Here is a 451734-nt window from a genome sequence, read left to right as displayed (position 1 = left end):
CATAGCAGTTGTTCCACTTTACAGCCAAGAAAAGCCATCTCGAAAGGCAAAATTATTTGCTCTAGGCCACTCCTTAACATAGCAAAAGTTGCTCCCTAAACTAGTTAGTAGGAAAAAATTAGAATGTAGTTTTTCTAGCTGTTGTCTTTCAAATAACCAGCAGAACACTAGGAACATTTAATATTCATGAGAACAAGCTAACATAAGACCTTTCCTAAATAGGACCTTGGCCTTAATCACTAAAACATTAGAGGGAGAAGGGAGCTTAAAGAAAAATAATAATAATAAATAAATTAAAAAAAGGAAGGTGGTGGAATCTTGGGGGACTTTTCTCAGCCTTATTGGCCAAGATCAAATTAACATTTATGAGTAACAGTGTCTGCTATAGTCTACATTGCATCCGCCTTCCCCAGTTCATACATTGAAGCCCAAACCTAGTGTGATTGTATTTGGAGAGAGAGCTTTCAGGAGTTAATCACATTTAATGACGTCTTAAGGATGAGGTCCCAGACGGGATCAGTGGCCTTGGAAGAAGAGGGAGAGATCTCTCCACTTGCAGTCGTCAAGGAAAGGCCACATAAGAGCATAGCAAGGTGACGATATGCAAGCCAAGAAGAGAGTCCTCATCAAAGATTGAAACTTTGGACCTTGACCTTCCATTTCTAGCCTCCACAGCTGTGAAAAATAAATTTCTCTTGTTTAAACCACCCAATCTATGATATGTTCTTATGGCAACTCAGCCAGACTAATACACTGTTTTAGCCTGGTTCCCCAGAAAGCAGAACCTGGGATGAGATCGCTGCCGGGAAATGAGATTGAAGACCAGAGTGAAATAGGGTAGAAGGGAAAGCCATTGCCTTGGCCATTGCAGTAGCAACATGTGTTCAGTCCTGTAGGGCCTCAGAAGACCTGGAGGTCTTTCCTGAGGAAAAGAAGAAAGCGTTTATCTACAGGCTCCTCATTCCTGCTGGCTAAGGTGATCCTAGGATTATTAACTCCTCTGCACATTTCCTTGGCAGTGGTGAGCTTTAAGCATGGTCCCAGGCCTTGGCATCTAAGAGGCCCAGGGGCCAGTAGCAACAGGTGCATGGCACGGCTAGAGGTGAGGTGCTGTCAGATTGCCCCAGAAGGAAGCTGGGGGAAGCCTGTGCAGGGCTGGCTACTGCAGAGGCAGCTGGAGTAAGAGGTGAGGCTGAGAGAAGTGGGGGTTTCCAGTGTGTGCACTGAGTCCGCAGTGTATCATTAGATGTAGAAGTTAGCATCTCTGCCTGAAAACAGGCAGAAAAGGGATGCCTTTAGCATACTGACTATGGAGATTTTAATCATGAAGCATTTCTCCTGTGGCCGCGGAATTACATTGTGTACTACGGGAATATCTCCAAAGTAGGTGATTCAGGCACGAGTGGGCAGGTATCTACTACCACAGTCAAGTGCAATCCACATGCATAATCTGGAAGCAAAGTGCAACACTGATGTCAAGCTTTGATGAAGCGCAGGGCAGGGAGAGTAAAAGGTTGAGAGATTAAGAGGAGCTAGAGTGATTGTGCAGGGGTAGATGTATTCAGAAAGGCACGGGAAGAGGCTGTGCTGGGATGGGAAGAAGTTGTGGGGGAAAATGCAAAGGTTTGAGTGTGAACCGCCTGTATAGCAACAGCGAGTAGATGGACCTGGCTGGGGCAAAGGGCAACTATTGGGGCAGAGGGCAGCTGTTGGGGCAAAGGGTAGCTATTGGGGCAAATAGGGTCAGTTACTGGGACATTGAGCCATCCCACTGGCTGTGGGATCCAGGTGAGACAGTCACCTGCCCTGGACTTCAGTTGTACCCTCCGTGTAATGAGAAAAGGAGAAAGCCTTCCTTGCCCCCAAACAGAGAACATTCCAAAGTAGCAAAGCTATGAATGTGAGGAGGATAAAAAGGGGAAACAAACCATATTTCATCTAAGAGCAATTAGTGTAATGAAGAGTGGTGATGACAGCTTCCTGGCCTACCGACACCATATTTCTTATTCAACAATTAGAAGACTCAGAAAAGAGCTAGTTTTTCATCTCTTCCTGAAGTATTGTGGTTTTGAGGTGAAAATCTGTGGTAAAGAGCTTTTTAGCCTTGGAGAAAATTATTCTTTCCCATACCTCGATCTTGTGTGTGTTTTAGATTTATGACACAGGACAGTATCATGGTTAAAGGGAGTGCTCTGCTACTTACCAGCAGGCTACTTAGCCTCCCTTAGCCTCAGTTTCCTTTTGTGTAAAACATAGGTGGTGGCAATATTTGCTTTATAGGGTTGCTATACTAAATGGGGTAAGTACATACAATGCCTAGCACAGAGTCTGGAGTACCAAGAGTGGTCATTTGTGGGAAGGCCAGTCCTGTTGTATTGATGTCTTCTGACTTCAGTCAGGAATGAGGTGGCTAGAGCTCTGTGCCTTCAGGCCTTTGTACATATCCCATTGCTCAATGTATCCTTTTGAATGAGAATTAGTTATTTGATCATATCTCTTACTTGAATGTGAGTTCCTTGCGGAACTGCAGGGTGGCACAGTTCCTGGTACTTAGTAAATTGTCAAGAAGTTTCTGCTGAATGAGTGAGTGAGTGAGGGGAAGTATGAATGAGGTTAAAAGGAATATAGTGTTTGGAGTCATTTGAAACTCAAGAAAAATATTAGAACCTGAATTATGTTGAATGAAAACAGTAGAGAAAATTCGGGGATTTAAAACTCACTTAACTCACTTAAGGTATGGGTTATGGTGAGGGTCAAAATTAACAATTTTTTTTTTTTTTGTGCAGGGAATCAGGGTCTTAGCAAGAAAAAGAGGTGAGGCCCTGAATCATAGTGAAGATTTAATGAAAGAGCTATAAAGGTATGGACAGTGTGAATTGGAACCAAAACAGAGTGGTGAAGACCTAGTTTCCAGCAAGTGCTGGAATCTGTTATTGCTACACCAGGGACTAAAAAATCAAGGGCAGGGAGTACTCACAGGATCCTTGTGAGAGCTATACCTGTAGACAGGGAACATCCAGCAGCACAGGACAGCAACTACTACCGAACTGAAGCTGTCAGAGAGGGAGCTGAGAGTAAATAGTCTGCTCTATCTTCTTCCCCCTCTGATCTTTTCTCACCAGACAAACCCAGCCAGAAGTCTGTGGACAAGGGGCCCACTGAAGTCAGCTTCCCAGAGTACAGAGCAAGGTGGAGAACTCTAGACGGTGATTCTGGAGAGCCAAGCAGAAACTACCCAAAGCAGGCCTCTGTCAATCTTTGTCCTGGTGAAGAGGATATAACAAATAATAGGGCATAATGAGTCCTTGCCCATGAACACAAACTTTAGATTCTAGGAAAAGAAACAAACTGGTAACCAAACAATTCTAACAGGATACAATGCTTATTGTGATACAAGGATGTATTTGAAATTCGACAAGTACTTAGAAAGTCCACTCATCAAGGCTTGAAGCTCTGAAAAGGCTTCTAAGAAAAAGTGGCATCTAACCTGGCACTTTAAATACCTAGCTGACCTTGAAAGATACAGTGAAGAACATAAAAATGAAAACCACTACTGGGTTTGCAAATATTTGCAAATTGTATATCTGATAGAGAACTTGTATCTACAACATATAAGAGAACACACAATCCAAATAACAAATAGGCGAAAGATTTGAACATACACTTCACCCAAGAAGATATTCAGATAGAAAAAAAAATATATGAAATGATTTTCAAGGTCATTAGGCATTAGGGAAATGCAAATTTAAACCACAATGATATACTGCTATACGCCTATTAGAGTGGTTAAAATTAGAAAGGCTGACCATACTAAGTGTCAGTAAGGATGAGGAGAAACTGGAACTCTTACACGCTGCTCATAGCAATGTAAAATGGTGTGATCACTTTGGGAAACAGTTCATCAGTCTTGAAAAGTTAAAAAAAAACATATAACTACTTCATTTCCTAGAGCTACCATAACAAGGACCACAACTGAGTGGCTTAGATCAACACGAATTATTCCCTCAGAGTTTTTTATTTTTGTGTTTTTAAGATTGATTTATTTGAGAGTGAGAGAGAGAGGTGTGGAGAGGGGGAGGGAGAGGGAGAGAGAGAACCTCCAGCAGACCCCTCACTTGAGTGAGGAGCCTGATGTGGGCCTGGATCCCATGATCCTGAGATCACTACCTGAGCCAAAATCAAGAGTCAGGCACTCAACCGACTGAGCTGCCCAGGCACCCCTCTTTCAGTTTTTTTAGACTGGAAGTCCAAAATCAACGTGTTGACAAGGTTGTTTCTTGAGGCTCTGAGGGAGAATCTCTCCCATGCTTCTTTCTGGTAGTTGTTGGTGGTCCTCATCATACTTGGCTTGTAGCTGCATCACTGCAAAATCTACCTCCATCATCCTATTGCCTTCTTCCCTGTCTATCTCTCTGTGTCTTCATATAGACTTCTTATAAGGACATCAGTCACTGGATTTATAAAATTTTGGAAAATGTAAACCAATCTGTGTGAAAAAAAGTAGAATAGCAGTTGTCTGGAAATGGTAATGGAAATGGGGGGTTAGTGTGAGAGACTTTGCTGAGCTAAAAGAGACTGGGCAAATGTTTTAGTCAGAAAGAATAGAGGCAAGAGTGGACATAAAGTACTTAAGAAAATTTTGTAGCAGAAATATTGGATATTGAAGTGGGAGGTTCTGGAAACACTGAGGCTAAATGGGAAAACTGGGACTAGGTCCAAAATCATGCTAATAACCTTTATGCTGAAGCCAATAGGAAGCCATTAAGGGGTTTTGCTGTGACGAGCTTTATGTGTTATATTTTATTGTTTTTAAAAGATTTTATTTATTTATGTGACAGAGAAAGAGAGGGAGAAAGAGAGAGAGAGCAAGCACAAGCAGGAGGAGCAGAAGAGGGAGAGGGAGAGGGAGAGGGAAAGGGAGAAGCAGGCTCCCCCGCTAAGCAGGGAGCCTAATGTGGGCCTCCATCCCAGCACCCTGAGATCATGACCTGAGCCAAAGAGAGATGCTTAACCAAGCCACCCAGGTGCCCCTATGTGTTACATTTTAGAGAGAACATTTCTGATGTAGAATGGAGAATGGCTTGGACATGAGTGCTTAATAAGGATGAGGAGGCTGTTGCAAGAGTTTGGACAAGAGATAGCTCACAATCGGATTTGAAAGGAGACAGTGGCAAATTGGGATAAGTGAACACATGTTGCAAGATGTTGAAGTAGAGCAATCATCAATACCAGGTGTATTAGAAAGAAAGAGGAATTGTCAAGAATGATATCCCTTTGTTGGTATGGCCAATCTGGGGGCTCCATGCACTGAGAAACAAATTGGGGAAGGAGTAGGATTTCAGTTTACAATATGTTGAGAGGCTTATGGGACATCTAGGTGGAGATGTCCAAGGTGCAGTTGCATATATGTGTTGAGCATAAAATTGGTGGTTATCGGGATCCCTGGGTGGCACAGTGGTTTGGCGCCTGCCTTTGGCCCAGGGCGCGATCCTGGAGACCCGGGATCGAATCCCACGTCGGGCTCCCGGTGCATGGAGCCTGCTTCTCCCTCTGCCTGTGTCTCTGCCTCTCTCTCTCTCTCTGTGTGTGTGACTATCATAAATAAATAAAAATTTAAAAAAATTGGTGGTTATCTGTGGTTGATATAAAGCCATGGGAGGGGATGTGACTGTTGTAGATGGAGAGAGGAGAAGACCCCTGAAAAGAATCAGAGGGAACAAAAACATTTAAGGGACAGCTACGGAAGCAGACTGAGAAGGACATAGGTGTCTAGAAGCTGAGGAGGAGTCTTTCAAGGAGAGAACTATCAACAGTTTCATATGCTCTAGAGACATCATAGGATTCAAGGACAGAAATTTGCACTGGATTTAGGGACAAGGACGTAAGTTATGACCTTAGGGAGAGTGCTCCTGGTAATTGAAGCCACAAGATGCATTAATGGTTGGGGATGCCTAGGATCAGAGCCATCAAGTGTAGACAGTTCTTTCAAGCAGTTCATGGTTGTTGGGAGAAGGAAAAATAGCTGCATAGACTGTGAGAACACACTTGGGGATGAGAGCAGATGCGGTTGTTATTGTTGTCACTAAGTTAGTTTTTAGGTGAGAGACTTGAGCATGTCTGGATGCTGATGGGAAGGATCCAACAGAGATGTGGAAGTTAAAGATACTTGTTACAGAAAAAGTCAGGGTGAGGTCCCTGAGAAGACAGAAGTTTCTAGAGCAAAAAGTAAAAGGATTCACTTTGGAAAGGAAGGCAGTGCCTCCCTTTACAGAAGGAATGAAGGAAATAATGGTTGCAGACACAGGTGAAGTCTGCACCCGGAGAGTGGAAAGTTCTGTCATTTGCTAGGTTCTAGTTTCTCTGTGAAGTAGCAGGGAAATTCATGTGTTAGGAATGAGAACAGAGCTGGAGTCAGAGAAAGGAGATGAGCCTAGTTCCTATGTCCACGAGAGAGCTGCTGTGGAAATGTAGCTGGAAATCTGCGCATTGCCAGGGTCCCAGATATGGTCAAGAACCATGAATTTATAGTGGATCACGTATTTTCTTAAGAATGCCCAGCAGCCTAGGCACATACAAGGAGAAGGCGGCCACTGGGTGATGTCACCCAATCAAGATGTTACATACAAAGGAGTTGAGGATATTGAAGATATTGACAGGAGAAAGGTTGATGATGGTGGTGCATCACACACAGGACTTGATGTCATGATCACTGATGGGCAAGTGGAGACATGCAGGAGGGAATCTGGGGTCAGATTCTTAGTTTCAGATTCTGGCTTTGTCACTCACTAGTAGTGTGATGGGTCACTTGCATGACCTCTATGTGCCTTAGTTTGCCTCATCTGCACAATTAGCATAAAAACAGTACCATCTCACTGGCTTCTTAAAATTACATGAGTTAATACCCACGAAGTGCTTAGAACAATGACTGACACATAGTAAATGCTCAGCAAAGTGGGTTTTATTATTATTATCACTTAAAGCAAATAAAAGATATTTTGGGGCAAAGATTGAGTATGAATTTGGTTTCTTGCTGGGTAGAGAGAAAAGCCATATTCTTTTTTAAAAAAATTTTTTTTATTTATTTATGATAGTCACAGAGAGAGAGAGAGAGAGAGAGAGAGAGAGAGAGGCAGAGACACAGGCAGAGGGAGAAGCAGGCCCCATGCACCGGGAGCCCGACGTGGGATTCGATCCCGGATCTCCAGGATCGCGCCCTGGGCCAAAGGCAGGCGCCAAACCGCTGTGCCACCCAGGGATCCCAAAAAGCCATATTCTTGTCCTTCTTTCTTTTTAGTAGCTGTCCTTTATGGGGTGTTTGCTGTGTGCCAGACTTTGCTCCAGGTGTAGTAGTTAAAATGTCACACTGCCTGGGTGAGAATCTTCTCTGTGACTATGCCAAGTCATTGCACCTTACCCGGTCTCCGTTTCCTTTCCGTAAAATGGAGTAATAAGAGTGTCCACTCCATAACATAATACATGGGAAGAACTCATAACCTGGCAAATAGTGAATCCTCATGAAATGTAACTACAATTATTAGATAATACCCACAACAGTTACATAATGAGGTAGATATTATTGCAGTCACTATGTAAGGATGAGGACACTGAAAGAGTTTAAGTGACTTATTGTTACAGCCCTACCCTGAGCTACACATTAACTTCAGGTGATAAGCTATCTCATAAGAGGTAACTGTACTGTAGATAAAAGGGTATGTTGGTTTATATAAGACAGAAGTTTTCTAACCTATTTAATATCTATTTTTTAGGAGACTCCCCCAGCCATTTATTAAAGTCTTCTGAATGTGTTCAAAATATCACTTTATGTTGAGATTCAGCAACACCATGGTATTTTAACTAATAATACACACAGTGGTTGGAGTACTAAGGGGAGAAAACAAGTGAAAATTCACTGGGCTAAGGGCCAGTTTCAGGGTGAGTCAATGAATTAGTTTTTTGCCTTAATCCAGGCAGCAATTTATATCAATTTAATTCAATTAACGGCTTTCCAGTGTGTGGTATTTAGCCAGAAAGAAAGTTCCAGTCACGTGGAAGTTTCAGCTGAATCTCGGTCTCAGTTGGTCTGCACAGGGTGTCTGAAACCTGCCCTGTCAGTACAGAGCCTAGTTTGTGCCATGCTCATGCTTTCCTCTACCCTCCGAGTGTAATCTTGGAGAGGATGTGCAGAGGAAGCAGGCAAAAGGGCACACATCCGTTGACAAAGGAGGAGAACCCTCCGGAGAGAATGTTCACTGAAGAGCTTTCTCAAGGCCTGTATCTCTGGTGGCCACCCTGTGAGCTCGCTCTTAGAACTTAAATGGAAAGGCTGAGGAGTGATCAATATTTGTTTGACATCTATTCATCATTTTATGGTAATTTAGATATTCTATTCCATTTAATTTTCTGCAATTATATGTTTATAATTTCTGTATATGAGATACCTTTTGTAATCACAAAATCACTGTGCCTTTTAATTTCATCTAAAGACTCCCCAGAAAAATTCAGCCAGAATCCGTGAGTGTGTTCTCATCTTGAAGGAGTAGATAGGGGAGAAGGAGGCAGAGAGAGAGAGAGCAAGGTAGGACCGATGGGTTGAAAGTCTTTCTTCCTTTATTTCTTAGCTGTGCTACTTTGGTCAAGTTGCATAAATTTGCTAAGTTTTGTGTCTGTGTGTGGGACAATAAACACCTACCTTACAGGATTATTGTAAGATGAGAAATAATGTAAGCCAAATGCCAGGCACAACTGGGCCTCCAGAAATACAACCACAGGCATTGTGAGGTAGGGAAAATGATCCTAATGGATCAGGGGCAAAGAAGTTTCTGGTATGTTCATACTTATCATGTACACTCATAGGGTTGGAGATTGTCAGGTTTTATTTTTTATTTTATTATTTTTTTAAGAGAGAGAGAGAGAGACTATGATGGGGAGACAGAGGGAGAGAGAGACTCTTAAGTAGGCTTCGCACTCAGCACGGAGTCTGATGTTGGACTCGATCTCATGACTCTGAGATCATGACCTGAGTCAAAATCAAGAGTTGGATGCTTAACCAACTGAGCCACCCAGGTGCCCAACCATCAGGTTTTATTTCTAAGCCAATTTAAAATGCTAAACCTCAGGGTAGAAAAGATAATATAGTTGAGATTAGACAGGAGATATCATGGAGCTATGAAAAGAAACCTGTAGACAGAGATCTTCACCTACCCTTCTTAGGTTTAACTGGTTAAATATTAGACTTCAGGGCAGCTTTCTAAAAAGAAAGTCTGCAAAGCTCAATGAATAGAGAGTGCTAGGATACTGGTAAACCTGTTTGATATTGCTAGTTCTCCTGGGAGTCTTTCAAGGCATGCTACTTGGCTTTTACTGTTTATCTAGGTTGAAACAGGAATCATAGTGTTCTTAAATATATGAATTTCTATAAAGGTGGAAGGTATGGATGGCTAAATGACCAGGAATCCATGAACATAAGTTAATTTTTCTGCATTATGTTTATAAATCAATCTATAGTTTTGTTCCAACATAATGACTTTATTGGCATTTTGTTACTGGAAAAAAGCAATTTATTAGTCCAAGGCCAGAAACCTAACTAGGACTGAGTGGTTAAATAATATTTTATTTATTTATTTTAAAGACTTTATTTATGTATTCATGATAATACACAGAGAGGAGAGAGAGGGAGAGTCAGAGATGCAGGCAGAGGGAGAAGCAGGTTCCATGAAGGGAGCCTGACATGGGACTCGATCCTGGGACTCCAGGATCACTCCCTGGGCCGAAGGCGGCGCTAAACCGCTGAGCCACCCGGGCTGCCCTAAATAATATTTTAGATACATTTCCTTGTGAATGCAGTTACAAAATTATAAAAGGCTTTTGGTGTACTTTTATTGAGATAAAATAGAAAAACGAAAAACTGCACAAATTTAAAATGTACGATTTGAGAATTTTTGACATATGTATATACCAATGAAACCATTATTATAATCATGGTAGTGAACATATCATCCCTACAAATTTCCCCGTGATCCTTGGTAAGCCCTTTTTGCCATTCCTCTTAATCTCAGGCCCCAGTCTGCTATTGATCTGCTTTCTGCTTTCTAGATTAGTTTGCAATTTCCAGAATTTTATATAAATTAAATCATACAGCATTTACTGCTTTTTTGTCTGGCTTCTTTCACTTAGAATAATTATTTCAAAATACAGCTGTATTGTTGCATGCATTAATAGTTCATTTAAAAATTGCTGAGTAATATTCCATTGCATGGCTATACGCAATCTGTTTATCCATTTACCTGTTGATGGATATTTGGGTTGTTTCCAATTTCATGCTATTATAAATAAAGTTGCTATGAACATTTGTGTAGAGATCCTCCTGTGGGCATATCTTTTAATTTTTCTTGGTTAAATACCCATAACTAAAACAACTGGATGATATTGTCATTATATTTTTAACTTTTGAAGAAACTAGGAAATTGTTTTCAAGTGGTTGTAACATTTTACATTCCCACCAGTAGTAGGTGAGAGTTTCAGTTTTCCCATATCTTGTTACGGGTTGAATTGTATTCTTCCCCAAAGATCTTGAAGTTCTAAGAAGTTCTAACCCTCAGAACTTGTGAACGTGACCTTATTTGGAAATAAGGTCTTTGCAGACCATCAAGTTAAGATGAAGCTATTATGACTGGTGTCCTTATGAAAAGTGGACATTGGGACACAGAGACAGACACACACACAGGGAAAACAGCATATGAAGAAGAAGGTAGAGACTGAGGTGATGCATCTACAAGCCGAAGAGTGCCAAAAATTGCCCGCAAACCACCACAACCAGGAGAGAGGCATGGGATAGATGGTCCCTTATAGCCTCAGAAGGAGCTAACCAACTCTTCCAACATTGATTTTAGCCTTCACAGCTAAATTACTAGTTAGCTATTACTATACTATTAATAATACTATTACTATTAAATTACTATTGTTTAAGCCTCCTAATTTGTGGTACTTTGTTCTGGAAACCCTAGGAAGCTAATATCCTGGCCAACACTTGGTATGGTCAGTCTTTTCAACTTTAGCCATTCTAACAGAGTACAGTAGTATTTCATTGTTGTTTAAATTTGCATTTCTTTCTTATACAGCATAGTGGCTGTAGTTGATAAATATATGTATCATATGCTTGAAATTTGCTAAGAGTAGATCTTAAACGTTCTTGTCAAAGGAAAAAGTGAAAAGAAAAAATGTAACTGTGAGGTGATGATTATGTTAATTAATTTGGTTATGCTAGTCCTTTCACAATATACACATATATCAAAACATCATGGGTGGCCCAGCGGTTTAGCGCCACCTTCAGCCCAAGGCCTGATCCTGGAGACCCGGGATCGAGTCCCGCGTCAGGCTCCCTGCATGGAGCCTGCTTCTCCCTCTGCCTGTGTCTCTGCCTCTGTGTCTGTCATAAATAAATAGAATCTTTAAAAACAACAACAAAAAACACCATGTTGTGCTCTTTAAATAGATATAATTTTCTCAATTATACTTCAACAAAAAAATAAGTAAATTTACTTTCCTGTAATAACTGATGATGTTGAAAATTTTCTCATGTGTGTATCCAGTATCCATATATCTTCTTTGGTGAAGTATCTGTTTAAATCTTTTATCCATTTAAAAAAATTGATGTGTTATTATAACTGAGTTTTGAGAGTTCTTTATATATTCTGGACACAAATTTCTTATCAGATATATTATTTGCAAATTTACTCTCCCAGCGTGTAGCTCATTTTCCCCCCTTCTCTTAATATTGTCTTTTGAAGAGCAGATGCTTTGGATTTTGATGAAGTCTACTTTATCAATTTGTTCTTTTTATGGATCATGCTTTTTTTTAAAAAAAAAAGATTTTATTTATTTACTCATGAGACACACACACACACACACACACAGAGGCAGAGACACAGGCAGAGGGAGAAGCAGAGTAGCAGGCTCCATGTAGGGAGCCCGACCCGGGACTCGTCCCAGGACTCCAGGATCACGCCTTTGGCTGAAAGCAGACACTAAACTGCTGAGCCACCCAGGGATCCCCTGGATCATGCTTTTGAAATCTAGAAATCTTTGTCTAACTCAGGGTCACAATGATATTCTATGTTTTCTTCTAAGGTAGATTTTAAGATTTTACTTTCAGGTCTGTGGTTCATTTTGTGTAAATATTTGTTTATACTGTAAGGTTTATTTTTCTATGCATGAATATTCAATCTTTCCAGCACATTTATTGAACAGACTATCCTTTCTCCACTAAATTGCCTTTTCACCTTGATCAAAAATGAGTTGTCTATATATGTCAATTTCTAGACTTTTTTGTTCCATTTACTAATTGTTTTTATTTGTACTAGTACCTCCACATTGCAATTATGGTAGTGTTATAGATATTGGTATCAGGTAGTATTAACCCTCCAATTTTGTTCTTTTTCTTTATTTTTTTAAGATTTTTTATTTATTCATGAGAGACACATAAAGAGAGGCAGAGACATAGGCAGAGGGAGAAGCAGGCTCCCTGCAGGGAGCCTAGTGTGGGACTCGATCCCAGCACCTCTGGGTCATGACCTGAGTCAAAGGCAGTCGCTCAACCACTGAGCATTCTACCCAACAACACCTTGTTCTTTTTCAAGTGCTGCTTGTTCTTTTTCAAAGTTATTTTGGCATTCTAGATCTTTTGCATTCTCATTTGTATTTTGAAAATAGTTTGTTAGCTTCTACAAAAATCCTGCTGGGATTTGAATTGAAATTGGATTCAATCTGTAAATCAATTTGGGAGAAAAGTCATCATAACATTGTTGAGTCGGGATGCCTGAGTGGCTCAGTGGTTGAGCGTCTGCCTTTGGCTCAGGGCGAGATCCTGGGGTCCTGGGATGGAGTCCCACATTGGGACTCTCCACAGGGAGCCTGTGTCTCCCTCTGCCTGTACCTCTGCCTCACTTTCTGTGTCTCTTGTGAATAAATAAATGAAATCTTAAAAACATAACAATATTGAGTCTTCTGATCCGTGAATAAGCAATATGTATTCATTTATTTAAAACTTTAATTTTTCTCAATATTTTGTAGTTTTTAATGTATAGTTCTTTTACATCTTTCATCAGATTTATCTCTAAGTGTTTCATATTTTTGATGCTATTGTAAATAGCATTTAAAATTATTTTTCAATCTGTAATTTTTTGCCAGTTTGTGGAAATGCAATTAATTTTTGTATATATTGATCTTGTATCCTGCAACCTTGCTAAATTCATTTATTCTACTAGCTTTTCATAGGTTCCATAGATTTTTCTGCATAGTGAATAAAGATAGTTTTACTTCTTCCTTTCTAATCTGAATGCCTTTTATTTTATATCTTAGCTGATTGTACGAGTTTGAATCTCCAGTACCAGAGGTATAGGTTGAATAGAAATAGTATGAGTGGAAAGCATCCAGTCTTAGGCCATTAAGTATGATCTTAACTATAGGGTTTTCATAGATTTCTTTTATCAGCTTCAGGAGGATCTCTTCTATTTTTAATTTGGTGAGAGGTTTTATTAGAAATGGATGTTGCATTTGGTCAAATACTTTTTCTGTATATATGAGATGATCATGATTTTCTTTTAGCTTGTTTATATGGTGGATTATTTCATTGATTTTTGTATATTAAATGAACTCTGCATTACTGGACTAAACCCCGTTTAGCTATAATATATTTTCCTTTTATGTATTGGATTTAACTTGCTAGTGTTTTGTTTAAAATTTTTTCTGTGTTCATGAGGAATATCGGCTTCAGTTTTCTTGTAATGTCTTTTCTTTTGATATTAGCTTAATGCTGGCTGCAAAGAATGTATCGGGAAGTATTCCCTTTTCTTCAGTTTTCTGGAAGCATTTGTGTAGAATTGGTAGGCAATTTCTTCATTAAGCATTTGATGGAATTTATCTTTGAAGCCATCTGGTCCTGGGCTTTTCTTTGTGGGAAGGTTTTTTTGTTTCGTTTTGTGTTTAGAGAGAGCGAGCGAGTGAGGGGATTGCCGACAGAAAGGGGGAGAGAGAATCTCAAACAGGCTCCAGGTTCAGTGTGGACACCAAAGTGGGGCTTGATCTCATGACTCTCAGATCATGAGCTGATCTGAAATCAAGAGTCGGTTGTTCAACAAACTGAGCCACCCAAGCACCCCTCATTGTGGGAAGGTTTTTAATCACGCTTTCAATTTCTTTCACATATAAGGAAACTCAGATTATCTATTTTTTCAAACAATTTTTTTGTCTTTCAAGGAATTTGTTCATTTCATATAGGTTTTCAAATTTATAGGCATAAAGTTGTTCATAACATTCCCTTATTTATCCATTTAGTGTCTGTAGACCCTATAGTAATATTACCTATCTCATTCCTGCTACTGATAATTTGTGTTTTCTATTTTTCTTTTCCCAATATCTCTAAAGGTTTACCAATTTTATTTATCTTAAAGAAGCTTTGGGTGTCATTGATTTTCTCTTTTGTTTTTCTGTATTCTATATCATTGATTTCCACTTTGATATTCATTATTTCTTTTCTTCTGCTTTTTCCCCCTCTTCTTTTTCTGGTTAAAATAGAAGCTGAGGTCATTGATTTGTGATTTTTTTTTTCTAACATAGTCATTTATTGCTACAAATTTACCTCATGTACTATTTTAGTGACATCCTACATATTCTGATATATTGCGCTTTTGTTCAGGTTAAAATACTTCCTGATTTTCATTTTGAGTTCTTCTTTGACCCATGGGTTACTTAGAAGTGTGTCATTTGGTTTCCAAATATTTGCGGATTGACCAGATATCTTTTTGCTATTGATTTCTAATAAAATTCTATTATGGTCAAAGAACATACTTTGTGTGACTTGAGGTTTTCTAAATGTATTGAGATTTGTTTTATGGCCTAGAGTATGGTCTATTTTGCTAAATACTTCATGTGTACTTAAAAAAATAATAGCTTCTGCTGTTGTTGGGTAGAATGCTCTACAACTGTCAATTAGATAAGTTGGGGCTATGTAGGACTTACTTTGTCTCTTGTGTCTCAGGGATCACTGTCCTTTAATGCCTGATGTCTAGTGTCTTGAAAACCATTGTTTTATGTATTTTGTTTATTTTTGTTGTTGTTACATGTGGGGGAGTAAATCTGGTTTCTGTTGCTTCATCTTTTTCGGAAGCAGAAATCTCATCCATTTTTTAGGGGTTTTTTAAAAGCAAATCTAAATCTAAACTCCAAACTCGCTTTTGATGAGTAAAAGGAGGAAGCAGGAAATAAAGATTAGCATGAGGAACTCTAGAAATCTGTGCTATAAAATTCTTTTCAATGGTTTATGATTCTGTTTGGTTTCCCCCAAGGAGTGTTTGTGGTATGTATGTGTGTGTGTAAGTGTGTGCAGTGTTGGTACATGAATGCATTTCATATTTATCTAGAGCACACTTCAGAACCAATGAATAAACTTCAAAAACAAATCAAATCTGGGCAGCCAAATCAGACATAAAATCTTAAAAGCATGTTACTGAAGTCTCTGAGCTAAAATGTTTTAGTTGAGGAGAACACTTTAGACCCACACTCTTATACGTGATTCTAACACTGGGAATATCAGGTTTTGATCCAATTTCATAGAAAAGATATTTGAAGGAAAAGAAGCTACACTAGGCATTCTTACTGAGAAGCTTGGTTAATGGTCTCTGCACTCCACCAGCTGTCCCTCTCCAGGCAAGGGCACTCCTGTGTCCAAAGCTTCCTATTAATTTCTGGGAATATGAGGAAAACAATGACCAGGTCTTCCCTTCACAACTTGCTTTTCCTAGGCTCCATGAAGATCAGTGTTTTCCATTAACACTGTCTTTCCTCACACCATACAGTAGAAAATACCATCAATAGTCTTGTGACTTTTTTTTATGGAAATCACGTTCTAGCCCTATTCTAGTTGTCTTCTATCTGTAGATATCCAAATCTTCCTGAATCACTCATTTCAAGATAGTCTCTTGGATTATCTTTACAAGGGGTTAATTATCTCCATTTGTGCTGATTTTTACTGGTTTCATTTCCAGAATAATTTAATTTTCAGCTCTGGGGATGGCACACTTCCTCTCTGTGGGCTGGATAAAGTTATGCCGTGCATAAACCCTATCACCAAGACTTTGTGCACCATCCTGCTCCCTCCAGTGTGATTAAATACTCTGCCTCCTGGATTTTCCCTGGTCCTTTGCCTTTAATTGTATTCCCTGAGGTAATTGTGTGACTCACCTATGTGAGCTGCAGAAAACCTGTGTGTTTCTTTTTACTAAATCTTTCTGTGTTTTGACTTGCACTTTCTATTCAGGCAAATTCCTGTTTGTTAGTAAAAGCAATTATTTTCAAGAAAGGCTAGGCCCAAAACTGAACTGGTCTTGGCTTGTTAGCTCAAGTTTCTTAAAAAACAAAATCTGAAATCTGTCGCTTGTGTTTGTTATTTGTCATAAATAGTTGTGGCCTTATTATTTCCATTAGTCGTCTTAATTTTGCCTGTAGGTCCTAGTGACCTACATCATTCTTCTACTCCTTTCCTTGTTTTCCCATCGCCTTCCTATTTCTAAGAAAAGCCTGTAATTTGTTTTGTGGCCTGTCCCTCTGGGAGGAGGGACTAGGGAAAGGACCAAGATACATTACTGTGAAATTATTCTTAGAGCTGAGCAATGACCTCTAAGGGCCACAAATATTAATTTGAGAAGTGTTGCTTTAAGTGATTTTTCATTCATTTATATCCATATCAAATATGTCTATTCTTTGCGTCCCAAACCTGAGTGAATAAATCTTTTTAACATTTTTTAGTATTATTAGTATTTTAGATGGGAGAAGGACAGACGAAGAGGGAGAGAGAGAATCTTAAGCAGGCTCCATGCCCAGTGCAGAGTCTGTCACGGGGCTTGATTTCACAACTGTGAGATCATGACCTGAAATCAAGAGTCAGATGCTTAATAACCAACTGAGCCACTCAGGCACCCCCACATCTTTTTAACATTTAGACTTAAATTTTGTTGGCTGTGTTCCTCACCATGATACCCTGAAGGCTTCAGGGACCCCTTCTGAAGTTTAAACTCACCTCTGGTGTCCGGAAATCCCTGGGGGTGCCTTACATGCCCGATGGCAACTTCTTGGTACTTCTTCTCTATGGCACCACACCCAGGCCCAGAACACTGCTCCACATTCCACCACCTAAGCTGACTGAGCACTTTCCTCCAGGCCCAATCTCCCATCACCATGTTCCTGGCTGCTGCCTGTCTCTAGGTCTCGGTTCAACCTGCAGCCCTGGCAGGTATCTACTCCATTGCTGCCACTCACCTCCACTCGACAGCCTGATGCTCTGCTTTCTGGGCCAATAGAGCCCATCTTCCTTTAGTCATTTGCAAGCAATTCCTCTCTTGTGTGTTCCACTCTTTCCAAAGGGGCCCCACAATAGAGCTGCCTCGGCCCCAGGAGTTCACAGGTCAGACTTCAGATTATATGGACTTCTTTTAAGGACTCATTTAAGGGATCCCTGGGTGGCGCAGCGGTTTGGCGCCTGCCTTTGGCCCAGGGCGCGATCCTGGAGACCCGGGATCGAATCCCACGTCGGGCTCCCGGTGCGTGGAGCCTGCTTCTCCCTCTGCCTCTCTCTCTCTCTCTCTGTGACTGTCCTGAGTAAATAAAAATTATTAAAAAAAAAAAAAAAAAACTGCTTTAAAAAAAAAAAAAAAAGGACTCATTTAAGAAGCTGTTACCACATTTACCCAGAAACAGTATTCTTGTCTTACACTTCAACCCTTATTCTGAGCTAATTCATTGTATCAGAGACACTTCTATGTTATTCTTTTCATGCACTTCATGGTTCTCCCTTAAGATTTGTCTTCAGTGTTCTGATCATACGTAGACCCCAGCCTTGGATACTCTGCTTTTTCCAAGAGGGTGATTATTGAAGGAACTCAGTTAATGAAAAAGAACTAAAATTTACTGAACATTTATTAAGCAAATATGTCAAATTCTTTAATGTGTTATTTCATTTAATTCTCACAAGAACCTCAGGAAAATATGAGGAATATATGCAATAATGATTCAACACAGAAACAGTTGAGGACAGGAGTGTCTATCAGATTGTTAGCTCTTCCCTGTGAACTTCTCAGCAGGTGAAGTTAAGACACATATATTCACATCCTGTTAAATCTGAGCCTAAATCTGAGCCTAGGATGTTAAATGGAAGCTTTGTGTGTGAAGAAACTATAAAAATGATAATGTGTGCTTTCCTGTGTCCATCTGGAACTGAAGCCATTTTCAGATTTTGGAATGAAACAGAATTATATTGAAGCATGAATTCATTATCTTTTATTTTTTTAAAGATTTTATTTATTTATTCATGAGAGACACACACAGAGAGAGAGGTAGAGACTCAGGCAGAGGGAGAAGCAAGCTCCATGCAGGGAGCCCAATGCATGACTCGATCCCAGGACCCCATGATCACTCCCTGGGCTGAAGGCAGGCGCCAAACCGCTGAGCCACCCAGGAATCCTTGAATTAGTTATCTTTTAAAATGAATAGTAGTTTTGATTAAATCAAACAATGAGTGAACATGATCAAAAAAGCTTCGGAGAAAAACATTGTACATTTTCTTTTTTGCCTCTATGACAAATTCATGTTTTATTTTGCTCAGTGTTTTTAGACTTTTATATAGTTTTCTTCTCCAATTCCATCTTCTCAGTAAAAAAAGTTTCTAAAAACTGACACATTTCCTGAAATCAATGACATAGACATTTAATACACTGAAACTATGCAAAATACATGTAACAGCTACTCTACTTATCTTAATTTTCGTGATCCCAGGGCAGGGTTTATGCTATTTATGATCTCTGTGACCCAGTTTTCTCATCTGTAAAATAGGAGGTACTAATAATACCATACCATCTGGATAAGTTAGCATATATAAAGCACTTGGAACAGTAGATGTTACCAATTTCTATTAGCAATGCAAGGTATTAAATGATAGTAAGACACATCTATTAAAATAAGAATCAATAGATACATCTATTGTATATAGTATAGTATATCTATATAGTAATAGATATAAATAAATAATAAAAGGTACAAATAAATCTAGTAGCATCTACCTATTAAAATAAGAAAGAAATATGTATGTGTATTTATAAATGTACTATATATATAGCTACATATAGTAAAATATGCAAACAAAAAATTGTTCAACAGGAAGATTTTTTAATAACATACACATACACACACACTTATATTAGGTGTAGCAAAGCAACCTGGATGAAAAAAATTAACCTAGTGACTTTCTCCTCAATTATTGACAAACAATGGAGTTTCATGATGCATCATCTTTTGATGTTGACCTGAAATAGGATTGGGTGCTGTGGAACAACCATGAATGTAAATACATTTCAGGCTGAAAAAACAAAACAATTTGAGCAGTAAGTTTCCTTATAAAACATACACCTAGAAATTGCAAAGGCCAGATTGAAATTTCCAACTGAACTTGAGCCTCCATGAGATTTGTAAAGTCTTGAAGTTGTTAATGACACCGAAGAGCAGGTTTGGGTCGAACCTGTGCCTTTCAGTGCCCAGTGCCTCTCCCAGGGCCTATTCCCAGTGCCCAGTGCCTCTCCCAGGGCCTACCCCCAGGACAGGTTTACAGAATGAAAACCCCTGAGATACTTGTGTTGCTCTCTCTTTGCTGGTTGTGCAGCCAAATGGGAGAGAAAAGAGGATGAAGTTTTGATTCATATTTGGATATCTCCAAGGCATGGGGAAGCAGCATTTAATCCTGCTGTGATCCATGAACCAAAGAAATTAATGCCTCGGCCCAAGCTTTAGGACTATGTGGTTGCTGCCCAAGCACTGGCTGCAGAAGTCTCATTCAGAACTTTACTCGTTTAGTACTAGAGTATCCAAGCCCCACTGACTTTTTTTTTTTAAGATTTTATTTATTTATTCATGAAAGACACACAGAGAGAGGCAGAATCATAGGCAGAAGGGGAAGCAGGTTTCCCATGAGGAGCCCAGTGTGGGACTCAGTCCCAAGACCCGTGATCAAGACCTGATCCAAAGGCAGATGCTCAACCACTGAGCCACCCAAGTGCCCCCCACAAGAGACCTTTAAAAGAGCCACTGTGAAGTCTCAAACTTAACTTGCCTTGCTTTTTAGTTGTGTTGACTTGAGTCTGCTGCAGAGTAATAAAATTTAACAGAAGGGAGAATGTTTATCACATTTCGTTCAGTACCTATTTCTCATTCCCTCTGCATAAGGATTTTTTTCCCACTTAGATTTCCATAAAACGAAGATGACACAAAATTGTTATGACTCATTAAGATTTAAATAAATTTACTCTTTTGAGAGGTCAGCGTTCTCTTATAGTTAAAGACTGTTATTAAAAAAAAAAAAAGACTGTTATTGGTAGGATAGCTTCTCCAGTACTGGAAGTACCTGAAGGACTGTGGAGAGGTGAAGGAGAGAGCAAATCAGAAGACCCTGGGTTGCTTTGAGCGCTGCCCTTTGCCATTTGGAGGGTTTCACAGGGTGTTTCAGGGCATGATCGTTTCTGATGTTGAAGAGTCTTTAAAGGGAAACCTGAACCAGATTAAAACACGTGACTTCTCAGCCGAAACCCCCACGGGGCTAGGTCTTCCCACTAGGAAACCCCACAGCCGGCCTGAGTCAAGGGAATAGCAGGCTCAGAAGAATGAGTAGATTTAAAATGAACAGCCAATCACCCCCACTCCCATATATCTCATTCTCAGCATCGACCATGCATAGTTGCTGCCCCAAAGACTTTTTCTTCCCACTTCTCAAACTTTCCAAACTTTCCTGGCTCTCCCCCAAGCCCAGCCAGGTAAACTTTTGTTTCTTTACTCTCCCTCCCCTGGTTTAGTTAGTGCCTAACTGTTCAGAGCAACTTAGCCTTGCATTCTTTTTTTAAAACTTCTGTTTTATTACCCAGATCCAGTAGGCACTCTGACTTGGGCATAGGAGTTGCTGTGGTCCCCCAGTCCCCAGGGAGTTGGGTGGAAGATGGGGCTTTACAATTAAGGGAACTGTGTGAGTTGGTGCTGGGTCGACTACTGGCTTAGACCTAGGGCACAGATGGGGACAAGTGGACCTGGGATGTGCATACCCCAATATCATATATTCATTTGTTTACCATCTTCTCCCCCACTAGAGAGCATAAGAACGGCTTATTTGGTTCATTTCTGTATCCCTAATCATAAGAACAATGTCTGGCCTTTACTAGGCACTCAGTAATATTGACTGAAGGAATTTATTGGGCATCTACTATGTAATAGGTGCTGGAAGAGACAGGCACTGCCACCATGTTGCAGATGGAAAAACTAAGGCGAAAAGGGATTCTCGCAATGCTATTAAAAATGGGAACAGTTTCTGAATCTCCAGATATCCAGCTTTCTTCTACAACAAACAGTTTGTTTCAGGGTATAAATACTCTTGACTTACCCTGCCCTTTTGCAAAGAAAGAAAAGGACTTCTTCTCAGCTGGCTCCTTTTGTAAGAAGTGGTTTCTCTCTGCTTAATTTTGGAAAATGAGCATGGCACCATAGAATTTACGAAATGGATGTCCAGAAAAGTAGCACTGTCCAACTGTATTGGTTGGCTAGGGCTGTCATAACAAAATATCAGAGTGGAGGGCTCAAGCAATGGAAATGTATTTTCTCACAATTTTGGAGTCCAGAAGGCCCAGATTAAGGTGCTGGCAGGGCTGCTTGCTTCCAAGGCCTTTCTCTTTGGTTTGTAGATGGCTTTCCACTCTCTATGGCATCCCATGGTTGTCCCTTTGTGCACATCTGTGTTCTAATCCCCTCTTCGTATAAGGACACCAATCATATTGGACTAAGACCCAACCTAATGATCTCATTTTAATTTAATTACCTTTTAAAAGACCTTATCTCTTATTCAATCATATTCTGAGGTACTTTGGGGTTAGAACTCCAGTATGCAAGTAGAATAAGACCATAATTCAGCCCATAACACTAATCCTGATTTTACAATGTCCCAGCCTCTTTTAAAAAAACTTGTGATGTGGGTATTGTAACCATGCAGCAAACTGCAGCCTGTTCTTTTCTGTCTCCTGCCTTTGGTGGCTACCTCCTTCTGTTCTTCCCTTTGGCCCCAGAATGGGACCAGCGGGTGGTCAGAGCAGGTCACACAGGGACCCGGAAACCCAAGAAGAGGGTTTTGTACCTAGTAGATGAAAGGAATTATCATCCATCTAAGGTTTATTGTTTAAATTACCATGTTTATTTATGTCAACACAAAATACAGTAAGACAACTTACAAAAAAAAATCCATTTATCTTCATGTAATATAACTCTTCAGTGAACAGAAGTAGTACCGTTAATGTTTTGGCCTTTTCAAGGTCCAGCCTTGGGTCAAAACAGTATTCAGAGAAATAGCAGATTCTTCTCTACCTTCCCCCAATATACACACAAAGGAAACTCATATTTTCTAGAATCTCATTCTAGTAATAATAATAAAAAAAATCACATGTAGAGGTGAATACTACTGTTGTGTCACCACTATTGCAACTTCCTTGTTGCTATAGATGTTCCCCAGACTCTGGGCTTCAGTCAGGAGCACAGGGGGTACATCTGCCCTTCAGGTATCCAAGGTGATTGTTTAGTAATTCTTTTAGGATAGCTGTGTATTCCCCAAGTGTCTGATTTACCTGAGCTGTTTAGAAACCAGAAAAGAAATGTCTCCAAGCAATCAAATCTATACAGATCTGTTCAGTAGAATTGAAGAAACTTATCGTAGGTTCTGTGCCAACTCAATGGATACATTTGAAGCCTCCATTACATAATGAACTATTCACCTAGTGAAAGCTTTCCCATGACAATTTACTCAAAGGTGATGAACACTGCACAAAAGTACAAGACCTCACCTCTGCTCCAGTAGTTTAAATGCTATTTTAGTCTCACGACATTTTCAAACAAATGATAGTTATCACTTAACGAACCAAATCTTTCCATCATTTCATGTAGAAAAAAGAGTCAGTCTCATACTGTGGAGAGAAGAAATAGCTCTGGAGCTGGAATATCTGGATTCTGGACCAGTTCTTCTACTCAATCTCTGAGGCTTAGCTTCCTTATGAACATCAAATAAATGGTAGCACTCTGTGAAGCAGTACTAATAAGAAATAATATTCTATGGAGTCCATCTCTTCAATCAATCTATGGATCCTTAATTATCCACATGTAATTTGCGAGTAAAATCTTACTCTTTAAAGTAAAGGTACAATGCATAGTCACCATATGCAGCTGAAATGTGCAAGTGAAGTTATATAAACGGAAACGAATATGAATAGAAAGCCTATTTTTCATGAGATACTGTACTCTTGCTGTGTTTGCTTTCAAGCCATTTAAAATGTTATTCTGTTTAACCCATGTTCCTTTTGCATTATTGGAGCTCTTTTTGATTAAACTATATAGCCACTTAAAGTAATTTTTAATAAGAAATTAAAACTTTCAAAAAAAAAGAAATTAAAACTTTCATATGACATTTCCAGGGTTTAGATGGCTATGAAACTAAGTAAAATGGATTGAGAAATATGGGAGCAGTATGGTTTGGAAACTCAGGGTAAGGAGGGAACTTGAGTATAGAAATTTCTTCTTCAGGTAATTAAAAATAATCTAGACTAGGTATTTTTGTTTTTACTGGTAACTTTCTAATTTATTTTTTAACTTTATAATGTATAAATTACTTCTTCTTTTTATAAAATACTTGTTTGTGTTCCCAACTTTAGGTACATGCAAATCCACAGAAATTATTAACATTTACTATGTTTGGGACGTCTTTAGAAGAATTGTATCCTCACAGTTGAAGTAAAAGTCAGTATCTCATTTTTCATAGATTTTTTAAAAGAATCCTCCTTTAGGAAAGGGCAGATTTACTAAAAGTTTAGAATTAATTCAGGAGTGTGATTATTTAATATGAGCATATGGACTTTGTGACTTTGCTGAGACAAAGACTTTAGGTAGCTATATTCCTGCAACAAATGAGATTCTAATTTCAAACATTTTTCAAATGCAAATCAGGCCCCCATGTGTCATTTTGATGATTTTTTGAGGCATTAATGCAACAGAGTTAGTATTCCTCAATGATCCCCAAAGTCACCCCTTTGCTAAGGATATTTCTCTTCCTGATTATTTTGAACCTGCCAACACAGTCTCTAACCTTCATACAGACAATGACTGATCTCCAAATGACCTATTATTATCTTAAAGCAACCTCGTTTTGGAGCAACAAAAAAAGAAAAATTAAATAGTGCATTAACATTTCATATCAGTGAAGCAGACTTTTTCATGCATGAAGTAGTTCTATCCATCTGTGGAAAGGTCCATCTTTTGTTTTTCCCTGTGTTTATAGGTTACATTTTTAAAGGTACTGGTGGAGCCTCTGTATAGTGGATTCGTTCCCTAAAAGAAAGAAAGAAGAAAGAAAGATTCAAATGAAAGTAGGTATCTATTATTACATGGTTTTACTATATTTAAATCATTTCATTGTACATTACAAACTAAAGAAGAGAGTCAGGCTCAAGCTTGGAAGCCATTTGAATAATTTTGGTTAATGTCATATATCATACTCTTAGCATTTTAAAATTTACACATCTTCATTTAATTTTTTAATATGCAGAACCAGTGCCTTATGTGTATCATAAAAATCTTACCCTGTTTGGAAACACACTAATTTATGGATAGAAAACAAGACTTTGGCTGTTTTACATGCTGCTCTTTTACCAGAGTTGAAAGAAGTGCCTAGCCAACAGCAGGTACTCAGTATTTACTGACTGAATAAATGAACCAATAAGTGCCCCCAACATGAAATATAAAGTAAAAAAAAAGTAAAAAAAAAAAAGAGAGAGAGAGAGAAAAGTGAACATGTAGAAACGTACAAAGATGAATGACCTAGTATCTGCCTTTAAGAGATGTGTTACTGGTGAGAGGCACCACACAAGAGCACTGATAATCTTGCTGAAATGAGATCAAAATTCAGGAGAAACATTTAACTGCTTGGGGGAAGCAAGGAAAGGTCCCTAGGACAGTGAACATCTGCTCCAGATGGTAAAACAATTTGGAGCATTTGCTTACTAGGGAAGAGCAGTGTGTGAGATACAGAGTCACAAGGCAGTAGTGTGTGGGTCATGGGGCTCAGGAAGAAGGGCAGGTCCCAATGCAGGTCGGGCAAGAAGGCTTTGCCTTTGGGGCAGTGCAAAGGAGTTGTGCCAGTCTGGGGAATTCAGCTGTGCTCTTCAGGTTGTAGATGTGTTTCCAGGTGCCATCACCAGGACCAGCAGGACCGAGTCTCTGTAGGTGTTTAAAGAAACACCAAGCTTGATCCTCCAATTTCTCTACTTTGGTTGAATTGTTCCAGCCCGGCTCAAGATGCTTGGAGAGAGTGCAGGTTTCTTCTCTCCCACTTTCTGAGGTTGGCCACACAGGTATTAATGTCAGACAGCCTGGGGTCAAACCCAGCCTCCACCACATGACCTCATTTAAGCAATTCCGAGTCGTGGTGTCCTCACTCATAGGAGGCATTACCAAGGTGCCTACCTCATCCATGAAATACTTTAGCAAAGACCCCGGCCCATATTGAGTGCTCAATAAACGCTGCCTCTTCTTATTAGTTCTTGTTTATACCTCTTCTTCTCATTTGGAATTTCCTTTTTAAGTTTTTGGAGAGGATTAGAAAGAATTTTTTTCCCCTGGAGCTTTCATATTTAATATTTCCAAGCCTATTTCTGCTTGTAAATGAAGTCTAGGTACCACCAATGATCTTCCAAATCACTAAATCTTATATTTGGTCTCCTTATCCCATGAACTGCAGAGATGTCAGCAAGTTCTAGACATAGACTTCAAAAACACAATTACATTTGCTTTCCTGAAACGTTTCTCACTGTTCTCAGAAGAACTGAATAAAACTGAAAAACATTTCCAGGCATCTCCCACTTGTCACCCTTGGATTTGCCGCAGTATCTTTATTTTGAGGAATCACACCTGCACTTGCTATTTCTGTGTGGCCCAGAGCCAGTGGCCTGACCTCTGACTGAGTAACATGTTACCTTTGTTCATGTGCCTTCAGAGAGAGATGCTATCTCAGTAATGAGGCCAAATAGAAAAGAGGCTCCTTGGTGGTAGAGGATGAGTGAAGTGCTTCTTCTACTGAAGTCAACCTGGATAATTCTGAGGACCCTCCAGTCCTGATTTAGTCCTGCTGCCATAGGAACTTGGAACTGGGGGCACCTGGGTAGCTCAGTGGTTGAGCGTCTGCCTTCAGCTCAAGTCGTGATCCTAGGGTGCAGGGATCGAGTCCCTCATCGGGCTCCCTGCCGAGAGCCTCCTGCTGCCTCTGCCTGTGTCTCTGCCTCTCTCTGTGTGTCTCTCATGAATAAATAAAATCTTTAAAAAAAAAAAAAAAGAACTTGGGATTTGGAGAGTGAGGGGCAAACTGATGTGGTCTTACATGCGTGTAGAATCTCATTTGGAAACAAAAATCATGTATGAATGCTATTAAGTTTAAAAGATGATACGCTATTAAGTTTAAGTTGGTTTCAAAAAAATAAAGGACTCTCCTAAAGTGGAAAAATGGCAAAAATAAGTGCAGGCTGGAGATGACAAGTGGAGCATTGTTCCGGGGGAAGAGGGAGTCTTAGGGAAGAGAAAAAAATACTCTGAAAGAGTAAATGGGGTTATGAGCAGGGCCAGCTTAGATCTTTGTAGGACCAGGAACTCTTTTGTGGGCCCCATCCCTTATCATGTCAAACATTAAAATGTGGGGCTTCTGGGTGATTCGGTCAGTCTAGCGTCCAACTCCTGGTTTCAGCTCAGGTCAGGATTGTAATGTCGAGCCCCACATTGGGCTCTGCACTCAGCGCAGAGTCTGCTTGAGATTCTCTCCCTCCCTCCCCCTCTGACCCTCTCCTCATGCTGTCTCTCTCTCTCAAATAAATAAGCAAACATATTAAAATGAGCCCACATCCTGCACTAAGTATAATTTATATGCACTATAAAGGAAGTGACTTAAGTTGCAATTTACTGAATATATGATGTTATTTTGTAGACATTTAGTTGAATGTTCATTTTGATTGGGCAGTTTTCATTCTGTATTTTGAAGCAACTTTATTCAGGTCTACAATATTTGGGAGGTCTCTTGCAAAGCTAGTTGTAGGGCCTGGGCATGCTGATTCGGGGTGATGGGTGAAGCAAGACCCTACCGTAGTAGGAGGGTAAGGTGGGATTTTAAAGGTGGAGAAAGAGCGAGTATGTACTGCTGGGAGGCAGTCCTGTTTCTTGCCCTCAGCTGATAATCTGAACTCAGGAAAAGGTTTTGTTGTCAGGAAAAAGAGTGGCAATGTCTAGTACTGCCTCCTCTAGTGCCATGTGGGTAGCAACTTCTCTACAGAGGATTTCCAGCTGAGACACAGGCTTGGGTCTCCATTTCAGATAGGTCTGAATTCTTTCACTATTTAGACAAGGTTGGGTTTTACCCCAAAATCTGAGGTGACCAGACTGATTTCCCCAGGAGTCTGGGGGGTGCTAATTTAGGCTGCAGATTCTGTAAAGGCAAAGGCACATTTTTGGAGCTTGAAAAAGTGGTAATAAGAAAGCTCTCTGTCATGACCCACAGCTCTCTTAATGATTGCCTAACTGCCAAATGCAGGCCTGATTTGCTTAGCACAGTACAAAATCAATCCATGACTGCAAGAAATGTCAGACTGAACATTTTTTGCCTCTAGTTAATGACTTGTCATCCTAGAAAAAATGTCTAATCAAAGATGAATTTAAATATCTTCCCTTTGTGTTTTCATAAAGAATATGGATGGTGAGGTTATTTTTAAAAGTATGATAAAAGGTAACCTTTCTTTATGTCTATGATGAAATGTTTCAAGAGGCAAGAAACAAAGCGCTTTCTTGTCCTGAGCTCTGTCACCTTTGGAGTCCAATGGAGGCCTATGGGTCAGGAGAGTCAACTACCCCATCAACTCTGGAGGTCCCCTGGGGTTTAAAGACCAGTCAAATTCAGTTCTTCAAGAAGAAACAGGTTTTAGATTTAAAATGGAACCAAAATGAGAACCCCCAAAAGGATGTACTGAGTAACATTTTATTTCAATAGGATGTATTAGTGAAATTTGAATAGAATTATTTGAATTAAACCTCTTTTGCATCCAACTGAATAATTATTACTCAGTTATTATCTAGTAAAGAACATCAAATATTTGTTATTCAAAGAAACTCGATTTAGCAAGGGAATAATATTTTTCATTTATGATTTTATCTGTTTAGTGCATATTTTTGTTCCATTTTAGATGAAGAAACAGTTAAAATTCAGCATTTGAATTTCAGTCATGTTCTACATCCTGAGGGAAAACAATGCATGTTTTAGGGAAATTAACTGTTAATTAAAATGTTATTTTAAAGATATTAATCATTTGTCAGTATTCATGCCTTTGTATGAGAACATTAAAATATGCTAGTTAGTAGATACACATCACATAATTGTCCAAGTACTTGTTTGCAGGACACCTGCTTATTATTTCTAGAAAGGTCAAGACTGTTCTTGGAAGGGACTGCAATAAGGTTTTCAGCTCCACCATGGACCAATCCTTTGGGAAGTCTCTTAATTTCTCTGAGCCTCAGTTTCCTTACATTGAAAATGGGATTATTCCGACTACTTCACAGGGATGGCATTGTTCAACCAACTATTGCTATGTGTTGTGTTAACTTAACCATATTCTTTTGACTGATTGCCCTTTTTACCATTGCCAAGCATTTGGTTGACAGTTGGTAGAAGTTAAAAACATCTATGACCAGGGGATCAGGTGAAGTTAACTGACCCAACACTTTAGCCTCATAATACTATGTTCTAAGTCACCCAACTAACCTCTCAGGTTACGTTTTACCTTGTTAGGAATGGATAAATTATATCCTCATTGCAAATCCAAATTTACTTTCCTAGAGGGCTTTATTTAATTATGAAAAATTCTTTCATACACAAAAGAAGAGGAAAGCTGTATAACAAATCTCTATAGACCCATCACTCAGATTCAATGATTATCAAGATTTTGCTGCACTCACTTTACGATTCCCCTCTCTCTTTTGGCTGAATTATTTCAAAGCAAACCTAATCTTCAATTTTCCTTTCACTCCAAAATATGGATATTTTGTAGCAAAGTCATCCTGCCATTATCCTACCTAGTCAAATTAATCATAATTCCTTGCTATCATTCTAATATTTACTCTATATTATCCTTTTTCCAGTTGTCCAAGAAATATATTTTTACAGCTAGACTGTTCAAATCAGGATCAAAACAAGATCCATGCATTGAATTTGCTTGCTGTGTCTAAAGACATTTTTAGCAGGAAGATGAAGTAGATGAAAATTTCATTGTCCATTGCCCTGCACCATATGTTAGAGTTACTTCAAAATAACGGCATAAGATATTGACATCTCTCATCAGGATAAATTTATCCAAAACATAAATTCCATTTGCTTTAAGAAATGAATATTTTACTATATACTTAGAGAAAAAAGTGTTAACATCAATTTATTTGGGCAGATGAACCCAAAGGAGCATTGTGTTTGTCTGTATATTCTCCAGTGAAATCACTGTTTTTAGAATCAGCAATGTAAGATAATTGCTATTAGATAGCTGGGCACACCATTAGGGATAGAAAGATGAAATTAAAACCATGAAATTGTTTCTATGGCCCTCTAGAAATGTAATTATCTGCCCTGTAGAAAAGAAACACAGAAAATTGGAGTCCTGTGTTTGTCTACTGTGAGGAGGAGACACATAAATTATATCTATCGAGTACGCATATTTAAAAGTTGACACTTTTTTGGTATTTTTCAGGTAGCTGTTTAAAATTTGTTATTCAGAAGAACAAACTGGATGGTATTTAAAAAGTCTCAATTTGGCACTGTAACCTATTATAAGTAATGAGTAGTTCTATGGAAATTGGCATGAACTGTCATATTAGTCATGAACGTTATTCCATTGGCTATAACACAACCAATTTATGGAAGTGTTTAGATATAACACCTATGCTTTATCAAATGGGGTCTGAATGATCCTCCTGATAATGAAGATTAAATGTATTTCCTTGATGTCCCTATACAGCTACCCTTCAGAGTAGAGGAAATTCCTACTGCACTGAGAGACACTGCATATGCGATGAGCACTGTCTAGGCCCCAGAAAACGGACAGAGGTTCCTTTGTCCCCAAAGCAGATAATAAATCAAAGCTGTTAGGGACATAGTGAGAGGAGTAGGGAAAGAACATGACATTCTCACTCTCTTTTAGAGCAGAAGAAAGCTGACATCCGTCTCTTCCACAAGTCACTTTCTCCCCTGGACAAGGAACAGCCCTTGTGTTTACATACCGTTTGCCACTTGGCCTTTGACCGTTCTGCTTCAAATTTGGCAACTTCTTTACGATCATGAAATGACACCAACAGCTTCCAAATGCACAGCAGGACAACCCCAATGAGAAGAATGGCCAGTGAAACCCCCAACATAATCATGGGAATGTTTGGGGGCTTTGGACAGTCTGTGGAAATAAAGAAAATTATATTAGGAAGAGGTATAATTGGGGTATCTGGGCAGCTCAAACAGTTGAGTGTCTGGCTCTTGGTCTTAGCTCAGGTCTCAATCTCAGGGTCATGAGTTCAAGCCCTGTGTTGGGCTTCATGCTGGGCATGGAGCCAACTTAAGAAAAAGAAAAGGATGGTGTAATTAATACTGTGATGTAGAGAAAACAGTTCTCATTAATTTTTTCAACCATAGTTTTTCCAGTAGAAGGAAAATAGTAACACGTTTTATTTTGCTGAATTAAAAGAAAAATGAGTTCCTTGTTGAAGGAGATAGCCCTGTATAGTAGAACAAAAGTTGGAGTTTGGTTATTTAAAGCAAATGGATATATACTTGAATGGCTGACTCAAAAAGAGTTGCAATCCCAAGAATGAGGATTAATACACACATAATATATATATATAGGATCATGAAAAAGACTAGTTTAATTACTAAAAACGATCTCTTTTGGGTACATGATAGAATAGAAATGAAATTTGTGAATATGCTCATTTACACACACACACACAATATTAGTTTATCATGGATTTCCTTGAAACAGGAACTGCCCGGGAGATTATATTCAAACTGCTATGAAACCCATCCCTTGAGAAGTTTACTACATGCTTTGTTTTTTTTGTTTTGTTTTAAGTAGATGGAGGACAATGATGGCTTTTAGTTTTATTTAACATTAATGCAGTGCTCTGGTGTCCTGGAAAGTTCCTGGACTGGGGTCAGGAGAGGTGGGTTCAATTCCTATCCGGTGCACAGTAGCTGTCTGATATACATCAAGTCCCATGATTTCTCTGAGCCCCAGGACCCTTATCCGTCAGACAAAGGTGTGGCACTCCAGCATTCCCTTAACTTCCCCGAGGATAAGATTGAGCTCAGGTGCTCATGCTTATTAAACTCCCAGCTTCCTAGACCCTCCCCAGAGATTCTGATTCAGTGGGTCTTAGATGGAGCCACAGATTTTTTTTTATTATTAAAAATATCCCAAGTGATGCTTATCTTCAGGGAAGTTTGGGGAACTAGATGTATCGTCCCTTCAACTTGAACATTCTATTATTTTGACTCTATTGATGATATTAATATAACTTCACAATTATACAGTGCTTTCCTTCACTGACAGCAGAATGACTAATAATTCTTGCAATATGCCTGGGAGACGATACATTTCTTAATGAAACATTATAATTAAGCTCTCCCCTTGCTTTCATGAGAAAAAAAATCCCACATAAAAATTATCATTAAATATCTGCCTCCCTCTGCAAGAAGTGAGGCAAATCTTTGGTATCTGGGGAGGAAATGAATCATGCTTAGTTTATCCTAACTCTTATTGCTTTTAGATATTTAATAAGGAGAGTTATACACACAGGTCTAGTCATGCTGCTTTCAAGGTAAGAATCTGTAAGTGATCTGAATTTGAGCAGGACTAATGACTGCACAACAGCATGATGCCTGGCCTCACACACTTTTGTTCTTTGGATAAAAAAAAAAACATGTAAGGAGATTATGCAGAAATAAGTAAAGGAGCTAATGAAATAGTTACTATAGTATGAAGATCTAAAGACTGTTTCCAGCATAGCAAATGAACCATGGTTTCTTCTAAGGTGGCAGCAACAGTCCTGCAAAGAAAGTGGCAGCTCTGTGTCAGGGAGAATATATGCTGGCTACATCTTTGACTACAAAATGTCTGGGTGGGGCGTAGCATGTTCTTGCAGGAAGCAAGATGAAGCTTGCTAAGACCCTGCAGTCAGACTGTGAGTTAGGAGGACGCTCCAGTAGAGAATAAATAAAGGAGGAACAGGTATGGCCCAGCAGAGATCATTTTTTAAGAACTTAGAGTATTATACGTTGGGGATACGTATTACGTGAGAAATTATGCGTTTCTCAAGAAAAGATTTTGGCCCATATACCAGAGCATGTTATTACACAATAGAAATGTCCACTGTTTATACTCTCTTTGGTATTTCCTGAGATGCTCAGACTGATGGCAGTGGACAGAAGGTGGGACAAGAGGGCCATCGTCATCACTGTGTGCAGCGTTGCCTGTGGAGTCCCGGCCAGTGCCAGCTAGTTCTTTCTTTTTTGTTTTTAAGATTGTATTTATTTATTCATGAGGGAGGGAGGGAGGAGAGAGAGAGAGAGAGAGAGAGAGAGAGAGAGAAGAGGCAGAGACACAGGCAGAGGGAGAAGCAGGCTCCATGCAGGGAGCCCAATGTAGGACCCGATCCCGGGTCTCCAGGATCAGGCCCTGGGCTCAAGGTGGTGCTAAACCACTGGGCCACCCAGGGATCCCCAGTGCCAGCTAGTTCTAAGGTCCTGGGTTCCCAGTGCTGCCAACCTGCTAGCTCTGTCACACGCGGCTCTTGAGCACAGAAATGTGACTTTCCTGAATTAGATCGTGTGGTAAGTATAAAATACATATTGATTGTGAAGACTTAGTATAGAAAAGCATCTCAATGGTTTGTGTGTTGATTACATGTTAAATGAGAGTATTTGGGATAGAATGGATTGAAGAAAACATAACTAAAATCCATTTCACCAGATTTTACTTTTTAGTGCGGTTACTTGAAAATTTAAAGTTACATATGTGGTTTGCATAACATTTCTATTGGTGCTGATCTAACATATTTATTATGATCCTGCAGCCAGTGGGAGGCAGTATAGCACAGTAATTAAGAGCTTGAGCTCTAAGCCAGACCTCCTGAATTCCCCAACCAGCACTGGTATTTAATTACTGCAAGACCTAACTAATTTCTTTAAGTTCCTTTTGATCTCAATTTCCTTATCTGTAAAGTGGAAAGAATAGCAACACTTGCTTTACATGGTTGTTATATGGAGGAGGCTAAAAGAGTTAATGAGTGTAAAACATATAGAATGATACCTGGCATATGGCATTAGTAAAGGCTCAATAAATGTGAGCTGCCATTATTATCGCAAATTACAACAAATATACTCTTCCTCCTTTTCTATCCTCAAGACTTCAAGGGCTGGAACCTCTATGTTGGGGCCTGTGGGTGTAATATCAACATCCACATCTCTGTTAGGAAGGCTCCTAACTATCATTCCTCGACTGTGGCTCTTATGAATGTGGCTCTTATCTCTGAAAATTCTTCCAGATTTAAGAAAAAAAGATGAGCAAAGCTCTCCCTACATCCACACATACCCTGATGATGACTGTTCACTTGGTTTCTTTTTAAATTTGTTTGTAGGACTGTGGGACTCCTTGGCCTTCACCTTCTCCTTTCTACCCTTGCCTCTGACATGCTGTCCTGCAATCCTCTGATCTTAGTGCTGTGAGAGGGCCTACTGATTCTAGGACAGGCTCTGTCCTCGGGGCCCCTCAAAAGCTTGGGGCCTACCTAGGAACATGAATATTTGCCAGGGAGAAGCATCCTTGGAGCTGTCATGTGACTCCTGTTAAGTCTCAGGAAGGTCATTTCCCCCTGACTTTTCCCTACTACAAAAGCACAAGGAGAATAAAACGCCCTAATAAAAAGTCATCAGGGAGTCTGAGTACTTTCAGAAGGATGGCATGTTTATGTGCCACTTAGATTGTGTGGAAGCACCAAAACAAGCAAGCAAACAAATGAACAAAAAACAACCAATAGTTCAGTAACAAGGAGGCTCTTATGAAGCAAAGGCATGTTTCTCTCTCATACATACACATACAAAATAAAAATGAAAATAAAAATAACCAGATCCCAAAGCCCCTGAATTAAAAACAAATTTGGAAGTTCATTTTTGTTGTGTGGAACTCATTGTTCCAAAGGAATCAATATTAAAAGGACTGGCTTTGATTTCAGGAGAACTCCCTATGGCAGCCCTGGGGACTCAGCGATTTAGTGCCGCCTTGGGCCCCGACGTGATCCTGGAGACCGGGGATCAAGGCCCACATCAGGCTCCCTGCATAGAGCCTGCTTCTCCCTCTGCCTGTGTCTCTGCCTCTCTCTCTCTCTCTCTCTCTCTGCCTCTCATGAATAAATAAATAAAATCTTTAAAAAAAAAAGAGAGAGAACTCGCTAAAGCTACCACCACAGTCACAGAAACAGAGGGTTGCGGGGTATAGTGCCAAGATTCTGACTTTATAAAACACATAATGAAGAGGCAGGTTTTTCTGTACTAGGTAATTCTTCCTTGCACAGCAAGATTTGCTTTAAGTTCCCTTAACTAATGGCCTCTATAAACCATTTTATATTTGCATTTCAAAGAAGTCGATTTATATGAGATTTTCAAGAGCAAGTCCCAGGTACATTCTGGCAACCTGAGCTTCAAGACCAAGGTCGCAATCATACCCAGGTAACCTGTATTGTGCTGACTTCTACCTCTCCTCGACCCCCCATACTGCAATGTGGTAGTTTTCTAATCATGTTTTCTTGGTTGGTTTATAATGTCTTGAACTTACATTTTTGGTTTCTTTGGTTTTTACACTCTTTAGTGATGGCACTTTGATACTCTTGGCTTCAGATTCAGGATTTAATATTTTGTTGGCACATTGATAAGCAAGCACACACAAAAAACACATCTGCCTGTTAGCCTGCCCTTGCTGCTGTTGTCCGGGACAGAACTTAGGCCTCAAGGTTTTGGGGGGAGGAGGCGGAGGTTGCAGGCAGGGTCTGGAGAGATCTGATTTAATGCAGCTGTCATTTCTGCCAGAAAGATTTAGGAACATATCATTAATTGAAGACAGAAAAGGTGAGGCACCTGTGAATAGCTAAGACTGCAGCCAGGGAGGTCTTGAGCCATCTGTAGCAGAGTAGTATTAAGATGCAGAGTCTTGGGCCACACTTTGCACCTGCTGACTCAGGATGCAGGCATTTTAACAAGCTCCCCAGGTGAGTCTGATACTCACTAAAATTTAAAACTTCTCAACAGCAGTACCTTTTCCACTATTTTCTTTTCTTCCTACTATAAACTTCTCTCTCCCCTTTACTGAAGATGAGATTTTTATTTGAGAGCTTCCCAAGTCCCAAGCAAACTCCATGAGTTGGTATGGATGAAAACCCACCAAAGCAATGGACTCTTTGACTTCCTGTATGGATTACTTCCTTCTTCACCTGCTGCTTCATGTCTTTTCTGACTCAATGGTCCATTACTGTAGGTTATGAACTGGCACATGTTTTATATACATTATTCTATTTAATCCTTGAGTCGACCCTTAGAAGAAGGTAGTATTATTTTTCCCATTTTACAGAGGAGGAAATAGACTCAGAGGGAAGTATCTTTCAGAATGTCAAGCAGCTATTAATTAGTAGTAGAACAGCCTTTCCTACGGATATACCTTCTGCTTATATTATATTTAATCAGTCCACCTTTCTACAAAACATCCGCCAGCTTTTGGTACAAATATACTCATCTTGTTATGTGGACTAAGGAAGAGACATTGAAACACATCAAACCTTTCAACAGGTATGTTTCAATCGTTGGGAAAGTAGAAGCCCTCTATCAAAATTCTGGAAAAGTCTTTCCTGGAAACCTACCCAAAACGTCTTTCTGGTTGTTTCCTCCTCTCCTATGCAGTAGTACCACTTACCGTTGACAATGGAAGGCATGCCACCCACCTTTCTCATTGATGCTGTGAATGATGGTTTTCCCTTCATTATCTGTAGTTATTAGGAATGTAATGAGACATTCATTTTCTCCTTGCAGAGAACAGGCAACAGAACTATCCTTTGAAAAATCTGCAGATAAAGGAGTCATTCATTAGATTAAATGAGATTCCAAAAGAGATTAGTTTATTTTTAAAGCAAAGAGGTATTAAGTTTTAATATGCAAATAGGAACTTCAACATTGCAGAAGAGAAATAGAAAAGACATAGGATTTTTTCCCACCACCTGAAGTTTTAGTTTCTATTCAGGTTCCAGAAGAACAGTTCCAGGTGTGGTCAATCAGGACTGACCATCTAATGCACTTATCAAACTGATGGGGGCAGGATTTCAATAGTGAAAGTACTTGAAGGCTGGTATACCTTGTTGTTTTGGGAGTAGAATGGCTCTGATTGTGGTAATGAGGGGGCTGTATGTTCCTCTTGGCTGAGAGCATCTGGGAGAAAGCCTAGATTACATTTCAGAAAAAGACTACACAGCCCAAAATGATACTGATACTTCTAAGGGGGCCTTTCCCACAGTCAAGATTGCTGGCCATGTATTGTCACAAAAGTAAGTATCAATTAATATCAGGAAATGGACATTGAAGTGTTATGCACTCGGGGACTAATAGGATGAAAGTAAACCCCAGATTAAAAGGAACTCATTTGACAGTTTGCCTCCCATCCAGTATAGACTCTTTGTTAATAAACAAAATAAAACAACATAATCCAGTTTTCCTCAAATCTTTTTCAAATAGAAATGTTTTCTTATTGAGCTCATTCAAGAGGCAGAAAATGAATGTCACCGAAGAAACTGAAAATATAGTAAAATGGTCAATCCAAGACATTAATACTATTTATCAGAATTTTTAGTGGTCTGGTACCTCTGCCAAAATTATCTAGCATTTTTCAAATTAAAAAGAAGCAAACTTGCTTAAAATTCTCCTATTTTCTAAATTGGAGACTTTGTAATGATACTGTTACAAACGCTTTTTTTTTGAAACCATTTTTTTCAGAAACCTGTAAATAGAACAACTATTTGCTTTTAACCTAAAATTTTGACATATGATCGAATATTACTGTATTACAACACAGTGGGTCAGAATATTGAAACTGGGACTGTCCCAGATAATCTTGGACATACTCTTGCTAGACCTATACCTTTTCTCATGAGCTTAAAAATAAGTTTTAATAAAACAGAATCTATATGTATTCCTTTGAGTCTAACAAAGAAAAAGTAAATAATATGCTATTTTTTGTTCAACAATGCCATAGCCACAGAAAGAAAATCATTGCATTTGCATTTAATTTATAAGATAAAAACCTCATGTCAGTGTCTGCGAGAATGTCTGTATTATCTATGAAAAAAGGGACTTAAAACATTTAGCATTATGGATAGGATTTCAGATGATAGACTTAAGTGAAGAAATTGCTTTGGAATCCATTAGGGGCTTCTATTTACATAGGAATATTAGGAAATCTAATTCTAAATCATTCTTACCTGGTCATTCCCAAATATTTATGATCATCTAAACCATCTGGGATTTTTTTCAAATAAGGATTCCGGGGGCCATCCTGGGTATCTCATTTGAGAGGACAGTGGTATGCACAGGAGCTTGTATTTTAGTGAGCTGTTTAACAGTACTTTTAATAAGGTGTCCTGATTATGACATTTGGGACCTCTGGGCAATAGTTGATTAGTGATATTCGTGTTATTTCGTGGGTTATGTCCTGCAATAGCATTACATATATAACTCATACTTTGGTCATTTTTAGATGGCCTTTACCACACGTCCTCCTACCACACCACTCCAGTGGACTAGGATTCATGAAGTCTTGGAGAATACGCTTTTTCTTGTTAGAGAGTTTTTTCCCCTCCTTTGTCCTCTCTGCCATGACAGTGCACACCCACCCTGTTCCCCTTGAGCTTACTTACTGGAACATTTTATTCTCAGGTAGAAAATATGTAGATAGCTTATAATACTCCTTCCAGTAATACTGATCCTGCTTTTTTATTTTCTTTTAAATAGCTACACTGAAGTACAGAGAGGCTTAATTTACTTCACTGGGATTATTTAAATTTTAATGGAACTGTTAATATGACCTTTGAGTCATGACTTCCTTCTTGCTTTAATTACTTCACCACTCCTTTCCATGATGGTTATGACTCTAGATTTAGCCAGTTTTGTAGTGTTTGGGTATTAAAATGGCATTATTGAATGTGCAATGAAAGGGTCCAGCTTGGGCTGGAGATTTGCATAATTAGCTGCTAAGGTTTTCTTTTGTTGTTCATTAAGAAATGGACCTTTCTTTTTTCCCCTCTTTATGAGTGCCAGCCAGCAGTGCTGCCCTAGAATAATAGAGCGAGAATAAGATCTCAGACATTCCATGAAATTATACTTCAAAAAAGGAGAAATGTGAGAATGGAGGTGGGGAGGCGGGTATCTGGGAAGGTCCAGGAAGGATACAGAAATATAAACCACGTGCCCCACTGAATTATGACAACTATGTGTTTAAGACCTGTGCTCTGGGGATGAGTCAGGAATTCTCAGGCTTTCCCAAGGAAAAGAAACGGGCTCTGTGGTCAAGTAAGTTTGGGAATCCTTCCTCATTCTAATTCCTCCTTTTGCTTCTGAAAATTCACAATGCACACTTAATGTAATGGGCATTTTCCAAGAATCCAGTGAAATAAACAAAAAGTGTAGCTTCCCATGTTCAAAATTTATATGACCATGGGTGCTATTTTCCATTTAACACTTTCAGAACTAGTGTCCCGGAGAACACACTTTGAGTAACAATGCTCTGAATACATGAATGCTGGGGAAAATCAAAAAATGACCTTCAGGATGAGTAAAGTTTGACCACATGTCCTTAGAAATGCCCACACAAGTCCCCACCACACATCTGAGGAACATTGTCTTTGGATGACAGTTACGCTATTTTCCTTTACTCTACATGTCCTCGTTGGGGGAGAGATGAGCTGATAAAAGACCCAATTCAAGAGCAAATATGTGATGTGATCAATGACATAACTAAGTGGGTGAGTAACTTGAAATAGAACTTGTAGAAAGCGTCATTAGAGAAGTGACTTTTTAATTCCTAGGCTGACAAATATATTTTTTCTCTCAAATTCAACAAAGGTTACTACTTTAAATGGTATTAGAAATCCAGTTATTATTGTGTTTCTGAGTTAGAAATGGTTGTATTCCCCTATTTTGAAGATAATTTACCCAATTACACAAAAAGAAAAATGCAAATGTTTAAAAAATATTGCTCTCAAATCCAAGCATTTATGATAATCTACTTAGAAGACTGTGTATTTAAATATAGTAACTCTCTGTTCATGACTGACACGTTTCTAAGGTTTACTCCTTTTCCCCCCACAGCACATTAGATTTCCTATGCTGCCTCTGAATGGAGTTCTAGTAATTTGCAGGGCATTTTCTGCAATTTTTAGCCATTTCTTAGAAACGCTTGGTAAATATCTCAACTGTTTGCCGTGAAATGAAGCTTGAGGATATGCCTTGACTTTGAACTAGTTACTAATGTGGAATAGTCCACAGATGCTACTTTCCTTAGTGCTTTTACCGCATCCTACTTTCAGTATTAGTGTAAGGTACACACCATCTTGTCCAATTTATGTTATTTGGCATATTTATCTTTAGTCACCAGAAAAGTACAGACAAGGGGTTTTACGAGCACTAATCATGCTCCTCCATACGGGGTCATTCAACTGTGCACAGTCAGAAATCTCAATTTTGAAACAATGTAGGTAATTTTCAAAACAATATAAATGCCACTAACTTATTCCACTTCAGAAATGGATTAATTTCTCTATTCTATTTGTTTCTTCAAGATACATATCCTAGAGTGTCATAAATTGTCTTAGTTATTGCGCTTTGCCTGAGATACATCTTGGTCACGTCTCTAATGCATGTGGGGCAGCAATTGCACCTAAGCAGCATGAGAATGCAGAATTTAGGATGATGGAAAGACAAATCCCCTAGATCATCCCTTTAGAAGGAGCTAGTCATCTTCTTCACAAAGTACTTTTTAAGTGGTCTTCCCAGCTAAAATACAACCTATTTAAATATTTGAGATGACATTTGCCATTAAAAAGAATCTGATTTTAAGTAATTAAATTTTAAAATGACAGGTGAAAGAACACAAGAGCAGAATTTGCTTAGCAGTTAAAGGTAACAGGTCCTTCTTGTATTTGGGGAGTGAGCAACAGGGAATTAAGGGGGTCGTGTAACACCCGTGTTTGAAAAGTTGGGAGTAAAAGCATATGAAGAGGAGTGGAGGGAGGGCTCCTCTCAGGAAACCCATATTACACTTCACCTTGTCCTATCTTGAAATAAGCCAACCAGATAATAGAGGATGATTTTAGGTTTGGGGTTAACATTTAGCTATCTTAAAATTTTTCTTCTTTTCTAATTTTAAAAAATAGCATTCTGGAGTTCTCTGTAATTGTACTTTTAAGCAAAGGTGAACTTGCCAACAGAGCTGAAGTCAAATAGAATAGCTATGACTTTAAATTGCTTGTATCCCAAATCATCATGTTTTTAGTCTTACATCCCTTCATAAAAACTAACGTTGAACTAATGCCCTGGTTCAAATGAGGTCGAGCTACTGAAAAACCCTTCACAGCGTTTCTGCCTCTCAGGAACAATGTTAAGGAAAAGAAAGCTTAATAAGACAAAGTATAACCTTCTGCTTCACTGATGGTCGCACCAGCTAGTTTGCATTTGTCAACACATTCTTCTCGGGCCTGGCCATCTGCAGACAGGTGGCATTCAATGCAGCTCCTGTAAACATTATTCAGTAGAGTTTATCAGTTCGTGTTGGTGGAAAACAGATACACAGCTGGGATATTGCTCTAATGCTTACTGTGATTCATGCTATAGCAGTGTCTCATAGAGGACATTGCCTTTTGTTGCTTTCAGGAAGATATTTGGGTGATGTTCAAGAGGAAATTGCTTTATTCTGATTCCATTTAGTAATCAGTGTTTTGTGAGCCTGTCTTGATAATAGCTACTATCCTCATTTATTTATAATGATTGCTTCTGGTTGGTTAAGTGACAAAAAACCCCCAACATCAAGACACACTTATTTTGGTATTTGATTAAGGTTTTTGGTTTTTACATTTTCATAAGAAAGGTTTATGTTCTAAAATATGATTAGTGACTAAACAAAGTTTGAATTTCTTAACAGAAATGGTCTGTATTTTAACAAGAATTCCAAGACTTCATACATGTCATGAATGACTATTCAAGATTCACTAGTCTGTGATTATTTTGAATGAATCTAAGCCTTCTAGGGGTATTTTCAAAAGCTGAGGTTACAGCTTGGATCCTCATTAATGCAGGCTTTTTAATAAATGATCACTACTTATAGAAAAGTGTATTTCTAAGAACATAGCCCTGGAATTAAGCTTCTCTAATGATGTCTATACAGCAAAGTAAAACTCAGACTCTAAATTAATCTTGTGCTGAAAAATCACTTTACAATCAGATTCTGTTTGGAGTAACCCAAAACAGCAAAAGTTTTCTTACACATCATCCTGCCTCTCTCTTCCCCAGGCCACACAAATGTATACTCTTTAAAGTTCTGGAAACTTTCTTTCCACACTTGGGCCCCAGGCCTCCCCCAGTCTCAGCTGAAACTGCACTGCCCTAGGCAAGCCATCCCTACCCCTTATGGGTTAGTTCTCTTGCGATTGCAGAGAAAGTCTCTGCATTCCTTTGTAGGAAGGGCTGAGGAGGAGTAATCTATGTGGGAGTGGGGAATAGAAATCTTGTCTGGAAATTGCCTTCGCATTGCAAGTATATTGCGTTTATCTAGGTTATATATTTACTTAGAGTGGCTTTGCAGGGGGGCTGCTGGACACTGTGGAAACCCTCAAAACCTCTACCTCTTTGTGAATCTGACTGATGTCTGCCCATGCTAGTGTGGTAGCCCTGCCATATAATTCCACAGCACCCTCTGGATCTCTTACTGTAACTGTCAGCTCAGATACCATTATAATTACTTTAAATGATGTCTGTCTTTCCCACTAGATTCTTAGCACCTGTGATGGCAGGAACTGTAACTGTTTTGGTCATCACTATATGCCCTTGGCCTACCATGATTTCTAGTGAACAGTACGTACTTAACACCTATTTGATAAATGAATGTATGAATGAATAAATGGAAGAATGGACTCATCTCAGAGCTAACATAAACACCAAGGAGATGAACCGATTCCTCAAATTAAACTACCTTGGTTGTTAACTTCATAGTTTATAAACCAGATTTAAATTCCATCAAATTTACTAGAAGATTAAACAGATAAATAATGGAAGAAACATCCTGACAGGACATTTTACATTTAATTCCGTTCAAATAGGTCTAACCGTGTCCCCACACTTCTCTTGCTATATGTCCAGGCACAGTGACAGAAAAGTTTTCTGTCACCTCACCTGAAAGGTGAGGAACCACTGGGTGAATATTGATTTTCTTACTTTGTTTACACAGGAAATGCAAATGTCACGTTGGGTATGGAGTCAATGAAACTACAAACTGCTTGAGCATGCTTGCCCCATAATACTTGATATACTGCAATGTATATCACACAGCTCATTTGGAGACTTGCTTCATTTGACCTAGAAACGTTGCCCCCACTTCCATGAAGAAGTTAGCTACCAGCCAAAGAAATAGTTTTTTAGTGGAAAACAAAGGAAAGTTTTGTTGCTGTTATTGTTCATGTGGTATAAAAGAAAACACAACACACAATAGCTGTGTAAAATGACAACCAAAGAGAGGTGCCAAAGAGCATGAGTGGTAAAGAAGTGGGAAGAAATGGAAAGTCAAGATCTCCTTTCTGCCTTTTTGCCTCTGTGAGGCTATAGATAGGAGTGAATCAGCAAGGTCAGGCTATAAACTTCTCAATAAGAAAGAAGCTCATCTGTTTCCCCTGAAAAGGCACCAGATGTGGGTGTCATCAGTCTACCTCCAGGGCATTCCTTATGTGCGGCTGCTATTGTAAGTGAAAGACCATCTGATGTTATCAGTGTGGGACCTCAGCTCAGCTTCCCCAGGCTTGTCTCCAGCAGAAATGTGACATTGTGGTCCGGGATAATCAGGACAAAGAGGCAAGTGAGACACTGCTGACGATCACAGGTGGGTTTGTGTATATGGGGGGATGCTCAGAGAACAAACCCACCTAAAGTGATATGTGCCGCTGTGCCCCAGGGAAGTTGTGACATTACCGTTTAGAGTTACAGGGATCGCCACAGGTAGGACAACGTTCACAGGTCGGGCCGGAGGCTCCGGGGTTCGTGCAAACACACTTGCCACAGACGCAGTCCCCTCGCCCGCTGCAGAGCACCCCGTCCTCCGAGCCGCAGGAGTCGGTGCTGGTGGTGCAGTTGCAGTACTCGCCCGCCCAGCCGGGCCTGCACACGCATTCCCCGCAGTCACACACGCCGTTATCTGTAAAACAAACAGATAAATGAATGTATGATTGAATGTTTGACGCTTAGGCCCCTGATGCTTAGGGCCGCAGCCACTTCAGATGCAAGTGGGGGGCTGCTTTTCTCTTTGCTTTTAAATACCATCAGAAAGACTGAGGAAGAAAAATGAGAAAAAAAAGTGAACGTGTGAGGAGGAGCGGTGAGTGTAGATATATTTTATGGAAAAACTTTGCTAAGTGTGCATATTTATTGATCTGGTCTCTCTCTCTCTCTCTCTCTCTCTCTCTCTCTCTCTCTGATCTGGTCTCTTAACTGAAGACCAATCTGATTACCTGATGTTATATCAGAGACAACTCATAGCCAGATGAAATGAGATAATCCAGAAGCTTATAATAGCAACTTGTGTGTGTGTGTGTGTGATTCTGTGTATGTGTGTGTATTTAAATTGTTTTCGCATTTTTTTTGCTTTTAATTAAGGTGTCATAAGATAGAGATGCAACGCAGACCTGGGTAATGCCCCACCTCTACATCATTCAAGCTGAGTGATCATAAAAGCCTCATCTATCAAGTAGAGGGAATAAAATCTTACAGTCGCTGTGGTCGGATGAGATAACGTGTAAATCTTCTAGCTTTGCATTCACCAATTAGATGTCCTACAGGCATATAGTGAGTGCTCAACAAATTCATTTATTTAAGAAACTTTAATTGAGCATATATCATGTGCCGAGGATTGCAGTAGGCATGAAGATACAAAATTAAATAAGGTCACTGAGCTTATAGTCTAGAGTAGGAGACAAGCAAATAAACACTGCCAGTGATAAATACACCACAATGTGATAAGTGTTATGCACACAGAGGGAGAGTTTCTAAATTAGACCAGAGATTTGGGGATGTTTCCAGAGGAGATGAAGCTTGAGCTGAATTTGGACAATACAGAGAGAAGGCACAAGGGGGCTACATGCATTTTAAGCCAAGAAAAAAAGCATAGGTAAATGACAGACGTGCGTGATCGTGTAACCTCCTTAACACCCACAGTAGTTTCATATAGATAGAGCCAAAGGTGCAGATGGGCTGTGGCAGGAGTGCAGGATGGCGAGGGCGGGGTTGGAAAGGTCAACAGAAAGTCAGAAATCACATCATGGAAAGTGTTATGGGCTAAAGAAAGAACCGTTATCCTGAAAGTTATGGAATTTTAAGTAGAGACTTGAACAAATAGATACGTGTCTAGAAATATCCTGGCATCGGTAGAGGAGGTCAAACTAGAGACAGGAGAACTGGTTAGGAGGTTGCTGTAGCAAACGAGGCAAGGAGATCTGAGGTCCTGAACAGCGGCCAGTGGGAAGGAGAGGAAAGGGGTACAGTTCAGGGGATGAATATTCAGGGAGGGATATGATTGCTGGTGGGGGGGGGCTGCGCTGCTCGGTGGACGGTGCAGCTTGTCACTGACCAGGGATGGAAGCTCTCAGCTCATGCTCACTGACTTAGCCCCAGTGCCTGGCACAGAGTAGGGCTAAATTGTTGAACGAATAGATTGTTCTGAAACAGAGGAAGAAGAGCAGCTTTGGGTGGGGGAGATAACGAGTTCATTTTTGGCTCCGTTGAGTTTTCAGGGGCCTCTGGGACATCTTAGTAGGCAGATATATATATATATATATATATATATATATATATATATATATATATATAGTCCAGAAGGAGAGACAGTGAGGTTTGAGGTTTGGATCCATCAGAGAGAGATGGCAGGTAAAGCTGTTGTGGGTCGAGTCACGTAGAGGAAGCAGAGTGAGAAAAGCTCCAAAGAGCATCAGCACTTAAAATATGATCAGAGAAGGGGGCCTGGGTGGCTCAGTTGGCTAAGCATCTGCCTCCAGCTCAGATCATGATCCTAGGGTCCTGGGATCGAGCCCCATATCGGGTTCCCTACTTAGCAGACAGTCTGCTTCTCCCTCTCCTCCTGCTCATGCTCTCTCTCTTTCTCTGTCCCTCTCAAATAAATAACTCTTAAAGAAATGTGAAAAAAGAATCTTACCAGGGAGACTGAGAGGTAGGAGAGCAAAGCTGCAGAAGCCCAGGGCAGAGGCAGCTTGAAGGAGGCAGCGCCCGGAAACTTGATGCAGACATATCTCATCTAACTTATCCTCTAAAATACAATTGCTTTTTGTTTCTTCCTCAGCAGAAAGGGAAACTTATTCTCATGATAGGGATAGACTTCTATATTGAAGTTTATTCAGAAAAATTAATATGATTTATAAATATTGTCAAGTGAAATGTGCATTTCCTTTGAGAATGCCCAAGTGTATCACTGCATGCAAGAATTACTTGGCAGAAATTTAGAAAACTCTTTCAAGAGCTCCTGTCAGAATTTAGCAACCCTTCTTTCTGCGGGCTTTCCAGAACCATCCACCGTATCACCGCTAATTGATATTCACAAGTAACCAATTATAAAGTACCTGTTCATAAAACCACAACCACAAAAACAACAATAAAACCTTCACAACGGCTTCATGTAGAAGCAAGATGATAACCAAAGATCAAGAAAAAAATTGTCAGGCTCTTTTCAAAGGGACAGATCTTTCTGGAATGCCATTGACTGATAAGTATAAGTGTATAATGGCAGAAAGTATTTTCTGTAATGTCATTTGCCTGTGAGTTTCCCGTCTCTTAGAATCAAAATATAAAAGACTAATGGAATTTGGGCAAGGGAATAAATCAATGGAGCCCTATATCTGTGAGTACTTACAGATGGATGAAAGAAGGTACATGAAAAAGAACATCGTGGTAATAGCCCTTCAGAGAAGTGGCACATTGCAGAGCGAATTAGTTGTAAAATAAAGTGAGATCTGCATGAGAAGGGAAGCTGTAGAATATTCTGGTCTCTGTTGCAAACAACAGAGTGTCTGTTCACAAGGCCAGAGACAGTTTTTATCCTTGCACTAAGCAGGATGCCAGGCACATAGTGGGAACTCCAGAACTTTTAGTTAAATTTGAATAATACTTGTTATACTTTTAAAACTTTTTTTTTAAGTAGGCTCTACCCACAGTGTGGAGCCTAACTCGGGGTATGAACTCATGACCCTGAGATCAAGACCTGTGCTGAGATCAAGAGTCGGATGTTGAACTAACGGAATCACCCAGGTTCCTCTTTATACCCTTTCAAAGAGAAAGTTACTAATAGCACAGTGACATTCTTTGGGATGTTGCTACAAACAAAATAGCTTTTGAGAAACAGTAATGATTGAGAATTGTAAAGTACCCTCAAATATGAAGGAGGTTGGCATTAGTGAAGTTTTCTGAGTCCAACTGAAGAAATAACTGTGTTTTCTAAATAGAATCTTTCTAGGGATCACTGTATCTGATACAAAGAGAGGCCCTATTGTCAGACCTTCCAAACTACAATGCACAGATCAAGTCAACTCTTTTTGAGTTTGTTTCCATTTGTGTGCATGGTACCAAATAAAGCGAAAGACCATCCACAAACCAGAAGAACTGTGCTGCTGAGCACAGTTCAGCAATTTACACTGCTCCAGAATTCTTTGATCTAAGATTTAAAGGGTGAAATATCGGTGAGGGTAGGATCGCTATCATAGTATGTTAGATTACAGGTAGAATTTTTCTGAAAGGTAATTTCAAATGTTTTGAGCACATACTTTGCTAAAACATTTCTATTAGAGGTGCAATCTGGGGATCTGCCAAGCGTATTCTTTTCTAGACATGGTGACAGCCTCTGGCTTCAGGCTGTGTCCTGCCTACCTCTTACGAGAAGAGAACTGATGTAGGTTTGGAAACACACCCATTAAATAAGGAAATAGACCTCCAAGTGAAAGGGGGAGAGAAACATGTCTCAATCTGGACAGACCCTAAATTTTCCACTCTGTGGGGAGAAGAAAGAAGGCAGAGGCACCTGTTGGTAGCAAGAGCCGCTGCAAAGAAATGAAATGGAGGTGTGCTTCCAAGGGCCTCACATGGATTTCAAAGAGCTCGGAATTCTCTGAGGCTTCTCTTCTCAGGCCTTTTTTCCCTGAAAATCAGTTTCTTTTATATGTTCCTGACACTGTGGTTTGAAAACATAACTTTCTTAGTTTTCTTTAAAGATAATGGCTTTCTGTTTTGAAAAGCTGTCTGGTCACACACTGAGAAAAAGGGAGACATTGGGAGCTTAAACTCAGTGGTTAGTTAATATTCCAGTTGTAACACAAATTTATATAATTTTAAAGAACATGAACGCAATTGCAATTCTTCTGCAGATAGATCATACCTAAATATATGGATGTATGTCAGAATGATTCTATAGTAGTCACACTATATGCAATATATCCTTAAATTACAGTGATTCTCCATATGCAAAGGATTTTTTTTATTTTTTTGTTTTGCAAAGGATTTTAAAACATACATTTTTCTGCTTTCTAAACATTTTCTCCATCTTAAAAAATTCCAAGCAATGTTTCATTCTTACCTTTTCCATAGCCTTCATATGTCCTTATTCATCTTTATTATACCTGGTGTCTAATCTAGTATCTGCCACATAATAGGTGTTTAATAAATATTTGTGGGATGAAGGAAGGCCCTGAAAGTTCATTTCGTATTTCTGTGTCCCTTGTCCTTGGCAATATTCTCCTTAAGCAGCCCAGCTTTTCATTTTTCCAAAGGAATAGGCATTTAAGAGTTGGGTAAGACACCCAGAAGCCTGATGCTGAAAGGTCTGGAGGATAATGGAGTTCAGATTACGTGCAATTTTGTGGAGTCTGGGTAATAACCAAAGAGAAGATATTTCCATTTTTTGCCTACTGAACTCTGAGGGAACTAACAATGGAGATAGAAGTTGCACTGGCAGAGATCTCACCCCAAGAGAACATAAGAGAGAAAATGCAAGAGGAGATCAGTTACCTTAGGTCTAGAGATTAAGCCACTCTCTTGATCAGCAACTATTTATTAAGCACCTACTCTACCCAGACAACTGTGGAAGGCACAAAGGATGCAAAGCCCCCCTCTTGATACCCGCCTAGTCACAGCATGAGGTGGATTTAGACAACACCTACCTCCACAGAGCAGCCCTTTGTGCCTCACGCAGGAGAAGTCGTCACACTGGCAGTAAGGCCCATAAATGTTTCCATAGGGAGACAAGTGGCAGATGCACTGGCCACAGTAGCAGTCCCCTCTTCCACTGCACGAGGGGTGATCTGGGGCCTCCTTGCAGGAATCTGTACTCAGCGTGTCCTCCCCACACTCGCAGCGAGGACCCATGTGGCCAGGGTTGCAGGCACACACCCCACACTGGAAGGACCCGTTCCCGTTGTGGCATTTGGAGCTGTTCACCTCCACTTCTTTCTGACAGTCACAGTTGCATTCCGGACTGACAAGTATTTCCAGGGCGTCCCCCAGCCCCACAGGCTTTATGATAATGTGCCTGCTTCTTCTCTCACAGTTCGGTATACTCACAGTCACGTTAAATGAAGCCTGGAAAAAGAAAATACTAATTATCTTCTTCCACCCACCAAAATGCATGGGAGGAAACAAAGTGGCATGGGGATCAGCTTTGCCAAAAGCCATTTATTAGGAAATTTTTGAAAATCGCTTTTGAAATTCTTGAAAGGAAAATTCCAGCTTCAGTGCAATAAGATAACTTCTGACTTACCTGAATATATTTTCAGACAATTGATTGACCCTGTACTTACTGTGTCTCCCACCTTCATGTGAGAGCATTTCTTTTGGTGTGGGAAGAGGGCCCTGTTGTTACAGATAGCTGTGAAAGACAGGTTGAGTCCTTCCGTGTCTCCTAACACTTCCAGTTCCACCTCAGACCGCAGTTCCTTCAGTCGGGACATAAAGAGTTAAAATCACAACCAAAAAATACAACCAGAATAAGCTGTGAATCATGTTCATTAAACTACAAATGAATAAAATGAAATTGCATTAAAAAAAATCACCATACCATCAATCAAGCAAGAAAGCTAGCAAGACATGCACACACACATGTGCACACACACACACATGCACATACATTTACACATCACATTTTATTGAATCTAGGATGCCATCAATTCTAAAACACACCACTATTTTATGACAATGACATTATAACAAAATATCTCAAGATCATTCTGGGCAACATATGAATCAATCCTGTTAGTCTATCGTGGCTTTAAAAATTATTTTATCCATTCTGAGGGATTTGACAAATTCTCCATCCCTGAGTTGCATTGCTTGGCATATAAAAGGCATTTTTTTGCTTGTATCTCAGTAACAAAATTTATTTAATTACAGTCATTCCTCCGACAATGAATATTTGCTTCACTGATACCAAATTTATACTCTGCTGCTCTGTTTTGGTACATTTCTGCATATACAACAACTTTTCATTTCAACATCAAATCATAGTGCAATTTTTTTGAAAATATTTGAAAATGGCAATTAGGCTCAACACGTAGCACCAATAGTGTACTTAACAAATTGAGGTGACAACAACTTACACACTTAGGGCCGATTTCATACATCTGCAGGCAATGAATACTACATTGTGACTTCTACCCAACATTTGTAAGACACCATTAATCAGAAAACATATCCCAATTTAGAGATGTTAAAATGTGGGAGAAACTCTTCCTCAAAATCAATATTGGAATTTATCAACTACCTATTATACAGTTAGAGTCAGATCTGGGGAATGAGTGCAAAAATTTAGGGGGGGATATGAAGATTAAGAGACTGTGTGCAGGGCATGTAGTGTGCAATTTTTAAAAAAGTAGTTAGAGTAGGATTCAATAAGAAGGTGATGTTTTGAGGAAGTGAAGATTCAGAAAGCATGCAGATATCTGTCAAAAGAGTGTTCCAGAAAAGGGATACGGTCAATGCAAAGGCCCAGAGGCAGAAGCATGTCTGGCATGCTCTGGAAACAGAGCAGCAAGGAGGCCAGAGGCTGTACTGGAACAACTCTCTGTTGAAATAATAAGAGGTGAAGTCACAGAGGTAATAGGGTGGAGGAGAACAGATCCGGTAAAGTCCTAGTGGGTGGTTTTAAAGAATGTGATATTTACTTTATGTAAAATGAGAAAACAATTAGGGTTATTTATAGAAGAGTGATATGACTTTACTTAATATTTTTAAAGGAAAAGTCTAGTTTGTTTGTTTTTTTTTTTTTTTAAACAGAATGTAGGAAACCAAAGGTAGAAATGAGAAATAGCATTTAGGAGGCTTTTGCAGTCAGTCAGGTGAGTGAAGATGGTGGAGCCAACCAGGATGAAGGCAGTGGAGGAAGTATCTGGATCAAATTCTAAATAATTTTGAAGATAGAACCAGCAAGACTTTCTGATGGGTTAGATGTACAGGAAAACAGAAAGAGGGGAGTCAAGGATCATTACAGGCTTTTTGACCCTAGCAACATGAAGGATGGAATTACTATCAATTGAGAAGGAGAAATTGATGAAGAATGTTTTAGGAGAGTCCAACGTACGCTCCTGAAATGCCAACTAATTGTATCAACCAACTCCCAGACATCTGCACTTGGATGTCTCCTAGAGAAGTATATTTAGGGTGGTTGCTGGGCGGCATTGAGGCCCTGTCTGAGGTACATGATCATGAATTTAAAGTGAGTCCGGGGCAGCCCAGGTGGCTCAGCGGTTTAGCGCCACCTTCAGCCCTGGGCCTGATCCTGGAGTCCGGGGATCGAGTCCCGCATAGGGCTCCCTGCATGGAGCCTGCTTCTCCCTCCACCTGTGTCTCTGCCTCTCTGTCTCTTTGTTTCTCATGAGTAAATAAATAAAATCTTTAATAAATAAATAAATAAATAAAGTGAATCGGGTTAGCATGATTGTATGTTTTTCCTTTTCCAGTTCAGTTGTGCAGGACGAATGGACAGTTGGGTTTAACCAGGATCATGATTGGCCGAGCAACCTTAGTGGAGCCACAAGGGGCACGGGAGCTGAGGATGTGTCTACAGAGTGATCCTAATGGTTGGATTTAAGTTGGGGGCCCCGGCAAAGAGGACACCAAGGGGATGAGGAACTGCAAAGAGAGGATAGGATCACTTGTATAAAAGAAGAGAGGGAGAGAGAGGGAAGAACCAATTAGTTGGAGATCCTGATGGGTTGGAAGAAATGCTAGGGGAACCAGCAGAATGAGCTGAAAAGGCAGGAGGTGGTGAGCAGGGAATGGGTTTCAGAAAGCTGAGATTATAGAGGAGTCTATTAGCAATGACAAAGTTTAAGGTATGACAGAAAAAAGGGGAACAAGATCATTTTAGAAGCAGAGTTCAAGGAAGAGGCCAGGGTACAGGAAGGAATATGTGCAGACTTAGACTGAAACCATCAAGAGTTAAAGCAGGAGTAATATTAGAGGCAGTGGCATGGTGAGTCAGGAGCAAAAGGGGAAGTGAGGGATATGACCTGCAAGCCGGTAAATTTGAAATTAGGAATAGTGGGTGACATAATCTGACCAAAATAAGGGAAATCTCAGCATTGGTATAATTAGAACATCATATTGCAGATTTTTCCAGGAATATTTTAATGTGAATTTCCCAAAGAAAGGACATAAATGTATATTTGTATATTTCATCAAATCATTCACTCATTTACTGAGCGTCTACTATGAACCAGGCAAAATGAAACAAACCCAGTCACTTCCCTTCTGGAGCTTAAATGCTAATAGTGGGGAGCTTACCCTTGGGAGCAATGACATTTCAGCAGCTCTTATTACATGTTTAAGGAAGGAAGAAAATTAGTGAATGATGATCAAATGAATGCACATCTGGTATTTAATAAGGGTTTTTACACCAGGACACCTGGCTGGCTCAGTGGATGAGCATATGCCTTCAGCTCTGGGCGTGATCCCGGGGTTCTGGGATCGAGTCTGGCATCAGGCTCCCCATGGGGAGCCTGCTTCTCTCTCTGCCTCTATCTTTGTGTCTTTCATGAACAAATAAATTAAAATTTAAAAATCTCTAAAAAACATAAGGGTTTTTAATGTCAATATGGTCCTATAAAATACTGAGCTGAAGTTCATGGTCACTAATCATAAACACAAATTGTCTACCCCTACCCCACTAGAAGTTAGTCAGAAGTGTTTTATCTTTCCCTCAATCTCTTTCCTTTTTATCTTTTTACAGACTATAAAGAAATCCAGTCAATGGACCACCATCTTTTATTTTATTTTTTGTTTATTTTATTTTTATGGTGGGGAGGGGCAGAGGGAGAGAGAGAATCCCAAGCAGGCTCCACACCCAGTGCAAAGCCAGATGCGGGGCTTAACCTCATAACCCCAAGATCATGACTTGAGCTGAGATCAAGAGTTGGACTCTTAACTGACTGAACCACCCAGGTGCCCCTGGGTCCCCATATTTTTAAAGTCCTTTTAGAATATATTTAAAAATAACAGAACAGAAAAATAATGTGAACGAGTGCCAAGATCTATTACACACTTCATTCAGTGAATTGTGACATTATAATAATAACTCCAGAGCAAGATTATATAGTATAAGAATAATAAACACTTCTTTGTATTTTTGGACAGTAAACTAAGAACGTGAGATTCACTTCAAATGTTTGATGCCTTGATTCTACTACCCTGGAAATTATGTGAGTGATTGGAGATCACAAAGTGATGGAGCTTCTGGGTGGCTCGGTGTTTGGGCTTCAGCCTTTGGCTCAGGGCATGATCCCGGGGTCCTGGGATTGAGTCCTGCATTGGGCTCCCCATAGGGAGCCTACTTCTCCCTCTGCCTGTGTCTCTGCCTCTCTCTCTCTCTCTGTGTCTCTCATGAATAAATAAATTTAAAAATCTTTAAAAAAAAATGAACCAGAAACCCTGACAGAGCGAGCAGGAGCATAGAGGGGGCTGGTCAAAGAAGAGGGAGAAATGTTTTTGACATTTACAGTTTTCTAATTTGCTTAATTCCTTTGAAGATGTTAGTGGCCAATGCTTTTGAGGGTGCTGGGTTAAAGAAAATTCAGTGTGTCCTAATGCAGTGGAGGATTGCTGTGTGATTTTATCTGATTCTCCACATTAAAACTTTAATTACCGCATAAGAGGGAGGATGGTTTTTATAGTATTTTGTTGACAAGCTTTCCTGTCTGGAAGAATTTCAAGCATGAGCTAATGTGGTAGTTAATTTTTGATGTGAGCTAAGAAAACTGAAGTTTCTGAGGATATAAGTCAAAAAACAAAAACAAAACCCTCATCCTGTAGTTTTAATGGACACATCTGTTATTTTCTTCTCTGATGAAATATATTTGAGAAGAATTACCTTGCTTTCCTCCCTTAAGGTGAGTTTCAAAATTGATGGGGTGTTGGCAAAAATCACTGGGGAGATCTTTTCAAAATATGTAGCTCTTCCTTTCCTTAAAGTTCTCCTAAGACATCTGTGAGAGGAATCTGGATACGCCTATTTTTAAAAGCTTCCCAGATGATTCTGAAATGTTGCTCAGTTAAGGAACTCTGGCTCAGTATATGCTAAGTATTGGCAAATAGCGCATATAGGTCATTTATCGGTGATTTTTAAAACATCCAAAGTTAGAATTTTATTTATTTTTTATTATGTAACTGCTGTTTAGAACAAATGTTAGAGCTTTACTGCTTTATAAAAATTTACTTTTTTTCATTCCTGTCCTTAATTTAGAGCTTCATTTTCATCTTCGTATGTATGCATCCATGTGGGTATTTTTTTCTTTGTTAAGTTCAGGCAGAAAAGGGAAATGGTACTTAGGAAAAATAAAATAAAAAATGAGTCAGTAACTGGCCATCTACTGTTGATTAAGTTATGAAATGGGGACAAAGTAAAAGAATATAGCAACCCTATAGCTATGTATTTTATTTTGAGGAAGGAATGCTGTCCTCAGGTACTAATTTACAAAGTCAAGGCAAAAAAAATTATGTCTCTCTCTCTTTCCCTCTCTCTTCCCCCCTATATATATTTATATATGTAAATATACATAAAAATGAAAAACTCCTTGGTTCTCAAAAGTAAAGAGTCTACCAAGTGGTGCTTCTGATATGCTTTGGTGTCTTTTTTTTTTTTTTTTCACTTTAAGTTATGAGGTAGCCTCATTAAGCCTGCGGAGTTAGTTCTCCACATGGTTCTGTTACTCCCTGGCATTTTAAACTAAATTTTTTTTTCAGGCAGAGAAGAGGGGAGCTTAATTGTAGCGCTCATGGAGCCTTTGCAATAGAATTGAAATTTTACTGGTGACATTATTATAAAGATAACCTCAACTTTAGATCAGGTTATGATTTTTCTACCTTCTCTCTCACCTTTCAAGAAGAGTATCTGCAAATAAGGAGAACAAAATCTATACTTTGGCTGCATTAATGCAGGGAGATTTTCTTTGGATAAGTACTCTCTCTACTAACAAATCCAAGTGCATTTAACTGCCTAAAACACATCTTAGTTTTTGAATACCACATAAATGCAAAAAAAAAAAAAAAAAAACAACAAAAAAAAAGCCAACTGTAAAATATCATACTTCGTAAGCAGAGATGATCAGCTGGAGAATGTTCCCGGAGTCCTTCTGAAGTAGCCCTACTGTAGCTCCAGGAATGAGTTTTGCATAATTCTGTAAACAAAATAGAATAAGTCAATCTGCTCCCTGTAATCAAGAAACGGTAATGTGGGTTTCAGTCTGCTGGTTGAGCTCACCTCTATTTAACTGGCTGGGGGAAACAGGATCCTGATAATAAACCAGTGTTTCTCCTGAAACTGTAGCCCTGCCTGGTGCTTGTCCTGCACATAAGTGGGAAGTGGACTGGCCAGAGTTGCCACTGGGAACATCAAGTGTCTGTGGTTGCCTTAGTCTAGAGTTGTGATTTATATCACAACTGGAGTCAAGTCTCAAGTAATAACAGCACTTATATACCATCTTCCATTTGCAGAGCATCCTTTGTCCAAAAAATTCTGAGCATACTACCAGGAGCTATCTTCTTTTTTGTCATTTACAAAAACCCAGGTTCTGCATTGGCCCCTCTCTGCCATCAGATTGCTCTGCAAGTCATTCAGCCCAGAAGTCTTAATCGTCCATTGTTTGGTGGAGAAAATGAGTGAGTTATTTGGATGCTTGCTGTTAACCCCCTTTCCTAGTGGTAACGAGCACTCTTTGAGGGATGTCACCATGTACTGGGGTTGATTAGAATTGATTTCCACTCATCACGATGGAGTCGGTTGGAACCTATCTCTAAACCATCTGCATTCTCCACTTATATCCTTTTCTGAGATGTCATCCCCACTTGCGGAAAACTCACATTAGTTCAGCCACACTTCAGGTATCAAGCGTGACCAGAGAATGAGGCACTGCAAAGAAGAAAATTTTCCAGACCGCTGAAAATTACCCCTCCCTTAAGTTCTGTGTTTTAAAACTTATTTTCAAATGAAAGGTTTTTCTGAAGCGTATGGCACACATCTCTGTCTTCTTAAATAAAGATTCCCAAGCATACTTGGACCTTTTTTCCTGAAGCAGCAGTCATATGTATCAATATTAACTATAGCTTTATTATCATCAAAGACTTCTAAAATCCATGGGTAGAACACACTCATACCAAGTGGACCCCAACTGCTATGCTTTTGCTTCTTTTATTTGTTTTTTAAATAGTTTCTATCTCCTTGTTAAGCTATACGGTATCACTCACCTACCAATTTTCTCATTAATTCATTTACTGTTGCATTCAATATCTATTAAGCAGGTTTAACATGCTGTGTTATATTAAGAAGAGACAATCACTCTTTTTGGTCAGCTGTGGTCTTCTGAGTTGCTGTGTGTTGAGCAATCAGATGACTAAATTGATTAAAATCGCACATAGAAAGAGAAAGAAGTTTTGAGTGAAGAATTTAGGGCACCTCCTCTAGTTCAAACATCATGATATCCTGTCTTATTCCCAAGAAGATTTAAGTAGCTTAGAAGGTATACAAAACCAAGTTAGAATTAATAGGAATTATTGATTAAAATCATGATACTAAATAAATAGATCCAGTCAAGGGGAGCCAAGGAGAGGAACAAATGAAGCCAGGGTGACATTAGAACACCAACACATTCTAGGAGGTCTTAGGCACTTGCTAGAGGTGGGCACCTGGGTTAAGCCTAAGGTTTCTACAACTCTTGTATGGGAAAATGGGTGCTGCTTTTAATTGGTGATTTTTGTAACATTCCACTTATTTCAGTGTTTGTGATCATGTTTAAGTTTGAAATTGATGGAAATTTGAACTCTTAAAAATGTCAGTTGTCACTCTGCCTTGACACTGCACTTTATTATTGAAGGGACCATGGACAGTAATCCAGGTAACATTCCTCCCATTACCTGACGCCCCCCATCATTGTTGGTTGAAGGTGGGCCCCACTATGTTTCCCTGAGTCAGATAGAACTTGTCAAATATGAGGAAGGCACCGGTTCATTGACTTACCTTTTCAAACAAACACATGTCAAAAGAGCCGTGAAGCATGAGACCTGTGGTTAACAGTGAATACTTAAATAGGAACTTGAATTTCACTCAAGTGGAGCTGGAATGTGTGTAAATTTGACTGGTCCCAAAAGAGAAGGCAAAGGGAAACTTAAAAGCTTGACAAAGAAAGGCTTGGATCTTCTCGGAATTTCAAGGCTCTTAGCTTTGCATGAAACTGCTAGCCTTAAAAAATGTCCTGGTTTCTCCAAGGGCAGGTATAAAGGGTACTTTCCACCGGCACTAGTTCAAGTGGCCTCTAAATTTTGGGTTAATTCTTGGTTTACACAGCCAAATCCATCTACTTCCTAAAGCATAATTATGACCCTGCATGTGGTATGACATTTGGCATCTGGCTATTAGGACAAGTAGTTTAACATTAATCGCATTTGCTGATTGTTACTAGAGCGAGGGTATAAAGGAGTTGGCAGCTAGTAGCAGTACCCTGTGATAACACTGACAATTGTGTAGAGGAAAACTATTAATTAATTTCTGGATGCTGATTCCTCCCAAAAGCATTGCAAATAATTAACTAAAAACATGGAAATTTGGCTTCCTGATCTAACACTGTAAAAAATTATACTTTAAATCCTGTAGTATTATGATTACTGTAAATATCATGTGTCAAATGCCTTTCTTTCATTACAGCCCTAAAGTGCTATTATAAATTGTCCTGATTAAACATGTTTAATGTTAGAAAAAGGATGGTTTTGCATGCCTGGATGTGATAAATTATAGCACCGTGACTGTAAAAGATAATTCTTGGATAGTAGATATGGTGAACTCTAAAAACACGATGTTTCATGAGCTGATTAGAAATGCCAGCTCCTTGGGCTTGAATTTCTAAGGCTTGAATTCCCTGTTTTCTGCCCATGGATTATCTTAATTATGGATTTTTCTCCTTCTCCTGCCACCATGCCACCCAGGAGTTCCTGAGGTTGCTTTTCTCACTCGTGTTTGCAAAGTTGGCTTTTTCTGACTGCCTTAGTTTTCTTAACTTCCTTCATCAACCCTATTTGTTTGCTATGTCCCCATCTCAAAAAAGATTTCTTATTCATCCAACAGTCTGTATTTGTTCCTTAGAAATTTCCCGCTAGTCAATGAAGGAAGATAAGAAGTGGACAGGGGGTCATTTAGTGGGCAGGCAACATAGGATAGAGAGGAAAGTGCCTGAATTCACACCTGTACTCTGGGCTTCTCTCAGGGTATGTCTCCAAGGTCAGTGTCTCTTGGTGTCTTGCTGCTAGAACCAGCTGTCAGGTGTGTTCTCCTGCTTGGTTGAGGGCAGAAAAACATGCAGGTGCATACCTACCACCCCAGCTATCCATGGACAGACTACTGGTTAGCTTTTTTTTTTTTTTTTTCCAAAAGAGACACAGACTAAGGACCTTGGCAGATACTTGGCTGCTTTTGGTGCTAGAAGGGACATTCCTGATGTGACCTTCATTTTTGCTTTGACTATACTTCCTGTTGGGTTCACTCATCTCCAGGTTCAGTTTCTGGGACATGGTTTAGTATTAACTGTATCCTTACTGGACGTCTTGATTGAGTTTCTGCCTTAAATGGTTACTCTCCTGGATCTTTCTGACCAACTATTGTGACATTCCTGCTGTGGTTTCAAAGACTCTTCACCACTTCTTCACTCAGTAGCCACCATTTTATACAGACCATGCTACTCATGCCCCTCATCAGAGAGTGGAGAAGTCGACTTGCCATATATCTGCTAGCAGCATTTCAGTAAAGAATTTGTGTAAAACCAACCTGCTGCTTCTCTTTAGGTTCTATGCTTGCTTAACTCTTTCTGCAAAGCCTCATTAATATGAAGGGACTTTATGCTCAACACTGTTTATTTCCAATACTATATATTTTTTTCCAATATTATATTATTAATCAACATCAGTACTTCTTACTTCTGGTCTTAAAATGTATAACTAAGTGTCTTTTGTTTGCTAAAATACATTTAGTAAAAGTTTGGCTTGTATAGATTGAGAACCTAAGATGTTATATAATACATCCACAAACATTTTCTCTAATATCTCACATATTTCTCTAATATCTCATATATATGCAATCTATGCATATGTATGTGGGGTCATTACCTTGTATATCTTCAATTAGCAGCTCCTATTAGTCCATTTTTTTCTCTTTCAGAAATATTAATGGCAGTATAACACACATGCACAGCATACAGGTAATAAGCATACAGTTCAATGAATATTTAAAAAGTAAACAAGCAAGTGTAATCACACCAAGATGAAGAAATAGAGCATAATCAGCCCCCTGAAACCCTTCCTTGTACTGCTTCCCAGTCATTACCAGACTAAACACTGTTTTGACTTTTATTACTATAGAAGTCAGGAGATACAATGTCATTGCCTTAAGGGTAACAAAAATGTCTTAAGTAGGACACAAAAGCACTACCTATATAAAGGAAAGAGTTGATAAATAGGACTTAATGGTAGGGATTTCTGTTTTGAAATGATGCCTTTAAGAGAGTGAACAGGAGCCCTTGAGTGGGAGAAAATATCTGTAATACATACATCTGATTTGGCACCAGAGTACCTAAACAATTCCTACATATCGATAAGGAAAAGACATCTGGAAAAAAAATGGGTATGCAAGTGGCAAAAGAGTATGGCACAAGTGTTCAACATCATTAATTATTAGAGAAATAGAAATTAAAACCACGACGAGATGCCAGTGTGTACCCACTGGAATGGCTAAAATTTAAAAGAACTGACGATGCTCTCAAGTACTTGCAGGGGGGGTCTACACTGGAATAACTACTTTGGGGGAACTGTGGCAGTATCTGCTGATGTTGAACATGAGCCCACCCAAATTTCACTCCTAGATATAACTGCACAACAGAGACGATCCCACGATGTACGACTGCTCTGAGATAAACAAATGCATAGAGAGGCATTCACTCTTGTTGTCAAGAGGGTGCTTTTGGTAATCAAGATGTAACCTAAATTAAAGAAAGTACAGATAATTCTTAAAGGGTCTTAGATCTTTCAGGTGTTTGGCCATAAGGTATAATCAATTCTTACGTTGATTCCTTCTATCTCTATTTCATCCCGTTGGGATGGACCCAATGGAGGTATACATTGGCAAACTCCTCAGCACTCACAGCATAGCCTGCCTCATTCTGAATCTCTCTCCATCCTCAGGAGCTGGTTTCAAGACCAGGTCTTCATGAGTCATTCACCAATTCAAGGGGCCTCACAGTGGGATGGAGAGATCCTCCCAAGCCTCCAGGTCTCTCCATACATCTCCTGCCTTTTGACACTTTTCATCCTCAGAAACCCAAGGCTCCTGGAGTGTCTGTTATTGTGGACATTCTGGGACAGCCTTGGGGAGGTGATGGAAATGCATGGGGTGGAGAGGCCACCTTGCTCTTTAGGTCCTTAGTTCCATATAGTTCTTTGTTTTGGAATAAGCCCACAATGTAGATAGGCCTAAAGCTGCCCAGAACTCGCCTGTAGCCCACCATCATCTGGAAAAGACTAATTAGAGCTAACGTTTGTTGTACCTGGCAATCTCATCTCTTTCATTCTTCCCACAAGCTCTTTTGTTTGGGGACCATTATTATCTCTGCTTTATTGCCAAGATATTGAGGCCCAGAGAATGTAGTTAGCTTGCCCGAGGTCATCTAGCCTAGAAAGAGCTGGATTCATCTGGTCTGCTTTGCTCTAGAACCAGATCTGTGAGCCAGGCCATTGACCGTTAAGTGCCTGGCAATGGCTGTTCTGGTCTGGTGATGTCATTGGTGAGCCTGAGAGAAGTTAACAGGTAAGCCTAAGTTAACTGAGTGTTATTAGTTCCACAGGGCTGCTATAACTAAGTGGCTTAGCCCAACCAAAATTTGTTATCTAACAGTTCTGGAGGCCAGAAGTCTGACATCAAGGTGTCAACAGGGCATGCTCCTTCTGAAACCCATAGAGGAGAGTCTGTCCTTCCTTGTTCCTAGATTCTGGTGGTTGCCGGCAGTCCTTGGTGTTCCTGGGCTTAGAGATGCATCACTCTAGTCTTTACCTCCGTCGTCACATAATGTTCTCTTTTCTGTGTCTCCATGGGTCTCTTCTCTTCTCATAAGCACACCAGTCACATTGGATTAAGGATCCAATCTGCTCAAGTATGACCTTGTCTTAACTAATTACATCTGCAAGGCCCTATTTTTAAATAACGCCATATTCTGAGGCAGGGGTTAGGACTTCAACGTGTCTTTTGTGAGAACACAACTCAACCCACTACACCCTGCTAGAGTTCTTTTGATTTGCTTAACCCTCAAACTCATAGTTTTAGTTGGAGAAGCAAGCGAGAAGCGAGTACCTTGCATGGTCACAGAGCTAATACATGGTAGGAAAAGGTCTTGACTCCAAAGCTAGTGCTTACTCTGCTCCCTCAGGCCCTTGCTGGGCCAGAAACTAGCACAAATGCCAACTGCCATCAAGGGGGAGGCTCATTAGAAAGTTAGGATAGTAATGCCTTGTATTTATATATAGTGGCTTAGAGATTATAGAACATTTTCTTACCTGGAGCAAAAAGAAAGGGAGTGAAAGGGTTGTGGCTTTAATCACTTTCAAATGGAAAGGCTGCATCTTGAAAGAAACATAGCAAGTAGCAAAAGCATAGAAGCAAAAAATTTTTTTTTGTCCTGGAGGACTGTATTGTGCCATTTATCTGGTCAAAGGAAAACAGCTCTTTGCTGGTGATGCCTTGCTTTTGTTGAGTGGTGTGCTTCTCCCAGAGCTAAGCCGGGCTGGGTTTGCTGAAATAAGTCCTCCTTCTGAAGGCAGTCAGAAGGCTCTCTTCCCGTGAGGTCTCTCATTCTTGTGGGGTTTTTTATTCTGCTGGTTCTCTTGTTCATTATCGGTAAATGCAGGGCTCCCAGTATTATGCAAAAGTTTACCCCCAGGCTTGACTGTGTTACTAGGACACCCGAGATTCCAAGAAGAATATGTAATTGTTTCTGGCACAAGGTAGCATGAATGTCTGTCTCTGGGTTGCATGATATCTGCTTTGCCTTCAGGCCTTCAATTGTCAGCATTCCACAGGCAGGCAGGCAGCAAAGGGAGTGTGCTAATTAGATCAGGTGCTTGATCTCGAAGTCTGCACCAGCAATGACTAGCTAGTTGGCTTCGGAACTTTCGAGCACTACCTGTCTTTCTCTCAGTCTGCCCTGGAATGTAATTATCTTGTCAGCCAAGGAGCTGTAGCGCACAGCTGAACGAGTGCTCGGCCGCGGTGACAGAGTGATAAGGGAAGACGAATGGACCCACCGTGCATGACTGTTCTGGGACAAACAAATGCATGGAGAGGCATTGGGGGACGGAGACTTCGAGAACAAAGAGGCTACACTGAGTATTTGTTGCTGAGGAGACTTCAGATTGTCCCTTAATAAGATTACCTAGCTTTTCGAGAGGGATTGCAGACCTTTGTTGGCAAATGCAAGTCCCAGAGCTTTAGGAAGCGCTTTTGAAATGGGAAGTGATGTTGGGTTCAGGGGCAGCTTATGTGCTTTGCAGACCAAACGGCAGGTAACAAAACTTTGAAAGATGACTAGTAGGAACACGATGGAGGGGACCAAAAACATAGAGAGCAAGTATATATGGGAGGACTGCTAAGGAGGTCTGAGCCCCTGCTACCACAAAGGGGGTGGGGGGATCAGTAGCAGCAGCAGCATCTAGAAAATTGTGAGAGATGCAAAAACTCATTTTTGATTCTTTGAGGACCTTCCATATGGTTTTTCAAAGTGGCCAAATCGATTTACATTTCCACCAATAGTGTGGGAGGGTTCCCTTCTCTCCATATCCTCACCAGCACTTGTTACTTCTTGTCTTTCTGATGACAGCCATTCCAACAGGTGTGAGGTGATGTATCACTGTAGTTTTGATTTCTTTTTTTTAAGAATAAATTTATTTTTTATTGGTGTTCAATTTGCCAACATACAGAATAACACCCAGTGCTCAACCCATCAAGTGCCCACCTCAGTGCCTGTCAGTCACCCCCACCCCCTGCCCACCTCCCCTTCCACCACCCCTAGTTCGTTTCCCAGAGTTAGGAGTCTTCCATGCTCTGTCTCTCTTTCTGATATTTCCCACTCATTTTTCCTCCTTTCCCCTTTATTCCCTTTCACTATTATTTATATTCCCCAAATGAATGAGACCATATAATGTTTGTCCTTCTCCGATTGACTGATTTCACTCAGCATAATACCCTCCAGTTCCATCCACGTCAAAGCAAAGTGGGTATTTGTCGTTTCTAATGGCTGAGGAATATTCCATTGTATACATAAACCACATCTTCTTTATCCATTCATCTTTTGATGTGGTTTTGATTTCTATTTCCCTGATGATGAGTGAGGTTGAGCATCTTTTCATGTGCCTGTTGGCCGTCTGCATGTTTTCTTTGGAAAAATGTCTATTCCAGGTGCTCTGCCTTTTTTTTTTTTTAAATTGGATTGTTTAGGGGTTTTTTTGTTTTGTTTTGCTATTGATTTGTATGAATTCTTTCTATATTTTGGATATTAATCCCTTATTGCATATAGGGTAGTTTGCCTTTTCATTTTGTTGATGATTTCTTTTTTTGTGCAGAAGCTTTTTAGTTCGAAGTAGTTCCACCTGTTTAGTTTTGCTTTTGTTTGTTGCCTTTGCTTTTGGAGTCAGATCCAAAAATATCACTGCCAGGACCAATGTCAAGGAGCTTACCACCTATGTTTTCTTCCAGGAGTTTTATGGTTTCAGGTCTTACACTCAAGTCTTGAATCCATTTTGAGTTAATTTTTGTGTGTAGTGGAAAACAGTAGCCTCATTTCATTCTTTTGCATGTAGCAGTCCAGTATTTCCAAAATCCTTTATTGAAGAGACCTTCCCTATTGTATATTGTTGCTTCCTTTGTGGTAGATTAATTAACTATATATATATGGGTTTATTTCTACCATATAATGCAGCAATTCCACTTCTGGGTGTTTATTCAAGGAAAATGAAAACACTAACTCAAAAAGATATATGCACCTTGATGTTTACTATAGGATTATTTATAATAACCAAGATATGGAAACAACCTAAGTGCCCATCCATAGATGAATGATAAAGAAGATGGCGCGCGTGTACACACACACACACACACACACACACACACACACACAGAGTGGAATATTACTTGGCCATAAAAAGAAAGAAATATTGCATTTGCAACAATATGGATAGACCTTGAGAGCATTATCCTAAGTAAAATAAGCCTGTCAGAGAAAGACACCATATGATTCAATAAAATAATAATAAAACAAAATAAACAAAAATGTCCAGCTCATAGATACAAAGAACACATGGGTAGTTTCTAGAGGAGAGAGGGGATGGTGGGGGGTTGAGGATGGATGGATGAGGGGAGTCAAAGCCTCAGACCGCCTCCTAGACCTGAATCAGAGTTGGTGTTTTAATAAGCTCCCTGAGTGATCAGAGACACCAGAGGAGTTTTAAAAACAAAAACAAGAACACTAATGCTTGGGTCTTAGCCCTAGAGATACTGAATTAATCAATCAGATCAGGGTGTAGCCTGGGCATCAGGTTTTTTAGAATGCTCCCTAGGTGATTTTAATGAGTACCAAAGTTTAAGAATATTTGTCTATAGCCTTGTTGTCAAATGGATGCTTCCAGGAAGGACTGTGGCAATTTAGAAAATAAAGTTGCTATGTTTTTAAACCTGTACACCCAGGGGAACCTGGGTGGCTCACTCAGTTAAGCCTCTGACTCTTTGTTTTGGCTTACATCATGACCTCATGTGGAGAATGCTTGGTTGTAGTTAAATTCCCACATGGTGATACAAGCAAAGGTGAGCTTCCTTTAAGCATCACTGTAATTCAGGCCAGCCTTGAGGGCATGGACAGAGTGGCCAACTGTAACCGTAGGAAAGTCTTCAGGGGGTAAATGAGTAATTGAATTGAATAACAATCCCTGAATTCTGTGAGGCTCTGAGAAAGTATAGAGGTATAGAGTAGAGCAATTAGACAGCTTTGAGCACTCTGTGGTACCGAGAGATGCCTTTGAAGAAACTGAGTTTGTTCACAGATGTTAGAGTCCTCATCAAAAGGGCACTTTCAGAGACTAGAAAAAGGACTAGAAATAATTTGTTTGTAATTCCTATTAAGGTCATTACATGAATGTATATAAAAGTAACTATCATTGGAATATATTAAAAAGTAACCTGGTAGTAAATGTAAAAATATAGTAATTGCAGATGTGGGGCTGCTGGTGGGAGGTGAACAAGTTATTTATTTATTTATTTATTTATTTATTTATTTATTTATTTATTTATTTGAAAAAGAGACAGAGAGACTGTGTGTGTGCATGTATGAGCAGAGAGGTGCAGATGGGGAGGGAGAAGGTGAGGGAGAAAGAATATGAAGCAGACTCATGCTGAACAGAGGAACCCAATGCAGTGATCCATCCCATGATCATGAGATCATGACTTGAGCCAAACCTCAGAAGCTTAATGAACTGAGCCACCCGGGCACCTCGGAGCAAGTTTGTTTTTATTTTAAAGCAGATACCCTACAAGTAATGCAACCACAGATCTGGAATATTATAGAATGACCTTGATTTCATCTAATGTGATTCTTGTCAGTAAAAGTGATTGTTTGACATATAACTAAATGCAATTTAATTTTCATGCCTTTATAAGACTGTAAATGTATAAACCCATTAAAAAAATCTGAATATACTTAATATGTACAGTATGATGCCAATTATGTTAAAATATGTAAATGAATGCAAAAAAAGAGAAGACTTATTTTAAAATGTCAAGAATAGTTTAGCTGTGTCTGAGTGGTGAGTTTATGAGTGATCTTTATTTTCTTTTTTGTGCTTTTCTGTATCCATCTCCCCCTTCCTCTCTTTTGGGCAAATAACATATCAATTTTGTCATCAGAAAAAGAGTAATTTAAAGTGTGTGCTGTTTTTTGTTTTTTGTTCTTGGCCACACTGTTGGTAGGAGAATACCTGATACAACCACTTTGGAAAGTAGTTTGGACCCACCTGGGAGTTTTGAAGATGCCATTTCCTTGACTCAAGGACTTCAGTTCTAGACATGTATTGTCAGTGGAGAACATGTGTGCATGAACGTGCATGGCCGCAACATTTGGAATGCTGCACAACTGGAAGTGATCTGATGTTCTCAGCTGCAGAATGAACACACTACAGTGTAAACACTCAATGGACTATGCATGGCAGTGGAACAGAGTACTCCAGAGTTACCCATAACTCTGTGGATGAGCCTCAGAAACATAACATTGAGCATCACAATGTGAATGTAATTAAGGCCACAGAACTGATATTTAAACATGATTAAAATAGTAAATTTTACCTTATGTGTATTTTACCATCATAACCACCCCAAAACATGACTTTAAGTCCAAAAGCAAATTATAGAAATAATATGTACAGGGCAGCCTTGGTGGCTCAGCAGTTTAGGGCTACCAGGGCCTGATCCTGGAGACCCGGGATCAGGTCCCACGTCGGGCTCCCTGCATGGAGCCTGCTTCTCCTTCTGCCTGTGTCTCTGCCTCTGTGTGTGTGTGTGTGTGTCTCATTGATGAATAAATAAATAATCTAAAAAAAAAGAAATAATATGTATAGCACAAAATTAAACCTATAGGCCAAAACTATGAAATTATTTATGGATCTATATATTTTTTAATGGAACAAAAAGCATGGGCATGATAAACACTAGGTTTAGGACATTGGTTACTTCTATGGAAGAAAAGAGGGTGATAGGATAAGAGTTGTACAGGTACCCAGCAGCCAACCGTATCTGGAATGTCTTATTTCTTTAAAAAATCTGAAGCAAAAATGGTGGTGAAATGTTAAGGTTTGAGACAGCTGGGTAGTAGGCATGTGGGTGTCATTACATGACTATCTTTCTGTGTGTTTGAATTGTATCATCGGAAAAAGTCCTATAATCTTTGTTAAACCATGTGTCCCATTTTTCTCCTTTGGTTGGAACTGTAGATGGTGATTAGCATAGACAGTAGCTGTTAAGGATGTGTTGACCAATGGCATGATGCTCCCTAGCTGTGTGGCCTGTTCTTACCCCTCAGAACTTAAATAGACCATAAGACAGTGTCCAAATGTCTCTCTTTTTTCAAGTCTGCACATTTTAAGATTGTTTCTGCTCATCTAAATCAACAGTAGCAGTAAAGGACCTTAGATGACGTTTTGGTTTTGAAGGACTTGGCCATTTTTAATTCTATCTCTTCATCTCTTCATCTGTTAGGTTGCTCTGTTCCACCCTGTGGCTCTGTGCTTTTCCTTCTTGACTTTCAAAGCTGGTTACTTTGTTTAAAAGGCTGCTTCTTTGGTCGTCCAGTAGTTAGGAACTGGCATGCTCTTTCACTATAGCAGCCAACGTTCCAGTGGGACTTAACTCCATGATTAAGGCTACAGACTCAAAGTGCCTTGCTTCAAACCCTGGCTCTCACAGACAGTTTGCTTTATTTTGAGTTATTTTATTATTTATTTTATTTTATTTGGTTCCATTTTTATTTTATATTTTATTTGGGTTTATTTTGGTTCACAAAATGGAGTTTAAGGGACAAAATAAGTTAAAATACTTAACTCCAAGCTCCCAACTAATGAGCCCTCAGCAAACCTTCCTTATTATTCTCATGGTCATAGCTGTGTAATATATTTTGCTCTCAGTTTCCACTGCTATAAAATGAAGGGCTTAGTCCAGCACTATCATACTGTTAATATCAAAGCTAGTTTTATGATAGGCAATTAATTTGCTGCCCCTTCTAACAAAGACAATGAGTACAAAAAAGTAAAACATTAATAGATATGAAAATTCTGATCCCTCAGCAAAACTCTGCCTTAGGATGTCTGTCTAGAACACAGCCTCTAAAATGCCCTCATCCTGTTTTTTAGGCAAATTATTGGTCTACAAGTCTATTAGTGCTCTGTGAGGCTTCTTAAGGCAGTCACTCTTATTCTTCTCTGTAGTCATAAACTGTGACCTGGTCCAAGGGATGTTCTTATGAAATGTTTGATGAGTGAGTGAATAAATGAATGAATGGCTACAGTCAATAGCATATTGGTTTTAATGATATGCTGGACATTCTGGGTGTTGATTAAATCTTGAAACATTTAGACTTTGTATTAAAATTCCATCCTAGGGGGCATTTGGCCGGCTCAGTTGGAAGAGTATGCGACTCTTGGTCCTGAGTTTGAGCCCCACATTAGGTATAGAGATTACTTAAATAAATAAAACTTTAAAAAAAAAATCCCATCTCATATTTGTCCAAGGGTTGGTCTAATAGGGCATTTCATTAAAACCCTACTTTAAATCTGTACCTTTTTTTTTAACCTGTGTGTTTATTTTCTAATTTATGAGTCTATGAGTTCTTTAGAAGAAAAGTACTATGTGTAAACTATACTGGTGACTTTTCATTGTTGTGATTTATTAATTAGTCTGGAAAATGCTTCTAACAACTTTGCCCTGATAATCTGAGGACATGAGTTTTATTTCCAAATCCTCCCTCTCTCAGAGCTCTTTTTATTAATGAGGAAAGTGTAGGCTGGCTCTCCTCAGTCTTTATTCCCAGATGCCATCAATTAAAGGGAAATTAAAGTCCTTTTCCATTACACGTGAGTTGAGCAATTTGTTAACTGTGGGGATTTCTCATAATCCAGAAGTTCTCTTTTTATTCCTAGATGATTTTATATTTACTAAAAGCATAAATTTGGAATAGTTCATTACAGGATGGGGTTGATAGGATGAAAAAACAACTTTTTAGTCCATACCCTAAAATTAGCTATATTATGGTTAGCTGCACTTTGTGTGTAGATCATTGGAATTCGTGGTGATTTCCTTCTTCCAGGTATAGAGTCATTGACTACTAAAGCTGGAGGTCACCCGGTCTAGTCTTTTTATTTTGTTAAAATTGAAGCCAGAGAAAAAGAGATTTTCATCAGAGCAAAACTGTTTTGATCTTTTCCAATAGCGAACATTATAAAACAAAACAATAATAGAACAGGCTAACATATTGCAAAAGGGTCCAATTTTGTTTTCTCTCCCTCTCTAATTCTCTGCCTCCTTTCAACTCTCTTGCTGCAGTGAAAAGCTCAAAAGATGAGCAAAAAAGGAAAGAAGAGGTGAAATAAAAACTGGGTTATTGATTCCTGAAAAATTGAAACTTGTATATGATAGATAATATTCACACGCCATACAAAAACATCAGGCTCACAGCATGTTGTGGCTACTCTTTATATTTGTTCTTAAATAACAATGATCACCAAATGGAGGTATTTGCTCATTTTATAGCCTACTAAGAAGGCTCTTGAGCTAATCCAACAAGTTGATCCCAAGGGTGATGGCAGAGGGTTCCCTTCCTCTGGTGCTATCTAGGTCCAAGGTAGAAGGAGTGGAGGAAGGGACAGCCAGGGCTGCAGATGATTATAGCAATGGCTCAAGCACACCTCTTATGCATGGGCTCCCTCAACTTTGACAGGTATTTGTCACATGAAACTCTACATTACTATTTAGAAACTTTGACTTAATTTGACTAAAGATGAAAATCTATTGTGTATTGAGAAATGGCTTAAACAGAAAGATGAGCAAAACACACCATTCTCCTCAAAGAGGTAATTTTTGAGGACTTTTCACCTCCAGAGGCAAGGGCCCTTTGGTGGTATTAAAACCTGCATTGGTCCCCAGTCCTTATGCTTTAAATGCATCACTCTGTCCTGATAACCATGGGGACATCAATTAGCGGTTATAGATGTTGGCAACTAAACTGGAAGTGTCTATTACCAATATGTCTTGTTTACTTCCTAATGTTTCAACATTATGTTGTAAATATGAGATTATCTAATAATTATCATTATTAACTTTACAAAATTCATCTTTTCCAGCCAGATGTAGACATTTTGAAAGATTAGAATATTTTAAAGTCTTGCAACTAATCCCAGGTGATTAGTAATATGATTTGACAATGTAGTTAAGAACAGTAATTTAATTGCTTTTTATCTCAATATCTCACTAGGAAGGAAAGACTAGTCAAATTAGACAATTGGGCTTTAGTAGCCTGATACGATCTTAATGTAAATTAACAGTAAACATTTGAAAACAACAGAGGAGATAAATTTTTTTTTCTTAAGCTTGGGTAATTGAATCCTGATTCAAAATGGTGCTTAGCACTAGAATGTAATATACTACCTACTGCTCAGTTTATTATCTATCATTATCTTTTGAACCCTGTAATTGGACAAACAGACATCTATTCATAATAATAAGTTTGTTCAAAATCATCTGTTTGCTGGAGTCTGGGGTGCCCACTGCAGTCATATTGAACTAAAGGCAAAACTGCTCACCTTATCCTTTCCATTGTTTCCACAAAGTACAGCAACACTATGCATCTGGACAGTCCAGAGCATCTTCCCAAAATTATCAAAAACTCAAAACCTAAACCAATTTTTCCTGCATTCCGTGAAGGGGCAACATAAATTGTATTTGCTGCAAGAGGGGCTGCCATTGAATCAGAGCCATCCCCTGCCTGGAGAGTACGCGCATAACTATGTTTAATGTAGAACTAGGGCAAGCAAATTGCCTTCTGGAATTTCCATTAGATCCACCCAGTTAGTTGCTTTATTTATCCTATCGCTGGTTTTATTTTTCAGTGATACTTTAGTAATTACGTGCCTTCTATCACAACTATCCAAACATGAGGTTGCATAGGGGTCCTGCTCACACAGGACCCCTTCTAAGAGATTTAAATGGAAAGGCAATACAAGCCATTATTGGTTTATTTTCAGTTTTCGTTATCAACAAAACAAGAAATCAGCATTTTCATGCTGTGTGAAGCCTTCAGGGAAGTGCAATGTCGCCGTCATTATTTTTAGACCAGGCTGCTGCCTGCCCCCACTAATACAGATGGAATGATGAGTCCATCAAAATAGAGATAAAACGATGAAAGAAAGCATCAGAGTCTCAGAGTGGGCTGCTGCCCTGGTCTGCTGTGTGGCTCTCTGACAATGTCCCTTTGAATTTAGTGGAGCCTGGATGGTAGAGACCACAGATCATGACAGAACATAAATTTGCCTCATAATGAGATTAGTAGGCAGGCAAAATAAATGTCCTGCTGTTATGTTAGAGGCAGGCTCTAATCTGGTGTTTTCCTTGGAAATTATCATTTCCTTTGCAACAGGGGACCCATTGGCGTAACTAACTTAAATCCGACAGATTCCGTTTTGCCACGTGGTTATTTTTCATCTTCTACTGTCTTTTTAATAGCAGTTCTGAGGAGGCGTGTAAATGAGTTGTGAGTCTTAAAGACTATTACGGAAGTGAGTTATGGACGACTATGTTCATGATCATCAATCCTGTTTCCCAGACTCCCCTTTTAAGAAGACTTCTGTGCAACCCTCCTCCCCCTTCTAAACAGGAACCGGCTGTGGAGGAGGTGTTGTGACCCCCAGGGTCCTCTCACTCTAGCCTTAAGGATCAAAGGCAGAATAGGCTCACTATTGTATTTGGGGTATTTTTTTTTTTTTAATCTTTACCGCAACTCTACTACTTAAAACCACTGGAAACAAGTATCACATACTAAAGAGCCTTAAAAAAATGCCCAGATCAAGTGAACCCACATGGTCTCTGAGTAGAACAAAGGCCTTGAGTATGCAGCCTGATTGCAAAGGACTTTTTTGGTTTTCAGCAGAAGGCAATCTCACCTGGAGTACAATACCCTCCTCTCATTAAAAATGCAAGATAGGATCTCCTCCTGGATCCTTTCTGCAGAACCTGATGCAAGTTCATGGGCTGTACTGTCCTTAGCAGTGAGTGGCATTTAATCAAAGCCTTCTGTGAAATAATCTCAGAGTTTCCTGAGCCCTGTAAAGTCACCAAGAGAGTTAAGAGGTCCTTTCAAAGGAATGGGATATCAGACTCTGAACTCCGGAGCATTTGAAGCTTCTGCATAGAAGGTATCATAATTTAATATACCCCTATTTTCTCAGGCCAGCCTGGAGATTCCTTACTTCTCTGTGAAACCACCCATTAGGAATAAATCATTTGCTACTACCTTGATTCTTCATAGTTTCTGACGTATTGTTTTCTGAGGTTGGAATGAAACCACAGAAACCTGTTATGTTTGCATATGCATTTTACATTTAGTTTATGCAGTGATTGATGAACATTAGCTCATCTAATCAAACAGTTCCCTTTCTGCATCTGGTGCTTCCATTCAAAAACTTGAACCGCAAATCCAGCTACTAGGAGGGAGAAAAGATATTTTGGCCCCATTTAACAAGCTTTTTCTTTCAACTTCCTACTTTCCAATGGTCAAAATTGTATCTCTACTTATATATTTTTCTATACATCTGACTTGTAGATGTCTGCAAGTTTCAAGTCAATTCTGCTCCCATCCTGTTAGCCCTCTGCTCGTCAGATGAAACAGTTCAATGGAAGACAGAGTGATTTTTGATAGGTTCATTGGTATTCTCTTGCAACTTATCGTGTCATTCCTTATTTCTTTCTTCCTTGCCTAACCACCACTCTCTATCACACCCCTGGGGTTGTAATTTAAATTGCCAACGGTAACTGAATCCACTTTACCAAATGTCCAGTGTATTTGTCACGTGTTAACGATTTTCTAATGGCATCCCACGCGTTAAACCCTCAGAGTTTCTGTTAAAGTTTCATGTCAAGTAATCTCCCTGAAGGGATCCCCCAAATGGTGTTTGCTTACCTCATATAAATGAACTTGTTCTTGGGTGACGGCAAAGATTAATAACACGTTATTTTGCACCAGTTTATCAATGAGTTGTCCAATTGTTGGATATTCCTAAAATTGACATAAAGATTTAAGTAGCATTATAACACAAGTATGTAAAATAAGGAAAGGAACATTTCTTTCAAAGATGTCATACTGAGCTTGGCATTTCAGTTTGGCTCTAAGTAAACAAGTACACAATTAGCATTAGTAATTTCATTGGTTTAATAGTTGTTTTCTAAATCTTGTAAATCCAATTAATTCCTAAGAGTCAGTCCCTGGCAATGTGGTGTATTATGGTCTGTCACTTCTAAAGAGAACTCTTGGTATTTACTTAAAGACTTATAGTGTGTCATATTTTCAAGGGTAGAGACTCATTTCTTCGAAGTGCCACTTGCCAGCAGGCTCAAACTGTAGAGAATGTTGGAGTCAGAGGAGGAGCAGCTGGATGATGACAGATGTGACTGAGATGACGCAGGTAGCTCAGAAACTCCTATTAGAATTGGATGAGGCTGGCTGAGGGCTGAGGAGGGGACAGCCTGCTGAGGAATTACACACTACAGTGCCTGTGTCCATCTGATTTGAGACATTCCTGCACCAGTTTGGGATTTGGTCTTACTAACTTTTTGATGTCGGTAATCAATTTTATGGGATCCTGCCATATCTTTATAGAACAACTGAAAACATATCGTACTTTTTTTTCATTGACACATTCATTCCCAAGTAATACGAGTTCTTTAAAAAATAGAGAAGGCACAGATGATCAAATTCGAACATGGCCTCCACTTGCCAAAGTTAAAAAATGTGCAGAGCCTTTGGCTACTGTATGACTCCAAATGTGGGTAATGTACAAAGAGGAGACTCAAATGAAAGAGTAGCTTGCAAGCAATGAAACTAAGAATATGTTGATCATGAAGTCAGCTAAAGTGGAGGAATGCTGATAAGTAAGCCTTCCTGTACACTAGTGTGTTCACATATTCTCAGCACTCCGGGAGTATTTCTGCCTAATGTCTTCTTTAGGCCCAAGATTCAATTTGAGGGAAAAGGACAGTTTTGCCTAAAATATTCAGGTAAATGATCCAACTGCATATTTGGCTGTGTAATATGTGCTTGCCATCCAATTTGGATTTTTATTAGTAAACAGTAGAAGAATCCAGATAATATAAATCTTCCAGACTGTGACATTTTCAGTGGTCCCTGCTTTTTCAACTGCCCAAACACCAAGAATCCTTCACTTTTCAGCCTGAATCCCCCCAATTCTGGTCCCTCCTACGTGCTCTTGCACTTTCCACTGCTGTGGGTGTGTAGCAAGGATCACACTACGAAGTCCTTCATAGGTGGGTAAATGTGGTTTTCTATTTGATCTAGGTCAGTGGCTTAATTCACACACAAGGTCAGGGACCATGTCCTATTATTTTGTGTCCCCAGGAGCCAAGCCCAGTGTTGAGTACATAGGAACTGCTCAAAGGACTCAGGGAACTATGCTGTAGACAGGCATGGAAATAACCTTTCATGCATTTATAGCAACTTACTAAGCAAAAATGAATTGAACGTTTGATAAGAAGGTCCTACGAAGCAACAAGTAGTATTTGCTTCTACGATCCTACTTTGTCCAAGATGTCTATTAATGGGACATTGGAATAGTGGCAAGAAAAAGTAATAAGAAAGAGTTTGCATTTCACAATTTCTTGCTACTCAAGGGCTAAAAGACAAAATGTGGCTACTCTCATGGATATTGTAATATGGAAAGGCAACTTATGTGATAAAGTTTGAGAACTACTCTCAGTCAAAAGTTAGGGGAAAACACTCACCTTGAAGTTTAGAAATTTAACTCAAGGAATGGTATCAGGTGATTTATGAACCATTTTTTAAAACTAATTACCATCAGTGTATTAAATATATGTGTGTGTGTGTGTGTGTGTGTGTGTGTGTGTGTATATATATATATATATATATAATCTAACTGAATTATTTTTTTAGAGAATAGTTTTTCCAATCTGATATTAGTATTCTGGGTTCTCTTCTCTCTCTCTCTCTCATTTCTATAGCACTGTCATTTTAAGAAGTCACTTAAATTCTCCATGCCATATTTTCCCAACTGTTAAATGGGGATAGTATGACCTTCCTAGGTTGTTGCTTCAAAATTCAATTTTATTTCACACATAATCAACACCCACTGTCTTCCAGGCACTGTGCTGGCAGGAAATAGAAATAATACACCAGTCCTGGTCCTGAGGAATGCATATTAGAGGAAGACAGACAAACATGAGTAAATATATTTCCACATAGTGATGGATGAGAAGACATCTGTCTACTAGAGCGAGCGAGGGGAGGGATGATCACTTTGAGGCCTAGCAAAGGGCAAAGAGGGCTCTTTGGGAGCAGTCATGATTGAGTTGGGCTTTAATGAATAATTAAGAGTCTCTCAGCAGCCTAGGAGGCAAGGGCATCCCAGACAGAGAGAACACATGTGCGAACAGGTCCATACAAGGAAAAGAGATACATAGTGTTCTGGTGAGCATCAAATATGATTATGTATATCAAAGACCTCTAAAAATTTTACATCATTTTATATAATTCAAGAGCTTTTTTTCCCCCTCTTTGAATGTTGGCAGTGTTTTTAAAATGTTTTCAGTGACAAAAATAAGCCAAATGTGAATAAGTATCAGCCAGGCAGTACTTGACAATTGTTCCCTGTGGAGCACCATGATGCATAAAAGCATGACATTATTTAGGAGGCCTAACTCCGGGACCCATCATTCACAGAAACACCTAGGTGATGGTTGTTTGGGCCTCCGTTCCTCTTTCTGCAGCTATTTTGAGAATAGAATGAGCTGACTGTACTGCTTTTTACTGACCTTGGGCTCTTTGAAAAATCAGGGAGGTTCTGACATCATTCAAGCTGTAGTAGCCCCAAACTTCTCACATTAATCCCCACTGCCCACCTGTGCTCCTGTGGGAAGCTCTAAGGGCAATTTGTTAATCTCAAAGCAGAAAATGCACAGTTTTCATCAAAACGTGCGCTATTTTGCTAGAGTTGCAGTGATTATTGCTTCGTTGCTACTGAAAACAGTGTAGAGTGCAGGTTACACACCAAGACAGTTGACATGGAGTATTCATTCTTGTTGTCCAAGTGACAGAGCCCATCGTTAGGAATGACGATGCCTGCCAGTTTGCTGTCCATTCCAAAATGAGAATCGGCATCGCTCACAAAGACCAGGAGATGGAGGGAATCATTCCGCCAGCCAATTTTTTCCTACAGTGAGAAAGAAACATTTGGGTCTTTATGGGCTAGAGGCAGGCATTTATTGAGAGTGGATCAATTACGATTGGATATATTCAGATTATAAAAACTATATTGCTGATCTATCTAGTTTGCCTTTTTCATCTATTGCAAGTTGATAATTATTAATTTCTTAAAAAATGTGAAATTCCATGGCATTTGCTTCTTCTTGGATAACACTTTCAGATGATTTATGCTTCAGAAAAAATAGTTCCACTATAATCACTATTCAGTTGATCTTGACTCGTACATAGTTAGTTATTTTTATTGTCCAGCTTTCAATTTACCAGAAAAAATGAGAGGAGGGAATAAGAGAGGTCTTAGATGATCCCAAATCCAAGCTGAAGCAAAACTAGTAAGGATGCAAGACACAAGGAACTTAAAAGTATGCCTGTTTTATTAAAATGTCACCCAACATTTAGGCACATTTTTCTCTTTCTACTGATAGCACCTCAAAATTATAAATGTAATGCAAAGATAAGAATTTCTTATTAAAGTATGACCCCCAGCATATGGCTATTTAAGATGGTCTGTTTGTTTCTTTGCAGAGCTCTCTCCTTTAATTGGTATTAGTCCAGAAATTGGTAAGAGCAAAGCTCATCCTGGCAGCAGTATCCCATCTTATCCTTTTCCTTCCTTCCCTAATCCCTTGCCCCTTCCCCAACTTTCAGGACTTTCAGCCCTGTCTATTTCCTGGTATTTTCTAGGAAGAGCTGTCATCTGAAGATGGGAATCATTCCCTTCAGTACCTGTCTGATTGTCAAGGAGGAATGGTGTTCCCACATTGTTGTAGGGACAATGAAGCTTCTGATACTTATTTTGTTGGTTCAAAACAATAGATATCTCATCTTATATAGAGTTTATACTGATTCAGGACATTTTTACTATTTTCATTAATTTCTGCCTGTGATTTTTTTTTACTTTGAACATGGTTAACTCAAAACTAATCTAATCAAGGGGCATCTGGGTGCCTCAGTGGTTGAACGTCTGCCTTTGGCTCAGGTCATGATTCTGGGGTCCTGGGATTGAGTCCCACATCAGGCTCCCCAGAGGGCGCCTGCTTCTCCCTCTAGCTGTGTCTCTGCCTGTCTCTCTGTGTGTCTCTCATGAATAAATAAATAAAATCTTTTAAAACCCCCCACAAACTAATCTAATCTTGATCTTTGAAAATTAATCATACAAGACTATCATTTTAACCAATTTTTCCCAACACTAGTATAATTTTATTAGATTGTTGGTTTTTTTTAATTTTTTATTGGTGTTCAATTTGCCAACAAATAGCAATAACACCCAGTGTTCAACCCGCCAAGTGCCCCCCTCAGTGCCCATCACCCAGTCACCTCAACCCCCCCACCCTATTAGATTATTTGAATATCAGGCATAAGAAAGTGTCCATTTCAACATGACAAAGTTTGTCATGTCAAACTTTGAATTACAAAGTTTTGGAAATTCTGTTTTTTAAGAAATGCAGAAATATGATAAAGGAAAGATGAAATAAACTAAGCTTTTCAAAGTAGATTTGCTAATAAGAGATGCGATTTGTGTTAGCCCTCAGCATACCTTACACACAGCAGCTTGCATAATTGCATCAAATCCTCCTTCTGGTGTGTCAATATTAGCAGAAATTTTCTGATTCTTCACAATTTCATTGAATCTTTCAGCATCATTCGTCAATGGCAAAATGTGTTTGAATCCAAATGTAGGTAAGCAGAAGTATGGAATACTACTGCAAAAATAAGATGTGAAAATGTTCTTAATGAAATATGATACAACACACAAATAATGGACCTCGTAGCCTAGCAACTTCATCTTAAATGAAGATGGATTTGCCTCAAGTGCCTGACTCTGGAACTTGGTTATGAGTTTCCCTGTTAAGCTTGTTTCAGCATCTCCCACCCACCCCTTCCAAATTGACCGTATTAGCTACCACTTAGAGCTTACTGTGTGTTTTACTCTGGCTTAAGCTCAGATAACAGATAATCAGGTCAGACTCCCCACTCCTCTGTGTGTGTGTGTGTGTGTGTGTGTGTGTGTGTGTGTGTAATCACTACCTTCTAGTGCTTCTCAACCAAAATCCACCATTAAGTTTCCGTGATGACAACAATTCCTTTGTATTCTGATAGCTTAAGCTGTTATCAAGTATGAGTCACCTTGTAGCAAGATTGAGAGAGATAGCTGTCGTCTTTCTTCTCTGCTCTTTCCTATAGTCCCTGTCCTGCCTACCAAGGGCCGAAAATCAGAGCAGGGCTCTTGGTTCTGGAACTCACCTCTAATATGACTCTATGACTGAACAGACTCTTGTGGACCTGGCTAGGGATAAAACTACCATTAAAACAGTTGATATAATGGGATAAATGCCACGTTAGGATGAAATCTGCCCCAAAGATACTGCAGTTGAACAGAAAAGGCTGATCATTAATTCAGCCATGTCTTATTCTGGAAGCCAGTTAGTAGTTGTAGATGAGGCTTTGGACAACTTACTCGACCCATCTGAGCTTTGGGTGCTCATTTGTAAGAGAGAGATAACAAGATAGAGCAGATGTCTCAAATATAGTCCTTGGACCAGCAGCATGAGATCACAGGGAACTTGTTATAAATGCAAAATCTGGGGCATTATTCCAGACTTACTGAGAGAAATGTGAAGAGTGGACTCTGTGATGCATTCAAATCTTCCTGATGCATTCTAATGTTTGAGAAACACGTGTATGGAAGTATACAGACAAGAAGAGGAGCCCCCAGGGAGGTTGTGCTATGTCACCTGGGGAGAGCTAGAGTGGCTTTCCAGGTTCTAGAGACCGTGTTGCCAGCACCTGAAGAGCTGGAACATCTTTCAGAGAGAGGCACCTGTTCACCTAGTTCATCTGCCTGAGACGTACAGCCAATCTCCTACATTCACAGATTCCATATATGCGAATTTACCTACTCACTAAAATTTAATTTAACCTCCAATTCAATACTTTTTCAGTACTCTCTGAGTCCCTCATGTACACACACAGAATGGCAAAAAATTTGAGTCACCTGATTCACATGTGCCCAGCTTAAGTGAAACAAGGCTCTGTGTTCTTGCTGTAGCTCTCACATGGTAAACAAGTGTCCTTCTCCTGGTCTATTTGGCATGTCTCTTTTTCATTTTTTTGTGCTTTTTGTTGGTGATTTTGCTGTTTAGAATAGCCTTCAAGTGTGGTGCTGAAGTGTTGTCTTTCCAAAGTGCAAGAAGGCTGTGATGGGCCTCCCAGGGAAAATATGTGTGCTAGATAAGCTCTGTTCTGGCATGACCTATATAGTGTTGTTGACTGTGAGTGCAATGCTAACGAATCAACAGTATATATTAAGTTGTCTTTAAACAGAAAAACACAGGAAATAAAGTTAGGTATTGATCAATTGGGGGGAAAAATGGCCAGAGGCTCACATGAGCCTAATCCTGTTTCCCCTAAGAGCAATAGTTTAGCATTGGCTCAGTCAGTGTTTGAGGAGATTTTATAGAGAAAGATTCCCATTGTGATGACAATCAGCTATACAAATCAGAATGACTATGGTTCATTCACACTGAGAAATGGAGCTCTGCTGGGACCAAAATGCTGGTGTGGGCAACGGTAGCTATTTTATTCCTGTAAGCAGACTTTCATGGAAAGTAAATTGTAATCCAAAGTGTCCTCAGGCTTCAGAACAAGGGGACTTGGAAGACCCCAGCAGTCTGAGATGTCCTAAGATAGCCATCTCCAGAATGGATGCTCTTGGTCATATCTGGCTTCTCCCTCACCTGTGGTTGGCTTTCTCAGCTAACAAAAGTTTGGGAAGCCCTCGTAGCCAACAGGACTGGAAACTCTGGAAAGGCCTGGGCTAAGGCTCTTGGATGGATATGGCCCATACTCGCCTCTGGGATTACTCTTTCTTGGAATTCCCCTAACCTACCATGAGTAAATCTACAGGCCTGTTCATTTCTTTCAGCTCTGTCAAGACACCTGGTCTGGTAGGCTCAGGAGCCAGCCTGTAACTTCTAGGGAACTTTTTGTATTTCCTTTCTGACTCATTATTTTTAACTTTAATCCTCAGAAGGCAATCTTATTCTCTTATTTTTAATATCTTGCATTAGCTTTCACTAAAGCTCTGAAGTGCCGACCATAGATAGTATCTACTTAGTAGGATTGTTGGAAGGCCTGAAGGAGGTAAAATATGCAAAGCACACAGCACAATGAGCTTTTTAGTGCTTACTAAACATTAATGTCACTTTTTATATAAATCACTTTTACAGAGTCAAGCACAGATTTGAGGACAGATTGGATTTGGCCAATGACATCTCTAGAATCATATGTATTTTGTCCTGATTAAAGTAATAATACATGTTCACTGAAGAAAATTTGAGTTAATATAAAAATATAATTATTTAATTATGGAAAGATTTATGAAAAAAATTTTAATAATAGATTATCAAACTGTGATACATCTCATAATAAAATTTGTTTTTATTTTTTTCCTTATATTTTTTCTCTCATTAATAAATAAATAAAATCTTAAAAAATAAAATAAATTAAAAAACAAAAATATACTGGTTGATTAGTTTAAAATGGCATCTTAATTTAATTTTTAATTTCCACTTAATTGCTACTAAGACTGCATACTTGTTCATATTTATTGACAGTTTGTATTTCTTCTTTTGCCAATTGCCAGCTTACATCTGCTTATTTTCTTATTGGGATTTTTTTTTTTTAAGATTTTTAATTTGTTTATTCATGAGAGGCACAGAGAGAGAGAGGCAGAGACACAGGCCGAGGGAGAAGCAGGCTCCATGGGGGAGCCTAATGTGGCTCCCAAGACCCCGGGATCATGAGCCGACGGCAGACACTCAACTGCTGAGCCACCCAGGAGTCCCTTATTGGGATATTTTTTATTTCCTAACTTAATTTTAAGAACCTTTTCTCTTAAAAATATTAACCTTTGGGGGCACCTGGGTGGCTCAGTTAAGCGTCTGCCTTCGTCTCAGGTCATGACCTTTGGGTCCTGGGATTGAGCCCCAAATCGGGCTCTCTGCTCAGCAAGAGAGTTCAAGCTCATTGTGCTCAATCTCATTCTCTCTCTTTCAAATAAATAAAATCTACCTCTGTGCTCAAGCTCATTCTCTCTCATTCAAATAAATAAAATCCTTTTAAAAATATTGACCTTTTGTCTTTGTGGTTTGTCTTTTAATTTTGTTTATGCTGTTTTTGAATACAGACCTTAAAACTATTTATATAGTTAAGTGTTCTTCAACCTTCAAAAATGAGATGTATTTTAAAGAATTATATAAGGAAGAGGTTTAATTTTCTTTTCAAATTGTTACCTATTAAATGGCAATGATTTAGCAGTTGTTCTAATTGCTTTGATAGCATTTAAAGTAGTTGTGTGCCGGAAGAAATTGTATTCGATTTAGAATAAAAAGACTGAACAATTATCTATTCTTGCACAAGTTACTTATCACTGCTGGGCCTCAGTATCCTCATCTGTAAAATGAGACTGAAAATACCTACTTCACAAAGTTCTTTTGAAGGTTACATGAAATAAAAAGTATGTAACTATGTGAGGTGTACCATTGTCCCTATAATCCAGCTGTTCTCAGAAATTGTTAGTTTAATCTTTTATTTTGGCTGCTTGTTTACACTGTACCAAAATGGCATTTGAGCACCTTCTGAAACCAAAGAACTGACATTCATAACTTTTTGTAAGAAATTTAAACCTTTGTTGGTTAGAATTGCTAGATAGATCCTACCGGACTCTGTGCTTTTGGAAAGTGGAATGAAATGTTAGTTTAATTCAGTAAACAGACTCGTGCGGAGAGACTCATGTAGCTAAAGCAAAGCAGAATATAAGACTTGGGTCATGCCAGCAAAGTTTGAGTGGAGACTCCCCTCTGTTTTGGTCAGAATCCTTCCTCTAACAGAGGCTCATTTGGCTGTTACTTTCTTAGCATAGCAATTGAAGGAAGTAGGTACTTATCACCAAATAATTTGATTTTGAGTCCCTAGATAACAATAGATTTGTATTTAAAATGTAGAATAATTATGAAACACAATATACAAAAATATTTATATTTTTGTTAGAATCTTAAATAAATATACATAAACTAAGATTACGATGATACATACTAAATGACTAACATCATCTTTTTGAATGGGATTAGAAATAATTTCCATTTTCCTTTCTTTGTCTGCATTCTCACATGGGATTGTTATTACCTTTGCAATAAGAAACTATTTTTTACATTCAAATATATTTATGTGTGTGTACATGTAAGGAATCTAAGCATTTCATGGTTTTGCTTTCTCTTTTGCAAAACTACAATGAATCCCTTACCGTTGGTGTCATATTAAAAAGCAAACAAAACACAAAACAAAACATAAAATGGAATGATGTTAAAAAAGAAATCTCACACAATGTTTGATAGAGGAAGAAAATTTGACCTTTTTGCTATTAAATATTTTTAAATGTACATTATAACCTACTTACAAATATGAAAATGGAGAAAATATATTTTTGTTACTTTGTCTTAGATAATAGCCTAAGGAAAACTTCTTTAAAAAATGTAAGCCACTTAAGCATTCTTAAATGGTGAAATAAAATTTTTTAGTGACTCTACATCCAAGGAAGATAATGAAAGAAAGCTACTCCAAAAAGCATTAAAGATTATGTGGGTGCACAGACCCACAAAGGTTCCTGAGACATTTTCAGAGAGGTCTTTAGGTCAAACTATTTTCTAATAATAATAAAAGATTTTATTTGTCTTTTTCATTGTGTTGACATTTGCACTGATGTTGCAAAAGCAATGGTGAGTAAAACTGCTGGTCCCTTAGCATGAGTCAAAGCAGTGGCTTGAAACTAGCGAGTAGTCCTTTTGATTTTTTCCTGACAAATATTTATCATCATAATAAAATTGCTAGTTTCACTTGATTATCCTTGACAAAGCAGTAGGAGTTATTAATTTTATTAAGTTTACACCCTTGAATATATGTTTTTTTTTTTTTAATATTTCTGGGGCACCCAGCTGGCTCAGTTGGTAGAGCATGTGACTCTTGATCTCAGAGTTGTGAATTTGAGCCCCACCTTGGGCATGGAGCTTACATAATAAATAAATAATTTTAAAAGATTTCTGTGTAACTACATGGGAAGTATTCATCAGCATTTCTGTAGCACACCAAAGTATAATATTTATAGTGGAAAAAAAGTTTTGCAATTGTTTGATCTAAACTGGCCCTTTTTAATAGAACATTTTTTACCCAAAAGAATGTTTGACAACCAAACTATTATTCCAAGTTGTATATTTAGTAGACATGTTCTTAAATATGAGGAAAGCCTATAAGTTCAAGGAAAACAACTGTCAGTATTTGTTGCCAATGATAAAATTTGAGGTAACTAGAAAATTAAAATTTTGGAAAACTTTAATCTGCTACCCATGAGATTAATAGCTTTTCAGTACTTCAAGATTTATATGATAAGATTTATGGTGGATTAACAAGTGTGACTCTTTTGATATTGTGTCATGAACTTGGAAGATCTACACAATTCACTGAAACAATATTTTCCAAATTGCCAAAGTACTATATTACAAAATCACATACATACGTGAAAGAGCCATTCAAAGTGCAAGATAGGGGCACCTGGGTGACTCAGTCAGTTAGGCGTCCAACTCTTGGTTTTTGCTCACGTCCTGATCTCATGGGTCAGAACCTGACCCTGTATCAGGCTCTGTGCTCAGCACAGATTCTGCTTGGAACTCTCTGCTTCTCCCTCTCCTTCTGTCCCTACCCCCACTCATGTGCACACGTGCATGCTCTCTCTCAAATAAACATAAAGTCTTTAAAAAAAAAGGTGCAAAACAGACCAATGACTTTATGAAAAATCCATTGATACTGTTTATGTTCCAGTTGAAACAAACTTTTATCTCTTGTCTAGTTTGAATGTGGTATCAAAGAAAAATGTCCACAGACATTGCAAAAAGATATCAAACGTTTCTCTTTTCCAACTATATATCTGTGTGAGGTTTGACTTTCTTCATTGAGTTCAACCAAAACCAAATATTGCAACAGATTAAATGCAGACGTTATGAGAATGCAGGCATCTTCTATTAAACCAGAAATTTTAAGAGATTTGTAAAAATGTAAAACAGTGCCACTCTTCTCACTAATTTTTGTTTTGTTGTAACAAATATAATTATTTTTAACAAAGATGTGCTTTTATAGTAATGTGCAGTGTGTTTCTTATTATAATTACTAAATAAATGAATTATTATTTTAAAATTTTCAGTTTTATTTTCTAATATGCTGAATATTGATAGATATAACCCACATAAACTAAAGCTCTTTGGGGTCTTAATTTTTAAAATATAAGAAAGTCCTGAGATCTAAAAGTGTGAGGGCTCTAGCTTAAAATAACTAGTGATACCAAGAGTTGATGAGAGGAAGAAAATTAATACATGTTTGTTATATTCTGAGCTTGTTCAGTTCTCACAATTATCCTAGGACGTGAATATTATTATCACCATTTATAGATGAAGAGACCAAACTCAAAGAGAGTATGTCCAAGGTTATGATTTAAACCCAGGTCTAAAAACCTCCACGCTCTTTCCTTTTACCACTCATTGCCTTCCTACTTAAGTACATTTTATTCCATAATTATAAGGTTTGGATTGATCAAAGGATTGACTTTTATGTTTGGTATTTGCATTCTTGGTGTGTATATGTCTGGGAGGTGGCATCTGGACAGGGAAAGTGGGAGAATTAAGGTAAGGATGTGATGGGCAAGGGAAAAATAGAATGTTGCAGGAAAGAATTCATTATTTATAATTTTAACTAATGATGCATTTTGCCAATAAGAATAAAAGAAACACTTTTAGAAAATGGGAAAATATTGACCTTCCAGGATCAAATATGTTATCTTCTTTGGGGCCCCATTCACCACACCTTGTGCAGTGCTCTGGTCTCCCCAACTTCACTCTGTTGGTGTTGGTAGTAGCTACCATTTATGGAGCGCTTCATGGTCAAGCCTACTACCAAGTGCTTCATTATCTCACCCAATCCTTGCAACCACTTTGTGTGATTGTTATGGTTATTCCAAACTAAAGCTTTGAGAGTGATATAGTTCACTTAAGGTGATGTTATGTGAGTAGATGAATCAGGACTAAATCCAGGGCTGACTGCAAAGCCCATGCTCTTAAATCACTGTGCTATACTGCATTCCTGCTCTCCAAAGAATTTCAGCTTTTTGAGGGCTGGGTGCAAATCTTTTTCTTCCAGATATCCCCACTTCTAGCACAATGCTTGGTACATAGTTGGAGCACAGCAAATTTTTGTTGAATGAATGAATGAATGAATGAATGAAATGCAGTCAGAGCTATGAAAAGCCAAACTGCTTTCTTTCTTTTCTCTTTCTTTCTTTCTTTCTTTCTTTCTTTCTTTCTTTCTTTCTTTCTTTCTTTCTTTCTTTCTTCTTTTTTTTTTTTTTAACCTGATTAAAGACAGGGTCTTACTGTTAGATAATCAGCTGCCTGCTTAGCTGAGCCATCTATTAATTTTTTCTCTGGTAACATTCCTTACTCATTGTTTCCCATTGTCATTATTGTACTTCATATTACTACATCTTATCTGACCTGTGACAGAAAGAATGATTTTAAACAAGCTCCCTGAGGCAGAGGTAGCACTTTGAAATCCTAAATGAAACTACATTACTGGACTCTCTACCAAAGCTTATAATTCCAGGAGAAAGACACCTAGCATACCAAAGATCTAAATAGCATAGATTTTAAACAGGTACAACATTCTCTATTAAAAAAAAAGAAAGGCCAAAGCATTAGAAATGCTTTTATATTAAACAGTTAGGAGGCTGTTAGAACCAAGTTTATTTCCCTTTACAAGCGAATCAAACAGGGCAGCCCGGGTGGCTCAGCAGTTTAGCGCCACCTTCAGCCCAGGGTGTGATCCTGGAGACCTAGGATCGAGTCCCACTGCCGGCTCCCGGCATGGAGCCTGCTTCTCCCTCTGCCTGTGTCTCTGCCTCTCTCTCTCTCTCTCTCTCTCTGTCTAATAAATAAATAAAATCTTTAAAAAAAAGCGAATCAAACAATTGATAACAGTAATCACACCTTACTATTTATTATACAACATAAATCTGTTCTCTAGAAATCTGTTTGTTCAGTGTTGTTGGAACTGCTAGATGCCACTTAGTATCCATTCTTTTCTTCCTCCCTACTAACAGAATTCTGACTTTATTTGGGGTAGCAAATGCTTCTCTTTGCAGCTAGCAGTGGCCATGTAACAAAGTCCTGCCAATGAGATAGATGGAGAAAATTTCTGGCAAAACTCCTTAAATGGAGGAAATAAAGTTCAACAACCATTTAAGATTTAAAGAAATTTTTCCAAACAAGGAATAGAAGGGAATGTCCTTGATCTGATAAAAGTAATCCAAAAACCACTAGCTAACAACATAATCAATGGTGAAATGTTGAAGATTTCCTCCTAAAATCACAAGCAACACAAATGACATCTCTGTCCACCTCTATTTAAATACTTTTTTTTCAAAGATTTTATTTATTTATTCATGAGAGACACACACACAGAGAGAAGCAGAGACACAGACAGGGAGGAGCAGGCTCCATGCATGGAGCCCAACATGGGACTCAATCCCGGGTATCCAGGATCACACCCTGAGCCAAAAGCAGCGCTAAACCACTCAGCCACCCGGGCTGCCCTGTCTACCTCTATTTAAAATGACCCTAACCAGTGCAATAAAGCAAGAAAAAGAATGAAGAGGTATAAATATTGGAAGAGGAAGAAGTTGTTATTCACAAATGACATGATCAAGTACACAGATAATTCTAAGGAATTTATAAAAAAATCAAAGAAGAACTAATGAGAAAATTTATCAAGTTTGTAGACTACAATGCGAGTATGCAAAATCAATTGCTTTTCTATATGTTATCAACAAACAAGCAGAAAACACCATTAACAATGGCATTTAAAAAAAAAACAATGGCATTTTTAAAAAAAGTGTAGGAATAAATTAAACAAAGGATGTGTACGATATTTACCCTGAAAATGACAAACCATTGCTGAGAGAAAGAAGAAAAGAATGAATGGAAATACATGTCATACGCAATGACTGGAACATTCAGTATTTTTAATTCTCCCTAAATTGACCTATGATTTCAATGCAATTCTAATCAAAATCTCAGCATATTTTTTGAAGAAATTAACAATCTGATTCTAAAATTTCTGTGGAAACGTGAAGGATCTAGAATAGCAAAACAAAACAGGAAGAAAGTTGGAAGATTTACACTTCTGATTTCAAGACTTTTCATAAAATTGCAGTAATAAAGACGGTAAGGCATTGGTGGTTACGTGGGAATATTCAATGGATCAGTGGAACAGAATGAAGTGTCCTGAATTACAATCATACATATGCACTCAATTGCTTATTAACAAAAGTGTAAAGATAATTCAATGGGGAAAAGAAAATCTTGCTTAACAAATAGTGCTGGAGCAAACAGATATTTGCATGGAAACAAAAGATGAAAATAAGCCTTTTCTTCATTCCAAATATAAAAACTAATTAGATCATAGACCCAAAGGCAAGAGCTTGAACCATAAAGTTTCTAGAAGAAAATAAGAAGAGTATTTGGAATATTTGGTAGGCAAAGATTTTTTAGGACAAAAAATACACTAATGATAAAATTAAAAATTGGCAATCAGACTCCAACAAAATTAGAAACTTTTGCTTGACCAAAGGCATTACTAGAAAAATAAGAATGTAACCCACAACCTGGGAAGAAATATTTATAAAGCACATATTTGACAATTAACTTCTTTCCAGGATGTAAAAAGAACTCACATAATACACTATTAAGAAGAAAACTGAATTTTTAAGAATGGGCAAAAAAATTTGAAAATATACATCACAAAATAGGAAATGAGAATGGGAGAAAAACACATGAAAAGATGTTCAACAACATTTGTTATTAGGGAAATGCAAATTAAAAAATATAATAAGACACATGACTATTAGAATGGCTAAAATTAGAAAGGCTGACAATACTAAGTGTAATCAAGGATTTAGAATGATTGGAACCCTTGCACATTGCTGATGGGGTGTAAAATGGCACATCTACCTTGGATAATATTTTGCTAGTTCTCTTAAAAATTAAAATGACAGTTATTATACAATTCAGCAATTCCAATTCTAGGTATCTATCCAAGAGAAATAAAAACATACACACACGCAAAGATTTATAGGCAGGTAACCATAGGAGCATTCTTCATGATAGCCAAAAAATGGAAAACAATCCTAATGTCTATCAATGAAAGAATGAATAAATAAAATATGGTAAATACATACAGTGAACTATTACTTAAAGCAAAAGGGAACAAACTGCTGATAAACACAAACTTATGGATGAATCTCAGAAACATTATGTTGAACAAAAGAAGCCAGAAACAAAGGTATATACTATATTATTTCATTTATATAAATCCAAGAATAGGCAAAACCAATCTAAATTACAGAAATCAGAAGGTGGTTACGTCTGGGGGAGTAGAACTGACTATAACATGGCACGAAGGAACTTTCTGAGGTGATGGAAATGTTCTACATCACATTTTAGGTGGTAATTACGTTGGTATATTCAATTGTCAAAACTCATCAAACAACATTTCTGATGTGTGCATCTTGGTACACGTCAATTTTACCTCAAAATAAAAGGTGGGGAGAAAGTGCCCTTTATTGATCCTCCCCTCTTTTCCTCTTTCTTTCCTGCCTGGAAGGAAGAAGTGATGAGTAGCATCCCAGAAAACTCCTTGGGCCTTGAAGATAAAACCCAAGAGCCAATGATTGAAGAACAGAAAGCAGAAAAAGCCCAGATCCCTGATTTGTGGAGTTGCCATACCCAGCCCTGAATTAATTGCCTTTCTCTAGACCCCCTGCATGTGAGAAAGAAAAAAATGCTCCCTTTTTAAGCCACTATCTCTGATGCTTGCAGCCAAACATCATTCCTAACAGTTACAATCAGTGATGAGTTCCTTTCATGGTCAAATGATTTGGATCGTGTCAGATTCTAGTTGGGAATCACATTGAGATGTTTTTAAATATTATAAAGGTGCTTGTCCTTTAGAGATTGATGCCTTGGGTATATACAAGTATTAAAAGTCAATATACTTTTGGAAAGTCATTGCATATATATACTAGATTCATAGTAGTAAGGGGCTTGGTTTTGGATAAACTGAGATTTTGGTACAGATCACTGATTAGTTATTTGGCCTTGGGAAAATTAGTAACCTTGCAGAGCTTCTGTTACTTCCTCTGAGTATAGGTATGAAAAAACCTGTTGTTATGAAGATTGAATGAGGTCATGTATGTGAAATCTTTAGCACAGGGTCTGGCACAGAACAAATGGTAGCTCTTTTTAATAGAAGGATATTGAATAACTTATTCTGAACATGACATTCACTATACAGGTAAGTCATCACAAAGTAACTTGCCCTTGACCATCACCTGGATAGTATACGGTTTTAATAGCTAATAATAGTAGATTTTAATGGGGTCCATAATGCTTAATTTCCTACTGAATTGGATAGAGTGAAGGGTGCAAAGTTCATCTCTGAGTAATAAGAGAAATCCACATTTCCCAAAGTATGTCAGAGGGAGATGCACAAATTGTTGTTTTGGCACAAGTCATTATAGTAGAGACAGACACTCTGAGAAAGCGTGAGCTACTGTCCAGTAGCCTCAGGAAGTGGAGGTGATTGGGCATAGAAGGTGTCTGAGGGGCTGTGGATGGAGACAGGCCATTGGAACCTACAGTGAAAGACTCACTTCCCTAGTCTGCAGAACACAAAGCCAAATTTGCCACATTCTGAAAAAGATGCTACACAGGAAGACAGATGTGAGATGCTGCAAGGACCCAAGAGTAGAACCAAGTATTACGATGAGGTCCACCTTGGTTCCCAAGAGCCCAGGCAACTGAAAGAGCTGTGAAGATCCAACCTGGCAGGAGAAAAATGCTAGGAAGTTAGCTCCTGCCTAATGCGGAGCTCAGAGCAGGGCTATCTCTATAGAAAATCAGTGTTCAAAGATGCCAGAGAATCATTTACTTACCTGCAAGGGTTGGCAATTTCTTCTGGTGTTGTTTTCACAAAAGGGGAGACGGGTTTTTCCACAAAAGAGCCGAAGCCCAGTCTAAAGTTGCTGGTTAATTTAGACATCTCCTTGGAAAGCAGGGATCCCAGCTCTTTGATTGTATTGAGGTCATCATCCATGGATGCCGAGAGGTCCATGAGGTAATACAAGTCCACTGGGTAATCCTCCGTCTGGCGGACTTGCACTTGCAGAGTCTGTTCACTGCCTGTAAAGCCCCCGCGAGAAAAGCAAATCCATAAAAACACGTTGAGACTTATTTGTGAGTGGCCAATTACTGGGCCACCTGGCTATTCATTTCAGTAAGAGCTTACTGAAGATACTTGGGGTTTCATAAACTCTCTGGTAAAGTTTACAAATGAGTGAGCCCAGGAAAATCTTTCAGCAGTGAGTTTAGAGCTACTGAAGGAGGTAAAAGTTAGGATATTTTATATCTCCTTGGGAGAACTAGCATCCATTTAGATGGAAGATAAGCTGAATTTTTTGTATGTGGTTTTAGCAAAAGAGAAGAAAATAAAGAGGAGTTTAAAGCTACATTACAACACTTAAAGAAATGCAAGGTAAGCCTTAAAAACATCTGAGTAATTCAAATGCTTACTATTAGATAAGCTTATTTTAGTAATGCATTTGGAGTGCAAGTGACTGATGTGAATGAAGAAAAGTGTTAGGCCAGCGAGTCTCTATTTCCTCAAGAATGGGAAATCTGAGTCATAATAATCAATGATATGTAATATGGTACAAGATATATTAGCTTAATAATGGCATTAGCATACGTGGCATTAGATTTATCTACACGAGCCAGTGTTCGTGTAAGTCATAACATACCTGGTCTCAATTTAAGAGTCAACTTTTGAGGCGCAATCTGAACAATGTCAGAACTATTTTTCTGTCTGCCTACACTGAGAGGCTTATTTGTAAGTATTTCTACTTGGGAGACGGGGTTTTCGATGAAAGTTAGTTGACATCCTTTAGCTAAAAGAGTTGCTGGGGTATCACACCTTTCTCCAACTCCAGATGGATGGGTAAAATTCTATAAAAAAAAAAGAGAGAGAGAGAGAGAGAGAGTGAAAGAAAACAAATCTCCATTTATTTATAAGACAAAAAGTTTTTTTGCTTGTTTTACTAGTTAGACATCTTGGGATACTCAGTATATCATATTCCCATGTGCCTGATGTTAATTGTAGGTCTAAAATCAAATTTTAGCAGAATAACCAGAGAATTATGCCAGTAAAATTGAGATTCTCCTTTTAATTATATCCAGTTGAGGGGCACCTGGATGGCTCAGTTGCTTAAGCATGTGCCTTCAGCTCAGGTCATGATCTCAGGGTCCTGGGATTGAGCCCCACATCAGGCTCCCTGCTCAATGGGGAGCCTGCCTCTCCCTTTCCCTCCTCCCCCTCTCCCTCTCACATGCTCTCTCTCTCTCTCAAATAAATAAACAAAATCTTAAAAAACATTATATCCAATTGAATTTGTCTAACAGTCTTTCATTTGTTGGTGTTGCTATTTTGTTTTTAATATTCACTTTTTAAAATCTTCTTCTATGCCATTACCAGATCCTGGAAACAATTGGGTTCTAGAGTTAATATCATCCCATGAATTTATCTGTCTGGGTTGACCTGTAGGCTCCTGGACTATCTTAGCTCTCAGCGTGTCTATTATCAATTCTGGTGCCAAAGAGAGCCTTTCTTGTGGGGTCTGATAGGGCAAAAGAGTGTGACATCTCCCAATCTAGCTCTCCATTGTGGTTTAATTCATAGATGCATCCTTCTACTGTAGCCTTACTTCACTAAAGTCGAACTCTTGGGGACTTTAAATTAAGTGTCTAAAAGTGTTCTGATTCAAGGCCTTTTAGAATTTTTCTTCAAGATTTGGAAGTGAGGAAGGGAAGCAAAAGAGAACATGGTATGAGACTGCTATTCTGTGTATGACTCAGGAGTTTCCCAGGCCCTTTCTGATCCACTTGATAACAGCAGACAATGAGATGAATATTTCCAGGCAGAGGTGTGGCCATTATAACCCTGCAGTGTTGACCCGTCTTACCTTTACCTGTAGGCAAAGTCAAAACTGAGGTTCATTGACTATCATGCTTAGAAAGAAGGCAAACAATACCCATAATGTTTTTTCTAATCTCTTGGAATTCTAAGCCACTCTAGCTGTTTTCCCAACTAGAAAAGTTACATTTCTTCTGAAATTGATTTTTTTTTAAGATTCATTTATTTATTTTAGAGAGAGAGAGAGAGCAGGGGCAGGAGGAGGGGCAGAGGGAGAGAGGAAGAGAGAATCTCAAGCAGACTCCTGGCTGAGCAAAAGCCCAGTGCGGGGCTGGATCCCATCACCGTGAGATCATGACTGGAGCTGAAATCAAGCATCAGATACTCAACTGACTGAGCTACCCAGGCACCCCTGAAAGCCCTAGACTAAGTATAGCAAACACTATAACTTCCCTCCATACATCCAAGGCAAATAGTGGCTTGACAAGGCCTCAAGATGCTTCTCGGCACAATGTGGCTGCTACCACCTATAACCAGTGCCAATGCATCAAAGGTGGTGTTAACCATAGAACCTATTTTTTCAATCTGCTCTAAATAGAAGCTCAATGTATTTTTTTGCTTCAGTTGCCTCAACTACTTCTACTGTTAGAGCACATTTAGAATAATCTGGCCTTAATAATTGATGGTGATTTGTAGGGTGCCCAGGTGGCTCAGTCAGTTAATTGTCTGCTATCAGCTCAGGTCATGATCCTGGGGTCCTGGGATGGAGCCCCACATCAGGATCCCTGCTCAGTAGTGAGTCTGCTTCTCCCTCTCCCTCTGCCACTCCCCCCTACTTGTGTATACACGTGCTCTTTCTTTCTCAAATAAATAAAATATTTTTTTAATTGACAGTGATAAAAAAAAATTGACAGTGACTTGGCTAACAAGTATCCTCCACAAGTAAAGCTATCACTAGTAACCTAAGAAGCTCTCTGAAATGAATGCCAGAAAAAATACATTTAAATAAGAATTTTACAGGTAGGCATGTAGTTAGACTGATTTGTTAGGAATGAAACTAATATTGTCTTCTTCAGGGAATCAACATAAAAAATTAGATGAGTTTTTCCCTCTTCGTATATTCTCAAAACTGCTTTTGATATGTGACCTCCAAAAAAGCATAATTCTTTCACATTTGTGTGTATGGTCCATCAGTCAAGGCAGTAGGTGGGGAGTAAGCTAGGTTTGTGAAAAGTGTGAGGCCTTCCTCCGTGGTACACATTCAACCTGGAATCTGAGTCTGAATAGTTACAGCCTCTTCCTGAGCCAAGTACCCGGGTTTATTCCCCTTTGAGCCTGCTATTCCGTTTTTGCTGCACTTGGCATTGTATGCTTTCGTTTGTGTTCAGATACTCTTTATGAGATTCAGTAGAGAACAGTTTTAAATCCAGAAAGAGTTAAGGCAGCTCTTTCCTACCAGGAATCATTTACAGACTGCCTTACAGTGGCACAGGAGGCAGCGACTCAGGCTTCCTTGTTACAAGTGCCCCCCACCCCTTTATATTGCTTTTGCATACTTTTCAGTTTGATCAGATAAGGAATGTCTGCTTGGGGCTTTGTCATCAGTATGGACGGAGTCACCAAGCTCATGAAAGCTTAATTTTTAAAAGAACTGGATACTGTATGAACAGTAAAGTTTTTCCCCAAACCTAGAAGACTTCTCTTAGAACCTAACAGTGGTTCCGAATGGGTCCTGGTTTCCAGATGGACTACAACTGTGATATTGAAGTCCAATGTATATTTAGCTTCAAAAAATACCATCTCCATGATCTCTGATTACTCAGAACCTTGGCATTTGACATGTAACCAGTTAGAAGTGACTTTAATGTAAGAGGAGGAATCAAGTTAAATAAAGGATCCCGAGTTAGGTATTTTACACAATGATTTGACATTCGTTTACCTCCGCTAGTTGTTTTTGGAAGTAATCGCATGAATGACACTGTGACCCTCTAATGCTTCCATTTTTCCTTTCTTAATTTGTTTCCCTCCTATTCCCCACAGAGAGCAGGACACTGTTAGAACTACTGTTGGTGGAATCAACACATACACATAACTGAAGTTTCTACAAACACATTGAGGTTGTTTGTTTACCTCCTGAGAACACCAGGCACACTGAGGTCCAATGAGTAAGCAGTCTTCACAGGTTTCTGCACCTCCCATGGCACAGCCACCTGTGTTTAAACCCAGCAAGACACAAGGGGTTCAGCACACTCTCAGGCATTTCATTTATGAGAAAGAAATACAGTTCTTAAAGTTCTTGAATGAAGCAACATCAGAGATGATTTTAGCTTTCAAAGATCAGTCCTTAAAATGTTAGCCACTCACTAAAACGTTCATATTTGACATCTGTCACATTGGGAATATGTGTCTTTTTATCCAAAAGTGATCATTCTTTTTTTTTTCTTAAAACATAAAAATATCTCAGCATTCAGAAACTTAAGGTCATTCATTATATTTATTATCCTCATTCACTATCACCCATTTTAAGTTTTAAAAACAAGTAACCAGTAAAAAATGCTCCTCTCTGAAACATATGATTTTTTATTTTTAAAATAAGTTCTTCTTTCTCAAGCTTATTCCTCTTGAGTGGAAGACCTTGTCAATAGAACAGCTAGAAAAGTTACCAAGATGGTTGTCACTAAGGTATTAAGGAGCCCTATTGTGCAGTAAAGCTGTTTAATTCTCCTCATTAAGATGCCCAAGCAACCTTTGTATTTGTTTACCTGAAGCCTAGAGCATTTGCTGTGGGAACAGCCCTGACTCTGCCTGTAATTTGTTAAAGTGTTCGGTCAATGGCAAAAGAGCAATCGAACAGATCAAATAAAAAAATGACTTCAGATCTAGTTTCTGAACCAAATGACAGGCTTGTCAAGCATACCATGAAAGCGATATATCGGAGAGCTTAGGTCTTACCTTGTACGTGATCATTCCTTCCTAGAAATAGAAAGAACAGGCAAAGCAGTTCAAGCCCCATTCGTTTCAGTTCTCGCTGTGCAGACAGATTAAAAAATGAATTACCTTCAGCATTATAAGACCAAAGCTGAACATCGTTAAAGTCTTTCTTTCTTGAGGTGTAAAATGTTAAAGACTACTTACACTGCTTTGAAAAGAAACTTGAGATGTAAATTTAAAAGTTTTCATTAAGACTGAAATGAAAACAGGCTACCTGGACAGGTAAAGAAGGAAAGCTGTGTTTAAAAGCAACTTCAACATGATTTACTTCCTTGTTCTCCTTATAAGGAAGGCAGGTGTACAATCACCAAGAAGGTGGGGATATTCATTCAGTAGAAATTTTTGTGTAAGTTCTCTTAGTCTCTCTGCACCCTAGAGAAAGTTAATACCTTTAGTAAAATATTGATCAATAAAATGTCAAAAGAGAGATGGAAATATAATCTAAAGTTGTTCCTAAAAGAATTTTAATTTAATAGCAACAGTAAAGGTGATAAATAAAATACAAACATAGAAGTTATATGTAAGGAGGGTTTTAAAAATGAGCCAAAGGAAGATACCTGAGATTTCTGTATTCCATTGTTAGATCCTTTGCAGAAAATTGAAATGAACTCTGAAAAATAAAAATCATTTTATAATTAAAATAGAAGGCAGGCTAAGGAAAGCAAAACACTGTGCTCCCTTGCTTTTCAAACCGGGTGAGAGGTATTTTTCCGCGAGTATAGAATTCTTCATTAAAAAGTGATATTGGAAATAAATATAACGTATGAAAATGAAATTAGAGCCAGATTATATAATTTCACAACAACAACGATGGAAACAGACACGGTGGTGCCTAGGGTGCGGCATCCCTCTGGATAAGGACCAAGAGCTCTTCTCCCTGTCCCAGCCTCTAGCTCACTGCTTGGCACACAGCAGGTACTTACTTGTTAAAAGGAAGAGTGACCAATTTAAAATAGATACAATCTATGGCTAAATTCATGAGGTCGATTATATATTTTTCTCAATGTATTCAGGAGAGTGTTTGGGGATTTGTAAAACCTGAAAGCAGGTAAGAATCAAATATTCGCTTTGTTACTCTCTAAACTCTCTGACCTTGGACAGGCTTCTTTGTGGCTGGGCATATGTCCTGGGAGATTATCTTTTAAAGGTGTATTTCTAGACAAGCATGCGAATCCTGTGGAGAGAGGAAAAACTAATTATAGACTGCTCAGGTTCTTCTCAGAAAGCTATGTTCAATTTTGAACTCCATCATACACAAGAACATGAAAGAACATGGAAAGAATCCTGGAGAGAGAAACCAGAATTATTAAAGAGCTGAAAGATACGGCTTTTGGGAGAAAAATACAGTTGTATGAAATCAGTGGATTTTAGCTTAAAGACGAAAGATTAAGGCACTAATATATCTGTGCCCCTGATATCATCTCCATATTTGTATCTCATATTAGCTGTTATTCATTCATTCATTCATTCATTCATTCAACCGATTCTTATTGTGCATCTACGCTGTGCCAGGTATTGTTCTAGAAGCAGAGGATATGTCAGCGAACAAAGCCAAATTCTTAACTCATGAAGCATATATTCTAAGCTACTGCTTAAAATCAGGTGGTAATAAAAGTGAAGAAAAATGATAAAGCTAGGTAAAAGGAAAGAGGGATAGAGAGGGTGTGTTATTTTATTTAGGATTGCCAGGGATGAGTTCTCTGCTCAGTTGACATCTGAAAGAGCCCTGACTTGGGCAACAAAGTGCAAAAGCCCGGAGACAGCTTCATGCTCAGCATTTTCAAAGACAGTGAGCAAGGAGGGAGGGGAAGGGTAGCATATGAGGTCAGATTTAGCTGCAGAGGTCAGAGCGTATGTAGTCTTGACCTCGAATTTTATTCTAAATGTGTTTGGAATATCATTGGAAGGTTGACAGCAGAATAATATTATTTAATTTACATTTTAAAAGAAATACTCTGGCTGCCATGGAGGTTAGAATGTATGGGGCAAGATTAGAAGGTAGGAGGCCGATTAGAAAATTATGGCAGGGGATCCCTGGGTGGCGCAGCGGTTTAGTGCCTGCCTTTGGCCCAGGGCGCGATCCTGGAGACCCGGGATCGAATCCCACGTCGGGCTCCCGGTGCATGGAGCCTGCTTCTCCCTCTGCCTGTGTCTCTGCCTCTCTCTCTCTCTCTGTGACTATCATACATAAAAAAAAAAAAAAGAAAAGAAACTTCCTCTTGTGGGTTTCTTATAAAAAAAAAAGAAAGAAATTCATGGCAGTTGTCTAGGACAGAGATGAGGTGGTTGAGACTAGGATGTTGGTGATATAGATGGATAGCAGTGGTCAGATACAGGTTGTAATTTGAAAACAGAATAGGCTTCTGGAATATTGGTGTGGATATGGAAGAAAGACATTTTTGGCTTGAGCAACTGAATATATAATACTCTCTCCTAAGAGGGGTTACCCTGGGGCAAGCTCAGTTTTCATGTGGAGAATGGGACTCAAAAATATGTTATGCTCTAGACTTCTAGAAGATAAAATGGAATGGCTGGTGGCTCAATGGTTGAGCATCTACCTTCTGCTCAGGTCGTGATCCTGGGATCCCACGTTGGGCTCCCCACGAAGAGCCTGCTACTCCCTCTGCGTATGTCTCTGCCTCTCTCTCTCTGTTTCTCTCATGAATTAATAAATAAAATCTAAAAAAAAAAGAAGATTAAAGACTTCTAGAAGATAACCAAGTGAAGATGTCACATAGGCAATATGATATCGGAGTCTGGAAGTAGGGGCAGTGAGGAAGTGCAAATGTAAATTTGGGATCATTAACATGGATTTAAAGATAAGAGGCTGAATGAGATTCCAAGGAAGGGAGTGTAGATAAGGAGGAGCTCTGACAACCAAGCCCTGAAGTCTGCCAATATCTAGAAGTCAGGACGACGAGAGCCAGTAGAGGAAGCTGCCATCTGAAGAACACTCCTGGCTGAAAATAAGCCTCTTTATTGGAGACAGTTCTTCAAGTAGCTCTCACATTTCTGCACATCTTGTAAGCAGAGAAACGACCGCCTTTGTTCTAGATTCTCTTTTCAAGGAGGTTTGTAAAGTGAACAGTCTTTGAAGGTAGAGATATGGTCTGTCTGTAGGGCTAAGAACAAATTACTTACAGTTTTACAAGACAGAGATCATGTCACCTTCCAGAACAGGAGCAGCATCCTTATTGCCCATTATAAGGGATTCAGTTATCCTAAACCCGGGGCTCCTTTCTTCTAACACAGGACATCACATACGCAGGTGCCACCTCTTCCCCTTTGTGTCACCTTGTGGGAGTAGACCTTGGGGAACTGGTGGAAGAAAATGCTGTCCCTCTGGTGCCTGCTATTGCTGTAAATTACAGAATCCTTTATCTCTGACTTAGGCTCCTCCTGTATCTATCAGCATCCATGAATCTGTGATGAGCTAACTTGTTAGCCTGCAAGGAAAATCTCAAGCCCTTCACAGTTCTTGACAACTTTCTGCTTGAAATTCACTTTTTTCTATAGGCTGAACATGCAACTGTCAAGTGCCATTTTGGAAGATAAGATCTTACACCGCCACAAGACTGCCTAACGTCCCTGAAGTACCCTGGACTGACCAGTGTGGCTGTGGTCACCAAGTTGTCTGTCTGTCAACTGACCTCTCTGGCAAAACACTGTCAGGTGCTTCGGATGAGCTGGGATCAAGGATGGCTGGCTGCACAACTCTGGATGTGACCACTTCCTAGAAACTTCTAAGGTTCTAGCTGCCACTGAAAATCTCTTCTTCCTGGGAATACAATCAGACTACCTCTCCCAGCCTGTCTTGCAGATGAAAGAATTACAAAGACTAGCTCTTGCCAACAGAATATGAGTGGGAGCTGTATACGCCAGGTCAGGACCATCTTCTTGTCCCTCTGCCAACTGGGTGCAGGCATCAGCAGCTAGGTCCTAGAGGAATTCCAGATGCTCAATTTGCCCCGTGTTTAAATTGAGGGCCCTGGACCATAGCACGTATAGACCTCCCTCCCAGTTCTTAAAATCATAATTGCCTGCTTTATTTATTCTGTCTCCAATTGCAGCCCCTCGATGTCCATGACCTCCCCTACGTGCCATAAATGCTGCACGGAGGCCCCTGCCTTCACCTCATTCCTCTCACTGGCTACCTCAGCTCACCGCCAGTTCTCCGAGGAGACCCACAGGAGGACGTCGTGGTCTCTCCAGGCCTCTTCCTGCAGACTTTCTCCAGGACAACCCTTCTTATCCTGCTTTTAATTGCCTAATACTTGCTTCTTTTGCCCATGAGGCTGGGAGCTCCTTTAAGGCACTTGCTTATTCAACCAGTATTTATTGAATTCTTACTACCTATTAGGCAGGGACTGTGTCTTAATTGTCTTCATAATCCCAGCCAACAGCATAAGCCTGGTGCTTTGCAGGTAGTCAGTTAATATTCATGAAGTAAACGGATGAGTTTTATGTCCTTATTGTCTAGAAGTTCACCTCCTACAAGCAGGCACTCCATAGATATTGAATAAATCGATAAGTGAATCAATGAATGTTTCTGGAAACTACATAATGCAGTTAGAAGAAGGAGAAGGTGTCCCTTGCTTGGGTCATGAGGACAGCTGAGGAAAAGCTTAAAAGGCAGGGAGAAAAAAATACTTAAGAGGAAATATCAAGCAAAACAATGCTACAAGAAAGCGTCCATCCACTCTTTTCACCTTGGCACCACTCTGAAAATTTGTGACAGACTGCAAGGTATAGAGAAAACATTCTTGCTTGCTGAAGATGTGGTGCCTGGTACCTCCTCCTGCAAAGTACCCATCCTCTGTACCCCTGTGAAGGGAGGTACACCAGGTTGGAGGGAACATGATGCATCAGGAGCAGATCGATCGTCAGGGGGAACTGGCAGCTATGGAGAGGTACAAGAAGGAAGAGGCCCAAGGCAGAAGAAAGCTATAATGAGCAGATGAGGTGGTGAATCGAGAGTATCATAGTCAAAGTAGCAGAGAAGGGACCCTGAGCCACATGAACAGGGCACCAGAGTCAAGTTGGCAAACTCACTCTGTCAAGAAGAAAGGAGCATGGTCCAGGCTACAGATCCCAAATGCCCTTCCAGATTGAATCTCTCTGAGGCCTGGCTCTTCCTGGGTCTCCCAGAATCCTGTCTGTTTTAGGGCAATGTGTATCCTTATAACCAGTTCCTATTACTTGCAGGAAGTCAAGGGAGTCTATATTCTTTAAAATCACGAGGTCCTATCATACCACGTACATTTTTATAAAGGCTGGTCAGACTCACAGATAGAATTATACTGTCCTGATTGCTCACGCCCCCAGCCTGGGAACTCTGACTCCCTCCAGGAGTCTGACCTTCTTCAAAGGGTCTGAGTTGGGGCGTCGGTGGACTAACACAGCTCAGGGAAGCCCTCCTGCACTCTGTCCTTCAACGAGGCTTTGCTTCTGAGATTTAGCAACGGGCTGTCTTCAGCAGAGCCCTGGCTTCAGGAAGCCATGTGAACCCATCTGACTCACTGTAATTGGCTTGGATCTCTCCTGACATAGCCACTCATCAACATCAGAGAATGTTAGCTGGCGAGCCGCAGGGCACCTCAAAACACTCCTGAGTATCAGAACTGGCTGGTATCCAATTCAAACCCTGGGGAACTAGTGAAGACTGCTGGTTTGGGGGATGGTCTTGCTGTTACCAGCTTTATTTCAAGTACCAATAACAAGTCTACCTCTAGTTGTCTTTCTTTCTTTTCTTTTCTTTTCCCTTTCTTTTTTTTTTTTTTTACTAGTTGTCTCTCTAAGAAAATGTTTCATAGTGAGTAGCTAAAAGAAAAGAATGGAAATGAATGCTTTGTCTTAGGCTCTGGCCCTGATGTGGCTGTGTGTGTGCTATACTGCAGGGGAGGTCGTTTGCAGCATCCTGTGGCTGACTTACGGATGTGTAGGATTTGGGAAGTATGGATACCTTTGTAGCCACTTCAAATATGACACCTCCATACTTTAAGACTTTCCAAAAAATTCTTTTAAAGAAGATATGGGCCAGTCTCCTGTCATCCAAGTGAATAATGCTCACAATGTATTAAGTGCTAGAGAAAGTTTTTGTGGCCTAGGCCCTACATTCTAGTCTGGAGTTCACTTTATCTATTGTGGTAACATATACATAACATAAAATTTATCACTGTAACTGTTTTTAAGTGTAAACTGTTGGCATTAAGTATATCACTTCGTTGTGTGACTTTCACCACTGTCCTCCAGAATTTTTATCACCCTAAACTGAAACTTTGTACCCATTAAACAATAACTTCCTGTGTCCCTGGCCCCTGCCAACCACCACTCATTCTTTCTATCTCTATGAATTTGACTATTCGAGGTAACTTGCCATAAATAGAATTATACCATAAAGCCTTTTATGTATAGCTTACTTCATTTAGCATAATGTTTATGAGGCTCACCCACATGCTTTAGAATTTCATTTTTCTTTCAGAAATAATATTCCATTGTGTGGATAAAGCACATTTTGTTTGCTCAACTGCTCATGGCCATTTGAGTTGTTTGTACCTTTTGGCTATTGTGAATAATGATGCTGTGTGGACATGGATTTGAGTCTGGAGCTCCCTTTTTGAAGTCTTCATGATGCTCATGATGGGAGGAAGTTGGGTAAAGTGGGAAGAACTTGCATTTTGTATGTAGTGAGACCTGGGTTCAAATAGTAGCCCCACTGTATTGTTGAGGATAACATTGATCTCTGAGCACTTCCTAGTCTAAGAGATGGTGATAATATCCACTTTTCAAGATTATGGTGAAGATTAATTATATCATTCTGGGGTGAATCTAGTTGTGAAAGGCCTAAAGATTATATGATTTGGGGTGCCCCCTTTAAGAAAAGGAATGCAGGGGCACTCCTGGGTGGCTCAGTTGGTTAAGGGTCCAACTCTTGATTCTGGCTCAGGTCATGAGATTGAGCCCCACATCAGGCTCTGTGCTCAGTGGGGAGTCAGCTTGAGATTCTCTCTCTCCCTCGTCCTCCCCTTCCCCTCACTCACATGTATGTGCTCTTTCTCTCTCTCTCTCAAATAAATAAATAACTCTTAGAAAAAAAAAGAAAAGGAATGCAGATTTCGAAATAAATTAGACATGAAAGTGTCTATTTAGTTAAAATGAGAAGGAAAGAAAAAAAAAACAGGACAAACTATGGAAGACTTGGAAATTCTAGTCCCATTCTTCTTGATATCTCCTTAGGCAGTTCACAGGAAATGCTTCCTGATGGTTATCTGGCTTCCCGTCCTCATTTGGAGCTGCCTGCAGCCCTCAGCTACTCCCAGACACCTGCACAAGGTGGGAAGTGGGCTGAGCCTTCATCCCTTTCGTGGCCAACTCCACCCTGATTTCACTCAGGGTTCATGTTTACTGTAGTTACTGTTACATTGAGCTCTTCCCATTTGCCAGGCACTGTTAAACATTTGGCATTATTTCATTGTCTTATTTCATTCTCCTAATACTCCTATGAGTAGGAACTGTTTTATTTCCATTTACCAGGTGAGGAGACTGAGGAGACTGAGGGCACTGACACTGTACACTGCCCAGTGTCACAGAGCTAGCTGCTCAGGCAGCAGAGCCTTGGAGACGGAATGCTCCCTCCAACTTCAGCTTAGCATCCCCAGGCAAACTGCCTCCCGATAGATAAAAGATGTTCATAGAATCATCAAGCAGCTGTCAGCAAGTAGTGAAATTCTCCAAGGAGCTTTAGACATGTCTGCCTCTCAATCTCTAGACTCTGTGTTCCAGCTCTAGCTCTGTATCCAGCTGTCTTCCTTTCGGTTTATTTTGTTGTTCATCTTGTGGATGATTCACTGCCAAAAATGAGACAGAAATGTGGTCCTGGATCACACAATCCTTTTTTATTCTTTCTCTGATTGAAGTCTGGTACAAATCACTTAAAAAACAAATGAAACAAAGCGTGTTGCCTGCCCCTTTGGGGGAAGGTGACACCGCTTGCAGGAGCCAAGCCTGGCATTGAGTCCAGGAGAGGGCGGTCACAGGCATGTCCTGTAGCCAGGAAATGATTCAGGATTAACTCAGGACTATATTTGGTCCTCCAGATACAGTCGCTCTCCACCCAACTTTGCAGTTAAAGGAAGGTAGTTCTTATGGGCCAAGTCCGATGTACATCTTGTCTGTTAGACCTGCCTGAGAGACTCATTCACTTCAGATTTGGGAAATTATTTTGAAGTCTAAAAGAACTGAGATCCTTCTGCATTTTAGTTTGTAGAAAAATCCCAAAGACAAGATTTTTCATAAAATATCGGTGAATATGAGTTTATCCTAACTGGACTCAAGAGCTCTCTTTGTGGCCCTATTTTCCTACCTATGAAGGGAATGGTACGCCACGCCAAGAAGTCCATGTGAGCACACAGACTGCAAAGTGATTTGCTCATTCACAGCTTGCAAAACTGCTAAGCATTTGTTTTTCTTTTCTTTTTAAAAGATAATTCAAATGGTCTGACCAGAGGTTAGGATTCCGTGGTTTTAAGCAGCTATTTTTCTCTGATGAGCACCATGTCTTACTTCTGGGGCTGCAATGGGCAGTGGCATTACTGGTAAAAATTGACTCTGATTCATTCATTCATTCATTCATTCACTCACTTACTCATTCAGCAAATATCTATTTAGATCCTACTGTGTTCCAAGCACTGTTCTGGAAATACAGCATTGATTAAAACTGACAAAGTCTCTCCCTTATGGAGCTTACGTTCCTGGGAGAGATGGACAATAAACCCACAAAGATGTCAAACAGTGATGCACGCTAAGAAAAATGAAGAATGGTAAGAGGTCAGAAAATGACTGAGGTGGGGCGGCCAGAGAAGTCTCTGGTAAGATGGCATTAGGCATCACCCTGGGGAAGTAAAGGAAGGAGACACATGGCTCTCCGAGGAAGATCAAGTATAAGATCCTGGGCAGCAGTACTTGGGAACAGACACGGTGGCTGGTGAGATTGGGTTGGACAAAGTTTGTGAGCATGAGGAGATAATAGGGGACAGACCAGAGGGGCAAAGGGCAGTGGGGAGCTTGTCACGTGAGCCTTGTAGGCCATGGGCGGGACTCTGGATTTGTATTCTAAGAAAGGAGGGAAGTTTTTATGGGGTTTTGTGGGACATGACATAGCTTATGTTTTGAGAGGTTCACTGTAAGCAGACAAGGATGGAAGCAGGGAGGCTACTTCAGTAGTTGAGGCCAGAGATGATGAAAGTGCAGACAAGGAATGTAGGGAGAAGTGATTAGATTCTGGACATACTTTCACGATAGACAGGATTTACAAATGGGATTCATGTAGGGAAGGAGAGAAATCAAGGGCTGAAGGAAGACATCAAGAATAATGGAGGTCTCTACTTGCTAACCCCACCATCATCAATAGGTTTCTCCATATGTCATAGAGATATCAGATAATGTCTGTTCCCAGTAAGAGTCACAGTCAGTTCTAGTTGGCTCTTATAACCTGTGGAGTCATGTGGAATCATAACTGTGCAGAAGGTGTTCTTTGGTAGAACAGGAAGGATCAGAACTATGCAAGCAAGTGTTCCATGGTGAGACTGTCTACACACTTGTATTGTTAACGTTCCTTCAACTGGTGAAGGTCCAATTAGCTGGCATCTCTGTTCTTTAATTCCCCACGTCTTGGCATTTGAGGAGCAAAAGAAAGCCTGGAAAATCCCCATGGTCCCACAGTCCTCTCTAGCTGCACAGGTAAACAATTGGGGTGAGTTTCAATAGGAAAAGAATCGACCCTGAGTTTTTAAAAATACATTCCTCGTGAGGCCACTGTAAGAAGGGCATATCTTAATTTTTAAAAAGTCTTGCAAAGTAGGGATCCCTGGGTGGCGCAGCGGTTTGGCGCTTGCCTTTGGCCCAGGGCGCGATCCTGGAGACCCGGGATCGGATCCCACATTGGGCTCCCGGTGCATGGAACCTGCTTCTCCCTCTGCCTATGTCTCTGCCTCTCTCTATCTCTCTGTGACTATCATACATAAATAAAAATTAAAAAAAAATTCTTGCAAAGTGAAAACATTTCAGACTTCTTTTGACCTTGAAGATGTAATTTATGTAGCTGCAACAGTAGAGAAGATTTTTATTTTCTAAAAAGCTGGGAGAAATGGTCACCAAGGATTATATTTAAGGATCTCCTTGAGGAGATCCATGGAGGATTTACTTTCACCTCCCATTTTATGGATTTTTCTGATTGTTGCTGATACCTACTCACTGAATCCTACCAGTAAGTTTATGCAAAGTCAAATAGGAAGAGGGATTGAGCATCATCAAATGCTCTAACCATTGACAAGACTAACCAATAAATCACTCTAGCAAGGTATTCAAAATGTCATTAACCTGGTAATGTCTCAAGAATTGGAAAAGGAAGGGCCCCTGAGTGTCTCAGTTGGTTAAGCAGCTGCCTTTGGTACAATTCCAGGGTTTTGAGATAGAGCCCCACATTGGACTTCCTGCTCAACTGAGAGTCTGCTTCTCCCTCTTCCTCCCCCCAACTTCTGCTCTCTCTCAGATAAATAAAATAAAATAATCTTTTAAAATAGGAACTGGAAAAAGGAGAAAGAACAAAAGCCTTTAGTAGTAATAATGGGACTTCATCAAGATAAAAAGCTTTTGCACAGCAAAGGAAACAGTCAACAAAACCAAAAGGCAACCCACAAAATGGGAGAAGATATCAGATAAAGGGCTAGTGTCCAAAATCTATAAAGAACTCAAATTCAACACCCAGAGAGCAAATAATCCAATCAAGAAGCGGGAAGAAGACATGGATGGACATTTCTCCAAAGAAGAAATACAAATGGCCAACAGATACATGGAAAACTGCTCAATATCACTGGTCATCAGGGAAATACAAATCAAAACCACAATGAGATACCACCTCACCCTAGTCAGAATGGCTAAAATTAACAAGTTAGAAAATAACAGGTGTTGATGAGGATGCAGAGAAAGGGGAACCCTCTTACACTATTGGTGGGAATGCAAGCTGGTGCAGCCACTCTGGAAAACAGTCTGGAGGTTCCTCAAAAAGTTGAAAATAAAACTACCCTGTGACCCAGAAATTGCACTACTGGGTATTTACCACAAAGATACAAATGTAGTGACCTGAGGGAGCACCTGCACTCCAATGTCCACACTAGCCAAACTATGGAAAGAGCCCAGATGTCCATTGACAGAAGAATGGATAAAGAAGATGTGATAGATAGATAGATATAAATATATAATGTATATTGTATAAATATGCACATATATAATATATACATATATACATATTTACATGATATACATATATAATATACATATACATATATACATATAATATACATAAATATACATATATAATATATATGTATATATGTATATTTATACAATATACATTATATATTATATACATTGTATATATGTATATATACATGTATATTATATATACAAATATATAATGTATAATGTATAAATAAATATATAAATATACATATATAAATATATATATGACTATTACTCAGCCATCAAAAAAATGAAATCTTCCCTTTGCAACGACATGGATGGAACTAAAGGATATTATGCTAAGGGAAATAAGTCAATCAGAGAAAGACAACTATCATGATCTCACTCATATATGGAATTTAAGAAACAAAACAGAGGATCATAGGGGAAGAGAGGAAAATATGAAACAAGATGAAATCAGAGAGGGAGATGAACCATAAGAGACTCTTAATCCTAGGAAACAAACTGAGAGCTGCTGGAGTTGTGGGGGGGATGGGGTAACTGAGTGATGGACATTAAGGAGGGCACGTGTCATAATGAGCACTGGGTGTTATACAAGACTGATGAATCACTGACCTCTACCTCTGAAAACAATAATACATTATATGTTAATTAATTGAATTTAAATAAAAAAAATTTTTAAAGGCTTTTTTTTTTTTAATTCATGAGAGACACAGGCAGAGGGAGAAGCAGGCTCCATGCAGGGAGCCTGAAGCGGGACTCAATTCTGGGACTCCAGGATCACGCCCTGGGCCGAAGACAGGTTCTAACTCCTGAACCACCCAGGGATCCCCCTAAAAGCTTTAAAAGCAAATTTAGCTGGCATGTGAATTAAAGACGGTATGTTGGATTTTTACACAGCAGAAGCAATGAATCTATATATTGCTGGGCATGATGACTTTCAGACAAAATGTGTCTCCAGTGAGCTGTCAGGCGTGAGGGACTTTGAGGAAGAGTGAAAACCTACGCCTGTCCTGCAACCTGTTGTCTCAAAATTACTCTGCGTGAAGCTGTGCTGGCAGATAGTCCCTTCCCTGGTCAGACAGCCGAGGAGAGTATACCAGGGTCTTTACTGATGTCTAGGGTAGCAGAGGGCTCAACAGTAGTTTCAAACATTTTTTTAAGTAGTGAATAATTTTCTTCTCATCAAGGAGTTCAAAGTTTTAAAGTACCAACCGAAACACATATAATGAAAGTTTTTTGATAGAAGAAAATTTGTGTTAGTTGCAAATATTTTGAGAGAGTTTTTGGTTTTTGGCAAATATTTCTATACATTGATAAAATTATGACATCTTGAGCATTAATAGAGTAACGCCCCAAAGCATGGAAAAGGCCATTGTTGGCCCTGGTCTCAGTCCAGACCTTGGTGGATTACTGGATATTTGTTGCACAGAGTAAATTAATTTTGAAATGGCTTAGGGTCTAAACTTTAGGCAGTCAAGGATTAGGAAGACAGGATTTAAATGTTACCCAATAGAATGATGTATTTTTTTTGTGCGTCACTGCAGGAAGAGCACTGAATAAAGTATGGACTTCAGATCACAATAATGTATTAATATTATCTTCCAAAATCTGTTCTGAAGAGAGCTGTTAATGCTTGCCTTGATGGTGAAATGTTCCTATGGTTTAGTTAATACGAGGATCAAATCTCCCGTATCAGAAATCACAATGCTCATTAACCTATTAAACACTTTAAGGTGCCCCACAGTGAAGAAAATTGCTTACCTTTGTTTAACAATTTATAAAACCAATTAAACAAAAAAATGATTTGCTTAGGGAAAGTTTTTTTCTTCATGTACTTATTAGCATTCCTAGATCCATTTCCACTAATAGTTTCAGAAGTGCTAGAAGAAAGAATGGCGATATTCAAAGTTTTTTGAAATTTTACCTAGGCTGCTGTCAGGGAGACCCAGAATCAAACTTAAAAATTGTAGCCAGATTTCCAGAGAAAATCCGGGTGTGAATTTGCTTCCTGCTGCATTTTGAATGCATCATCTAATTTAAAGACCTTTCAAGATGGGTTTTCCTGGAGAAAATTCTCTTTCTCAGGGGAGTCCAAAGAGCAAGTCCATTTAGATGATAGTTCAGGTAAAGAACATGGGGTTAGTGACAACTCATAAATCTCTAAACTCAGACCCAGGCCTTGACCTTGGTAATTTAAAGTATTCTTTGTACCGAACGACCTAGTCTGGTTTCCCTTGTGAAACACTGCACGTTACTTCTCTATGACACAGAGGACCCCCACTATGGCTTGTATCCAACCTTTGCAGATTTCTTGTTCGTACAGCATTCCATCCTCAAGCTCTCGTCTACGTACCCATCAGCCTGTCTTGAGTGCAGAAGGTCTAGAAGAGTAGTTCCCTTTAAGACAACAGCATTTTCTTCTTTGGGTAGAAAGCATTGCTTTAGGTGAGAAAGTATGCAACATTTTGTTCCAAATTTGCTGTCCTTCCAACTATCTCAGACCCTTAAGATATGGGGCTTCAGGTGAGGTGGGAATGATCTGCTTGAATCTGGTTGTCCTTCCTTGACACCATTATTCTCCTAGGAAACCTCACTTCTTACAGTGGTCAGTTTTATGTCATTCTGTAGCAATAAAAATGTTCTGGGGCAGCCCCGGTGGCCCAGCAGTTTAGCGCCACCTTCAGCCTGGGGTGTGATCCTGGAGCCTGCTTCTCCCTCTGCCTGTGTCTCTGCCTCTCCCTCTCTCTCTCTGTGTGTCTGTCATGAATAAATAAAATAAAATAAAAAAATTTTAAAAATGTTCTTCCATTGGGATGAGAATCTACACAAACATATAAGAAGTGAATAATTTGTCTACCCTGTGGAGTGTCAACATAGCAAAGGAAGAGTCACTATAACTCGGTCTGCTTGATTTTCCAAGAAAAGGGTAAAATGTGATATAGTGCTTTTAAAACATGGAAACCAGTGACAGATTTTTTTAACACGTGAAGACACGTTTCAAAGCTATATTTGCAGGTATTTTTTTTCTTGTTCTCAGATAAACAAGCTGGATTGTTCCTTTGAACTGCATGCAGATAGTAGGATGGTTCTCAGAAATCAGTCTCACAATCTAAAAACCAAGAAATACTGAGGTATAAGAGAATGTTTAGTGACTTCATTGGCTTCACCCAGCTTTGTAGTGAGACAAAACTAGACAAGTTTCCTCTATGATATAGCACCATATTAGTTTTGAAAAAAATTATTTAGCCTGTTACATGGAACACGGAAAACATAATTACCACGGTCTTGATACTAATCCTAAAACAATAATAGCAAACGATGGCCCTTACAATGTGCCAGGCACTGTTCTAAATCTTGTTTCAAGGTACTCTGAGGTAAGGTACTGATGTTCTCCCATTTTAAAAAAACTAATTTAATTTAATTTGATATTTTAGAACAGTTTAGATTGATTAGTTCAGAGGGTTCCCATATGCCTCACACCCAGGCATTCTCTATCAGTAACATCTTAAATTATTATGGATGCATTTGTTACAATAATAAACCCATATTAATACATTATTATTATCTGAAGTCCATATTTTATTCAGATTTACTGAAGGTTTACTTAATGTCCTCTTTCTGTTCAAGAACCGCATACAGGAAACCACATCAAACCTGTTGTTATATCTCCTTAGGCTCTTGAGTTCTCCCCATTATATGAAAGAAAAAAAAATGTGGCACAGTGAGAGGTAAAATACCTGGCCTGTGGTCTCATAGTTACTAAGTGGAAAAGTTGGCCTCAAACCCGGGCAGTCTGATTCCAGTCATGGGATTAACCCTTGTACTGAATTATTGTTACCCTAATAGGATTATTTCAACTTGAATTACTTAGTTATGTGTCTGGTCAGGCAGCAGAGGGGTAAGCATACCTGACCCAGGTCCTAGCTAGTTAGTGACTGGCCACAGTTGCATGGACAGTTTTCAACAGGAGAGCAATAGTCCCCGATTCTCAGAGCCTTGAGTAGATCCTAGAGGAAACCAGGTAGCTGGAAACAATAGGAATTTATTTCCTCACAGATTTCACAGGGAACCAGAAATCTGATATCAAGGTGTTGGTAGGGTTGACTTCTGGAGGCTTTGTGGGAGAATCCATTCCACGATTCTCTCCTAGCTTGTGGTAGCTGACAGCACTCCTTGGCCTTCCTTGAGTTAGTGACTCACCGCTCCCACACCTCCTCTGCACGCAGCTTTCTCCTCTGTGTTCTCCTCTGTCTGTATCATCCCCTCTTCTTGTAAGGACACTTGTCATTGATTTAGGGCCCACCAGAATTCGTCCAGGATGATCTCATCCCAAGATCCTTAACTTCTCTGCAAAAGCTCTTTCCAAATAAGATCACATTCACAGATTCTAAGTAGACCCATCTTCTGGGGCAGCCACCATTTAACGCACTACAGGGGCTGGGAAGGCACGCAGGGTTGTGAGCATTACAAAATTACATATGATACCTGACACATGGTAGGCATACTTTAAAAGTAATAGCCATTTTTATTATTCTTTTGTATAACATGAGGCCCCCCGACATGCAAGTGTTAAATTGGGTAAAAGTCTCAGCTGAAATAAATGCATTCATCTGTGTCTGGTTTACAACCATTACTGACCTTAACAATTGCTTGACATCATGGTTGTCTTAGTTTCTAACACTTGGTCCTGCCAGGAACTTCACAAGACTGTGTGAGTTCAGCTTTCTTTCTTTCCTAGGGGGGAGGGTGGAGGGGGCACCCTCAATCAACACTTTTAGCTAATGACTCTTGTCAGAAACACAAAAAGACTTTAGGCTTACAAATAATTTCCTCATCAAGAGAATTATGAGCCAGAATCTTGATGAATAAATTTCCTGTCCATTGCCCATGCTGATAGACATACAGCAGAAAAAAACAGCTGGGCAGCCTCAGCTGTTTCTCTGCCCTTTGGTTACCCTCTGTGGTCACTGGATGTGGCCGCCCCATTCTGATCTGGATCTTTATCTCAGGGATGGAGTTAAGGCTCACTGCTGAGTTTTCAACACCCATCCCACTTCTCCCCCTCTGCTCTGCATTTCTGTTCCACCCACTCCCCACACTGTCTCCTGCGGTCACTTCCTGGCGGCCACAACCCTCTGAGCTGGCTTCAGGAAAATTCCTTCTGCATTTGTCAGAAAGCCGTAGAGTCTCAGAACATTAGGACAGAAAGGACCTTTAGTGAGTCAAGTCCAATCTCCCTCTATCGTCTCTCCAACCCTGTCTTCATACAATCGACCAATAGATACGCACCAAACATCTGCTCTGGGTGACATGACGTTAGGTGCTAGTTACAGTGGTGGGCAAGCTCCGTGGACACCTTCCCAGCATGACAGTGGCGTCACCTTCACACTGCATGAATAGGGGTCTGTATAATCTCTGATAGTTTATGTTTTACTTAGAAATAATCCTTCAATATACGTGTTCTTAACTGAGGTCTCCCTGCTAACAGAAGTTAAGGGGGGAGGATCTGCAACCTTAAAATGGGAAAAAAATTTGCACTATTCCCAGATTAAAATTAAACATTTCCTTCCATTACAAATGTAGACAACAAACTACTGTCATATTGGTAGTACCCGTTAACTCTCAGCAAGAGAAATCACACATATTTTTCATATCACTTTATAGTGGTAGCAGATATGCAAAATGATGTCAAAATGATTATTGTGTCAAAATCATAGTAGCCCTTAGACCTGCTTCTGGGCCTTGGCATGTAAGGTTTTAAAAAAGAGGTGCATGTGTTACTATACCATAAATTTATTTTTTGGTATTTTAATAACCATGTTTCAATATAATTGGCTTTCTTTCTAATTATATATATTTTAGCTTAGGAATTTAAAAATATTTTTTTCTGCAAAGGGATCCTTGGGCTTCATTAAACTGCCAAAGGGGTCCCTGCCATACAGAAAAAGTTCAGAACCCCTAAGTGAGGAAAGGCACTAGCTGTGCAGGTTGAAGACTGTTTTTCTAGGCCTTCCAAAATCCACTAAAATTTTCTTCAACCTTTTATCCCTGAAATGAGATTGAAACATCAGATATAGAGATGTAGACCACATAATTGTTCCTGGGTCATCCAACTAAATGTGCAAGTTGGCCCTGTGGAAGGTGAAATGAGCATGATCCGGGGTTTCTACACTAAGGTCTAGTGTTTGGAAGTTATGTTTTGACTACCATTGATGTTCTTTAGGCCAGTACTTCCAGAGCTCTCTGAATCCCAAAGTTAAGAAAGACTCTGATTTTGGAGGAAGGTTAGAAAGGAGTCCCAACTATGATTCTAGAGTTAAAAATAAAAAGTTCTTAAAGAAAGTTTTATGTAAATGATTAAAGTACTGAGTTATGCATAGGTCATAAATCCAACTTTTATTCAATCCATAGTTTTTTTTACACACTCATTGTAGGTTTGATATCAGTAAACTACCTGTAGTGATTCACAGTTGAATTTCCATATACCAGTTGATGAATTAACATTTTATTTTATTTTATTTTATTTTATTTTATTTTATTTTATTTATTTGAGAGAGAGAGAGAGAGAGCGTACGCACACAAGTACAGGGAGGGGCAAAGGGAGAGAGAGAGAATATCAAACAGACTCTCTACTGAGCTCAGAGCCCGGCATAGGGCTTGATCTTATGACCCTGAGATTGTGACCTAAGCCAAAACCAGAGTTGGTCACTTAATGGAGAAAGCCACTCTGGCATGCCATGATGAATTAACATTTTAAATTCAAGCTATTGAACATTGCTCCTTCCATGTGGCCCATATTTCTGTTTGGGAGTAGAGCCATCTTTGTTTATTGAAGTTAGGCAAATTGAGTATTTTATTAAATAAATTTGGTTCATTTTGCTTTTTTCAAATAATTGTATAGGAAGAAAAACTGTTGGTAATTATAAAAAGAAGAAATATAAGATTGGAAGCCATTAGGTTGGAAACAGCACACGTTTAGCCTCACCTGGGTGCTCACTGAACTCTGAATTTACTTATGAAAGAAAAGAGCAAAATGAAAACAACAACAACACACTAGAAGCATAGCACTGAAGACCATGTAAAGTGAAGATGGAATTGGGGGTATAAAGCTTCTTAACTCTCTGGGAACAGGCTCTCCTTCCCCCCATCTCAAGAAAGTATTGGATTAGCTTTTGTGCCCTCAACTTCCATGCATGTTTTCTTTCTTTCTTTCTTTCTTTCTTTCTTTCTTTCTTTCTTTCTTTCTTTCTTTCTTTCTTTCCCTTCCTTCCTTCCTTTCTTCTTTCTTTCTTTCTTTCTTTCAAGATTTTACTTGTTTATTTGAGAGAGATAGCACTAGAGAGAGAGTGCAAGCACAAGTTGGGGGCAGAGAGACAGAGGGAGAAGCAGGCTCCTCACTGAGCAGGGAGCTCAATCCATGCATGTTTTCATGGAAATAAGACTATCTGCTTTTGGACAAGCAACTTAAAAAATCTATACTTTACTTATCCAGTTCCCTCCCACACTCCCCTGACAAACAACAGCAATAATTTCATGTCAATGATATGATTTCCACCACCCCCTAAAACCTGCCCACCCCCATGCCAGGCTTCTCAGTTGAAAAGTAGATGATTAAAGAGCTCTTTCATCTACTCTAAGTGGTCTTTAACTGCTCTTTCCTCTCCCAGCCCTTTTTCCATCACTCACATATTGCACACTGGCTAAAACACTACTTTTAGAAGTCAACCATCTTTGGTGATACCCCATAACTATAGGATAAAATCCCCAAACCTTGACCCAGTGTTCAAAGCCTTCCATAACTTTGCCTCAATCTATTGTTATAATTTATACTATGTGACTCTCCTATGAAAACTACTGTTTCTGAAAAACAGGTTTTCCCCAATTTCTCAAAAATCCATTTTTACCAGTTTCTGCTGACATCCTTATCCTTGTTGGAAATACCCACACCCACCCACCGTGTCTGCTTTGATTATGCATATTCTGTGCATCCTTAACTGCCAAACTCAAGTCCAATCTCTTTCCTGATACCTTGGCCACCATGTCTGTCCTCCACAAATTTTCATAGTCCTGAATATATTACTCATTTAGGATGTATTAGGAACTATGTTGAAGTGGAGACATTTATCTTTTAAGTTAATTGTATTTTAATCTCCTTTAAATGAGAACTAGCACAATTTCAAACACACAGTAGGCATTCAATAAACCCTGGTTTTGTCATTTACTGGTTTTTTGGGCCCACAACTTGACTTACCTACCTCTTAGTCTTCTCATTTGTAAAATAAGAATAATCGCTACTATGCAAGGTTGCTGTTAATATATATCAAGAGTCTTGCAAAATGGATAATATAATGAGGCATCCCCACCCTAAAATAGATTATCATCTAATTGGAGAAATAGATATAAATTAAAAGAGACAAATCGATGTAAGCAAAGAATAGTAACAAGGGGTTGGGAGACTTAGTCCCCGTCCCCATTCGCCCTCTCAGCAAATTAGTGACTTTTCCATTCATTCTTTTCCTAAGTCTCAATTTCCTCGTGCCTAAATTCAGGGGAGGAGGTGTGCGTGGAGTAGAAAATCCCCAATATCTTTTCCCACAGCAATTTACAGTGATTCCAGACACAGAAAATAAAAACAGAGCATAGAGCTGTAATTCTGAATTTTGAGCAGTATAAGGAGTGGAGAGGATTTATTCAAGGACATTGTTTTCGAAGATGAAATTTGAGACAACTCTTAAGGAAATTGGAGGACGTAAACTTATTGGAAGAGAGTGGCGCATGGACAAGAAGCATGAGCCAGATTAATACCACAAGCAAAATTTTGGAGTAGTTGTATAGAAAAGCATAAGACTCCTGGCTGGATCTGTTCCTGGACTTGGATACAGTTGGACATTAATGGGAAGACCCTTTGTTGCATGCCTTGAACACTAGACTGCAGAATTCAGCTTTGAATTCCTTGGCAATAGGAATCTGCTGCAAATTCTGAGCAGAGAACGACAAGAGGATAATAGCATTTAGGAAATAACATAATGGCAGCATAATATTACCGTTGATGTAATATTGAGACACTGGAAGCAGGGAGATGCAAAAGGGAACACTTCTATTGGGGCCAGATTTATATTGAGATTCATCATCCCCTGAGATTTAGCAATCTAGGTGTGAGGTGATAGGATCCTTGGCTAAGAGGGGATAATAGAGTATTTTGTTGATCAAAATATTCATTTTGTACATTCATGACCGCTGATGTGAAGCTTGGCCCCATGACTTGCAGTGGCCCCAATTTAATGAATATCATATCTCTTCCTACTGAACTGTGAGGAAGCCGTGTGGCCTTTGGCCAATGAAATATGAGTGGAAGTGATACATGGTACTTCCAAGCAGAAGCTTTAAGAGTTACTGTGAGGTCACTATGTTTTCTTTTCCCTCTGCTGTGAAACTAGAAACTAGTAGTATTCCTCAAAGGAGCTGCTTCATAAGCCTAGAGCCTGGAGTGAAAAGGGAGTAGAGTAGAGCCGCTATTCACCCAGAGCCAACATTTAACATATGTAAGAAATAAACACTGTCAATGGAACCCACGGAGATTTTGGAGTTATTTGTTACTGCAGCTTATTTTAGCCTTAGCTGACTGATACAGCTGATAACTGTGAGAGAAGATTCTATTGAAGAGAACAAAGAGGGAAAAGGGAGTTGCTAACTTAATGAAGAAGAGGAGAGCAGTACTTCATGAGCTCAGGGCATTAGGACGTTACCTCAGCCGTGATGAGGAACTTATTAAAGGTTTAAAGGTAGGTGAGAAGCACAGGGATATTAATCCTGTTCTTGACATTCTGAATTAGAGCTGACATTAGGACATCCAAAGGGAGACTCCTTAAGTATCAGGCCTGGCCAGACTTTCTTCTCACTCCTCATTTTTCTAACTTGACCCTAGTATGGGGAGGGTGGCGCTAGATCCAATAGAAGGTTGCATTTCTGGGGCTCCCAAACCAGATCATTGAGTATGTTAATGTTAATGTCATAGGAACTTAGTTTTTACTCCACATGCAATGGGAATCTGTTGAGTTAAAGGCAGTTAGTAGAAATGACCAATGGGCTTAGAGTAGTGATTTAGGTGCTCTGGAGGTGGGAGAAAAGGGTTGGTGAACCTGGGCTAGAGGTGAAGAGGATCTGATGTAGTGCAGGGCAATAGGGATGAAAAGGGACGGACATTTTAGAGGTCAAATTCACATGACTAATTATATAGACTTCCTACGATTTGAGATCACGCTTGTGATCTATAATCAGCGATCTTCCAAAAAGGAATCCAGAAATTAATCTCTGGTCTCACGATCAACCCACCACAGATAGACCCTGCCTTATCTTCCTTCTAAATGCCAAACCCATTTATCGATCATAATGAGGATGATGATGATGATGATGGTAATGTTATTTAGCACATGTGTGTGCCTGGCACTGTGCTAAGCATTTTATATGATTTTTTTTTCATTTAATCCTAACTATGAATGAGCCGTTTGTTAATTTAATTTCTCAGAGCTCCAGACCCAGCCATCTCTACCCAGCTCTCTGGTGCTGAAGCTGGGAGTCCACAAACCCCATCTCTGCTTTGGCAGCTACTTGACATCAGGCTCTGCCAGCAGGCCAATAGTGGGAAGCCGTGAGGTTGGGGGCGGGATGAGGACCTGCAGCTTCTTGCTGCTTCCCCCACACCCTGGCAGTGGCACTCATTCCAGGAGCATAGTCGAATCCAGTTTGCTCTTTCTGCAGTGTGCAGAACCAGCCTCATCACGCCCCCACAGACCCCCAGTGCCAGCCCAGCAGGGCCCCTGCTCAGGCGGCTGAGTCTCAGCCCTGTGGGAGCCTTCCTTGTCTGAGTTTTAATAATTCCAGTTCTTCCTTTTTTTCTCCCAGTCGAAGGGTGGTAGCTACTTCCCACATTTTCTACCTCAGGGATACCTTCGATGTATCTTTCCACCCTTTCTGTTGCCTAGTTGACAGCCTTGTACCCAGCCAATAATTCTTCCTTTCGTTCCTTCTGTTGAGATAACTGGTATCATTTCTGTCCCCTGCTGGGGCCCTGACTGGTACGGAGAAGCAAACACTGTTCCTTCCCTTTTGTGAATAACGTAAGTGTTAAGAGGGATTAGGCAACTTGCCCAAAGTCGAGCTGACAGTGATTGGAGTCACGCTCAGAGCCGGAGCCCTTTCTGACTCCCTGGTCCTGGCAGCTCTCACGTCTGATTTGGTTTGGGTCTCCTTACCTTGCTCCCTTCCATGGCCTTCTCCCCTTCACGCCTCAGGGTAGGCCCTCACTTGGCAGACTGCACTTCCCACCCCACCCCCTCCCCTGGGCACAGAGTGGAAGGCCCAGGGAGTAGGTGATGTAGCCTGGCCTCGGGCCAGAGATGGCCCAACTGACTGCTGGAGCCTGTATCTGTCATCATGAGCTCAGGGCTTGGCAGCCTGAGAACCACTTTGCAAGCCTTAGCTGATGGCTTTCTCTACTCAGTTTCTCCTGGCAGCGTCAGGCAGGGAGACTGGCGCACCAGGGGGTGGGTAGCCCAGTGACCTGGAGAAAGAGGAAGCCTGGTGGGAGCCAGCAGGCAGCGGATCTGCTGGGAACTCCCCGGTGTTTGGTCTGTTTACTTGGAAGGAAGTAGACTTTAAATCCTGGTCATCCATGAATAATGTGGTTTTGTTTAGAGCCGTAGCTGGAATGCTCCTCTTCAAACAAAGTAAACAGAACCATGCAAACAGTCTGTCCTCTTGACCACCGCCTTCCAGCCCCGGAAGCCTCCTCAGGGAGAAGTGGTGCTCTGTGCGGAGGAGGAATGGGAGGAGGGTGAGCTCAGGCCCGCTGCTCCCTGCCCACTTCCAGGAAGCGTGACCTAAACACTCTTGCTGGCTCTTCAGCAAGGACTGGAACATAAGGAAACGCCGGGGCCTACCCGGCCTGCCCCTCTGCCCCATGTGCCTTCCTTCCATGCCGCCTGGCTTTGGGCCAGACGACCAGGCTGACCCGTGGGGCGCGGTGGGGGTGGTCTGGGGGCCAGGCAGGACCCTCAAGCCACTCACGGTGGCCTCCTTGCTCGGATCTTGTGGCTTAAGAGAGAGAGAGGGGGGGAGGATCGTCTGCAGGCAACCGAGACCTGTGGGGAGGGCCTGACTGCTCACTGTGCTCCTGAGGTTGAGGAGCCTCATGAGGTGAACAAGCCGAGGTTTACCGATCGCCCACAATGTGGCAGCCGCGGCAGGAAGGTGTCAACCCGGGTGGGCACAACCCACGTCACTGACATTGTGGATTGGCCTGTTCGTGGCGAGTTTTCTGGGAGGTGGCAGTAGTGTCTGGAGGGAGGCCTCCGCTGTCCTGGGCGAGGACACCACACGGCCCTCTTGGTCCCCTTGGACACCCCGCGGCCGCGGGTGTCTGTCTGCGCGTCTGGGGTCTGCGCTGTGCTGGAAACACACGCGCCGGAGCCTTCTCTTTCCTTCTGGGGAGGGAAGTGCTGGAGGCTGAACAGGGCCAGGAAGGTGGCGCCGCCGCGTCCTCTGCTCTGCGCCCAGGCCTGAGGCCTCCGAACCCCGTCACCGGGCAAAGGCCAGCGCAGGTGAAGCTGCTCCAGAAATTTCGGGGGCAGGCGGGGCCGGGGAACGCCGGGGCCCAGGGTCAAGGGGCCGGGACGAGTCCCTGGCTGTGCCCGGCGCCCGTGTCCTCCGGCTCCCAGGGCCGCGGCTGCACCCTGGGCAGGAGCCTCGGGGGCGCTCAGACCGCGAGCCCGGGGGGCGGCCTCCAGGGACGGCGGGGGCCGGGGGTGCTGCTGTCACCCCCGCGTCCCTACGGGGCTGAAGAAACTGTGGTGGGCTGCTCCGCCCCGCGTGGTCCCTGACGGGGTGACGCCGCCGCTCAGGTGACCTTAGAGCCGGGGCCTGGCGCGGGGTCCAGGGGACGTCCAGGAGGGGAGCCAGGGCAAAGGTTTGGCCAGGCTGCTCGGTGCGCCAGGGACCAGGAGCCCCCGGGGGCCCAGGACCCGGGGCGCCAGCACTGAGCCCTGGAGGCCTCGGGGGCCCTTGGGCTCTCCGGGAAGTGACATGGGAGCCTTTAGAGGGTCCTGAGCAGAAGGATTAGGTTGTCTGAGGTGTGCAGACAAGGCTCTTGAAGTCAGCAGCGGGGCAACCGGGGGGCTCAGCGGTTGAGCACCTGCCTTCGGCCCAGGGCCTGATCCTAGAGACCCGAGATCGAGCCCCACATCGGGCTCCCTGCATGGAGCCTGCTTCTCCCTCTGCCTGTGTCTCTGCCTCTCTCTCTCTCTCTGTGTGACTATCATAAAAAAAAATAAAAATAAAAAAATAAAAAAGAAAGTCAGCAGCCATCTGAGGTTTGCACGTCGCGCCTTTTGACGGAGGGTGAGGAACAGGAGCTGAAATGTAAGGCCCAGCAAGACGGGCCGAGCTTTTCTTTTTTTTTTTAGAAGATTTATTTATTTATTTATGATAGACAGAGAGAGAGAGAGAGAGAGAGAGAGAGAGAGAGAGGCGGAGACACAGGAGGAGGAAGAAGCATGCTCCATGCTGGGAGCCCGATGTGGGACTCGATCCCGGGACTCCAGGATCACGGCCTGAGCCAAAGGCAGGCGCTAAACCGTGGAGCCACCCAGGGATCCCCTGAGCAGAGCTTTTTATCGCTGCTACTGCCTCTCCGCTGCCGAAGAGCGCAGCCTGGGTGAGAAGCTTGGCCTTCCCGCCTGGCCGTGGGTGCCTCGGTCCCCTCCTCGGTCCTCCCCTCGCCTGCCCAGAGCCTCCTGACCTCCCGGGGAGGTACTTCACTCTGCAGTCATCCTTCCCACTCGCCCGAACGCCTACCTGTCGGGGCTCCCTAGGGGATGCTAATGCCTCTGGGTTAAGGATCTTATCTCAATTTATTGGGAGACCTCCAGGGATCCAGAGATCCAGTCCCATTACGCCTGCACATTTATTTAATTAAAAACCAGTCCAAATGCTGAGGCTTGGGAAATTGCCGGCCTGCTAATACAAATCTATAAATCCCACTTCCTGCTGCTTCCAGGCTGACTGTAAATACCCTGAAAATGCAGCTTCACTGGAAATGTTTTGACCATTCTGCTTCTGGCTCCACGGGTAGCGATAAATAAAAATGAAAAGTGGTGGGAGAAGAACTGGATTAAATTGATTTAAAGCTTAGCATGGCTCGGCTCAGGGAGAGTGGGTAAGAACTTCTGGCTTGCTCCTGTCATGTCTAACCTGATCCTTTCATTACTAAACCCGGGCCCTCTGGGTCTGGATAACCACGGCTTGCCTCTGTGATGACTCACCTTCAGCCTCTAGGTGATGGGTACAGGTGAGTCACCGTCATTTCAGGAGCAACAGTTGATGGAAAGAACCTCAGTGTTGGTATCTAACCAGGGCAGTTCTATATTCCCAGACCAAAGCAACCCTGAGCCCTGAAGAGGACTACCCAGGAGGTACCCACAGGGCAAGGGAACGGGATATCCGAGACGGAGGGTATTCTCGGGAAACTGGATGGATAGCTGTACTACGTCATGGGAAATTGAAGTCGGGGCCTTCGGGCTGCCTGAATTCTCTAGAAGGGTGGGTTGCCATTTAAGGATGGATACGTTTCCTAAAGGCCACATTCCTTTCCTGCTGGTAACATCCGTCGTGATCCAAAGTGAGGAGTACAGTGCAGCAAACCGCGCCAAGATGCTGCAATCCGAGGGCCTCCTGACCTGAGCTCCCTGGGAAATCCCTGGGAGATTCATTTGTGAAGTCAGCTCTGAGAGAGGCAGACTCTCAGAGCTGTTGGGGATGCTGCCTGGATTCACGTGGGGCAAGGTGACCAGCTGGTCTACTCTGCAGCCCCAGGGAGGCCCCCCAAGGAGGGGCAAATGAGGCATAGCTAGGAGCTCCTCACCCTGCGGCCTACCCCTGAACATTGCCATCTCCTTCAGGCACGATGACCAGCTCCCACCCAGCCCCACACAGACCTAAGCTTCCTTTTATGACTGTTCAGAGACTCCGGGCTGCTCGGTGATGACAAGGCCCCACTGCTCTTAGGTCAGCGGGTAAGGCCCCACCCTGTGCACTGCGGAGCTGCACTCTAGTTGGCGTGGACTCCCAGGGCTCACCACTGCGATGATTTCCCTCACTCCGCTGACACTGCACACACCCCACAGGCCGTACCCACACCTGCACCCACAGCTTTCCAACGAACAGAACGAAACCAACCGGGTGGCTCTTTTCTAGGGTGGCAAGTACAGCTTGACCACCGCAAAAGGTAGAAATATCTTGTTGACTTCTTGTTTTCCCTTGAATTCAGCTCTATTTAAGCAGAATTATTTTGTTGTTTTCCTGGGAGTGTTAATGGCAAAGGAAGTAACTCTCTCCAGGTCATTTAGAATGTGCCCCCCCCATGCCCCACTCCAGGGTTTTCCTTCTGAAGATGAGCTACCAAGTCTGAAAGAACCTTCATTTCTTGGTGCGACCCGACTGCCTCATGCAGCAGATGCTAAGCACCTACTGTGTGCAAGATCCCAGTGAGGCTTCTGAGGATGTAAGAATGCCTAAGTTACGGTCTCAGCCCTACAATAAACCTAAATTTCTCGCTGGTGAGAAATGGGAGACAATGACATGTGTTTATATTCAACTTCTAAATAGATAACTTTATTTTTTTTAAGATTTTAGTTATTCATAGAGACACAGAGAGAGAGGCAGAAACACAGGCAGAGGGAGAAGCAGGCTCCATGCAGGGAGCCTGACGTGGGACTCGATCCCGGGGCCCCAGGATCACACCCCAGGCTGCAAGAGGTGCTAAATCGCTACACCCCTGTGGCTGCCCAATAGATAACTTTATAAACCCAATCTGCATTGAACCCTTTGCCATGGATCTGGGGCACCTTTCTGCTGGATTTACAGTGTCATTGCAGGGAAGGAAACTACTTGCCATATTTTGTACACGTAGGCAGACTGCAACCCTTAAGGCAGGAGCCATTACAATTAGCTCCTGGTAATTAATTATGCCTATTTAAGCACAGGAGCAGAGCCAGTGGGCTTGGAGCACCACCCCAGCAGCCCACAGAGGGTTGGGTGCCACAATAGGCCCATTGTTCTGCCCATTGTTGCCTTTGGCTCCCCATTGGCATTGGTACTTAATTGCCTCCCGACTGAGTAGGTAGGTCTGAACCTGTTTACTGAGCCTGCCTGGCAAGGCTGTAACCAAATGTCCCCAGGCCTCCCCAGCCTGTGGGGGCCAATTAGATCATATTTTCACTCAAATTTTGCTAGCGGTTTGCTCCCCATGCTCACTCTCCATGTTTCCCCTTTCTCAAAGTCTCTCTACTTATTTGGGGTAAGTCCGTAGGATGCATCAAGTGTGCTCAGAAAAATTTCGCAGCTCTTGGGGGTAATGGTTTGTTGATCGTTTGAAACCACCACTCTGCTGGTGCCTGGGGTGCAAGCACGTCTGCACAGAGCCCCAGGCTCTGACTCAGCCCCACCCGGCGCAAGGCGCTGAGCTGCGGCCTCTGAGCCTCTGGGTACTGAGGCCGTGCAGAACTCTCCAGTGGCCTGGGATGCATCGTGCCCTGGGACTTGGGTGCTGCCGAGAGTGAAGCACTGCGGGGTCCTCACGAAAATGCTCCTATGACACGGCTCCCATCCGGGACCTGTCCAGTGCCCCAGAGCTGCGCCCCGGCCCTTGCCCCATGTGCAGAGCTCCCCAGAGCCCTGAGATCCTGAGCTCCTCATGCTGTGGGCACACCACATTCCTTGCAGAGAAAGGGCAACACCCTCACCCTCTCCCCCAACCCTGGACCATTTTGTATACACTGAGCTGCTCTGCTTGCACTCAAAGATCCAATATTCTTTCCTGCAAACAGCGCCCTAGCTTCTGGCTCTCACCTGGCCCCCCTAAGGGCTTAAGCCCTGCTGGGCCTCCCTCCATTATCTTGCACAGCGCCCTCTCATTATGCCCTCAGCACCCATCCCCATTCACTCAACTCTTCTTTTTTTTTGTTGTTGTTGTTGTTTTTCATTCAACTCTTCTTGCACCTTCAGCTGAAAAACAAGATGATGAGGATCAACCAGACAAAGAACCATTTGGAAACTATTGGTGGTGGGTCCTGGTCTCGAGTGGCTGATCTCTGCTTGGGCTTAGCTGGTTCTGCTACAAGGAAAGCACTGAGCCCCTAACATGCATATTCCTTTTTCTGACATTAAACAGAAAGCAACTTGCAGCTTCTTGGCAGCAAGATCCTTTGATTCCTTTTCCTTAATTTCCTCAGAGTTTCCCACGAGGATCATATTCGATAATGTGGTGAAAGTTATACTTAGATGGAAACTGGCCATGTCATTGTAATACAAGGTTAAGACCTTGCATACTGTAGATGCTCAATAGATACCATTACTGAGGGGCTATTGGCCATGACATTTATTATTTATCTGATCATCCACTCAAAATATACTTAGAAGCACCTAACTCTTTGGCAGGATCTGTCCTAGACACTGGAGACACAGGGTGCGTAAGAGAGAGATAGCGTAGCAGAGAAAGATACATGCTAAATAAATTAACTAAAAATAATAAGTAAGAAAAGATCAGACCGTGATGAGTGCTCTGCAGGGAACTGATTGGGGCGATATGGTAGGGTGACACCATGGCTCCTTTGGAGAGGGACACCAAGGAAAGCCTCCCTGATGAGGTGACTGCAAATTGAGATTAGAACAAAGAAGACACTACCCACGTGAAGATCAGCGGAGAGAGGGTTCCGGGCAGAGCAACAGTACGGGCAAGGAGGTGGAGCGTGCTCTGGGAGCCTTGGTGATGGGAAGTATACAGGATGTCCAGGAAAGGGGAGGACGCTGCTAGGAGAGGTGAGCCAGTCGCCATGAGAGAGACCTAGGTCGGGGAGGGCTCCCCAAGGCAGGAGAGACATTTGGTTTTTGCTCTCAGCAGATGGGAAGCAATTAGAGTTTGAAATAGGGGAGCCACATAACCCGATGTATGTTCTAAAAAGAGACTACAGGCTGCTGTGGGAGGAAGGAACTTTAGAGGAGCAAGAGGTAGCAGGGTGATCAGACAGGAGTGTGATATGGCAGGACAGATGGCAGAGGATGGTGACCAGGTGACTGTGTCAGACCCCAGGAGCACGGACAGATTCAGGATTTGGGGGAGCAAAGCTGACAGGACTTGCCAGTTGGCTGTGGAGAGGGAGGAAAAGATGGGACTCCAGAAGGTCTCCTCAACTGGCAAGGGAGGAGACCAAACCCCTCACCAGCTTGGGATGTGGGTGGCCTCAACTAGGGTGGTGGTCGAGTATCTGGAGGGTCGCTTATTCTAGGTTTGAGAGGGGAAAGGGGCCTGAGCATCTCCCTCTCTCTCTCTTCCTTCCTCTTGCTCCCTCGTCAACCCCCTCCGCATACGTACAGGTACAGGAGAAACATGGAGAAAGTCTGCTAGAGGAATCCATTGGTTCCAGATTTTTTTAAAAAGCAGTTTTTGGAAAGCAAACCATAACCAATTCCACAAGCTAGAGAGTCAAATAACTTAAAAATAGCCCAAGGCAGGTAGAGTGCACTGAAGGAGCCACTAGTTCTGTTTGCCCGATAAAATATCCATGGCAGCAGGAGGGAGAGTTCAGGAGCTGGGCTGGGCATGGGGACTTGTGATAACAGTCTTCACGCTGGAATTCAATTTGTTTTACTTAAAGGTAAACTCGAGTGCCTCCTCTCAGAAAGACCGCCAGCCCAGTCTATCCTCCAAGGACCTGAAAACCTAGACCCGGAAGGAACATTCTGCTCTGCCAACATTCACTGTGTCCCAGTGTGTGCCGACTGCACAAACCCATCTCCATGAAAATAGGAAAAACTTCACAAAAGGGCAAATATATGAAATAAAGATCCTGGGGGAGCTCAAGGAAATTCTAGATCTCTCAGTTTTATCCCTGTACTTACTTTTTAATTAAAGACAATAACTGCTTCTTATAGGTTCTTACTGGCAAATAAAAATGCTGATGTCACGCAAGCCTATGATATGATCATCTTTCCCAGAACAGGGAGTCTCCAGGACTAGATAATCATGGGAACTTTTTCCCCCAATGTCTGCGACTTTCTCCTAATTCTGTCTTAGTCACACATGGTTACTCATTACCTGGAAGGGCATTAAGAGTTTATTCATGGCCACCGAACATTTCATGCTGCTTTTTATACCAGGAAAAATGCAGATGACTGAGTCATTGCTTTCAATTAGTTTTTCAATTCACCTGGAGCAAAGTTTTTCTGTACCCATATCAGTTTTATTGCTTTCCATGTTACTCTATCACATACTTTGTGAGATAATTCAGTCTTTTGCTTGAGGACATTAATAATATGTGTTGTAAGTGGGAAGTAGCATTATCAAAGTACTCTTAAAAGGATCTAAAAACGGAAATACAGCAAGATATAGTAACTCACATTCAAGGTCTATAGAGATCTAGCGGAGAGGAAAAGAGAATGAGACAGTAAGGAACCTTGAAATCATGACAGAGTTTTGTTACCTCTGGAAGAGCTACTCTAAGATGATTTTCAAATCTAAAGCTTATTTAATTCAACAGAAATTACACACCTCTTATAGGCCCATCCCCATTGTACAGAAAAAGAACATTTAAGCAGCTAGTAAATAAAATGTGTTAAATACCGCTCGAGTGGAGAACACTAGATACAAGGACCCTGTCTTCCAGGAAACTTCACCTAATTGGGTAAAAATACACACAGGAACTACATGCATGTTCAAGTTCAATGATGAAACTTGGTGGAGCGTGAGGTGGGCTAAAAGGAGAGATGTGGATGGTGCTTGGAAGTCAAAGATATAGAAACCATGCAGCCTAGACTCGTCAGGATCCTGACCTCAGCTAAATGATCTTTAAAGGACAAACATGATTGGATGGGACATACTAGGACAAGGCACTCCAGGCAGTGGGAACAGTGTTTACAAAGGTACAACGCTGGGAAGGATTAGGGTTATGTGTGCAGGAGGGGGGATCCACGGCGGGAGGTGGTTTGGCAGAGACACATTGAAAATAACATATGCTGACAAATTGTGTCACTTGCTGTGATGGAAAGAGCATCCATCGGGCAGCAGCAATGCCTCAGTTCACACGAAGTCTATGTGCACTTGTGCGGGAACTTGGTGGCAAATAAGCTCTCTTATCTGTATTTGCATGAGTCACGCTGGAACTAGGAAAATTGATGATAAAGCATCTCATTAAAGAACTGGGGGGCACTTGGGTGGCTCAGTGGTTGAACATCTGCCTTCAGCGTATGGCGTGGTCCCAGGGTCCTGGGATCAAGTCCCACATCAGGCTCACTGCAGGGAGCCTGCTTCTCCCTCTGTCTAGGTCTCTGGCTCTCTCTGTGTCTCTCATGAACAAATAAATAAAATCTTTAAAAAATAATAAAATAAAAAAGTGGTAATGCAATGCCTAGGAAACAGGACGAATTGGGATGGACTGTACTGAAGTTATTTAGGGTAAGAAGGGGTGGAATCACCCACCGGTAACAAATTTACCTTCCAGTCCTATGCATTCATTTCCACCCATTGAAGAAGAAGTGATTAGTGCTTCATTTCTGGAATTTAAAAATAACCTCAGTATACAGGGGATTCCTTTGGTTTAGGGGGTTCAGTGGACTTAAAACCAGAATGATAACTTTAGAGACCATCCGATTCTAAATTTACCAGGACCATTCATTTGCCGCATTTGTGATCCTGGATATAATTATAAAGCCAGTTTCTTCATCTCTAAAATGCTTACCAAACTGTCTCTGTCTCAAAAAGCAAGAGGTAAGACTCATTCTCCCTTGCTCGCTCTGTAAGTGGAATAATACCGTAAATATAACCCAACTGTCTTCAAAACGAGAGTTGGCTCTGCCGCTTGCTCCCTGTGTGAATTTGCACAAGATATTTAATTTCTAGAAGCTTCGATTTTTTTCCTTTTAAAATTTGCATAATACTACTACCGGATAGAGATATTATGAAGATTAAGACACCATGTACAAAGTTTCTAACACAGAGGCTAGCATTCCAGAAACTGTAGCTATTGTTCTTTTCGTTAAACCTGCATATTTATTTTGTTTGTGAAATATTTTCATCAATTTTACAAAAACCTTTGAAGGTAAGTACAATTATTACCAGGTTTAGAGATGAGAAAACTGAGGCTAAAAAATACGAAGCCCAGGGCCATACAACAGCAGAAGACCAGCAGCAATACCATTTCAATGGTATTTGCCCTCTGCTCTAGTTACCTTTTTTTAGTGGGACACACAAACAAAAAGAAAACAAGTTGTACTTGTATTTCATATGATGCATGATGAGCCCTCAATCCATGTGGTTCCTTTTTGAATGCTACGCAGCCAGCAATAGCTCCAGGCAACACTGGGAAGTTGGTTCTCTAGCTCTGTGATGTCCCCTATGGGAGCCACGACCACATGGGGCTGTTGAGTCCTTGGAATGTGGCTAAAATGAATGGCGAGGAACCACACGCATATAATACACACTGGATTTCAGAGACTTAGTGTGGAAAATATGTAAAATATCTCATTAATAGTCTTCAAATTGATTACATGATGCAATGAAGATCTTTGGGGTATATTTGGTTACAGATTTCACCTATTTCTTTTTACTTCTTTCCAATGTGGCTGCTAGAAATTTTTTAGTCGCAAAAGTGGCTCTAATTTATCGCTTGCATGATGTTCCTGTTGCACAGAACCCCTTCTCTCCCTAACCTTCTTCCCTTCCACTGGTATTTCCTGGCCTCTCGGCCCTCATTCCTCATCACTAGGATCCTGAGATCCTTCTCTCTGGATAACAGTGATCTATCTGCTCCTCTACTTCATGCCAGGGCATTGAGGATCTCTCTCTGTCTCTCTCTGTCTCTCTGTCTCTCTGTCTCTCTCTCTCTCTCTGTCTGCAGAAAATCTACTTTCAGAAAAGGTCCTGAAAGTGGAAGTTAATGCATCTGGGGTTGGGAGAGATATTAGGTCAAGAATCATAACTTCAAGTGCTGAGGGATCAGAAGAATAGCACAGGGGAGACCAGGCGTAGGTAGCAATAGGGAGTGGTGGGGAATGTGGCCAAGTGAAGTTCATTGCCTGATCTAAGGAGGTCAGTCCCACTCAGCATAGGGTGATTATTGCCATGTTTGGGTTTGAGCCCAGTCCAGATCTTTTGATTTTTCAAGAACAATCAGAAATCTACATTCTTACATAATGTCTTCTGATTTTTAATAATATAAAAACTTTTAACAATTATTTTAAAGGGCCTATAAAATCCTGCCTTAGGGCTCTATTTGGCCCTCTTGGCCTCATTTTCTACCATTTTATTTACCTATAGATAAGGGCCACCTGGTGAGATGTGTGGCAAACTGGACAAGTAGTGCTTATAACATGGCCTTTGTGTCTTGGTATTTTCAGAGCTAGAAGAGTCCTTTCCCTTTATAGGTAAGACCCTGAGGTCCGGGGAGGACAAGTAGCCTACTCACAGTCACACTGTCACTCAGGATAAGAATGCCAGGTTCCCAATTCTCTGTCCACTGATCCTTCAAAACAACAGACACTGTCTTCTGTCTGCCCCCAGGTTTGCCTCTGATACAGAATCTTGATGAGCTAAAACCCCACTGTCAGGTGTGTAAGCGAGTCTTCGAGCAGAGTGTTGTGCCCATACTGGTCGCTGTTGGTAGGGGAAGAGCACCAACGGTTAATATGCCTTGTGAGTCTCTGCCACAGGTCTTAGCTTTTATGCTCCGAGGATACACACTAATCATTTACCCAGAGTGAATTGAAATCCCCGAATGACCCAGGCGGAGAAAAATAATGACAATGCTGAATACTCCCACTATTTATGAGCAAGCATACATTCTAGACACCTGAGTCAGGCCCTGCAGGGAGAAAAGTTCTTTATTCTGCAGTTGGCGTAGAAAGATTTCCATCAGGGTCACACTTGAAATGCATGAGCCCTCTTCCCAATTTTAAAGTGTGAATAACCTAAATTGGCCGGTAGAAAAAAAATGCGGGTATGAACTGCATTCACTCAACCCAGCATTTGTTCTTTCTGGCCTCTCCTTTTGCAAATATGTTTTATACCACTTAAGCCTTAAAGTGCCTGTTTATGTTATTAATAATGGTTCAAAACAAAGGTCAGATTCTGAATAATCTCAACTCTTGCTTAAAACCTGGGACTTTCTTGGGTGAGGTAAGAGGACCAAGCTTTTCCAAATTACCCGGATTATGATAACATTGCAGAGTTAACTTTTCGGTAATTTATAATACCATGGCTTCTAGGGCTTTCAAGTCTTAAGAGCAATTTCATCTCTACTCTGATATTTGTTCCTGTCAACGGTCTAATGAAATTGGAAGAACAGATTTATTGTCCATCTTTTAGAGATGAGGAAACAGAGTCCTAGGGGACTGACTCCATGACTCAGCTAGATAATGACAGGACCAAGTGTCTCTTGAGCCTCATATACATTACTTTCTGTTATAACTGAAGCAATGAGGATCTGAGAATCCTCTAGCTCCCATTTCCAAGAAGAGTGAAACCCCATCACAACATGGTGTGTATTACTTTGCCTTGGATATTCTTTGGGCAAAAAAGAGGTTTAAACCTTCATATCCCCTAACCTAAGTCAGAAAGATAATCTACAACATTAATTAAAAAACAAACAAATAAGCGAGAACAAGCAAACAGATAATTCCAAGAGTATTGAATTTGCCACAGTTGCTGATACCCTGTAATGACATGGAAACATTTCTCCTTTCTTTGTGGGTATCTAGACAACAGACCACATCTTTCCAAACAGGTGGTCTTGACAGGCTCTTTTTCCTGTGACTCCTTTTCTATTTTAAGGAAAATATATATAGAGAAGGCGGGGTTGATAAAGGGGTACATAGCCAGCAAAAGGGAAGGCAAAATGGCAAAGACCAAAGAAAAGTTGGGAGAGGGGAGGAGTGGGGTATATAGGTACAGGCCACGGGCAGGACACCAAAAGTGAGGTCACCAGATTGAAATCCGGACTTTCAGCTTCCCGGGGAATTCAAAGATCCTTTTCAACATCTTCAAATGCTTTTCTCAAGCATGGTCACCTAAAGTACGTAACAGCACCCTTACTCACTCAATTTATATTTTGTTGTTTGATACTAGTCATCCTACAGTATTCTTTCCTACAGTTTTTCATCTTGAAATTGTGGTGTCAATTGCATTATTCTTAAGTAGCCCAGCTGGGAAGCTCTCCGCTCTATCATTCAGGTTCTATAAGACAATGTGTTCCAAGTTCCATCAACTAAATTAAAAATGAGCTGCACGAATGCAGCCTGTCTGTCAGGTGGGAGTGGTCTAGAAGTACAATGACACCGCGGGAGTAAGTTGCGGATGGAGGTTATACATCTCAGAATTGCTTCAAGAAATTGGGAAAGACAACTAGTACACAGTGTTTTACCAATTCACTCATCACTGCACCTCAGGGCCTAGCTTGATCCTGGCCACTGGGAGTTTCTGGGTAAATATGTGTCCAAAGAAGTCTCCACATCCTCATGGGGACTAACATACACCTTGTTTAGAATATGCTTTTGTATTTTTAACAAATCAAGGAATAAAATAATTATTTTCAGATTACCACATGGCCCACGATGAAGTGCTTTGCTGCTTTAAAAAAATAGATGTGCCAAATCCTCTGTACTAAGTTATTGGACTGGTCCCAAACCCTGTGATAGCTCTCACACAAGCAAGGACTCTTTATTTGTTCCAAAAGTCTCTATGAAACCCCCCTGGTGCCAAGCTCTATCATAGGCCCTGCAGGGGCAAAGAGCTGATGTCATGAAGATAAGGAGAGAGACAGTGTACAGTATTTCAAAAGTCAAACAACATTTCATTAGATAGTTAAAAGTGTTAAGGAATGAAAACAAAGCAGAGAAGGCAACTAGGAATTGTCAAGAAGGTGGAGCGGCTACAGGAACCCTCAGTGGGAGGGGGCATTGGAGTGAAGACCCGAAGGCTCTGAAGGGGAGCATTTAAGGCAGAAAGAACGAGTGCTTAGGGCCTGAGGCCCAAGCATCTCTGACGTGGTCAAGGAGGATGGAGGAGGCCAATGAGGCTGGAGGAGGCCAATGAGGCCGGCAGACTGAGGGGGGAATGGTGGTTAATACAGCCCAGGAGGTGACATTTAATACGGGTCTTATGTGGAGAGAAAGAAGGAAGGCGTCTCTTCCAACTCTGATACTGTCCTCCCCACAGGTAGGGATCACCGTTCAGCTTTCCTCACCTCCATGCAGACCAGCCATCTGGAAAATATCATCCCCCCCCACCCCACCCCAATCCCAAGGATGGTCATCTCTTTGGCTCGGAATACATTTTTTCTTACTGGTTGTGCACAACATAGGCATGCATTTGCTTCATCCACTCTGCTCCACCTCCATCCCCCTCACCCCAGCCTGAGAGCCCCCGTCTCTCCTCCAGGCCACTGGAGAAGCCTTGAGTGTAACCGTCCTGCACACCTGGCCCAGCCACCTCCCTGATACCAAGAGTTCCGAGGGGCCCCTGGGGTCTCTGGGAACGGCAAGAGAAAGGAGGCGATGGTTGGGGCTCTGGATCCTCATTCCCACTTCGGCCAGCCCGTCCCGTTTATCAGAATTAAATACGTTGCCTCCATGGAAGGTTTCTTCGTGTTCCTCAAACTGGAAAACCACTGACCTAAAACAAGAGCCCCCACCATGTGGTTCTGTCGCTCTCTTGCTCCCAAACCTTCAACCCTATGCAGCCACTAAATAAAGCCCAAGCTCCCAGTATCCTTGGAAAAAGTGCAAAGTTCTTACAGGGGCCAGAGGCCCAGCCCAGCCTGGGATCTCCCTGCCTCCTCTCTGCTCATCACACCGTCACCCCAGCCAGTCCCAAGGCTTCCCTGGGACCTTCCACGCACACCACCCACCCCTCAGACTCCTGTGCCGACTGTTTCCTCTGCTGGGGACATAATTCTTCTACGAATTTCCCTGGCTGACCCCTCATCTCATTCAAGACTTCAGTCAGGTGCCTGGTCAAGTGTCATCTCGTTCTAGCCACCCTTGGCCACCTCCTCTAAAAATAGCACTGCATTCACTCTCTGTTTTCTCATGCTGCTTTATTCTGCTTTGTAGCATCTGTCACTACCTTCCCAGGCATCTGGCCAATACTCTCCAGCCCGAACCCAAGTGTCTCCCTGCCCCGTCCCCATGTCCCTAACCAAATGTGCTCTTCACCTGCCCCCAGCCAGTGTCATCGATTCATTTTTGTTGGAGGGTCCCTTGTATCTGAAATGCCCTTCCTGTCATCTTCACCTGACATAACATGCAGTTTTCAAGACCCAGTTCTTCAAAAACACACCCTTTGGAGGCCTTTCCCCAGCACCCTGCCCGGCACGTGTCTCCCTCCATGGCCCCTAGGGCTCTTGGTCCTGTTGCTCCCAGAGCACCGCTCTCCCTGCCTGGCTGCTCCCACCTGTGAGCATGCTGGCGCTCCTGGGCACCCGGGATGGTGTGTGTGTGTGGGGGGGGCATAGCAGGTGCTCAATAAAAAGGAGAGTTCAGAGCTGCGAGAAAGAAGGCCTTCTTGTCATCCTTACTTTTATTCTGACTCGGATGGAACTATGATCTGCTTTGTCTCTGGGTGCTGCTAACTCCCAGCAATGTGACTGTCACCTTTCCCAGGAGCTTCCACTGAGTTCTTCCCAGCCTGGCTTTTTCTGGGGCTTCTATTCTCCACCCCCAGCTCATCTCGTACGTCCCTGCCTTCAGGGCTCATAGCTAGAGAGACTCGTTGACTTGTATCCAAATTATTTTTTCCTGATCCTAGGCCTCCACTCTCCAAAGTGTGACACCAGTTCTGGGAGGAACTGTGCAGGGGAAGACTTCCGCCTGGAGCACGGTCAGTGTGTGAAATGATCTGGGAAGTCCCACAGTAATAACACCCGGTTAGCATCATTAAAGCCAAAGAATCACATATTTCTTTAACTCCGGACCTGTATTTTTCCACAAAGCACCCGTGAATACCCTGAAAAATTATGATCCTGCAGCACATAATTGTGCCATGTTGTCCTGGACGACACAGATGCATGAGAAGATTTGTGAGATAAATTGAGAAATAAGCTGTTGAGGATGTTGCAACTCCTGCACATACAGAGGTGGAGCAATAGTGAGTAGCCTAACAGCATCGAATAATAGCAGTCAACCTATGTCTATGCTTCTTGCGTACCTGGCACTACTCTAGAATAATCCTCACAAAAACTCCTAGGAGGTAAGTGCAATTGCTATCAGTCCCAGTTTACAGGTGGGGAAAGAAGACACAGAGAGGTTTAAAGAGACACTAAATCCACACGGCTGTTAAGTGGAGGATGAGGGCTCCAATCCCAGGGATCTGTCCCCAGGCCCTGCCCTGAGTCACCCCACTCTAGTGAGGCATGCCACATGGGCCTCCCTGTAAGGCGGATTTATATGAAACTTTTCTAAGAGCCGGCAAGCTGTACTCATTTCGCACCCACTATGCATCCAGTACTTTCTGTACCCTGTGTCTTATTTAAAGTTCTCCGTATCCTTATGGAGCAGGAATTAAGATCAAGATCCCCTGTCACTCCTTCAGTGAGTGATTCACCTCTCCACCACCTTTCCACTCACGATGGTGCTCAAAAAGGGCACCAGGACCTAATGCACCCCCCAACCACTTGTTAAGTCTTCCTTATGGGCTACTCCTTTACAGCCATTCCTTCCAGAAGCCTGGGGCTGGAGGAAAAGGCGTCTCCTGGGAATGGGTGGCAAGCTTGGATCCAAATATCCAAAACAGCCTGGGATATTTGGAGAAAAGGCAACAGCATCCGCCAAGGGCGCACATGCATCCAGGAAAGCTTTTCTTTCCTTCCACTAACAAGCCTGTCAGGCCGGAAATAAGAGAATAAAAGGGTCGTTCAGCCCTTACAGGTGAGAAGTGTGGCTAACCAAAGACTCGGCGAGAAAGAGGGGAAGGCTTGATGGCTGGCACTTGTGCACCCTGAGAAAGGGCCCAGGAACACCGAGGCAGGTGTTTCTCAAAGCTTCGGGAGGCGGCCTCCTCCACCGCAGGTCACAGGGAGCACATGCTAATGGGGTGCAGGACGAGCTGCAACGAGCACAGCCTTTCTCTCTCCAAAGGGTGGTGATGGCAGAGCCAGATTAATCAGGCCAAGTGGAAGGGGAAAGTTCCTGCGGGGCTGTGTCCTCAGCACCAAGGCTGCTGGGGGACAATGGACCCCAGGGGGCCACTGCAAAGGGCGACTTGCCAGGAGTGTGACTCACTGGGGCGTTTGCATCCCTCAGGGGAGTCCCTGCAGAGCCAGTAGAACAGGGGCCCCGGGCTGCCCATCGCAGCTCTGGCCGCCACTCTTGGCCGAGGAAGCTTCATCAAAGTCACTCGGGTATTTTTCAGCCAAGGAAGTGTTGACTTAGTAAGACGACTGTGAGCCTGGAAGACTCTACCCCATGTTGCCAGGTGGGCAGCTCTGATGTCCTTGGCTCTGGAGCCCCCACCAACTCCCGAGGAAGCCCCTCTGGGAAAATGGGGGCGGGGGGATTCAGTCCCATTTAAGGAGAGATCCACAGCTGTGGATGCCTCTTGGCTAAATTGGGTGAGTCCCAACCACAGCTTCTGGAAGTAAAGGAAACCAGCAGGGCTTGGTGCTGGAGCTCTAGAGAGGAAGCCCAGCTGCTTCCAGCCCCCACAGACGGTGGCCTTCCACACCGAGGGGCAACCTCGAAGTCCTCTGCGCTGTAGATTCCTATACTGACTAGGACCAGCTAGGGCCAGGTGGCGGTCAAAGGTTTGTTTGTTTGTTTGTTGTTTTTTAAGATTTTATTTATTTATTCATGAAAGACAGAGAGAGAGAGAGAGAGAGAGAGAGAGAGGACAGAGACACAGGCAGAGGGAGAAGCAGGCCCCGGGCAGGGAGCCCGATGTGGGACTCGATCCTGGGTCTCCAGGATCAGGCCCTGGGCCAGGGGCAGGTGCTCAACTGCTGAGCCACCTGGGCAGCCCATGGTCAAAGGTTTTAAGGAAAGTTTTTTCTTATTCATTAAAGACTCCTCTGTGGGCTCACCCAGGAGTGCCTGCAACCCGAACTGCTCACACGGGCGGAGATGCCTGGTCTGAGCCTTGCCTTCTGGTCCTGCTACTTCCTCCTCAAGTGACAGGACAGGTGTGGCCCTGTTCTCGCTCAGGGAGGGAGCCCTGGACTGGCAGGGCCTACCCCTGGGCAGGGGGGAGCCAGCCTACAGGAAGGGTAACAAACCTCGAGAGCCTTCTCTCTGAACATTCTGGTTTGTTCCCTTTTTCATGCTGCTTTCTCTTATATTTTTTTCAGCTGAGACTTACCAACATCAGGATAGCATATTCCTTTAAAAATTAATTTAAAAGGTGCCACTTGGGACCCCTGGGTGGCTCAGTGGTCGAGCGTCTCCTCTGGCTCAGGTCGTGATCCCGAGTCCCACATGGGGCTCACCTGCAGGGAGCCTGCTTCTCCCTCTGCCTGCGTCTCTGCCTCTTTCTGTGTGTCTCTTACGAATGAGTAAAAAAAAAAAAAAAAAAAAAAAAAAATCTTTAAAATCAAAAAATAAAAGGTGCCACTTTTCAGTTTGCAAAGAGCAAAGCTCTTCTTATTCACTCCCAGGAGCCAAGCTTCTGGGCCAACGTGTGGACGGGGCAGGGGCAGAACCCAGAGGCAGTCTCTCCCTGAAGCTTCTGGGCCGAGAAGAAATCCCCGGGCTCCTGGAAAGGAAGTGAGGTCATGGTGAGGTCATCCCATCCCATCACATCAGAGGTGGGAGGGAGTTCTTGAGAATCCGTCCCTTCCTACCTCGGTGGAAGGAAGCCTTTTTGACCTTCAGGGTGCCTGTACCCAGAAAAACCACCCTGAACATCTCTCTTTCGCCCCCAAGCTTTTGTCTTGTCTCGTCTTTTCTTTTCCTTCTTTCTGTCTCTTTTTTTCTTCTTGGCACTGTGAAATCCGGGGGCCCTGGACGCCTGGGCAAAAGTGCTTTATTCCTTCTTGGCTCTGTGCCGGACCTGGCTGTCCCTGCCCCAGGCCAAGGCAGCTGCAGGTGACTCACCGTCTGAGTCTAGTTCCCACAGATTCTAGGCCGGTTTGTTTCTTTAAGAAGCCTCCAGCACCGCCCTGGACTTGCCTTAAATCAAGGCTTGTCTTGAGATCTGGTATTGTCTCTTTTTACTATCATTTCTAGCACATAGCACAATGCCTGGCACTTGGTAGGCACTCAAAAGAATATTTGTTGAGTGCACTGAATAAATGAACGAATGAATGAGTGAATGGTGTGTTTTACATGGATTCATGCGTACCATGTGTATACACATCAGTCAGGGTTCTCCAGAAAAACAGAACCAATAAGAGATTTTATATATAGGCATACAGGTATTTGTTTTAAGGAATTGGCTTATACAATGGTGGGGGCTGGAAAATCCAAAATCCACAGGGCAAGCCAGCAGCCTGGAAACTCAGGAGACAGGAGTGATCCTGCAGGCTTGAGTCAGAATGTCTTCCTCTGTAAGACAGCTCAGATTTTACTCATAGGGCCTGCAATGACTGGATGAACCCCACTCACATTATGGACAGTAATCTCCTCTATTCAAAGTCAACTGATTTTAGATGATGGTCGCACCTCCAAAATACCTTCGCAGCCACACCTGCCTTAATGTTCGATTGAATAACTGGGTGCTGACCAAATCTAACCAAGGGACATAGATAGAAAACTAACCATCATATCTTGTGTCAAGTTACGTCCGTGGGAACGGCTACCTCCACCACCACCGAAAACCTGCCACCCAACAAATACTACGTCGTAAAAACCCAGTAAAGCAGAGGTAACCTGTACCCCCGTTCCAGCGAGGTGCCAGCAGCACCAAGATGCTTAAAACACATTCGATGCCCTCGAGGAGATAACTGGCCAGTAGGATAGTCCCGGCGACAGATGATCACAACCGAGTTTAATAAATGCTATAATTGAGATGTAGCCAAAACCTGCTGCTGCTCTTTAGCGCCGGTAACCCCTCAGTGGTCAGAAGGGCTTGGTCACCCAAGAGAGGGGCTGATGTCTGCCAAGCTAATATTACAAGGCTGCCCCGCAGAGAGAGTTTCAAGTATCTTAAACAAATGGGCTGTGAAATGGCCACAGGGTCTTAATGCCAGCAAATGTCAAAGCGTCCAGGGCGATCTGGGTACGTGGGGGAGGGCCTGCCAGGCGGCCACCCTCATTCTGCTGCCCGCAGCTCTTCCTGAATGCCGATCAGGCACCCCCAGCCCCACTCAGCTTTAGGGCTGCTGTCCTCTGAATAAATTCCCCAAGAAATTGATGCCTGGGAGGGCAGGTTAGAGATGTGGCTCTGTCTGCGGCTTTAGCTCTGGTAAAGGAGGCCCTGGGCTAACTCGAGCAGCCTATTTCTGGGAGAGCAGCCCTGCATTCTCTGTCCCTCCCCGTGGTGTGTAAGCCAATGAGAGGCAACTGTTTACATCACCAGTGCTGATGGCTTTTATAATGTGCATGTTCTTCCTGTTTTTTCAACAATATCTGCCATCAAAATGAAGACTGGGCTCAATATATTTAGTTGCAAATGCACTGCTACCCCCAGCATGGGGCTGTCCTATTTACCTCTTGTCCCTGGCATAGAAACACTAAGGTCACACCATTAAGCGCCAGTGCATTCTTGTGCCAGGGCTTGTGATCAAATCCAATGGCAAGACTCCCAAGTTGAGGCTGCCCTGTGTTAAATCCGCCGCGGGGTCCTGTGGAAGCGCAGAAGCAGGACGGCGGTGGATCTCGTGGATCCAGAAAAAGCATCAGGGATGCTGAAATGTCATGTTAAGATGTTAGTCCCTGGTGGGTCAGAAGAGAATCCAGAGACTGCAATCTGAGCACGGGAAGAGTCTGGAAGGAAAGCCTCAAACCTTATCATGGTTCTCGGGAGAATTGGAAGGGGGCACAGAGGAGCCCTCATTTTTTACCTTGTACACTTCCACATGGCTTCAATTTGATACAAAGGATATATATTATTTTTGTAATTAAAGCATTAAAAGCTAAAGCTATTTTTTAAAGATTTTATTTATTTATTTATTTATTTATTTATTTATTTATTTATTTATTTATGAGAGAGAGAGAGAGAGAGAGCACATGCAGGGGGAATGGAGGCAGAGGGAGAAGCAGGTTCCCTATCAAGCAGGGAGCCTGACCCAGGGCTCCAGGCTCGATCCCAGGACCCTCAGATCATGACCTGAGTCAAAAGCAGAAACAACCAAATGAGCCACCCAGGCGCCCCGTTGTTTTTTGTTTTGTCTTGTTTTTCTTAAAGAGAATTGATTCTTTAACCTTGGCACAAGAGCAGCAGCAGCAGCCACCACACACGAGTACCAACTGACCCTATTGGCAAATGGCCTCGACCCACCAAACACTTTGTAAGAGCAAATTCTAGCTGTATTTGATCTTAGGTTTCTTGATGTGGATTTTAACAGCACTACCTATCCAGGGCAGCCCATTCAGAACAGTGTTGGCCTCCGGGGTCCCCGTGTGAGCAAGTCCCATGGGCCCTGCCCAAACCCGAGGGGTGGCAGACGGCAGTGGTCATCCGAGTGTGTATTTGCCCACCCAGACTGAGCTTGGGACTGACACATGGTTTAATTATCATGCAGAGCTGCTGCTGGAGGCGGCTGGAGGGAGTTGGCATCTGCTTTTGCAGAGCACAATTTCTGCAAATAATTAACCACCAGAACTCTTGATTCTCTCTAATTAATGAAGAGGAAGGCTAGAATCTTCAAAGTCCACGGATGTCATGCTGCCATTGTGTCAGGATTGATCTCCTTTGTTCTAAACCGAAGAGCATGCCTCTCCTGCCTCTCCTAATTCTTTATAAATTGAATTTTTCTATTACTAGTTGTGACAGCTAAGTAACATGACTTCAGAAATTCACCCGCAGTTCATGCCAGTATTAGAAGCCTGAATAATAATAATTTTTTAAAAAGAACCATAATGGAACAAGCTTTCTGTCTCTGGCCGAGAATTAATCATAGTGAGGAGACACCTACTGAAAGGAGGGCCGTTAATTAGCTCTAATGGATCTTGCTAGGTGGAGTCTGAATTCCTGGGAAGCTGCAAACAGGGAAAGAAGAGATTCTTCCTTTTTCTCCATCCATGTCTACGTGAGGCTGGGATGGAGGTGATGGGACTTTGCTTCCAGAGGGGCAGGGATTCATGAGGGAGCCACTCAGTTCAGTGGGGGATGCTGATGTGTTAGCCTGGAAGCCTGCCACTCTGAACATCTTGGAGGAAAAGCAAAAACATCTTCAGGGCAAAGGGTCTGTCTCTGACCTGGCCTAGATATACAACGAAACCATACAGAATGGGATCCTTTTAAAACCTTAGTCACGGGGATCCCAGGGTGGCTCAGTGCCTTAACACCTGCCATTGGCCCAGGGCCTGATCCTGGAGACCCGGGATCGAGTCCCACATCGGGCTCCCTGCATGGAGCCTGCTTCTCCCTCTGCGTGTGTCTCTGCCTCTCTCTCTCTCTCTCTCTCTGTCTATCATAAATAAATAAATAAAATCTTAAAACAATAATAAAAAATAAAACCTTAGATCACTCAACCCCAAAGGTTCTAATGGCCCCACTTCTCTAAAGGAAAACAAAGTTTCTATACATCAGTCTACAGGGTCCTATCTATCTGGTCACTCTCTCTCCTGCGACCTCATTTCCTGTGTTCCTCCGTACCCACTCCATTCTAGGCAAATCTGGTTTTCGTGATGTTTTACCAACACTCCACTCAATGCTCCTACCTCAGGATCTTTGCACTGGCTATTCTGTCTATAGCACCACTTTCCAGGTACCTATTGGAAATAAGTACCTTCCTTTAAGACTTTGCTAGACTGTCACCAGTTGATGAGGCCAACATTGACCACCCCATGTAAAAATGGGCCCTCTCACCCCCAGCACTCCCCATTTCTCTTACCCTGCTGTGTTTTTCTCTCTTACCACCTAACAGACCATGTAATTTCCTTGTTTATTATGTTTGCTGTTGAATATTTGTCTCTTCCACCTCCTACTAGAATATAAGCTCCACAAGATCAGGGATTGTTGTCTGTTTTGCTCATCGATGTATTGCCAGCACCTAGAACTGTGCCAGTTCAATAAATATTTGCACAGTGAATGAATCAGTCATCACACTTCCCAGCGTTTGCTGGTATGTGTGAAGACTGCATGTGCCCGTCCAAGATGATTTCTCAAACATCTTATAAAGGCTGGGGTATGAGCTGTTCCTTTTTCTTCTTAAATGTCTAGATGAAGTGCTGTTATTTCTTCTGGCTGCCAAATGTTAATAATTAAAGCAAACAGTGTGATCAGAGTTAAATATTACTTGAGCTGTTTCTTTCTTTCCCAGTGGCTTCTGATAGAAAACACAAGTGTGGGACTAGCCAAGAATGATGCTGTTACAAAAGGGGGTTGGCTTTTGTCCCCAGAGTCTGTGTTCTTCCTCTTTAAGTTCATGGAGAGTCTTCAAAAGACTTCAGAGATACTGTGCAGTAGAAATCATGGCAGGGTGAAATGTGCCCATGGTGAAATTTAACAGTGACCCTATTGAGGGGGAAGCATTCATAGGCGCTCAAAGAAGAGGCATATCTGCTGAGGATATAGGGCCAGGGCCAGAGCAGAGAGCTTTAGGCAGGGAGTTACAGTGAATTTTACGCGTGTGGATTGTTGCCATATCTATGGATTGTTGCCAAATCCCCTTGCGCCCTTCCCACTCATGCTTCCCAACAATGGGGCCGTAATAAATTCCCGCTCTAGATTCTTTCCATTAAAGAATGACTACTGAGTCTTGCTTGTGTCTGGGACTTACTGGGGATTAGATAAATCTGGAGGAGTTGCAGGATAAACCCATCAGGGCAGTAAGTGGGTAGATCCAACCTTCTATAATCTCCTTAATTTGTGTCTCATATCAATCCAGTCCTTAGTTCAGAGGGGCTGATGCCAGAGGAAAATTTATGTGTGTTCAGTTGACAAGGCACCTGGTGCTAGGCTAGGTGCTGCTTCATGAAGCACAGGTTGTGGACCTGATTCTGAGGCTGCTGGTTCAGTGACTTTGGCCATTCGTCCTCCCATACCATGTTTCTAACTGGACCTTCTTAATACTTCACAATATTCTTTCTCATTTATTCCTCTGAATAACTCTGTCTCCTTATTTCAGAGATAAAGAAGGAAAAGCCCAGAAAGGTCAACGTACCTTGGTACTGTTATTAAGAGGTAGGACAAGAAAAATTAAAAATAGAACTACTATGTGATCTAGTACTCCCACTTCTGGGTGTTTATCCAAAGGAAATGAAAATAGGATATTGAAGAGATATCGGAACTCCCATGTTCATTGCAGCATTATTCACAAATGGAACTCTTCTTACAAGTAAAAGGGGATTTTTACCAATGCCAAATGGATTATTATTAAAGGGGCCTCCCAAAATTTAGAGGATGTTCAGAGGTCAGAGTTGAGAATGAGAATTCAAACTAAGTCTCATGCTGGTAAAAGTATGAACAATTGTGTTTTTTAGCTATTCTCAATTCAAATTCCAAGGCTGACATTTAGAGCATCCCTTCAAAGCCAAGTTTGGTTCAGCGCTCTGGTTCTAAATAGCAAAATTGACCTTCCCTCCCAGATTCATATTCTAAATTATTCTGAAGCTTCTTCCTCTTAGACTGCTCCCGACAACCATCCTGAAGCAGCCTCCAAGACACTCTTGCTGATTTACAGCTGCAATCTCACTAAAAGGAATGGGAAAAAGCCAGGGCAAGTTTCTGTTAGATAGAATGACTGGCATGAAATACTAACATCGCTACAACTTGGCATATGACTGGCTGTAGGGCAGCCCTCCCTTTCTTATTTCACCAAAATAGGTCATTTGGTAGGAAACCGAGGGAGCCTTGTTCCTTGGCCTCCACCCCCCAAGATGAAGAGAGAAGGCTGCTGCCATGCTCCTTAGCGTGTGCCTGCATGTGGCTCCCAAATGCCAACCCTGGGCCAGCAAGCCTCTCTTTGTGATGTTCCATGTCAGTGGTTTGTCTTTGATGCAGGTCTGTGACTGCTGTGCGCAGAGCCCTCTGTTTCCTGCCTTTAGAGAAGGGATAAAGACGAGGCAGGAGGCACACAGTAAGCTCCAGCTGTCCCTGCTTAAGATACAATGATTAGATGTGAATCGGCCATTTGGTTTGACAAAACATCATCTAGATGATGAAGGGAGTCTTTTTCCCTCATCTTAATTTTCTCCCAGAAATCTGACCCCATGCCATCAATTGGTCATCAAATATTTGTTGACAACTCCCCCTGTCTCATTTTACACAAGGCAAAGGGTGCAGCAAGAAGCAAAACCTTACAAGTTGTTAAAGACTTAGCTTGGAAAATACGGTGGATATTTGTTCACCAAGAGTGGAAAACTCAAATGACTACAGGGGTAGGTGGGCAAGTGCATGGAGCAGATACATTTTCCTTGTACATTTAATACATAGGAATATTCTTTCCTCCACAAAATCACAGCCCTGTTGGTCTATGTTTAGTTTTTACATCTTTGCAGAGACAAAAGTATCTTCTTCAACTCTCCTGTAAGACAACAGTAGGGTAAGTGCCAATTCAGATGGCAACCAGTAGCAGAGGTCAGTGCTGAGAGACCATCAGAAATGCTGCATGCAAGTGGCGGGGCTGTGTCTAGTCACAAGGCTTGGGGGTTATCACCAGGGAGCAGCTGCTTACTAAGTGCCATGTTGTCTTACTGCTGAGTGAAAATGGGGGCTCGGAATATATCTTCAAAATCTTCTGAGGCACCATTCTTCCCAAAGTAGGTCATGGAGATATATTCTGGGCCCCCATCTTGGTCTCTTAGATTTAAGTTTGTCTTGTCCTTTCGTTTCCCTCAAGTGGATGGGAGGCTCCTTCTGAAGGCTGAAGTTCCCCCCGTTTTGTCCACTCATAGGAATGGTCTGAGCTTTGTACATGGCTGCTGAACAATGGTTACTCCATATTGTCATTGGGCTCACTGTGACAGAGAGCATACCCTTCTTGTGGTCTGGATTATGCAGAGTGATGCACCAGTGGATGAGTTATGATTATCAAGGAAAGCAGAGGGATCTCCAAAATGACATCTAGGTTTCATTCAGGTAATTTTAAAAAGGTCTCTGTGGTCAATTGCAAAATGGCTGTAAATAAGTATCTTGTGTGCTGGCCTCTCTGCCACTCTTCCCATCAAGAAGTCTGTTTGACTCTGGGCTTGACTATATAACTTGTTTTGGCCACTGAAATATTAGCAAACATGATGATACAAGTAAAGACTTGAAAAGCATTGACACATTGAGGCTTACCAGCTCCTGCTGCACTGGATTCATGAGATCACCATAAAAATTAGCTTGAAGCCCCAGCAGACAACTTGTTAACCACAGTCACATGAGTGAGACTCATCCTACACCAACCATCTGGCCTGGATGAGATGTGCAGAAGAACCAACCAGCTGAGCCCAAATTTCCCACTCGCAGAAATGTGAACTAATAGTCATCCTTGTTTGAAAAACAGAAAACACGCCTTGCTCTTCAATCCATTCAAAGAATAGAGCCTGCCCACTGCTATCGAATCTTCCATGCTGAGGCAATGATAACTCTGCAGCGACATGAGGAAAGTGCCTGTGAGATCATAGAATCTCTATGCAAGGGCTACATGCCACGTCAGCCCTCTGACTGTTTCAACGCCTCTGATACAACGACTGGCCTTTGAAGGTAGGTGCATTCACCTTAGATCAGTTTTGACTCTTAGAAATACCTTCTTTACATTGATCCAAAGTGTCTCTCCTCTCACTTCAACCCAATGGTTCTGGCTGCAGCACAAGGCAAGCAGAACAAGTCTATCTCTGTGCATGAAAGTTCTTCACATTCTTGAAGATAATGACCGCAGCAACCTCATGATTCTCTGGCTTAAACTTCTCTTATTCCTTCAACATTTATAGAACATGATTCCAAATTTCTTGACAATCCTATCTGTTGACTTCCACATGGGCCCCAGTATGTGTCTCCATGTGGTGCCCCAAACTGAAATACAGCTCTCTGCTGTGGTCTGAGCTCAACACAGTAAAATAGACATGACTCACTTCCTCATCCCAGATGGCACCTGGTTTTACATGCAGCCTAGGATCATGTTGACTTTTGGAGCAGGCCCATAATGACCTCTGTTGACTAAAACTCATAAGAATTTTCATTCAGACTGCTATAAATTAAGTCTTTCACACCCTAGATTTAGATTTAGGCCACAGCTCCAATCTCCAAGATTCTTGAGCAGCTTCTGTGCTTTTAAAATATAGGCACAAAATTTTTGAACATTCCTCCCTTCAAGGGGTGAAGCCTAATTCCCCTCCTGGAGTACAGGTGGACCTACTGATTTGTTTCTAATAAATAGAATAAAGTGAAAGTGATGCTGTGTGACTTTAAAGACCAGGACCTAAAAGGGACTGTGACTTTCTTCTTCCCTTGGCTTGCTCTTTCCGGGGGAAGTTTGTGCCACGTCTTATGGATGCTCATGCAGCCTATGGACAGGCTTACGTGGTGAGGAACTGAAGTCCCCTGCCCACAGCCATGAGAGTGAGTCAGATTCGAAGCAGACCCTCCACCCCAGCCAAGGCTTCGGAGGCCTCCAGCCCTGACCCACATCCTGGCTGAAACTATGAGAAACCCTGAGCCAGAAACACCCAGCTAAGCTGCTGCTGCATTTGTGAACTAAAGAAACTATAAGATAACAAATACTTGTTGTTTAAGCCACTCAGTTTTGGTGTGATTTGCTATGTAGCAAAAGATAACAAATACATCTTGATTCTGTGGTTAGATATCTTACTGACGCATCCATACTATTCACAGAAGGAGTAAGCATGGCCTTTCTATGTATATCAGAACCTACACTTGGTACAAATTATAGCGACGACAGAGCCCTTGGGGCTATTACCAGAAGCCTCCTTAGGATCAATGCTGGTTTTACACAGCATCCTTAGATATGGTGCTTTAGCCAGTTCTTAATACCCCCTGCTCTAAGAAGAGACAACACCAGACATTGGTGGGAAGACTTGAATGGAACTTTGATGAATTATAAGAATTCAGACAGGCCAGAGGGGTGGCAGGTGTGAGCATACTCAGTGCACACAGGCAGATCCCTATATACAGGTCAGATTCAAGGGACAGCAGAGAGATAGCCAGACTGCAAGCTCTTGAGGAGAAGGACTGCGTGTGTCTTGTTTACTGCCCATACCTCAGCTCTGGTGCATAAAAAATTGAGCTTGAAGTCAAGGTTACCAGGCTAAGTCTAGATCTAAGCTGAGAACTTGCACGGATGAACAGAGGATGTAGGGATGTAAGTAAGAGGAGAGACAGCCTAGAGGCACGAAATATGTAGGAACCATGCATGCATGGTTTTTGTCTCAAGTTTAACAGCTCCTTTGGTTACAAAGTCTTCCAGAATTGGACTGTGCTCACTGGGCAGCACACCTCAGCCCCAACATATCCTTGCTCCTGACCCTTCCTCTAATTCCCTAGTCCCCAATATTTTTCTAGTTCATTTCTTGGCAAAAGCATCGGCTTTCCTAAAGTGCAGATAGGCCACAACCCAGCTGGGAACCTGGTAAATCAAATACCATTTAGCAAAGGGCAGAGCTAAAGACAGGACTTAAATTAAAATACACTTTCTCGGATGTGACCGGCTGCTTTGTTTGTGAGATTTATATTTTTATTAATACGACAAAATGTATATACTGCTTTAAGTATGGCTGTAGATGTTGGGAATGCACACACAATAAATCAATAATATAAGATTCTCCCATTAAGAACCTCACAGCCTAATCAGGAAGAGTCCAAAATCTGTGGTTCTGTGGGGTGTGTGTGTGTGTGTGTGTGTAGTGATACAAGAGCTAAGAATCAACAGTGGCCTAAGGAGCGTCATAGATGGAAGGACTAAGTGCACACACGTGTGTGTGAGCTGTGTGGGGGAGCTTTGGAAGAGTATCAGGGGAAGCTCCATCAGAAAGATAATTTGCAAACTGAATCTTGATGGAATAAGTAGAGAAGATCACTAGGGAGATAAGATCACTAGACAGATCTGAAGACATGGGAGAGGATGATGGGGTTGAGGGAGGGGGTATGTTTATGTGATGAAGAGAGTGATGGAAAGAAGGGGATGATAAGAGATGAGCCTGGAAAGGTAGGCAGACTGCCAGTCTAGAGAGCATGAGCTTTATCTCGTAGATGATGGGGAAAGGCACGGTGTTTGACGGATTCTGATTCTGATTTGTAATTTTGAAATATAAGCAATGGTGGAATGTTGGTGAATTGGAGGTGGGAGATTGGTTGGAAGGTTATTACAGCAACCAGGCAAAGTGGATGAAATGTAATGACAGGGAACACGAAAGAGGAAAGATCTCTAAGGATCTGAATGGACAAGGCCTGGCCAGGATTAGAGGCCTGGTGGCTGATGGTCGTAAAGAAGGAAGAAAAAGAAGCCTGAGGGTTTCCTGTTCAGGTACTTGGTTGAAATAATTTGATATAGTAGAGCTGCATGCCTCAGTGAGCTTTGTGTTGTTAAACAAACAGCAGTAAAGGTCAGTTTTAATATTATTATTTGCCATACCTATGAACCCCCTATGGGGGCCTGCAAACAGGGAGGGTGTTATAAAGGGGAGAAGAGGCCAGTGTATAAAGCAGATTGTGGTTGAGAATGGTCAAGTGTAAAAGTGACTGCCGACAGCGTGAAGGATGATCAAGGGCCTTCTTGTGGGGATTCCAGCTGAAACTAGCTCTCTGGGCTGGACTGGCTGGACTGGCAAGCCCATGCCCTCCCATGAGGTATCGGTGCCATCTCTGCACGCAGGCTGGGTAGATCCCCAGATGACCTTGGCCTATAGTTAGCTCTCACATCAGCTGTGGCTGGTTTCCAAAGTAGCAGCAACGGCAGCTGACAGCTTTGGAAGTGTATTTTCTTCTCAGTAAAGAAAAAGTGCCCACAAGCAATACATTTCCCAAGAAGCTACTCTTCCTGGTCTGACTAAGGGCTTCTGTGGAGAAAATATGCAATGTTTCCATAAGGCTATTAAAAAAAAAAAAAAAAGAAGAAGAAGAAGAAGGAATCCCTTTTCTCTTGAGGCAAAACACCTTGACTTAGAAGAATCAAACCATTACGTTCTATTCTTGGAAAATATGTCAAAGAAATGCCTGCGTGCTTGCCTTAGTTCATTAGAGACTCTTTCCCCCTTCTTCAGATCATAATAAAAATGATTGAGAATATAGGGGTTCAAAGGCAGAGAAGGACTCTAACCCTAACAGATCAGAAGTCTATGCCTACTTTGGGGATCTGACGTTGGAATACAAGAACCTAAGCTTGAGACTCTCCAATCAAAAATTCTCGCAATCACTTAGAGTTCATGTCAAAACGTCTGGTGGCAAGTGTGCTTCAGTGTATGATAACCGGGGAAAATACTGAGAAATTGCAGTAACGTTTCTGTGTGTGTAACTGGAGCTTTAGTTCCTGTACTTCAGCCAGAAAACACTAGAGGGAGTCAAATAGAGGAAAAGACTATCTCCGAATGCCCAGGACCGAAGAAGAGCCTGCAGAGGAAGGCCTTTCTGCATTTCCCCAAGGCACCCGGTTTTACCTAGGTAGACACTAATCTTTATACTGTGACCAAGTGACTCTCTGCTTGAAACCCAGTGCTAAAAAACTGTAACTATGATCTGCTGATTCTGTTCTGAATCCAAAACAGTCAAAGAAAACCATTACTCTCTGACCAGGATCTGGACTCTGTCCATTTTAGGCATGGGGAGAGCCAATATGCCAGAACTCGGTGAGTCTTTAATTTTAGAGGACACATTCTTTGGATGAATAACCTTTCACAGATATTGGATTTTTTTTTTTTTTTTTTTTTTTTTTTTTTTAGAGCGCTGGTAGTCATACTTTCAGTGCTCATAGTGAATAGTAATGATTACCCGGCATTTTCAGACACTTGCAGGAATAAAATGAGCTCTTCGTAAATACCCCAGACTGGAAGCCTCCCCCCCCCCCCCACTGTCTCCACAGTTCTCATGAATTAGGTCTACATTAACACAGCATTTTACTTTTCTTTTTTAAATTTTATTTCTTAATTTTTAATTTTTATTTTTTAACACAGCATTTTACAATCTAGGGACACCCAAGTTAACTGGCCCAGTGTCATGCCCGTGTCAATGAGAACTGATACTTCGTCTTGTTTAAATTCCCAGTTCCTTAGTTCCTTTGTGATGCCTTGAAAATGCCACAAGACACAGGGAAGGCCAGGGTCTAAGTTTGCCTTTTTTTTTTTTTAAAAAAGATGAACAATTAATCACTATAACCAGAAACAAGGATCTTAAAAAGCTGCTTAAGAAACTGTTCAACTGAATGTTAAAAATACCTTCCTGAACGATGAACTAATAACCCCATGAAATCGTGCCCTTACACCATAGCAGATTTTTGAAGTACGGCTGGTAAAAGCACGTGTGAATTGAAATGTAAGAAAAATCACAGTAAAGCATGCTCGATTAATGAGGAAGCCCCCTTTCAGAAACCGTGGGGTCAGCCTCGCCTGGACGGGAGTATCCAGAGAACAGAAGGAACGTCATGAACTTCCTAAGGCGGCGTCTGTTGGAAACGATCGGTTACACGGACGAGGAAAACTTAGTTCCGAAGTTTGGGTTTGCGTTTGTTAGTCATGCAGTAGAGGACTTACCTCCCAGGGCAGACCTTTACTTTCAGAAAGTGCTGAGATGCATTACTGCACCCGTTACCAAGTCTTTGGCAGAAATACCATTTATCCTTGTTGTGGTATTGAACAGATTTGTAACATTCTGGTGTCACCATTCCTGAAAAAGCACGTTCATTTGAATGTTTCTTCCACCAACCCAGGGAAATATTTCATGAAGGCACATTGGTGCGGCCTACTAGGGAGAGCTATTGCTGCTGAATGACAGAGTGTCTGGTGGATTTACATGAAACCCCAAGTGCTCGTATGAGAATAGGTTAGGTTTAGATTGACGAGCAAATGTGTAACCAGACTTCTGGCTGACAAATGGCAGAACTATGCCAGCGCATTAGCTGCCCTGGAGAGAGACCAAAAGTAAGGCGGGGGGATCAAGTTCATTCCATAAAGGACATTCGAACCTGATGGATGGCAGGGTGGCTGGGACATGGAGCACACACAGATTGTGATACCCCAAAATAGTACTGGGCAAGTTTAGAGTTGAGCTGGCATCCGAACCAATGACCCAACTCCCATCAAATTTTCGTATATAGTGTTGGGTTGTTTATATTTACATTCCTTCAAAAGGATCCTGGTGTTTTCAGGAGAAGTCTAGTTTATTGGTGGGTCTGGCTTAAAGTCACTAGCCTCTGAAAGTGGCTTGTTTGGTTAAACTGGAAAATGAAAATAAAAACTGAGGAGATTAGTATGAAAGATGGTGCCAAACACTAAATGGTCCAAATTGGATTTGATTTGTTCCAGTTGGGCACAGCTGAGAAGAGACGTCCGTACAGCTTTTGGGAAGAAGGATGAAGTGTTTGGACCACACTCTTCTGAGGTCGAGGCCAAGAGTGCAGGGCTTTGGGTCCGCCTGCAAGGAGGTCATATGACAGATGACTGGTGCTGTTCACTGGGCCGCCGTGGTGTTCCAGTGCCATCTCAGCCCTGGAGATGCTTTATCTTTTCATTCTTACCACCGCAGTGTGGCCTGGGTTGGTGGCCTTGCTTTAGAGATTCGTTGACTTGCCCAAGGTCACATGCTGGTAAGTGACAGTCAGATTTAAACCTCAGTCTGACTCCAAAACAGTTTCCCTTGTGCCCCAGCGCCTCTTGAGCGTCTGAAGAACAGTACTGGAGGCAGTGTGGCAGCTCACAAGCCATGTGGTACTTGAGTGCTCTGGAAGCAAGGGCAACAGAGAGCCAGGGCACCTGGGTCTGAGTCCTCGCTCTATTGTTGACTGGATACTTGATCTCAGAAAAATTCCTAAGGTCTCTGAGCTGCCTCCTTGTCTATAAAGAACGTGTCCTGTGTATGGTGGCTTCTTAGAAGATTTTTAAACCAGCTTTCATTTCTAACCTCTATGACACCCTGGAACCTTTAAGGGGCCTTACATTTCCTTTGCTCACTAAGTAAACTCCTATGTGAGGAAACACTTCGATCTGGAATTCAAGAACTGACTTAATTTCTGCCATAGAGATATTATTCCTTCTCTGCAAAATTCATTTCCTCTGTGGGTTGCCCCAGCACTGACTATCTTCTATTTCCTGAGGGGACCGACTCCACTGTGTGCTAAGTGTGGTGCTCTGCTCACCGTGAGCCGTAAGACAGGCCTGTAGGACATGCTAGAAATACAAGATGGTATTTCGTAACATTGTCACTAAGAATACTGCTAAAGTTGGCAATAAATATTATTTCCAGGGAGTTAAAGAACCAAATATCCATGTAGTTGCCTACTTTGGATGCTTTGTTCTATTTCTGTAAATAAATGAGGGTTTTATTGATTGTATTCCCTCTCCTTATGCAAAATTCACTATGATGCGCTGACAAGTTTTCTCTGGAAAGCGCTGTCTACCATTAAAGTGTGCCATCCATTCCTTCTTTGGCTCGTACCCACTCTCCCGTTGGTGACAACGTATGCTTGGGCTTCCCTGCCGCGGGTATCCATCTCCTGCTGCTCTGGGGCTCTGCACAGCATTCTTGAGGATCAGATGACATGGGCTGGGCTGTATGTGGGGAGCAACATTTCAAAATTCCTTTGATGTTGCGCCTTGTGATACTCAATGGCTAAATCCAAGCTTTTGCTATTTGACCAAATGCCAAATGTACTAGTTCCTGAATATCTATGATCTTACAGAGAGCTGGATGGAAAAATAAGAAGAAACCACTGGGAAAAAATATTTTAAAACTATTTTACAGGGCCAATTAAGGTAAAGCTTTGATTAACTGGAAAGTTAGTTGAGCAGAGTGTTAATTTCTTAATTAGGAGCTAAGGTTTAGCACTTTAAAAAATTCATTTCATATATCCTGAGTGTCATCTATGTACAAGGTGTTAGGAATACAAAGAGGGTCAAAAGTTCATATAGTCCTTTGGTCCAAAGCGCCTTCTGGCATTCTTCTACCCATTACTGTTGACAGTTCTGCTTTTTTCTTTCTGGTTCTTTTTAATGCTTATGGTTTTTTTGTTACAATGATGTGATCATACAGAACGTGTATTTTTTTTTTAAAGCTTTATTGATTTCTTCATGCGAGACACAGAGAAAGAGGCAGAGACATAGGCAAGAGGGAGATGCAGGCTCCTGCATCCTGCAGCCTGATGTGGAACTCGATCCCAGGACCCTAGGATCATGACCCGGTCACCCAGGTGCCTGCAGAATGTGTTTCTTTCTTTCTTTCTTTTTTTTTTGCAGAATGTGTATTTTGAATCCATTTTTTATTCATTTAACATTGTAAGAATTTAATCTAAGCATCGCCTAAGCCTGTAATGCTGTGCTTAAACATTCCTTTATTTACTTAAAGTTTCCATTGTTTCCATGACAGGAAATGCTGTAAAGAAAACCTTTACACAAAGAGGTTGCCCTTCATCATCATCATCATCATTATTAATTTTTGTATTTCCTGCAACAAATTCTCATATGCCTAATTATTGGATCAAAGAAGACAATTTTGTATGCACATTTAAATACTGAGTTCAAATACTTAATGCAATATGCCAGTTTCCATAGGAATTATACCAACATATATTTGCACTACCATTGCTTGGCTATAGATTTCTCCCTACTGTCTCTACCCTTATTGGACTTTGATTGTGTACATTTTTTCTTATTACACAGGCAAAATACTTTTGAATCAAAAAACAAATTTAACATCCATCCATTGATTTTTTTAAATAATTTCTTTTTAAAAATTTTTATTTATTTATTCATGAAAGATACAGAGAGAGAGAGAGAGGCAGAGACACAGGCAGAGGGAGAAGCAGGCTCAATGCAGGGAGCCTGACTTGGGACTTGATCCTGGGACCCCAGAATCACACCCTGGGGCTGAAGGCAGGTGCTAAAACACTGAGCCACCTGGGCTGCCCCCATCCATTGAATTCATACAATAACCTTGCCAAGTCAGTAGTTTACAGGTGCATAGATACTGGGAAAGATGAAGTGACTTGCCCAAGTCTGTCCAATTCTTATCAGAGCGGGGCCTTGATCGCCCTTCCTGAGTCCAGGCCTGTGTGCTGTATCCTTCCACAGCTGCCCCTAAAAACCTGGAGGTTTTCAGGTGACTGGAGAGGCTAGTCGCCTAGACTCTCATTCTAGGTGAATGAGGGTCTGAGATGAGCCCAGTGAGGCTCCACGGTTGGTGTGCATGAAGATGGAAGTGAGCAGGACTGTCCAAATGGCCTTGTTCCTTTAAAAGTCAAGCATCTCCTCAAACTGAGTGAATTTTTGGTTAATTTACACATGCTGTTTCACCTTTCCACATGCACATTATAAAGCCTTTTTTTTTTTAAGAGGAATGTTATTTAATAGTGACCAAGTGTTGGAGTGTTTTAACTAAACTCAGATATACATGAGTAACTTCAGTGGAAGCTGTCCGTGCATATCTGAAGCCGAATGTGGACTTTTGACTTTAGCCTATTAAACACAAGGAAATTCATAGTTAAAATTCCACTCTTCGCTCCCCAGCCAAGAGGGGAATCGCCCAGGCCACAAAACATGACAGACAAACCTGCCGCAAGGCTCAGTAATCTGCTGGCATTATTGAGTGGGGCTGGCAAGCCTCAGTAAATCAAGGCCTCACCTTCATTTTTCAAAAAGCCAAAATGGGTCGAAGTGCGTGCTTCGGTCCTTACAGTGGAGAGGGGGTTTGCAGGAGGGCAGTGTGCACAGTAAATGACAGGTGCCTCCCAGCGGGAGGGCCTTTGGATGCCCCAGGTCTCCATTTGGAAGGTCATCACGGAAAAATGATTGGAGCCACGTGGCCTTCTTCTGTGCAGGGGAAGAGAAGGGAAACCCACTTTGGAGGTGACGGTCCGGCCCAGGCGGCTGCCAGCCCCGGCTCCGCAGTGTGGTTCGGCGACGGGTCCAGGCCGCAGAAGGGCCCCTGGAAACCCAGCAGGCGCTGAATGACCAAGTTAACAAAACCCAGAGAGAGGCCCATCTCCCCGGATCCCAGATCCCGGTAACCACTGATGGGACCATATTTAATGAACGTTAAGAACCAAACAACAAATCACCAATATTTATTTCACAAAGATCGCCTCTGAATGCGGAGAGCAGAAGAGATGTCTTGCTAAGGTCACTCAGTGACTCCTTAGAGATCATGGCAAAGAGGGCTGGATTTCTCAGGCCTTCAGATCATTTCCTCGAGAGGCTTCTATAGGGAGATGAAACTGCTTCGGTGCGTCCTTGGGTGCTGAGAAGGTGATTTGGGTTCACCCGGCTTTAGGAGACCAGCTGGAGGGACACCTGGGTGGCTCCTGCCTTTGGCTCAGGGCCTGATCCTAGGTCTGGGGATTGAGTCCCGCGTTGGGCTCTGGCTAGGTCTCTGCCTCTCTCTGTGTCTCTCATGAATAAATAAATAAAATCTTAAAAAAAAAAAAGAGAGAGAAAAACTGGAAGCAGCAGGATGGGTTTGTAGAGATGTAGACAAGTGAACGCCTCTCCAGGTCGCTCATTTTGTAGCTAGATTTTGATTTTAATCAGTGAGGAATCCTGAAAAACAGTAACAGAAAACAGCTTGGAGGGCAGCCCGGGTGGCCCAGCAGTTTAGCACCGCCTTTGGCACAGGGCCTGATCCTGGGGACCCGGGATCCAGTCTCACATCAGGCTCCCTGCTTAGAGCCTGCTTCATCCTCTGCCTGTGTCTCTCTATGTCTCTCATGAATAAATAAATAAGATCTTTAAATAAAAAAGTAAAAAAAAAGGAAGACAGCTTGGAAGTGGCTTTGATTTCACCCTCTCACCGTGGTGTCTCGGCTCCGCCGCTGCAGCTTCACTGCCTGTCGCCACAAGGCCACCAACACCTGCGGGTCCTGCCGAGCTCTGCCCGGAGCCCAGTCCTGGTTTTGCTGGACGCGTTAGAGAGGAGACTGCTGAGCGGATGCCGGCGGCTTCCCCCTCTCTCCTGTTCTCGGGGACGCACCAGAGTGTCTTCCGAACCCCCCAAACAGTACGCCCTGTGACGAGGCTGGTTCCCAAGGCCCACACCCGCTGGGACTCTCCGGGGTCCACTAAGGTGCAAGCAGCTGGAGCCAGCGGCGCTGGGAAGGGAGTTGGGAGGCCTCACCCTCGTCCTGCCTGTTGTTTTTGGAAGGATTTCACTTAGGGTTTTACTACTGGGTGGTCCCTGGGGCCTCCCACTATATCCCAGATATTTCCCAAACTCTCTGAAAGGTAGTGGCTCAGCCAAAGGAGCTACCGCCCCAGCTCATGTGGAAAGCTGTAGGCACTGGCTGTCCCTCTGTCACACATTCTTTCATGTCCCCACCCCCACCTTTGTTTTCTTTAAAATGGTTTCAACAAAATAGAATTGTGAATCTGAGGTTCTAAGATTCTGGAAACAGTTGTGTGTTTTTGTTCGTGTTTTGTTTTCTGGCCCCTTATGCTTAGTGGTCTCCAAGCTGTAGGATGGTTCACCACAATCAATCAAAGATTTTAAGCAGGGTCTCCCAATACTTGTTATATATTCATAAATATACATATACGGTTGAACTCATATGTTAGTGCAAAACCCAAAGAGAGAACATTTTAAAAGATGAAAGAATATTAAGCTCTTTATTTTCTCCCGGGTACAAAAAATAACCAAATGACCTTTTTGCTCTTACTATGCTCTTAGTGTCATATGCTCATTTTATATTTACATGTGACTGAGCTGGACATGCTCCACTAGAAAAGCTTGCTTCACCACTTTGGGATAAGGATTCAGAAGTCTGATTCGAAGTGCAGTTTATTTTAATACTTGGTTTTGGTGACTATCATGGCTCAAAAACAATTCTACGAAGATAATGCGAGAAGCACATTGTCGTCTATAGTTACTCCACCATGATTCAGGTTATCAGCCACAACCACCAGCCAATGAAAGTTGTTTTTTTAAAAGATTTTATTTATCTATTCATGAGAGACACACAGAGAGGCAGAGACACAGGCAGAGGGGGGAGAAGCAGGCTCCATGCAGGGAGCCTGATGCGGGACTCGATCCCAGGACCCTGAGATCATGACCTGAGCCAAAAGCAAGACGCTCAACCGCTGAGCCCCCCAGGTGCCCCTGTTGAAAGTTTACTAATAAATTTCCATCTTCCTTGGCATCAATCAACTGCTCTTATAATCTAATTCAAAGTGTTTCCCATTGACCAAACCCAGAAAATTTCGAGGGCGAGAAAGCATAGCTGATGCACATCTTTATAGACGGATAGATGATAGATTAGCTAGCTAGCTAGATGTGCTTGAAGCTCTCTGAAATTACACATTTGAAAGATTTTTAAATAATTTAGAAAAATCCCACTTCCCGGTTTTAAAAATGCATTCATACTAGAATTTTTTTTTCACAGAGAGAACATTGTTTTCAGAAACAAACGTATACGATGGTGGAAACCATTCTTTTTTTTTTTTTTATAAATTAATTTTTATTGGTGTTCAATTTACCAACATACAGAATAACACCCAGTGCTCATCCCGTCAAGTGTCCCCCTCCGTGCCCGTCACCCATTCACCCCCACCCCCCGCCCTCCTCCCCTTCCACCACCCCTAGTTCATGTGTGGGAGATATCAGAAAGGGACACAGAACATAAAGACTTCTAACTCTGGGAAATGGAAACCATTCTTAATTGCCAAGTGTTCTCTCCAAGGCATGAATTTTTCGAAATAGTCACTTTCTTACTCACAGGTACAGAGTCAGCCAGTCAGCATCACCGGTCGCGCAGACCCGTGTCTTTATTTTTTGCAAGGTCCACTGCTGGGTTGCATATTCCAACAGCTTCTTGTCACCATCGGAGTTTCAGAAAAATGGGTTTGTTTTTGTTTTTGCTTTTGTTTTACAAAGTACAGTTGCAGAGGGTCCCTCTCACCTCACCCAGCGACCCTGTGAACTGCTTTGGGGTGTTTCGGGGAGGTAGGATCACATTTTAGGAAGGATTCAGGCAAACTGTGGGGGACGCAAGTGGGTGGGTGGAAGTTCCTGCTAGGGACTCCTGGGGTGCCCTCTAACGGGGCAATTGAGGAGAGGGAAACCAGCCGCGAGGGGCAGCAGGAGCAGGGAGCCCTTGCTTCCTTCCCCTGCTCCTGGGTCCACACCTGGGAGAGGCCTGCGTTTCTAGGAGAGGGAGCACGCCTGCACCCGTGATTCCGTATAGAGACTGGGTAAGTTTGCTCTGAATGACCTAACACAGTACCGTGGCTGGGGGCCGGAAACAACAGAAATTTATTTTCTCATTCTAGAGGCTAAAAGTCCAAGCTCAGGTGCTGGCAAGCGTTGGTTTCTTCTGGAGCTGCTCTCTTTGGCTTGCAAATGGCTTTCTCCTTGTGTCTTTGCATAGCTTTCCATTTATGCACAAGTCTGCGTTCAGATTTCCTCTTCTTCGGACCACTGACACCGGTCACATTGGATTAGGGCCCACCCAATGACCTCATTTTAACTTAATCACCTCCTTAAAACCCCTGTCTCCAAATAGTCACATGCTGAGGTTCTGGGGACCTGTAATTCAACATATGAATTATGCGGAGGGGGGGGGACACAATTCAACCATGATGGGGACAGTGCCAATCTGTGGCCCACAGGGGAGGAAGCCGGGGCAATAAGCCTCACCGGATCGTCCCTCCAGCCCCCCAGCTCTCTGCAGCTCTTTGCACTGGCCGAACCCAGAGGAAAAGCCAGAGGCCAGGGAGCCTGCCGGGTGCTGCCCCCAAAGTCAGCCTCCTAGGACATTAGAAAGTTAAAAAGAGCAAATTGGAGGAACAAACCAAATATCCAGCTCACAAAGTCACTGTGCTGAGCTTAGAAAACAGAAAGGTCATTGGTCTATAGGGTTATAAATAATTTAACATAGAAGGAAAGAAGTAATGGGCCCAGAGGCCAGGGCGTTCAGCTGGGGGTAGCACCGGAATGCTAGTTTCAGGAACTGCTGATACGGGGCTTGGCTTTGCGGAAACAGTTAGGGAGTCTGCACAGCGCTTGTCCTTGTGAGACTCAGAAGAAGGCATCCGTGGCGGGCGGTCAAAGCAGAGAAAGGTGGCTCCCGTGGACCCCGCAGGCCTTTCAATGCGCAGCTTTCGGCAGCTCCCCATTCGCCCTGCACAGCCGGACACACCCTGCATGACCCTGTGCGGCCGCCCTTACCCCGGGCTCCGTCCCCTTCTCCCAGACCCCACCGGGGACAACTGGAAGGACACGACACGTGGATTTGTGTCTGCTATGGTCTCCAAGCGGGCAGTCCCTCTGGTTCCATATGGGAAAAAGTCATTAGGCTCGGCAATGTCCCCACCTACCACCGGCTGCTTCCTCAGTCAAGCAACCCCCCCCCCACCACCACCCTGTACAAGATTTTATTTATTCATGAGAGACACAGGCAGAGGGAGAACCTGATGCGGACTTGATCCCAGGACCCCGGGATCATGACCGGCACCCAAGGCAGCGGCTCAACCACCCGGGGGGCCCAGTCAACCCCTTGGCTGGCAGTTGCTGGTTGATCTGAACCTAACTATTGGGTGGATCTCCCCCCTGAAGGGAGCAATTCACGTTCTCGTAGACGATTGTTCCTTGTTGGCAGCTCTTGGTGACCTCACTTGAAGAGTTTGGGGTTACTGGCGAACATGAGATTGGAGTATAAGCATGGACCCATCAGACGGACAGACGGCTGGTTCCGGGGAGAAGGGGGGGCACGCTCACACAGTGGGGGGCCAGGTGTATGGTTGTTCTGACAACGTCCCAGCAGGTGGCAGTATGGGGTTCTCAGGCCTGCGCAGGCAGAGGACTGAGAGAAGGGACCTCCTCTGTCCCCAGGTTCCACCAAGCTGCTCTGGGGCCAAGAGGCCAGTTGGGTGCCCTGGGTATGAGGGGCCCTGCTAGGCTCGGCAGTGGGGCTGGGGAGAGGTGAGGACCCAGTGGGGACCAGACGTGGTCCCAACTTCCCCCTACCGTGGGGAGGAGGACAGAGGCCCCCCTGAGCTTCAGCCTCCCAGTAGGGCCCAGATGCACCGTCCTCTCCGCCCCCGCTCTGGAGGTCTGCCCTGGATGAGGGCGGAAGGTCCCAAGAAGAGCTTCCACCTCCCTCCCAGGTGGTGGCAACACTAGGCCGCTCGGGCATTCTCTGGGCTCCAGAGGTCGAGCCCGTGAGGGACCACGATGGCTCAGCGCGGTGAGGCCCGGAGCGCGGATCCACCGGGCTGGGTGGGAGCCGGTGGGGCTGGGCCTGGTGGGGAGGACCTGCGTGGCCCCACCGTGGAAGCCCCCGAGGAAGCCACTAAGCAACGTCCGAGGCCCAGAGCCTCCCCACAATGAACTGCAGCTTGCTTGGCACAGCCCGGTTCCTTCCTCTCAGGAGAAAGAGAGGCTCTTCTCCAGCATCCACGGCGGGAAGCCCTTGCCCCCGCCTTCCCCTTCCTGTGGAGCCTGGGCCCCCTGGCCGGTGGCTCCTCACCCCACTTCTGATCCCGGCCGGTGCTCAACAGCTCTTTGCGTTCCCCAAACTCCAAGGCCTTTATCTCCGACTTGAGGATTCGCTCGAGGGTGGGGAGATGGTTGGGCGCGGACAGGAGCGCCGCTGCCCTAGGACGGGCCGCGCCGGGAAAAGCCCTGGGGATCGGGGCTCCCGGGCGCCCCGGCTTCTGCAGGATGTTGCATCCTCGGGGATGGCAGCTCGTGTTCCCTGAATTTCCCCGGAGCACACGGGGGCCGGGCGGGGGAGGCGGAGAGCGGGTCGGAGCCCGCCTGCCGGGCAGCCGTCCGGGCGGCTTGGGGAGGTGGTGGCAGCCGGCAGCTCACCCCCTCTTCCCTCCTGCCCTCGGGCGACCGGACATGGGCTTCCTCGCCAGCCCCCCTTCCCAAGCCCCTCTTTCCCACTCCCCTTCCTTCTCTTCTCCCTGACATCCTCTCGTGTCTTTGCATCTCCTCACTGGCTCTTCCCCGTCCACACCCGTTCCTGCGCTTCGGATGCCCGGGCCAGCCTCCTACCCCATCCCCCTGGCGGTGAGAGGTAAGCGGGCTTCGCGGGGCAAATTTATGGCATCACACAAGGCCCCCTTCTTCTGGGGGAGCCCCTGCCCCGTGACGGCAGAGCGATGCCTGCCCCTGGACGTCCGGTCCCTGCGTCCTTCTGGGCAGAGTTGGAGGAGAACCAGCTTCACCTGGCGCAGCCTGGGCAGGGGAGCAGGGCTGCGGCATCGGCACCAAGAGGGTGACCTGTCAGAGCTGCGCGGCTGGTCATAGCAGGGGGACAGGCCAGGCGAGTAAATGTATCAGGGAGACCAGGAGCCAGGTTGTCTGCCGTCAGAGAATCCCAAATACAGGAAGGGAAAGTAAACCCCGAGGCGTTGGATTGGAATGTTTATCCATATTTATGGATAATGTAGAAAATACGATGTAAATGTAGGCACGTGCACACCGGCACCCGCGTGCACAACCCCTAACCCCGCGCACGGACACCTTGGAAGCAGTGCATCTCGGCGGCAGAGTGCACCCCCACCCCCACCCCCACCCCCGGCCCGGCCTCACCTCCTCAGGACCCTCATTACCACTCTCCACCCAAGGGGACCAGGACCCTTTGGAGAAATGGCAGAAGCCAGAGCTGGGCCCGGGAAGGACCCAGATGAGCGCGGACCCCTGCTGGTACCAGAGGGCAAGGGAAGGCTCAAGACCTAAGGGACCCAGAGGCGGGCATGCAGGGCTCCCACTGACCAAGTTAGGGACCCTTTGAGCATCAAAAAGAATAATGGTTGTAACAGATTAGAACCAGTGGACACAGTAGGAAACCCGAGGCCACACTCATATGAAGAAGCAAATGAATAAATTCGGTGTTTGAGGAAGCCCAGGGCAGGACGGGGTTCCAGGCCGTTGCCCACCAAGTGCTCACTGACGGCCAAGGGCCTCTACGGCGGCGACGGCGGCCAGAAAGCCCCTGGTGAAGCCACCCCGGGGAGTGACACCGGTAACGGGGCAAACGGAAACCGTGCACCCCCCGAGGGGCGCAGCAAGGGGCACTCGGTTTCGCTTTGGAGATGGTCCTGCCAAAGGGGCAAGACCACGTGGAACCCTCGGACAGCCTCGAGCCTGAGGCTCCCCCGCACAGGAACTGGCCCCCAACCTTTGCCTGGGCCCGGGTCATGCGAGTCCAACAGAAACTGAGGAGCAAAGTCAGGCCCAAGGAGACTAAACGCACGAGCGTTAAATGCATGATTTTGAGCTGGATCTTTTGATTACAGGGACAGGACTAGGGTCGCTGGTGTCGGCTTAGCTTTGCCCCCCTTAGTTTTGCGGCCTTGTCCCGGTCCCGGGAGAATGCCCTGGTTTGCAGGCGGCGCGGTGCGGCGTCTGTAACCTGCTCTCCGACCACCCGGGCTGCAGCTTCTTTGTAGTGCACTTGCCACTTCTGTGTTTCAAAGCTAAAAAAAAAAAAAAAAAAAAAAAAAAAAAAAAAAAAATTACTAAATAAATAAAATGGCACAATCCGTTTGGGGAAAAAGGGAAAGATAGGGGAACATAAGATTCCCATTAAGTGAGGAGGAAACATGAGAAATGCTGTGTTTATGGTGGGCCCTGGCGGACTGTGCCTCAACATCCCCGGGGTGGCCTATGCTCTCCTCCTTGGCAATCGGGGACCTTCTGGCAGAAGAACGGGGAAGCGTTACTACTTCTGAGAGCCCTTGGAAGGCTGCAGGGTTAGGTATGGGAAGCACCAGGATTCTCGTCTGCAGCCACAGGCCTTGCCCGAGGCCGAGCGCGGCCGGCGGCTCGACCCCAGGCCGCGGCAGGCAGAAGGGCCACCCCGCCGGTGGTGGGCAGCGCTGGCCACCTCATGTGGGAGGCTGACTGTGGAGGGGAAGGAGCATCTGCGGTGCCCCTGCTGCTGCAGGACGCCCTGAGCTTCTGAGTCGGCCGAGCGGGCCCGGTGGCAGGGATGCACACGCCAGGACATCTGGGAAGACACTTAACTGAGAAGCTTTGCCACAAGCCTTCCAGGGCCACTTTCACGGACCAGAGCTTTGGTGCCGTGTCCTTGGCTTTCACGGAGGGGCCCTACCTGCAACCACCTTGGGGACGCGTCACTGTTTTGGCAGAGGAAGAGGGTGGACACTGCCCAGTGTCTCCTGTGGGGGTCTCCATACAAAGCTAATAATACCGTCTTTTTCCAGAGGATTTGTCAACACACTGACAAGTGTTACAGGTGTGTGTACCCTTTTCCCTTTTCACCTCGGCTGCTAGGAAACTCAAAATGGAGCTTCGACTATAGGGTTGGTGGAGGCCTTTTGGCCTTGCAGGGTTACCTGCTGTGCTCTCCTTCTCTCTTCACCGTTAACCTCCCAAGCCCTGATTTTAAATGTTTTGTTGTGTCTCCTATAAATTGCTTCCAACTTTTGTAAATGAAAAGTTTATAAACCAAATAAAAAGGATCACTGGAAGAGCAAGAGTTGAGGGAAACAGAACCTCTTCCCTCTAAGACAGAACTAAACATTGGGGAAAAAACTGTAAAGCAAGAATGAAAGATGTTCCTTCGGTATTTCTCAAGTAGGAAACTAAGAGGCAAGAGGGCCAGGGACAATGTTCCTGCTGTCAGGCATGGGTCAAAGCACAGTGTGTGACAATGCGGATTTAATGGGATTCCTGCGGAGACTTTTGAGGAGAAAGTCATAAATATATGAGTTCTCAAGATATAGTCGGGGGGTGGGGGTGGGGGGGCTGTTCAGAAAACTAGGCAGGCAAATCCACAATCTGGCACGTGCAGAACATGTGACCGAGGGTAGACAGGCCGCATGAACGCTATTTATTTACTAAAAGATTTTATTAATTTATTCATGAGAGACACAGAGAGAGGGAGAAGCAGGCTCCATGCAGGGAGCCCGATGTGGGACTCGATCCCAGGTCTCCAGGATCACACCCTGAGCCGAATGCGGTGCTAAACCGCTAGGCCACCGGGGCTGCCCACGCATGATGCTATTTAAAAAGTACCCAGCCTGGGGAATCCCCGGGTGGCCCAGCAGCTTAGTGGCACCCTCAGCCCAGGGTGTGATCCTGGGGTATTAGGATCAAGGCCCAAGTCGGGCTCCCTGCATGGAGCCTGCTTCTCCCTGTGCCTGTGTCTCTGCCTCTCTCTCATGGATAAATAAAATCTTAAAAAATAAAAGACTGTATAATATTCCATTACATGTTTTTATTGCAATTATTGTGACCAAAAAAAAAAAAATCAACATTTCAATTAGCTACAAGCTTTTAGAGCTGCGGTGTGTCTGAGAAGTCAACCTGGAAACCATTTCACCTGTAGGTATTCGGATAGGACCAATGAGGGGAGATAGGGGAGGCCCGGCTACTCCCGGGGTTCTAGGCTTTGCCCCGTCACCTGTGGGGCATCTGGAGGCTGAGCTGAAGGCGGGCAGCTAGAGCGCTGGACCCACAGAATCATGGAGTCAGCACTTTTCCACACCTGAAGAATGACCGACTTGTCACATTTTTTTTAAGATTTTATTTTACAGGTGGACACACATTAAAAGGCCTTTATTTGGGGGGAGTGTGTGTACAGTTCTGTGAATTTTAGCACACTGATTCCTGTGACCATCACGATCAGGATATAGAAGAGCTTCAAGGCCCCTTGTGCTCCCCTATGGTCACTGTCCCGTCCTCCTGAGTCCGCAGTCCTCGCTCCTGCCCGGTCCACACACTCTGTCTTTTCAGGAATGGGAATGACTGGCCTAGGCCACGGCACATCGGGGGCACAGCCAGGGCAGACGCGAAGAAATCGCTCGGCTGCAACCGGACCCTTTCAGCCAGTGTGACAGCTGGTGCAGAAAGACCCGGGAAGCCGGTGAGGTGGGAAGGGCCTCGTCACTGGGGGTGCAAGCGGGGAGCGTGGGGTCGGGGGGCCCTGGGCGGCAGGAGGTCCCCGCCGTCCCCTTATGACCCGCAGCTCCTGCAAACGAGCAATGCAACAGCGCAGATCAAGGCTCAGCCTCGCAGTCACGTCGAACATGAAACGAAGAGGAGCTTTCACGTTTGCACTTAATCCAAAGCCACCTGTTTGCGATTCTGAGCAGCCGCGCGCCGACCTGCCCCGCTTTCCCGCTGCCCCGCGGAGGAGTCACAGCGTCGGGCCGGCTCCCCCCCCGCCCCCCCGTGCCCCAGCAGTTACTCCCCGGGGCCTGGGTGCCCAGCTCACGTCTCGGTGCCTCGCAGCCCGGGGCCCCAGGTGCCCGCCGCGCAGGCGGGGTGTCGGGCGGGACCCGCGTCCCCCGAGTGGCGGCTCAAGCTGCAACCCCCGGGGCCCACGGAGACCCAGGGACGCTCCGGAGCCACCTCGGGCGGGAGCCCCAAGGCTGCGTGGAGCCGCTGGCGCGGGGGCACCGTGGGCGGCCCGGGGGAGCTGCAGGGCGCGGGGCACCGTGGGCGTCCCGGGGAGCTGCAGGGCGCGGGGGCACCGTGGGCGTCCCGGGGAGCTGCAGGGCGCGGGGGCACCGTGGGCGGCCCGGGGGAGCTGCAGGGCGCGGGCTCCGTGCTGCTTGTCTCATCACACTGCCATTTGAGGGCACAAAGTGCGCAGCCTTTCTTGGGCAGGGCCTGACAGTGCCAAGCCCCCCAAGGCGGCGGGACCCCTCGGCTCCTCCAGAGGAAGGGAGCTGTCGGCCACACCCGAGCCTGCTCAGAGCCCCACAGGCCTGCAGGCGCCGCCCTCGTACCGCCAACGTCAAGTCCGTGATTGTGGGCCCGCAGGTGGAACGCGGCCGTGGGCCCCCTGGCGTGGCCGCCAGCCTCCACCCGCCTCCGGCCAACCTCCACCCAGCCTCCACCAGCCTCCACCCAGCCTCCAGCAGCCTCCACCCGGCGGGCCTCCGCCCAGCCTCCGCCCAGCCCCCGCTTGCCTCCACCCAGCCGGTGCAGCCGGGCCGCGCTCGCCAGCCGCCAGGGTGTCGGCCCCCTCCGCCCCGAGAGCCGGGCTCCCGAGGGACCCAGCCCCCCCGCGGCCGCGGCGGCAGGTGCTCTCGGGTGTGACCCGGGGCGTGAAGGCCGCGGCTGTCTCCGGCCTCAGCTGCCTGCGGCGAAGAGTGTCTCTAAGCTGCCCGGCGACCGCCACCCAGCGCCACCCAGCTCGCGGTGCGGGCGAGGCCACCCCCTGCCGACACCCTCCTCCCTGGAGGCTGCGTCGTCGGCAGGGGGCCTGGTTCCTTCCCGGCCGCAGCCCCGCCCCTCCCCCGCGGTCCGAGCCGTGCACAGGGGCGGCAGCGTCCCCCCCCATCATGACGGGGCCACCGGGTGGCCGAGGAGCCTCAGGACGCGGGAACCCTCCATCCTGCGGGGGCAGGAGGTCACGGCGTCCAGGCCCGGCCAAGGCCCCCAGTGCTGGAGCCCGCGCGGGTCCTTCCCTCCCGTTGGGCAAGGGCCGCAGCCACAGTCGGAGGGCGGAGGAGCCTGGCTCTCTGGGTTTCCAGAACAGACCAGCGGTGGGCTTTGGCCAAGATGAGATGCGGGCAGCTGATGGTTCTTGACGTCTCTGCTGCCTATCCATGGCCTTAACTAAAAAAAGGAGGAGGTGGGAAGGTTTTTCCAAATCTTTTCAAGGAAATGTATTTTGAGTACAGGGTGAATCTGAAATGATTTTCAAGTCACTTTCAAACCCGCTGAGCTGAAGAAAGAGATCAGAAATGAAATGCATGAAATTCTGATATACATTTAATCTACTTAAAAAAAAAGATGACAGGAAAAATAAAATTTCAGATGTTTTTTATTCAAAGGTTTTCAAAAGAAATAAAACAGAAAAAGCTAACAATCTGATCAAATGTACAGTTCAAAAATGTCTTTTGGCGTTTAACAACAAGTCCTAGGAAGGAAACTACAGAGTTTATCTTGAACCGGACAAATAAGTTACCACTGGCAAGTTTGTGGCACTAGTAAAACAAAAATAAAAAATTAACTCTCTTGATCATATAGATATCTCTATGAAAATCTTTTTTTTCAATCTGTACAAAAGGTCTTTCTTCATAAATTAATTTTTTTTATAATTTAATGGCTGTCTACTATGTGATGTTTAACTGATTTTTTTTTTTTGTATGTACAGAGGTTATGTTTCCCAAATCTTACCCAGACGAGTATGGCACTTAGTTCAGACATATCTAGCAGCAGATTTCCCCTCCCTTCTAACCGAGCTATCAAATTTCTGTCTTAACTAATGCAAAAATATCAAGTAGTGAGAGACCCAGGTTTATAAATGTACTAGGTACAAGGAGGGCGCTGCGTTCAGTCTGGACTTTCACAAAGCAGTTAATATTCCAGGGAGCATAGAACCAATAATACCACAACTTTAAAAAAGGAAACAAAAACAAAAACAAAACACATTTCTCTTATGACTATGTAATTTTTCACTAGAATCTACACTTCTCAGAGCAGCAAGGACTTTTGAAACTATGAAATGTCACTGACATCTATAATCAAATACAAGCATAAAATTTAAGAACTAAAAAATACTCGAAAGAAATAACTGCTTAGCCCTAGCTCCTGAGCTAGGAGGATTTGGTCTGTGGAAACAGGGAGGGCCAGCAACCTGTCCCAGCACAAAAGAAAACAGACTCTGAGGTAGATAACTGATCACACACAGTTGACCAGACAAGTACACAGTTTTGGAAGACAACTTAATTTACCATTGCTTTTCAAACGTATGCAATTGTCTTAATAAAAGAGCTTTAATAACAGTGAATTATCTTATATGTACTAAAGTAGAAATAACTGTGTATTTATGAATCAGGAATTTCATAGTTTCAAAATTGGTTTCTCTTTACACTTAACACTTGTAGTGATGATGTAAAGTGTGGCACTGCTTGGATCCAAATCTTCCTTCATGCTTTTTTGTTTGTTTGTGTGTGTCCATACATCAATTAAAATGATAAAACCTAAATGCAAAGGTACAAAAAAAGGCACATTCTCCTAACCGCAAACTGGTCCGGCAAAAATAAAGAGCACAGAAGATAGGATGCTGAGACAAGGTGGAGCTACTGGTTACTGGCTCTTCGGTCTTTGGTGAAGTTACCTTTAAAAGTGCCAAGGAATTTTTATTTCTCAAATTTATGTAATAGAGAGAGCTAGTAGCCAATCGTTTCGCTTCTATTCATATCTCAGCTTATGTTTGAAGATAAAATCCTTACTTTTAGCTTTTGCCATTTAGTTGCAATAGCAACGTTTTTCCATTTGCCAGATCTCAGGCATAATTCTCATTCTAAAGCACTATCATTAGTATAAAGGAAGGACAAAACATTCGGTGACTCCCCGCCCCCGCCCCCCGCCCCCAGCCCCAACGCTACCTACACTAAATCTAGAACATCGAGTTAGTTTTTTTTTTCCTGAAAAAAGGCAAAAAAGACTTTACATTGCATCATACAGCAGATATCCTAAATCAGTCAAACTATCAGAGGAAACTGTTGGCGTACAGCCTTACAAACAATTTACCCTATTAAAAGTTCCCCAGTCAGAAAATGTGTTTCACACAAAACATTTTTCCCTTCTTGCATTTCACTACCTTACACATTATGTGAAAAATCATTAAAAACACCTACTACATATTTAAAAAAGCCAAAATTTCAGCAACTTTTATTGACTACCTTTTAAAAGCCCTATGCTGCTGTTTTTACAAGGCATAATAGACCAGCTCATTTGGTCAAAGCGTTCTACATCATTAGTTTGAACTAACTTTTACTGAAACAGCTACAGCATCAAAGGAGTTAAGGCAAATTGGAATTCATAGAAAAGGAGAAGACACTTCACACTACGTTGAAAGAAAAACGGGAGAGCTAAGAAGAGAGACGCGGAGGGCAACACTGAGTACAGCGACACTCACACTGCAAGCACAGAACACCATGGGGGACGTCGGACTACTTAAACGTCAGAGCCCATTTCATACAGCTGAAGAAAACGCAAATTAAACACAAAATGGACAAAACCACAAAAATCCGGTCATGCACTTGGATAAGTCTTCATGGTCTTTGTGCATACCCAGAAAATTGAAGTTTTCTTTTTCTTTTCTTTTTTTCTTACTTTTTTTTTCTTTTTTCCTTTTTTTTTTTTTTTTGCATCATAATATTTGATAAAAATCTTGTTTTGTTTTTGTTTTTTGTTTTTTGTTTTTTTTTTTACTAAAATAAACCTGTTCGGGGGGAACAGCTACTAGATGAATTTAAGGGTTTTATGCACCTTATAGAACTTATAGCAAAAATAGTTTTAGTTGATTTCATTATAAATAACGTTTTCAAGAACCTGTGCAAAACTGTCAATAATTTCCTAAAGCACAATTGATCAGAAAAATCCATGATTGTTCAGCCTTCACACCCTTCTTCATGTAAGAACACCCTTCTGTACATCTGGAAGAGAAAAATAAAAGATAAATGCTTTTGTACATTTGGTATAATACAGCACAGAATTTTGTGACCTCTTACTTGTTTTAAAGGTAATACATGCTTGAGAAAGGCAAGGTGGTGCTCCTCACTGGTGGTAAACCAATAAATGTTGGAACTGAGGGCAGTTTTTATGCCTTGACTCCACCTTTCGAACCTGGGACCCGCAGCATACTTTTACCTGAGCACCAGAACTCTCCATCTAAGGATACTGACATTAAATTCATAGTCAAGATATTGCTATACTCTCCTGTAATACTAGATGGAGCAAAATCTTATGCTCTATTTCCTTCAGCTTGTGAGTATTAAAAGCAATATAAATTTGGATACATGCAATGCAGGACAAATTTGATTACCTGGTGTCCTGATAATGTTACAGGTTTTTAGGGTGGGAGGGGTAAGGAGGATGAGAAAGCAGACATACACTTGACTTCAATACAACAAGGCACTGTTCGTTTGGGACAATCTGCAAATCCACAAAATCACGGATTTTAACATTTCAATAACACTGGATTCCTTGGCCATGATTCAGGCGGTGTGACCAAATCTTAGCTATTGTAAGTACCATTATGATAAAAGAATCCTAGACGTTCCTTGACGTGAGCCTTACAGTTACAAAGATGTTTCCCTCATACCTCACAGTTACTTATTAGGTTGAAAGGTATATGGTGAATGGTCATTAGACGTCTCGACAGCCACCTGCTGCTGACCACTTGCTTCCTACAACAAAGCAGAGCAGATGAGACATGAGCAATGAAATCCAAACTCTGCTCCTCCTGAGTTTCACATCTTAAAAAACAAGCACTCATTAAAAGTGATTTTCTTAGTATTATGCAGGGTTTTCAAGGTTAATTATTTCCCTAAGGAGTTAAGATGTCTTACAAACCCAAAGAACCTCCTACCCCAACTTTTATGAGTTGTTTCTTCATATCAAGCTATGATTTATCAAACAAATATCTTATCCCTTGGAGCCAGATGTGACTTGGAATTCATTATTTTCGGTTTTTAGAACCTGAAAAATGGTAGGGATATGCGGTCTACTACAGAACATATCCAGGGCTAACCTGATCACCAAACACATGACCAGGTCTACACAGAAAGACAGAAATATGCACAGCAAGTGGGCTAAGATTTTGTCTTGTATCAGTTCAGATACTACTAAGGCAGTTATAAAGAGAGTTTTTATTTTCAGATTTTATTGTGTGTTCAGAATTGCAAATAAGGGAATATAGGTTCTGGCAACTGTGGCTGTCAATAAATACACAAATTCAATTATCAGAAAACAAAACACAACAAGAATGCCCCAAATAATCCAACCACAGTCCTAGGGCTATTTCTGCAATTGGAACCTATGGGATCTGCTTAGTGGGTAGGATTGATTGGGATGATAAATTCCTTGGAATTTTAAGGGTACTTTGCAGAAAATGCTATGCTTTCTGTCCAATCCTTTAAAAAATCTTTTTAAAAATTTAAATTTGCTTTAGTTGACATATAATGTATTAGAAGATATAATGTATTATTATTAACATATATAATTCAAATTAGCTAACATATAATGTTTTAGGGTAGAATTTAGTGATTCATCAGTTGCATATACACCCGGTGCTCATTACATCAAGTGCCCTCCTTAATGCCCATCACCCAGGTACCCTATCCCCCCACCACCTCCCCTCCAGCAACCCTCAGTTTGTTTCCCATAGTTGAAGAGTCTCTCATAGTTTGTCTCCCTCTCGGTTTTTACTTTTCCTTCCCTTTCCTTATGTTCATTTGCTTTTGTTTCTTAAATTCCACATATTAGTGAGATCATATGGTATTTGTCTCTCTCTGCTTTCTGTCCAAATGTAACACAAATAGTAGTCTTCTTCTACTATCATTATTATATCTGTATCTTCCATAACAAGCACTAAAAGTTACTTAGCTATCCTAACAGCCTCTATTAAAAAAGGCATGGTTTGCTTCTCATCCCTGTTACAATTCTGAAACATTGGTGTTTTTTTTTTTTTTCAACTACCTTCGTGATAACTGATTTCTTCTTGTAGTTATTATTATTAACATAACCTTTGGTACTAGGATTGCAAACTCTGGCTCTATCTTAATTTGCCTGTTAAGTATCCCTTTGCAGGAGATAAGATAGATTCTTGAAAGGTTTGAAATGTGCTACAAGCTTGGAAAACAGTTCTGGGAGTTTTGGGGGTTTTGGCCTGGATATTGCTACACTAATCTGTATGTGAAGAATTACATTCCATAGTTGAAAATAACCCTAGCTATATATGCCCTCTAAACTCAATTCTTTATGCAAATATTTGACTTCTGATTGATTTTTCTTTGAGTTCTACCTAATTTACCCATTTCTCAAACTACTCATTGCCAGACTGGCCATCAGATGGTCTGTACCAACCTCAACGGGAACTGCCGTTGTCTGTACATGTGTGTACTGCGGCAAATAAGCTCCTTGCATAGCTGATGTCGCAGGCATGTACTGAAAAGAAGAATATGGTCAGGATGGGAAATGATAAGCCATGCAAAATTCTGAGTGCCTGGAGAATTTTGAGATGGGATGTCAAGTATTTGGAAATCTCAAAGAAGAAGTTTAAACAAGCTACCTCAAAGCTTAATAAGTATGCCATATGGAAAGCAAAGTGAGTATCTCCACTTTTTGAAGTTGTCCAAACTAACTCCCAACTTTCTTTGGATTTCCTAACAAATACAATCGTGAAGATCACTAAGGTTTCTCATTCTCAATAACTCAGTATCACTAAAATGTGCTATTTTAGAAGGTCTTATCTCAAAGGACCTCATTTTTTTCAGCAGCCCTCTGAATTAGTATCTAGAATTATCTCCATAGGTGGAGATCCAAGGAGTAAATGACTTGCTAGATCTTTACTAGATCACGGCTGAAAAGCAAATGGACCCTTGCTTTCCTGATGCGGATAGTCATCCTTTTCCAAAGGCAACCAGGCTTTCTTATTGATCTCATTGGATGTGTGTGGACCTGATTGAGCCTTCACAGGAAGCTGCTGCTGGTTTTAAATGTAAGGGAGGAAAACATACTTCCCTTTGTTCTTTTCAGCCACCATCGATATGGTCTGCAATAAAAGCCTCCGGCCATCTTACCAACTAAATGTTATGTTGATAAATATCAACCCTGGAAGTTCATCCAGTACAGGCTCAATCTCAAAACCCAACCCAAGTCTCCTGGACTCTGGAGAAGTCAGGCAATCCTAAGACTGTGACACAGTGCCCCCAAATTCCATAAAAGAAGTGAGGAAAAAATTCCCTGCCTTTACCACCACGTATCACTTTCATCTTTTGCTTCATGACACCAGGTCTGTAGTGTGAATGAATGGCATTAGAGATTAGGGCAAGGTGTGCTCGTGTGTGGTTGCCAAATTCTGGTAAAGGAGAGATACCCAAAGGATAGACATTTAGGTCATCAATTAATCATGTGGAAGGCAAAGTAAGGGGTGAGAGGGGCTCGGACATAATCTCTGACATCACAGAGCCTGCAACTGAGAGGGAAGACAAAGGCTGCATTAATTTACCCTCCTCTGTTTGCTGAGACATATGATATTAATTTGCCACCTACTGTTCCGGTGCTGCCTAGTGACAGATGACTCATCTGCTGGGCCAGAGGGCTGATCATAGATGCAGGCTGTAGTGACATGGTGTGCTCCATGGAGGGAGTTAACACGGCCCCCTAGGGAGTCGGGAGACAAGTGCAGAGTAAGATAAACTCAAGAAGGGAGTTAAGATTGTGTCATTCCTTTTGCAAAGGAAATGCCTTAGTTTGTTGAGAAATGTGAAACCAAAATAACCTCCTCTCAAACTTGCTTATGGTATCATAAACAATTTCCTAAAAACCTTCTAGATAATACTTCTTAAAACTTTTAAAAGAACATTCATTTCACCAAAATCACTGCATTAAACATCCTGCCTTTCCTTTCACTCCAGTGTAAAGCAAGCTAGTCCAGCAGGAGGAGCTGTAGTAGGAAACACTATTTCCAGCTAGCTGGAGTTGCAGAAATGCTTTCTTAATTTTCAATTTTTTTAAAAAGATTTTATTTACTTATTTGACAGAGAGAAAGAGAGAGAGAGAGCACACGTGCAAGCACAAGCAGGGAGAAAGGGAGAAGCAACCTCCATCCCAGGACCCTGGGATCATGACCTGAGCCAAATGCAGACGCTCAACCAACTAAGCCACCCAGGCGCCCCAGCTTTCTTAATTTTTTAAAAAATAAATGACAGTTGATATTTCATGCAGCCACAAAACAATAGGCCATACTGAATATTTATAAATACAATATCTTGTTTAAAAGTGTTCTGTACAAGATAATCATTTGATTCAAGATCAAGCTGTCAGGATCAAGATTACATTCTTCATCCACTGTTTCTCAGAACTTTCAGCTATAATTTTGTGCCAAGAAAGGGAAGGAGATTCAGATATGATTAATAATCCAATTTCAGATTCTTTGATTTCATTGAAAAAAATTCTGGTCATTTAAAACAAAATTAAAATGGGGGGGCGGGGAATAGACCAAAAAAAAAAAAAACCACCCACAACCCAGCCTCTTCCTAACACATGGCTGTTAGCACCGTCAGGGTACTACTGCCCAGATTCTAGCCTTGGCATGTTTGCAGAGTTGCAACCAGGGTACATAAACAATTTCATATCCTGGGTTTTTGCTTTGAACTTAACATTCTAGTATAAATATTTACCTAACTTAGTGCATAGCCATCATCATCATCATTTTTAATGACTGCATAATGGTACATTCACTGTCTAAAACTGAAATTTAATCCTATTTCTGAATTTTTGCATTTTCTCTAATTTATCCTATATAATATTCTTATGGATCATATCATTCCTCTCACTTTTGTAATCACCCAATTCCATGAGAGTGCAATTATTCTGACACATCCTACCAATATTAATGCTTTTGGCATGATTGCAGCCAGTATCTCCCTTCAATCCACTGTTACTGACAACCAGAACACAACTGAGGGCAGAGACTGGTGTGCAGGCACTTGAATTCTGCAGGCAGTCTCAGCTGGGTAGGGAAAAGGATCAAGCCCTCAGATGAGAACCTCTTGCACACACTACCACTGTCTCCTCGAAGATGTTAAGCTGGGACATGTACCGGCTTTGTCTCTAAAAGTTGCCCAAAAAAGACAGATGTGTGTCAGAAACTGTTTGTTGTTAATGCATTTCATAGAAAATTTCTTCTTTTTAAATTTTTAGCGTGCATCATCAAGAAGTGTGTGGTAACATGGACATGATTCAGAAGCCCAGAATATGCTGAAGGAATTTCCTGCTTCTTTTTTTCATTCATCTGTAGGAGCTACTGTTCAAGATTATGCGTGTAGAGACAAATGTGTGGCAATGCTTATATAGATAGATAGACACACACACACGTCATCAGAGAGCTCGTCCCCCGTGTTATCAACTAAGCATGTTTTATCTGCTGTGTCAAATCATCTCAGCAACTTCCTGATTAGAACGTGTCCCTAGAGCACTGTTTCATATATAAAGTCTTCTATTACATGGTGTCCTCTTTAGGAGCTGTCCCAAGAGAAATTCCTGCCTTATCTTAAGGCCAACAATGGTGTGATCTGTTTTTCTCTCTCTTTTTTTTAAATTTTTTTAAAGTTTTTTATTTATGATAGAGAGAGAGAGAGAGAGAGGTAGAGACACAGGCAGAGGGAGAAGCAGGCTCCATGCACGGGGAGCCCAATGTGGGATTCGATCCCGGGTCTCCAGGATCGCGCCCTGGGCCAAAGGCAGGCGCCAAACCACTGTGCCACCCAGGGATCCCTGTTTTTCTCTTATTAAGTACTATGAACTGTTTTGCATATTAGAATTCCCATTTTGCCTTAGTTACTAGAAATTTAGGGTCAAATGTGTGGCTTTCTCATGCTAATCATGTAGGTTATTGTGTTGGGCACTGTTAGCATTTTATGTGATTTTGTTCTTCACCTTTATTTTTCAACTTTTAAAATGTATGCTTTAGCAAACTGGATCTTATGTATCTTCAAAATAAAACATTAAATACACTATTACTGTGAAGTGTAACTCAATTAAAAAATGTAATATGTACATTAAGAATGGCAAATGCTCAAGTCACTAAAGAAATCACATTCACCTAAGCAAAGCATTACTGCTTTAGTATTTATAATTACTACAGAGAGGTCAAATAACACTGGTAAAAATCTCTAGCTCACTTTTGAACATTTTATATTTGTATTAAATGGAATACATAAAAAATGTGAGCTGTTTTATACCAGCTGTTAAAAATAGAGCAATTTACAACTTGAAATTTTAAAAATTCAATTGTGTGGCATTCTACAGAACTGGTATGGAGAAGAAGATGGTACCCTGCTTCAAATATATTTTAAGTTCTTATATTGCAAACTTGATTTAATGTCAACTATCAATTTGTTTGAAGGCAAGTGTGGGAGGAGGTTTTATAATGAATTTGTACATTTTCACACTCCATGCTTAAAACTTCCCCAAATCCCAGACTGTCTTTGACAAAAGGCTTTAACCCAGAGGATGTCGTCTTCTAAATGTATACACAGCTCAGTTGCAAACCATAAAGCCATTAAAATGCTGAAAAACTTACAGGGTGCTGTAGGATATACGGTTGAGGTTGCATCCAAGAAGGACTTTGCACCTGGAAAAAGGAGGATTTTGAAAGAAAAATTGATTTCTATTGGAATGCTACCTATTTCTCTAGAGCTCTTTTAATCATGTTAAAATCTACAGAAGGAAAATAAGGAAGCAATACTATCAATGATTAAAGAGATTAAGGCAGTTAAGAGTTCTTGGCAAACTGGTCACTCTGAATAGGATGAAATGATTATTTAAAACCAAGTTCCACTTGCCCATTCAAGAAGTATTTACGGAGTACCAGGCATCAGAGAGAAAAAGGCAAATATGACATGGGCCCCACCCTCAAGAAATTTACTAAGAATGGAGATAGACAAGTAAACACCTCAAATAGTGAAAAGTATGATAGTCAAGGTAGGAACTAGGCACTTCAGGAATACAGATGAATGAGAATTAATTCCAGCACATCTCGTTATTACAAACTAATCCTTAAAGTATGTGCTTACTTAAAAAGAATAACGAAATTCAATCCCTCTTTGATACTCAGGATGTTAGGTTTCAGAAATCTTGTCTGGTGGTCAACAATTTCTAGTTAGTGTGGAAAATAAAAAATCTGAGAATCAGATTTAGAAAATTAAACTTTAGTAACTAGATCGTGACATGTACAGTCAACAGGGCACCTGCACAGAAGACCCTCTGAGGGCTCACACACGAGAGTCAGGTTCCGTGGCAGGAAAGCAAGCCTGTGCAGTCTGCCGCTCAAGAGAAAAAATATCGGTCCAGTTCTCGATGCCCAGAGCTTTCCTGAGACTATATAATTTTTAAAAAAATAAGTTTCAGTCTCTAACTCTTTAACAACAATAAAACCCTCCTGTCTCTTATCCCCCACTGTTAACTTCAGAGGTTCTACAGAAAGGATATGGGGAAAAGTCATGGGGAAGAATGTATTGTGATTTACCTTGATAGCAGAGCCCCGATACTTGTTTTCTCTGGTTTCCTTTGCCACCTAAGGCAGACCAAAGTTAAGTGCTTCTGCCTTGTTAACATTTCAGTTATCTGGACTGCAGCCTTTCCCCATTGGGGTACTGGAGGTTTCTTGCAGATGCCAATTTCTCAAATCCAATTGTATAAGCATATGGTGGTTTAGTGGCGAAGGGCCCACTCCGACATGAGTGCAAGGCCTTCACTGAATAAATCATGGGGAGGAGAGCAGCTCCCTGTGGACCCCAAGTGGGGCCAGATGCTCTCAGTTTTTGTATGCTTTCAAGTGGTCTTAATAATCTAATAGCTTATAGCATTGTGGGGTTAGGGAGCTAGAACATCTAATCCAATTTTCTTTCTTCAGCAACAAATCAGCTGCTGTCAATTTCTATTCCTCAATCTTCCCTAACTATAAAATGGGAATAATAATCTTTGTTCTGTGAATTCTTTACCATTGGTTCTCTACCCTCCTTTGGGTCATGGGTCCCTCTGAAAACCTGATGAAAGAAATAGAGCTTCCCTCCACCCCCCAGCTAACTGCATTCACAAAAGCAATATTTTGCAAACAATGGAAGAGAATCTTGAGACCACTTAAAGCTCATCTGCTGACCCTAAGAACCTCAGTCTTACAGGATACAGCACTGAGTGGTGGACAAATGGAATGAAATTCTACATGTATTTTAGGGACACACAGAATGCCAAGAGAAGAAGTGAGGCCTTGGGAATGAAATGTTTCCAGTTAGGTTTATCAAATCTACTAATACTAGCCTCCCAATTTTTCTCATGCTATGAAAACAATTCTGTGGCCAAAATGCTCAATGCCTGACAGTAAAGAGGGGCAGAAAGAGGTGGTGGGGAGGTGCACTGATAGCTGTAAGAGCGACAGCAGCACACATCCAAATTAATATGCACAATTATCTGCCTGAGGATAAGCTTACTCGTTCCTCTTTTTAGTGATCTACATAAATGGCAGACGTTTCCAAGTTCAAAAAGTTAAAAAAGACTACCATTCATTAGGGAATTGTTAATTAGGGAAGGTGCGCTAGAGAGATCTCACGGAATCTCATTCAGTCAGGGAAAATATAGGAATTTTAAGTCCACAATAACGAAAGAGGCATTAAATGAGTGAATACTATGGCCCCCAGAATGAAGTGCCAGCCCAAGTAACATAAAAACCCAGAGAGATAAAAGAAAAAATGAGGGACAACTCAGGGAAAGACAGAGGAAAGACTTAAAACCCAAGGGAGGCCACAAATGCTCCTGCACAACTTTTCATGTGTTTCCCACCATGAAGCTACTTTATTCTTTATCATTTGAAGCTACTTATAAGTTCTCGGACAGAACCACCTTCATGATATTGCGTAAGCTGACCAATTCCTTATTTAAAAGGTATAATGAATATACTCTCATCAGCCTGCTAGTCCTGCATATATATTAATGATGATGATAACAATCACAGCTGACATTTACTGACCGCTAATGATTAAGCAGGGTACTTAAAAGTAGGCAGGCGCTTTACAGCACACAGAGTCTCAGTTTGTTTTTATAACAAACCTATGAGAAAGAAGACTATTATTATCCCCATTTTAAAGATGAGGAAACTGAGGCTTACAGAAGTAAAATAACACCAGTATTAGGTATTGTAGTCCCCTAACCCCAGAAATCAGGGCTACAACATCTAATTCAATTGTTTTAAAAACAAGAATACACAAGAATTTAGTCACACAGGATCTCAATAGTCAACAAAAGAGAACTCTATTCCCACGTGTCTGTGATTGAACTCTGTTATTATGTTTCTGTCTGGGCGAGGCCGTAACCCTGGCAGAGGTACTCTGACACAGGAGGAGAGATGTGTATATGCACACACTGTACACCACTGGGTTCCTGGGGAAGAGGAGCTAACCCTGCAATAAAACCAAATCCAGATTATAACACGGTGCTTAATGAGATCTTGGTTCTAAGTTGGGAATTTATTTTAAGATAAAGCCTCCTCAAAATAACCTGTTTAAACAGGGAGTCACCTCTTTTTTTTTTTTTTTTTTGCCTCAAGTCTCACTGGATTGCACATTTAATGTTACCTGATAGAGACACATCTTTATTTATTAGCATGTTTACTTGCTCTTTTCTTACTCCTTGCTGATGAAAAAAACAAAGGCAACAATGCACACCTCTTCTGTTTTTACCTAATGTTACTTCTTTTTTAATTTCAACTTCTGGGACACATGGTGTCCAACAGCAGAGCCCGCTGTGGAGGAAGCATTTGGGTTCATCCTAAATTCTAAACTGCTGTGATTTCAAGGACTGACAACTGATAACCATTTTCCCTTGTTTTATATTCTCCTATACATAAAAGCAAATCACTCTGTCAAATAAAAAGTAGCTTCTTCTAAATTGGGTATCCAAGCTGCATAACATTTGACTTAAATTTCATTATAAATGTTCAAAATTTTAAGACACATAAAAATGGAGCAGCGATTCACGGCCGACAAGTTGTCATACTCTTGAATCCTAAAGGTACAAACCTGGTAGGCAGATACAGGAGATGCAATATAGGGTGTAAGAGAAGTTTGAGTGATCATTCGGTTTGTAGCAATACTGTATGGTGAAGGATAAAATCTAGAACAAACACAAAAGCCTTTATTAAGTCATCCTTTAAAAAGAATAATTCCCGGGACAAATGTCTGATATTTTCCACCTTCACATTTTCCCTCAAGCCATTATGCATTTATCTTAATGACATACCCGTTCTGTATAGCAGCTGTGGTTGGGTCATAAGTAAGTGTCATTCCAGCCTATGGGAAAGCAAAGAAATAGAATCACTTACCCGCAAGGGCATGGTTTAAAAATTCCATTTCTTAGAGTCATGGCAACATAAAATAGAGATAGTTTGGTAGCATTTGATAAAATTGAAAGTTTCCTTTGGAACAAACATAAAGTCAATATTGAGAATTGAGGTCTACGTTTGCTCTGTCCCATTTGGCAGTCATTGGCTGTGGGCAGCTCTTTAAAATTAAAGGCAACATGGAGTCCCTCCAGCACGCTGGCTTTATCTCAAGTGCTCAAATAACCACATGTGACTCGTGGTTATCACTGGACAGTGCAGACTCTAGAACATTTCCACTGGATGGCACTTTACCCTCGACATTCTTGAATCAGGATGTTACTTACGCCCTTTTACTTTATATGCAGTTAGCTGGTGATCACAGCTCTCTACCCACCATCTATCTGTCCATCTGGGAGGGCATCACTCTCTTAGCACCCCATCCATTGGGAAGAGCTTTAAAGTGACCTTATCTGGATTTTAAAGTCTGAATCTGGCACCTATTTCAGAAGTGTGGCAGCCAGGATGCCACAGGGGTACCGAGTCACACACGCTCTCGCGACCATACACCCACGCTGAAGTCTCAAGAAGGGACTTACAAGTCTCACCTCTCCTTCTCTATGCCATGGTCTTCCATTGGGGATGTATTTGTTTGGGTTTTGTCTCTTCTTCTGTCCTCCATCCGCAAACTTACACAATAAAGGTTCTGTAGGAGCTGAGTCAATGGGGACAAATGATATAAAATCAGAATTACATGTGTATGGATGACAAAGTGTAACTGAATCTCTTTGTCAACAGCTGCTGTGCAGGGCTGTCAGGAAAGAGACACTTCAAAGCAAACGTCTTCTCAGACCCTTATAAGATTATCTACTGGTGAAGACTGTACAGAAAATATAGTAGTTATTATTTTCAAACAAGAGTTTAATGAACACATTTAAAGAGCTATTCTGAGGAACCAAAGGAATCTTCTGATTCACTTTTGTGCTTCTTTATGTGTGGACACTTATTTATTTATTCAATTAATTTATAGATTTTATTTATTCATGAGCAACACAGAGAGAGAGAGAGGCAGAGACACAGGCAGAGGGAGAAGCAGGCTCCCTGTAGGGAGCCCGATGTGGGACTCGATCCCAGGACTCTGGGGTCACGTCCTGAGCTGAAGGCAGACACTTAACTGCTGAGCCACCCAGGTGTCCTGGACACATTTGTTTTTAATTCTGCTGATAAATCTCCAAATGTAAATAAGATTGTGTTACAATCTTCCCTCCCCCACCTTAAAAATAGTCCTTTAGCTTCCCAGCATAATTCTTCCAAGAGGCCTTTACTTCCCCCAGGAGAACACAAATTCTCATTTATACTGCTCACACTGTATTTAAAAAAATCAAAAAATTTTTTTTTTTGTATTTTGTTCACAGCAGTGAGAACAACTTGGAGGTGCAGTGATTTGTTTGGTGCGTTTCCCCTCTGGTGTGTAAGCTCCACAGGGCAGTGACGACTTGGAGGTGCAGTGATTTGTTTGGTGCGTTTCCCTCTGGTGTGTAAGCTCCACGGGGGCAGTGACGCTTGCTTCTTTCATCCCTGCATCCCCAAGGCCAAAGTGTCTGGCATGTTGTAGGTGCTCACTGCATTTCGGTCGAATCAATGAATGAATACACATAGGTTTCATCTGTTTATCTGTGGAGCACAGCCTTGAAGATAGCTGTACATTGTAAGAAAGGCAAAACACCCACCCACACTGTTTAAAGTTTTTTTCTGTGCCTTTAATCATCCCTCTTGGGGTTGCCTTACTATATATATATCCACATCATAAAATGATCCGAAGAAGTAAAAAAACTAACAGAAAAGCAAAAGATGCAGAAACTCTCATACAATACATACTTATTAGTTAAAAGAGGGGAGGATGGGGAGGGGGAGGAGGTGGCATGGCAGTCCACCCATGACTTTTCATTCTCTTTGCTTTCCATAATGGAAATAGCAGTATATTCCTGAAGGTTGTGCAAATTTCTGTACGTTTCCAGTTAACGTAATAAAGGCAATCACACCTTCCTGTCTGGTTCTCACATTCTGTCCTTTGTCTACTGTACAACTGTGATTACTACTTTCAAGTTCTGTTTCGAAGTTAAATAACCAGGAAGAGAAAAATATTACTTGTGGAAAATTTACTCCTTTCTCCTTTGCCTCTTATTATCCTAATTCATCTCTTATTTTATATCACTATTACCCACCCACTAATGACAGGGTGGAAGCAATAGTGCCTCTCAACACTTCTCTGCCAAAAAACAAAACACAACAAAAAACCCAACTGTAATTCCTTCTCGGCGAGCCGTCTAGGCTGTTGTTTGGCATGCCTTCCTCCTCTCCCTGGTGTGAAGCAGTCCAGAGGGACGGGCTGGAATGTGAGCTCACTTCTGGAAGGCAGCTACTACGGGAACCAGAAGGTGAGAGCAAAAATGTCAGGAGTCTGGTGAGAATACCAGTGAACCTTGGCCCGGCCTGTTTACCTTCTGACTCCAATACCTCCCCCCCCCCCCCCGCCTGGCCCCCCCACCCTCAGGCCTTTCTGAACAGGAAACTTTTGGTTAAGGCGAATGGGTGGGAAGGAAGATAGACTAGGGCCAAATCCTGGACTGAAGATGAATTATCCTGTTTGTCTTTTCAAAAAAAGACTTGGAAATTCCTGCAGCCACCAACAATCTCCAAAGGTAAAGTAAATGGATGCAATGAAGCAAGAGGGCTTTCTAATCAGTGATGATGCTTTCAAATCTACAACTGGGCTGTCTGGAACAAGTGGAAATGAGGGCCAGGAGAACACAGCTTTGTAGAAGGGACAGATAAAGGGCAAACCTGCTTGAGTTAGGAATGTCCTTCTGCCAGGCCTGAAGATATCTCACCTTGATAGCTTTTTTTAAAAAATTTATAATTTATTCATGAGACACACACAAAGAGAGGCAGAGACACAGGCAGAGGGAGAAGCAGGCTCCTCCCGGGGAGCCTGATGCGGGACTGGATCCCAGGACCCTGGGATCAAGACCTGAGCCAAAGGCAGATGCTCAACTGCTGAGCCCCCCAGGCATCCCCATCACCTTGATATCTAAGGTCAAAGAGAAAACTCAGAGAGAAGCCAGATCTCAGTATTCATGAATCTAAAGGTCCTTATAGTTATCACACAGTTTCTCCAATGACCTGTGTATACTCCCCATAATCTCACAGGGCAAAGGAATATAGTAAATTCTGTGCTGCTCCCACCATGGGGGACTTCACTTTGAGGAGACAGTTCTACCTAGAGGCACTATAAAGACGGGCTTGCAGACTGAAATTTAACATTTCTCAAAAAAGAGTTGACTTGGCACGATGAGTAATGCAAATGGGCCATTTTCCTCCATTAGCATCACTGCTTCCAGAGAAAGAAGGCAACCAGGTTGGACATTTTCCGTAAGTTCACTACAGGCTGCTGCGCCGGGGAGCTGTGAACAAAAGCATTTAGGCAGCGATCCCTGGGAGCATAAAGCTCCACATATGCTCAAAGGCCACATGCCCTGTCTGTGGTAAGGTGCTGCCAATACATTATCATTTTTCTAGACTATGTGCTGTCAAAAAAAAAAAAAAGCCATTTCGTGTAACAATAAAGCCTGCTAAAAACACAGAATGATGCAGTAAATATCAAGTGAGCAACGACATGTTTGCAAATAGATTATTCAAAATGAAACAAATGGAAAAGGATGTAGATGAATCTTTCAAGAACTACATTTACTCCATGCTGTCATTAAGATATTTTTCTCCCCCTGAAAGCAAAAAGGTAAGTACTTAAAACAGTTTGATATTGGCAGGTATCCATATCTTAGGAAAACAAATTTCTTTTTTTAAAAATAATTATCACCAGGGGTGCCTGGGTGGTGCAAGGAGGTTAGGCGTCCAACTTATGGTTTCAGCTCAGGTTGTGGTCTCTCAGGGTAGTGGGATCAAGCCCCACGTCAGGCTCTGCGCTAAGTGCAGAGCCTGCTTGAGATTCTCTCTCCTTCTTCCTCTGCCCCTCCCACTGATGCTCGGTTTCTCAGATAAAGAAATAAATCTTAAAAAAATATAAAAAGGATTACAACCATTAGAAATGAAGAGATTTTTTTTTTTTTTACATAGTCATTGGCTCCTTGTTTTAGGGAAATGGGAGTGCCCCAGTACTCCACGTGAGGCAAAATAAAATTCTAAAAGCTTCTTTCCTCTGTTAAAATTCTCTCTGGTCTATTTAGCAGTTTCAACTCAACAGTTTATTGAGTGCCTACTGTGTGCAAGGTATAGTGTTAAGAACTAGGGATATGGTCATGGATAAAATAGGGTCTTATTTCATTTTGCAAACTAATGGGAGGGAGAGTGTACAAAATCTTACGAAAGCCCATTTAGCTATTTATGAGATAGAGCACTGTTTTGAGAGATGCCTGTTGTTAATAAAAATGCCACCCAGAAGTGAAATACTTCTGATATTGCAAGGGCTGCATTTCTTTTACAGGGTACCTGGTACTTCATGTACCTGGATGACATTATGTGACATTCACCACTGTAAGTTCTTGATATCTGATTTAGTACACGAGGTGTACCATGTGCTCCAGGAAACAGCTATGTGAAGACTGCTTTAAGATTATCTATGTTACCATCACGCTGAGCAAGGGTTAGAGGATTTCAGATTTCTGAATTGAAAACAAACAAATACACCCAGATCGGTGTCATGGCTCACTTATTTTTAAGTATGTGGGAGATTGCTTGTTTGATTAGCATATCCTGTGGCTTATTTCAAACCAGACCAAAAGTCTCTAGGAGTTTGTGTTTTGAAGCCTAACACACAGGGTCCAGGTTGAAGACTGGGAGATGCAAGGGATGCCAGCTTGTTCTACACATCAGATCCTTCAGCTGGCCGCCTTGGCTGTTCTTTTTAGAAGGGAGATGATGAAGAAGGCTGACACACAGAAAAAGAAGTGCCATAAATACTAGTAGTTCGGACTCTGATCAAGTAAATTTGGGTGTATTAACATCAAAAAAACAACATGTAACAGTCAACCCTTATCTCCTATATGGTCAATTTTCTATACCAGCAATTCTTTTTAAAATTTTTTTTTCAAGATTCCATTTATTTATTCATGAGAGACATAGAGAGAGAGGCAGAGACAAAGGCAGAGGGAGAAGCAGGCTCCATGCAGAGCGCTCCACCTGGGACTCGATCCCGGGACTCCAGGTTCACGCCCTGGGCCAAACTGCTGAGCCACCCAGGGATCCCCTACACCAGCAATTCATTACCTTATTGTGCAAAACTAGTAATTGCTGAGTCCCAACAAATGACTTGTGACTCAAGATATATTTTTATACTTAGGTGATATAAAAATTCTAATTACCCACAATCAATTGATTTTGCCATCTATCCAGAGCATTCTCAGTTGAATCTCCCCTTAATTAATCACCTTTTGGGGTTCTAAACGGTGTGCCTCAAATGTCTTGTAAGATCTCTTAGGTTATATTCTCTTCCTTATTCCTCAAGACAGAAAAGTTACTTTCTTGTTCATCAGATCCAACAGGAACATGTAATTCCAAAAGCTTAACTACTGTAGTGTAATCTTCAGCAGACAATGCCACAAATGCAAATGATCTGATATTTTTTGGCACCTCTTGAGAGCCATCTGAAGTAACTGCACTGTCGGATTCTCCAACGTGCCCTCAACAGGGCTTTGTGAGTGGGATGATCTTTCGCAATGCCTGATTTTGTGGCACTAACAATCCCTTGTTAGGGACTATAAGCTTATATGGGTGATGCCTGTGCTGATTCACTTCACATCTTGACCAAACAGCTTGCGGACCTATCTTCTAAAGCTCAAACTCTGTCATTATTATTATTTTTTTAATTTTTATTTATGATAGTCACACAGAATGAGAGAGGGAGGCAGAGACATAGGCAGAGGGAGAAGCAGGCTTCATGTACTGGGAGCCCGACGTGGGATTCGATCCCGGGTCTCCAGGATCGCGCCCTGGGCCAAAGGCAGGCGCCAAACCGCTGCACCACCCAGGGATCCCAACTCTGTCATTATTTAGGCTCGAATGTCTTCCCTTGCTATCCACACTCAGAATCACTTCTAGATATGCCTGCTCTAAACACTGTAGCTCATAATTTGACCTCCTGGAAGTCTTCCTTGCCATCTAATCAAATGGCTCTGAGGACTAGAGTTCTCTGTAGTTTGTGAGAGTGGACCTTTTCCTGTGTTCTAACAGCTGGAGAAACTGCTACTTCCAAACTCCCATTTTTCTAGTTAAGCAGTATTTATCCTAATCAACATTCTGTAAAACGTGAACTGCCCTCGATAGAAGCTTTTCCATCAGTTGTGGAAAACCAGCCCACTCAGCAACTGTAATTAGCTTTCTTTCTGATAATGTTGCCTACTTTCAAAATTCCTCAACTAGCAACATGCATGGAACTATCTGGGGCTCTTCCTTTAAGAATTTCGTTGTAGGGATCCAATACATTTCATCCATTTTGTGTGTGCACGACACCACTTCCTTTTAGGATCCTCTTTGTTTCTAATCCTGCTGCCCTGTTCAACCACCACATAGAGCTACAGCTTTTCTTCACAGGCGTATGTCCTCTCCAACTTTCCTGATCCTTATACAGTGGCTCCACCTCCTACTCAGCTTTACCTACCAGTATAAAAATGATTTAACATTAAAATCAAGTTAAATAAGAAAACAAAAATATCCTTCCTCAACACTCCAACTTAGATGTTCTAATATTCTATATTTACTGCTTTTCTCAGTCTACGTTTTTCATATTTGCAATGATAGGTCTTCCCCCCACCCCCCACTGTTTACATTGTGGACTTTCCCTATTTTGGTATAGAATCATTTTTTTTAAAAGTGGTTACATAAGGTTTTTTTTTTTTTTTTTAAAGGTTTTATTTATTTTAGAGACCAAGAGAACATGAGCAGGGGGAGGGGCAGAGGGAGAGAGAAGCAGCCTCGCCACTGAGCAGGGAGCACGAGGTGGGGCTCGATCCCAGGGTCTGGAATCATGACCTGAGCCGAAGGCAGACACTCAATTCACTGAGCCATTCAGGCGCCCCAGTTACATAAGGTTCTATTCGAAATGGGATTATGTATAGTTTCTTTGTTATTATAACTAACACTGTATGAACATCTGTGTGTATATCTTATTTATCTGTTTAATCCCAGTGCCAACTGCTAAATTGGTGGTCAGATTGTATGGTAATTAGAACACTGGCTCTAGACTAGTCTCCCTGGTTTGAAATTTGGCTTTGCCATTTATTACTTTGTGACTCCAGGCAAGTTATTCAATGTCTGGGGTTTCATAATCTGTGGAATGGGGATAGTAGTTGTACTTATTTCAGAGGGCTGTTGCAATTAACATATATAAAGTGTTCAGAACAGCTCAATGCACATTAGCTATTGTTATACTATGATAACAGGAGGAACTCAAATTTTTGAATTATGGTTCTTCCTCTTGCCTTTGAATTATTAAGATAAATTCTCAGGAGAGGAACTTCTGGTTTATAAAAGTTATAAACAGTTTTAGAGACTGGCCTGTTTTTCATGGAATTTGATTTTGTGAGATTTTAACAAGCTGGCTAGGGTTGCCGCCTTGGCTTCACATACAGTGAAGAAATGTGCAAGTTGTAGTTAAGGGTGAAGTTACTGGCAACTGCCTTTCAGAAAACAGTTTCATGGTACACTTACATCTCCCACCCAAGGTCCTTATGCTTTAATAAAATTTTACTCTGCTATTTATTGTTCCTTCCTGGCAGAACCTGATAGTGAAAAGGTGTAAAACCGATTCGAGGAAACTGCTGTAGGCTGGGTGTGAGCGACGGTGATAACACCTGCCCAAAGGCAGCCCCAGCATAAGGTGGGCAAGGCGCTCCAAGCATCTCAAGCTAAAACGTGGCATATTTCTAGTTGTGATCCCTCGTTACTTTTTAAATAGTAGACTTACCCTCCTTGGTAGAGAATGAGTTTGAGTTTTAGATCTGTAAGACAGCCCTTTCCCCACTGGCGACCCAAGAATGTTTGAGCACTTTTGCTCTCATGGCTGCTTTCAGTGCAGCCCTTGGAGCATCCATCTCAACAGGACTCCCATTTAGACTCTGCTCTATGTACATACTGGGCAAGGGAGACAGGAACATATCACAATCCAAAGGTGTGATCACATCATCCTAAAGGTACCAGGAGCATTACACATGTCTTCAACCATTTCTTTTATCATAGAGCTGCCAAATATTTTTTATAGAGTAACAGTGCTGAAGACAAACACTCAGGGAACAAGAGAGACAATAAACACCCTTGCAAGATTCCCAGCCTTTTTGCTAGACTCAGTTTTTCCTCTAAATGTTACTGTTTCTGCCTCCTGGCATAGGACAATGCCCTAATATCACCACCTATAGACAGAGTTATAAAATGTGTGTAAGAGCAGTTTTCAAGCCCTGCTGGGCATACACCCAGTCTGAAAAGTCAGAGTAACACAGAAAACAGATGTAAAACAAGCTAAGGTCTTTGGACAGAGTTGGCTAGCAGTCATGCACTTCACTGGAGCTCCTCCGTGACAGACGAAGCTTTGGGCTGGGGTGGAATGATACTAGCACAATACCAAGAATCTAACGGCTCACAGATCCAATGATTAGATACATTTTCTTTTTAAAAGCTCTGCTTTTAGTAGACTGAATAGGAACTTATTCAGTCCATTAATGTCACGGAGAGGTCCAGAAACAAAGATGGATAATCACACTGCCTCCTGTAATACTGAACACACATGTGAACTTTGTCCACAATCTGTGTGCGTGTGTGTACACGTGAGCGTGCACACAGGTGCCTGCCTCCCACATAGGCAAAGAGAGCAAGCAGCTCTAGGATAGTTCCAGCTAACATGCCAAAGTGCATTAATCAGTCTTTTTAAGAGATTGTACTCTTTCAGGCAGGTATAGGAAAAGCATTTTTTAGAAAAAACCCTGAATCATAACCACGAGTGACTTTTTTTTTTTTTTTTTTTGCCTTGGGCATGTCTCATATTTTGGACATCTGTTCTATATAAAACTTCCCATCCCTTGTTTCAAACATTCACTGTGTGGGAAATCACCACCCTACTATTTCTCCATGATAGAATTTTTATCAAGCAAATACTATTATTTTAAACCTCTATGGAATTCACCTAGATTGTTTTACAAAGTAGTCATTGGTTCTTTTACCCTGACTGGGGACCTTCCAAGCAAATCTGATTTACTGCAAACCAGCTAGCACTCAAAAGCAAGATAAAAACCAAGATAAATCCAAATAAAGGATAATGCTTCAACATTTTCAGGGGAAAATGAGACTGGATGGGAAAGGACAGAAGGAATGGCCTCATGAGTAATTTTTTTTCCAACACAAACCATTACGTGTATTTAAGGAAGATTCCGTCAGAAGATAAAGCCTCTCTGAAAATATGGTAACACCAGACATAAAAGCACAAGATTTTAAAAAAGCAATTTCAGAAAACAGATTGCATTAAAAACTGTGATGTGGATTTTCAGAGCTATAAACATGTATGACATTACGTACCATGCCCCAGGTCAGGGTGGAGTATGTCTGGCATGGGGGAACCCAGACATGTTATTCTGGTATGAAAAGAGCATGTTGGCAGGAGGGTGGGTGGCACTTGAGAAGTGACAACTCATGTGCAGACCTGACCTCCTGCTCAGCCATTTAGAGACTTTCCTAAGACTGTTAGAGTTAAGTTCACTGTTCAGTTTAACTTTCATAAAGTATCTTTTGGGGAGTGTATCTAATGTGGGTTTCTTTTCTGTACTTGGCTCCAATGTCACAGGCAAATTGCCAGTCGTGCAAGAATCGGAGTACTCTGACAGAAACCATCCTGGATAATTCTGCTTATGCCAGCTAAACAACTTGCATCATTGACAAAACCATCCTCTGACTCTATTTATGAAATGTTATGTCTGCTTAGCAATGAACCTACATTATTTAAAGTAGAGGCTCATTCAATTTACCCCTGCCTGGCAGTATTTTTGTTTTGCATCTGGTTCTACTGAAAGGAACATATACATTCCATGAAGAAACCTATGGTATGGCATAGCCAGTTAGGGAATTTGAGAGAACAGCATTTAATAAACAGACTGGTATTTAAAGAACATTCTCATATTATGTGTACAAAAAAGGAGGAAATCCAGAGAAGTTGAAAACTGTTTCAAATTCTACTGCAGTTCCCAAATCCACTTGGGACTTATTTTGGGGAGAAGTTGAGTTCCCTAGAACGGTGTGCTTCCAGGGCCCGCGCTACACATTTCAAACCCCTGCTGAAAGGCGGTTCAGACTTGCTTATATGCAAAGAAGTATTCAGATAAACCCTCAAAATAGCCACGATTTTTTGTGATGAGCCCTACATGAAAAATGCTCTTAGAAACCACTTGGTAACCTCTGTTGTTCTAGGGCGACACAGGCTTTCTGTGCCTAGCACAAAATTAAAAATAAACCACAGCCTCTACTGCCAAAGAACCTGCAGTGTAGCTGGGAACACTAAAACATAGACAAAATCATGAAACATTAGAAAATGGTATAAAATTAAGCTCTGCTTCAGAACAAAGAGAACGGCTTGACAGCAACCCCCACCCCCGCCCCAAGCAGCGATCCTCTTGAGGCAGAAGGAATCTGTTTCTCACACGCCAGCTGACACTTGGCACGACTTGGAAGAAACTATTCTCTACTAGTTGCAAAGGTACAGAGAATCCTACAATCATTTTCATGTGGTTTGGAAATCAAGGTCTCTTTTTCCTTGAATGGGAATGACCAATAGTCTTTAAACCCACTTCAAAGAAAACAGTTAAATGATACAACCATGAAATCCTTTGCAGAAAAAGGAGACTGTCCAACCTCGATCTGTGACACCCCGAGATCGACCTCATTCAGGAAACTGCTAGATATTAGCTCATCTCAGGCCGATGATGGAACATCACAACGATTACGTGCAGGGATGTTGTTCCTTCTCGAACTCTCTTTGCCATTCATATAAATGAGCTAATAACTACAGCGGTCACTGGCGGGTGCCCGAGCCGCCCTCCCAAGGGCCTGGTACGGTGGGGTCCTGACACAGATAAACGGGCAAGTATGGAGAGCACACCAGCACTCAGCTGCGTGCAGGTGTGAACCTCTGGAGGCCCCGCAGGGCAGCTTCTCCCGAAAGCTCCCATGTGTTAAATTTCTCTCTTGCCTTTACTAGGTTGGAGGGTAAGAACATCGTCTTTTATTTTCTTTCAACTCAAGGGCTGTTGACAGGAGAAACGAAAATAACTTAAAAAAACAAAAAGGGAGCTCTTGCACCAAAGTTGAGCTCCTCGGGACAGTGTACTTCCAGGCCTTTTATTTGATGACCCATACCTGTGCCTGCCGGCAGCCCAAGCTCATGTGCAGGCCTGCAAACCCTGCGCTGTCAGGTTTCCGGGCTTGGCCACGGAGCGCGGTCTGAGCTATGACGCACGCTGACGGATGGAGGTTCTTCTAGGAAATGAGACTCAACGGATGCAGAGAACCGAAGTAAGTCCCCAGTCGTAACCATCAGCCCTCCAGTTAGGGACGCAACTCTGGAATTGCAGCGGGATAACGGCACGAGTTGCACACGGGCAGCCCCACTACGGGGTCCGCCGCCAGCGTGCCCTGTGGGAACTCGGGGTACAGTGTGTTCCGGGTGCGCGGTGCAGGGAAACTCAGACAAGAGTGACAGGCGTCCAGTGTCTAGGGCTGCCGTGCTCTGCTGGGTGGAGAGAGAAAGGGGGCGAAGTTCCTGCCTTCGAGGACTCCTGGCCTCGTGAATGCACGGGAACCCTCGGTGCTGGGGTACAGCCGGGGTCCTCGGGGTGCCTCATGCACGCACAGGGACCTTGCCGCGGCCTCGGGCGGGGGGTGGGGAGGGCTGCGGGGCCGGTGCGGGCGGCACCGAGGGCAGGCGAGGCCCTGTCACCGCTGGCCTCCCCGTCGTTCCAGGGCCTGGGGTTTTCCTCTGCAGGAGGAGGGGGCCTTTCGGCAGGAAGGGGACACAGAGGTCCGCCGCTTGGGGACTGGCCGCCGCGGGGAGGCAGCTGGGAGGAGGCTGGCCGGCTTCAGGCCTTGGCGGGCGACCAGCACGCGGGGAGGGAGGGCTCCCCGAGGGTACCTAGGCGGGGGAGCCCGGGGCTCGGGCCTGAGTTTCCGGCGGTCGGGGCCGCGGGGTGACGGGAGGGACGGAGGGAGGCCAGGCTGTGACGCCGGCGGCGGCCCCTCGGCCCCTCAGCCGTGGGCCAGACGGGGAACTCAGGGGGACGGCGACAGACAAACAAGGAGAAGACGCAAGAGCCAAGTCCACGAACGAGGTGGAATTAATGCAGGAAACGAAGAAAATAGAGACGCCAAACAAGTCAGGGAGGATGCGGTGCAAGGACGGGAGGGACCGGCGGCTCCGCACAGCAGACACGCAGCATCGAGACACGAGCCTGCACGCTGCATAACCAGCAAGTAAGAAGGGTGAAGCCGGTCCCCCGAACCCCACCCCAGGCCAAACACCTAGAGTCCTAACGCAGTGACTCATGAGGGCACAACAGGACCTTATTTACAAACAGGGTCTTTAAAGTTAAAAAGAGGTCATGGGGGGGGGGGTGGTCTCTGATGGAATGACTAGCGTCCTGGTTAAAAAAAGAAAGGAGGGGATGTGGACATGGGAGACATGCATGGGGGAAGATGGATGTCTTCCCCCTGTTTTTTTTGACTTACAAACAACACTTTATTCCTTGCAGTTCTTGAGGCTGAAAATCAGAGATCAGGGTACCACACAGTAGGGGTCCAGTGAAGGTCCTCTTCTGGGTTACAGACTGCCAACTTCTGGTTAGATACTTATATGATGAAAAGAGAAATAAAGAGCTCTCTGGGGGTTCGGGTCCTACTCCTGAGTGCTCCACTCTCATGACCTAATTGCCTCCCAAAGGCCCCATCTTCCAATACCATCACATTGAGGATTTCAACATATGAATGAGGGGGGTGGAAAATACTAACATTCAGTCCATTGCAATGGTCTACAGGGGATTTGTTAACAATGTTAAAAATGACTATAACTAATATATGTGAAATATTATTGGAACCCAATATTAACTAATTTATTCATTCTACTACATTTTAGTTAATGATGGTTAAGTCTCCTGAGCACTATCAACAATATTGCCATGATGTAATAAAACAAACACTTGAAAGTGGAAAAAAAAAAAAAGTGAGGGAGTGAGGGAACACAAGGAGAGGGTGCCCACTGACAAGCCAAAGATGGAGGAGCCTGGAACAGATTTTCCCTCCATCCCTGCCGACACCATCGTCTTGGAACTTGAGCATCCAGGACCGAGGCACCACATTTCTCTTGTCCAAGCCACCCAGTTCGTGGTTCTTTGTCATGACAGCCCAGGAGACTAATACAGTTTACCATGTGAGACACAAGGAGAAGTCAGGCTGGGGAGGGCTGAGGAGTCAACAGAAGGCAGAAAGGAGGACTATGCTTTTTATTTAAAAAGTTTACGTGAGAAGGGGTTAGAGAGGAACACAGTGCTTTGTTTTAGTTTCAAGATCACAGAGACATGAGTGATCTCAACTGCAAATGCGTAGATTTTGCTAGGAAATTATTTGAAATTGAAAATGTATTGGCATAAATTAGTTCACAGTTTGGTTCACCGTATTCTGTGATTTTAAAAACGTCTATTGTAGTTACGGTCACAATTTTTGTTCCTAGAATTGTTTGTGTGTTTTCTTGCATTTCTCCACCAATGAGTCATGCCAGAGATCTGTTATTAATTGAAAATAAAGGTTATGGTTTTATTGGGGGAAAAAAAAAGAATTAACAGCAATAGAAATTTGAAATTATAAGGGAGGGAGGGGATAACTGGCAGAGAAAGGTCCTGATGGGATGCAATCAAAGCAACAGCTTGGAACCCCTTGTCCTTGAGACTTTAGGGAAGAAGGAGGGCAAGAACGGGGCTGGGTGTGGTCTCCTTGTTGGGAGGAAGCAGGAAGCTGATGGTATTTCCACTGGGTGATCTCAATTTTACTCAAGTGAGAAGTGAAGTCATTTGCTTAGAGTTGAGAGGGGGCTAAGGGAGAACTGAGCAGGCTGGGGGAGACTACAGGCAGGGAGGAATGAGAAAGCAGAGCGAGGACTGGTGATGTAGAAGGTCCGGTCAAGCTGTCAACACCTTTACCTGCCTGGATGTAACAGGAGTGGAGAAGGTGGCATGCTGCAGAATTAAATCCAAGTTTGGTATCCTGTGAAGCGTGTATGAAAAAGGTATGGGGTACAAGACAAGTGAGCATACTGCTAAAATGGAGACCAGATTTAGTGGGGATGGCAAAGAGGTAAAGGACCCCTCTGAATTTCGGATCAGCTTCAGCGGGAGCCAGAATGAGTGTGATCTGGGAATGAAAAGCTCCTGAGGTGTGGTCATGACAACATGAGGCAAGTGGTTACAATGGGATGGACAGATGGCTCATAGGGACTGAGGCCCTGTAAGGGGTACAGGGTAACATATGCTGAGATCTTCCTCAAGAAAGGCAGAAGCTGTGGTGGAGAGTACCACGGTCCTCAATGGACAAAGACTACAGGACAGAAGGTGTACTGAGGATGGTGGATGGGTGGGGGAGGATGGTGGATGGGTGGGGGAGGCGGTGCAACCAGAGGTTGGCCTGGTGCATGGGAGGAGGAGCTTCTGAAAGCCTTACAAGTTAGACTCACCCCTCCCATTGGGATGGCTTTGGTTCATATTTAAACACCCAATGTCTGGGAGAAGTGCATTTTCAAGTCTTATTTGTGAACCAGAGAAATGGATTTTACTTGATACATCAAGTAATAAAATTATACATATATTACATAAAAGATTACTGATAAAATTTTAGACAAACAACATACCAGAAACTCCAGGTGGTGTCTTAATGAATTTTCCATTAAAATGACCAATAACGGCTTCACACTTTTCTGTTGATTCCATCCTATTTAACCATCAAAATAAAACACATATTTAGAGATCCGTTAGTTTCAGATTTTTTGTGCATGTGAATGAATACATTCTTACAGGCTTATTGGATACAAATGAAACCTAGCAAAAATGTGAACAAGAAAAAGTAGGTTTATCCTATCTTTTATCTAACTGTTTTATGTGTACTTCTCTAATAAAATGAAAATTGATACCCACAGATTATGCTCTGAATCATAAAAGAAATAAATTATATCCAGAGTGTTTAATATCAAACCTATCAAATGTGTGATTTTTTTTTTTCTACTTGCGGGAAAACTGGCATTCAACGCACAATAGCTCTGTTGGTCATGATATTGAATTAAAACAGAAATGCCAGTTCATAATACTAGTTTACTTACTGCTGCTAGTATATGGGTCATTTTCAAGATGGTCTTTCTTTTTACATATTCACAAAAGGACAGGTTCAAAAGTCCTGATAAGAAGAACTGAAAATCACAAGACACTCCTTATGTGGTTTTTACATTAGCTTTAGGTATAAAATTAAGTTAGTGAAGTCAGTTATGTTACCTTCTTTGTCATCCTGGCTTCAGAGGAGTAATTAAAGGATTGAGCCCAACTTTACAATTTATTTTACATCTGCAGGTGGCTAAAATCCTTTGAGAAACATTTCAGGGGAATTACATTATTTTGACTTATTTTTTTTTTTTTTATTGGAAGAAACATTGAATAATCTATTCAGAAGGCACCACACTTCTGGACTACCCAGAGAGTTACATCTTGGTTTTTAATGGGTAGTAATAGTTTTAAAAAGCAATAGAACTTAATTGGGTTCCATCTCTGGATACAAAACTGAAACTACTTGATCTGCTTTCAGAACACCCACAGAGGCAATGATTTTTAGGTGGTGCTGAGCTTTTCATTGTTTTCCCTGGATTCTTTTAAACAATGAAGTGTACACTGGAAATGCAAGTTCTGGTGATTTTCCACCTGTAGAAATTTTAGTTTTATTTTAAAATTATCTGGCCTAACAGAAAGAAAAATCAACTAAAAGCCAGAAGAACCAAGTACCAGACTTTGCTCCATTACTTGGCAGTCTGGTAACAATGGAAACATCTCTTCTTTGACTCCATTTTCTTATACCTAAAACAGTGAACAATGCTGCCTTTGTTGATTTCACAGGTCTGTAGGAGATGTGATTGTCATCAAAGAGGATGTTGTATAGGAGAATAAAATACCAGCAATTTTTTGTCCAAAATCAAAGTCAACACTTTAAAACATATAGACATTACCTCCACGGTATTAACAGGTTCTTAAATAATGGAAAATCAGTTTTTGTATACGGGCTTTCAGATTAGAACCATGTCAAAAATCAAAGCTCCTTTTGTTTGAGATTTTTCTTTTAGAAACAAAATTAACCATTACACTGAATAAAGTATCTTTTCCAGAGAGGAAAGGATAAAAATAAGTTGCAAGAAGTGAGGGCACTTTAGATAGATCTGTGACATTTTATTTCTTAAAAAAAAAATAAAATAAAATCTGAGGCAAAATGATAAAATGTTACAACTGGTATAATAATTGTGGTCAGATATGTGTCCTACCATTGTTGTACTCTCTGAATGTTTGAAATAATCTTATTCACTGACTTTATTTTTTATGAATCAAGTTTCCATCTAATGAGAAAAAAGCCATACAGATTTATTTATGAAATTCAAAAGCCTGTGGTTGTTATTTTTAAGAAGTTACAGGCATCCTGATCTAATTAATCAAAACATTAAAGGCAGATATTCTCAAAACTATAGCTCATGTGATATTTCCTTGGCCCAAGTCACCAAATATTTAGTGCCCTCAGGTTCAGGAATCCCAATGAACTTCCAAAAGATCTGAAAAAAATACATGTCGATATTTACACATTTAAATTCATGGTGCAACTGGCTCCCATAACTCTGGCTTAAATTCTCTCTTCTTGTTCAACTTTTCTTTTGCAGGAAACTTAGCAGAGCTATTGTCACTGATATAAGATAGAGAGGAGTGTGCTTACCTAGCAAAGCCAACACCACGACTTGTACCACTGGAATCACGTAGTATCCTTGTAGAAATAACTTGTCCAAATGGTTTGAGCATATTTTCAAGTTCTTGCTCATCCATGGACAGTGGCAAATTAGAAATATATAGGTTAGTAGGATCTTGTTCCTGTTGCTAAAACAGAACAGAGAATTCTCCATTAATTTCCAGTTGAAGTTGAAATACTGATGTTAACACATCTACTTTTACTGAGTCACTCACTCCACTCACTCTCTTTGCTCAGGTCCTTTCAGAGTGTTACCTAGGGTGAATGTGGGAGCTACAGAACACCCAAGTCGCTTTGCAAATGTGAAAACAGTGTCTGAAGCTTGGATGGTCTGTGCAGGTCAGGCATGATTCCGCTGAGCCATTCTCAGCAGATTTGGAAGTGGAACCGCTGGCACGCGCTGTGGAGCTGGAAGAGGATGCCCTCACGGAACCACACTTTCAGCTGTTTGCAGCGCTCCCAAAATAACCAACCTCTCCTCCACTACTATTTTTAGGAGTCCATTTCAGGCACACTATTGCACAGAAGACTATTACTGTCAATAATTCAACCCAGAGACACACAACGGATTCCGAACCATGCCATTTAGAGCCCAGTGGGACTTTGTCCCAGGTTCCCTCCTCTGCTCCATGGCAGGGTCCCCACTACTACTTACTTTTGAGCTGTGATCACCATTGGGGAAAGGACAGCCCAGAAATTAACAAAAACAAGTACATTCAAAGTCATATAAAATGATAAACTCTAGGCGGAGCAAACTTTAGAATCTGCATAAAGGTGAAGCCAGGAGTAGGTAGGGGAAAGGAGCTTTGCTGAATCCTTGCTACTCAAACCAGGATCCAGGGCCAGCAGTGATGGAATTACCTGCAAGCCCCTCCCAGACCAACTGGAATCAGAAGCTGCATTTTTAACAGGATTTCCAGGTAATTTATTTGCATATGAAAGCTCAAGAAGCAGTAATTAGATCATTCCCCACTCACCTTTCCTTTGCTGAGACAGAATCAGCTGAAACCAAAGATATACAACTGAATTTTCTGAGAAGATGGAACTGCTACGTGTATTTATTAAAAGTATGGTGTAAAATCATCAGAGAAAAAGCTATTTATATGACAACTGGAATATTTTCTGGCCTAGTCAAAATTCACTTCTGCAACTGTAAGATTAGAATACTCTTAATTCATTTTGTATCAGGCTTTCCTTTGATCTTATTAACCAACTGTATCTTTACATATTGAACTATGTCGGCTTATGATTTTTCTTTAATAAGCACTATTAGTGAAGTCATTAATTGATGTTTTAGTGTTAAGCAACAAAACAGCACACTCATTCTAGTTTAGATTTCCAAAATGCACAGTACTTTAAAAATATATGCATATTTGAATTATACAAAGTCTCTACTTTCAAATTTATCCTGCCATTAATTAAACCTTAAACGAAATCTGTCCTTTTATATAATCTGCAAGTAAAAGTGCATATTGACCTTTTGTAGTACTATACTTACCTGGTAAGATCTAAGATCTAAAAAAGCAATCTAGTATCCTAGAAAATGACAAATGCCTTGGTATTCCAAAGCATTCAAGTTATCAAATCCAGAGAAACTATGGGCAAAAGGTATTGTCCCTTTGACCTGACACTTCTGACAGAGGGCAGCAGTAGTAATAACCCAGCCAGTCCCAAAGGGCCGCAGCAGAAGCTCCAGGCCAGGGTGTCCCTGGGGCTGAGGCATGGCAGTGGGAACAGATCCGAGAAAAAAATTAAAATTTTTCAAACGCTCAACAGTAAGCCAAATGCTTAACCTCATTAACCCTTCACAGACTGAACAAAATGTCAGCTCTCTTTGCTTTTAGCTGAAATTAGATCAGTTCAACATGGAATGGCTCATTATCTTATGCTGAACAAAATCTCTTTATATCTTCAATGCATAAAAATTAGAAAGTGATCTAACAAATGCAAAAACAGTAACAGATAAGGTGTTTGAAAATACAAGGAAAAGCAAAACTGTCTTAGTATTAAACTTTTCAAGTGCTTCTGAGGTAGAGAGGTAAAATCTCTCCTTATCTACATTTCACTCACTACCTCTGCCAAATTGTCCCAATTAAGCCCACAGCTCTTTTGATTAGTCATCTCTACCCACCCAAGTCCCTGAAAGTTTCCTGTGGTGCAGAAGACTATTTGTTCCTCTGGAAGTCTGGTCCTTAACTGGCCAGCGCACATGGAATCCTTTCTCTCTGAAGGTGGGTGCCGATGGGCCCTGTAGCCTCATGCACTCAAATGGCACTTATAGGGCATCTCATACATTCCCAGACTTGCATAAAATAGCCTTGACTCCAGTCCTTTCCTCCAGCTGCTTACAGTTAAGTAGGAGACATAGAAGCACATGAATTAAGTGCTAGGGGAGAGGTGGGAGGATGGATGGGGCAGCTTGTGTTGGGAAGGCAGGCAAGAGTTTTCACAGGGTGTGGCACTGAGTCAAGACTTGAGAAACAAACAGCTGAGGCTGAAACCACATTGTGAAAGGATATCTACGGAGTTAGATTGTATTTTGTCAGTCACTGCTGCTGAAACTTTTCCATTTAACCATTCCAACAGCAAGGACTATGTATACTGAGGAGTCAGCAGGCCAAGGCCAAGGTAGCCTTGCCAGAGTGCACATTTTTTGAAAGCCTTGTGCTCTATCTCAAAAAACAAACAAACAAAAAAAGTCAAGTCACTTTCACAATCTACTCTCTATTTCGATGTTTTAATATAGAAATGATATTTCTGACCTCATACTTCCAAGTAATACTGATACTTCAGGGAGAGAAGCCAGGCTTATCCCATGATTTCATGTTCTCTGATGGGGTGGGGGTAGGGGGCAGGAGGAGGGAGGAACTGTAGTTTGAAAGCCACAGTCTGACAAATGAGGGGAGCTTTCAGAGGCATGGAAGCAAGGAAATGATATCATTAAACCTATCTTATGAGAAAAATCTCTGAATCATGCTTAGTCAGATTCAGAATAGAGCTGGGAACTCCCTAATTAAAAAGCATTAAAACCCTCCTTGGACAAAGATATGGCATAAAAAATGTTACGTTAAGAAACATATACCATAAATATTGTGGTGCTTTCTTTTTAAGTCACAATTGTAACTATTAAATGACTAATATTTAAGAATGTTCAGAGGAGAATTTGTCATATGTGAAGTATTTTTAAAAGGGTTAACTATGTAGGTACAAAATACTTTCCAAATCTATGTTTTGGTTGCTTCCATGATTAAAATATTAATAAAATATTACATTCTTTAAAGTCTTGATTCAACTTGAAAGTTTACCAATGAAGAAAAAAATAAGTACTAAAATCAGAATCCAGAAAGAAATTGAGCTTTCAACCCATTCTTCAATAAGAGTGAGCTAAAGTAGACTAAATACAAGTAAATATTTCCTATGATTTTAATGCATTTTTTCCCCTAACAACACCTCAGTCATTTAGGGCTTTTCATTTGGGATGACCTTTAAAGCTAATGTTATTTATTCTTCTTATTAAACGGTCAACTTATCCTGCAAATGTTGACTACAAAGTTGTAATAATTAAAAAGAAAAGGAAAGAGAAGAGAAGAGAAAAGAAAAAAGAAAGAAAGAAAAGAAAGAAAGAAGTAAAAAAAAAAAAAAAAAAAAAAAAAAAAAGAAGAAACTCCAAGCTGACAGCACTGGCCACAAAAATATCTAATCCCCAAAGTGTCCATGTATTCTAATTACCATACATTCATAGTGAATGGAATATATAATACTTGTAGTAACTAGGGGCTGATTCTTGAATGTAGGTAATTTAGTTTCTTTAAAATCAGTGACAACCATAACTCTGTTTTATTACATACAATGTTACGTCTCAAAAAACAATTATTCTGTAAATTATGGGTGGCCAAACATAAAATGGGGCCAACAGGCCTCTTTATATCCATCCTTAGGCATGGAAAAGGTTCAATGGCTTCTCTAACAAGTAGAAAACTAGCTCCCACATTGGCCGTGAGAGGGATAAATGGCCGCTAATGTTCACTTGAGTAGAAAAGCAGGGCCCAGAGGTCCCGCGTGGTGTAAAGCACTCAGTCATCATCTGAAAGAAATTAACAAAAACCTCCCTGTGCATGTGGAATGGTTCCTAAAATGCAAGAAAGGGACTTGGCAGGAAGACCAGACATCTGTTTTCTCTTGTACTGAATAGGTTCACCAACCAGCCGATAGCTGCTTACATGCATGTGAATGCACACTGCCTGAAGCGCAGTAGACTCCATGTGGAAGGGGGATTAAATTCCTGCTCCTTTGATTACCTATTTACTGAAAAGAAATGTGCTAGCTTACCACCAGGCAAGTAACATATGATGATCTGGTGACTCCCAGCAGGCCTTAAGAGGCATCGCTGAAAGGCCTATAGAAGTCATTCTATTAACAGGTATTACCAATGCTGATTTGAGTTTTAAGTCCTTTTAGCTTGGTATCCAAGTTTTGTTCTCTTTACAGATTGAGTCTTCTGTTCTACAAACAAACACGTCAGAAACAAGCCAAGTTTAACATAAATAGGAATGGCCTGGAGCCTTTGGGTAAACCTTCTGGTTAAGATTCATCAGGGTGCTCCATGGACAGAACTCAATAAATATAATTTTTAAACATCCCATTCTTAATTCTCAATATCTGCTCAAGTTAGGAAGAAAGTTTTTCTCTCAGTTAGTTGGCTTCTTTGGTCAACTAACAAAACAAACATTTAATATTTACTCTATGCTAGGTACCAAGAAAGGTACTGAAAGTTAACATATGAATAAGAAACAATTACTGCTGCTGAACGCTCTCCACTTGCAACTTTTCAATCCAGTTTGGGTATCTGTGGAGTCCTTTTGCAATCCAGGCAGTCAACGTGTCAAACAATATTATATTCTCCTTCACCCCAAACCCGAATCCATGCCCCCACCACCCTGCTGACTGCCCTAGTAGCATGCCCCTTAATTTTTTCTAATTACATGAGAAAGCAAGCTTTTAATATGTTACGTGAATTTTCAAAACTTTATGTAGTAACCTGGTTAATTCCCTAGCAAAAAGTGTATGGCAATGGGTCCCTTATCACTCAATGTGGGAGACACACCTAAACTTCCTTTAAAAACTGTCTCCACAGAAGGTGCGTGCCAGGTGCTTCTTTACCCGGATGGCATAAAGGGGTTAAGTCAATTCCAGATTCTCAAATCCATGGTGCCATGGTACAGAACAATGGACCCTCTAGCATTTGAAATATCTTTTGTAACTTTAATGATATTATAAAAAAGAAATCAGGTCCAGGAAACTCACTCGTTCTACAGAGACCTAAAGAAATTCACAAAGTGCAGGAGATTGGCCCACTGCCAGCATCTCTGAACCTGTGTACCGTTCCTTCCCTACAGATGAAGTAAAAAGAGATCATTTTTCCTAGCCAATTTACAGTACCAAGTCTCCTAAGGAGGCCTCTGAACAGTGCTCATTATCAATCCACAGGAAAGTGGCATTCAGAGTGCAGTGTTGACACGTCGGATGGGCCAATCTATACCCAGTCCAGTTTTGACTAAATGCAGTGCAGTCTTCAAAAACGGTGGATATTTCATAGACTATGCTGCTTAATATCAACGGCACTGAGCCGATGTCTAGGTAAGTGCTCTTAGGGCTGCTTTAAATAAGGCCTCTGCATTTGTAACAGGTTGTTAAAATAGCCCTCTTTCTAACCTTGTTTCAGCAGAAGCCACAAAACAACGGTTGGCACTCCCACATTCCAGAGTGAGAAACCAGACCACCTAAAGAGCGCCGGCTGAGAACTGGTTTGGGATGCTTAGCTGACCACCCACCTCCGCTGTCTTTGAGAGACTGGAGAGGCTGAGAATGCACATGTATGTGGAGAGAAATGCTGATGTGTTCTGAGGCTCACCATGTGGGTTGCTCCCCTATCATTGCCAGTCAAGCCAGAGGTGCTTGAACACACCACTCAGGAGGCTTGCTCTGTGTTCCATGGAGCTCAGTGGATACAATGGATGGATGTCTGATTTTAGCCTGAGGAATCTAACAGGTCAAAGGCTGGCTGAAGGGGACTCTAAGTGTGGGTGGTAAGCACCTGCTCACCCATAGACAGTTGCCAAACATAGATCATGTGTGGGCCATGCAAGGTAGAATTAGCCCAGGGTTGTGTTAAATCCTTTCAAGAAGGCTGCTTGGAAGGGCAAGGAGGTCCCAGAAGAAAAGGGCTGAAGACAGACCCTTAAGTTTTCAGGAACTGAGGTATATATTCCAGTGGTTTCAAGGAGCCACAGGAGAAAGATCATTTAGGGGTGGTGGCGGCAGTGGTGTAAGAGATCTCTGAAAAATCTCTGATGAATTCCATGAAGGAAAGCAGCAACCCTCTGGCCAGAGAAATCAATACCAGATTACACCACTGTCAGGTCAAGAAACTTTCCAGTCCTATACCAGTGTTCCAAGGGGGGAGCGTTAGAAATCACAGCTATTCAGCTGATGGAAAAGCAAGAAAAACATAAGTTTGGGAAGGAGCAAAGAAACTGATCAAGCTCCCATCCCACTGTAGGCTTATTATGACTTAGAGCAGACCTAAGCTGGAAGAAGGGGGAAGCTTCAATGTGATATTCAAAATGTCATAAAAAACCGGGGTGCCTGGGTAGGTCACTCGGGTTAAGCAGCTGACTCCTGACTTTGGCTCAGGTCATTAACTCTGGGTCCTGGGATCAAGCCCCACATCCAGCTTCACACTCAGCAGGGAGTGTGCTTGAGATTCTCTCTCTCCCTCTGTCTCTCCTCGCACACTCCCTCTCTCAAATAAATCAATCTTAAAAAAAAATTTTCATCAAAAAACAAACAAAAAAAACTATCAGGACTGGACGTTTAAATTACAGGCATCACATATGTAACATCAGTAACTGTTGGGCTGGCAGGATCAAGGGGGATCAGGAGGCACCAACAAAATGGCGGTGGACCCTCCACCTTGTGGCCCCCACCTCAGAACTTTCCCATCACCAGCAGACCGCCCGAGGACATATCAACAGGGAGAGACTGGACCTATGCAGGAAACCGTACTTTACCCAGACCCCATATAAGGGCATGGGCAGTTATTGCCCCAGGCTGATTCCACCAGTAATATGCCTAATACCTATCACCCCCTGCACAGACATCCAACCCTTTCCCCCTCCCCTCTTAAAAAGCCCACTTGTCCTCCCCTGCAAGGACTTCCCCAGCCTGAGACTTCCCCGATCTCTCCCTTCCCTGTGGGCCGTGGAACCTCACCTGAGAGCGCGTCCCATTAAAAGCCTGTTTGGACCAACTTTTGCCTGGCCTCTCTATTCTATTTCACTACCAATCGGATTAAACCTGATAGTAACGTGTTCTTAAAAATGAGACATCCAGCATCAAAATGTTAACCAGGATCCTATTCCACATTATTTCAAATACAAAAAAAGCATAATGTATTACACATTAATCACCACCACACCAACTTCCTAAAATGTAATTAAATACTTATTTTCCTGCAATTTCCTACAATGTGACTTGTTTTATTGGGATATAAACTTTTAAGACATTGCTTCCCGATCACCAACTAATCAATATGGTTGTTAGCAGACAACTGCTGTGTAAGCTGTGATTTCTTTCAGCACCAGTGACATCCAAGTCACATACCCCTCTTGCTGACTCTCAGCAGTTTTTAAAACCTCTACATGTGATTCTGACATTTTACAAACTGTATTTAGAATGTAACTTGAGACTCCCTATATAACATCTTGTTTAAAATCCTGCATTGAGGTTGGTATGAGTACATATAGAAATGGCTGAAAATGTGTTGAAAGATAATTACATTCCATGAAGTGTGGATATGAAAAATCAAGAGGCATTTCACTGAAAAAAAAAATTAATCAGAAAGACTGGAAAGGAAGGGACTTTTTAAGATAATGACAGTGGCCAGCAAAGTCATGGGACCCGCCCTGGATTTTATCCATGAGAGGAGGAAGCAGGAACTTCACAGAATACAGGAAATAGACAAAGTAGAGGGAAAAAATAGAGCTGTTTTCTGATTGTACCTTGAAAGTCCTGCTTGTAAAATGTATGGTGACCCACTGTTTACAGAGGCAGATTAAACATGCTGTAAATCATTACACAAGTAAAGTACGGTCACAATTAAATATATTTAAAACCTTCACGATCCCAGTCTTCCAACAATGCCACAGGGAATTACTCTATAAAATGGACAGATAATCTGAAAATCATGGTGCTTAATATTTCTAAAATAGTTTCTATTTATTTTAACTTCTTATTCTGGAGTTTAAGAAAATCTCAAATATGTCCAACTCAGTTCAAAGCTTTGAAAATATCAAAAGTCAAAGACTACTTGAGAAAACTGATCCTTTTCACTAATTCCCGAAATCTTTATGTATGTTGATTCTTTGAGTCAAGGTAAATTTCTATTGTGGTAGCTACACACACATGTCCTACAGGAGCCTCAAGGTCTTAGCAGGTAACTTATCTCTTTAGCAGAGTCCTTTAATTTCCATAAATCCATAAATCCTCTTTCCTTAAGGAAATGTGAATGCTCCTGAGGGAATGATCACATGCTACTATTCAGAAGTAGCAGAGGTGACAAAATTACTTTCCTTTGTGCTTCAAGAAGACAGAGAATATAAAATTATTGATCTTTTGAAAAGAATACAACAAAATATCAAACTCTTGAGTATCAGGCTTTGAAATATTTTCCATAGCAATTCGAGAACCACAAATGGAAAAAAAAATGCACATAATTATATGAGTATCTTAGGAAGTGACCATGGGTACTAGGGGTAACATAACCTGAGTTTACATTTGGGCAGTAAAAAGACCAGGGCATAAACCCTGCTTCAACACCATTCTTCTTCTAGAATGCTAAAAGTTCATCAGAAACAAGCCCAGAATAAAGCCATTGTAGAACTACTAAAGACTACATTTATATCCCATAAATAGCCAGTGTCTAAAAATGTCTCACTTTTGTAGAGATTCAAAATAGCATCTGTAGCTTCCACCTGTCCTAAAACTATTACTGAGGATGGAGAGGCCCAGTATAGGGGTCTAGAAGTAACCAAGGTTGGCTTCGATGGAGAGGTAATGCCAATGCTGACAGGCAAAGCACCATCCCAGGATTCAGAACCGATGCCAGAGACCAGAGAAGTGACTACCGGCTCTTGACTCACCTTTGCCATTTGAGCTTGAACCCCACTAGCCTTCAGGGCAGACACAGCTTTCTGAGCGGCTGCAGGACTGTCAAAGTCGACAAAACCATAACCTGAAATGTAAAACATACTTTGTTATTAAGCCATTATTTTGTGATAATGTAAAGAGCAAACGAATGACTGGTTCACCAGTGTGGGTAGCAGAAACGAAAACCCTGATGTCCTGATAGGTGTCTGGCATTACCAGCTGCATTGCAGCCTCCTTCTCAGGCTGTCTGTCCCTGTCATCTCTCCTGAGTTAGATAGATTTCCCTTCAAAGTAAAAAACAACCCCCGCCCCCAACCCCAGTTTTCCCTTCTTCTCAGGTGTCATACTGGAGGAAAAAAAAAAAAAAGACATCTAAGATAACCAAAGTTAAAAAAAAAAAAAAGGAAAATATCTACTTCAGAGAAATAGCATTTTTAACGATTTGATGAGAAAGATGGAGCAATCATTCGGAACTTACCAAATAACAGAAAAAAATATTTAATCCACAGACTAAAATTTATTTTTCAAATAAATTAAGTATAACCATTAACTACAACAAATATAATCACAGTTTTAGTACTCGATTAAAAATATGATTACTTATTTACTTAAAATATACCTCGTGATCCTCCTTCATATAAAGGAGTTAAAATGCCTCTAGATAGCCAAAAGAGCTGTTTCAGCAGTTCATGCCCTAATGTCTAAAAACAAAACATAAAAACAAATAAATAACCTCCAAAAGAGGCTCTGGTTTTATCTATTCATAGCTTCATAAACATTTTTAACAAGCTGGTCAGGTAATCTCTGGCCACAATAAGTCAAAAGCAGGAAACTAAAGGAAAAAAGGTGTCAGGGTAAGGGCAGGGCTGCTACAAGACACCTAGCAGCAAAATCAGCAGCAAAAACTAGCAACGAGCAATAAAAGAGGAAAATTATACAAAGAACAGGACTTTAGCAGCATAAAAGCAACAGGCCCATGAATTTCACACAATCCAGTGAGTATCACTGTATTAAAAATAGGCAATCGCTGATTTTTCACTGTGATCACTCTTAAGCTATTGAGAAAAGGTTAAATTATATTTAACATACTGTTTAAAAGATCAGGGTACCAGGCAAAAATACCAACAGAGATGTTATTGGAACTCAAACCTATTATTATAAAATAAGCTTTAAATAAATAAGAATATTTTGGAAAACAAAAGCACTGTTTGAAGCCTGCACAGAAGGGTTAGTCCTATCATTTATTTCTAGATACTGTAAAGGTAGAGTACTTTCGACAGTAAAGTATTAGTGTTAAAACAGACAAACATACACATCAACAAGGCCAAACACAGAGCTTGGAAAAGGTTCAAAGGTCAGTTTGCAGTATTAGTACCAAAAATATGGTCTGGTAACAAAACATGTTGTAATGAAACAGAATAACCATCAATTACGGAAATAGATTCAGGAGAGATGAGTTACAGCTGAAAGCAGCAGAAGCTTCCTTCTCTTACTTGGAATTGAACTGAAACAAAGCTTAATTTGATTTAGACAGTGGAGAAATAGCTAGATTGGAAAGAAAAAGAAGAGCTGGCTCAGGTAAAAGCAGAGAATGCTGCTCAACTGACACATCAGAAATTAGGTTAAACATATTTTGGGTGTTTCAGAAACCTGTAAGTTAATGCTAATATGCCTCCCTCTACGGGGGTACACACGCGCACAAACGCATGTGCACACTCCCTCTCCCTTTCTCTCTACTTATTTTATCACCACATACAGCTTAGCAGGCCATAAATGGATACCCAGCTACAATAAAATGATGTCACTCCCACTGATGGATAATTGAGTGTGCCCCCCCAATTTTGTTCTTGTCAATGAATTATAAGAAACAGAAAATCGCAATTTTGATGTAATTGCGGTTGAAATTATTTCCAGTCAGTTACTATTAGTATTCCTTCTGTTATTTTCTTATTAGGAAAAATCTATAATGGTTGCATTTTAGTTGTTTACATCCTTTTCTGGCCTTTTCTAACCATACAGCTGTATCATAAATATTTGGTGGAAACAAATATATAGGCATACAACCGTGCGCTCTTTTGTTTTCTCTATTATATTACTTTCTTTTTTTTTAAGATTTTATTTATTTATTCATGAGAGACACACACACACACACAGAGAGAGAGAGAGAAAGAGAGAGAGAGAGGCAGAGACACAGGCAGAGGGAGAAGGCTCCACGCAGGGAGCCCGATGTGGGACTCGATCCCGGGACTCCAGGATCACGCCCTGGGCCAAAGGCAGGTGCTAAACCGCTGAGCCACCCAGGGATCCCATTATATTGCTCTCAAGTAAATATAAGAATATATAAATTTGAGTTACAGGCTCTACAGGTTTCATTATATAAATATGTATAAAGATATTTTTGAAGGTGGGATTCACAAAGTAAAACTGCATCTTCTCACTGCATCCACAGGAGGACACTCCTCAGGTCTCAGGACCAGGAATAATAACAGCACTCCTGCTTCTTGGATTTTCCTCCACATTGTCATGACTAAACCACAGGGATAGCTATGTTTTTTATGTTTGCTTTTGGCCATTAGGAAGACAGGCCATTTCTGTAGTAACCTGAGGTGTCCTGCTCTTACTTCTATCTTGCCATTTTTCAGATTTATTCTCACCCATTTTAACTCCGCACGAGTGTATGTGCGTGTGTCATATTGCGTGCATGTGTTCTAGTCTTGTATGTAACTCCGTAAGCAATAATAAATTAATCAATCAGTGTCACAACTGAACTGCCATGTATACCAGTGTTAGAAAGCATTTAAATACCTTAAGTTGGCTGACACCTGACAAAAATTGAAATGCAGAAAAGCAAGTGACTTGCGAATTTTCAAATTTAATAACTAAGGTACATGTTATTCACAGCAATGTTTCCTTCAGTATAATTTTCTTTCTTGGATAGAGGCTCCACAATATGCTTCGTGACAAAAAATGTTCTGTGACCTCTAAGGTCTCTAATTTTCAGGAATAAAATTCTTTGATATGGTCAGCCCCCCAAAATTAGTATTTAACACAAGAACTTCCTGTTTACGTGAATACCCTATAATCTCATGCATTATCTATATTTATCCATCCATTCACCTATCTATCTTCTCAAGTTATCAATGACTAACATGTTGTCTTTACTATGAGGTATGCTGTGTTATTTCTTCTCATTTGTCTTAAAATTACTTTTGAGGAGCTCTCTCATTCTGCTTCCAGGATTTTACAAACCCATTTTGCTCACTTGGCCCCCTCACTCACCCACCCACCCACTCACCACATATGCTGACGCCTGTCTATTCCTGAGAGCCTCTGTGAGACGAAGAGCCCTTACAAGGTCCTATCGTCGCCCTCACACAAGGCAACATCTGCTGGGACTCACTTTAAGAGAGGGTCTCCAGGAGATGTGCTGTATGGAAAATCAGTTCTGAATTATTCCTTCCCTTATTTTGAAAGCCCCACAAATGTCTCCTCGTATCTTTGAACACTCTGCAACCTTTAAGGCTTTGTATTATAATATGTCTGATTTAGCAGGAGTAGTTTTTACTTACACCTTTTCTATATTGTGTTGGGCATTTTGTGGAATTTTAGTTTCTAGGGAAGAGGCTCTCATTGGAGCAGAGTGTATGACAGGGAGGAGTATTCAGTGCAGGGGTGTCGTGAGGAATTCAGCTAGGAGTCCTCCGAGTCCTCTTCCTCACTCAACTGGGGCAGGTTTGCTAATTTTTAACACACTGATCCGCTCTGTAAAATTCTTTTCTGCTGGGGGCGGGGTGGGAGGAAAGGTTGGGTAAAGCCATAAAACCACTTGTCCACTGTGATTTCTCTCTCAGTTTGAAACAAATGTTTGAGATCAGCTTCCTGTTTTATGCCTGCAAGAGTCCATTTTTCTTTATAAAACTGAGAGATTTTTTTTTGTGTGTGTGTCCCTGCTTTCCTGAATCATTTACAAATATGTGAAATAACACTAACCTTGGCAACTAAATAAAAACATTTCAGTCTACAATTTGACTCTCTCTCATTTAATTCATTTAAAATATTTATCGAGTCCCTCTCTACATAAAGCACTGCTTTATTCCCTGTCCCAAGGCAAAACTGTCTTAATGTACCACGTTGCTTAAACAGGGGCCTAGATATTGGCCACAATAGCTCCTTTAAATTTAGGAGCTTTGAAGAAGACACAAATACAATGAACCACTTCAAGTCTAGATTAAAGGAAATGGCTGGCTTCTAAGGCAAGGCCTTGCCATACGGTTCATTTACATTCTTTGCCTTTCTCAGACTGTGCTAAGCCAAAGCCATCACCACTACTTGAAAAAGTGGGGTCTAATTAATGAGGAGATTTGCCTTCTCTGCCTATTCCTGTCAACCTTATTTCAATTCATGGGGTCAGTAGTTAGACTCAAAGTCAGCTGACTCCATTCTTCCCCTTTCCTAGAAATCACATGCCCATTGTTAAGATGTTGGATCATTAAAAGTCAGAACCAGGGAGCATCAGTGATGCCTACAGTAGACGCCTCCTCTTCCAGCTCATGGAGCTGGATTAGCTCATCCTAATTACATGGAAAACTGAAGGTCAGTGCATCAAATTAATGCAGCAGCATATTTCAAAGGGGCGTATGACCTCCCCTCCGTATTACAATTTGGTCAGTGAAAATGGTTCTCTCCTCCCCGCTGCCAATATTGTCAACAGGCATTCAGCACAGAACAATTGGGAGTATTGAAACATGTAATTAAGTACTGCTTAAAACTACTCTATTCTAATTAATAGAGCCAATTTGCACAATATGTAATCTTTTCAGTTCTTTGGTACAGTCCAATGGTCTTCAGTAAGCAGCTCTAATCTCCTCAGGCTCAGGAAAGAAAAGCTATTTTCTAACTTTACTTCCCTTGTAAAGTAGGGGCTAAATGCCAACCGGTATCCTGCATGTTAGCTCCACTGGCGTCAGAGCTGCGATTCTGGCAAACTGTTAGCTGCTGTAGGGTTTTCAGCCAAAACTCGACCAGGGACAAATGTAAAGGGATATGCTGACATTGTGCAAGCAGAAACTGGGTGACATGGAAGACTTGGTTTTTCAGAAAATAGAAGTAGCGGTTTTGAAACCAAAGATCAGGTTTACAGTTCCATCATTTTCCTAAAGATAGGATTTAGTCAATTATTATCCAAGGGAATATACCTTTGCATTTGTTTGTTGTCTTATCCAAAATTGCCTTCGTGGAGACTATTTTCCCATATCTAAAAGATAAAAAGAATACAACAGGAGAAGTTAGAATCAAGGAACCCTATTAACCCCTAGGTCCAGAGAATACACATACTTTTCAAGTACCTGCAAACTTTAAAGTACAAAATTCTACACTTAGGGGACAGAAAATGTGAATTCTACACTCAAAACTAAGCTAAAAGAAAGGGGAATTGCTAGGCTTCCTATTTGAATCTTTGGATGACAGTCTGATGTTGAACTCTGAGGAATCAGGTACTTACCTGACAATCTTGGGACCAAAAAAAAAAAAAAAAAACAAAAAACAAACAACACACAACTTTTTTTTAAAAAAGGAATATGAGCTCTAGAAGAAGTTCCTACTAGTAACATTATAAGAATACAAAGCCAAGTGCAAGGCTACAAAATTATTAAAGTATTATGATCCACACAGTGTCTATAAACTGGTAAGAGAGGAAAAGCTGTCTGCATTGTATCTATTCATCTTGGTTGTACAGAAAGCCCTGCATGGCTCCAGATCATCACAGGAGGGTGTGTGCCTGTGCACGTACATGTTTAATAAGTCTGATAGTATATTTAGAACAGGTTTTTTTTTTAACCTAAAATTCTGAGGACTATGTAAATAAATACATGAAAACATATAATTAATACCTCTTTCAACTCAGTAATAATAGCTATACAGTACATACACTAATGTGTGTGTGCATGCGTGTGCAATGACATTAACAATTAAGAATATAAAACCATGAACCAGGGATTAAGCTTTAATTCTATGAGGATCTATATAAGTGTGTTTCAATTCCTTAAGGTACAACAGACGTTGGGTGAAGAAAGGAAAAAAAATCCAGAATATTAAACTTAAAGCACTACTACTAAGTGTCAGTACAGCTTAAATACACGTCCTAGTCCCTACACCCTTTCACAGTGACCACACCACAATGTGAAGCACTGCTATCTATGTTTGTCTTCAAAAAATTAGGAAAAAAACCTAAAAAAACCCCAGTTTTTAAAAATCATTGGGACTTTGAGAAATGCACATAACTTATATCACATATCTGCGACCTATGTCCTCATTTATACAATTTCCCAATTTTACTTTCCTACGTATTATTTTAAATTTCATGTTTTCTTTAATATTACTTTCTCATGATTGATCTTGAGGGCTAAAGAACTCTTAAAAGTTTAAGAAATGAAACATTTGTGCAGCATTTTAAACCATTTTGAAGACTGTAGGTTTCTGGTTTATGCGTTGAGCAAGCCGAAATATATTTATCTAGAAGAAACAAATGGCTTGAACCACCTCTTTCCCCCCTGTTAATTTTCACTCTGTATAATCACGTAATCAGGCGATCACTAACCAGGCATGAAAGTAAAGATAATTTAAGGTTCAAATGACAATTATATCCAAGAGGCATAATGCTGCACAAACACCTTCAATTCCCTGTAAGATTCAAGTATTTATAACAACATTAACACAGGCCACTATGCTTACCCAAGTAAAGGGTAGTGATTTTTGAAAATCTGAAAACCAGAGAAATTAGTGATTTAAAGACCACCTTTTTTAGGACGCATTTCTCTATGTAGTTATTTACAGGCTTGGTATTTACCAGCACTCTCTCCTCTGCAAAAGTACTGGCTGAAAATGCTTTTCGACTGCATTCCTGTGTCATACCTTTCCCAAAGTACAGAAGAAAGTTAGTATGACTCCAATTTAGGATAAGGGGATTGAGAGTCACAGAGATTAAGAGCCTTGGCTTGAGGTCACGGAGTTCAGCATCTTTTGTAAACCTAATAGAAGAAAGGAAACTTAGGGAAGGTCAGGGGCTGGCCTTCTACCCTTTTGGTCTTGCTCACCACACTAATGATGGGAGAGGAAGGCAGATGTGGGAAGCAGGAAGAGAGGAAGGGCTCCTGGTAGCACTGGTATGCATTCCGTGCCACTGTCCTCGGGTTTCTGTTCTCTCTGGTCTCTCCGCTGCTTTGACATTACTCCTCACCTCCACGCCTACGTAACCCACGCCACCTCCGCTCTGAACTTGCTCCCCAGATCTCATTATAGCTTTTTGGGCACTCTTTCCTGGCTTCTTTGCCCAGTCAGCCTCCTCTTCTCCCTCCTTCAAGTACTCTGTCTCAACCCTTCCTTTTCCTAGGACATCTGTCCAGTGCTATGGGGTTATTTAAAGCATCTTCTCCGATGGTGCCTGTTTCTCCTTCCTTCCTTTTTTTTTTTTTTTTTTTAATTTTTATTTACTTATGATAGTCACACAGAGAGAGAGGCAGAGACATAGGCAGAGGGAGAAGCAGGCTCCATGCACCGGGAGCCTGACGTGGGATTCGATCCCGGGTCTCCAGGATCGGGCCCTGGGCCAAAGGCAGGCGCCAAGCCGCTGCGCCACCCAGGGATCCCTGTTTCTCCTTCCTGAGTTGGTTTTGTTGCTTTGTTATTCCCCCTTCCCCACCAAACTTCAGTTTTTGTCTCTTTCCAACTTAAATATCTTTGTATGTTATTAAGGTACTCAAATATCTCATTCTATGTCACCGCATGCCCACTACTTTCTAAATCCCACCCCCACAGAACCCCAAACGCATCATCACCACCTTTTCTTCCTTCAGGAGCAGTGTTCACTCCTGACCCCTCACCTGGCTGGAGGGGCTCAAGACACCATCAGCTACCTCTTCTGGGCAGTCTCTGCCATGGTTCTAACGTTCACCCTTCCCCTTCACTATGTTTAGATCCAAGCAAAAGCTACATACTAGTTCTTGCCTCGTCTCCAGCTTCTGGTGCTCCCAACCCTGTGTGATGCTTTAATTTACCTTAACCATCACTTTAAACACGTCTCTCCTCCCATCATTATTCCATTCTACCCATGCTTGAACTTGAAGAACTTGTTCAAACATTATCTCTTCTATGAAACCATCCCTAATCTCCTCATCCAAATCCATTGTGATTTTATAAGAGACCAAAAAAGGGATTACATTTACTCAGTTCCTACTTATGGTCTAGGCACTGTGCCAGGGACTTTGTATGCATGATCTTATTTAATTAACTTTGCAACAATTTTAGGAGGTAGGTGCTATTATTCCCATTTTTGCAAACGGGAAAGTGAAAGCTCATATAAATTGTAAGCCTAAGATCTCTCCTAAAACCCTAAAGCTTACACCATTCTGTTTAAGTTCTCCCTGCAATTTATTCATGAAATAATTCTGAGAAACAATGTTTCCTTTATACACTGAGGGTATGAAAGGGAAAGAACCAAGTGGGAGACCTCTTCTTAACAAGGTAGGGGAGTAGACTGACTTTTCAAGCCAAAGCAAAGGGTTTGTTTGTGTTAAACACAAGACATAAACATGTGGTTCCTGGCTGAAAGAGGTCTGGGGGGGTGCGTGGGAGAAGAGAGATTTCTGAAATTTATCAGTTTTACTTTCTATTGCGGTTTTCATCATGATTTGTGGGTTAAACCTGAAAGACCGTGACTTCTCAGGCAGAAAGCAGTTTCCACTCACTCTGTGGAGCTCTTCTGTATCGGCCTCCCTGTCCTCCAGTGGGTCAGGAGGATGCCTATAAAGAGATAGCTGAGGGGGACTGAAGGGCTTACCTCTCGTCAACGTCCTTGTTTCTGGGCTGTCTACTCAGTGACCCCTCCCATAGCACCAGAGGTTTATTATTAAAATAACTGAACTGGGGTGCCTAGGTGGTTCAGTCAATTAAGAGGCTGCCTTTGGCTCAGGTCATGATCTCAGGTCCTGGGACTGAGCGCAGCAGCTTCGGGTTCTCTGTTCAGCAGGGAGTCTGCTTCTCACTCACTCTGCCTCTCTCTATCTCCGGCTTGTGCTCTCTCTAGCTCTCTCTCTCAAATAAATAAATAAAATCTTTAAGAAAAAATAACTGAACTGGAAGATGTCCTACTTTCAATCCCTCAGGCCTTGGCTATGGTAGCTTCTCAGTGGGGGTTTCGGTCACCATGTGTGGGAGTGGAGTAAAGAATAAGCAGTTCTGATGACACAAGAAAAGATCTACAACATGGAGAGGAGCTGTCTATCAAATGGCACCTCAAGGAACAGGCAAAGACGCAGCAGCCTTCAGAGCAGTCACCATTTCCCACTACTAGTTCTATTTATAGTAAGATTTGATATAATATGGAGCAAGGGGGTGGAAGGTAGGGGGCATCACAGATGAGTAACATTTAGTCTGGTTCTACTGTTGATCATCAGTACCTGCAAGAGTAACAGACATCTGAGTAAAAATTCATAAAGCAAAACCAGATACTCATCACCCCTTATTCCAATATGCAGTTTAATTTGTTCTAAATAATCATTAAGTAACAGGGGCATGGTTGGGAAAAACAGGCCTCCTAATGACAGAATTTACACTCTACCAACACCAAAGAGAAGAGAGCAAGCCATAGAATTTTATGGGAAAAAATGTGAGTATGAAGATTCCTTGGGTTTTCCAGCTTCAAAGTTAACAAGGTTCAGACCATAGGCCTGGCTGCCCAGAATACAATATTCTTTGCTAAGATAGATAATCCACTCCAGACGAAGCAAAAGGATAAAGAGTAATTAAGAGATGTGACTACAGAATCACTAGAATTTCAAAGGGAGAGGATAACAAAGTCTCACATTTAACTACTGGCCCAAGTGAACTTGCCTGATAAAACCTTCTGCTTAGAATCTAACAAAATTTCTTCTGTTTATATCATAGTTTTATTCATTTCTCCCCCATTTCCACTTAGATTTCTTTCATCTTCTGAAATATAAAATCTAAGTAAATTTTAGTCTGTATGTAGTAAATAAAACTTAATTTTCTTCCCCAGTCCCATCACATCATCCCTCTTAAACTCTACCTTATTAATTTACCTTAATTACAAAAGAGATGTGCACTTGTAATTAGAAGACAAAGAAAAGTAAGTTGAAATATTAAAATCACCTGAAATTTCGGATATGAATGTTAAGACACGATGGTGCCTATCCTTAGACTTTGTCAATGTGCACAAGCACACACTGAACACACACGTGTGCAACCTATGTATGTGCATGCAGAAGCGCGCATGCGTGCACACACATGCATATGCTCCTGTACCAGCCAACTTAAGAGCTTTTGACCATTCCCACTTAGAAGCCCAGGCTCTGGAAAGTGAAGTCCAATCCACCCACCACCAACAGATGGCGACAATGGTTGATAAGTTATTTTAACATTGGTCATTCCAGTAGTAAATTCATTTAAGGCACCATGGGATAATTTGCAGTGTTTGTGTTAGTTTTGAAAGATTTTATGAACATTTTTAAACCTGAAAAAGCAACGTGTGTGTGGAAAACAACAGTAAGAAAAAGTATATACTTACGATGTAAACAAAAAAAAAGATTTTACGTTTGACAGAGGGCAGGATATTGCTCATGCATATAGGATGACTGGTTTTGTTTGTTTTAATTGCTGAGCTGCCTGTGAAGGACAACTAGGGCCTCATGACATGTCCTCTGAGATTTTGTGCTTGTGCAGAGGACAATCATCAGCAAGAAGCAAGGAGGAGGGACAGGGAACTGAAATGACTTCTGGATATATCAATACTGGATGATATGAGCTAGTGAGTTAATTCAGGAGAATAATAAAAGTAATAGCTTACATCTATATAGCTTTTATTTTATGCCAGGCCCTATTCTAAGTGATTTATGTCAATTATTTTCATTGTAATCACCACCTTTGGAGTAGGTAAGATATTATTCCCACTTTGGAGATGTGAAACATGGTGGTGGTGGTGGGGAGGATCTAGTAAAGGTTGCACAGCCAGTAAGTGGCAAAGATGGGAGGCAGGAAGTCTGCTTTGGACAACCGTGCTGATAGCTGCAGAAAGTGGTGACCAACCACAGGCTCAAAGCAATTGCTACTAGAATCTGCACGCGCCAAGTGAGTGAGGGGATGAGAGCAGACTCTATCTGCAAAGGTCTCCAGGACAGATGCTAATAACATCCAGAAGGGAGTTAGTGAACTTCTTGGGTAGAGACAACATGGTTCTATTTGGAAATAGATGTCCAAAAGAGCATGCATATGTATAATATATACATACATAATCTATATAAATATATAATTAAGTGGGGAGGAGGCACGACTGGCTTTAAAGCTTAAAAGGAGGAACTCATGTATTAGGTGGGAATGGATTTGAGGACTGTAAGCCAAAACTCCTCATTATTTTGGACTTGTGGGGAAAAGAAAAAAATGCACACACAAGCACACACATACACACACAGATGACACTGTGTATGCCATCATCCATCTTGCTCCTTTTGCTGCTTTACTTTTTCAGTGGTCTCCTAGGAGAAGAAAGTATTAAATTGCACTCATTTTGCTAATAGAAAAGTTTGCTGGAGAACAAAATGAAAAAATAGGAGTCACTTGTCCCTGTTATTCCGAATCCTCACAACTCTGAATAATTCACCTGGGCTGGCTTTCTTTCTTTACTTGGTATAGAAAAGTGGTAGGTATTTGAAGATAAGACACACACACGTGACATTTTAAAATTAGGCAATCAATATCAAACTTTGTAAGACTTTTACCTGGCTAGCACAGAAGTTTTTAAATGTTTCTCTAAGACTCTTCTAAGATATAAAAATATGAAAGGTATAGAAAGTTACTCCACATTTTAGCTGTTTTCAGCTTAACTCCTAGCATTCGTTAACAGTCTGTTCCTTCTACTTGTGTGCTGTAGCTGGGTGTGCCCTTGTGAAGAAATGATTTCTGGTACATGGGATAGAATGGAAAGGCTCCTCTAATGCAGCTGAAATTAGAGCTGAGGTTTGAAGGAGGCAAAATGCTTGGCAGGAAAAGCTGCTACAGCCCTTAAGGTCAAGAACAAATCTAGGGGGAAGGTGAATGGAGCAAAGGAAAGACAAGTTAACAGTTGAGAAGGAGATCAGACCAAGAAATCAAAGCACAAATATTTACAGCATGTCTTTGGCACGCCCTTCACCACACCAGGCCTAAGAAAAACATACATGATGTCATTCCTGTCATCAAAGGAGGGGGAGAGATAATCTTTGGGGGGGAATGTAAAGAATTTTTAATCTTAAAAAATAAGAATACTGAGGCCTGACCTGATGAATGCTAAATAAAGGAGACATAAGCATAGGATGAAGGTCAAGTTCACCAGGACAGACAGAAATTAGGTGGGCTATGGAGGACAATAAACAGAAAGACCTGTCTCACACAACCTGTGTTGGGGAATAAAGGAAGTTGAGTTTGAAAAAGTCTGATAGGGTGTTGAGTTCCAGGAAAAGGAGTCCGGGAACAGAACGTGGCTGGAGGTTTTGCAACTGCACACAGTGATATGATGAAAACAAGATTTTGGCAACATTAATGAGAACCTTACAGCTAGGAGTAGCAGAGAGAGAGGGGCCACATTTTATTTTACTGGATTTATTTATTTTTTGCTCTTGGTACTCAAGCAGTAATAGTCAAGTTCAAGAAATTAAAACGGAGGGAAGAGGACAGTTAGGAGATGCCTGGGAAAGTTCTCAAGGACAGAAAAGTTTGAAGACAGAGGACTTCTTAGAATTAGCCTTAAATGCTTAACTTGGCATCTGAGAAAAAACATCCATGGTGTTGGAGCTATGGAAAGCCAGTGGCTTACCCCTGTGAATGCAGAGAAGATGGAGAAAAGGAGCCACGCCAGCTCCCTTTCCTGCAGGGAGTTTCAGCCCCAGTCCCAGACCTAGAGCCTGAGGATGAGAGATGATTTAGCAGAAGCTTAGGCCATGCTCAAGGAGTCTATCCTGCCCACTGGACTGGTTCTCCCACAGCATGTAAACTGATGGAGAATAAATTACAGAATCTTTGGGACAATGCATCACACTTTTCAAGAGAAAAGAGGTACTTCAACATATCTGATTTTTCATAACACTGGGATTTTAAGATAAACACACCCTTTCAAACTACAAATAAAATCAGTCATTTGCACCCAGATTTTGAGATTTATATCCTCTTCTGACTAAATTTAGAGCCATGCTTGCTAATCTGCCCTCTCAACATTCCTGGGTGGCACAGCTAATCTATTATAATTGCTACACAAAAGTAACAATTGATGCTATTTATTGCATATATAGCTTGAACTAAATAATTCATAGAGAATGAACATAAAACTACCTCATTAGAAATGGCTAAGATGCATTTTTGCCCATATTCTATGAAAAAATTATACCTCTCTTCTAAATAAAAAGCACAAAATAAAGCATTTGATTTATTACACAGATTTGCTATTACAGTTTAGTATCGAGTCTATTATGATGTGCAATCGAGGTAAAGTAGCTTTACACTATTTTATGGTCTTTTAAGAGCACATAGCACACAAAGAGCCATTTACATTATCTTATGACAATGTTTTTTGCCACAAGTCACTGTACTACAGCACTTAGGGATGCAGTCACAGATGGCCAGACCCAGATTAGTGATCCCAAGTACTAATAAGTCAGAGGAAAATAATACTCGCTGAAATTGGAACCCAGAATTTTGCAAGCAAAACGTAGATTGTCTATCATAAAAAAGAATCCCTAAAAGTCACGAACAGTGATTAATGTCTAACTTTTAAAACAAAGGTACCTTGATTATAGAAAGTGGTGTCTTATTTCTGAATTGAATTTATGAACTGAGAAGTGATAGAGCAATTTTAAAATTCTCTTCTTTCCCCACCAAAACTGTTATTTTCTTCTCTTTGACAATCTCACCTTCATGTTTACATAGCATTTCACTTTACCTGTGTCATAAGGAAGACAATGTTATACTAGCAAGAAGACAGAGTTGCAACCAGAGAGGCCTATGCTCAAGCACTCCTTTGGCCAATGACCAGCTCTGCAACTCTGGTATAGTAGTTGTCTGGCCTTGATATCTCCACTCATGAAGTGACATGACAATGCCTAACCTCACAGGATCACTGTCAAGGGGCTGGCACACTGTTCGACACATAACAGATACTCAGTAACTAATAAATGTTATCGTTTTCTCCCAAGCCCTCCAAATCATGATACTCCTAATTCTTACCACTTGAGAGCACTAAGCTAAACTATCTCTTTACCTTAATTTTGACAAGGTCCTAAGGTGTAGACCTACCATTTTTATGGTTACTTTTCAGCCCGGTTATTTGCATAATGTAACCACTCAATATACAATTGGCTGAATGAATGAAATATAAACACGTAATATTTTTTCCCCCTTGCAATGTTTGGTGTGGGGATTTGAGGGAGGTTGGCAGTAGTAGGGAGAAGGGAAATACTACATTTTGCCTTGGAAAATGAACATGGCCTTGTATTTTATCCCAATTTGGCTTATAAAAACACCAAGGAGGGAACCCAGGTAATTTAACAGTTTAACATGGAAGTAAAAAATTAGTACCAGAAAGAAAACTGTAAAAGATTAGGGAGGAAAACCCCAAAAACCTAACACAATTTTTGTTCTTAGACTGTTCAGCATGTATCTCTAAATCTGTTGCTCTTTTTTTTTCTGTTGCTCTTTTTAAAAAAAAATCAAAAGTAGAAATCTTTTAAACACACACACACACAATGTACCAAACAAGTACGTTAGAGTCTATAGAAACTGAGTGCATTAAACTCCAACACTGAAAACCATTAATGACTGCTTCATTCAAAATTAGAACAGCGTGACAGAGAGTAAAAGTAAACATGCTCTCTGAAGCAAAACAGAGTTATCTGAAACTATTAAAACAGAGTGCACAAGTTACCTAGAAATTTCTTTTGATTCTGACACACGCAAAAAAAAGGCAAGAGTCAAATTGGACATTTCCTAGAATGAACACTAATATTGGCTTTGATCCAAAACACAGCACCAGTGTATTGATTTTCATATGTAGTCAGTCCCTCCTTCTCTAAGGTAATAAATCCTGACTGCCCCATGACCTTGAAAAGCCAGTCTGAGGAACAGACTGAAAAGGAAAATGGTATCTCTTTTACTCATTTTAGTTCTCAGAAATCTGTGGATACAATATAAGTGCATCACTAGTAAAAAAAAAAAAAAAACAAACAAAAAAAAAACAAATGATAATACTACTACTCTTGGACAATATAAGCAAGAGAATGCTAACATAGCCTGCCAGCACAGTTGATGTTTCTAAACTTAGATATTTCATTCAAGTGTCACTTGTGACCAAGGTCAGAGCTCTAAGAGTGGATCTGATGGAAAAGGCACATTGGTTTCTCCCACACTGGTTTTCCTACTGGTTTGCTTCTGAACAAGACTGTCCTGAGATCCTACAGATGAAGATAAGCAATCATTCCAGAGACAGAGTAGTATGGTTCTCAAAGTTTATAATCTCAAAATTTAAGAAAATCAAAGGGGGATCATCTGTATGTGAAAGAATGGAGCTAAAGAGAACCGAATGCTGTAAGTTATTTTAGTATCAGTTTCACAAAATTACCATATCCCCAAACGAAGGTAATATACCCTCACTCTCAAGAGAGCTGGAATTCACTGCATTTTCTAGAAGATGTTCTTTCTCATTCTCCTTTGCAAACAAGGGGGCTGTGAATGAAGACTGGAACTGTTTACATCACTTCATAAGAATTTTCCAATCTTGGTTGTTTTGAGAAATCTTGCACAAAGGGAGAGGTGCTAATGGAAAGGGAAAATGTCATTCACATTCTCTAAAAGAACAAAAAAACTAGATTCAAGAAATGAAGGCTAATGCTTATCCGAAGCAAAATTCCAGAGTGGATTAGTAAACAGGTTAGAGCGACTCGTGAAAAGAACAAGTGCCAGGAAAATCCTAGAGCAAGTCATGCACATTAACGTTTTGTTCTTTCTATTTTGGGGGGTGCCAAGAAAGATAGGGCTACTTGGGAATGCTACACAGTATATTTTGATTTGAGCTAAATGCAAGTCATTATTTGCTCATGGACTACATGAGGACATCTGGGAAGAGAAATTCAGTTTGCATGAGTGGGTAGCTCGTTAAACAAGTGTCTGAGCTGACGTCTGTTGGTCAATGATCACAGCACTTAGGGAAGTGCTAGTGTTGTGCCACAAAACTCTGTTCTTAGTGGCACTTTTTCAGTACTTAAACAACTGCACAAATCAGGTACCTAACAGCACACATATTATACATGTACATGTTCCAAAACTGGAAGGCAGGGCGAGGGGGGCTGTGGTTGTAAGATGTCAAAATTTGTATTATGAAATTGTTTCAGGGGCGCCTGTGTGGCTCATTTGAGTGAGCATCCACCTTCAGCTCAGGTCATGAGACTGCAGAATTCCAGGATCTCCAGGATCCAGCTCTGCATCACAGTCCCTGCTCAGTGGGGAGTCTGCTTCTTTCTCTCCCTCTGATCACCACTCCCATCCCCCCCCCCCCCCCCCCCGCCCAGTCCCTGCCATGTTGTCTCTCACTCAAATAAAATCTAAAAGAAAGAGAAAGAGAGAAAGAGAGAAGAAAGAAAGAAAGAAAGAAAAGAAAGAAAGAAAGAAAGAAAGAAAGAAAGAAAGAAAGAAAGAAAGAAAGAGAAACTGTTTCAGTAGGCTAGAATGAATTCTTGGCAAAGCCAATACTATAATATTTAACAGGGAAAAGTAAGTCATATTTAAGTTCCAAGGGGGGGAAAATCAACTGTAGAAATTTAGGTAAAGTTTCAGCTTATTCACATGAAAATATCCTTTTTTTTTTAATTAGGAACAAATTCAAGTTCTCTGAATAAAACAGACTTAGGTTGCACTAAGAAAAATATATGATCTGATCATAGTAAGAAATTATGGTTTTGGGCCTCTTTGATTGCCATTCCCCAGCAACTACCATTATGGGTTGAACTGTGTCCCTCCAAAAGATGTCAAAGTCCTAAACTCCAGTACCTGTGAATGTGCTCTTATTTGGAAACAAGGTTTTTGCAGATATAATTAAGTCAAGAGGAAGTCATTATTAGGGCAGGCCCTCATCCAATGTGACAGGTGTCTACATCTACATCTACAGACACAGAAAGGATGCTGTATGGTGACGTGAGGGACACAGCTACAAGCCAGGAACACTAAGGTTTGGTGGCAAGCCACCAGAAGCTAGGAAGAGGCAGGGAGGGAATCTTCCCTACAGGTTTCAGAGAGACCATAGCTCTGCTGACACCTTAATTTTGGACTTTTAGCTTCTAAATCTGAAATAATAATTTTGTTATTATCAGCCACCCAAGGGGCACCTGGGTAGCTCACTCAGTGGAACATGCAGCTCCCAGTTTGAGCTCAGGTCACGGGACGGAGCCCCCACAAGGGTCTCTGTGCTTGGTGGGGAGTCTGCCTGAGGTTCTCCCTCTTATTCTCCCTTTGCCCCTCCCCCAACTCCTGGTCTCATGCGCACGCTCTCTAATAAATAAATCTTAAAAAAAAAAAAAAAAAAAAAGGCCACCCAGTTTGTGGTCCTTTTGTAACAGCAGCCCAAGCAAACTCCTAGAACTCCAGCTTGCCTATCCCTATACAAGTCCCTGTGCCTGCTCTGCTCCATCTCAAGTTCCTGACCCTTAAGATATTACTTCGCTTGGGACATTCAGTGTCGTTCTCCAAGACTCAGTTTAATGGTGCTCTCCAGCAGCAAGCCTCTCTGACCTTCCTCAGGAAGCTGATGCTGCGTCTGCACTGCGTCCACGGCAGTGTGCCCTTATTGCGTCTCGGAGTGGCAGTCAGCACACTGCTGCATCATCTGTGTCCCCATTAGATGTGTGCCTCTGGGACTGCTTTCCTTTCCAGGCCCCAGAATTGTCAAGAGTCAAAATTCAGGAGAAAGGAGTAGGGAAATAAATAAACGAGTAAAAATGCGTGCTTTCATTGAGTGCTTTCTCCACTGAACGTATTTGTTCTAAACATCTCCTTTTACCTAGTCTGAGCACTTTCAGAGTGAGAGCACTGTAGACAAATGTCCAGAAATCACATCTTCCAAGGCAGGAATAGCGGAAGGCCTTACAGATGCTTACCGGGAAAGGGAAACTATATATAAAGAAGGCCTTTCTAAAAATGAATGTGGAGAGCCTGCCACCACTGGCAGTGTTTAAGCAGAGCTAGGGGACAGCCTGGGTCAGGGATGCTGTTGCAAAGGAAGATTTCACAAAAACCGATGTAGGAAGAGACGATCACCAGCGGTAAATAGAAAAATAAATGCAGTGAGTTTTTGCAAAATTAAATGTATTCTAAAATTATGTACTTCTCACATTTTTAGTTTTAAATTGGCCTTTTTTATGAAATAGTAATGAAAAGTGGTGGTTGTTTCAGTTTGTGTCCATTTTGACAAAATAAAATCTTAACTCTATACTGGATCTCTAATTCTAATTATTATTGTTTAGTATATTGGCCCTTAAAATCCAAAAATGTAGGGAACCACTAAAACATGGTGGGTTGGTGAGTGGGAGGTTGGTATCCCTGCTTTGAAAAGGGAATCAGTCTGGATGACTCATAAGATTAATGTCAATAAAGGACATCTGGGTGGCTCGGTCGGTTAAGCATCTGCCTCTGGCTCAGGTCATGATCCCAGGGTTCTGGGTCAAGCTCCCTGCTCAGTGGGGAGTCTGCTTCTCCCTCTCCCTCTGCCCCTCCCCTCACCCTGCTCTTGCTTGCTTTTTCTCTCAAATAACTAAATAACTAAAAGTTTAAAAAAAGATAAATGTCAGTAAGAATAATGGTATGTGGATAGAATTGTTGGGTAAAAGAATAATGGCAAAAACATCTTTTAAAAACCTCACACTTCACAGCATTCCATTTATTTTAAGTTATAAACTGGGGCAAAAAGTGCCCAATAAAATTCTGTAAAATTGTGCATGAATTGACTATGCCCTCAATAAAAACATACCTGAGGAAAAAATGAGACAACAGGGAGAAAGGCTGGGGTTAGCTTCCCTCCCTCCAGTTCTCTCCAGGACTCAGCTGAAATGAGTGCCATTACCAGCAATGATGCCTCCTAGTAGTTCCTGAACTATCCTGCTGAATCAGCAGAGCACAACCCTCAGCTTCCCTGACTTCCTGCTCCAGGCAGGGCTCACTTAACCTTGAATGTGTAAACCATCAAGGTCAAACAGGTCCCCAATATAAATGCTGTATTTTACACTTTATCTTTAGAAAGGCCCTATACAATCTGCAAGGAGGGGATGCTCAAAAGAGAGCCCAGATCCTAATGATATTAGAAACTCACCGATAACAGGGTGTTGAAGGTGTTGAAGGAAGTAACCAGGAAGCCTCACTACATAACGCAGTGTCATATATATAAACACACACTCACACACACACACACAGTTCTTATTAGGTGAATGTAAAGTTCATTCTTCCCAGAAGCAATCCCAGGCCCTTGTGGGTGGAGATGGGGGTGGAGGTAGGATAGGTAGTGGGTTTTCTCTGAGCTTGAGTCGAAAGTGAAAAGTAAGGATATGACATAATTATCTCTCCTGTGTTTATATGAAAAATACATATTACATATAATCCACATATGAGCCTAATACTATTAATTCCCACCCACTTGTAAGGAACATGGGATCTGTTTTAGAATGTAGGTAAAATAAAATACCAAGTCTTAAGTAAAAGTTAAATAACCGTTCTTACTACCTAACTATTCAGAGCTCAGCTTATCAAAATATTTGTTTTTCTTTTACCTGGGTCAGGCCCCACCAGGCCAGTGCCCATTCCAAACTGTACCTGAGGAAGGTCATAATCGTCGCTAATTGCTCCATGCCCCTGATGGTTTCTACTACAAACATTCTAAAACTCCTGGAAAAATCAGAGAATGGCTTTAAGCTGCAGCTCACTTCCTAGACCTGACTAAAAAGCCCTTCGCTGCATTTTCAGAAGCAACGGGACAGAAATGAAGGGCAAGTGAAGTAGGGGGTGAGTGGTGAGAAGGAAACAAGCACTCTTCAGTCCAGTAAATGAAAAATTAGGTTTCCTTCTAGTGGCTGGGCATATGATGCAAGAAATAGCCAATTACAGAAAAGGTGCAATGGAATTTCAGAAGATAATGACAAACCAGTGTCTTTTACCACCAACAAATACTTCGGAGACATGTGGAACCATGCAACTCTTGTGCATGAACCGTGAAGGGCGAACCTTAGAGAACACTGAGACATAGAATGCATTCGTTTTAGACAGATGAGAACTTGAGCGGTACAGCGCCTAGTCTAGTACCATATGAAATGAGATACCCACATCTGTAAATCCATCCTGGCAATGGTCATAATTTTCAGCATTCAGTTCTATAAATATTTTCAACCTTCTCAATTGAGAACTACTACTCAGAATTACTTACTCGTATTTATCTATAGTACCTGAAGATTTCCATTTCTCTGACACTGTATTTACTTAGGAAGATTCTGCAGAAAAAGACGTGGCAATACCCTTTAGGGCCTCGACAAATTACTCTTGAGTAAACAAAAGCACCAATAAATGGGGAATCTCTATGTCTACCGAGTGTATGGTGAAGAAGCCGGCAGTTGGGAACTGGGAGAGAAGTGACAACAAGAGTTTGATTTCTGTGATAAACTCGGTAAAGAACTGTCACATGGGATATGCTATAAGGACTTTCACACACGTCTTATCCAAGCCTCGTGACAACCTGGCAAAGGAGATCAGTCTCATTCTGCAGAGGAAAGGAAGCAAGGCTGGGGAGGTGAGGGGAGTCATCCTTCCACTGCGCTGCAATAGAAAGAAACTGGAAAAGGAAGTCAGGTCATTTGGTAGGCGCTCAGTAAGAAGAATGAGTCTGAATCAGGTTCTTCCTGAAGCTCATTGAATAGCCACTTCCAGTGACAATGTGCTTGAAGGAAACTGTTGGTTAAATGGGAAGAGATCGTCACTACAGCCAAGATTGGACCTGGGCCATGAAGAGTGTGTTAGGCCAAGGAAAAAACGTAATACAACCCTCTTCTTTAGGAAAACGAAACCAAAACATTTAAAGCCAAAAGTCCATCTCTTTAAAAGTCACCATTTTAGGCTAAGTTTAAAGCACAAGTTTTAAGTTTATACTGCTAAAAGTAGAGACTGAAGACAGTTTGGAAGGAAACAAAAAAAGGCTCTAGTGTATACCTAAGACTTTATCCTGAAATAGGGGGATAAAGAAAAAAAGGCCCTTCAGCTAATCACGTTAACAGCAAAATGATGAAGATTAAAATTTATCATAACCCACTGTGCAGAAGACAAAAAGAGAAAGACGTTTAGAATCAAAGGAGTACGTTTTATACATATGTGTCTATTCTCAGCCAAGAAAAATAAATGGTTTCTGGAGAAATGGCAGGTGACCTACCTATCAACTGAAAAGGGGATGATAGAATGCAGAGGACATTATATTGGGGGAAAATATTTTTTAATTGTATTTTTTAAAATTACCAAACCAATCAAGAAGTGAAAACATGCAAAGGCATAAGGATTTGCAGTACCATCAAGCTCTGCTCAGAACACAGAGGAGCAGAGAGAATGAAGGTGGCACCAATGCCCAGGAACATCCAGTCCTGCAACTGGCTGAATCTCTCATTGTTACAACTGCTCAGCAAACCTGAGACAGGACAATTTCAGGACAGCAACCTCCTATGGATGGAGCTGTGCAAACTGCTGTGTGTGAAAAATGTTAATGTGCTCGAGACAACAGTGCCGGTCAATGTCTTGACATAAACCAGTTCCTACTCTTGCTAAACGAAGAGAAGGAAAGCGAAAAGGGTGTTCAGTGTTTCTTTTCATTTGTCCTCCTCAACTGCAGAGGACACAGAAGGGATTTTCATAAACTCCGGCTAATTGGACTTGCAATCCTGATGTAACTGTATCCCATGTAGCCCTGCCAATTAAAAACTTCCCACTCGAGAAGGACTCTTCTCCCCAGGATCTTCATTATGTACTTCTAAAAACTACATGTAATGTTAACAGTTCTTGGCTTCTTTTCATTCCTAGGGCACATGTATGCATTGGTTCCCATAAGATTCATCCCACAGGTGTTCCATGTATTGTAAATTATTTATTTCTTAGGGTCTTTGTTGCTGGCAAAGAGGTCCGAACATTCATTAAAAATATAATTTGGAATGGTCTAGTGATGTACTTCTGTATAGACTACCAATTAATTCAAATCTCTATTCCAAGTGGGTTTAGATAAGCTGTCCATCATTCTGTCCTCTTCTTTAACACTTAGCAGCTCATGTCAGAGAATTAACACATACACACACATTATCAAATTGGCAAAGATGGTGACAACAACAAAGTGAAGATCCTCAAGTTGCAGAGGAAATGGCAAAAGAGGTGCCCCCTTCTGTAAAAGCAAACTGGCCCCACTCAGAGGGCAACTGGTAATTTGGAGCAAAAGCTTAAAACCACTGCCCCTAAGGAGAAGATTAACATTGCATATGAAAATTCTGTGGCGAGGATTATATAGAAATATTATTATAAATAATCTAAGTATTAAGCAAGCTGCAGAACAGTCATGGGATGGAAAAACCACATCATCAGTGATACTGTACAACCTTGTTGTAGTAAGGAGATAGCCCAACCCCCCCCCCCCACAAAAAGGGAACAAGACACTGTACTTTGTGAGATACAGATTATAAAGAAATTATAGACAAATCTCCCTCCCTTGTTTTCTCTTGAAATACCTAAATCAGCTCTGTCCAACAGGAATAGAATTCAAACCACAAATGTGACCCACATATGTAATTTTAAATTTTGTAGTCACCGCATCAAAAAGAGAAACATGAAATTAATGTTAATATTTTATTAAACCCAACATATCAAAAGTATTACCTTCAACATGTAATCTATATTAAAAATCAGAATGAGATCGCTAACCTTTTTCCTTTTTTTTTTTTTTTTTGCTAACCTTTTTCCTAAGTCTGAAATCCAGGGTCCATTTCACACCTCCAGCACATCACAATTTGGACTAGCTACGTTTCAAGCACTCGATAGCCGCATGTGGCTGGTGGCTATCTTGTTGTTTGCACAGATCCAGATATTTATGGGTTGTTGCCTCTTCTGGAGTTCAAAATTTCCCTTGCCTTGGGAAATAATAGCCTAACACTGTTTCATCATGGCTACAACAGTTGGCAACTACTACTTTAGGTTGCTTATGGTAGTTGCTTAGAGTAAGCAGAAATTAGGGCAATAATTCAACTTCTGCACTTTGAAGTGATTTTTCTAATCTTGGCTATAAGGGAGATAATAATCATTCATCTCTGGGGGCTAATCTTTGGGAATGTCTGAACAACAAGGCATACTTGAAAAGTCCTGACAACATTTTTCTCTTAACTTATTTGGTAAGATCTTATGGTTATGCTCACAGTATAAATTATGTCTTGTGGTACATATATAGCAGAACATTCTAGAATTCTTCCTTCACCATCTCCAACTCTTGGGGCTTTGGATGAGCTTTAATTACATACTTTAAATGAAATGAATAACACATACGAAACAGGATTGCATGTCAGAATGATACATTTATTTGAGGAGCCTCATTTAAAAAAAATGGGGCAACCACATGTTGAATCATTGTCTAAAAACAAGGAACTGACTAAATCTGAAGCCACTGGCCTTGCAGATCTGAGACCTGTATTTGCTCCAGGTATCATATTTTAACTCTAAGCTACCACATGATGTTAGAGGAATAACCAGGGCAGAGATAACCTCTAAAGCACCTTCTTTACAAATAAAAATTTTTAAAAAAGTATCCTCTATTGGAGAAGGAAATCCCTTAGGCACTAGAGTTGGTGACTGAGTGAGAGATGGCGCTCAGCCCACATACACCCGGGGCCAGCCATTAGTAGCCATTAGTTACATAGGTGACAATTTCCCCAACTGTACGTAAGGTCCTGGGAACAACATCCCAGTTGGCGTACAACAGAAACATAGCAAGCTCCACACACAGCAATGAACTGAAATATGTAGGTTTTGTACTTCCTCCAGGCATATCAATACCAAGAATGCCATCTTAATTGCAAAATGGTCATAACCCTTCCTTAAGGACAGGTGAGGCTGAAGATATGCAGGGTAAAATGGCTGATTAACATTTATGTTGGAAATTAAAGTTTCTAAAGTTAAGGGAGTTCTTGGTATGGATAAATACATGGTGAACTTCATAAAAATGTTTTCTGTAAATCTTTTTAAGGCACTTAATAAATGATTCTGAAAAAGTCCATCTAATTATATAACTGGGAATGTTGATCACACGTGTTTTCATTCTTCCTTTGCTAAAATAATTTGACTGTAATGGAATATAGAATATCCAATTTAATTTTACATGTGATATAAAAAAAAGACTGTATATTCTATGGTCCATCTAAATGGAGTTTAAATGAAAATGCACACCAACTTCAAGCCAAACTCATCATCTCCCAACCGGACCCAACAGTCCACCTAACATTGGAAAAGCAGGCATCACATCTTGCTATCTATCTACTGATCCAACTTTTTTCTCTCATGTGTATTATAATCTTTTTAAAGACAAGAACCATGCCTAATTCACTGACATGTCCTGTATCTACCACAGTGCCTGTCACATAACAGGTGCTCAATAAATAGGCTGAGTTAATGTAAAAAACATTAAACTGTGAAAAGGTTAGGTAGTGGCCATAAGGCATAGGCAACAGGATGAACAGAGAGAACTAGCCAGTAACTCTCAACAGTTCGAAGAGGGCAGGTGAGGGAAAGAAAGAAGTTGTCCTTGTTCCATGCCCTTATCTGCATGTAGTACTGGTGGAGGAACTTTACATATGTCACTCACTCAATCCTCCCACTTTATGGCTGAGGACACTGAGGCCAGAGAGGAAAAGCAACCTGCCCAGGATCATCCACCGATTATTATCACACATGGAGCCAGGACTGAACTAGGCCTGTCTATGCCAAATCCTATTCCTTTTCCCTATGCTCTCAGCTCCAGGGAAGGAGCTCTTAACGAAAAAGCCAAGATGCCAGCTGTACAGGCTCCGGAGAAAAATTCCATGCTACATTATCCAAGTAGCTGTCGCTCTCCTCTTTCCTTTTCCTGTCATACATCCCATTCTGATCTACTAAAACAAGTTTATTTTCATGAAAATAAATGTTTCATGAAAACATTACAACCTGAGCATAAATTCTAAATTAATAATCAAGTTACTCTAATAATATTCACATAAAATTCCAGGAAAATAAATTATTTTGAGGCTTTAAAGTTTATGGTAACAATGGTTTTGTTACCTATTGTCTTTCCTGTTTCTGATGTAGCCAGAAACAAAACAGTTGTCAGGGCTACGTGGATGCTCTAAAATTATTTTCGATGATCAAAAAATTCTGGGAACAGCATTCACAAATTAATTTTTCCCACAATGCTGGGAACTAAAACACAAGGATAAATTTATTATATACACTGTGGACTGTCCTAAAATAAGATTCCCAGTAAAGTGCCCAAAATAGTACAATGACTATATGTATATGAAAGAGCCTTTGTGACTAGGGTAAATTGTAATAAGGTATACTTAGTGAAGGAATAGTTCTTAGTTTGTGGGTTTTATCTTTTTATACAGATACATACTTTAAAGACATTGGTTTTACCCTCGATTTACTGTTGTTTGGACCATGATTAGTCATCAAGTGTTTACGATATTCAGAGTGCTATGTTTAAATTTTATGTTCCCGCCCTTTAGAAGCCTGCACTGCTTAGGTTCCTATCTCTCAACCATATTCTCTCTTTCTCCCTACCACTTCCTCATGTAAATTTGGTGCTCTGTTGTGTAGACTGTAATGAATCAGTTTAGGTCAAGTAAATATACACATTTTCAATATTAATCAGCAAACTGTGTAGAGCGGTTCTTTAGCAATGAGATTACTTTGGATTCTTAGTTTCTTCAAACTTTTGTATATATGTTTTTTGGTTTTTTTACAAGCATCTATTATTTTTGAGAAAAAATATTAAAACATGCCATTTTTACCTTTGCTATAATTTATTAATGGATCAATTTTAAGGGTTATTAGACAAAATATTAAAATAGTCATGAGACAATCGTCTGAAAACATCTTTAATTCTGCTGGACCCCACTAACGAACTTAAGAAGAGAAATCTTCGGGGTTATGTTCTTACAGTGAATGTAAGACTCTGGAACACAGTGGAAGTAAGAATTTCTAAAAACATACTCCCAGGCGGCCCAACACTGGCTTCTGGGTCCCCAAGGAGTAATCTAGTAACAGCAGAAACACACCAGCTGACCTAAGGGTACTTAGGAGACAAGGAGGGAAGAAAGGAAACAATGAGAAATTACAGGAGGCTGGAGAGTATGAAGAACCAACTCTCGGAAAAGATGTAAAGCAGGTGCAAATTCAACAATGAAGAAATGTAGATAACTAGAATTTTCTGATACACAAGTTACAAAACATGGGCCAACTGTTAATGGCCATCTAGAAACAACAACAACAACAAACTTGAAAGTCAGAGCTACAGAACTCCATAGTATATGTCTAGCCCTTGATGAACAGGTAAATTTAATCTTTTACAATCTTTCAGAAAACTGGGATACTTATAGGTATGTCTGTGAATATACAGATTTTTTTAAAAAAAATTACGATCCTAAAACACATCTATGTCTTGGAGGGATCAATACCCTCAAGCTGACTTAAACATCCAACTATAATAGAGTGTGAAATCCCAAATCATGACCCTTAATCCAAATGATTAAGAACATTAAGAACATTTTCACAGCCTACTCTCATTTTTCCTATTATTTCTCCATTTGTGAAATGTTCATTTTTTAAAGATTATAAATTTGGCAGATGCTCTTATAAAGTAAGAAATATTAATTATCCTAAAGTTAGAAAAAGTATGTATTTGAGTAGGCAACTGCAAATTTTTTACAAAATTGGGATCATGTCGAACATGTATTAAATCTTTTTTGCTTAATGAGAATTTTTTGCACGTCATTAAATATTTTTCAAAAACAAGATCTGTAATGATTCTAACATGTCTTCATGGACACACTAGGAATTCATTATTTCTGAACATTTAGTTTATTTCCAATTTTTTAATATTATAAATAGCACTGTGATAAACATCCTTTACTTCAGCCCCACAATTACTGCCCTCTGCCCAGCACTGAGCTGTGAGAATAGTGCTCTGACACTGAAGCTCATAACCCAGTACCACTGTCCAGAACAGAAAGTCTCCCTTCTGATGCCCACCAAAGGGGCAGGGGAATCCCATGTTCACCATGAGGTGGGGAGGGTTAAGAGTCTAGAAAGAAATCAGAGCTGAAAAAAACAAACCACAAATCTACTGACACTGCCACAGAAAGAGACATAATAGTTAGATAACACCTGAGAACACTCTCCCTGTCCTGGGGATACTACAAATACTACAAACGGTTATCCTTAAATGAAGAGGGGACAGGAAAGCTGAACTACAGTACCATTTGTTTTCAACTGAATCACTGGAGTACATTAAATTGTCCAAATAATTTTATCTTACATCTCAATTTCCCTCGTTCCAAATCTCACAATAAATATTCGAATGGATAAATGAATGTGAGCAAGATCTAAAGTTTAAATTTTACCTTCAATATTATAGTTGTATCTTTTCAAACACAGCTAAATTAAAATACTTAATGTGGTCCCCTAATAATATTTAGGAAACTCAAAAAAAAAAAACTTACCTGCTAAAAGAAAAGTTCAGTTAACCTGGTATGAACTTTCTTAATCCATTTGTTCTACATAGCAACAATATATACATAAAATTCACTTCACAATCTTGTGCTTCATCTCAAAACCGGGTAAAACTGCCTGTGAAATCAAGGGACAGTAATATGTTGTCCAAAGGGCTAATTAAGATGCCCCAAGTTGCGAGCAGCTGTTTTATTACTGTCATTTACAGAAATCTGTCTTAAATATCTGACCCTTTCTCCTTGAAGAAAGAGAAAACATTTCTCTTTATGTTTGGCATAGTATCGTGCCTTGCTCTTCTTTGGGAGGCAAAATCGTCTTCTGAGAGTGACTGAAAGGTACAAACTTCTAGTTTTAAGATAAGTAAGTCCGGGGGGGTATAATGTGCAGCAGGGTGACTAGTTAATAACATCATATTGTGTATTTGAAAGTTGCTAAGAAAGTAGATCTTAGAAATTCTCATCACAAGGAAAAAAATGAATTATGTGTGATGATGATGTTAACTAGACTTCCTGTGGTGATCATTTCATAATATATACATATATCAAATCATTATGTTGCATACCTAAAACTATTAATTATATCTCAATTAAAAAAATCATCTGAGAGGTATGTATGTTCCTAGATATGTTTGAATCTAAAAAGACATCTGACTAGTCCCTTACTGCTACTCAAAGATGCAAAATGTGTAAGTAAGATGTGAAATGTGTAAACGCAAAGTAAGAAAACCCACTAGGGATTATTTTTAAAGCCGTTACACTCATTTCTTAATAGTGCCAGCCGCCTATTTATTTAAATGTTCACACAGTCAAGTCTCCTCAGCATTACATTAGAAATAGAACATATTTTTCGGGGTCAGACACTCTTTGCACTCTACAACATCCGTATCATTTATTTGTAACAGAGACCTTAAGAGGCATGTATCAAGTTAGCAATAAAGAAGGGAATTTTTTTTTTTTTTGGAAAAATTTTACATTGTCATCACCCCACTACAAGCCAAACTAGGGATCTTCAATTGATGTATTAAAAAATGATTACTTCCTAAGAACTAGAGTAAGGGATCTAAGAAGCCATCATGGCATAAAACACATCCTACAGAAACTTACTGATGAAACCAAATTATGATCATGATTTTGGCATTAAGGACCACATCAGGAAGAAGGCTACCCCCCTTGAGTTAAAAATGCTCACTTGGGTGAAATGCTCTATCCAAGGAAGGACAATACGCAGTTCTCATGTAATTAGGATTACCCTTTTTGTGCAATTTTAGGCAAAATGGACCCTGATTTCCAGTGAATATTCTTTTTTTTTTTTTAAAAAAAAAGATTTATTTGAGAGAGAGAGAGAGAGAGAGAGAGAGAGAGAGAGAGACAGAGAGCAAGCATGTGAGTGTATGAGCAGGGGGAGGGGCAGAGGGAGAGGGAGAAGAGGCTCCCCACCAAGCAGGGAGGCCCTGGTGATTGGGACCTGAGCTGAAAGCAGACACTTAAATAAGCCACCCAGTGATTATTCTTAAAGTAAAATCAAAAGTATCCATTACTTGTATCTTCAAAACTGGCTACTCAGCATTTCAGAAATTCTCTTTGAAGGTCATAAAGTTAAGAAAAACAAAAAATTAAAATCCACAATAAAATGGCACACTGACTTTAGTTAGCATTGTAGCATCAACCATATTCTGTTGTCTTATTGTAGCCAAACCATAGCAGGGTCTGTCCTAGGTCCACATGTAGAAATGGAATGAGTTCCATGGGGCCTCGGGTTTCATTATTAAAACCTTTTGGATTACTGGCTCTAATTAAGGGCTGTGTTATGGCTATCTCATGGTGATATTAATGTGTATTATTACCATTATAGGAAATTGTGACCTCTGCCATTAATCACCTGCAGTAGAATTTAATAATCAAGCAGAGAAAATAGGAATAAGGACAATATAATATGGGCTTCTTGTGAAGCATCTGTAATAGTAAAATATTATCTTATAGTTTTTGCTTTGATATTTGGAGAATAATGACAACTAATTCCCTTTCTGGAATCTAAACATAATTCATCCTGAAGGTGAGACCACAGTGTATCTATTCTAATTTTCATGTGTATTATTAATTCAACAAATTCTTTATATAGTATTTTTTCAAAGTTCAAGAATATAAGAAACTGGATTTACTGACTGAAATTAGACGGATGTTAAAAATAATACCTTAGGACTTGCCAATGTATGTTTTACTTCCTATCCTATCCTTTGTACTTGGAGTTAAGATAAGTTACCATTTGAAAAGACATTTTCTTTTTTTTAATCTTAATGTTATATTTTTAGAAAGTCAACATGAAATCAATAAAATTGACCTATTTTGTTATGTATTTATTTTTAAAGATTTTATTCATTTGAGAAGGAGCATGAATGGGGCGTGGGGGGTAGGGGCAGAGAGAGGGAGAAGCAGTCTCCTTGATGAGCAGGGACCCCAACATGGGGCTTGATCCCAGCATCCTGAGAGATCATGACCTGAGATGATGGCACATGCTTAACCACTAAGCCACACAGGCATCTCCTTATTTTTGTTATTTTAATAAATAATTACATACTCCTCACAACAGCTAGTTAAGTAGGTAAAATAGGTTAACTGGTAAGCAGTAACACTGGGTGGGGCAGCAGGTATTACTAAAAAAAACAATAGTTTATTCTTTACAAATTTTAAACCATGATCAAACCCTCACCCTTCTGAAATATTTTCAAAGCCCTAATCAGAGACAGAACACAGTCAAATACATTTTTATATTCCTTTCCACATCTATGATGTTTTGCCTGTCTTGATGAGCATTTTATTTTATTTTTAAAAGATTTTATTTACTTTTGGAGAGAGAAAGAGAGTGAATCCCTACGAGCTGGGGGAGGGGGCGGGCAGAGGAAGAAAAGCAGACTCCTCCCTGAGCACAGAGTCCCATGTAGGGCTCTCATGACCCTGAGATCATGACCTGAGCAGAAATCAAGAGTCAGATGCTTAACTGAATGAGCCACCCAGGTGCCCCTTGATGAGCATTTTAATTTATGACTCTAACAATATATGGAAACACTAATGTATTCTATGAAAACGTAAATATACGCTATTCAAAAGTGATTAGAATTTAATTTTCAAGAGGCATGTGTAATGGGGATGGCAAACAACTTCACAATAATGACATTTCACAGTTATTTACTGAATACTTACTATATGCTAGCACTCGGACTAAATGCTGGACTAGGGAGGACAGAAAGAAAAACTCAGTTTAATACAGGTAAGGTGTTGGGTACAGTGGGCCACAGGAATGTCCACTTGTTCTACTCAGCATCATCCTAGTGGCCCAGCATTTAGCACACAGCCTGACATACAGTATACGTTCATATGAAAGTTTATTAAACTGAATCTAGTATAGAATGATTCCCCACACTGGATGGGTGATGCATTGTTAATCCTTAATTTAAAATATGAAGACAATAGTCATCCTGTGAGTGTCCATGGGTTAGGTGGTTTATATTAACAGCTAGGCCATGTCTCTATCTCTCCTAAAAATAACCTTATGATTTTTGTGTTCTACCCCTATTTTGCAAAAAAGGAGACTAAATTTCAGGCAAATTTGTCCAAGATTACATAGTAATTTTAGCCTAATGACATAGAAAGTAGAATCCTTTTTCTTCCCATTGAAAAATCCACAATGCTAAGGTGAGTAACCCATCAGGTCCTATAGACTAGTAAACAAAAACATCAGACAGCAAGGAGAGGACTCAGGAGAGGACTATACCAGACACTGTCAAATCCAAAATAGTCAGTTTATAAAGAGAGGCTGGAAGTAAGGGAGAAGGAAGAAAGAGTGAGTTATCAACATTTCCAAGCAGGAAGAGCAGCCTGTAAGGAGAGGCTAACAGTAAGGGGTTTGGGGAAGTTCTCAGCAGAGACCTGAAACTGCTGGCTCCTGAGAAAAGCCCACAGCAGGGGTTAGAAAGTCATAGTCTATATAACATAATTTCCACATTAACGTTGAAGAAAATGAAACTTAAATATTTAGCACATTCCTAGGGTGGGCCCGTAACCAACCTTTCTTTGTTAGTTAATTGGTCGGTCCAGGGCCTCAAATCAGGTCTTTTGTTTCTAAAACGGACTCCAAATCATATGCTTTTCCTCTTATTCTTTGACAAGACAGACCAGGTAAACTCTCTCTCTTTAAATCTCACTAGAAAATTTGTGAAATGTCCAATGGGTGAGCAGAATGGGAATAAATCAGGTTACCAGTACCAGTGTTTGTTCCGACTGGTTCGAGTCCATTCTAATTGTTAAATATTTGGACTGTCAATCTAGAAGGGGATGGTGAGTGGTAGGAATATTCTTCCCTTATAATGCTGTGTGTAATAGTTTCCAAAGAATGAGTATCACCTAACATTCCAGGCTATGGCAAGCATGGTGTCATAAATGGTATCCTAAGCAGATAGTGACTGTTCAGAGTGAGGATGTCTGGCATTAACTTCACTTTAAATTTCCCAGAACCTACTACAGTAAGCGCTCTCAACACATATTTGCTGAATTACTTAAGAAACCCATTTTCACCTAATCTAGGAAGCCTTCCCTAGTCACCAGGGTTTCCTTAACCATGCAACATCTCCCATGCCTGCCCATTTAAAAACAATAACAAAACATTTAATTAGAGCTTCAGCTTGTGATTTGTTTTGGTATGGGTCTTCACAATTCTTATCAGACATGGGCCACAATATTATTCACCATCAGCACGTACTTTGTAAAACTCAGCTATGCCAGCCGAGACATGATGCTAAAACTAACTCTTGGTATGACACAGTCACCAACCAATCAAAATGTGTAGCAGCCAGGGGACCTTCCCAGTGCTGAATGTGGGACCTGAGCCAACCTGACCATTCCTTCGGAATAGTAACCCACTTTTGTGTTTTCCTAAATGGAGATTTTGTTTATCAAAATTATATAAAAGAAGAGTCATATTACATCCTTAAAGTACAGACAAATCACAGAAATTATCCAAATCTCCTTTATGTCTATTTCTAAATTTAACCCAGATTGACCTGAGTTGCCATGTCACAAACGGGCCTGAGCTTCCATTCTCCTAAGTAAAGACACATAAACGAACACAGAAATGGGGTTAAATGGCCAGCAAGCAAGGGATGCTACACATTAACTCCCTTAAGGATAAAGGCTATGACTGAGTCTTTCATTTGCTTTAGGCCATTCTTAAAAGTTAGGACTTCAAATACAATACAATTTAATGGAAGAACCAAGAACAGAGCTTAGTGGTCTTGTGTCCAATAACAAAATCCTCTAAACACTGCAGAACTCTGAACAAAATTTCTTAAAGCTTCCAAAAACACCATAAAGAACTTTTATTTTTCATTTGGGTTCCTTAATCTGTTTAAACTGAATATAATTATTATGCAAAAGTTCCTTTTAAGAAAAAGAGCTAACTGCAAAAGAATGGCTACGAAAGAAAAATTCGTTGTTTGCTTTTCCAGAAGTACTATGAAGACAGGAGATTCTTTATCACCAGTGGAAAAAAAGAAGTACAAAACCATTGTCAGAGAATGAGTCTTTGTACTTTAACTTAAATCATGCAAGAAATGATTATCAGAGAAAGAAATGAATGACTTCTAGCTAAAAGCCTAAATCACTGTTAGTATTAATGCCCAGGTGGAACCATGGCCCTTTTCCTTAAGGGCCAGCAAATGCCAAAACACTAAGCAATATTCTAGACTCTGTAGCTATAATAATTCAAATGGTTTGGTTTCAATAAAAAAAAAAAAAACCCGGAATATTGCTCATAAGATATTTTAAACCATATAACCACCAAGGTATACACAACCCTACAAAAACATAACATTCTTACAATAAGTTTTCATGTAATAGTTCTGACATCATGCTGTGCTTACTTAAAAATAATTTTTACCTTATTTTTAATCCCACTGATAGTAACCATGTAATATGCAGTGATATAAGAGGATAGTCACAAGAATGGATTTCACTGATACAAGAAACCAAGTAAGATGTAGAACTGGACAATTATTTGTTGTAGAATGGTGGTAAACACAAGGCAGTAGTAAGACTGATCAACTTCCTCACTGGAGGTCACCAAGTATGGATGTAACCAACCTTGAATACTATATGGGTGAAACCAACTCAAGGTCTGTCTGGCCACCACTTTCATCCATGGAATGTGCAATTTTGAGAGTTACATTTTCACTGATCTCTAACACCATATAATATTATCACAAGAATCACAACTATTTCTAAACCGAGGGACTTTGCTGCATTTCAGGGGTAATATCTCAAATCTAGCCTAGCAGCACACCAACAGAGGCTGTGATATCCCTGATTTTCTGTTTGAATAGACTGTTTATACTTACAAAGTGTTTTCCCATGATCTCAGTCTTAATTTAGTATTCGTGCTTGAGAAAGGAGGCTAAAATAAAGGATAACCAATTAGACGTTGTCCATAGCATGGAGAATGGTCAGGGGCAATACTTCTGAACTTTGACCACTCTAGAGTAAAACAATGGCCCACATGGTCATTACCTCAAATTTTATTACCTGAAGCAAGTTTTTCTAATTGTGATCCAATTAAAGAATGCTATCTACTGCACTTCAAACACTGTGTGAAAGGAAATTATTAAATAAATCCATCCAAAACCAATACTGGGTATTTTTAAGGAAAAAAAGGGGGGGAAGGTGGTGTATGTGTTTGACACGCCAAATGGTCCCTAAAGACATTCTGAAAGGTATCTCATTCAAAATATCTTATTTATCAGAGGAATGAAAAGATTTCTGGTTGATGTTTTTCATTCTTTTACTTATTTAAAGTAAATATGACATGTATCCATCTACCTATGCATTCAAATTTACAAGAAGCTATGCGCATGTATGTATGTATACTGTGTGTATATCTGTGTGTATCTGTGCAGCTTGTCCTGCTGGAGAAAGGACACAAGGTAGGTTATGAAAAGGCATACCCTCTCAGATAAAATAAAGGTAAGAATCAATGGCAAAGAAGACAGGACAAAGGTAAAATGAGGCAGGAAGGAAATGGCTTACTGACAAAAATCAATTGTTTCAAGTGCCCCACTTCTCATCAGTGTTTGAGCCCAAAGAGCCTCTCTAATGACTGTCACCAGTGCTGATCAAACACAGCAAATGACCTGGAGATCAAGCACCTTATTAGAAATCTATCATAAATAGCTCTTCAGTATGAGCATAGTTCAATGATAATTGGCCGTAATGGTTACTCTGAAACGCAAGTGTTAAGTGTAACCCGAATCATGATAGAAAAATGTATTTTCTTGTATCCTATTGCTCTGAAAACTGACAATTTCTATAAAACATGTAAGGTAAAACTCCATAGTCAGAAAATTTTATTAATTAATATGACCTATTTCATGACTAAGCTGAAGACAGCCCAGTTACTGATTACCTGGAGATACAAATAAATCCCTGATCTATTCATGCATTTTATGCAGAGACATTCAATATCAAAAAATGGAAGCAAGCAAAGTTCTAGGTCCCCAAGAAGAAAAAAGTAACCCTATAATTCTCTCTCTGAGACCACAGGGCTGAAAGGAATCTGCCAAGGGTTTTAAATAGCCTTCATCTCAGATGCCAACTCTGACGGTTGTGTTGTGTAGGGAATGATTCTGAGGCCCAGCCAGGCCTAGCAGGAAAGAGTGTTCTCATCAATTTATTAGCAGTTCTGACAGGGAAGAGGAAATGAGGCGGTTCACTGCCACTTACTTGTTTATTCCTTATTTCAGTTCAATTTGCTGATGTTACCAATGACGAGCTGGAGGCTTAAAGGGCTTGGTGATTTATTTACCATTTCTTTTTAGATTATTAATTTGTAGCCTGCCTTATTACAAAAACTATTTGATGTGTTACAAAAATACATATAATAAGATAATAATAAATAGATGAGAAAAAGAGGGTAAGAGAGAAAAAAACATACATAACCTGGGGGAAAATAAGGCTTGTCCTTGTGGTAAATTCTAAAGCCTTCATTTTCACTATGGCTTTTTCTGGCAGCAAGTAATCCAGATTCACTGATGTATTCATTGCTCATCTCAGGGAGCATGTGTGCATGTGTGTGTGTGCAATACGCACCTCAGAAATAGGTCCCAAGTCTGGCTATCAAGAAAAGATTGCTGCTCCAATTAGAGATCTGGGCTCATATTCTGGCCTTGGTGCTATATAAAGAAGCATCTTATTCACTCATTTACTGATATTTGCTTATAATAAATAAGCAAAAATAAGCAAATTACACAGTATGTTAGCAGAAAGTATTATGACAATTGAATAATACAAGGGAAGGAGAACTGAAATTAAGAAGGCCAAGGTCAAGTGGAGATAGATTACAGTTTTTAAAAAGGTAGGCTCAATGAGAAGGTGACATCGGAGCAAAATCTTAAAGGAGGTGAGAGAGTCCGTCAGGAGGATTAGGGAGGAGCAAGGCAGATAGGGGAGGAAAGGGTGACGTGGGACTGGAAGGCAGAGCAGGCCTGGTGTGCTGGAGAAATACCCAGGAGTCCACCACGGCTGGAGTAAAGTAGGAGAGTTAGGGGAGGTAAGGTCAGAAAAATTAGGGGGAGTGGTAGCAGATAATATAGGATCTTGTAGCCATCGCAAAACTCATGCATGACACGTAAAGTCAAAAAAACCACCTGGAGTCAATAAGCTAAGGCAAGCGAGTTTACCTGTCTCTGGAGACAGGGCCGACCTGTACATTTTGTGCAGATGTGGGCAGCAGCAGGGTATACAGATTTTAGGCACACACCCAAAGATATTTATCTTGGTGGCTCATATTGGTCTACAACATGCAAAAACAGGCTCAGATTGTGACACATCCTGGCAACTATGTCCGTGTGATAGCAGTACTCCTGAGGTTGTGCTGCTGGGGAGGTTCAGAAGTCAACAGCACTACGAAAGGAGAATGAGGGTTGCCTAATTTGCTGCTGCCTAGGATCATTTATAAAGTGCCACCTCCTCCTTTCTCTCCAATGTGGTATCAAAATTCTTCCTCCTGGACATTTGTGAGTGTTGGATCTACAGAGGGCACAATGGTCTAGGTGTATTACTGTCTGTGCAGGCTCAGGAAAGGCTGGTGCTGTTAGAACACAGCCAAAAAGAAAGGAAAGCCGAGGACAGAAGGAGAGGAAACTCACAGAAACTCTATTATGATGACCTACTTCCAGAAGAAGAATGTTCCTTCAAGCTCAAATCTGGAAACTTATCAGTAACTCATAGTAGATGGAGAATAAACAGATGCATAGCCCACAGGAGGTTTAGAAGCTAGAACCAAATATTTTAAATTGTTATTTATAAAGCTATCAAAAAACAAGTGAAAGAAACTCCTACAACTAAAACGCATATCCAGGCAACTTACTGAACATTTCCAGTCTTCAAACATCAAAAGGAGGGGCAATTAATTCAAGGCAATTAATTCAAGTGAATTCCAAGTGAGAATGGGTATAAGGAAAGCACATTAAAAAAAAAAAAAACACCAACTTCCTTTCACAGATGTCGATCAAGCTAAGAGTCGCTGGAAATCATGATTTTGCGTATTTGCTGATTTTAGTGTTTCATGACAGTCAAGGAACAGTTGTGCATCTACTTCTGTCTTTATTGGAGTATAAAGAGAAGGGAGTAGATTTTCTTTTACAATGGAAATGCCATTAGAGATTTTAAAATATCAGCAATCTCAAGTGAGCCACTTTGACAAGAACGATTGCTGTACAAACTAACAAAAGAAAACCAAGCAACATTCCACATGCTGTGATTTCAAAAGGGGTAGCTGAAGAGAGAGCACGAGAAGCATTTATTTCTGCCTCTTTCCAAAAAAGTTGGGAGACTGCAAAAATATAAGCAACACCACAAGACAGAAATGGATATGGAGAGTTCAAGGTGAAGGGAAAATAAACCCAGGAGTATTACACAGATAGGCAAGTTAGAAAGTGAGCTCCTGCCAACTGCCAACAGGGGATACAAATTTGGCTCAAAACTTCCTAGTAGTCAAAATTAAGAAGGAAATTATGGAACTGAATGTTCAGTGGAATAAAAGCAAGGCCTGAGCTTAGAAGTCCATCTGCCCCAGCTTGAAGGCCAGAGGAACTTCCTCCTGGGTGGCTCCCTAAGGGCCCCCTCCACCAGATCCCCAGTGGCTGGGGGGAATTCTCCAAGGGCAAATAGCCATGTGGTTCATGTACTATGCTCCTTGATGATTCTGCTGCATCCGGAAAAAGCCTACACTCCGTGGCACAGTGGTTATCAAGTTAGGCTCTTGAAGAGGTGCGTGAGGAGTTCCACCATTTTCTGTTTGAATTTTATTTCTTAGCCTTGAAATAATATACCAACAGGAAATGCAAGCAAACCTGTGGCATAATGTTAGCACACTGACAAACGTCATATTAAGCCACTTCCAACGCTGACACTGGGCAAATGTCTCCTTGCCATCTCTTTGTGTACATCTGAACTTCTTAAAAAATGAGTCACTGATTAGGAAAGTTTTAACTCTGCACTGGCATTCTGGAAATTCAAGTTTGCACATGCCCCTTCATATAAAATTGTATAAATGACCTACACCTGCATCATGCTCAAATGACAAACTGAAAGCAGGTACAACTAGTTGGTGTACACTCTCAGGGATCTTACAGCCAGTGGTACAATAACAAGTTGCCTACATGTTGACTCATGATAAAGTGACATCATTAGGACTGGTTACTGACCATAAGTTTTAGGTGCTCCTGGTTTTATATCTATCATGAGGCATTTGAATAGCTCTATTATTAGGGATTCAATGTTAAAACAAAAAATTTCCAGTTCTCCCTCTTGCTTCTGGATCAGATTACTTCAAGACCGCACTAAGAAGACAAAACACACTGTCAGAAAACTGTTACCTTTGCCACTACCTATGGATATAAATAAGCATTTCCCTAATGCTGTACAACTAAGACCAAAAGAGAAATAAATAAGATACATTAAGTTGTTGATGCTGTTCTCAAGTGTCATCCAGAAATCCCAACCTCAAATTTTTGAGTTCATCAAAACTGTCTCATTGTTCTTCCCATTTTTTTTAAAGATTTATTAATTTATTTGAGAGAGGGAGAGAAAGGGGGAGATGGAGGGAGGGGGAGAGGGAGAGGGAGAGAGAGAGAAAGGGAGAGAAAACGAACAGAGGGAAGGGGCAAAAGGAGAGGGAGAGGGAGTCCCAAGCAGACTCTACACTCAACATAGAGCCCGACATGCGGCTTGAGATCACGACCCTGAGATCATGACCTGAGTGAAACCAAAAGCCAGCAGCTTAACCGACTGTGTCACTCAGACACCCCCTCCCTGGTTATTTTTTAAATGTTATACATTTGTATTTATAAAATATATACAAAAAAAAAAAAAAGCCCATGAGTTTGAAACATTCACAAGGGGTTTCCTACTAAAAATTTAACAAAGGGCTTTCCTACTAAAATAATGTCTACATTCCCCCTGCCGGGGTGGTTCTATTATGGATGTGGAGGTACAGACCCAGCAACACCTGGAGACTGGGTGGGGCCCATTATTCCAACACTGAGCAGCCTCACCAACTGATGATATAGGACTCTAATCTAATACTAATATAATCGAATACAAATATTACCCTTTTCTTTGTGTGCCATGACAAGGTTGGGAAGCTCTGTGATGAAAAAAAAAAAAAAAGAACTACAAATCCTTCAGGCAATTCTTCATAAATCTAATTTCTTCCACAGCTTTTGACCAGAGCTGCCAGTGGAGAGGTTAAAGTTAAGTTCTTTGGCAAGAAACTGAAATATAGATATTTCCTACTCATGAGTAAGGGCAGAGTTGAGAGTAGAGTTTATATTCACTATGAAAAGAGGGAAATCGGCGGGTGGTGGGGGGAAGCAAGTGTTTCAGGAGACCATAGGATTTATTCGTAGGACTGCCACCTCCTAATTTTTACTCAAAGAAGGTCATTTAATCTTCTCTGAGGTTTAGTTTGGTTGATTTTAATATGAAGGGACTAAATTAGAAGCTGTTAACTGGGACTGAACATCAGAAACTTCTGGGAGGTTTAAAAAATACATAATGATAGCAGTAACATTAATCCATGCCAGAAAATGTTCTGAGCACTCCACGCACATTAATCCACACGTAACAACTCCGTCTTGTAGATACTCTTAGAATCCTAATTTTACATAGAGAGGTTGAAAATTCGCCTAAGGAAATAGCAGGGCCAGGTGAAGGCTCCAGAATCTGTGCTCTTTGGTACAACTGTATGTTATGTTACCCCGCCACTCTGTGCATCTATCTCTCTGAATCTTCTGACTCACAATCTACTGAAGGGCCCAGCCATGCAATTTTTAATTCTGGTGAGCACTCCTCGTTAACAGCTCTTTGACTAGAAGAGATATAAAGTTCTGTGATTCAGACTGGAGATGAAAAAAAAAATGCAATAAACTTTTTAATTAAATAAATGCTCAAATTCTTTTGTCTCAAAAATCTGAGTCAAAATTAAATGGCTTTTACCAGCTAATTGCATGGTATCAAACAAAAAAAGATAATGAATAAAGGGATAGTAGGAAAAATTAAAGAAAAAAAATGTTATCTAGCCAGCTAAGCAGAATGACTACCAGGGCCATTGCTATGTCTATAAAGGGGCAATAACTGTAATATTGTCATAATTCATGACTGAGATTTAAGGATGACAATGAAACATTTTGGAAAAACCCCTGGAAAGGATCCGTGCTCCTGTCCAAATGGGCTGGCAGCCTAATTTGTTTCTAGGATCACAAATGACTGCTTCTTTGTTTTCACCATTAAAGAAACAGTCCTTATGCTCTCAGAAACTGGCATTTGCAAAGTTGGAAAACTAAAACTATGCAGGTAAGTGTAGATACTAAAACAAACCAAAACAACAACAAAAAAAACCCGCTAGTTTTTCATAAAGGTTCCCTCCCTGACATTTGATACCTAATAGAGGCAGAAAGAAGCAATGGCACAAAAAGAAAATAAAGAAGACAAGTGACCCTCGTCCCATAGGCAATTCAGACAAACTTACACCTAGGACAGCCAGGTCAGTGAGTGCACAACCAGGAGAAAGAGCCCATGTCCCTGGGCAGAGCCATGAACTTGGTCAGGTTTGTTTGTGTTATGAGTGTACTTCCTGACTAATTCTAGACACCCCATTTAGGGAAACAGCCTTTTCTCCTCCCACTCAGTCCCACATCTCTCTTACAAAATCTCTTCTCAAAAGTCTCCAATATGAAACCACATGATCCTGTCAAGGGAGTTGCAAAGCACTTTATCAAACAAAAAGCAACCTTTTAAAGAGTCTTAAGCCCCAAATATTGAACCATAAAAATTTAAGAAAATAATTACATGTTGGAGGGTCATATAGATCTTTATCGTTGGTGACCATAATAAGGATTGTATGGACCACAAGTTTCTAATATACACGATTCCACTGGTGAATACACATGTTTATTTTTTATTTTTTTAAAAGATTTTATTTTATTTATTCATGAGAGGCACAGAGAGAGAGAGAGAGAGAGAGATATGCAGAGACCCAGGCAGAGGGAGAAGCAGGCCCCGCATAGGGAGCCCAACACAGGATTCAATCCTGGGTCCCCAGGATCACGCCCCGGGCTGAAGGCGGTGCTAAACTGCTGGGCCACTGGGGCTGCCCAACCGCTGGGCCACCAGGGCTGCCCAAATACACATGTTTAATCACTAGTCTCTCTTCTGCACTGAAGAGTCACTAGTCTGGAATTGATGCACTATTTCTTTCCATTTAATGACCACACCAAAACCACACAAACTCATAAAACAAACAGGCACTTGATTTGAAAAGTCTCCTGAGGGACACATGGGTGGTTCAGTGGTTGAACATCTCCCTTTGGCTTAGAGCGTGATCCTGGGGTCCTGGGATCGAGTCCCACATTGGGCTCCCTGCAGGGAGCCTGCTTCTCCGTCTGCCTATGTCTCTGCCTCTCTCCGTGTGTCTCTCATGAATAAATAAAATCTTAGGAAAAAAAAAAAAGTGAAAAGTCTCCTGAGAGTGGATGAGAATTTCCAGGCAAGGAAAAAAATAAGCTTACTCCTGATCCCCTTATCTGTTAATGGTACCAAACTTCCAGCTTCCTAGACTCAAGATCTCACACTCATCTTTGAATCATCTTCCTTCTTGGACCCATTCCCTTTATCACATTCTATCAAGGGCAAATCCTGGGGCAGTATGTGTCATCTACTTTCCCAATGAAGTCCAAGCCTTCCTCTGGCATTAAAATCTCCCATGGAATGGTCTTAGTAAAGACAGGGCAGGCAGCCAGGCTTTACACCTGAGCTGGAGCTGCTCAACCCACCCTGAAGCAAGCTTTTCCTGATGGCCCCAATCACATGCAAACACTCCTTATTTTGTAATTTCTGTAGCACCTTCTTACCTCTCCCATGACACATCACATTCTAGCCAAAATGAGGTGTGAAGCTTATTTTTTCTATGTAAGACAAGAACCTCCTAGAGGGCCAGAAATATGTCTGGAGCAGTATCTAGCAAAACCAAAGTCACGATACTTAATAAAGAATAGAATTCTCCACTCACTTTTAATTATTTAATTTCTCCTCAAAAGTGGCTTGGTCTTATGTTTTAATGAGATTTATACAGACAGCAAAACTATAATGCTATGTCGAACCCATTATTTTCTAAAGTAATGTTGTTTGATTTTGTCAGAGAGTGATCCCTAAAAGAATGTTCCTTTCTGTACATGCACTAACCCCAGGCATAAAGCAGATGACACATTAGGTGCCCCCTCTGCACCGAGCAATCTTGGGGAACCACATGTGCTTCAGCTAACCAGGACCTGAGTTTTGTACAGCCAGCTACATTAAAACAGATTACTTTGTTAGATGTCAAGAAAAACAACTTCCTCCTCCATCCTCCTGCCTTTACTTTGAACTTTGATCCTGTTGGCTATTCAAGTGGACTTAAGGGAAGCTGATTTTTCTAACAAAATCTTATTACAACTATCACAGCTATGTGTCTCATATAGGGTTCTGGAGAAACGAGTCTTCTCGTATCTTGTGGCAAACAGAGGAGCATGGATGCTGGTGAGAGGAGGATGGAGGGGACGAGCTGGCATTCAGAGTGTATTGGGGAGAGAGAACACACAGTGGTTTAGAGGATGGTCTCTGGAGTCAGGCTGTCTGAGTGCAAGTCCTGGCTCCTCCATTACCCGCTGTATTTTCCAGAGTCATTAGAGAAAGAACCCTCCCCTCAACTTCATCTTTAAAACAAGGATAATACTACTGCTCAGAAACTTGTTCTTAGAATTAAATAATAAAACTACCTGGCACAGTTACTGGCACATGGTAAGGATGTAACAAAGATTAGCTGCTGGCATTATACAGGTGTTTACACCTTTTATGGGTTTTTTTTTTTCACATACATTTATTATGAAATGAAGACGAGGGAAGGTGAAGAAAGATGTTGTAAATGCCTAAAATCCGTGGTAACCCAATAAAGTAATTCTAAGTCAAACCAAGCACAAAGGCCAAATCAAGATTTTAAAGGCTTTATTCTCAATAATACTACCTTCACTTTCATATAATGGTCAAACAGCACTAGCCTATTGCTACAGAAATCTAAGGTTCCTATAAAGGAAAATGGAATGAACATAAAGTAAATTCCATCTGTTCACAGAGAGAAAGAGTGGTTGCTCTTTTAAAAAAACTTGTGGTTATGTCCATTATCTTCAGTGCTGGCTTCCCAATTAGATTCAGCTAAGGCTAATATTAAAATTGGTGTGCCAACAGCTTGTGCAGTATTTGAGCAAGACAGGGAACAATGGCTCTTAATCACATGTAGGAATCTTAAGGAAAAATGTCAACTGACAATAAGGAGGATTGGTTAAATGTCTACATATGCATGCTTACCAGCCAATATTACATTGATGATAAATTAGAAACAGACATCACTGAGATTTTCTGCCAAAATATCAAATATTGGCAATAATTAATATCTGCAGTTTCGTGTACTCGTGACAATGACACTGGAAGTCTCTTACTGATAATTAGCTTGAATTTTGCGGCAGCGTATTTTTGAATCGTTGAGGGATTAAGCAGAAGGAAGTGAGTCATGTAGCCCATCACCCACAGTCCATTTTTCAAGAAGCTTTTGTTCTAATTGCGTAGCAGTAACTCAAGAAGGGATTAAATATTGTGTTAATTTTTGAACATTGCCCACCACCTAACAAAAGCCACTGCTAATTCTAATGATAAAAGTTAAGGAAGAGCTAAGAGAGATCTAAGAAAGAGATAGTTCTCTACTGAAAAGTAGGTATTTGTGTGGAATTTTTTTTTTTTTTTTGATGCTGAAATTACTTTTGTGAAATTCTGGGATTTCCAAAAATCTTTAGACTATATCTTGGTATGTCAAAGATCTGTACAGGCCAGAATTCTTTTATACCATAAAAGGAAATGAAACAATTAACATGAACAAGACAATGGCACAGTCAAGAGATGAATGAATAAGGAAAAGATTCAGGTAAATACACTGCTGGTCTTAAACTCTCGAACCTGTTTTGATTTGTTTTTCAGAAAAAAAAAACCCACAAAAATCATAAAATATGAAATCTGGTTCAGTCTCCAATACATTATGCTTTGTTCTTTGAGTATAGAACCTTTCTGGAATATTGTCCATAAAGAGAGACCTAACTTACAATTAGTAATGTAACATTTGGCCTTAGTAGACAGGGATGCCTTTTTGACAGGATGAGACAAAGTCTGAAAACTTCACATCTCAGATCACACTTTTCATGCCCAAGTTCCTAGGTCTAAATCCTCACTGAGTTATTTATTATGTGGCATCCTTACCACACTAGCAACAACAGAAAAAGCCAAGTCCCTGAAACTATTAGTATTTTCTGTTTTAAGAATGTTCTAGATCAAGAAAGAACTCTTGAAAGGCTGCTTTACAGAACAAAAACATTTAAAAGTTTATTAAAAGAAATTCTGTTATTCATAATATAAATAAAAGCTGTACATGGGCAAGAAGGTATATAATAGTCATAAAGACAGGAGTGGCATGCATTTTCCATGATTAACTACGGAAAACTCATCATAACAGCACTTTTTGGAAAGATTTTTTTTTTTAAAGTATGTTAGGCAATAAAGTATTTTTTTTAAAAGACACACTTAATGAGAGAACTATCTTTCTACTACACTACGTTTCTGCTGACTTTTCTTTCTTTTTCCCTGTCTTTCAAAGGAATCTGAGAAATAAAAATTTGCTAGATACAGTTTTCAGTTCTCTTATAAAATACAATAAAAAAAAAAACCTAAAAATTCAGATGGGTTTGGAATACAATATAGCTCAACACGTCCACATCTCAATTACCTGAGATAGTTAACACCAAAGAAAAAATGGTCTGTCAGTCTCTCATTTCTTGGTGTGTGTGTTAAATAAAACGCAATCACCACCACCACCAGCATCACTAAGACACTACTTCAACTCGCTTGGTAGACAACACTTGAAGAGTCAATTATACCTTAAAGAGAGATCAATCACCTCCTTGTATCAGCTTCTGATTTAACCCTACATCAAGAGCTTTGCGTCTGGAAGACTCACACTGCTGACTTTGGAATGATGCCTCATGTAGGCAGTAAAACCTCTGGTCTCTTTCATGTCTGTAGAGCTACCTGAATACTCTCACAGAGAAGTATGTGTGTGTAAGTGTTTCTTCTCTTAAAAAAAAAAATGCAGTAACTCAGGGTATGTTTAAGCTTTTTGAACTGAGTCATCTGGAAATAATCTGAATGACTTTGGATCACCTGGCTCTACAATCTCTCTTCAATGTAGATGTGAGAACCAGATCTCTTTTAGGTGGAATGATTTTTTCTACCCTATCATAGGATCATTGTTTTGAACTTCTGTCCTTCTCATTTCATGTAACTATTTTTTTAAAAGTGTTTTACTTCTTTATTCATGAGACACACAGAGAAGCAGAGACATAGGCAGAGGGAGAAGCAGGCTCCCTGCAGGAAGCCTGATTTGGGACTTGACCCCTGAGCCAAAGGCAGAAGCTCAACCGCTGAGCCACCCAGGAGTCTCTCATTTCATGTAACTTCTAAAAATTGCAGAAGATTTCATATTTACCTGGGAATTCAGGATATTAGAACTAGCAGGCCCACTGTTACTTTCAGAGTAAACACTGAAGGTAACTTCATAATTGAGTAAACACTGATTAGTATTCATCTTACTGGAATGCCTTCACTTTTCATTTTTACCCTGAAAGTAGTCTGATCATTTTGGATTACAGTGATGATCATTTTATTTTATTCGCAGAGGAAAAACAACATTTTAGCAAACAGATTTCTAAAAGAAATTTTAGAGCTACAGAGATAAAGATGTACAGAGAAAAGAATACAATCACTTCAAGTTGTCCATTTTCCTGATAATTGCCCTAATTTTCTTTCCCTGTGCTTTCTTTCTCAGTTAAGGCACCTCAAGTGTTCTCTTTATTCACAGCTAAAACCTTACAGTCATTTTTAATCATGCTCTAGTCCCGATCCCCACCTCCAAGACACCCTTGTGCGGTCCCAGCACCTCCTCCCCATCCCATTTCTTATCACTGCCCTGCTTCAAGGCTGCATCATCTCTCATCTATCAGACTCTCCTTCTCCAAGGCAACTTCCTCCTTTGGGTAGAATTACCATTCGGAGAGAGGAAGAAAAAAGACACATTGGATTATGCCTCTCTTCCACTGTAAGTACTAACTCCTCTGCTACCAAAGATAAAACTCCAAACTTTTGGGAAAAACTCCAACTTTTTAGATTATGGAAGGTGCTAACACTATGCCCCCAAATGGTACCTCCAGCTCTATTTTCCTCTATACCCACATTCTTCACTCTAGTCACCAGAAGCCTTGCTAACTAGTAATTGCTAAATGGAGCTACCCACCAAGAAGTGTTCCTTGTGCTTTTCTTAAACACCCAAGCACTATCCCACCACTTGGGCTCTTTCTGAGGCCTAGAGGACATTATTTCTACCCTACGAGAACTCTTCCTTGCCCTGAGAAGTCGAGATGCCCTCTTGTACTGAAAGTGACCCCAATGCCTTGGCATCAAGATTAACAAAGTCGTCCTCTGACTTCTCACAGAACACTGAACTGATTGAAACATTTACTTTACTCTGTCTTCATGAGGCTTGTTGTTTATGTTTACCTCTGATCACATTGTTTTTCTGTTTTGCCTTTTTTTTTTAAGAGCTGTAGTATACTCAAAAGAATAAGGCAGACTTGTAGAAAACAGAAAACAAAAGCACAGGAAATGAAATGTACTGGGTATTAAAACCAGGGAAATGGATTACATTCAAAAAACATTTCCTTTTAATTAGTAACAGGCTATAATACTGTAAGTTAGATTTAATTTCACATTTACACTGAAATCATGTTTTCCTGCACTTTGAAATGAATTAGGTGTCTACTGAATGGAAGGACAAAAAATGGCTGACCACAATTGGTTTGAGAATGAGAGAAAGGATATATATGATAAGAGTGGAAATACCTCCTTTTGTTTTAATATCAATAGACTCTTTCTTCTCCAAATTAAGTTGTTGATACACTGAGTTATCTAGACTTTTTCATGAGATGTCAATACCACAGTCACCTCTAAGCTACCTAGCCACAGCCAACAGAGACACTCATCTGCTCCCACTGTCAATCAGAAAGAACCATGAAACAAAACTTGCTTACAAATATGTTTTTAAATCTTCAGAAAGGACAGTTTGGACACAATGGAAAATTTTACATGCTATAGTCATTATTACGACAAGAAATAAATCACAAAGCTGAAACCAGTCTTTTGCAAGTGCCAAAAAAAAAAAAAAAAAAGAGCCTCAAGAAGAAGGCGGGCAGTTATGCAGCTATGTTAACATAACCCACTTCCCTGGCTTTCCCAGCTTTCAGAATCAGAATCTGGTTTTTCGCCCCTTAGTTTTAAATGTAGTATTACATGTAATTTAAGTGTATTCTAGTCTAGTAGTTAGGGTATTGAAGAACAAAGACATGGGCAGAGGGAGACTAATATTTGTTCAATGACGACTGTGTTCTAGGCATCGGACCAGCTCCATTCCTCAAATAACTTGATTTAATCCTCATCACAACTTCATGATTTAAACCTTATTTGACCCATTTTACAGGCTCCTGAGAATTAGGTACTTGCCTACCACTGTGGTTTGTAACTCTTGAATGCCAAACTCTTGCCATGCCAACCACCATGATCTTATAAAGTAGTTGAGAAATTGATGAAGATGATATGAGGGGGGTCCCAGTTGGCTCAGTCAGTAAAGTGTGTAACTCTTGATCTCAGGGCCATAAGTTTGAGTCCCATGCTGGGTGTAGAGTTTACTTAAAAAAATAAATAAAATTAAAAAAAAAAGATGATATGCTGTCAGCAGTATATATGGTCACAGACCGCTGCTGAACAGTGGAATAAGCACATGGAGAATAGAACTGTATGGAAAGAAGATGCTTTTATGTGACACATAAAAGAAAATAAGGAGAATTTAGTGCAGTCCGAGCATGGAGGAGGTAGGATGAGCTTAGCCTTGGCCTTGAGAAATCAAGAAGGGGAAATGAGGAGGCACCTGAGACAAGGTAACAGCAGAGGTAAATCATTCTCACTTGTCACTATGTGGGGAGGGATGGAGGAAGCATTCAGTTCTTCTGGCAGAAGGAAGGAGCAAGGCCCCAGAATCTGTAAGACTTGGGGGCTAAGAGGGTAATGGGAAATAGTCAACCACCACTCCAAAGCTTCAGAGAGTTAGATTTAGAAATGTCATAGTTTGAAGAGGAAGGAGATAGTGTTGAATTTGAGGTGATGAGAGTGGAAAGTGTGTAGAAAATGGGGGCCAGTGGAGAAGAGCCCTACAAGAAGATGAGGCTCTAGAAGAATGAGCCAAGAACTGAAATCAAAAGAGCAGAGAGTCCTCAGGAGAAGTGGATGAGGAGTGGAAAAGAGAGAGAAAAGAGCGCTGTTATGTCCTACCTCTGTATAACGTGTCAGAAACACTATCAGCAGAGTTAAGTATCAAATAAAGTAAGATAGATAGAAGATGCCAGTGCAGTTTCAACTGAGAACTGGAAGGCAAAATGCAAAGGGTTGAGGTGGCAGAGAAAGTGGAAACAAGAGTTCTCAGCTCATCTGTCTAGAAAATTCGCCTGAGGAGGCTGAATGAGAGAAATGAAATGGCACCAAAGTCAAGCGAAGTATTTGGTTGGCTGGATTTTAGAGAAGGGAAGAAATTAAGACCGAGTTCCCTGGGTAATAGATTACTCCTTCCTGTTACCCAGATCGCTCCATTCCCTAAACTTGCTGGTTAATGGTGCTCATGTACTTTCTGAGTAGGTAACTTCTCAGAATCAGAAACAAAGGTGCAGCAGCCTGAAACTGTCATGAGGCTCCAACCAGATTTCCTACACACACACACACACACACACGGTTAAGAAGGTCCCCAGAGCTGATCTGCTTCCCTCATTAAATTCTCCGGGGGAATATACCTACTTCCAATCCCTATCACCTGCCATGACAGCTGCCATCACATCTCCTGGTTCCTGCTGCCTGCCTACTTCAGTAGCTAGAAACGCAACTGGTCCCCTCTAGTCTGAGCCCTGTCTCACAACCCTAACCATGTTCATCTACACTGCCAGGGTTAAGAGTCGTGGTATGAGGCTGCTTTCTCACTGTCATTTCTTCTAACACAGCATGTGTACATTCTACTCCGAACATAGCTTTTTAAAAATATTTTTTGCTTTCCTTTCCAGTTTTCACAACCCTTATATCATTCTTGCCTTAAGACTCATACGTTGTTGGTATGGAACTAGGTCACTACTACAAACATTCTTAGATGATCTTTTCCCATCTTTCTGTTGGATAACCCTCTGACATAACCAAGCCCCCTGCTCCCCGAGCAGGGGTGGGGAGACCCAAGTTATTTGTTTCAATTGCTGCCCCTCCTGCCATTCATTCCACTGGGTGAATTTGAAATTATAGTGCTAAATTTTTAATTCTAAAACATTTTTTTCTTTTTTAGACCTATGAATTTACACCTATCTTTTCTGAGAAGTTTTGATACTGACTTTTCTAAAAAAAATCTCTTAATTATGTCCACTGGGTTTTTTCGGCTGTTGGATGAGTCACTTTTCCCATAGGATGAGTCACTTCCATGTCACCAACTAGTATTCTTTATTGGAAACAATTAAGTCCAGAACAGGAATGCCCTTTTCTCTCTCTCTCTCTCTCTTTCCAGTCTAAGACACAAAACTGTCATCAAGTCAAAAGTGGTACTTATTACAGGCCTTGTGGTAAATGGAATGAAGCTTTCAGCAGATATGGCTGTATGTCCTGCCTCCACCTACCACAGATCAGAAACACTATCTTCAAAGTTAAGTATCAAATTTGGGGTTTTGCCAATAAATAGGAAAGAGTGATGGTGGCCAATGTTTATCGCTGCTATTGGTAATAGCAGAGAGGGTGAAACACATTAAGATAATCCATATACATTAAAGAGACCAAGAACAAAAAAGAGGTGCATTTTCCAGGGAAAGTGATAAAATGTTCTTCTACTGCATGTGGAATATGATGTGACTCAATTAAAAAAAGTTACTGGTTAAATTTTTCAAGTACATATTTACTAAACACAGAACATGGCATCAATCTATTATTTTATAGTTATTTAACTCTGCCTCCTTGATGTTAAAACTCATCTTCCATGATTCAAAACTAGCTGAGGAACTATTCCTTTTGAATTCCTCTCTCCTTTATACCTCAGGAGCTTGAGGGTTAGCTCCATTCTTTTGTTTCCTACAGTTGTATTTTTAGCTCCTTAGACTTTATGGCGCTCTATCTACCTGTAATTATGCTGCAAAAGCATAAGAAGACGCCAGTAAAGACCAGAAGCAGACAAGATAGCAAAAAGCCTATTTGTGGTCTTAGACAGCTGCAAGAGGGCAAGGCGCAGCTGGCCAAGTTCCCTCTGCCTCTGCCTCTGGCCAGGCAGGACGAACCCCGAGAGCTGGACTTGCTTTCAGCCTAGTCCCTAGCACTGGACATTGTTTCACTGCCCTGAAAAGCAAAATGGCCTGGGTCAAAGTCTAAGAGGGTAGATCAAAAGGGTGACCCAGGAAAGGCACAGGGAGGGTGCTGAGAGTGGTGGGCATAGGAAAACTCTCCAGACCCTAAAGAACTACCACTTGCCATCCCACCCTCCTCTCTAAAAACAAAACAAAGCAAAACCACCGCCACCTCTGTGTGGAAGGCCAGATGTTACTTTTGGTTCCACTTTGGAAATACTGCCCAAGTTCTGAAACATACTTTAATAAGTAATGAATCTGTATTGTACCGAAGACAACGGAAATGAGATGCCATTAATCAGCTGTTGAGAAACGGGAATATTTTTCAGGGACTAGGAAACATTCTTGAGCAGACATTTTCTTCCACAGTTACATAAAGCCCCCCCCTTTTTTTGTCAAGGACCATAATTATCTTTGGTAAATAAAAGACGTTGTGATATGTGGAGGCTTTTATAGCTCAAAGTGATTAGTCTTTACACAGTATCCCTGCCCTGGCCAGTGCTTCTGGCTCCTTGATTTATTTATTAATTTTATTTTTAAAAAGATTTTATTTATTTATTCATGAGAGAGAGAGAGGCAGAGGGAGAAGCAGGCTCCTCACAGGGAGTCTGATGTGGGACTCGATCCCCGGACCCCAGGATCACACCCTGAGCCAAGACAGATGCTCAACCGCTGAGCCACCCAGGCGTCCCTGGCTCTTTGATGATTTAAATTAGTGCTTTCTTACTTAGTGAGTTAACATCATTTGCAAAGTAACATATTTATATTCTGTTCTTCAACAACATTAGCATATAACGCATATTTACTTTGGAGCTTTATGCACACGCACACATTTCTTCACAAGACTCCGAAAGGGTGGCACTGAGAAAAGAAATAGGAATTTTGGAAATAAGAATTCCCAAACAGAGGAGAGTGAATAACCCAGACCACAAAGCTGTAGGTGCTAGTGAAGACACACTATTATTTCCTGGCTAAAATTAAGAGTCTTATACACATTTAAGATACAGTTAGATGGGGACGCCTGAGTAGCTCGGTGGTTGAGCATCTGCCTTCACCTCAGGGCCTGATCCATAAACAGGGATCGAGGTCCCCCCACCCCCACCGGGCTCCCTGTGGGGGGGCCTGCCTCTCCCTCTGCCTGTGTCTCTCATGAATAAATAAATAAAATCTTAAAAAAGAATTAGAAAGATAGCTAGATGATAACTACCTTTCTGACAAATGGTAATAGCTAAAGTTTCTCTCATCATGGATAGACTGGCTCCCAGAGGGACTATTGCAAAACAAACAAACAAAAAACAAAACCCCTGAGAGCAGCCCTAATATGGTTCCAGCCAAAAGTTTGGCAAAAATTCTTCTTTTACTTCTCATATGTCAAATGTCAATAAAGCCAAGTTCCACTGAGAAGATGTTCCAATTTATTTTGTTATACAGGCTTTCTGCTGATGTTAATGCTGTGTCTGAGGACTGAAAACTTGGGAACTGTCACTGTGTCGGTAATGAGGGTTCACACTTGCGCTAAACATCTCTTATAAGACAATTTATATCTCTTTAGAGTATGATAAAGGATAAAAGAACTATCAGCTGAAAACAATCAAGAATTATAGCTACTTACGGCTGACACAGCTTCACCAGGTCCTGGTCCGTGGTGTTGGGAGGCAGTCCCCGGATATAGAGGTTCGTTTTGCTCAGCTGGTCCCATCCTGAGTTGCTACTGCTGCTGCTGTTGTTATTACTGCTGGTGGTGCTGGGGCTGGGAGGGGCCATGGGGTGGGCTGGGACCAGAGACTGCTGAGAGACAAAGATGGGGAGCGTCAGAAAACCAGCTGCAACAGGGGTAGCCCCCCTTCACAGGCCATATGAACTCTCTCAAGAAAACAAATACAGATCCTCTCAAGTGACTTTCCGTATACATTTTAATTTACACCTCAAAAAAGACCTGCTTGTTCTACAGAAAAAGCCCTCTCCCTCAACATGCAATTAGTAACAGGATTTTATTCAGTAGAATAGTCTCTACGTGTGCCTTAAATAGGGCTAAATTTATATAAGATTAATGTATTCACACCTTTTAAGGAACACATCTACTGAGACTCAAAATTAACTTGCATGAAGTTAGGTGATAATATCATTTTACGATACAGTCATTTAGAAATCACTAGACTTTTGAAAAGGTTTTCAAATTCTGAATAACATTTGATTGAAAGTTGCTGATAATTTTATTAAGACTCTTGGGGAAAAAAAAAAAGATTTTACTCTCCGAGTGTAGCAAAGTTTGAGTTCCATCACAACGCTCAAAGGCAGCAGACTTCACCTAGTTCTGAGTCTGGCCCACGGCTCCACTGAGACATCTGGATGAGATTTACAGGCATGCTGCCTTTCGCTCTGGCCAACCTTGTGAAATTTAACCCCTGTGAGAACGGTGTGGTAGTTGGAAACCTTCCCAGGCCTTGCAGCAAGGAACACAGCTTTTGTAAAGCCTGAATGTAGGGCTCGGTGTGGTTTCGCAGTCAGCAGCCACCTAGGAAGAATGTCTGAAATTGTACTCACACCAGATAATTCTCTGTTAACCAATCGAAAGAAACCACACTTCTCTGCCCTATGCCACACACATGACTTTTGAGGAAGTTAAATGGTTCGGTCTGAGATGGAAGTGAGCAAACCCTCAAGTGCCCTCAAAGCAAATGCTCAGCAGTTTCATAGCAGGACATGGAAGTTCTTTTCACCTCACATCTCAATAATAAATATACTAACCCAAGGACTTCACTTATACTAAGTAACAATTTGAAGATATAAAAGTGTAAAATTATAGTCCCTGGACATTAAAAAAAAAATCAAATCTTACAGCCTGAGTTTTATAACCACAAATAAACATTAATCAGGCACACTGAAGACACAGTTAATTTCCACTTTGGAAAGTTCAAAAAGCAGAAGATCCCTTGCAGTATATGTAACCCTGCCTACCATGCCAGCAACCTCAGTTATCCACTATAGATCCGGCTCTGCATCCAGTTTCTGCCATGACTATCCTAACTCCACAGTACCTCCTACAATGGGATCCTCATTAATCTGGACATGTAGTAACCATTACTTCTTTTCTGTAATGTGTATTTTTTTTTTAAAGTAGGCTCCATGTCCAGTGTGGAGCCCAACATAGGGCCCAATGTGGGGCTCGAACTCACAACCCTGAGATAGAGACCTAAGCTGAGACCAAGAGTCAGACGCTCAACCAACTGGGCCACCATTGCACCTCTACTATGTATTTTTTTCTTCTTACTGCCCAGAGTCCTTGCTAAGATTATTGAATCCAAACGTCACTTTACCTCAAGTGATTCTCTTCCAGAAGGAAAGTAGCAAGAAGGGTTTACAATAGTCAAAGTATAAATGACGGCTGAACTTAACTAGGAATAACCATATTGCTTAATTCAAGAAAAAACTTAACTGAGACCATATCCTATCAAATCTATTTGAGTTATGCCCTTAATAAGCAGTTGAACTCATATCCTTTTCTCTCATCTCTTGTTTTTCCCTAGGGGATAAAGACTCTGCTTTCTAGAAGTAAAACGAAGAGTAAGCACTGTCCCTTGCTTTGCCGCAGGTGGCATCTCAGATCCCCAGCCATATCACACAAAGGCCTGTGTTCCTTCTCCAAAATTATTCTGTATTAGTTGCTCCTTACAATTAGCCAGGCATCTCCCTATTTGGCATTTCAGTTTAGAACAGAGGTGCTGGGAAGTAACACACACAACTGCCCTCCTATCCTAAGCCTTTGATTTATACAAAGAACTCATATCTAGGCAAGGCTGAAATTTTTCTTAAATTGTCTTTGATTAATGTCCAAGAACCTGTCTTTGCCACAAACCACACTGTTACTCAGAGTAGGACCCACTATGTTTAGTGTAGCTGTTGGGGGATGGAACCTGGTCACCTGGGGTAAGCCCTGGAGAAGTCTGAAAAAAGCTGTGGATCTGTTCCGTCCCCACCTCTGAGGCATTAGACCATCGTGAAGCAAATGAACCATCGATGGTTTAAAGACCACATTCCAAGTTTGTATCAGCTCCAACCTCTTCTCTGGGGTAGAAAGTGGAGTGCCCGGTGTGGAGTTGTAGGATTAAACGAAACATTTGGGGGTATGATTTACTAAGAGATTATTTGGACATGAAAGGAGTAGGTTTTTATTTATGTATTTACTTTTGGCAAAAGTAGAACCATGATTTATATCTCAGAATTTACATAGCTGATTTAATGTATCTTTGACAGGCCTCTATATTTATTACAGTAATATTTTCTCACTCTGGGAAGCAGGTGTGGAGCATATCCCCCATCTCTCCATGCTTCCCCTCTATCCTGCCCTATGGAGGAAAAAGTCTCCGAACATTCTGGTCCCAGGTGGGAGACAGGGGTTTCTGAATGTGCCCTGAGGATGACTGGCCTTTGGCAAATCCTATACAGAACAAGTTCAAATTAAAATGTTATCCTAATATTAACTATTTCTCAGAACTAGCTGAAGATAGCTAGCTTGCTCTAGGTTGCCAATTTTCTATTTTCTGGTGTAGAAAATTTTTTTTTTTTTGGTAGAAAATTTTAGATCAAAGATTAGGTTTATAAAACTCACAGAAATCAGCAAGTTAAATCTTAATAAAGATTGAACACATGTTTAAAGAAGAAAATTCAAACATAATAAAGCTATGTAACTCTAAATATTCAGAATGGGTTAATGATAATTGCAATAATTTGAGTAATAGTACTGTCTCATACTGCATGTTTAATGTGTGGCAAGTGCTTCATGTGTATGATCTTCCCTAATCCAATGACGCAGATACATCATTGTTCTCCCCTTCAGCACATCAGGAAACAGAATCTCAACAGAGGCTCAGTAATATGCCATGGTCACACATTGAAGATGGCAAGTCTGTCAAACCTGCCAAAACCAGAGCCCTCAAACAGATTCTTCATGGTACACCAGAACCATCCATATCCTAAATGCGCTGTTTGTATTATTTCATTTAGCTGTGCCCATCCTTCCTGCAATCTAAATATTAAGTTCAAGTTTCTCTGAAATGGGACCCTTAATACCACTGGTGGGCTGGCTATCTTTTTCTTTTTTTGAAAAAGACAAAAAGGTGCCCTTAATTTAATGAGCACACACACAGTCAGCTTGTGTGTGGGTGTATTTTACAAAGTCAGCTTTTGAAAGGTTAGTTTTTAAAACTCTACCTTATATTTTTATTAACAAAAGAATTCTACACAAAAAAATCCGAAAGCAACAGCACACTATGGCTGAACACGAGAGTCGGCATTTTAGAACAGCTAGACTTAACCAGTGAAGACTTAAACTCTTGCTTCCAGATTAAAACGCAATTGAAATGTAAACACTGACAAGTCTTGAACTCCAGCTTCACAGCTCCGACCAATTCAAAACAATAACACTCTGTGTTCAACGGCACAAAGGGTAAACTTTAAAAAAAAATTAAAACAAACTTACCAACGGAGAATATTTTACCAAATTCTGTTTTTATCACCAGTTGTCTTTTTAATCTTGCCTCTTAAAACCCCTAAAGCTTCCCTGGAGTATGAAAAGGACTCCCGCCCCCGTTCTCATCTCTTGTCCCCTTGGATGAAGTAAGTAGCCAATTTACACAAATTCAACCTAATTAAGGACCTTGAGTGACTGGCTAGCCTGGGGTGAGCACTGACCCATCCCACAAGAGCCCAGCAGTCTACCTCAGCCTCCTCTGGCCTAATGTCACCGCTTCGGATCAGGTAAACAAGCTACCCATCAAGCTTTTTATCCAAGGGCAGGGAAAAAAAACTAATTCAGTTTTTCACAATAACATTACCAGGGCTTAATGTGCATGCCAAAACTGACGGAAAACCAGCTGGTGGTGAATAAATGGAATGGCTGTACTCGCAGACCCTCTCTGCAACCCCTACAGAGTGGGTGTGGGTACCAGCAGGAAGAGGTTTGTCAGCGATCAAGGAGGACTTCCTGTGTGGACAACCCTGAGGCCTCTATCCCGCCAGGAAGGCCCACTGGCCTCCTACACTCAGACAGGATGGTCAACAACAGGCATGCGGCGACTACGCACGCATCAGATCTATTTCCCTTTCCATCACGTTACCCTACTCCGACACCACATTAAGTAGACTCTTCTATATAAATACAAGTCTAAAGGTTGTTTATGAAAAAGGCAAGACAAAAACCATTGGTGAACCAAAATATATTAGTAATCATGTACTGCTGCAGATTCCTGTTCACCGAAGACAATGAATAAAAATGAAAATCTGACATTACAAATTCTATTGTCTCATTTCCTCCCTGGTACTAACAGGCCACAAGGATTGTGCTCCAACCCATCTTACAGCTGCAGTTCTCCTCACTTCCCCCTCAGTCACTAACTTCCCTGGGGACTCTAATACATTTTGAAGGGAAACCCAGAATCTGCCTTTTAATTGCCCTCAAGTCTTCTCTAAGGCTACCAACCTTATAGTTTAAGAAGGTTACAATCCAAAATCCATAATCCCCATCGCCATCCCGCCACGCAATGATTGCACACGTGTGTGTCCACACACACACACACACACACACACACACTACCACCACCACCCCACCCCCAGCCCAACCGCAGGGAGGTTTAACACATCAACTATTTCCTTAGTCCAAAGCAAAATAGCCCCTACAGTGCAGCCAGAAGTTATGGAACATTATTGTCTTTCACCAGGAAATGGTACATTATCAAGCCTGACATGAACTGAGTACTGTGTAAAGACATTAGATAACCACACTAATTCCACACACTAGTTCCTCTCCATAAAGCTTTCAAGATGTAAAAGAATTTAACAATTTAAGGGAATTATGGAATGGGGAGGGAAAGCATCCAAATGGGCCAGTTTCACCACAGTTAGGGTATTTTCTTTGTTTTCTTTTCGACATCTGAGTGGCTCAAAGAGGGCCAGGACTAGTGGCTGTGAAAGATAAAAGTTCCTGGCACAGGGAGCTGGGAAAGTACACGCAGCTGAGAAGTGGGAGGTGAATTAGTGAGAGATGAGAAACTAGCCAGGAAGCAGATGTTCTTCTGGGTAGGCCAGTATGTGAGAGATCACCTATGTTAATGAAGAACAATAGTGCCCCTTCACACATGCAGACTCTTACTTAGCCATCATGTGAGAGAGAGGGCCAAAGGGCAAATATCAATTAGTCCTATTTGATGCTAAGATATCAGGGCTTAACATCATATGGCTAATTAGTTCATGAAACTGGTTTTCATAGAGCCACTGTCCCTTCTTGAAAACAAGTTTTGTAGCCTCTAAGACTACAAAACTGAGCAATAGATTATTCAATATTTTTCTCGGGTTATATTTATCAAAGGAGAGGGCCATGATGTTATGTTAGCTATTAAAATAAAACTAAAGATCTCCAATATACTTCACAATTAATATTCTCTAAGATAGCTATCAAGCTAATCCTGCAGGTAAAGCTATAGTCTTCACACAGAAATCTCTTTATCTAAGTTCATGAATAGAGCAGCATTTTCTTAGGCTTTGGATAAAAGAAACGAATTTAAGACTTCCACTGAAGAAGATAAATAACTGTTGTATACAACATGACTGACTGAATGGACAGAGACCATGTCACAGAAGTGAAAATAAACAACAGAGAAAAGTCTTTAGAAATGAAAACAGCTTAGAAAAGCTTTCTGGGGTGGAGGTAGTGGTTTTGGAGGAGGAAAAAAGAAAGAGCAAGCCAGGTGTTGAAAATCCATAGTAGAAAACATACCTTAGACACAATGTGTGATTTCTGAGGTCAAATTCTCTTTGAAGGTTCCATTAAAAAAACAAACAAACAAACAAAAAAACTAGATTCCTTTATCATCCAAATATCTTTTAAAGATCTGGTTTGTGCTCCAGCATGCAAATCACCTCAATTGTTTGGTTCTCTCCAAAGGTTCTGCCAAGAATCCCACAGATGCCCCAGGTTGCCTGCTGAGAACCCTGGGCCAAGGAACACCCTACAGTTCTTGTGCTATTTGTTCCTTCTAGGGTTTGGAATTGTGTTTATGAAGGGGGAGAAAGCTAAAAACCAACACAAAAACCCCATAAATATAGTCAACTCATCTTTGACAATGGAGCAAAACCAGTACAAGGAGCGATGATAGTCTCGTCAACAAACGGTGCCAGAACTGAACATCTGCATGCAAAAGCATGAATCTAGACAACAGACCCTACATCCTTCACCAAAATTAATTAAAGACAATCACAGACCTAAATTTAAAATGTACACCTGTAAAACTCCTAGAAAGTAGCACAGGAGAAAACTCAAGATGACCTCAGGTATAGTACTAACTTTTTAGGTCCAATACCAAGGACATACTCCGTAAGTAATTGACAGGGTGGGCTTCATTAACATCAAACATTTCTGTGCTGCAAGAGAGAAATTCAGCAGAATGAGAAAAGCCAGAGAATGGAAGAAAATATTTGCAAAACACAGATCTGATAAAGTGTTATCCAAACTCTACAAAGAACTCTTAAAATTCACCAATAAGAAAACAAACAACCCAATTTAAAAATGCGCCGAAGACCTTACCGAACCTTACCAGGGAAGACACACAAATGAAAAATAAGCATAAGAAAAGATGTTCCAAATCACAGGTTGACAGGGAACCGCACTTTGGAGACACACTGACAGTTCCCTACAAGACTGAACACACTCTCATTACACCATCTAGCAATTGTGCTCTTTGGGGATTTACCTAGAGGAGTTAAAACCCTATGCCCACACAAAAACCTGCACTAGACAAATATAGAAACTTTATTCATAACTTTGGAAGAAACAAAGATGCCCATCAATAGTGAAAGGATCAGTAGTAACCTGTAGTCCACCCAGGCAATGGAGTGCTTAAAAAGACATGAGTTATCAATCCACGAAAGACACAGAGGAACCTTAAATGCACATTACTAAGTGAAAGAAGCCAATTTGAAAGGCCACATTTTCTGTGGTTCCCACTTACATGACATTTTGGAAAAGGCAAAGCTATGGAGACAGTAAAAAAGACCAGTGGATGCCATGGGCTGGGGGGAAGGAAGGGATAAACATGCACAGATGATTTTTTGGTTAATGCAACTAGTCTACATGATAGTCTAATGGTGGATACATATCATTATACACTTGTCTAAGCCCACGGGGAGTTCACCACCAAGAATGAACCCTAAGGTAAACCTCGAACACTCTGCCTGTGTAGATTCAGCCTTGGGGAAAAAAATATGCCATTCTAGTGAGCGATACTGACAATAGGAGAGGCTGTAACATGTGGGGGGCAGGGGGTATGTAGGAAAGCTGTGTAGCTCCCTCTCAATTTCACTGTAAAACTAAAACTGCTCTAAAAAATAATCATTTAAAAAAATGACTAAAGATATACTGGAGGTGAGGTGCCTGGGTGGCTCAGTACGTTAAGTGTCTGACTTTTAATCTCAGCTCAGGTCTTGATCTCAGGGTCATGAGTTCAAGCCCCACACTGGGACTCCACAGTTTGGAGCCTAGTATGTATGTATGTATGTATGCATTAATTAAATAAAATAAGTAAAGATAAACTGGAGGAGAGGATTTATTCACCAGGAAATTCCAGGACCAAGACAGTAAGTGAGGAGCTTAAAGCAATGGGCTCAAACCTTTCCTACTGGAAAGCACATTCATTAGCAAGGGAAATATTTTAATGACATTTTAAAAAAAATTTAGTATTGAAGTATAGATGCCATACAGCATTATATTAGTTTCAGGTCTACAACATAGTGATTTGATAATTCTATATACTATGCAATGCTCGCCATGATAAGTGTAGTTATATTACAATCTTACTGGCAATATTCCCTAAACTGTATTTGTCATCACCATGATGCATTTATTTTATAATGGATAGTCTGTACCTCTTAAATCCCTTTCACCTATTTTACCCCTTTCCCCCTGCCTCTGCTCTGGCAACCACCATTCTGTTCTCTGTATTTATGACTCTCCTTCTGTATTTTGTCTATTCATCTGTTTTGTTTCTTAGATTCCACACATAAGTGAAATCATATGGTATTTGTCTTTCTGTCTGACTTATTTCACTTATCATAATACCCTCGAGGTCTATCCATCTTATCACAAGTGCCGAATTTTGTTCTTTTTTATGGCTGAGTAATATTCCATTATGTATCTGTATCACATCTTCTTCCAGTCATTTGTTGATGGACACTTAGGTCACTTCCTATCTTGGCTATTTTAAATAATGCAGCAATAAACAGACATGCAACATATTTTTTCAAGTTAGCGGTTTTGCTTTCCTCAGGCAAATATCCAGAAATAGAATTACTGGATCATACAGTACTTCTATTTTTAGTATTTGGAGAAACTGCCATATTGTTTTCCACAGAGGCTGCACCACTTTGCATCGCCACCAACAGTGCATGAAGGCCCCCTTTTCTCCACATCCTCACCAACACTTGTTACTTCTTGTCATTTTGATACCAGCCATTCTGACGATGCAAGGTGCTAGCTAGTGGTTCTGAGTCGTATTTCTCTGATGGTTAGTGATGCTGAGCATCTTTCTGTGTGTCTAGGAAGGAAATACCTTTAACAGTGGGTTCCTGGCCTTATATCCTGTATCACATATAATACTGTGGTATGGCACAATTTCTTACAAAAAAAAAAAAAAAGAAAAGAAAAAAAGAACAAACCCACAAAAACCTAAGAGTTCAACAAAGGGAAGATCAGGGATGAAAGGGGATGAAAGGGCCTAGGACAGAAGGGCTGAGGAAGGCTTCACAGAGGGGTACATATGGCTGAGTGAGCTGAATATTGGTGGCAAGTCCTTAAGCATTAGATAAATGGCAGTCCCATGGGGGGAGAGAGGACAAGAACCAACAAAGATACAGACAGGAAGGATCATTGCTCATCAAAGTTTGTGAAAAGACCAGCCTTGGTCAGCCAGGACAAGCTGATGTTCCAGAAAGGGAAGGGACAGGAGGATGGTACTAGAAAGGTAGGACGATAACCTAGTAATCAAGAGAGAATATGGACATGGTATCACAGATTATTATACAGAGGTCTCCCAGGTAGAAAAGAAAATTTAAAGATGGTAAATGACCGGCGATAATTTGGGGGGAAGTAAAATGCAGGAAATTCTTTTCCCTCCTTTCTATGAAAAGGTCTACGGAAAACAAAAATTACTGGATGGAATAATCGGAATATCTGGATTCAAATTCTGCCTGGCAGCAACTGGAACATCATCTGTGGGCAGCTCAGTTCCTCATCTGGGCAACAAACAGGTTAGACTTCATGATTTCTATGTTCCCTTCTAGCCTTCAAATTCTAAGGCTGGATAATGCTTCTCTAGCTAGAGAAAGACATCTCAAAACAGAACCCAGCCAGGCGCGTGAGCCCTCTTATCTGTCTGCCAAATAGTCAGAAGAGAAATGGAGTAGGAGGTTAAACGGGCAGACCCCAGAAAGAAGAGTCACACTTTGCATCTTGCAGCTGGAAGCTGCGGTAATCACACGGCCATCACGTTTCCCTACCCCACTTAGGCCAAGCACTGATTTCCCTATTTAGTCACAGACGATTATGAGAAAATATTATAAATATATAAGCTATACTAGACAACTAAGGCTTAAAAGAACATTTTTTTAAAATTATGTAATATTCAGAGTTCCCCAAACCAGAATATTCTTAAGGTGAATATATTATAGCTAAAATCACTTAAATAACAGATCTGTCAAGACTTTACATTGGTTAATAATAGTCCAGCATCTTTTTGTCTCAATATGTAATCAGTACAAAAAGTTGCATTTCACATTCTATTTAATCTCTTATATAGAGAAGGACCATGTAATAGCCCCAAGATCATCTCAAAAGAAAATTCAAAACAACAAGCAAATTCCATCCCAAACCACCAGCGATTAGAACTCGGTAAACATAAAATCCTGCCCAACTTCAGGTGTGAAATTACTCTTCTGGATTCTGAATGCAGGTGGGTGGTATGTTTTTTTTCCCTCCTTCTGACCCCCAAATGAGGAGTTTTCAGATCTACGCCACTTTTCTTCAACACAGCCTTGTAAAAGAGACAAGAATGAACTCTTCTTTTCCTTTTTACTCAAAATAACTTGAAAAAAGAAAACTTCCTAAGGGAAGCGCAGCATTGCCTTTATCATGACAGTTCAGAACACCTCTGCAATGTTCTGATTTCCTGCCTCACCCCAATGGAGTTAGGATTCCAGCACTGACAACTTCCTTCCAGCTGTTTTTAAAAGTCTATGTACAGTACAGTTTGTATTTCTTGTAAGTAAAGAATTACTGCTGAGATTGCAAAGTCTTCAGGGTGGAAATTACCTATCTTAAAATATTTTGTCTTCACAATGAAAAATACTTATTGAAAGTACTGTAAAGTGGTTAACTAAACATTAAACTGGGGAAAATTAAACGAGTCAGCTTACCCCCAAAACTCCATATGAATTTACTACTTTTTTTTTAAGATGTAAAGGGCTAAAAAAAAAAAAAAAAAAAAAAAAGATGTAAAGGGCTATGTAAACAAGCTTGCAGTATCATAAACTAACCCCTGGAGAAAAAAAAAAGCATTATCTATACTTTCAGGAAACTAAAAAGTATTTAAAATCTCCCCATAAGAACTTTTAAAATGAAATCTTATCTGACACTGCTGTGATTTGTACATAGCCAAAGTAAAACATCATCAAAGGAAAATTTTCTGAGTTAATACAACTCAAAAAGTTAATGAATGCATTCATTCTTTCTCATGATAAAATCCAGCAGCTTACATCTGATACAGGATGAATAATTAGTATAGAACAGCCACCTCTTTATTATGTTTCTCTGTGTGTCTCTATGTAAATATGTGTTTGTGTGACATTTTGTAGGGATAAACTGAAAGGAGGAGATGGTTATCTCTGAGATACATTGTCTCTAATGTATCTGAGATACACTCTGACTGCGTCTGAGACTGTGTCTGTGTCTCTGTTACAAAGCACAGTGATTTTTAACTTTTTTTTTTTTGCCTGAAATCTACCTCAAAAACTAAGTTTTTGTCTGAATTCACAACTCTGAATATATTTACAGGCAAAACTATAAAAACTGAAACAAAAATTTTGTGAAACAGTTATTTTCCTTTACCATATTCAATCTACCATAATGTTATCTTTTCTTCTCTATTTCCCTAAAAAAGAAGTGCTGGTAGTGACCTACTAAATTGATCTGAGATTACACTAACATTGTCATTTGCAGATTAAAAACTAATGGTCTGCTGCGTTTCTCAAACCGTGATGTATGTTTGAACCACCAGTCATTTCGGGGGGGACCAGGGTTGTGCATTTCTACCAAGCTTCTGGGTGACGCCCATGCACTACAGCAGGACTCATGGCACTGCTCTCGGTGCATGAGGATGAATTTCAGAAAGGTTCCCCCTTCGTGCTTTAAGAAGGAACAAGCTGCACTTATTCACAAAATATGATAAAAACCTTTGTTCATTTGATTTGCAATCTAGTATCTACTCAGAATCACAAAATGTTAGCAATGCGGGAAGACATCAGAGACAATGCAATCTAATAATTCTCAACTGGAAATTTAACAGAATCTTGAGAGATGGTTTTGTGGGGGGAGGGGGAGTGTTGCAGTATTTTAATTTTTATTAAAGGGAGCTTGGCTTTAATAATTTTGAGAAACAATGACCTAACCGATCCCCTCAACCCAGAGAAGTTGAAGCATATATCCAAGGTCATACAGCTAATTCAAGGCAGAACCAAGTCTCCATTCCCAACTCTGCTGTCAAAAGGCACCAACCACTGAGCGATCCAGGTGCCTCTAATTCAAAAGTCCTAAAAATTGTTAAGAATGGCACCATTTCTGTCTTTGTCTATATTAAAAATTTGTGGATAGCATGCACAATCATTATCTACAACAGCTATCTATTAGAAGACACAAAAATCAAACATTAACTACAGCAGTTTTGTTGCCTTTCTGTCAGAGAAGTACATTCAGGGACGCCTGGGAGGTTCAGTGGTTGAGCATCTGCCTTTGGTTCAGGGTATGATGCCAGGGTCTTGGGATCGAGTCCCACATCAGGATCCCTGCGAGGAACCTGCTTCTCCCCCTGCCTGTGTTTCTCATGAATAAATAAAATCTTTAAAAAGAGAGAGAGAGAGAGAGAAGTACATTCAGGATCAAATGGCAATTTAACAAGCTTAGATTGGAAACCTTTGAAGATGCACCAAAGTTGTCCATCTCCTGATTTCTCTATTTATGTCACAAATTCATACTCTTAAATAAGTACCTTCAACCTCTCAATTTCCTTACCAAGAAAAAGAGAGATTTTGTACAACTTTTCCTTTTGTGCATTCCAGCACTGGCTTTTATCCTAAAGCTTCACAATGATTATGCCCATATTAATTCTCTAAGATGAGCTGATTTGCCTTCAAAAGTCCAAAAATGTATGCAAACCTTGCTCCCAGTAGCTGGTATACTCTGGAAAACTGTTACTTTCTTGGTCTGACTAAACGTTTCCCCAGTTTTGCAGGGACAAGCTTTCGGGAGACATCAGATCTCTCTTTATCGATACTACATTTTTGGACTGAGTATCCACTACTTCTAAGAGCTTGAATACAAGCTTCTTCTTCTTCTTTTATGGAATCAGCCCATGCACTCCTGTCTAATCATTTCAGGAGTGATGCTATCAACCTTGGAGTACCCAAGATGCCTTGGACTCTAACCAACTCAAATGCTGGCAAGGTTCATTCCTCTCTTGATCTTGCCTCAAGTAGATAAAGTGAAGTAGAACTGCATTCTGCAGTAAGCAGAATCTGGGAAACGGTTTCAATATTTACGTAACCAGATGCAATTTTTTCCTTTTAGTCTTAAAATTATTTCACAATACTCTGAGTAGGGAGTTATTGCTCAAGAAGAAAAAGAGTGAAGTTATTAACCTTCCTGAACACCTTATTTTCTGTTACTAAACTTAATCACAACGCCTAAGCTACCATCACCTTTACCAAAATGAACTAAATGTACACATTGCTAGTTATTAAAATTTCAGAGGGAGTTTCTTTTTCAAGGAACCTTGGGCAATAAAGTTCTGGCTCCCTAGAATGGAGAACCAGAACCTCCATGTGTGGGGTCTGATGTGAGAATCGCATGACCCACAGCAGCACAGTACTTAGAGACTACACTTAAGTTTTACAATCTCCTTTTCTCCTCATTATATTATAGTTTCATTACAATGTCAAATAAAGTATCTTTTACCTTTGCTGTGCATAATCAAACATGCAATCTTTCATTCTCAATCACAATCCCAGATTAACCTAATTTACTAGTGACAAGTTTCCAAATTGGGTTTCATAAATCTCTGCCCTTCTAAATGCACAAAACAAGAAACAACATCATCCTTCCCATTGACCACAAAGAAATACTTATGAAGAAAATCCTCCACACGGAGACTGGCTTAAGAGACTCCACTCAATGACCAGTGACAGGAGACCAGTTCTCCCCTCATCTCCACTGGCCCCCATCCCATCCAAAGCAGCCAGTGCACATTTCCAGCGCAGGAAAGGGAAAAGCAGGCCAGAGCCCAAACACTGCTGTGGCCCCCTGCCCAGACAGAGCAGATAGGAACACAGATTCAGGTGTGGCCTGCAGCTAGGCCAGATCTCTAGAGTTAGTGGACACAAAGCAGTGGAATCAAAACTTCAGAACAGACTTACATTATCAAATCATTTTGAAAAAAAAAAAAAAAAGCAGGAGAGGACCACAATTTTTTTGAATTTCTGGGGACGCCTGGGTGGCTTAGCAGTTGGGAGCCTGCCTTCGGCTCAGGTCCTGATCCCAGGATCCAGGATCGAGTCCCGCATCGGGCTCCCCACAGGGATCCTGCTTCTCCCTCTGCCTGTGTCTCTCATGAATAAATAAATAAATCCATAAATAAATCCTTAAAAATAAAAATAAAATAAAATTTGTTTTTCCATACAATGTCATGCATCCTAAAATTCAAGTTCTTTGGATTGTTTTTTTTTTTTTTACATTTTGGACTAGATTTAATCTCAAAACAGAGCTCGCTGCCCAATTTAAAAGTCAAAGCGTAGAGCAAAAGAATGAACTAAGAATGGTGGGTTTTATTTGAAAAACTTCTAAAATGGGAAAAATCAGGCACTCTTAACTTCTAAAATGGAAAAAAAAAAATGAGGACTGAACAGGTAAGCTGCCTTTTCTGCCCCGCGGCCAGGAGGCAGAGAGGCAGCAGGTCTACCCTCATGCGGAGAACAGCAGCAGCTCCTCTGTGCTCCCCCCGCCACCCCGTAGCTGCTCCCAGTTACGTAAGAACTGTTCAAAGTAAAATGTCACCCTACTTTTAGAAGAACTTCTATCACCAAGCAAACTGATTGAGAAGATTCAATCTAAAGGGCAGTTTAATCCTGCCTGGATAGATTTTTTAAACGGCAGTCTGTAAATATTGGGGTCAGAATTTTTGTCCATGATGCTTTGGATGGGTAAGCTCACTGTGCTGTCCCTGGAAAGACCTGTGGCAACTCTGCCTGCAAGACAGACTCTTCCTTCATTTCCATTCTCCCTTACTGCAAAGTCCAATTCTTACCTGTGCAAATCCCTGCTAGCAGTTGTCTTTCCAGAAATAGGTAAAAAGCCAAGACTGATGTTTTCCCCTTAATGGAAGGGGGTAGGTTTTAGCCATGTGTTCACTCATTTTAGTTGGAGCTATAATATTTTATCCTTTTCTTACTCTCAAAGTAATCTAGGTGGTCTTTAAGCATAGCTAGAAAAGCAAAAACCAAAGGGGGGCAGAACATTTTAAGGCAAGGCAACTTAACTGAAAACCTTTTTTCCCCCAGAGAAGAGAGTGTTATTCATAGTACTAATCATTAACGTGTAGCATTTACAATGTTTCTGGTACCAAGCTAAGTGCTTGGTATGTATTCTTTCTTAAGCAAAACAGGGTAGGTATGATTATCACCAACATACAGTTGAGAAAACAGAATATAAAGGATTTTCCCAAGGTCACCGAGGAGTTAGCAGTCCAGTAGTAAAATAAAGTCGGTCTGACAACCTGTTTAGTTGCTAAGCAGAAGAGAAAAGAGGAGTAAGGTGTGGGGCGAGGGGAAGGGAAGCCCTTAAGTTTCTCTGTTTCTGCCGCCTTGTTGACACACAATTGCTTTAATTAAGGTTTTTAGTCATGGCTACTGCTACGGTTACTAAAAATCTTCCTGACACCCGTCAATAAAACAAAACTTAAAGTTTTGGCTCAAGAAACTGGTGGCCAAACTGTGAAACTCAATGACGTGTCCTTCCTTACTCCCAAACCAAGAGTGACAACATTACTGTGAAGGATGATTACTGGGGTACTGGGGCGGGGGGGGGGGGGGCAGCACTGAGGCAACTTGCTTTCCTTTAAATCTTCTCAATATACGATACATAAGCTCAACAAAAGTTTTACACTTTCTAATATGATATTTCTACATTTGAATTAAAGAACAAATCTCCCCCACTAAACCCCTTGAGGACATGTGATCACATCCTGTCTGATAATCCCACTCTGCATCTGGATCCAGAGCTTTGTGTGTTTGGCGAGGAAATATATATATGTGGCTGTTGCAGTGATTAAAGTACTGAATGTTAAACATCTCTGTGGAACAAGGGAGGAAGAGAAGTCAGCAAGAGTTAGATGGTGGTGGAACCTAAGTATCTTGGAAAGGAGTTTGACATCTAGGGAGAAATACATCAATCATATCATTTTCTTAGCTGAAACAAGAGCTCTACTTCCACTGGAAATCTGTTCTATTTCCTCTCTAGACCGAAGCACCTCTGGAACAATGTCCCAATTCTATGACAGGTGGACTTTTAAAATTCCTAGTTTAGGCTTCAAAACACCAGGGACACTAGACAAATCATGACTGATAGCGAGAATTATAATTCAGGGGAAAATATGAGTCCTAATAATCTTAATCTTATTGCCTCTGGATACATGAGATATGTGGGAATCTGTCTTTTCAAAACAGATTAATCAGAATTACTATAAACCTTCAAGAAGATGTAATCACTTTGGGATCCTACTGCCTTTGGTAATGGCCACATCTGGTCAGGCAGTTGTTATTCATTCTTGCCAGGATTCGCTTTATTAGACTCTCAATTGAAAAATGACACCTTCACTCCAATCCTTTTAATTGATTTTTAACCTTAGAGAAGTGTGAGAGAGAGAGTTATTTAGAAGACTAACTTCTTAATGGAGTCATCTGAGTGGTCGGATAAAATTCTTTCAGATGAATGACAGCCCACTCCCCCTCCAGCTTTAAAAAAGAGAGAGAGAAAAGCTACTCCTTGAGATGCACCTCACCTCTTTAGAAAGTTAATTCAATGTAAGTGTAGCCATGCTAATACGATTTAATGTAATGCATTTCTGCTAGGAATTTAAAACTCACAGTTTGTACAGTAACTACAACATTAGATATGTGCATTAAGCTCTTCGAAAGTCAACGATAAATTATAAATGGAGAGAAAATGAAAATGGCTGTATTAGTTTCCGAGGGCTGGTGTGGCTTACAACACATATTTATTCTCTCACAGTTCAGGGAGCCCGAGGGCTGCAATCAAGGTGTCCATGCTCCCCTCGGAGAGCTCTCGGGAGAATCCTTTGCCTTCTCTGGCTTCTGGCAGTTCCCACTGTTTTTTGCCTCTTGGCGGCATAATCCCAAACTCTGCCTCTAGTTCACATGGCCACCTCTTTTGTGTCTTTGTCCTTTCCTCTTTTTATAAGGACACGAGTCACTGGATTTAGAGCCCACCTTAAATCCACTTTGATTTCATATCAAGATCCTTAACTAACGACACCTGCAAAGATCTTATTTCCAAATGAATTCATGTTCTAAAGTTCTTGTTAAGTATGAATCTTCAGAGACACCATTCCATCTACTACAGCAGCTTTCTCTAAAGGTCGATTCTGACTCTCTCAACCTTACTTTTAAAAACCTGAGCTATAGGGATCCCTGGGTGGCGCAGCGGTTTAGCGCCTGCCTTTGGCCCAGGGCGCGATCCTGGAGACCCGGGATCGAATCCCACGTCGGGCTCCCGGTGCATGGAGCCTGCTTCTCCCTCTGCCTGTGTCTCTGCCTCTCTCTCTGTGTGTGTGACTATCATAAATAAATAAAAATTTAAAAGAAAAGGAAATATTGATGTTAAAAAACAAAACAAAACAAAAAAAAAAAAACCTGAGCTATGTAACCAAACGTGTAGAGTGGGGTGCCTGGCTGGCTCAGCTGAGAGAGCATGTAACTCTTGATCTCAGAGTTGTGAGTTTGGGCCTCATGTTGGATACAGAGATTACCTAAGTAAATAAAACTTACAACAAAAGTACAGAGAATTATTTTGCATGAGCACCCAGTAAGTTATATTACTAATTAATTCTTTCACCATAATTAGATTCAGAAAGAAACTTATGTGTCATCTTGCCTAGCCTCATTTTCAAAGTAAAATATTTCTCTGTGGCACAGCAATTGGGAGTGAAGGTGGGGGATTATTAGAGACCAGTAGATGCCCCAATTTGACACTTCTAACTGCTACCACATATAAGTCTCGTCTCTTCTTCTTTTATCCAAATTTAAATCTTTAATGATAACTATTATCCCTCCAGTGGTATTCTTTTAAGGCTCCAGCCAAATGACAATAACCAACAACTTCTTTGGCCAAGACAACTTCTAAGGAGGCAGTACAGCAATTAGGGTTGAAAGGATGGATTCTGAAATCAGACTGCCTTGGTTCCGATCCCACCACTGCCACTCACTCACTGTGACCTTGGGCATAATATTTTACGTCCCCACGTTTCCTGTCTTAAGTGAGGACGATACCATCCATTCTAGCTCACAGGATGGTTGTGAAGATTGCACAAGCCCATCACAGTAAAATGCCCAGCCTGTAAGAAATGCTCAGTAACCATCAGCTGCCCGTGAGTTCATCTTTCTCAATGCCCGCCTCTAAACTTGGCATCCAGATGGCCGTGATGGCTCTGCCCAGTGCAGGCACCACCAGACTGAATCTTAAAACTGACTTCTAAGTAGTTTCTCAATCCTCTCCTCCTACTCTGAGGCTCTTTTGCACAGCCACAGTAAGGGAAAACATGGGAAACAAAGATGACCCTGTGGGTTCAGAGTGGAAGTTCCTGCATAAGGCAGGTAAGATGGAGGGTGGGAGATAGGGAGGTAAGAGGGTGATGGGGGTTTCCCAGGAAAGGCTCCCTGGAAAAGCTGGCCCGATGAAACTTGATGAGTCCTCATATTCCCTGGTTTTTTTCACCTGGGTCTAGTTTTATCACATGAAATTCTAATTAGAGATGCCTTCTGGTTAGGGTCCCTCTTTGAAATCCAAAAACTTCTAAGCTCCGATAGGGGGAAACAGTCAACATGTAAGACCGTTCAGAAGAGCATCAGCAAGAAAATGTAAAGATGGAACTATGTTCCACTGGAGGTGCCTCAGTTTTGTTATTCTCAATCTTCAGACAGAGAAGAGGAAGAGGAAGAGTGCAAAAGGCCACCCAATTTACATTTTTCATTATGATTATTAGAAGCGAGAAAGCAATTTTTTCCCTCTACCTAATGTACCGTGTGACCACCGTTCGCTCACAGGAGACTCAGAGCTGGAGCTACCACTACCAGGCCTGAAATTCCATTAGAAGCCTATGGGTTTTGAGGCCAACCTGGGGATCCAACTACTGTTATAATAACATTTCGGTAGGGAAACCTCAGAGCTACACTACCAAATGCAATGTTCCAATGGGGGGATGGGGGGCGGCGACACATGTCCTGATTAAAAACAACTCAACATAGAGCTGAACTTTTGCATTAGAACTTCTAATGTCTGTGCAGTAGGGTGATCTCATTTCTTTATTGAAATACTGTAATTTTATTAATGTAGGTAAAGCTACGTGAATGGTCTAATCAGCTAAGTCAGTTTATTGGCTAATAGTCATTTGTGGTCAAACCAACCACACAGGCCTTTTCGCACACTTAGTTATACTCCGTTTCCCTCGGTATTTTTCACTGAACTGCAGACTTGGATTATTTATTCCTATTAACTCTGCTTTTGTTAGCTTGGGCCCATTTCCCAGCGTGCTGGTATCTGTGGGCTGTTACTCCAACCAGATCCCCAGTCCTCCCAGCTGGACGTCACCTGAAGGATTGAGAAGCATGTGTCCGTCCCTGCGTGCTGCAGAAGTTGCTGTTTTCAACAAATTTTACCACAGGGTACAATTCCCTGGTTTATCCCATCCTGAGACTGGCCCTCATCTCTTCATTTTCCTGGGCCGCTTTTCCCTTCTGGCTCCTCAATAGACCTCGAAGCGGCGGTCCACGGCCCACGCAGGAGTTCAGATTTCCACGATCCTGTCACCCGCTCTGGTAAGTGGGGTTGGGGAGGGGGTGACGGAGGAGGAAAGGCCCAGGCGAGGGACACGCGTCTCCATACCCATCCTTTCTGCGTCCTCCCCTCAGGAGGGACGAGTGAAGAACTGAGCCAACTCCAACTTCAGGAAGAGCTCTTCAGCGGTCAGCGTCATTTCCTAAAATTACCAGTACCTGGTACGTGTCGTGGACCTGGCTGCGGGGAGGCAGAAAAAGGAGACGGGCTCTCATCGCTCCTGTATCCTGGGCGCAGAGATGTCCAACATCTCTCCTCTCCTCCCTGCCACGTCCTCGGGATGCCGCAGAGCCACGGAGCCACTCAAGGACCTGCCTCCCCCGAGCCCCCAACACACATACAAGCCACAGCGAGTTACTTCAAAAAAAAAAAAAAAAAAAGGCAAAACTCTACAGGAACAAAAGAAAAGGCTTTTCTGTATCCTGGATTTCAAAGATTTTTATCTGGCCCTTATAAGGCTTACGGCTGGCCCTGGAAACGTAGTTGGCTCAGCACAGTAACAGACGCCTCTGAAAACACTTCCAGTTTCCTACAGAAATCCAGAATGGCTCGGACGCATCGGCCCAGCTAGTCCAGTGCTCTGGCCAACCAAGTTTCTAAGGGACACGCGTGGTTAGCTTTTCTGACGTCAGTCTTAGGAGACGTATCCCAATTTTTCTTTGGACCCAATTTTGACTTGGTTACTCATAAATTTGTCATTCTCTATTTGGCACCCATTTACATTTCCTGCCTGCATCATCCCTGGACTTAAAAGATCACTGCTTTAGAAGACAGCTCATTCTTCATCACTGATTCAGACAAGCAGAGCCTCTCCGAGGAATATTTCACCCAGCGGTCCTCAGACTTCAGTGGGCTTCTAAATCACCTAGAGACCTCACAACGGCCCCAGGGTTTGAGTATGCCTGAGGCACTGGAACCCCCAAAATTTACATTTTTAATGAGCACCCCAGGAGATTCTGATGCAGGCAGCCCTAGAACCACTAAAAAGGGCAGAACCAGGATAGTGTACCTTTGAAATCTGTAGTCCTGGTGTTCTTCTACCAGGAAAGTCTACTCTTTGGTTCTACAGCTGATGTGAATCTTCAGAGCACTGGGCTCTTTCTCCTACTCTCTTATGCCCCAGCCCCCTGACTCTGCAACTGTGCCACTCCCAGAGTAGCCACCATCTTGTTCCTTGTTCTCCACAGCGTCTCTTTCAACACATCCAAACGACACTTGATCCTTTCCCTTGCCAACAGGAAAAGGCATCTCTTGTTCTAAAACTGCACTCTCTGACCACACCCTCCAGATCCTCTTTTGCATCAGCTGATCTGAGCAATTTCCGGTGCCTTGATCTGACAGTTCTTACCCACCATCCCTCCCACAGCACAGGGTTTTCTGGCTCCTAACTGACATGTAAAGAGTTCTGGGTTAACAACTCTACATACTTCACCGGGTGCAAATGAATACAAATACTCTCCTCGGATGATTCCCCCAGGAGAGGCCTTCCACAGCGCCTCTCCTACACGACAAGACATGGCCATCCTATTGAGTCATGGAATCCATTCCACACGTGTTCATTTCATAGATGGTCTCAATCCTTGTGTTAGTGTTTGTGACTATTTATGGCAAAAACAAAACTTTAGAAAGTGGCTGCTTTTTGTAAACCCAACAACTTCATTTTGGGCAGAAAGGTATAATCCCTGACACACAGTGCTATAGTCACTGATATAATGATTAGTAAGCATGCTCAACTTCACACACCGGATGTGTTTCTGAAAAATCCTACATGAGCAAATTCAAGCTTTAAATGCAGCAAAGAAACAGGACTTTTAAAGAAAACCGAGAATAAAACCAGCAAATACTGTGCCCCAAATATACATGTAAAAACACTATGCTACATAAATCAAATGCTAGAAAGAAATGCAGGTTCCAGTGCTTAAAAATATGACACAGTCGAGTTGGTAATAAGAAACATGCCCAATCAAAAGAACAACTCACCAATTAAGCTAAATTTATATATATAGTGAGGAATCCTTTTGTTAAGAGAAATAACTAATTTATTGTTTTCTTAAAGAATTGCTGCCAGCCAAGATATGTCTTAGATTTTTTTTTAAAGATTTTATTTATTCATGAGAGACAGAGAGAGAGAGAGAGAGAGAGGCAGAGACACAGTCAGAGGGAGAAGCAGGCTCCATGCAGGGAGCCCGACGTGGGACTCAATCCCAGGACTCCAGGATCACACCCTGGGCTGAAGGCAGGCGCTAAACCACTGAGCCACCCAGGGATCCCTGTGTCTTAGATTTTCAAGAGAAGAGGAAGGGGAAGGAAGAGAAAAGAGAAGGTTGAGAATAAAAGAGTGAGGTAGCCCTCTGATGGAACAGATGAACATCTCCACATTTTTGTGTAAGACTCTAGAGTCTTTAATACCACTTCACATTCCTACAGAACTACAGCTCTAAAACAGCTTTCAAAACAATACCTGCAAATGACCAGAACCTCGATATTTTGAAGGAAATCCTAATAACTACAGTAACTCACTCCTATTCCAAGTCCCTAGAGGTAACCTGATGCTTTAATGGGTAGTGGTGCAACTCATCCTCTCCTCAAGAGAAAGGGCATTTATTGCTTCTCCACTCTACCTACACACAAACCCCAACTGAGATGTGGTTGATGGAAAACCATCATATCAGAATTGTTTTAATGTAATAGCAGGAACTGAAAAAAAAAAAAGGACAGCAGAGTTATCATCTTCCTGGAAGAGGTAGACCTTAAATTTCAATTTAAAGAAAAGAGGAATGTGAACTTGATAACATAAAAGAATAGAATTCTGTGGCTATTTGTGATAGATTAACAAAAGCTTGGAGGAGAGAAAGGAAAAACAGACTTCAAGAAGCAATGAAGCACCTTTAGGCTGGAATGATAGGTAAGGACTTGAGCAAAGCTGGTCAGAGGAAGGGGCAGTCAGTTACTCAAGGTCCTTGAAGGCTATGGTTGGTAATGAACACTTCCTTGGCCATTTTACATGGTTAAGCTATTTCCGTAAAGGAGTATCTTTTATCCTGTAGGTTAAACACAACACTATCACCAAACATAAACATTTCCTTATATGTTGTACACGACAGGGCCACCAGCATAATACTTCTATTTGAAAGCTAATGTGATCATGAGTGAGTCGTGAAGCACTTTTGGCTTTATTTTGGGCCAACCATGGTGCCCAAATGATGTGGTCTGACCAAGATGAATGAATGTCTGGTACCAGGTTGTTTCGAGCTGAATTGTGCCTGCCCAGAAAGATACACTGGAGTCCTAACCCACAGGATCTTAGAATGTGACCTTATTTGGAGACAGGGTCTTTACAGAGATAATCAAGTTAGAATGAGGTTATTAAAGTGGGCCCTAATCCAGTATGACTAGAATTCTTATAAAAAGGGAAAAATCTGGGCATAGAGACAGAAACATACACAGGAGAATGGCATGAAAGACTAGAGTTAGGAGACAGGCCTAGATCAGATTCTTCCCTAGCACCTCCAATGGCAGCATGGCTCTGCCAACACCTTGGACTTCCCTTCCAGACCTGTGAGAAATAAGTTTCTGCTGTTAAAGAACTCAGTTTATGAAATTCTGTTACAGCATCTCTAGCAAACTAATTACAAGGTACATCAGTAGTTTGCTTGAACCAGGATGTTCTAATAATAACTAGTAAAATACAAATTTAGCCAAAAATATATAAATATTTTTTAAGAGAAAAATTTACATGTTACTCCCAGGATGCTATTTCTATTTTATCATGGTTCTCTGTCTCACCACTTCAGAACTATGGCCAAACTTTAGGGATTCAAAATACAAAAACATGACTAAAGTAGTATTGATTACATAGATAAATGAAGGATGCCTCCCCATATAGAACCAAATAAAATATGTAGTCAAGACTGAGCCTTTAATCCAAAGCCTTTTGGTCACAGCTATGAATCAGACCTCCATTCACTTGGTTTTCTTCTGTGTCTACCCTGTTGTGACGGTGCTAATACTAATAAGTTTCATTATTATCTGGTTTAAGTTTCATTTTCTTGCAATTCTTTCTGTGCACCTTTTGCTAAAAGAGAGAGCGAAGGATTCCACAGATCAGAGGTCTGCAAACTACCATCCACAGGCCAAATCCCATCTACCACTTGCTTTTGTAAATAAAGTTTACTGGAACACGACCATGCCCCCATTTGTTTGTGCATCATCTATGGCTGCTTCTGAGCTACCAAAGCCGTGCTGAGTAACTATGAGACAGACCTATGGACTGCAAAGACTAAAAATATTTACGATCTAGCTCTTTAGAGAAAAAAACATCTGCCAAACCCAGGTATCAATAGTGTATGAAATGTATGAGCAAGTCCTATGTAAACCTTTATTGATTGTTTACCTTCACTGCTAACAGTCCCAACTCCACAAGTACTGTTTTCCGATCCTATTTCACACATTCAACTAGAGAACAATGCAAAGAAGAGCCTCTTACAAGTTGAAATAGCATCTTTTTTTGCATGAACTTCTCTTAAGGCTCTCTAGTTCTCCGCATTCCTTTAAAGAACTAAAACCAAATGTGGCAGTGAACTGATGCCAAGAGAGTGGACAACACACTTCCTTTTCTTCTACTCTGCGTTAGTACCCCCAATAAGCAGCTCAATATGGCCCGTGAAAGCGTAGAGTAACTCTATAAAGTGACAAGCGACCCAGTAATTGATCAGCAAACTGAGAATCTTGCATCGACCCCAGAATCCAATCAAATGCACCTGGAAGCCAAACAGTCTAAATCCAGGTCAGCTGGAGCATGACAGCTGGAGCACGTACAGCATGCATGACATGTTCTTAACTATGAATTTCTTAAATATCTGCCCTTCTTTGTAGCATTAATTCCTACCTTATGTAGGTATTTGTACACCTGCTCCACAGCCCCTGTTAAGACTGTAAGGTTGGGAAGAGGACAGGTAATTTGTAAACTTCAGGGCCTAACATAGTGGTTGGCCCACAACGGGCTCTAAAATATTAAATGACTGATGATCCAAAGCAGATTTATTTGATGCAAACCATACTATCAGGATATATGTATGGGGTTCTAATCCTGGTTTTGTTGCAAATAAGCTGTGTGATACTGAAACATCCTGATCTCAAAAACAAGGACCTGGAAAGAAGACCTCTTAAGATTCTTTTAGCACTAACAGTCCATGCTTCTTTTGTGATACACATGATAGAACAAACATTATTTCACAACACTTCACCCAAAACACTAGAATCACATCACTGGATTCATTTACAGTTAATTCTCATGTTGCAGGCACCAGAAAGAATCCGTGAGGGTCTCTGACAGACAACTACTCACTTTTCTTTAGGCAACCAAGAACCTTAAAATACCAAAAAAGAGAAATGCTCCGTGTGAACTATTGTGCTTGAGATATCTTAATTATAAAAAAGGGTAATAAACTGGTCATTCAGATTTTTCAAGAACACAGAGCAGTCTGTCCTAGAGGGGCCTTCAGCACAGCAAGGTTGCAGAGTCCTCACTGTGGTTTCTTCTACACAGGAACTTAACCTAGAAACCACAGAGCAAATTTTGCATGCTGTAATAAGTCAGGCAGGAAGGGGCAAAAGATATGTAAATTTGTCTACCCACAGCCAATTATTAAAAAAAAAAAAGAAAAGAAAAATTTAGAGGGCGAAAGAGGGCACTGATAATTAAAATGTGTGGGTTTTCTAGATCACTGACATTTTAAACTAGATTGATTTCCCAAGTCAGTAATCATGATTTTCTAAATGCTTTGAGAAGCAGTAAAATAGGTGGAAAAATTAACCTTAAGAGAGAATAAATTAAAAACAAGAGATGATAGTTGGCAGATACCAGTTTATTTTGTCTGAAAATAACATGCAAACATACCATCCCGAAGAGCCTACTTATTCAGAAAATGAGAAAGAAAGAAAGAAGAAAGAAAGAAAGAAAGAAAGAAAGAAAGAAAGAAAGAAAGAAAGAAAGAAAGAAAGAAAGAAAGAAAGAGAGAGAAAGGAAACCTCCTATGAAAATAGTGGTGCGAGGATGTGCCACACTTGGAAAAAAGCCACGACTTTTTAGGTGAGGTGGTAGAGAAGTTAAGAGTCAGAAGACTGAGGCTCTTCAAGCTGTGAGACTTTAGACAAATCATCATTCAGTATCTCTGGATTTTAATTTCCTTATGGGTCAATTAAAGAGGCTGTACTAGGTAACGTTTAACATCCTCTCCAACTCCAAACACAAAAGGCTCCTTAAGTAAATGTCTCCCAAACATCCCCACAGAATACAGACAGTAAATACTCTAGCGCTAAGTAGTTCTATGACCACATAATTCTAGGAAACAACGAAATGCACAAAGTTGGACAAATGTCTACCGCAGGACTTCTCAGACTTTTTTATGCTAATTTATATACTGTTACTCTCCAAGACAATACTACATAGTATGCAGTGTTTCCCAAGTTTCTTTGACCACTGAATATTTTAATTCCTGGAACACTTTCAACATTTAATAGAATCCGAGTATCTTAGTGAACACAATTTGGGGAAAGCAGCTTTAAACCATAAACTTTATGAATTTAAAATCGGATGCTGAAAGAAGCAAAATGATCACATAACAGTTTAGAGCACCCATTTCAGAAACTGTAATAACATCTCTGTAGTGTCAACATGTCACAAAGCACTTTATCTCACATTAACTCATTGACCCTTCACTCTAGAAGTCAGGGACAGAGATAAGAATCATTTCCATTTTACCAATGAGAATGGAGTTTCACTTCTAGATCTTTCTCATCGCAAACTATTTTCTGCTAATGAACAGAATGATCAATCTTCCACCACTAGTATCATTTCAGACTTCCCTTGAGCCATCCTGTAGGGTCCTCTTGTGCAACTGACTTTGGTGACACTCGGAGGAAGGAGGGAGGCCCGACAGAGGCCCTATGGTAAGTACTATGTCAAGTGCCGTGACATACGTGACTTCATCTGATCATCTCAATAACATTAAATAACTAGAATATCTTGCTTTGCCACTGAGGAAATTAAGACCAAGACAGTTTAAGAAATGCATTCACTGTTACTGTGAACTAACAAATGATGAAGGTGGGATCCAGACCCATGTCCACCTTTTTTCCTGTAAGAGCAGTAGATGAGCTCCTTTCTGCTGGTGGAGTGGGAGACAGAAGGCCTAGAAGCTGGGTAAAAATCCAGGCTCTGCATCCATTACCTTTGGGATTTGGGGAGAACAACTAAAACTGTCTGGAACTCTGGAAGAAGAAGAGGAAATATCTCACAGGGGTGTTGCAGAAGAGGGACGATGAAATATAAGAGAGGCCAGCCTTGTGCCCCGTGCACAGAGTGCTCAGCAAATGTTAGCCTCTTCCCTTCCCCGAGCTACATGTTTTCTGAGGAGAATTAGAAAAGATAGTTCAGATGCTAAAGTACTAAACAGAACCAGAGGTAGAGAAAGACAAACAGGTGTCTCTGGAACAGTGTGCAAAGGCTCCCGGAGGGGTCGTCTTAACAAAGTGGTGATGATGAGGAAGGTAGCACTGATAAAGCCAGAAATCCATCCCAAGTTCTGCTCTGAAGTGGAGACGAATCGAAGTTTGGGCACTAGTACTTCCTAAAGAGCAGAAGAAAACATAATTAAGGAAGGGAGAGAGGGAAGGAGGGAGGGAAATCATTAAGTGATGGAGTTGAGATACACACATAGTTCCACCTTTTTTTCTTTAAAAACAACTTCAGATGCTTTGGAATAGATTGACACTGTGTTTTAAAACTTAAGTTGGACTTGCGGTTCAGTTAAAAAAAAATAGTGTTTTATTTTGGTTTGTGGTTCATGGTTCATTGAAGTCTGTATGAAATATGATTTGATTCACCCAAATCCTATAACAGTAGAGATAGGGGGGTATAAATGATACAAGAGCCACATCTTCACAAGTACAACCACCTGAGCATTTACTGCATGCCAGACACATGCCCAGGATCTCCGAGTCCTCCAAGCAGTCCTCCCTACAAGGTAACATCCTGGAAATATTCCACCTTCAAGATATTGAACCAGGATTTTCCTCTCACATTTCTCCTTTCCTCACTCCCAGAGACTTTTCTTTATCTTCTCATAACCTGCATGCCCTTCCCTGTTCCCAAAGTTCATTCTCCCTCTTCATTTCACCTGTCTCCTCAACCTTCCTAACAAGGAGACTCAATCTTTACACTTACTCATCTTAGCAATACCAAACCCTCTTTACCCAGATTCTCTCCCTCCATTTATTGCTGGAGAAGAGTCAAAATATCCTGTCAATTGAGACCACTGAAGTCCCAGGGGCCCTCACCATTGCTCAGTCATCTTTTTATTCATCTCAATTTGAATCCTTACCAAACTCCCAAAAGCAATTATTCCAAATCTTTTGTCATGTTCTTTAAGCCTAGAATTACAACCCTCCCCCGTTTGGGTTTTGTTTTTGTTTTTTGTTTTTTCCCAGTTTTTAAAGATGACCTAGCCTCTTTACTGAAATGTAAGCTTTCAAGAGACTGAGCTTCTCTGCTCTTCCTGCTTCTCCCTGATGTTCCTAGCATAACCGTCCTCCTCCTTCCAGTATCACTGACAGAAACTCACTGAGCTCCCCTTCCTGTAAGACTAACTGCCTCAATCTTTCTTAAAATAAAGGCCTATTTCCAACTATTCCTTCTGTTTTCTATTACCTTGTTCTACCCTATGTCCGAAGTCAGATACTAACATAATCTTGCCTCAAGGCTGTCCGAAGAGACTCTCCTTCAGACACCTGATTTCTTTAAAGACACACCCTTCCTCACTGATTCCCTCCTTAAATCCTCTGGAATGTGCTTTCTATGACCCATATCCCCGCCTTTCCCCCTTCCCTGCCCCACCACACACATACTACTCTATTGAAACTCCTGTCTCAAAGGCTTTCAAAGACCTCCCAATGGATTCTTCCAATAGCCTTTACTCAGCCTTTGTCTCTCCTGATCTCCAGGAAGCATGTAGCAGTGCTGACCATGTTTTCTTGAAGTTTTGTTCTTCTTGGGCTTCTGTGACACTCTGCACTTCCCCCACATTTTGCCATTTCTTCCCCCTTCCCTTGACCAAAGGCTCATCTTCCTCCTTCCCACTAAAGAACCTGTCTTCCCTCGGCCTCTTTATGACACATTATCTCTTCCTCTGGAATAGTTCAACCTATTCCCAATGCTCCAACTCCCATGTTTCCAAAGGCTCTGAGCGTGGTGCCCACAGCTCCAGTTCTGCCTGGGAAGGGTAGTAATGTGTGGTTCATGTAGCCAGGTGAAAATGGCCAAACCAAGCTCACTGCCTTTCCGCAGAAATTTTTATTTTTTTATTTTTTTAATTTTTTTTTTTATTTTTTTCCGCAGAAATTTTTAGTGTGGGAGGATGAATACTCTCCAACCCTACCCACCCATCTTCCATACGCCTGTTGAACTAGGTGATCTTTTAACAAAACGAATCCACTTGTTACACTCTAGAAGGTATAGACGACCACATCGTTTAGATGACATGTACTACCAAGAAAAAGATTTGCTGTGTAAGTGCTCTACTCCAAAGAATGTGGGGATCCAGGCGAAACATGAAAATCCATGCACCCATGTGACAGAGCCTCTATACTGATTTTAGGGCTACCCCAAGGAAGCAGTAAAAGAAATGTTTATAACCATCTGCTAGATGCAAAGTGAGTTCTGACGGTGGTTGGTGCTGTGGGCGCTACTAGCCCTGCAGGCTGGACGACTCTTTCCTAATGAGACCGACTTGCATATGGAAGGGCCTTTTGCATCCCTGGTGTCTGAACACTGAGCATCAGCAGAATTTAGCACCCCCTCCCCCCAGTTTATTTTAACACATATAAAATGTAGAAAATCCCTGTATCAGATCTCCTTGCGGCTGAACCCAGAACAAGCAAGGCTGTGCTAACTTTTCATCTCCCTAGTCATCTAAAACTAGAAACCTAGGATACTCTTTTACTAAACCCCCCCACGCCCTCCGCCCTCCATCCAGTCATCAGTCAAATCTTGTCAATGCTTTGTGTAGGATCTTAAATCCATCTCCTCTAATACATCTGCACTGCCGTTACTCCTTTTACAGCTTTATTTCAACGGGGCGCCACCTTCTACACTCGGTTTCTCTTATCCAGCCATTCAAGCAAGCTGGGCCCTATCCCCGCTGCCCTTCAACGTCTCTACCCTACAGTCTGGCTAACCTGCATTACTCACTCTTCCCCTAATAAAGCTCATGCTTTCTATCTTCAAATCTTTGCTGTAATGTCCCTTCTGCCTGAAATGTCACCTTCCATGATGTAACCAACGATCCCATCTCCTGAGGTAGAAATCTGGCATCATCTTTAAGTCCTCCATCTCCTTCCACATGTGGTCATAGTCTTTTGGAAGACACAGATCCCATTGGCACACTGGCTGGTGAAAGCTGGGAGCCTCTCCCCAGGAAAAAGCCAATATGTGCAACATTTTACATACTATTTTAGAGGCTTTACGTACTCAAATGTCTATAAAATTGGGTTGTTCCTCTTGTCCACAATTTAACTGCCTTATTTTGGGTCCTCACTATCTCACAGCTGTGTTAAGAGCTAGCTTAGTGATTTCCCTGCCCAGCCTCCCCTCTGATGAGCGACAGTGTATCCCAGGCTTACTGCAGGCCACCAGCTTACTTCCTACAGTATGGCTGTTCCCAAAACCACCTAACTTATGTCACACACTCAGTAGCTATTTTATTCAATGTTTTGGAGTCTGTTAAACTTTCAGTTAAACAGAAGAACAAATCCACTGTTGGTCTGATGCATCTGACCTACAAAAGTGAGAATACAGAGAGAGAAAGTAAAGACAAAGTCATTTCTAGAATCTTTCACTGGGTAGGACTGGTTTGATCATAAATGGTCTCCCAAAAGGGCCATTTTTAGGCAGTTCCCGGAGGGAGGGAGAGACAGATCTTGTCTTAGAGCTGAAAGGAAAGTCTAGGTGACGGGAATGACACGAAGGAAAAAATGCAGCGGAATAACCTGAGCGAGCCCCAAACATGAAGCTGCGTATCTGAGCCCAACCTACATACACAGCAATGAAAACAATGAGACTTTAGCAGATTTTGTAAAGTGACGCATCAGCTAACAACACAGTAAGAACCCAACAGGGCAACACTGCTTTCCTTCCGCGCGCTCTGCCCCCACCTCTTCCTTCCTCCCCCAGGCTCTCTCCTCCTCTCCCTCGGCCTTGTAGCCTCAGCTGCATCCAAAACTCCCCTGATGGACTGAAAATCCCCCTGGGTTACACAGCAACGACGGCTTCTAAAGTGCTGACATTATCTGTACAGTGTCTTTCTTACAGAAACCTCATGTTCCATTATAAATTAAAGACGCCTGTAAAGAAGCCACACCTCCCACTCCACTGCCCTTTCAAAAAGCTAACACTGAAAAGGAAGTCTGCCCTGAAGATAGTCATGAGTATTCATAAAAAAATAAATCCAAAGGATTCCAACATAAGTAGTAGAACAGTGTCCGTTTTTCACATCTAATGTGGAAATTAAACGGGGGGGATTTATCTGTCCATCAGACAGCTATATTTAAGTGTAGCTCTGAGGCAGACGAAAACAGAGACAATAGTGGTCGATTCTTTAGTGTTTAGGATAGCTACTTTCTTGCAAAGTAATCCAGAATATGAAATTTCACACACAGAGCTACAATTTCCCCCTACTGACTCATAGAGATATAAACTGGTATCCCCCAAAATGTCTTAAAAACAGTTTTAAAACATCAAAACATAGAAGACCTGTTTGGTCTTGAATAAAATAGGAAAATACTAAGTTCATAAGTATGAAAACCATCCATCAGCAATAGGTGATTTCCAAAAAGACAGTATTAAGAATAGAAAGTCATAAAGAACAGGAAAGGACATCTCCAAGCTCAGGCCCAGAAACAAGTCGTGCCTAACTGCTACTTGCTGAAATTCTCAATGACACAAATTTCTTGAATGTTCACAATTTTTAGACATTAAAATAATATAATTTTCTAAATTTTTTCACTTCATTTTGATCTTGACAACCAAAGAACTATATATTTGTTGTGGGAAGCAAGAAAGACTGGAAGGTTGAAAAAAATGTAAACAATCCCTAAAAATAAGTCACTCGTGATTCTACCTACCAACAGAGGAAAATATTTGTTAATATTTTGGCAATTTTCCTCCAGTCCTTTTTTTTAAATGCATTTTTGATACTGTAGTGTATGCACAATTAACAAGTATAATCTTCCCTAGTTTACACTACACTGTTTTGAAATTCCGTACGCTTAAGTAAGTAGAATCAAAATACAATTCTATTTATTAGGGTAGCACTCTGTATCACACCAAGTTTTGTTGTCACTGCTGCCACTTACTAAGTGCTAACAACAGCTATATTGATTCATTTCTTGAACACAGAATTTGGTTTGTTCCACTGAATTTTTTCACCTGTCTTTACTCCAGAAAAAGCTTGCTTCCTTCCTCATGGCCTGTCTATCCTATTTCAAAATTTACTAAGCTTTTAGAATGTGTGAAGCAAAGCATTCTCTACAGATGCGAGATTAAGAAACAAACACCCACCAAACACCTACAGATATCCAAGAACAAAAATAATAATAGTAATGTTTATTTTTCCTGAGCAATGCAGAGACGGCACCTTTGAAAACCAAATATACAAACAAGACAAAGGAAAGAATTCAGGAAATCATCGTGCATCTACACTAATAATCAAATCTGTCTGTTTTCAAGCAAATTAAAAGGTAGAAATTCTCATTGGTAAGAGTGATCAATGCTCTTTTTTTCCTTCTCCGAGCATATGTTTGCGTAAAACAGAGAGGACTGAGAAAGGCTTTCCCCAAAGAGAAGGCAGTCTCTGTTAATAAGAGCCTGATACAAGAATAATTGTTTTGAAATATGGTGGAACGCACTTTTCTACTTTCTGGTTCTTCCTTTCTCTCTCTCTTCCAGGGGTTGAGAGTCTCATCTTCCAGCTCCAGGACCTTAACCCGTCAGGAGGCTGCCCTCACATTCTAAACATAGTCCACTCTCAGGCTGTGTCAAGGTCTCCCAGGATCACACAGAGCCTCCCAGGACCACCCACTGTTGCTTGCTCTGTGGGGACATTAATAATAGTAGCATCTCAGAAGGACTGCCAGCAACAACCCTGTGCAATGGGCACTATTGTCTTTCCTTAAAAAAAAAAACAACAAGGTTTCGGCAGGTTAGTGAAAAGCATGCAAGTAAGTGGTAGAGGCCAAACCTAAGTCAGGGTCTTTCAATTAGCTTGAGTGAAGGTTAAAAGAAGCTAGTGTGAAATCTGCATTATCAGGGTTCAAGGTATATGCCAGGAGGCAGTATGTTAGTAGAAGAAGGAGGAAAAAGACGGTTTATAATTATGATTTTTTTTATATATAACTAGTTTTAGAAAGCAAAGTGGGTTCCTGGGAGATAGGGTTGCTGGATTGAGCGAATAAAAATTATACAGTAGCACGCGGTATTTGGGACGTACCTATATAAAGCATTATTCATTGCTTATCTGAATTTCAAATTTAACTTGGCATCCTGCACGTTACCTGACAACCCTAGAGTAAAGGCCTTTATGGAACAAACAAAAAACACTAATAAATTACCAAGCTACGCTTCCCAAAGCTGCAATCTGGGACGCTCTGTGTGCCACATGTCTTCGGGAGGCCAAGTAAAGGGAAGTGTAGCGAAGCTCCAGCTGTTCTTAGCTGCTCTTCCTTCTCTTTTTCCTGGTAGCAGACCCAACCCTTGATGTCAGGGACCTAGCTTTCACCAACTAGGCCATTTAAATTCACGGCCTCAAAGTTCCTGACCCTTCTCTCCTTTATATGGATGTTGTGAAGATGAAATATACTTGAGGTTGGGAGGGAATATCATCCATGTGTCTTTAAATACTTATTTTTGGTGGACTGCTTTAGAGATACGTTCTCAGAAACCTGGGCAGAACGGATTCCCCCGGCCCCTGGCCCCACCACCAAGAACGGGCTTGGAAAGGACTGCCAATATGGGGTGAGCCCAGCTAACAGCAGCCTCAAAAAGGAAGAAAGAACAAAAACTAGAAATGTGCTCAAAACCTGAAGTGCACTACAGAAAATGGAGTGAGCTGCCAAAAGGATTACCCGGCAAGAAAAAGGGGGTGATCACAGATGGGGAATTCTATACTTTTCAAGTGGCCACGGCTACATATTTAAAGTACCGTTCCTTAATTCATAAACACTACTCACTCATCAACACACTGAGATAGCTTCATGCAAAAAAACAAAAAACAAAACAAAACAAAAAAACAATACGAACTTACTTATGCAGACCAATTTAGTTTTCTGTTACCTCCCCTAAACTCCCAGTCTCTGTGGCCTGAGTATGCTTACCTTCCTCTAAAAACAACAAATTGGGAGTAGCTCACAGTGTTCATTTAAATATTTCTAGGCACAACTTTAATCTTCAAACTTAACAAAACCCAATCTACTACACATCGATTGCTGTGAACAGAAAGTGCTTGAAGAGGATTAATCAACATCTTTGTATGTCATCCTCCAACAAGGCCAAACACTGAATCACTGTGGGATTCTTCACGTGCAGCTACACCCAGTTAATCTTTAAGAAAGCAGCAAACTATGTAAATCTACTTAAACTGGGGAGATAAGTACTTCACTCATCAAAAGTTAGCAACATTTAACAAGTACAGCTATTAGCTGGCAATATCATTTCTAAAGAAAAAGGCAGACACAGGCGCGCACACACACACACATACCCGAAAATTCTTGCATTCACTCCTCTACCAGAAAAGGCCCCACTGCAAACCACTAGGGCATAGAGCAAGAAAGGAATTGCTACATGCCACAATTTGTAAAAACCAAATTATATGACATAACTGAGTCAAGTGCCCAGAGAAAGCAGTTCTAAAATGGACGTCAGAAAGCATGGAAAAAAGAGGCTAATAAAAGAATTCAAAGAAAAATGGAAATACTTGTTTTCTGTACTTAAAGCATTTTTCTTCTTTTGAAACACAATAAAATATGTTCATAACTACAGAAGTCCTGATAAATGGTTTCTGTTTCGGTTGGAGGGCCGTTTTCACACACTCAGACCGGTTTATGCTTAAGGAGTACCATGCATTTGAAAGTCACGGTCAACAATAATAGGATGCACATACTTCTCCACTGAGGCTTGAACAAACAATCTTTGTCTAGATACTGCCTACTGGGTTATCGCCTCACTCAAAAGTGTCTCACTTTGTCCTCAGCCAAGCAGGTGTATTTCTAATGTGCTCACAGGCCTGTGATGCAGGAAAATCCTGTTTATCCGAGATGATGCCAGAGATCAGTGCTCTTTGATGCCCTGGACATACGTTGTGCAGGGGCAGGAGGGGGCCAGACACCACCTACCTCTGCTTTAACTGCAACTGGCTGACTCTTATGCATGTAAAACACAAAGTCTTAAAAAAAAAAAAAAAAGAGTCTACAATCATCTACTGAAGCAATACTTTGGCTTTCAAATATAATGAACCCATCATCCGTATCATCCATTTATTTCACCTTCACTTCCAATCTCACAACCTCCACCCTCTCCCTTCACAAAAAACAAAACAAAACCAAACCAAAAACAAACTCCTCAGAAGGTAGAGGAATCCCTAGACTAGACTTTGGAGAAGAGAAGGACAATGGGCAGTGATGCGGATGAGGTCCGAACGAGTTTCCGTTGAGATGTGCATGTAAGCAGGCAGCTAGCTGCAACTGTGATAGTTTTAAGAGCTTAACTCCCAGGGTCCAAATCCCGGCTCCGCACTTTGGGTTGTACAGACTGGGCAAGTGACTTCACCTAGGCCTAGTTTTCTCAAAAGGAAAGGAGATCTTATCACCTGTCTCACAGGACTGTCCAGATGACTAAAATTAGTTAATCCATCTAAAGCACTTAGAACATGGACCAGTAGGCAGTAATAAGTAAGGCGCTCAGTGACGGTTAGCTACTAGGAATACATATCCTTAAAAAAATAGGAATCTCCTTCCTCCAAAGGTGACTTTTAGGTATTCCTCACACTCAGTTTTTCCTTCAGGCAAATTATCTGCAATCAGCTCTAAGAGCCGCTTATAGATTTGTAGATTAAAATCAAATCACATTATACACCTAAAGTCTACCTATTCTTTCATCAAAATGAACAAATTAATATGAACCGAAAGGTGCAAGCTTAGTATCACAAAATCTTCTAGAAAGCATTAATTAGACTTCCCGTTCAGACTAAGCCAGGATGAGATCACAAAGTCACTCATGGTAACCAGGTCCCCACGCTGGAAGTGTGCTTTCCCAGTGAATGGCTAAATACTAACAAAAGAAGCCTTTGACTCAAATACCACTGGTACCCGGGGTCTTGTGTCAGTATAATGCCTACACATTCATTTCTTTCTTTGCCTATAGAAAAAAGAAAGTCTGTTTGTTTTTCTGATTCAGTCAGCCCTTTTAGTCTCTGAATCTAAGGAGAGCCCAGTGAAAAGAAGAGCATCTTATCAGCGTGCTCCAGACCAGCAGGCTGTCCCCCTCCACACACAAAACCTCCAGCCCCTCACAGCAAAAGGGCCTCGCCCTCAGAGCCTTTTCCCCATTTCAGAGCTAACACCCTGCCGGGTTTTGACAACAAATAAATGAATACACAAGGCCTTTACATAATTAGCCATCTTTTCAGGTAGAGAGAGGTGGGTGGAAGAGGAGGGTTCAGGAGAAGAATATTTATTGTAAATTGGCATCACTGATGAAGTTGATGTAAGTGTGTTGGGTCCGAGGGCATTTATTTTAAATGAGGCCATAGGAAGTGAGTTTAGAGATGCCTGGTTTAAAATCTAGACAATTTTAGCAGACAAGCCAGAAACGCACATTTTTCCCCCCATGGGAAAAAGAAAAAAAAAAAGAGAGAGAGAGAGAGAGAGAGAGCTTTTTTTCTTAAGCCAGCTAAAAGTTGCACTGACTTGGCCAGCAAGGGCACACAGACCAGGGTGTGTTTACTGCCTTTTCAAGGGAAAGCTAACAAGTAAAAGAACCAAAGGCCGGAAAACACTACTTTCTGACACTGTCACTGTTTGACCGAATTAGCCGTACTCTCGGATATGCTTATGCTAAGACATACCCCCCCCTCCCCACTAAATGACTTTGAGAACAAAAAGGAGTGAATATAATCAATAAGCCTGTGAACGTCTTCGGGAAAGCCATCACTGTCATCCGTCAGGATCCTAACAGAGCTACGGTCTGCATGGAAGGACAGAGTCCGCTTGTATCATTATTGGGAATAATAACTTAATTGATTTGTCTCCGTGGCTAAGGATGCAGACAAGGGCTCTGCCGTGGAAGAAAAATACCTGCGATCGTGTTTTTGTTTTCTCAACAAGCATCTTGCCGCTGACCTCTAAATCAGTTTAACCTTTTCCAAACAGACCTGCACATTTTTTACATAATTTAGAGCCAGGTCCTGTGGCTGCTGCTGCTGCTGCTGAAGGGCCCTGCGAGCTCGACCACAACATGGCTTCAGCAACCTTCTTTTAAAAACAAAGATGAAAAAAACAAACAAAACAAAACAAAAGGCCGAAACTATGGGCTCCCAGCTCCGCTCCTTCTCCCGGCAGGGGATTTCGCTCTCACCACCAAAGTGCCTTTGGAGTTCAATCTGCTAAAAAATGTATGAAACGGCTTTGAAACAGGGAAAGGCACGCGAATGACTCAGGCTTCTCCAGGTCGCTGTGCAACTAGGATGTCAAAGGGCTTCCCTGTGCTTCTGAAAACTGAAAACCTTGAGAAAGTGACAGAAGTTCCTGTTTCGTCTGCCTCTCTCTCTCTCTTTTTTGATATATATGCGGGGGGGGGGGGGTGCGCGGCCGGGCACGACGGGTCTTCCGGGTGCGCGGAGCGGCGGGCAGGTCGGTCCAGGTCGAGCGCAGCCCGCGATCGCATCGTCTGCACACAAAGGTCTCGGGGGGGGGGGGGGGGAGCCTCAAACTTGTCGCGGGGCTGCGGCAGCCCCCGCGCCCCCCCCCCCGCGTCCCGCCCCGCGCGGCCGGCGGGCACCGGGCTCCTCCGGGCTCCCCCGCGCTCCCCGGCTCCCCCGGGCTCCCCCGCGCTCCTCCGGCTCCCCCGCGCTCCCCCGCGCTCCCCCGCCGCGCTCTCCGCCCGGCCGCCGCCCCCGAGCAAGGTCGCCGCCCAGCCTGCGCCCCGGGGCCGCGGCGTCGGGCCGGGCGGCCGCCTCACCTGCTTGCGGTAGGGCGTCCTGCAGCTGCTGCTGCCCCCGGGGTTCCCGCTGCTGCTGGGGAAGATCATCGCGGCGGCGGCGGCGGCGGCGGCGGGCGGCGGGCGGCGGGCGCGGGGCAGCCTCGCCGGAGGGGGAGGGCGCAGGAACTCGGGGAACTCCCTCTCGCCGCGCGGCGGCGGCCGGCGGGGGCTGCAGCTCGGCCGCTCCTCCTCCGCCCTCGGCCTCGGGACTCGCCTACGAGCGCGGCGCGGCGGCGGGCGGCGGGAGGGCAGCTCGGGCGGCCGCCGCCCTGCGTGCCATGGACGGGAGCTCGCCGCCGACGAGCAGCGCCGCCGCGTCCCTCCTCCCGCGGCCGCAACCACCGCCCCAGAGCGCGCCGGCCCGGGAGGGAGCGGGCAGGGAGGCGGGGGGCGGGGAGGGGCGGGGAGGCGGGGGGCGGGGCGGGGCGGGGAGGCGGCCGCGCCCCGCCCCGCCCCGAGAGCGCCCCGCCCCGCGCCCCCCGCCTCCCCGCGCCCCCCCCCGCCCGGCCCCCCGCCCCGCGCCGCGCCGCGCCGCGCCCAGGCCCGCCCGCGCCTCCCCGCCCGCCCCCGGGCGCCGCCCCGCGCCCCGCGCCCCGCGCCCCGCGCCCCGCGCCCCGCCCCGAGCGCCCCGCAGGCCACGGCCGGGGGTCCCCGGAGCGCCCCCGCCGCCCCCTCCCCCGACTACCGGCCCGCGGAGCAGCTCCCGGCCGACCTCGGCGAGCCCACCTTCCCCCATCACCACGCTGACACTTTAACCTCGGGAAACGGGGCCCACGCGCCCCAGCTCCCCGCAGCGAGAACTCGGGAAAGTTGTGACTTGGCTGCCAGGCCGGAGCTGGCCAGCCTACCTTCAGGCTCCAAGGGCGAGGCTCCCTTAGCGGCCATGGGTGGGCTGGTAAGCCTCCCCCTACACTGCAGGGGTGCAGTCCTCCTCTGTTAATTGTTCGATGCCACCACCAAATGTGCTCTGCGGAAGGCGCACAGAAACTGCCAAAAGGGGACAAAGGGAGGAAGCAGCCTCCTTTGTTCCCCAGTTGAAACCACGGAGGGCGCCTCCAGATGCCCCCTTTTCTTGATCACTTTCAAGCTGCTGTATGAAGCCTAGAACCTCGCAGAAGGCTCCACAGCAAGTCCTACAGGCAGAGCCCAGGGCCCCGGTGGGCCACTGAGGCAGGCCTGCCATCCCTCACGCTGGCCTGCCCAGCTGTATTACGGGGACAATCACAGCAGTTCTTCCCCTGGCCCCCGGGCCCCGGCCTCTAACACCTTGGAGACAGCCATCTGCCCTGATCAGGAAAAATCCTAACTCCTCTCAGAAGCGAAGACACTCCACCTCCAGCTGCCATAAGGAAAACAAAGTGTCCCCTAGGGTCTTCTAGGGAAGCTGTGGCTATTTGACCTCAGGGTTGTGAGTTTGAGCCCCATGTTGGGTGTAGAGATTAATAATAATAATAATAATAATAATAATAATAATAAACTTAAATTAAAAAGCTGTATCTATTCAAAGGTTTTTCCAGCAGCAAAGAACGGAGAATGTTCATCTCCGATAACCTGCTGGTGACTAAGTGAGGCACCTCCGTATTCCAAAATGCTCCCAACATTCTCCAGCAAAAGCAATGAAAACTAGCAAGTTTCACCTATTTAAAAACAGCAAAATATACACAAAATATATGTGATTCCTAATTCTTTCCATTGAAAACAAAAAGCAGCAGCAGCGAAGGAACTTATTCTAGGCACAGTACTAGGGACACCGTGGACAAGTACGAACTTGCTGGAATAAAATTTGCAGAAATGTATCTGTCTTTTAAAGTGATTTAAATAAACAGTCCAACTAACATTCAGGCGCATGCTCATATTATATATATGCTACAACTATTTCCTACCAGTCCATGGATTTACAATAGTTTCGGCTGCCACTTTGCTATCTGCTGTCACTAGGGCGCTTTACTACAAGTTATCAACCACAAGTATAAAATACAAGGTGTTAAGTAGAACTGCTCAAGCTATAGGTACCTTTTCCTGAGAAATTAATGCCCTAGCAGTTCAGACCTATCATCTGTGGAAAAAATTCCAGGTACAACCTCAGTCGTCAAGACTGGTCCCTTAGGAAACTACAATCTAAACCACAAGGAACAGCACAGATTAATTGTTCTACAGCTCTCCTCTAAGTTCATAATACTTTTGATGTTGTGCTATTCTAGAATACTAAGACTTGATTTGATACCCTGCAACAGCTGTACAGGAATAAGGGAAAATCTCAAGTGATAATAAAATTTAAATTAGAATACTAAAATATACTAAAAATACTTTATACTGAGTATACTCAGAATACATTCATATTCTTATTAAATATAAATAATATTAAAAAGACTTTTTAAGAATAAAAAGGATATCTAAAGATCAAAAAAATATGTAGCGTCCTATAATGATGAATGACATACAAAGAGAAAACACAAGGCATATATTTTTAAAGACAATGTCTACCATCCAGGATTCAAAAGTTTCAGGCTTAGGTAGGTATACTATGCTCTTACACAAAGCAGTATAAAGAAAGGCAAAGACAGCCTCAAAGACTATAAAATGCAATGAAGTCACTAAAGTCCAACCGATTCCAACCTTAGAGAAATAACAGAAATGTGAAATCATGTGTGCATATATAATCAGTTATAGATATTCATGAGTGCTTGGTTGTAAACGATTACAGGGATAGATCCTAGTGAGATTCGTCTGGGAAAGTTTATTGACCTTTGAAACAAATTTGTTTTAAGATAGACAAAGCAAGGAAACATTCCAGAGAAACTGCAAGTTATCATGGGAAGAATTAGGGCTTTGGAATCTGTCCTGTAAAATACTCCTTCTCCTGAAAGGGAAACTGAGACTTTGCTGTCCAGGTAGTCCTACAACACCCTGCACCTCCAGCTCAGTTGGTGGGTAAAGTTATGGGAATCTGACCCAAAAGCAGCCAATCCGGAGACTGGCCAAGTGACCTATGACATGGTTTGGGTTAGAAAAAAAAATAATAATAATAAGCAGAGCCAATCAGAGTCTCACCCTTGGGAATCTGATTCAGAAAACTCCAAGAGCTGAACTCGTTAGGAAAGGGGCAGAAACTGCAACAATGCCAGGGGGTAGAGTTGAGGCCACAAAAAGCCAAACCATATGCAAGCCAAGGTTATGAAGAAGCAGAAACTATGAGTAAACAGGAAGCTGACTGGCAGCAAGCAGAGAGTAAAGCAGATGCCAGGAGCGGGTGAGCACTTGGCCGTGAGATGATGAAGGGAGCAGCAGTCCCTGGAGCGGCTTTGGCTTCCAACGGCCCCTCCATGTGTATACTTTACCCCACCTCCCTTCTTCAGATGGCTTAAGTGAATCTGGATTTCACAATCCAAGGAACAAAATTTAAATAGCCGAACCGATCTGGCTCCACATTTCAGCTTCTCACTTACTAGCCACATGGCTTGGGGCAAGTTAGTTAACCTCTCCGAGTCCTGGACTCCTCGCAGATTGTCTGAAGTATATATACAGCACACCAACAGAAGTGCCAAACTCAGTAAGTGGCAGCTGTTGTTATTGTTTCTCCAGGTTTTATAGCGATGGTTTGTAGATTTAAGTGGGTGTACAGTATAAATAGCGGATGCCCAGTACGTCTGGCTGACCCTCAATTCCATCTATACCCAGGAGCAAGGGTGTAGATGGAATTGACAACATCTGAAAAGAGCTTTCTAAGACTGGCAGGCCACAGATTTAACCTTTAGAGATGGGGGAAAAAAAAAGTGTGGCAAAAGGTCTGTTTCAATAGTCTCATTGCCCTGAAGTTTTTCTCCCACGTTTGTTTTTGTCCGATTTCCTTTAAAGAAGTTACGTGTTGGACCACAACCATTTCTGTATGAACGGGAAGACCTTGGGCAGCAGCGGAGACCGCACTGTAAAGCAGGAGGAGTCTGCAAAGGAGGACGGTAATAAGGACGGAGTCATCAGTACAGGCAGGAGCCTGCGATCTCTCTAAAAGACACGAGATGTGCAAACTCCAGGATTTGCAGAACTGGAATTTGAGAATCTCAACTCAGGAGACATTTGCCCCAAGAAACAATCTGAAAATCATTTTATAAGTCATTAACAACAGCCCTATGAAGTGGGGAGAGCGATTAGGCTCCATCTACAGATAATAGGGAAAAATCTAGGACTGACTGACCTATCCATAGCTAGGAAGTAGCAAGCAAGTGTGAAAATCGAGACCCGATTAGGGTTTAAAGATTTCATCCTGTGCTCCTTTAATTCTATAATGCTGTCTCCCCCAACAAAGCCTTATAAATAACGCTCCAACTCCTAGGTGAGTACTTGTAACCCTACAGCACCCGAGCTGCTCTACACTAATAATGCAAGGCATTAAGTGGTAAGTACCGGCCAAGTGGTCTAGACAAGTAGGTGGTACGGGAGTCTGCCAGAGGGAAAGATCAATACAGGATAGATAACACGGGCGTAGGAAGCTCAGATGTATACATGTTTTGTCTGAGAAACATTTATAAAGAAGCACTATGCAGATGACAGGACAAACAGAACTTGAGATAGAGGGCTTGTATGAGAGAGCATGTGGATTTGGGGTGACAGCTGCTGCAATCATGGCCAATCGATGAACTCCCTGGAGGGAGCAGATGACATAGAGTCAAAAGGCTAGGGAACCCCCTCATTCCAACACACACATTACTGAGCCCTGCAGAAGAGAGAGAGGAGCCTCTGAATGAAATTACTACAAAGAAAGTATGGTGAGGAAGCTAAGCTTTGAAAGAAGAAAAAAAATAAGGACAGAGAAGACGTCCGACGAGATAAGAAAGACTAGAACACCTCTATCAACAAAAGAACAGATCCATCGCAGGTTCTATTCCTCTATCATCGCCACAGCATTTCAGGCACCTGTTTTTATTTGGATCACATTAAAAACAGAAAGGACTCGAGGAAAAATTCACTGAACATTATTTCAAATTCCACTCTTTAATAAATAAAATATAATCACATAGTGCTGGTTAGCCTAAGCAGTTCACACTAAAAAACTGTTTACATTTGAGAGCCTCTATGTTTAAAAGCTCACAAAGCCTCTGGCTCCTAGCAAGAGAAAAAAAAAGAAAAAAGAAAAAATATGAGGTCAGCAGATTCTTTAAATTTCTGTTCTTTCCTGGTACAAATAGGCTTGATAAAGAACCCAATTTCTAAAGTAGCAGCAATATTTTTTATTATTTACTGTTTTGCTTTTTAAAAAATCTACGATTCTTATTCTTATACTTAAAGCCTCCCTAGACACACATAAAATCATATGTATGTAGAAATGAGACCATTATAATAAAACTATAGCTAGAATCCTAGTGCATACAGAACAACATAAACATCGCTGCATTCTGAAGAGTCTGACCACAAGCAATAATCTGATGATTCTTAAATCTATCCTAGGGAACCAAACAGAACAGGGTTGCCCTACTACTGCTTCTCTGCATGGACTAATAAATAATAGCTATCATTTACTGAGTGACTACTATATTCCAGGCACTCTCTCAGCATGTTCCCTGCCCTGTCTCCCCTGCCCCTCCTCTCTCTCTCTCTCTCTCTCACACACACACACACACAATCACAAGATTTATCCCACTTTACTGAACAGAAAACTGAAGTCCTGAAGCTTGGGGGTTTAACTAACTTTCCTGAGGCCATAGATCCAATACATAATACAACTGGGGTTTGAACTCCATTCTCTCTGAGTCCAAAGTCCCCTGCCTCCAATAACACTAATGATGGTTATTATAAGTCTTTTTAAAAATATTTATTTATTCATGAAAGACACAGGTAGAGAGAGAGGCAGAGACACACAGGCAGAGGGAGAAGCAGGCTCCACGCAGGGAGCCCGACATGGGACTCGATCCCGGGACTCCAGGATCACGCCCTGGGCTGAAGGCAGCGTTAAACCACTGAGCCACCCGGGCTGTCCTGGTTATTATAAGTCTTAGCTATGGGTTAAATCCAAACTCCACGAGGGAAAACTTAAGGGCCCAACACTAAGTATGCATCTTGGCTTCCCCTGTGACCATCTATGTGACCTTGGCAAATCATTTAAAAATGGCTATGGCATAATGTTGAATTTTCATTCAGCCAAATATGAAGGCAAGCTTTCCAATAATAGAATATACAGTTAATAGTATAGATATATAGTCTATATACTATATAATATATATATATATATATATACACTAGCTCCTAAATCTCTTAGCTGATGATTACTAAGATGGAACCCATCTCTTTAATCAGTATTATATTCTGGGATAGTTGGTATGATGGAGTTGGGAGGGATGCAGAAAGAAGTACCTTCTAGAAGCTGGGATGGTGATTAGGTGGGAGGTACTTCCAGAAACCTGCACTAAAACTGAAAACGTATTTTCCCTTGAAAGTAGTAGACCAGGGGCAGCCCGGGTGGCTCAGAGGTTTAGCGCCGCCTTCGGCCCAGGACCTGATCCCGGAGACCCGGGATGGAGTCCCACATCAGGCTCCCTGCATGGAGCCTGCTTCTCCCTCTGCCTGTATCTCTCTCTCTCTCTCTCTCTCCCTGTGTCTCTCATGAATGAATAAATAAATAAAAATCTTTAAAAAAAAAAGAAAGTAGTAGACCATATTAGTGATTAGTTTCCTTGTGGGATTCATAGATGCTTTGAAGTCAACCAAAATCCTAATCACCACTTAGGACATTCCTCTGTATGGTGAAACATCCTCCAAATCTGAAGCAAATCATTTACACTAAAAAACTTTTGGATATAATCTGTTCATAAATTAGTTATTGCCCTGCTCTTATAGAAGAGTTAATAAAATTCAAAGCTTACTCATATTTCTGGAATCATGGTTCTCTGTAAGTTAAATTTCTTTTCCAAAGTTTTTCTATTAAAAATAGCTATACAAGTACTTTTTTTTAAATTTTTTATTTATTTATGATAGTCACACAGAGAGAGAGAGAGAGAGAGAGAGAGAGGCAGAGACACAGGCAGAGGGAGAAGCAGGCTCCATGCACCGGGAGCCCAACGTGGGACTCGATCCCGGGTCTCCAGGATCGCACCCTGGGCCAAAGGCAGGCGCCAAACCACTGCGCCACCCAGGGATCCCCGCTATACAAGTTCTTATTCTTTTTAAAAAAAAAAAAAAAATCTGGGACAGGGAAAGGGTTATATGAATTTAAAATTCAAGATTTTTGTTGTTATTTTATACTACATTGAATTTACAACAAGCCCTATAAAATAAAAGAGAGTCAACTATTTGGAAAACAAGGACAAAGTACTCTGTTTCTCATTTATTGTGTATTAGTATTTTCCTAAATTACCTGGATGGATGCCTCAATCCTCTATCTTCTTTGACTGTGGAAATCTAGTATTGGAGCTGCTATTCTCCATTCCTATAGCAAGCCTAAAGGAAAATAAGGGCTTATTTTCAGAATACTTTGAGATAACTCAATTAATTGTCCATGAATTAGAGCAAAATGTACAAATTATGGGAGATATGAGATGATCTTCAAAATTAGTTTCCTTAAAGAGATGGTAGTAACAATCATCTACTGTATTTGAGCAAGAAAAAGGGCTGAGGTGAGCAAGGGAGGGGCTGCTGTGCCATGGAAAGAGCAATCACATCTGCCTCTTGCTACTGGGGAAGAAAAGGAAAGGATATCAACAGAATTTGTAGAAAACTAGAGCCAAAAAAAAAAAAATCTCAAAATCGTAGAAAGCAAAATTTGAACCTGAAATGACCATCTCCTTTCCATGAGTAAAAATCAACACTGGAATGAAATCTTTGAGAGTACAGAGCAAACAACCGTACGTGGGACAGACAAAACCCGCCTCTAAGCTCAGGCTGACAAAAGGTTATCCTAAGACTTGTCCTAAATGTCTGGGGTACCTAACCGATGTTCATCTAAAACCGGGGATCCATAGCATAAATGAGGTTTTAAAGTATATAAAACACAGGAGAAACACAGAATGAAACCGTTTCCTTTCTCTTCCTTTGCTACGATCACCATTAAACTAAGTCTATTTCACCTGAACAGGAGGGCGATAGGACAATTAATGATGCCCTGTAAGTAATAGAGATGCTGAAAAGCTTTTCGTTCTCCACTGAATTACAAATGTAAAGGTTCAAATGAGAAAATAAAGAATTAGAAATGAATTTATATTCAGTTGAGTATGTATGATGGCAAATTTTCCAACATCAGAATATTTAGTTAAAAGTTCTGGAATGGGCTACATACAGAGCTTATAAAAATTCCCCACCCTAAGTGTCCTTAAGAATGACTAGTTCTGGGTTATCTAATACACTTAACACATGGGGCAAACAGATGACAAACCTGTCGCAAATTGATACTCCCCAAGCGAAGAGAAGGCAAGTGAGGAAATTCTGATGTTGTCAGGACAATATGACTGATCATGACATCAGCAATTCCTAATTCCAAACTATAAAGAACACTCCCAGAATGCTGACAGCATATTACATGGATCCTCCCAGAACCACCCTCCTTTCAGCTCCCTACCTAATACTTGATCTAATGGCAAATATGGTAATGTTTCAACTAAGGGATTATTAAGTGTTAAAAATCCTGTCAGATTCTTATGGTACCTAACCATATTAAAGTCTCAGGGAAGGGAGGCAGGCATTCTCCACTTTCTGAACAGGTGAGACAGCCCCGGATAGGTTAAACAACACGCCCAGGGTCATGAAGCCCAGAAATATAGAATGTCAAGGCTGGACAGAATTATTAAGGGTCAGGCCCTGTGCCTGGAATATAATAATCATTCAATAAATATTGCAGCAATAGAATGAATGCTACTGTCTCTCCTTGGACTCCCTGACCAATAATAAATTCATTCATCTATTCATATTTAGCTGCATCTATTACAACGCTCTGTTAAATGGCTTCCAAATCTAAACCTACATATCACAGTCCTACCTTAGAACTAGTTATGTCTTCTATACATTGTATAGTGTTTTTTCTCCATATTCCACACTTCCTTACCCATAAAAGTGAGGGCAGAGTCATCTTATTTTGAGCTTACAAGATTGCTTAAAAAGTCTGTAATTCTCTGATGAATTTCTTAATCCACTGTCCTGTATATCGTAGATTTTGTTAGAGTCATAAATGGATGAGGCACACCCGCCTTCTTATACACACACACACACACACACACACACACGGCAGAAATGATGATTTTCACCCATTTTTCAAAACCATGATTATCCGAAGTTAGAAAGAGCAGAATCTAAGAAGTAGAGTGATCAAGTCTTAAAGGATAAGCTTTATAGATTATATTAAATACAATGAATTTTCATCCTAATTTTTAGATCACCTGGGATCATACAAGCGGTTGTAATAAACAATGCATTTTGCATTTGTGTGTGACTTATTAAGGAAAGAGGAGTCCACACCAAATGATTTCTCTTGACCTAAACTGTTACTGTCAGAATAAATCCTCTTGCTTTACTTTTTGGGGAAAAGAGAAATGTCCTACTCATCTCTCTGAGATCAGTGTCCTATAAATATTTGGACATAAACTGCATATCATGTAATCTAAGATGCCACTGATTATAAGATGCTTGACAATTACTGAGATGTTAACATTTGGAAAAAAATGGACAACAGTAATTATAAGACATCATAAATTATATGGATCCTGATTCCAGAGATGTTGAAATGTGAAAAAGGGAGCCTTAGACTCTGTATGGATGGCATACAGGTCCACGTACACAATGCATACACAAATGCACGCACATGTTCTTTTTATTCATAGCCTACGTTGGAGAAATATATTTTTTTCAAATGCTCATTTTTAACCTTCCTAAGAACACAGAGCTACTAAGAGGTTACAAGTAAATGAGTTGCAGACTCCGTTTTTCCAAGGAGATCTAACTGTGTCTCACAACTAGTGGGCACAGTCTCCACAAGTCAGAATGAGAAACTTCACCCTAATCTCACAAAGGCATCCATCACAAAGGAACAAGCCGAATGATCTACTTCCCTCCTCAGCCATCTCCCCACAATCTTATCAAATTACACCCGTAGTGTGCTATACAGTGCATTTATGTAATTAAGAAAGGGTAAAGGGAGATGAGCCTAAATCTATAGATATTTATCAGACTTCTCCACTCCACATTTCTTGCTATTAGCGCTTTAAAGTTGTCAGTTGCAAAGAAAACTTGAGAACATTCATCCTGTACTGTCACTTCATCAAGTTTCAGTCACAGAGACGCATGTGCACAGACACACACACATTCCAACGACCAGGCATCAGCACCGCTCTGGCACACAGCATCGATTCAAGCCCACGAGTCCTACACACAGATTTCCATCTTTTTTTCAGCACCTAGAGCAACAGTTCTCAGTCTTCCTCTGGCTTCATACTGGAAAAGCAATTTTTACATGAATCAGCTAAGTCGGATATAAAAAGACATACCTTTAAAATGGCTATCACAATCCTTAACATTGATATGAAATTACAAAGTGAAGCAAAAACAGTAACTTAGCAGGTAAGATGACCCCATTATAGAGAAAAAGTATAAATGATTTACTTAGAGCAGTGGCCATTAGTAGATGCTACTATCTGATACTTCTTTTTTGCTCAGGAAGTGACTAGCCCCTTGTATTTCCTCCTCCTTCCTTATGCAGCTTTCCTTTTAGTCATTTCCCCGTCAGTATGAAGACAAAGCCAGTATGAGAAAGTGAAACAAACTGGTCAATCCATTAACTGACAATAGGCTGAACCAATCTAGAGTCTCCATAAGCTTGGAGATTATCTATGAATTTCATTTATCTGTAATGTCTCCCTTGTGGCGAGAGAAAACTGTAACTGATTTCACAATGAGAATTATGTGATAGGAATTATTAACACATCACACTTATAATATATCCCAAGCCCTAAATGAGGGCCTGGAACATACTAGGCATTCAGATATTGCTTGAATGAATGTATGAATGAGTGAATGAATGAATGTCTTCAAAATGCAGGCAAGTCCCACTTCAACAGATATTTTTATTCCATAAAAGTCAAACAAGCTTGTAATTTTGAGACGTGCTAATTCAATGACAAATTATAAATTCCAATTTATTAGTTCAACTTCTTCAGTATTAGAGAGTATCATTCCAGGATCTGTAATTCATGATCTCTTGAGGGATTTGAAAATACATCCTATTTTAGGGGCTCTTTTAAGAAGGCTTAGAATTAACTTAAGCTATTTATTACCATGAACATCATTAAGTACATCAAATCACTTTGGAAACAGTTTTTCCCCTCTTTCCATATCTCTGCCCTCTTTATTTAAAAATATCAGGGATGCTTGGGTGGCTTAGTGTTTGAGCTCCTGCCTTCCGCTCAGGGCGTGATTCCGGAATTCCGAGATCGAGTCCCACATCGGGCTCCCTGCATGGATAAATAAAATATTTTTGAAAAATCCTAAGTTTTTGATGATTACCAAATTTTTAAAAAGTAGGTGTACAAGTTCTTGTAACGGAAAATCACGTAGTTTGTTTCATTCTATCACACAATATTTTTTAAAGTTCTATCAGTAAACAAGAAAGGACAAACTGCTGATAATCGCTGAAGCTCATCTTTCTACTTTTGAAAATTCTCACAACCAAACGACACCAGTTTATTAAAAGCTTTGTGAGGCTGATTTTCAGAGGATCCAAAACCAAAGCAAAAGGATACTTGGTGTTCCAACACCTTGAAAGGACTACATAGCTAGTTACAAGTTTCCTTTTAAAGAACTACTTTATCTGCCCATTTTACCCTTTCTTCTATGAATCTCTTAAAACACACACACACACACACACACACACACACATTGAAAAAGCTGAGATATATAAAAAAAAAGAAAAAGCTGAGATACGAAACTATAGTCTGGATAGTACAAAGGTAATAGTGATTGTGTCAGAAAATGCTACAAATCCAAGTGATTAAACAGGAGTCAACCAATTCTTACACTTGACGGTGAAAATACATGATTTTTCTAATCTAGAAGCATTTCTCTGGTTCTTACTGACTCTCCTTTTTCTGTATATTTATCTATTAGTTTCCTCAAGCTAGATCTGCTGGAATGTCTCTTCCATTTCTCCCTCTGACAGGTCCTTATTAAATCCAAACTGTTATGTATATTGCTTCCAAATATCTTCTTTATGACCTCTTTGGTCCTATCATCCTACTTCCTAAAATCTCCACATCAAATGCAAATTTCTGAACATCACTTGTAAAGTGCTCTGTTTCTACCTCCTTTTCCCCTTTTACCTCTCTTCCAATGACTGTTTGTGTTTTGGCTGCCCACGGACTCACTCTGTTCTGGCTCTGAGTTTTGCCAGGAAACAGCCTCTGTTTTTCCATCAGCCAAACCACATTCATCCCTCCCTGTTTACTCTGTTGAAATCACAGCTCATGGTCCACCCCCTCTGAGTTTTTCCTACTCTCATCTATTTTCCAAGAGCTCTCACTATATTTTCTAAGGACTGTATTAATGCCTAAATTAGGTCAACTTAGTGTCTTTACATCATTAACTCCTCTGCTGATGAAACTATGGCCAAGATTTGCCAAGTACTCTCCACTATTTACTACACTGAAAGGCGTCCTCAGAGAGCTCAGCAAGTCCTTATGGACCTGGCTTCTCCATAAGGCAGCGATTCTCAGCCTCTTTTTAGGTCCAGCACACCTGAAGAATGCTATATACTCCCATCAGTCACTGTGTCTTACTCTACACGATTCAGAGATGATGAGGACACATACTCCCATCCTTATCTGTACAGCCTTGTTATAAAGAATGAAACAGAGAGTGGTTACAGGAGCCCTGAAAAGATAAGCATTGAACTTCAGCACTCTGCTCCTGTGCTCACGGGCGTGCATTCTCTCACTCTCTCTTCCCTCCCCACCCTCCCTCTCTGCCTCTTGTCTCCTCCAGCTTGGTCTCTATCCCTCCCTGCGTGTTTCTCTCTCTCTCTCTCTCTCTCTCTCTATATATATATATATATATATATATATATATATATATATATATATGCACACACACATATATGTATATATATAAAAGATATATAGATATTGATACAACAGATACAGCTAAAACGTATACATATATATAAAGCTCTGCTATAAAAAAAAGGAATGAGGGGGCAGCCCGGGTGGCTCAGAGGTTTAGCGCAACCTTTGGCCCAGGGCCTGATCCTCGAGACCCAGGATTGAGTCCCACATTGGGTTCCCTGCAGGGAGCCTGCTTTCCCTCTGCCTGTGTCTCTGCCTCTCTCTCTGTATCTCTCATGAATAAATAAATAAAATCTTTAAAAAGAAAAAAGGAAAGAGGGACATCTGGGTGGCTCAGTGGTTGAGCATCTGTCTTTGGCTCGGGTCATGATCCCAGGGTCCTGAGATAGAGTCCTGCATTAGGCTCCCTATGGTGAGCCTGCTTCTCCCTCTGTTTATGCCTCTGCCTCTGTGTGTCATGAATACATAAATAAAATCTTAAAAAAAAAAGGGAAGAAAGAAACTTTGATATAATGTATATAAAAATTAGTGCCTCTTGACCTAAGAAGGCTTAGGAATTATTGTTTTCTCAAGAGAGCATATATTTACTAAAACCCAAGATGGTACCAAGATGTATTTTAGAATGATTACAACAGCTGAGAAGGACTTTCCCCCTGATGACACACCGCCTTGGAACTCCAGTAGTTGGTTCTTCTGTCTTCCCCACACCAAGAGCCATCTGCCCCTTCCTTCAAAACAGCACGGCCCTCCAAATGCCCTCCATCTCCATCTACCACCTATAACCTGCCACTGCCACTTATAGCATGGAGTTGTGGACAAGCATGAGCTTTCAACAGAAATTGCCATGTTCAGAAGATAATTCTACCATTTGCTAGCTTAGCAATTTTCCCCTGAATCTGTTTAACTCTAAAAAGGGAAAAGATACAATATCTCCCTTCTGGGGAGGAGCAAATACGATGCATCGGTTTGTTAAATTACAGACTTTAGTTATCATTTACTCACCTTCAGATAATTTAGCACAGAGCTAAGAGCTTTTCCTGGGTGATATCACATCATCTAAAACCCCAACCTTACAGATCCTGGAACACCACTTCAACAAAACCTGCCTATCCACTTTACTTCAAGGACTAACATCATTACATGACATCAAGTTCTGAAATTACCATTCTTCCATCTATCTGCAGCTTAATAAAAAATAATATTAGATAACATTTTTTGAGTGTCTAATACGCCAGACATTGTTACAAGTATTTTACAGACATCGTTTCATTACTCTTCATACCACCGTTATTCTTCCCATCCCAGATGTAGAAATACCAGCTTCCTGTTTATTCTCTTTATGCTCCCATTCCTCTGTTCTATCAGGTCACAGCCGTCACCAACAACATCTCCTCCCCACACTTCACTTACTTCCTACCAATCTAGATCCCCAAATCAGACACCCTAAGTTTGTTATTTCTAGTATCCAGTATCCACAGCCCTTTCATCCTTTCAGGTGTTATACATATATAATGAACACTTCACCATCAGATTTTTCTATTTCTTCTCCTGAGTTGCTGACAATACAAGTCATAACTATGCTTGTTTGCTTCAATAAAAATTCACTTAAGCTTAGAATTCATCTTACTCATTTCCAAGTGGCTCCTGACCCCCTCTCATAGAGAATTAATCCCAAACCTTCTATTTTTCCCCCCTCAAATTCCCAATCTCACTCTTCACTGTCAAATGATAAGACAGAGATCATTTAACATTTGCATGAATTTCCCTCAGTTCTTTCTCAAATGGGTGTGTGTGTGTCCTTGATTTCAAATTAAATCAAGCTCTATTATCTGCTCTCTCCATCACCCTCACCTATCTCCCCAACTCCATTTCTGTACTGGTTTGCTCTTTCATTCTTTATTTTTTTTGGGGGGGGGGTCTATTTAATGACCTTTTTTTTTTTTACCATAAAAGCCATACATTAATATATTTTCCTTTTAGAAAGAAGAACAGCACACCCAATAGCAATTTTTTTCCCCTGGAAACTAACACGCTTGCACTTTCTTTCTTAAAAAAAGGGGGGGGGGAATGCTTCCTTGCTTCTTAAGTTGTTTTACTCCTTCTCTCCTTCACTGCTGGAGTTCTTTCAGAAGACTGTTCAGTGGATGTTCGTTTGTCTTCACTTCCATTCTAGTTACAGGCTACCGTGTTGTGCTTTGGGCACCCACCACTTACGCACAAGCACCTCTGAGAATTCTCTCATCCAGCATGATTTATTTCTGTCACTCATCTTCATGGAATTCCAAGATGTCTACTCTTTTGGTCATCTGCCTTTGCCCTCTGCCTTTCTTCCCTGCTCTAGATTTTTTTTTCCCATATAAAAGTTTACCCACAACTGGCACTCCAGTAATGAACCCTGGACAAAGGAGTCCACATCCAGAGATCCAATCTCAGCTTTTCTCTAGGGATCCCTCCAGACCCATGGTTCAGACTTCCTTGGGCCTACTTCCCCTGGTCAGCATTCACTCCTGTCCTCTGATGTTGCCACTGAAATCAATATGCTCCTGACAATGGCCAATCATATTGTATTTTGGTTCTGTGTGTTTCACTGGGATATAAGCTTGTGAAGAGCTAGGGGTTGATCTGCACGCCCTGCACACAGCTGCAAGTCTATAAACAAAAGTTATTTTAAATTTATTGACTTATGAATCCAAGAAAAAAGTACCATTTTCATAAAATTAAAGAGAATATTTTCCTCATGCTCATGTAGCACTTCTATTATCTATGTTGTTTTTGTTTTCACACAGAAAATCTTCAGAATCTGGGAAGCACTTTTTCCCTAATGAGGGAAAATACTTTCAAATGCATTTGAGAATGCTGATCATTTCCAAAGTGCAGAGGGAATGGGAGCCCCATTAACTGGCAACTTTGGACATTCATGCTTTAGGAGGGACAGCTGAGCAACTGAATTTTAAAATGCTTTTCAGAGCCTTCAACCCAATTTTTAGTTGAAAACTTTTCAGTGAAAAGAAAAATTACACAGTTGGGTCTAATTATATCTACCATCTACTTATAAACTATTATACAAATGGCAGAAACTAGCAAAGATTTTATTTTACAAAATGAACTTCAGAACCTTTCTTTCAGTTTAAAAAGGAAAAAAAAAAAGTCAAGCAAAGAAGTGAAAAATTGAGAACTTCTTCCTGGTGTTTAACTTTATACCCTGAGCAACCAAAAGCTAAAAGATGAGCTGCTATAGAAAGTATGGGAGTTTAAAAGGAGTCATAAAAGGGAGGGTTGCGTTAAGGTAATCAGGAACGGAGTATCTGGGGCGCCTAGGTGGCTAAGTTTCTGCCTTCAGCTCAGGTCATGATCCCCAGGGTCCTGGGATTGAGCCCCAGCTCCCTACTCAGTGAGGAATCTGCTTCTCTCTCTCCCTCTGCCTGCCGCTCCCCCTGCTTGTGTTCTCTCTCTCTCTCTGTTAAATAAATAAATAAAATCTTTAAAAACAACAACAAAAAAGGAATGGAGAATCTATTCACACACAAATAATTAAGATCTGAAGCCCCCAATTATCTCCATTCCTAACAGTATGGATGCACAGCTGCCTGAATGGGGCAGCACAAAGCAGGAGAATTTAAAGTATCTTTTTAAAGTGATAGTCTGGACTCTAAAGTTTAAACATAAACAATTCTTTGGTGCCTCAGTAAACAAGTAATTTTTTACTATTACTACAGTGAATTCTTTTTAAGCTAAAGGTCTCTGAAAAATTTCAAAATATGGAGCACCTAGGTAGCTCAGTGGTTGAGCATCTGCCTTGGGCTCAGGGTGTGATCCTAGGGTCCTAGGATCGAGTCCTGCACTGGGCTCCCCACAGGGAGCCTGCTTTTCCCTCTGCTTATGTCTCTGCCTCTCTCCCTGTGTCTCTCATGAATAATAAAATCTTTAAGAAAAAAAAATCTCAAAATATCTTTTCTCTCCCAGCTGCTTTTTAGTTATTTTGTATATTATTAGTTTCTGAAAGTTTGATGAAAAGAGAAGACAACTGACTCTTTAAACCCCTTAAGGATGTTCTTCCTCCATTCATTCAACCCATACTTACCAGGGAGCCTACCCTAGTCAAATTGCTGGGTGCCGGGCCTAGCTAGGGAGGCCCTGACATAGCCAGGGGCCGTGACTAAGCTAAGTTGGCAGGACGCAGAAACAATGAGACAGAGGAATCATCACTTGTAATACTGACTCACAGGGCAGGGGTTTTCAACAACACTGAGACTCAAAGGAGTGGAGGAATGAGATGCCTGAGAGAAGCAAAGTAGCCAGATACAGAAACCAGCTAAACAAAGAGAAACAGGGTGACAGAAATGGTGGAATTTCAAGAGGAAAAAGTCCACCCTCTTGTTCCTGAATTTGTGCCTTGAACTGAGAGTGGTCATCCAGTTGGTTTCCACCAGGCCCCAGCCACTGTGGTTCCTGCCAATCCTAAAACCCAGGAAGGCAGCTTTCCTGGACTCCCTTGAGGTCTGGTTTCATAGCTGAGATTCTGATGCTCTTATATATTCTCAGAACCATCACACCCTTATTACTTAACACAAACAGTAGTGGGTCTCTATTACTTGCAATCAAAAGCATCTTACTAAACAAATACTAACAAAAAAAAACCAAATACTAACATAGTTGTATAAGAAATTGCTTCTTGGAACTTAGCACTTAGAAATATCAAGTTATTTCAAGAGGGAAATAATATGATGTCAGGCAGTACCACCTGCTTATTAAGACAAATTAGTAAGTTATTACAGCACATGGGTGGTTCTGTAGTTGAGCATCTGCCTTTGGCTCAGGTCATGATCCCAGGGTCCTGGGATCGAGTCCCGCATCAGGCTCCCCTTAAGGAGCCTCCTTCTCCCTCTGCCTATGTCTCTGCCTCTCTCTCTCTGTGTCTCTCATGAGTAAAAAAAATATTAATAAATTAGTCAATTATTTCCATTTTCTTTCAAGTCACTTATTATTAACAAAATTGCCCTAATTTTACCTATATGTCCAGCAAGTACTGCGTTCATCTTTCTTATCATTCCAATTCAAGTGTTGCCTGGTGTCCAAAAAACAAAAAAAAGAACCCCACAAGTTTCTCGTATGTAATCTGAGCTGTCTCAAATTCTGTAAAAGGTGTGACAACATACAGCCTCCCTTCCCCAACTCCCTCCAAACCCCACATACAAATTATAGACTATCCTTCATCAAACTTAAAATGTCTCCAATGTTTATATATTTTAACGTCTCTAAAATAAACTAACATTTATTATGGAGGAGATAATGCTATTTGCTACAAATTCTTCTAAAAAGTGTATATATGATTTATTGTTTAAGTAAGCCTTAGAGATTCTATTTTGTTTTTTTAAGTGTATGTGTTTTAAATCAAAGGAGGCATCTTTTTGCTATTAGAAGTTAACAGATTTTTGATAAGATGGTCTTAAGGGTTGTGTTATATTTTGGGAATGAGCACTTCCTTTCCAGATTTGTGCTGCCGCCTCATTCCCTGGTGACTTCTAAATAACCTAGGGGTCACAGTGGCCTCTCTTTAATTAGTATCTCAGTAGAGGGAGGGGAACATGTCCAGAGGAAAAGAATGCACAAAAACATTATAAACAAAAGTCTTCAAGGCAATTTAGTGATTTCTTCAAGGAGTGAAAAAAGCCTAGCTCCTTTTTTGTTACCAAAATAAAGCGTGAAATGGTTTTGATTCCTACAAATTGAGAAGGCTGGAATTTTTATGTATGTTTGTTTGTTAATTCTAGCTTAATGTGTTAGACTTTATCTCTATTCTAATTTGAAATCTATACATAAATTGTTGAGACAGCAGAAGAGTGATCTATAATGCAAACAACTCAATCAAGTAAAAACTTTTCCATCTAAGATGTGATTCTATTAGGGTTTAGCAATATCCAAGTTATAGTTACACAATATTTCCTTTTTTAAAAATAAAGGAGTACAAAAATGAGAAATAAAGAATATTTAAGAGAATAAAAGTCAGTAATATCTTCCTAAAAGATAATATTAAATAAATATTAAATAGCTAAAGCTGTACCTTTCTTATTTAGCTATTAAAGATTTTATTTATTTATTTATGAGATACACACAAACAGAGAGGCAGAGACACAGGCAGAGGGAGAGGCAGGCTCCATGCAGGGAGCCCAATATGGGGACTTGATCCTTGGACTCCAGAATCACGCCCTGGGCCGAAGGCAGGCGCTCAACCACTGAGCCACCCAGGCATCCCTGTACCTCTCATATTTATATGTAGTTAACTAATCTTTATAAGCCAGAAACAAGGATTGTATTTAAATTAGGCTCTATGAAACAAATGAATGAATGAATAAATTAATTAAACTGAATCAACAATACTTTTTGCCTGAAACTCAAGAAAAACAAAATTTAAAAATTCTGAAAAGCCTAAATAAAATATGGTATATATGTATATGTACATATATTTACATCTATATCTATCTATATGAGTGTGTGTAGGTGGATAGAGATTTCATATAAATATCATTCCACAAAGGAATTATATTTTCAAAATACCAAAGGGTAAAATTTTTAAAAATTATTATGGTTATGTATATGCATAGGCAATGCTTTTAGATTATTACATTTTCAGTTAAAAACACTGACACTGATTAATGGTTTCTATTGAGTACCATTTACAAGAAATCACCTCAGCAGGGTGCCCGTGTCCAGTTTCATAATCACATAGTACACTCGTCCTACAAGATTATGTTCCAGGCAAGTTCGCATGTGAAGTTGAATTTCATTCTCTTCAGGAAGTGACTTTTACTCAAGATTGAATACAGCTGTTAGCACAGACCACTGTTCCAAAAACATTTCTATGAGAACTGGAAGAAAACACCATTTTAAGAATTGCAAATTCACTTTCATTATTCCAAATCTGTGCAACTAAATGGGAGGAGAATCTTTGGTCTCTGTTAGTTAAATTGGGTTTTCATAAATATTCAAAAGAAAACCTGCAGGGTGGTTGGCTATAAGACTTTCCATGTACTTTGTAGCCTATATATTTTAATAACCAGACCACCAGTTTGTTTATAACAAATTTAGTGCTTCATTTTTTTGTTCCAAAAATCAATGCTCTACCGGCACTTAATTTTTTCTTAAGTTTCACTCTCTAATACAAGTTGGTTTTCTCTCTTTATATTCACCAAAGTGAAGCCTGGCAAATAAAGTGGGGCCTCAGCAGAGGAAACGCTGCCAGCTAAAAACACCGGATGTAATCGAGACCACAAGAGACACATACTGGGTTATAAATGTTGAACTAAAAAGAGGTATTGGAAAGAAACAAAGTCTAACTTTTCATTGGATAGCTTAATTGTTTTTATAAAACCTTACTAGCTCATAGTTTACTCCCAAACTAAACAAAATCTCTGGGAATTATTATGATAATCCTGAGCTCCACTTTTTGGAGTTAAAAAAAAAAATCTGTGGATTCTTTTTTTTTTTTTTAAAGATTTTATTTTTAAGTAATCTCTACACCCAAACCCACAGCCCCGAGATCTACCAACTGAGCCAGCCAGGCGCCCCAATATCTCTAGATTCTTACCTACCATCCCTGGCCACTCTCCTATCTTTTTGGGAAGAAGAGACAGAGGAGAGTCTCCGCCTGCCAGACCCTGCCGGACAAGACAATGCAGTACACGTAGCTTGGATCAGCCTTAGCAAATAGTTGAGAAAACGGCATTTTGTAAGAGTATCTTTGCTGACAGCATTACAGAAAATGTCCTTTTAAAAAGAAATCGGAATAAATCTGCCTGTACACCGACAGATAACAGAGTAAGTTAATGAGCATTATTACCTCTCTTTGGTGGTGGGTGCGGATCGGAAAACTTCATGTACAAAGTCTATAGCAGCTATTTTTCTATTCCCACCCTCTGACATGCTTCCTTTCCGTAGAGTGATGGTGATAGCTATGATGAATTTTGTTTCCCAACTGGCTATGAAAATCTAAATGTGAACTTCTTTTAAAGAGGAAAACATAAGCTTTTGGCACCTCTGTTTTCCTTTTGTGATTTGGTTATCAGCGCTTTCCAAGCTTCACATTTCAATGGCTATCTACTGCTTTCTGTCTAAAGATTTTTGTGATTAAGCACGTGTATCTGTTCAAAAAATATTCTTCAGACAAAAATTAAAAATTCAATCTACTTTTTAATCAGGGATCAGGATATTTTAGGTGTCAAAATATAATAATTTTTACCTAAGACTTTGATTGATGAGAGCGGTTAACGGTTTTTATACTTTAAGAGTTAAGGGCAAGTCGCCTTTCAATTCTTTTTCATAAAATATGATCAAAGTTTCTTAGGAAAGCGAAGATTTCTCATAAGAGATGATGGAATCCTATCATAACTCACACAGGAGATAGCATACATCTGAGTAAGAACCAGTCATTTTTGAAACTGTGTTCCGTTATACAGGTCAGCCATCTTCTTATTTCAAGCAAGCTCTTTGGGGAAAAAAATGAAATCTTTTGCCACTAGAGGGAGTTCAAAATTCCCTTTGTATCAATAAATACCTAGAGCGAATTTAACTTTTGAAACAATAAAAGTATGATTGTAGTACATTTCTCTTTTATTAAACAATAAGACTAAATCAGCAATTAGATCTTTAGGAGATGTATGTTCCCCTTCAACTAGGATAACTGTGGATATATTTGATGGTTATTATGCACAGCACATTTATATTAGAAACAACTTTGAAATGTTCATCTCCAGAAGTAGTATAGGTCTAGAATTTCATTCTGATTGTTTATTCATTGAGTATGGAATCTTTTCATCTATCAAGCTTTCATCGATAATGACTGATATGTTCCAAAGATGGCTGCCACAACCCTTCCATTCTGTATATGCTTTCCCAATGTGAATTCACCCTCCTCAGTTAAGGGCTGGAACCTATTATTAACCCCCGTGAATGCAGGATGGCCCTGTGACCAAGCCAGAAGAACGCAAAAGTATTACTGAGTGACTTGCAGGTCTAGGCCTTAAAAGGCCTTGAGCCAATTGCCATGTAAAGAAATCTGGGCTGGTCGGCCATGCAGGCAGAGAGCCTACATGGAAAGAGAAGTCCTGTAGAATGAGGAGCCGGAGAAAGGAGAATGGAAGCACTCCAGTCAAAAGCCAGACAACTGTGGCCAACTTGGACATCCCGTCTGCAGACAAGCTCCCAAGTACATGCAGCTGCAGGAGTGGCCCAAAGTAATATGGAGCAGAAGAGGCACCCAGCTGATCCCAGCTGATCCCAGCTGACCCAGGGAATTATGCAAAATAACAAATCATTGTTTTAAATTTGAGATGGTTTGCTTCTCAGTAACACATAACTGAAACAGTAACACTAGTAAATACATATGTATGGTGCGCTATAGTTTTTTTAAATATTTTATTTATTTGAGAGAGAGAATGTGTGTGTGTGTGCAAGAAGGAGGGGAGGGGCAGAGGGAGAGGGAGAAGCAGACTTGCCACTGAGCAGGGAGCCTGATCCAGGGATCAACCGCAGGACCCTGAGATAATGACCCAAGCTGAAAGTAGCTGCTTAACTGACTGAACTACCCAGACATACTGGTGCTCTATGTTTTTATTTTTTTATTTTTATTTTTTTTAATTTTTATTTTTTAATTACTATTATTTTTTTTTTTTGCTCTGTTTTTAAAAGCCCTTTCACATCCATGGTCTTCCATGAGCCCTACCAGGGGCCCACTTTCCCAAAAGGAGACTGGGTCAGAGATTAAATACCCTGTCCAAGAGCTGAGCGTGCTTAAGAGCAAATAGTTTACATTTTAAACAGAATGATGTTTTCCTGAACACATGTAACAATGTGTCAACTGTACTTCAATAAAAATAAAATTTAAAAAAATTTTTGAACTAAATTTGAGAAGTCATGAGACACATGCAAGTGAAGGAGAGAGAAAAAAGATCTTTTTTTGTAAGAAAATACCACACCTCCAGTTTTCTATTTTGTAGCTAGCATAATAGTGAGAATCAAATAATCAAGCACTGACCTAAAACTATTCTTTCCAGCATTTCTTAGTAAGAACTCACTAAACAATGTATGGATTCCTACTAGTCCTGAGGATTCAAAAAGCAGAAATAACCTTTTTTGGACCTGGGTCTCTTTATGCACACTTCTACTTTGGTTCCATGTTCAAGAAATGTTAATCATTTAAAGTGCTATGCACAAAGCACTGGATTTCTTAATTTGGAAAGACCCTTTAAGAATTCTAGCCTTCCAGGATACCTGGGTGGCTCACTGGTTGAGCGTCTGCCTTTGGCTCAGCTCATGATCCCGGGGTCCTGGGATCAAGTCCTGCATCAGGCTCCTCACAGGGAGCCTGCTTCTTCTTCTGCCTATGTCTCTGCCTCTCTCTGTCTCTCATGAATAAATAAATTCAATCTTAAAAAAAAAAAAGGAATTCTAGCCTTCCTTGTTCTCATTGCATTCACAAATGTACAACTCTCCTCTCTCAACATAATCATTGGTCACCAAGCTCAGGTCCTTCACATCTTGGTCCCTCCACCCCTTCCTTTCTCTCCTCCAGACTTACAGAAGAGACTGCTTATATGATCGATACAGACACACAGCTGCAGCAAGAGAAAAATGCTGGAATTTGCCCTTTGATGGCTAAGTGCTGGGGGGAGAGGGGGAATGGTTTCAGAATTCAAGAAAGGTCTGGTTCACCCACGCAAAAGTCCAAGAATAAATTGAGAGGAAGATGATTGCTAGAAATCAGTTTTTCAGAATAAACTGAGTGAGTGGTCCATGTCTAAGACAGAATAAAATTCAAATTTTGAAAGCCCTGGATCCAGACCGGTAGTCTTTCAACCTACTAGTCAGTTTCATTTCCAAAGAGGCACCTCATTATGTTTTGGTAGAGAAGTTCCAAGTATCTGTATGTCATGTCTCTTCCTCTTTTCCCCCCAACAGTTAGTGTAAATAAGAACAATGAGTGCAAATATAAGTTACAGAAGCTGGAAGCTGTTAGGATTTAACTGAATAAATGTGGATTAAGCATCTTTTTTATCCCTTTCCAGTGGCAGTTTCTTGATCTTACACTAAAGAATCAAGTCTTCCACCCAGTCCACAAGTCCCTGTAGGATCTGATGCCTATCTACTCCTCCAGCACCATCTTGTACCATTCTCTTCCTCACCCACTTAGTCCCACATATTCTGGCCTCTCAGCTCTTCCTAACTGTAAGGCAAGCTATCCAGCAACATACTTCACACATGCTGCGTGGAATCCTCCTCTTCTACCGCCTGGTTAGCTCCGACTGACCCTTCACATCTCAGCTTACACCACTCCTACCAGACAATCTTCCCCCTTACCCCAGAAGAGGCTAGGCCCCTCCTGTTACATAATCTTCCATAGATCACAGTGTGCATCTCCTTTCCAAGTTGCAATTTAAATTATTATTTAATCTCCATTTTCTGATGAAAGTTCCTTGAGAGAAGGGGTCATGCCTGTTTTGTTCATGTTTTTTTTTACACCAGGGTCATGCACAGTGTAGGGTAGGTACTCAATACTGTTTATTGAATATAAACCTAATATATTGAAGGAACTAAAAAATATGTATGTCTATGTATAAACATATATATTATATAGTTATATCATAGGTGTTTCTAAAGGTACAAAGAAAATCTGACATTTTCCAGATGACAGTGACATGCACAGATGGCCAAGTGGTAAAGCAGAGCCTGATCAGTAATATGATAGAGATCTAAATGACAGTGGGAGAACAGGGAAAAGGAGATCGACTCCAAATGATGATTCTAGAAAGCTCTGTGGGAAAGGTTCATAAAAGAGCCTATGAGAACGGGTAAAGTTTACATACATTTTTCTGGCCCACCAGAAACAGTAAAATTCACAAGCATTTGTCCTCTCCATAAACATTTTCTGTTCTTCACCTTTCGTTACAACCTGGTGTCTCAAATGCCTTCTAAATTCTAGGAAAGAAATAAAATGGTGCTTTCTTCGAACATTGGCCATAGTTAACTAAAAAAAAAAAAAAAAAAAAAAGTCACTTTAATGGTATACTATTAGACCTATGTGTAAAAACTGATTTAACCCTTTGCAACAATGACGATGTGGCATCCGTGAAGGAATCACATTAGGAACTGCAAGTCAATCCTGACCAAAAAAAGTCGTTAGCCAAATCCAGATATAAGGGAGGTAAAATGTTCAGTGTGTGGAGACAGCATGCTGGACATGCAGGTAGCCTGACAGTGTGTCCCAGAAAGAGCCAGAGCTCTGGGAGAAGTTAGGTCTCCTGCAACACTGTAGGGAAATCTCTGACTCCCTGATGTGTCATTACAATTATTGGGAAACACTGATGACTAGCATTTCATTTAATGGTTTGGAATTCTGGACAGATAGGCTAAGTAGCCTGCCCAACTACCTAAAAAAGAGCAGATTTAGACCTGGGACATCATTCTCATTACTTAATCCTTAAGCAATCACATCATATAGGAAATCTAATGAGAGAAGCTGTGAGCTCTTCTTGTCTTCTGAGATTCGAGGCTCCTGGCTAACTGGCTAGATCTCCTAGGTGCGCCTATACTCATTGGTTTTGATTAAAATATATATATATATTATATATATATATTATATTATATATATTAAAGCATGTTTTCATAGATATAGATATAGATATAGATATAGATATAGATATAGATATAGATATAGATAGATATAGATATCCTTTAAAGAACTCTGTTCATAGAATTCAAGTTTTTGGCAACAAAACTTCATTTTTTGTTTTATAACTAAAATTACTAAATTTGGTCCATGTAGCAAATATTAAGTGGCATTAAAGGATAATCTGTTTCCTGGTTTTACACAAATTATGTCAATGTTAGGTAAAAAAAAAAAAAGAAAGAAAAGAAAGAAAAAAAGCAGGCTTCCATTATGGAAACTTGTTGGCAAACTACAGTACTCACACAAATTTTTCTGGTTGTGAATCCGAAGAAATGTGGTTTGGCTTTGAAGACTGTTCTTTTTTACACCACATCCTTGCAGTGCTATCTTAGAGCCTTTTTAGCAACTATTCATCATAACTGAATTTTAATTCCCAGTATATTTCAATATCAATCTCTCAACATGCAGTTTGGAATATCCAGGAGCATGCCTGTGCAACTGAACAGTGTTAAGTACAGAATTGTGCAATCCTCGTTTACTTTGGGTTAGGTGATAAGGACTCGTCTACTAATCATTTTAATCTCACGTTTTTTATGACCTCTCTGTTTAAGTCAATATTTTAATTGGCATATACCAAGATCCAAACATATCTTGGATCAGGATGTTTAAACTAAGAAAAGGGCACATATTACTTCAAATGTCTTTTAGATACACATAGTGGCCTAATTTTCACCTAGTAAAAGGAGTTTGTAATAAAGTAAAATTTTTAGAAGTCATGAAACAATACTCAATAAGAAAAATGCCGTCACTAGCTCATGACAAGTGTTTGACTAACACATGATTCCAGTCCACTTAAAAACGATATATAACTACCTCTACAACAACTGCTTTGGGCAATAGATATAAATTAAGTTAAAAGGCACTTCAAAAACCTTACTCTGGTCAATAGTTTCAGTCCACCCAGTTAGCAACTATTTCACCAACACTACTGAAAACCAGACATATTGGACATGAGTTTGATCTCTTTTTCCCCATTGCTTACCCCAAACAAACAAACATGAAAGAAAGAGCCTTTGAAGGAGACAGGAGGAGAAAATAAACCAGCAACATAGGAGTTAGAAAAGTCTAAAAATAGTGCTACCCATTAAAATTGTCTATGATAAAAAATGTTCTAGGGGCACCTGGGTGGTTCAGTGGTTGAGCATCTGCCTTTGGCTCAGGTCATGATCCCAGGGTCCTGGGATGGAGTCCCACATCAGGCTCCCCATGGGGAGCCTCCTTCTCCCTCTGCCTATGTCTCTGTCTCTCTCTGTCTCTCATGAATAAATAAATAAAATATTTAAGTAAATAAATATAAAAATGTTCTACTTGTTCACTGTCCCAATATGGTGGCCACAAGCCACATGTGGCTAGTAAGCATTTGCTATATGACTAGAGTTAACTGAGACACTGAATTTTAAATTTTAATTAAATTTAAAATGCTACACATAGCTAGAGGCTTCCATATTAGACAGCAAAGGCTATAATTTACTAAATCCTTGAAAAAGGAAGAAGCAAACTCATCAGATGAATGTGGCAATTACTTTATGGCCAGAAGGAGTCTAGAATTATTTTTATCTCATGATGAACTGATGATCTCTCAAAATCTTTATTAATTCAGTCATGAAAAGGATCTTTGACCACAAATAAGTAAAAGTATTGTCAAGGAAGGCAAGAAATGATAGAATCAGGGCAGAAAGGACAAGCTCAATCCTGAGACCTGCGGTTATTGTTCTGTCATGTTACTCAGCTTTTTCCAGGGAATTAGAGATTTAAAGAGGACTGGGATTTTAGCCAGGGCAGTTCAGCCTCACCCAAACTTTCTATATAACCAGCAGAACTAAACAAAAGTTCTTGCTAATTCATTCTTTTTGGAAATAATTAGGGTTTTAAATTATCCCTATGCCTTCACTAGATATGATACTGGAAATATTTTAAGGAGATGTGAGTCCCTTGGGGATAATACATATATAGGTGTGTGTGTATGTTTTTCCTCACTTTCTTTGGAATCTCAACACTTCTTTTATTATCGTATCTTATGTATGGCCCCGAAATGCCTTCAGTCATTTAAATTTCGCATTCTCTGAGGTAGGTAAGTGGAGTATAAAGTATTCTCAAAATAGCCATCACCAATTCCTTCCCTACCTGAAGCCACCTGCCATTCCACCCATCAAGCGGTGGAATCCATCTCACTTCATCTTGAATCTGGGCTGGCAAGTAACTTGCTTTGACCAATTAAATATGGTGTAAGTGATGCTGTACCTGGCAGCTTCCACTTTTTCTCTTGGAAGCCTGCCACCATTAAGAAGTCCATCAGGGCAACCGGGTGATTCAGTTGGTTAAGCATCCAACTAGATTTCAACTCAGGTCATGATCTCAGGGTGGTGAGATCAAGCCGTGTTGGGGTCTGCTGAGCATGGAGCCTGCTCAAGATTCTCTCTCCCTCTCCCTCTGTCCCTCCCTCTGCTCACGCACATGCGTTGTGTGTGTGCGCCCAACTATCTTGAGACTACTGTCCTGTGAGAAAAGGCCAAGCTACCAAGAGAAAGGATAAGTGCAAAGCAAGAGGCACTAGCTAATCAAAGTGAAACATTCCCAGCTTTCCAGCTCATCCAAGCCACCAGCTGAATGCAGCTGAGTGAACCCAGCTGAAAACAGCCCAGTGCCCCACCCTAGGTGATGACATGTAGAACAGCCAACCCTGACCCTGTCCAAATTCCTGTGCCACAGAATTATGGGAAAGAATAAATTATTGCCGTTTTAAGCTCTAAAGTTTTGGGCTGATTTGTTATCTATGCCAAACTTTAGTACCAAATTTGTACTTCTAGTTTTTTATTCTGAATAAAAGAAATAACTGGAAAATTCTGGTTGTCCACGTTCACCCACGCTTAAAAACGGCATATCTATGAGGATGTTACTGCCACCACTAAGTAAAAAGAAAGTAAAATTTAAAAAGGAGCTAAAACAGTAATAATGGGTTCTTGAATGGTGTAGTGTACATGTTTATATTGTTCAGAAAGAATGTATTTAGCAAAAGAATCCTCAGCTAAGACCTTCAAAGTGAAATCTGAAGGGTGATAAACAAAAAAAGCCAGATTAGCTGAAACCAAGCAGCCAGGCTGTCCGTCTCTGGAGTACATCCTAGAATCTCACCCCTGCCCCCACTCTATTTCTTGTCTTTTCTTTTTTACCATGAATATTTAATTCAATGATGGGATTAGAACTTGAAATCATTAAAATATATAAGTAGATAAGTGCTAAGTTTCCACATTAATCTTGTTTGCCTATGGAGGAGACTACTTCGTTTCCCTACAATGAAATGATGCTGGGAAAATATTTTTTTGGGGGGAAAATATTTTTAATAGACAAAATAAGTATGAATGGTATGAAAAAAATAGCTGGAGAAGTCTAAAATGCTAAAAGGAATAGTTTCCAAGGTAAAACCTGCTTGAGAGTTCCCAATTCACTTAGACTAAACCCTGAAAGAGTGATGGTAAGGCGGGGGGAACTTAAATAAAAATAGAATAGCAAATTGGCAACTACCATCCTGAAGGCCATCACCCCAGACTTTTAGGATTATTCTTCATGACAATGGTTTAACTTCACCACAGCCACCTCCTGAGTTCTTTGCCTAGGTTTGTGGCACCCATCTGAGCTCTTCTAAAGGCATCCGGGAAGGGAGAGGTACAAGGCATAGACTGATTTCATTTCTCTTACAGTCTCTCCCAAGTTTAGCACAATTAGCAAGAATGGTATATAATCCATAATAAAGTGATATATAATCCTTAAAGCAAAGTCTATCTAATGCCTCACTCAATTTGAAAAATTGCCAGTTCTGTCAGAAAGGCCAACGCTCCAATCCAGTATTCACTGCACAGAATCTTCATCTTTCCATCAGTGTGTGGCCAGAGTAACACATTGAAATATGACCAATTTTGTGGCTGACAAATGAATCTTGAAATGTCTATAACCATATGAACAAAGGCATCCCATGAATATGACGCTTCCTCTGGGTCAAACTCCCAACGGTTTTGTGGATAGTGTCTCACCACATTTTTGCATCTTATATTATGTAACATAGGAAATGTTCAAATTGTGAGGGCTACAGGTACAAAGGAGCAGTCTATATCACATGCAATCCACACTGCTGTCATTCAGGGAAAAAATGGGAGGCACTGATTCTTAACGGATGCAAGAGACACTTCACGGCTTTTTTTTTTTTAAACCAAGTTCCAAACCAAGCCCTATTTATTAGGTACTTTCCCATTTAAGGGATTAAGGACATACATGTAAATTTCTCTGACAGCGTTTTCAAGAGCCTAACTCCAAAAATGCAGAGGAATCACCCTATTCATACCACTTTCACTGCTGTGATCGGCTGAGATTTTTGACAGGACCTGGATAAGAAGTAAGAAATGCCTTAGGGTCCTGCTGTTCCTACCATTGCAGGAAGGGAAGAAGCTACTTTGATGTTGATGCCCTCTCTGACTTCCTATCAAGTCCTTTTTGCTTCTCAGCAGCACTGAAAGCATTCAGAAGTCAAGAATACTCTTTGAGACCATTATAAGGAACTCCGTAGGGGAATCGAGTTATATAAAGTCCATTGTTTATGCAGATGAAAGGCAATCTTTGGAGGATCAATGCTTTTCTGTAACTAGGAACATAAAGGAATTCTCCTTCTCCATCAAGAAGGATGATCACATGGATCCAGCCTCATGTCTGAGACAGACCCAACATTTCTGGCCTTAAGAAATAGAGTCCAGGGTATAATTCTGAAACCAAAAACCAATCCAGCATTCCTGACTTTTGGATGCTTCTACCTCAGCTCCACCTCTGACATACACTGACAAACCTGTCTTTTGGTCTGCCAACTCTCAAGCCAAGGAACACCCAGAGGTATCTTCAAAAGGATCCCCATGTACCACATTCTCTGAAGCACGAGAGTAGCTATCTTTACCACTGGCAAAGCCCATTCCTGCTCCCCACCAATCCCCACCAAAATCTGTTTGCTCTAAAATAGCTTGCTCAGTGATGTCCCTAGACCTGCTGGTATAACAACAGTGCTTTCCATTTGCATTTCCTTAGTAGGTTGTTGGCTCCAGGTCCTCCTCTCTAAGATTCTTTTGAAGGGTTCTCATAGCATAGACATACATACATATGCACATTGGAGGCAGCCAATTTCTTCTTTTTCCAAGAAATCTCACAACATTTTCTCACATTCTCTAGGCTCCCATCTTAGATTATTCATCAGTCTATAATTATTTTGGTGGAAAAAGACAGATTCTTATTTTTCTTAATTAAGATATAATTAACACAGAATAAAATACACATATCTTAAATGTTTAATTCATGAGTGTTGACAATTGCATGCAGTTGTGTAACCACCACTCAAAAGAGGACACAGATCATTTCTGTCCCTAAAAGAGTTACATCATATCCCCTTCCTATCAATCTCCCTCTCCAACCACTATAGACATCACCATAGATTCGCCTGTATTTGTAGTTCATGTAAATGAAATAACAAAGCTCTTACTTTTTTTTTGCAACAGGCTTCTTTTACTCAGCATGTATCTGAGATTCACCAATGTTGCTTGAATTAGTAGTTTATTATTTTTTACTGCTGAGTAGTACTCCATTATAAAGAAATGTGCTTATTCATTCTCCTGTTAATGGACATTTGGACTATTTCCAGTTTAGGGCTTTATGAATAAGACAGCTGTGGGCATTCTAGTGCAAGCCTTTCTGTGGGCCAATATTTTTATTTCTCATTGGTAAATAACTAAGAGTTAAACTGCTGGGTCATACAGCAGATGTATGTTTATAAGAAATTGTGGAACAGTTTTCCAATGTGATGAAACCATTTGATACTCCCAGCAATGACTGAGAATTCCAGATGTCCACATCCTTCCCAATATTCAGCACTGGCAATCATTTTCATTTTTGCTATTCTAGTGGATGTGAAATGACATCTCATTGTGGCTATACTTTGCATTTTCCTGACATCTAACGATGTTGAGCACCTTTTATGAGCTTATTGGCCATGTACGTATCTTCTTTTGTGCAGGGCCTGCTCAAGTCTTTAACTGGGTTGTCTTTTTCTTGTACATTTGTAAAAATTATGTATTTTGGATTCTGTCCTTTGTCATGTGAATATGTGCTGTGAATATTGTCCCAGTTGGTAGTGTCCATTCATTTTCTTAAACATTTACTTTGGTGAGCAGAAATTTTTAATACAGATGATGTCCAATTTATCAGTTTTTTAGTTTTGATCTATTTGTGTAATATCCAAGAAATCTTTGCCTACTATGAGGTCACAAATATATCTTCCTTTGTCTTCTAGAAGATTTATGGTTTTGAGTTTACACTTGGGTCTATGATTCCATTGAAAACAATTTTTTCATTATTTTTTAAAAGATTTTGTTTATTTATTTAGAGAATAAGCAAGCATGGGGAGAGCATAGGAGGAGGAGATAGAGAATCTCAAGCCAATTCCACATGGAACATGGAGCCCTATGTGTGGCTCAATCTCCAGACCTTGTGATAATGACCTCAGCTGAAATCAAGAGTCAGACACTTAATCAACTGAGCCACCCAGGCATCCCAAAACCAATTTTTTAGTACGAAGACAGGTGTCAATGTTCATTTTCTTTCCGGAAAAAGAATATTATACTATTATGTAAATATGTGTGTGTGTGTGTATTTACTCAGACTATTCAATACTATTTCTTGATAAATAGTTGTATCTCAGTGCATTTAAATATAATTTATATACACTTTAGTTTACGCGCAAGTTGTACACTCCCATACCATGCTGTTTTTATTTTCTACTGCATTCAATATTCTAGTAGAACTGGCCATCCCAACACTGAAAAGTATTACAGGGATAGATCACTTAAACTGCACATCCTACAGCAGCTAGACACTGAACTACATAAACATTTCTTTTTTTTTTTAACAGAAGCTCAGATATGGACTCTTAGGTTTCTAATTTTAGTGAAAGTACAATCTCATAAATACAACTATTTAAAATGAAATGTTTATAAGTATAAAATATCCATGATTTGTTCATGAACTCAAAATGGGATAGAGAGGTAAGCAATGGGTCCAATTCATGCAGCATGAATTCAGAAGGCAGGAAAAGACCGTTTGCTATGAAGAGGGCTAAGAGAATTCATCAACATTTTTTCTTTTAAGATTTTACTTATTTATTTGAGAGAGTGAACGAGAGAGAGCATGAGCTTGGGGAGGGGCAGAGGGAGAGGGAGGAGCAGACTTTGCACTGAACGGGAAGCCCAATATGGGACTTGATGCCAGGACCCCAGGACCATGACCCAAGATGAAAGCAGATGCCCAATTGACTGAGCCACCCAGGCACCCTTACATGCATTTTTTTCTTGCTTTTTGTCCTCTTCCCACCCTCTATCCTACCCTTTTTAAATCCTACCTGCCAAATAGAAACCACCTTGATTTATGTTTATAGAAAACACAGCTCCTCCTTCAGACTTAGAGCCACAAAGGAATGGAAGCCATCTGACAGTACATGCTACAAATCTTGAAAAAATAATTATTTGAGACTCAGTTAAGTGTACTTTTTCCACCTTTAATTCAATTCAAATTCCAGTCAATGTTCAATTTAACATAGGAAACAGAGTATTGGCCAATGAATTAGGTAACTGTACCTTACCTATAGAGCTACTGGAAAGTTGTCCACTGTTTTCTACTTAAACTTACCAAGACACCAACCAAATGAGGATATCTTTGACCTCAAACTCCCTGTAAGTAGATCTGAAACACTGCTGAATTTCTTATTATAATTGAAGTACCTTTATTTCCCCAGCAATAAGTTATACAACCATGTGTTTTATTTTTGATTGTATAAGAAGGAAAGTGTGTGTGTGTGTGTGTGTGTGTGTGCGCGCGCGCGCGCGCGCGCGCCAGGGCTAAGTAAAAAAAATGGGAAATGGGGATCCCTGGGTGGCGCAGCGGTTTGGCGCCTGCCTTTGGCCCAGGGCGCGATCCTGGAGACCCGGGATCGAATCCCACGTCGGGCTCCCGGTGCATGGAGCCTGCTTCTCCCTCTGCCTATGTCTCTGCCTCTCTCTCTCTCTCTCTCTCTCTCTCTCTCTCGTGACTATCATAAAGAAATAAAAATTTTTAAAAAAATGGGAAATGTAGAGAATTCCTTCTTCTGTTGCTAGGAAAGTTACTCTACCCTTGATTTTTGGTAGAATGCACATAATGTGCATTTTGTGGAGAGCTGACTTTCTGTAGTGCAGCACAGGACAGAATGGGGAGGAGCAGTGAGACCAGATCAACACTGATAGGAAAAACTCCTTGATAAGAATTTTAAAAAATAAAATATATTCTATTCTCCTATATTCAAGCATCTATCAAGATTTAAAGGCATGCTGTGTATTCCCAATGCCAGTAATCACTTGATATGTAAAGACGGAGTACTTGAGTATCACATATATAAAATCACAAAAGTCTTAGTTAAGATACAAATATCTAATTATTTACTAATAACTAACATTTACTGAATACCTACTAGATGCCATACACTAAGTACTTCACGTCTTAACTCATTTATTCAACAATGATAAAGTCATGAAATAATTACTATCTTCATTCTAAGTTTACACATACCAAGAAACAGAGAGGGTAAGTAACTTGCCCCAGGTCACATTCAAACTCAAGCAGTCTGACTTCAAAACCCACCGAGTATGTGCAGTGGACCATATTGTATCTCCCCAAAATTCATTATGCTGAAGCCCCAACTTCCCATGTAACCATATTTGGAGATAGGGCTTTTAGGAGGAAATTAACGTTAAATGAGGTTTTAACAGTGGGTTCCTAATCCAGTAGAACTGGTAACTTCTCCCCAAGTGCATGCACCAAGGATAGACCATGTGAGCATACAGTGAGAAGATAGTCATCTGCAAGCCAGGAAAAAACTCATTAGAACCTGACCATGCTGGCAGCCTGACCTCATTCTTGCAGCCTCTAAAAACTGAAGAAAATAAATTTTTTGGTTTTTAAGCTAGCCTGTTTATGGTATTTTGTTATGGCAACCTGAGCAGAATACAAGACTATGGAAATCACTTTTCCCAGACATCTCCAAATAAGGAGAGAAGCAAAGAGAACAAAAGATCTAACTTTTGCTTCACCTATCATTTCTTTGCATACTAGTAAACCTGCCCCTCTTTCCTAGGGTACTAAAAGCATCTAAGAAACTGAAATCTTATTGGATTTTATCACTATAAATATTCATAGATTTTTAAAATATATGCATCAATACATGCAGGTTAAGACACGTTTACTATATTGATCTTTGCAAAAGAAACATAAAAGCTTCTGATCAATATAAATGTAAAAGTTTTTGGTTAGATTTTTAGCATAACTAGATTTTCAGGCAATGACTCTGGGAATAAAATGGAATAAGAATGAAGCCCTTAAATGGCTGCTGTTATAGTGTTCCAGATTTATTAAAAATAATCACAGAGTACTACTGGTAATGCTAAATCTCCAGCATTCCAATCTAGTGCAAGGAATTATCAGTGTCTAAAAGGTCTTTGTCAACTCGAACATCTATAAACATTTAAGTGGTATTGAGCAGATACCATAATCTGATCTGCTTTTAACTGTGGAAATCAATGCAATTATTAAGAAGCTATTTAAATAATTCATGCTGTAAGAGAAAGCCTTCAGAGCAGCCATAATGAGTTTGCATCTTAATGGTATTTTAAATAAAGTTGTCTTGCTACAATGCACGCTGGTGAGCAAGACCAATCAATTCCCACCCATCAGTTCGGAAGGAGCGACAAGAGAAATTCTGACAGTTTAGAGAACAGTTAGGCTATTTGGCGTTGATAAATAAGGGAGTTAAGAGAAATTTTCTCCCTCCAATATCTCTGAGGAAGATAGTATCTGCCTTTTCATTCATCCTACTGTCTTCTTGCTGGAGTTTGACACTCTGTTGGAGATACCATTCAGTGATATCACTGCAAGGTCATTTAGCCATATTAACCAGACTAAATGCCTATTCATCAGCCCCAACAAAAAGTATGCAGTTAAGTACCAAATGGTTAGCTTGGGGTAAAGACATTTTTGTGCAAGCATAGCTTTTATATCTGGAAGTTTTTTAGTCTTATACACTTCCTTGACCTTGAAATCAGGGTGAATGTAAGTAAAGTCAGCTTTCATAACATTTTAAATTTCAGATAACTATCAAAGGATATGAGACTATTATCAGTGAAGACCTCAAAAGTTTTCTCATCCCAACCTCATCCAAAACCTGAACCGCCTCCATCACTGCATCTCTCAAGTTGTGGTGCCAGGCTATTTCAACACTTCTTATTCTTAAAACTCATTGCCATCTTCTCTAGGACTGAACGATTGCTATTCAGGCAATTATTGACAGAAAGTTCTTCCTTATGCTGAACCCAAATCTGTCTCCCTACCCTTCTACCTATTGTCTTAACAAAGCCCTTTGGGACCACTTAGTCAAGTATATTCCTCTTCCACTTGCTATTCATACTTGAAGATAACGATTATAATCTCAGGATGCCTGGGTAGCTCAGTGGTTGAACGTCATCTGCCTTTTGTTCGGGGTGTGATCCCAGGGTCCTGGGATAGAGTCCTGCATCGGGCTCCCCACAGGGAGCCTGCTTCTTCCTCTGCCTATGTCTCTCTCCTCCCTCCCTCCCTCTCTCTCTCTCTCTCTGTGTCTCTCATGAATAAATAAAATCTTTAAAAAAATGATTATAGTCTTTCCAAGTTCCCTCTTCTTCAACTAGAACATTCCTAACTCCTTCGCTTTTCTCATGTTCCATCAATGTCCATGTCTGTGTTACCATCAATGGAGGGGGTCTATGACCACAAACTTTCGAAAACCACGTATGTGGGACAACCCACTAAAAGTATATCCATCACTAAAAGTTATCTCAATTTTGAGAAATTATTCTAGTATTAAACCATTTACCAAATCTGGGCTAGTTCCTATTCTTTAACCATTTGAACCACCATTACACACTTCATCCCTTACACTGCTTTTCCCTCAAGGCAAAGTAGTTCTCTCTTAGCTTGGGCCACAGAACTTTCCATGATCTGTCCTCCTTGACTTTACTCTCCAGTCCCATCCCTAAATACTGCCCTCCACTCCCACTATACCTGGCCACATCAAACTTCTTACTATTTCCCAAAACTTCCAACCTTCTCCCTCCCCTATGTTGTTATCCACCTGGAACACTCTTCCTCTTCATTCTTCATATAACTAATGCTTCCTATGGGCAGATATCCTTAGAGTGAAGACAGAGTACATTAATCAGCACAATTAACTGCTTTAAAAAAATAGCCTCAAATCTAAGGACTTAATATAATAAAAGGTTATTTCTCATTTATATCACAATTCCATACTGTTTGGAGAGCCAGGGTTTACCTGTAGGTGAGTGAACTGCACACAATCTTTCAAGGAGCCAGGTTCCTTTTATCTGATAATGTTGCCATCTTCTGTATCTGGTGTCCAAGGTCATATTAGAAAGGGAATAAAGAAAGTGAAGGATCTTATATCCAGTCCAAGATGTGGTATACATCACTTCTGCCCACATTCCACTCACCACATCTCAGTCACAGGGCTCCACCCTAACTGCAAAAGAAGCTGGGAAATGCAGCTGCCTGAGGACACTGAAAGAGGGTTGCAAAATCCATAATCCTGTCTCTAGATCATTCTACTACATTGTCCATGAAAGTCTATGGGTACTGCTCTCATTGCACTTACTGCTCTGGCTGGGGAAATTATATATGTTGACTTGGTTTTTTTCGCCAAATGAACTGAACGCTCCTTGAAGATATCAATGGGGCTTTCATCTTTATATTGTTGGTATGTGGCACAGGACATTTCTGCCACAAATGCCAGCTTACACTTATGAGTGAATGAATTAATGAAGGAGGCTTGCCCACCCTTCCTAATAATCCTAATTAACTTGCTGAAATTCTGAAGACCAAAGATCAAGACAGAGTAGAACATGGCTCCTCGAGCACTGGGGGCCAGAGGAGGCTATAGTGGCTCTTATAGTGGATTGGATGATGCCCTCAATGACTATGGAGAAGATTCATTCATCTCCTTTTTCCCTAGACTACAGGCTCTCCAAAAAGCACAAGCTAGGTCTTACTCATCTAAGAATTTTTAGCACTCAACACTCTTAGGAAGTGTTGAATGAATGAATGCAATATATTGTTATAAATAGGGGTAATCAGATCACAGGCTCTATTAACTTTAATTTCATGTCAAAGGGAACAAAATTATCAGGACCAACCATGAAATGCCAAAAGAGTTAGTTCTACTATAGCTTACAATAATTATCTTCATATTCTTTTATAATACTGTCTATTCTGATATTTTTATAATACCAGCTTGAACACATTTAAAGGCTAAGAAATTTTTGAAAAAGCTGCATTAATTTTTAAATAAAGTGAAATAGTGAAGAACACTTAACCACTTGAACCTAACAACTCTGACCCCCAGCTTTTAAGAGTGGTGGTTTTTTCTGCAGATGTATAAAGAATGACTTCTTCCTTTGGATTTATTCATTACAAACTGAGATATCATCATTAGGAAATGCAAAAGCAGGAAAGGCTGTCTTCCTCTTCCAGCCTATAAATAAACAGGAAGACAAGGATAAAGACTAAAGTAGCTCCCAAGCCAATATTTTGAAACTCATGTTGACCTGCCTTAACTGCCTAACTTACTGTGACCAGTTTTCAAGGGAAAAAACAATAACAAAAAACAAAAACACTCAACTAATGTCTAAACTAGAAAAAAATTCATAGTGTGCTTCATTTCTTGATACATCATATTAACCTTAAAGAAACAGTGAGGATATTTAAATGTATTTGTTTACATTAAAATCAATTTAAATGCTGGCTCTTTGGATGTTGGTTGTTGTGCTCAAAATACCTGAGATTAATCTGCTGAAATGAGTGTTCATCTTCCAGTGCCTTCACGGTTCTTATCTCTCAATAAATAGAATAAATAAGCACAGGTGCAAAACTAATAATCCAAAAATACAGTAGTCCCCCCCTTATCCACAGTAGACCCCAGTGGAAGCCTGAAACGGCAGATAGTACCAAACCAAATATTATGCCTTTTCATATATATATACACACACATAATATACATATGAAATATGTGTGTGTATATATGAATATATACATACCTAACAACATATGAAATATATGTGTGTATATACATATACACACACCTATGATAAAGTTTAATTTATAAATCAGGCACAGGAAGAGATTAACAACAATAACTATAATACAATAGATCAATTATAACAATATACTGTAAAAAAGTTATATGAATATAGCCTCTTTCAAGATACCTAATTGTACTGTACTCACCTGTGTTGTGATGACTGAGATGATAAGATGCCTATGTGATGAGAAGAGGTGAGGTGAATGTCAGAGGCACTGTGACGTAGCGTTAAGATACTACTGACCTTCTGACAATACATCAGAAGGAGAATCATCACCTCCTAGACTGTGGTTGACCATGGGTAACTGAGAGTGCAGAAAGTGAAACTGAAGAAAGATAAGGGGGATGCCCGTATTTACTCTAAAATGTACAATGCAACCCACATTTAAACTAAACTGTAAAAATGAAGAATTTATGCTTTTTTTGTACTACAGAAATCCATTTCTTTACTGGTAATTTTCAAATATTTAAATCTGATCCATCAGACAAAATGTAAAAATCAAATTTTTAATGCAGTAGTACCTCGGAAAATCATCTTTCTATGATCTCCACCTATTTTTTTTTCAAATTATAAAACCGTAGAAGTTCAATGAAAATCAGATGGATAAAACCTGAATAAAAGCAAACTTGAACCTTTAAAATAAGCTGCTCAGAGAATCTGAACATCAACCTTGGCAGGCCTAGAGTCCCTGTTGTCTACACTTACATGAGGATGTGAATAGTTCAAGGCCGACACAATCAAATCAATTACTAGATGGCACCACAGAATAAAGGAAACTGAGAGGAGATGGAAAAGAAGATACACAATTTGATCTAGAGGCATTTAAGCCCCAGAAAATCCCAAAGCTTTCATTATCTCAGGGCCCCAGGGCTATCATGGAACCTAGCTAACAAGGACCCTGTTCCAGTGTGAGTACTTTTGCCAAGTTGGCGCATTACAGGCATAGTAACCTTACAAGAGTGGCAGTCGTTAGTATTGACTGGTTGGCTAACTGAACACCCTACCGTATGTCATGTGATCACAAAGCTAAACACTGGTGGGTACAGCCAGTAACAAGACAGACATAGAACATGCCCTCATGGGGCTTACAATCTAACAAGGAAGATCCACATTTATCAAATAAGTTCTAGTGTGAGAAAAGTGTTCCAGGAGAGCTTAAGGGCTATGAGAACACATTACAGGGGTTCCTAACTAGGTCAAGATGTGAGCTGTTAGAGAAGTCTTCCCTGAGGGAAAAAAGTAGTGATATTTATACCTGCTGAAGTCACTAAATGTGGCAGTGTCTTAGTATCTTCATCTATAGAATAAAATCATCATGGGGCATATGGGTAACTCAGTAGATTGGGCATCTGATTCTTGATTTTGGCTCAGGTCATGATCTCAGGGTTATGAGATTAAGCCCTGTGTTGGGCTCTGTGTTCAGCGGAGAGTCTGCTTGAGATTCTCTCTCTCCTTCTCCCTCTGTCCCTACCCTCACTTGTGTTCTCTCTCTCTAAAAAAAAAAAAAAAAAAAGTAAATAAAATCTGAAAAAAAAAAAAAAAGTGAGGGACACCTGGGTGGCTCGGTGGTTGAGTATTTGCCTTTGGCTCAGGTCATGATCCTGGGGTCCTGGGATGGAGACCCGTATCAGGCTCCTCACAAGGAACCTGCTTCTCCCTCTGCCAATGTCTCTGCCTCTCTCTGTTTGTCTCTTACAAAAAAATAAATAAAATGTTAAAAAAAAAATGAGATCTCATGCCCACCTTATAGAAATCTTGTAAGGATTAAACTAGATAACAAATGGAAGCACAAATCACAGTGACCAAGATCTGGCAAGTGATCAGCGTATGTTTCTGCAATTATTGTTATTATTAGGATGCTTATTAATTATTAATATTATTTGCCTGAAGGAGTAAAACTTAGCCAGGTAAAAGGGGGAGAGGAAGAACAACAAGAGAAACTACTCCAGACAGAGGAAAAAATAAAAGTAAAAGCCCTGAGACCAAGAAGGCTGTAGTCCCTCTAGATGGAGAAAATTAGGACCTGCAAACAAACAAAGGGATCTCCATAAGGGCAGATCCTTGTGGATCTTTTCCAAAAGTTCCCTCCTCATCTTGACCATCTTAAGAGCGTTTTCTCTTGACTTTGCTATCCCTTCCAGGTACCATATTACCATATCACCATATTTTACTTCCTTTTTTATAATTTGCTGCATTTTCTAAATTCTCTCTATTAAGCACATATACTGTCATAATTTTTTAAAAGAAATACAGATTTTAAAAAGAGATCCCATCATTATTTCTCTTCCCATAACAACCTAACTTCTGCAAAGTTGAGCAATATATTATTCCTTGCCCTCTTCTATCCCTTCCCACTCTGTCAGCAACTCATTGCCACCACTCAATTGAAACAGCTCTTTTGGAAAGGTCTTCAGATAGAATGCCAGCATTGTGTTTCTAAAACACAGATCTGCTCTCTCACTCACATGTTTAAAATATTTCATGGCCTCCGTGGCCTACAAAACAGTATCCAAACCTGTTAGCAAAATCACCCAAATGATCCAGAACCTAAGCCCAATCTGTCCTTCCAATATCATTTCCTGCCATCTTGCATTACTAGCCTTTTTCCCACGCACTCCCAAACACACAGAACTTCTCTCAGCATGTACCCTGATGGCTCTCTGCCTTAGTCCATTTCAGTTATTTTGCCAAGAGCAGCCTTCCAATCTTCTTCATCTAGCAAAACTATACTCCCTCTCTAAACTCAATGAGCTTCACTGTCATCTCCTTTATGAAAGTTTCTCCTACCCTGTCCACCTCTCCCCAAAACATAAGCCCATGGGTACTATCCTCATGCTGCCTTCCAAAGAGTTAACTCTTTATCTCTCTGCTTATGAGTTCCATTAAGAGAAAAGCTACATCTAATGTACCTTTGTGTGCAGAACCACTCAGCTCATAACTCAAAAAATGTTATTCAAACTAAAATAATATTACATGGTTTTTTGTTGAGGAAATCACATGAGAGGTAGAAATATTTAAACTAGAGAGAGAAAATAAGCAGAGACATATGCAAACCATTTCAATTACTTATCCACCTCTTGCAATCTTATGAGTATTTACCAATTCAGCACAGAGTTACTGAGTGCTCGCAAATTGCCAGGCACTAGGTATAGCTGTGAATAAATCAGGATCCTTGTCTTCGTGGGGTTTACAATCTACTTGTGAAATCGATCCTAAAGAAACACGCAAATAAATACACAGTTACAGACTGTAGTAAATGCCATACAGTTAACAGGAGACCATGAAAAATGGCAACTTTGAGGCTCCAAATTAAATCAGGGAAAGAGAGAAGCCCTCTCAGAAGGTAACTGTGACAATGAGAAGTAAAAGCTGAGGAGGAATTAACCATGTACAGAATGGGAGAAAAAGCATTCTGAAAAAGGGGAAATGTCCTAGAAGGTCGTAAGGCGGGGTGGACATGGAGCATGAGGAAGTAAGTGAAGGATGGCCAGTGTGCCAGGAAGTTGGTGAAGAGGTGTGATGGGCCAGGTCCTAAAAGCAATCCTGGTTCTATGAAAGAGACTGCACTTTCTTCTCAGCGTACCCATATGCCACTGATTTTAGACAGCGTTGTCTGTTTGGGGGTGAGGGTGACAATAGGATCAGATTTACATTTTTAAAATATCACTCTGAAGTGAGGAATTAAAATTCCTTTTAGGTAGAATTACCAGTGAGATGGAAAAGTTCTCCGTTTATTTGATTTTTCGGTACATTTAGGATAATAGTTATTTGAACATCCATCAGTCAAATATTATATTCATCAGTCAAATATTTGTCTTTGATCATTCTCAAAAGTTAAACCTGAACCACCCCTGTAGCTCTTGTTTCTCTGAACAGTATTGGTGTACAAAGTTACAGTACAGATAGCTCCCAGTTCCTAAAATGTCACATGGTACGTGCCAACAGATGTTTAATCAGAGCTACCGTTCCAAAGGGTGCAAATCCTCCTGTCAAGATAAAGACTACTATCTGACGTTGATTGAAACTCAAATTTTTCATTTTAACTTCAGTTGAAGACTTGGCCTTTCCTACCTGAGCTGACACTTCATGAATGGCATATAAGAAACAGCAAAAGCTGTTATTTTTGTTTGTGTAGAAATGTCACAATCTTTCCCTCTGCTGAGAACAAATTCACTTCAGTCGCAGTTATGTCACAAAAAGGAGATGAAGCGCAGTATCATTTTAAGAATGCTTTTGTGACAATTTGTTAAACCAAAAGAAATAGCATAACCCGAAAGCGAAAGCGGGAGAGGAAAGAAGAGAGACGCGGTTACAGATTGAACAAAGACTAACAAGAACATACTTGCACACTTCAGCATATGGACTTTGGCTGGCAAGCAGCAGCGGTGCACGAGCACTACTTAGAGCCTGGGAAGGAAAACTGTGAACACACATGGTGGGGACACATCTAACACCCAGCCAAGAAAGAAAAGAAAGAGCGCACACAAAATGTAATATAAACCCCTTTCCCAAGCTTTTAATGTGCCACAACTTAACCAATGTAAAAACAGTATTTGGAAAATGAATGAAAGAAAAGGAAACCTAGACCAAACAAAGGAGTACAGAACAAGGACCTCCAGGTAATATAAAAGGTTTCAGAAAAATAATGCGGAAAAGGTAAGACAGTAGTTGTAACATTCATAGTAAATACACCTGTAATGAAAGCTAATCTGTATTTAGGATGTACTGTTAGGGATGCTAACGCTTTCCAGGGATTATTTTTAACCTCCTACTAGCTCTGTCATGGGTAGTAATTTTATTTCCATTTGAAAGATGAGGAAACTGTTGCTAACTGTAATATCCCAAAACCAAAATGTGAATGCCAGGTCAGCTCTGTCTAACTTGGCTTTTGCAAATGAACTCCACGTTATATTCTGGTGTTGGTTTTAATCTGGATAATTAAGGCTAAAATAAAATACAATACAGATTTCTACCTCAGTTCTTTTCATGATAAACTTTCTGTGTCATAGTTTAGATTTTCCTTCTTTAAAAAAAAAGATTGTATTTATTTATTTGGTAGACAAAGAAAGAGCACGCACAAGCAGGGGTGCAGCAGGCAGAGGAAGAGGGAGAAACAGGCTCCGCGCTGATCGGGGAGCCCGAGGTGGGGCTCCATCCCAGGACCCTGAGATCACTGATTGAGCCACCCAGGCACCCCAATTTTCCTTCTGTCTTAAACACAATATCCCTGGGCATAATTTCAAGGTTTCCTAATGATTCACAATATGCTGAGCACAATTTAAACATTAGCTATTATGTTCGGCCTATTACAAATAGCAACCTCAAGAGATACTAAGATATGCAGGGCCATTTGCTCCTACGCCAAAGTTCTTTGAGTTGTTCCTGTTCTTCATATTCTGACTGTGTAGTCTGGCCCTTCACTGCCAGGTCATCAGCTCTAACTACCAGCTGCCGTTGGGCAGGGAGCTCTAGTAGCCATCTGCTTGTGTGTCCCTCCCCCCTCCCCCCAATTAGGCTTCTTCTTGCTTCTCCAACCTCCTCTTGCAGCATCCACTGTCTTCTGAATTCCAACCAGTTCAATTCGACACATTTCATAAAGTCTACTCTGCCCTATATTTGTTCTCTGTGGGCTATTTCATCAACAGTAATAGTAGAGACACTGTGCCAAACCAAGAAAACGTGTGCTTTCTTTCCAGCAAACCTCAGCTAGCTAGTTCTGAGGGACTTTGTGTAGCTTAAGGTTGACAAGAATAGTTAAGTAAGAGGTTGAGAAGACTAACAATCCTGTGAATTAGTTGTAGGGTTCTCATTTTCCAGACAGGTAAACTGAGGCTCAGAAAGGTTAAGCAACTCTATTAAGCTTTCACAACTATTAAGTAGCAGAGCTTGCATTTGAACATGGTCTGATTCCTAAGCTTCACTGCCACAAAATGGGGGTGGGGGGCGTGCAACACAATTTCTCACAATACTAATGACCTCAAAAAATAGCCACAATTTGCTTTAACATCTTTAATATAGGCTAAGTATTGAAATATCACAAATCCAACATGAAACAAGAAAATAGGATTCAAAGCGCAGACCAGAGATTTGCTAAATAGGCAACATATAATATTTGAGTTGTGCATGAATCAGTGCCAGGCTGAATGTCACACTTTCATATATCATGTGACTTCCTCAGTGATTTCCTGGCACTGTTGGGTGCAACCCATCATTCTGGAAGCAGATTATTGCATAAGAGTAAAACAACTATGCAAAGATACAAAGATTTCTCTGGTACATATTCAATATCGTTTAGAGTAAAAATACTGCTGGCATCAGTTTTTGCATATCATCACACTTGAGCTTTACTGATCACCTTATTCAGAAGCCCATTTACCTCTCCTATTTAGACCTAATTCTATTACAGCCTGGTTGTCCAAATTCATTTATTTATTTAACTGATATTTATTAAGTAGATACTTGGCTACAGATACTCTGTGCTGCATACTAAGTGAGGTGGCAGACAGAGGTTAACTTTTTTTTTTTTAAGATTTTATTTTTATTTACTCACGAGAGACACAGAGAGAGAGGCAGAGACATAGGTAGAGGGAGAAGCAGGCTCCCCATGGGGAGCCTGATATGGGACTGGATCCCAGGACCCCGGGACTCAATCACTGAGCCACTCAGGTGCCCCAGAGGTTAACTCTTTCTATGGTGTTTAACTGTGGCTATTTACTTAGGTACAGTGATTGTAACTGGATTAACATGCACCTTTGCTTATTCTGAGTAATCCTTAAATTGTCAGTAATTTAAAAATGAATCAAGAAACTTGCTATAGAAGCTGTTTCAGGGTGCACCTGGGTGGCTCAGTCGGTTAAGAATCTGCCTTCAGCTCAGGTCAAGATCCCAGGGTCCTCGGATGGAGTCCAGGAGCCCAGGGTCTCGAGCTCTCTGCTCACCAGGGAGCCTGCTTCTTCCTCCACGCCTCCCTCTTGCTGGTGCGTGGGCGCTCTCTCAAATAATAAATAAATAAACACATACATACATACCTGCATACATATATGCAATCTTCTTTAAAAAGTTCTTTCATACATGAAATTACACTTTAACAAGTTTTCCTCCCACCTTACTAATATTTAAAGTTACTGGTCTTTACTTGGAGCAGAGAGAAGTCCTTACACAGCAACCACACCCTAAGAAGTTCCCTGGACCTACTGCAAGCGCTGTGGGTTATGCCTTGGGGTTCTGGATCTCAGAAAGAAATCTCCAGAGAAACTTTTAAACACAAAGACCAATAATATATATAACATACATGCAAGTGTGGAGAATGGCTACTTGGATGGCCCAGGTCTCTATGTTTCACTTACTTTTAGACTCACACAGCCTTTATTTGCTGCTTTGACAGCACATCAAACCACAAATCAGAGGCACCCTGGCAAACATGGTAACAGCATAAATAGCTCCTTAGAAATTCAAGCAGCACCTTTATGGCACTGCTGGAGACAAGACCTAATGCCCACCATGTGGTCTAATTGTTCTTGTGATGCAATTACATTTTGAAATTGGCCTCCACCTGGCCTGCATTTTTGTTCCAAACAATCCTACCAACAGACTATCTATGACACTTCAGGTAGGAAATTTTCATTCACGTAGATTCAAGAGTTTTCTTGGTCTCTTTCCTAACACTGACATATTTGTTTCTATTTCCTATAAATATTCATCCTTTTTTAGGGTTACTAAGTTGTTGCCTCCCGTCCAGAAAACTCTAGTAGGTTTCCTAAGTACATGACATTTAGTTTCATCTTAGAGAAATAAGCAGGACACCGCTCAGAGTGCTGCCATTCTTCCTGCTTATAAGATTTACATTTAAAATGCTTCTACTTGATCCTCCATGATCTTTTTAATAGCATAAATGCTTAAAAGATTAAATGCATTTTGGGGAAACTTTAAAGCCATAATTCTTGATGGCATATTTCAAAAAACTGAAAATGATACATAGGCTTATCTTTAAAAATTTCAACAGAAACACAAGCTGACATAAACATTTCCTCTTTCTTCCGCTCATTAATCATTATTAACTGTTGACCAAATTGTATATTATTTCACCCTATATGGTTAATCTTACAGCCTCAGGTAATCAGGGAGCATTTTATGAGCAAAGTTCTCAGTAAATAATTTATTCCACTTTTCCATTACTTGGAAAATAAAGTTTCCGACCAGTGCCTGACATCAACACTTGAAGCACAGCACCTGACTTACTGGACAGATGAGATAAGGTTTAATGCACTTATCTTCTTTCTAAAAGATCGGTTCGTCAATACTGATTGAACCCGGTGCGCACACAAGTATATATTAGGAGAGAGGAACTTCCTCCAAACACTGCTTTATTTCAAGTTTAAGCTTACGGAGACAGGGAGAATTTATGGCTTTTCCTGCACCAGCATCATTAATTGGGAAGAATCCTTAATTACAATCTAACGCATAATTAAATCCATTAACCTTGCAGAGAAGTTAAAACAAGAAGGCCCGCAGAAAGGAGAGTCTCCCTGAAATCGGTGATGCACCCACCCCGCCCCCAACTGTTTCATCTTAACCTGAAGCAGGGCAAGCAAGGTGAATGTCCTGCTTCCGGTCATAAATTTCGGGATGCATCTGCCTTCTGTGGGGAATAGGAAATCGAGGCTACTTAATGACTCTGAAAGGCCGCAGGTGAGAGGAGCAGAAGGGAAGTGTGCACCACTTCTGGGCACCTGCATCACTCAGCGGGTCCCCGCGGGTAAGGGGCTCAACAATCTGGGGCCTCACAACCCACAGCCTGTTGATACAGACACTGCAGTTGAGAAGCGGAGTCTCGGTTAAGGTCACCGCACAATTAACCGCTGGGCTCTGGCCAGGGGTCAGACAGCTGGCAGCTCCCAGGAGAGGGAAGTTCCAGAAGCTGCTGCTGCAACAGTCCTCACTCTTTTCAATCCCAGACCCCCCGTTATTTTTTTTCGTATTTTTCTCTTTCGCTGTTTTGCCAAAATCCTGGTGTGGACTCAGTTTATTCTAGTTTCACTAACGTAACTACCGCACCGGGCAGACCTGACAGGTGGGGAGCAAGGAGGTGCGTTTTCTCTCCAGTCCCTAAGCTCCCCGAGGAATGACCTTCCGCCAACCTCCCTTTCTGGTGATCTGCTCCAAGCTCTTCCGAAGACACAGCGTCCTCTCGGTGTCTTTGCTCTTCGTCCCGTCTACCGCAGTGGGAGCTAAGTGCACAGGGAGGCGTAATGTCACCCACCCTCTTAGAAACTGTGCTTTGAGAAAGAAAGGGACAAGGTTCTGGTGAAAGCAACAAAGTGACAATGATGGCATTACAAACTTCAGAGGCGGCTGTGGCCTTGTCTGCGGTTCTAGAACTTAATCCAACTCAAGTTAAGTGGAGGGGCAGGGGGGAACTCTGATCCCACCCAGGCCAGAGCCTGCAGCAGCATCACCTCTGGAAGGAGGGCCCATGGCGCAGCTCCGGCTCTCCGGGCTCCGGGCTGTGGCGAGCACACGGGGCGACGGAGACTGAGGAAGCCACGCTCCCCCCCACCCCACCCCCCCCACCCCCCGCCCAGGCCACCAAGGCCCCTCGCCACCTTCCTCCCTGAGTTAGCACCTCCCTTTCCACTGCTCTCTATACTCCATTAGGCCCACGAGAGTTTACGGCAAATGACCCAGAAATTCTTCACAAATACAAATTTCCAGTAGAAAGGGAGACCGAAAGGAGAGAGAGCTGAGCTTCTGATGGACCTGCTGCTTCTTTTAGGCATTAGCCATGTGGCCTTCTGCTTATCTAAGAGAATTCCTGGGGCTAAGAGACAGCTGAATGGCATCACCATTGTCACCTTCTCGATTTATAATTTCTCTGAATATTCTGTGTTTTATGACAATGGAAGGCAAGAAGCAGAGCCAATGACGCAGAGCAACAGACAACACGACTTATTGTTATATTTTAGCTATTGTCGTTTTCTATGCTCTGCTCCCCCATTTCCTTCCCAAGCTCTCTTCTGCTTAGCCTGGGGGGGAACCCAAACTTGAATGGGCACCAAATCCATCTGGGAGAGGGTAGTCAAGCGGCCTGAACACATACTGTGTTTTGAGGAAAAGTGGTCTGTTTTGTGCCACTTATCACAAATAACTGGCAAGTGGACACTCAAGAGTTTGTGCTTAGTATTTACTGAGTTCACAGATGTGCTACGGACTACGTGGAAATAACAAGGACGTGATCCCTGCCCTTTGTTCCCACAGGTCCCTTTCGCCCCTGGGGGTTTCAAGGTAGCAGCCCTGAGGAAACCTTATCTTGACCTACAATTTACACATCACACTGGTCAGATTAGGGCAGGAAAGGAAAGGCTGACCACAGAGGAACCAGCTGACTCCAAGGGCAGTGAGTGGACCCAGGAGGAACTGGACAACCATGGGATAGTTGAGATTCTAGTACTGAGTATATAGAAATGATACCCTCAACAATAAAAATATTTGGCAAGGAAAACAGAGAGTTTAAACAAAAGGTAGGGAACATAGAAGCCATGGTCATTTGCTCGATGGAGATAGACATTTCAGTTGAAGAATGAGTAACTGAGAAGAATGGAAGAGATTTGAGGTTAAAAAGGCAGTCTAACACTTGCTATTTATACATTAAAGGAAAGCATGGCAAGGAAATGGGCTTTTCCTGCAGAACTGAGGAAAACAGTCCACTGTCAGGAGAGGAGAGAAAAAAACAAAAACAAAAAAGAAACATGATCCATAAAATTAGTCATAATGCTTTTTTTTTCCTTCTGACAAAACTAGGGTTTCATTTATGCTAATAGTAGCTTCCATATAAAAGAGATATCTTTTCTAGAAAAAAGACGCTCAGGAAAATGTTCAGAGTGGTCAGGATGGTTAATCCAATGACTGTGAAAGCTGATTTTCACCCACTAAGCTATTTAATCCAGCATCTTTCATTAGATATCAATTTTCATTTCCTAATATATCTCTCATAAAGCATCAGTTCAGGCTGCTACAAAACTGGGTATAGAGGGCTGAAAAACGATTATCATGTCATCTTGTCTTGTCAGCCAGGAACATCATTGGGAGGTTTAGCCACCGCCCTTTCTGAATGAGATGCACTTCAGTGCAGTTCAAAGCAACCCCGATGGAGGGCAACAAAAGGGTTTTTAAATAACCTAATACCTTCTATTTCATTCCATGGCTATCCCCTTTTTTTCATTCACAAGTGTTTTGTGTATTATGTTGTCTTCCTGAAAATTTTATGGTCATGGAAAAGAATTTGAATTTTGTGAAATTAAACAGCAGTTAGGCCATCTACCATGAACTTAAAAAGAAAAAAAACCCACTTTGTAGATTTCACTAAATACTAAAGCCCCTTTGAAAAAATATAGAAGAGAGGTCCTCTCCTGCATGCTGGTGGAAGGATAAATAAAGACAGCCCTTTCAGAGAGCACACAACAGACCAAGTCGTTCCATTCTCTTCCAGAATCCTCCTCAAGAGAAGTTTCTGTACATATGCACAAAGAGATCCAGATGGGGATATTCAGAACCACATTTCCATAACAGTGAAAAAATATGCAACAATTTAATTATGTATCAAAAATTGAATAAACTTTGGCATAAGAGAAAACTAAGCAATAAAACAAATAAAATATATATACAATATGTAAACAACATGGACATTCTTCAAAATCATGTCTGAATGAACAAAACTGCAGAATAACACTCTATCATAGAGTATGATACCATAAACGTAAATTTAAGAACACCGAATACGGGGATCCCTGAGTGACTCAGCGGTTTCGCGCCTGCCTTTGGCCCAGGGCGCGATCCTGGAGTCCTGGGATCGAGTCCCGCGTCGGGCTCCTGGCATGGAGCCTGCTTCTCCCTCTGCCTGTCTCTCTCTCTCTCTCTCTCTCTCTATCATGAATAAATAAAAATAAATCTTTAAAAAAAAACATCAAAAAATCTAGTACTGCATATTATTAATACACATAAATGCAGGAAAAACTGTCAGGACATGAAGTCTCAAGATTCACAATGAGAGGTAGCTGTGAGGAAGTAGGGTAGACAATATTTTATGTCTTTTATGAAAAAGAAAAGAAGGAAGCAAAGCATATGTGGCAAATGTTAATGGCTATTAATACTTTAAGGCAGATATATGGGTTCTTAATGTTATTTCCCTGTAGGTTTCTGGACGTTACATTGATTTTTTAAAATAGTTTACCTCTGATTACCATTTATTTAAAAGTCGTATTTTTCTTAAATTCATTCCATTGCCCATTTATTCAATGCATTCAACAAATATTTGTTGAACGTGTCATTAACCCTGGGATATGAAGAAAAATCCTTGCCCTTGTAAGGCCTAACATGAATGGACTAATTCCTATTTAGGAATCTTGTCACATTCTGCAATGCAGTTTTCTATATACAGTAAGGAAGGATTTCTGTTAGGTTTGAAATTGCCCAAGAGTAACTGCACTGAGCTTATTTACAGGACAGCATACTACTAAAGTTCCAAAAATATAATTGTCAATATTTACCTTTAACTCTTCTTGCCAAGAGTTTTTGAAAGGTCAGTAAAGCAAATGAGTTTTGAAGATGTTCCAAAGTGAGTTATTATCAAACAGACGATTATAATGACAAAAAGTCAAATAAGTTAATCTTTCTTTGAAAGTTTTCCAAGGAGACAGATTAATTGGCCAACCTGTCACTACTAATGGCAACTGTAGGTGATAGAGTGAAACTTGAACTTGGCATAGTTGCTACAACACTACGATAGTACTTCCAGTATCTCATGGTTCTGTTCTGTAGGAATTGAAGACTAAAAGACTTTTTCTCTGAGGTGGCTGTATGTAGTTCTTGCACAACAAATCTACGTTGTCACCTCTACTAAAAATACCACGCCTCAATACTGTTGCTAACTCCCAATGTTACTGTAACTGACAAACTCAATCCTTCATTTTTCACTGAACTTTTTTATTCGATAAAGATGAGAAAGGCACCATTCTCGGTCATCACCTGTCAGGCCCCAGGCCTGCAGGCAGGTTACCCTGACTACTACTTACTTTCAAAGAGAGGCCAGGTCTAGGGGTGTGAAAAAGCCAGACACTAACCAGATCATGGCCATATCAGGAATAAGGAATCCCAACGTGGAATCATTAAAACAGCTTGGCTCAGAAACCGGGAGTGAGGACCATGGGACAGAATTCTCTCCTCTCTCTAGTGCCTTCTTCTGAGAGTAGTTATCAATCACTCAATTTCATGGTACAGCCTATAAGATTAGGAAGCTGGTTCTGATGACCCAAGCTTATTATGGCTAGGTCTAATCAACCAGTGGAGACCAAGAGGCCAGGCAAATAAGTCAGCCTTAGTAGGGCTACAGCTATGTGTCCACGCATGTGCGCGCGCGCACACACACACACACACACACACACTCTTACACTTCTGAATTTCTATCTTTATCTAGTAATTATGAATGTCACCTAGCTTCCACAAAGCCTCTCTTTCTGGGTAATTCTAACACTGATCAAAAAAAGCTTCTTTTTTTAGCTTAACATGTACTCATGTGTTATTATCATATGGTATATATATGCTCAAAGTGTTTTATTTTTTTTTAAGATTTATTTATTCATGAGAGACAGAGAGAGAGTGGGGGGGAGAGAGGGAGAGAGGCAGAGACACAGGAAGAGGGAGAAGCAGGCTCCATGCAGAGAGCCCGATGTGGGACTCGATCCTGGATCTTTAGGATCACACCGCTGAGCCACCCAGGGATCCCCTCAAAGTGTTTTATTATCATTTTACTGCAAGTATCGCCATCCCAAGTGATTTAGATGTCTGTCAATCATATCTGTAAAAGCAAAGGTTTCTAAAATAATTTTCTTTTATGACATTAAATTTACTCAATAAATTACATCCTAAGTTCCAGAGATTCTGAGCATGAGGCTAAATGTAAATACAAAATAGTGTTTGCTTTCAACTGATGCTTTACCAAATTCTGAAAAGGAAAAAAACGTCTAAAGTATTCATCCAGGTAAAAATGAGACACCAAAGCATATACCAGGCTAATTTTGAGATTTTTAAGTTTGGGAATTGGATCAGCAACATCTCAGGTTTTGTTTTTACCTAAGGTATAACTACCCATTTCTCAAATGTTAACACAGAAACCAAAACCAACAAGTATACAGCACACACACACACACACACACACACACACACACACTCCTCAAAATGAAAGCCCAAATTTCATTTGACTGTACCTATGATGCAGTCAGATGCAGCATCTGTTTTACCTCAATTCTGTATGTGTGCTGATTCTGTATTGTAGATAATCACTTAAGAGAGCCCACGAGAAGCTAAAACAAACAAGCAAACAAAAACTCTGTTGGGAGCTCAGACCTCGGATGTAGCATGAGATAGAACCAAATAGTCTGACTTTGCAGTCAGACACGAGTTTCAAATCCTAGTACAATGCCTTACCTGCTTTATGGCCTTGGGCAGGCTGCTTGACCTCTGTGAACCTCAGTCTCCTCTTATGTAAAATACGGTAATAATAATTGTCTGCCACAGGTTGCTGCGAGAATTAAATAATTTCATGAAGTATACCTTTCAGTAGTAGGCAATAAATAAACGTTAATTCTCTTCCTCCCGTCTCTTTCCCCAAAGCAGAGAGTCACCTGGGGACAGGAGCAGTAAGAATGCTGACAACGCTCATGAAGGAGAGAAATAAATAGTCTGTTAACAAGTGGAGCTGTATTTCAGGAGGGCATTCTTGTAGGCATGTGTGAGAGCAAAGGCACAGGCCAGGACTAATTGCTGTGAGAAATGCAAAGGGATGCCATTGACCAGCAGGTTTGTAGAGAAGTGTAGCCATTAAGGAAAAGACAGGGTACTTAGTGTGAGCTAATGAAAAGAATTGGGACATCAGATGAAATGCCACTTGGACTCCTGATTGTATTAGTGAGTAGCTATCTCACAGTGAACCTTAGGCATAGCAAGAAACCATGAAGAAGGAATTTCAGTGGGACCTCTTGTTTCCCAAACCCCAAACAGGCTTAGCAGAATTAACACTGCTAAGACATTAATTGTCATCCAGATTGACTCCCGCCTTCAGATCCACAAAGGCATCATAAGCATCTTCTATACACAATAAGCTTTCTGGGCCCTTGGGCAGCCCAATCCACAGAACCGCGGTCTGGGCTTTCAAATGTCACCAGTCAGCTGGATAACTGCACCCCGAAAGCACTGTCTTTCATCAAATCCAAGATGCCACCAACAACAGTATATACCATTATTTTATGTACCACTTAGAAATAAAAGATGCTGTAAAGTTGGGAACCTGATACAGTACAGGCAACGGGGACACCATAAGGTCACATTCTCTGGGGAAGAGCAAACAAGAAATCAACCTACCATGCTGAGAGAGAACAGAGGTGTGCATGTCTCAAGCCTGTGACTGGGTGAAGACAAGAAAAAGAAATCTCTGCTGAGAATTTGAACTATCAGCTGGTACTACACCCACACAACCAGTGTGGCACAAGAGAAGTCAAGCAGAGAATTTAAATTCAAGTGCTTTCAGATTGATGGCATCCCCAGGTGGCCATCACAAGTAAACACAAATCCACAAATCCCTTCCAGAAGAACTGGACTTGAATCCAGGCTGGCAACCACTCAAACATGCTCTGATTTCAGGACAGTTAAAGTACTGAGGGGATAGAGGGGAGGGAAATGTGTGCATCTGGTTTTTAAAAGGCAGTATCTATTTTCTTAAAAAGAATAAGATGATGTTATGTATGGATCTGGGTCACTCATCGGGTATTTATTAGTATGTATCCACTCTGTGCATAACAGCGATTTCAAAGCAATTGAAGGCATGACCCTTGCTCACAAGCAGCTTACTAACAATCTCCTGGGAACAGAGATGCATGCTTCTATCTGATTTACTTTTGGATTGTTATGATTATAGTGCTGTCACAAAATGGTTAGAAGGGTAAATGCACCACACCCCTCATCTTGGGTCTGCTTTTTTTATGGTCTAACATTGAAAAGGTGTCTATATAAAATCAGTTCTAATAGAAGTAAACTTATTTTCATTCCTCCAATTTCAACAAAATTCAATAAACAGCAAAGTACTTTATGATTACTTTGGTTAGCTTTTAGTCGAAATAACAGTATTACACACAGCATGTGCGATATACAATTCTGATCATTTGGTTACAATTTATAGCATAAGTAAATATGATTATACTTCTATATTGGGCAGGAAAGTTTGAAGGAACTTCTTCATCCCTAAAGCTTTTTTAAAAAACTGTAATATTAGAAATCATCAGAGCAACTTTCATACATTAATTCAGCTTTGCAAAGGGAACATCTAATTTAAAGGTCAAGAGAGATCCGAACTCTTGCATAAAAAGAGACATCAGGGCTAGCCTAGTAATAACTCACTGAGAAACTGTTAGCATTACTTCTGTCCTTACCCATGACAGACTTAGTATTTGCCAGTGCTGGGGCTATTACATGTACACAGGCCAAAACCCAGCCTCAGGGGACCCTAGCACAAAAAGCTTCTGTTTGACACCACTTCTTGGGAAATGTTTTGTTATCACCATCCGAAGGAATATAGGTTTCTCCTCCAAAGATGTGGTTTCATGCTTTGGCACTTTTCTTACAATGCCCTCAATCCCCACTCTGAGTCCTCAGCACTGCATGTTCAGAAAATCATTTAAAAGGGATGAAATGCCTTTCTTGGTAACTGTTCACAAGCAAACGTGAAGACTCTCCAGAATAAACTGTATACAAACTATACACATTCTGGATACGTACTCTCACACCGCAAGTGGGCTAGCTCACACTAGATCATTCTTTCAGGGCTCTTCTCCAAGTGAACCCCCCACTCTCAACCTTAGCTGGAACCAGCTCCCCTGTCTGCCTCCTCAGACGCGAAGGACCCAAGAGGTCTTGCTGGTCTGGTCCTCATCCCCTAGGTCCTTGCTGCCACCACAGCCCTGACTCCTAAGTCTTCGTGGACTCTGCCCAAACAAGTTACATGGCCCCTGATGGCAACTCAGGGCTGCAGGCTTTGAAGGCTTCAAGTCTTTTCTACCCTTGTCAATTCATGAGTAGGCTCTAGCTTCTTCACAGTTGCACAACCCTCTGCCAGAATCTCTACCCAAAGGTTTCTAGTTGTCCACCTTGGTCCTACTCCCCCAGAAACCATGTTTCTTCAGGGAGTCAGTAATCTCAGCATTTAAATCCTGACCTTCTGTTTTCTCTCAGGCCATACTGGTATCCCTATAACTCTCTCTCAAACCACAGATTTATGCAAACAACTTGAAAATCATTCTGGGTAAGCACTGAGAAAGTCATCACAAGACAATATACATAATTATAAGATATACACATTCCAGAATGCAACTTTGTGAGTAAAAAAAAAAGAGATGTCAAAAAATAAAGTTAAGGGGGACGCCTGGGTGGCTCAGCGGTTGAGCATCTGCCTTCAGCTCAGGGTGTGATACCGGGGTCCAGGATAGGGTCCTGCATCAGGCTCCTTGCAGGGAGCCTGCTCATCTTCTCTCTCTCTCTCTCTCTCTCTCTCTCTCTCTCTCTGTCATGAATAAATAAATAAAATTTTAAAAATAAATAAATAGTACAACCTGAAATCTGGCATTGTGATGCCCCCAGCTATGGTTTCCTTTTTTAAAAGTCCCCTGGCTATTCGGGGTCTTTTCTGATTCTACACAAATCTTAAAATAATTTGTTCCAATTCTCTGAAGTACTACAAAGCTGTGGTCATCAAGACAGTGTGGTACTGGCACAAAAACAGACACATAGATGAATGGAACAGAATAGAGAACCCAGAAGTGGGCCCTGAACTTTATGGTCAACTAATATTTGACAAAGGAGGAAAGACTATCCACTGGAAGAAAGACAGTCTCTTCAATAAATGGTGCTGGGAAAATTGGACATCCACATGCAGAAAAATGAAACTACCCCACTCTCTTGCACCATACACAAAGATAAACTCAAAATGGATGAAAGATCTAAATGTGAGACAAGATTCCATCAAAATCCTAGAGGAGAACACAGGCAACACCCTTTTTGAACTTGGCCACAGTAACTTCTTGCAAGATTCATCCACAAAGGCAAGAGAAACAAAAGCAAAAATGAACTATTGGGACTTCAAGATAAAAAGCTTTTGCACAGCAAAGGATACAGTCAACAAAACTCAAAGATAACCTACAGATATTTGCAAATAACATATCAGATAAAGGGCTAGTTTCCAAGATCTATAAAGAACTTACTAAACTCAACAGCAAAGAAACAAACAATCCAATCATGAAATGGGCAAAAGACATGAACAGAAATCCCACAGAGGAAGACATAGACATGGCCAACATGCACATGAGGAAATGCTCCACATCATTGGCCATCAGGGAAATACAAATCAAACCACAATGAGATCCCACCTCACACCAGTGAGAATGGGGAAAATTAACAAGACCGGAAACAACAAATGTTGGAGAGGATGTGGAGAAAGGGGAACCCTCCTGCACTGTTGGTGGGAATGTGACCTGGTGCAGCGACTCTGGAAAACTGTGTGGAGGTTCCTCAAAGAGTTAAAAATAGACCTGCCCTACGACCCAGAAATTGCACTGCTGGGGATTTACCCCAAAGATACAGATGCAGTGAAACACCAGGACACCTGCACCCCGATGTTTCTAGCAGCAATGTCCACAATAGCCAAACTGTGGAAGGAGCCTCGGTGTCCATCAAAAGACAAATGGATAAAGAAGATGTGGTTTATGTATACGATGGAATATTCCTCAGCCATTAGAAACGACAAATACCCACCATTTGTTTCAACGTGGATGGACCTGGAGGGTACTATGCTGAGTGAAATAAGTCAATCAGAGAAGGACAAACATTATATGGTCTCATTCATTTGGGGAATATAAAAAATAGTGAAAGGGAATAAAGGGGAAAGGAGAAAAAATGAGTGGGAAATGTCAGAAAGGGAGACAGAACATGAGAGACTCCTAACTCTGGGAAACGAACTAGGGGTGGTGGAAGGGGAGGTGGGCGGGGGGTGGGGGTGACTGGGTGACAGGCACTGAGGGGGGGCACTTGATGGGATGAGCACTGGGTGTTATGCTATATGTTGGCAAACTGAACTCCAAAAATAAATAAATAAATAAATAAATAAATAAATTAAGTAAGTAAGTAAGTAAGTAAGTAAGTAAGTTAAGGCAACAAAAAGCTGACCTCTGTGAACAGATAAAACAATGAAAAGTAGGGAGTTGGGTGGGGTTGTACATTCCTGAAAGGAGGAATGAAAAAGAAGATTCTTAACAGAAGATGCTCGACCTGCATTGGCAGCATCTGAAGCCTAATGCAGAGAACTATGATTGTCATTGAGTGTGGTGGTCTTGAGCCAAGATGGTAAAACTGCAGATATATTTTTAAATCCATGAGGCTGTTGGGCAGGTGTAGATGTAAAGGAAAAACAAATCCAAGCTGGTGTTCTGCTTGGAATAGCACCACATCACACTCCCAAATATTATTCTGTACACCCAATTTACTTTTACTTTTTACCATATATTAACTACATTATAGATTTTTTTCAATTGTCAATATAAAGCTGTGTCATTATTTGTTTCCTATGGTGCCTTGTACGTAGGTATTTTCTTGATTATATGAAAAGGGACAATATTCACACATTAAACTTGTTCTATTTAACAACCACATCAATTTGTTGTTCTCTTCCCTTTTAATTGTTTACTCTAACATAAGATATATTCACACATAACTACTAAATATTATATTTTAACAATAATGTTTTGCATGCATATACATATAAACTCCTTGGAACAGTGCCTGGCACACAGCAAATATTCAATAAATGCTAGCTGTAATCATTATCATTATTATTTTTGTTATTGTTGTTAAAAACAATTTATCTTACTATAATGAATTCTAATTAATTGTAGCTTATACTTGCCAGGAAATTCCTACACTGTGCAGAATGGATTTACAGAATATAAATCCACTATCTATAAAGTGGATTCCAAATTCAAATAATTAATGGAAAAACATAGACTCACTTTGGCTAGATATCTTTTGCACACATTGCACGTACATTTTATACTTAAACAATTTTGTGATCAGTAGTGAAAAGAGCTGTTCAACACTAACTTTCTTTGAAGAATATACAAAGTACCTCAGCTAGGGGTCTTCGAGAAATCTCTGACAAGATTCCCAGAGAAGCAACTTTAAAATACTTACAAAGCCTTATTATTTTTAGAGTTATTCCTTACCTTCAACTCATTCGTCATGCTAAATTAATCTCCCTGAAGTGTTGTCATTCTTCAGCTTAAAAAATTTAATGGTTCCCATTGCCCAAAGGATAAAAATAAGAACTTTTCATTCGTCTCATCTTCTACATGGTTTGCCACACTGAATCCACACTGCACCTCCTGTCACCTCAAACATAACAAGGCTTCTCTGCCACCGACACCATTCGTCCTAACCATTACTTCTTTCAAGGCTGAGCACAAATGTCGCCTCATCCACAGAACTTTTTTGATCTCCCCTAGAGAGAAGTGAGGTCTATTTCTCCAGTTTTCCATAGACCATTCCCCTCATACCATCTATGGCTCTCATCTTAGGTTGTTAATGGCTATTACTTATGTAGCTCTTCCTCTAGTTATGCTGCACTCTCTCCAAGAGTGGGGATACGTCCGACCTTTGAATCCTCCAAATGTCTAGTTAAGAATATTTGTGCCAAGGACATTATTATGGAAGGATATGTAATATGAAGCCAACATAAAAATCATGACATAAGTTCCTTAATTACTTTAAGTTCTAAGAATGGTGTCTCTCAGACTAATGTCTAGCCTAACTTAACATTTTTACATAGTATTTAAAAGAAGCACTACACATCGAAACACTCACATCTACATATAACTCTACTCTTCCATCACACTGACATACTGAGCTGATGAGGATAAGCTGTGGAAAGTGGGTCAAAGAGGCGACAATGATTTTCAGTCGCTGTAAGAATGAGATGCAAGTAAAGTAGACATCCCACTAAACTCTCAATTACAACTAGAAGAACGTTTGAAGTCATTTTGGACTACCCGCAAAGTAGCTGCCCAACACGAACCATAACTCAAAACAGCAAGTAACGCTGGGCATGGAGAATTATTTATTGAAAATAAAATCAAAAAACCTAATGTTAGTATGTACAAAACTCAAGCGCATCTGGGATGCTACAGGAAGCTATAATTATTGCCCTTCCAACAAAATGAAAAACAACTAAAATGATTCGAAGAATAGAGATATTTCCACGCAAGTATAATTTCAAAATTAGGATACTTCAGTCTGGAAAAATATTAATTTAAAGGAGATTTTTTTTAAGTTCATAAAATCATAACAAAACTTATGTCTCGAATCATAGAAAATCAGGAGTAAACATTTGAAATGTGTATTTTCATGGGGAAAAAAAGTACTTCACAAATATGTGTGGATCACATGGCTTTCAGTGTCCCAAACATATAAACAGGTGCAAGAATGGTCTAGTCACACTCACAGACAGGTAGATCCATTGTTTATTTAAGGGATATCTGGGGCATTTGTTTGACCTTGTCCAACTGTCAACTAATGCTCCAAAAAATTCCTCCCTTATTTCCAAAAGTAGGGTCAAAATCATGTTTGGAAAATCCTTGGTCTAATGCAACATAACCTTTCATATATTCTAATTATAAATGGAAGCTCACCAAGTATTTTGAGAAGTGGGTAGACGAATTTATACAGTAAGAGAAAGTATAAAGAAAATCTTCTGTATTGAGGGCTCCAAACTCCATTTAGCTTTAGGCTAGGGGTAAGAGGAGGCAACCATTTAATTTTTTATTGGAAAATCATACTTCAGGTAACCTTTTAATTTTCTGAGGTGCTCTAACGTTCGGCCATTCACATATCATGATGCAACAAAACTTTTATAGATTAGTTTGATACTCTTTTTCTGAAAAAAAAAAAAAACTTTTGGCCATATAATAGGTCAACTTTCTGTCAAGCAGTTTAAGCCTTTCTAGGATTGTGCTTGACAAATTCTCAAATTTTAGACAACACATTAGAGAAAGGAGGCAAATCATCTAGAACCACTGACCTAAACTGAATTCAAACCTTCCTCTCAGTATGTGATCTGGATATCCTTTATTTTCATGTCGATGTAAACTAATTTTCATCATTATAAAGCCAAACATCCCTGGGAAAATGGCAGGAAAAAATATTACAGAGAAAACCCAGTATGTGCATTAAATATATATAGCTATATTATAAAAGCACAGAACTATAAATCTCTTAAATATTTCTCCTTTCAAAAAAAAAATTGCTCCAGTTGTGCCTCTTGTTGCCGTCAATGCTAAGAATCAACCCTGCAGGTATTACCTATAACTATTAAATCAGCTTAATCGAACTTTAATAAATGCGATGTGGATTTAACACTTTGTGTTTGGTTTCATTTTAATCTATGATACATCGTTGCTTCTTTACATTTGCTATTTTTAGTAAATGTCTGAAAGAAGGAACCAGGAAGTGTATTTTGTACTAATTTCTAGTGTAAAGTTATTTCCAAACAAATAAAATTCACTTTGTAATAAATTTAAACACAATCTTCCTTGTTTATATAAGCTTACATAAAAGTCCAAAGAGCTGAATGTTTTAGGCTCAGTTGCAAACAAAATAAAAGTATTAAATTCTTTGACAGTCAAAGAAATAATTCTCATTCAGTGATCCCTTTATTATTGCTATCTTTAGTTTCCATGGGGGTTTGTGTGAACAAAATAAAATAAAACCCCACATGCACTTAGATAGAATTACAAATGAATGTTCCCCATTCCTGTTTAGGTTACGAGTTCCAAGAAGGACTATCATGTGAGTATAATGGCGGTCTTTTAGCAGGACTGACATAAAAGGGCCGTTGAACAGTGTTGTTTAATTGCATATATTCCAACGCTAGGCAACTCTCCAAACCTTATTGTAAACACTGTATAAGGCCTGTAAGCTCAGCAAAATAATGGAGTTCAGGCTTTTTACAGTTAACTCCAAGTGACAGTTGACTTCTCCTTAGGATTTTATATATTGTTTGCCATGATTAGTGCAGATTGCTTTGTCACATAAAACAAGCTGACATTTGGAAACTCAGACTAATGTTATGCTCTAAGGGTGTCATTTCTTTTCCCCATGAACCTTGACTTGGTGCAGTGTTTTGTTTCCATGTCTATAGAAAAAGGTAATCTATTATGAACCGATGTACAGTTATGTTAAGGTTAGTTATACAACAGAGTATAATGGAAATATATAATCAGTAGCTATATTGAGCAGGTACTAAGTATCCCCCTTACTATGTTACAGCAACAGAGAAATTTTAATTTGATGGAAATTATACTTTAAAAGTATTTCTAGGCAAAAATTCATGGTTTTGTACACTCCTGAAGTAGTCACTAGTTTCTAACCACTAGTGCAATGATTAAGGAAGAAAAAAAAGGCAGAGAACCATAGGATAAAAGGTAGTACATTCCTACCCTTTCGTTTTATAAGAATGAGGCTCATTTACTGTTCAAAGGACATTGTTTATACATTCCAGACTTCCATCTTATAATTGCTCCAGGATTTGTAAAAAGGAAATCTCAGCAGGGCAGCAAAATTTATTCAAAGCAATAGCTGCACATAATTGGTATAAAATACCAGAACAGTCTGCTCTGAAAACTCTTTTCTCAGCAACAGAGATTTCTACTTCTTCAACTCTCTTTCCGTATTCAAATAAAGTTTACCTCCCTCTCTTGCACTACTTACTTGAACCTTTCCTTTCCCTGCCCGGCTAACATATTTTTTAAAGGTCCTATGAAGAAATTTCAGCACAAATTATATGGGAAACTTTGATGCCCATTTAGTTTTATGAGTGTTTACCTGGTTACTATGCCAACAGGAAAGTAGGATGAACCCTGTTGTGGAAGAAAGGTTGGTTTTAACTTTCATATTTTCACAGAATGTTTTAAGTTAGTTATGTGTTTTCTTACACATAAAAAACAGCTAAAATGTCATTGCTGCATTAGTATCATCTCACAAAATCAATTAAATGAACAGAAGAAAGGAAGCTTAAGTCTGAATGTTATTCTACAAATTTAAGAAATAAAGGAACGAGAGTCACAAAATGTGGTACACCTCAAACATGACAATCATAACCTTTCTCTAGGACACTGTGTCACTGTTCCAGAATATGTTAGTTGGGCTTCTGACAAAATTCCTTCAAAAATGATATGGAAAGGAGCAAAATAACTGTTTCTTCCTATTTAAAGTAACATTTTCATTTTAAAAATTATTTCAACAAGTTCTTTTTGTTTGTTAACAAACAAGCCTACAAGAGCTTTGCTAATTTAATACCACTCTAAAATGCCATTAGATAAGATTTTAGCAGATGTTTCTTTACAGACAAGAAGGGGAATTTGCGGGTGACTTTGTTGTTGCTTTCTGGAAAAGACAAAAATCTCCATGAAACTGGAAACATCACCTCTCAATACAAAGGATTAAAAAAATGTTCTTGAGTGCTGATGGTTGTACAACAAGGTGAATGTACCTAATGCCATGGAACTGCACACTTAATTAGTTAAAATAGTAATTGTCATGTTATGGGTATGTCACCACAATAAACAAAACAAAAACATTCTTGAGTATGTACAGCAAGAGCCATTTTTCAAAATTTGTCACATTGAACTTAGAATTTGTTCCTTTTAAAAGGTACAGTCTCACATATAATCCTTATATCTTAATTAAAGACAGGTCAAATGAAGTATAATGTGGAAAAGGGTAGGCAAAAGGTAGGCTTGAGCAGAATGAGAATAATAAGAAAACAAATATCCATGAACTTAATGCCCTGAGAAGTACCTTTAGCTATATTACAGGTAATATGTTATATTATAACGTGATAATCTGCTTTTTCTTATGAAATAATTTAGAGCTTCAAGTGATTTTTTTTTCAGAAAAACTCCAAGACAACTCTCAGATCAGATTCAGACATTTTATCATAAAGCTGAATACACATACACACACAATACATACACATACACAACAAAATAAAAAAAAAGAATGAAGCTACTTATACATCCAAATCGTGAAGATACATATGCCTTTAATATATTATCAGTCAGATGTTCTTCTAGCTGTGTACATATTAATTCCCTATTTTCATTCATTGAATATCTTCTTTGTAACCAATTCCCTTCACATGGAAGCAACTAATATGGTAATTACAGACCAAATATCTAGAATAACTACATCATAGAAATAAAAGTATTGTTTTTTTAATTGAAGTAGACATCTTAAAGATAAGAAACCTGGAAACACTGGTCATTTTAAAATAGAAATCAGTCTAAATAAATACATCCTGCATTTGTAAAGCATATACTATATAACATAAAGAATTCTTGTATTTTTTGCTTTGCTTTTATTATCCAAAGCTTTAGGACCTGCTCTACCTTGGTTGCTTCCAATTTCTTCCCTTTACATTCCGGTGACCAGTATTTATAAGGTTCCTATATATGGAAGTTTGGTAATCTGAAAATCTGAAAATGCTATATCCAACTTCTTCAAAATGGATTTCATACAAGAATTACGTTGGGTAAGTGCATGTTTATTTAACAATTTGCTACAAGCATGGTGTCCAATGTGAGAGCCACTAGCCACATGCAGCTAAAAAAATGTTAAATTCAGTTCCTCCATGGCACTAGTCAAATTTCAAGTGCCTGATAGTCCCCTATGTGGCCAGTAACCAGTGTATCACAGTGTAGATACTAAATATTTCTATCACTGAAAGTTGTGCTGGACAGGGATGCACTCTATAGGATTGCTCTAAAAACCAAGCTTCCCAAATGTACTCGAAATGAGGTAGTCCGGATTACTTTATAATGCCCCTTCAGATTGTTGAATATCAACATTTGTTTCACTGCTTTCAGCATCGATCTATTATGTTAAAGCAAGGGACAACTGTACTAGGAGCTAATGTCTTAGAAAGTTATCCACTATCAATAGCAGCAGGCCTGGCAAAATGCTTTCCACATAGTAGGCACTCTACTGAGTCATGCTTATCTTATTTGAGTAATAATGCAGATTTTTAAGAAGGCAGTAAGTAGCACTGTTATTAAAAGAGACAAAACTGGAGCGCCTGGGTGGCTCAGTCAGTGCCACAACTGACCCTCCATCTGGGCTCAGGTCATGGTCTCAGGGTCCTGAGATCAAGCGCTTAGGGCTCCGTGCTCAGCAGGAAGTCTGCTTAAGAGATCCTCTCCCTTTCCCTCTCCCTCTGCCCTTCCCCTCTGCTCTCACACTCACACACACACTCTCTAAAAATAAACAAATAAATCTTTAAAAAAAAGAAACAAACAAACAAAACTATCCATTAAGAAAAGTAGTAAGCAGCCATTCATTTATCCAACACCTATTTAAGGAACTCCAAACCACCCTGTCTTTCCACCCTATTCAATGCCCTGGGAGGCTGACCCCCCAAGGCCCTGTATAAAAGGAATCCTCCTCCCTCCAGGTTCCTACTGGTTCCAAAAGAAGGCACCGGAAGGAGAACCCACTGTGGGAAGACCGTGAGGCATATCGGCCTAACATGGGTCGGCCCTGGTCCTCCGCTGAAGGTCACGGCTCCTCTCTGGCAGCCCTCTTCGCAGGCCTACTGCTCTAAGGCCCAGTAACTGCTCCCAACCTAGCCCTTCAGACCTTGCTCCACAGAGGTAGGTGCCCATCTTTCACTGGCCTCAGAATATGTCATTATGTCTTTCTGGTTTCCCTAATTTCTGCCAACACATTTGTAAGTATTCTTGTTTATCAAACATCCCTTAAATACCAAGTTCATGTTAGGTACATACCGTATGTTTCCTGTGACAGACAGAATCACACATCCTTCCACACACAGTTCTAGCCCCTTAGAGACCTCTAGCTGATCCTAAGAAAATATATTTCTTAGAAATGTAGCCCTTTTTAAGTGCTTTTCACTATTAATGCCCCAACCATACATTATTTTAAAAATTACACTGATCAAGGAGCAATTGTATTTTAATGGGCTTCCGATGTCTATATTCATGATATTTACTGTATTTATTTTTTTAAAGATTTTATTTATTTATTCATGAGAGAAACACACACACACACACACACACACACACAGAGGCAGAGACACAAGGCAGAGGGAGAAGCAGGCTCCATGCAGGGAGCCTGACGTGGGACTCGATGCCAGGTCTCCAGGATCAGGCCCTGGGCTGAAGGTGGCGCTAAACCGCTGAGCCACCCGGGCTGCCCATATTTACTGTATTTAACTTAAAGGAGTCATTGAATATTCTGTTTCTGTACTTCATGAGGTGCTTATAGGATAATGACAAACTAGCCTGATAGTAGTGATGGGATCTAGGCATGAACACAGAGTCCAGCAGAAAAGTTAGAGATTCAGAAAGTTATTTAGATAATTTAGACTAACAGCCCATTTTTAGCCTGACCATGTATGCATTTTAAGCAGAAACATTTCATCCTAAAAGAATTCTTTCTGTGCTTCATATTTCTCTTTATCATGTTAGTAAACAAAAGCTATGGATTCAATTTAATCAACATTTATTAAGTACTATGTGCAAAGCATTTAATAGGCACAAATATGAACAAGATATATTTGTCTTAGAATCTTACTTCTTTTTTTAAGATTTTATTTATTTATTCACAAGAGACACAGAGATAGAGGCAGAGACGTGAACAGAGGGAAGAGCAAGCTCCCTGTGGGGAGCCTGATACAGGACTTGATCCCAAGACCCTGGGATCATGACCTGAGCCGAAGGCAGATGCTCAACCGCTGACCCATCCAGGCATCCCAGAATCTTACATTCTTATAAAAAAGACCACAGGTATACAAATTACTGTTAACAAAATATTATTTTAAACTGTTACTAAATATGCATACATATATACATACATACTTAAAAATATATATAATTTTATGCTATACTTTTTCTTCCCTGATACGTCTTTCTCAGTCTTTTCCCCAACATGTAAAATACATTATAATGTAAATTTATTATACAGTATAGTCTAAATGAAATTCTACTTGGTACGAGTTAAAAAATAAGAAGAAGAGGAAAAACTGAATTAGTAAACTATCACGTCTCATTTCAAATATCCTTAAAAAAGAGATTTTATAAGCTGGCTAAGAGTGAGTACATAAGAGTGAGTACATAACCAACACAGAATTTGGTATGTCTGCCTCAATTTGCCTGTATATTCTTAACAATGTGAGTTAAAAAAAAAAAAACTGCTTGAAAGCTTCATCGTATTTTGAGGAAGTCAGATAAAAACTACTCAAAGCAGAAATTTTTAGTTTAGGAATTAAACTTGGACAAGGCAGGGAACTCCCTGTATACTGATGGATAATAATTACTCATATGCTTATTGGTACTCTAACTTTCTTCAGACTCTAAGTCACTCTCATTGAACATGTATGTTCTAACTTAGTCAGATAATGCCCAGGACTTCTGAAGTGTCAAGCATGCCCATCCATCTTCCATGGCTGACTATTAAATATGTAAAGGAAATCCAAATACAGGCTACTTCTGTATTTGGGTAGATATTCAGAGCAATTAATGCACAAACATTATTACCAGCAAAATGTGCTAGATCAACATGTTTTTAATTTGCTCTGAAGATCTGAGAGAACTTCCTAGCCCAAGGAGTCAACTGCTCTGTAAAAACAAAAACAAAATACCTAAAATGTCTAAAAAGGCTTATCTCTTCCCAACCTTTAAACATACCACTGCCCTGGAAACCTCCCTGACTGGGACATCTGTCAACTAACAAAGATCCACAAACATCTCCGTTTTCTTACAGATAATACGTTGCTCTCAGCCCTTTCTGCCATTTCCTTTTGTGCATCCCGTGGTTTCCAGAATTTACCAGTTATGGTTATGCCCACTTACAGGAAGAAAAACAAAAAGGTTTAAACCAATCAGTGCAGAGGATTCTTGAGACAGTGCAAAAATAAAAGTAGCTGTGGTTGTACCTTGCTTCACGCAACCATAAATTCCTAAGATGTTGGGTGTAAATCAAATACAACAAAATATCTTCAACCCTTCCAAATGACTTAAATTATTTCATAAAGTATTTTTCTTAATATCTAGTTAATCTTTATAGGCCACCATTCCTGATGGCTTTAAATTATACTTTCTGTCAAAGACTTAGTGATCTACAATAACCCTTGAAGTATGTAAATGAATGAAGGATACATTTTTAATGGTGAATCTTTTGTAAAGCGTGGAAAAAAATAATTCTCTCTTATTTGTTTAATATATCCTAATTTCTCCTGTATTTGATTTCCCTAATGCATGGCATAAAGCCAGGTACGATATTTTCAGCTAGTGTACTTAATGAGTATATGATAAAACAGCATGAGGGAAAAGCTGTGTCCAAGGGGTATAATGGGCTTGTTGATGCCACCTACTGTGCATTTTGTTTTTCTAAAGTTCCCCACATAATTGACTAAAACAGAGTTCCTAAAGCCTGATCATATGATGAGTGCTGAAGTCTTCCAACTATGTTCAAGTATCTCATGAAAAAAATAAGAGATGCCAGAGACTGGTGTGATGTGCTTGGCATTAGGAAGAAGGTGGTTCCCAACAGAGTGGTTGGCTTCAACAAACAAAGAAGGTGTTTAATCAGTCCCTCTGCATTTTTTTCCATGGTGACCAACCACATTATGGCAGGTAGTGATGGCAGGACAGAAAAAGGTTAGCAAGAATGAAGTAGTTTGGACTCTCATCCTCCTAGTATGAGAAAGCTCCAGGCGTGTTAAAAAAGTGAGAAGGTTTTGGTTCCAGATCCAAGGCCACATAAACAAAGACCCTCAGGAACATGGTAATGGAAGACTCCAGAAGCCGAACAAGCCCACGTACAGGCCAAAAGCCATGGAGGATGAGCAGAGCCCGATTTAAGGGCTTCCCAGCTCATTTGCAAGGCTAGAAACATGAGAACAAAGCTGAATCAGCTCCGGATGCTGTCTCGGCCAACCAGGAGAAGCAACCAGGATGGTGAAAGGGAGTCTCGCTGGCCCTGCCTATGGGGGGGGTGAGGGGGGTGACCTCAGACACAGTGACCACTACTGGTTTCTGATGTGATACCAGCTGGTGACACTGGCCCATTGACACCCGTCGACCTCTGTGATAAGTGTCCTGGAATGACTGCTAGAACTGTGTGTGGCCCCTCTTGTCTGTTCCTCCTCTGCAGGCCGCGGCACTGACCTCAGTGTCCACGTGAGATCAGGCCCGAGCCTCCCCCTCCCACGCCGTCCCTCCAAGCCAGCGCAGCTTCTGTCTCTCCTCTTTGGGCAGCTTTCCTCACAGGCACAATGAGTGGCTTGGACCACATTATCTTAAAAGTTCCTCCCAGGTCTACTAACATTCTGCGATCCCTGGATATTACAAATTCCCAGAATCATAAAACTTAGAGTTGAGAGGAACTTCGGAAGTTGTCTATTCAACCTCCTGCTCAAACTAAGCTAACCTAGCCAGAACTAATAAGCTCTGAAAGTTCTATGTAGTTGTTTCTGGCTGGATGAATACAGTCATAATCAAAGCTTAAAAACCTTAACTATAAAGCATGAAAAAAATATGTGTATAAGATCTTTAAAACATCTAAGAAAAAGTTTGAAGGAGCCAGCGCCCGTAGAACAGCATGTTCTGCTGCTTAGAAGTTCATACCTAAGCAGCACTTCCCAATCTCTGTTTGCAATCTCCAGAGCATTTTGAAAAATCACAAACGGTGTCAGAAATTTCTCCAAACAAAACTAATTTTCAATTTCTCATTATGCTTATAAGTTTGTAAGACAGGATGATGGGCTGTCACATCAAATAAAGTCTCAGAGAGGAGAATAAAAAGTATTAAGGGGAAACAGAGTGACACTTTGAAATGCATTCAAGAAAAATCAAAAAGAATGTCATTTGTTCTTAAACAGTGTGTTTTAGTCGGCTGCTTTTCAAAATTAATTTGGATCTCTGATAATTAATATTTCTCTCTCCCTCTTCAAAAAAATTATTGTCTTAACAGGGTCTATACCAGCTATCACACTACAGATCTTGAAAAAAATCATTGGCTGTATTTAAGAAACAAGCCTTTGAAACATTAATATTTTCCATTGTGTTCTATTATTAGTTACTTCAAAGTCCTAAGTTTATCAATAAATAAGAAGAGCTACATTTACAGTTTGGAAAATATCAGATTCTCCCCAAAATTGATATATAGATTTAATGTCCATTCCAATAAAAATCTTGTATTTCTTTTTTATGGAAATTGACAAGCTGAATCTAAAATTTATAAAGAAGTACAAAAGATCTAGAATAGTTGAGACCACTTGGAAAAACACACACTTAATTTACTGCTATAGTAACTTATGACTCTGTAGTATGAACATGAGGATACACATGGAATCACACAGAAAGTCTTGGAAAAAGATATATATAAATGTGGTCACCTGATTTACAATAAAGGCCACACTGAAATTCAAAGGGGAAAATGAAAATATGTTCACAATAAATGGTGCTGAATCAACTAGATATTCATATGGGAGGGAGGGGCTAAAAAACAAATCTTCATACTGTGCACACCAAACACAAAAAGACAGATGTGGGACGCCTGGCTGGCTCAGTGGTTGGGCATCTGCCTTTGGCTCAGGTCATGATCCTAGGGTCCTGGGATCAAGTCCAGCATGAGGCTCCCCACAGGGAGCCTGCTTCTTCCTCTGCCTGTGTCTCTGCCTCTATCTCTCATGAATAAATAAAATCTTAAAAAAAAAAAAAAGACAGATGTGAGACTAGTGGTTATCTTTGGGGAGTGCAAACTGGGAAGGGCCATGAGTGTGCTTTCCAGGTGCTGGAATGTACATAGTGACCCGGGGGGCCATCACATGAGTATGCGTACCTTAATCTCTATATTTAAAATTTGTGTACTATATGTATGTTCTACCTCAATAAAAAATTTAAATAAACACACAAGTAAACAGAATTATCCCATTGTGCTCCACGATGGCACAAATCATGTCTTATTTACATATTTGCACCTTCCAGGGCCTGATACAATGCCTGCTCATTGTTTGTTGAATTTAATTAAATTTGCCAGGTAGTTCCAACTATGGGATCTTAACGAGATGATTTTGGTACAATATGTCTGAGCTGTCAATAGTAGAATTATAGCTGTGCGCTTTCTGCAGACTCCTTTTAAATTCCCAATGCATTCATATTTAAAATATCTGGCTTTTTTCCCCAAAAAAAAGAGGGAGATAGAAACATTTGCATATTGAAAACCAGCCCCAATTTCAGGGTTTAACAAGATTCAAATCAAAAAGGCAAAAGAAGAAAAACAAAGAAAGGTGCTGCCATGTGGCGCCCTAGCAAGCAGATGTTCATTAGGGCCCAGACACACAGATTACTATCACAATGTACTTATCTGAACACGCTATCGTCAGACCACACAGTCAAATCAAATTTTGAAGGCTCAAAGGATGTGCACTGAAGAACATCCTGTACTGCTGAAACATGAATTTGAATTTTGTGACACAGACAGAGGGGTAGGCAAGAACACCACAGATCACCCACTGTCATTTTAAATCCTATTTATGTATTAAGAGGTAATCTATTCTTTAAGAAAGCCATCAAAATCAACATTTAAGATTTCCATTAAAATGAAAATCTGAAAAACTATAACCCAAGAAGAAACATAGCATTTTTTAGCCTTTAGCAAATTAAAAAACACACAATACTCTTGTGATTATTTTTAGATAATCATTTTGTGAAATATTCAAGAAGAAGAAAGAGATGGTTATATGTGATTTTAAATACTAATCTGGGTGAAGAAAAATGTAAACGGCTTACCATTTCACTACCTCATATTTAAATTCTAATCGCATTAGGAGTACACATTTGTCATCAAAATACTTTCTATTATGCTAATTATGTTCTCTTTTGTTCAAAGTATTACATCATGTCTGTACTTCTATAACTACATTTATACATTGCCAAATAAAATTTTATTTTAAATTTCCATATAAAATAGGATAAAAAATAGGAAAGAAAATCTGATTCAAAGAGGCAATTGTAGTTAGCAAATTCTTAATCATAATCTGTAGCATTAAGAGGTAGTAAAGATTTTTTTTTTTAATCCAAATTAAGTCAGACACACTCGGTCCCTGACTGGGGCCAATTGCAGTGGGAACCGCTTGTATGCAACAATCACCCTGGTAGATGGACCAGTACAGTAGTGCAGCACATACACCTGTGGCTGGTCAGAAGTTAAGTCCAGAGTGACTTCCAGTGCAGGGAGAAAAGTTGGGGTAGGTGCAGGGGAGAAGGGAAAAGGAGCGAGCAGGGGAAAAGGAGAAGAGAGAGTGGAAATGTGCACGGAGATTGCCCAAATTCATATACTTTATCCTCACCCATTTTCATTTTGCAGGCCCTTGGGTCTTGGGTCTCTCTTTACCCTAGAGCCAAGCCACAATCCAGAAACAAAACAGCAAGGGGTCCATGGTCTGAATCCTCCTCTTATGCACTGATTGGTTCCGCTTTGACTTCCTCCCAGGGTAGGGTTCTTAACGTGGGCTCCACAGGCCATCTTGGGAAAAATCTGAGGTGACAGGGAATGTGCCATCAGCAGTTTCCCAAGGTTTGGAGTTCCCCTATGAGTTATGAGCCATTGTTGGACCAGTACTAGACGAAAATAAGAGAAGCACTGGAACTGGACGGTTTGTTCTTTCATTTTCTTTCATTCTTGTTTCCAGACTCAGAAGCTGTCTGCTTGATATGATGCTCAAGGAGAGCAAGGAAAGCTGAAAGGCTGTAATAATCGAGCCAGTGATGAGCAAAGGATGAAAAGCACTACTAGAAAGCTTTGGACTGCATTTTTTAATGGACTGCGATTTTTTTTTTGGGGGGGGGGGGAAGCAAGAGATTCTCTCTGAGGCCAGCACAGGAAAACAGGTGAGTAGGAAGTCAGTCTCCCAGGGAGTGAGGAATAAGGTGGGCTCCGAGGGCCTCAGCACAGTGGGAAGCTCCAGAGTCCACACCTCACAAGACTTCACAAGCCACACCTCCCATCTCTTCTGGAAACCTAATCCTCCAGTCCTAGAAGCTTAAAGCTCTACTGAAGGGAAAGGCTGTCTTCCCATCACCCCTGAGGTGAGTTAGGAAAATCTACCCCCTCCCCTGAAGGGGGCAGAGATGGGTTCCTGGAACCCGGAATTCCAACTATGAATGCTCATGCCCTCCCTCCACCCAAATATTGCCCAGCACAGTGCTTCAGGTCTATGATGAGATTAGTATGGAACACCTACCTGTGACTTATCAAGTAGGCTACTTTTACAGGCTCTTCAAGGTTGGCTGGGGACCCTATCATTAAAGATAACAATTTATGTATGAAATATATTAGATGAGTTTCTGGTTCTAAATAACTGATAAGTGAACTGTTTAGAACAAACTTGCAAACGATTCACTTGTAAGTTCAGTTATACCCAATCACTGAACAAATCATATAGAGCTCGAGAAAAATATCATCTGCCAGCTACAGAACTTTTCTATCAAAGATTTTCCGGTGGCCAATTCTTTAAGTGTTGTTTAAATGAAAGTGTGCAAATAATCATGTGGAGTGAAACCTAAGAAGAGGGTGAGATTAGGAACTTTTTTTGTAAGGCTTCCATCTTTGAACAATGAAATTAATCAAAGTCTTGCTTTGTAGAAGGGAAAGAAGGTTTTGGGAATACATCAATCAGTTAATGACCTAAAAATAAAAACTGGCAAATTTTTTTTATTAATGTTTGTATTTGTCGAAAGCTTGTTTAGTGATGAATCCAAATGCTGTTGAGAAGACAAAGGTAAAGTTGATGGTATTACAAATTTCTAATAAAATTTACTTTTGCTTACAATCAATTATTTTATCTGAGACTTTATTTTATAAGCTGTAATTGTTGGAGCACCTGGATGGCTCAGTCAGTTAAGCGACTAACTCTTGATTTCAACTCAGGTCATGATCTTAGGGTCTCGGGATCAGTCCCCACATCAGGATCGCTCAGCTGGTAAAATGTGCTCCTCTCCCTTTCCCTCTTCCTTTGCCAACCACCCCCCACCAGCATGTACATGTGCATGTACATGTGCACGTGTGCTCTCTCTCTCTCTCTCAAATAAATTTTTTAAAAATCTTTAAAAAAAGATGTATAAGCTGTTATTGTTACTCTACAGGTAAGGAAGGGTTTAGAAGTTCTCCAGTACAAGTATACTACCAATTGCAACTCTCAAAAGAACCATGTTTAAAAAGTATTAAACAGGGGAAACAGGATAATGTTATTTGAAGAGCTTAAGTATAATAAATATATAAATTTAAAATCTAAAATTCATTTTTGGCAAATTTGATCTCCCTCCACCCACCAAGAAACTTAGGAGCACAGTATTCCATCATGTATGCATCCAATACTGCCCATTTTAATTAGTAAATTTCTCAACTGATTAAAAAAAAAACTGGTTATCACCTAAAATGGGGCCACACACAGGCAGAGCTCAGAAAACAATGTACTTTTCTTATAAGATGGGTAAAGATTATTTGTGGTATCTACAAAATGACTTAGCTTTGTTACACAAAACCTTTCCCTGGTTTTGACTTAGTTTCATTTGCAGAGGTGAAGAAAGCTTATTTTAGAATCAAAGCTAGAAGCTGACCAAATAAAGAGAATAAATACTTGTATCTATGAAAGATCATGAATAATAAAAAAAAATCTGTTATTTTCTGAAGAAATAACAGCTAGAATTAGATACATTATCAACATGTAGATTGCAGGCACACGATGATGTAATTAGCAGCACAACAAAACTCTAGACATTTTCTCCTTTTGCCGCAAGCAAGCCTAATAAATTAGGAGAAATAAACATCATTTCAAATGGTTTAAAACAATAAGAGTAACAATTCCGCATAACCATTATATCATCATTTAAGCATGATATGCTCAGCCTGTCAAAACCTGAATAGGTTGGCTTAGTAGCACATTTATAAGCATAAAACTTGAAAAATAATAACGTAAAATAAGGTAATGGGATATGAAAATCTGAGGAGAAGGAGTTAAAGTACAAAAAAAGTGTTATCCTATAAAATTCTAATACTCCTAAGAAAATTAAAAAGGGCAAAAAATACAAAACAATAGTGATTATAAATTCGAGACATTTTAATTAATCTAAAGCCCCAATTTCTTCCAAAAATTCTCAGGTTTTTTGTGGCCTTTATGTGCCCTTGACGTTTTCTCACAAAACATGTAGCAGAGTTTTTAAACCCACAGATGTGTATCTTAGTGATTTCTCTGTCACTCAGACCCTTGGTATGCTGCTTTCCTGGGTGTACTACTTCATAAATATTTTTCCTCACTTATTTTTGTCTTTCCTGGTAGCTGGTGAGATGCTGGAGAGCAAGGACACACACTCCCAAACCTTTTCCAATGACAAGTGCAGAGAACGATGCTCTGGGATCACTCGGGAAATACAGCTGATTAGTTAGAATTTCAGTCCTTTATGAACCTCAGCAACTTTTCAACAAGCTACCAGCTTAAAACGTAACCTAATCCCAGAATACAGATGTTACAGCCAACATTGGAAATCACCCACCAGACATTGTGTTTATGGTACCAGAGTTGTAAGCAAGTCAACTGTTCGTACTAGCATCTCATCTCTCTTTTAGGATTTAGGTTTTCATATTTGTCCTCTAGAAAACTGTTCTCCATCCTCTATAATGACAAACACATCCATTTAAGAATTAGCTAAAAGAATATGTATGGAGAAAGACAGTGTTCAGTTCTGTAAGTTTTCTTCCCCAGGAAGTCTGAGTGTTGATTTTTGCCCCCCTCCTTTTTGTCTTCTCTTCTCTCTCACCATTACTGACACACTTCTTTTCCCGTGCCTATTTGAAAAATTAAAATACTCATATAATTATGTTAAAGAGACAAAAATGCACTAAGAAAAAGTAAGGAATTCAGCTCTGCGAAATACATGTTCAGTTTATTTTTGGCTTAGCCATCACCATCTCCTTTACGCTTTCCCTTCATGTTAAGAAATGTTTAGGGGTGCTTGGGTGGGTCAGTCGGTTATGCCTCCAGCTCCTGATCTGAGAATCCTGGGATGGATCCCCTCATGGGGCTCTGCACTCAGCTGGGAGTCTGTTTCTCTGCCCCTCTCTCCCTCTCCCTCTGCCCCTCCCCCTGCTCACATGCTTTCATTCTCTCTCTCTCTGTCTAAAATAAATCTTTTTTAAAAAGAAAGAAATATTTATATTATCAAATTTGTGTGTGTGCTCAGATTTGCATATATATTTCATACACCTGATTCTAAGGAGACATTTTGCCATGTATCATCTGGTCAAGCTCCCACTGGTAAAAGTCTGTATCATCCAAGTGCTGCCTCTCCTGAGGCATAGACAACTTCCATCAGGTTTTACTATTTATCCATTAAAAGAACAGAGAAAGTAGAACATTTAAAATCATTCCACATAAAATCTCCAAGTCTGATGTTCAATTTTGAATATATGATTTGATTTTACAGCAAATTTTATGGTATTGCATTTGAATCACTCACGTACCATTACTAGATTTTCTTTAATAAAGCCATGTAACATTGAATCCAGCACTTGCACTTAAGAGCAACTTGATATGCTTCTGCTTATTCCTCTAATACCAGTAAAGGGGATAACAAGCTAGGTGGCTGAATGTCATGTTTAGGGTTAGGCAACAGTCAGTAATTGCGAGGTAAGTAACTTTGAACACCTCAATGCTAAGGTATATTTCAGTTGTTCTCCATTAAATGAATAAATGTTTTTTATCAAGTTTGAAATATATTTTTAAAAAAGGCGATTTTCTAGAAAATTGAGCAGAAAAAAGTTTCAATTGTGTTGGTGGGGACCACTGACAGGAAGCAAAGACCAGGCTGAATCACCCGTTCATCACAGGTAACATCCCCCCCACCCCCCAGTATAATACTATGAGATTTTTTTTTCAGGCACCATATGCTTTAAGGAAGCGTGTACGAAAGGGGCACTTTTTATTCCATGAATTAAGCATTGACAAATTAATATGTGATTCCCCTTAGGGCTCTTGTTATAGTACAGACAAAATAAATCAAAACCTAAATCAAACTATGCATTTCTATAGAGAATTAGACTGATTACATTTGTAGATTTTAGTCTATAATTTTTTTTCCTGATCTAAAAAGATTTTGCATGTGCTTATTCTGAATAATAATAGCCACTAAGAAGCATTTATTTAGCACCTACTGTTCTGTGGTTCAAGCAAGAAACTAGAGAGGTGTTGATATTCCTTGCAGAGAGACTTACAGCGGGATAGGAGACCGGGCTTGGGGAGAGTAAGCCTTAATGAACTGAGCATCCAATAAAAAACAAACTAGACAGGGACACTCAGGTGGCTCAGCGGTTTAGCGCCTGTCTTCGGCCCAGGGCATGATCCTGGAGTCCTGGGATCGAGTCCCATATCAGGTTTCCTACATGAAGCCTGCTTCTCCCTCTGCCTGTGTCTCTGCCTCTCTCTCTCTCATGAATAAATACAATCTTTAAAAAAAAAAAATTGACAAAAAATTCCTCTTCCTTATAAAGAATGAACAATATTTAAGTGTTAATATGATTTTTACTAAGCACTTATCCTTCCATTCAATATGTCCCTCACATGATTTTTACTGGTTAAGCACACATGGGGAAAAATATTTTATTTTCTGAAAACTCTCTACTTAGTAAAGAAGAAAAGGAAGAAAGACCCTTTTGTCTTTACCTAAGACCCATAACTTAAAATTTCAGTACTCATTAAGCTGGGGTAATTTTAAAGTTCCAATAAACCATTAAGCAAAATACAAAGTCTGAGCAATATATCAGTAAAGTTTAAAAAAAAATTTCTTCCAAATGTATTACATGGAAATTGTCCATACTTGAATTTAAATTCAAAACCAAGATTGTCAACCACATGAGGTATATCTAGTTATACTAATACTAAATCATTGAAAGCTCTCCTACTTCTCTTCACAGATCTTTTCCTTTTCCTTTCTAGTAGCTTGAGATTTGGCTCCCAACATATAAAAATATAATATATGCTATGGGAAATCCAAAAGAAATAGCTATCTGAGGGGGAAATGCTACAATATTGCATTATAATGCATCTTCATTTTAACCATCCCATGACCTTGAGTCTTCCACCACCACTTTTAGATAGTCACATTATCCCATTCACCTAAGGAACTAGGGCATATTCATAAATATATAAAATATTGCATGGCTGTATTGATATATTTAACCAAACGTCATTCACTGTATTAATGTGGCTACTTGTTAGGACACAAAGCACCCTCAGTCTTAATATCATGCTTCTCTATGGCTAAACCAACTTAAAATACTCAGTAGCTCTATGTAAAACCCCTAATTCTTTTAGAAACAGATGGACAAAATATTCTTATGGCTACTACATAAAAGTTAAGGAATTCAACAAAGTGTTAATGCGCACAAAAATTCAATTCAGGGGCACCTGGGTGGCTCAGCAGTTGAGCATCTGCCTTTGGGTCAGGTTACGATCCCAGGGTCCTGGGATAGAGTCTCGCATCGGGCTTCCAACAGGGAGCCTGTTTCTCCCTCTGCCTAAGTCTCTGCCTCTCTTTCTGTGTCTCTCATGAATAATAAAATCTTTAAAAAATTAAATTCTGAAAAACTACTTTGTTCTAGCAGTTTTTATTATACAAATCCCTAATAATACCACTCATTATTTTTTCACATTTTGAAACTTAGGTTCAAATATGTTCTTTAGCATACACTTATTTAAAAACAGCTTTAAGAGAAACTTTTGTTTTAGAACATTTCTTTAGTATAGACAATGCTGTTGATGCATAAAAATTATTAAAGCAAGCTTTCAATAAGGTATGTTCTATAGAAATATCTTCTGATAACTGGGAACAAACATCACAAGTGTGTCAAATTGCATTTAGTTGCTACAAAATATTAGCTAAGCATGTAAAGAACATCTTGTATTCTTCAGAAGAAAGACAATATTTCAATTCCCATATATATTTGCATACATGCATTGGCAGTCATGTATGCTGTAGTATCTTTGAAATAAACAGACCATGAGGGGTGCCTTTGTACTAAGTGAAATTAATACTGCCAATGTTTGAAAATATGCACATACAAATCTTTAGGTTAAAATATGTTAAATTATTAGATTTTTTTTCTATGTAGCTGGAAAGTGGATACCAAATTTAATTGTTCATAATATAGCACAGGCCATTTATAATTCAGAAAATCCTTTAGAACAATATGTGCTTATATTTAGGAAGTTACATCAAACCACCTCCTAGAATGAATGTGTCAGGTGATAAAGAGAGCCTGCTGTGATAAGACCACCCTGACAGAGAAACACAAAAACACCCAACAAGCATGTAAAATCGGGTTACTTGCAATCTGTCTTACTCCACACTAAGATATTATGAAAATTTCACAATCTCCTTCACTTCCCCCCCCATGGCCTGCCCCTGTCCATAGAAGCCTCAGACTTACTTTACATTTAATGGAGCCATACAATTTTTCTAATGATTTTCTATTCCTGTCAAAGTACAAAACATACTGAGATGCTCACACGCTGCAGCAGAGCTCCACAGATTTTTGTTGTTGTTGTTGTTGCTAGTAAGTGTAGAAATAACTAACATTGTTTTTATGGGGAAAAAGTACTAAATAAAATTGCCAAAACAGACTCTGATGGGATGATTACCTCCAGATTAATTATTTGACATACGTTAACTTTGTAGAGTATGGTAACAAAACTCTTCAAGTGCCATTTTCATTGGTATGTGTCCCTTCTGATGAAAGGAAACCCAATCCATTTATTCTGTCTTGACTCAAAACCATCACATCCATCTCTGAACTGCAAATTTAAGTCAGATATCACCTTGTAAACAACGATGCCATTCCTCAGTTTTTGATATGGCTTCCAAACAGAAGTTTCAAAACAACTCTGACTAGCAAACACATCACTGTACTTTAAACAGGCTGATGTTTTTTTTTCTATCCCACGTTTCAGAAAGGTTAAAAGACGCACACAGGCGAGGATCATCACTATAGACAACAGATTCTAAGTGTGACTGACTATTCACTCTTTAGGTAGATTGGGCAACGACTTGTTTTTAAACTCACGACAAACCAAACTAAGTCTCCCCCTTTTTTTTTTTTTAAATGACTCACGCTAGCCTGTTAGCAACAAAATATGTCAGGGAGAAAAAAACAGAGCTAGGTGTTTCAAACTGTGCTTACCTAAAATCTGCATCTAGTCACTTTACATTTTAGGAGATGCTCCTTTCTGAGATAATGAAGATACTTTACAATAGGGAATTTAGGTTTAATTGTCGAACTCGAATACCATGTTATATAGGTCAAGTCAGTATGTGTGTCTTTCTCCTGAAACAAAGAAATTCAAAGAGTAATAGGATTTCAGATTTCATAGTAGAAACAGCAAGATATGTTTTGAGAATGTCATTTACTGTAACACAAATCAATATTAAATGCTTTATGCAGGAAGCACACTTTCAGAAAATGGGCCCTAAAGCTTTCTGGGCTCCGACCCTAATTACTGGAGCAGGCTCTTGCCGTTTGTCTCTCTCTTCAATTATTTACGGGGCAAAAAGAGCCAAATGGCATTGCATTAGCTATATTAAATGCTATGTACTTGGTTTCTAACTTACTAATGGTACATAAAAATTACTAAGGTGAATGTGCCTGTAGAAACATGGCCCCTTTTCTTCTTCACCTGAGTGTATGTATTCATTATTCATACAGTTAAGTGTCGAATAGGATGTCCTTTAGGCACCCAGTGCTGCATAATTTAAACAAGTGCATTAAACATACATGATATCTAAAAGGTAGTGCATTGATTATACCTCAAAATTTCTTTGAACAACTTGTATTTACAATGTCGCTCGCAAAAAAAAAAAAAAATGAGCACCTACCTTGCACCCCTAAAAACAAATGTGTGGGGAGCACACAGAAATGAATAACGGGTATCCTCGCTCCTACCATCTTGCTGCTTTCTGGCCACCCAAAGTAAAATGAAAATTGGGGGGGAGGGGGGTAAAAAAGGAAGCCCCGGATGGCTAGACAATCTCTGGTCTCAGTGCTGACAAGTGTCCTTTTCTACGTGAGCAAATACAGAGCTACGTTGTAGGTACATAGCATGGACCACACACACTGTAGGAAAGGGAGGCTTATCAAGATTGAATCAGAGATTCTGTGCACCAGGCCAGGAATGTCCTCTGCCAGCAAGGAGGGCACGATCACAGCCTACCAAATAAAGTTCAGACGCCGCATCCGTACTTGATTTTTGGTGACCTACAAGGGCACCCGGGGTAGGATACAAGATGCTAATCGCTGAAGAAGGCTGGTGCGCCCAACTCCAACCCTCTCAAATTGTGCGAGAAGCTTCCAAAGCAGCCAGACGGAGCCTCGCTCTTCATGCCCCATAAATAAATAACTTATTTTCAAGTTTGGGATGCCTCAAATCCTACAGTAAGGACAGCGTAGGCCCACTCACGAGGGTACGCAGGGTCCCCAGCCAGTCATTCGCGATCTGTGTGGCTACAGGGCAGCAGCCTCGTTACCTAAGCGTTTGCCAGGCCACTTCGGAGAAAGCCCCCTGGGGAGGGGCCGGCGCTCCACACACAGGGCCCTATTCTTCCAAAGTCACTTCGTTCTCGGCACTGAAATCCTGCCCATTGTCCCTGCCCTGCGAAAGCTGCAGGGAAGATTAGGAGGGACATCAATGAACGGTGAGTGAACTTTGGCCACTTTTCCACCCAAAACACCAGCGTAAAAGTAGAAATCAGTAACCAGGTGAAGTGCCACACGCACAAAGATCAAGGCGAGGGGCGGGCGCGCAGGGCCGGAGGCGGGCAGGACCGCGTCCCGGGGGCCGGAGCTGCGCACCCCCGCGGGGGAGGCCGGGGCCGGGGCTCCCGGGGCTCCCGGGGCTCCCGGGGCGGGGGCGAGGCGGGGGGGGGGCAGGCGCGCGCGGCCGCCAGCACCGGGCCAGGGGCGCCGCTCGGGCCCGCGCCCCCCCACCCCCCGCCTCCCGGGCCAGGAAGGGGCCGGCGGCTCTTTCCTGTCTGGTCCCCCCCCCGCCGGGGCTGTAACCCGATCCCCGCGCTCCGCTCCCGGCAGCCGCCGCCCCGCGCCGCCCAGGCCGGCGCTCTAGTTAGCGGCCCTCCCTCGGCTGCGCGCGCGGCGGGGGCTCCCCGCGCCCTGCCCCGCGCCCTGCCCCGCGCGCCCCCCGCGCCCTGCCCCGCGCCCCTACCTTCGCGTGAAGATACTGGGGGTAGTAGTAGGTGGCGTACTGCGGGTACATCTGCTGTTTCCACACTTTGCCCATGAAGCTGGAAGGCAGCCTGCCGGGGGCCTGCCGTGCAGGGTCGCGGGCACTTCGGGGCTTCCAAGTCTCCGTCCCTCCCGCCTCTCCCTTTCCGGCGGCGGCGGCCGCCGCTGCTCCACCTCCCAGCCCGGACCAGACGTCGTCGCCGTCCTCCTCCTCCTCCTCCTCCTCCTCCTCCTCCTCCTCCTCCTCTTTCTCTTCTCTCCTCCTCCTCCTCCTCCTCCTCCTCCTCCTCCTCCTCCTCCCCCTCCTCCCAGGCAGAGGGCAAGGCGCCGCGGGGCGCAGAGGGCACCCCGGGCAGGGCGCTCCCGGGGACTCGCTCCCGGAGCCCGACCGCTGCGAGGCTGCGCGGGCCGCCCGGCTCCCGGCTCGGGCTCGGGCTCGGGCTCCGGCTCCGGGCACGGGCGCGGGGCTCGCGGGCGCTCAGCACGAGTGGGCAGCTCGGCGGCGGCGGCGGCTGCGCCCGGGGCCCGGCGGCATCTGGGGTGGGTGCGCCCGGCCGGCGGGGGAGGGGCCGGCGGGGGAGGGGCGGGGCGGGGCCTGGGCGCCGCGGGGCCGGGGCCGCGGGAGGTGAGGCGCCGCCGCGACCCCCGCTCACCCCCGCCGCCCCCGGGACCCCGACCGCTTTGTGTCCCGCCGCGGGGCCGGGGGCGGGGGGGGGGGCTCGGGGCACCGGCCTGACAACTGCAAAGCGGACACCTCGGTTCCTCTGCTGAGTTTTTAATCTTCGTAAGGGGGAGGGGAAGTCAGGGAAAAGCGGAGGAGATCGGATCAATTTCTCACTTTACCCCCGCCCGGGGATTTTTTTTTTTTTTTTCCTTTAACAAGAGCTCGAAAATGATTTAGCATCCGACCCCAAAGCTGGAGTCGGGACACCTGGGCTCTGTTGCCCCCCCTCTCCCCCAGGCCACGGCACTAATTTTCTAGGTGACCTTGGGAGGGTTAGTGTCCTTCGGCTTGGGTTTCCCAGATGTGAGAGGTGAAACCCTGCCCTCTGCACAAGGGGAGCCGAGCTCTGTGAAACACGCGCGCGCGCGCACACACACACACACACACACGCGCGCGCGCGCGCACATCCCACAACAAATAGTCGATCCTTCTAAGGGGAGATGCCGCAAAGAGGCAGAATGTTATTATTAGAGGACACAATATAGACATCAGCTTTTCTCTGCCTCTTTCTAATGCTGCCAGACAGTCTGTCAACTCCCACTCAGGAGCAAGGAAACTCCCTGAGTTTGGAATATTTTAAGGCCATTTTGAAAGTCACGCAGGCATATTGTTGCAGTGTGCTTCGGTGACATACAAAATCAATCTCTCTCTCTGCCTCGCTCCATCTCCTAATTGTCACAGTTCTAGACAGCCCCAGACAGCGGTGGCTCAGTTCACTACGTAACTGGATATAATTTAATGGAGTTAATTGGTCCCTGAAGCCGCCCGTAGAAGACTTTTATATTCCAGCTCAAAAAAGGGATAACACCAAAATGTACAATAGAATAAGGAAGAAATCACCTCCAAATCGGAGCTCTTGCACATCGAATAAAACGTAGTAAAAAAAAAAAAAAACATTTGTGATTAAATAGACCTTGGTTACTTTGTTTTGTCATGCTGGTTTTCCAGGAGTCTGTATTTTCCTAACAGCACAAAGGTGAATCGAACTGAACTGGAATGCGTGATTTTGTTCGACAGTTACATTTTTATAGGGTTACAATTCAAAGCAGGTTTAGTAAGATACTTTAAGACAAAGAAACAGTGACGTGAAACCCTTGTAATCTTACATGATTGAGACAAATGTTAAGCTTAGACATTTTGACATAACAAAATAAATGTAAGTTCATGTGAGAACATTTTGGATATGCCACAGAAGACAAATCATGTTCTCTTTAAAAATATTAACAGTTAGCCTATGTAAAATCCTATACAGAAACTAGTATTTGCTGAGCCTCTGCTATGTGGTGGGCATTGTCGAGGTTAAGGTAAATCTGAAGGTCAGAGGGTTCCCTGTCCAGCTAAAGGAGCTTTAAAGTTCCTTACATTGTTTCAGTGTGGGATCCTTTAATGCTTGTGAGCAGAGAACTGTCATGAACTAACTTGTGTTTTAGGAACTTGTGTTCAAAGGCTTGAGGTGCTAAGGGAAATCACCAAACTTAGACTGTTCTACTTTTTTTCCTTGGATGATGACAGTTCAGCCTGTGTTAAAGAACCCAGAAGCACACACACAATCATGTAGACACTTGATTTATGACTGAATCGGTATCGCAGAGCAGTGGAGAAAGAGTGAGCTTTACAATAAATGATTCTAGGTCAATTGGCTATCCATATGGAAAAAATGAAATTGGAGCCCTGCCTCACAAAAGGGAAACAAAAAGGTTCAAGTGAATTAAAGACCTAAATTAAAAAACAAAATGATGAAGCTGTTAGAAGATGATGTAGGGAAATACTTTTATAGCCTTGAGGTAGGGAGAGATTTCTTTATAAAGGTGACCGAGAGTACAAGATTGATCAGTTTGACCATATTAAAATTGAGAATACTGGTGCATGAAAGGATTCTGTAAAGAGTGAAAGACCAAGCCACAGAATAGCTATTTGTAATCCATAAAAGTATAAAAAGTTAATATACAGAATATACAAAGAACTCCTTGGAATCAACAAGAAATAGGGAAACAACTTGTTAGAACATGAGCAAAAGACAGATGCATATTTCACAGAGGAGGAAGCACAAATGGTCCTATAACTTGTGAAAATATGCTCACACTCATTTATAATAAAGGAAATGCAAGTTAAAATAATAATGAGACGCCAGTTCACACTTACCAGATCGACAAATAAGACTGAAAATATTAAGTGTTAAGTGAAGACGGGGAGAGGGGAAAATCTTGAAAACTGCTTTCCAGAGAAAGACTGAATTGTTACAACCACCATTTTAGAAAACAGTTTGGCATTGCCCAACTTCATCTGCATGTATACTATGACACAGTAATTCTACTTGTGGGTACATACCTCAAAGAAAATATTCCATATATGTACCATGTATTCCGTATGGATACGGAAATGTTCACAATATACTAAAAAGTCAGATGTCTATGAACCATTTTATGGATAAAGAGGCTCTAGTACATGCACACAATGGAACACTTCACAGTAGTGAAAATTAATAAACTACAATTAAATACATCAATATATGTCTTTTCATAATTGATGTTGAAGAAGCAAGTCAACATAAAGCATCATTCCATTTGTATCAAGTTCAAAAACAGGAAAAATTAACCGAACAGCATATTGTGTAAGAATGGGAACCTTACACAACATGAACAACAAAACAAAAAATTCTATAAAGAAAAATAACGAGATAACACAAAATTCAGAATGGTGGTCATCTCTGACGGAGAAGAGTGAGATATTCAGGGAGGGACCAAAGGGGGCTGGTAGAGATGGTAACATTTCACATTTTGCATTGGGTTGTGGATACCTGGGAATATATTTCAATGTTTTCTTTAAGTAGTTCCTAGATTTTTTTGTATATTTGCTATATTTAACACTAGAACATTTTAAAAACAAAACTCAGCTTTTAATTTTAATCCTGAACGTTTTTAAACAAATATAAAGGAGAGAGAATAATGAACCAGTTTCCACACTTATCAACATTTGTCAATCTTGTTATACCCGTACTCACACCCATTCCCACCCACACACTGACACACACACAAACATGCTTTTATTTTTCTGTAGTATTTTAAAGCAAACCCCAAACATCATGTCATTTCACCTACACCTATTTTAGTTAGCATCTACCTCACAGAAGAATTTTTTAAAGACAATACCATGATCACATCTAGCAAAATTCATAATTAATTAAGGTTAATTCATCCAGTTCTTGTTCATTTGTCTCTGATTATCTAAAAATCATGTTTGCAGTTCATTTAAATCAGACTGAAACAACATCCACATATTGAGTTTGGTTGGTGTATTGAGTAAGCCTCTTTTAATATATAAAAGTTCACCCCCACTCACTTTTTAATCTGATATTCATTTGTTAAAGAAATCAGGATGTTTGTTCTATAAAATGTCCCACATGGCTATTTTCAACCTCCTGCTGTCATTTAAAGTGGTGGTTAGTTCTAGAGGTTTAATTACATTCAGGTCCACTTTTTTTTTGGCAAAGAATACTTCATAGATGGTGTTGAACATACAGGTGATGTGCATCATATCATATCGGGAGACACATAATGCCTGATTATCTCATTTTTAGTGATACTAAGATTGATCAGATGTTCTGGTATTATCAGTCTGATTTACCCACTAAAAAGTTCCATGGTTTTAATAGTCATTCATGAGTGTTACCTCAACCTCTTTTTCAGTTGGTGTTACAAAATTATGGTTTCATAATTTTATCATTTCTTCTGCACTTATTAGTTGGAAATTGTCTATGGAGAAGAATTTTCCTCAAACCCTTTTGTTAATTTGAAACACAATTAACACAGGAAAAGCAGGATAAATTTCTCCCTATTTACTAATTTCTAGAATAGTGAGTTGATGCCATAAGAAACTCCAAAGCTAACCAGTTTTAAATAATATTCTGAACTTACAGATTTTTTATATATTTTATGTGTTTCAAGCCATGGCAGTCATACTTCTTCTTCTTTTTTTTATGACTGTCTATTCGTACTGGTGCTCAGATTGTCCCATCTTTGGCCAATGGGAGACTCTTTGACATGGCTCCTGTGTCTTTAAAAAAAAAAAAAAAAAACAGATCCTAACAGTCTGATAGATCTTTTGCTTTCTAGCTTGATAAAGTTATCCCAGGTTTTTGTACAGTTCGTACCCAAACCTGAATCAGCTATTTCTCTAATAAACCCACGTTGGCTTGCTCTTAAAAAATTTTTTTTAAAATAATAGCAAATTCTTTAAAAGGTGTTCTTCATACTTAGAGTGTTTGGGAAAAGGAGCTACTGAAAGATTCTTAATGAAATGTGTGCCAAGATAACCCCTAGGAGATCTTGAGCCTCTGAGTGATGTTCCCCAAGAGAAGCTGTACTTTTACACCTTCACCAACGTTTAAGCAGTATCTTCTATATGCAAGACACCCATAGATACCACTGCGGATGCAGCTTACTTGGTGTTGGCCTGTATGGAGCTTTCCATCTAGTAAGAGAGACAGAAATAAAACATTAGGTCGAGGCATACTCTATGAAGAAAGCAACAGTATAATGGGAAGAGAGCAACTTTGTGAGTGTTGCGTTAGAAATTTTAAGTAGAGTTGTCAGGGCAAACCTCTTTAAGGAGACATGCTGGAAGAGAATAGGTCAGCCCTAAGAAGCTTGTGTGAAGTGAAAGGTGGGGAGCTGTGTCCGTGCAGAAGCAGCAGCAAGTTAAAGCTGTTGAAGCACAAATTGTCCCATCTGAGATCTCCAATCTGGTTTCACTTATAACCAAAGGAAAACATTTTTTTTTATTATAGGTAATCAGAAGCGGACCAAGCCAATTAGCATTGATTAATGCCTTTGTTCTAATGCCATCTGCCAAAGAGTATTGACATAATTGAGGATAAAATTAGAAATTTTGCTACAAAACCCCCTGTACTAGAGCATTAGTGAATTGGAAATAGGATTTAGATTTATTAGAAAGACTGCACGCAGAACTTGGAGAATTACTGATTGTGAATACTCTTGCTTCCACACTAGGTAACGAGTTGATGTCCGTAATACATTTACTGACACTTAAAACAGAAAGGCCAGGTTTTGCAAGGTGAAAGTGGGACTGACATAAATATTAGAAGTCTGAAAGGGTTGGGGCACCTGGGTGCCTTAGTGGGTGAGCTCAGATCATGATCCCGGGGTCCTGGAATCCAGTCCCCCATCGTGATCCCTGCAGGGAGCCTACTTCTCCCTCTCTCCCTATATCTCTGTGACTGTCATGAATAAATGGATAAAATCTTGAAGAAGACGGAGAAGGAGAAGAAGAAGAAGATGACGATGATGACTGAGAGGGTTAAATAAATAAGAAGATAGACAAAAGGGAACCAGTGGTTATACTCCACAATGAAGTTTCATCATGAACGGGATCATTTTACAGTCTTCAAGAAGTCTCTTTTCTTAAATAAATATTTTATTTATTTATTCATGAGAGACACAGGCAGAGAGAGAAGCAGGCTCCCCGCAGGGAGCCCGACGTTGGACACGATCCTGGGACTCCGAGATCACGCCCTGAGCCAAAGGCAGATGCCCAACCACTGAGCCACCCAGGAGTTCCTCTGAAAAAGTTCTGTATAAATCCTCTAGCTTGATATCTCTTAGATATTTATCTTTAGGCCCTATTTTGTAGACCCCTGCCTTGAGAAACTAAAATCGTATTACGTTTGTAAGTAACATTTTTAAAAAATGTTCTTGTGGACTTTTTTTTTTTTAAGATTTTATTTATTTATTCATGAGAGACACACAGGGAGAGGCAGAAACATAAGCAAAGGGAGAAGCAGGCTCCCTGCAGGGAGCCTGATGTCGAACTTGGTCCCAGGACCCCAGGATCACGACCTGAGCCAAAGGTAAACAACCACTGAGCCCCTTAGGTGCCCCTAAAAATGTTTTTTCATCAAAATAAAACACAAATTTAAAAATTCTCAGAATATGTCCCATATCCCTGACCGGAGTTTGGGAAGCACTGTTCAGTTCACACTTTCTATCACAGCTCATAGCCCCATTCTTGACCAGATCCTTACCATTTTTCCAGATTTATCCCTTTCCATGTGACCTCTTGGCTTGTAGTTCTTTCCCTCCCCTCCATGCCTGTTCCTTTCAACCTCCACTGTATTGTCATACAACTCCAACCAGCTTTGGTTTTTTCTGATCCATTTCACCTTTCTTCACCTGGTGCACTCTACTCTTACCTTGTGACTCAGGTCCATCACAATTTCCTCCAACCAGCTCGGGTTGAATGCCCCTCCAACCTGAGCCTCTCTCCAAACATCAATTACCCATTTATCTAATTAATGTGCAAGTTCATTGGAGGCACATGGAGAAGTGTGTCAAGATTAGGAACCCTCCAGAATTTGCAGCAGGAAATGCTTTTTTGAGTGCTCAAAGATCCCTTCCAATTCAGACACTCAGGAATTTTGTTATTTGCAGGAATGACTGTGTAACAACCCCCCACTCATCCCCTCCTTGGCCCAGTGTATTTTAGACCAATAAAAAAAGTCCACAAATGTTTCAAACAGTAGGTATTAACTATAGAAAAAAAATCCCCCAATAAATGAAATAGACAAAAAGTATACATGAGTTAAAAATTGTTTTTGATAAATTTAGTGAGAGCTAGATGTGGGCACAGTTGAGGGAACTCCACTATAGTGAGTATTTATTAATGTTGATGATGGGCTACTATCTCCTAAATATAGCAAGTAATGCATGGAGATGGGTGCTGCTATCTAAGAAAGTGCTGGAACTAAGGATTCAGTTTACTATCAAATATGTACATTCTCCCAAACAGCTGCTTAAATAAGATTTCACCTCTTTATCACTGTAACTGACCTAACCCAGATTATCATGTCCACCAAGGGACAAACTAAATAATTTAGTAACTAATTAGCTCATCCAGTGAGCATGCAGTAAGCACCATCAGTATGCAAGAAACTATTTGTTGATGGGCTCTAAAGGCAAGTAAAGATATGGACCCTGTCCTCAAGGAACCCTGGTTCTATTATTTGCAGTCATTAGCTCATCTTAAGACTATTTGCAACCAGTCAGAATGGCTAAAACTAACAAGTCGGGGATCTTTCCTCATGTTGGCAAGGATGCAGAGAAAGGTGAATCCTTGTACACTGTTGGTGGAGTGCAAGCTGGTGCAACCACTCTAGAAAACAGTATGGAAGTTCCTCAAAAAGTTGAAAATAAAGCTACTCTACAACCCAGCAATTGCACTACTGGATATTTACCCCAAAGATACGAATGTAGTGACCTGAGGGGGTGCCTGCCACTCCAATGTCTATAGGAGCAGTGTCCACAATAGCCAAACTTTGGAAAGAGGCCAGATGTCCATCGACAGATGAATGGATGAAGAAGATGTGGTACATATATACAATGGAATACTACTCAACCATCAAAAAAGAATGAAATTTTGCCATTTGCAACAACCTGGATGGAACTAGAGGATATCATGCTAAGTGAAATAACTCAATCAGAGAAAGACAATTATCATATGATCTCACTCATATGTGGGATTTAAGAATCATATGCTAATTAATTGAATTTAAATTTAAAAAAAAGGAAAACATTTAAAAAAGATTCCCCCTTTTAAACTCTGGATATGTTGAGGAGCCTAAAAAGAGTATCTTTTGAAAAATAAGGATTCTATAAAAAGGAATACATTCTTGAAGTTATAATGATAATTAAAACTGAAGTGTATAAAAATAAGACTTATTCTCATGTAAAGCTCCTTCCTATTTTTCTTGTCTGAAGAACACCAGCCTGATATATTGCATACACTGGAAAAAATATAAATAAAAAAATGCATTTCCTCTTTAAGAAAAAAAAATCCATTTGTAAACAGGTTGCTGATAAGTATTATCATAATCTTTGATGACATCAAAACCCAAAATATTTTAATATTTTCAGGAGTCAAGGGAGTAAGCCAGTGGAATGGGAAGGGAAAAAATTTCTCTCACCTTATTGTCTGATTTCTTTTTTATAGGCCAGCAGTCCTTGAGCCACTTTTTTGTTAGAAATTTGGATTTTGTGGAGGTCAATGTTTCCTAGAGATAGATTTAAAATTTTGTTCCTTTCCAGGTTTTTAGAATGCTTTTGATAAAAATCATTTAATGGCATGACCTTTTAAAAAATGTTTTAAGAGGACCAACAAAATCATGTTATTAAATACGTGTCTATGGAGGGGTATTTCTTTCAACTGCAATTTCACTTTTTAAAATAGCCTGCCCTGTTAAGCCACATGTTTAGATGCCTGTATGAGGTAGGCTCTGATTTCATGATTTCATAGAAGAGGTCAAGAAAAGGTGCTTGTGCTCCAAATATTTTAAGGCTCTTTTAATGAGGATGTCACCACTGTGCTCTCCAATAACAGAACTTTACAGAAGTATCCGAAGAGATAGAAGAGAATTTTTGCCTTTCCCTTTTTTTTCTTTAAAAAAAGAAAATTTAACCACCCCCTCCCCCAGATTAAAGGTAACTATTTAGTAATTTCAATTCTTAGGTGCTAGAGATTTAAGTGTTTAAAAATGAGATAGAACAAAGAATGTCTTAAAAGCTGAGATTTAACCAGTATGCATGCATGCATATGTACATATGTATATATCTATATACGCACAAACGTACTCTTCAATGCAGTGCTGAAATGAAAAGTTATAAAATATTTCAAGATCACATAGAATACTTCAATAAAAACAAAAACCCAGGACTAGGAATTCTATCAATTTTTATCTTTTAGGGTATGGGTTCTCTGGCATTGTAGATTAATTAGCTAGGTCAAGGCGGAAGGCATTGGTGGTTCTATTTACTAGGTGCTGCTGTGGAATTAGAAAGCTAGGGAAGAAGGAAAGACCACATAAAAGAAATATCATCTTCAGCTTCCTTAATACTTGTACATTTCCCAAATCTAAATTGTAGTTGAATTCTCAGCAATACTTTGTTTTTGTTCTAGGACTTCCTGTAGTCTTACCTGGACTTTATTACCATCATTGCCCTTACCATTATCTTGAAATTATTTTAACATCATAATTACTTTTTAGTTTGCAACCCCTCTCCCATAAGTTACCTCCTTTGATCTTCCCTGAAATCCTTCCAGGTAGATATTTTTACTAAGGGCACAGACTCTGGAGTCAGACTGCCTAGGTTTAAAACTGGCTGTTCCACTCTCTAGCTGGGAAAAGGTAAAATGAGGTTGTTGAGAGATTAAATGAGTTCATATACAAGTGGCACTTAGAATAGCGCCTGGCACAGGTTAAAAACGACAAAAGTATTAATTATTATTAGTGATTTTATGTATGGAAAAAGACCAAGGCTCAGCGATTCAATGATTGGCCTCACTAAGGTTGGTTATGGTAAGTTAAAAATCTAGGGCAGGGCAGCCTGCGTGGCTCAGCGGTTTAGCGCCGCCTTCAGCCCAGGGCCTGATCCTAGAGACCCGGATCGAGTCCCACATCAGGCTCCCTGCATGGAGCCTGCTTGTGTCTCTGCCTCTCTGTGTGTCTCTCAAGAATAAATAAATAAAATCTTAAAAAAAAAAAAAATCTAGGGCAAAACCTTAGGACTTCTGATGCTGAAGGTCCTATTGCTTCATATTGTTCGGTACTACCCTCCCATCTCGATTGAATTTCCTTTTGGATGTCTTTCTTCTTTCTCTTCTTTCTCCATTTCATCACTTCCTTTCCCTCATCTTTTTCTTCCTCTTCCTCCTTTTCTCCTCTCCCTTTTCCTTCTCCTAGCCTGCCATCACCCTCATCACCTCTTCCACCACTGTTGCCCCCAACATTACCACCAAAAACACCGGCATGATGAACTAAATTGCCACAAACTTAAAATTTTCATTGATAAATTTCTTTTTAATGGCATGATGAAGAAGAAAGAAGGATGGAAAGAAACAAGGTAGGATGGAAGAAAGAGAGGAAAGATCATTTATGTATTACAGCATGAAGGGGCACATTCTAGCTGATGATCTTACTATAAGGTATATTTAACTTGGAGTTATGATCTCTACTTATTCATGAAAAAACTGCCTGAGATGAAAGGTGTAACTTGAAAGGATTAATAGCAACTTAGACACTGTAGAATAAAAGATTAGTGAACTTGAACAGATAGCAGTAAAAGCTGTCTGAAACAGAAAAATTCAGAATGCTAAACCATGTGAATACTATGAATGGAAATTGATAATTTATATAAAAACATGGAAATGCTTGCATAAAATTTGTAAGTTTGTGAGCTAGGATGTTGTGATAGTGGATAGTTTTTGTTGCTGTTCTCTCTTTAATTGTCAAGATTTATTCATTCTATTGTTTAGCACATGTATACCAGGCGGGCTGACACTGTTAATCAACAGAGCACTAAGGATAAATTAAATATTGTGCCTGTCCTGGCGTGGTTCGCAGTCTAGTAGAGAAAACAGACATGTAAGTGCATGATTGCTATAGAGTATGGTGGGATAGATAGGGAGGAAGTACTTTATTTGGGCTGACGACGTCCAATGAGGCCTCTCTAAGAAAAGACATTTTTAACTATCATTTATGTGTGGAAGAAATGAATTTACTAAGTAAATAGAGATACAATTAGAATGGAGTAGGGGCAAAGGGGAATTGGAGAATTCCAACAAAAGACCAGTATATGCAAAAGAGTATGTGTGTAGTTAGTGCACTACAAATCTCCCCTTATGGCTTATAAGGACAAGTAGATGCAGAGGTGAGTAGGGTTGAGGTGGGAAAGGCTTACGTAGGGGCCAGATCATGATAACCTTATTAAAATACTACTGTGTAATAAGTGAAATTTTTTCTGCATAGGCAGAAATGAAGAGTTTTGTAAATCACCTGAGCTTTATTCTGTAGTCACAAGGGAGTTATTAAGGGGTTTTATACAATCTGAATTACAATCTGAGCTACAAGGTCAGATTAATGATTAGAAAGATTACATTGCTATCACTGTGGAAGACACATTCACTGTGGATGGGCGAGACTAAAATCAGAAATTCCACGGAAGGGATGACAATGGCCAGACTGAGCCAGGATGTATGAGAGCAGTGGGAGCATTTCATTCTGAGTACAGACAATAAGCAATAAGGGGGCACATTATCGTGGAGAATTTCAAAGCAAAAAGAAAGCTAACTAAAGGCAGTATGTTTTATATTATCACTATGCACCCTTTTTATCACTAAACGACATTAGTGATAAAACACCCCTCCCTGAAAAAAATCATTTGTTCATCTGAGTTCCAAATAATTGTGGTTTCTGTTGAGTTTTAATAACTGTATTAGTTATTCATTGCTGCCTAACAAATTACTGCAAAATTTGCAACTTAAATAATAAACATTCATTATTTCACATGGTTTCTGAGGGTCAGGAATTTTGGAATGGCTTACCTGGATGATTCTGGCTCAGGGTCTGTCGTAAGATTTAGCTCTCAAGTAGAACTCTAGTCACCTGAAGATTTGACTGGGGCTTCTAAACTCACTCATGTGGCTATTGGCTGCACCCTCAGTTTCTCTCCATGTGAGCTTCTCTATAGTAGAGAGAGAGAAAGAGCTGGAGCCAGAGACAGCCCTCAACCAAGACAGAAGCTACAGTGTCTTTTATAACCTACTCTCAGAAGTGACATACTATTAATCCTGCCTTATTTTATTCATTACAATGTGGCAAAGGACTGACTGTAAGAGAATGTGATCCCAGGAATGGAGACTGTTGGAGGCCACCTTGGACTCTGACTACCACACACCATATAGATTATATACCATGATGTATATAGAAAGTGTAAATGAACACATTCTTATTATTTACTGTTTTACTTACTCCACTTCTAAGCTATGATAAACATTCTAAGCTACATGGAAGTTAATTCAGAAAATTACCCATTAAGGAATCACTCCTATTCTCCATTCTCTTCCCAGACTCTGGCAACTAATTATCTGTTGTCTCTTTCTGTGGATTTGCCACCTGTGTACATTCCATATAAATGGAATCATACAACATACGGCTCTTTTTTTTTTTTTTTTGGTTTGGCTTCTTTCACTAAGCATGTCTTTGAGCACATTGTAGGCATGCGTGTATCAGTACTTCATTCTTTCTCATGGCCGAGTAATATTCCATTGGGATGTTTATACCACAATTTGTTTATCCACTCATCCATTGATGGATACTTGGGTTGTTTCCACCTTATTGCTATCTTGAATAGTGCTGTTATAAACATTTGTGTAAAATACAAATAAAATTTATATTTGTTGGGGGAGGTGCCAGTGAATATGTGAATGAATGTGCCCAGCAAGTATTTATATCCATGGATATGAAGTTAAGAGGAGAGGTCAGAGATGAGGTAAGCTTGGGGTCCTCATTCTATATGACTGGTAGTCAAAACCAAGGGAGGGGATGAGATCACCTAAGGTGAGCATATGCAGAAAAGAGAGCAACCGACTGAAAGTAGGAAGTAAGTCAAACTGTTAGTGATGTATAAGACTTGGCTAAGACCTCTAGACGTGCTCTGGTCTAACACCTTGAATCTCATAAGCATCAAACTGGCTCACATTAGGCAGAACATCTTATTTGTTACTGACCTGTAGACTTTGTAGGGTCATATGACTTCCTTTGATAACTTATTCAAAAATTCTTTTTTATTATCAAGAAATCACTTCCCTTTAGGTACTTAAATTCCAATATTTGACATTAAGAAATCATATCCTGCCCTGTGGAAGATGGATAATGTTTAGTCAGTGTTCTGTGATAACTAAGGCATATTTTCTATTGACTAAATAATCTCAGGCCTTTCAATTTCTCTTTAAATATTTTCTAATATTTAGATGTATTTTCTAGGTCTCCCATAATTTACTGCATCATGATTCAATTAGATAGTCTAATAAAGCACTGTCTCATGTGCAATAAAGTATGTGCTCTACCAAGCTCTTATAGTCTACCCTTCTTTTAAGATAGTATCATGCTCTATTATTAAAAAAGGAACAAGACAAATCCACTATTGATTTATCAGTATCTTTAACATGTGTGCCATTGTAATCTTGAACCCGTTTATTGATGTTTATGTCTAGATAATAATTTCTCCTATTGCATTAGCAGAAAGTATTTTAATTTCAGGGCACGTGTTAATGTTGCCTTTTCACTTTTCTATCAAAATTCTTTGTTTACACATGTCTCTAATTTATATAAGAACACTTTCAATTTTCTTCTTGTACTTTTTTAAGTGTTAATAATCTTGTCATATTTGACATCATCCCAGAATTCAGAATTTTCCCAATTCCATTTTATCACTGATAAGGAATATTGAATAACATTAGGATCCTAAAATTCGCCCCAGTGTGGTAGCTTTCAATCAGATTGACACTAAGTTGTTCACCTACACTTTTGGGGGACATTACTCTCCATCAAATTATGCTTCTAGAATTGCATGAACCTTCTTATGTTTGTAACCTTCCCACTTGAATGGGTATTGGAGCATAAGAAAGACTGTAAATCTGTCTGGTGGACTAGTTTCCAGCTCACATGAGACTCAGTCATTTCCATTTTCTGTATGAGCAATGCAGAATGCAGTGATTGTAAGCTGTCCAATCTTTGTCAGGACTTCCTGTGTTTGGTATATATTGTGATTGACACAGCAAAGATAATGAAATGCAAGTAATCCTGCACTGTCAAGATGCTTTAGATGGACTTCCTTGTATTCGGGGGATGTCTGGCCTTATGGGAGGAGGAAATCTAATCTAACATTCAGAAGACCAGTACCTGCTCCCTGATGTCTAGAAGGAAGTTAGACTCTTGGATAATGTGATTATAGGGCAGTGGTGTTTACTGCTGTGGAATCCTCAGGATATTCCAACTCTTTGAAAGATGGGTCTCTTATGTGCTCAAAGGATGGAGTTAACACCCTTTAATGAATTCTGTGCAGGGAGATTAGATGCCCTAGTGGGTAATTGGTGTTGGTGGGGAATGGGCAAAGTAAGCTGGGTCAGGGCATCTCTATCCCCACCAGGATCCAGCCTGCTAAACATTCATTTTTGAGTTGGCTTGCTGGAGGTCATGCTTACATTTGACTTCCATGAATCTTTCTCACTTGATGACTCTTGCACAATGCCACTTACTAAATGTTATCTCATTTAATCTTCTCAATTACCCTGCTTTGTAGGTTACCATCTTTGCATTTTCAGGTGAGAAGACAAAGACTATGTGAGGTTCATTCTGGCCAAGGCTTCAGAGTGAAGGAATCAGGATTTGCACTGAGTCCATACTCAGTGAAGTATGCCTCATTATTTTTCACTTCAAGCAAAGAGCCAATGGAACACAGGTATGGTTTAGTTAATGAAATTTAAATTAATTTTGAAATGAGTAGGCACATTTATGTAAAGTTTCTGTATCCTTATCTTGTAAAAGCTGCTTCTGATTTTAATTCTGGTATAATTAAGATTTTTATATATTTGTAACCAGCAAACACACAATCTCAAGTTCTACCTTTCTCATATAATATTTCATTTCTACTTTCCCATGTTGCATAGTTTTTATAGTTATCATTTTAGTAGTTACACAACAGTACAATCAATAAATATCCAGTCATTTAAAAAAAATTCTTAATGCAGTGGTGAAAATTAAGACAGTACTCTACTAGTACATCTCACTGTAGGAAAACTAAAATTGTAGACAAACAAAAAAGGGAAAACTGAGGGTGAATGTTTTCTTAATGAAAGGATTCAATATAGAATTCCTTTAAATAGTATACTTCCCTGGATTCTCAGGGGATTCAGTTTCTTAAAATTAAGAGTCATACACTTTTGTGAAGGTCTGTCTAAGGCTGGCTAATTTCTGGAATCCTTTCTAGCACCACCATGTCTAATACATCAGTTGAGTAAAGGGAGGCTACCCATATATTCTAGGTGTTTTCCAGTTACAGAAACCTACAGGAATGAAGGATGTGTTTACTTCTCAGGCCCTCGTGGTTCAATAAAAACTCAGGAGAGTTTTTTACTCATTTAGTCTTACGGTGCCGAGTCCAAGCATTTCTAGGATCGTTGAGTCCCCAGGATGTCAGGGACAGTGTGCGGTCATCTATTCTAGTCCATCCTCCTGCCTCCAGTCGGCACCACACCCAACTAGCCCAGACAGATGAGACTCTGTCCTATTTTTAACAAGACCCAGGGACAGGGAGCATTCCTCATTTCCTCAATAACTCCATTTCAAATCCTATCCATACTTTGAGTTTAACTTTCACACATTTAACAGAGAACCTCCATGTACTTCTTATATCTTTAGATCTAATATGAAACATTTTTCATGAATTTAAAATTAAGAAACTAATAAATATGGATCAACTAGAAAACAAAATGTATTTTAGGTTGTTGGTGACTTTAGATATACTAGTAGAATGTCACATAATGTGATAACATTACGATATGTAATAACAAATATTATCTCCTAAAAATCCTAAATTTTACTCTATAAGAGTAATTACATAACTTAAATATCTTAAGACATTTGATTGGGAATATCTGTATTTAAGAGAGAAGATAATGATACACCTTTCACTCACCCTCAAAAAAAGATTTCATTCTTGCTTAGTAAGATTAGATTATATTTAAATGAGATTATATATGAGCAAGGTTATATTTTAGATACATGATAATGAAAACCACTCTACTTCCTTCCACTCACAAACTATGGTTTTATTTTTGTTCAATGGGTTAGAGTGCTTTGGGGAAAAAAAAAAATCTCCATTTACCATTGTGCTGGTGTTTTGCTAATTGCCTCCCATTGGCTTTTATTTAGTTCTTTTAAATATTAGGAAGCTGGAAATTTTGAGGAGACTTGAAAGGACAAAGATTAATCAAGGATAAAAGTGACTACTTTAAGTTGCATCCCACAACCTCTCTGATTTTATGTTTTCACGTAGCCCAAGCTGCTTGTTTGGCATCACATGGGAATCTTTCTGAGGTAAAGGACATGGCTTCCTAAAGCATCATGCCTTATTGCTGTAGTTTGAACCAGTTTATTTAATAAGTTTATTCTAAAATATAGATCGATTGTTTTCCTCCTCTGATACCACTGTTCTGACAGGCCTGGTTCCCTCACTTTATTCTGAGAGGATTTCTCTATTGAAGAGTGTAAACAATAAGGCCTACTCCTCCCTGATGGAGTGTTCTTTCTGTCTTTTTGGTTCAGAGGCCACAAGTGCTAGATAAGAATTCCTGATTCAGATTCAGGAATCATTCTGCACATGATTAATTTTGTCATGAGCAAAACAGTATGTTTTCAAGGTTGCTCGGGCAGTCACTGTCCAAAGCTATTCTTGCCTTTAAATCATCTTGGTTTATGTGTAGTAAAACAGAAGCATGTCTTAGTTGAAACAATTGTTTTCTTCCATTCATGCTACAGTATCTCCTGGACTTTCTAGGATCATATTTTTACACCTATGAAAATGATTGACATCACTTTGACAGGTTGTTTGATCTTCCTTCATGAATCACAAAATCCCTATGACAAAGACATGATTTTTTTATATCATAACTAATTTTGAGGCAAGTTACTTTAGTGAAAAGGAGAAAAGCAAGACAGCAGTCTGAATCGGAGAATGAAAGAAAACAAAAACAAAGAAGAAGACAAGATAACTTTCTTATCAAGCACCAGTGAAAATTTGCAAACTCAAGTGCCATGAAATTTTGTATTTTACTACTGTTCAATAGATGCATGTTCGGCAAATATTACTGATTAATAGGTCTGCAAACTCAGAAAATGTAGCTATAGATCATATCAAACTATAATGCAGTCTCTACATCTGCAGATGGCTTGGTGGGTGGGAGTCAGAAGATAAACTTAGATTTGAAACTTTGCTCTCTCACTTAATTGCTGTTTGACCCTGGGCAAGCTACTTAACCTCTGTGTACCTCTGGTTCCTCCTTATAAAGTGGAGAAAGTAATAATTGTTCTTTTATTTTTTTAGAGATTTTATTTATTTATTCATGAGAAACCCAGAGAGAAAGAGAGAGAGAGAGAGAGAGAGAGAGAGAGAGGCAGAGACACAGTCAGAGGGAGAAGCAGGCTCCATGCAGGGAGCCCAATGTGGGACTTGATCCTGGGACTCCAGGATCATGCCCTGGACCAAAGGCAGGCACTAAACTGCTGAGCCACCCAGGGATCCCCTGGTAATAAGTGTTCTTAATCATAACTTATTGTGACTTAAACTTATTGTGAATCAGTATATATTTGTTCACAGTATATGATATTCTGAGTTATAAGCATTTTGATATTCATATAAATATGTATGTACCACTGAGAAGTATATCTGATAAATAATAAGTACTATATATGTGAGCTATTATGCTAATTTTAAAATCCAAGATCTCATTGTTGGGATTATTATTATACTGATCTTGGACATCAGTAAAAATTGAGGTGTTCAGAAATGATTGCCAAGAGAATGGAAATTCTTCATAGAAATTCCAGACAACACAGGAACTCCATGCAAACATAAGGAAAAGAATGTACTCTTTACTGAACAAATCTTAAAGTTCAGTTAACTATCATGAAGAGTCACAGAGGCAACTATGACTTCCTCGAGATGTCCAGAACTGGCATGACCTGCTCCAGTCAGCAGAAGTCAGGATGCGGGCACTCCTGGATAGCTCAGTCGGTTAAGCATCTGCCTCTTGATCTTAGCTCAGGTCTTGATCTCAGGGTGCTGAGTTCAAGCCCCACATTGGACATGGAGACTACTTAAAAAAAAAGACCAGAAATTACTATAGATAGGATCCATGTTCCAAACTTCCTTTAGTTTAAGGGGATTTGCAAACTGCCTTAACTTTATATTTGCCAACCTCTCTACTTACCCCATGGTGCTTTCTCCAAGTTTCATCTGTGTCCTCCTCATTTCGGTAACTGGTTGTCATGTTTCAAACTTCTTCAGATGGCATTGGAACAGTCAGAAAAAAATTACTGGATTGTTAGTAAATTTTCCCTACTCTACACGTCATATGTAAGAATTGCTTAACTAAAAAAAAAAAAACAAAACAAAACAAAAAAAAAACCAACAACCTACAAGCAGATTAGAATGTTTTTTGTCTCTAGCCTTCATTAATTCAGTAGATGAATATGTATTGAACATTAGCATGTGTTAAGCACTTGACACATAAGGATAAATAAACCATGGTCCTTGTCCATCTTGGATTTACAGTCTGGTAGTTTAGTGTTGATTTCTTATATAGTTGATCCTCATTATTATTTAGTCTGCTCACTAAAATTTGTAATTTCATAATCAATACTCATGGTGCTTTTGTGGTCATTTCTTGACATGTGCAGAGAGGCAGAAAGTTTGAGTCCCCCGTCACACACTTCTGTTTGAGACAGAACAAGGCAATGCTCTCTGCCTTCTTGTTTTGGCTCTCCTACAGTAAACAGTGTCCTTTTTGTGGTCTACTTGTTGCCACATTTTTTGCATTTTTGGGCTTTTTGTTGGTAATTTTGCTGTTTAAAATGTCTTCAGGTGTAGTGTTGAAATGCTGTCTAGTGTTCCTAAGCACAAAACTGTATTGTGCCTTCTGCATTAGATAAGCTTTGTTTGGGCATGAGTTGTAGTGCTGTTGGCTGTGAGCTCAGTGTTAATAAATCAACAATATTGTACATCCAGAAAAAGGAAGAAGGAATTCAATCAGTATATGAGACTGCTCCAGAAAGTTCTACCTTATTACCCTTAGTGCATGATGAAGCTATGAAAAAAGATGAAAAAGTGGCTGAATTGGTGGATTCATGAGATGGCAAGTGGTTGGAAGGCTGAAAACCAAAGAAATTTATAGTCTATTACTCAGGATCAGGAAAATGTTAAAGCCCTCTTGACTACTGTTTTACTATGAAGAAATACTGCATATAATTATTTGAGAAATTTATTTTAAATATTCTGCCTTTAAACAGAAACATACAAAAAATGAGATTTTGTATTGATCTTATTGTGACCAGAAGCTTACAGGAACCTAACCCTGTATTTCCCCTAGAAGCAATGGCTCAGTATTCACCAGTTCAGTGTTTCCAGTGACTTTATAGAACCTACCTATTATGGATAACAAGAGCAGATGGTATACTCTCTGGTACTCTGTGGCAGTGGTTCTCAACCATCATGATTTTGCACCCCAGGAGACAAATGTGTAATATGTGGAGGCATTTTGATGGTCATGATTGGGTAGAGGGTGGGGGTTGAGAAGGGATGCTACTGGCATCTAGTGGCTAAAGGCCAAGGATGTTGTTAAATCTCCTAAATGCATAGTACAACCCAACCCCCTCCCCCAACAACAAAGAATTACCCCATTAAAAATGTCAACAGTACCAAGGCTGAGAAACCATCCTCTGTACTGAGGGTCTGCAAACCATTTCTATAAGGACCAAATAGTTCATATTTTCTCCTTTGTGGGCCAAGTGGTCTCTATCCCAACCATCCAACTCTGCCATTGCGACATGAGAGTGGCCACTAACAATATCCCAGCTGACTATGGGCATAGCCGTTTTCCAATAAACTTTATTTATAAAAACAGTCAGCATGTTGGATTTGGGCCTGGACTATAGTTTGTGGATTCCTCCATGGCAGCGATTTTCAATCTTGGACGCTCATTAGAAGAACCCAGGAGCTTCTGAATGATGGTATTGTCTGGACTTCCCTCCTCCAAATTCTGATTTGGTTGGTTGGGGAGGCCCCCCAGTGCTGGTATTGTTTAAAAGCTCCTCAGGGATTAGAATGCATAGCTAATGTTAAGAGCCACAGCTCTGAAATCCTTGCTGTTTGTGTATTTAAACGTGGCCCCAGCAGAATAGACCCTTATCAGTGATCAGCAGACCCTTCTCTTGTGATCTGGCTTTTGTCCCAGGCACTCTCTTCCAACTCCCCAAATTAATGGCCTTTGATTAGTGCTCATTCCTCTGAACCTTTGAGGTTCAGATTTAGAAACATTGCATGTATTCAGGTGCCTGACACTCCTTGCTCTCCTGGTCTTCTGTGTTTCTAACTACCCTTCTGCCGCTCCAACCTTTCGCACCTTAAATATAAGTGCTCCCCAAAGAGCTGCTCTGGGTTCTTCTCTCACTAATTTTCCCTGCACTGTGTCATGGCTTTACCTCTCAATAAGCAATGTTCACACAATTCTCTGTTGGCCTGGTTTCTCCCACTGGGGTTGGGTTTTTTTTTCATTTTCTTTTTTTTTCTTTTTAAACATTTTACTTATTTATTTGGGAGAGAGAGAAAGTGAGAGACAGAGAGAGCACCTGAGCAGGGTGAGGGCCAGAGGGAGAAGCACACTCCCCGCTGAGCAGACAGTTCCATTCAGGGCTCCATCCCAGGACCCCAGGATCCTGACCTGAGCGGAAGGCAGATGCTTGACTGACTGAGCCACCCAGGCACCCCAGGGTTATTTTTTAGTAGGCCACCTGGTGACTCTATTCTTGGTTTGATCACAGTTTTGGAAATAGATATGAAAATTCTTATTCATAAAACTAAGTTATAGTCTCTTCCAGCTATCAACTCCCACTGCTCAGGATGTTTCATAGAACATTTTAAACACTGTAATCCTTTCTGTGGAACTAGCTTATAGGAGAAACAACCCCACAATAAGGTCATTTGGGGACTTTGTAATGTACCTTATGTATCTAGACCTACCTCATGCTGAATAGAAAGTTACCAGTGTACACAAATTTAAATACTATTGAATAAGGCTAAGTGCCAATGTTGTATTTATGTCACCAGAACAGTCCTAGAGTTCAAAGTTATAATAATGAGGCCCAAGTTCTTTGCCAGGTGTATCTAGCCAATCTTGGCAGAAGATAGGGAGTACACACAAACTGGGTAATTGACAAGGGTTTTAAGAGGGTCTGTTTGCAAAGATATGGACAGGTGTATTGGGTTTCCTGGGGCTTCCATAACAAATTCCCATAAACTTGGTGGCTTAAAACAACAGAAATTTATTCTCTCACCATTTTAGAGGGCAGAAGTCCAAAATCAAGGCATTCGCAGGGCTGCACTCCTCCTGGAGGCTCTAGGGGAGTATCCCTCCTTACCTCTTTCAGCTTCTGGTAGCTGTTGGCATTCCTTGGTTTCTTTGACTCGTGTCCACATCACTCCAATCTCTGCCTTCCCTTATATCACCTTCTCCTCTTCTTCACATCACATTTCTGTCTTCTTGTCTGTTTTGCTTTTCTTTTATAGGGATACTTGTCATTGGATTTAGAACCCACTCAAATAGTCTAGGACCATCTCCTCATATCAAGATCCTCAGCTTAATTATATTCTGCAAGGATTATTTTTCCAAGTAAAGGATTAAAACAGGCCATTAATTTTTTGGCTGCCATAATTCAACCCACTACAGCAAGATTAGGAGAAACCAACAAGGGACAGTGAAGCCCTATAGGATTTTTCTTTACGAAGGCTGCAGGAGAAAGCGGAGAAAGCACTCAATGAAGTCCAGAGCCAGTAGCTGTAAATATAGGGTGAGAAGGAGGCACCTGACAGCCCTGTGGCTCTTGAAAGGAAATTTTACTTAATGTGTGAACTGACGTAAAGAAGGCTGGGGGAATAAATACCCAAATTTATTCTCTTCCCACCCTCCTATTGGTGCCTCTCATTGGCAAAAGCTAAATTGTTGTCAGAGAAAAAGATGCCCAATGATGTAATTCCTGAAAGAGAAATGTGGAGAGTGAGCCTGGAGGGGCAAACAGAAAACATGTAGACATTACCATTTTTGAGCCCTCTCAAAACAGAGAAGTTCTCAAGTTAGAGGTTCAAATGAAGGTACTTCCACAAGTGCAGCAGTACATTTCACTTTTTCTATATGTAAAACAACCAAGGAGAACATATTTCACTTTTTTTCCTGTAATTTCAGACCATTACACACCGGTACTGGGAAATACTAATTACCTCTGTGTTTTGGGAAAAGAACTATAAACAGAGTACAAACCACCACAGTCTTTTCCATCTATAGAAATAATCCCATTATCATAAGCATCATCATATTGTAATTTGACTCCTCTTATTTATATTCCTTTTCTTTTCTCAAAAAGAATTTAGGTGGCTCATTACTTTGTAAAGATGATGAAATTGAAATTAAAAAGTCAAGATAATGAAAAGGAGGAAAAAGCAAATACATCAATCTTAAGGGCTAATGGGATGTTGTGATTGAGCATCACATTTCTGGCAGCCACCATTATGGTAACACAGCTATGGCCACCTCCCACTCTAGCAGAGTTTTGCTTAGTTGGCTATGAGGAATTCTGCAACACATGATTCCATAAAAGCTATCTCCTTCTCCCGTTCATGTAACAGTCACTTTCTATGCTTAAAAATTACTAGATAATTTGTTCAACTAATTACTTATTGTGGAAATAGAAATTTGAGAGATGGGGAAAAGACTATAGAAGAATATAGAGATGAAAAGGAAAGAAATAATGAAGGGGAGAAGAAGGTATATAGTTAAGGGCAATGTAGCTTTCCCAATTGCAAATTATTTTCTAACTTTCTCACCCTTGCTTTTATATTATTTGTTTATTTTTTTGAGGTGTAACTTAAAATATATTTTAAAGTTTTATTATTTTATTTTTGCCTGTTTTATTATATTTTTACTATATTATAATATGTTAATGTAATATATGTTTTTATTATAATGTATGTATTATAAATTCACCTGTTTATTTTTTTTAAAGATTATTTATTTATTTATTCATAGAGACACACACAGAGAGAGAGAGGCAGAGACACAGGCAGAGGGAGAAGCAGGCTCCATGCAGAGAGCCTGACGTGGGACTCAATCCAGGGTCTCTAGGATCACGCCCTGGGCTGCAGGCGGCTCTAAACCGCTGCACCACCGGGGCTGCCCTAAATTCACCTATTTAATGTGAATTGTTGATGATTTTTGATAAGTGTTACTAGCTGTGAAATAACCACCACAATCACTATATAGAACATTTTCATCACCACCCAGAATTTCCACATGCCCTTTTACACTCAGTCTCTTTCTCCCATTGCTGGCCTCCAACAGCAACTCACCTGCTTCTTATCCATATAATTGTGGCTTTTCTAGAGTTTTCTAGAATTTCACGTATATGGTCTTTTGTGCCTGGCTTCTTTCACTTAGCATCGCACATTTCAGATCCATCTGAAATGTTGTTGCAGGTATCATAGCTCATCCCTGTTCATTATTGAGTCGTTATCCATTTTTTAAAATATACCACAATTTATTATCTGTTTACCACTTAGAATGGACATCTGAATTGTTTTCAGCTTTGGGCAATTATGAATACAATTGTTAAGAACATAGGAGTACAAGTCTCCACGTGAACATATGTCTTCATTTTCCTTGGGTAAATACGTCGTAGTGGGATTGGTGGGTTGTATGGTAGATATATGTTTAACTTTATAGGAAACTGGCAAACTGTTTCAAAAGTACCACTTTACATTCCCACCAGCCATGTATGCTATTATTTCACATCTTTGTGAATGCTTAATATTGTCAGTTGTCTTAATTTTGGCTGTTCAAGTGTGTGTAGGTGGTATCTTTTTAATTTACAGTTTCCTAATGATTAATAATGTTAACTATCTTTTTGTTATTCATTTGGCACTCTTTGGTGAAGTGTCTGTTTAAATCTTGAGCTCATTAATTTTTTTTTGTCTCACCGTTGAGTCCTAAGAGGTTCTTTTTGTTTTAAAATAAGGTTTGATCTGATTTAGACAAATTCTTTAGTGTGTTTTCTAACTTTTTTTTTTCAGCTTAAAAAAAAAATATTACCACAGAGTTGTAGTAAGAATTAAATTAGATGAGATAATAGGCAAAGCTTCTGATACTTAATAACCACGTAATCGATGTGGGTTCTCTTCCCATGTCCTTTACCCCATTAGTAGATTCAAATCCTGTAGAAAAGTTGAGAATGATGCAAACAAGAAAAGTCTTTTGATGAATGCATTTCAGAAAAAAATATTATTCAGGAGACTAATGGAGTCATAAATGAAATGACACAGGATCAAAATGTAAATCGTAAGAATTTAACCAAGGACAAAGATTATTTACTTATTCTTTTTTTGAAAATTAAGAGATGAAAGAAGAAAAAAGAAGGCAGTAGCATCAGGGAGAAACAGCACAACACAGTGGTTAAGGACACAAGTCTGTAGCCAGGTGCTCGGGTCTGAAGCCCAGCTTGCTGCTTACAAGCCATGTGAACATGGGTACGCTATTTAATCTCTCGGTGGAAGAGCAGTTAAGTGAGGAGGGCAAGGTTCCCAAGGGAAGTTATGAGGAGGAGCTTGGGAAAAAAAGTTCAGATTTGCATTCACTAAAAGAGAAAAGGTCACAAGGAATTCTGAGGGACACATCAAGTCAGATGATGTTTATTTTTTCAGTAAAGTCTGATGTTAAGCCATCTTCCTAGAAAAAGGCAAATCAAGGGCACAGTTGGGAATTACAGAAAACAAAGAAGGTGAGGAAAGAGTAGTTGTTAAGATTCAAATAGTGATTTGGCAAAAAATTCAAAAAACTAATAAACAAAACATTAGAAGATTGCCAAAAACCAAGAAGGATCCAGGTGAACTCGGGAGAATGTGAATTAGAAATGGATTTCATCAACAGCTCTTGTGACTTGCCGTAACAATATTTTATCAGTGTGGAAGCAGGAAAGAGAAAACAGAACACAAGCTACTGAGAGGAGATAGTGGTTGATAAAATAGCAAATATTTAAGGGCTTCCAGATGAACACATCGTTGAAATGGTCAAGTGTCTTATAGATATATCTATACTATTGAACAGTGTGCAGCTAAAAAATGAGGTCTGGATGAGTGTATTTTATTTCTGTAAGTAGAAAAAAAAGAAAGGATAATTTTTATAAGTAACAAATCTTAAATGGCTTCCCAGATGGACCAGATAGTGTGAGATGGATAAAAAACCCTGAAAATGTGGTGGCTCATGTATTTCAGATTTAGTGATAACCAGCTGCAGATGGAATTGAATTGAGGGATGGAGAGATGTCAATAGGGGGTTCTTCTGTCATGGGGAATTTTAGAGAGGAGATTTTTCAAGGTAGAAAGCTTTGGATGTTGAGGTACACAGTCTCACGAGTGTCAGAGCTAGAATGGAGATGGGAGAAATAGCAAATTCATTGGTTAAGAGACTGCAGGGTCAATAGTAGGAAGGGTAACGCTTCTGGTGGTATGTGAAGGGTGCTCATGCACGCTGAGGAACAATGACGTCCCCATGAAACAGGGAAGAGTACTTTGGAGATCAGGAAGCTATTGTAGAGATTTCTCAACTACCTTATTTTGCCATTCAGTTCTAATAACAGGTAGTAGATCTGTGTCCAGCTGAGTGTTTGCTTGGCCTTGTCTTGTACTCAATACTAAGTGAGTCTCTCTATTATCCTTTATAATTGATGTCATCTCAGTACTCATCACACACCCAAGTCCTGCTCCAGAAAAGAGAAGCTGTCAAGGTCCAAGTCTCAGTGGCTTCCTCCTCACTCTCTAAGGTCACAGGCCTGCTCTGGCTAACTCCAGTGAGCCGCCTTTGCCTGGGACAGAATTGGAGGGCTGGAGAGAGTGGAAAACAAAGTACTTTCCCCTTTTGTTTCCTGTGGAGCCACTCTAAGGGGGTAGAAGTGTGTGAGGGAGGGAGAGTTTATTCATATTTCAGAGCTGGTTAAAAAACATACATTGGCTTTTGACTTATTGTGCTAATTTATGTATTTGACACATTTGCACTCTGAGCTCCAGGGTTCTTACCTACAAGCACACAAGCATGTGAAAGACCATTTAAGGCAAGTCTCGGAAGTCTGTAGGGGAAATCCATTCTCTTTCCTCTTCCACTCCTAGTGCGCTGCTAGGTAAAGCTGTATTTGAAGTTGTCCATAGGAAGAGAAACAGCTTTTATAACTCAGCTAAAGCTTATGAGATGTCATTTACCACACTGAAAAAAACTGAACTTGCCAATGTCCACCTCAAAAAGATTTTAAGATTTGTTTAAACAGGGTCAACTTCTTCTTTGTGAAATAGGCAAAGGATTGCCATTTAATATCCCTCTTCCAAGTAGCTTGCCCCACATACACAGATAACTGAGGGGTTGAGGAGCCTGTATTGATAATTCAAATTTCAAAAAGTCATTCTGAGAAAATGTTTTACTGCCTATGTGGTCCAGACTGACTGTCTCCATTAAATACATTCATTGGATAATTGCTTAACTTTCCATTTTCCTTTTCTGGTGAAGTCACATATAATATCTCCAAAATGGCTAGAAGGAATCATGGGATTTATGCATATAAATACAGCATTGCTTTTCAAAAAGGACAGAATACATTCAAGAACTATTTATATTCTGAGTAAGCTTTGAATTATATATATTACATGTGCAGAAAATAATTCATTATGAGCATATCTCATGTATGCCACGCTAAATGACCCTTTGATACTGATGTCATGTCCATTCAGTTTGAAGGAGTTATAGATACCAAGAGGACCAAAAATGAATGCCAAGAATGCATGGAATGGTTTCCATGGAGCATAATGGCACAATTGTCTGATGGAACAAAATTGAAAAGAACTAGAGGACGGGAAAAGGGTGTGGTGTCTGCAGAAATGAAAAACTTTATTCATGGATTCAAATTTATGCTTAAAATGAATTGGATATGATATATCATTCTCGGTTTTCAGGCAAAAGTTAGAAACTAGTTAAATAGTGATGGAACTTTCAGAGTAATCTGGCAAATTCCCCTGGAACTTTCTTTCCTTCTACCTCAAATATATTAGTCCTATCCTCTTTCCCTAAAGGATGATGGAATATCCACCTTTTTAAACCAACGCTTTTGAAAAGGTTTCCTTTTTAGGACTTCCCACCACCGATCTTCACATTGCCTTGTAAACTTGTCATTGCTTCCCATCCATAGATCTGGAAGGGCCTGTTGGTAGAGTCCATTACCACAAAAAATCCCAGCCTGACTAAGAGACAGTTGGGAAAAATTCTTGAACAAGGGATGATCCCAAGCATTTGCTTTTTTCGTTAGACTCTTGGTTATATCTTTATTCTGTTCTACAACCGCAATTAAACCTTCCTCTGATTTCCTTTTAAGAACACTGACAACCAATAAGTAGCTTTAACATTCTCACAAGTGTGTAAATCTGGTCACCGAGAAGCTTCTGGATGGTACAATTTCATGATTTTGGTGCCATCCCAAAGATAGTTGCTTGTGTTAAATTCAAGTGAAGGTGTTTTTTTTTTTCTTTTATCTCCCCTATTTATTAAAATCATTCCACAGGTTAGTTTCATTACAACTAGTTCAAACAATTTTGTCATGGTGCCTTCCCCACTAAGTAGTCCCTTTCTGACTCTTTATTACCTGAAAACCATTTCATTCTTCCTTATGGTTCCTGATTTTCTGTTTTAATTTGACGAGTTTCTTCATTTGTTGGCTAATACTTTCACACTAACCCTCACTCTCAACTCTTACTATGGATATTTTTCTCAGGGTCCTTTTCATCTTAATAGTACCAAAATTTAGAGGGGTTGCTTTCTAGACCTGATGTCATAGCAGAGCTTCCTTTACTTGTGCCCCTTTCTTGGTTGGATTTACTATGTTTTTGGATCCTATATATTCCTTTTGATTACTTTGCACTTTGTTTTTCTCTAGTACATTTTCAAGCAATTGCCTATGAAAAGCTGAATGAGATGCAAATGTTCTGAGACTTTACCAGTTTGCAAATGTCTTTTATCTGCCCTTACCTCTGATGGAGAGCTTGACTGAGTGTAGAATTTTGGGTTGCAAAAACCATTCTCTTAGAACTTCTTCAATACCTTTCACAAAGGAATCTGTGAAAAACCCACAGTTAATATCCTACTCAATCGTGAAAGCTTTCTCCCTGAGACTAGGAATAAGACAAGGTTGCCTGTTTTCACCACTTCTATTTAACTTTGTACTGGAAATTTTAGCTAGAGGGATTAGACAAGATGATGAAATGAAAAGCATCCAGATGGCAAAGGAAGAAGTAAAACTATCTATTCACAGATGACATGAACTTAATATAGAAAATTCTAAAGAATTCTTCAAAACTACTACTGTTAATAAATGAATTTAACAAAGTTGCAATATATAAGATTAACACACAAAATTCAATTGTCCTTAACGTCTACAGTTGGTTAACTTTAGGAAGATTACCCTTGATAATGTGAATGGGTTTCATCCAATCAGTTGAATGGTTTTAAGAGCAAAGAAAGAAATTCTTCAGACTAAAGTGTCAACTCCTGCCTGATTTTATAGCCTGATGGCCTGCCCTACAAATTTCAGACTTGCCACCCTATAATTACATGTGTCAATTTCTTCAAATAAACCTCTCTCATGTATATGAGGAAAAAAAAGATTCTCTTAAAGTATTGAAGACATCTTCCAAATCTTTTCGTTGCTGATGAGAATTTTGATACTAGTCTGATAATCATTCTTTTGTAGATGATGCCTTCCTTCTCTCCTTCCTTCTTCCTTCCACCCTCCATCTCTCTTTCTTTCTTTCTTTCTTTCTTTCTTTCTTTCTTTCTTTCTTTCTTCTTTTCTTTCTTCTTTCTTCTTTCTTTCTTTTCTTTCTTCTTTCTTTCTTTTCTTTCTTTCTTTATTTTCTTTTTTTCTCTCTTCCTACTTCCACCCTCAGCAACAATAGCCATAATGGTCACATTGAGAATGATCTGGCTCATAGGCTTCTGCTTTAGAGATAATATTGAATCCTCTCAAAATAATTTTATTCATGACAGTATTTGAAGTCTGAGAAGTCAGTCCTATGTCCATCTCCTGGCGATGATGGGGAGGGAGAGAGGGAATTTGGATCATACAGCGCCTGAAATATGAGGTGTTCATAGGAAAATTAGGCAGAAGGAGAAGTGGATACCAAAGAGAGATGACCAATGTCCACCATAAATACTATCTTCAATGGCATCTTAAAATTCAACAATACTATTATATAAATGCTTATCATAACGCATTATAGACTTACAGGGTGGTGGGGTTAAGTGACTTGCTTAATTATGTGATTATTTGCTCATTCATTTATTGATCTCTCTTGTGTGCCTACAATTAAACAAGAGCTCTTGTTAAGTTATCCAAGATGTGCTCCTTAGATTTCATTTCTGTCAAGCCAGGAGTATATTAATGTTCAAGTAAAGCAAATATACACATGGCAAGAATTTCAGAATTTTATGAATCAGATTCACATCTAAATATGCTCTCATCAGCCGTTTCTAAGAAACAATGTTGTCAGAGGTTGCTGATAACCCTCACAAATGAATTTGTTCTCGGTTATCAGGACACTAAGCCCATATTGAAAATCAATGTTAATTCAAGAATTCTTAGCTCACCATGCAGCTTGTTCTGAGCCCTAGGAGTTGTGCAGGAAAAGGAAAAAGGAATGATTTGTGATCTGAGGAATATGCTTTGACAGCCCAAACCCAAAACACATTCAAAAATTTTCACAGGGGCTTTAAAGGTGACCTTGGTGAGGAAGGGAAAACAATCTTCATCCGATGAGGACAGGGTGAGAAACATTGCCTAGAAAGATACACAGACTAAATTTAAAATGAACATAATTTTGAATTTTACCAGATGAGTGCTTTCAGCTTTTGGAAATATAGTTTGAAATGCTGGTATCTCAGCAATAAGTATCAGAATCTGGAGACTAGAAATCAGTTGGTGGCACCTGCCAATCACCCTTCAACAGCAATGAAAAGATTCACCTATTAGAACAGGGAGCGTTAGCTCCCACTGTCCGAAACTCAGTCTGTCATGGAAGTGACTCTCCAACCGCCTCCTTGGAAGCTGGTTCTGGAGTTGGTCCACAGGGAATAATTATAAGATTCCTAAGCTCCCATGCCACTGTTAGCTAGAAATAAAGGTAATCTTGATCACAGTTCAGCTAGAAATCTCTGTCCTGAGTTAAATGTGAGGGAACAGGAGTAAGGAAGGCCTTGTGCTTCAATTCACAAATGCTTAAAAGGAACCACTGATAGAAATCTTACTACTTCTCCATTATTTAATAAACATAGAAATAAAATGCTAGATATTTAAATGTTCAAAAAAAAACACAAGAATCCTTCAAGACTGTTCAGAGTAGAGCACATGGGCTCTACACTATAAAGTCATAATAAACTGTGATGCATATTTTTAAATAAAACTTAAAAAAATAATACTTTTTATTCAAGATTGTCTTCATTAGCCTAGCAGTATTATGAGACCAAATGGGACACAATGCTACTTGAATTAGAAATTATAAAAGCCTTGTTCCATTTCAAGATGATGAAAGATAGCTTGCAATGACATGGATGGAGCTAGAGTATAATGCGAAGTGAAGTAAGTCAGTCAGAGAAAGACAAGTACCATACGATTTCATTGATATAAGAGATTTAAGAAAAAAAAACAAACAAACAAACATGCAAAGGAAAAGAGAGAAGGAGAGAGGGAAAGGAGAGAGAGAAGCCAAGAAACACTTAACCATAGAGAACAAACTGATGGTCACCAGAGGGGAGGAAGGTGGCAGAGGGTGAAATAGGGGATGGGGAGTAAGGAGTGCAGTTTTGATGAGCACCGGATGATGTGTTGAGTTGTTGAATCAGTAATTTGTACCCCTGAAACTAATATACCACTGTATGCTATGCTAGAATTGCAATTGAAAAAAATTGAAAGATTGCTTTCTTAGTCTTTAAAAAAAAAGCATCAGATCAAACATAAGAGAACTGATCTTGGGTGTATTTTTGATTTATAAAATCAAAGTCCATTCTCTCTCAAAACTGATGGGAGTTTTAAGGATTATTTCTTGTTCAAAGACCCTTTTACATATTTTGGCTCTATTAGAAATATTTTAAGTGATTATAAATGAATATCTATTTGGGGCATTCCATGTGGATCACATGTGGATCACATTGTTTTAAGCCATTAAACTGGAAGATGTGACCCCTGCCCTCACAGGACTCAATAATTTAGAAATCCTAGACTACAGACAGCCCAATTTCAGGGGTGGAAGACAATGGGTACCAGGCCAGGAAAAGGGGTCCCGGCCTTACCAATAGTTCATTTGAAACTTGTTGAAATTCACTGAATGTTTAGGATTTCTATTTCCTCATCCGTCAGTGGTAAGGTAATAATACCAGCCCTCCGCATCTTGTGCATTCCTATATGGAGACCACAGATACTGCCTATATAAACATTCCTAAAAATTTTAATGCATTTTTGTCATTCATATTAGGCTGAAAAAGACCGCAAAGAGGTGTGCATTTCCTTTTAAATCGCTTTAAGAAGCATCATTGCAATTTTTACAGTTCTGAAAATCTCTTTTTAGTCCCATATTGCAGAATTGTGGTTTTAGCTACAACTTCAGTTGTGACTTCGGAGGAAGATAGAAGTTATACATCCTCCACCCAGAAGCAAAAGGTGGATATTCTGAAGAAATTTTTGCCTTTCAAGTTTTGTTGAGAAAGACCTGACATATGTCACTGGATAAGATTAAGGTGTATACAGTATGATGGTTTGATTCATATATAATTGGGAACTGATAACCGCAATAGGTTTAGTCAACATCCATCGTATCGTGGAGATATAATAAAGAGAAAAAATTCTATTTGTGATCGGAACTCTTAGGATCTACTACTCTGTTAATAACTTTTCTATGTGTCATACAATAAGTTTGTATACGTCATACAGAAGTGTTAACCATAGTCATCCTGTTGTACATTCCACTCCCAGTACTTATTTATCTTACAACCATGAGTTTGTACCTTTTGTTCACCTTCCTTCAATTACCTGTCTCTCCACCTCTGGTAACCACAACGTTGACCTCTTTTTGTCTGAGTTTGGTGTGGGTTGTTTTGTTTTATATTGAAGAACTTTTTTTACTGACACTCACAGAAATGTGGAAAGAAGCAAACTATAAGAGGAAGGGGAAGATTATTTGAGTCCTGAAATATATATTAAAAAAATTGGCTTAGGACCTTTTGGGGTAATTGACAAAATACCAGGGTTAACTTACTTTATTGTATCTTTAGAAATGTCAGAGAATAAAACTTTTTAGGGCTACGATGATACTTGGATAATATATTTAAAATTTATAGAAGGTAATTAATGAGTTACAGAAAAGAAAACGTAGACAGTTGAGTTAATACGCTAACGGAGGAAGATTATTTGTTTTAATCCTAGGTTCATTTCTGAAAAAATGAAAAGTTGAATGTGAAAAACTTCATTCCCATATGAGTTGAAGATATTTTGTACCATTGCCTCTCGTCTTATTACCCAACTGTGTGTCTCTGAGTTTCTATTCCCATGACCAGCTCTGTTTCTAAGTATTTCACATTTAAACTTCTCAAGAGAGGGTTGGATGGATTCTTTAGTCTATTCAGTATTCAGTGCCCCCTAGGTCTCAAAACAGGTCACTTCTGAGGTCACTGGCCAGCCAAGTGCAATTCCAATTAGTTGTGGCTATGCTTGTGGGGTCACATGATGCAAAGCCCATCCTGAGGATTCCACTGCACACAGTTGATGTGGGGAGGACAGGAAACACTCATTAGGGAGCAGGGAAGTAAGATAGGGAAGGAAAGGCAGCCAGTAAAGGGGACAGAATCAGGTACTGTGGGTGACCTGGGGTTCAATCCTGCAGGAAAATTCAGGCATAAAACACATCCCCTAGGGCCAGGGCTATCCCAGGGAAGTGCAAAGGAGGTGGGTATTTAGATACCAACCCCCCTTAATCAGTGGTGGAGAGCTGCTTGGGAGGGAGGTGGAGGAAAGGTGTTTATTCTTCCACACACCAGTGTTCACACCCTCAGGTGAAGAGGTGGTGTTAAACCCGCAGTGAAATGTGCTGTAGCTCAATGCGGCAGTTAGGCTTGAGGGGCCTGGGAGAGGCATTTACTGCACCCAGTACTGTATGTGAGAAATCACTCACAGCCACTTTCCACCAGAAAGGCTTTTCATGTGGAGGCTTCATGGCTTGTCCGATACCATTTTTATGAAGGAAGTAATTCAATTTAAATTTTAAGTTCAAATTAATATAGGTGGTATTAGATTTTTGTGTTTGACTCTTTGGACAACCTTTATATGTACGAGTTTAAGTGCCTAAAACCCTTCTTTATATTGCATTTAGATTTTTGTACATCAGCTGACAGATAAATATTAAGCTTTTCTGTGGGAATGCTGGGCATTAATCAATATTTTGGCAGCATTGAAATTTTTGTCAATTAATTGAATTAGGCACTTAGTGGACAATTTTAATTTTTGTTCCAGTGTTAATGAAAAGTAGAAGTGTTAATGTTAATCCTAGGAACTTTCATACACTTATAAAATAGAGACAGAGATGCAAACCACAAAGCATGCCCCCAAAATGGAAATCTTCGGTCGTATTTGAACTTAAACTTTATTTTCGATCTCAAGAACAAAATTAGTAAGAACAAAGCACAAGGGGCACCAGGGTGGCTCAGGTGATTGACCACCTGCCTTTGGCTAGGGTCGTGATCCCAGGGTTCTGGGATCGAATCCCACATCAGGCTCCCTGCTTGGCAGAGAGCCTACTTCTCCCTCTCCTTCAGCCACTTCCCCTGCTCAGGCTTTCTCTCTGTGTGTCAAATCGATAAATAAAATCTTAAAAAAAAAAGAAGAAGAAGAACAAAGCACAAGACTATGATTCAAATGTAAGGTGAGATTAGGGCTTTTATACTTTTTGATTTCTGAGTAACAGCACCCTTGAAAAAAAATCAAAGTTTATTGTTAGATGTCCACTTTTCGACTTTGGTGAATGCTGTTTTAGAAATGGACAGAATCAGAAATTGGAGACTGGAAAGTCAAACTACTTACTGAAAAAGTAGAAATGATTAAAAATGTCATGGTATTGAGGGAAAATGGAGCTCTGGTAGAGATAGAGCACCTGACCAAAAGACCATGCACATGGAATCAGCCCTCAGGGTCTGAGTCCTGTGAGTCCCACCAGCTAGAAGTTCAGGCAGGCACAGTCGCCATCCCTCATGAGGTGGGACTAATACATCTGAGGCCAAGCAGGGCCAGAGGGCAGGAGCAAGCTGTGTGAACAGAAGGCCCAGATCCCATGCCTGGAGAAGCATCTTAGCTGACACCCATGACTACACTGGAATTCATTATAAACAGCTGATGGAAGAAGAAATAACCTAAACCTGACTTATGGGTAAATCTGCCTGATTTGCAGATACAAACCAAGAACTTAGGTGAAAAGTTGAAAGACTTTTCAGACTGTGCAAAAAATCCTAAGTAAACCAGCCACTTGTGGGTGACATAGGATATGCTACAATCAGTGGATCCTGTAGACCTAGAAGACTCTGGCAACTTCTCTGCTGTGAAGTGCATCCCCTGATCTTTGTGGGATCCTATGCCATTGGACCAAACACTGTTAGCCCTCAGATAGTGGGATGGCTGGGGCCCTCCCAGTGGGAAAGGCAGACCTGTACCTGGAGTGTCCTGGTAAGACAAATCTCAGGCCCTTCTAGGCTGGAAGAGTCCATGTAGTCCCTGAGTGAGATTGCTGATGCAGCTGTCCAAGTTATTTTGTCTAGTTGCTTAGATTGATGTTTCTTTTATGTGGATGCTCTCTGGTGGATGCTGACATGTGGCACATAGATCTTCACACTTAGTGCCCACTCCCACATGCCTCTAACTTAGATCTCATTGTACTTAATCTTTCAGTTTTTTAATTTCCAGACCTAGCTTCTGGTTAAAGAGCTAGGCCATTTGCCATTGCTTCTGAATCACATATGGTCTGACCTTGGGCCACTTCTTCTGCCAAAGTGGATATAACCAGGTGCTAGGAGCATTTATATATTTTTACATTCCTATGTTCTCATTTCTCTTCAGTAAATATCTACCAGTGCAAGTGCGTGTTTAACTCTATAGGAAACTGATAGGGTATTTGCAAAACAGGTATAGTATGGAATCCCAGTGAAGTGTGGAGATCACATGCTAATTAATACTTAGTTTTTTCTGTCTTTAATTTTAACTATTTTATTTTTTAGATTTTATTTATTTATTCATGAGAGACACACAGAGAGAGGTAGAGACACAGGCAGAGGGAGAAGCAGGCTCCTCAGGAACCTGATGTGGGACTCGATCCCAGGACCCCAGGATCACAATCTGAGCCAAAGGCAGACACTGAAACTGAGCCACCAAGATGCCCCTAATTTTAATGATTTTAATTTTAATGTGTCATCACATCTCATTGTAATTCTAACTTGCATATTTCCTTTGGATTCCTTTCTAAATTGTTATTGAGCAATAAGATTTCTTTATATATTTTAGATTCAAGAACTATTTTTTTCCCTTTCTGAGATTAGCCTCTTTATTTCTTAATGGTATCTTTTGAAGCGAGTTTTAATTTTGATGAGGTTCAGTTTATCATGTCTTTCTTTTTATGTTTTGTGATTTTGGTGTCCCAGCCAAGAATCTTTGCCTACTACAAGGTTGCAAATATTTTCTCTTATGTTTTTATCTAAAAGTTTTATAATTTTAGCTTTTACATAGATCTATGATCCATTTAGAGAGCTGGGTTTGTTTGTTTTTGTGTGTGTATAGAGTGAAGGAAATACCAAGATGGATTTTTCTTTATATGAGAATATTAAAAAAATGGTTGTTGCAGTACCATTTGCTGAAAGGACTGCTTTTCACATTGAGTTACCTTGGCAGTTTTGTCAGAAATCGATTTGCCATGTATATGTAGGTCTACTTCTAGACTATTCTGTTTTATTTATTCATGTTTCTTCTTATGCCAACATCACACCATCTCTTGATTTGTTCTAAGTCTTAATTACTTTAGCTTTATGTCTTGAGGTCAGATACACAAGTACTTCAACCCCATTCTTCTTTTTCAAAATTGTTTTGTGTCTTTTAGATCTTTGCAATTTCTAAACAAAAGATTCCTGGTATTTTGATTGGGATTGTACTGAATCTATAGATCAACTTGAGTAGAGATGATTCCTAACCATATTGAGTCTTTCAATCCAAAAGTATGGTGTATTTCTCCATTTATTTAGATATTGAATTTATTTTTTGCACTTTTCAGTGCAAAGATATTATACGTGATTTTATTCAGTGTATCTCTAAATATTCATGTTTTGGGATGATAATGTGAATGAAATTGTTCTTTTAATTTTATCTTCCAATTGCTTATTGATTATATATTGCAATACACTTGATTTTTATATATTCTCTTTGTATTTAGTAACCTTCCTAAATTCACTTATTGGTTCTAGTGGCTCCTTTGCAGGACTTTTGGGATCATGTTATTTTATTTCTTTCCTTTAAATCTTTATGTATAGATGCATTTATTTATTCATCTGTTTGTTTGCCCATGGCACTGGCTGGGACCTCCAGTTTAATGTTGAAAAGAAGTGATTTGAGCAGATATCCTTTTTTTGTTCCTAATCATAAAGGGAAAACCATTTTTTTACTATTAAATATGATGTTATCTCAGGTTCTTACAGATATCTTTTATCAAGTTGATATCTTATTAAAAAGATATTTATTGAGATATAATGCATATACCGTATCACAGAGTTGTACGACCATCACCACAATTTAAGTATAGAACATTTTTATTACCCAGAAGAGAAACCTTGTACTTATTAGCGGTCTGCCCATTCTCCCACTCCCCACCCCTCCCAGTGGCAAACACTAACCTACTTTCTATTTCTATAAATTTGCTATACTGAAAATCTTACATAAATAGAATTATGCAATATATGTGGTCTTTTGTGATTGATTTCTTTCACTTAGCATAATGTTTTCAAGGTGCATCTAAATTGTAGCATGTAACAATATCTCACTCCTTTTTATTGCTTAAAAATGATGATAGTGATGACGATGATAATCCCTTATGGTACATTTTATTTATTCACTCATCAGTGGATTGTTTTCATTTTTGGCTATATTGAGTGATGCTGCTACGAACACACATATATAAGTTTTTGTGTGAACATATGTTGTCATTCCTCTTGGGTATATATCTAGGGGTAGAATTGCTAGGTCATATGGTAAATCTATGTTAAACATCTGAGGAACTGTGAGACTGTTTTCCAAAGAGGCTGAAACATTTAAAATTTTAAAAGCAGTGTTTGAGGATTCCAATTTCTCCATATCCTAGTCAACACTTGCATGATCTGTCTTTCTGATTATAGCCATTCAAGTGGGTATGAAATGGAATCTCATAGCTTTGATTTGCATTTCTCTGATGACATTATCCGTGTGATATTCCAAAGACAAAAAGAACTGCAGAGAAAACTAAATTTAACTCAGTAGTTTTTTAAATAGTAATATTATTATAATTTTGACACTATTTTATATGCATTAGGTAGGGTAAAACAAAAGAGACAATGTGTTAATGTTATTAGGAACTCGGATTTTTAATGTAAGCATTAGGAGATAAAAATAGAAAATTAAAGTAATTAAGGGAAACAAATCTCCAGCACATAAATTTGAATTGAATTTAAATTGAAATTGTCAATATAGGAACACCTGTTAAGTGTCATGATCTCGGGGCCCTGGGATGGAGCCCTGTGTCGGGCTCCCTGCTTAGTGGGGAGTCTGCTTCTTCCTCTCCCTCTGTGCACTCTCTCTCACTCTCTCTGAAATAAATATATAAATAATATCTTTTTAAATTAAAAAAAAGAAAATATCAACATAAAACCCTTCATATTATATCAAACCTGAAATTGTCTAGAATCATTGATACTCCAGTAGCAACAGTTATACTTAACATCCACATCTTAGTTGGAGCTGAAAGGAATCATCTTCTTGAAGAAATGCCTAATTCTCAGGCAGGTGACAGGAAAAGTACAAAGTGAGCCTGGTTTGTCTTATTGTAGAAAGCAAGGAGGTTCTCAAAGACTCGTGGGCATGTGACAAAAATAAGAAATCAGATTGAAAAGGCTCCAGTGGCCAAATTTTAGTAGTAAGAAGAGTATCAAGTGTAACTGATTATAAGTCATCAATCCATAGTGAGAGAGAGAAAGAAAGAGAACACATGTTTCATTTGTCACATTGAAGGTGACTTTTACATCAAATCCTTACTCTGAAAATCTGTAATTAAAAAGAAAGAATAATCATTTACCATGTCATTTTAGAAGATAAGGGAAAGCTCCTCTGTATAGAAGGATGTTAGCTAATAAACGTAGAAGAAATGAGAGAATTAGAAAATCGTTCTTTTGCAATTCCCAATGAAAAAAATTATTTTTGCCAGGATGACCCATAAATAAAAAGGCTAACACCATTAAGTGGTTGTAGAGAAGGACTAACTCATGGTGCTTAATATTCCTTCATTGCTATCACTAAGGGAAAAATAAAACCACTTTTACGGAGATGAATCTTGTTGTCAACCCTTAACTAAATCAAGTTCAAGTAATGTCCCTTTCTAGTAAGAGGATCCATTCCAGAATTATGTGTTGTGCCCAATTGTCATGTCTTTCTAGGCTCCCTCAGTTTGGAACTTGTTCTCTGTCTGTCCTTTAGATCCATGCCATTGACATTTTTTAATACAGGGCATCCCTTTTTAAAAATGTGCCTCAGTTTGGGTCTGTCCAATGTTTTTTTGGGGATAAAACTCAGGTTATTCATTTTTTGCAGAAGTGATAGGGCGTTCTCCTCACTGCACGTTATCTGGTGTTACACTAAGTCCATTTATACCATTACTCATGATCTTAACTTTGAGCACCCAATTAAGAAATGTCTGCCAGGGATCCCTGGGTGGCGCAGCGGTTTGGCTCTTGCCTTTGGCCCAGGGCGCGATCCTGGAGACCCGGGATCGAATCCCACGTCGGGCTCCCGGTGCATGGAGCCTGCTTCTCCCTCTGCCTATGTCTCTGCCTCTCTCTCTCTATCTCTCTGTGACTATCATAAATAAATAAAAAAAAATTAAAAAAAAATGTCTGCCAGATATCGCTCCCCTTGTTTCTTTTCTTTCCCTTTGTAATTCGTATTTTTTGAGCTGATACTTTTGAAAGTATGTAAATATTCCATTTCTTATTCTACTTTCGCCCATTAGTTTTGGTACCCATTGATTTCCTTATGTGAATTATTACTGATGATTGTCAAATGATTTTCCAATTGCGTCATTTCTTCTACATTTATTTTCTAGCTTTCTATAGTAAGAAAGCTCTTTCTCTTCTATTTATTTGTTTACTTATTGTAATTCATCACTATCTTTATTTTAATGATCCAGTTGTTCCAGTTTTGGATATTAGAAGCTCCCTCAAGCTGCTTCCTGTGTCTTTTGCCACGTCCTATCACTCTTTGAGCATTCTCTTACTTTCTGGCATAACAGGGTACTTTTGACTCCTCTTGTACCTTACCTGTCCACCCCTGAAATCAGTAATTTCTCCAAGAAGTCCTTGTTCCTTTTAGAGGAGAGTGCGATTTGGAAACTAAGATTTGGATGAGAGCCGTGCTATGGCAGTTGCAGTGCTACTGCTCCCAGGCCTTCTCACGGGGAGCAGCAGGAGACATGCAGACAAGCCTTTATACATCTCTATCTCACTGAGCTCACACAGCTTCAATTCCATTTCAGTAGGGCCGGATTCATCCTACTTTTTTTTTTCTTCTTCTCATATTTGTGTTCTCCCTTCCATCAGTGAGCACCTCCCGTCATCCTTAGAATACTTGCTTATTTGTCTTGTCCCCTGTACGTAGCTAATTTCCTGATCCTGCCAATCTGTTTCTGCTGCCCTATTATGACATCGTCCTTGGGTGGGACACAGGTACTGGCTGGCACAGACAGCAATGTTCTCCTTCCCATTCTAATGCCGTTCGTATTAGTGCCAGCTGCCACTGGGCTTCCCCTGACAGCTCACTCCAATACTTTCCATGCAGGCTGTCATTATCCATCTTGTTTCTTATGGTAATGGAAAAAATTCTAATGATTCTTCATTATGTATGATGCCAGATTTTGGTCAGGTATGTATGTACGTAACATATGTATATGCACTCACGTACATGTACACGTATGTACACACACATTTATACATATATGTGAATATGCCTATGACTTTTAAACCAGGGAAGGACATTCAACTTTGCAAAATACCTTCTACTATTTATAGAAGTGGTTAAGTAGGATTTCTTCTTTAACCTATTAATGTGATAGCAATAAATTAACAGATATTCTTATTTTGAGCTATCCCTTGCATCCCCAAAATGAACCCCATTTAGTCTGCTTATTTGCTTATACTTTATGGCATTCTTGTATTGTTATAGATTATATACTGGTATGTAGTTTCCCTTCTTTTGCTCTATTGTCAGATTCAGTGACAGTCTCATTTTTTTCTTTCTATCTCAGATCATGCTTAGGGACCACTTAAGATTGAAATAATATGTTCCTAGATGATTTGAATGAAGTCATTAGTGAGACTGATAGAGCCTGTTGCTTTTGTAAGGGATTAATCTTTGATAACCTTCTCAATTTCTTTAGTGGTAATTGGTTTGCTTGTCTTAAAAAAATCTTTTCTAGGGTCAGTTTTGATAATTTATATTTCCTCAGAAATGGATTTATTTTATCCAGATTTTCAAGAGTACTTGAATAATTTCATGCAAAGTATTTTCTTATGATTATTTAGGTTTACCTAAATTTAGGTATGTTTATGATTCTCTTACACATCTTTTAAAAAAATGAGACAAGCTACCATTTTATTCATTTTGTCGATATTTTTCAAGTAATCAAGTTATGTTTATTTCATTTATATTTTTTGTTTCAAAATCATTAATATGTCATTCCGTCTTTAATCTCTTTTTTGCTTTCCTTAGATTTATTTTCTTACTCTTTTTCTTACCTCTTGTTTTGAATATGAACTCACTTATTTTCTTTTTTTCTTGTCTGGTAACTTGGTTAAGGCTCTGAATCATTCTTCAGAACATTTCTTTTAGCCATAGCACATGGATTTTGATCCTTAGTGTTTTCATTAATATTATTTTAAAAATATTTTTCAATTTCAACTTCTATTGCCTTTAAGTCAACTTCTTAAATAGTCCCAAGTTTTAGGCAGTTGGGGATTTTGTTTTTTTATAAAAAAAAACAATTCTATTTTGTATTAAAATTTGACAATATGATCTGTATTTTTGTTTATTGTGATATATTGGTAATATTTTGTGGTCCCACATAAACCAAATTTTTTGGTGAATATTCTTTGACTATTTAAAGATGAAATATTATTTGTTTTCAGGGTGAAGGGTGTGATATATTTTAGATAGACTAAAATTTTATTTTATTAATTTATTTTTAAAGATTTAATTTATTTATTCATGAGAGACACAGACATAGGCAGAGGAAGAAGCAGGCTCCATGCAGGGAGTTTGATGTGGAACTAGATCCTGAGACCTGAGGATCATGCCCTGAGCCAAGGGAAGACGCTCAACCACGGAGCCACCCAGGCATCCCAAGAGATTAAAACTTTAGAGAGACTTTATGAATTGTAGAATTTGATCCTATATCTTTATTTTATTTTACTACTTTCTTGATCTGTCGTGGGTCAAGAGAGTACGTGGTCTTTCTCCATTACTTCTATATTTTTCTCTATTTCTCTTTGTATCTTACATAGTGTTTGCTTAGGAATTTTCAGGCTAGGATTTTGGCATTAATGATCCATGACAGACCTTCATTATGATTGACCCTTTTATCTTTATAAAATGAACTTATTTGTCTTATTTCATGCTTTTACTGTGAATTCAATTTTGTTTGATCTTAATAAGGTAATCATTCCATTAGCCATTTAAAATTAATTGCCTCATATATACGCCCAGTATTTAACCTTGCTTTAAATGTGTCTTTTGCATGCAACAAATAGTTGAGTTTGATTTTCTAAACCTATCTGAAAATATTTTTCTTTTAATATGCGGCTTGATTCCATTTATATATATTGTTATGCAGATATGGTTAGGTATTAGTTCTCTCTCATCTTTTATGATTTCTACTGTTACTGCTTTAGTTTTTAGTTTGTTAATATCTATACTTTCAAAATCAAATGTGTATGTGTGTGTTTCCCTCTGATAGTTTAGAAGATTTATAATGTGTTTTTAAGCCCTTTGGTGACTACCCAAGCTTATATTTTTTTATTTTTTGACTTTTTTTTTAAATTTTATTTATTTATTCATGAGAGACACACACACACAGAGGGGGAGAGAGAGAGAGAGAGAGAGAGGCAGAGACACAGGCAGAGGGAGAAGCAGGTTCCATGCAGGGAGCCCGATGTGGGACTCGATCCCAGGACTCCAGGATCATGCCCTAGGCTGAAGGCAGGCGCTAAACTGCTGAACCACCCAGGGATCCCCGTATTTTTTGACTTTTGATGCTACATATTGCCTCCCTATTATAAATAAAAAAACTGATTTATGCCTATTTCCATACACCCATTTGCCAAGTCTTAATTTTAATTAATTATATTTTCTTCAATTCTTCATTATAACTATAATTTACATGATTTATAAATTAGTGTCTTCTTGAACATCAGATTTATGCAGGTATAATTTGCCCTTTTAGGTATATAGCAAAATTCACCCTTTTTAGGTGTATAGTTCTATGAGTTTTGATACATATGTACAGCCCTGTAAATAATGCCGTTATTACCATATGGTAGACTATTTCCTTCATACCATAGACCCCCCCCCCCGAAGGCCTTTGTAATCAACCTCTTACCCCACTCCCAACCTCTGGCAAACACTGATTTTTATCCCTACAGTTTTGCTTTTCAGGAATGTCATATAAATTGAGTAACTCATTATGTTATCATTAGTGTCTGCTTTCTTTCACTTAGTATAATGGTTTTGAGGTTCATCCATGTTGTTGAATACATCAGTGGCTTTCCTCTTATGTTGCTAAGTATGGATATGTCACAAGTTGTTTATCCATTCCCAGGTCAACAGACATGTGGGACATTTCCAGATTTTAGGGATTATGAATAAAGCTGCTTTAAACATTTGTGTAGAGGTGTTTGTGTGGACATATGTTTTCATTTCTCTCGGGTAAATACCTAAAAGTGGATTGTCCGGTTTGTTTAACCTTTTAAGAAACTGTCAAACTGTTTTTCCAAAGTAGCCGTACTACTTTACATTTCCAACAGAAACATATGAGAGATTCTGTTGCTTTGATTCATTGTCAACTCCTGGTATTGTCACCTTTAAAAATTTTAGCCATTCTAGTAGGTGTTTGATGGTATATCATTGAGGCTTTAATTTGAATTTCCCTAATGACTAATAAGTTGAACATATGTCCATGTATTTGTTTGCCATTTGAATCTTTTCTTTGGCAAAGTTTCTATTCAAATCTGCTCAATTTTTTTTTAACTGGATCCTTTGATTTTTCTTTACTATGTTTGGGGAATCTTTATATATTCTGGGAACTAGTCCAATTTATCATTTTTTGTTTATGGTTTGTACTTTTCGTGTCTTATTTAAGATATCTCTGGTAACCCAATGTCATAAAGATTTTCTTTTTTTTCCCCCTAAAAGTTTTGTAGTGTCAAAGAAAAAAACTTAGTTGGACAGTAGTTAAAGTGGCAAAACCAGATTTTATTCAGGAAACTTGCGATAGTCCTCAATATAGAACAGAGTTCAATTCTGAATACATGGGCAAGTGAGGATTTATAGCCAAGGAGCAAGGTGGGTTTCAGTGGATGGAAAATCACTAAGAGGAAATAATAGAGTAAGGAGGATTCTGGCTAAACTCATCTAACAGAATTCTTGCTGAAGACAAATCAGCATGATCATATCACCTGGGAGAGGCTGGAGGATGGGGAACTTGATCATACATCAAGAGTGATCAGATATGGTGGGTGGGACATTCTGGTTAGATTGACTTAGTAGGATTCTTGCTAAAACTGGATTTTATAAAGAAGTGCCCAGATGGGCCTAGGGGAGGGTGACTGACTAAAGTTTGGTCAAGCAAAGATTCTTTGTCAATAATTTTAATTTACATTTAGGTCAAAGATTCAAGTTAATTTTTGTATATGATGTGAGATATAGATCCAACTTACTTTTTTGTTTTATGGTTTGTGCTTCTTGTATGCTATCTAGAAATATTTGTTAGCCCAAGATTCCAAAAATTTATATTTTCTTCCAGAAATTTGATAGTTTTAAGTTTTTCATTTACATCTATGATTGATTTTGAATTAATTTCTGTATATGATTGGAGATGTGGATGAAGGGTCATTTTTTTTCAACATAGAGATTCCCATTTGTTCTAACATCATTTGTTGAAAAGACTGTCCTTTGTCTATTGAATGACTTCATCAAAATTTGATGATAGATACATGGATCTATTTCTGAACTTTTTGATCTCTTCTATTATCTATATGTCTATCCTTTTGTCAATATAAAGCTTTCTGGATTACAATAGCTTTATAATAAGACTTAGAACCAGGGAGTATGAGTCCTCTGACTTTGTTTTTCTTTTTCAAAATCATTTTGGTTATTCTAAATCTTGGTTTTCATATACCTTTTGGAATCAACTTGTTGGTTTCTGCAAAAAAATGTCTTCTGACATTTTGATTGGGAGTTGCATCAAATCTATAGATGAATTTCAGTAGAATTGGTATCTTTAATGATATCAATTGAATCTGTCAATCCATGAAAATAGAATATCTAACCATTTATAACATTTTTGATTGCTCTTATCAATGTTTAATAGTTGGGTTTTTAAAAATATTTTATTTATTTATTCATGAGAGACTCAGAGAGAGAGGCAGAGACATAGGCAGAGGGAGAAGCAGGCTCCCTGTGGGGAGCCCAATGTGGGACTCGATCCCAGGACCCCGGGATCACGACCTGAGCTGAAAGCAGATGCTCAACCACTGAACCCCCCAGGCATCCTGATGTTTAGTAGTTTTTTAGTTTATTTGCTGATTACAGGGAATAATATATACTGGGAATAAAAATAGTTTTACTTCTTCCATTCCAATCTGTATGTCTTATATTTCTTTCCCTTACTTTGTTGCTTTGACTAGAGTCCTCAACACAATATTGCGTAGGAATGGTGAAAGTGGACTTCCTTGTCTTGTTCACAGTCTTAGGGGAAAGCATTCAATCTTTCATTGCTATGTACAGTATTAGCGGTAAACTTAACTGGTTTTTATTTTTTTATTTTATTTTTTCTCCATTGAGTTCTAAACAGTATAATTGACCATGGTCCCTTTCCCACAAAAACTGATTCCATCTTTCTCTATCAACTTATAGATTTTCAGGGATGCCTGGGTGGCTCAGTGTTTGGGTGCCTGCCTTTGGCTCACGTTGTGATCCCAGGATCTGGGATCGAGTTCCACATCGGGCTTCCTGTGAGGAGCTACCTTCTCCCTCTGCCTGTGTCACTGCCTCTCCCTCTCTGTCTGTGTCTCTTATGAATAAATAAATCAATCTTAAAAAAAAAACTTATGGATTTTCTGAATATTATTATCTCTACATTGCTTTGTTTCATAACATTTATATTTTATTTTGTAACCCCATTGTTTAGTCTTAGTTCTACATCTAAGTTAATTTAAAGAGCATTGCCAGAACGTTAGTCACGTTTTCTCTATTTGTCTTTTGATTAATGAAATTCTTCAAATTTATTTAAGAAGATTCAGATTAACTATATTCCTAAACTCATTCATGTTTGAAAGTAGTTGTTGTTCTTATACTTGAGTAAATGTTTGTTTGCTTTTTTCCTATGGTCTTTGCAGACATTTTTCTGTTTTTCTCTAGAATTGAGCATTGTATTGAAGAAATCTAAAACTATCCTTACTGGAGGGCAGATGGGGAAGCCGGGCATGAGTTACGTAGGTGATGGGTATTAAGGAGGGCACTTGTGATGAGCACTGGGTATTGTATGTAAGTGATGAATCATTAAATTCTATACCTGAAACTAATATTACACTGTATGTTAACTAACTGGAATTTAAATAAAAAATTGGATAAAAATTGTCTTAATTCCTTTTAGGTGATTTTATTTTTATTGCCTTTACTTTCACAGAAATCTATTTTTAATTATTTACATTTAAATAGTTCACTTAGTGCCTAGAGCTTAATTACTTAGTAAATGTTAGTTTCTTGTTTTGATTTCTTGTTGCATAAAGACCATTGTCTTCTCCTAAGTTCTCTTATTTAATGGAGAACTCTTTGGCTTATTCTATGGCAAAAAATCATGTGTGTGTGTTCTTCATCTGTTTTTTGTTAGCTCTTTTACTTGAATTATTTTTGTATAGATTCTAAGTTGATGTTGTTTTTAAAAATTACTGATTTTTAAACAGGGAGCATTCTTCCTGAATAAACTATTTTGGAGAGAAATGTGAGGAAAGACAGGCCAGGGGACTAAGCTGAGGTAGCAGTAATTTGAGAAATCTCAGAATTTTAGTAACATCTTTTCTTAGCACACGGGCCAGTGGACATTCATTGTCTTTGGAATAGTGTAATTTCTCGATGGCTCACAGTGAAGTCCTGTACGATGTAGGACATACATGTGCCTCTGTGTGTGTGTGTGTGTGTGTGTGTGTGTATGTATGTGTATGATTTGGATTTCCTTTTCTTCCATATCCTTGACTCTATTTTACTAAACCTACTCCCCCCCACCCCCGTTTGTTTTTTGTACTGGTTTTATTTTCTTTCAGCTGCTCTACATGTCTTTCTACAGGCTAATTGTCTTCATTTTCTTTCTTTTGTCCTCATTGGTTGCAGAGTTCCATTTCTGATTATTACTTATCTTTGAAGGAGGGTAGTCTGGTCACAACTAGCTATGATGTCAAAAATTTGGAGGAAAGGGCCCAGAAGATGAACTGAAGCAGTGGGCAGTTTCACTCAGCAGACTAAGCTGAGGTAAGAGTAATGTGAGAAATCACAGAGTTTGTGGAACCTCGGAAAGTCGCAGAGCACTTTCTAGTTCTCTGTTAAGGCTCTGCCTGTGGGCATTCTATCTACCCTCCCTTGGTTACAGGTTGGCTTTTTAGTAATGACAAAATGGGGTTCCTGGGTGGCTCAGTGGTTGAATGTTTGCCTTTGGCTCAGGTTGTGATCCTGGGGTCTTGGGATCAAGTCCCACCTCGGGCTTCTGGCAAGGAGCCTGCTTCTCCCTCTGCCTATGTCTTTGCCTCTTTCTCTGTATCTCTCATGAATAAATAAATAAAATCTTTAAAAAAAGAGAGAGAGATAACGACAAAGTTTTTGTGTGTGATGATGTTTCCTTCCTTCATTTTTCATTCACTCATGTTTCCCTTCAAAGAGGTGCTCAAACTTACTGTTTACAAGTGTGAACTCTGGAGGCATTCTGCTTAGGTTTGAATTCAGGTTCTGTTGCTCATGAGCTGCAGTCCTGGGCAAGACATTTAACTTCACAGTGCCTCAGTGTCCTCACTTGTAGCAGAAGAATAGTGATGGTAATAGTACCTACCTCACAGAGCCATCAGGATGAAGTGGGTGAAAATTTGTAAGATACCTTGAGCAGTTCTTGGCAAAGTGTAAGAACTAAGTGTTTATACAAATAAATAAGTCAGTGATTATCTGCTACGAAATCCGCTTGCTTATTATCATGTATTTGCCATCTGATTCCATGAACAGACTTTGTGTCTACGTGTCACATATCAGTGTTTCTCACTCAGCTCCACATCTCGTAATGTTAGCAGGTTAAAGATGGCATCAGGGATATTCCTGGGCACACTCCAGGAACTGGCTGTGCTAACCTAGTGATCACTGGTGGAGACTTCAGGGCCACTCGCTGCTTTTGGGGAATTTGGCCTACTGCAAAAGACTCATCAGTTTGGTGCCTTTCCTCTCAGCCTCTTTCTTTCATTTTGATCCAGGATCTACTGTCTTTTGGCAGCTGTTTTTCATAGTTTGTGGTTTGAGGGTGTGATTATTTTCCAGCTTCATTGGAAATGAAGTATTTGTCCCTGTTTTTATCATTGTTTTGTTGTTTAGGTTGGTTTCAGGGAGGAGAGCAGAGGTAGAAATGTCTTTACTAGGCCATCTAGAGCTAGAGGTTGAGTTAGCTTGATTTAAATCACTTTTATTAAGTCACATTTTAAATTGCTGTTCAAAAACTAAAAAGACCGTATGTTTATGTTTTAAAAATTAAGCACTATTATTCACAACTCATAGGGACATGTTCCATTTTAAGTTTATACATTTTAGGGTAGTAATTAAAAGTCTTTTATTAAATTAATAATTCACCTAGTTATGAATCAAGTAAGACAGAGAAGCCTAAACAAAAATCCCTCTTCCCCTTCTCCATTTTCAATTCCCACAGCCTCACTTCTCCAGAGCAATCATTTTTACCAATTTCTTTTTTGAGTTTTCCTGGCAGTTAACTTGATAAATTTGAATTATCAGGAATACATATATATATTATATTCATATATATTTATATTCATATATATATAAAATCATTTTAGAAACCATATATATATATTTTTTCCTGGTTAATTTTACAATACATAAAAATCCAAAATAGCAAATCGGCATGTTAGAACATGTTCCATGGATCCTATCACGTTCCTCTGATAAGAGTTCCACTGTCTGAATTTCACATGAAACTTCATTAACCCAGTCTCAAATACAAACTCCTTATGATTTGCTGTCAGAGTAGATTTTCCCTTCTGCAGAGAACTGATTCACTGATTCTCAGGTAAATGGGGGCAATTTTTCTGAAGACTACCAAAGTAGTCTGTTCAAAGATTTCTTTGTTGTTTCTGCTTATGTTTAAGTCAGACATTACTTTCCTCTCAGATTTGCTCAGAGTTTTCCTGAAACCACTTTAATCCAATCTTAGATTAAAAAAAAATATTGTTCATTTGATTAGTCATTTGGTAGTGTTTCCAAATACAAGTTCAAAATGCTTTACTACAATTCAAAAGTAAAAAGCTTTGAAAACCACAAGTTGTGTGTGTGTGTGTGTTTAACTCATTTGTTGGCAAAACGTGGCCTGAACTGATTTGAGGGAATATTTATTCCAAGTGTTTGATCATGAGGTACTATCCCATACCCCAATTGGAGCTATTACACAATTTAATGTATATACACAGTTTCCTTTCTAAAATCTGAAATATTCTGAATTCTGAAACATTTCTGGCTCTGAAAACTTTGAATAAGGACATTGTTGACCTGTGTTGTAAAAGTGGAATGTTAATACTACTGGAATTCTTGGCTTAATCCAATAGCTGAACCATGTATGCTAACTGCCATCTTAGGGCAATAGGGCTGTTTATATTTGTATCCCATAGTGTTCGTCAGGAAAAGGAAACCACACCAGTTATTTTAACAGGGGGAATTTAATCTAGGACCTTGGTTAAATGGCTGCTAAAGGATCAAAGAGCAAAAATGAGACATGGAATTTAGATAGAGGGAGCAGTGGCAGGAAGAGCTACTACTCCAGGACTGGAAGAATAGAAGGAAGAGTTTGGAAGGATTAGAATTTATTTATTTTTTAATATTTTATTTATTTATTCATGAGAGACACAGAGAGAGAGAGAGAGAGGCAGAGACACAGGCAGAGGGAGAAGCAGGCTCCATGCAGGGAGCCCGACGAGAGACTCGATCCTGGGTCTCCAGGATCACACCCTGAGCTGAAGGCTGATGCTCAACCACTGAGCCACCCAGGCGTCCCAAGGATTAGAGTTTAAAAAAATGAATAGAGGGCAGCCCGGGTGACTCAGCGGTTTAGCGCCACCTTCAGCCCTGGGTGTGATCCTGGAGACCCGGGATCGAATCCCACATCAGGCTCCCTGCATGGAGCCTGCTTCTCTCTCTCTCTCTCTCTCTCTCTCTCTCTCTCTCTCTGTCACTCATGAATAAATAAATAAAATATTTTTTAAAATAAAAAAATGAATAGAGACCCTTGGTGGTTGGAATTCAAGCCTCCAAAGAGATGGCACTACCTGTCTGGAGCTGGAATGTTTGAAGGCACGATAAGAGGTTGATTCTGGGAATGACAGAGAAAGACAGTGTAGCACCATTTGCTGCTGCCAGGATCAAGGGCAGGTGTTGGAGCAACATGGGCAGGAACAGCAAGTGAACAAGAGGAAATCCATCCCTTCCCTGCTCTGGTCTCCCTGTCTCCTTCGAGTGCCCTCTATTGATAGAGACTATCAAAAAGCTGGCTGGCAAAGAAGGAATACAGTTTGTGGACTTTTATTGACAGGATTCCAAAACAAAGTATAGAAGGATGGTTTTGGAATTGAGGAGCAATGTCTAAAAATGGGCACAGTCCAAGTTTGGGGCTACTTGGCATCCATCTACCCCTTCTAAATGTATTTGAATTTCTGTACAGCAGCAATGACAAATGTATGTAACCACCCTCCTACGAAAGAAGCTATTTTCACCTTTTCCTCAAAAAGGGGAGATATGAAGTCATAAGATCAAATTAAGTAATATCCTAACATATAATATTTAATACAGGGAAATCATGGTGTCCATCTCTAGGTGATATTAATTAGTTCTGAGGTTTATTCCCAGGCCCATATAAGTATTCTGAAATCTGATGACTAAATTTTAAAGTTCATCACTACCAATAATCTTTTCAAAATAATAAGGGGGAAAAGAGGATGCAAAAAGAGGTCGATTAATGCAAATATATAATACATATCACACAACATATGATATATAATATAAAAGGTAATAAATAATGTAACATTGTAATAATGTGTCGTGTAACAGGTGATATATTTATTTATATTTATGTAACAAGCAAGGAAGAAAATATACATAGTTGTTATAGTTCTAGTTTCAGAAGGCTATGGTGATATTTATAACTTCCTTTCTCCACTAAACGTTGCACATTTTCTTTGCCCTCAGCCAATGCTTCAGCTGGCCTAAATCCTTTAACTGGTGGAGTGACTCAGATCTTTACTATTAAAGGGTCTAAATCTTTAATGGTCATGCCTTTCTTCAGTTATTATAATTTTCCAATAACTTTTGCTCTTGGAGGTAGAAATATTAGGAAGTGCCTAGAAGAATACCTGGGTTTCATACATTGTCCTGCCTGCCCCCATTTTGTAGCAGTAAACTGGCTCCCCTTTGGTGATTAGGATCAATCACTTCAGTCAATAAGTGTCCCCTCTCTTTCACTGTTGACACAACAGCATAAGCAACTCAAAATAGCCAGGTAGTAGTCTGCAACTTCCAATTCAGTGGAATTGTTGTTGTGTCCCTTGGTGGGACTTCCAAACCTTTAGAATTCAAAATGGGAAGAACAGGAGTCAAATATTCTGAGTGTCTATAATACTGGAAGAAGGCACTCCCATTATTCTGACTATGGGAGAAATAGCACCTTCTGATTCAAAGCTTTAACTGTAACCTGTAGAGGAGAAACCAAACATTTTAGAATATTGTCTCATAACTCGTCTTGTAACTGAATCTTCAGTAGGTCATGCTACTGTCCTATCTGACCAGGCATTTCTGGGTGGTGGGGTGCTTGGTTATATCCCACTAGCCACAGATCACCAGAAACACAAATGCAAGTTTATTGACTTGTTCCTACAAAGAACCACGGGGTGTGTTACAAATGGGTGCATCAAGGAGGCTTTATAAGATTTGAAGCTGGAGTTAGTCATTGAATGGACTTAAGAATATTGTGATTAAAGGCCAAGGATGCCTGTGAACCATTTAGGACCTTAAACCAACTAAGAAGGAAGAAAATAACCCAAGAGTTAAAAACCAAAAAAAAAAAAAAAAAAAAATGCAAAGAAATGAGGCAACCAAGGATTTTGGGAAGCTGGTAGGTCTTGTTCTGAAGGTCTTGGATGAAATGAGTCTATTTCTACTAGTCTTTTCTTCCTAACGTTCAAGAGATGCAGCGGCTTGCACTGCAGACTGGACTTGCTACAGAGCTTTTTCTTATTCTGAGCCCACTCAAAATTTGCAAGCTTAGAGGTTATTTGGTAAATGGGTCAGAGAAGCACATACCAATGTGGCATATATTTTCTTCTAATTCGAGATTCCCAGGTTTAAAAGCAGCACAGTATTTAACCTTCTTGGACCTTAACATTTTTAGAGAGGGAGGAAAGCTGGATTCTAAGTATACTAAGATGAATAAGTCTGTTGTCTTTAAGTTGCATTATAATAAGCAGGTTAAAAATGATTGCTCTCAGCATATGCTATTTGAAATCCTTTATATGCATTATGTCATTTAATGCTGATCAGATTATAAGGGAGTAAAGTTAGGCAAATTTTCAAATTTGTCCTTAATGATCCTTGACCCTCTTGGAGACATGGATCCATAATTTGCAAACTCAAACTAACATCGTTGCTGATGCTCAGTGAGAACTTCAAGAGTTCCTCAAGGCTGGTGGTCTGAAACTACTTACATCAGAATCATTTCAAGAGTTTAGTTACGATGTAGACTTTTAGATTTTACACTCCAGTTTCCCTATGGGAATTTTTGAATATGGAACCCTGGAATATTCAGTTCATCAAGCTTCCTACACAATTCTTATGCACAGTAAGATTTGGGGGCCACTGTTTACCTACATTCATTAATCTCAGATTTCCATTGAGTACGTCAAATTTTTAAAAGAAATTTCCTAAATAATATAGTGCGATACTTAAGGAATTTTATAATATTAAGTTCTTAATAAAGTCTTTGACCTCTTGCACTTATTTATAGCACCTTAATAAAACAGCTGTGTGAGTAAATATCCAATATGCTGTATGATAGTCCGTCAGATTTGTGAGGTGTAGTTTCCTTAAAACATCATGGAAGGAGAATTTGCAGGCAAGAAATTTTAGAACTTAAAGGAAGCAAAAGGTTGGAAAATTAAATGTGAAACTACTCTTATATCTTCTTTCTGTGAACACAAATTAAAATAATTAGGATATCTAAATAAAAAGACTATCACTGGGCATTTTACATGTCTTGTATTAGTAGTTCAGTCTAGGTTCTCTCTGTTCTAAGTGGCAGATAGCCAAATCAAGCTGACTTGGCCTAAAAACATTTTTTTTTTTAAGTTGGTCTAAGTAATTGCAAAGTCAAGTTGGTAGGCTCATTTGGATCAGGTGCACACAAGAGGACTTCAGGAATCTGTGTCCCTCCCATCTGTCCCATGCATTGTCATCATTTCGGACAGGTCTTGCTCAATACTGCAAAAACATGGTCACCACCAAGGCCAGGACTGGAACACATTGGTTTGTCAATTTCTGGGAAGAATTCTTCTTTTTATCAGTAATCCCAACAAAAATCCTGTGGTTGGTAGAGTACTCATACACATGGATTGGAGATGCAGAACTTTTAATGGCCAGATCTGGGTCATGGATCCAGGCTGGGAGAGGAGTTTGCCTTGAGATGGTGAGGGAGGGTGATGTCTCAAAGGAAATCAGGGGGTTGTTTTCAAAAAAGAAGTATAGATCAGGGTCAGATGTGAACCACAGCGATAGTGTGTAAACTGAGTAGTGTGGCATTGGTTTTCATTAATTGCCTTAAGCTACTTTAAGAAAATCTTTAGAATCTTCTTTAAACTTCCAATAAGATACTTGTTAAGTTTGTTTGCCTTTGCTATGGATAGTCTTTACACAAAGAGGCTTCCTTTTCTTTTTTCTTTCCTTTTTTCTCCTTCCTTCCCTCCTTCTTTTCTTCCTTCCTTCCTTTCTCCTCCTCCCTTTCTTTCTTTCCTGTTCTTTGTCTTTTTTTTTCCCCAAATAATCAATTCCTTTCTAATGTTTTACTCAGTTTTGATTTTTCTTCTCATTCTGGGCCCAGAGCTAAAGAATAACCAGAAATCTTAGCTTGCAAAAGCCTTTATTTAGCTTTGCGTTAACCTTTATGGCAAAGCCAACGAGGTGTCTCTCACACCCTGCTCCTGTACAGAGAATTCTACATACTTAGTCACAAGGATAGTGCTGTACTATTTAAGCCCACAGTCCTTGGAGTCACACTGCCTGGGTTCAAATTCTGTCTTTGCCATTTTCTAGGTGTGACCTCAGCACATTTTAAACCTTTGTATAACTCAGCATCTTCATGTACAGAATGAGGCTAACTGTGCCACCCCAATAGCATTGCAGGAAGATGGAATGAAGTGCATGAAGTGATCTGAGCTGTGCAGTGCATGAGGAAGCTCGGGGGTGTTGACAAGTGTCCTTATCCATGAAGTCCACCATCACCTTTAGTAGTTTCCCATGTGCTTTCCTTTATAGATACAAATGTGTAGCTCCAAGCATGAGGTCTACTTTCCTCTCAAAACTCTTTTCTGCTTTACAAAAAATCGGTACTTCCAAACTCCCTACTCCAGTTCTGCCACAAACTTTTACCTTCCTCTTCTATTTCCAGCTCTCTGGTTCCTCTTTTCTCATTACTGTGGAGAAGCCTGACTCAGCAGTTTCCAATATGGAACTGAATTTCTTGACTTTGCTGAAAACGGTATATAAAAGTAAATCCACACGAGCAAAATTTTGGTGAGGTCAACTCCAGGTGGGGGAAGAATTTGTTTTATTGTGTATTTGTTCTCACATAACATTCCACAAATCTTGACTGCCATAGACCTGTGACTGGAAGAGAGTTAGTTATGTAGACGCAGTGGGAGGCAAAAGCTAAATACTGCATGGATTCTGTTCTTAATGAGAGAAAGATTTTGCGTCCCTTTTCCATTATTATATGGTTGAATTTAACACAAAAAAACATTTTTTAAAGAGATTTTTATTCATTCACTTGAGAGAGAGAGAGACAGAGACAGAGACAGCAGAGCAAGAGAGAGAACATGAACTGGGGGGAGTTGCAGAGGGAGAGGAAGAAGCAGGTTTCCCACTGAGCAGGGAGTCCAATGCGCGGCTTGATCCCAGCACCCTGGGACCATGACCCAGGCCAAAGGCAGGTGCTTAACCGACTGAGCCACCCAGGTACCCTAACACAAAACTATTTGTACAAAATAATTTGATTTTGTAAATCTTTTTTTAAAAAAAGATTTAAAAAAGATAAAAAAAGATTTATTTCAGAAAGAGAGAGAGAGAGAGAGTGCAGATGTGTGTGAGACAGAGTGGTGAGAGACACAGAGGGAGAATCTCAAGCAGGCTCCCCACTGAGCAGAGCTCGACACAGGGCTTGATCCCAGGACCCTGGGATCATGACCTCAGTTGAAATCAAGAATCAGACACTTAATCAACTGAGCCACCCAGGCACACTGGATTTTAAAAATCTTTTAAAAATAATTTACTGTTTTCTCTGCATCTAATGAATCTGCTGAAGATGATAAACACAATTTTAACTAATAATTATTGTATCTTTTACATATGCCAGACTCAGTTCTATCTGGCTTATGAATACAAATCATTTAACTTGGCCACACTACTGATTCCCACTTTGCCAATGAAGAAGGAGAATTTTGGCGAGGTTAAGTTTCTTGTCTAAGGTCATGCAACTTGTAACTATGGATTTTGCATAACTATACAGAGGAGGTTGTTTGCTTGTTAGGTATATACCAAAAAGAAAATCCGAAAACTACCAAATAAAATGATGTGGGATTAGGAAATCTCTTTGCTTTTATTGATCATTGCAGTCACCTATAAGGTCCTCAGTTTAGAAATACAGTTTTTTTTTAAGCCTCTCATAATATGACATTTCCACTTTTCTCCCATCTATCCTTTTTTCTTTTAGGTTTATTTTCATTAATTTATTCCATAAACGTATATTGAGTGTCCACTCTACTGCAAATCACATAGGACTGAGATAAAGAAAAGATACTTATTCTCTATAGAAAAGTAGGTTCCTTTAACTTTATGGATGGTCACCTTTGGGAATTATAAGCTGTTCTTTATTAAATAAATATATATAAATACATATTAATATATATTAAATAAATATTTATTTATTTTTGTTATTCATATATCAAATATGTATACATATATAGAGAGAATTATTCATATATCAAATATATCTACATATATATATAGAGAGAGAGAGACAGAGAGAGAGAAAGAGAACTCATGTGCATGTGTGCTTGCATGCTGGTGGGATGAGGGGCAGAGGGAGAGAGAGAATTTTAAGCAGGCTCCAGATCCAGCACAGAGCCTGACACAGGGCTTGATCTCACAACCTGAGACTATGACCTGAGTCAAAATCAAGAGTCGGTCACTTAACAGACTGAGCCACCCAGGTGCCCCTCATTAAATATATTTTTAAAAAGTTTTTTGGATGATATCAACAGGGAAGGAAAGGAATAAAATCGGGCAAAATTTCAACCAGCATTTCACTGGCAAAGTGTTCTGGGTATAGGAATATGTCTTTGGGGGGAGCTTTTTCTTCATCTGACTTGTACTTTGTTCACTTTTCAGATACTCATAATTTGCTGTCAAAGAAACCTGCTAACGCACTAATAAAGAAAAAGCTGAGGCTGTTATCCAACCATTTCAGAATTATAAAACATTTTTTTCTCAGTGGTATTGCCTTAAAGCTTAAGCTGACTCTCAAAGAGATAGTAAGAGTTATTAAGGTGGCCTCTAAAATTTCCAATGCTATCATATACCCTTGGTAAAAATAATTTAGATGAATGTCTTTATTGTTGTTCACTTACCTGTTTTCAAATTTTCCTCTGTTAAAATAATGCCATAGAGAAATTATTCACTATAATAGATGCTGGCCAATACTTACTTCTTGGGATTGCATACAACAGTATTCAGAAAGACAAAAATGCTCAAAAGTAGATCTAGTTGATAATATAAACTATCTTATTTCTATTACTACTGTGCATTCTTGTTTTTGACTGTTTACACCTCACTTCTGATGGAATTCCTAGTAAAACGAAACAAAATAAAACAAAACATCCCATATCCTTAATAAGATAGTAGAGGAAGCATTTCTCAATTCTTTATGAAGGCACATGGACCTGAAGGCATAAGATGCTTTCTAAGCAGGAAGCTGAGACATTTGGTCCAGGATGTGGTGAACTACAGTTTTTTTTTTTAAGATTTTATTTATTTATTCATGAGAGACACAGAGAAAGAGAGGCAGAGACACAGGCAGAGGGAGAAGCAGGGTCCCCGAAGGGAGCCCGACGTGGGACTCGATCCTGGGACCTCAGGGTCATGACCAGAGCTGAAGGCAGACGCTCAACTGTTGAGCCACTCGGGTACCCCAGGGTTTGGGTTCTAAGGTGAAAAATGTGAGCCCTGGAAAACGAAGAATCCAATTCTCATGAGAGGATATTATAGTTTAAACTACTACAAGACAAAAGTTTGCTGGTTGTCAATTTCTTTTTTATTTTTTAAGTTATGGTTGTCAATTTCATTTATTACTGGTTTTGGGAAGCTATGTCAAATTTATCCATGTTTTGAAATTTGGAAAGAATAGTCAAACTAAACTACAAGATTGAGAAATCCCCTCCCCTGACGATAACCCTTAAAATTATATAGTTGACTTTATTTTTTTTTTCCTGTGGGTAGAACATCAAAACCCAACAGAGTAAACCCAGAATACATTCAATTTAGATTTCATGCTGCTATCTTCATCTTTGACTAGCGGTTAATGATTCTGAACATATTTTTTGGTTATTTAATAAGACTCATGAACTCGGGTGTAGTTGTATGATCCCAACTTGAAATATGCAGTTTGGTGTAAACTGCTTGATTGCACTGACAGAGTTGGAATACATTCCCCTGGCCAAGTTATTAAGAAGGAAACGAGGCATTGCTCCATATAATGTGTGAATATGCTACTTCTCAGGTTTAAGAAGAATGCTTATTGATTAAAAACTGAGGCCATGTGGGATATGAACAATCAGCTTGTTCACATAAAGGTGCCAGAACTAGCATGTTTTTTGTTTTTGTTTTTTTCTTCTCCCACTATGCCTTCATGGAGTCAGTTCTGGTCAGTAATTTGGGCATCTTCATAATTCAGATTTAGAAATTTCCATTGAGGATCTAGCAGAGAAAACTTTTTTTTTTTATCTAGATGTCATCAGATTTTAGCCCAACATATTTGTGCCTCAAATGAGCAGGGGCATTTGAAAGATTTCTTCAAGGTTTTGAGGACAAGAAGACAGAGTGCCTTTTAGCATTAAAGATATCTTTAAGTTTCTCATTTCCTGTCCCTGATGTGTTCACCTTCAATATTTCTTTTGTACCAACAGATTTCTGAACAGCTCTCCAATAGCATTCCATTTGAAATAGAATTGATTTTGTTTTGAGGCAGCTAACATTAGGAGCTAAGTGCATATCATTTCCTAAAAAATGAACACACTGAATATTTAACCTATTTGATAGTGGGGGGAAAAAGTGTAGACCTTTGGCCCAAAGCCTAAAAAAAACCAATAAGAGCTCAAGAGGTAGCAGACTGGGAAGCAGTTAAGTAAGTTATTAAAAAACAAATCTGGAATCTCCAGATTACATTGGATGAACTCTCAGGGTTTCTGAGGGTCAACGTCACAAGATACCTAATCCAATCACTTTGGGTTTGAATCTCATTATATCCATGCCAAGTGGTCACTCTGGTGTATAATGCCTTATCATGTGGGGACAGGTAACCCCAAAGTGCATCTCCCTAACTCTGATCACAAGAAAGACCTTCATTACGTGGACTCAGAATCTGTGTCATGGTAATTTTTACTTATTGGTTCTGGAGAAATCAATGGGGGCCACACAGAACAAGTTCCAAATTCTATTCAGCAGATCATTAAACTTCTAAAGACACACTGACACCTCCAATTCTGTCAACAGTTCCTGCATTCCAGGTCTGCTGAACAGACTCCAATTTGTTTATGAGAGTTTGTGACCATGGCACTGAGTCTCAAATCTGTGTTCTAGTTGCAGCCTGAGCAGAACAGAGTCAGTCAGGACTTCATCAGCCTCATTTCAGCAGAGGGATTCTAATTAAATAAAGCCCTAAATGACATGCACTCCTTTAGTAACTCTGTCCTACAACTGAACTCTACTGAATGTTATAACAACTACTAAACCTTTCTATTTATTAGGTAATGTTGCTACCAGTACGACCCCCCACCCAAGACACTCATAACAACTAATATTTTTTCTGGTACTCTGTGCCAGCAATATTCAGTTACTTTACATATATTAACCCACATAAGCTACTACGAGTTAGCTGTTAACATTATTCCCTTTTACAGATGCAGGAAGTGAGGGAGTTAAGAAGAGTTGAAGTACCTTGCTAAAGTTTATACCAGGTAATTGATGGCACAACCAGAGGATGAACTCATGTTCTTTAGTTACATACGTAAAACATTGCATAATTAGTTGGCTTTACTGGACCCAAGCTGGTCACGTATCTCCATTATATCAGTTTATATTGGTTTATCACTCTGATTGATCCAGATCTTCGTGGATCCTGAGCTGGCACCTGATGCATTCATTCTCACCTAGGTTTCAAGCCATCAACATTAGCTTGTTTTCTAAATCTCATCCAAGACACTCATAAAAATGAATACTGGACAGGCCAAACTAAGACAAATCCCGGGTGCATCATGCAGAGCCACCTCTAGGTTGACACGTATCCATTAATCAACAACTTTGGATAGAAGTGCTCAATCATGTGTGTGGCTTTATAATTATACTATTTTTCTAGCTGAAGATTTCTCAACTCTAATGTCACAATATACTGGTGTGTTGTACTCAACTGTGAGGTATTTCATAACTAATTTGTTTATTAAAAATAGAATAGATTAAATATTGCCACCAAGTAAAAGCCACTCTCATTCACTGCCATTTTGTCAAACTTTCTTGAGATGATAAATAAGGTAGGGGGTTATAGCTGGCATGAGAATAAGAGTGGATATGTCCTTGGGAGAGTGACAAATAGAAAACTCAACTCTCAAATGTGTAGTAGTGGAAAAAAAAAAGATGATAAATGTTGCTCTGGTCCACATTTTTCCATCTTGGTTACAAGGATTTAATAAGAAACTTTGTCAAATTCATTTTGAGTATTTCCTCTCTCCATTCCCAGGGCCATGACCTTGTATCGGGTTCTTATCCCCTCTTCCATAGGGTATTAGAATGGATTTTCACCCTTTTATTCTGAAAAATTTCAAACACATAGAAAAATGGAAAGAATAGTTATAATGAACATCCATGTACCAACCCAGATTCAACACTTCATCTTATTAGCTTCATCTGTATTTATATGCATATATTTTTTTCTCTGAACTACTTACAAATAAGCTGCAAGCATCATGACAATTCCCTCCTGGGACCAGTCATTTTTCTGCTTTATCCATTCTTTGCTCTTCCTCTGAATTTTTCAGTATCTCAGAGAACCAGTGCCAGCACACTAGGTTTCCAATACTCTCTGGTGACTGGGTTCTGTTTAGGTTTTGGCCAATGGGAAGCACTGGCTGGAGATAAGATGGTAAGAAGAGAAGAGAAGACAGGATATTTCCATGGTCTTTGCTGTGTTTTGGAAAGTGTCTTTGGCAGTGTCTTTGTCTGTTTCTGTCAAACAGCCCTTCTCTCCATGAATCTAAGCCTCCACTGAGGAGCCCCTGTCAATACCCACTAGACAGCCCTGGCTCCTGGGCTCTGAGGACACCACTTCCTCCCATTGTTCCTCCAACTCAGGAGGTAGCAGTGGCTTTCTGCTTTTGTTAATACCTGGATTGCCCTTTTATTTTTTTATTTTTTATTTTTTTTTACTTTTTTGGCCTTTCAACTCTTCTGAAACTTTTTTTAGCCAGTCCCCTGTTATTGATTCCCCTCTTGTGAACTCTCTTGGGAACTCTGTTTTCTTCCTTTCTCCTTTTTTCTCTTTCTTTCTTTTCCCTTTAAAAAAATTTTTATTTATTTATTTATTTATTTATTCATTCATTCATTCATTCATTCACGAGAGAGACACACACAGAGAGAGAGAAGAGGCAGAGACACAGGCAGAGGGAGAAGCAGGCTCCTCACAGGGAGCCCGATATGGGACTTGAACACCAGACTCTGGGATCACGCCTTGAGGCAAATGAAGGCAGACATTCAACTGCTGAGCCACCCGGGCATCCCTTTTTCTTTTTCTTTAAAGTGTGTGCTTCATTGTACTGGATTCAAGTCAGTGTACAGGTAAGCCCTGGCTGCCTCCATGCCTCAACCCCACTGGTAGGTAGCCCAACATATCAAGTTGGGGGAACAAAATGAAGGCCATGATGGCAGAACATTCAAAATAAGAACAAATATTCAGGCGATGATTTAAAAATTTTTGGATTACATAATTTACAATGCTATCACTCTTTCCTGGGTGGATTTTGGGGAGGACTGGCCAGGGAGAAATGGAGTTGATTTGGGGAAGGCAAGGGACTTCCCATAATAATGCATCTCATGATATTTGGGATGACTTTTTTTTTTTTTTGAAAAGCAATGTACAAAGTCCTCTGCCACATTGTAGAACTTTGGGGACACTTGCTCCAACCAACTGCTGTCACCTTCACCATTCCAATGTTTAGATCCTGAGTCAAGTGCCAAAAAATAAAACAAATAAACAAAACTGCCCCAAATCCAAAAACAAACAAATTAAAATAAACAAATAAAGCCATGCCAGTCTCATCTCGTTTTCTGTGCAAGTCAGCTTTTGTCAAGAAAGGGTATAAGACAACTAAGGTAACAGTCCACCTAGAAGCATTTGTGATGGATGATGGAGGGGGCAGGACTCGTACTCCTGCTTGCTTGCTGATGCACCTCTGCTGGAAGCTGGAGGGCAAGGCTGGTTGGAGCCCCCCATCCACATAGAGGACTTGTGCTTAGGCAGTGCGGTGATCTTGATATTCATCGTGTTGGGCACCAGGGCGGTGATCTGGTGCATCGTGTCAGCAATGCCAGGTACACAGGATAGTGCCACCAGATGGCCCCGTGTTAAGCCGTGGTCCTCGGCTTGTCGACGTCACACTTCATGATGGAGGTGAAGGTAGTTTCGAGGATGCCACAGGGTTCCAGGTGAGGAAGGAAAGCTGGAAGAGTGCCTCCGGGCAGCAGAACCCCTCGCTGCAGGTGGTGATGGCCTGCCCATCTGCAGCTCACAGCTCTTTGCTGGGGATGAGCTGGAGGCTGCGGTGGCCAGCTCCTGCTCCAAGTCCAGGCGACGGAGTGCAGCTTCTCCTCGATGTCACACACGGTTTCCTGCTCAGCAGTGGTGGTGAAGCTGTGGCCACTCAGCAGCATGTGGTGCTCCTGGAGGCCACGCACAGTTCGGCCTAGAAGGTGTGGTGCCAGTTGGTGACCACACTGTACTCTACGGGGTCCTTCAGGGTCAGGATGCCCCTGCTGCTCCTGGCCTCACTGTCCATGTAGGAGTCTTTCTGGCCCATGCCCACCATGATGCTCTAGTGCCAGGGCCGCTGCCCCATGGTAGAGGGGAAGACAGCCTGGGCGGGGGTGGGGGGGCATTGTGGCCTGCGAGGTCGGCCTTGCACTTACTTGCCCGAGCTGTGGTCAACTGGGAGTGCAGTGATATCGTCATCCACGGTAGTGGGATGGTGGTGTAGACCCGCCAAGCTGTGAGGGCTAAAAGCCTATGCTTACCAGGTGGATGGGGTCTCAGGGGTGCTGAGTTCCATTTTCTTGATTCTAAATAACATAGCCTTTAAATTCGTTGACATTCTTCTTCTAAAAATAAGTATTCTATCAACATCAACACCATTATCACTTAGAAAAATCAATAACTCCCTAATATCTTATACTCCACTTCATATTAATATTTCCTCACTTGTCCCCAGAATTCTTTTCATAGTGATTTCTTCAAAGTAATGCAATCAATGTGAAATCATTGCATTTGATTACTTTTTTTTTTTTAGCTTCTCTTAATCTGGAGCAATTTCAGGATTTTTCTTTCCTCTAAGACACTGACTTTTTGAGGGCCAAAAGTTGTCTTCTAGATTTTTCCACATTCTAGATTTTTTTTCTGATATTTTTCCCTCTTGATGTTGCTGGACAGAAGTCCTAAACTTTATACATTATTTTATAATCTGGAAGTTAGGTATAAAGGCTTGATTAAGTTCAAGTTAAAATTTTTTGGCAAGAATGTGATGAAATATTTAATCACTTAGGTAACATTATGACTACTAGATCTTATAAGCAGTCGATTATAAGGGTATTTGCCACTTTTGCATTTGTTTTTGGCATTTTTGTAGTCCTGTCTGAAAATTAACTGAATATTAGTATATTTCTATCACATGTAAGCTTATGTTTTACATGTATAGGTTAGTGACCTATGTACTTTCTATAGAATGCTACCTTGCAGGTTATACATGTTCTGTGAAATGAATGGCCAGCCATGAGTTTTATAGCAGTGTGAATGCTTGCTCTTACATCCTAGTTCCTCTTTTACTAATCTCTTTCTGTTTTGCTAATCTCCTCTACACTTAGCTTTTATATCCAGTAAAAAACAAAAAAAAAACAAAAAAAAAAAAAAACTAACAAATAACCAATGAAATAGAAATGGGTTAAAACTAAAGTCAACTAGTGTTCGGCCCATTCACATTAGTTGACTCAACATGTCTGAAAATGAGCTCATCATCTTTCCTACCAAACTTGCTCTTCTCCCTTTGTTGCTTAACATGGTGATTAGCATCATTCAATGGCACCAACTGCCAACTGAGGATGCATCTTTGACCCCAGACTGTCACTCACACCCCTTACCCAATTAGTCCCCATGGCGTGTCCATTCTGCCTTCCTGGCTGTGTCTTTTTCAATGACTTGAATATTACCACCATTATTCAAGTTCAATTTTTCACCAGCCCTTATATAGACTATTTCAAAACTGCCCTCCTTGGGGCACCTGGGTGGCTCAGTGGTTGAGCGTCTGCATTTGGTTCAGGTCGTGATCCCGGGGTCCTGGGATCAAGTTCTGCATCAGGCTCCCCGTGGGGAGCCTGCTTCTCCCTCTGCCTGTGTCTCTGCCTCTCTCTGTGTGTCTCTCATGAATAAATCAATAATATCTTAAACAAAACAAAACTGCCTTCCTTGCTTCCAGGCTCATACCCTCAAATCTTTCTTCCACCTTACTTTCAGGAAGTTCATTCTGATATACAGATTTCCTCATTTCATTTTCCTGCTTACAATGTTTATTTGTTTATTTTGCTTAAAATGTTTTAATTGCCCTCCAGCACCTACAGGACTCAAGGCCCTTCACATAAAGGTGCTGTCCAGCTGCTCTCCAGTCTCTCATCTTGATGCTCTGCTTCTTGTGCTTTCATTCTCTACACTAGCCCTCACATGTTACGGTTCTACAACAGGCTATGCTTTCTTATCTACACACTTGCATGCAGGTTGCTCCTCCTCCCTGAGATCTGTCTCCACATTGTACTCATCTGGTCACATTTGCTGATGCTTCGGTCTCAGCTAAAGAGCTGAAGAGCTGTCTTTACATGAATCCTTCCCTGATACTCTCAGATGAAGTATGCTGGCACAGTGCTGGTCTAAGGAAGTGAGCAGTACTTTCCTCTAGCCCACTGAAGGGGGTACTCAGCCACACTTCTCCCTGCAATCCTCAAAAGGATTTCCCTGACCCCTCCTTCTAGCTAAATTAGCCTCCATCCCCACTAATAACTCCCTCAGCAAAATTTTCCTTATTTGCCTAGACCCATGATGGCTAGATGTAAATATAAAGCTATTAAAAATATAAAAACCTATCCCCAAAGTAGAGACTCCAGGCTTGAAGCAGAGATCCTCAGGCCAGCATCAAGTTTCTGGCCTAGGCTTATAGAGAAAGGCTGGGGAGGAAGTCTAATGAGGTCACAGAAAGCATCAAGCCAGGGTATGTCATCACCAGGAGTCAAGGGCTAAGATCCAAGAACATGGGAACCACTGCAGAGCTAAAGCCTGGGAGAAGTAGCCATAAGAATCCCACTGTGTCCTTTTCATCTCATCTTTGGGACTATGAAGCCAATGATTAATCTAGAAGTTTGTAGCTTGTGAAATAACAAAATAAGGCTGATAATAGTTGTATAAGAAGGAAGACTGGGCATCGGTCTTAAATTGTGGTACATTAAAGAACCATTTCTTTTTCTTGAATGAATCACTCTGTTTTTCTGTATCATTTTTTGCATCATAGGCAAATGAAAAACAGGGACCTAACAAAGAATAAAAATAAGCCAATGATGAATTTTAACAAGGCCAATTCAGAAGAATGCAAATACTACTGCATGAATCTGGATAGGAGAAGGAAAAATGTCTTCAAAAGTGATTATACAAAGAATGATAAAAATAGCAGTATAATATATGGGAAAATGTTACACATGAAAAATAAAAAAACACTATCTCCTAACTTCCTTACTTGCTTGGTATCTGATAATCACATCACTCTTCCTCCTAAAATCTTCCAACACCTTCCTAATGCATTTGGAACAGAATCCTTAGTATGACCTGCAAAGTCCTGGGGTCGGTCTCCTGCTGACATTTCTGGCTGCATCTAACACCTCTTTCGTCTGTCACTGGGTTCTAAGCACACGGGCCTTCTTTCTGGTTTTCAAAGACACAAGGTCCCTTCCTTCTTCAGGGCCTTTTGCAGAATTTTCCCCTTTTTCCTGGCATGGTCCTTAACCCCCTGCCTCCTGATTCTCCTGGCTATACTTATCCATAGTCCTCAAAAGCCTTACCCTGATCCCTCTTTCCATCTAAATTAGCCTCTATCCCCATTAATCTCTCTCAGCAAAATTTTCCTTTATTGCACTAATCAAAATTTGTAATCATAGGTTGATCTGGGTGGCTATTTGTCTGATATTTGAAAGCTTCAGAAGTGTGGAAACCATGCCCATTTTGCTTACTGCTATACAGTAGGAACTCAATAGTTAAGTATTTATTGAATGAAGACAGAAATGGAGAATGAAAAAATGGACTGGGGTGATCATCTTTGAGGTACAGGCTCCCATTTATCCCTCAATCTCTCTCAGTATCATCTTTTCTTCCTTAGTAATAGAACCTCAGTTTTGACTCAAACACATGCGTGACCAGAAAAAGTCTACATTTTTCCATACTCCCTTGCAGCATGGTATAGCTCTGTGACTAAGTTCTGGTTAACGGGATATAAGTGGAAGTAGCATCTGCAACTAATGAGAAAGACTTTGGAAGGGGGTTGTGTGCCTCATTCTTTGACCTCCCATCCTTTCTACTGGCCGGAGTAAAGACATGATGATTGGAATTCAAGCAGCCAAACTGACATAGGTGGCATGCAAAGAGTGACATAGTGCAAAGTAGAAGGACCCTGGATCCCCAAGGATTTTGTGGAACAGAGATTATCAGGTTGGGACTATGGAACTGTTATAGCTGTACCTGATCCTAATAGGTAAGTATAGGTAAGGTGCTATGGCAAGGGAATGGAGCTTCAGGGAATCTAAGTGGAATTTTGAGAACACTGGGGTTAAAAAATGAAGGACATTCCGTGGCAAATAACCTCCATTTATATACACACTAAGTAATGAAGTAGCATAGCATATTTAGGTAATGATAATTAAAACTCTAGAATCATCAATATATAAGAGAAAAAGTAAAATTAGGTTACAAATAAACAGCTTACAAAAACAGATTATAAACACATACAAGATTGAAATTGTGGCAGATACTATGTCTTCTCCCAACATCCATGCTCCCCTTCCTCCTTAAGTGTGGTGTTATTATTCATAATTATAAAACATTTCCATTTCTCCTCCTTTTGTTTTTGCTGTAGTGGTGGGGGGAGGAGCAAAGGACAGGGAGAGAGAGAATCTTAAGCAGGCTCCATGCCTATTCCAGTGCGGAGCCAGACTCGGGGCTCGATTTTACAATCCTGAGGTCATGACCTGAGCTGAAATCAAGAGTTGGACGCTTAATCAATCCACTGAGCCACCCAGGCGTCCCTCTCCTTTTGATAAATGGTAAAACTACACTTTTCTGTCTCTCTGTAGGTAGATTCACTACGTGATTTGCTTTGGCCAATAAAATGTAAACTTTAAGAACCAGAGTGAGATTCATTCTCTCTCTCTCTCTCCTGTGATCACTGACAATATTTCTGATAGTGGTTTTGGGTTTCAGAGTGAAGACACCATGGATCAGAGCCCTAACAATCCAGGATGATTATGTAATGTAAGAGGAAAATAAACCTTTGTTATTTTAAGACTTTAAGATTTTGATTGTTTGTTACTGCAGTTTTATTTAGAGTGGCAATACACTCACATGAAATAACTTTTCCCAGACTCTTTTTCAGCTAAGTATTGTCAGATAACTGTTTGCTGTAAGACACAGTACAAGCATTGTGCATAACTTCTGGGAAGTTCCATAACTGGCGAAGACCCATCCTCCTTTCTGTCATCTGGAATTCAGGCAATAATCTCTGACATTCAAAGAACTATCTTGGACCATGAAGCAATGAAATTCTTATAGAACTAAACATTCAACTCCCGTACAACCTACTAATTGTACTCTTGGGCATTTATCCTAAAGAAATGAAAACTTATGTTCATGCAATCACCTGTCCATGAATGCTCGTAGTTATTTTATTCATAATAGTAGAAAACTACAAATAACCTAGAATTTCAACTGGTGACTGGTTAAACAAATGGTACACACAGGTATGTACCATGGGATACTATTTAGCAATAGAAAGGAAACAAGCTCTTGATACTGAGACATGCAACAACCTGGGTGAATCTCCAGAAAATTCTTCTGAGTAATAAACCCCAAATGTAACATACTGTATGATTCTGTTTATACAACATTCTCAAAGTGACAAAATTACATACACAGAGGACAGATTAGTGGTTGCAACTTGTGCTGATGAAAATGTTCTGTGTCTCGACTATTATCACTGTCAAAATCCTAGTGTGACATTGTTCTATAGATTTGCAAGATGTCACCGTTGGTGAGAACTGGGAAAAGAGCACATAAGATCTGTCAGTATTAGTTTTTACAATGGTGTGTGTCTCTAAAATAATTTCAAAACATTTCTAATAAAAAAGACCAAAAAGTCAAGAAAGAAAAAAAAAATCCACAGAAGTCAGATTTCTCCCATACCAATTGGGGAAAAAAAAAAATAAGGCCCCTAGGGCTCGGATTTAGGACTAGATATTTTGTTCAAAGTGCCCCAAAAGACTGTAATGTTCAGCTACACTTGAACTCTAAAGAGAGCTGGTAAAAAATGGTACCATATGCTGTCCCAGGGCTTCTTCTAAAGCCATGGGAACAGCCTTATCCCCAACCCCAAATCAGATACATATACAGAATACTGTGGGGGAGAGAGGAGAATGGGAACAGAAGTTATCAGGGTCTCAGTGTTCATCACCTGAGGTTATTTGCCGCCACCACCCAAAGAGAGCTATTTGTGCTTCCTACCCGACCTCTGCCCAGCCCAGAGCGGAAGTGGGCCTCAAATTCTGTGTGGTTCCACAATCTTGTTGGAAGACCCCAGTTGGATGTCCGCTTAGGCGGAGGACATGTTGATTTACCTGCTGTCTGCCCACGCAGAGAAAAGGGGAGGGACAAGGGTGGCAGGGCGAAGGCAGAGGATGCAGGGGAGGAGCCTGAGCTGCCACGTTTTGGCCTGAGTTCCCCACGCACCTGGACTATCACACAAGTATCGTTAGGCTGGAGTCTTCGGGCTACTGCTCCACGCAAGAGAGGAAGGTCGGTTGAGGGAATTTTAACAGGAAGGGGGGGTGAAATGTTGGTGATGAGAGCTGAGGAGGGGTGAGGAGGGTCAGCAGGAGTGGGTCCTCAGAGCAAGGCAGTGAGGAAGCACTTACAGTCTTTTGAGGAACTCCCAAGGATGATCTAAAAGAAAGCCAGAGGATGTTGAGGTTAGTTCAACCAGAAAAGAGGTAAACAGCAGACAGAGGACCTCAAGAGCAGCTAGTTGTGGGAGGTCCTCATCCCTTGTCGCTTCCCTCTGGGCTCCAGCACCGCAGAAGAGCTGGTGTATGGTTCTCACCTGACTGCTCATTAGCATCACCTGCAAACTCTTAAATTCATTGCTACCCAGACCTCACCCTCAGACACCTCACCTTGAGTCTGACCGAATCTAAAACCTGTGCTACATTAGTGCCCAAAGACATGGCACAGGGCAGCTCCCTTAGAGAGCCTCTCTTCCACTTGAGGTACCAGTCACCCATCAAAGGTGAGTCAGAACCCAAGGCCTGCCTTCCAGACCAAGCCACCATCCATGGGGTCCTGTGTCTTCTCCGTGCTGAGTGGAAACATATGACAGCACAGACAGAGGCAAGCAGGAGGGATTACAAAGTAAATTTAAGAGAGTGCAAGAAAAACATGACAAATGAAAGTCATACAGTGGGAGAATGGGAGCATCGCCTGGAGGCTTGTAGGGCTTATTTTGCATGTGCACAAGGAATGAGTTATCAGTGATAGCGACAATAGGGCTTTCTCAGAAATGGAAGATGCTTTTTACTAAAAGAGAAAGTAAACATTACTTAGAACAAATCTCATATCATACCTTAATGTTTACAAAGGAGACAGAGGGAGAGAGGGCAGGAAAGAACAGATTTCCCAGGGGAGGAAATTGCAATGAGAACAAGTAATCTGGATCAAGCCAGAGCATGTTTGAACAGAAAGAATACCCGAGGACAGAGGAAACTCTAAGGATAAGATAGGATTTTACATAGCAGGAACCCCTACTAGATTGATTTTAGACTGTTTTAAAGTGGTGACTATCGTCAAATGCCAGAGCAAGAAGTTCTATAAATGAACACTATTTCCTACAGATTTTGATGCTCGAAAGCTTTTCCCAAGTTCAGAATAAGTATCTTTAAAATTAAAGACAGGTTGAACTTCCAACGATAGGGGAGTGATTAAATAAATCACAGTGCACAGCATGAGATGGAATAGTATGCTACCTTTAAAAATGATGCAGAGGACACGAACTCAGCATAACCCAGACAGATGAGGTTAAAGAAAGCAAGACACTAACTGTGGTGCTTACAGCTATGTGAAAAACGTGTATTTTCTTTTATACTTCTTTGCTGTACATTTCTAAATTTCCATCGATGAGTATATATTATTTTAATAATCAGAATCAAAAGATAAATGTTATTTATAATCCTATAGTCCACTTTAATGTTTTACCTTCTTTTTCCCCCCACCTATGTGCTCACAGAAGCTACTTTTGACACCACCACTGGGGTCCTAGCAATCGATGAGTCCCTTGGCTCCAGACACTGCTATATATTATTTAGGCTTCCTTCTCACAGTACTAACACTTGCCGAGCATTTTATTCCTCCAGTGGCTTTTTTTTTTCTGAGGATACCATATCAACTTCAGGGAAGTCTCTTAGAATACCCCAACTGCTAGGCAGGTGTCCTCCAACATTTAGCACACACTCTTTTTCATACAGTTTGTATTGGTTTTTTATTGCTGAGTAACAAATTAGTGCCAACTTGGTGGTTGAGAACAATTCTTTTATCTCCTGGTTTCTGTGGGTCAGGAATCCAGGTATGGATCAATTGAGTCTTGCTCATGGTTCTTTTCAAGATCAATTTTGTTGTTTTTTCGTCATTGTTTGCTTGATTGTTTTGCCAAAATTCAGTCTTTTTAGATTTTGGTACTTTTTTTTTTAAAGATTTTATTTATTTATTCATGAGAGACACACAGAGAGAGGCAGAGACATAGGCAGAGGGAGAAGCAGGCTCCATGCAGGGAGCCTGATGTGGGACTTGATCCCGGGACTCCAGGATCACACCCTGGGCCGAAGGCAGGTGCTAAACCCTGAGCCACCCAGGCTTCCCTAGATTTTGGTACTGACCCACATTCTCCTGCTGTTTATTGGCCAGGGGTCACTCTTAGTTCCTAGAGGCCACTTCCATGTGGCCCTCCCACAGCTTACTTCTTCAAGGCCAATGGAGAGTAGTTCTCGCTACTGCTTTGTGTCTGTTTCAGGGGATCACATGATTAGGTAAGGCCCACCCAAGGTAACCATTAGATTAGCTCAAAGTTGACTGAATAAAGTCCTTGTTTACAGCTACAAAACCCCATCATTTTTGCTATATCATTTAACCTAATTATGAGAGTGCTGTTCTATCATAACTGCAGGTCCTTCCCGCTCAAGGGGAGGAGGTTACATATAGTGCGCATACCAGAGGATGAAAGTCTTGGGGTCTTAGAATGTTAGAATTTTACCTGCCACAAGATTACAGAAGTAAATTAAGGGTACTGCAAACATTGGATTAAAATTATTTTAAAGTATCTTTTAGCTGAAATTCATAATAAAAATAACACCTTCCTATACAGTTTTTGTGCGTATTTCAACATTGTCTTGAATTTGTGTTTGTTTAGAGAATTTCCCAAGAACGTAAAGTTAGCTCCTTAAAAAAAAAAAGTACCATATTCAGTAGTTATCTCTGGTAATCTGGATCCTCTTGAGACTATAAAACCAATGAATGAATAAAAGAATCAACCAAATAACCAATCACAGTCTGGAAATAAATCAGAGGCTGAGGAGAATAAAGGAATATTTATCATTTTTCAATGAGGGTGGGGGGGATGCATTTCAGATTTCCTTTGGGAAACAGAAAAGTCCTCCTGTTAGAAAATTGAAAAATTTTCAGAACTAAGTACTGAGGTAGGGCGGGGGTGTGTGATGTGTACTGAGGCAGGAAGGGGGGGAGCAGGGGAAAGATGTCACTGGCCCTGTCTGGGGTTAAGAGACAGGCTGCTCTCTTACCTCACGGCCAAGCAGCACTCTCGTATTTCCAACCCGGCGGGGACGATAACAGTAATGGCTCACACTTTTATGGCACTGACTATATATCAGGCATTGTTCAAAGCTCTTTTTAAATAGTAACTCATTGAGTCTTTGCAATCATTCTGTGAGGTACGTGTGCCATTACCATTATTATTACAGGTTGAACCCATTAGCCATTTTTTATCTTCATCTTTTCGGCTTGGCTGCTCTATTCTCCTTTGGTTGCTGCACTGTAGCTTCTCCTCTCATTGTCTTTTTTGCATCAGCCATTTTGTGCAGCCACTGATCTGGTGGTTAACTCCTTTACCTGTAAGCTTTCGATACTTTGGTGACAAACATGTCCATGGTCTCGGCTAGTCCCCAATCTATTCCATGCTCAGCTTAAGTAGATGAGACCCGCATTCCCTTATGTTTCTCAGACTGGCCTTGTCAACAGGGCAGCCTCCTGGACATTTCCACCATTCACCGTGGAACAGATTTTAGAGCATTTTTGGTTGCAAGTGGCTGAAATTCAAGTCAACTGATCTTTTTTTTTTTTTTTTTTTAAGATTTTATTTAGGGGGATCCCTGGGTGGCGCAGCGGTTTGGCGCCTGCCTTTGGCCCAGGGCGTGATCCTGGAGACCCCGGATCGAGTCCCACGTCGGGGCTCCCGGTGCATGGAGCCTGCTTCTCCCTCTGCCTGTGTCACTGCCTCTCTCTCTCTCTCTCTCTCTCTGTGACTATCATAAATAAATAAAAAATAAAAAAAAAATAAAAAAAAATAAAAAATAAAAAAAGATTTTATTTAGGGATCCCTGGGTGGCGCAGTGGTTTGGTGCCTGCCTTTGGCCCAGGATGTGATCCTGGAGACCCGGGATCGAATCCCATGTCAGGCTCCCGGTGCATGGAGCCTGCTTCTCCCTCTGCCTATGTCTCTGCCCTCTCTCTCTCTCTCTCTGTAGCTATCATAAATAAATAAAAATTTAAAAAAAAGATTTTATTTATTTATTCATGAGAGGCACACACAGAGAGAGGCAGAGATGCAGGCAGAGGGAGAAGCAGGCTCCATGCAGGGAGCCTGATGTGGGACTGGATCTTGGGACCCCAGGATCACAGCCTGGGCTGAAGGCAGACACTAAACTGCTGAGCCACCCAGGGATCCCATGTCAACTGATCTTAAGAATAAAATGATATATGGCTTCTCATAGATTGTAAGGGTACTGAAGGCTCACAGAGGTGAGCTCATGAAGATACAGTAGCTCATAGAACTTTAGGTACCAGAGTCTCAGAGACAAGAACTATGGACTCATTTCTTGACTCTTGCCTCTGCTTGGCCTCATTTCACGGCTTGGCCATCTCCACATGGCAGAGAAGATGGCCCCCACCAGGCCAGGGCTGCATCACCCCCTTTTATGCAACACTACATCAAGAGGGCTTCCTTCATCCAGCATCTGAGTGTCCCTCTCAGA

At 40.6% G+C, this 451734-nt stretch overlaps 2 protein-coding genes and 1 pseudogene across 9 annotated transcripts; all 3 read right to left on the bottom strand.

Annotated features, from left to right (window-relative positions):
* Positions 1-22241: 22241 nt before the first annotated feature.
* On the bottom strand, positions 22242-149529 carry ITGB6 (integrin subunit beta 6). 6 transcript variants are annotated; one of them, XM_055307929.1, is made up of 20 exons: positions 149314-149529; positions 97791-97911; positions 96325-96406; positions 95790-95842; positions 95377-95604; positions 95194-95269; positions 94372-94451; positions 91073-91277; positions 90209-90455; positions 77657-77822; positions 75908-76069; positions 72790-72885; positions 55090-55179; positions 49312-49446; positions 48676-49093; positions 43436-43658; positions 40896-40993; positions 36160-36279; positions 30406-30572; positions 22242-24441 (listed from the first exon to the last, which is right to left on the bottom strand). In XM_055307929.1, exons 5-20 carry the CDS (start codon positions 95419-95421, stop codon positions 24343-24345), a joined length of 2427 nt encoding a protein of 808 aa, XP_055163904.1. In that variant the 5' UTR covers positions 95422-95604; positions 95790-95842; positions 96325-96406; positions 97791-97911; positions 149314-149529; the 3' UTR covers positions 22242-24342. The 6 variants fall into 6 exon arrangements, with proteins under 6 accessions (XP_055163904.1, XP_055163907.1, XP_055163905.1 ...); XM_055307932.1 differs by lacking the exon at positions 95377-95604; XM_055307930.1 differs by lacking the exon at positions 97791-97911.
* A 15965-nt stretch (positions 149530-165494) lies between these two features.
* On the bottom strand, positions 165495-378203 carry RBMS1 (RNA binding motif single stranded interacting protein 1). Of its 3 annotated transcripts, XM_055307740.1 has the most exons (15): positions 377991-378203; positions 257444-257619; positions 210053-210111; positions 204851-204942; positions 195621-195778; positions 193516-193595; positions 179186-179292; positions 178499-178548; positions 178279-178372; positions 175734-175781; positions 174789-174839; positions 171755-171865; positions 170567-170647; positions 168804-168888; positions 165495-168135 (listed from the first exon to the last, which is right to left on the bottom strand). In XM_055307740.1, exons 1-14 carry the CDS (start codon positions 378063-378065, stop codon positions 168811-168813), a joined length of 1260 nt encoding a protein of 419 aa, XP_055163715.1. In that variant the 5' UTR covers positions 378066-378203; the 3' UTR covers positions 165495-168135; positions 168804-168810. The 3 variants fall into 3 exon arrangements, with proteins under 3 accessions (XP_055163715.1, XP_055163716.1, XP_055163717.1); XM_055307741.1 differs by lacking the exon at positions 175734-175781 and having other exon boundaries at positions 179177-179292; positions 377991-378177; XM_055307742.1 differs by lacking the exon at positions 175734-175781 and having other exon boundaries at positions 377991-378176.
* Positions 378204-440238: 62035 nt separating this feature from the next.
* Positions 440239-441082, bottom strand: LOC129498428 (actin, cytoplasmic 1-like; annotated as a pseudogene).
* Between the last annotated feature and the right edge of the window lie 10652 nt (positions 441083-451734).

The sequence above is a fragment of the Nyctereutes procyonoides genome, unplaced genomic scaffold, assembly GCF_905146905.1.
Source record: "Nyctereutes procyonoides isolate TBG_1078 unplaced genomic scaffold, NYPRO_anot_genome, whole genome shotgun sequence".
Classification (NCBI taxonomy): Eukaryota; Metazoa; Chordata; class Mammalia; order Carnivora; family Canidae; genus Nyctereutes; species Nyctereutes procyonoides.
This window is presented reverse-complemented; position numbering and strand designations above follow the sequence as displayed.

Coding starts and splice junctions, on each gene's coding strand:
- ITGB6 (XM_055307929.1), bottom strand. CDS start 95,421: ATGAAAACTTTTAAATTTACATCTCAAGTTTCTTTTCAAAGCAGT. Junction 90,456..91,072: donor GACTCTTAAATTGAGACCAG/GTATGTTATGAC, acceptor GGGGCTTTACAG/GCAGTGAACAGACTCTGCAA. Junction 30,573..36,159: donor TCACAGCATCAATGAGAAAG/GTGGGTGGCATG, acceptor TTATTTCCACAG/ACTGTCCAAAGCCCCCAAAC.
- RBMS1 (XM_055307740.1), bottom strand. CDS start 378,065: ATGGGCAAAGTGTGGAAACAGCAGATGTACCCGCAGTACGCCACCTAC. Junction 195,779..204,850: donor TTCAAGCTCAAATGGCAAAG/GTGAGTCAAGAG, acceptor GTTCTGTTTTAG/CAACAGGAACAAGATCCTAC. Junction 170,648..171,754: donor CACTAGGCAGCACCGGAACA/GTAGGTGGCAAA, acceptor TCTTCTTTTCAG/TACATGCCTGCGACATCAGC.